The sequence below is a fragment of the Homalodisca vitripennis genome, chromosome 6, assembly GCF_021130785.1.
Source record: "Homalodisca vitripennis isolate AUS2020 chromosome 6, UT_GWSS_2.1, whole genome shotgun sequence".
NCBI classification, from domain to species: domain Eukaryota; kingdom Metazoa; phylum Arthropoda; class Insecta; order Hemiptera; family Cicadellidae; genus Homalodisca; species Homalodisca vitripennis.
The window spans coordinates 121,973,039-122,510,338 of record NC_060212.1 but is presented as its reverse complement, the minus strand read 5'-3'; the positions used below and the strand labels follow the sequence as shown (position 1 = coordinate 122,510,338).

At 33.6% G+C, this 537,300-nt stretch overlaps 15 protein-coding genes and 1 long non-coding RNA gene across 24 annotated transcripts; 8 read left to right on the top strand and 8 right to left on the bottom strand.

The window, feature by feature from the left end:
- Positions 1 to 1,369: 1,369 nt before the first annotated feature.
- Positions 1,370 to 50,437, bottom strand: LOC124364880 (FAD-dependent oxidoreductase domain-containing protein 1). 4 transcript variants are annotated; one of them, XM_046820677.1, is made up of 10 exons: positions 50,200 to 50,437; positions 49,461 to 49,503; positions 41,359 to 41,588; positions 28,399 to 28,512; positions 25,652 to 25,814; positions 19,893 to 20,038; positions 15,361 to 15,447; positions 9,290 to 9,443; positions 2,907 to 3,021; positions 1,370 to 2,559 (listed from the first exon to the last, which is right to left on the bottom strand). In XM_046820677.1, exons 1-10 carry the CDS (start codon positions 50,214 to 50,216, stop codon positions 2,420 to 2,422), a joined length of 1,209 nt encoding a protein of 402 aa, XP_046676633.1. In that variant the 5' UTR covers positions 50,217 to 50,437; the 3' UTR covers positions 1,370 to 2,419. The 4 variants fall into 4 exon arrangements, with proteins under 4 accessions (XP_046676633.1, XP_046676631.1, XP_046676632.1 ...); XM_046820675.1 differs by lacking the exon at positions 49,461 to 49,503 and having other exon boundaries at positions 49,531 to 50,437; XM_046820676.1 differs by lacking the exon at positions 49,461 to 49,503 and having other exon boundaries at positions 49,561 to 50,437.
- A 10,462-nt stretch (positions 50,438 to 60,899) lies between these two features.
- On the bottom strand, positions 60,900 to 81,654 carry LOC124364877 (centromere-associated protein E-like). The gene is made up of 4 exons (XM_046820672.1): positions 74,523 to 81,654; positions 71,779 to 71,948; positions 69,977 to 70,251; positions 60,900 to 61,341 (listed from the first exon to the last, which is right to left on the bottom strand). The coding sequence occupies exons 1-4, from the start codon at positions 81,652 to 81,654 to the stop codon at positions 61,287 to 61,289; spliced, it is 7,632 nt and encodes a 2,543-aa protein (XP_046676628.1). The 3' UTR covers positions 60,900 to 61,286.
- Positions 81,655 to 81,736: 82 nt separating this feature from the next.
- Positions 81,737 to 82,804, bottom strand: LOC124364879. Its single transcript, XM_046820674.1, has one exon. The coding sequence runs from the start codon at positions 82,802 to 82,804 to the stop codon at positions 81,743 to 81,745; it is 1,062 nt and encodes a 353-aa protein (XP_046676630.1). The 3' UTR covers positions 81,737 to 81,742.
- On the bottom strand, positions 82,597 to 99,933 carry LOC124364878. Its single transcript, XM_046820673.1, has 4 exons — positions 99,677 to 99,933; positions 96,454 to 96,560; positions 89,667 to 89,722; positions 82,597 to 85,206 (listed from the first exon to the last, which is right to left on the bottom strand). The coding sequence occupies exons 1-4, from the start codon at positions 99,696 to 99,698 to the stop codon at positions 82,806 to 82,808; spliced, it is 2,586 nt and encodes an 861-aa protein (XP_046676629.1). The 5' UTR covers positions 99,699 to 99,933; the 3' UTR covers positions 82,597 to 82,805.
- A 4,037-nt stretch (positions 99,934 to 103,970) lies between these two features.
- LOC124364876 (COP9 signalosome complex subunit 9) lies at positions 103,971 to 118,041 on the top strand. Its single transcript, XM_046820671.1, has 3 exons — positions 103,971 to 104,271; positions 108,776 to 108,848; positions 117,902 to 118,041. The coding sequence occupies exons 1-3, from the start codon at positions 104,197 to 104,199 to the stop codon at positions 117,937 to 117,939; spliced, it is 186 nt and encodes a 61-aa protein (XP_046676627.1). The 5' UTR covers positions 103,971 to 104,196; the 3' UTR covers positions 117,940 to 118,041.
- A 5,627-nt stretch (positions 118,042 to 123,668) lies between these two features.
- On the top strand, positions 123,669 to 172,821 carry LOC124364875. Its single transcript, XM_046820669.1, has 21 exons — positions 123,669 to 123,976; positions 127,391 to 127,447; positions 128,697 to 128,975; positions 132,368 to 132,427; positions 134,050 to 134,373; positions 141,831 to 141,982; positions 142,678 to 142,787; positions 143,404 to 143,693; positions 145,507 to 145,700; positions 151,512 to 151,812; positions 153,221 to 153,280; positions 156,016 to 156,063; positions 157,278 to 157,577; positions 158,000 to 158,056; positions 160,887 to 161,198; positions 162,090 to 162,190; positions 163,591 to 163,697; positions 166,059 to 166,390; positions 168,780 to 168,866; positions 171,744 to 171,928; positions 172,442 to 172,821. Exons 1-21 carry the CDS (start codon positions 123,772 to 123,774, stop codon positions 172,706 to 172,708), a joined length of 3,828 nt encoding a protein of 1,275 aa, XP_046676625.1. The 5' UTR covers positions 123,669 to 123,771; the 3' UTR covers positions 172,709 to 172,821.
- Positions 172,822 to 182,124: 9,303 nt separating this feature from the next.
- Positions 182,125 to 268,601, top strand: LOC124364873. Of its 3 annotated transcripts, none has more exons than XM_046820667.1 (20): positions 182,125 to 182,381; positions 188,434 to 188,490; positions 189,761 to 190,045; positions 191,693 to 191,752; positions 199,787 to 200,119; positions 201,608 to 201,759; positions 208,720 to 208,829; positions 211,600 to 211,868; positions 213,570 to 213,781; positions 217,785 to 218,085; positions 228,057 to 228,116; positions 229,481 to 229,528; positions 232,361 to 232,657; positions 234,481 to 234,537; positions 235,673 to 235,981; positions 237,074 to 237,174; positions 241,073 to 241,179; positions 259,801 to 260,156; positions 265,302 to 265,495; positions 268,268 to 268,601. In XM_046820667.1, the coding sequence occupies exons 1-20, from the start codon at positions 182,186 to 182,188 to the stop codon at positions 268,532 to 268,534; spliced, it is 3,771 nt and encodes a 1,256-aa protein (XP_046676623.1). In that variant the 5' UTR covers positions 182,125 to 182,185; the 3' UTR covers positions 268,535 to 268,601. The 3 variants fall into 3 exon arrangements, with proteins under 3 accessions (XP_046676623.1, XP_046676622.1, XP_046676624.1); XM_046820666.1 differs by having other exon boundaries at positions 211,600 to 211,883; XM_046820668.1 differs by lacking the exons at positions 208,720 to 208,829; positions 211,600 to 211,868; positions 213,570 to 213,781 and having other exon boundaries at positions 182,127 to 182,381.
- Positions 268,602 to 279,352: 10,751 nt separating this feature from the next.
- On the top strand, positions 279,353 to 301,955 carry LOC124364872. Of its 2 annotated transcripts, XM_046820665.1 has the most exons (10): positions 279,353 to 279,555; positions 280,320 to 280,405; positions 283,243 to 283,396; positions 286,904 to 286,968; positions 289,665 to 289,769; positions 291,082 to 291,234; positions 292,599 to 293,165; positions 295,922 to 296,064; positions 298,191 to 298,281; positions 301,756 to 301,955. In XM_046820665.1, exons 3-10 carry the CDS (start codon positions 283,248 to 283,250, stop codon positions 301,830 to 301,832), a joined length of 1,350 nt encoding a protein of 449 aa, XP_046676621.1. In that variant the 5' UTR covers positions 279,353 to 279,555; positions 280,320 to 280,405; positions 283,243 to 283,247; the 3' UTR covers positions 301,833 to 301,955. The 2 variants fall into 2 exon arrangements, with proteins under 2 accessions (XP_046676621.1, XP_046676620.1); XM_046820664.1 differs by lacking the exon at positions 280,320 to 280,405.
- A 17,724-nt stretch (positions 301,956 to 319,679) lies between these two features.
- On the top strand, positions 319,680 to 334,883 carry LOC124364871 (sodium/potassium-transporting ATPase subunit beta-2). Its single transcript, XM_046820663.1, has 8 exons — positions 319,680 to 319,831; positions 324,629 to 324,756; positions 325,568 to 325,708; positions 326,821 to 326,940; positions 327,026 to 327,207; positions 330,826 to 330,936; positions 332,106 to 332,274; positions 334,735 to 334,883. The coding sequence occupies exons 2-8, from the start codon at positions 324,639 to 324,641 to the stop codon at positions 334,836 to 334,838; spliced, it is 945 nt and encodes a 314-aa protein (XP_046676619.1). The 5' UTR covers positions 319,680 to 319,831; positions 324,629 to 324,638; the 3' UTR covers positions 334,839 to 334,883.
- A 2,885-nt stretch (positions 334,884 to 337,768) lies between these two features.
- On the bottom strand, positions 337,769 to 345,268 carry LOC124365261. 2 transcript variants are annotated; one of them, XM_046821227.1, is made up of 6 exons: positions 345,058 to 345,268; positions 341,820 to 341,981; positions 340,522 to 340,607; positions 339,411 to 339,524; positions 338,778 to 339,224; positions 337,769 to 338,101 (listed from the first exon to the last, which is right to left on the bottom strand). In XM_046821227.1, exons 1-6 carry the CDS (start codon positions 345,167 to 345,169, stop codon positions 337,898 to 337,900), a joined length of 1,125 nt encoding a protein of 374 aa, XP_046677183.1. In that variant the 5' UTR covers positions 345,170 to 345,268; the 3' UTR covers positions 337,769 to 337,897. The 2 variants fall into 2 exon arrangements, with proteins under 2 accessions (XP_046677183.1, XP_046677184.1); XM_046821228.1 differs by having other exon boundaries at positions 341,825 to 341,981.
- A 20,819-nt stretch (positions 345,269 to 366,087) lies between these two features.
- LOC124364870 (KAT8 regulatory NSL complex subunit 3) lies at positions 366,088 to 393,610 on the bottom strand. Its single transcript, XM_046820662.1, has 14 exons — positions 393,594 to 393,610; positions 392,257 to 392,415; positions 390,638 to 390,899; positions 387,255 to 387,407; positions 384,197 to 384,335; positions 383,122 to 383,142; positions 381,078 to 381,226; positions 377,105 to 377,253; positions 376,166 to 376,313; positions 374,907 to 375,084; positions 374,603 to 374,736; positions 373,778 to 373,928; positions 369,053 to 369,148; positions 366,088 to 367,819 (listed from the first exon to the last, which is right to left on the bottom strand). Exons 2-14 carry the CDS (start codon positions 392,370 to 392,372, stop codon positions 367,494 to 367,496), a joined length of 2,022 nt encoding a protein of 673 aa, XP_046676618.1. The 5' UTR covers positions 392,373 to 392,415; positions 393,594 to 393,610; the 3' UTR covers positions 366,088 to 367,493.
- A 21,647-nt stretch (positions 393,611 to 415,257) lies between these two features.
- LOC124364869 lies at positions 415,258 to 419,504 on the top strand. The gene is made up of 2 exons (XR_006922673.1): positions 415,258 to 415,406; positions 419,195 to 419,504. It is a non-coding gene; the product is annotated as an uncharacterized LOC124364869 (long non-coding RNA).
- Positions 419,505 to 420,205: 701 nt separating this feature from the next.
- LOC124364868 (probable 28S ribosomal protein S25, mitochondrial) lies at positions 420,206 to 433,301 on the bottom strand. The gene is made up of 4 exons (XM_046820661.1): positions 432,947 to 433,301; positions 428,904 to 429,010; positions 425,596 to 425,683; positions 420,206 to 420,437 (listed from the first exon to the last, which is right to left on the bottom strand). The coding sequence occupies exons 1-4, from the start codon at positions 433,081 to 433,083 to the stop codon at positions 420,254 to 420,256; spliced, it is 516 nt and encodes a 171-aa protein (XP_046676617.1). The 5' UTR covers positions 433,084 to 433,301; the 3' UTR covers positions 420,206 to 420,253.
- Positions 433,302 to 440,395: 7,094 nt separating this feature from the next.
- Positions 440,396 to 491,040, top strand: LOC124364867 (endoplasmic reticulum transmembrane helix translocase). The gene is given in 22 exon segments (XM_046820660.1): positions 440,396 to 440,966; positions 447,392 to 447,481; positions 449,760 to 449,953; positions 454,948 to 455,176; positions 463,458 to 463,611; positions 464,422 to 464,574; positions 466,111 to 466,293; positions 468,545 to 468,696; positions 469,933 to 470,054; positions 473,596 to 473,753; positions 475,298 to 475,473; positions 476,533 to 476,660; positions 476,773 to 476,881; positions 477,801 to 478,016; positions 478,485 to 478,674; positions 479,828 to 480,018; positions 481,114 to 481,252; positions 482,326 to 482,522; positions 483,758 to 483,900; positions 484,810 to 484,927; positions 488,053 to 488,196; positions 490,369 to 491,040. Coding segments are annotated over 22 exon segments (3,558 nt in total). The 5' UTR covers positions 440,396 to 440,705; the 3' UTR covers positions 490,480 to 491,040.
- A 5,032-nt stretch (positions 491,041 to 496,072) lies between these two features.
- LOC124364865 lies at positions 496,073 to 522,657 on the bottom strand. The gene is made up of 10 exons (XM_046820659.1): positions 522,473 to 522,657; positions 513,448 to 513,531; positions 511,552 to 511,679; positions 509,773 to 509,899; positions 507,850 to 507,967; positions 506,312 to 506,432; positions 505,807 to 505,930; positions 502,163 to 502,274; positions 501,775 to 501,889; positions 496,073 to 496,279 (listed from the first exon to the last, which is right to left on the bottom strand). Exons 1-10 carry the CDS (start codon positions 522,529 to 522,531, stop codon positions 496,188 to 496,190), a joined length of 1,080 nt encoding a protein of 359 aa, XP_046676615.1. The 5' UTR covers positions 522,532 to 522,657; the 3' UTR covers positions 496,073 to 496,187.
- Positions 522,658 to 525,047: 2,390 nt separating this feature from the next.
- Positions 525,048 to 535,007, top strand: LOC124364864 (alpha-aspartyl dipeptidase). 2 transcript variants are annotated; one of them, XM_046820658.1, is made up of 6 exons: positions 525,048 to 525,101; positions 527,672 to 527,763; positions 528,853 to 529,007; positions 531,537 to 531,710; positions 532,672 to 532,817; positions 534,810 to 535,007. In XM_046820658.1, exons 1-6 carry the CDS (start codon positions 525,064 to 525,066, stop codon positions 534,889 to 534,891), a joined length of 687 nt encoding a protein of 228 aa, XP_046676614.1. In that variant the 5' UTR covers positions 525,048 to 525,063; the 3' UTR covers positions 534,892 to 535,007. The 2 variants fall into 2 exon arrangements, with proteins under 2 accessions (XP_046676614.1, XP_046676613.1); XM_046820657.1 differs by lacking the exon at positions 525,048 to 525,101 and adding an exon at positions 525,111 to 525,514.
- Positions 535,008 to 537,300: the final 2,293 nt, after the last annotated feature.

The following is a 537,300-nucleotide window of genomic DNA, read 5'->3' as shown; positions in this document are numbered from 1 at the left end:
CGGAACTAAATCCCCAAATCTTTGTTGATTCGTGAACCGATCATTGGGATTTGACAATCGAAACTGTCTGATAAATTATCGGCTGATCTACAACACACCAATCACTACCAATATTGCTAAAACGTGCGTTTGCCGTAATTTATATTTTAAAAACCGTAAATTTATAAGGTAATTAAATAATTATCATGCTTTAGTAAATAATATTTTGCTTGTAGTTGTATTTTCTATATTTATTTTTGTGCATTGTCTTATTTCTGAGTCTGCTGCATCTATTAGTGGACGACTGCTGATGGATAGTATGTAAATTACTGATCGCTCAAACTTTTGTTATATTTTGTTTATGAAAAACCATAGATAAATAAATAACCCATTAAACAAATCATCATTCTTTTGTAAATAATATTTGGCTTGCAATTAGTGGATGCCAGCAGCTAATTTTTTCACTTTGCAATTGCTGTAGTTGTATAAATATTTTCTCTAAGACATATATTATGTTTATATTCATTATTTTTTTGTCATGACTAGGATTAGTTTGAACTTTTCAAATATTTTCAGTTTAAAATATATGATACAAATTTATGCTTTTACTTTTGCAGATTAAAAGCATATATTCTAGAAGCCCATATTATGTTGTATGAAATTACCATATTATAATTTATCAAGTAAAGTTTATAGGGTGATATAAAATATAGATATTTCTCTAAACCTCTCCAAATCCTTTTAGTAGAGTGGGATTCTTGAATTACTTTTTATATCAGACAGTCTCCATGTACGTTAGAGAATGACAAAAATTGGATTGGTGGTGATTTTGTTTATATCATTCGTAGGTTAAAGAAAAGCTATTAATATTCCAAATTCAAGAATAGATTTTTTAAGATTCAAAATCAGATTCGAGAATTTTGGATTTGCCCAAATGTGACATAATGACAATGTCCGAATTTGAATTATATTGTCATTTATGTTTTTTATCTATATTTCTTTACTTGTTAATATATTCTAATTTAATGTGTGTTAATTAGTAAAGTTATCTACTCGTAAAAAACGTTTAGATTTACAGTTGTTATTGAATTTACTGATTATGAATTTTTGTCATATAAAAAGTAGCCTGAAACTCAGATACCTTATTTTATAAATTAGGTTATAATAAATTAAAAAATTCCAAAAACATATAATGTAAACTGAAATTACTGTACAAACAAATATTGTACTTTAAGCAAAAATGTGCAAGTTTTGCCACTCACAGAGACAAACTTTAAAGGGGAAGCTGGATTCTTGGATTTGAGAACAATTCCTGGGACTGAGTGATAAGGGACATTACTATTGTATGGTCTTTAGTTCAATTAAGTTAGGAAAGCAATTGAAACACTTGTTATGAACAAATTAATAAATATGTTTAATCTTTTATAAACAACATGTACAAGTAAATAAGTAGACTAGTCCAAAAATTACTTTAATAACTACTTTTTCACAGGATCTTTCTATTATTAAAACATAATAAAAGTACAGTTTCTTTCTTGGATTGCTGAATTGTGACATTTCAAGTTTAATTAAAACATCATTGCCCACAGGATCTTCAATTTTTCATGATTAGTTCAACATTTCATAATGAATGGGAATAATGTGGGATAAAACTGATTGCTTTATTCAGTTACATTAGTATATGTTATGTTTTTAAATTTACTTATATTTTATTAATTTCTGAGTATTTAAATTTTGGTTCAGTCCGTGCAACCTACAGGTTCTTTTAGTTTTGTAAATAATTAAATATACTCATTGCATTTTTGGCATGAAATGTGTTTGTGATAAAAATATTCTTTCTTATAAAGTATTAAGGGGAAAATTCCTGTGGTTTTGAAAATTTTGGTTTACCAACTCTCAATTACATATAAATTTAATTGAAGTACTTTGTGTTTAAAAATCTGTAAAGCGTTTTTTTAAGATTGCATTCCACTTTGCTTTGGGACTCAGACTCATAAAACAAAGCCCACAATAAGATGGTTGTAGTTTTATAGACATGGAAATAAAAAGAGCCCTCTTGTTTCAATTTTGATTTATTTTTATTCTAAATTATATTAAATACTAAATGTTGATATGTAATCTTATGTATTAAAATATCTGTAAAAAAAGCCAATAAGTTCAATATATGTATTCTAGGAAAATCATATTTCTTGTATTCCACTCCAGATACCAACTGTTTTTAATTTTTAGTCCAACTGTCCATCTTGATATAACAGTAAACAAATTTTTAATGATAGTTGTATTTTAACCCATTTTTTAAAATAAAACTAATAACCACAATTATTTTGTGTATACTGGACGTTTGTTCTCAACAAGAGGGCACTTCTCATTTTCCACTTCAAGTACATATTGACTGCTGGGGCAAGTTCTCCTTACCCATTCCCTGTCTAGTTAATCAATATTAAACAATGTTGTCTTCAAGAAGATATTCTTCATGGAAAATTCGCTCAAACTGCATCCTTGTCAAATCAATAGTCTTGTAATGGCCATCAATCATCAGCTCCATGATGGCGCGGCCGATGGCAGGAGCCTGCTGTAGACCTGCAGAACATGCCAAAAATCAATCAATAATTGAAAAATTATGTATATTTTTATATTGGGTTGATGGGAAATTAATGATTGAGGCACAACTCGCCATGGACAATAACTGGCTGAGTAACTCCAATCTTGTGATTAAGTCCTAACTTCATCTCTATAATTAAGGCATTTTTAATTCCATTTCATTTCTAAATGAAATTACTTGGGTGTAGGCAACTACCAGATGATCAAGGCCAAATATGAGCTTAATGTTAAATTATATGGTTTTGCCAACACCTTAGACGGATTGTTAGTTTTGCAAAAATGCTTTTATGTTAAATTTGCTTCTGGCCTGAAGTTGTACAACTAACCATGGCCACTGCATCCAGTTGCGATGAGAACGTTCATGTAACTTGGATGTGGTCCAATCAGGGCATTCTTGTCAAACGTGTTATAATCGTAATACCCGGCCCAGGCTGACTTCACCTGCAATAAGCAATAAAGAGTTATAATAAAACATGTTAAAACAAGTATAAGAATAAATTATTCATATTTTGTAATTAATGACAATCTAATTACTAAAATCACCTACATTTTACTTTGCTTTAAGTTTATTATTGATAATGGATAATTTAATAGGCTAACAGGTATTGGGACTTTTACCATCTTTGATATTACAAAAATATAACACTAAGTTTCAAGCATTGCAATCCATTCTCTTCTTTAGTTGTCAAAAAAAAAAAAAAAAAAACTTAGAGGCATACGATTAAGCATACACAAAATTATTAACTAATTAATATATGGCAAGTGAAATGTTCTTTTTGAATTTTTTTTATTATAAACAGCTGATAAGGACTGTTGACCAGAAATGTGATTGATTGTTATGTTTATGTCATAGTCATAGAATCTTTATTGTGATTTCTTTGGAGAAATATAATGGAGTCATTTATACACTAAAATACAATTAAATAACAACATATAGTATTTAAAAATAAGTTTTCCAGTTGAGGAATTCTTCTATGGTGTAAAATGATCGATGTAGGAGCCATTGTCTAGTTTCTTTCTTGAACCGTCTCTCTTCTGTTATTTCTTTAAGGTGGTCTGGCAGTAGGTTGTACAGCTTTGGTCCCATATAGCTGGGCTTCTCTTCAGATGGCGAGGCGGTGAGTGGGCAGTGCAAAGCTGTAAGCGTGTCTCGTATTGTAGGAGTGGGTCCCTTCTAATCTTGTAAGATTGCAGGACTGGGCAAAGCAGATAACTTCGAGTATGTATAAGGACACTATTGTAAGTATCTTCAGTTCAGTGAAAGCAGCTCTGCAGGAGTCAGATGGGTTTAGGCCAGCTAGTATTCGAATAGCTTTTTTTTGTGCTACCAGGACACGATGGAGGTTTGAGTGGGAGGAGTTGCCCCAGATCACCAATCCATATCTCAGGTAGGATTCAAATAGTGAGTAGTAAGCAGTTTTAGCTGTTTCAATGTTGCTGATATTTTTTATGCGTCTGATAATGTAAGTGCTACTGCTGAGCTTTCTGATTAGTTGATCGATGTGTGGGTTCCAGGTTAATTTGCTGTCAATGATGACTCCTACGTATTTAACTTCATAGTTAATTTTTATATCTGGTAGGCAAGAAAGATCTGTGTTTCTTCGTCTAAAGATAAATTGTTGGGTTTTTCGTTCGTTTAACACCAGATCATTTTTTTCACAGTACTGTTTTGCTAGGCTTAATGACACATATGAGGCTATTTCAAGTTCTTCGGTATCTTATTTTGCTACTAGCATGGCCGTGTCGTCAGCGTACATTATTACCTGGCTGTACTCTTCGAGATATCTAGGAAGGTCATTGCTGAGCAGTATGAAGAGCACAGGGCCAAGAACAGAGCCTTGTGGGACGCCCCTATTCACAGGTAGTGGTTTAGATGTTGCTTTACAGACGCTGTTGTTTTGTGTGTATGAAATTTCTACCATTTGCGATCGTCCCTCAAGTTAGCTCGTTAGCCAGTTTTCTGCCATTCCCTTAACACCCATTTCTCTCACTTTTTTTATAAGAAGATGGTGGCCCAGACAATCAAAGGCCTTGCTGAAATCTAAAAACAGGCTGGTGACATTTTTTTCTTTCTTCTCTCTGGTCGATAATAAATCCTGCAAGTTGAATGAGTGCGGTTGTTGTGGATCTCCCTTTAAGAAAGCCATGTTGCTGACTGGTAAGGATATTGTGATCAGTTAGATGTTTTATCAGCTGGATTAACATTACTTTCTCAATCAATTTTGATATTGTAATTTTGTATTGTATTGAGCAGGGATATTGGTCTATAATTACTAATTTGCTCTGGTGGTCCTTTTTTAAGTTTCGGGTATACTTTAGCCAATTTAAGATTTTGAGGGAATGTGCCTTGAAGAAAAGATTTATTTACTATGTACGTGAGGGGAGGTGTTAGTTCTTCCTTGCAGTGCTTAAGGATGTTAGAGGAGATCTCATCAGTTCCGGCAGATGTTTTTCACTTCAGTCCAGATATTGTATCTATGATTTGTTGGTAGCTTACGGGCTGAAGGATGAGTTCAGGTGGTTCATCCCCCAGCTGGTTAAAAAGGGCATTTTGTGAGGGGGCTTGGTTAGCATTTCCTAGAGTTTTGTCTGCTATTGTTGTGAAGTAGTGGTTGAAAAGGTGAGCTACTTGCTGAGGGTCGTTAACTTGATTTCCTTCTACTATTAGTTCTATTTGATCGGTAGTGTTGTTTTTTTGTTGTCTTTCCCAATTAACTACTTTCCAAATTGCTTTTTGCTTATTTCCAGCCTCTTGAATGTACTTAGAGGTATCTTGTTGTTTTAGCTGTTTGAGCTTCAAGTCATATTCCCTTTTCTTGGTTGCTGTTAATGCTTTGTCTTCTTCTCTTCCATGCAGAATTTGATTATTAAATGCCTGCAGGTACTCTTCCCTAAGGCGACGTGCTTCATCACTATTAGTTAGGGTAGATTTGAGTTTTTGTTTTCCTCTTGGTCTGGAATTTTTTAAGGGGCAAGCTGTATTAAGTAGTGTAGTCGTTTTACCAATAAACAGGCTGTAGGCTTGGTTTACGTCTGGGGAGTTGTAAACATCTTCCCAGAATTCGGAGGCCAGTAGATGTTTCAGATGATTTAAGTTTTCAGGATTGAGTCTTCTGTGAGGAGCCAGGACACTTTGATTTCTTGGTTTGTAAGTTGATGGTGCAGAGTTGGGCTCGGTGGTCTGAGAGACCTGTAATGATTACCTCAACATTTACATCCAAGTTGGGGAAAGTTCAAGGGTATCAGATAGGATGTCCAAGGAAGTTTCTGTTTCCTTTAGGTGGCCTATACACGCCGACCAGATTAATATTTTTACCTTTCATTTTAAGGTTTATCATAAAAAGTTCACACATAAGTTTAATTGATTTATTTGAGGTATCAATTGTGTGTATAGTATTTCCAAGATTTTCGTTTGAGTAAAAGGCAACTCCTCCTTTTCTGTGGTTTTTTCTGCAGAAACCGCCAATCAGTTTATATCCATTGAGTCGTGTGTTGTCGAGTTGGTCATTGTTGAGTCCATGTTCAGTGATGATTGCGATGTCGGGGTTGAGTTCGTGGAGTAGATGTTCGAGTCTATCCCTTTTTGATGCCAGGGAGTCAATATTTTGGTGAAGTATTTTTAGGGCCTTTTCTGATGTTTGTGTTTGTAGATCTTGGTTTTGAATTTGGTTTTTATTTTTTGGCTGGTTCCTAAAAAATTATGGGGAGAGCATTGATTATTAACTTTGCTACTTATTGTTTTGCAATGATAGGAAGATTCAGAGTGATTTTCCTGTGCTTCAGTTATACAGAGAGTGTTATTTAGCGGTTGATAATTTTGTAAGGCTCTGGTTTCATTTAATTCTGTTCCAGCGGGGCTCATTTTTCTTGATACAGTTTCTTTTTTATATTGCTCAATATTTTTCTCAAAGAAAGCTTCAAAAGAGTCTAAGGGGTCCAGTTTAACAGCTGTTATTAGAGGGGAGATGGTGATTTTGAATGTATTTTGTTGTTCTTTTTCCTTTATTAATTGTGGTTGGTTTGGGGTTTCCTCACATTCCTCCCTGTACTTTTGTGCCTGAAGAGAGACACTGAGGTAGCTTTTCGTAACTCCCAGGCCCCTGTGGTTTTTTGGTGGGTTTTGTACCGGTCTGTTGAGAGTAGGTTTATCAGTTGAAATTGGTTCATTTTGATTCACAGCGTTTGTGAATATTATGAATTGTTCTTGAATGGTTCTCACAGAGTCTTCCATGCACGCTTGTCTTGTCTTAATTCCAATCAGTTCTGTTAAGAAAAGGCTATGGTGGGTCTAAGTCATGATTGTGTGTCTGTGTTGTAATGTTTTTGAAAATCTTGTTGCCTTTGTCTTGGCTTATATTGTTATTTGATTTAATTGTTTCAAGGCATTCAATCTTTTTTTGGAGTACTTTAATAATGTTCTCGTATTTGGAAATGGTTTCTTCTTTTTCTATATCTGTTTCTTCAAAAATATTGTTAAGGTCATTCCGTACCTGTTTTTCTTTTTTCAGTTGATTTTCTAGGCAGTTTAATTTTTTAACTAGCATATTATATTTATTTAAAATGATTGGTTTTTCTTTTTTTTAATTCTTCAAGTTTATATTGGTAGTTTGAGTGGCTTTCTTCAGAGATCGTTAACTCTTCAATTTTTGAAGTTAGTTTTGAGTTCTTTATAGTTAGGGTCATTATATTCTGTCTTAGTTCTTGGTTCTCAGCTATAGTCGAATAGATATAACTTCCGTATTGGAAGGGTGTGGAGGGGCAGCGAGCAGTGGGGAGACTCATGCCGCGGTGTTGCCGCGTTGGTGCAGGCACTGCCGTGAGCGGTCACTTTCTCACCGAACACTGAGAAGAGAACATCAGACGGTGCACGCCAGCATACTTACCAACAAACAACACGTCAGTGTGTGTTGTCTTTTGATTGTTTACACTAGTAATCAGAAACGAAATTTCTCTAATTTAACACAAATATGTGTGATATTAACATGTTACCATTATACTATATAATAATCTACAACTACTAAATAATTCGGATATCGTGAAGGACAAATAATTTGGGTACTCTGAAAACCTAGTATTACATTCACAGCACAAATATATTTATTGCGGGGGCTGTCAAAATACTTCAAACACCGCCTCCCAGCTCCGTGCTTTTTTTTACCTTGCGTTGGGGCCTTATCTAAAATCTTGGAGTGGTATGGGGCTTTGTCCATAACAACCGATGGAGCAGAAAGGTTAGGTAGAAGTGATTCTCTGAACTATTTTGAAAAAGTGTCATGGTTCATTTCTTCATGGTAGTCTGTGGTTTGCTTTGAAGCAAATAAGAAGCAACAATTAGGACCAAACCCTCCAGATGTACCAGCGTGCAGTAAAATCAGCCTACCACCTTTGCCAATATGCCTTTGCCGATGTGGCAACAGTGCCTGTTGCTATGGCAACCGCGTCAGACGCTCCTCGCTCCTATTGGTCAGGTAGCCAACCAGGCAGTTCTCCCTCTCACTCTAACTTCAGAACGCCCCAGCACGCCAATACGGAAGTTGTATCTATTCGACTATAGTAGTGCGTTCCCAACTTCCGCTGCCAAGGAAAGCGAGTTTTCTAGGTCGTTTTCTTCTGATTCGTTCATGTTTTGAATGTTTGCTTTTACTTCATCTAAGTTAGGTCCGGTGTTTTCTTCTGGTGGGGTAGTGCATTTGTCACATTTCCAGCATTCCACTTCGGTTGTTGTTAAATTTTTGAATTTTTTATCCGTCCAACTAAGACATTTTGAGTGAAACCACTTGTTGCACTGGCCTGTACATAGGATTCCTTTGCATTTCACTCCTATGGTGCATACTCCGCAGGGGTATCTGGACATTTTGTTACCTTTTAAATATGTTATTATGGTTGGGTTAGTAAATAAACGAGTCATGTTTAAAGTTTCTTAATTTTTTATATAATAATTGTTAGAGGATGAAGTATCCCACAGGCAATCATGTCTGAAGGACAGTTGCAGAGATACATTTCACAGTTGGAGATGTCACAAACTTAACACTGTAAGACCTAGACGACAATTTATCGAATGTACTAATGTAATCTGGAAATGGTTTGGATGTCTGCAAGACATAATTGAACAAGGTACATCTCTAACTGGATCTAATGGCCCATCTTGCCAAATAATAGGGGTTGTAACCTGAGGTACTACTATCGGGAGAGGTGAAAAAATGGAATTTCGGACATGTGCTAAAAAGAGAAGGTTCTACCTTGTAATTTTATTGCTGCTGCACTGACCTTTTTGAAGACTATGACTAAGTGGAAAACAAGTCATCAATTGTATTGTAGCCAGCGACGAGACTTGGGTAAGCTGTGGCATCGGAAATATAATCCATTTGAACCATAAATTATCCTAAGTGCAAAACTTTATATAACAGTTTGTCCCCCAACCTCTCATCGTCTAACCATGAACACTGAAATTTTACATACCTAATTGTATGCCTATTTATGTTTGAAAAATATTATATGGGACCATTATTTTACAGCATAAGTGCTTTGGCTACGGACTTTGATTTTAAAAATTGTATGCAAAGTCGCAGGTGACAGCTAGTCTCTTTATAAGTTTGCAGAATAATCTTGTTATTATTAGTATTTCTCTATATGAAAAATGATAGAATTAAGGGAGCAGTTGAGTATGCATTTAACAATATGATTGCACCTACGTCTAGTCTAAGTATACCTTGAGAGATTCAAATACAGGCACTCTGTTTGCGAGGGTTGGCCATATTTTCTCGTTGAAGTAGTCGTAGTCCACTTCCAAATTTTCACATGAAGGCTCGTCTTCAGCGTCTGGAGAGCGGCCGCACAAGTAGTTGTCACTCGTACCTTCCCTCCTGAGACACAGACAGCTGTGATAAGCTTCCTTTTCTTTGTTAATCCTCAATCTAGATCCTTGTTTGTATGGATATTAATGATGAAATAAAACAAAATGCTATTTAAAACAGTTGAAACACAAAACTTTATATCTTATTGAAAAAAAGTTACTAAGCAATACACAAAACATTTTTTTAAATTTAGCTTTTAATAAAGTATTGACTTTTACTTTTCACTGTAAGTGTTGAGTACGTAATTCTAGATTAGGCCTATGTTACTATGCCTGTATGTAGCCTGAATGTACGATTATTAGATACTCATATTTAAGGCTTTGTCATTGCATCATATGGGATGACAATATAAGAATTCTGATTCTAATACACATAATTTTAATGTCTAGCTTTTAAAATTATTATCTCCCAATCAAAGAACAACCACCCTAACGATTTTAGCCAATTCTTATATTATTCTTTTAATTTCATCTATAGCCTCCTGAGACCCAGGGATTTTTGTTGTTTTTTCTAATTAACTCCTAAGTGACTAATACTAGGCCATTAACTACAACTCAGTTGAGTCCTGAGCGTAAACTGATGTATACTTAAACAAATTCCTGAAGTGCCTAGTATTAGTCACTTAACTTCAAAATTCTCTCCATGGCTTGCTGGTAATCAGACTGTAGCCCCATAGGGAGGTAGCACTGTTACAGGTTAGAATGTTCCTTGTTGATGTAGTTCCTCAACTCACCGCTAGGGTGCGTCAGTGTGACACAGCATTGAAAACAAACAAGATGGCAACACCACCCAGAAAAATCATCCTCTACAAAATCAACGATGTAAGTAGATAAAAACCATTGTTTTTACTTTATAAGTTATATTTATATGTCATAAACACATCACAAGGTTATTATGTAGTGTATTAAATGCAACAATAATCAGTTTCTTTATAGGGACAAATTGTTGTGCAATCTAAGTGACTAATATTAGGCACACAGGGCTAAAGACCAAAAGGCAGTATTTTTACTAATACCTAATACTAGTAACTTCGGTCTTTATTATGTTGAATTTCAGTATAACTTTTTACAGTGACACCAAGAAAAATCAATGCTTGTCTGTTTGGGACTGATGATTCTGAGATCGAGGATTTCAATGATGAAGAAAATGAAGATAATGTCCTCAGTGCCAGCACAAGAGAGCAATCTTTATTTCAAGCGAATTGGGAGTGACAATACTGACAGCGACCCTGACTATCATCCCTCAACTTAGTGACAGCGATAACGAACCCACAACATCAACAGCAGTAAAGGTAACTTGATCATCAAATTTCTTTATCCTAACCTAACCTAATGTAATCTAACTTATACAAACAAAATACATGTAATTACTATGGTTACACATTCTACTTAAAATTCTGTTGAAAATTATTAAAATACTTTAAACTGAGTACATGATTTATTTTATTTTATTGATTGTTTTCAGAAAAATCAACTAGCCAAAAGGAAGAAAAATACTAAACTGCAACCACCAATCAAGAGAACAAAGAACATACCTACTGCTCGAACCATGGAGAAAAGGCAATTTTTTTCTCCTGATCCTGTGACTCTTCACGAACCTTCGTATATACCACTGGACTGTACGAATTGGAGTAATGAGAAGTTTGTTGAACTATATTATGATGATGATATTCTTTTACAATTTGCAACCAGACTTATGTACTTAGACAGGTAAAAGTTTGAACTTATCTTTGAGAGAATTCAAAGTTTGGTTGGGAGTAAATTTTGTTGTAATGTCATCCCTACAGTTGCCCAAATACGTATGTATTGGGACAAGGAATGGAGAGTTGCTGTAGTTGCTGATCATATGTCTAGGGACAGGTTTTTTTCAAATAAGAAATTCACTAAAAATTGTCTTTGATGATGACATTAATGAAGAGCAAAGGAAAGCCGATAGGCTATGGAAAATAAGACCACTGATTGACCGTGTGCCGTGTTGTTTTGTTAGGATGCTTAAAACAAACCAGAAATTCAACACATCTGTATAGATGAGATGATGATACCCTTCAGTGGCACAAGTGACTTAAAACAGTACATTCCCAACAAGCCCAACCCCTTAGGAATTAAGGTATTTGTTTTGGCTAATCCTACTGGGATTATATGTGACTTTGTGGTTTACCAGAATCAGACCACCTTTACTCAAGATATTGCTGGAAGCTTTTGGCAATGTGAGTCTGCCGTTCTTTATCTAACTCGGTCTTTAGTTCCTGGTCATGTCATTTACATCGACAGATATTTTAATACTGTAAGATTAGCTGAAGAACTTCTTAATCGTGGAATTAGATGCTCAGGGACTTTAAGGAAGGATAGGCTTCCCCAGGATAATGATCTTCCTGTCGACAAGATTTTTAAGAAAAGCCAAAGTAGGGGTTCAGCCACTGTCAGTGTTCGCGCCTGATGGTGCGATAGCATTAACAAAGTGGCTGGATAACAAATCCGTAACTATGATCTCAACTAATGAGTCCGTTTGAGCCCATGTGTGAGGTTAAAAGGTGGTCAAAGGCTGAGGAGAGGTATATTCAAGTGTCCAACCAAGTGTGGTGCAGTCATACAACAAAAAATATGGGAGGGGTGGATTTGATAGACAGAATACTATCTTATTGCCCTTCTAGATCTAGAACTAAAAAATGGACAGTTAGATGTTTATTGCACTTTTTTATGTAGCCCTAGGAAATGCATGGCTTCAGATGAGGGAGAATTAAGAAATCGTCAGGAGTATCTCCCAAGGACATTGTTCAATTCAGGCATTTCAAGTTGGAATTAGGTAAATCCATGATTGAGAAGAATAGTGTTCGTCTGGATGTTGATGAAAATGGGGATGAAGATCAAGGACACCAAGAAGAAGGATTTTTGGATCGTAGGAAGAGTGCGGGCCCATGTTTAGAGAAAAGACTGCAAGGCGCCACCCACTTACCGGAGTGACAAAGAAAATCCAAAAGAGGTGTGCTCTTCCCAAAGTGTTTAAAAAAATCTACTGTTTTTTGTACACAGTGCAAAGTTTATCTTTGCCTATGTAGATGGAAGGAACTGTTTTGCTAAATACCACACAAAGTAATTTGAGGGTCATGATTTAAAAAATCCTAATTAACTTAGTATTTTTAATTAACTCAAAAATCAACAGAAACCATGGAAGTCTGATTACGATAGCTCAGTGCAGTATTTTTAATTCTTTTGTACTCATGTTAATTGACACTCAATAAAATATATGGTTTAACTGGATGTTACTATGTTTTTATACCATTTCTACCCATTTCAGTCCGAAGTGCCTATTATTAGGACAATCAAAAAGGGTAGAATAAGGCACAACAGAATTTTTTAAATATTTTTTTTGGCTCTTTTCATTTGTTTATAGACAAGTTATTATCATGTCATATGATATTTTAAAGAAAAAAAATTCTCGGGACTCAAGGCCAATTTTTTAGAGTGCCTAATAAAAGGCACTTCGGTCATAGTTGCTAAATCTTATTGAAATCCTCAGGTCTCAAGTACTATCAAGACAAGTGCCTAGTATTAGCCACTCTGGACTCAGGAGGTTATAGATACTATATACACCTTTTTATTGTTATCAGATTTCTAAACAAAATCTGTAACAATAATTAATATAAGTAATTTTATAATGATTCATACTGAACCTGCACTATTTAAATATAAGGGTATGTCTGTACAAGAATTGGTGTTTCATTTTTGCAAAAATTGCAACATACTGCATTATATTATATATTTTTTTAATCAATACCAATTCCTATTTCATTAGCATAATTTGTAATACTTGAAAACTTTCCACACATAATGACGTATACTAATAAAACATTATTTTTATATAGGATTTCTTGAAAATAGAAAAACCAGTTAACGTTACAAGACACATAAAACCAGCTAATAATTGTGATACATTATCTTCTGTGTTTGTTTTAGATAGCAGGGCTTCCACTCAATCTTGTAACATTCATGGCTCTATCATAAATTAATAGGAATAAACATATTAATTTCACAATCAATTTTATATATAAATAACAGTACGAATAAAAATAGAAAAAAAAGATCGTGTTGGAGGAACAAAATTAAGACGACTCAGATGCATGGAATGATGAAATTATTTTTCCACATTTCACAAACAATGTTGATGTTTCGTGCAGAAATACATGTATGGACAACAAACAAACAAATAAACTTCACCACAGCAGTATCTATTGCTGTTCGAACAGGCCGGTGGCTTAATCATTATGACCAGGAGATGTGCACATGAAAATGGACAAACAGTAGGTCTGCCACACATTAAACGCAGGCGAGACGTTGCCAAGACCAGGGGATGATTTTGTTACGTCGCACATTAAAGAGGAATCTGTACAAGCAACCGAGCAAACAACCAATACAACCAAGTGTCCTTCAGAACAAAAAAAAATCACCAATAAAAAAAATGGTGTCTTCTAGATTTAACTAACCAACAGAAACTTCACTAGGACAAAGCTGCTACACCAGTATCAGCTCTTCTAGAAGAGAATACATCTTTAAAAGGATGGATAGCCAAACTGAAAGCCAAGTTAGCTAGCAGAGAGGCAAAGACCAAAAATATTGAACACTTATAAGTGAACTGTCAGGCCTCCAAGCAGCTGACAATGTTAAACATTTAGGCATAACCCGTGATGAGAGCCTGAACTGGAAAAGTCACCTAGACAAACAACATATGCCTTAAGCTTAGCTCAGCTTTATTTGCACAGAAGAGAAGTAAACAGACCAGTGGTCCTGAAGCCATAAAAATTGCTACCATGCACTTTTTGACAGCCACTTAGGTTTCGAAAAAATTGTCTGGAGTGGTTCTTCGGATGGAAATCTTCTTTCTGTCCTAATTATTCAGAAGACAGCTCTACGAATGATGTAAGGATTAGAACCTAGAGAGAGAGCTGAAGAAAAGTATTTAAAGATTGGAAATTATTGAGTGACTTCCATCTACATCTTGGAAATCTTTATATACTGCAAACCAAGGATCCTCCTCAACAAAGACATCTCCACAATCACTTCACCAGACAAGCAGAAGACTGTACACTCCTTATTCACTGAAATGTCTTATTTGAAGAAAAAAACCGTCCTATACTGGAATGAAGCTGTCTAATAGCTGCCTGGCTATCTGAAAGATGACAACCCAAGAACCAACCAAAGTCCTTCACTATTGGCTACAGAACCAGGCCTTCTACACACTTGGGAATTCTATTAATGGAATGATAATCTTTTACTTGACTAGACACCCATCTGACATACTTTTGACTCTGTAACATATCTCAATGATATTGTTTAACACTTTCAATAAATGTTGTAGATGGACTAATATGAATGCGGCTTTTGGAGACAGCTTAAGATTCTACTTTAAGCTTTCCTATAACACCCAGAAATTATATTATTTGTATGTCAACTTCGAGAGTTTCTTCATCAGTCCGTGAGGTCCGAATTTATTCGGCTCTGAAGTAATTTATAATTTTCAACTCTAAGAACACCTCAGTCCACCAGAACAGAATGTTGAGACAATCCACCAATACCGATACCTCCTGAATTCCGCCTTGAATTTTTACTCTCTTCACACTCCTGTCCTTGAGCATTGAATCATTCGGCACTGTGGTAATTTGTCATTTTTTATCTTGGCGGATGATTTCATTATTCAGCTCTAGCAGATTCAGTGCAAACGGATTCCACCATCTAGTATATTACACTGAATAGCATTGCATTCTTTCTCAATATACAAACTATACTCATATATCTCTACGATGGGGAGTTAAAAATAAAAGGTTTCTAAAAGTCATAATTTATTTCTTTGAACAAATTCCTAGTTCTTATCATGTATATGAAAATACTTTTATTATTAGAAAAAAGTAAGCAAGCCTATGCTATCAACTTACCTAACATACGTTCCACTAGGATCTACAACGAGTGGTGTTTTCAGACCAGGGCCTCCTGGACAGTGGAAACAGTACACATAACGTTTCCTGGAACATGAACATCATACAGTTATGACCAAACTTTTACCTATTACCTTTAGAAATGACAAGAGCCTATTATACTAAATAAATAAATATATATATATTACAATATATTAAGTTACGATGTGACACCACTCCTAGTTCTAAACTATCAAGTATTACTCTATTTGCAACTATCAGTGAATTACACCATTCCTAGTAACTTAATACTTATGACCATGTGAGCAACTACTAACACAAATTATGATCAGCTAAGTCTTCAGCTAAATGGAAAAATAACAAAGGACCCACACGAAATAGCAAACTCCCTTAATGTATATTTTGCAACAATAGCAGAAAACACACTCCAAACAAACAGTAGCAACATTAATCCTGCAAACCCTGACCCAGCTCCAGTCACAAATGAGAAATTACAGTTCTACTTAACAACAAGCGAAGAAGTAAAAAAAGCTATAGACTCCTTAAAGCCTAAAACATCGTCTGGTATTGATGAAATATCCGCAAAACTAGTTAAAAGATGTAAAGAAGAACTGATAATACCACTAACTAATATAATAAATAAATCCCTACAGCAAGGTATCTTCCCAACTGTTCTGAAGACCTCCAAAATATAAAAAAGGACCACGGAGTGAACCTGGCAGCTACAGGCCAATATCACTCATCCCGACATTCTCCAAAATAATTGAGAAAATTGTCCTTACCAGACTCCTAAACCATCTCGAACAGCATAATCTACTTACAAACAAACAGCATGGATTCCTTAGGGGTAGGTCAACAACAACAGCCCTGGTACAGCTGACAGAACACATCATAGACCAACTAGAGGAAGGATGTTCAGTAACTAGTCTGTTCCTTGACTTTAGTAAAGCTTTCGACTGCCTCAATCACGATCAGCTACTACAAAAACTAAGAGCCCTAGGCGTAGGAGGTAAAGAAGCAGATTGGTTTAAATGCTACCTCAAGGGAAGAAAACAACTGGTAGAAATAAATTACACCCAAAATTATACAAACTATAAAATTCAATCAGCAACAACTGAAGTGAGAAGAGGGGTGCCTCAAGGATCCGTGCTCGGGCCGGTGCTCTTCCTCCTCCTCACGAATGATATGCCAAACTGCCTGGATGATGCCTGTTCTACTATAATGTATGCAGATGACACTGTGCTTACCATCTCTAATAAAGTCAATGAAATGCTCGCAATAAACACGACTGCATGCTTCAACCAAACTAAACAATACTGCACAAATAATGACCTAGTATTAAATGAAAATAAAACTGTACAAATAGTTTTCAACACAAAAAACAAAATTACAAACCTAGCACCTCTCCTGGACCTGGAAGTAAGCAATGTGACCAAATATCTAGGCATCACAATTGACTCGAAATTGTCATGGAAGCCCCACATAGACCAACTAAGTAAGAAATTCTCCTCAAGTATCTATGTAATTCGCAGAATTAAACAAGTATGTAGCATGGAGGTAGCCAAAGTTGCCTACTTTGCTCTTTTCGAAACGCACCTAAGATACGGAATAGTATCATGGGGAGGAACAACAGCGTCCAACATGGGAAAGATTCTTACTCTACAAAAAAGAGCAATTAGATGCCTAGCAGGACTACATCACCAGGAAAGTTGCCGGGAATCTTTTAAACAACTAAAAATTCTCACAACAATCTCACTCTACATCCGGGAAACCATTCTGCATGCAGTCACTTCACAGCATTTAAGACACCAGGAACTACATCCATATAACACAAGAAATGCCACAAACTTCACCCTGCCCTTACACCGCTTAAGCCTCTCTGAGAAGAAACCCTCATACCAAGGAGCGCTGTTTTTCAACCACCTGCCCGATCATCTAAGAAACCAGCCACCTCAGTGTTTCGCGAACCAACTAACAAAATGGCTGCAAGAAAGGCCCTACTATTCAGAGTCAGAATTCTTGAGCACCTGACGACTCAGTGCAGCGGAAGACAAGAGCTCCCTCTGGACATCAAACTTTGTATCAACTTTGCATTATATAACTATGACACAAAAACTATTTCCATTGTATAAATTTTACTAACCACAACTTTTGTTTTATGACGCATGTACTATTCTCTATGAATATGTAAATAAAGAAATTGTCTATTGTCATAGCACTCTTCCTTCTGCCCCTCGATGACCTGTTGAAACTGAAAACAAGTCCACAAGACTTATTTGTTGATCTCCTCGTCGTAAAAATTCATGAATTTGTCTATATAATAGAATTTACTCTAATAATAGAATGTAACATTCCTCATAAGTTCAGTTTAAAAGTCTATGGCTACCATACTAACTAGTTTTCCCTATCACTCAGCGTAACAGTTAGGATAGAATGACCGCTCCTGGCAAGCCACGCTCTGTCCTCCCTTTACCCTTCTCGCCTCCAAGGTAGGAGTCACAGCACCAGCCGTCACCAGCGACCGCACACGTCTTGACATGTGTACTTTATTGCCTGTGCCAGTACTTCTGCCGGCTTGTCAATAACATCCTCCGATACTTCAGCTCTAAATAAACTATCTTCTTGAGGAATAACATTATATGACATGTGTCTTTCACCCACTAACAATTAAACAAATAGAGTTCATATTAATAACATTCACAGTATATTTTTAACTCTTACAAATGTACTATACACATTGCTTTACACTTTTTGTGTTTTCTTTGCAGTATCTTTCTTGGGAAATACAATGATCTTGTTACAACGAAATCTGTCCCACTTATTAGCACAGCCTGTCATGCAGAAAATGTTGGGGTAGTGAACTGTAGAGGTAATCAACAGATCAAGCCTGTGTTAAAATATTGTTTCAATGAATATATGGAGGCATAAAATGATAACAGTATCGTGTAATTTTTTCTCATTAAACACAAAAATATTATAGAAGATAGTCTACGATAATGCAAAACTGCGAAAATATTCTCTATAAGCCTACCACCCAAGGCGCTGTTATGACTAAGTTTTATTATATGTTTAGCATTGTCAAAGGGTTGGTTGCTACTCCTCCAATCATTTCTCTCTAACAGAAGTAGGTGCGGGTGATTTCAAGCCCCTGATGGACAAAACAAATAATCTGTGCTATTTAAAAGGAGCGAGGTATTGTAAATAGAATAGGTATGTGATGTCTAGAATTGGTATTTGATGTCTAACTCAAAACCCATGTGACAACTACACAAATATGCAAAAATATAGTTATGTTGTTTTCTCTGGAATTGCGTAAATATATTACGCTGATTATTTTGTTTTCGCATGATATTACTCTTTATTAGAACTTAGACAACTGTAATGGATTCTTCAGCTTTTGTGTTATTTATTACAATAACTCAATTTATAATTTTATTTATTTTTTAATTTTCCAATTCCAACTGATTTGTCAGAAGTGATCTTCCCATCAGATTAAATCCCATACTTGAGGATTGTAATTGCAACAAGAATATTATTTTATCATATTCTACTATCGCAGAATTTTTATAGGTAAAATACTATCATGGTAAACCATTTTCAACAACAGTTGATGAAAATACAAAGTTGTACCACAGATACCAGGCGTCACCTTGGAAAGCCAAGTGAAATTTCTAGGCATAACTCTAGACAACATGTTATGCTGGACCCCACACATAGAAAATCTTTGTAAAAAATTAAACACTAGTGTCTATGCAATTAAACAAATTAAGGCCATTAGTGACCTAGCAACAGCAAGAACTGCATACTTCGAAACACACTTAAGGTATGGCCTTGCCGTCTGGGGTGCAGCTTCTGCAGAAAACATCGAGAAAATCCTGGTCATTCAAAAAAAGGCAGTCAGAACTTTAGCCGGACTGCAACGACTTGACAGCTGCAGGGAAGCATTTAAATCATTAAATATCTTAACGATTGTTGGACTCTACATCAAAGAAGTTGTGATGTACGTGGATGGAGAAGATCTCTTGAGAGGATCGGATCTACACACCTACTGCACACGTAATGCCAACCTCTACAACCTCCCAGCACATCGCCTCACTCAATATGAGAAAAAAAAACCACATATAAAGGTGCTAAATTCTTCAACCGTCTACCAAGGGACATAAGAACAGGAAGTGGAAGCAAGCTGAAATCAAGACTTCACAGCTGGTTGGCCGAACGTCCATTTTACTCCATCAACGAGTTCCTTCAACATGACTAAAACGATTCCAAAGAACGCTTTATCTATTAAAACATTTCACTGACTCATTTAAAAATGTATAATTTGTTTCTCTATGTGATTTGAATTATGACTATGTATAATTGACACCATTTCTGTTCTCAATGAACATGTTATTAAAGGATGTTTTGATTTGATTTGATTTGATTCTGTAAAACAAATCATTCATCATCCATTTGCTGCCGTCACATTAACTCAGAAATCCACTTTCTACTACAGTACTCTCTTATACTTGGTATTGTAGGACAAGACTAACCTGGGTTCCACAGGGATAGGCAGTCCAAGGAATCCTGGTCCGTTGCCCATTCTGGCAAGTTGGCCGACCTCTCCGGAGCGGCAGCCAGCAGCTATCACCAGTTGTGAGAAGGTTATCGACTCTGTCTGACCGTCGGGCAATGTCACCTGACAACGAGACAGTTACAGTCACTTGTTGTAGTCTCGGTGAGACTCTCAACCCCAAATTTGTCATAAATACATCTAAATAATATATAAACCCATTGAAGACAGAGTGATATATTTGTAGTACTGTATTAGCATTAGCAATGGAAAACAATGACATATCTATCTCCTTTATATGCGTGAACGTAGATAAAATATATTCCTTTCAACTGTTTGTCAAATTTACTAACCAACTAAATGATAAATATTTAAGTTCAAGATTCTTCATAATAAATTTAAAAATACAGAATGTTATACATAATTTTTTATATAAATATAAGATTATATAATGATATAACCTTTCTTCTATTTATTAATTTTTATACCATATAGACTTCTTAAAATATATTTTATTTTTGTATTTGTTACATTTATTCCAAAATGGACAGGTTATAGGAATCTAATAATTTTTAGTGGGAGACATGATTATGACTGATTAAATTAAACAACGAACAATTCAAATCCAGTGCTGCTTAAAAACCTGTATGTTAATGTATATGAAGTAACAAATATTTAAAATAAGTGATAATAGTAGAAGTTGAAAAAAAAAACATTCTTTCAAACCATCTGCTGAAATTTGAGTGAAATAATTATGTAAATCGCTATAGCACAACATTTTATTTTACAGTATCAGTAAATGTTACATTTCAACAATCAGTGTCCTTATTTTTTAAATTCAAAATAATTAATACAACATTTTAATCACTATGCACTAATGTTTACTGGAACAATACAAAACCTTTTTATGACAGATTTGGATTTAGTTTTGAAATTTTTCATTTATTGGGATTTATGAAAGTGGGGTTTACTTTTTCTAAAAGTTTAAGTTGTCCTCTCTCACCACTTTAGGAAAAGGGATTAACACTTTGAGTGCTGGCCCTAAATGACATGTAACTCTGTAGAATGCTGGGCGTTTTTGGTGGTTTTCAAAAATGTATTTAAAAAAAAGTATTTAAGGTATGAGAAAAATACTTACATGCCTTAATTCAGCTTACTTTTGTCTTTCTTTTAACGTGAGATTGTTAGTGGTTTTTTAAAAAAGTACACATAAAAAATGTTTTTTAAAACATATATTTTTGGAAAAAAAAATTATTTTTTGAGACAGTTTTTTTTATCTAACCTACTAAACTAAGCATATATACAATTATTTACAATGACCCATTTACAAATATAAACTGTCCTTTGAATAATACAAATCATGTTTTTATGTTTTGTAGTTTTTGACAAAAAACTATGCCGTCATATTGATGAGTCGGCATCACTTTCGCTGTCAGCACTGTTTTCAGCATCTGTAACATAATAATATATACTATGTAAAATATGAATATATTTTCATTTTATTCATAAGAATAGAATATTAGTTGAATAAAGTTAATTTATTATAATACAAATTATAGTTTGATTCACGAAAACAATAACATAACCAAACTTTTAGACTGATGTTTATATGATAAATAGACTTACTTATTCTTACCTGAAGTATGTGTCTAATCTTCTTCCATTAAATCAGGATCAATGTCAGAATCGTCAAAAGTACTATCTACACCAATAAAACTATCTTCATCTAATACATCACTGATCGCAACGTCGTTCAAGCTGCGAGAAGCCATGATTGCGACATCGACTGCCGGGCGCAACGAACGTCACGTCAGCGGCACGTAAACAACGCGACCGAAGTTGCTTTGTCATTAAGCTCATACAATACATCTGACGCTTTCTAGCGGTGAATTGTGTTACTAAAAACCCAAATAACATTGTAGAGTAGGCAAAACCCGTTTAAATACGGACAATATAATATAATACCAATTGAAATGACAACCACGTAAAACTACGGGATTAGCATTCTTCCGAAGTTTCGCCGTTCCGTAAAATTACGGGATTAGCACTCTAAGTGTTAAATATTAAATCTTCAAGTTGTCTAATGGCTAACACTATTGATTAGAACCTGCAAGTAACAATAAGCACCATAATTTGTCATTACTAATGGCTTTATTCAGAGTAGCGTACAAATAGAAAGTTGACAGCAAAAGGTTGGTACTGCTGCTTAATTATTGCAGTTACTTAAATAGTTGATGCCAACTGTTGCACATTAAACATTAAAACGGGAGAATGGCGTGTATGAAAAAGTTAACTGGAAAAATATTATTTGTTTTATTTAAAAAAAAATTCATTTCCAACCAAAATGTTTTATTGAAAAACATGTAATTCTCTTAAATTATAATTCTTTAAAAATTTAATTTGTGTCACTAAAAACATAACTACCAGAAACTATACCTCATGTATGAGGTCTGTCGAAAAAGTATCCGACCGCCGACCAGTAGGCGGCCCCAGCGTAACCGACCGGCTCGAACCAGAGGGGAAGGGGGGCGAGCCTACTCCTTCCCTTATTAGGCATTGAATACGATCCAGTCACTCAGTGAGTCACAGCGCTCTGTTCCGTACAGTACTGCCGTGTGTGTACGTTGCATTTCAATATGACTGAACGTGTTGAGCAGCGCATTTGCATTAAATTTTGTCAAAACTTGGCCATTCAGCATCAGAGACGATTACTATGATACGGAAAGTTTATGGTAACGTGTCTATGGGCGATACACAAATAAAAGAGTGGTTTAGGCGGTTTAAAAATGGCCGCATATCAGTGGAGAGTGATGACCGATCTGGCAGGCCGGAAACGCTGAAAATGTTGAACGTGTTCGTGTAGCAATTATGAAAACCATAGATTGACTGTCTAAGAGCTGGAAGAAGATTTAGGAATACCAAAATCGTCAGTTTGTCAAATTTTACACGAAGATTTAAAAATGAACCATGTTTTGGCAAAATTTGTTCCTCGGCTGCTGACAGAAGACCAAAAGAACTGTCGACTTGAAATCACACAGGACAATCTGGATTTGTTAAAAAGTGACCCAGGGCTATTTAACCCTCCATCGGGCGCTTAAAATTAGAAACACCATCAGGCGCTCACGGAGGTTTCCTCCAGGTTGGCGAATAATGGATATCATAATCGTTTAAACTGTTTTTATTTGTTTAAATATTCATACTGATTTAATTACAATGTAATATATTCATTTTTAGAAATTTAATAAAAATTACACTCTTATGTAATGAATTTTCCAAATAAGAAATTCAAAATCTTAAAAAATGTTATTGTATAATAACAACATGATTAATTTTAAGGAATAATGCAATTAATTGTAAAAATATTTAACCTTCTGTAAATATGTATGGAAATTAACTTAGTTTTTAACTTCTTACAAAAACAACTTACTTCAATTCTTGAGATATTATACAATTGTAATGTCAATTATTGCTCTGAAATAAAAATTTATTCTTTACTAAAAATTTTTTTACACACTGCACAAAATTTCAAAACATTTTCCTTCTGGTTGTTATAGCGACAATATTCACTCCATAATCATTACTGAAATGTTCCCTAGCACACTGGTACTGTACTAACAAGTCTCTCGTCTTCATTCTCCATTTCACAAAATTCAAATAAAATATATAGTAAAATTTAAAAAGAAACCATCACAGGTCACACATTTAGGCGCACACGGATTATTACAACATAAAAACTAAACACAATAAGGCGCTCACGGTGATTTCGTCCAAGCACTACAAACACACCATCGGGCGCTCACGGAGGAATCGTCCAGTCATGCACGGAAGTAGACCTCATACTGACACATTTTGATAAATAAAAGCGGGAGGCTATTGTTTCGTTTCCCCGAAAGATGCTCGTGAAGTACACTGCGGGAAACGACTGCCGACATCAGAAAAGTAGTACTATTTTTACTAATAAAACATACACGGAGGAAAACTCCGTTTAGCGCCCGATGGAGGGTTAAAAAAGTTATTACTGGTGATGAGTCATGGGTTTATGGCTACAACCCTGAAACAAAGGATCAATCTTCACAGTGGAAAACTCGCGAAGAGCAACGGCCGAAAAAAGCAAGACAAAGTCAAAGTAATGTCAAGACAATGCTGACAGTTTTTTTTTTACCAGGACGGCATTGTTCATCATGAATATGCTCCAAGAGGCCAGACAGTGAATAAGGAGTATTATCTTGAGGTTCTAAGGTGGCTACGAGATGCAGTGCGAAAGAAACAACCTGAACTGTGGACAAGCCGTGACTGGATCCTGCACCATGACAACGCGCCAGCTCATTCCTCAAATCTTATTCAGCATTTTTTGGTCAAACACGACATCAACCAACTACGACAGCCTCCCTACAGTCCTGACATAGCTCCTTGTGACTTCTGGCTATTTCCGAAATTAAAAATTCCTTTGAAAGGAAAAAGATTTGTCGATATTGAACAAATAAAACAAAATGCGACGAAGGACCTGTTAGCCATTCCGCAAAATGAATTTAAGGAGTGTTTCCGGAAGAGGGAGGAGCGTTGGAATAAGGTAGTGGCTTGTGGAGGGGAGTACTTTGAAGGGGACCAGATTGCCATTGCCGCTGAGTAACGTCAGTTCATGCAAGACGTCAAGGTCGGATACTTTTTGGACACACCTCGTACACACTGTAAAAAATCACACATTTATCTTCAGCAATTTCTGTTTAGGCTTCGTTACCACGATGTGTTTCAAAGCCGACACGATGCAACGACCGTCCATAAACTTCGGTCAATGAAGTATATATGTTTTAAGTAATTCCTGGAGTGTTGGTTTTACCCTGTTGATAATCTATTAAGATGTGTAATTTCTTAAAACATGTGTAAGCTAACGATTCTTGCTCTTGTGTCCTTGTGTTTTCCTCCACCGCCCTAATAAACTTCTATTTACAGGTAATTAGGAAATACACTGGTACACAAAAATCAATAAATTGAACTCTTTTAAACCTTTCTTTAATTTGCTGGTATAATGTATCTATATGTTAGAGGTTGTGTCACATTTCCTCAAAAGACCTTAGTTTTATGGTAATGATACAAAAAGTGTAATTTCTCTCATATTTTTTGTGTGAAATCCATATATAATTATTTTTTTGAGATGAATAGTAAAAATGTTTGAAATATAATGACTGTAATCTAATTTTTTAAATGAGATTTGTCAATATTGCATTTGTATGACATGTGAACCTAAGAGAAATTTAAATCTATGTCAAGTCCACGGGCAGATGGCAATGTGCTGCACTAAGTTTGCACACTTATCAGCTCAATAAATGATGAGCCAAAACATTTTTTTATTCTTTAAATAAGTAAGTATATACAGACAGTTTTTGCCACAAAAAACATATAAAATGACATTTTTTGCTTTGTTTTATTTTTAGATCCCACCAAAGAGACCCGAGTTTTCAGATCTGAACACTCCCTCCACCTCAGATCATGAAAGCATAAATGCATTTTGTAGTTTTTATGTGAGTGGAGACAATCTTTACGAAATCAAGACTTAACTCTGGGAATGGGCTTTCAGATTGTTTAGAAAGCCCTCTCACTTGGCTTTATTAACTCATCCTATACTGGCATACACCAGGTCTCAAAAATTTATACAAGAAAAGGTTTACAACAAAGCTGATATTTGGTAAAATTACAATAAATAATATTAGTATAGAAACATTCATGGTCTTCAGCACTTACAATTGCTTCATTTAATCCTTCGTATTCTCCCAAGGGAATGTTGTCCATAACGATGTCAGACATTCGTCTAAACTTAAAGTGGTCTAAGTCGCCTGTAATGTACTCAGCTCCCAGCGCAATCGCCTTTTTTTTAAAAGCCATCAGGAGACTCCAAGGATCTATCCTGTAAAATATTTAAAGAAAAATAAATTAAGTAGAAAAACAATGTGAAACATTGATAAATAAAATATTCAACTCCTTAAATTGTAACATTATATCAAATGCAATAAAATAGGAAATTATATATGTTTTAAATAAAAGATAGAATATATATACTCGTATCTAATTTAAGAGGGCTAATCATTTGTATATCACAAAGTTACACTGGCAGAAGCTCCAATTTGATAATAAGGTATAATGTTACTTTATTTTTAAAACTGTGAGATTATTCTAAAAAATCTTAGTCTTATGCAAACGGTATCAACACTACCAACTAAGTTTTCTGGTTCACACCACGTCAAAATCTTGTTGATACATTCAAATTCTTGAAATTTTTTGGCCTCACTGATGGCGGAGAGCGATCTCTAGTCAACAGATGATGAACCAATCACAATAAAGCTCTGCCCATTTCAACTCACTCACATATAGATGAATGCTTTTTATTGGCAGTTTCGGTTTAACATATGTTGACTGAAGATGGCTATCTACAACAAGGTCAAAATATTTAGAAAAATCAGTTATATATAATGTAACAATGTTTCAAAGTAAAGTACTGGAAACATAGATATTAGTTTCTGTTTTGAATGGTATGATGATAGGGATATGGACCCAATTTATCATGTACAGGGTGATCATAGTCTTCCTCCTGATAAAGTTTGAATGGTTATAGATGAAACAGTAAAACTTGAGGGATGTTTGTCTATAAATAATTATTGCAATGTATACTTAACTTTGTTATATGGTTTTTAAATATTATAATTCATAGTTAAAAGTGGAATTTAACAAAATTAATGTTCTATTTAAACAATATAGAAAAATAAAATATTGGTGCTAAATACCCAGTTTTACAATAATTTTAAATGTACAGAATTAACTCTTAAAATTCCAAGAGAAAGTTTTTCTGTTTAGTTTCAAAAAAATGTTACAAATCAAACTACAGCTGCAGCTGAAAATATATGCTTTGGGCCTTTGTAATTTACGTTTTAAAAATACATAAAGTGCAGATGTCTGGTTTACTGGTTGTTTTTAAGAAAATGTAATACATTACTAATACACGTATTTTATACATTAAAAATAAGCATACTTTCTATTATGCATGTTATATAAAGCACGGACACAGCTGATCAATCAGTAACATTGACGGAAGTTTACGATTAAGTTGGCAGGTTGTCAATGACGTCGTAGCTGAGGCGCTTTGTTTTCATAGTTGCCAGTCTGATGATTCAGCAAGTGCTTTGTTAGAACGTTGTGGTTATGTTTATAATTAAAATATAACCAAACAATGTGTGTGTAAGTACAATGTCTTACATTGTCTTAACAATGTCTTATAGAGAAGTATTATGAATCACTCAAAGTTCCCACTGAATCAAAATACTTTTAGATGAGTGGAGGAGAAAAAGTACCTGAATGACACTTTGTAACTGATATTTCTTTTATCCTATAAATATTTGTAAATAGCCAAAAGCATGTTAGGCCTATTCGTTTTTGTTCTATCCTACAGTGTTATTTAGTTATTATTATGGCTATTATTCATAAGAAAAGCAGTAGAGTAGGTAAAGGAAATGAACATTTGTTAATCAATATATGCATTTTAGTCCCTCATAAAAAAGTGGGCAGTATTATAAGAAAATGCTATAATACTTTTATTTTGGGTGATAATTTTACAAAAAATAGTGGATATGTTTAAAATAGTGTTCTTTAATGTGATTGACTTTATTGAATGTGAGAATTGATTTGGGTACTTGTTTGAGTGTCAAACCTTAAAAATTAAAAAAAGAAAAAATAATTGTTTAGATTTTATTGTTGTTATATTTTGTTTTTCTTGTAGTGTAAGAAGTTTTCGAGAATATTTATTGTTAATAAAAAAAGTAAAAAGTAAAGTAAAGAATGTCTTATTTACCAGGCGAAGACATGTATATGTGTACAATATACACATTTTTGTACAAAGTAAAAAAATATAAAAATTTGCCAATAGATAAAAAAAGTTATAACATTTTATAATAATCATAAAAATTGCTAAAATTGTACAGCATTTTTGTATAAAACGCAAAAATACCATTGGCATTATTGACTAACATTCCAAAAAATGTCTGGCTCTGTAAGATTTCATCTTCCAAACTGGTTCAACAATTCTTTGAATTGGTTTTTTATGATAACAAGTCATGCACCCTAAGCGGTTTCTTTATTGTATGAATGTTCTTTGTTTTCACATGGAGTGGGGGGAAGATCTATATTATTATAGCTTGACATTCTTTCTTCTATTTATGATCCTATGAAAATGATTTTCTTCATTAGGTGTGTTATCATCTTTAAACTATGTACATCTGATATCCTTAAATATTTTGTAATGGGTATATTTGGATACATGCTTGGAGGAAACAATTTTTGAACAACAAAATCTTACACCTCTCAACAACAGCCCTTTTTCTAACAAATTTCTAAATGATAACCTATATTTTGGTATTTAAAATCATACAAAAAGCTATAAATTAAAATAAAAACATAGTCAGGCCACTTGATTGCTTACTAAATCTATTCTATATACTGACCATCCTTCGTTCTCCAATCCGTGACAACCCAATTCTATTCCATCTACATTCAACCATGGAAACTTTTTTTTAATCTTATTTTGAGTTAGTAACTCATTTTTTGCTCCAAGAGATCTGAAACAAAAAGCACATCTGAAATACAAAACAGTATTGATAACTTATCTAATAAGTAATGACTTCGCTATAACTAAATGTCCATAATAAAATGTGTGCGAGGATCTTATCAAACAGAATAAGGGGGAGAGTCGATACAGTACAAAGCCGATGGTACTGATAAAAAGTGCAACGGGTCACAGACAGGATTTGAACCCGTGCTGTCTCTAACTCAGGCCCAAAGTCCAACATCTTAGACCAATTGGCTATCGGCACTCCTGTGATAAGTGATGGTCACTGGACTTTATGTTTTAAGATAAGTATTTTGAGGCCCTTAAGTCGGAGAGTGAAACATCTTTTATAAGTAATAATGGAATAAATCAAATTTCTCTACAACATCCCATGATATTTAATACGAGGGCCTCTCGGAAAGTAGTATCCGTTTGTGAAATAAAGACACAGAAGTAAATATTAACAAATATAAACATTTTTATTGAAAAGAGCATACCTTAAACTACTTCTCCACATAATCTCCAAGCAAATTTAAGCATTTGTCATAACGTGTGACGAGTTTTTTGTATTCCAGCGTCATATTCCTCCACCGCCAGCCGATTGAAATAGTCACGCCTTCTTTAAGTTCTTCATCGCTGTCAAATCTTTTTCCCCCCAAAAACTCTTTAAGTTTTGTAAAGAGATGAAAATCTGAAGGGGCCAAGTCCGGGCTATACGGTGGATGGTCGAAAATTTCCCAATTGAATTGCTGCAGAAGTTGGTGTTATCCCCGCTGCATGAGGCCTGGCATTGTCATGGAGGAGAATGACGCCATCAGACAATAGACCTCTCCGTCGATTTTGTATTGCCCGCCGTAATTTCTTTAATGTTTCACAATACGCATTAGCGTTAATAGTGTCTCCACGGGCCATAAAATCAATAAGCAGTACACCACTCGATCCCAGAAAATGGTTGCCATAAGTTTCCTGGTGGACAGAACAGTCTTGAATTTTTTTGGTTTCTTTGGTGAATGAGTGTGATGCCACTCCATTGACTGTCGTTTATTCTCAGGTGAAGCATAACAAACCCACGTTTCATCACCAGTAACTATGCGATTCAAGAACGTGTCTGCTTCATCAGAATAACGTTCCAAAAATGTGAATGCAGCAGCCATACGCTTGGTTTTGTGCTCATCTGTAAGCATGCGAGGGACCCACCTTGCACAAATTTTTGAATAATGCAGATGGTCTTTGACAATTTCATGAACAATTATTCGAGAAACATTAGGGAAATGTTCACAGATGTCATCAATTGTGCCGCGCCGATCGTTCATCACGAATTCGTCTACTGACCTCAGCATTTGATCTGTAATGACAGATGGTCTCCCTGAATGCTCATCGTCGTGTGTGTTCCCCCTCCCCAAGTTGAAATTACGACACCAGCGCCGAAAAGATGACTCTTCCATCACATTGTCTCCATACACTTCCTTTAATTGGCGATGAATATCATTGTCGAACGTTTCTTGCATTGAGAAATTTTATTACAGCCCTCACTTCACAACTGGCGGCGTTTTCAATTTTTGTAAACATGAACTGCCACAGAAACAACACAGGCAATGCTAGCTAGCGTCACGGAACTTGTAACAGAGAAGGCAGACAAGCCACTGAAGCGATCTGACCTTGACCAGGCGGCTACTCGCGTCGTCAGCGCCTCACGCGGCGAAATGGGTACTACTTTCCGGATGGCCCTCGTAGAATAGCTCCAATAATCTCATTAACCAATGAAATATTTTAGGGCAATTTGAGGAATAATAAAGTAAAAAACCATAGTCTTTTTAGTTAAAGCACTTATAATATAGAATAGCATAATACTTATAATATGACTTATCAAGGGTCTATTTTGGGGCCTCTACTTTTTCTTCTGTATGTTAATGATTTACCTAAAAATGTTTCACCAAAAATTATATTATATGCAGATGACACAACTGCAGTTGTTAAAGCAAACTCTCACTTTCAATTGAAAAATAAATTAAATCAAGCTTTTTATGAATTGGCATACTGGTTTAAGGTTAACGGATTGAAATTAAATCAAGAGAAAACTCAACTATTAAATTTTCGAACAGCACAATTAAAGGAGGGCTATAATAAGGATGTGATTTTCCACGGCCAACAAATAAAATTATGTGATAGTGCAAAATTTTTAGGTATAGATCTGGATATAAACTTTTCTTGGAAAAAATGTATTGAAAATATTATTAGAAGATTAAACTCGGCATGTTATCAAATGCTAGTGTTACGAAATTCAATTAATTTGGAAACTAGAATAATAATTTACTACTCTTTCTTTTTTTCAATAATTCAATATGGTATTGAATTTTGGGGATCATCTTCTGACTTTGATAAAGTTTTTAAGATCCAAAAAAAAATTATGAGATTAATGACCTTTTCATCATTTAGAACTTCTTGCAAACCTCTGTTTAAAGAATTAAAAATCTTATCACTTCCAAATTTATACATTCTGAAAAACCCTACTAACAGTACAATCAAATTTTGAAAGCTTATCAAAGTGATAACTTTGATCATAATTACAATACAAGATTTAAAGCTAATTTTCAATATCCCATACATCGACTGCGTCTGGTAGAAAAAACTCCAATATACACGGCAAAAAAACTATACAATAAGTTACCTCAAAAATATAAACATTTAATCAATTCAAAAACATTTAAAAGCAAACTAACAGATTTTTTGTTGGAAAAAAACTATTATAGTGTTGATGAGTATTTGATGGATCCTGAATTTTAAAATTGTGTTTTAACATAGATTACATTAAATTTGTTACGCTGTCTTGACCTCTTATATGTATTTTTATTAAGTTTATATGTATATGTGAATTGTGATGTGCATATGTATGAATGTATATGTGTATGTATCATTATTACATTAATTTATGACAATGTTACCTGTTTCTATAGCAATGCTATGTATAAACGTTGACGTAACAATAAAGACTGATTCTGATTCTGATTATGACGGGGCCCTATGATGATTCTAAAATGGAAATATGCATGTATGAAGTAGATATTATTTAAGTGTTTATGGTTAAGAGAATCAGAGATTAAGTAAAACTGTCTGCTCTTATTTGATGTTTTGGATGTATATGAGCACTTCTGGTTCGAATTAACTACATTTCGACCAATAAAGCTGAGTTTGCCTTCTTGTCCCAATTAAGAAAATATAATTCCATTTCTCTTGTTGTTCTGAGCATATCTACAATAATCTAATTGTTCTTATCTGATTGTCAAGCGCCTATCAGTAGTTTTTCATCATATTGGGTTCATCAATGTACTTGTCTGTTCAGAAACATCAACATCATGAACAACGAGTTGATGAAAGAACATTTTTGCTGTATAAATTGCTATGATTATAAATCGGTTGGTCTCAAGAAAAGTGCGTTGAACACCTAAAAATTGCCAAAAGACAATGATCGGTGAAGAAATTAATGTACTCTGTTTTCTTTAAAAGTACGGGAATGGTGAAGGGAATATATGGAGGAAGAGGACAGTCATAGCAAGTTATTGCACTGAACAATGTTTGCCCGAAGTTATTCAGGATTTGAAGAGTTTATTTTTGCACCACAGCTATATCTCTTCTCACACTACTGTAAAATGATGGATAAAACCACAAAAATTACTTGCTCCACTGGGATTCAAACCTGGATCTCTCAACTTTCCAAATGAGTGTTCTACCACTATACCACAGAGCTCTTACCTTTTACAATTCAATTATTTTATATTTGCCCGTTTCTACAATGTATGTATTTAAATAACAAAACTAACATATGACCTAATGCTTAATAAATCTTTCACCAAACCCATCAAACAAATTTTATATTCAACAAATTGCATTAACAGTAATAGCCTGATTTAATTTCAATAAAGATTGAATTGAGTAACAATATAATATATCTTTATAGGCATATAATTAAATCAGTCTATTGCCGTTAATGCAAATTCAATGAATATATACACAGTGAAAACACCAACTTCCAGATGTGCCTTACTCTTTGATAGACCAACATTGCTGCTAAATCTCTGTACTGTACGTCAAAAGTTTCTCAAGATAATTTTGCACACACCAACATACTAAGACCTTTACCAACCATCTCAATGTGCTTATAATATTTATGATTATTTTAATTGCCTTAAATGATATGCATGTCTACATTGTGGGGCATCTACCTATGTGTCTACCTTGGGTATTAATTGTTCAAACGTATGAATATCTGTAAACATGATGTGGTATAATTTGTATGCCCTTGCTTTCCAATCTCTGTTCATTATATTATCCTATTTTCTTGGTTTAGTCTAGGAATTATATACATTTTTATATAACTAATCAGTATGATATATCCATTCAGTGCAAAACCGACCTACTGCCCCCTCGATAGTTTTCTGCTATAAAATATTGCACTTTGTGTCTGGGACATTGCTATGTGATTCCATTTGTAATGGCTCCAGGCTTTCTGGCAGTAAGTTATTGCACTAGTCTGTTTCGTCAAATCGTAATCACAGAACAAATGGTTCGTTTAGTGATATTAGTACTCTGTCCCCAAGGTTGGTAGAGGGGTCAGGTTGACACCGTCCCCTATATCGCCCAGCAGTATACCCCGCAGCCGCCGGCGTGACGTCAACCCAGTGACCTGCGATTTGACGCCGTGGCCCACTCCCGCCTCCTAACAGTGCATTCGCTTCTGTCTAGCATTGAGGTGTTTGTGTTCTCCATTATTTGTTGTATGTTGGTGATATGTGTTTAATAGTATTTTTTTGGAGGTAACATTTTTAAACTTGATGTGACTATTGCAGTTCGACTAGTATCATCATGGTACGTTACAAGTAGTAATTTAAAGAAATATTGAAACTGAAAGTCAGTTTGTAGGTTTAAAAAATGCCCGGGAAAAGGTGCACTGTTGCTGTCTGCAACAAGAGCCACGCTTAAAATCAAAGGAAACAGGCGTGGTATATTTTAATTTTCCCAAAGACCCTGGAAATAAGGAGTAGATGGGTGTATTTGTGTAAGCGGGCAGGAAAATGGAACCCAGACTCTTGTTCCGTATGTTCAGACGATTTTTGCTAGAAGACTATGAAAGGGATCTTAAATCAGAGCTGTTTGAAAATACCGAGAAAAAAAAAAGAAGCTCAAACAATCAGCTGTTCCTTCTCAAAAATTGGGACAAATTACTCCAGTTTGTGAAAATGTTTTTAAAACTGAGAATGAGATAACGTTACACAGAAAAAAGAGGTACGCAAATAGAAATAACGAACAACTAGTAAATTCATTGGTATATCCTGAAAAATCTGAAACATTTTCTCCAGACGAACTAGGAGTGGAAAGTAGCGAGTTAACTACTAGTACTCTTTTGCCAAATTTGAAAACAGAATCCAGTAGAAATGAAAAATATATTGCATTATTGGAAGAAAATAAAATTTATAAAGGAAAATCTTTAAAAGAAACAGTATATTTTAATGTGAAAATCTTTTAAAATTCGTAGGGTGGGCCTTACTAATTCACTAATAATATATTGAAGAAGAAAAAAATCCACACGACAGTCGATAGAATAAAAAATAAGAGATAAGCTGAATACTATATTTACAAAATTATATCATTAGATTTATTATTAGGCAATAAAACAGAGTTAAATGGACTAACGAAAGATTATCAATAGCTCTTTACTTTGCGCTACTTTGGAAAACGAAAGCTATATATATATCTTCGAAGAAAATGTAGTTTTCCCTTGCCCAGTTTGTCAACTTTGGAACAGATGGATCACTAATATAAATATACGCAAAGCGTTTTTTGACGAAATTTTTCAGTTTAATGGAAGTTGCTGGTGAAAATAAGGAAACACACGGAAAAGGGTGCAGTTTTGATGTATGATGAGATGAAAGTGAAGGACACATACGAATATGACCAGAAAAATGACCAATTATAGGACCTCACAATAAAAATAGGTTATTGATTAAGAAGACTGTTCTCTAATTGGAAACAGGCCAATTTTCATCAATTTTGATACATGGTTTCAACTTGTTTTAAGGCTAATTGGAAACAGCCATACATCAAAGATACAACCTCTGATTAATGATCGTACATAAAGCATGTGTATCAGATATGGGGGAAAACTATAGTTTATGGAACAAACTGAATGTTCATTGGAAAAGCCATCGTTCATTGAAAAGCCATCGTTTGAAAATCCTGCAGACAAAAACAAAAAAATTTTTTTTCTTTGCCGATTACCCCTCATGTACTGAAACTATTTCGGAACTTAAACCTTACCTTTGTAAAACAAAAAAGATCTTCTGTGCCACAAAATTGATTAGAAAAAAAACAAGGAGACGTTGATAAAAAAAAAGCGAATAAAAAAAAAAAAAAAATATGTACATAAATCATTATTGTTCTTCAAATACACATTTATTTTGAAAAATTGAGAACTGGCTTTGTTTATATTTACACATATTTATGTCTTTTATTAAGTATATTATTACAAACTAATACAAAGTATAACAATTAAAATAATATTCAAAAAGTACACTAAAGACAGTTAAATAGGGTCACAAGAGAGTTGTACAAGACTGATTGTATGGTAGTAATGGTACACACGCGGAGTGGCAGAACATCGCGGCTGGTCACTGGGGTGGACGTCACATGTGAGCGACCGGCAAACATGCACCACGTAAACGGCCGGACGCGTTCAACCTGTCCCTCTACCAACCTTGCTCTGTCCCTCCGTTTTTGTTCCTTCAGCTACTGCAAATATGCCATGCCACAATGTCAAAGGAAATTGATTTCAAGTATCCAAAATAAACTAAATGGTTTCAATTCATCACTGCTGCCATCTACAATAAAAGTTAGATAAGTATTACTGTCTTAACTATTTGTAGCACAGTACTACAGATGGAATTTTTTACTGCAAATAGAAAATTCTTAAATAAATATTTTACAATAAGTAGTATTTTGGAATAAAAATGTCAATTTGTCATTTGTATATTGATTAATATACACGCTAAATTGATCGAAATCTGTCCATTAGATTTTGTGTTATTTATTGCTGTTTTCATTATTTGAAATTGACTGCTCTGTAAATGAACCAACATTAAAAAATGCATAGACTTTTCTTACACAAACTTGATCAATGTTTTATACATATATGTACGAGGGTCCTCCGGCAAGTAAGGTCCGTTTCACAGTACCTATTCCAGCGGTAACCCGCAATCTGGCTGGCCATCAGTGATCACGGAATATTTGGTCAATGTCGTTTATGAAAAGATTTGTGAAGATCGGTGATTTACTATTTCATCATTAGCACTGGAAATTCCGACCGTAAATAAAACGACATTGCACAAAATTGTCTCTAAACGTTTGAAATCTCACAAATTGTGCTCACGTTGGGAACACAAAATAAGAAGAACGGGTTGTGCTCTTGAGTTTTTGGTCCGATATCATGAGGAAGGCAATACACTTTTGAAGAAGATTGATTATCATAGGTGACAAGACATGGGTTCTCACATAAACCCAGAAACAAAATGCCAGTCAATGGAATGACGTCACCGGTTCAATCCCAAACAATCTCAACACGCAAGGTTTCTTAGCGGTGAAAAATTTGGACCTTACTTTCCAGAAGACCCTGGTATGTGTCCGTGTAAAATGACGAATTCTCATAACTATGTCACTTAAAACAATCTATAGTGAAAAGTTTCAGATCGGTGTAATACTTTTTACCCGTTTCAGAAAAAACAAATAAAACTTTTTATATCAATACTGCTCATACAAAATCTACATATTTAAGCAAAATATAAGTTTTTTCCAGGAAAGGGTCTTGAAAACTTATAGTCCTTACATTCAGATTATTTAGTGAAGATTTTTGGTGGCAGTCATGTAGAATTTCCAAACTGTAATGACTCATTTCATACACCCATCTCACATTCATTTCAATACTTAGGCCTAATTTAATTTAGAAATTTATTAGTAATAATAATTAAGGAATAATTATTTATAAATTGTCTCAAATTTAACTACAAACAATAATAAATACGAAATCAAAATTAATCAAAATCCACCTTATTACATATAAAACTCAAAAGTTATAAAGTGAACTAAAGTTAGTGATACAGTGTGCAGGGATGATTGTTGAAGAGTGAAGAGAGCAGAGATTTGAAAGGTGAAGAGGAGAGAGGGATCTGGAAGAAGTGAAGCAAGATTATTATTATTATAAAGAAACTGGTTAGATTTATTCAGCAGTATTTGAAAGGTTACTTTATTAAATTCTTATTATCACTGAAGTACAAAGAAGCAGAAGACAGACATTGGGTGAGAAAATTCTTTTTAAGTTTAATAGTGATTCATTGGAAGAACATAAAACCCAGGAACATTCGATTTGACTAATAATTCAAAATTAATATAATTAAAATTTTAACAAAATTATTTTTCAAAATTACAATATCTTTTATTAAAAAAAATACCCAATATTTCTATTTCATTAAGCCAGCACGACCACCCTGCCCTAAAACTTAAGAACTGTATTTAAAAATTTACCATTATTATTGTATATCCTCCATCTTGTTTTCAAAATTCAAACTTGTATGTCAATTAATTTATCATCATTAAAGTTCACATTTATATCATACTGAGTTATTTGTTATTTCTAGCTATAATCATCAGAATACAAATTAAGTTTAACCATTTATTTAAAGTGAATAATAGTAATAGTATATTACAAAACATAGCTATTGAATCAATCGTTATCTTGGCTCTCCATCATTGACCTTTCATACAGCTCTGAGAATACAACTTTCAAACAGAAAACTTCATTTTCTTTTTGAGCTTATTACGACAGACACTTTTTATGAAATACAATTGATTAAATTTATCAAAATACAAATCGTCAATATAATCAACTGACATTTAATCCACTCTCTATACTGTCAATACAGTTGATCTCACAGTATTCAAAGGGTTAAGGTCCAACCAAATATAGAGGTACCGTTTCCCTAGTTCACATTTTTTGTAGTGTAAATTGTATTTTTTAGCCTTTTAATTGCCAAATATAATACACTTTTATAGATAAAATTGGTTTGCAAAAAAGGACTGCAATGGTGATCCATTGTAGCATATCAGTACTAACGATGTTGTCAGGTGATGTTATGCCTCATACTGATCTAACATTGATGAAACTATAGAACAGACTAATATAGCAAGTATGTATGTTTAATGTAATGTTAATTAGTAAATAAATCCTACTTTGTAACAAAATGTATGTTACATAAAAAGTTCTATGAAGCCACTAAGGAGTTATTGGTGCTAACAGTGCTGATAAAAATTATTCATGCCACTTTTCAGTGAGTTCAAATTCAAATTCAAAATATTCTTTATTCATTTGTATACATATTATGTTGTACAGAATAGTGTCAAATTATTATGTAAATATTATAAATACTTACATTATTGTGCCAATGAAAATATTGATATAAAAGTATGCCAATCACCCTTGATAACTAACTTAGACCTAATCAAGATTAACTAACATACACTTTTTCAGTAGATATTTTATAAATTTGTTGACCCAAATACTAACTATTTCTATGATTATAAAACTCTTCTAAAGAGTAGCAAGATATATGGTGGTAAGAAATGTCTTTAGTTTTCTGATAAATATTGTCATATTCTGTTCAGTGGTAATGTTTTGAGGTAAGTACTGCATAAATTTTAGTCCTGCAAAATTTGTTTTTTTTTTTTATAGAGTACCAAATTATGTCTATCACTAATAAAATGATGCCTTGTATTATATGTGTGACTTTGTGATATAGTGGGAATATTAATTTGTTTACAATATTTAACTGTTTCTAAAATATATACCTATCAAATACCGTTAAAATTCCTAGTTCTCGGAAATGCATTTTTACTGACTCTTTACCAGCCAAGCCTAACATTATTCTAATTGCTTTTTTCTGTAATATTAGTAAGTAATCCAAATTCTTTTTTGAAGTTCCGCCATAGATTGCTATTCCATAAGACATATGGGAATCAAACAAAGAAAAATATATAGTTTTAAGTGAAGTGAGGTTACAGTATTGTTTCATTCTGCCTAATGCATAAATACTAGATGATAACTTTTTTGACACAAAGCTTACATGATCATCCCAACTTAAATTATTATCTATAACTAAGCCAAGAAACTTTGTACTAGTTAATTGTTCTACTGAATAATCTTCTATTGTTATCAATGGATTTATTGTTTGTCTATTTTGTTTGGTGTGAAAAGAAATAAAGTTGGTTTTACTGGTATTTAATAATAAATGAGCTGAATTTAAAAATTGTTTTATTTTTGCCATTTCCGTTTCTGCTTTGTGTTCAATTTCCTGTTTATTTCTTCCTGAAAAGATAATATTAGCATCATCTGTATAGAGAATCATACCAATGGCATTTTCCTCACATATAGAAGGGAGACCCGTCAAATAACACACAAACAGTAGAGGACCCAAAATGGAACCTTGTGGGGGGAACCTTAGCTTTACTGTACTGTGTTATCAGGTAAACAAATAAATGCACTGACTCAAGTTTGCTCAATACTGTGTGAAACATTGAGAAACTAACGGAAATCTGAGTCAGATGGTCAGAATGCAATCACATGATTTATATCAACGGATTCTCATGTCATAAATAAAATAAAAAATGCAATAATTTTAGAACTTTTTAAGGAAACTTAACTCAGTTTTGTATCCTTACAAATTTAAATGAACATGATCTGTAACAATGAGTAAAATGTTCTTTGTTTAAAGTTTGTTTTTGACGATTGAAAGTATGACACGATAACAGGATTTCAGACATTTCCCATTGTTAAGGTTACAAAAGGTATAACACAACATATCGAGGATTGGAATCTATGCTCTTCATCAGGTGGGGGAGGTATTAGTACATACAAAAACAAAGAATAGAAAGAAGAAAAGAAGGGAAGGAAAAGGGTTCAAACATACTTGGCGCTGTCACTGCAGAGAATGCAAATCCCGAGTACAAGTCATGAGTACGACAATCACACCGGCACCGATGAAAGAGTAAAATGTAATACATAAACAAAGCCATGTATTTACATATGTCTCTTGGTTTGGGAGGGTGTCGATGAGGCTCAACATTCTCAAATACAATGGTGAGTGATCATCTGTGTGCAGGGGCGCATGGGATACGTCCCCCCCCCCCCAAGAGCATTTAATTTAAAATTATTGATCAGCTAATAGTCTATTTTCGACTAAAAATAACATTTATGTTGGTACTTTTGTAACTTTATTTTAATTTAGGAAATACATGGCACTGCATATATAATTCAATTTTGTTAAAAACGCTGAATATCTGAATTTTATAGCCATGGAGCAATTACAAAAGTGAGGTTAGTTCTTATTATTTTTTGTAACAATCAGCAACTATCATTAACCAGTTACAAAATGTATTCGAACTGATTTAGTATCATACATTACAGAGTACTCCAAAAATGGTACAGGTACAGGTCCAATAAGTATGCTATTACTGCTAATCAATTCCAAGTACTTTGTATCCGGAACAACAGTAAAATTTAAAGTAAAATATCTGTATCATAAAGGTGCCTGTAACAGTTACCTGTACCAGGTACTTTTGGTTTGCGGACAGACGAGTACCCTGTACAAAGTATATGTTATCGTAGTCCTGACATGACCTGTTTTCACAGTAGTGAGTGAGTTACAGATCTCCGAGTAGTTCTTTACTGTGTTAGTTTTTTGTTATTCGTTGTCACTAAGAGACAACACCGCCCTGGACACACTGGCAATTTGAGCGTTAAAACAAACCGTTTTTGGTTAAGGTAGATTAACAAAATTTACTCAATTTAATCTGTGTTGAAATTAAACACTTTAAATAGTGATTTACAAAATTAAAGGCTCAAGATAACGACTAAGAGCTCCATAACTTGACCAATGTCGAATTTTGTGGACCATCAAGAAGGAAAGTTAAGATGGTCATTTAATAACAACATTATTTTAAAACTAAAATTCCATACTCAATTGCAGTAAAATTGTATCTTTCTTGTATAAACAACTGTGATTTTCAAAGCCATATTTTTTGTTGTTGTTATCAATAAAAACTGGAAGTTAATGTTAGTAAACAGTTTTAAGTGTATAAACGCAGAAATAAAGAAGCTAAATTATGATATAACTCCCATTATTGTAGCTCCATTAGTTAGTTTGTGGTCAACTTTCAAACTCTGATACTTTTTGATCCAAGAGTAGACATTAACATTTAGGTTTGTCTTGATTTGTGATTTAAACTCACAATATTGTTCAATATTTTGTTAATGCTATGATTAAATTCTGTTTTAATTAAATACACTTCATATAAACTGTATATGTTGCAAAATATAATTTTCTGGTGATTGGTGATAGAGAGGTCTAAATGTAAACTTTTTACACTCTGACCTGATCTTTGCCCTTCTTTTGTTAGTTCATAAGTACTATAAAATAACGATTTTAGGACCTAATATTTCAAAATTTTCGCTGGTGTGACACCCCAGCTAATCTGGAGGGTTTTCCATACCCCAAACTCCCGTCGTTTCGGACACACTCCACAGAAGATTTCTGGGAATGCCACTGTCTGTGTGAACAATTAGTACCTTTACAGCAATAATTATTGGACTTAACTTATTTATGATTTAAATTATATTTCTCCTATGATTACTAAGCATGACGAATTCCAATTCACTCGATCATAAACAAGCGATTCCTTCTTTATCCATATCGCTTTCTTTACATCCAATTTGATTGAAAAAGGCAAACTTAACAGATCGCATTATTACTCAACGTACTGTTGTAACTTTGAGTTTCTCTCCAGAATGTGGGCACTCTTCTCGGTGGCAAGGAACAAGTAACCATTGGGAGTGAACTGGACATTGGGAGGCTCATGACCTTCCACTGTTAAGTAGTCTCCGATGTTACGCATGAACTCGGCTCCGAACACTGACATCTCAATGTTCTCTGGTAGAGAAAACTGCTGCCGCAGTCCCCCCACTGACAGCGGCGTTGACGCTTGAGTGTACTGAAAAAAATAAAAATATCCATTTAATTAAAAGCATACTTTCTTAAATTTTTTTGCAATTAAAAATTGATTTTAAAGTTAAATATTAAATTAGATTAAACTCACTAAATTACAAAAATGTAGGGAGTGATTTTAATAATAATTTAAAGTCTGTACAATTGGTTGATAGCTAAATCAAGAAATCAAAGAAAATGAGACATCAGAACATAACAACAAGAAATGTAAGTGATTAAAAGGGCCTAACAATTAAGTATGAGATCTTAAAAAGAGCATAGCAATTAAGTTCTCACAATAGTTGAACTCTCTTTGAAAAAATCCTAGTAATTCAAATAACCCTATCTGTATCTTCCTTAGAAAACTCCGCAGATAAGCCCTTGCTAAGGAATATTACTTCAGCACAATCAGGAAAGTGACTCCTATTTGGATATCTTGAATATCGTATAAACATGTTAGCTGAGTATGAATTACTCAAAACATGAACTTCAATTATGTGTTATCTTCTTTCTCATATCATATAAGCTGACATACAAGGTAGAGCCAAAAAGGTCCCGGAAGTGATTAAATATACATTTAGCGCACTCGCCAATGAAAAATTTGTTTTGGAACAGTTCTACTACAGTGGTACACTTATGGGGAGGGAGTATCTGTAGTATTGGTATCGCTCAATTACCGTTGTTTGCTTGTGGAGAGTGTTTCTATATGCCTGCAAGTTAACCTCCTCAATTATAAAACATGGCGATTACTGAATAGCGATTAATCATTATATGCTGTTTTACTTCATCGCCTAGTGAGACTCTTTTAAGTTGTTAATTCATGTTTACGGAGACAAGACATCAAGTTTATAACAAGTAACTTGACCATGAGTCAAGTTTATGAATGGCACACAAATTTTCGTAAGGGTTGCGTGAGCATTGAAGATGACCCTCGTAGTGGACGAACTTCAACTGCAACCATTGATAAAAACATTGAGCGAGTACAGCATGTTGTAGAAGCACACAGGAGACTAAAGATTGATAAAATTTAGGATAAATTTGTCACTTGGTAGTGTCCACAGCATCCTTCATGATCATTTTAAAATGGATCGAATTTGATTCCAAAATTGCTGACGACTATTGATAATAAGTTGATTGATTTGGCAGATGCAGATGAGGTTTTTTTTGTATTGCTATGATCCTCAAACAAAACGTCAGTCCTCTGAATGGAAAATGGAAATATTTTCAAAAAATGAAAAATTTCACTTGGACATAAGCCAAAAAAAGTTTTGGGATTGTTTTTTAAGAATCAGGACCATCTCATCTCATCATGTTTTTTAAGAGACCATCAGGAGGATCGCCCTACAAAATGGGCAAGAAAAAATTGGTTTTTAGTTCATGACAACACCCCACACATCAGTCTTTGTTAGTACTTAATTATCTAGCCAAGAACAGTGTTACCACACTAGAGCATCACCTGACCTGGTGCCAGCTAATTTTTTCCTGTTTCTGTGATTGAAGACATTGTTGAAGGGAAAACCATTTGCTCAATAAATAATTTGCTCAAGTTTTGAAATCTGTTCAATAAATATTTATAAATCAATTCCGGGAACTTTTTTACTCTTACTATGTGTATGCTCTATACAATGAAGGCAGTATTTTGTATGACCACATGTAGCAAATTGTTTCGTCTTGTTTATGTAAATTGGACTAAAGACAACTACGATTTCTTTTGATAATATGAAAAAGTAGTACTGTATGTGCATTAGATGTGTAGACTTGATTCGCTTTCTCCCTCAATTTGAGATTTTTCCAGAGCTCTTTTGGACTGTAAATCCCACCATTTTGGCTTGTTAAGCGCGTAATACATAGGCTTCAACATTGATTTTTGTTGTTGCTATTTTACTAGTATATGGGTAGACTTTAATAAGTGGCCTAAACTTGTTATTTGGTTGTTTTACCAAATGTTAAATTGTTTTTATTATCCAACAAATAATTTAATATTACAATTTATTTAACTTAGCATGTGATTTTAACTTATTAATCTAACCAATAAAAAACAAAAAGTAACAATTTTTTTGGAGAGGTGATGAATAACAGGAAATTATGTGAGATCTCTTAAAAGTGACGATATTTATTTCAAGTGGCTTTGAAATGTGGGTTTGGCTCCTGGTAAACGGGAGATTCTTTTGTTCTATTTCACAAAAGCTACTAAAGGTTGTTCACAGCTATCTGGGCAAGATATAAATATATAAGATTTCCCTGATATGGGTCCAGACCAAAGTTAGTAAGGCTGCAGTATAATAAGCGGCCACCACCACAATTGAATCAGCTATTGATTAGAAATATCTAAAATATTGAATAAAAAAAACATTTAACCCATATGTAGATATTGATAATTAATCATTACTAGCCGTTTTAATTTTACAGAATAACAATGTTGTTTAAAATTAATTTAATTCAATCACACTAAAATCATTTGCCTAGTAAGTAATGAAGAACGATGGTGATGAACATGCGCTTTTGTGTCAGATTTTATTTTTAAACGTTGAACAATGTTTCAAATCTCTACTACCTATATAATGATCTTACTCCTTTAAAACCTAAGTGTCAAGTTTGTAGTGAGGAGAAGAAAAATAGAATTAAAGGTGAAAATCAAATCATGTTTAAAATAAGTCAGAACACAATGTTACCAAAAACACACTTAAGAACACTTTTTTGAACACTCTAAATTTGGCTTGATGAATATATTAACAATCATGTACCATTTTAGTTGGAACCAGACTAACTATAGCATTTTAATAAATGAATGTAGTTTTGACGGCATCAGTACAAATACCATTGCAGATTGACTATCGTTTTGTAGAGAGGTTCGATTTGTATACTTGAATACTGCATCTTTGACCACACTAGCTGGATGCATTGTGTATTGGACTTAAAATTAATAAATACTATTTAAAATAAATTTCTACACAAGACAGCGGTACTATATGAATATAGTAGTATCGAGTCACTTCCTCTGCCTAAACTCATTGAGAGAATAGAATGATTTGGAGAGTAACCATAATTACATTTTGGCTTCAAACGCATCTTTGGGTAGGGTACGATATGCGGACCCGGTTTTTTATATCGAAATTGGCAAACGATATTACTTAATCATAACCATCGATATAATCAATCGATACTGATTAATTACTTTGAACTATTAACTTAAGTAATCTATATTAACAGCTGTAAACACTCGAAAATAATACACATAGGATAATATTTCAATTTTACATAAGTAATTCTGATTATTAAAAATCCAACTCTAACTGTGAGAGGAGTAAATATGGTCGTCTTCAGTTTTCTTAATTTTGGTTATAATAATTTGTTTGATCACTGTAAATATTAAGTTCATATTTTAATTTAAAACATATGATTGTTATTGAGGACTATAGCTACTTTTATATCGATTGATAGTCTAAGATTTGAGATGCGAATATTAGGTATCGATGACTATATTCTTCGATATAAAAAACCGGGTCCGCTTATTGTACCCTACCCCGCTCTTTCTCCAAGCATGGAACGGCCTCAGGGAGTTTGTTAAACATCTTGAGTGCTAGTATTGGGAAACAGTTTCATGTCTTACGAAGTCCATATTATTTGAACCACGGAGATTGTAAGTGTGTGTGTCAGCTCTAAATTGAAAAGAATCTAAGTTGTCTCTTATATAAACCAGGCTCTGAAGAATGTACTGGCCGAAAACAGTCTGGATTTCAAGTCTCTGAAAAATTGGAGCATAGTGATCCTGATAACTACCAAATGAAATTATACGGAGTACTTTCTTCTGAAGGAGAAGCACAGCCCCACAGCCCGTCCCAGGCATGGTAGATCGTGACCACATTTGCCTCAGATAGCGTGTTTCTAAGTCTTCTGAAGAAGAAAGTTATTCTCATCAGATTGTTGCAAACATTGTTGATGTGACCACTCCATGTCAGCTTTGGATCAAGAGTAAAGCCTAGTATCTTAACTTTAACTTTGGTATTTACATTTTGTTTCAGGCTGCATACCATACGCTGAGGTTTTTTTTTTATTAACCTGTTGAGGAGTAGATGAAAGTGGTTCTAAAAGAGTACTGATAGCAGTTTGATCCCAAGAGAGTAATGAGGGTTAAACCGTCCAACACGGACTTGTTGAAATAATCAGTATTACGGCTGTTTGTGTTCTCTAGTGGCGTTCTTATGTACTATTTTGAATGTAAGCTGTTTAAATTATTGCTGTAAGGTCCTCTAAACACCAGAACATATAATCAAAGCTTTGCCGCTAAATGTCCTGTCATTTTATCCAAAAACCCAACCCAACGAAAATTGGAAACATGTGTTGCACTGAGAGAAGAGGCCACAACTGTTTTAGCGTCTGGAGCAGCTGCTACACTTGTTAGGTTGCCATTTCCGCACCCTCTTCCATCAAGGAACAATGGGTGATGAAAACGAAAATGCTGTTTCTGTGCTTAAATAGTTGTTTACTCCCTGGAGTCCATTAATGATAATTTTGCTTACTCTAGTATACCCTAGGTAGGTTGATTGTTATAGCCTTATTACGTTAAGGCAAAGCTTGTTTGTAGAGAACCAGTCAAATGCCTCAGCAAAGACAACATTCGCAAGGCTGATAGATTCTCCCGGTGTTTACCCCAGCGAAAAAATGTAGAGCCATCCACTAACAGCAGAACGTCCTTTCAGACCTAGGTCATTTATTAGCATGATAAAAAGTAATGGTCCTAATATTGAGCCTTGTGGTACACCATGTTTCACAGGTAGAGGTGAAGATGTTGCTCCTCCCACTGTGAGAACCTATAATATATATTCTGGAGGTAGGACTTTAGCATAATATATACCTTGTAACTGACACCTGCCCAGTTTGTTTAAGAGGAGTTCATGCAAGACACAGTCAAAAACCTTTTTTAGATCAGCCAGTATCAAGGCAACAGAGACGGCAGGGATCTGACAATCCTATCAACTTCATCCATTAAAGAGACGTTAAACAGATACGGACTTGCTATATACATCATAGTCGGTTTGTTCTTGCGCATATGGTTGACCAGATCCCAGGGGTTGGATGCCTCCATTATTTTACTTATGTTGTGCTCCCTCTTAACAGCATCAAAACTCTATTGATAAAATCTTTTGCCTTCAGCTAAAGGGAATATATGTTATCCCTATTACAAGAGATTTTACTTCTGCCATGGATAAAAACAACATTTTTCTTAATATTAGCCAGCTTCTCATTATGCAACTCCTTTGATCTTCCAAAACCTACAGGTGGCCTACAGTTCTTGGCAGTTTTTGGCTTAACAGTTTTTATTGCAAAAATTGCATTGAAAGTGTTAATGAAGTTGCTAAGAAATATTTTTTTTATCTGATTATCGGCACCATAATAGATAAATTCCCACCAATATCAATGTATGGTTATATGACAAGTCTGAAAACGAAGAATAGTTAGGAGTTGCAGTAGAAGTTAATGAAATAAAAATCGGAAAGAGGAAGTAAAACTGTAGAGGACTAAGTTGGTAGAGGATGTGTGGGTGGTAGGCATTATGGAAATAAATACAAATATAGACATTTGCAAAAGAGAAAGAAGAGATTGTAGGTAGTGTTTGGACATTTGCCCAGAAAATAAATGCAATGCTGATTCACTTACATGGTTAGTTAAGCATGTAAAACCAAGAACAACGATAGCCACAAATTTGTGGAAAGCCTATTTCGGTATAAATACAAAAGGATATGACATTTTACTGTAAACCACGAAGAACTTCGTCGACCTACTGACTTCTGCAAACACCCAGACAATAGAATCCAATTAGAGAGCTACAAAGAAATCATTAGAAACAGGACTCAGAACTACATTGCCTATCATCTTACAGAATACATATATCGATGAGAAGTAGTGATAATTGGTGATGATCCATTTGAGCATTTTCTAAATAATAATTTTAAGTTAAGAAATATTAAGTAAAGTAATAGTAAGAAATAAATACTACACTGCTAAACAAATATAGATAAAAAAATAACTAAAGTTTTATTCTTTTCTATAATCTTAAATACCTATATTTCTTTTACATACAAGAGTATAGCCTAGCTTCACTATAATACAATCTTAAAAGCCTATTAAGACTAAAATCATGTGTATGGTCTTTGTGGAATGGCTGCAAGTACAATGGCAATGTAAGTGTGTTGGGTCACAAGGTGTCAGATACGTTTATTCTTCAAAATAGTAAAAAGCAATTAAACATTACACTGTTTTGTTTGTTACATTTTAAAATATAAAAAGAGCCAAACTATACTGTAATGTAAAGTACCTACAACGTAATTTGGTTTGAAATTTTTGTTTCAGTATTATTAGATAGTCATGAATATTGAGAATGTAATACTCATGAATATCGATGATTTGATCATCATTAATACTGATGATTTGATTGTTGTGTTGGCCGCTTATATACTGCAGCCATTAGTTTTGTTATTTTTTGTTATTGTTAAATTTATTTTACAAACAATTGTTGCTGTATTACTATTGTTGTTAATGTATAATTCTTGTTGCATACGGTTATTATATAATATTGAAGTTGGGAGATGGCTGCAGTATAACAGCCACAACCACCATCGAATCATTGATATTCATGATTATCTACACTACTGAAACCAAAATGCTGCACTGAATTATGTTATAAGTATTTCAAATTGCAGTTTAGTTCAGCTGTTTGTATATCTAAAAATGTTTTTACTTTAATGATGAATAAAATACCACCTGGTCTATGAGTATTTATAAAATGTAACAAACAAAACAGTGTAACACTAAGTTACTTTTTACTAGTTTAATACTACTACAAAGGATATACATGTCTGGAAACTTGTGACAAAAATAACACGCAAGTACATCGCTACTGTAATTGTGGCGCTTATTCAAATATCATACAGTTGATTTTAATTTATTAGATTTTGGAACAACACTGTTGTTAAATTCATTAAAAAGAGCTGGCAATAATTAATTGTAAATAACCATAGTTAGAACTGTTTTGTATTCGATAGTACTACTGTATGTCTGTTTTGTTGCCTGAATAAAATACCACATCGTTTGATAATAACAATTGAATAATGAGTGTACGCTGCTTATTAGTCTCCCCTAGTATTAGCTACTGAATTTGTCTCAAATCAATGTTTGCCTGTATTAGGGTTTAAGTAATTTGTCGCATTAATATAATGGAAGAAAACATGTCTGTTTTTAATTTCATTTAATCCAAGACAGGCTAGGCTTCATCAATAACTCTTGGGGTAGGGTACGATAAGTGGACCCGGTTTTTTATATCAAAGAATGTAGTCATCGATACCTAATATTCGCATCTCAAATCCTAGACTATCAATCGATATAAAAGTATCTATAGTCCTCAATAACCTATAACAAAAGTTAGGAAAACTGAAGATGACCATATTTGCTCCTCTCACAGTTACAGTTGGTTCTTTTCCACAAATTTCACATAATGGAGTTTTCGGTACGAGTCTATGTTGAAGCCAAAAAAAAAACACATTTTATTTATGTCTTATCATCTTTCAAAGCAAAATCGTGTGTAGTTTTCTAAAATTAACTGCCATTTTGAATAATCAAAATTACTTATGTAAAATTTAAATATTACCCTACGTGTATTATTTTAAAGTGTTTACAGCTGTTAATATAGACTATTTTAGTTCAAAATAATTAATCAGTATCGATTGATTATATCGATGGTTATGATTAAGTAATATCGTTTGCCAATTTCGATATAAAAAACCGGGTCCGCTTATCGTACCCTACCCAACTCTTGTTATAAAATATTTTAGACAGTAAATAGACATTAACTAAATAGATAAGTCTATCACCTTATACTAACACTGATTTTCAACTTGTAAAATATGTTGCCACCGATCTGAAATCTATCACAGTTTAAACATTAGGCCTACCTGACAATCTATAAATTCAGAATTCATTACCGAGGCATCTTTTTCCAGAACGACAACATGCAGACCACTAAGAGCTCGCTGCTTTAGCCAGTAAGCAATCGAAGATCCAATGACACCTCCACCAACAATTAAAACATCGCAGTGGTTTGGAAAATGATAACTAGGTTTCAAGTTTTCTACTGTAGCTTGACCATCAATTAGTTTAATTAAATATTTCATATCAGACTTAAGAATTCTCATAGTTTTTCTAAGAGGATGTTCCTCTTGATCTTTACTATAGCATTTAATAGATATTTTATTAGAAAACCCATAGCATGAGATGGATTTTGCAGTAAAATTGGAAAGTTTACAAATATGATTGCTCTTGAAAAATAAAATAGGCCTAGGCCTAGTACAAAAATTGAAACAGTTTTTAAACATTTCAAATCTTACATAGGACATTTTTTAGAATTTAAATTGAAATATTTTTGTTAAATGGTCGCAGTCACTAGTCCTAGGATAACAGAATGAGGTTACGTAGAAAATCGCTGATAAAAGTATTCTATTTACAAAATAGATAGGCTAATCAATATTAAGCTAAGTTTATGGGTCAACTAAAGCTATGATAAGATAACAGCAGCTCTCAGTGGTTTGCTAATTGTGTTGTCTGGACACTTTGATAAAGAGAACCTAGGTTTAAAGTTCATGTTTTTCGAAGATAAGTAGCAGTGCGGTATCTCATTATAAAACAGCAAAAACTTCACGTCTTGTTCCACAAGAGCAGCTTTATGTTTAACTGACAGAAAACTTCATATTTCACTCATAGTATTTTATTAACGATCTAACAAACAATAAAGTAAACGCTAAGTTTTCTAGGTTCAATGAGTACAATTTTGGTTTTATTGTTTTATAGACCACGGCACCGACAACACAGAAAAAAAGGTGAGATCAGGGACAGTTTTGTTTGTCTATTGCTCAGCAGAACGGCGTCACTCGTCACTAATATTATATTCATAAAACGTGTGTAGGCTATTTGTCATTAGATCTTATAATTCAGATGATCAAAATCAGTTATGTTAGATAATTATATGTTAAAATAATTACATAGTGACGGCAATTTAGCTTATGTTGCAAGCTTAATATTTGTATCGTTTAATATTTAATATCAATTAATTGTGACCATGATGGAGGACAAGGCCCAAAGAACTAAAAGTAAAAAATACAGCTTTATTTTATTTCTTAAGGACAAAAACCCATTGTTTATCAATGTCCGTTTTTCTAGTGACGCCTGCTCATTACCATGGCGGCATCAAATTTGGTACTGCCGAATTTTGACTGACAATTTTTATATTTAGAACAATCTTAACGCTAATGCATATACGAATAAATATTTTTAACTACCAGCCTGGAAGCGCTCATAAATGGCCACAAGGATTCATCTAAACCTGCATCAAAATGTACCGAAAGTCCTAACACTTTTAATAGGTCTCTGTTAAGCTCCATTAATGCTGTTGTTAACAGTTGGGTTTCGCTGTGGAAGATCAACAACTACTGCTGTAAAGGACCTGATAGATAAGATCAAAACGGCCTTCGAACATCGGAACTTTGCGTCTTTGGCCCTATGCGACCTTAGCAAGGCTTTTGATAGCATACCACACAAAATTGGTGATGTGGTTCTTGACACCTTCAAATCCTATTTCAGTGAAAGGCAGCAGGTTCTCTCCGTCCATGGTACTACATCTAAGCCCTGCAATGTTCGGCATGGAGTTCCACAGGGTTCTGTGTTTGGACCAGTCCTGTTCCTTGTTGCTGTCAACGATCTGAGTTTGGATGGGAAAGCACTCCTCTTCGCTGACAACACTACAATCTTTTATACAGGGACGCCGCTAGCCGGAGTGATCAAGAAGACTGACAGCCTACTCAGCAGAGCTAAGCTTTGGTTTACAAGCAACAAGCTTAAGCTTCATGAGGAGAAAACCCAGCGCATGATCTGCTCATTGGGTCCACAAGTGGAAGAGAACAGCCAAAGTGTCAATCTGTTAGGGTTTGTCCTCGACCCCCGACTTTCGTGGAAAAAAGCATGCTACGTTCATCTCCATTAAGTTAACACGCTAACCAGTGGCGCACCCAGGGGGGGGCTTTGGGGGCTTAAGCCCCCCCCAAGGACCTGATATATCCGACTAATAAATACTGTATGTGACTAATCATTCGTTATGTATCATCATATATGTTTTATCGTACTTTTTTTATAAACTATAATGAATGGTAACGTTAAACCTATTTATTAAAGTAACACAGATTAAATCATAGAAATCAAGAGTTGTGAAACAAATATTTTAGACGTATGTATTCACAGTATAACTGCCTGCGCTGCTGTGTTAGCTCCCTCCATTCCATCCTGCTCTATGGCGATGACTACGTGCCGTTGCCATGGGCGACCAGCTCTAGTTTCCACAACTCTCACCAGACGCGCCCCGTGCCCGCCCCGGCAGTGAATTTGTCTTTTGTCCAGTTGACAGTCGTAGTTTTATCGAATTGCAGTATAGTGTGTGTTATGGGTTGTCTGGCTGTCAAGTGTTCAAGCTGTGTTTGTGGTCTAGGTCTGACAAATTGGTTGGACAGTAGTCTAGTAAGTTATGGGTGATAAAAGAAAAGCTAGTATACAAAACTATTTTAAACCGTTGAAAATGCCACAAAAAATATTTCGGCAAGTAAGGAGCTGCCTACATGTGCTGAAACACGCCTGAGTTTGTGTTGGAGGATGTCTCGGGAGCTAACGTAAGAACTCTGCAGTGCAGTCCGATGTAAGTCAAAATAACTTAGACATTGCTTTGTTTAAAACAAAAAAATTGACAGACAGTGAAAAGTTAAAAGTGTTGAAAATGACAGATGGGTCCCTCAAAGTAGTTTTAAACTTTCCTTACAGAACGTACGGGACTCAACAACGAAAATTTTTGTTTTCATGGCTAAATAAATATACTTGGCTGTCTTATTCTGGAATTGAAGACTCTGCATACTGTGTTCATTGTATGCTTTTTTCCAAAAAAGAAGTAGGCAAGAGTAACGCTCAAAACATACTGGCCAACTTGTTGAGGAAGGTTTTTCTAACTGGAAAAAAGCATTAGAAAAATTTGAAAAGCATGCAGCCTCACAGTACCACAAGGACTCTTGTGTAAGCGCAGCTAACTTTAAAAGAGTAATGGATAGTGAAATCAAATCAATCGACAAATCCTTGATAAAGGGAAAGACCTTCAAGCCCAAAAACAACGTGAAAAGAATCCTTCCGATAATAGACACTATTATTTTGTGTGGAAGGCAAAATATTGCTCTTAGGGGCCATAGAGATTATGGCGAGTTTGATATAAATCGTAGACCTGCCGAGAATGAGGGTAACTTTAGAGCACTGCTTAGAGCCAGAATTGAAGCGGGGGATCAAGATTTAAAAAAACACTTTGAATCATGTGGAAAAAATGCTACGTACATAAGTTGGAACTTCCAAAAACCAAATAATTGATGCTTGTAACCAGATCATAACTGAAAAAATAGCAACTAAAGTTAAAGAGGCTAAGTTTTTTAGTATTCTCGCAGATGAAACGTCCGATGTTTCAACAATTGAACAGTTTTCGTTGTGTCTACGATACGTAGATTCTGATGCATCAAATTAATTACCAAATATGTGAGCAATTTCTCAAGTTCATGCCACTAACCTCCACAACCGGTAGGGAGTTGGCAAAAACTGTAATAAAAGGACTTGAAGATAGTAACATTGACGTCAATAACCTACGTGGCCAGGGGTACGATGGAGCGGCTGCCATGAGTGGGAAGTTTAATGGGACCCAGCCTGTATCCAAGAAGCTCACCCCACAGCAATATTTGTGCATTGCGCTTCTCATAGCCTTAATCTGGCATTATCAAACGCTTCTGAAGTTGCACCTATCAGAAACTGTTTTCGGAATAGTAGAGAGGGTGTATAATTTTTTCAACACTCCTAAAAGACAAGCCGTTTTACAACAGTGTATTGCATCGGAGATAAATGTTGAAACCAACAGGAAAAAAAAAAAACTGCTACAACTTTGTCCAACAAGATGGGTGCAAAGGCATGATGCCGTCTTTGTCATGAAGGAGCTTCTTCAACCAGTTGAAGTAGCGTTGGAGGAAATAAAAAACTGGAGTGATAGAGACTCTTCTTCTGGAACTCTTATTTTACTCAGCTCTTTACGTCAAGGCGAATTCATCATTTCTCTCTTGGCATCAGGACAAGCTCCTTGGTTACACTGTAAACCTAAGCAAAAAAGCTGCAAGGAAGTGATTTGGAACTATCTTCTGCAATCAACACATGCTGAAACTGTACTTGAAAGCCTAAAATCCATAAGAACAAATGCGGATGAAGAGTTTCACTTCTTGTTTGAAGAGGCTACCCATATGGCCAACAACTTTGGATGTTAAAATCTCCATGCCCCGAACAGTTGGCAGACAACAAAATAGAAACAACACACCAGCAGATACGCCTGAAGTGTACTACCGGCGATCTATTTTCATCCCTTGGATTGAATCTTTGATATGTTCTTTGGAATCCCGATTCATGAAACATAAAGACATATTGAAGGGGTTTGAGTGTCTGATGCCTACAGCCGATGGATCACGTGGAAGGAAAGAAGAAACCTCAAAACTTAATTATCTGCAGCTGTGTTGTTTTTTATAAAAATGACATAATTTGAAAGTGGTGGGAACAACGAAAGGCCTGCTCAAAGCCGAGTTTGAGTTGTGGCACAACAGCTTTAAAGACCCACACCAACACACCAAGAAATGTAATTGATTTGTTGAACTTGTGTGATAAGGACATGTTTCCTAACATCCACATATTGTTGAAAAATATTGTGCACTATCCCTGTAACTACGAGTACAGCAGAAAGGTCGTTCTCAACATTACGTAGACTCAAGACCTATCTAAGGAATACCATGGGTGCTAACAGACTGAGTGGACTGGCGGCTTTGAATATTTCACCGTGAAATAGAAGTGACCAATACAGAGGTAGTTTCTGTTCTCAAAAAAATCGACCAGACGTCTAGATTTTGTCTTGTAAATATTTTAACTTTAACTTACATCTCATTTTGTAATCATTAATTTACATTTGTAATTTAAATGTATTATTTCTTTCCTTGAAAACTTAAAAACTAATTAATGACAGTCCAACTTATTCCAGGATGACATTTCATAATAAAAATCAATATAAAGCTTTAACTTGTAATTTTAATAAGGTTTTTAATTGAGCTAAAAAGCTGGTTTAATGTAATAGTAGCCTATTAACTTAAATTTTTCTCTAATAAGATTAACTTGTAGTTGATTATGAAACAGGCCACAGACAGTTGGTTTTAGCTTACTCAATTATCTAATGATCATGTAATACAGTGATGTACCAAATGTTACATTATTGTAGTTCGATATGTTATAGGCCAACTAATTATATATTACTGGTCATTGAAGGTCATGTAATGGAAAACTATAGGCGTACATTTTTATACTTGGGAAGCCGAAGCCCCCCCCAAACCAAAATTCTGGGTGCGCCCCTGACGCTAACACACTAAGTTTACCTGCTGCGCAGATTAGTAAATATAGTGGCTGAAAAATACCTGTTGGTGGCCTACTTCTTTTTTATTTCACAGCCATCTGATTTACAGCTTGTTACTATGGGGCCATTCATCTGGATGCTCTGAGGTCTTCGAGCTCCCGAAGAGTGCGCTGCGTGCTATCGCGAGAAGTGGAAGATTGGACCACTGCCGGCCATTGTTTCAGTGCCTTGGGAGTTTTACACTGTACAGCCAATACATCCTAAACAGTGTCATATATGTGAAATTAAACCTATCGTTTTTTGAAACCAGGGGACAACATCAACTCCACAGGACCAGGCAACGTGAAGAAATCAACATTCCTTTCACTCGACTGAGCCTGGTAAGGGACAATTTCTCCAACCTGGCCATCAAACTTTTTAATAGGCTACCGGCCATTGGCAAAGTTCTGGATGCGACAAAGTTCGAGTCGGTGATGAAAGACTGGTTAAAGGCACGACCCTTGTATTCCATCAATGAGTTCTTTGAGGAGGATTTATCAACCTTGACCGTGTCCACCGACATGTAGTAGTTTGTAAATAATTTGTATATAGTTTTGTGTTGTGAGTTTTAAATTTTACTGACGCAGTCATTCCAACTATGCTGGTATTAGATCAAGAGGAGGGTATTAAGGTACTAATGAAAACAATAATAACATCTTTTCTTCTTTTCTAGGTAAACAGTAGATCTGAGTGGGCTGTAAATGGACTCACTAAATTGAGATTAAAACTAATTAAACTAAACTAAGTTATCAGGTACTTAACAGACACTTCAAATCTTAGTCAGTGATAGGATACTTCTCAGGAATCTGAAAATTATCGCTAAACTATCATTGTCTTTTCCCAATAACTCTGACAACGTTGCGGGAAGTTGGTGTGCTTTTGTCGACTGCATGAGTTTCACTCATCATTGTTTGTTTTATATATAACCTACAATGGCAGCGTGGGCATGAAGATGGATCCTCGTGGCTCATTAAATAGCCATGAGAAAGGAGGATATGTCCTATCCGTAACTGGCATAACACCACCTTCTCTATGCTGCTGGGACGAGTCAAGGATTCCTAAAGTACAACAGTTTCTTTGATATTTTGCAACTTATGATTGGTAATTTTTGTCAATGATCTTTGAAATTATTCTCTCAATAGCTTCTTTACAGTGGATTTCGCATCTGAAGCTACTAGGAAATGGGTAGTAGTTCCACCAGCACGTTTCGTGCGGCTCTGCCGCCAAATCATTACCAGAGATTCCTGAATGCCAGATACCAATGTTAGAAACTCCTGAATATATCTTGTCTTAAGATCGCGTAGAGCGTTTTTTTCGTGACAATTACGTGTTTAGGGTACAATTCTGTAATTGCTTGTAATTTTTACAAGAGCCAGAACAAATTACTAGCCTACCGGTGGTGGAAAACTCGATATTTAGCTTTCTCGATAGCTGTTAGCTCTGCTGAAAACACTGACGACACAGGAGAAAGACCAAACTTGTATTCAGTGCTCGCATTCACAAAGGCACATCCAGTACCAAACTCGCTTTTTGACCCATATGTGTACATGACATCACAGGGTCTCCATTTGTCCAACTTTTTGCAGAACACACTACTTTTAGGACGCTTCTTGACGTATTTCGTTTGTTGTTGCTCTGTAATTATGTTACAGTGTTTATACTTTAGATAGATCATGAGGGCATCTGATCTAATACGAAAGGGGACGGGAACATTTGTATTTTTTATATATATATCAACAAAATGGCATTACTTGCTGTGCAGTTGATACCATTGGATTGGCCAATTTGTTTCCGCCCTGTTCATAATGCAGTCAGTCGACTTCCTCTCTCAGCCAAAACACATCGTATTCAATTTAATATATTAAATCGCCATAATTAATTGTCTTCCCCTCTCTCTTGGTGCTATTAGTACATTTTTATATTGTTCCCTCTCAACGAGATCTTCTTGGCAAGGCTTCCGTGACTGTTGGACTTACGAATAACGATTTCGGCGTCTTCGCTTCTAGATTCTCGTTCTTCCCGGCTTTCTACAAGTTATTGCAATGCCAGACTGGATTTACTGTGGACCTTTCCCTGTCTTTGTTGGGATAATTGTGATACAAGTTACTATATTTTACAGAAAACATTCGTCTTATCTCACTGTGAATTATTCATTTTATATCACTTTTAAGTTGGTTCTTAACCTCTGCACCGACATAAAAATCAAATCACGTTTATTTCCACACAAAAATATGGGTCAGGTTCCGTTATTTCACCTCATGTTTTGAAATCGCTACTATAGCCACGGAATTGATTGTTTTAACTATTTATGATCGTAGATGAGTACGGAGGTACTAAACTAGATACACACTGTTTGTTTTCCTTGACGACGTCTTATCTTATCAGCATCAGGCATGCCCAGACTGTTCTTGTTATCGAAATGAGACGAGTGCCTCCGGCCGAAGGTGCTGCCGAAGCCCGCGCTGATGTCAATATAAGAAGAACATCCCTCGAGATAGTACCTATCAGTAAAATATAAAATTCTAGAGGGGCTGATCAGAAATATAAATTGAAATGATTAGTTCACCTCAAACAATCAATTCCGTGGCTATAGTAGCGATTTAAAAACATGGGGTGAAATAACGAAACTTGACCAAAATATGAAATACAAAATAATCTTTACATTGAAAATGATAACAAATGTAGCATTTGTATATATAATTAGTATAAAACATACAAAAGTATTATTCTAGTAATACAATTCAAAATAATCAACACTAAAATAATATAAAACAGACTTATGTCACCATGAATACATCAATGTAATGAATAAAGAGATAAATTGAAATATACATACAGGTAGTATATATATGCATATACATACATATCCACATCCATACAGGCATACCTAGTAAAAACAGCATTAAAATTGCTAATTTAATTTCTGAATAATTTAAAATAAATGGGAAAAGAGCCTACATGGGCCTTAATGGCCTGTGCGTAGACTCGAGTTGAAAATGTTACGATTAGAATTTTATCTTGAACAGAGTGTACATTAATTTTATAAAATTTGTTAATTGAAAGAAGTCATCTAAAGCAGAATAACTGACGGATATGACTTGGAATTCCGATAATTAGCAATATTGTGGAGAAAGTAGACAAAAACAAATAAAAATATTGAGTGAACAAAAATAGGCTAATTACTTAAGTGAATGGATTTTTCTATCTATAGTTTGAAGAGGAGATAGAAAGGTGCTGGTCCTTCAAGCTTAAATTTATTTCTCTCAATTCAATTAATTTACCGTATTGAAGCTTTGTTCAAAACTAACCACAGGGCTTGAGCGGGAAAACACCGGTAACCAGTCTAATGGTAGAATGATGTGTCAAGCATTTTAAGAGAGCTGAAGAATATATGTGACATTCATAGTGAAGTCACGAACGAACGAACGCTATATAAAAGCGATGCATACACGTCCTATCCGCGCCCCAACTCGTCCCCATCATAGCTCTCAGCAAGTCAATTCACCTTGAACATTTTGCTCTTAGGTCTTACAAATATGACACCCAATTAAGTTTGCTATCAAGAGTAATCTCTAAGAATTTCTCAGTTTGTGTTATTGGTTTTTGAGAACCATTTAATGCAAGTAAAGGGTCAGACGTATTCCTGAATATAGAAAAGAGGGTGCACTGCGTCTTTTCGGGCGAGAGAGAAAGTTTGGAATTATTGTTTCTAAAGTTTTGTCACTCTTGCCGCCGCAGCATACCTTCTTGCGGCAACAAACATAGCAAAACCATCTACAAAAATGGAACAATGAACAGAATTAGTTACACAGCTAACTACGCTATTTATAGATACTGTAAAGTGAGTACAGCTGAGAATACTTCCTTCGGGCATTCCGTTTTACAGAGTGACTGTATCAGCAAGGATTGTTCCGGGTCTAGCTTAGAAGATCGATCTGGTCATTCATAAAATTATTAATAAAAGGAATCATGATTCCACAAACTCCCCATGACGTTAAGGTGTTTATGATAACCCTTAGCCATGTGGTGTCATAAACCTTCCGAAATTAAAAAAATGGGTAAGAAATATTTCTTCACCCAAGAAATGTGCCCAGGATTGTTTCTAGAGAAACCAACAATCCTCAATAAACCCGCATTGCTTAAGGCGGTCGCTTTCCAAATACCAGACTAGTCTATGATTCACCATCCATCCAATAACTACGGAGGAAATGGTTTAATGAAACTAGCCAGTAACTAGCGGGGTTTGTTTTATTCTTCCCTGGCTCTATTAAGGGGATAACGTGCGATATACACCATGCTGAAGGGAAAGTACGCTCCTCAAAACCCCGATTGCATAGGTTGAGTAGGACTTGCTTAAATATCGGTGGAAGATTCTTCGCAGTGCATAGTGTATCATCTGGACTTGGAGCGGAGTGTTAGGAACACGCTATCATAGAGTTCAGCTATTCTAAATTAATGTGCAATATGTATAATAATTCAAGATAACAGCACATGCGAAATTCATGTAAAGTAAACAAACATGGTTTTTCCTGTGTAGCAAATCATGTTTTACTATATCACTTATCAAAGAGAGTTATTCATAGAATTGTTAACCTGAGCTTGAAGACCTATCCTTGAAGTCTGCCATGATTAACTTTTGTATGCCTGTCTGTCTGAACATTATATGAAAAACAAACTGACTTATACACATGAAATGTGTATAAATTTTCATTTTCATACAAGGAACGTTGAGTTCAATGGTGGTGCATGCCTGATCATGGAATTTAACTGAGCATCATTGAAGCCTATCACTGAAACTATTTCTTGTTAGTTTGTTTACCAAGGGGGTGAAAAGTTTATTTTCTCTATTACTGTCTGCCTGTCCATATGGCATATCAAGAATGGAATAATTTATAGACTTAAAATTTTTACTGCAACCATGACGAAGTGTATTATACGACACATGGGGTAGCGTACTCCTACCTTGTTTGTATGTAGACAAGACAGTTCGATGAAGGTTTCAATACGTGATTCTCAAGATCAAAATCACCCAAGGATATGCAAACATGGCAACTTGGAGTTTAAAGAAACTATGTGTATAATGTTAACTTTACTTAAACCTTACACAAATCACCATCTGACCTTTCTCAATTTTGAAAACGGGTTATAACATGTGTCTTACAAAGTAAGTACAAATAAATTGTTAACAATTGTGAAAGGCCATCATGTTACAATGTGCAAGTGTAACATATCCGCATATTTATAACGTATTTGATCTCTTGTCCCCTGATAAAAAATGACACATAATAACTAGGTCTGTTACATTCCATGTATACATTTTCAGATCGTTAAAACAGTTTGTTCAATGAAGACAAAAATCAAATCTGACACCTCAAATATGATGGTTATCTTGTGATTAAAAAATTGCACAAGTTATGAAACATAATGAGGATGTTTTTATATGGTCAGAGATGTTGTGTCTGTGATAAAGTGTACACTAAATTTAGGCTATTAATTAATAACCAATTAATTCTCCCACCAATATCATAGAAGATAAATGTGTAAAACTTTTCATTAAATGGAATGTGTCAATTTTGAACAAATCACAAATTATATTTTTATAATAGAAATATTACCTAATAGTTTATACAATACACAAAGAGTTTTCATAAAATTATTGTCATTTACAACAGGAACAGTTTAATAATCTCGGGTTTTGAATGTGAAATAACTCAGACCACATTGCAATATATTTAAATTTGTATTTTTTATTTTGGAAAGTTTATAAAAATATAATACAAAAGTAAAGAATAATGTCATGTACAAATTTATAAAAACAGTGAATAGAAGACATGAAGAACTATAAATATAACTAATATATCATACAGTAAAATATTTAGTATTAAAATATTGTTATTATACATATGTTCTATTAAAGCTAAAATGTAATATTGGATAAAATAACTTAATTAGTGTTGACACTAGAGTGATAAAAAAGAAATGTTCAAGTTAAAGCTATCATCAATATACTTACAATCAAAGTTTCTTAACCATTAACAAAATGGAGTCAAATCATATTCTGATAGTGTATTAAATACTGAGATTTTTTTTCAGGAAATTAAGAGCTAATAAATAGATGGTGTATAAAAATAAAAGCCAAGACTCAGTGCAAAAGTGAAAGATAATGTTTTATAATGGTGTTGGCGGAGGGTTAGAATTCTCCTTTCCTTCTTTCAGTGCAGACCTGAAAGCAAACAACTCATTAGTAAAACATAATTTTATATCAATTAATACAGGGTGGAAAAAAAGTATGGAAACGCTTTCACTAATTTTGTATGGCTTCACTTATACAAATTAAATTTTTGTACATCACCACTTGTATTAAGAACCTAGTTTTTTGAGACCAGTGGGGACATTTTACCTTTTCAGGGGGACGGCCCTTGAGGAGTCGGACGAAAATCTTAAATGTAAGCATAGGCCGAGTTTGATATCAAATTAAAGGTCTAGTAAAGAGAAACTCATTACCGCAAAACCGCACTTAAAAAGGTTGACCCTATCCAGAGTACGGGCCGTATGAATTTCATGACAAAGAAATTTAGTAATTTTGTCTTGTGAAGTAACTAATTTACTTTCAGTAGTATGTTTTTATGTCGGTTATGTAAATTTGAAAAAACAATTTCCAACAAAAAATTAATTTTTTTTACCTCTACATTTGTTGGATAACAGTAAATAGGGGTTTTCCCCTGTCTTGTTTTCAAGAAACTGAGAGTATTCAATAATACCACCGTAACTCCTTATCAACATGAGGTCAAGGTCCAGTCCCCTCCAGCCCTTTTATCTCAGGCAAACATAAACTGGTTTAGGCAATACAAACAGTACTGTCACAGCAAAACTCCACAGTTTTGTATTTTTAATATCAGCTTGGTGTTTAGTCTACGTTATAATTTCGTCCACGTAAGATAAAGTTGAAAGGTCTTCACTAGAAGGTACTACTGCGATAGTTATAAATTTTTTTACTTAAGTGTTTACATTTTTATTCTACTAGTTTTTAAAAGCAATGTCACTTAGTGAGTTTGTTAGAATCACGCTGCTTATGATGCGTGGGTATGGATATCTAGTTCGTCCCTATGAAGAAACAGCGCATTTTGTTTAATGACACTTTTCTTGATAGACCCCCAATTAGTAAGTCAACAGTGTTTTAGGACAGTAAAAAGATTTGAAGAAACTAGAACAGTCAAAGATCGCGAAAGAAGTGGCAGGCCTAAATCGGCAACAAATGAACAAAAATCTTTGGATGTACTCCAAACATTTGTTGAAAATCCCAGCACCTCGGCCAGAGTGGCTGCAGAAGATCTTGATATATGAGCCATACCTCAGTGTTGAAGGTTTTACACAAAAACAAGTATCACCCTTTTAAAGTAACCCTAACCCAAGAACTTCCAGAGGATGATATTTGATCGAAGGACTGAATTTTGCGAAATAATGTTGAGAAAGTGTGACGAAATTCCAAATTTTTAAAGTTCGATATTGTTTTCAGATGAAGCTACATTGTTTGTTAATGGACTAGTTAATAGGCATAATTGCCGTTACTGGGGCCGACCATAATCCACACTGGATGATAGAAGGCCACACACAAAGGCCTCAGAAAGTGAATATGTGGGCTGGAATAATAAACAATAACATTGTAGGACCGTTTTGTAATAGATGGAAATCTAACAGGCAAAAATTTACTTCAATATGTTGACAAATAACATTTTGCCAGCAGTGCGTGCTCTTCTTGGGGCAAATTTTAAATGCAGTATGGTTTCAGCAAGATGGAGCACCGCCCCCATTACTATTTGCGGGTGCGCAATCTGTTAGATGAAGTGTTTCCTAACCGTTGAATTGGTCGCAGGGGTACCGTTTGAGTGGCCGGCTAGGTCACCGGATCTTAATCCACTAGATTTCTTTTTGTGGGGCTTCTAAAAAGATAATGTGTATACAACTAAACCAGCCAACATTGAGGAGCTGACAAATAGTTTATTAGAAGAAGCAAGAAGAATTACACCCGAGATGCTTCAAAATGTGACTGCAGTAGGTTTTTATAATAGACTAGCTCATTGCCAACAAGTGTTCGGAGAGCAGTTTTGAGCACCTCGTTTAAAAGGTATGGTTATTTTTTGTAATACATAGATAATTATTAATTTAATTCTTTTGGATAGTTGTGTTCCATAACGTGTCATTTTCAGTCAGAACAGTTTACTTGAGACTGTGAAATTGCGGAGAAATAATAATTAATCAAACGTTACTTATGAAATTCAAACGGCCCGTACTCTGGATAGGGTCAACCTTTTTTAAGTGCGGTTTGCGGTAATGAGTTTCTCTTTACTAGACCTTTAATTTGATACCAAACTAGGCCTATGCTTACATTTAAGATTTTTCGTCTGACTCCTCACGGGCCGTCCCCCCTGAAAAGATAAAATGTCCCCCACTGGTCTCAAAAAATAGGTTCTTAATACAAGTGGTGATGTACAAAATTTAATTTGTATAAGTGAAGCCATACAAAATTAGTGAAAGCGTTTCCATACTTTTTTTCCACCCTGTATAACTCTCTCACACATATCTAATTCTCTAACTTCCCAATATCTCAGAAAGTTGAAATTTGGGGCATGTATGCCTCATGATTTAAATAGAAAAACTAAAGAATTTTCATAAAGAACAAACATTTTAAAGATTAAAATTTTAAGGATTGAAATCTCTAGAATAAGTATATTTTTGTTTTTCCAACTTCCCAGTGTTCTATAAAAATGAAATTCAACACAAACATAACGCATGACACAAAAAACAAAAGAATTTTCATGAAGATCAACCACCCATGGGGTTAATTTATTTTAGTTAACTGTGATGAATATACTTCAATAAATAAGGATCCTACAGTAAAATTGAGAAAATTATAAAACAGTCACTAAAAAACCATGAAAATGAACTAGGAAAACCTCTTATTGTAAAATTAAGCCCTCAATATTCAAAGCCACCACATTTGTATGGACTACCGAAAATTCACAAAGATTTAATTCCTCTTAGACCAATAGTAAGTTCCATTGACTCTCCTGTATCAAAGTTATCAAAATTTTTGTTACTTATTATTATTCCATTATTTGGACAAGCTAATTCTTACATCAAGAATTCAGAAGATTTTATCAATAAAATAAAAAATATTAATATTGATTACAATGATATTATGGTCAGCTACGACGTAAATAGTCTGTTTACAAATGTACCTGTCTCTGAAGCTTTGTGTCTGATTAGACAACGACTTTCTAATGATAACAACTTCAGTATGAGAACAACATTATCTATTAACTGTGTAATGGAACTTCTTACTGTATGTGTTAGCCACAACTATTTTCAGTTAAAAGATAGATTTTACAATCAAGTATCCGGTTTACCTATCGGTGGTGTTCTCAGCCCAATAATTAGCAACATATTTATGGACCACTTTGAAGACATTGCTTTTGAAAATTGGAGTATTAAACCCAAAATTTGGTTACGGTATGTTGATGATGTCTTTTGTGTATGGGAAAATAAAATTAACATCCAAGACGAATTTTTAAAACACATCAATTCAATTAGACCATCGATAAAATTCACTATTGAAAATGAGGTTAACAGTGAAATTCCATTTCTTGATATTTTGATAACAAAAACAAAAGAAAACACAATTAAAACAACATTATTTTACAAGAAGACTTTCAGTGGACAGTACCTTAATTATAATTCAAATCATCCTCAACATGTAAAAATTGGATTAGTACAAAGTTTGTTCCAGAAGATTAATCATTTGATTACTGATAACAAAGATAAAATTTTAGGAGAAAATTATACTACAGAACTTTTGATTAAAAACAACTACCCTCCGTGAATTATTGAACAAGCTAAGACTAAAAACAAAATTTGCAAGCAAATTACCAAAAAAAGACAATCCTAAATATCTCACTACCATAACTATTCCTTATGTAAAAGGAACATCAGAAAAAATTCGTAAGATAAATTATAAATTTAACATCCGCACTGTTTTTAAGTCCGAAAATAATATAAGAAGCTATTTAACAAAATTAAAACCGAAAAACAAACATCAAGAAACCAAGAATGTGATATATAAAATTGACTGTGGTTGCAACAAGACGTATATTGGCCAAACATCAAGACCTGTGGAAATTAGGGTAAAAGAACATATTTATAATTATAAAAAAGAAAACGTTGAAAAATCTAAATTAGTTGAACATGCAGTAAAAGAAAACCATCATATAAATTTTGAATCGTCTAGTGTAGTGTTTAAAGAATCTTCCTGGACTAAAAGAAATAAAATTGAAAGTGCGTGTATGACAGTTTTAAAAGATAATTGTATTTCCCAACCTTCCGTAAATTTCAGTGATATTTTTATACCATTAGTAAAAAAAGAAATCCATTCCAAAATTATGAATTGCAAACCATATTTTTCTACATAATTCTTTTATAATTTATTAGTTTTTGGTCTTTACAGTTAGTTTTAAATTTTATTCTTTTTATCCATATGTTTATTCTATTTTACACATATGTTGTTTTCTGTAAACAATGTAAAAACTGATGATGCCTTAACCGGCAAAAGCGCTATTTTTAATAAATTTATTGTGGAAGTATCTAAGAAATGTCTTTTCCATTAACACCCATGGGGGTTGAAAAACGTTCTTCTTGGGATGTAATCCTTATTTTTAATTTCTCTATGTCCTAAAACAATAAAATATGACATACTCTTGTCTTATACTCTCAACATCTGGAGAAATAAAAGATTTTTCATCCAGACCAACCACCCATAACAGCTGAAATTAGGTTAAAATCCCTAAAATATCTTTAAATTTGTTTCCCAAATTCCTAATGTACTGGAAAGATTAAACTTGACACACACATACCTCATTACTTGCCAAGAAAAAGAAGAATTTTCTTGAACATCAACCACCCATAGGGGTTAGGAAAAGGATTGTAACTCATACAAAGACAATAATTTGTTTTTTTAACTTCCCAATGGCCTGGATCAATAAAATCTGAAATACAGTGGCTTGAGTTCTCTGAAGACAAAGTAAACATTTTCCATTAAAAATCAACCACCCATAGGGGTTGAAATAGGTTAGCAAATCCTATAAGAACAATATTTAGTTTTTCAACTTCCCGCTGTCCTAGAAAATCAAAATTTGATAAACACGTGTATTATGCAATCAACAGACTTCCAGTACCGGAACTATATTATACTAGAAGTAGATTACAATAGTCAAAAGTAGTCACTTTTTTACCTTAGTAAACTTTACAGACCAATGTATGTATATACTTTCTTGATCGGGACTACAAGGCAAAGGCTAACTATGGCATCAAAATGCCTAAGTCCCGAATGTGTATAATGGCCAGAAGTAGATATTTTTCAACAAAGAAGACTTTCCGGACATGTTTATTAATCATGTAATCAGGGCAACAATGATCGTTAATACGGCACCGGATTAACCTAAGACTGGGATTAAATTTTGATGCTTTTTGACTGAAGTAGACACTTCACAAACAACTTCAATGAAGAAGACTTTCCAGACTGTTTTCCTAATCAAGGCAACAATGAATATGGCACTGTGTGCCAATTACAATGATCGAAAGCAGACACTTTTTAACTAAAGTAAATTATTCAGTCCAACAATATGTACGTATTTTCTTGATCACAGCAACAATCCAAATGCTGCTGGAGCACTGAGGATAACTTTGACAGGTAGATTAAACAAAAACAAAAGTAGACAATTTTTGGATTCTAAAATTAAAGTATGCAAATATTATTTTGATCATGGCAACAAGACAAACACTCCTATGTTGTTCGAAATATAATTGATTTGAACCAGAAATGCTTCTTCACATGCTAAACCTAAATTATGAGCCAGTGGCAATTTTATTTAACTTTTGAACCTCTTAACAATGCATACTGAAATAATATGCACCTTAAACATGTGTACATCTAAATCAAAATTATCATTGGACTCCATTATATTACACCACACACAAGTGCTCTCACTAAGATTACTACGGATTTAGTATTCCTCCACTGTGGCTTAAAATAGTGGGAAAAATTCATTCAAATATTTATGGAATGTTGCAGATAAATTTGTGTATTTCATTGATACTCATAAAAACTTTCACTCTCAGACTTTACAGCCTTAAGACATTCTGTACTTTAAAATTAAATTCCAAGTATTCAGAAGTGGACCAGGAGATTGGAATATCTTCCAGTCATCAACACTTTTTTCAGGGAGTATTATTTATTATGCCATTTAAAAAGGATATGTCTATGACATACCTGTTATTCAATAAGAAACTGCATGCAAAGCCTCAAGAGGTTAACTGCTAGTTTAATATATAAATCTCACTTTAGAATCAATGTAGCTGTAATATAACATCAAACCTTTAAACCCAGTGTGATGAAAAATAAGCTCAAATAACATTGCAACTTTTCAGATGTTACTAAGAATTAAGTTAGTACTACAAATAAAGTAAGTTTTTTTACTACAATCAACATGTTTATCCTAATAATACTATGACGTTTAATTAAAGCCAAAATTAACCCTTCTTTTAGTGACAATCCTGGTTGCTTTGAAATTTATTCAAACTTGGACAGTTCAAGCTAAAATCTGAATAAATCCAGATTTTTAATCCTGACAGACATAGCATAAAGCATAGAACTAAGAATATATTTTAAATGTAAGCCCACAGAGAAAAGATTGTTTAAGAAAAATGGTGTTGAGCATGCCAAAAGTCAAAGCACTCAATGCAGCAGTTGATATGTAAAATTCATTGTAAAGTTCATCAAAACAAATACCAATCAAATCCCCTGTTCATGTACTATAGAGCAAGAAAACAACTACAGGGTGTGGATGTAACTTTGTTCATAAATTGTATATTGATTGAATTTATAAAAGAACACATAGTTTTGATAAACTTAAACTTCAGTTTAAACAATATACAGGGTGAGTTTTTTAAAGTGATCCAATAGCTAACTTTTTAATTACACGACTTAGCACCACACTTTAAATTTGGAACTTGCTCAATTTTAAGTTTCACTCAGGGATACACTTTCAAATTTTTTGAAGATGGCCGCCATTTTCCAATATGGCGGTCAACTTTAAAATCTCTTATGGAACACCCTGTATTTTATGTTGTTTTTAGATTCTACTCAACAAAATAATACATTTTTGCTTTTGAGAGTTTTTCAATATCTCTAATGGTTCAGGAGCTACGTGGACTGGAAGTTTTCATAATTTTTGCCAATATGGCGGCCAACTTTAAAATATTTTATGGAACACCCTGTATTTTATGTTGTTTTTAGATTCTACACTACAAAATAAGACATTTTTGCATTTTAGAGTTTTTCTATATCTCTAATGGTTCAGGAGCTACGTGGACTGCAAGTTTTTATAATCAGTCCGAAAAAATCCGAAAACTTGCAGTCCACGTAGCTCCTGAACCATTAGAGATATAGAAAAACTCTAAAATGCAAAAATGTCTTATTTTGTAGTTTAGAATCTAAAAACAACATAAAATACAGGGTGTTCCATAAAATATTTTAAAGTTGGCCGCCATATTGGCAAAAATTATGAAAAATTCCAGTCCACGTAGCTCCTGAACCATTAGAGATATTGAAAAACTCTAAAATGCAAAAATGTATTATTTTGTTGAGTAGAATCTAAAAACAACATAAAATACAGGGTGTTCCATAAGAGATTTTAAAGTTGACCGCCATATTGGAAAATGGCGGCCATCTTCAAAAAATTTGAAAGTGTATCCCTGAGTGAAACTTAAAATTGAGCAAGTTCCAAATTTAAAGTGTGGTGCTAAGTCGTGTAATTAAAAAGTTAGCTATTGGATCACTTTAAAAAACTCACCCTGTATATATATAATATACAGACAATAGACAATATACTTTATTTTACATATTCTTTGAGAACAGTAAGAGAGTCATAAAAAAGGTAATTATACAAATCAAAATTTTATAAAACAATTTACAAATCAAAGCTTTGTAAATGATAGTCCAGTCACTGGTTGATGTTCAAAGCTCTCCAGTTTAAAAACTCGTCAATTGAGTAGAAAGGATGTTGGAGGAGCCATCTTTTCAGCATTTTCTTGGGGTTTTGTTCTGTCTTAATGTCGGTAGGTAGGGAGTTGAACAGCTTTGCACCCATATATGAAGGCTTCTCTTCAAATAATGCTGAATGGTGTTCTGGTAGTGTAAAATCTGCTGCTCGACGAGTGTTGTAAGAATGTAAATCAATGCCTCTGGTCAAGCCATTTTCATGAGCATACATTACTGTTTCTAAGATGTACAATGAAACCACAGTGAGGATTGACAGCTCAACAAAAGATGTTCTACAACTGTCTCTAGGCTGCAGGCCTGCCAGTATCCTGATACATTTTTTCTGTAGAGTCAAGGGTCTTTGTAAGTTGGCTACACTTGATTTTCCCCAAACAGTGAGACCATATCGGAGGTGTGCTTCAAAGAGTGCATAGTATGCAGTAATTGCAACTGTGACATCACTTATCGATTTTATTCGACGAACAACATAAAGTCCAGAGCTTAGTTTGCTACAGAGGTTGTCCACATGAGGTGTCCATCAATTATATAAAACGTAATTCAGTGGGTGTCATCATTTTGGTAGTCTGAAGAATGTTGACACTCAGTGATTCATAGATGAAGAGTAGTCAAAGTACTGGACTTACCTGCCATAGTTTTAAAATTACACACACCTTTTGTATTTTAAATACGTCAGGATTTTTTGAAAAATCATGATTATGATCTTTTAAAAGTATGTATTTGAACAATAAAATAATGAGAAACTGACCTCAGAAGGCGTGACGGCTTGCTATTACTACTGCCTTGCTCTAGCTCCGCTATTCGCTGGTTGCGCGACTTGCATAGAGCCTTGAGGATTGCGATCTCCTTGTTCTTCTGGGCGAGGATGGTCGTGTCTGCAGTGACTGAGGGCGAGGTCTGCACGCTCGACTCCTCACGTAGAGCTGCATCGCGGCGACAACGCTCACACTCCGTGCGCAGTCCCACAGTCACCTCATGCATCTGTTCTTGGTATCGTCTCACTTCTGCCTTCAGCTCGCTTATCTACCAATCAATATTATTTATCAATAATTCTATTTGGACAAAATCAACAATTTTTGTTCTCTTTGCTACTTTGTTCTTATCAATTGTGTGTTGAGGAACACAAAGTGGAACATAAAAATTTTACTTAGGTACTTTCTTTGAGGCTGAACAAATGTTAAACACAGCAGCCACTAAGGGTGGTGATAAAGCATATACATAAATACGTTTACAACTATATTATTTATAAACATGAGATCATATTTTCTGATTCCTCCTAATATGATGATCCATCTAGGAATAAATATAAGTGTGTTTTGTACATTGAAATTAAAAGTTTATATATATATATATATAAAATGTAAACCCTCATTCAATAATCAATAATTCTCCAACTTTTCAATATCCCAAAAGGTTTAAATTTGCCTATGACATACCTCTTTTTCAACAGGAACTTGTGTGCAAAGCTGCGAGTAACTGCTAGTTTCTACATATAAAACGCAAAGCCCTCACTCGGGGATAGTAGTTGGAGAAAGAGCGAAGCTCTCGATCTTTAACTGAATGTCGAAAACATTTTCAGTGTTTCAGAGCTAAACACCTGTAAGGAGTTGAAATGGGGTTGCAACTCCTGAAAGAACTATATTTTGTTTTTCAATTTTTATGTCCTAGAGGGATGAAAATCAACATGCATGTGTCTCATGACTTATAAAGAAAATCAAAAGCATTCACCTGATGACCACTCAAACACAGGGGTTTTAATGGGGTTGCACACTCTAGAAAAGTACAATTTTGTTTTTCAGCTTCCTGAAGACATAGAAAGCTTTCACACATACATGCCACATCACTTGAATAGAACAGTTTAAATTAGAAACTCAACTGGAATTAGAAGACAAAATTAAAGAAATGGAAAATTACATTCCTTATTTAACTGAAAAATTATAAAACGGAACTGGAATTAAAAAATAAAATTCATTCTCTGCAGGAAAGAATTAAAATAGATAACAACTTTAAGGATAACACAATTCTTCACCTGGAAGAAGAGAAGACAAAGAATTTAGCTTATATAAACGGAATCAAGAAGAGTATAGGTTGTCTTTAAGGCAAAATTACAGTTATTGATGAAAAGATAATAGAACCAAACTTTCTTCAGATGGAAAATGTGCATGATAACTTGTCAAACACACAAAAAAAAAACAAACTAAAAAACATGAATAGATCTCATCTACTTAAAATGTCACATCCATCAATGATAAATCTATGTTTATCAATGTTCTGACATCAAATAGATTCAGTGGACTGATATAATTTGAAGATAAGGAAATAATAACAGATAATGGGAAGGAAAATAAATCATGGAGGTCTCAAGATGGTAAGGTTCCTAAATTCCACAAAATTTTGTATTGACAGATACCACAACATAATTCTTTGCTGCTACACAAGATATTAAAAATCAGTAGTTGCCAAATAAAATTTAATAATTGATTATTTCTTTTACTAAATTGAGTGAAATAAAAATTGTCATAAGACACTCTAACTCTAATATAAACTGACCTTGTGTTTAGCTTGATCCAATGACTTTTCCAAATCAGCCGCCTTCTTTTTGATGGGAAAATTGTCTGCCTCAAACTGTAACTCCAATGCTGTGATTTTTGCATTTCTATCAGCAACATCGAGCTTTAGCTCTGCCAGCCTTGACTTGAGCACTTCACATTGGCAATCAGCTAAAACACAGAAAAAATAAAGTTGAGGAAACTATTATAAATTATATGTATAGGTGTATAGTCGTATATACGACACCTTTGCTTGGAATCAAAAAGCTTTTTAAACAAAAGTTTCAGAAGAAATGTCAATCCTTGTTTATTGTAGTTACTGGGATTTTATAATTCGTTTACAATGATCATAAAACGTACGTCATGCAGGTTTTGTGTTTAATATTACATGAACAAGTTTTTTTTTAAATTTAATGAAATTAAAGTAAAATTTATTGAACATTATGTATTACGCCCAGAAAAAGTGCATGTAATAACTAATTTTATTTTACCTGCAATTTTTATTGTAATAGAAAACTATATTGTGTGTACAGATAAACTGAAAATGTATTTAGCTTACTTTTTTATTTATAAAAAGTGTAAGAACAATTTTCTCCAAAGCCAATGCTTATTATTCAGTAATTGCAATTGTTTGTAACTTTAATTGTTACATAGCACCAATGTTCTCTTCCAGTGATTAAAATTGAGCAGAACATTATAATGAATAAGAATGATAATGCCAAAGGGTTAAATTAGCGGTTTAAAGCTATTATTTTAGAGTGTATATTGCAATTGTGTAACATAGTTAATCTGTGATAGATAATCAATCACATTTATAGATAACTTTAAACATTTATGAAACATAATTTACTCAGACATATTTTATCTCTTTAATCAAAGGACTATTTAAAGTGGTTCGTGAATAGCTAACATAACATATTCTTATTTAATATCCATAAATACACTTAAGTTGAAAGTACGAGGGTCTTCCAGAAAGTAAAGAACGTTTTGTTATAAGTCAATAAAAACAAAAGATAAGAGCATGAAAATTTATTTATAAATACTTATAAACTTACTCTATTTTTCTACAAAATCGCCGGGACTGTCAAGGCACTTGTTGTAGCGTGGCACCAGTTTTTCTATACCGACGTTATACTGTTCTGCCGCCAAGGAATGAAGCCACGTTTTTACTCCTTCTTTGAGGTCTTCGTCACCCAAAAAGTTTTTTCCGCCTAAAAACACTTTCAACTTTGGAAACAAGTGATAGTCACTCGGAGCCAGATCTGGACTATACGGAGGGTGTCCGAAGATTTGCCATTTGAAAGAATTGAGTTCTGCTTTGGTTCGTGCACTGCAATGAGGCCGAGCATTGTCGTGGATCAGCACCACTTTCGACGACAGCATTCCGCGTCGTTTGTTCTGAATAGCGCGGCGAAGCCGATGCAAGGTCTCGATGTAGGCCTCTGAGTTGATTGTTTCGCCTCTCGGCATGAACTCCACATGGATTAGGCCTTTTCGGTCCCAAAAAACTGTTGCCATCAATTTCCTGGTGTTCAAATTTGGTTTTTCTTTCCTGTTTTTTGTTGGTGAATTCGAGTGATGCCATTCCATTGACTGGAGCTTTGTTTCCGGGGTTCGATAGGAAACCCAAGTTTCGTCACTCGTTACGATGCGGTCAAGAAACGCATCACCTTCTTCGTCATACTGAGTCAAAAACTCAAGAGCTGCTCCCATCCGTTTAGTCTTGTGGACATCAGTAAGAATCTTAGGCACCCAACGAGCACACATTTTCTGATAACCAAGACGTTCAGTCACTATTTCGTGCAAAAGCGACCTTGAAATTTGTGGAAAAAATTCCACTAGACCACTCAAAGTGAAACGACGGTTTTGTTGAATTTTTCCATCAACTTTCGCTGCCAACTCGTCAGTAACGAGTGACGGCCTTCCACTTCGTTCCTCGTCGTGCACATTAGTTCGACCTTCCTTAAATTGAATGCACCATTTTCTCACTGATGACTCGTTCATCGCATTGTCACCGTAAACTGCCTTAATTTGCCTATAAATTTCAATAGGTCGAACATTCTGTGCATTCAGAAACCGTATCACACTACGCAGTTCACACTTGGCGGGATTTTCAATTAACGCCGCCATTTTAAACTTTCACAGGAGACGCAAACGTGACCTCACGGTACCGCTACTCAGCTCACACTGAGGCAGAAGGTGTGGCTAACGAACAAGCTATCTACCGCGGTGGTGGAAGAACTGCGCCGCCCGTGATGCGCAATCGTTCTTTACTTTCTGGAAGACCCTCGTAAATTGCAGAGTTTGATTTGCCCCTCGTATTTCAGAACCAATTAATTAAAAATTTCCAGGATCAATTTCATTTATAAACAGAACTAACAGATATTCTTTATCATTGTACATTAAAGGAACAAGGACATAAAACGTTGTTAAGATAGTTATTTCAGTATACTTTGTATTTTACCCCCGTAAATAACATGTTAAGGTTAATAATAAAACTTTTATGCAGTTAAAAAAAAGTAAAACCCTTAGCAAGAGATAGATAATAAGCAGATTGCAGAAACAACTGGATCTGTTTATGAGCAATATTACTCTAATTAATTTTACCATTACTCATGCATTGTTAGTACGCTGGTGCTTATAAAACGTAAATTGATGTTTTTATAGTAAACAAAAATAAAATACTGACAATATTAAAGTAAACACTATTATTGTAGTACAATACTAAAACTTTGGAAGTCTTACCTGGTTTAGAAGGATTTGTTATCAATTTATGTTTGGCCTCTTGCAGCTCCTCAGACAACTGTTTTAACCTTTCAGCGAATTCATCTTCTTTGACTTTCATGTCTTCCACATACTTGGCTTCTCTGTTAAGGACATCTACAAGTACTTTCTCTTTTTCTTGGTAAGCTCTGTACATTTGTTCACACTCCTTGTCCATGTTTTCATACTCTTCCTGAGTTTCAGCTATTTTCTCCTTTAAGGACTGATTTTCTGATAGTGAGTTCTTCACTAACTCTAAGGCTTTACTTAGCGAGGGTGGCTTTTCTGGAAACAGCATTAGAAGCTCATCAAAGTTTTCTGTTGGAGTAGATGTAGCCACGTTGGTCACTTGGGTCTTTAGTTCCGAGTTCAATTTCTTCAATTCTTCCTCTCGTTTTAAAACCGATGCCAGCAACTCTTCTTGCTCTTTAATATGTTTGTGCATCATTTCACACTCATTGTCTAGATCTTTATTGTCTTGTTTGACTTCTTCTAAAAGTCTTTCTAGTTCTTCAATTTTAGCAGGGCTTCCCTGTTTTAGTGACTTATTTTCCTCAATGAGTCCTTTTACACTCACCACAACTTTATTTAACGAGCTATCTTCATCAGGGAACAAAGCAAACAGCTGGGATTTTAGTTCTTCCAGAATTTTGTGTTCTGCTAAGGAATTCTGAGTAGATGAAACCATCTGTTTTTTCAAATCCAATTCTCTTTTTAAAATTTTGGAGAGTTTTTCTGCTTGTCTTTTAATGTATTCTGTTGATTTTTCATATTCATGTTTTAAATTGTTGTGGTCTTGTAGAAGATTTTCAAACTGACTCTTCACCTGTTCAAGTTCTCCTAGTTTTTCATTGATGAAGGTAACTTGCTTGTCAATGGTACTCATATTATATGGAAAAGCTATTTTAATAGAACTTATAATATCATGATTTAGGAGTTTATTCTCTAAGACTTCAATTTTATCTTCTAAGCTGAAGTTTTCCTTTTTTAACTCTGCCAGTTGGTAGTTAGCTGTGTCACATTTTGCTTTAAGTTCACTAGTACTTTGTTTTTCGATTTTTATGGAACGGCTTAGATCTTCTATTTCTAGAGAAAGTTTTTTGTTTACTTCTTTAAAAACATTAAATTTTTTAGAAGCCTCAGTTAGGTTATGGTTGACTTCTTTCAATTTTTTAATTTCTTCATGTAGTTCTTTTACATCTTTGTTATCCCTTTCAATTTTATTAATTTTCACAACGAGATCATCACATTCTTTTTTAAGTTTAGAATTACTATCAGTCAAATCTGTTACAATAGCATTTTTGGCACTTATTTCTTCTTTAAATTGAAGAATGTCTTCATCATAAAGCATTTTGTGAGCTTTCAGTTCTTCATTTAGGCAATTTATTTGGATTTCTAAAGATCGACACATCTCAACCCGTTTTTCCAATTCTGATTTTAGGTTGGAATTTAAGGATTCAAACTTAGCTGTGATATTTTTCCAACAGAAAGTAATCGATTTCATTAACTCAGCTAGTGACTGACAATGGTGTGAACATCTAAGAAGAGCTTCATGCATATCAAAATCATCATTCATTGGATTAAAACATTGTAGAATAAATCCGATTTCACTTTCGACTTCATTAAGTTTTGTTTTGACAAGTGTTAGTTCTTTAACTTTATCAGCAAATCCTTCAATTTCTTTTTGCTTAGATTCAAGGCCTTCATTTAATTGATTTACTTCTTGAAACTTGCTCTGAAGTTGCATATCTATTTCTGCGAGTGACTCTTCTGTATATTTCAATTTTGAAGTTAGTTCTTGAATTTTTTCTTGTTGTTGATTCAACAAATGCTTATCAGACTCAGATTGTTTCATAAAGTCCTCTTGCACTGATTTCAATTTAAGGATTTCAGAATTTAGGCCACAGATCTCATCAGTTTTACAATTAATTTCATTGTTTAGGAATTGAATCTTATCCTCCAACTCTGCTACAACTTCAGCATCATGCTGACTATTTAACTCTATAAGTAGAGATGCTTTCTCATTTTTCACTATCATAAGTTCATCTTTAACTTCTGACACTTCATTTTCTTTTATCATCAATTCATTCTTAATAGTATGGAGTTCGTTTTTCAAATTGATGACTGTTGTATTATGTTGCCCAACTTCTTCCCTAAGTTCTTCAATGTCATTCATTAATTTGGAACTTAATACTTCTTTTTCCTTCAATATACCTTGTAGTTTATCCAATTCAATTTGTTTAGTTTTAGTTTTAGTTTCACACTCATTTTGTAAAGCAAATATGACTTCTTTTTCTTTAGTAAGAAATTCGGACATCAGTTTATGGTAGACATTTATTATTGGGCACCCATCATTCAAGCAACTTGTATCAGTTTCACCAGTTAATGACTGAATTTCCTGTAACATGGTGAGCCTTAGATCTGAATTGTCCTTGACATAAACTTCCATTTCTTTGTTATCACTGAGAAGCTTATCAACAGAATCTGATAAGTTCTTTATCTGAAGTTCAAGATCTATTTTTTCATTCTTTAGCAATTGTATAACTTCTTCATTCCCAACAAGAGTTTGAAGCTTCTCAGAAAGATTCTTATTTTCTTCCTCTAGGCTTAAAATGTTGGTTTCTTTGGCTAATGCTATCTCTAACTTACTTTCTAGTTCAAACTTGGCCTCATTTAAAATTATGTACTTTTGCTCCAAATCCTTGTTTGATTCCAAAAGATTATAGAGATTTTGTTTATCTTCATTAAGTTTGGTTACTGTTTCTTGCACACTTTGCAAGTTTCTTTTCAATTCACCATTTTCTGTTTCTAAAATGTTTGTTTGATTTGTCAGCGATTTTACACAACTTTCTAAAGAGGTTTGGTTATTATTCAAATCTTGAATGATTTGTTCTTTTTCTTCAATAAGTTTTAATTGTAGGTCTCTTGCCAAGTTATTTTGATCCTGTATGTCTACAAGATTTTGTTCCAGCACTGACAATGAATTTTCCAATTGAAATTTCTCTTCAGAGATTTTCAAGATTTGATTCTCTAAATCTTTCTGTGCCACTAAAAGACTTTGTTGTTTTGTATTTAGTTGATTTAACTCATCATTAAGGAATGCTATTTTACTCTCAAGCTCAGTATTGGTTTCTCGAATACTTTCTATTTCATACTTTAATTTATCATTTTCAATCACTAAACTATGTTTCTCTTCTTGCAAAGTTTGTTCTTTTGCCCTCAATTGTTCAGCAAGTTGTTCTTTTGAAAGGTTGCTTTGAGTCATAACATCAAGAAGATTCTGTTCCAATTCTGACAAAGAACATTCTAAATGTGATTTCTCTTGGGATATTAGCAAAATTTGATTCTGTAGATCATTATTTGTAGTTATGAGGGCATGTTGTTTGGATTCTTCTTGTTTTAAATCTTCATTCATTGTGACCAAATGATTCTGAAGGTCATTTACTGTTTCTTGAATACTTTTTATTTCACATTTTAACTGCTCATTTTCAGACATTAAATTTTTGTTTTCTTCAAGCAAAGTTTGTTCTTTTTGCCTCAAAGTTTCAGTAAGTTGCTCTTTTGCAAGGCTGCTCTGAGCCTGAAGATCAACAAGATTCTGTTCTAATTCTGACAAAGAACATTCTAAATGGAATTTCTCTTGAGATATTAGCAAAATTTGATTCTGGAGATCATTATTTGTGGTTATGAGGGCTTGTTGTTTGGATTCATCTTGCTTCAACTGTTCATTAAGGTTGGTTACTTGACTATGAAGCTTATTGACTGTTTCTTGAATATTCTTTATCTCAAATTTCAATTGATCATTTTCAGAAGTTAAATTTAGCTTTTCTTCATGCAAAGCTTGTTCTTTTTCTTTCAAATGTTCAGAGAGTTGATCTTTTGCCAAATTGTTTTGGGCCTGACTGTCCACAAGATTCTGACGTAATAATGATATAGAGTTTTGTAATTGCAATTTCTCCTCAAACATTTCATTAATTTGGCTCTCTAACAATTCATTTTTAGATAAAAGAGTATGATTGTTGATAACTTCATTTTGTAACTCTTCATTAAGGCAAGTGGTTTGCTTCTCAAGATCATTTATTGTCTGTTGAATTGTATCTAGTTGACTTTTCAAACTGTGGTTTTCAGAAAGCAGAGTCTGTTTTAAAATGGACACAGAGTTTTGCATGTTCGTTTTGTCTTTATTGATCTCAATAATCTGATCTTCAAGATCTTTGTTAAGCACCAAAATCAAATCATTTTTAGTAACTTCACTCATTAACTCTTCATTCAAACTAGACACATGTCTCTCTAATTCTCTCACGAGTTCATTCAGCTCAGTAACTTCAGAAAATTTCTCTGTTACATTCTCCAGTTGAACCATTAACAAAAACTTTTCCTCTTGAAGTTTTGAAACATTATATTCAACGTTTGATATATGTTGAATAAAATGTTGTTTTTCAGAATTAAGTTCAGTAATTCTTTCATTTTTATCTGCCAAATCTGCTACCTGCTCCATGAGTACTCTTTTTTCGTCCAACAAACTACTAATAGTTTCTCCAAGACTGCTTAAATCTTGCATAAAAATTGCACTCTCTCCTTCAAAACCCTCTATACTATCTTTCAATGACTTAATTTCTAACAGCAACTGTTTATTTTCTTCTCGAAGTACAGTCATAGTTTGAGCCTGAACATTTGATTCTTCAGTTTGAATATTTGATTCTTGTAAAAGAGTGTTCAAATACTCATTTTCACTCTCAAGATCATTCAATTTATCATTTGCTTTAATCAGTACATTTTTCAACTTTTTCCTGTCTGATTTTAGACAGCAAATTTCTGAATTCTTATCTTCCAGTTCTTTTAAGAGATGTTCATTGTCGAGTTTGAGCTTATCCAATTTTTCAATATCTTTTTTCAGTTCATTCCAAAGTAACTCATTTTCTTCTTTCAAAGATAAGTTCAGAGTCTTGGATTCATCATTTAACTCTTTAAGCTTGTTGTTTTCTTCTGTTAGTTCTACAATCAACTGTGAATCGTTAGAATTCACTTTAAGTTGTCCTACCAATTCAAAATCCTGTAAGGCTTTCTTCTGACTTTCAGAAAGTTTGGTGATTTCTTGAAGTTTATTATACAATTCCAAATTTTCTTGTTTAAGATTACTAATGCATACATCATTTTGTTTGAAAGTTTCTAATTGTTCAAGGAGTAACTGATTTTCACTCTTAAGGGCATTGAGTTGATCATGAAAATGGGCTGGCCATTTCATCAGCAGTACATTTTCAGCTTGTCTTTCGCACTGTTTACGTAATTCATTATCTTGGGTGGAATTCTGATCTAAATCACAATCAGGTATAGCAAGATTAAACGATCTATTGGTCACATAATCACTCATTGACTGTTGCAATATTTCATGACTAGAACCACAAGAAGAGAAATCTAAAGAAGGATGAGATGTAGACTCATGGTGTTTATTATTTTGAAAGTCAGTGTTATTTTCTTTTAATCCCATCAGCACTATTGAGTTTGTAAATTCGTTTTTAACAGAATCATTTTCTTCACTACTTTTTTCTTCGCAAAAGTTCCTTCTGGATTGCTTGACAATTTGGCTGTAAGAATATGGTGCAATACTCTGGTCAAACATAGCTGGATTTGTATTGGCCATTGTGATTTCCATAAAGCTTTGCAAACCATTTTCAAAAGTAGATGGGTTACTGTCTACATTTGAGTGAGATAATGGCACATAAAGAGCATCACACATTTTTTGGTCTAAATAAGTTGTAAAGTCATTTGTCTCTGCAATGTTAGAGTTCACAAAGTCAGTTACATTTTGCAATAAATTGTCATTTTGACCATAGTTGTTATCTTTGTGAAAATCATCAGAAACTGCTTGTAAATGACTTATATTGGCAGTAGACTGCACATCGTGAGCCAATGAAGTGTCAATAACTCCACCTATAAATGTCATTGACATATTCATTGACACATCCAAGGTATCTGTGGCCCTCATAGTAATTTCTCCTTGTAGAGGACTACCACAGGTTTTTAATTCATGTGAATCATTTGAGAAATCATTATTTTTCAAAGTTTTACTGACAACGCTTTTTGGTAGCTCATTCCCTAATGGATTCTCACGTAATGGTGCAGTGTCATTACAAGGACATTCAGTTTCATCATTTGAATTACAAGCACATGGACAGGAAACAGCTACAGCATTTTCATACGGCAAAGATTTCTGGAAGATTGGGTCACTCTCATATGGCAATAGTCCTTCCAGTACAATCTCTTCTTTTTCAGGCGAATTAACAACTTTATGTTCTTCATCAACAACAGAATTTTTGTCACAGTCCAATACAGGCATAGTCTTCGACAACTCTATAAGACTAGGTTCATTATCAATTACATAATCTATTTGCTCTGTTTTAAACCTGGTTGCATCCTCAAAAACATCTTCAGCTTTGTCCTTTGTTAAGTCATTATAATTTTTCTGAGTTTCCAAAACTTGTATGGTTCTGATTTCTTCAGGAAGTTTGAAACTGGTTTCTTCAAAGTTGATTGTACTTTTTTCCTCTTCAGTTGTTTGCAATTGAAATTCAAAATTATTTGGGTCTGAATGCAAATCAGTTTCTACCACTTCTGACAATGATTTACTGTTGAAAGAGGCGTGACTTGTACATAAATGTCCCAGGTTCACTTCCATGCTTAAGTTTTCTATCCCATGTACATTGATCACTTGTAAGTCAGAAGATTGGAGGACATCTTGTGTTGTTTGCGCCTCTAACATTTCTTTACATGACGGATCCCCTTTTATAATTAAATCTTCTTTCAGATCAACAACACTGTTTTCAACATCATCCAGTGTAGGTGTGCTTTGAGATAATACATCAAGGTTAACGGACTCATCATTTTTATTCTGTATAAGGTTTGTTTCTTTTATGTCAGAGCTTGTAGCATCCTCAAAAACTTCTTCCATTTCAGTTTCTTCAGGGGTTGTTACATGAAGAATTTCTATGCAGTTGGATGTGTTTTTGTTTTCAGAACAATTGATTTTCTTAGCAGGTGATTCAATATCAGTATGTCTTTCATCTGAAACTGGCTCTGTACTATTGCAGGAAGATTGACTCAGGTGTACTTCCATGCTTAAGTTTCCTAACCCATTGTCTTTGGCCACATGTAAATTAGAAGATGGGAGAGCATCTTGTGTTGTTTGCGCCTCTAACATTTCTTTACATGACGGATTCCCCTTTGATAATTAAATCTTCTTTCAGATCAACAACACTGTTTTCAACATCATCCAGTGTAGGTGTGCTCTGGGATAATACATCGAGATTAACTGACTCATCATTTTGATCTTGTAATAGATTTGTTTCTTTTGTGTCAGAGCTTGTAGCATCCTCAAAAACTTCTTCCATTTCAGGTTCTTCAGGGGTTGTTACATCAAGAATTTCTATGCAGTTGGATGTGTTTTTGTCTTCAGAACAATGTATTTTCTTAGCAGGAGATTCACTATCAGTATGTCTTTCATCTGAAACTGGCTGTATACTATTGCAGGAAGATTGACTCAGGTGTACTTCCATGCTTAAGTTTCCTAACCCATTGTCTTTGGCCACATGTAAATTAGAAGATGGGAGAGCATCTTGTGTCGTTTGCGCCTCTAACATTTCTTTACATGACGGATCCCCTTTGATAATTAAATCTTCTTTCAGATCAACAACACTGTTTTCAACATCATCCAGTGAAGGTGTGCTGTGGGATAATACATTGAGATTAACTGACTCATCATTTTGATCTTGTAATAGATTTGTTTCTTTTGTGTCAGAGCTTGTAGCATCCTCAAAAACTTCTTCCATTTCAGGTTCTTCAGGAGTTGTTACATCAAGAATTTCTATGCAGTTGGATGTGTTTTTGTCTTCAGAACAATGTATTTTCTTAGCAGGAGATTCACTATCAGTATGTCTTTCATCTGAAACTGGCTGTATACTATTGCAGGAAGATTGACTCAGGTGTACTTCCATGCTTAAGTTTCCTAACCCATTGTCTTTGGCCACATGTAAATTAGAAGATGGGAGAGCATCTTGTGTCGTTTGCGCCTCTAACATTTCTTTACATGACGGATCCCCTTTGATAATTAAATCTTCTTTCAGATCAACAACACTGTTTTCAACATCATCCAGTGAAGGTGTGCTGTGGGATAATACATCTAGGTTAACTGACTCATCATTTTGATCTTGTAAAAGGTATGTTTCTTTTGTGTCAGAGCTTGTAGCATCCTCAAAAACTTCTTCCATTTCAGGTTTCTTCAGGGGTTGTTACATCAAGAATTTCTATGCAGTTGGATGTGTTTTTGTCTTCAGAACAATGTATTTTCTTAGCAGGAGATTCATTATCAGTATGTCTTTCATCTGAAACTGGCTCTGTACTATTGCAGGAAGATTGACTCAGGTGTACTTCCATGCTTAAGTTTCCTAACCCATTGTCTTTGGCCACATGTAAATGAGAAGATGGGAGAGCGTCTTGTGTTGTTTGCGCCTCTAACATTTCATTACATGACGGATTCCCTTTGATAATTAAATCCTCTTTCAGATCAACAACACTGTTTTCAACATCATCCAGTGAAGGTGTGCTGTGGGATAATACATCGAGGTTAACTGACTCATCATTTTGATCTTGTAAAAGGTATGTGTCTTTTGTGTCAGAGCTTGTTGCATCCTCAAAAACTTCTTCCATTTCAGGTTCTTCTGGGGTTGTTACATGAAGAATTTCTACGCAGTTGGATGTGTTTTTGTCTTCAGAACAATGTATTTTCTTAGCAGGAGATTCACTATCTGTATGTCTTTCATCTGAAACTGGCTCTGTACTATTGCAGGAAGATTGACTCAGGTGTACTTCCATGCTTAAGTTTCCTACCCCATTGTCATTAGCCACATGTAAATTAGAAGATGGGAGAGTATCTTGTGTTGTTTGCGCCTCTAACATTTCATTACATGACGGATTCCCTTTGATAATTAAATCCTCTTTCAGATCAACAACACTGTTTTCAACATCATCCAGTGTAGGTGTGCTCTGGGATAATACATCGAGGTTAACTGACTCATCATTTTGATCTTGTAAAAGGTATGTGTCTTTTGTGTCAGAGCTTGTTGCATCCTCAAAAACTTCTTCCATTTCAGGTTCTTCTGGGGTTGTTACATCAAGAATTTCTATGCAGTTGGATGTGTTTTTGTCATCAGAACAATGTATTTTCTTAGCAGGTGATTCACTATCAGTATGTCTTTCATCTGAAACTGGCTCTGTACTATTGCAGGAAGATTGACTCAGGTGTATTTCCATGCTCAAGTTTTCTATCCCATGTACATTGATCACTTGTAAGTCAGAAGATTGGAGGACATCTTGTGTTGTTTGCACCTCTAACATTTCTTTACATGACGGATCCCCTTTGATAATTAAATCTTCTTTCAGATCAACAACACTGTTTTCAACATCATCCAGTGAAGGTGTGCTGTGGGATAATACATTGAGATTAACTGACTCATCATTTTGATCTTGTAATAGATTTGTTTCTTTTGTGTCAGAGCTTGTAGCATCCTCAAAAACTTCTTCCATTTCAGGTTCTTCAGGGGTTGTTACATCAAGAATTTCTATGCAGTTGGATGTGTTTTTGTCTTCAGAACAATGTATTTTCTTAGCAGGAGATTCACTATCAGTATGTCTTTCATCTGAAACTGGCTGTATACTATTGCAGGAAGATTGACTCAGGTGTACTTCCATGCTTAAGTTTCCTAACCCATTGTCTTTGGCCACATGTAAATTAGAAGATGGGAGAGCATCTTGTGTCGTTTGCGCCTCTAACATTTCTTTACATGACGGATCCCCTTTGATAATTAAATCTTCTTTCAGATCAACAACACTGTTTTCAACATCATCCAGTAAATGAGTAATCTGGGATAACTCATTAGGGTTAACTGACTCATCATTTTTATCTTGTATCAGGTTTGTTTCTTTTGCGTTAGAGCATATAGCATCCTCAAAAACTTCTTTCATCTCTTTTTTGTCAGTGTTTGTTAAATTAAGAATTTCTATGCTACTGGACTTGTTTTTGTCATCAGAACTATGTATTTTCTTATCATCCAGTAAATGTGTACTCTGGGATAAATCATTGGTGTTAACCAACTCATCATTTTTATCTTGTATAAGGTTTGTTTCTTTTGTGCCAGAGCTTGTAGCATCCTCAGTAACTTCTTTGATTTCAGTTTCTTCAGGATTTATTAAATAAAGAACTTCTAGGCTATTTGATTTGTTTTTATCTTCAGAAATCTGTATTTTCTTAGCAGGAGATTCAATATCAGTATGTTTTTCATCTACATACGACTCTTTACTATTGTAGGAGGAATGGTTTAGGTGTACTTTCATGCTTAAGTTTCCTATCACATGTTCATTGACCACTTGTAAATCAGAGGATTGGAGGGTATCTTGTGTTGATTGTGGACTTAAGATTCCTTCGCTTGATTGATTTTCTTCACCAAATTCCAGCTGTTCTTCCTCTTCTGCCTGTTTATCACAGTTAAAGCCAAGCAAGGCTAATTCGGTTTGTAAGTTTTGTGATTCCGAACCACTATTTTGGAGATTTGAAGGTAATAGTCGCTGAATTGAAAATGGTGATTCTAACGATGGCTGATACATGGGTGCCAAACTAAAAGAAACAATCACACAAAGAACAATAAATAGACTTTCATAGATATTTACAATATTATATCAAATTATAAACTATAACAATATATAACAATTTAAAATGAAATATTCCAGAGCTAACATAATATAAGGAGAAGAGGTCAGAGAGAATCACCCTCCATTCTCAAGAGGTGTAGGATTGTGGATAGTCAGGAATGTGCATATGATTGTACATATACATAGACCACTATCTCTAGCTCTCAAAGTGGTAAAATAGCAATTACAAAACAAATTGGCATAGTCCTTATCTTTTTTTAATAAAAACAAAATTGAAGTCTTAAAATTTTCAAATTAGCTTCTAGGTAATCATTTATTGATAGCTAACAAAAACACAAATACAGATTTCTGTAAGAAATCATAAGAGCTTATGTGCTTCCATTTTTGAATATAGTATTAACATGATTGATATATAGCTTAATAACCTGTGATGTTGACTTTTTATAGAAGAAGGAAGCTAGAGTACAGCTTGGTTACTGGTTAATTTATATAATTTTGTTCTTAACTTTACAATAAATATTTGGTAAGTAGCAAATGAAATGAACCCAGAAAAACTCTTTATTTATAAAAAACTTTATTTTTTTTACTTAAACTTTTATATTAACAGTTTTTTTTAGTGCAGGACTGCAAACAATTCATTTCTAATTAAGACAATGTTAAAAATTTGAGTGTTTAATTGGTGTGTGAAATCACTACAGCAAACTTGAATCTAATTAATAAAGATCACTTAATGGCTTTGAGTTTATTGCCCTTCTGATAAACATTTCGAGATTGGCCTTCAAGGGCTAGACATACTGCTCAACACACTACTAACAATAAAAAAATGAAAAAATAAAAAACACCATTATGATTAGAGATGTGAATATTGACAATCTGGTTATATAAAAGTGAAAGAGAGGAATACTGGACTTTTAGATCACACTGGGCAATTAATTATGTACAGTTAACACCTCTATGTCAATCGAAAAGTCAATTATCTCTCAATCTGTCGAACTTTAAATGAAAATCTGTTTCTGTTCAAGGCACATCTTTCATCTCAAAAATAGGATTCAGTATTAGTGTCTGACAATGCTGAAAATGCTTACAACAATTTTATTAGGATTTTAAATGTCACACTTGACATTACCACTAAAAATGACTAGGAAGAACTCTCAAGCAAAAAAGAAAGTATTTTACAATAAAGAAGTTAGAGAACTTAGGAAAGATTTTCTAAAGGCTCATAATAAGTATCCTTTCAGTGGAACAGAGGAAGATAAAAATCAAATGATTGCCTTAAAGAAAACGATTTTAAATTGAAGGCTCTCTCTAAGACGTGAAACAAATTCTGACCACATAAAATATTCAGGAAATAAAAAGCAAAGCGACTTGGAAAATTATAAACAGTGAGAGAGAATCAAAGAGTGACCACGCCTCAAACATAACACTGTCAAGAGATTGTAAAGTAATTACAAATGCAATTTAAATTGCCATTGTACTGTAGCTGAAGAAACACTAAAAAAGAGCAGCCAATCCAGACAAACATATACAAGAATTTTCAAGAAACAAGTCTCTAAAGGAGCATAGCTAACAAATCGAGATAAAACATTCTGACCATCGAAGATCTAGCATTTTCAAATCCCACGTCTTACCTGTGACTCGAGGAGTGCCTCAGGGATCTGTTCTTGGCCTCTTCCTCTTCATATTGTTTACAAATGATCTTCTCATGTTTACTGATCCACTAAGTCATTACATAATGTATGCTGATGATACTGTTATCTTAACAGTACATAAATTAATAGAAACTTTAGAAATAGACACTTAGTGTCAACTTAGACCTGCAATACTGTTGAAACCATGATCTTGTTTTTAATGAAGACAAGACTAAGCAGCTCACCTTTGACAATAAAAGAAAAGACACATCTGCAATACCTCAGCTATAGTCGATAAAACATCTAGGAGTAAAATCGGAAGATACTATGACATGGACGGCTCACGTTGAAAAATTGTGTAAGTAATTAAGTAGACCACTTTTTGCAATAAGAAGAACAAAAGATATTAGCACTAAAGAAACCATCAAGATTACCAATCATGCATTTTTGAAAGCCGCCGTATATATGGAATCCTTATGTGGGGTGCCATATCCGCAAAAAATCCTGAATATGTATTACTGCAAAAGTAAACTCTAAGAGTTACATGGCTGGTTTAAAACGCCAGGAAAACTGCAGACAAATATTTTAAGAATGGAAAATACTGACAGGCATAAGTTTATATGTTCAAGAACTTATCCTAAATACGCTAGGAAGACACGACGCAATGGAGAAATGCACCACTACAACTTCGCTCAACCAAATCACTCCAGTACCTTTAGAGCATGAAGACTAGAGCTTTGAAGAATAAAGTGCATTACCCCCCCCTTCACAACCTGGGAAGATTATTTTATATTATCTTGGTTTATGGTATGGGAAACTCCTATCCATTTCCAGCTTCACCTTGCGGAAGTGAAGCTGTTTATAATGACAAGAGATATACTGAGAGACCTCATCTCAGCCTCATCTCAGTACAATAACCTCTTGCACAGATACTGCGGCTCACTAGGTCTCATGGCCTTTTAAACCATGCAGTTCACCATTATGACGCACAATAGTTGCCATCAGACAAGACACATCAGATGACACACTTCCCAAACTTCGTAATCTAAACTCCTTCGAGATATATTTTAACCCACTTGATTGATCTTTCAGCAAAGCCAAAATATTTCATTTTCACTAACTATTTGTGATTCATGAAGTCAAGTGCTTGTAAATAATCCAGTATTACTGGACATTGTAATGACATGTTCTGTCATAGTACCATCAAGAGCCTCATCTTAACTTAAATTTATCGGAAAACTCTGGGAAATAATGAATGACTTAAGGTTTAAATATAAAGGTTTAACAAAATAGAGGTTCTAGATGAAAAACATCTATTGCCCTATTAAGGAGTAGGTTTCTTAAAAAGCTGAACAATGTCAACATACAATTGGTGATCTTTTTAGATGAAACACGACTTAAACCCTAACTGTAAGTGTACATCAATATTTCCCAAATAAATAATGTGGTACATTACTGTGTTGTTGAATAAATACTAATATTATACCATATGTGCAAATGGAGAGTTTCGTTTGAACACTAACAGGATAGTTAATGCCCATTATAGTCAGATTAACTCATATATGTGTGTTCTTAAATAATTATAAAGTAAACTTACATACATACATATATTTATTATTACAAAAATGTATTGATGTTTAGTAAATTTTAGTTTCTCAAACTAAAACCTCATCTTTATGGAAACATGTATAGGTGTGTGTCATACGCCATTAAATACTGTATAAACAGTCCAATTGGCTGGTTATTAGTGGTTGCTGAAGTGTCCACATTAACTGGACATTACTACAGTATACAGCACATTATTCAGTACTGTTTAAAATCAATGGCTATAGTAAACGAACAATATTAATCTATTCAATGTCAACATGTGTTTTTTTTTCTGGAAAAAAAAAAGAAAATGTGGTCCACTACAACCAGACATGGCAGTGGACAGATTAATTTAATTTAATTGTTACGAGCAACGATAAGGAACTCGTGAAGGACTATGTGAGGCCAATAATGGCAAAAGAGATATGGGTTTTCAAACCAACACCTGAAGAATCCTAAACCATATGCTAGCCAAGGGTTATGGAGGTAAAGTAGCGAGTAATGCCAAAATTGATCAAATATACACTACCCTCTGTATTCTTCAAAGAAAAAAAATATTAAATCCAACATGAAAAAACAGACATTTTTTCAAGCAATTTAGTCTAAATTATAAAAAAACGTTGAAAGAAAAACAGTGATCAACTACTCAAAGTTGCTGGTACAATTTAAGCCCACTAAAGTAATCAACACAATTAAATCTACAAATGTTGGATACTAGTTTAATATTCCCCTTTTAAATCTCAAGTAAAGATATCTTATTTTACCAGGCGAAGTTAGGGCCAAGAAGCCCTCTCTCTAAGGCATGACGCCCAGACCCAGCCCAGCCCGGACCGGTTGCAGTGGGCGGGTGTCCATTTGATCGTATGCATTTTGACAGAGAGTATAAAAGGCCGGTCCGGGCTGGGCTGGACCGGGTCGGTTGCAGTGGGCGTCGTGTTTAACACTTAACCTAGAGACCAACAGCTTACAGGTGACTTCCGAACCACCACCAATGGCTGGGCAGGCAGGCTGCTTGCAAGGACAGGTTCGCTCAGCAGTCACCCATCCAAGCAGCAGCCACGCTCGACGTTGCTTGATCTGGTTATCTAACGGTAACCATTGTACCCGCTACACTGCGCCATTGGCAGTAAATCTGTATGTACTTTATACGTGATTGATTGCCTGCATGGATTAACAAACTTTAGACAAAAAAAATCGCAAAGGTACTCACCTGAAATCCATTAAGTTCACAGACACATCTTGATTGTTTGTAAATTCAGTAGTTTCCTGAAAACAATTGGTACTGTTTTCAAACTAACCTTGACTTTATTGTAAAATATAAATTATCAATTGAAAAAGTATAACATCAAAATAACCATAACCATGTGAAATAACTGAACACAAAGTAAAAATATGTATCTAGAAGTCTATTAATCCTCAGTTTTTATTAATAAGTCTATAACATTTGTACTGCTAGAGATGCTAAAGCTGTAAGCATCAGTGTTGTTGGAGTGCATTGTTGCACAAGTCCTAAACAATATACATATAAAATACACACAAAAATATGTTTTATTGTGTTTGTTGGGAGTGTCGATGGCCGAGTGGTCTAAGACGTTGGACTTTGTGTCTGAGAGAGATAGCGCAGGTTCGAGTCCTGCCTGTGACCGTTGCACTTTTTATCAGTACCATCGACCTTGTACTGTATCGACTCTCCCCCTTATTCTGTTTGATAAGTTCCTCGCTCAGGCTAGTGGCCCATGAGGAAGGGGAGAATAAGGCATAAAAGGAGATCAGCTTCTCCTGTTTTTAAAAAACAAAAAATAATTGTCTATTGTAACTTTGTCATCTTAAATAGGGTAAGAACGTAGCATGCATATAGGATAAAATAATGAGTTTACTACTAGTGACACTAACAAACCATGCAAGCGTCAAGAATCGCATAATAAACAAATTGACACGTTAAACAAACAAGTTCTAAGAAAATCGCTTGCAAGCCGTATCCCCAACACTTTCCTATTATTATTATTATTATAATAAACTGACGCCTCCCTTGAAAATCTTCTATGCCTCTTCAGGAGGCCACGCTCTCCGGGTTGAGAACCGCCACACTATAACATGTATAAAACTAAAATTGTAAATAACAGTTTTACCAACTGTGGTGGGCCAATACTCGTCAGACCCAAGACCAAGTGACTCAGGTGTGACCGACATCCCTATAAACTAGTACAAATGGTTCTGATGTTTAAAAATAGACAAGCGTTTTAAAACACTATTGAATAACAAGAGGATGATGCCTCAAATGTGCATAAGCAATCTCTGTCAATGAGACCATGCAGGGCAAATGTGTGGTGTCAGACTATAGGTAGAGTCTGGTAGTGCACATGTGCGGCAGCTAGTCTATAAGTTAATTTCGGATCTTTTTAAACATTGCGGTAGCTAACGTGTTTATCACTCCCTACCACCAATTCCTTCTTCTTCTATTCTCTCTGTTACGATTGACCAGACCTCCCAAAAAGTAAGCACAGAGCATTTGTTAAAAATTTGCCTTGTTTGAGAACTTGTTTCTCGATCACACAACAGGTCAGAAGCCATGCAACACTCAACCCCCCTACTTGTCATCTAGAACAGCGGTTCTCAAACTTTTTACTTCAAGTTCCCCTGCATAATCCAGCTGGTAGTGGGACCCCCCCCTAAATGTAAGCGTACTATATAAGTGAGTCGTTTTTGAAATTTTACATTTTGCACATTTTATGCATACTACGTTATAGCCTAATGTGGCAATAGGTTTAATCGTAATCAAACCTACACAAACAATTACAATTTATTATTGATTTATTTCAGCTACTACAGTACATAATTGTTATTTATAACTCAAAATAATAATAATAAAATTCAATACGAAGGATCTGCTTGTTTTCTCTTTGTGCATAGTTCATCAAAACGCGGTGTCAGTTTTGATAACGCTACTCTGAGTTCCTTGATAAAATCTAGTCTTGAGCGATATTTACTCCTCATGGCAGCTAGAGCATAAAACCAAGTTTCACAAGAATAACTGGTGGCGAATAGAGTATTTTCTATGCCTTTTCACTCAAAATTGGGTGTTCCTCAGTGTCACCCGGGAGGTCAATGAGATTTTCTTTTTCTATCATGTTGAGGGAGCACTCATTGACGGATAGTTTAACGGGTTTTGAATCCATGCCGAACCATCCAAGCCCTCATCAAAATATTTTTAAACGAAATTTGAGGATTTCTAAGTGTTTAAGGAAGCATATATATCTTTGGATTTGATGGAATAGTTTTGAGATCAATCTCTTCAATCATAATTTTAAGATTAGGAAACAGCTCAATATTGTCACTTATCAGACCACCCTCGTACAAACTTAGCTTCTTTACAAAGCTATTCACCTTTTCAGTTAATTGCAGACGGTTTGTATCTTTTTTCTGTAAAGACTTGTATAGTACATTTATTTTCTTGAATATATATGCCATGTACGCTAATCACAGCAAAAAAATCTAAGTCAGTGAAAAAAGTTGAGTTTTGGTGGTTTTCGTCATGCCAAATGCAAGGACTTAAAATCTAAGCGCAGATATTCTGATCAAAGCCTTTCTTCTAGATAACCCGCGAGCTTCAGTATGAAAAAATAAAGCTGTGTGTTCTGAGCCTATATCTTCACAGAGAATCTTAAAAACTCGAGACTTTAAAGGCTGCCCTTTAATGACATGGACTGTTTAAACGACAACATCTAAAATTTCATCAAGTTCTGGGGTCATGCCTTTTGCTGCTAAAGTCTCTTCATGAATTATGTAGCGTGTCCATCTAGCCTCTGAAACTTCCTTTTTGATCAACTCTTAAAGTCCAGTGTACTTTCCTGACATAGCCCGAGGTCCATCTGTGCAAATTCCTGTACATTGATCCAAGATTTGTAATTTGTAATCCCAAAAAAATGTATCAACCATTCAGAAAATGGTTTTAACAGTGGTATCGGCTGAAAACGTCTCACAAAAAAGCAACTCTTCCTACATCACATCACCATCAACAAATCTTACATAGCATATTAACTAAGCAACTCTATTAAGATCCGTAGCTTCTTTAACTTGTATGACAAGATGAATTTTTTTTTACTTTTTCCATCAATTGCATGTGGAGATCTTCCGAAATGTCAGCCATACGTCTTGATACCGAATCATTTGACATTGGTATGACCTTCAACTGTTACCCATGGATTCTTCAAACCATATCAATTGCTGCTGGTAATATCAGGTCTTCTCCAATAGTGTGCAGTTTTTTTCTTCTGAGCGATTCTGTGAGAAATCTAATAAAATGCCAACAAAGCTTTTAAAGGTACACTTGTAATGTTGGAGAAACCATTTTTTTGTAGATTTAACACTGTTAAGTTTTCGTTCAAAAAACTCTCTAGGTTTGTTTACGATATTTCCATGTTTAGTGTGAAGATATCATTTTAGTTTGTTAGGTTCTATGCTGTCAGAGGCCAGGACGGCTAAACATATTACACACTTGGAGCCGTTCTTGGCCATTTATGATTGTTTTTGTAAAACCTAGTGATAAATAACTGTCGTCATATTTGCGCACTTTGGTTACGCTTGGTCCACTTGGACTTGGAGAACAAGTGGTTTCACTTGCTGTGACCCCTGGGTCTTCATTTGACCTTGACTATCAATGACGTCACTATTCGTACCTGCCTTCACTGAAGTGTCTCCACTTCCACCACTAGTTACAGTTACAAGAAATCTTTTCATTTTGATGTAAATATATACCACTTGTACTAAAAAAGCTTACGCAAAATCAAAGTATCTATGAAAATAACCACAAAACATGAAAATGTGCTACGTTTAAAAAAATGGAACTGCACTAGACGTTGCGCATTGGAGGTAGGGGTAGGAGTGGTGGGGGTTTTGGGAAAGTCCAGGGCCGATCAGTCCCTGTCGTACATCACGAGTCATTCGGAAACCACAACAACCAAGCGCTACCGCGAGTCATCTCCAGCGCTGTACTGAAAACATGTCGGTGTACACTTACAGTATTTTACTGCCGATAAATTAAGAAAAATAAAATATTCAACATTTACGACAATGACTAAAAATTATACGTACACTTGTTGTAATATTAAAAATAAAAAGTTTGCTTTATTTTGTAAGTAAATTAAATAATTTAATTAATAAATAATAAAATTAATTATTAACTTTTCAAGCAAGCATTGGCCTCTCCTGAACCTTCACTGCACCCCCCTTGGGGGTTGCGCCCCACGCTTTGAGAACATCTGGACTAGAACCTAGTTGAAGTATATGTTTGATTTTACCACATATAATAAACCTCCAACCAGTAATTTCTATACTGGCAGGCCATTTTGGCTGAATGCAAGCATTTTTCTTAACTGCTATAAAATGTACACATTTTATGTAAATGAACACTTATTATGTATTTATATTTTTGCTGAAATATGTAGAATTTTATGTCTTAGCTAAAAATTAAAAATACAAAAAAGTTTATTTCCAGAAGTATACAAAATTTAGTGCAAATTTAGTTGGTATTTTTAGTATATTTTTTATAAATTCAATAATTTGTTCATGTGATGCAGAATATAAGCTCTTTATTGATATATATTTCATGTTGTAAATGTTTATTCTTGCTGGAATAAAGAATAATTAAGAATAAAATAATATTAATTTCTACAATAAAACAAAACTCAATACCTATGATTTTCTAATAATAATTGTCATGTTTTAGTATAAAATATAATTACAATAAATAAATTTAAAAAAATACTTAGTCTAAATAGTCTTTGTGTAACTAACTAAGTATATTTTCAATCAGTATTACCTGCCCGGACATCAGCTTATGATGACCATATCAAAACATAAATTGAGCCGAAGACAATGGTAGCAAATAAAACTCACAGACTCTTACATTCTACCAGCTTCTTCTTATTAGAATCAAATACTTCATTTATAAATAAACACTTAAAAAATTATGAAATTTTAATTTTTTGTGGCCTTCCGTGTTCAATGAACACATCATCAGACCCACATAACTAAAATAAAAGTGATTAAAGTAATAATACAAACAATTTAGACTTAAATAAAAAATGTCATTAAAAATACAAAGAGATAAAATTTTAAAGACCAGGAAGTATGTCTACGGTATATGTAAAAATTAATATTTAATCAGATTAAAGGCAGTAACGGTGAATTTTGGAAAGGTTCAAGCTCATTATTTACTAAATCATTTTGGTTCCTCTGTATAAAAATCGTTTGGTAAACAATGAGAAATTTTTTATTTTGGATTTCTTTCAATAATTTTACTTGTTAAAAGCAGTGTCCAATATGAAATGCATCTTTTGCCATAGCCGATCTTTCCTCTTGCTGATGTTTCAGACATTATGATGTTAACAATTTATTATAATAAATATGAATGTTAACACACGGATTGTACAGCTCGTCATGCAGAGCTTGAGTTCCAACTACAGCCATGGACGGAATTTTCGGTCTGCAAGAGTGAAAGCTACAATACAGAAGAGATCAGTTTCTTTGAAATCTTCAAGTTTTTATATGTTAGAAGTTATTTTTCCATACAGAAAATTATCCTACCAACCAACTATATCAAATGCTTCTATACTGGCCATCAACTGGATTGTCAATGTTTAATGAAATTTTGGAGTTACTTGATTGAAGTATTTATTATAGCTTTGAAGAAGAAGCAATGAATTCATTGAGTAGGCTGCTGTATGTTCTGATGTTTCCGTTTTTTATTTCACTTTTTCAGCCATCTTTCAAATTTTAATGAAGATTTTCAATAAGTCTTGTATATCTATCGGAAGTTGAGATTTTCAGCTATTACACAAAATTTAAATTATTACAAATGTCTTTCCTAGAGAATAATTGCAGTTTATAAATTTTCATCTTTTATTACGTTAGGCAGTAAAAATTATTACTCGTAAATTATAACATACATTTGTAGCATTTATATGATAATAAATAATGATGTAATATCTAGCATTTATTTTTTACCAGGCAATGAAATAAGGCTTTTGAATTTTCTGCCAATTTGAATCTTTTTTTTATAAATTTTAATATACCATAGTTTTATTTCATATTGCCATAGAATGTTTTTAAACTGTCAGACATATTGACTATCTTAATTTCTGCAATAACAATTTCTGGTAGGAACTGTAGGAGTTTTATTACAAAACTTTGTAATAAATATTCCATGTTTTAAGCAGGAACAACTATAAAACAGGTATACAGGTATTTTAAGTGAAAGTAATATGCCTGAGAGCAGTTTATAAAAACTTTTCAAAATCATACAAAATAGGCTTGCCAGCACAGAAAAATATAATGGCTACATCTAGGGCTGAGTTCATTCCCCATAATGTTACATACTTTTAAATGCCCTATCATAATTAAGATCTCACTTAAACTTTGAATTTCCTCTAGCGATGCTAACCTGGTTCTCCACATATGAATGACATCCAGTCATTTGGTAAAAACATGAGCCTTATGAACAAAGTGCCAAACTAATTATGTAAGCTAATAACAAACTGAATTCATCAATAAAACCGAGTGTCATTTAACCTTCGGGAATAATTAGACAGGACTCTTGTATTATATTATTATTACACAACATAAAACTATGTCTTTCTGGTTATTAATATCTATTCAATCCCTTTCCGCATTTCTTTGATAATTTTATAGAAATTATTACTCTTTTATATAAACCATTTTAACGCCAACATCCAGATAACCGGATGTTTTAAACATTACATGAATAAATCATTTATAACATGATATTTTGAAAAACATACTAAACATATACAATTTTACATTTTCCAGTGTATTTTACATAAATTGACATTAAAAATAATTATTCCAGGCGCTGCACTTAGAGAAAGGTGAACTGTAGCTGAACTTAACATTCATAAAGTTGAAGGTTAGAGTAATCCTATTCCATACACTATTTTATTTGCGCTCATAAAATGCTAAGGAGCTCTCTGTCTACATACATGAATATCAGTTATCTGAAGAGTGTCTTCGGCAGGATCGTAATCTTCCTCCCCCGCCTCTGGGATCTCCCCGTCACTGTCATCTTTTTGGATGATCCCAACAGGATCTGAAATTAGCGGATACAGTCATGAGTCAGATAAGTTATGAGTACACATGAAGTAATTGGCTTTTCTTTATAAATTATTTTACTTTTATAGCCTATATGTACAAAATTGCAATAATACAATAGAACTATTTTTAGTCATTACATTACACAACACCGATAGCACAATGTCTATCAAGGTAGACACATCAATACACCCACATTCTCAAATATTTAGAAACCCCCATAAAAAAAATTCACTATGACCATATAATTTATTTTTAAAACACAGACTCAGATTTAGTTATGATAAATTCTAAGTTATGTTTGTAAACATAATAACTAGCCTAATCACAGTTTAATGTTATTGTATAACATCTTAATCCAATGAACGGCCATCGGCTTCAACCCTTATTGGAAAATGAATGAGAGTAAAAGTTACATGAAATTGGTTGTAACTGTTGTAAAAAATTTCAATTTTGATTTAATCTATATTGTGAAATATCCAAGATAAACATTTACAGAAATACAAAATTGCCGCTACCTTAGAACGTTTTATTGGTTTAAGATTGGGTTAAGAGTTTTCCAAGCTATTTGCAAATCCTATCTTTGTATCAAATTTAGCCAGGATATATACAAAATTATAAATTGTGTTCTTTCCATTATGTTGAACAGGACTCAAAACTTTGTATGGTCACTATCTGGAAATCTTGTGAGATATAAAAAATAGATAAGATAAAAACTCGTCACTTTTTAGAAGATATTTCACAGAATTTTCACTTATTCATGCCAATTTGAAGTTGTCCAAAAATTAGTTACTTTGTATAATTTATTTTTTAACATTTAAAATTATGTAATTAATAAATTTAAATCTTATGTTAAGTTAAATTAATTGTAATGTTGAATTATTCATTACATAAAATCAATCGAAACATTCAATAAAAATAACTGAATAACGAGTGTAGGCCACAGTCTACCCATGTGGTCAACAAATTGAATTATACAGCAATAAGTAGACAACATGGGGAGACTTTATTAAGCGGTTGACACGTTCAATTGCTATTACCAAATAGTTTGATATATTATCCAACTTCGATATGTAAAAATCTTACACAGTAAGTTATAATAAATTATCATAACAAGAAGAATCTCATACATTACAATTATAAAAACAAATTTAACAATAACATTACGAAACAACAAAACTAACTGTGGCCTAGACTTAGATATCAAAGAAACCTTCCCAACTTGATATCAATGAGAGGTAGGGTACGATAAGAGGACCCAGTTTTTTATATTGAAGAATGTAATCATCGATACCTAATATTCGCATCTCAAATCCTAGACTATCAATCAATATAAAAGTATCTATAATCCTCAATAACAATCATATGTTTTAAATTAAAATATTAAGTTAATATTTACAGTGATCAAACAAATAACAAATTATTATAAGCAAAATTAGGAAACCCGAAGACCATATTTGCTCCTTTCACAGTTACAGATGTTTCTTTCTCACAATTTCACATAATGGGTTTTTTGGTACGAGTCCAACATGTTGAAGCCACGAAAAACATGTCTTATCATCTTTCAAAGCAATGTCATGTAGTTCTCTAAAATTAACTGCCATTTCTAATAATCAAATGTTATGTAAAATTGAAATACTACCTTACATGTATTATTTGAAATTGTTTACAGCTGTTGGTAATAGATTATTTAAGTTAATTGTTCAAAATATTTAATCCGTATCAATTGATTATATCGATGGTTATGATTAAGTAATACCTATCATACCTCAATGAGTAAACAATTTTGTGAAATTATTATTGCCAAAACTGCAATATGGAGGAAAGAATTCTCCCCACCGGTTACCAGGAGCCAAACCCACTGTTGAAGCCACTTAAACAAATCTCGTCACATGTGAGAAATATTGGGGACATATTTTCCTCATATTCATTGCAATTTTCAAAGACTCAAAATAATAGTTACTTCTTGCTTTTTATTGTTTACATTAAAATTACTATAACTAATACGTTAAAATCATATGCTAAGTTAAATAAATTGTAATATCGAATTATTCCTTTGGATAAAAACAACAGATTAACAAGTGTAGGCATCTAATTAAAGTCTATCCGACAACACCCATGGGTCACAACAGGATTTCATCTAGGTATCCCAAAGGGTAAGGTACGATAAGTGGACCCAGTATTTTATATCGAAGAATGTAATCATCGATACCTAATATTCGTATCACAAATCCTAGACCATCAATCAATATAAAAGTAGCCTATAGTCCTCAATAACAATCATATGTTTTATATTAAAATATTAATTTAATATTTACAGTGATTAAACAAATTATTATAACAAAAATTAGGAAAACTGAAGACAACCATATTTGCTCCTCTCACAGTTACAGTTGTTTCTTTCCCACAAATTTCACATAACTTAATGGGTTTTTCGGTACGAGTCCAACATGTTGAAACCACGTAAAATACCTATGTCATCATTTTTCAGAGCAATGTCATGTATTTATCTAAAATTGACTGCCATTTTTAATGATCAAATGTTACTTATGTAAAATTGAAATATTACCTTACGTGTATTATTTGAAAGTGTTTACAGCTGTTTATATAGATTATTTGAGTTAACTGTTCAAATTAATTAATCAGTATCGATTGATTATATCGATTGTTATGGTTAAGTAATATCATTTGCCAATTTCAATATAAAAAACCGGGTCCGCTTATCGTACCCTACCCATCCCAAAAACTGAGTCCCTACAAAAATATATTTTTACTTATTTCCAACAATCAACTACTCTCAAGTTTTGAACAATTTCAATACAATATACCCTAGACTACATTAACATAGCCAATAAAAACAAAAAATTTCATGACACTAACCCAAACAAAATAATAGCCTAGATAAGTTATAAACAAACAAGAAATTGCATCAAGTACTACATACAAGAAAAACATGACTTTCACATAAAAAGTAATAAAAAAGTTGTCTGATTTAAGGAATCCCAAGTTATGCTGTTATATATGTCATCACTTATATATAACAGCATAATTGGAAATGCTTTTAACCAATAGTAGGCATAATGACGAAGAATCATTTTAGTAAATTGTACTCACCTTCCAAGTGATGTTCTGACATGTTGGTGGGGAAATACCCACTGAACTTACACTGATGATTAAATTCAAATGAATTTGTAAATGAGTAGAAGTAAATTTACAGGGTATTAAAAGACAAATCAATAAAAAGGTTACCGAAACAAAACGAATTTCAATGTAATATCAAAACTCTTCTTTGTCAAAATCCCGAACTACAATTCCTTATCCTCATCCCAAACATAGCCGTCAAGAGTTACAAGCCAGCCACAGCCAGTAGCCAGTTTTCTAACTGTCAACATTTTAAAATTCAAGCGTTCAAATCAAATCTAATCTCCTATTGGTTGAGGTAGTTCACCAAAAACTCACGCATTAATATCCAACGACAACTAAAATAGAATAACCTGCAAGTGTGCATGCACATGTGAATGTATGTGTGTCATATGTTTTTCCGCGACGTAAAGAAAACTTACATTTCTTTTGGTCTATCACTCTGGTTTTTAATGCATTCTAAGGACAATTTTAAGAAATATATATAGTTTGGTTACAGCCAAAATGCATTTGCACTGTTTTAAAAAAATTAGAGGAATCGTTAAAAACGCGCTAGGAATGACTGTGTAAATAATAAAAGAAAGACCTATTTGATGTCTACCTTTTGAACGGTAATTCTCGATGCCTTGTCGTTCGAAATAACAAATATGTCTCATGCTATTGGTGATGAACGAAAAGCATCCCCGATATAGTATCTGTTAATTATTCAGAAGTGGGCAGAAACTGGCTATGGTGTTAATCCCATGATATTGCTTACGGCTGTAAATAAAGCACACCCTAATCTTTCAAACATAATTAAATAGGGGAGGCACTATTATTTAGGAAACTTGGGACTTCAAAGGTGCAGAATTAGTAGATATATTGACTAAGAAAGAATTTAAGATCTAAAAGGGTAATTACATAAGACGCATTAACCCTCTAAGTGGCAAGCGCCGTCACAGCCATAGCTTCACATTTAAGGCCGTTGCTCCGCAACCGAAAATTATTTTTAGGCCTAGTTTGAACTATCGTATTCTACATGAAATTTCCTATACATATCATATAGTATAGTGTGTATTCATGTTACTAATGTTTGTTGGCTTAAATGATTCCAACGGTTTTCGTTTGACCTGGCGGCAGACGAGAGAACAGCTGTCTACTCGTCTCGTCACTGTTTTGTTTGGCGACTTTGCGTACTGTTATTGTCAGTATATTATTGTTTATCGCGTTTGTGTTACCGGTAAATGTTTAGGTTATTCGTTCGTCATGGAAAATGTTGGGGTACTTTGGGATTATACCGACTACACCAGTATGAGGAACACAAACAAATAAATTTATAGAAAACAAAAACATTATAGAACGAAAAAGCAACTCTTCAATTACAAACTTACAATGATTATTAATTGTTAATGGGTTTTCTGTGACGCCCAGAAAGCAGCAATATCATGGATGAGTGAGTCTAGTCGATTTCCGCCTTCAGCAGCAACTGCCGACCGCAACGCATATTTTAGATGTAGGCAACTAGTCATGATCTTGTAAAAAAGTGAATGGCCCCCTCTTCGCTCCTGGGTAAATCCCAAATTCTCATTGTGTCAAACATCACTAATCAATTACACACACAGTAAAACACGGAAGTACAACAAAGCGACGCAGTCGACAGACACTTCGGCACGAAAAGTACAAGAATGCGGCGCACCAGCTGAACGGGCGGCGAGAATCTGTAGTCACGTTATCTACTAGATCGCTCGACTTTGACCTCTGTCTGAGGATGGAGGGGTTTGCGATAAGACAATTCCTGTTTTATATTTACGAAATATACTGTTCTATGACAAACTAAGCCACTATTATAGGCCCTACACTACTGGGAGGAAAAGACAAGCCCCTTCTAGTGACTCGGGAGTAAAAAATCAGTTTATACATAGATTTAGTTTTTCCCATCTAACTTTTTTGTTCTTTGTAAATAGAAAAAAATGTATAAGAAGTAATTTGTTTAGAATAAAATTGTGTATATTCTGTGAATTTGACATTATTTTGTAGCTCCAGTAGTTTCAAAGTGACGGACAGTAGAACTTAAAAATTATTTTTTCTAAAATTTTTTTTACACATCTACAATGATATTAATCTGAAAATAATGGTAAGGCACCAAAAATTATATTTATTCTTATTCTATAGTTCATAAGGAAAACAAAAATATATAATGTTGCTAGGTTATCACTTAGATAATATTTTCTAAAAATAAGTTTAACGATCACGGCAATTTGCCCAAAAACGGCCTGCCACTGAGACCACAAATGACCGCCACTTATAGGGTTAATGAATACCATAACCAGCAATAATTGCCATCATAACAGTCTATTGCTGCTCATATTAATGAATGTAATGTGCTTACATCACACACAGATACTTATATGTTTCAGGGTAATACTTGAGAGACAACACATAACACCAAATAAGATAAATAACCGAATTGGAAATCCAAAAGATAAAATTTTAGATGAAAATAAAAGTGGCATTTACAGAATTAACTGTGAAGATTGTGATAAAATTTATATTGGTCAGACAAAAAGAACCATTAAAAAAAGATTTAAGGAACACGAAAGATATTATAAATATGGACAAACTGAAAAAATCAGCTATTGCCAAACAATGCATTTGAAAGAAACCACACCTTTAAAAACTTTACATTATTAAAACAAGTCCATAAACAAGAAGAGCTCGACGAATATGAAACATTATACATAACAAAACTATATATTAGAATATAACATTTCAACTGATTCTAAAAATTTATATGTTTACTTTTAATTCTTAGATTATATACATTTTCTGTATCCTTTTTGAAAACGACAATATAGTTGAAATATTAAAGGATTTATGTGAAGTATTTTTCTTCTATTGTTTAAAGAAGCCTCTGCGCATTTATTTCCTGCATACAATATATATATATATATATATATATATATATATATATATATATATATATATATATATATATATATTGTACGCAGGAAATAAATGCGCAGAGGCTTCTTTAAACAATAGAAGAAAAATACTTCACATAAATCCTATATATATATATATATATATATATATATATATATATATATATATATATATATATATATATATATATATATATACATTGTCTCAGTTTTTTAATGTATGTGAAAATGATCGTTCAAATATGGGGAGAACGACATTGTTATGTTTGTCTCGGAAATTAACATAATCGGTGCCTGGTACATTCACGATAAAATCTATAGAAGTTTGAGGTACTGCCAGATAATATATCGAGTGAGCTCTTTGTTCGTCACCATCACAGGGGAACGACATAGTCTGCACCAACAAATTATATTACATAGTATAATTCGTTGGTTTGCGCTAATCGTCAAACGAATTCTTGTCCAAATCTGCAGTTTTTGTCAGTTAACTGATTTTGATTGGTAAGCTACTATAGCGATTCATATTTGCAGTTCGAAACGAGAACCAAGGGTCAAATTTGAAATCGATACTTATAACCAATTTATTTAAGACTTCGATACATTGTAGTTTAATTATAAAAACAGTTTTGTTCTGTCGATATTTGATCACCATTCTTTTTATATTTAACCTACTATATATTTTTCATATTTGCAGGGCCAAAAACAGTAATAAATTACAACTCTGCCGAAAACAAAAATGTTATAATTGGTCACAGAATCCATAAAATGTCTTTTATGAATTTGGTAATACAGTCGGTAAATCCAATGTTCACCCATATTTTATTTATTAGAGAAATTACATGATCAATTATATATCACGTGTGTTGTGTAAAAAGCGTGTTCTAGCACATTTCTAAAGAGTCGTTTGAGTGAAGTGCGCGCCTGAAAATAATCTGTACGACAACCTTAGCCTCGCATCAAACGAATTGGGAATCCGTTCGTGTTGTAATAGGCGGTCAGGAGACCTTATTTTATCTATTCATGCCATAACTTAGAAACTCAGTTGTTTTTATTTATCGATATTATCTTTCACACAATTAAAATAAAGGTACAATCACGAATGTCTTTATTGAACACATATTGCAAAATCATTTCTAGATATGTTTGATACATCTACATGTTTTAAAAACAACAACATTCAGTATTGTATATGCCAAAAATGGCTGACAATGTTAAATACTGATTTAAGGTAATCTTTTTTTTATTAATCCATTTATAATGAAAAGGTTTTATGGTAATTACAACACATCACAAAATAGAGAATAGTGATGCATTATGGTAAAACTCCAACGCCTGCGTGAAGAAAATAGAAAAAAAAGCCGCACGATTATTAAAAAAATCCCATTGGACTCAGAATTCTGAATCTGAAACTTGACAAACAATCAAATAACCTAGTACAATTGTGTTTGTTTATTCAACACCAGGACAACTTATTTATTTATCTAGTTTTATTAACATATACATTAAATCGCAGTGACCATTCTGTTATTCAAAGTGGAATCTTCTCCTTGGTTAACCATCATAGAACCTAACATGAAACCAATTACAGCAATTGTTGCCGATGAAATGTTTCCAGAAGGTGCTGGTTTTGGAATGGACTTAGAAGATGTAAGTTACACAATTGTAGTAATGTGGAATGAAAATGTGTAATTGTGACTTGAAGTGGAACATTGCATCAACTCACTTCACATTAGGCTATTTGTTTGTTTGTTTTTTTTTTTTTTTAACAATAACCTGTTTACTTGAGATATGTTAGGCCTACCTAAAATGGGTACAGTAGAACTCAAATTAACTAGATTAATTGGGATTGGATCCAATTTGGATAGTGGATTTTTCTCGAGAAAAGACTATAAAACAAAGCTAACAAAACGCAATAAAGAACATTATACAGGGCTACAGTATAATAAGTGGCCACCAGTGCAATTGATTATTATTATCGATTTTAAATATCGATACTATCAAATGACAGCTTTCTTTATTTAGACTAGTGGTGTCATTACCAGCTATTGCTAGTGACGGTATTGTCACTTTTAACCCTCCGGCTGGCGCGCATTTGAGCCTTGACTGGCATCCTGTTTTGAAGCTTTGTGCAGAGTTTTTAATTTTTTATGCTGTACAATTAATTATTGGAGAAAACACAAAAGTGTTATACATCAAATTACTCTGCAGAGTATGTTGTACAATATAAACATAATTATAATTGGTACTTTGGGATTATACCGACCACACCCAGACATGAATCGTTATTTCACATTTCGTTTCTACTGATTACTAGATTAGCGTAGAACAATATTTCGTCAATATAAAACAGGAATTGTCTTATCGCAAACCCCTCCCCATCCTCAGACAGAGGTCAAAGTCGAGCGTCTAGTAGATAACGTGATTGCAGTCTCGCCGCCCGTTCAGCTGGTGCATCGCTTTGTTGTACTTCCGTGTTTTACCTCTACATTTCTCCAAACACAAAAATTCAACAAAAACAATCATTTACCAAACTAAACTCTTTATTAAAAAAACACTAAAAACTTGTTTTTATTCTTGATCACATTCCGCCACCCAAAATGCGAGTGCCTCCGGCCATCAGCGCGGGCTTTGGCAGCACCTTTGGTGCTGCCCCGCGCTGATGTCGACAAAAGAAAAACATCCCTCGAGATAGTACCTATCAGTAAAATATCAAATTCTAGAGGGGCTAATCAGAAATATAAATTGAATTGTAATGGAAAGGCAATTATGTACCGTGCAAATCACGTGATGCCGCGCGGCCTGCCGTAATCAGGATTCTCGAGAAAGATAAGATAACAGCGACAACAATACCGATCACAATACCTGGAAATGCTTGTAAGTTTGTAATTTTGTAATTGAAGAGTTGTTTTTTCGTTCTATCATGTTTGTTTCTATAAATTTCTATTTTTGTGTTCTTCATACTAGTGTGGTCGGTATAATCCCAAAGTACCTTATAATTTGACTTACCTGAATAATGGTGGATATTTGATGGTCAGAACTCAAAACTTTTTTTTCAAAAAACACTTTTTTATATTATGCCATTAAAAAGAAACTCAAAATTAATTTTATTTAAAAATTTAAAATATATGCAAAATGTTTACTTACTTGTGCACAAAAAGAAAATACATAGTTATAAACACTTTTATTTACACATAAAATTACAATTGAAAAAAAACAAGACTATATACAAGCACTAACAGTTACCAAGTCGTGTCACACGGAAGTAGTCGGGAGCTTTTAGCGGCCAGTAAAAGAACAAATATTCATATATATATTAAATTGAATACATTATTAGAAGGCTTGGGATCTTGTGATTAAAGTGATATAACTTTTATGCGATTCGAGCGGTAATTATCGGAAATATGACGTAATTAGTAGACGATGTTTAATGAATCGTATATTACGACTCTGCCAGTTCATAGTGGGAAAAAATGAGTCGTAATTTACGACGTTGCCAGCTGGAGGGTTAACGTCCGGAGCGGCAAAATACGAGTTTCGCATTATTAACTTATTGGAATCGTCCTACAGAACAAAACAATATAAGGTTTGACGGGGTGGAAATGAGAAATAACGAAGTTCTAGAACATAAAAAATGGAACAACTGTTCAAGCGCGGAGCAATATTTCCATGTTCTACATCCACATCGGACATCACGTGACCTTTTGTGACCATGATTCAATCTCGTGATGACGTCATCGGATGCGGCACCATCTTTGCAAACGTAAATGAAAAATAATACTGATATGAGCAGAATTTTGATCCAAATGAACAATGTTTTTCTTGAATTTTGAGCTACAAATTAATTAGTTGTTATCAAGTTGAGACGAGTGCCTCCGGCCATCAGCGAGCGGCAGCACCAATGAAAGAAAAACATCCCTCGAGATAGTACCTATTAGTAAAATATCAAATTCTAGAGGGGCTGATCAGAAATATAAATTGAATTGTAATGGAAAGGCAATTATATACCGTGTAAAAAACTGAATAAATCATGAATACCCCTAATATGAATACATAGGCCTATACAAGTGGACATTAATAGAGAACACTTACCATTAGTATGTTCCACAGAATGTACAGAAACTAAATAATCTCGTTTCGGTCGAAACGTAACCTCTTAACATGCCCGACAAAACACTCTGACACACCAATTCACTACGATTGGTAGAATTAGTGGATGGTTGATTCATGATCAACCACTCACGCACTCACTCGATCCAAACTACATTACACGATATCTAGTGAAGCACTGACTTCTGCCCCGGAGCGTTCAGATAACAGATACACTATCAGTCCCAGCCGCAGATAATATTTACGACACACCAGTTCACTATGATTGGTCGAACTAGTGGATTGTTGATCCATGATTGTCACGCACTCACTCGATCCAACCTACAGTACAAGTTATCTCTGACTTCAGCAGTTTGATACCATGCAAAACATGTACTAAGTTTGAAAAGTTTTTTGCCATAGGTGTCTAAGAAATTCTTTTACTCATCAAGAATATCATACAATTTCAGTTTACTGAGAAGGGTGTAGTTGGAAATACTGTCAAAGGTATTTTTAAGGTCTGCAAGAGCCACATTAAAGTAATCCATGTTTTTGGAACCAACCAAGGTAAAATCCAAACTGACCGTTACTTGAAGCATTGCATAAATTCAAAATATATCAAACTAGGTTTTCAACATGTTCTCATTATTTTGGAAAGACTATGCATTCTGTCCTATAATTATCTAAGTGCAATTTATTTTTCAAAGTAGTATTCTTTTAAGCCAATTTATCAAAGTATAACATTTTTATTTCTGGAAGACTTAAGGAATTCATAATATGAAGAACCTCAAACTCATTTTAAACATACTTCAAGTGAAAATTTCTGAAGGCCATTCAATTTTACCTGAGAATCTAATATTACTAAAATTGCTATATCATAGCACTCAAATACCTTTTGTTGAACGGTTATAAACTTTTTCAGTTAAAATGGGTGTTATCAAGTTGTCCCATTTATAGTAATTATCAGACTCTGATTTAAAGAACAAAAACATAAAGAAAGGAACATGATTATTTTCAACAATTGAAGCACCCCCATAGCATTGAAGCACTGTCTGCAAAAATATGTACTAAGATTAAAACCTATAGAAACAGGCAAAGGATGTACCATTTGGTGCAACCAGTGCTCATTAATAATATCAATGTTGCAGTTTGCTTAACATAAAACTACAGCTAATTCGCTCACTTTACTCTAGTTAATTTAATAGTATTATGTGTATAATAGTCAATATGATATTAGCTGCCATGGGAACTATGCTTAAATAAATGGAAGCTGTTTCATTGAAGTATAATTTAATAAACTGGTGCAATGGAGTTTGAAAAGACCTGATTATGTAGTGAAAAAATTATCACATGGATGGTCAGATTGCACTTTTACCGTTTGACCTAAAAATCAACAGCTCTTTCTTGGATCAAGAGGAACACATGTACTAAGTGTCTAGAACCTTACTATCAATAGTTTTCGTACAAACGGACAGACTATTCTTTGACATATTGACCCCAAAATCAATAAGGTTCTTCCTTGAACTAAAAGGGACCTAGTTTAAAGTGGGAAACTTTGCTTTCATAAATAAAATCTTTTTCGATAGATTATTTAATAACATACTCCATTTTGTGTTTAGGAGGGGGTGGAAGGGTTGGAGTATTAGTGTTGAAATCAAATATTTTTGAATCTTGGCATGTGGAATATTATTGGAATGATCTTAATGGGAATTAAAATCAGTATTGATAATTTTTGGCAGTAAAACAAACTATGAAAGGTAAGTAAAGATGAAAATCTGAGGCAGTTGCAAGATGCAGTTATAGTGTTCAAAAATGTTTATATCACCTGTATGGGCTACTACAAGAACTTCACTTAGTTAAATTTAATCTTTTTCCATTAAGTATTCCATAACCCCCACCATTCAGGTTTGTGGGATGGAGAAGGTGAAGTCAAAAGCTTTAGAAAGGGGATATAGCTTATGTAGGGGGTCGTTCTTAATGGGCATTTTAAATTTTCACTGATCAGTATTTTAGAGAGAAAATCTTCACCTTCTTTACTAAAATTAATTTTTTTTTCGTTTTGCAGGCAGGAGGAGCTACTGGGCTTTTGGTGGATTTGGCTGCAAATGAAAAAACTGTACACGCTGATTTTTTTAATGGTGAGTTAAGTTGATATCTCTCCCTCATTTAACAGCCGAGATTCATCATGGGTGGTTTACGGCCCAAACACAAGTAGAATAAAGATAGTCTGTTAATAGGTGAGATTTTTATAATGGAAGAACAAACATTCACAAAAAGAAATGAGTGGTAGGCCTTCTCTTGTTAGTTATGACCTATTGAATAAAGCGAATAAAAGTGTTCATGGTGATCCTTGCTTTGCAATTTCAGAACTTTCTGTAAATTTTCCCGAAATTTCTCTTTTACACAAGTTAAATACTAGAAACTACACTAACAGAACAACTACAGGTTACCACAAATTTTTTGCTCTTTGGATCCCAAACCTGCATGCTGATGACCACAAAACAAAAAGGATGAGTTCTGCAATAGACTTTCTTTGAAGAAGAAGAATTTTTGGACAGGATAGTTACTGGCAATGAGACTTTGGTTGCTTATGTGAGTTATAAGAGAGTAGTCAATGCAATAGGGTTATACGACTTCTTCAAAATAGGCAAAGAAAACCTGTCAAACTTTGAAAGAGGAAAAGGTCAGAGAGGAAAGTCATGGCTACAGTTTTTTGGGGTGCTAAGGGCATCTTACTCATTACTTTAATGAATCATGGTATGACCATAACTTATGAAGCTTACTAAAACTATTTGAAAACACTAAGAAAAACTATCCGAAACAAGCATCTTAGTTTCTGATACGTGATAAGTTTGTGCATGACAATGATCATCCATATAGACCAGACTTGGCTCCTAGTGATTTTTACCTGTTCCTGAACATGAAGTGGTGTCTTGCATCTCAGCGGTTTGCCGTTAATGAAGAGCTTCAAAATGCTTTGACAGGTTGGCACCATTCATAAGACTCATATTTTTATGCAGAGGATATTTCAAAGACTGTTCAAAGATTTGCATGACAAGTGGTGGCTATGGAGAAAAATAGAGAAAAATTATAGTTTTCAGATGTAATCTCATTATTATATCTTTACTGGTTAATTTTGTTTACTTCAAAACAGAGGTTACTTTGGATAATTCTCGAAATATCTGTTCGGTGACCTACTGACATTATTTATTACTGAGAAAAATAGCAATTATACTTACCATCATTACTTAATAATACAAAGTATTATTAAGTTTTAAAGTGCCCAATTTTTTAGTTAAAAGCTTTTATTCTAATTTAAACTTCACTAATGTCCTAACACATTGGCTGCAGGAGTAACAATATGGGTTACATGATACTGACAAAATACCAAGGTAAAGACTTACCTTATGTCCATAGAAGTGATATTCAATGCTCTAATGTGAGCTTTCCGCTGTATAACGCCCCAAATATTTAATGTTCTAAAGGGTGGATCGTCCCATGATCCATCTGTACGATCATTTGCAAGATGTGTATAAAAATCTTATTATAGCAACTAGTGGTCTTACATTTGCAGGGATAGTCAGACAACATCTGGTCTTATTTATCAACAACACTCATATGGGCATTATATTTTATGCTAGAGAGAGGTTTCTTTTTCATCCTACCTCTTCTGTCCTCAAAGTCCACCATCTCATATTCATGTTCAGAGCATAAAAAACAGTATGTTTGTCTCTCCATTTCCCAATCATTTCACTGTTTCCATATCTTAATATGGTTTCACCCTTTTTCTAGATAACATTTCTTTTTCCTCATAAAAAGGACATGTTTATTATTAATCCTCAATGTTCCTTTACAGTAGGTGTGTCTGGTGAGAAGTTTTGATTCTAAAGCATAACTGTTATAAAAACTGTCTATATATTATATAACATATATTGTCCTGAGTTCCAGCATACTGTATTGTGTGTTAGATTACTTTTATTCTTTCATCTACCAATATGTAACATGCTTCAATATACCATATTATGCTCTACACAACTGTTTATTTATCTTGAAGCAAACTGTGGATGTCCAAAATATACCTTGAACTTAACTTAACCCTTTGAGTGCCACGGTGACGAAATTTCGTCACCAATGATAAATGCGAGAAATGCCACGGTGACGACTTTTCGCCACCAGTTGTATATGCGAGAAATGCCATGGTGACGAATCTTCGCCACCAATTATTTTAAGATCCTTTGTTTATATATTTTTCGGTATTTTTATGTTTCTACGTAATAAAATTGTATTTCCAATAATATGCCTTTAATTTTCTGTGGTGTTTGGAAAAAAAAATCCCATCCAGAAGAGAATCTAAAAAAAAAAAACAATGGCCATCACAGCGCTGCCGACAGCTGACTAGCGTGGCAGACGACGAATGCAGAACCGCGTGCTAGTGTGTTGTTTCTTTTGAAACATTGTTGCTTGGAATTCTAATAGCGTAATTATTACGTTTTGTGCTACAATCGTTTGAATTGTGCGTGTAGTGTTTATTATTAGTGTGTAAAACACTTAAGTAGTTTTCAAATGGCTGGAATAATGGATCCTGAGAACCTTAGATCAAGTGAGGTGGACAGAGAACTTGATGGTGATGTATCTGATGGTAATTTACTAACCTCAGAAGACGATCTTAGTGATTTATTTAGTGATGATAGTGATGCTGATCCATTGTATGAGCCACAAAAAAATGTACATAGAGGTCAATCCTCAGAGAGTGACTTTGATGTTTCTAGACCTAGGCCTAGTACGTCAGGAACACAGGTTAGGCCTAGACCTAACGTAAGTAGAATCATTGATAGGAGTGTGTTATCCAGTTCCTCTGAATCGGGTGATGATGCCGACGGGCCTACAGACAATGATATTTGGCTTAGTATAAACGAAGAGAGCCGCAGTAACTTCACTCATGATTTTTCTTATGTTGAATCTCCAGGACCTAGACATTGCCCACCTGTTGACTCTAAGCCCATTGACTATTTTACACTATTTTTTACAGAAACACTTTTGACTATGTTTGTGGTTGAAACCAACAGGTATGCTAACCAGACAATTTCGTCTTTTGCAGACAATGACTCACCTGGTAGTCGTAGGCACAGCTGGATCCCCGTGAACATTTTGGAAATGAAGGCTTTCATTGCTGCTGTTTTAAATATGGGCCTGATTAGGAAACCAACTATCCCCTCTTATTGGTCAACTAGTGACTCACAAGCAACTCCATGGTTTAGTAAGATGTTCACACGAAATAGATTTCAAATTTTGCTTAGTTTCTTTCACATTGTTGACAATGAAAAACTACCTAAAGCCAACCAACCAGGTTACGACCCCACTCAAAAAGTTCAAACCCTTAATTGAGCACTGTAATAGGCTATTTAAATTCTTTTATACAGCCCATGAACAGTTGTCAGTCGACGAATCTCTAATTGGGACGAAAAGTCAAACCGGAATCACACAATACCTCCCCAATAAGCACCACCATAGGTGGGGGAATAAAGTTATGGGTGTTGTGTGACTCTGTATCTAATTACTGAATGAGCTTATTTTGCTATCAGGGTAAGAAGAACACATCTCCATCTGATGAGGTAAAAAAATATGGTCTCGGCTATTCGGTTGTCACTTCTCTTCTTCGTGCTTGTAATTATTTACAGAAAGGGTTTCATGTTTTTACAGACAATTTTTTTCTAGTATTCCGCTGGTCAAAAAATTGTATGAGGAAAAAAACCTTTTTTACTGGCACAGTAAGGAAGAATAAAAAAGGCTTGCCTGATGGAATCAAAGAAAAGTTTCAAGTTGGCCAGATGAAGTACTACCATCAAGGAAACATAGTGACACTGGCCTATAGACAACAAGCATCACAAAAAAAAACAGTTGTTTTGCTGTCCTCAAAAGCTGAGATAAAAGATATTGTACATACCAAAAGGAGGCATGGCAGGGTAACAGTTGAAAACAAACCATCCATCATACTAGATTACAATAAGCACATGGGTGGGATAGACACATTCGACATGATGCTCTATTCTTACCTTGACGAAAGACGAACAGTTAAGTATTGGAAAAAGGTGTTGTTTTTAATCTTTTTGCAAGAATGGTAATAAATTTCCTACATTATATATAGGGAAAATTGTGTCCAAAACAACAGGAAACCTCTTTCTAGATACCAGTATACTGTGCAAATCATTGAAAGTATTTCTGATGAATGGGTATCACAGCAAGGTAAAACTGTAAACGTAGAGGGTGACAAAAGAAAAATTGGATTAGAAAAAATTGCCCGGAAAAAAAGAAAAGACTTGTTTTTGTACGTACAATGAGGGGGCCTGATTTCAAAACAGGAAGGAAGAGGTCTAGAACAGTTTGCACAAACTGTGGGGAAGGCTGTCATGGCACCTGCTTCCCAAAGCACAAATGCAAGTGAAGTGAAGACAAACTGTTGTGAATAGTGTATATAAATAATTGTAATATAAACATTTAGTGAAGATTTTGAACTGAAATTTCATTCTTTCATTCTTGAGCATAAGAAATACTGTATGTGGTGAGTAAATTTTATAAGTTTTCTTTTTAGACCACACACAAATGTATATGATGAGGCTATGTGTGTATTTTTTCCAAACTGTTTTGGTCTAAAAAAAAAAATTTTTTTGTCCCGGTTTTGAACATAAACACTATGAAATTTTGCACATTTTTTATTAGTAATATTCCCTTAGAAAAGAAAGTGTTTTCCATAGTAAAAATGTTTTTTTTTATTTGTAAAAACTGCAATAAAACTTTAAAAAAAATGTTAAAAAAAGAAAACTTTTTGTTTTGTGTTAAAAATATATATATAAAGAAATAAACTGTAAGAAAAATTTACTAATAAAAGTATAGCCCAATTAAAACCAAGCATTTTGATCTACAGCATGATAAGTTTCTATGGAAATAATCCTGTTAAAAAAAAATGTTTTACTAAGTTTGCTACACAACTGGGATTTCCGGGTCTGGCATTTTTAGACATACCCCTGAATATAACATAATGTTGCAAAAAGTTCCATAACTCAATATATGGTCTTGGCACTCAAAGGGTTAAATACTGGCTAATTCTTCATATGAAGTACCAAATAAATTCATTAAACAATATTCTTATTTTGTTTATCCGTATATTTTTATCCCTCCTTGTGTTCAATCCTAAGACAGATTTAATAACTTTTGTATAGTAGTATTAAAAAATGGGTTAAGCTGAAAAATGAGGATTGGGAAGGAAGCTGTATCGTATATCCATGTGATATTTCATTACTATCTCCAGTAAATGTAACATCACGTCGATTTATGAAGCTCAATGTATATTAATTATTCTAGAACACATTCGTGATTACTAGTGTTGGAATGACATGTATCTAAATTATTTCTCCAATAAACCTAGTATGACGTAGATTTATGAAGCTTAATGTAGGTATATCTATTCTAGAACACATTTGTGATTACTAGTGTTGGAATGACATGTATCTAAATTATTTTTCCAATAAACCTAGTATGACGTAGATTTATGAAGCTCAATGTGTGTTCGCTCTAGAAAACATAAAATTTTGTGATTGCTAGTGTTTGAATGTTCAACGTTTGGTTGAAAAAAAGACAGGGCACTGTCTTCTAATAGGTCTAGGGTTGTCATATTATTAACTCCGACATTGGTTGTACTTTATCTCAAAAATGTTTTTATTAAAACTGCTCCAGATCTATGTAGAAATATTGAATTTAAGTGTATCGAGAACGTGGAATATGTAATATAAATTTTACTATAGTTGTTAAGTATAATATGCGTCTGTGCATAGTCTTGAAATAGTCAAAGAAGATTGTACCTTGGACTGCTCAATGTACTGGGTGGCGAAAAAAGGATGGTCGGATTTTAAATAACTATAACTCCATCAGTTTTACAAATTAATTTTATTCAATTATGTAACTAAATGCTCCCAGGCACCCGATTACAAGAAATAACCTCCAAAATTCATGTACGTAAAATAACTTCCGGAAGATGGTGTCCTTCCTCGGTGATGCATTCCACAAGTCTTTCCTTGAAATTTTCCATCACTTTCACTACAGTTTCTTCTTGAATTGCCATAATTTCCACACTGATTGCCTCCTTCAGATCAATTAAGTTTCGGGGCTTGTTTACGTAGACTTTTGACTTTAAGTATCCCCAAAGAAAAAAATCACAGGCTGAGAGGTCAGGTGATCTAGCGGGCCAGTGGACATTTCCAAAACGCGAGATGATGTGGTGGGGGAACATCCGCCTTAAGACACACATGGAGTCATTGACTGTGTGGGCCGTGGCCCCGTCCTGTTGAAACCAAATTCGATCTCGATTTACACATAACTCTCGCAGTTTCGGCCCCAAAAAGCTACGTAGCATGTTAACGTAACGTTCGGAGTTCACAATGACTGAAGCGTTGTTCTCCTCAAAAAAATAAGGACCAAAAATCCCCAATTTTGTCATTCCACACCAGACTGTTACTTTAGCACTATGAAGAGGCTTTTGGTGCAATTCTCTGGGATTAGTTGCTGCCCAATACCTACAGTTTTGTTTGTTGACATAGCCGTCTAAATGGAAATGGGCTTCATCTGACATTAAAAGCACAACATCATTATTAGAGTACAAAATGTCCAACATTGTTTCACAAAATCGTCTTCGGTGCTCAAAATCACGATCATAGAGCTTTTGCGTGATCATAATTTTGTATGGGTGAAACTGTAACTCACGGCTTAAAATGCGTTGCAACGAACGACGGCTGAGGCCTAAAGTTTGAGCACGACGCCTGGTGGAACGACACGGACTGTGAAGCACTGACGCTCTAACATTCTCAATGTTCTGTGGAGTAACGGCCGTACGTGGATGCCCAGTAGATTTACCACTCATGACAGACTCTGTTGTCCGGAATGCAGTCACCCAACGTGATATGGATCTGCGATCTGGAATGGGTTCATCACGCGCTACACCAAAACGTTGTCGAAACAATCGTTGCACAGTAATAAAAGATTAATTATTTCTGAAAAACTGTTCCACAGCAAAAACACGATGCTCGACCGTCCACTGCGCCATCTCGTGGCAAACTGGGTGTAATGGCCGACTTGCAGACGGCCGGCAGTGGTCCCCCCTCCTCACCTTCCACTGGTACTACACAGTTCAAATCCGACCATCATTTTTGCGCCACCCAGTATATCTATTCTAGAACACATTTGTGATTACTAGTGTTGGAATGACATGTATCTAAATTATTTCTCCAATAAACCTAGTATGACGTAGATTTATGAAGCTCAATGTGTGTTCGCTCTAGAAAACATAAAATTTTGTGATTGCTAGTGTTTGAATGTTCAACGTTTGGTTGAAAAAAAGACAGGGCACTGTCTTCTAATAGGTCTAGGGTTGTCATATTATTAACTCCGACATTGGTTGTACTTTATCTCAAAAATGTTTTTATTAAAACTGCTCCAGATCTATGTAGAAATATTGAATTTAAGTGTATCGAGAACGTGGAATATGTAATATAAATTTTACTATAGTTGTTAAGTATAATATGCGTCTGTGCATAGTCTTGAAATAGTCAAAGAAGATTGTACCTTGGACATTTTTTAACACTTTGTACCCTGGGCCCTTAATACATGTTTTGGCGTGGTTCCCTGGGATTTATGATGCTTTAAAAAAATTCTGTGTTATTACAGTAATTATGTTATAAACTCATACTATATATCATTTAAAGATAGAGATACATACTTTTTTTAAATGTATACAAATATAAAGTTTATTTTCAAAATAAAATTATTACATAATATTGAATGTTACGTAAAAAATACAAAAAAAGTTTTTGCTACATAGCTTGTTAGTTCAGGTAGTTCATAAAATCAATATTTGGTCCCAGGTGTGTATCAAAATCATCGTCACTTTCCGACTTGGAGTCAAACAAACAAAAGATCGTGAATTGCATCACTTTTGATTTCATCACCCATATTATTTAAACTCGAAAATAATAAGTAAAGTATATAAAAAAAAAATCAACGGAAAGTCGAGAAGAAAGAACAAAGCGAGTGTAAATACGAAACAAAACACACGGATAACCTCACATTGCTTTTATTTGCCTTCACTTCATTCAGTAAGAAACTAAAGTTCTGATTATTTACAAACAGTTAAATTCACATTTAGAATACATTATAATAATATTTGCTTCAGTATTTGTCGGCAATATTTGTAGAAAACTTAGTAAGACATCACTAAGACTCACGACAATACACAACGTGAAACACTACAAAGCAAACTGACAGTACCGACGATCAGCCGCGGCGCCTACGATCAGCTGTCTAGACTCGCTTGTAGTACGACGAAAAATATACGTATTTCATTACTAAAACGTGACCCAGGGATCTCAAAACCAACAAATACGAACTTAGACAACCAATAAACATAATCAAAATGTTTGAATCCAAAAATAATATGACTGAGCTAAATAATACAATTAAATAACACGACCCGAGCTATACTCGGGCGCCGGTAGAAGGCGCTGCCGACGTGGCCCGACCTATACTCGGGCTCAGGGTACAAAGTGTTAAGCAATCTCAATCATTTTCTTAGTTGGAAAAACATACTGTCTTTTTCGGTTCACAGCCCTCTTTAGCAATCAGTTTCCCTTCAAACCAATTTTAGAGAGTTCCTTCATTTCAGCCTTATGTTTCAAACCCAAATGAAAATATTCAGGATCCTTTGAAATGGTTTTAGAACACCCCATAAGTTTTTTGGAATAATTAATTATTTTATTGCACAATCTAAACAAGTGCTAAATATTGATCAATAGTCTAATATGGCTGAAAATTTGTTGTCAGCCTCTCCAAGAGATGCTATTAACTGAAGATTATGTTTGTGTACACCAACAGTACTGCATGAATTTTTGAAACTCCCTCATAAAATTAGCTGTGGTATTTTGTGTAATAGAAGTAAACTCAAATTGTGTATGTTTTATAGTTTGCCTACTTTATGTATTAATACCACTTTTTTAAATTCCTGGAGACATCTGGGCAATTGATTGTGATTTTCTGGATAGGTGTCACAATTTATGTGTAGTTTTACAATATTTTATGTTACAAGGAAATAATATTTTATTTATTAAAGAAATCATGAAGTTTGAATGTTCCTCTTGTGTTGTTACAGATTTTGATGACTTGTATGATGATGATGATCTGAACTGAAGATTGTGATGAAGATTTGAACTGGTTCGCTGTAATATGTTAACTTGGTATTTTGTTTGTTAATTTTTCAATAATGTAAATAAACTATATTGTATAGTTCAATGTGGCAAAACATTAATTTCCTATAAGAACTCTAATATTTTTGTTACTGTAGATTCTTATTTTAGTGTCTTTTTCATTTATTTGTTTTAAGGAGAGGCCAATCTCCCTCTAAGACTTAACGATTGCATCATAAAGATTTTCTAAAAAATGAAACTTGGGAAAAAATATACCTTGCTCCATGCAATGATAAATAATATAATATCTTTGATCAGGTTTTCACTTATTATTTTAACTGGTGTTTTCCAATAAAAACTTTTAAGATAAAAAATAATTCATTTAAGTGGATAAACAATGAACTTAAGATGGAGAAACAAGAAATCATACCCACTGGCAAATATGCAAGATCTACTAAAAATGAAGAGCTATCTAGTTTTGTCAAATTACAAACCAAGAATTATAGGGAAAATCTATTACTGGCCAAAAGGGAATTTTTCAGTGATAAAATCAGTAAGGCTTCCAATGTAGTAAAAACCACTTGGAATATAATTAATTATGAAGTAGGAAATAAAAGATGTAAACTAAATAAGAATTGTAATATAGTACTTCAAGAGAACAATGCATGCATAGAAAATCCAGAAATAGTTTGTAATATTTTTAATAATTATTTTATAAATACGATTAACAGAAATAACGAAAATGTCCAACCATTAACAAGTTTAAATATTAATGACTTAGATGTAAGAATCGTAGGAGATATTGAAAACTTGTTCAGTAAGTTCTTTTGTCTAACTCCAACAAATGTAAAGGAGGTCCAAGAAATTATTGTCTCTTTTGATAATAAAATGACTTGCGGTTACGATGAAGTGCCATTAAAAATTATAACAGAAGTTAAAGAAGAGCTAAGCAAAATTCTTGTACATTTGATAAACTCTTCATTTGTTAGTGGAATCTTTCCTAATCTACTCAAAATTGCTAAAATTATTCCGATATTTAAACCTCTTCTTTTCTTATCTTATTTGAGGAATATTGAAAGCAAACTATCTTATATTGCAGACAGTATGTTGTGTTTATTTGCAGATGATACAAATCTAAAGGTTTCTGAAATTCCTAAAGAAGAAGTTGAATTCATCTCAGCAATCGAATTGGCTGTTTTTAATTTACAACAGTTTTTTAAAAACAAAAAAAATTAATTTAAATTATGAGAAAACTAAATTCATTAATTTTAAAACTAAAAAAAATAATACTGATTATGACTTTGATATTCTTATAGACAATTCAGAGATTGAAACTGCATCAAAAATTAAATTTCTCAGATTGATTATTGATATCACTTGAGCTGAGATGAGCACATTAAATTTGTGCTTGGTAAAATTAGTTCTGGCTTATATGCAATTAGGCAAATGTCTTGTTTATGTACTACTGAAGTGCTAAAACAGATTTACTATGCTCATATACATTCACATATTGCTTATGGCATAGCCATATTTGGTGCCACAACTAAGAAAGACCTAACTGACATTTTAAAGGTGCAAAAACAAGCCATTAGAAGTATACTCAAGCTTAAATTCTCAGAATCTGTTAGAAATTGCTTTAAAGAATTAAAAATAATAACAGTTTTTGGACTTAACATAAATGAAACCATCCTATATATTAAATTTATCATGGCCAACAAATTCATTTAGAAAATAATGTACACAAATATAACACACACCATAAGAATGAAATAATCAGTGATCATCATAGACTTGAAATATACACACAAAAAACTATGTATATCGGGAAAAGATTTCTGAAAAATATTCCTCAAAGCATAAAGATGGAAAATAATATTACCAAATTTAAAAGAAAACTAAAAAACTATTTGATTGATTTAGTTTTGTATTCAATAGAGGAACTTGAGTATGTTTAGTATTTATATATATATATATATATATATATATATTTAGTATATATATAAGTAATGTATGACACTATTCGATGTACCTTATTGTACAACTAATGAATAAAGAATTATTGATTGATTGATCATCGTTGTACCTAACTAATCATTTATTGTATTTATTTATTATTAAAATTTCAATTTCTCAGTACATGTTATTGCTTGTAAATATTAAATTTATAGAAAGACCAAGCCTTTTTGGAGACTTTCAACATCAATGGAATGTTTAATAGATCGTACCAAACGGTTTTAAGGGAAATGTTCTAAAGCTATTTACAAATTTTTATTGACCTCTCTGGGGAAAATTTATATATATATATATATATATTTAATTAATATTATATATAATTATTATACAGGGTAATTGAAAAGTAAGCTGCACCCCCTCTTAACTTTTTTGTTATTTTAGATATATTATATAAAATATGTTTATGGCAATCTTACTAGCTACAAAGAGCTACACTAATAATGATAGCTTTCAAATTTTTGACCCTCACTGGAAAGAGGGGTTGGGAGGGAAACTAAAAATTTTCAAATAGCACTTATAGTACTGTAAAAAAATGGCAGCCCCAAACGCAACTGAGGATTATTGTGATTCATAACGTAGAGACTAATACCTAATTTTAAAAATAATGAAAAATTAATTAAGACAAAACGTATTTGGACAATTGCAGATAAGTATTGTCGTATTAGGGAGGGAGTAGTTGGGAAAACTAATATCCTCTTGCTTGTCTGACTATTAACTTATGCAATGCTTTTATCCAGTCAGTTTCCCAAATTTCTAACAGTTCACTTGTAAGGTCTTACTTGTTCAGTTACCAAATACTGAGTTCCTACGGAGTTTAGTTGTAGTTTTTAATTCAGAGTATGATGTAAGTTCCGTACATTATTATTAGGATAGTACCCCAAATTTGTTTTACACACCCCATAAATGTTTTAATGTGTAATTCAGTAACATGGTCTAGAACGAATCGAGATAGGTATATAAACAACTGAGCGTATGATGGCAGAATTGAGATAGACATATAAACAGTTGAGCATTGTTGGACAACTGAGCGTATGTTGGCAGAAATGAGATAGATATATAAACAGTTGAGCATTGTTGGACAACTGAGCGTATGTTGGCAGAATCGAGATAGATATATAAACAGCTGAGCGTATGATGGTAGAATTGAGATAGATATATAAACAGTTGAGCATTGTTGAACAACTGAGCGTATGTTGGCAGAAATTAGATAGATTATTTTTTTTATTTTTTTTATTTTTATTTTACATTTCAACGGACATCTCCATTTTTACAGTTTTGAACATAATATTAAACAATGAAAGTAAACAACCACAGTGACAAATAGAGCAATAACGATTAATAAACTATTTAAGTGACGAAACGGATATAAACTATGAATGACAATAACGTAATTAATTATTAGTGTACCGTGATTTGAACTATGGAAAACAACGAACAATAACAGCAATAAATTAGCACGAAACAATGAGAATAAACAAGATTAGACAAGAAATAACAAGACACAATATATAAATAACAGCAATGAGAGACGTACAGATAAAGTGTAAGAACGAATGTCTTCCCTCATTGTGCAACTCCTAGGCAGATAACTCATGCAGATCGGCGATCTTCCTCTTGAGCACTGGTATACTGTCCACAAAAAAGTCAACGATGTCGGCGATGTTATTACCAGAACTCTGAAGTCGGTACATCGTATCGTTTGCTGCGTAGTTGGTGCGATGTTGCTGCCTAGCGAACAGGTCTCTGGAGCGAGTGGCTGAAGGGGTCCTGAAGAGGATCTGGCTCAGCATATCGGGACAGTCGATCTTGCCGTTAAGGATCTTTGACAGCAGTACAACGTCAGCGGAGAATCTGCGATCCGCAAGAGTCAGGAGTCCCAGATCACGAGACACTTCCCCGATGGGAACCTGACGATAGAGAAGACCACTCCTGACACCCACTATTCGAATAAATCTTCTTTGAATAGTCTCTAGTTCATCTATGAGAAACTTCTGGTGGGGGTTCCACACTGGAGAGCCATATTCAAGGATTTGGCGTACCAAAGCACAATACAACGTTTTTAAAGCCGTGTCACTTAAGCCTTTTGAGAATCGGGAGACAAATCCAAGCATTTTGTTTGCTCTGCTGCAAATGTTTCGCACATGCAACTCAGGATTCAGTGAAGGTACTAATGTAATACCAAGATCTTTTACCTGCAGTACACGAGTTAAGGGCTCCCTGCGTATATTGTACTCATGGACAACGGGGGAGAGATTCCGATGGAAGGTCATCACTTGGCATTTCTTAGTGTTGAGTTTCATTTTGTTCTCTTCGCACCAGCGGTCGATCGCACAAAGATCTTCCTGGATTCGTAGGCAGTCCTCTTCAGTGGATACGATGGAAAAACAGTTTCACATCATCAGCAAACAGAAGTGAGTCGCATTGTAGAGCCTCAGGAAGTATTTAAAAATATTTAAACAGTTGAGCATTGTTGGACAACTGAGCGTATGTTGCCAGAAATAAAATATACATTATAAACAGTTGAGCATTGTTGGACAACTGAGCGTATGTTGCCAGAAACAAAATAGACATTATAAACAGTTGAGCATTGTTGGACAGCTGAGTGTATGTTGCCAGAAAAGAGATAGATATTATAAACATCTAAGCATTGTTGGGCAGCTGAGTGTATGTTGGCAGAAATGAGATAGATATATAAACAGTTGAGCATTGTTGAACAACTGAGTGTATGTTGGCAGAAATAAAATATACATTATAAACAGTTGAGCATTGTTGGACAACTGAACATATGTTGGCAGCATCGAGATAGATATATAAACAGTTGAGCATTGTTGAGCAGCTGAGTGTATGTTGGCAGGATCGAGATAGATATATAAACAGTTGAGCATTGTTGGACAGCTGAGCGTATGTAGTACTGCATGAAGGTCCACGGAGAGCAATTTGAACACTTAATTTGTGGTATGGAAGTGATCATCTCTTAATTAATTTAATATTTACTAAAAATATTCAGTATTATTAACAGTTTTATTTTTGTTTTAATATATTTTTAAATGTAAAAGGTATAACAAAATAAATTAGTTGAAAAAGTATCTTCTTCAAGAAGGTTCCCTCTGTGGTTAAACAATTGTTCTTGACTTGTAGCCTTTTCACTTCATGTTCTGAAATATTACATCAAGATATACAATTGATGCAACTTACTTTTCAACATTATACGTTTGGGGCTGCCATTCCTTGTAGAGTGGTCTGATTTCAATTCTTGAAGTGTATTTTTTATTGACTAACCAAGACCTTTAAAATGATATGTTACAAGATTATAAATGCTATTTGAACATTTTTGGTATAATCAATGCATTTATATTTTAATGTCTTAGTTTAAAAATCTGTATTAATAAATAATAAAATACAGTTTATGAGTCTTAAAAAAAATCTTGTAAAATACAATGCGAGTAAAAGAATATGCTATAATTTTTTATGAGTTATGAAATGTATTGTGTATTTTAAACTAGGCATTGTAACAATATTGCTTAGAAATTGACAAATTTATTCCATTATGGAATTACATTATCGAATGGTAGGGTAACCATTTATTAATTTGAAATTTAACAAGCTATAATAATAATACACAGTGTTTTATGGGTAATCGATTTAATGGGTACTCAACTGTCAGTAGTTTTTATTGTGTATTGAAATTGTATACAAATCTATCGATTCATTACGCCCCAATATATTATTCTTAACTGATCATTATTCTTAACATGCAGTTTTTACCAATATAATTACACATTTTGTTATAGAATAATTACTATCACTTACCCAATGAGTGCTGATGATTCTTTCTACAGACATGTATATTATTAAGTTTTTATATTATTTTTCTAGTTTTTGTATAACTTTAACATTGGCCCAGAATATACAATTGCCATATTATTATGAGTTTGATGAATTTGGAACAATATATGAGGACGTTTTATACCAACAAGAGGATAGATACGGCCAAGGAAAATTTGCAGTTTTACAAAATTTAAAAAAAGGTTAGACTTTAATAGTTTATAAGAGATATACTTAAAACTATTTTGTTACACTGTATATTCAGTTTTTAACCCCACTAGACATCATTCAGCGTTATAACATTAAAAATTAATAAAGATGGTTAAATAAAACAATATAACGTAATAAGTATTGATTATTTTGAACATTTAAAAATAACCATCTTGATATATAACTGCATAGTTAAAAAAATAACAATAAATGCACAATTCTCTCTTATTTATATCTGTAATATTTTATTACCTAAACTGATAAATCTTCTACATGGCACATAAACTTTAAAATCTTTCAATTTTGTAAATAGTCATAAATTCAAATTGATTTTGTGTTTAGGTAGTTTTTCTTATTTCCATTCAACTCATTATTTGAATCTTAACCCTACAACTTTTTGTAACTCTTTTATCTCTAAGAATTCTGTTTATTATGAAAAAATGTAAGTAAAAAAATATTAAAATAGAGAATATTATAATAAAATCTGAGAAGAGTGTTTACTAGTGGACACATCAAATTCTTAGATTTTCAAGTAAAGAATGAAAAAATGCTGCTTTTTTCACCATTGGTGCCGGACATATATTACTTATTCTCTCTAAATGTAGCCAAACCTTTAAATCTAAAATATTCCAATTAATTACTAGGATGCGAAATAATGAATGTTTATCCCTCCATTACGCAAAACTACTAAATGGATTGAGTTTAAATTTTATATGAACTAATTTGAACATTAAAACCTATTTACATTCCAAAATTATTATTACCTGGCTTGCACTTGCATTTATACATTCAATTTAAATGAACAGAGACAACAAAAATTGTGAGATCACTGCAACTCTTTATTGACACTTCATTATCAAACAATTCAGTACAAAAATAACCTAGATAAGAAAATTATAGATTTTATTTTAAAGATACTTTGAAATGCACATTTTAAACATGTATGAACTTAATTTGTATTGTATTTACAAATTATAATGTCAATAATATCTACTTAGCACTTAGCTTAGCTATTATCGAAACTTTACTACTGATGGTGTTAGTGACTAATTCACACAATAAGATTGCATTGAATGATGTTATTTCAACGTTACTATAACAGCCAAAGTAATAAAACTATGAATGCGTGCATGTAAAATAGGATAATCAAAGTCGACTTTTCTGACTTTGTGCTAGGGAAATGAGCTCATCTCCGTTGCAAAGGCATGAATGTTGAGTACAGTGAACAGGAATCTGAAAGCAAGGATATACTCCATATTGTACAAGGTTAACACATGTACAGTGTGTCATGTACTTCTAAGCACTAAAGCATATTGACTTAATGTGCACATTGGTTGTAAGAACCCAGTAGACTCTTTCTTCCAGCCATCTACCAGTGCTGTTGCTAAAAACCACGAATAGTACCCAATATTTCATACTGTATTCATATTTATTTCATCATGTACTGTACTTAAAAAATGTATTTTAATATTTCTCCTGTACTTATATATTGATTTATCTTGTTAAACAATAAATACATATAGTAACAGTTTTTTTTGTGCAATTGAATTTTTATAAATAACTTCCGTAGTCTGGAATTTTTTAAAATCCAGCAAGCATCAAGTCCCAAACGTGCCGATTAAAGAAGTTCTGCTGTATTTAAATTCGATAATTACTAAACTCTTGCTACAAGCATATGTTTTAAGAAAGATACAAATTAAATTCCTCCGCCTATCGTAAATTTGCAAATTCTGAAAAACGATTTAGTGTATTAACAACAGACCTCAATTGAACAGAAACAGCTCAGATTCAATTTATTTTAATTTCTCTGAGGGACGACTGCAGTGCAAACTGTTATCACTCATCGCCAGTCAGCTGGTGTGGGCTAGTAGACGAGGCACCCGATTGATAACTCCAATGTCGAATGTAAGAACAAATCCACATGATACAGAAATTGTGTTATCAAGTCACACTCATGAGGGTCCGCATCGTGATGGTAGAATTATTTAGTCGTTCTGAAAATGAAGCGCTTGAAGTTATGGATCGCACGGTACCAGCACTGCTGCTTTTGATAACATGATACTGTCACTGCGGCTGACGATGAGCCGCTTCGTTATGCTGCTATTACTCTAACCAAGCAAAATAAGGAAGAAGTAAAAACAACCATCTCTGGCCTGGTTAGTTAAAATCTGTATCTGCAAATAAACGATAGTGTTATTTGTAAACTAGGGGCCGGTCTATTGACCGTCACGTTGACCTTTGGCTTAAATGCACCTTCTGCAGATCTCATAATGGACGGATACAAATGATGTGACAAACGGAAGGGGACATGTAATATACTAGGAAATAGAAAACTCCATTATACAAATGAGCTCAGTGTAAGTTGATAGTGTCCACCATTCCACACCATTATGACTTTGCACCAAACAGCTTTCTAAAGAAGAACATCATGTTGATAAATAATTACAAAGTGGAATTGTGTTGTCGCCATGAAGGAGTGACGTTGATGGATTGGAGAGTATATCATAACCGGGCTTCACATCGCATGGTATACACCTAAATATGTTGGGCAAGAGAGCACTAGCATGGCTCATCATAGAGAAGATCATGGAATTCTCTGACACAGTCTCTAAAAAAGGAGATTCTCCAGCATCAGTTTTGACTGCCAGTCCATTGGGAATTGTGAAGCAGGCCCCGCTATCAGGAACAGTTCAGCAGAAATTCCATGCTGATGTCCCTGTCAACCATGCAGCTCCAGACCCACGCCGAGGCTGTCTCCAACACTGTTACAGTTCATCTCTATCCAACTTGCTTCCTCCAGTAACCTCGCTGATAGTACAACAGTTTTGTTAGTGATCCCTCTTCAGATAGCCGGTTAAACACAAAAATTTCCAAATCACAAAATGTTTTCATCCGTTTGCGCTACCAAAATGCACAGATAGTAAGAAATAAGGCGATTATCTTACAATAGTTTGTGAGGAGCTTTCTTCAAACTTAACTGTCATAACCAAAAATGGTTATGACGAAACAAGTGTTGAATTTCTAAACTTCCAAATAATAATTACACAAATATGTTTTGTCACAACTCTCATTCACTATTTGAAACTAAAAATATGTCAGACAAACATTTTGAAGCTGCAGGCATGTAATTAAAAACAATTTGTTCCACAACTGTCTGTTGTGGGAGTTTACCGGTCTGATAGCTGGCACCATTTTACCCACATAATCTCTCAGATTTCTGATTCCTGGATGCTAATGCCCTTGGAAGCATATTCAGATTGTAATACAATGATCAAGGAAAAACTAAGAGATTTGCTGGATAATACGCGGTATATATAATACATATGTACATAACACAAAATATTGAGATTTCTCACATTAATCAATTACACCACTAAAAATGTACAATAATGGTTTTCTTGTTTCAGGGGACTGGATAACGCACATAAAGTTATTTATAGAAAACAATACCTTTCTAACAACAGGTAGTGTATGGCAACACATTTCTACTTTTTTAACCCTAGATATGGACATATATTTTTCCTGTGTTGGCAGGTTTATTTTGGCTGATTTTCAAAGGTTACTGCACTTCAAACTCACAAGTTATTAAACATTTGAAAGTTTTTTAAACTTTATTTAATGAAACTTAGTAAAACAAGTTATTCCCTGGGAAACAATATTTTTTTAAAAGTTTTAGATGAGAATCTAAGCTTTTGATTGGTATGCAACACTTAATGAAATCTTTATTATAATCTGATCGATTTCAGCTGTTTCAAAAAACATTATTAATATGAAAAAATATATTCCAAAATGATGAAATGATCAAGATAAACTGATCTATTCAGTGATTTGCCTTTCCTTCTCGCAGACTGAAAATTCCCTCCGTGACGTTAGTTGATAGTCTAAACGCTTTAGAACCACACTTTTTTTTAACACTGCATATATATTGCTTTAAATAACCAAATTTCAAAGTTTCAATAATTTTTCATAATTCAATACTTTGAATATTCAAAGTGCTTTATTTTCTGATATAGTGATTCTTAAAACATCTATCCTATTCAGAATGGTAGTTGATTAAAGGTCCAATAGCAATCTTATTTCAACAGTCTCCACTTTGTAATGAATAAAAGCTATTGAATTGTGGTTTCTGGCATTGTGTTCTGATGATAAATATCTTTAAAATTATTTGAATACTGACCTAGATTTCCACGACACTCCCCATGGGCCGTCAAGCAATTACCCATGTGATGATTATTCCATGAACGAGTACTTAAATAGAGGAGTACAACATTTTGCTCAGTTCTTCAATGCTATTTGCTAAGAATAAAAAAATTAAGGTGTTTCCAGACATTTTACACAACCTGTACATTTCCCACGAGTATAGGTTCAAGAACAAGTTGTAAATTATTCTAGCATGACCTTTTTGGATTTTTTTTGTTGGATTAAATAACTGTATAAGTTATTAAGATGAGTGGTGCAATTTATAATTTTTTCCTAACTTAAACCTTCTATTTTAGGAGAGGAAAATAAAAAGGATTATGTAAAAAAAACTTTAATGAACACTCTATGAAGCTATTAGATTTCACGTTTATTTATGTAACTAAATGTGCATGAAACATGTATTCACCACTACTACTCGAGATATAATCAAATCTTGATTACTTACACACTTGGGTTTGTGTGGTAAGATTCCCTCTAGTTACCATGAACTGTGAATGGTTTCTCTGTCAGCAGGGTTGGTGTGTGACATAGAAAAGTTGCCTGAACAAGACTACGCTTATGATGAAGAAAGGTCATACTTGCCCTCTATCTGTGTGCCCCCCACGGATTGCTCCATACCCTTGGGTTCTGAGAAGTTGAAACAATCTCATTGTGGATATGGACAGCAGTGTTGCCGTATCGACAAAGTGATTAGCTTATCCCAATACTTCTTTCAGCCCTACCGAGAGCTCCCACACAATATGTTTCACGTTCAGGACTGGTCTATAATAGGGCAGTACCAGTACGATGATCGTGAGTACGTCTACAAACATTATATGACATAAATTTTTAAATTTTTGTGCCACTAAATGCTTTTCTAACTGTTTCATTTAATTAGTGAATGATTTTTAGCTTTTGATGTAGAATAAAAATGAAAAGAAATTCAAACTTTTAGTTTTTAAGTTCCTGAAGTACAATTAAAAGTAAGTATGTACCTAATATAATGTAATGGAAAATAAAACCCAGTTAGAAAAGGCTTTTAATCATCTCAAAACAAACCATAGAAAATTAATACAGTTGAAAAATGCAGAATAATAAAATAAATTTTGGCAAAACACATGTGATGTTAACATATGATAGTTCATATTAATTAATTATTCACCACATTCAACCCTCCTTGATAGGGAATAGTCTTCTAGGTATTTTGGAAGATGTCTATTTTTTGTTGTTCCTCTTAAAAGCGGGTAGTCAGCGTTATGAATTTGTTTAGTTGGTTGAGGGGAATCAATGTTTTGTGGTGGAGTGTATGAATTACACTTTGTTTAGATGAATGACTAAGTGGTGCAAGACGATCATGATCCAGTGGAGAGCTACTTGTCTCATCCATCATAGATATTTCCTGATTTGATATTTGTGATTCTTCAGAGATATTAGTGTCCGGTTGGTCCACTACCAGCTTTGATAGTACAGCGGCATTGTCTCCTTTCGGAGGTAGCTGTTTCAGGGAAACTGTCTTCTCATCTCCGTTATTGAGATGTATAGTTGCATAATTGGGATTTATATCTATTAGTTTGACCTCATCTGCCAGCGGATCGTACTTGCTCTGTCTTACATTTCTCTTCAAGAACACTTTTTCAGATTCAAGTAGCCAGGTTAGTAAAGATTTTCCGTTTGAAGATTTTCTGGAATAAATAAAAATTCGTTCATGCGTTGTTACAATTGTAGCAGTACATGGTAAAGACCTAATAGAATGTAAGGAATCATTTATGACATACTCCCATTAATTCTTAATTTGGGACTTTTTAGCAACAGTGAAGTAGCCTTCCAGATTATGCCGTTGTAACATTCGATCTGGCCATTTCCTTGAGGATTATATGGTGTAGTTCTACTTTTCGCTATGCCTTTGGAGTTAAGAAAGTTTTTAAGATCTTTTGACATGAAAGATGAGCCCCTGTCAGTATGAATATAAGAGGGTAATCCAAATAAACAAAACAGGTCACTTAATTTTTCCATTACTGTGTTCGACGTTACATCGGGGCATGAATAAGCAAAAGAAAAACGTAAGAATTCATCAACAATTGTCAGTAAATATTTATTTTTGGAGTTTGTTGGCAATGGGCCCTTAAAATCCATGTTCAACCTTTCAAATGGAGCAGTTGATTTTAATAACGCTGTTTCTTGGGGTTTTTTAAACTGGAGGCTTTATTTCTGCACAGATGGGACATGTAGCAGTCATCTTCTTTATTTCCTCCAAAGAATAAGGTAGATTCCGACATCTTAGCCAGTGGGTCATCCTAGTAATCCCAGGTGATAAAGTTTGTTGTTGACTGTTGATCCGCAAACTCTGGACAGTGTGTCAGCTATCTCATTTTGTTTACCAGGTCTGTAAACAATGTTGTCTAAGCGTCGTCTAAGTATCTTCATACCAGGGCGTTAGGACACGCATAATTCAGGATTCACAATATCCATGTTGTGTGTCAACTCCATTAACTCTACAACAAAACACAACACTAATTATTAAAACTGAACTACAGAATACAGGTCAGAATAGGTCTGTGTTCGCCGAGCAACTACCTAGAACTAACCAGAGGTCAATAGTTAATGGCAATTGTCATGCTAGACACAAAAAAGGAGAGACAGGGAGAGAGTCTTTTTTGATGTGTTGTTTTGTTTTGTTCATGACAGCTTGTATATGGTTACATAATCTAGATCTCCAAGTTTCGTGGTGTTAAGGCCTACACAGGTAATTTTAGGAACTCTTTTTTAACCACAGTACAATGTTAAAAGCTTTATTAGCGTTTGCTGTACGGCCTTGTTAGGGTTTTATCAATAAAACCTGTAGGTGGTATTGATCTTCTTCTACAGCCAGATCCATGACATTTTTATGAATGGATGCAAATGTATATGCGTTTTATAAACATACACCTTGCATATAATAGAGAATTATATACAACTTGATTTATTGTTATTCAGCAAGTCTTGGTCATTAATTGTTTTATTTAACAACAAGACAAGAAGACGATGATTTCCTGGAAATAGTTTTTCAGTCAGTATTTCTAAAAATGCATCAGTATGAGTAATAATATTTTGATACTAATAATACTTTTACTATTGATGAAAGGACATACAAATAAGGTTCATATAACCCTATCTCCAGGAAATGTTACCATTTTACTGCACTTATTTCTTTAGTCTGTAAAATTGATGTTTTTGCAAGCTCAGGTATTCTGATTTCTTAAAATATATGAGAAAATAAAAAAATACCTAAAGGTAATAAAATTAATTCTTTTAAAAAGCAAGTATTTTTAATCTTCTATTTAAGAGACAACTGTTTAAATATTTATACCTTATTTTGTGCCAAACATGTTAGTGTAACTTTTTTATAATTTCTGAAAAACAGGTAAAAATTGCTATTGTTAAACAACAGGCATTTGAAATTATATATATATATATATATATATATATATATATAATATTATATATATATACATTATATTATTGTATATTAATATATATAAAATGACAGTATGTCACATACCGTAAACGTTTATTAAACAATAAAGTTTTCATGAAAACTAAAATTGTTACATAACAGAAAGGGAAGAAAAGGAAATACATGGTTTACAAAACACTTCTTTCTGTACTATCCCCTTGGTGTGGCCTCAAAGTAATTTTAAGAATTGCCAAAAATTAATTTAATCTGGTATTATTAATTTTGTTTTATTAAACTTATTTACTTTAACATTTTTGTTACTTCACCTTTATTTATATTTAAAATTCTTCACTAATTCATTATGTATAATTTCCTTTAGGTGGTTGTAAATAATGAAGTAGCTAGCTGTACAAACATTTTTTAACTTGTATTGACACAAACAATGACTGTTGTTTTTGATGGCCAGTAAATACTTTATTTTGTTATAGTACAAATTTACGGCAACATTTTGTATTTCATGTTGAAACAATTATAACTTATATTTGAGGTAGTGGTAGTGTGACTTTTCTTACAATTGAATATAAACAGATTAATCACAACATGGTGGGTCTTGGATGGAAGAATTATTAATTATACGAAAATTCAAAATGTAACTTACAACACGAATAAGCTGTAATTTGGTATAGATGTCAGTTAGAAATATAGAAAATGGAAGGGAATGTAGGGGAGATATTGTTTGTTCATCTTAATATTACTAAATTTCTGGTTTCAGTGAACATTTTTGAAAAAGCCTGGGATGCAGCAAATTTCAACCAAAGTCTATTGGATAAATGTAAGTTTATGTAGTACTTACTTTAAATTAAACCATAGAAGTTGTAATTTTGTTGAAATAAAATGTTTTGGAACTCCATATTAAAATGTGGTATGTTGTCAGAATGTCTACAATGTCACATTGTTCCATTCACTCACCTTGAGGCTTCCTGTAACTTTGACTACTCTGCTTGGTGAATCATTGTGATCTTGGACAGAGTGGATTGTATCAGAGATTTGGTGCCGTATTGGCCTCAACATTAAATCCGTCGGAGCACATAGGAATAATCGTATCCAGAGCATACTCTCTCAACTTTCAGATGTACTAGAGAGAGTCTCTTCTAGAAATCTATAAATCACTGTCTAGAATTGTGGATCCATAATCTAATTTCCATATCAGTTTTACCATGTTGATCTGTGAAGTGCAGCTCAGATTCGTGAGAATGCTTGGAAGTCCGTTTGGGCTATAATTAGACTACCTTGACATATCTTGAAGATCTACAACATCATTTCAGCTTATATCTTGTACACCTCGGATGTCGAGTATGTTACCTATAAAAGTTGGTAAATTATATGTTGGACTGTCTACATCTGCTTCATCTAAAAGATTTCTGTATACTCATAGGAATAAGAACCATGTCTGTGTTTGGATATGTATACCAATCAACCAACAAAATAATAATTATACGTGTGACTGTGGCCTGGTGAGGTTGCAACATAATGGACCAGAGTGGTATTCAGCACAGGTTAGGTTGGGAGCAGAAGCCAGCTTTTCTAGAGATACCATGATTCCTTTTCAATGGGGAGGGATAGCAGGCACTATATCTCAGCCATGCCAGGTTGGAAAAAGAGAGGACTAGCTCCGCTCCAGCCTCTTTGGCGGGTGGTACTCTTTCAAGTTTACACCTCGAGAAGCTTTACTACTAAGGGAGTCCCACCTACTTGTACAATCAATCTCCTCTGTAAACTAGATAAATCGATCAATTCTTTCATCCCAATATCTTGACAATTAGGTTAGTGATACGTCGCTCATAGACATCAAAGTAGTTGCCTAGATGTAGTTATGACATTTTACTATAACCAGAATAGTTTCAACTGGAACCAGCTAGAAGCTGGAAAATACTAAACCTATACAAATATTTTGTGAACTACTATAATTTAAATTATAAAAAGGTCTCCGATAACAACATTACTACAGGAAGTACAAACACTCGCTCCTGGGATGGCTCTCGATCGATGTTGGATATTTGGTGTGAGGTTCTCTGCCATGACCGATCTCACATGGTGCTCATCATATGCACTATATAATATTACGCGCTAAGAAATAATAATTTACCAGGAACATGTGGATCTACAGACAGAGAGAACCTTGCCTGAAAAATGTCTTCTTAATTAACTGGCCTATACGTTGCCAGACGTTAGAAATTAATTTGTGATTCATCTCTTGCAATTTTTAACTGCCCTTGCTACTTGATACTTAAATAACAATAATTTATTAATATTGAGTGCCTCATATCATGTATTGATCACCTTCCCTTACTTAACATTTTGACTAAATATAGAAAAAAAATATCTGTAACAAAAACGAAATACCTTGGAATAAAATGCTTTTTTTATTTGCTAATGAAGTGTGCTGATTTACAGTTCCAGTATGTGGAATATCGCCAGTCAGCACCACAAGAATGAGTCTATTCTTCTGTACACGCGAAGATCTATGTCTACCCACAGAAGAGGCTGTCCCGAGTCCTTCAGTTAAAACCCAGAAAGCAATGAACAAATTTTGTGAATTTGTTCCACTGGAAGATTACTTACCATCAAAGTCAAATAATCTAGTTTGCTGTGAGAGTTCTCGCATAAAGCAGCTCACTATAAAGGATAAACAAACTAGCATAGAACTTCACCCGTTCACCAGTGTTCCACATGTTCCATTTTACCTCAAGTTTGCCCCGGGATTTCGAGCATCTTACAGTAAGTAAAAAGAAAATACTAATGCGTTTGTACTTTAAATCCTTTTTAACCATAGATAACTATAATATTGTAACGTGATAATTAATTAATATTTATACAGTTTATTCTGCTAAAGATCTCAATCAGGTGCAAATGAATTATAATTACTGCCACAATACATTGGAGCTTCAAAACTCACTATAAGTCAGGTATAAATAGACGTCATCATACTGAAATAAACAATCACTAAAAGCACGTTTCCACATAATTCAAAAAATTAAATGATTGTGGTTTACAACAAGAGATCATGAGATGGTCAAGAGAAGCAGTATTCGTATGCATTTTTCTGCAAGTCCATGCCTATCAACTTATAGTTTGATTATTTTAATTTGTAAAGGTCTATATAGTAAGAGGACTTTATACAACACTAGCTGTTCCCCGCGGCTTCACACACTTTTTGTAAGCTTTGTTCGTATATGAGCACTTCGGTTCAAGTGAATTATATTGTCAACGCCGATGTAGAGTTTACCTTGTTGACACTATCAAGAAAATCTGCCAAAAGTGTATGTTTATAGCCATTGTACACTAGGGTGGGCTGAAAATACTAAATTTTTGAGTATCGAGTTCTAATAGGGCTCAAAAGTTGCGTATTTTTGAGCTGATTAAGAGAAAAAAATAATGAAAAAAATATTATTTAAAATGTTTAGTTCGCGCAACCAGCTTTTTTTTAAAGTTTTGTAAAAGTGTACTTTTTGCTATTTTCAAAAAAATATTTTAAACCGTCTTATGATGATTTTCTTTATTGTACTACCGTATATATATATATATATATATATATATATATATATATATATTACGTTTATAAGTCCATAACGTCAATAAAAATATTTAGATACTTTAAACAAACATATAAGGTTTTCAAGAAATATCGTAATTATTAGAAAGTTGTACGAAAATAACAATTTTTCTTCAAAGAGTAAAACATCACAGATTTGCAGCTCTTCACCCATTTCACCAATGTTTTGGTGGAATGACCCAAAACTCACCACGGGGAGATGGCTGCAACTCGAGTTCCACCCACACCCTACCCAACCATCCAACCAAATAGGGTGTGTTTGAATGTATTTACATTATTTACATGTTCTGCGCTTCCCTAAGTTTACATACCTTAGTATGACGTCGAAGGTTTAAACTCTGATTTTTGTCCAAATTCTGGCATGACAGACCTTGATAACAATGTGGTTCTGATAAATCCATCTCTGTTATCTTGACCACACACTTTGTCCGACGCTTCTGTCACTAACTTAACATACCTTTCCACGGCTTGTGTGTGGCAAGGAAAGTTCATGAACTCAAACTCTGGTAAAGGTTTGTTCCTCAAATAGGTTGATATTGTTTCCGTTGTTAATTTCCTCATCGTAGGAGGAGGAGAAACTTTGCATTTAGACCAATCAATGAGCTCACTGTAGTCCTTAGCTTCAAACTTAAGAGTGGGTGTATGAAATATTCTACAGCCGATTTGCTGTTATTTTCCACACTTGCCTTCAAAACTCTTCTGAAACCTAACTCTCTTATATGTAGTCTTTCGTCAGTTATCATTGTTAACAACATGTTTTCTGGGTGACAGAAAAAGGAGTTTCTTTCAATCACAGGATCGATAACTTTTTTTATTTCAGCTGACAAATCTAACTAAAAAATCAGCGTTTTATGTCGAACCAGACTGGTGCATAGGTTTTCATTATGTATTGAACAAGAATCTTCAGTTCATTTGAAGGATTACTATCTGAAATGTACAAACGTAACACCCTATTAGCACAAGTCAACCAACGGGAATGACTTAGAAGCCCTGGATCTCTATTAGCCAGATCTGGAGTACAATTGCCCGTTTGGATGGTTCTGATGATATCGAGAAGGTACTGCTGATCTTTGCTTAGATCTTTTGTGTCAATATCTATGATTTCAGATTATACTTTTTCAAACTCCACAACAGCCATTTTGTTGCAATCGGGAAGACGTTTGCCAATAACTCCACTGAAAGTTGAAGGTCCTGTAGATTCTCCATCCAAGAACTGAAATAAGTGCTTATACGGTAGTTCATTAAAGTGAAGTAAACAGATAAACCACTGGAGTGGACGATTAATTTTCACTTTGATATTTTTCGAATTACTCCGTTTTTCCAACCAATATTGGTTGTTGTTCCATCACAACCAACAGCTTCTACCTCATCTAAATCAAAGGAATTATCTTCAAGGTACTTGAGAATGCTTTCTGCAATCCCTTGTCCAGTTGAGCTGTCTGGACTTACATTACCTATGTATTGGCCTCCTGGTTCTCGTACAATACTTATGTGTTCTTCTTTCTTGACCCTACGGTACATTTTATTTCCAAGTTTATCCTGGAAAAAAGTATTGTCTTTTCTCCCATCAAAGTAAATTCCCTTTGTTTCTGTATTTTCGAGGTCTTTTTCTTTAATAGCCTGTCTTGCCTTTTGTTTTTCTCTTCGAATTTTATTTTTGTCAATTACTAGTGAAGTATCTGACTCTGATACCATTCCAAGATCAAATAGCACACTCGATGCTATTGCTGCCGTTGCTCTGTCAGATATGCCAAATATGTCACTAACTAAAGCAGTTGATTGAAGACTGAGTCTCATTTGAGATGTATTGGAGGGGGTTGTCGGTGTATTACGTTCAGTCGGATTTTCTTGCGAAGATCTTCCTATTTCCTTGGCTTCCTTTTCAAAACCATCATTCAAGTTTTCCCGCAGGCTCTCTGCTTGTTTCCTTTCTTCTTTCTTCAAGAGTTGATTTGTCACTACCTTATCTACACCCCCAATGCATGTCTTCCTATTAGTTCGCTGATCATGCAAGAACTTTCTCTCTGTGATAGGTATCTTTTTCTGTTTATCACAATTGCACTCCATTATAATGGGGCAGTCACAGGAACTTGTCTTTTTCCCACTTTGACAAGTGTAAATCATTTGACATTTACAAGCGGCAATGTCAAAAAGTTTTGATTTGGATTCTGTAACAAATTTCTCTACTTTCTTCTGAAACAAGTCTTTTTTATGATCCCTATTATATGATTTTCTCAAGTTGTAATATGAATCGTGGTAAGACCGAATCATTTGGACAACTCGTGTGTGAGATACAATTGGAATTGAGGCTTTGACATAAATAGCTTCAATCTGAAAAGCAACATTCTCCGCAATAAGAGAAAAAGAAATGTTTTTCTTTGTTTCTGATTTTACTGACAACTGGTAACTTTCTTCGAAACAACACAACAAAACATCCTCATATGTAGGAAGACTTACCCCATTGAGGCCTTTGGATAAACCGAAACCGGTGCGACTGTCTTGTTAATAGTTTGTTTGAAACAGCCATTTCACCGCCACTACACAGAAAACACAACTTTCAGAACTAACCGATCGCACAGCAAAAAAACTAAATTCACTTGAAGCACAAACAAAGATAGGTCAGGTAGGGAGGTTTCATGTCGCGACTTGCTTACGGCGCCAGATACCTCAGAGGTTTCATGTAGTGACTTGTTTTCTACTCCTTGCCTAACTTCCTGCTGCTCACCGCGTGAGTCATCAAACTACTAGATTATTTGTTTTTAAGGAATTTGTTAGAGATTTTCGTTACATTTTGCAAACTTTATATGTTGGTTTAAAGTATCTAAATATTTTTATTGACGTTATGGACTTATGAACGTAGTATATATATGGTAGTACAATTTAAAAAAATCATCATAAGCGAGTTTAAAATATTTTTTCAAAGAAGCAAAAAAGTACATTTTTTATAAAGCTTTAAGCTCGATGCGCGAACTAAAGATTTTAATTAATTTTTTTTTATTATTTTTCTCTTAATCAGCTCAATAATACGCAACTTTTGAGCCCTATTAGAACTCGATGCTCGAAAATTTAGTTTTTTCAGCCCACCCTATTGTACACGTACAGTACTTAATAATAAAGTGGTCTAATATTCAAGCTATAAGGCGAAACAGAAATTCATTTGAAAGACAAATATCCATAAAAACTTAGCGCCTTCACATAGTGTGTGGTTATTATACACAACTATCTCGTAATTGTAGTTTACAATGTGCAGGCGCTTTGATAACTTATATATTTTGCAGCGCCTCCTGGTGGTGAGTTACATTAATGGGCATAGCATATAAACCTTCTACGTGGAAAAATACATATACATACAAATTTTCATAATGATCGGTCAAATAGTTTCTGAGTCTATAAAGGACAAACACACAAACATTCATTTTTATGTATATATAGATTATAATAGAAGGTCATGATGATTCCATTGTGTACACCTACAAAACGTCATGCGTTGTGGCTCAGTATAGATTAGGAAATAAAACGTTTAATATCCCTGAGATAGTGAATACATTATACACACTGGGTATGGGAAAATTAGTCATGGTGAAAAACAGTTACGAAACCAAACCTGCAATAGAATTCAAGAAAACAATAGTGCTTGGACATATTTCACTCTATAATCCAAGAATAAAAAGAGAAACCTTAGAAATATTCAAGAAAGAAAATATGCAACAAAGAAGGGAACAGCAAATCATCAAAACCTTTTGCATTGTTGGGGTTACAAAGAACAAAATAGAACAAAAATTTATTAAATATAGAGATTTTAGCAGCTTTGACCCAGAAAAAGTTGTAAGCGAGATAGCGGCTTGTGACTGGGATGATATATTGAATGAACAAGACGTTGATATTGTGGAGGCATGGATAACAAATAATATTAGGAAAGTATATGACAAAAATGCCCCTGTAGTATGTAAGAAAGTGTCCAAGAAAAAAGCCCCATGGCGAAACGATGACATCCGAAAGATGACGAAGGTTAATAATAAGTTGCGAAATAGATATTGGAAGTACAGGCATATAGATGACTGAGAGAGGTACAAAGAAATAAGAAACCAACTGAATAATATGATCAGAATGGAAAAAAAGAGATTTTTTTCTGATAAGCTTTCTTCTTCAAAAAATCCAAAAGAGTTCTGGACATGCCTTAAGAAAAATGATATTGTAGAAACAAGGGTTTGCTCGAACATTCCACCTAAACTTAAAGCGCATGAGATCAATGAATACTTTATAAACATGGGAGCTGGCCCGAAGATTGATAAAAGTGTATTGGAATTTTTGCAACCAATGGTCGAGAAGAAATCAGAGATAAATTTAAGTTTTATACTGTCTATAAAAGAGACGTTATTTCGGCAATGAATGAAATAAAATCTAAAGCTTTGGGCAGCGATGAAATTTCGATTGACATGATCAAGTCAGTGAGCCCCTACGCAGTCAAAGCCATTACACACCTGGTAAATGTTTCCCTGGTTGGCAGCGTGTTTCCAAAGTCATGGAAAACAAGTATTGTTCGGCCAATACCGAAAGGGCAAGCTGCCAATCAGGTAGACCAGCTAAGGCCAATTTCAATACTCCCAGCCATGTCTAAGATACTGGAAAAGATTGCCATTCGACAAATAGACAGTTTTATGAAAACATTGGATATTTTACCGAAGCTGCAATAGGGCTTCAGGCGCAATCATAGTACATGTACAGCCCTGACAAATCTTTTCAGTGATATGATTGACGCCAAAGACATGGGTAAATATAACTCCATTGTTATGTTGGATTATTCTAAGGCCTTTGATTCAATGGACCATGAGATGATTTTAGCGAAGATGAGCTATTATGGTATAGTTAGGGAGTAGGAGCCTCCTCCTATCAAGATACATGAGGAAGAATTAGGGCACTACATCTCAAAGTCATGTCTCCCTGGAAGAAGGGGAGGCCAGCTCTAAACCAGCATCTCCAGTCAAAGTAGGCAGGGGGTGGCACACCCTTGTTGAGGCTAGCAAGAACCTCTGATGTTAGGGAAAAAACCCCACCAACTCCAACAGACTAGACCTATTGAATTGCCCATGAACCCCAGAATCTCGACATTAGCGGTTAGTGATGTGCCGCTCCTGGACATCCATAAGGTTGCCCAGATTTAAGTAACACATCAGTTTTTGCTGTGCCCAGTGGGGTGTTCAACTGGAAGGTATAAACCAGACATAAGTGATCCCTGCTGGGTGTGTGTAGGAATTAGTATCAATAATAATTGAAAGAGTCTGAAGGCAGTCTTCATAAGGAAGCAATTGACGAACGGCAATGGTGATACAAGTTGGTCTGTAGGGGATGAATTGAATACAAGGTCAATTGGATATCCCGTATTTCGTATATAATATGTTTAGTGATCTCATTGATAATTTTAAAGATTAGCATATAAGTTTGTCATTCAAATTTTTACTGCTTATCACTAGCCAATAGATATTACCTGTGACGTCAAATGGTAGCTTTTCATTTATCTATGCAAAGCTTTCCTAGATGGCTTATGGAAACCAAAAAATGATTGACAATTTCACTGAAAAAAAAAAAAAAAACTGATCAGTGAGATAGAAAAAACACATACACAAACACTTTTAGATCTCTGTCCATTATTTCTAATGGACGGGTTTTTGAAACGTAATTATATGAAATAATATTCCCAAAGTCACATCAAAATATTGATTTCAGTTGTTGGATTGTTTTTTAAAATACATTTCAAATGATAATTTTTTGATTGAGGCTATGCTGTAATGTAAACTTCAATGTCGAATTTATCAAGAGTGCGGGAACGGGTGGCGGGAAAGGATGAGGGGCAAAATCTAAGGTGGATTTTCAAAACTATGACAACTTGAATAACACTGAGTCGGCACACTTCTCCCATATGGGTCGGTAATATACTTGTATTATTGGTCTCTGCTGAGGGTCGAAGAGGTAGGCAGTGCAGGAAGGCGCCTTGGCATTGTTATGACTGGTTTTTGGATGGGTGGGTAGTAAATAAGGCTGTTCTTGGGTGGGTACAATTCATGATGAAGAGCAGGCAGAGAAGGCAAGAGGTTTGATTCCAGCACTGGTGGCTGGATTAAATTACAGCTTGTTTACTTACACAGTAGACTCTCTTGAGTGAACTGCGGTTGTAATATTCTTTATTTACTTACACAGTAGACTCTCTTGAGTGAACTGCGGTTGTATTATTCTTTGTTTACTTACACAATAGACTCTCTTGAGTGAACTGCGGTTGTAATATTCTTTATTTACTTACACAATAGACTCTCTAGAGTGAACTGCGGTTGTATTATTCTTTGTTTATTTACACAATAGACTCTCTTGAGTGAACTACAGTTGTATTATTCTTTCTGGTCCCAAACTATAACATATGATTATTTATTCATGAATAGATTTATAGATTGCAATCTTTTAATAGTTTTACAATAAAACAATTAAATACAATTGAATTGTTTTAAGCAAATGCAATTGAATTGTTTTAAGTAAATACAATTGAATTGTTTTAAGTAAATAAAATTAATTAATAAAGGACTTAGAGCTCCTTTTTCTGTAAACTGTATTAATCTGCGCTTTCTGTCCACAGTGTGTGAAGCCTATGGAAGAATGTTGTGCGAAGAAAAGATTGATACATGCCAGTATGCATGTGAACAAGATCATATGTACACCAAACGGAACAATTTCTCATACAGCGACTGGGTAGACGGCAGCCTAGCATATGGCGAAATTCCCCATCAGGTATTTTTTCTTGTAATACGGTTATAAATGTACATATTTGACAGAGTTGCTTTCATCGTGTTTCATTGAGCACATAATCTCATTCCAGAACAAAATAATTTCATAATCCTCAGATCTATTTGATTGATTGGTCTCAGGCCTGCCTTGTAGTGATTATTATAGATAGTCCTTGTTGATGAACATTGTTCTATGCGCTCTTCACTTACAGAAAGTCATGGCACTTTTACGTCATTAGCTTAATCAAAGAAGATTCTAATATAATTTACTTGACATTTTCAGAAAATATTTACAAAAATGTACGCTAAGGGTTAGTATATTAAAAATTTAGAACAGTAACTTAGAAAACACTTAAATTTTGTATTACATCATTAGTTTGGAGAAAAAACTGATATATTGTTTTTTTAATATTCGGATTGATGTAAAATAAGAAAAACATTTAATATACCACAAAAAAGGAACCAGACATTTTGATATTGGTGTGAGCTTCAAATTTGTTTAGTGCTATAGTGAGGGTAGAAAAGAAGGGCTACATGTGGATGAATTTTAATTGCTGCTTTTAAATTATACTATGATTAGATACATTTGTAATAGACTTGTATTTGCCAGATTTGGCACATGGAGTGTGGTTTTAAGCACTTTGTGTAGGTAGGGAATTAAAATGCAACATTTTCAGTAATACTATTTTATTCTTCCAGGCTCTCGTCGGTGTTTATCATCAGAGGCTTGTTTTCTTCTTTCACTGTGGAGGTACTCTGATCAGTAGAAGATGGGTGCTCTCGACTAAACGATGTGTTAATTTCGTGGGGTTTGTACCTAATCTTTTGTCTTATCACGAATTTTACTTATACAAAAGTTCGATGTGACATTATACAACTAAATGTGTTCAGCATCAAAACTTTGAAATTGTGATTAATTAATTATACTTAATTTAAAAACAAACATTCCAATAATAATTTTATTTTATTTCTTTGAGGCCTTTCGTATCTAAGGAATACGTCATCAGACCCACATAACTGAATTAAAAGTGGTTAAAATAATAATAGAAACAATTTAGTACTCAAATAAAAACGTGTGTCATTAAAATTACAAAGAGATAAAAAATTTTAAAGAAGGATTTTACAGGAAGTATGTATCTGTATATGTAAAGATTCATATTTAATTAGATTAAAGGTAGTAATGGTGAATTTTTGAAAGACCCAGGTTCAATATTTACTAAATCGTATTGGTTCTTCTCTATAAAATTCGTTTCATAAGCATCAAGGAATTTTTTATTTATTTTGGATTTCTTTTAATAATTTTATTTGTAAAAAGCTATTTTAAGGTAATGTAGGAAGTTTAAGCTATTTTAAAATCTTAATGTAATACATTCTGTTACAATTATTTCATTGTTGTTTTTTTTAATTACATGATGTTTTTTACAGATTACAATCCAATGTAATAATGCTGGGGACGAAAGATACATTACAAGCCACAGAAGTTAATCCAAATGAAGTGGTTTTCGTTATAGTAGAAATTTTAGTTTATCCGTTCAGTGACGATGTAGGTGACGACGACGATGCAACACTACTATATGATTACAGCTTATTAAAAACACATGATGAAGTGAACTTCACCAAATTTGTCAAACCAGCCTGTTTATATCACACCGACCCACCTGTCAATTGGGAAGAGTTGTTTTTTACTGGATTTGGTGGAAATTATAATCGTGCTGGTAAGAATTAACTCACATCTGCCTGTAGAGTATTGAGATTGTCAAGTTACCACATGAATGAATAAATACAGTTACCACATGAATGAATAAATACAGTTACCACATGAATGAATAAATACAGTTACCACATGAATGAATAAATACAGTTACCACATGAATGAATAAATACAGTTACCACATGAATGAATAAATACAGTTACCACATGAATGAATAAATACAGTTACCACACCATACTCAGGTGTCCTATATAGGCACCAGTAGGATAGTGTAAATTGAACTGTTGTCATACACTATTATAATATTTATCTGTATAGTTTACAATATAGTAGAGTCTTGTTCATTCAAGTCTCGATAGTTTGAGCTTCTGTGTATAATTCGAGGTACTTTGTGGTAAAAGAAAAAAATATAGACCAATAAATAACATTTGTAAATAGAGCCTTCAAATTTTAAACGCTATGTCAGAGTTTGTAGTGGACAGGCCGTTCAGTAGGGAGCATAGTTCATTACGTGATTGACTCGTGACTTACATAATGAAGAAACAGTGCAAGACTTTACTGGTAGCGACTCACAGTGAGGGCATAGGGTACGGTCTCAATCAGTCAAACTTTAAAAATCTAAAATTATCAATAATATGTCGTATTTTAATTCAAAGTGATGTTTTTTTAATGGTTTAATTGTAATAATACACTATAAAATAATGCAGTCAGCCGTATTAGATTAAGTAATGCAGGAGGAGAAGATATATCATATAAATAGCATAAAAATAAAAATATAAATTATAAGCCCAGTTCTGTCCTCGGTAGGCATGGAAATTTCCATGTGCAGAATATTTGCACAGTTATTTTATAGAAACAGGCATGAATTTTCAGAGATCCGCTTAGATAGTGTCTGGGTCAATACCTCTTTGAAGAGAGTCAGTCCGCTTGGATTGTTTATAATTGGATAACAATCAGAATTGTTACATTCTGAGTGGATTAAACTATTGGAGAGAAAGGTAGCATCCCTTATTTGGTGCGGTCGAGCCAGAATTTCGAACGCCCTAAGCTCACATGAATATCTGTTTCTCTTACTCACTCTCTCTCTCCCCCTCCCCCTCCCTCATTCCTGTTCTACATTTTCTTAAAGTATTGAATTTTAATGTAATTATGCATTCTTAAAACTCCTAAATTAACCTAAGCTAGTCATCTTACCGAGTGAACCCTGGAAGTTCTGAAATAAATAAGTGTGGTCCGATTACTTATTTCATTAAACTGATTCCTAACATTGTCTGTACAGTTTAAAATTTCATAACTGCTGAGCATTAGCAAAGCCTATCACTCGTAGGTGTGGAAAAAATAGTTTCAGTCTGTCCGCCTTCAAAATTTGCTTGTATGTTCACAAGATATCTCTAAACCACATAACCTCGAGACTTAAAATGTTGTATGAAGATTCATTTATATATTAGCATACAGAGTTAGATGGATTATGCATGTCTCTCCTTGTGTTTGGCTGAGCGTCAGTTCTCTTCTGTTTGCCGGGGGATATAAAAATGTATTTTCTGTATGATTATCTGTTTGTCTATCTGTCTGTACATGAATGAATGAGCTATAGGTTTGAAATTTTGCAAACAACCTCGGCAAAGCCTTTCACACGACATGTGGTGTGGTAAACTCCTACCTTATAGTATTACAGTATTGATATTTTTAACTACTCTTATTAAATTTATCATCTTAAATTTTGGGTTGAGTTACTGTTCTAGCAATATAGGTAATTAATTACAACATGTTTAATAATAATACAGACTATTTCAATATCTGGTACATTGTGTTTCAGTAAAAAGAGTAAAATTTCCTCTCATATATTCTGACGAAAGCCCAAGTGATAAAAGGGATGGTAATTGTGTGTCCCATTCATTTGATCAAGAAGATCCTTACTATAGTAGATTTGGTGCTTCTTTACCACATATTATTTGTGGTAAAACTAAAGCTTTCTCAGGTGAAGATGCGAAGTATCCATCACCATGCGAGGTAAGTTCATTCAAAATGCTAACAATTTAAGGAGTTAGCATTTTATTTATTTCAACAGCAAGCCATTACAATCAATATTACAAAACAATACATTCATATGCATAACTGCAACATTTCTTAATACGAGGACCTTAGCTGATATTACAGTTATAAATAAGCTACAGAAGCTGTAATTAAGAGTTATCACAGTAGTTGGGTTAAGAACTAGAACTAACAGGATCAAACCAGAAACTTGTGAGCAAATGTTCAACAAAACATACGTTTCAAGATATGACAAATTTAATCACAATTACCTAACTTAAATGCGTTGACAAATACAATAAACAACATAATATATAACATCGCTGATAAATAGAGTGTTGGTAACAAAGAATGACAATATAACTACAGAACAATAAATAATAAGACAAATAAATAGTGACATAACATTAATTGAATAGTAACATAACAGCCATAACAATCAGAAACATAGTAGGTAGGTAGTATCTTAATCTGGTGTGAAACAGCTTAGGGATTGTTTTCTGATTGCTGCTGCAGAAAAAGTCCACCTCTTTGCAGATAGTGTTATTCAGGTGCAGGATTTTTGCCAATGGTCTTTGGGAAGCGTATGCACTAGTGTGGTGAGGTATCCAAAATAATTCTTGAGAGCAAATTCTTGAAGAAGGGATCCGTATGTCAATCTCCATCAGCAGTTCATGACAATTGATTTTCCCATTTAAAATCTGGTAGAGGAAGATGACATTGGCTACATATTACTGAACCAAGAGATCAGGTAGCACCAATTCAGCTTTCAGTGCTTCAACATCAATGTTCCGATACTACATGCCTTGACGATCCCCAACAATCATTAAAAAATATATTCTGTATCACCTCAACTTTTGAAGTTTGGTCTCTAAGATCGGTGATCACAGTGTTGATTCATACTCTATCCTGATGAGTCCCACAAGTAAATAGGACGTAATTGGTCGAATACAGAAAGCCCCACTTGACCAGATTGGAATGGATATCCTAATGCACTAGAGAGACCCTAGGATCTTGAGAAGAGGAGTGAAAACCTGATCTTACATGATATTCAACAACAAATTCAAACCACTCTTCACACTAATTTGATCCTAGCTACATTGCCCCTACGACATGACAAGCCAGAACTTGATGAAAAATTAAGTTATCTTAACAGTGAAATTGAGCACTTAGCCGAATCTGAAGACCATGTCTTTATATTACCACTTTATCTGTTGCCTAGACATCTATACACATCTCATGGACTGCACTTCAATAACAAGGGGAAGGAAAAGATAAGCCTAATGATCAAAGAAATATTTCAAAATATTAAACATAAAATTTCAAATCAACATCGTGATGTAATCAGGTCACAGGTTGCCTATTCCAACATCGTCTCCAGTTCTCCAAAGAGTCAATCAACTGGGAAAAATGTTCAAGAAGATTCAACTGATCTGAACTTAAAAAAGCTGGAAGACGGAATCAGTATAGCGGAGGCGGACATGAGTGATGTCATAACCGGTCTTCAACCTACAATATACAGATCATTGAGCAGAACCAATCTCAAATTGTATCAAAGGGACCTTTTTTAGTGCAGTAAGTAAGCCTGTAAACCATTTAAAAATACTGCGACTTAATATTCAAAGTATTAGAAATAAGTTATTAGAATTAGAGCAATTTTGTAGTGAAGAAAAAATTGATATTATTTGTGTGTCTGAACACTGGTTGACTACAGACGAAGTAAACCTGTATGTTCCTCATGGTTATTTGCCTGCTAGTTTTTATTGTAGAAAAATTAGAAAAAATGGTGGAGCAGGAATTTTTGTTAAACAGGATATAAATTATAAAGTAATAAATTTAGAACGTTTTAGCATAGAAATGGATATTGAAATATGTTGCTTAAAATTAATTGAACAAAATATGTATATTGTTAGTTTGTATAGATCTCCATAAGGGAATATTGATTCATTTTTTCATAACTTTGAACAGGCTATGAAAGAATTATTGATTAAAAATGCCATGGTTGCCATTTGTGGTGATTTTAATATAGAAATGACTGCATTACAGAGTCAAAACTCAATATATTTTTCAAACTTACTTAAGTCACTAAATTTGAATTGCACAGTTAAAACTCCCACCCATATTAATTCTTTTTCACCTAGATAACATTTTGGTTAATTTTACTGATAATTTATATTATATTAGCTCTTTAGAGGGACATTTTGCTGACCATATTTCTCATGTAATGCAGGTATACCGAGATCATAGGGGTGAACCTAGTAAAAATTATAATAGTGGTTGCAATAAAATTTTAATCAGAAAGCAAACAGAAAATCAAATAAACTTATTCATAAATTTGTTAAAGTATTAAAAGTGGGAAATGATCAACAGATTTAATTCTGGTATGATAACAGTTGATGTTTTATTTGACAATTTCTTTAAGCATTTTGTCAATCTTTGGCATTACTGTTCCCCTCTAGTTAGCAAATCTAATAAATGTAGAGTTAAAAAAAAGAAAGTACAATGGTATAATCAGGACTTAGCTAAGGAAAAAGATTACATGTTGAGCTTGTACAATGTATATAAGAATTTAAGAGATAGTAGGTCAGAACATGCTCTATTGGCTTATAATACCTATTTAGGTTGTAAACACAATTATAGGTCTGAGTTAAAGAGAGCAAAAAGGCAGGCCTGTGAGAGTTACATTGAGGCAGCCCCAAATAAATGTAAGGCCGCCTGGGAAATCATTAAACAGGAAAATTCTAGCGGCAACTCTCAAGCAGTAACACTTGATCCAAAACGAATCACTGATTTCTTTTTAAATTCAGTCCATCAACTTTCAAATGGTATTCCACCCACTAACACCTCATATTATGATCTGGCGATAGATCAGTTCCTTCTGAAACATTTTTTTGGCAAACAGTTGAGCCAAATGAAGTAGAAAAGATTACAGCAAAACTCTCAAACTCTAAAAGTATGGATTTTTATTGGATGTCAAATTACTTGGTCAAAAAAAACTATTCCTTTCATTAAAGAACCACTAACATTCGTTTTTAATAAGTGTTTGGAGTTTGGATATTTTTCGGATTTACTAAAAATATCGAAAGTTATCCCCATTTATAAAAAGGGCGACAAACAATTACCTCAGAATTATCGTCCTGTATCTATTGTTCCTATATTTTCTAAAATATTGGAGTCTTTAATGCACAAGCAACTTTCATTTTATTTCAAAACATTTAATCTTTTTACTGAGTCACAATTTGGCTTTCGAAAGGGAAGGTCAACGACAACTGGTGTTATGAACATTGTAAATTATTCCCTTAATGCAATAGATAACAAAGAGTCTGTGGCTCTTTCATTGTTGGATTTAAGTAAAGCATTTGATTGTGTCCCTTTTAGTATTATTCTGAATAAACTTCATTTTTATAGGTTGTCAAAACATTCATGTATGCTTATAAATTCTTACATGACTAATAGAAAGCAATATGTTTCAATTCAAGGTAAAAATTCACCTGTGGAGACAGTTACTATTGGAGTGCCACAAGGCTCAATACTTGGCCCATTTTTCTTCAATATTTTGATTAATGATTTGCCAAAAAATGTATCTGTGGGTGCTGTTATTTATGCAGATGACACTTCTCTCTTCTCCTGTAATAAGAATCTCATCAATCTTCAAATGACCACGAAATCAGGGGAAGATGAAGCCTTGAATTGGTTCTCCTCAAATAGATTGCTTTGTAATCAAGATAAAACCCAAAATATTATATTAAGCTTATCAGCTCAAACTCAGGAGGTTCAATCAATAAAGTTACTTGGCATGTACATTGATTCAAAATTAAATTGGTCTCATCACATTAAAAACCTGTGCTTGTAGGATCTCTAGGGTTAGTTACCTGATTTGGAAATTGAGAGACATTGTTACTATAGAATATTTAAGAACAGCATATTTTGGTTTGTTTCAGTCCCATATTTCTTATGGTCTGATTCTTTGGGGTCATGCAACATCAGTGAGAGATCTTTTGTTGATTCAAAAGAGAGTTATAAGAACTATTTGTAGAGCAGGTCCTTTTGATCATTGCCGACCACTTTTTGTTCATTTGGGGATATTAACGGTTATCAATCTTTATATTTTTCAGGTATTAGTATACACAAAATCTAACCTACACTTATTCCTCACCAGGCAAGACATACATGTACATAATACAAGAAATAAGTTTAAGCTCAATATTCCTCAGCATAGATTAACTAAAATTGGTTCATCTCATAAGATAAACTGTGTAAACTTTTTTAACAAATTAGATGAGTCTGCGCAAGCAGTATCTCTTACTGTGTTTAAAAGTAAGCTAATGAATTGGCTGTTGAGTAATCCATTTTATACATTAGCTGAATTTCTCAACTGTGAAGTAGATTTAATGTTCTGTTGATTCTACATTGACTTGTCTTATGCAGAGCTCTTATATGATTATTGCATAATTGTACTTTCATATTTCATATTTTATAATTTTAAATTATGACGATGTATTTTATTACTGTGCTTTTATATTTTAATATTTTAATTTATGACAATGCCTATTTCATGTATGCAAATGTGATCAATGGCAATAAATAATTTGATTTGAGACATCGTGCCCGTTAGGTATGGGTTGTCTAAAACCATAGGATTGTCCTAGTAACTTGTGCGAGAGCACATATCCAACATCTGTTTTGCGTGAAGTGAATCCAGGCAGACTAATTCGGCTGTTCGTTTGGATCACCAGGCAATGCCACCCCTGAAGTATTTTCCTTGCCCATGGGGATCACCAGAAATCAGTCATCCTGTGAACCCTTTTAATTAAGTTTTTTTTTTTTCGTTTTTATATACAGGGAAAGAGACAAAAGTCTCTGGACGTAGTCCTGAAAGGACCTTTGTGCCTTCCTTACTTAAGATTTAGGCCCTCAGAATCTGAGGCTTTTATAGAAGCCTACAAAGTTTGAGAGCTCCAGACCTCTGATGCTTTTAGGGCTGAGAAGATAAACCCCTAGGAATATTTTTCTCATTTTGCATATGGCAGGACAATTTAGCCATATATGTTTCGCTAATTCTTTTGCTTCTTCGCAGAGTCTGCATTCATCAGTCTGGCTTAGACCTACCTTCATAAGATGTTCGCTAAGAGGACCATGCCCTGTCAAAATCCCTAATACCAGTCGTAAATCCTTTCTTTGTTCAAGAAGTGCTTTTGTATAAGGAGAGATAAATATTTTAGATTACCAAAGTCCAGAGGTCTTTCTCCAGGTTAAGAATCTGACTCTCTTTTCCCAATCTTTTATTATAGGTTTAATATAGGAGAAAGCCACTCCACAGCCTGGCTCTGGATCTGCCAGAAGGGTTTCTGTGCTTATATTCCAAAGGGTGCCTGTTTTTCATTACCCTCAATGCATTTGTGGCCCAACACCAAGTCGAGGGTAACTTTGTTCCTCTTAGCCAGTTCCACTAGTACATTCCATTCCATTCATACATTCCCATACTGGAATTTGGTGTCAAAGGAGTGTTAAGTGCCTTTAATGCTGCCTGAATTTCTGTTCAATTAGGGAATCGGATCCAAAATTGACTGGGATTTAATTGAATTTTGTTTACACTTTTATTAAAAATGCAAGTGTTTACCATTTATAAATTGTCATTCTGCTTTAAATTTAATCATTTCAAAAAATATTATATCAGCTCTCAGAAAAACATGAAAATAAACTATACTTTCACAAAACCATAAGGGTAAAAAGTATTGATGAAATGTACAATAATAGGAGCTGTATACTTATATTTATCACTGTTTTCAGCATGACGAAGGTGGGCCACTACAGTTTAGGGTACCCATACCCTACTGTATGTACCAGGTATATGCCGTTCTATCTTTGAAAAGATCCAAGTGTGATTCACCGTCCTCTATGAGTGCCTTCCAAAGTGTAAAATTTGCGATGTCCAAGATTGAAGATATTGTTTGGAAATATCCATTTTTAGAAGATTTCCCGATACCATTTGCAAATCCAACAAATTTTAAAACCCCACCACTTTGGTATGTTGAGTGTGAGTCTAAGAGGTGCCCAACTATTGAAATAGTAAAAAAACACTTGCGAGAAGGTAATAGTAATTTTAGAAAAACATAACTTACATCTCTGTAATTATATTGTTAGATAGTTCATTTAAAGGTGATTTCCTGTTTGTTATAACTATACTTCGTATTAGGTTACTGATTTAATGTATCTAAGATGTTAATGTGAGGATTATTTTCCCTGCGTATTTTTCAAGCACAATTTATTACATTCTTTGTTTCATTTTGATTTCATAATAAGTGACATTATTTTTTGTTATTTCTTTTGAACAAAAACCTTTTCCCATCCAATTTATGCATTATTAGGTTTAATAAAAAGAAGGCATGGCTATAAGAAAACGTACATTTTAAATATTACAAATTTTAGTTTTATTGAGTTTTAAAGTCAAATATTGTATTATGTCATGGACAATACAATGTCATTAACTTTTTTTGAAGCAAAGTTGGTATATAGTAGAGGACCTCTTTAGGGCTTCTTATTCCCTACCAAACTGGGAAACATAATAGTCTTCTGATTATTATACTAATAATACAATTATAATTCTTATTACACTTTAATATCATATTATATGAAGTTTAAATTTAATATATTCTAAGACATTCATAAGTTTCAAAAGTTTTGATACAGAAGAGGATGGATTTACTAAGTTACTCCCAACCAATCCTAAAACCTAGACGAAACCCTTTTAAATAGTTGCAATTATTTCAGAAGCGATGATGTGCATCAACTTATGATACTTGATGCAATGCTATATATTTTTATCGTCTGAGAGGTTGTAACTTAGATTTGTTAATTTAATCGTGTAGTTAAAAGCTACTTTTGTTTTATTATAAACTTGTTTATAAACTATATATTGATGTGTGCAGCCATATACTTAATTGTGCATTAAAATTCGTGCTGCCCATTGTAATCTAGGTTAAAGTTTCTCGCATGCGTTTAATTTAAAGAAACTGATTATCACAACTTAAAACGGAAGTAATCTCAGAGGGAACCTCCAATCTGATAATATTAGGAAAAGTAAACACGCTAGTTAGATCCTTCTTTGGAATCATAAAATTGACACAGTAGGAAATAAATAGCATCTTTCCATCTATTGTATTATCGATAGGGAAATAATATGAATATTTTAGATATGAACACACATGTTAATATTTTGTGTGATCAAATCTAAAAATTCAAATCAGAGTGTAATATTTTTTAATGAAATGTTAGAAACCTGTTTAAGACAAAGATCATGAAAAACTACTATAATTACTACAACACGTTCTCATTACTCAATTTTCATATTGTGTATATAGTTCATGTATAGAGTAGAATTTGAGTTGCGCCTTGTTTCTCTTTGAGATTTATTTCAAGGTCAGTGCTCTTAGTAGCTAACTAATGATAGAATTAGTAATATACTATTTCCAACTGATAAAGATGTTTCAATATTACAGAGCCAAACGTACTACATAAAACGAATTACAATATCACAACAGCTAGAGATCTCAACAAAGGTAAATAAAATATTGATTATACAACTTTCAATGTTTGATAGAGTAATTACTCATAAATATTAGCGAATTTCATTGTCTTGATAACAGACAAAGCAATTCTTTTCAGATTTAAGATGAAGTTAATTTCAGCAAAGAATTTAACCATAACCTTATAAATTGCAAAAAGTCCAAAAGTTGTTCACTTTCTGGTATTGATAGTGAGTACTTATGAAATTTATAAGTAACTAGCAGTTGCCCGCGGCTTCGCATGCAATTTCCCATTGAAAACAGTATACTATATTCACGTATTCTTTTTCTATCACATTCTAAACACTGCTGAGATAATTGATAGTCGTTCCATCGTGAGCCTCTTGGGCGCATTATGAAGGTATGTACCATATTTCCTGCCTCATCTTTCGTGGTTTTTGCTAGGTGTTGATAAGTTATTCAGAACAATTAATTTATATGGATGAATCTCGATAAACTAATTAGGTTATAAAGAATCAAATTTGGTCTGTTAAAATTAATTTTCTGTCTTTATATATTTCCAGTATTATTGAGGAGTGTGCCTTCAAGAAAATGTATCAACGAAAACCAATTTCAATCATAAAGTGTCTTCTTTCGGCTCTTTTCATTTACCTTCGATCTAACCAAATTCGATTACCTTATGTGCAAATATTCACGGATTTGTACAATGAAGTTGTTTTCATAATAGCGTTTAATAGTATTTTCATTGCATTAGATAGTTTATTGATCATTGGTGCAATCTAAATTTTAAATTAGGCAATGACGTCTTCTATGCAACATGCATTACACTACTGATCAAGCACTTTACAATAACAATTTTCTAAATTTTAAATGTAAACAAATGTTTCTGCCTCTTTGATGAACTTTAGCTGAAAGTATTAACAGCTGTTAAGTATCAGATCGCTTTGTATTACGTGTTGTAGCGCAGTCTGTCGGATCCAATATAGAACACTCCAACATCAACAACAATTTTTTATTAAAAAATATCCGAATGTTAAGGAGTTAAATTGAATGTTATGAATTTATTATGTAAATTTATTTATGAAGTGGTGTAAGTTTATTTCAGTCACTTTTTGTTAGCATTTAATTTCATTCGGTTTTACTTCAGCATCCATCAGTGTAACAAGGATCCATTTTTACCATGTTTGATTAAATTCATTCAGTTCCACCATTGATGATTGCCCGTTGATGATTATGTTATCAATAAAACATTGTTAGAGATCTCTTTAAGTATGTCACCGAATAGTTTTGGAAAAGCCTCCATAGCAGGTTACAAACCAATTGGCAATATGAAAAAGTAAATTTTCCCCAGGAAGTGGGCAAAGCTAGATGATATTTTGTTCATACACTAACTGGAATCTGTCAAAATCCTTTTTGTGGAAATAAATTTGGAAGAACACCCTTTAATTGTACAAGTATCATCAACTGTTGTTGACATCAGTTGTATCTATAAATGCTCTGATTGTTAAAAAAAAAACCATTTGGTGGAAACTACTGATGTTAGTTTGTTAATTAGTTTTATGATATCCAAAGATTGCATCTTATCTAATTCTCTTTTCACATCCTCATGAGTAACGTAAGGACATCAAGCCATATGGATTTTGAGAGTTCTGTGGTCAACTACATTATTATTGTATTCAAAATTCTTAAATAAACAATTTCTTTGCATTCATAAGATTTTCACTCTCTTGACATATTTACTTAATGCTGGTGAAATGGTTTCACTTTCAGCAGCTAAGAACTAAATACTTACACAGTGTAACTTCTTTCCAATAAGTATTCTTATAATGCTTGGTTCAAGATACCAGACATCTTTTAATATTTGGAAAGGATCCTTCTGTCTTTAAAATCCCTCTATATATCAATATGGGTTGGAAGCACATACATGTGTTTTTAATGTGGTTTCAGACTTTAAAGTTGCTTTTAAATTCAGGTTGAGATGTTTTATTTTCAAATGTTGTTTTACTTGCGAGTACTTCCCTCTGTTCCTGGGTTTGTTCTGATATTTACCTTGAAACAAGTTTGCATAGTCTGATAGAAAAATGGTAACTGGAACCAGTTTTAGAAATCCTCACACAAATTCTGTAAATTCTCCTTATTTTCACTTACATTAGACTTGAAATATTTTTTCAAAACGATTAAACTTGTAACATTTTCTTTATTCGTTTTTATAAACAGTGTACCACGAGGTATCTCCTGCTTATAAACATATCTTTAATTCTTTATACCACTGTTTGAGACTTAAAAGTTGCTTTTAAGCCCAGGTCCAGATGTTTTATTTACACCTGTTGTTTTACTTTCATATTTGAAACAACTTTTGTCTGTTTCTTAGTTTGTTTTGGTAAACTTGTTACTTCAACAGCTTTTTGATGAGTCAAATAAAAAGACTTCTCACAAATTGTGCCTTATAAACCAAAATTGAGTCTATCCTTTACTAGATCTTTACTTCTTTAATACCTTTCATTCGTTAAACAAAAGTTCCAGTTCATACAGTATTAAAGGTTTTGGAAGAGTAACTGACTTATTATTGTAAGTGAACTAAAATAACAAGTTCTTGACACCATGTAATATGATTGACTGCACACTGGTAATGAACATAACATAACAAATTTATTGTATTTTTAAATTGTCACTGATTTAGTATTTGTAATAACCAATTATATTTTATAAACAATCAGATTCATCGAGATAAAACTTTTTACTAATGTCTCACATTTACTTGCTTTTAGGTATATTGCCAGAAGTATTTGATGAAAGTTCATTAGTGCTTGGAAATCGTAAGTATTAAATTTTGAAGTACCTCAGAGAAATAGCTATGCCACTTAAAATATTTTACCTCCCTTTCTATTCTATTTTTCCTTCTTCCAACATAAATAACTTGCTATGGCTCTTGAATAAGGATTAAAATATCTGTGTTGTATTCCTAGGGAGTGAGTTTAAAATATATTAAACTTGAAACACGTTAAATTGGGTTGGCACTGAAACACTCACCATGAGAATGTTCTGCCGTCTAAGTCACTACCAGTTCTGTATATATTCTTGGTATATTCGTACGAATAAAACACCTGTAAGATCTGATATACTAACTGATAGCCACTTTGATATAAAAACTTTAAACCTCTTCATTTTGGTTATAGAACTGTGCAAGATACATAATTTAAAAATTCTTTGTTTGAAGTTTATTTTTAATGATGGAAGGATTGTGAAGGAAACAGGATTTTCCGGACATTTGCCGGATTATTACTAAATCTGCTGCCCAAAAATCATCAATTCCTAGAGTTATAACTTTTCTTTTTTTTACTGGTGCATGCATTTCTTTAGCTTCAATCTCAATTAATTTTTTATTCTTCCTTGTTAATAATTACTGGTTTTTAATTAAGATTCTTTACATATTTAGCTGTCTTTGTTATACGTTTAAAAAATGTTGCTCCAATCCTCTATATACTTCATTTTATGTTTGAAAAATTTTAAAATCTATATTAGGTTTATTTTTACATTTGTGACAGTATATTAATCTTCCATCTTCCACTTAATATGTTTAATTTTCAGACCTACCTATTTTATTTAAATCTTCTAAAATACCAAAAAACTTCAATGTTATATCCACATGAAAATGTTTAAAAGTTGCATTATTATCATCTAATGCAGTCCTGTTATCATCTTTTGAACACAATATTAATTTGTTTATTTTGATTAAATACAACTAATGATTATAGCTTCTAATGCACACCATTTAATGAAATTACTTTTTAACTTTGAATAAACAATACCGTACCTAAAATTATCTAAATTTATTGTTTTAACTACATTGATTTTCTTGTTTCTGCACAAGTGTCCTAGAAGTGGCAGATTGTTATCTACTACTATGTATACTGTATAACATACCTTCTCAAAATAATATGATAATGGTTTAAGAAGCTTTTCATCCCTGATAAGTGAGTGTAATAAAATGCCTAAACTGTTCTCAAAATAACAGTTTCAATCGTTTCAGAGACTTTATGTGATGTGGAGAGATACGACAAGGGCGAGTCATTAGCTTTTAAACAAGCTGTATACAAGTATATTCCAGCTTTCTGTGTAGACGAGTATACCACTTGCACTAGTACATTTGGCGGGAAACATTCAAAAGAAGCTTGTAAGAGAGATGACAAAGTGTGTTGTTCTGTTGCCAACCAGCCAGCAATCACTGGGACTTTGGACCACCATATCAATCTTATAGCCCATGATGACCTTTTCGGCTACAAATTCAACGATGACGTAGTTGTCACTGGTGAAGCCCAAAGAGAAATGAGTAAGTAAGAATTTATACATACACACTTTGAATAGTACAGTACAATATAAGATTTTAAAACTTTGCATTTAGTTTGAATTAAATTTTGTGTACCACTGGCCATAATATTAAATTAAGTAATGCTATTTTGAATAAAATAAATTATATTATCATATGTATTGTATTGATGTTATACAATCATTGTATAAGTACTATTCAAATTGTTAAACAAGTTTGAAGAATTCTTTTTAAAAGTCAAAGAGTGCTATTTGGATTAACAATCTGATATAAAATGTCTTGTATATTAATATTTAATACTTTGCACAATAGTGTGTTTTACACTTCTTTTTACATCTTAGAAATCAAACTATAGAAACTGATAACTTTAATCAGAATAACTTTAAACATATGCAACTGTATTTAATTCACATTATCTGTCATAGCTGATGATCAATACCTGGTTTTGCAGCACGAGCAGATCCGAGAGGTGTTAGAAAAAGGTAATTTTAGTTTAAATATATATATTGTAGCTTGTAAGTAATTTAAGTCTTAGGTGGCCCAGTTATAACTTTTCCAAAATATTACACTAAGTTCATTAATCGTTAAATCTATTTGAAAATGCATGTTTTAAACAACACACATTACACAATATCCACATGAATAAACAGAAAGAAATGGAAATTTTTCTTCCAGTAAAAAAATAAAAAGTTATGTCTTTAAAATCAAATATAAAGTGAAATTTACCTACCATTTCTAGATAGAATTGAATTGATATGAAAATATGAAAGTGCAACTAACTGGTTACACAGACTGACAGCTTACGGCCATTGTCAGTCACGTAATTCGAGTATAATTCGTATCACCCAAAGTCGGGCGAATATGACACCAAGACTCTTCTCCACACCCGCTTAAATGCTGTGTCCACCCCGAACGGAAAAAACATTGTTGCGTATTAAATGATTGATGTTTTGCATTGTTCAGGAAAATGTTATTTTTTCCAAAAGGTGTGCCGGATTACCATGCGTGCCAAACTGTAGTATGCCGGATTAATAGAATTTTACTGTAATACCTTCTGAAAAACAACACTTAGGTGTATGACTAACAAGTAAAGCATTATGGTAAACTATATTACATGAAACAATATTTTACACAACATTGTAAGAGTGAATTTTTTTATTTTACATTAAAACTTGACATAGGACAGAGCATCTTATACTATCTTATATATAATACATGTTAAGTGGCAGAGCATTAAATAGCTTTTTGCCCTAATAACAAAAGTTCATTGAGTGCTACTGTATACATGTCCGTCTGTACTGATATCAGGTGTGTTCCTGGTTTCATAACGGAACATTTATTGGCCTAGGCCCTAGAGTACAAGAGGAGACTATATTTTATGTAAAGTAGTGATTATAAGAGTTTTTGGTGAATTCTATTATAGATCTTTCACCCATGTAATTTAAAATAATTGTTGTGTGTGTGTAAAATATGTGATTATGTTTTTTTTGAGAACTAAAGAGATTTGTATTTTCATATACAAGAGGTTTTTTAGTTAATAACAATTGTATGTAACAAGTTTTCTTGAGCAAACATATTTATGATGTGCCTACAAGAGAAAAATTTAATTTTAAAACCTAAAGGCTATAGCTTAAATAGTTTGAAAGAAATAAGTCTAGTCTAATTGTTAAATAGACATAGATAGAAATTTGAAGTTAAACTTTTATGGAGTGCAAAAGAATTATAGCCACCGAAAAGTAGGTATTGTTTGAGAAGAATACAATACATGAAATTTTAATAAATTTAGTTTATCCCACAATGTATCCCATCTTATTATTAAGATTAAACATTGGATTATATATTTATGAACAATTGCATTCATGTAGAGCTTCTGAGTTATGATCCAGTCCTGAACATTCTACCTATATAATTTACTGACTTTCTGTCTTTTTTGTTATGTTCAGCTATAGTCAATAGTCAATAGTCAAACATCTTTATTCATGAATCATGTACGTTGGTGGTAGAGTGAATAGTGTCAAAATAAAATACAAACCTAAAACAAAAAATAATACATACTACATACAGATTATTTAAAAAAATGTTCTCTGGCTGAATCATCACGTTTCAGCTTAAGCATAATTCTAATGGCCCTTTTTTGTTGGCTTCAAAATGTTATCCATATTTATTTTTTTGTTTGATCCATATAATCGAATAAAAGGTGGGAGTGAACATGGGCAAAATATATATTTTTTAAGGTTTCCAAATTACAATAAAAGGACATTTTTGATAATGCAAAGATTCCGGAATTAATTTTAATTAAAATTTTTTGTACATGTTCATCCCAATTTAAATTCTCATCAACTGTTAAACCTAAAAAGTTAATTTGATTTTCCTTTTCAATGTTAAATGAGTTATAAGTTATTATTGGCTCTGTTGCGATTGTGTCCTGTGCTGTTTTAAAATTTATAAATTTGGTTTTCTGTGAATTTAAACAATAAGTTGTGATTGTAAAAATAGTTTATAATATTATTCAATTCCACAAATGTAAAGATTTCTGTTTCATCAATCAAATTAGAATCATCAGCATAAAGACATAGTTTTAAATTTTGCCTATAGGTTAAGGTATCTTCTATACCCCTAAGATAAAAAAAAAAAAAAAAAAAAAAAAAAAAAAAAAAAAAAAAAAAAAAAAAAAACGGTTTTAAGAGAATAAATGCAATATTATTTAATATCTATTATTATTGTAATTATTTATTCTTAGAATAATTTTATTTTTCAATACCAATTACGTATTCATTTATTAGTTTTTGTTTATATTATTGTAACTAAAGTTCATATTCTATAGCTCTTAACTTTTCAGATCTATTTTGTTGATGTTATTGTTGTTAATGCAACATTTAAAAAATAACATGATTTCTAACTTTTGTAAATGGCTCTGTATAGTAACAATAAATTAGAGCAAACCGCACGAAAATAGTCTGTTGATGTCTGGTGCATCTGAATCGCCCTTCACACCCCGTGCCCTACACTGTTGCCAGTTTTACGTGTAGTGAAAATTACTGATCCGTTTCAATATCTGTTGCAATAACAAAATATCATCAGCTATTGCCATAGATACATATACATACATTTTATTTCATTCACACGTTTTGCAAACAACATGTAAATCAAGCAGACAGTACGTAGTCATAGCCACATCATTTTTAGTGGAAAAAGCTGGTAGATAGTAGCGATACGGCAACATTGTCTCAAATGTCATTTAATTATTTTGTTGAGGGCTACTCTAGGTACAATGTCTTGATTCAATGATAGTAACTGTTATGTACTTTGCAGAAACTGTTTGCGGTATCAAAACATATATCTATCCGAACAATCAAACGTTTCTCACGCCTTTCTTCTGTACCACGCCAAACAATTGTGTGCACGAGTTGGAACCTAAAGAGCGGAAGAAACGGCTTGATCGTTCAGCATGGTTTGATATATGTCGTAGAGGAAGCGAATTCGACTCGAGTTTAAGTGGTAAAACCTCGTGTTGCCATCCCTCAGACATGAAGCTCGTAGATTATGTTAAGAACAGTGTTAAATGGGAGTTCCGAGAACTACCGACATATTTGAAATATGCTCCTGGACTCAGGTCTGCTTACAGTAAGTTCAATATACTCATATTTTAAGTTTATTTTTAGCTTTAATATACTATATTTAGGTTTTTCACTTTTACACTGTGTACAATTTTGTTTCCACGTATCTGTTACTTAAGCACTTTTAATGATTAGTAAATCTGTAAATACAACTCAAGAAGAAAATATTTATAATTATGTCAGATATAAGAAGTAGTTTTATTCCCCGACATGGAGAGCCGGTAGTGTCACGGTCTAAGATGCCAGTTTTTGGGTCTGAGTTAGAGATAACGCAGGTTCAAGTCCTATCTGTGACCGCTGCACTTGTTATCAGTACCAACGGTACAGTGAGTTGGAAGTCTCAGTATTATTTCGTGAACTTTCTAGAAAATCATATTTATTCAAACTTTCTTATAACATATCAAATGTACCTAGCTTTCCCACACTGGAAACTTTTCCACTACACCAGTGGTAACATGTACAGAAATCCTTATTCTTTAGTTGTTTGTCAGGGATTTTTTGTGGTTTGTGTGCAGGGTTTTGTGTTATTTAAACAGATTTTTTTACAGGAAAGGAATTCTGATTTAAAAAAAATGAAAGCAGTATGTATTCTATTTTCGCCTTCGTTTCCTTGAAAATGATTTTTGTTGTATTTTGCACTATGTTGTAGTAATATTTATCCATACCTTTGAATCGTATGCAAAATATTTTCTTTAACAGGCTTTAAGAGTAAATAATTTGTATTATTATGCAATACACGTAGTAATTGAATTTACTCAAATATTATAAGCTTTATAACTCAAAGTCATAAAAGTCAGTATTAATGAGTATATATAAAAATATAGACTACATAGATAAAACTAACAGTATTACTATTCGTGGAAAATAGCTACAATTGAAAATATTAAATCTTTTTCAGAATGCGAAGAGTACTACAGATATGTCTGTGAAAATGTCAACAACTGGTGTGTCCACTACCAGGAAGATGATTTTGCTATTCCGGGAGAGATTCCTCACATGGTAAAGTAAACTTAACAATTCTAGAAATTTGTACATCCTGCACCTGTTTCTTGTGAAATTATCTTATGTATAATGCAAAGGAACCATAAACATTGGCCGTTCCTCACATAAGACTTGTTGTCACTAAATAACAACATAACAGGCTAGATAAAATGCCTGTTAAAGGCTGAATGGGATTTTTCTTTCAGTTAAGTATATTTTATTGCTCAATAGAAACTTATAAAACAGAGTAATTACCATCAAAACTAAATCAGAATAATAAAGTTCCAATTACAGCATAGCGGGTGATATTTGGAACAACATGTATGTGGCACGCTCTGGTATAACAAATAATACTAAGTAATGAAGTTATCAATAGAAAATATCTATAAGAATACTATCTATTGAATAGTGGAACAGTATATATTTATTATTGTTATCTATTGATTATGTATTGTATTATATGTTATCTGATTAATATTTTCCGTCATATAGTTATTAGTTATATCCTTCTGATTATTTTTCTTATTTGTTATATTTTATTCTTGTTACTCTATAATGTTTGTTACACTTTTTTTTAATATGTAGTTTTATATTTTTGTATTTATATTTATATTATGTACATGTATTTTTGTTTTACTTTTTTAGTTTGGTTGTCCATATACTGCTATTGTTTAAAATTGTGTGTGAGTGTGTTTTGTTGTTATTGTTGTGGTTGTGATACTTAACTTTAAAATAATATGTTGATGTCACAGCATGTTGAAATTTGTTGCCTAATATATACTGTTATTTATCATGTTTGAAGTTGTTTGTAAAAAGAGTTTTCCGTCGAATAAATAAATGAGTAAAGCATATTTCTTAAACTATTTTTTAATATTATTATGATTGTGATGTTTTATGGCACTAAAGGATATAGTAGTTTGATAACTTTACCAACTTTACAACACCTCGATAAAAATCACAAGAATAAATTGTTGAACTAACTCCAAAAAAATCAGCACAGTGAACTTGCGTGAAGGAGGACTAAGTAGTTCATAGTCTGCCGCATGATAATAGCGCTATTCAGACCTAGGTCTTGCTGGAACCTGAGTGGTGCTTGGACTATAAGTAAACCAATTACCTTAAAGTCTTAACTCCCGACCCTCCCTCAACTTTCTTCATACAAGCTAACCGTTTAAACTGTGTCCTTTATTACCCTTATAGCTTTATTAAAGAATTACATAATATAATATTTTAAACCTACAATAATACACAATTCTACTTGCAAAGTAATATATATTTTAAATTACTTCAGATCATATAATTTATTGAAATGTTTTTATTGTTCAAATGTAGCTAGTAAAGTTTTTCAATGGTATGATAAATAGACATTAAGGCAGTCCACTTTTAACAATTGTTACAATTGATTCTTATCATTCCAGGCACAGATAGGCTTTATTGTACCGAAAATGATGTTATTTTACTGTGGAGGGGCAATTATAAGTCCTCGCTACGTCATATCCAGCACGACATGTGGCATGGAGCGAGAGTAAGTTTACCTAGTGCTGACGCTTTGAAAACCCCACACCATAAATGGTTTTACATCAGAGTTAAGAAAATTTAGAGAGTTTGTGGTTGCCTTTATGATAGATTCAAAAGTAGCAAGGGTACACTTAATGAAAATTACCATAAGAAGGAATATTTAGTAGCTTTAAAAGAGTACAGGTCCAAAATTAAGCAAGAAAAAATAAAGTCAAATGAAAACTATATACAAAATGCCACAAATAAATGTAAAGCAGCCTGGAATGTAATAAAAGCAGAAACTAACTCTGGCAATAACAATAAGTATGATCAGGCAGCAGGCATTCAATGTGATACATTTAATGACTATTTTGTTAATTTAGTAAGTAACCTAGACATAGGTAGTGGTTTAAACACTGGTGTATTGGAAAACAATGCAATAGAACTTACAAATAATTACGTCTTGAATTCTAATAGGGCAATAGAGATCTTTAGTTGGAAAAAATTGTAGATAGTGACATTTTAAAATTGGTATCAAACTTGAGCTCATCAAGGAGCGAGGACTATTACGGGATATCTAACAAAGTGGTAAAGGACATCATAGACATAATTTTAAGACCTCTCACCTTTTATTTTTAAATATGATTCTGGAACAAGGTAAATTATCCAAAAGCTTTTAAGATAAGTAAAGTTACACCCCATTTATAAAAAATGAGAATAAACTTAATCCATCAAGTTATCGCCCAATTTCCTTGATACCAATATTTAGTAAAATTTTAGAAGGGTGTATAAAAATGCAACTAAATCTTTTCTTTGTACAAAATAATTTGTTCTGCGTTCAACAATTTGGATTCATCTCTGGACGTAGTACTGTAAAAGCTGTAGAAAGAGTAGTGGAAAAAATTCTTTTAAATTTTGAAAGTAAGTTTCTGACGTCTGCAACACTGATAGATTTATCAAAGGCCTTTGACTGTATTTCTCTCATGAATTAAATAGTGAAAAAATTGTTTTGTTATGGTATTAAGAATAATGAACTAAATCTTTTCAAATCATTCCTACAGTTATAGAGAGCAGATGGTTGTACAAGGGCAAGACAAATCTAATTTTAGAGAAATAAAAGTGGGTGGTCCCGCAAGGTTTCAGTGTTAGGACCTTTACTCTTCGTTATTGCCATCAATGACTTAGCTTTTAACACACCCCGGTGTACAACAATATTGTACGCTGACGATACCACTCTCTTAAATTTTTGATCAAAGTCTTGATGAACTTGTTAAGTTAGAAAACCAGGCAGTTAAAAGGGCATTAGATTGGTTTTGAGGCTAATAAAACTTATGGTAAACAACAGCAAAACTGAAAAAAATCATTTTTCTCTTTGAATCACACAATATATAAAGACATTAAGCCTGTAAAGCTTTTGGGAATGTATCTAGATAGTAGGTTAAGCTGGGATTATCACATTGAAGAACTGTGTAAAAAACTGGCAAGGGTAACCTATCTTTTGAGAAGGTTAAAAAACTGTATATCAAGAAATATGCAAATTATGGGCCTACTATGCATTTTTTTCAATCTCATTTGCGTTATGGCATAACCCTATGGGGTAACTCTTGTAAATTCCGATAAAGTTTTTTGTATGGCAAAAAAAGCCCTTAGGATAATAAAAAATGTTCAACCTAGGGCGTCGTGTGTAGAAATTTTTAAAGAACTAGAAGTAATGACCCTTTATAATTTATATATATATTGCTGTTTAATTAGTGTTAAAGAGAGTCTTGAGTTGTTTAAAGTAACGGCAGGAAGTACATAGATATCCAACTAGATCAAATTATTTTTTAGAATTGCCTCAAATAAAATTAGAGAAAACCAATAGAAGTCACATTAAAATGAAACTTAAATTTTTTAACAAATTACCTGAAAAGGCATGGACTGTACCCCTGCAAAGTTTTTAAAAAAAAATAACAGAAAGGTGGTTTAAACAAAATGGTTTTTTATTCAGTGAATGATATTTTTTGAACTGTGATATTAGTAGCCTAAGATTTTAAATTATTTATTCATTTATTTATGATATTTTTAACTGTGTGTAGATTCAACTTTTAAACCTTACATTAACTTTAGTAAATAATTTATGTTACTTAAGTTTGGATTATTTATTGACTGTCATATTTATTCAATTGACTTACATGAAAAATATGTGCCTAATATGTATTTTTTTAAGATTTATATGCTCTGATCATTGTAGATAATTAGCTATGACTTTGTCAATTGCATTTCTATGGATTGCCTAACGACAATAAAAACCTTGAATCTTGAATCTTGAAAAATATTCACATTATTTGTTGAATATCTTTCTTTCTCTGGGTAAAAAGTGTTTTACAATTTCCATAATTTGTTCCAGGATAGTCGCCAATGTGGTTTTGGTCGGTGACTTCAACCGCACGATACTGATCGACAATCCTGGTTGGGAAAAACTGTATCAGCTGAGAGAAATCCTGCCTTACCCTTTCAAAAGGAAACTGCGTGTGTCTCCCCGCGGGGTTTTAGACAACAATTTGAGGGACTTTATTCTTGATAATGGACGTAATAACGATCGCTTTGTGGACTTAGCTCTATACAGGACTATCGATGATATTGTTTTTTCCCCAAGGATTAGACCCATTTGTCTCTACTACTATCCAGTGAACAAAATAGACTTGGCTTGGTTCACTGGTTTCGGCTACTTACCAGCTGGTAATGTTGAGTTATTTAATTTAATTTCTGAGCGAAATATCTACAATGATTATTTCAGTTAGTTTTCAGGGCTTACGCTAGGGTTGCGGCACATACCTTTGATTTTACCTTTCAAATATTTGCTACTTGACCTCTCACTCCATAGATGGCTGTCCTCACGCTTGGTTTTGCTGTGCATCAATTTATAACAATGGATGAGTTATCTCTTGTGTAACTAATACAATCAAAGATAATATTTTTATATAAAAGTTTTTTTCAAAACTAATTAATTAAGTTTAGAATATTTGCGTGTCCCCAGGAGGGTTCACTTCTGTTTGCTTTATACGTGGCAGTAGAACCTATATTGGGTACAGCAAAAACCGATTTCTCACTTAACACTGTGCAACCCAATGGATGCACATCACTAATTGCAAATGTTGAGATATTGGGGTAAAAGACTGTTCAATAGATACAGTTTTACTGTGCAGGATGATTGCTGAAGTGGGTGGTGCTCTGTTAATGTTACATTTTTTTCAAGCTTAAACAGGAGTATTTTCTCAATCGGTCTCCCCTGCCCACTTTGACTGGAAGAGGATGGAACAGAGTGACATGATAGAGCTGATCCCTACTCCTAACCTTACTTATCCTGAATATCCTGTTATTCTGGAAGCAGCAAAAAGGTAGACGTGTATCTTCTTGTACAACTGAACAAAAACACCTTGTGTGGGATAAATTTATGACACTGGTCAGTCACTTGTGAAATTTTGAATTGAACTTTATAAAATAGTTAGTATCTATTTTGTACAGATTTTTATCAAACTACAAGTATTAAAAGTTTACCCTTCAGGAAAGAAGCTGTAATGTAAAACTTTAATTATACTTATCAATTTTACCAAAAATATAACTTAATACTGAGGGTCATTGTTCATATCGCATTTGATCCTGCAGGGACATTGACATGGTGACCTGGTACTTCTTTAATTTTAGTTAATAGTTATTTAATCGATTAGTACTTCTAATTATTGTCAGTACCAACAAAGAAAATTGTGTACACATCAGAACTCAAACACAAACTGGTTTCATTAAATAGCAAGTTGTTACTTGAAAATTATATGAATCTTTTATTGTATAACTGATTAGCTGACACTAATGTAATTGTTTAGAGTTTTTATATTAGCCTCTGCACAATATTTAACAGAATTATTTGTTAGAATAATGCAACAAAGATTGAAAAAAAAAAAACTAGTAATACATTAATTTTGTGTAAATAATAGCAATTAGAAAGAAACAATATGTATGTAGGGCAGAAAATTTTTAAAAATTTATGTGAACAGCAACAAGGAGTCCAAGTGACTCTCTCCTCCTTAAAAACATTTCTCAAAGTAACAATAGAAACAGAAATAATATTATCTTCACTTTTGTCAGTGAAAGATTACTGTTTTTTAAGGTATGATATGTACAATACCCATAGATTTGAGGCTATACACCTGAGAGAACTTTCTATGGTACTTTAATAGTGGCTTCTCTGTCAACCTACCAAGCAAAAGTTAGTTGTGCCTGGCTGTCTCCTCCAACAAACCTTTTGTAACAAAGTGCTGGTCTGTTAATATGAAAAACATGTGCAAAATTGTCTTGTAAACTTAAATGCGGATTTTGGATTAGAATACTCATGGGAAACATCCTCTATTCAATTTAAGCCTTTTTTCTGGTGGCTTTTAAGGCTCTTGTATTTTACTTATACTGGGTATTTTGGAATGCCAGTGGGACTTGTAAGTTAACTTTGTACCTAGGATTTTGGCAGTTCTTTGAATGAAAGTGACTACAACATGTTATCAGATACTTTTAGTAAGCTGTAGAAGTTCCATAAGTTTACGTCTACTATTACAAATGTGCTTGGTGGCAGGGTGTCTGAGGAAGATTAAACTGTGGGTCTGATCCAAAGAAAATTGCTAGAAATATTGATAGAAGAAGTCTATGAGCTTGAACTCCTTAAAAATACTTATTATCCATTTACTGGTTTGTCTCAGAGAAGCAGGTATGGTGCGTTATAGTTGTAAATTAAACTGACCCAACACGTAATTCTTTTGTTATTAGGCGATAAACACAAGAATTAATACTTCTATAAACACAAATTGATAATTCTACGTTGATCTGTAGTTGCATTGGCACCAGGTCATTACTAATGGGAATGAAGTTCCAATAAATTCGCCTCTTATTCCAAAATACAAGATTATTCTACTCCCCTGCTCTTGTATCGGCTAATTTGGATAGGACTTTTCATTAAGTAGTTAGTTACCATCTCAAGCAGGTGTTTTGTTCAATATATTAACCACAATAAAATTTTATACATATTTTATTGATGTTTTATATTATTTCCTTGTAAATTCTTAACTGTTTACATTTTTTACAGATAAAGAAGATTTAAGGACTTATTATAAGGGGAACCATTTTAAAAGAACTAATCTTATGAAGGTTGCGGAAGTTTACATAAACAGAGGTAATGTATTATAAGATGATATTCATACAAACCAGTCAAATGCAGTAAAATAATTTAAGTGGTGGTAGATTTGAAATCCATAAGCCATTGAACAAAAAATTACATAACTGCAAGGAAATTGCAATGTTTGTCATATTTTCTGAATATTACGTATTAGCTTTTCTGCTTACAATCCGATTCGGCTTGAGTGCATGATTTTGACTTCAAATAGGAAAACTCACGATCAAATTAGTTATCAAGTGTTGCACTTTAAGATGTGGTCAATGGGTTAAAAAATATAACAAATAAGAATATCATTGTGCACTCAAACACAATGTGCTGTAGCGAAGCCTATCATGTGGAGGGCTGTAAAAATTTCACTTCTATCTTGTCTGCAGTATCTCGAGTACAAAATTTATTATAGACATTATTTGGCATGAAGCTTAGTTTTTATATAAGCAAAATCTGGTTCAATAAAGCTGCATATCTGTTTATGGGATTTAGCTTAGCGTTAGTGATGCTTATCAGTCTGGGGTATCTTAAGAACGAATTGAGCTGCAGTGTTGAAAGCTTTCATATATACTCACTTCTACATATGCAATATTGAAGTAAATAATGGTGTATATCTGCTTATGGGGTAGGCTGAGCTTTAGAGAAGCCTATTGCTTGTAAGAATATTTCATTATTTATTAGGCTATAAATTCATAAAGTTATAGGCTAGAAATTTGGATCATACTTAATATCTAAATATTTACTTTTAAACAAGCAAAACCGATAAGGGTGTGTGCACTTCCATGGAATTTTGTAAGCATTAGCAAAGCCTATTACTCAGGGAGATATCTGGAAATCAGAACGGATAGAGCTGTATTCATGTAATATAATCTTGGTACAAGGATAAAGTCGCCATGTATAAATATCAAACTGTAGACACCTGATTGGGTTTGTCATGACAAGGTTTTTAAAGCGTTTATAGCAGTCAATTATTGTCACAAAATATAATCTCAATGCTAGAATAATGCCAGCATCTACAAATATCAAACTGTAAACACCTAACTGAGTATTTCATGTCATGGCTAATAAAACCTGTATAGCTATTAATAATGTTTGTCTTATAATAGAACATGTTCTTGAGACGAGAACACTTTCATGAATTAATTATATATACCACATAGGCTAATTGCCCATATCAATTAACGTTGTATATAAATCAGTTTAAATGATTGCTTGTGGTCGTTCATTGCCGAATACTGCACGAGAAATTTAATATTTTGGATTGTGGATATATGCAATTTGCATTCGTAATGATAGTAAACATGTATTCTCAATTTAAACAGATGGTTGCATGTTGTCACTAATTTCTAATTAGACAACTAAAAATGTCTACGGCAATAAAAATATATTTTGTTTGTATAGATGGTTCCATGTGATCTGGCATCCAGTTGTGTATGGCAAATAAAGATGTTTTGCACCTTGCATAGATGGTTTCATTGGTAATTACTCTCCATGTAGCCATATAGGAGAGTAATGTTAACTGTTAACTATGATTACAATTTATTGAATTGTCCTCATCTAATTTCTTAGCTATTTGCAATCGGTTATGGCAATGAATATTGCAATGTAATCTCAAAAGGAATACTGTGTGTGCTTGTTGTTCTCCATGTTTTCTGACAGTAATACTCGTATGGTATTTCTAATATTACATTCGGTCTATTGAAAAATTGAAAAATAAATATGTAAGGAAAAACTCAATAGCTATTTTATAAAAACTTAGAATTTTAGATTTGATATATATGCCCCTCTTACAGCAATGTCCTCAACTAATTGTGGTATAAGCAATGTTTGTGGAAATAAAAATTTTAGTCTCAGATTTAACACTTGGGTATACGTAGTATTCATTTTCCTTGTAGCATGCTGGAAGGCTCTATAATAGTGTACAAGTCATTTATAATCTTACTTAGTAATAAAAATTGTTGTGTTGCCTTGTATAAATTTTTGTGAGCAGTCGTTTTGATAGAAGCCCCCTAGGAGGTTAATGTTGTAAACTAGTTGTGGGAAAAGATAACTGAAATCGTCTGTGGTGATAATAATCTGACTATAATCCCAGAATTCAGGAAATTGGAGTACAGAACGAATCATTTACTAGGAAGTGTGGCATAAACAGCCTACCCATCTTGTGTACCTCCGAGTACAGCCCACTCTGCTCCATAATGAACGTGCCACTCACAGTAAAAGTCACCATTATTTATGGCAGCACTATTTTTGGGTTGGACTGTACTACGTGATTTTGTGTGGACTGGAGAAGGAAGGGTGGCTTGTGCGCATGCTCTAGTCACATATCGAGCTACGTGATTCAATCTCTACACCAAGTCAATTTGGCAGCCCAAATTAACCAAAATATGCAGAAAACCTGTTTTTGTTTGTTTTAAATACATCCATTAACCATACTAGGGATAATTTATTTGCAACTTTGAGAAAAAATGTCTGATTCACTTTTGGTAACTGTCCTCACAAGCTCTCTTACTATATCAAACTAAGTGACAATTACTTTTTTAACACATAGGTATATGTTATACTGAATATAATGTAAATAATCTTAATCTTATTTAAATTATACTTGGTTATAAAATTAGTAGTTTGAAAATAATTGCAATCTTACTTTATTCTCAACAATTGAAGTGTGCCTTTGGACAGCATTTTGGCAATAATCCTGAAATATTGGATAGACAACTGCCCTTTCATCTTCGAATCAATTTAGCATCATATTATTTCGATCACAAATAGTGTTTACAAGTTCTTGTCTTGTCCGTAATTTAATTTTCATTAAACATTTTTTCATTTTTTGTTTCAATAAATTCTCTAAAATTTTTAACAGGATAAAGTTTTAAAACTGATTTTCAGGTTTGGACCTAACTCTATTACCCCATGAAGAAAGATTTAAAGAAGCTAGAAAGAGATGGGATGAATGCAAGAATCCCTTACTGTTCAAGAAGGACATACACCACCCGTACTACACGAAGTATGGCGTCGCTGATCACTACTTGTTCTGCGGCGAAAATACGAACCCCCTTCATGGCCCTTGCAGGGTGAGAACTATGGAACATTTCCTGTTATGACCTCAGCATTGATTGTATGTTATGATATAACTTTCTAGTACCACTAAATTTTTCTCTCAGATTTCAAGAGCTTGATCGAAATGCTGGTAAGATCGGACAGTTTGGATAGGATACCTAAACATGGCTACTATTAGTAAAGCGTTGTGACTTTCACATTGCTAATGAAACATCTGTTTAAACTTTGAAGTAATAACTGGACACAAGTTCGATTGCACACAAATATTCTTGACATAACCATGAAATAGTTTACAATTATTTCTGAATTTATAACAGAACAGAAGTCTCTGAATGTAAAACTGTTCAATAAATCTGTACAATACACACTGCACAATACATCAACCCTCCGTGTTCTTTTTGGTCATTCCTGATCTGGATATGCGATGCAATTGTTCTATTCAGCGTGTTCTCAGAGGGTTATTTCAAGTGTAATGATACCCACCCTTCAGTTTATGCGTAGTTCATAAGTAATATTTGTGTTTGCAGTATGACAATGGGGGACCGCTACAACTTGAACTGACCGTTCCATACTGCTCCTCACAACTACTTGGCGTGCTCTCTGTTGGACATTTCAGGTGTAATGATACCAACCCTTTGGTTTATGTGAATGTCACTAAGTTTCTGAAAGAAATTGAAGATGTTGTATATCCCTATCCGTTCTTGGATTTTATAAATGAAGGAACTCCGAAATGCCTATCACAACATTCAGGAGGGGTAAATTCATATACCTCTTTGCTTCATATAGATCCTTAATTTGGTTCAAAATGTTTATTTTATTAAGCTATAATTAATATAAAACAAGAGTGTAAGTTAAAATGTTTGTAACTGAAAATTAAAGTGACCATATATATATATATATTTCACAATTTGAGTTCTTTTGTTTTCCAATGGAATGTCACTTTGGCAATGATTTTCCTGGTTTGTCTTACTGTTTTTGACAAGGAGTTTTTAAACAAAAAATAATATAATTATTATGATGTCAGCTACTTCTTAATCGGGCGATTGTATAAGATGAATCAAAAGCATGAATATTCCATATCAACTTTTTAACGTATTAAGATTGGACCCAGAAATTAAAACTCACTATAGTTTATAAAGTAAGTATAAAACTGTACTTATTAGTTCCTATTATGTTTCCCTTGTCCAAGAAACCACATATTTTGTTGGCAAGTTAACAAATTTTAATGTACATCCCCGTCGAGTACCTCAACCGACCTTACCTTTTTTGAAAGGTCTTTGTAAAATAAAATTAATAGTGAAACTTTTAGGTCAATACCTCAATCTGGTATAAAATGGTGGTTGATTCAAATCATGTTAGGGAAAGTAATGGGTACCTCATATTCAGTTTAAAGAAGGTGCATCCAGATAATCCTATTCATTTTTGGAAAACCCACAACATCTTTATCTAAGTTTTGGCCTGTCACAAAATACAAGGGTCTCCTATCCTATTAGTTTGACTAAAGATATAGTGTATTAGTTTCTTCCTGGCATTCATCAAGTTAATCCTATTGTTATCTTTGTTGTAAAGTATGGAGCCCAGTGAACATGAACGTATTACAATATTAACGGTGCAAGGTTAAGGAGACCAGATTAGATTTAATGATGATATGAAAACCTTAAGAAATGACATTTTTCCAAATCGCAACCCCATTGTAGAGCGGTTGAAATCCTTCAGTAATGCATAAACCTGTAAAACGTTTTAAAGAGGCCTGCTGGTTCAAGGACGTTCCCAGAACTGGAATACCATAGTTAACTACAACTAATAAAATGTCGCTGAACATTTTGAAATGTTTCTTAGAGAATCCCAATGTCTCAACTCGTTCAGTTTGAGAACATGAAATATTTCACAAATATCAGTATATCGAGTTTGGCACAGTAAAAGTATAAATTTTACAAACTTGACCTAGTTAAATGGATTTTTTGAGGATGTCATCGATCGCCAAGTCCATCTTTGTGAGTTACTGATGAGAAATATGGTTATAATATATTGCATTAAACTTTTTTTCAGACGAAACGTTATTTATGTTAAACATCGATATACCTGTATGTTAGGGCTGCAAGTATAGACATTTAAAGGATAATAGGATTTCTGACATTTGACATCATTATATGTTAAAAAAGTATAACATTACGTATTGAGTGCAGTCAATTACTACACTTTTCAGTTTTTAAAATTTTGTATTAGGGTTTTTGACATCTGAAAAAGAGGGTGAATTCATTCCTCTAAACATGGTGTTATTACTTTTAGTAACATATTACGATTTTAATTATGTTCAACCACTACTTTGTACTTGAATGGGTTTCTAACCTCTAAGTTTCCCAGTTTATTTTCTCTCATATAGACCTCTAAAAAAGAGCTCAAAGTGAGTTTATGTTTTAAATTTTAAAGTTGCCCTCTAAATGGCAGTTTCAGGTATGGGAAAAGGGGCAATATTGTAGAAGATATCATAAAAGTACACTTTCTACACTATAAATGTATATTGAGTTTGAATATTCTGAGTGCAGCCTTTAACAAGTTATATTGTATAAAGTATCAATAATTTTGATTCAATCCGTATAGCCGTTTCCATGGAAACCTCTGAAAATGTACTCAAAGTTCTTCCTTTTTAGAGATTTGTGGTTTAATTTTAGTGAGAAGTCTTAACCAAGCATTGTGACTTAATAATTATACTTATTTATTACAGTTAATTGAAAGTTAAATATTTCCATAGTAAAAACCCAATGTTTTTTGTTACATAGCGAGAGTAAGATAATAGTTATTGTATCAGATTGCAATAAACAGTACCAGTACAACAATAATTTTACAATTCATAAATTACAATATGATATTGTGAGAACTAAGGAGTTCTTTTTTTACTCATTCTTACTCCATTCACACACAGAATAGGATTCAGATCTGGCATTTTAGTTATGCATTGAACAAATGTTCATTTTCAAGTCTTGTAGTTTCACCAGCAACTACTGAGAAAATAGTTTCTCCAAGATTCAGTTTGCTCACGATCCAGTCCCCCGTTGGCTGTGCGATTTTGCTACGATCGTTGTCCCCACTTTTGTTGTACCAATTTGCTCACGATCAGTTTTCTAAGTGTGCAGCCCCTCGTTGGTTATGCGACTTGCTTACGATCAGTTTTTTAAACCGCTTTTTAACATGTGTTGTAGTTCCCTGTTGGCCAACTCATATTGTTCCAAGTCGGTATTTAAATAACGATCAAACTTCAATGTCTGTGGTGTTGTTAGAAGTGTAGTTTGTATTAGTGAAAGTAGGCTACACGTTATATATCACTAGCACTGGGTTTATATTTATCTCAGGTTTTTTAAGTAGGTTGAATGATGGTTCAAATTTAATATTACTCTATTGAAAGTTCTGATCAATATGATTGTTTATATCATAATAAAGTTCACAAAATATTCGCTGATCTTATCAATCACTTTGATTCTAAAAAGTTTTGAAAGTAATATTCTTTAAGCTAAAGCTTATTTTCTTACTTACCACATTTCTTTGTAGATGGGATAGTCAATGAAAGACAAAGCAAATGACTTTGACGTCAATTTATTTTATGTTATACTGTCTAATTCTACTCACTTTGCTTTGATAATTTGTTCACTAACACAACATCCCATCCCTGATTACAACTTCAATGCACTATTGTACAGTTTCATATTTCATCACTACTGTACGAGGAGGATCTACATGAGTACACGACCTCCTTGCTTCAAGTCGAGAGAGAGAAGAAAGATTCTCCGTCTAAAACCACGCATACCGGCTCAAACAATACTCATTCCCTCTCCCGTTCAAATCAGCATCTTCACGATTGAATATAATTTGATTCTTTTCTCTTAATTGTCAAAATTTATTACATTCACTATAATTGATCAATTTAAGTCTTTCTATTTTCTTTTATTATTTTTCTATAGCTTTTTTATTTAAATTTTTTGCAACATGTGCTTTCTGACGTCATCAATACGCAAGTCATTTTATCCCACAATTGGCTTTTCTGCGTAATTTTATTTAGTACTTTTGTAAAACACGAATTTTGGTTATGTTTAACTCATTTTAATTAATTAAATTTGTTCCCGTATAAAGTTTAATATATTTCTCCGTTATTAATTAAATAAATCTCAATTCCGATAACATGTGATTTACTGACGTCACAGTCTGCCAATTCCCCGCGAATATTTAAATGTCGTAATTTGACCTGTCACAAGTTTAGTGCTTTTCCAAATTGTCCCTGACTCTTGTGTCATACCCATGGTCATATCTGTGATGTAAGGAGATAAGAGTGTGCTTATATGTTGGATGATTACTGGCCGGTGGTGATCATGATGTCACTCAATAAGCAACGACACACCGACTCCCTTATTAATCCAATACTCCCTACTGTTGTCTTTTAGTTGTAAAATTTCGTATTTTTTTCATATTTCATTTAGTTTTTGAAATTACAGTCTTGGAGTTGATCGTATAATGTGAAGTAAGTAAGCAAAAATTAGATCAAGCAATAGTGTACTTCATAAGTGAATCTCTGAATCTTAGAATTTAACTACTCCTATTGTTTACTATAAATAACTAGCTGTTACCCACAGTCTCACACATAATTTTCAAATAGAAAGGTGTACCTTCTTAGTTAAAGGATCTATGATGTAATATGATAGAGTTCTATGATAGTTTTCAAACAGAAATTGGCATAGTATACCTGGTACTTAATATTGCCCATGGATATGAGATTCATAAGTTACATACAACTTTTACTGCTTCATATTTGTTTTGGAAACAGTTTCAGCCTTTTCAAGTACAAAATTTTAATCTTATTTTCAAATTTAGAACCTTAGCTTTAAGTGTAACTATTTTATTCAATGTAATTTTTTCATTACACTATAAGTGTATTCTGATTGAACCTTTTGATCTATCAGAATCAGTATTACCTGTGTACAGGATTGACATCGGCAAAACTACAATGCAACTACTATTCTGGAAACTTAAAGTCTACAAATTTACACAACAAAACTATTCTAAAATAGAGTACTTCTGTTGTGTTTTTTATTATTTAGCCTGATATCATCCATACTAAGCCAAAATAAATATTTATACAGTATTTGGCAGATGTGGTGATGAGTTTTTAAATTACTACAGTATTTACGAAATTATTCCAATAAATTACTGGAATTAACTAAAATGGTTGAAAATATTAATCTAAACTGAATGCAACAAATTCTGCCTATTTTAATATTTATCTCATCTGTTCTCCAACTAGTCTGTATTCACTACCGTGCAAAATATTAATTTTTATACATTATCACAATTAAATAGGGATTATTACAATAAAATATTTGTAATGCAGGCATTACAGGATGAATTACACTTAATATACAACTAAAACTAATATAATATTTATCAATAAAAGAACAAAAAAGTGGAACGAGCAACCCAGTGTAGCTTACTATTAAAATCTGGTGATCTGCTAATTGGGTGACATCTCGACGCCCACATGCGCACAGCTCACTTGAATGAATGAAACACTTTGAATTAAATCACATTTAATCTGCAGTACATTGAGACAGAGAATGAATAGTCAGGGTAAAGTCAGTTGCTTTGTGCAAAGTCCCCTACTGTCTTATTAAACACATAAAATGAGAATGAATTAGTACAAAATGTGGTTACTCTTTATTAAGTTAAATTTAAAGTAAGTAGTCAACTATTGTTTTTACTAGCCGTTACCTGCGGCTTTACACACAATTTCCTATTGAATAACAGGTACGTCAGAGGTATTTCCTTTATAATGGTTATAATACACACTCCTGAAAACGATTGTCACTGGAAGAAATTCCAGTACCTGATAAATTTAAGAATAACTTAAAATGTAAATTTAAAGAGCAATGTTTTGAGGCCCTGAAGTGAGAGAGTGAAATGGTTTTTATGAGTACTGATGAAATACACAAAAATCACTCCAACATTCCATAATATTTGAATGTATAGTTTAGTTTCAGTAACACAAAATATTTAAAGCCAGATTGGAGGAATACTAAGTCTGTACTCAGTGTATTGGAAGCATGAAATATGATATAGTATAAAACAGCCCTTTAATAATTTTGAATTGGAAGTAGACATGTTTATTGTAGGTACGTATTATTTCAGTGTTTGTTGCTAAGAGATTTAAAAGGTAAGCAAAATTGCCACATGCTCTTACAGGTCTAACAAATGAAGAAGCATTTCTGGTTCAGATCAATTATATTGCACACAGGCAAAGTAAAGTTGTCCTTGTTCCCACATTTCAATAAATATATATGTACCCCCAGATTAAGCCTATTTTAGTCAAAAAGTATTTACTCCCGGCCCTTAAAATCTTCTCCAGGTCTAAGCTACTTCCAGTGACCTAGTATCAATGTATTTTTTTCCCAATCAAGAAAATATATGCACACATAAGTCTGTAAAGTCTTAAAGCATCAAAACAAAATTATAGTTTATTTATGGGTTTCAACTACAATTAAACCCCTGTGGATGGTTGATCTTCATGAAAATGATTTTGTTATTCTATGTAGGTGATAATGAATGTGTGTGTAAAATTTAATATTTCTAGGACACTGGGAAATTTGAAGAAACAAAACATATAGTTCTTCTAAGGGTCGCCACTCCATGTCAACCGCTATGGGTAGTTGATACTCATGACAATCCCTATGGGTAGTTGATACTCATGACAACCCCTATGGGTAGTTGATACTCATGACAACCCCTATGGGTAGTTGATACTCATGACAATCCCGATGGGTAGTTGATACTCATGACAACCCCTACGGGTAGTTGATACTCATGACAATCCCTATGGGTAGTTGATACTCATGACAACCCCTATGGGTAGTTGATACTCATAACAACCCCTATGGGTAGTTGATACTCATGACAACCCCTATGGGTAGTTGATACTCATGACAATCCCGATGGGTAGTTGATACTCATGACAACCCCTATGGGTAGTTGATACTCATGACAACCCCTATGTGTAGTTGATACTCATGACAACCCCTATGGGTAGTTGATACTCATGACAACCCCTATGGGTAGTTGATACTCATGACAACCCCTATGGGTAGTTGATACTCATGACAACCCCTATGGGTAGTTGATACTCATGACAACCCCTATGGGTAGTTGATACTCATGACAACCCCTATGGGTAGTTGATACTCATGACAACCCCTATGGGTAGTTGATACTCATGACAATCCCGATGGGTAGTTGATACTCATGACAACCCCTATGGGTAGTTGATACTCATGACAATCCCGATGGGTAGTTGATACTCATGACAATCCCGATGGGTAGTTGATACTCATGACAATCCCTATGGGTAGTTGATACTCATGACAATCCCGATGGGTAGTTGATACTCATGACAACTCCTATGGGTAGTTGATACTCATGACAATCCCGATGGGTAGTTGATACTCATGACAACCCCTATGGGTAGTTGATACTCATGACAACCCCTATGGGTAGTTGATACTCATGACAATCCCTATGGGTAGTTGATACTCATGACAACCCCTATGGGTAGTTGATACTCATGACAACCCCTATGGGTAGTTGATACTCATGACAATCCCTACGGGTAGTTGATACTCATGACAACCCCTATGGGTAGTTGATACTCATGACAACCCCTATGGGTAGTTGATACTCATGACAACCCCTATGGGTAGTTGATACTCATGACAACCCCTATGGGTAGTTGATACTCATGACAACCCCTATGGGTAGTTGATACTCATGACAATCCCTATGGGTAGTTGATACTCATGACAATCCCGATGGATAGTTGATACTCATGACAACCCCTATGGGTAGTTGATACTCATGACAATCCCTATGGGTAGTTGATACTCATGACAATCCCGATGGGTAGTTGATACTCATGACAATCCCTATGGGTAGTTGATACTCATGACAATCCCGATGGGTAGTTGATACTCATGACAATCCCTATGGGTAGTTGATACTCATGACAATCCCGATGGGTAGTTGATACTCATGACAACCCCTATGGGTAGTTGATACTCATGACAACCCCTATGGGTAGTTGATACTCATGACAATCCCTATGGGTAGTTGATACTCATGACAATCCCGATGGGTAGTTGATACTCATGACAACCCCTATGGGTAGTTGATACTCATGACAACCCCTATGGGTAGTTGATACTCATGACAATCCCTACGGGTAGTTGATACTCATGACAATCCCTACGGGTAGTTGATACTCATGACAATCCCTATGGGTAGTTGATACTCATGACAATCCCTACGGGTAGTTGATACTCATGACAATCCCTATGGGTAGTTGATACTCATGACAATCCCGATGGGTAGTTGATACTCATGACAACCCCTATGGGTAGTTGATACTCATGACATCCCCTATGGGTAGTTGATACTCATGACAACCCCTATGGGTAGTTGTTACTCATGACAATCCCTATGGGTAGTTGATACTCATGACTAACCTTTTATTTGTCAGTTGAGAGCATAAGACATGTGTCAAATTTCTTTGTTGTAGGACATCAGGGAGTTAAAAAACAAATTATAGATCTTCTAGCAACTGTAACCATATTTCAATCCCTGTGAATATTTGATTTTTATGAAAATAATTGGAATTTTTATTTAGGTCGTGAGGAACATGTGTGTCAAATTTCATCTTTCTAGGACATTGAGAAGTTGAGAAACTAAATACAGATCTTTTGAGGGTTGCAACCCCTATAGATGTTTGATCTTTATAAAAATACTTTATTTTTCTATTTTATTCATGAGGCATACATGTGCCAAATTTTAACTTTCTGGAACATTGGGAAGTTAGAGAATTAGTAATGAGCGAGTGAGGGCTTTGCCTTTTATATTACTAGAGAGATTACCTCTCGTTACTTTAGTGTGTAATACACTACTGTTATTGTGAACAATCAATGTAATTTTCAATATACTGTTTTATGTTTGCGTATTAAGATGTACAATACATTCATGTAATGTTCATTGTTCTTTTTTGTTATTATAATTAAGTGGTGACAATGTGAATATATAGATTAGGAAATCCCTAAGCTTGCATAAGATATATTGATTTCAGAAACCTACTAACAAAGTTGTTCAATCTTTATTTCTTTATTATTGTAAACTTTAAATTTATTAATGCTCTATTATTTTGATTGAGATGGTAGGATGGGTTTAAATACAATGAGTTAATAAAAATGGCCAACTCATATTATCCTTAATAGGTGTAAATGAAATCATACAGATCAGTGAAATTAAATGGGCATTTAAAGTACAGTTCTTTGATGGATAATGGCTCCCACCAAGTGAATAGTAAGTGTTTGATAAAACATTCAACTATTCAAGGACCACTAAATATGAGTTCAGGATATAAAATTCACAAATTTTTTTTTTCCTCTTAAATTCAAACAAATATTTATGTATACTCTTAATTCAGGAGCAGTGTTTATGAAAATATAATTTTATTAAGAAAGAAGTCAATCGACAACATTGAAGCAGATAAAAAGTAAAGCTGTGATGAGTCTTCTGCAAATTTTATGGCTTATGTCTTAACTCAGAATTGATAATGGACAGTATGGTGACTAGAGAGCAAAGCTCAAGTATGATGACAAAGTTTTAACAATACTTTTTTGGGAGCTTGATTTGTGAACGGTCCTTTATAAAATGATTTTTATTGACTCATTTGAAGAAAAAGACATGATATGATGTAAATTCTATTCTCAGCAAATTATGTGATTCATATAAAGCATTAGTTATAACTTTTGTAATCTTGAATCAAAATATGTATAACAATAAAATTGTGTATTTATTAATAGAAAATGTTTTATCATGCAATGTAAGAAAAACTAAATATATTAAATGTAGTTTCTTAAGTCTATTGTGCATTAATGCTGGATGTTACATTCATAGACATTAAATTTTGAACTAACCCATTATTCAAGTGATTAACCTTTTCTAAGTGGTAAATACTGTATAAAATTGATGAGCTGTAAACAAAAGTGAACTACATTTTATGGACAATTGATTTAACAAAGACCAGTAACTTTGGTCTATATTGAAATCGTATGGAAAAGTACTGATTCATTACACTTAAATGTAATCATGGTCAAATGGCTCAGGCCTTCCAACCCTGAACAATTTTACAGTATTGTTCAGTACAATAGTCATTTATTGTAAGAGCACAGTCTCTTGTATCATTTGACATGCACTTCTTTGAGTTTTTCTGTTACATTTTGAGTTTTTATATTAATGTAAGGTCATCTAACTCAATTGAAGAATATCCAGTATATGACGCTGTTGACGAATTTGCAACCATCTTCTCTCGTATTGAGTACATCGAGCAAGATAAATTTGACCGAGGGAAATTTGCTCTGCTTCAATATTTAAACCATACCGCAGGTTAGATCCTGTATGGTTTCAATATACACTCTGTTTTAAGATTCTGTGCCATAGGCAAGGAATTGTCGATGTGTACTTGGTGTTTCAGTCTAGTGAGAAATCACATACCTCTCACGGGTTCACTGGTTAACTGGAGTTGTAAAAATAGAATGCTCCTATCACTATTATTATCATCACCATATATTACTGATGGTCGACCAACCACCTACCTCAGTCATAGGTGATTGGTCGACGAATGCAGACGTATTGTGACCTGTATGTGTAGTTCAGTTTTAATAATTAGTGTTGTGTATATTTTTTTATTAAGTACATGTTTTAGAGTTAGTGAAGTTGACACACAACATGGTGGTTGTGATTCCTTACCTGTGTGTGTTAAGTTAGCTATTTACCTGAAGAAGAGATCAGATTGCAGATCTCAAAACGTAATGTTGCTGATTTTTTGTATAGACAATAGACAATAGACAATAGACAAGTTTCTTTATTGACATATTCTTAAAGAATAGTAATAGAGTCACATATTACAAAAAGTTAGCTTATGATGAAACAAAGTCAAGGTTTTTGTAGTCTCCATTCTCCATTGCAGGCGTTCAGCGAACTCATCCAGTGTATAAAAAGGTTGATTTACTAGGAGGTTATGCAGTCTTCCTTGTAGGGCATTCCTCTTCCAATCCTTTCATTGTATCTGGTAGAGCATTCCACAATTTCCGGCCGATGTAGGATGGCTTTTCCTCAAAGATTGCTGTGCGATGTGGGGGCAGAACATAGTTAGTTGCATGACGAGTATTGTACGAGTGGAAGTCTTTCCCTGTTTGAAGACTCAGACTATGAGCATGTAGAATAACTTCTTGAATGTACAGAGCAGTGATAGTCTTTATGCCAATGGGCTTGGAAGGCTTGCCTGCAGCTTTGTTGAGGTTCAAGGTCAGCAAGGATTCTGATGGCTTTTTTCTGTAGGATGAGCACCCTGTTGAGGTTCCCAGCAGAGGACCCACCCCATACAGCAAGCCCATTACCTCATGTGCGTTTCTACTAGTGAATAGTAAGCTGTTTTAGCTGTTTCTAAATTTCCAGTCCATTTTATGCGCCGCACAGCATATATACCTGTGCTGATTTTTTTACACATGCCATGCCATCTACATGCTCTGTCCAGTTTAGACTTCCATCCAGGATGACTCCTAGAAATTTAACGTGGTTTTCAATTTCTACGTCAGGTATTTTTGGAATGTAGTCTTTTCTTTTACTAAATTAATCTGTATGTTTTTGATGGATTTACAGCCAAGTCATTTTTTCTGCAGTATGTCAGTGCTTTGCGCAGGGAGTTGCAGGCAGTTGTATGCACTCCTTCTGCTGTAGCATCACTGATTAGGAGTGTTGTGTCGTCAGCATACATAACACAGGTGGTGTTGTGGTCTTGGATGTATGCTGGGAAGTCATTGACAAATAAAACAAAGATGACTGGGCCTAGAACTGATCCTTGTGGCACTCCGCGTTTGACTGGTTGTGGGTTTGATTGAAAGGTGTTTTTAAGGCCATGTGTAGTGCTCTGTACTTCAACTACCTGTGTTCGCCCTGAGAGATAACTCATAAACCAACTGTTAGCTATACCAGTAATGCCTAGAGATTTAAGTTTTTTTGATATGAGATCATGTCCTAGACAGTCAAATGCTTTGCTGTAGTCAAGAAGCAGAGCAGTGATGTATTGTTCTTTATCTATTTGGTCAATGATGTATTCAATTAGGTTGATGATAGCTGATGTGGTTGATTTACCTTTCAGAAAATCCATGTTGACAACTAGTGACTATGTTAAACTGCTCCAGGTGGGTCATAAGTCTATTGAGAACTACTTTTTCAATTATTTTAGAAAAGGTTGAAACAAGTGAAATAGGACGGTAATTTTTTATTTCAGTCGTTTGATCCTTTTTTATGTTTTGGATACACTTTTGATTGCTTTAATGCAGCAGGAAAATTGACCAAGGCTGAAAGATGGCGTTTATTATGCTGACCAAGGGTGGTATTAGCTCTTCAGCACAATGCTTTACAATTTTGGATGAGTATTCATCCATTCCACTTGACAGCTTAGATTTAAGGGAATTGATGACCGCTCTTACTTCTCTGTCACTTGTTGGGCTTAAGTTGAAAACAGTTTGGCAGTTGTCTGTTATGGAATGGTTGTTTGCATTGTTGTCATGATTTTCCTACTGTGTGGTTGCTAAGTTTCAGTGTTGCTTCAGCAACTTGAGTGAAGAAAGTGTTGAAATGTTCTGCGACTTCAATTGGATTATCCACCACTTTGTCATTGATTACAATACGGCTTTGAGGTAGGAGTTCTCGTTTTCCTTTTCTTTCATTGTTAATAACAGTCCATAGGGCTTTGGTTTTGTTGGCGGCTGACTCAATGAAATTTGAGTTTGCATTTTGTCTTAGGGCTCTAAGTTTATTGTCATATTTTTTCTTTCCTTTCCACCATAACTACTTTATCTTGGATATTTCCTGACATTTCGTATTTTATACAGTGATTTTAAAAAAGTATCTTTGAGGTGTTTTGACTCATTGTCATAGCACAATCTTTTATTTTTTGATTTCCTTCTACTTTTCTTCATGGGGCAAGCGATATCAAGTGATAATTTCAAGATTCCTAGAAATATATTGTAGGCTGCATCAGCGTCAGGAGCATTATGGATGTTGTCCCAGTTTTTGTTCAGTAGAAGGGATTTTAGATTGTCTAAATTGGTTTGACTAAAATGCCTTTTTAAAGGAAGTCTGTGGCAGAGTGTTATTTTCATATCTATTTATCTGGCATATCTGAGCAGTATGATCAGAAAGTCCTGTTTGTATAATGGCTGTGTCAACGTTGTACTCAGGTATGTTGGTGCATATGCAATCAATCGAAGAGGCTGTGTCGTGAGTAATGCGGGTGGCAAGTAGGGGCAATCTTTTGATGTTATGGTGGACAGTTCAGTTTTCAAAGATAGTGTTATCTACGGTTTTTTTTCATCCTGTCTATATAATGTCTCCAATTAGCACTAGGTGTTTATTGTGTGCTTTTGTGTTGTCAAGAATATTTGACAGGACATTTAAACTAGCCCTTGTATTTTCTCTAGGTGATCGGTATACTCCCAGGGATGTGTATAGTTTCACCAGTTGACTCTACCGATACCATAGCCGCTTCGCAGCAGAACTCTTGACAGAGGTGGGATATATCGATTTCTTTGGTCCGGTCTGCCAGTGCATCTTTTGCATAGATAGCTACGCCTCCAGCTTATGGTCTTCTCTGCTGAAGTTTTGCTATTAAAGAGTATCCTTGAAGATTTGTACTCTCTAATTCCCCACTTTTGAGGCCATGTTTCGGTAAGGACCAGGATACTGGGATCTGTATTGTTAAGCAGATGATTTATGCCTATCAATCTTCTTATCTAGTCCCGCGAATGTTTTGATGCAGTATGGTTAGATTTTTCCTGGAGCTTTTATTAAGTTTGAGTTGATGAAGTACCTGGTTTTGAATTTGGTCTTCTTCTGGTAGGTGTGAACTAAAAAATGTTTATGAGGTTCTGGCTTGGAATTCCGGTATGATTGTGGGAACTGAAGTTTGGGAGGTTTCATTGTGTAAAAAACCTATTAATGTTTGGGCTTTTAGGTAATTGAAATTCCTGGATGTTAGCTTTTTCAGTGGCTTTTGCCATTTGGAGGGAGACCGCTAAACTTGTTTGTCTTTTTAATCCATTTTTTTGCTCATTCCTGTTGTTGATGAAGGGTTTTGTTTTTTTCAGTAGTGTAGTCCGCATATGTTTCAGTTTTTTTCTGCAGGTTTGACTGACTCCTGGCGTTATGGGTAGGCTTGCATCTGTCGTGGGTAAGGGAATAGAGGACTCTGCCTCTGTTGTTCTTGTAGATAAAATCAGTTTTTTGGTTGCAGGTTTGACTGGCTCCTGAGGTTAGGGATGAATTTTGTGTTCTATTGAGGGTGTGGTCAATATGTTTTTCCAGTTTTTTTCTGCAGGTTTGACTGACTCCTGGTGTTACAGTCAGGCTTACATCTGTCATGGTTGGAGAATTCTTCAGTTTTTTTCTACAGGTTTGGCTGACTCCTGGCGTAGTTACACTTAAATCTGTCATGGGTAAGGCAATAGAGGGACTCCGCCTTTGTTGTCCTTGCAGATAGAATCAGTTTTTGGTTGCAGGTTTGACTGGTTCCTGAGGTCGGGGGTGAACTTTGTTCTGTCGAGGGTGTGGTCAATATGTTTTCTAGTTTTTTACTACAAGTTTGATTGACTCCTAGTGTAGTTTGATGCGTGGTGGGCATATTCAAAGTGTTATTTATTTTTTGGCAACAGGCACTTGAAGCTAAAGTTTTAATAGTTAGGTCTATTTGAGCAAGCTTTGAATTCATCTCTGATATTCCCAGAAGTACAGTGGTTTGATTTGCCTCAAACACTTGGACAATCTTTTGTGGGAGATGACGTCTGAGTAGCCTGAACGATGGCAAATGTCCGGAAAAATCTTGTTTCCTTCACAATCCTTCCATTGCCAAAAATAAACTTCAAACGAATGACGAAGAATGTGAGGGGAAGATTAAATAGGAGACTTAAACTACTGTTTATTCAAAATGTTGCTATCATTCAAATATTGCTGAAACATTTTAAAACTGTTTAAGGAACACATTTTACAAGCGTCTTCTTAAGCAAATGAAATTTTTATTTTGTGAGGCCTTTCGTGTTCAATGAACACATAATCACACCCACATAACTGAAATAAAAGTAAAGTAATAATACAAACAATTTAGACTTAAATAAAAACACGTCATTAAAAATACAAAGAGATAATAAAATTTTAAAGGCCAGGAAGTATATTGTCTACTGTATATGTAAAAATATTCAGATTATAGGCAGTAACTGTGAATTTTAGAGAGGTCCAGGCTCATTATTTACTAAATCATTTTGGTTCTCCTGCATAAAAATAGTTTTGTAAGCATCGAAGAATTTTTTGTTTTTGATTTCTTTTAATAATTTTACTTTTGAAAAGTTTATAAAACAAACACTCCAATAATTGATAAATGTTTATTTTGTGAGGCCTTTCGTGTTCAACAAACACATCATCAGACCCACATAACTAAAATAAAAGTAAAGTAAAAAAAAAACAAAATAAAAATTTCTTAATTATTGCAGTGTTTGTTGCTTAAGGAACATTTTACATTTTTTGCATTTTTCAGAATAAAATAAAATTGTAAAACGTAATTATCCTTTACAACTTTTAATGTAGAGGTAAAACTAATAAAATTAAGTGAACTGTTAGTATAGTGCTCAAGATTAGTAATAAAACCTTAGTGTAATTAATAAATTGCGGACCCAAATATAAGGAAGGAGCATTGAGAATGTTTGGTTTTTTTACTTAGGACAAGAAGGTGAGGGGTACTTGCATTGTAAAAGTGAAGTAAAGTAGTCTTATTTTACCAGGTGAAGTTAGGGTTAATGATTTGTCACTCCCTGGTTTTTGCTCTACGTAGTGTAGATTCAACTGAAATGTATAAGACAGCCAGATGTAAACTCTCCTTCTGGCTAAAGGAGGTGCATAAATTAAGTGTTTAGGTCTACATAATCCTAGGGAGTGAGATTAACTATTCCAAATTTAGCGTAGCCGAACGACCTCGATGCCCATATCACTCAACTAGGCCAGTAATGGTGCATGGTCTTTGTCACTCTTATCACGATTATGTATTATAATCTCTTTGTAATATACTGTGAACTGACTCTTAAATCTGACTCTTCATATTTTTGATGAATACTAAAAAGTAAGTGAAGACCCCTATTTTTACTTTTTTGTACATTTAGTACATTTATGAGCTACAAATTAAGATTTAAGAGCACAGTTAAGACGGATAATCGGACTTATAGTTATTTAACGTTAACTCATCCTTACAAATGTCTTTTGCCTGGTGTCAGCGAGCTTCAAAAGAACTACAGAACAAAATATACTATTATAGATATAATTATTAATATTTACTTAGCTGATGAACTATTCACAGTTAAGTATAATGAATTGATATAATTTGTTGCAGGAAAAAAGATAACGGATCTTCACTCACTTGTAGCTGAACTTACAATAAGTTCCCAAGGTAATGTAGTGGATACGATTTTGTTCTCAATAACTGATTTTGTTGTATACAATAAGAACATTTAAATCGTTTTGATGATGATGAGCATTATGTCAGTTTAAACTTGTATCCTACCCTATGTGCACAGATGTTCTCTAAAAATAGCATTACCTGAACCTAGTAAATAGGATTGTGATAGACACAGACACAAGGTTTATCAGGATCCTGAAACAATTCATCACAAAATTTACCATTACATTATTTCATTCATTTACAAAGTCTGAAATATTGAATTATTAAAAAAAAATATTTGTTGTTAAAGAGCACATCCGTCTCAGGTTATTGTTTATATTGTTGCCCAAGAAAGGCTGACTCTGGAAGAGATACCCACTGTTGATGAAACAAAATGAATAACTCTTTTTTTGACTAACCAAAGTTAGGACTTAATTTACTCTTAATCTGAATTTATTTCACATTATTAATACCAGCAATTTTGGAAGGAGAAGGTAATCCTACAAAATCACTTATTATATAATAATAATAATAATATAATAGGTAATAATATAATAATATATTATTATTATTATATTGTATTTTATCATACAATAATATTTTTAAATAAAATACGAGTACTGCCTTTATCTTTGCCCAAATCCTTTCTCTGTGATAGATCACAAGTTGCACATACAGCTTTGGGGAAGAGCAGCTGAATTATGATGGTTTAAAAAAAATCCATATTTCTTTTGTGAATTAGAGAGCAGGACTAGGGATCTACATTTTTACAGAAAGAACTGACCTGTAAGAAAGTCTTTGAAATCTTGCAAAGAACATTCTAAGCAAAAGCCATGTAGATCCAGAAAAACATGCTTTTGCCACCTTTACATATAAAATATGAAACAGTTTGTAAAGACTGCACAAAAGGTGGACCATGTTTCAAGTGTCTACGTCTAAAGTTTCCACAACCTTTCAGGAGCTAAACTTAAAGAAGATGTCTTTGTGGGATTCAGCATTAGAAAAATGATGTAAAACTGTGAATGAGAAGGGAGCAACAATTCTATTGTAGCTAACATGGTAAAAAAGTTAAAAATAGGCCGTTTGATGATCTGAAAAGTTTATTTTTTGAACAATCATCTAGAAATGCTCAGAATTAGTGCCCAGAAATGGGGGATAAGATAATGAGATGAGTGATTTCACCAGGATATTAAATTGATGGGAAAACACTACCAAGGATGCTGGAACATCTACATAATGGATTTTACTTTAGCTATTTCTGTTTTACTTCTGTTTACAGATAAGGTATGTGACATAGAGAAATTGCCTGGAGTGGCCCAGTTGGACGAGGGAGAAGTAACGTACCTGCCGTCTGTATGTATTGACATCGGATCGTGTAGTACGTCCTATCAATTGGCCACGCTAAAGAATGCGTCCTGTTCCAAAAGCGAGATGTGTTGCCGCATTGATAAGGTCAAGACTTTCAAGGATCTGGGTATGAATTTCAAACCCTACCGAGAGCTACCCTCTGACTGGAATTATGATCCAGATTTAGCTATCATCGGACAGTATCAACAGATCAGCCGTGAGTACAATAATTTAAAAAATAAACGTTTAATCAACATTTCTGAGACAAACGCTGCAATTGGTATTATAATCCGGATATGTAGGTTGTTCCAAAAATCTCTACCAAACATTGACAAATATTATTGCTAGATGAAAAAAAAAACAACATCATATTCACATTTTGTTAAATTTCAATAATTACACAAATAGCCTCCATTGTGTTTTTGTAACCTAACTATTTTAAATTTTGTTATATCATGTTAGTAAGGTGAAATAGGATATATAACTTTATAACCCAAAGACCAAAGATAGTTACATAAAAATTATAAATTTTTCAAAAGATTTATTTTCGAAATGGTAACTTCTTAAACATAAATATTTTAAAAACTTCATATGATAAAACAGTCAAGGTTATAATACTTTATTTAGACAATTTAATTACAAATCCAATGATACCAAATTTAAGACAACACTGTCTTAAACACAAAAATGTAACAATATCAGCTGTTTTAGTTTTAGCTCCTCTAATCAGCTGATTATAACGTTACATTGTTGGATTGTGATCATATTATGCTGACCAATTGGAGTATTTAGCTTTATTTTTTTTAAACACTATAAAATAGAAATTTATTATGATAAAAAATGAGAACTTTATTTCTATAAGGATCAGTCAGAGGCTTACATACAAATTATGTTTGGGAAGTCTAGCGGGGGGCCTGTCTGGTATGGAATAGCGTCTAGAATAAAGGAGGGGTGGAGGCATATCTCTGCAAGTGTTTTTGAATAGTGCACAAAAGGTTCTACTGAAACAGCTATTACTAAGTTTTATCTGATAATTGATATTTGACTTTTTAAATGATTTGTTCCTCGGTGGTAAGTTTTACTCAGTATTAACAATGAATGCACTAAAAATTATCAAATTTTGCATTGTACAAACCTTTCTCTATTTTCTATGATTAAAATATTGATGTATTATACTAGGAAGCTGCCCTATTTCATAACGAAGCCAACAGTGAAAACTGTATCAAAATTCGTTGTTTATTTAGTAAAATATCGATGCACAAACAGACCAACACAAAAAGTGACTTTAATTTATACTATGTATTGATAATATTGATGAGTTCTTAAGGCTAAAATTATGATCTACTATTATATTTTCATTCAAAAACTTTCTAGCTTTTTAGCTACTTTATTAGTTAGAGTGTGATGTAATCAACAAGTATCTTGACAACTTGTGTTCTAAGGTAGTCTTCGTAAAATTGGGGTGCTTTGGTTTATTACACACAATTGAGCGTTTGCGGCAGGACTACCATACGTGTGTTCCATAAATTGTTTATATGTCGTATTTATTGAATTGTGTATTTCATTAAGTCGTCTTTACATTTTTTTAACTTCAGTTGATGATTACCACATTTTTATATACCTGACGATGGAACTTTGGTTCCAAAACATGTAATGTGACAACTCTACAAAAGCTAATTTTGCAACTTTTGACAAGGTAAAGTATCATGTATTTGTCTGTAACTACAGTTTTGTGGCTACTACAAACATGAATACATAGATCAATTTAAACTAAGATTTATGCTCATTAATAATTATAATACAAGCTAAAATAATTTAAATAGAAAGCAACTTATTCTAATATGACTTTTATATCTGGTTTCAGCGGTCATTGCTATGAAAGCAGGGAATGTAGATAAAATCAACAAGACTCTGATGGATAAGTGTGAGTTAGTTCACTATATTTACTTTAAGTGAGATTTGGTTAAGGTTTCTGTTTAAATAACAATTATTATTACTCTTCTAACAAAACTTTATCATAATACTTTCTTGCCAAACTTGAAAGCAATTTCGTTTTGATGCTATCATCTGATTACAGGACTATGGAAAAGTATTTATTTATATGTAATACATTTAGACTTCTTGTAGTATGTGGATTCTGTATATACCACCACTCTATATTATTGTATTAATGTTGTAATAGAAGATGGTAAAGAGATTTACGTTGAGAATAGCTGTTAAAAGGAATATTTGGCAACTACTAAGAATTTTAATTATTATTTTTACAAAATGAATATGGAGTGTAGATATTTTGATGTTACTATTACTGCATAATATAATAAATTAGGGTGGACTGGGAGAATTGCGATATCTCAACAATGTATAATAAAAATACACATAAAACAATTTTTTATTTTGATGTACAGGTTGGTGCATATGTCAGTTTCCCTAGAAGAGAAATCTAAAGGCGTTATGGGTTAATTGAATAAAACACTTTTTGGCAAAAAAAACAAATTCATTATATGAAGTTACTTACATATAAACATACAATGTTATAGCAGCTGTTCGAAATGTCCATCTAGATTTTGTATACACTTCATACAACGACTGAGAACAGAATCACAAATTTTTAGCAATAAAGGTTTATTGTTATTAACAAGTTCAAATGCATTTCTAATTAGGTGTCTGAGTTTGTCAGGATTTTGCGGTTTTGAAGCATACACAGACCCTTATAATAGCCCACAGTGAAAAATCACATGGGGTCAGGTCTAGCAAGCGTGCAGGGCAATCGATTGTACTCCGGGGACCAATCCATTCATTAAATGTGTTACTTAAAAAATCTCGAACTTGGATACCGAAATGTGCGGGGGCACCATCTTGTTGCCAGATGAGCAAATGAATATTGAAAACAGGATTGTTTCTGAGCTCGGGAACTACTACTTCTTGCAGCATCCGTAAGTAACTTTCAGAGTTAACATTTCCTTGAAGAAAATAAGGACCAATCAGTGCAGTACTAGAAATACCTCCCCATATCATAACACCAGACACGTTGAGTTCTGCTTGGATTACGTTATGAGGATTTACATCCAACCAGTATTCACAGTTATGGCGATTAACACATCCATTTAGTTTGAAACATGCCTGACATTTTTTGTTTCACATCTCAAAATTGGTTTGCATAAATTTGTATCAGTCTCTGAGAGGATAATTATTGTCTCACAGAATTCCAATCGCAAAAGCTTGAGCAACTATTTGCAGGTTTTCTTCGTTGCAAATTGATTGTGGACAACCACACTTTGGGGCATTTAAAACGCTTCCTGTGTTTTCAAATTTCTTATTTAACTTTCGCATATGCTGTTGAGTGGGTATCGTGACACCTAAATATTTACCACAAAATTCTTCAATTATTATAGCAGTATTTTTATTATGCTTCCACCACAACTGAAAGATGTAAACTCGTTGTTGGGTTGAAACATTTTAAAAACACAAACAAACAAATAACAGATAGATGCAAAGAGCGTCACTTTACACTGGCCACTGGAGCAGACAACAATGAACTTACTCCATGTTGCTACCAACTTAACATTGTTACCAACCTATCAAAACCAAATATCTCAATTTTGTGGGGAAACTGACATATGTGCCACCCTGTATATCAAGATTTTTATTCATAAATGCAAAATACATATTTACATTACACGTCAAATACTAAGAACTAAATTTAACCTAACAAATCTTTTACACAGTAATAGTATTTATCAAGAATGTGTGTCTTTAGTTTTTGTTTAAATAAACGTAAATTGTGCTCATTTTTAATATCAAATGGTAATTTGTTTGATGAATTTGCACCTAAGTGGTATGGACCCCCATTAAATGCGCTTGTGCTATGCGCAGCCACAGTATATAATGTTTGTAAAATGCCAATAAGATACGTTGATACTTTACTCTCCTAATAAACAACATAATCACATAAAATTATAACTAAAGAAATGTAATACTTTTTACTAACAGGTTTACCACCTGTCTGTATTTCTCCAGGTATCCGAGTAATTCAACACAGGTTGACAGTTTGAAAGTAACGTAGTTGCTTGCCTAAACACATTTATTTATACAATACAATAGATGCAAGTTATATATTGAACTAGAAATGTGTTTAGTCTCAAAATAGTATTATTAACTGAGGGTATAGTCGTAAACACATTTTACAAACAGACACCCACACACATTTATGTTAATTGCTTGTCGATTCTGTAACGCAAGTCACATTTATACTCTTCAGCAGTATCACTTCCATTGCAATAAGTGTGAGCCCATTTTCCACAAATAACACATCTTTACTAGAGCTCAGATGAACTGAATTCTCCATATACCAGGTACTAAAAACATATCTCTTGTCTTGCGCAAATAATTTGAAGGCATAATTTGTCTCACAATCTCATAATTTTGACTTACCAATATCTTCTTCTGTAGACGAGTCTGCATAAGATGTTTGCTTCCTACGATATATTTTCTCTGATTTTGCTACTGACCTCCTTCTTTCAGTATTATTAGCTTTTATCACCTTTTCACCTTCTCCTTTATTAATTTTTTCAACAATTTGGATTTTTTTTCCCTGTCATTCAGATTTTTTTTATTGATATTTAGCTTGGCTTCTCTTCCTCTCTTATTTTTCTTGGATTCCTATAGAATATTTACATTCATCAGCATCATTGTCTAGATAATTGAGCACTGTTTTCATTCAGCATTTAATTAAAATTTAGATTTAAATGCATTGCCTGAGAAAATCTTGGGGAAAACCTTGCTTCCATTTAATCTTTTTTAAATTTGCTTTATTAGAGAGGGAGAGGGAGAGAGAGAGCATCTTTATTATACAATCATCAAGATTGAACATGGCGTCAAAGCAAAAGAGCAAGTTAAAAGAAAAACGTTAACAAAATATCAAATCACAATTGGAAATTTGGCCAGTCCATAAATTCTTCAATGCTGTAGAAAGGGTAGAGCAGGAGCCACTCACACAGTTTCCTCTTAAATAACTCAGGGCTGGTCCTCTTGACTTCTTCTGGCAGTAAGTTGAAGAGTTTGGCTCTGGCATAGGTGGGCTTCCGCTGTAATCTGGTGGTATGGTGAATGGGAAGATTGAAGTCCTGAGCGTTCCTCGTATCGTAGGAGTGGGTGTCCACATTCCGCTGCAGCTTCACGGGACAGCCAGAGAAATAACCTCCAGCAAGTAGATGTTGACTACCGTCAAGATTTTCAGATCCCTGAAGGGTTCTCTGTAACTATCTCTCCATCCAATACCGGCCATCATTCTAACTGCCTTCTTCTGAATTGTGATGACACGCATCAGGTTGGTATGTGCGGCAGCTCCCCAAAGCACAATTTCATACCGCAGGTGCTTCTCAAAAATGGAACTGTAAGTGGTTCTGACAGCATCAGAGGTACTAATGTACATCACTCTCCCGATAGCATATATGACACTGCTTAGTTTCGTGCACAGGGCATCCAGATGTTCCACCCAGGACAATGTGGTGTCAATAACCACCCCCAAATGTTTAGTGGCCTCAATGCACTCAATATTGGGAAATTCTGACACCTCCTCTCTCCTTGTTCCAAAATTGAGTTGTTTGGTCTTAGATTCGTTGAAGACCAGGTCATTCATGCAACAGTACTCCATAGCTAAGTTTAGAGCAATGTAGGATTGGACCTCCAGCTCTTCTGTGTCCCTACTGGCTGTTATAAGGACCGTGTCGTCCGCATACATTATCGTGGTTCAGGAAGGCCCCGTGTACGCAGGGAAATCAGCTGTGAAAAGAACAAACAGCACCGGGCGCAATACCGATCCCTGGGACACCTCTATTCATTGGCAGTTTGTCAGATCTAGTGGTAACAGATTTCCCATTGACGATCTGCGTGATGTTGACCATTTGATCTCGTTCACTCAGGTAACTGTCAAACCAAGAGAGAGCAATACCTTTAAAACCAAGAGCACTGAGTTTTGTTAGTATTAGGCCGTGACTGAGGCAATTGAAGGCCTTGTTCAGATCCAGGAATATGCCCATGACTGTTTTCCCTTCTTCAAGTCTGTCTAGCAGATACTCAAAGACAGAGACGATCGCTGTGCAGGTAGATTTTTTCCCAGTAAAACCAAGTTGTTCCTCGATGGTAATGCCATTTCTATCCAGGTGATCGTTTATTCTGTACAAGACCACCTTCTCCATTAACTTTGAAAATGTAGAAACCAATGAAATGGGTCTATAGTTTCCCAGTTCATATGTGCTTCCTGACTTATGAAGGGGAATAACTTTGGCTGTCTTCATTTTTTGTGGGACTAGGCCTTGACTGAAGCTTAAATTGATAATGTGAAGCAAAGGTCTTGTCAGCTTGTTATGGCAGTGTTTAATCGTCAAAGAAGATATCCAATCCAGGCCAGAAGACGTCTTGGTTTTCATGCTGACGATGGCTTTGCGGAGTTCCGTTTCCGAGGTTGGAGCAGAAGCAGACAATGGAAGGTGGACCTGCCAGTCGCAAGACTGGACGTGGTTGGTTTTTTCAGCCTATATTTTCTCCAGTGTGAGTTCTGCTACTGAGTAAAGTAGGAATTAAACTCATTAGATATTTTTACTGGGTCACTGGTTTTTTTGCTGCCAATGTTCAAATACATAATCTTCGAGGGTTCTCTCTTTTGTTGTCTTTTGCTATTGATTACATTCCAAACAGCTCTGCACTTGTTGATAGACTCTGAAATGTAAGTGGCACTTGCACTTTTCCTCAGCGTTCTCAGTTTTAAGTCATAAGACTTCTTCAGGTCATTAGCCTTTTGCTTATCTTCTAAACTTCCACTGATGATATAGCTATCATTGGCTTTGAGAAATTGTGCTCGCAGGTAAGTGACTTCTTCATTGTAGATTTGCTTTATAGGGTTATGAGATTTTGATCGGGATTTCTTGAGAGGGCAAGCGGAGTTTAAGGCAAGTGTCATGATCATGATGAATTTATTGTAGGCTTCCTCAGCATTTTCACATTCCAAGATCTCCCAGGTCTGTTCAGCGAGGATTGTCCTAAAATTTACAGGCTGTTTTTATTAACGTGTTTTCGGGCTGTTGTTATGGACACATTTTTTCTTAATTGTGGCGATAAGTTAAATAACTGACCTGTATGATCCGAAATGCCTGTGTGGGAAACTTGAAACTCCACCTCATCCTTGCACTCAGAAGTAACGCAGAACATATCAATAGATGAAGTGTCGCTTGTGATACAAGTGGGTGGAAGGTCTAACCTTTGAATATTGTAGGTCGCTAAAAATTCACTGAGTTGTAAACTCTCATTGGATGGTACAAGAGAATCTACGTTAAAATCTCCGACAATGACAATAGTATGCTGATTATTTGATGAAGTCCACGGATCCAGTATAGCTAACAGTGTTTGTAAAGCCATTGCAAAAGATTCTTTATCTCGTTTTGGGGGGCGGTAGACTCCTAAAATGTACAAGTTTGACTTTTTGTTTATGTTGACAGAAACGGCAGACACTTCACAAATTAAAGAATACTTCGATTCTCAATGTTTAGTGATACTACTTCATTGCTTAGGCTGTCCTGCTTGTAGATTGCAACCCCTCCTTTAGTTGTATTATTTCTACTAAATGCAGAAACCAAGCTGAAGTTAGTGAGCCTTGTATTAACTATTGTGCTCTCATTCTGACCATGTTCAGTGACTATCAAAAAGTTTGGTCTGACTAGATGTAGTTGGTGGTTCAGTCTGTCGATTTTATTGTTAATGCGGTCAGTATTTTGATGAAAGATCGTTAGACTCTCCAATGTATTCTGTTTGAATTCATGAAACGTCTTTTGTACCTCGATAACTTCATTTTGTTTTTCTTGTGTCCCTCTTCTAAAAAATTGTGGGAAGTTTCATCAATGTTCATTAGATATTCAGGCTGTCCGTTGCTGCTCGAAGTTTCAGTTATTTCAAAAGATTGTAACGATACAGGACCTTCTGTTTTCCGTTTTGAGCATTGTGTTAATTGTTGATTCTGTCTTTCTCGGTTTAGTGTTTTGTTGTTCCTAATTTCCTGATCCTGCGTTTCTTCTACACGAATCTCAGTATTTTGTAAGGAAGAGTGTGTGGATATATTATTTTTATTTAGGAACTCTTCAATGTTATTAACATAGAATTCTTCAAATGTCTCACCCTCTCGAAGAAGTTTAGCACTTGCTTTTAGGGGGTTTAGTAAGGTTGTTTATTTCTTTCATCAATTCTTCCGGGACACCACCCTCAACATCTTTTGATTCAGCAGATCAACCTGTGGTTACTATCATTGGCTTATCTTCTACATAAGCAACTTTGGAGTCTTCTAGGATACATACTTTCTGCTGGAGGCAACATAGTAACTTCTTGCCCCCTTATTTCTTTAATTTGTTCACAGTCATGATCTTCATAACATTTGCGCAATGTTGCCTTTTCTTCTTTTATTTTTTCGATTTGTATATCTTTCTCATTTAACATTTGCAGAAGCTGTTTTTCCCTTTTATGTAATGTATCATTGTCAGATTGAAGAATCTCTACTTCTTCCACTAGTGTCAAATATCTGAACCTTATCTGCTTTCAGGCATTTGATTTCCTCGAGCAAGGCGTTACCTATTTCACCTGCCATTCTCAGTGCGTCTTCATCAGTGGTAATGTTATTTTCAACTCCGTCAGCATGACTCAGTTGAAGTTTCAGTTCGTCCAGGGTTTTCATTGTTGAACTTAAAGGTGTACTGCCATCTCTCTCGAGATCAGAAGTGTCACAAATAGGGCAAAACCATAGGTCGTACCCTTTGGCGTTAGAAACAATCTTTTCAAAGTGGTCCTTCATCATGCCCATATGTCTGTAATACCATGTACTACTTTTTTCTTTCTTTTTTTATTTACTTTTTTTCATTAATTTGCTCATACTTAAAATTAACCACCTCATGACTGCTAGTGTACTATGCAATAGTACGACAGAAATGTTGGAAAGCTGTTGTTTTTATCACACAGGCAATGAATCCCTTTTCACTACCTTACATCGCAGGAGCATCAGTTACAGGGGAAAATAACTTAAATAAGTTTAAGTCTGTTTTAACTTATAAAATTACATCATAACTTATTGATTCAACTCTTCTCATAACTGTTTTAGCACTCTTATGCACATATTGAGTCCCAGGCACATTTCACCTTTTTCTTAAATTATTAAGTAATGTATCTGCAACATTTTGAAATATGCATCATCATTGTAAAGTTTTTTAATTTGTTGCAATCATTTTTGAAACAGGAATACTCATCGTTCAAAATCTTTAAAAAGTAGATTTTTGAGCATTGAGATTTTTAACTGTCAACTGTAAATGAGTTCTGTGAGCCAATACTATCAAACTGTATCCTCAACAGCAGTATCCTGTGAATGTTAACAGTATAACATTCTTTTTATCAAGGAAAACTTCTGGTAGAAACCCTTTTTAATACTGGAGTGAACGGTTTTGTAATGACGCTCATGATATTCAATGTTTTTTCTTCCCAACTGATACACCTAAATTACAAAGAAAGCACACACATTTGTTTTACCTGGGTAGAAAAGAAATAAGTTTTTTATTCTACACGAAATAATTTTTTTCTATTTTGCTAGAACTCATTGTTTCAAATTTCCCTGCAAGTTACCAGTAGCTTGTGATTGACAATTTGGAGAAATCTAAACTAATACTGCATATTCTGTTTGAAATTTTGAGATAAAAGCCACATGTGAAATCTACCTTTCTTCCAACTGGGCCATATAAGATATTTTTCGTTTTACTGTGTTGAGTAAAACTATCACATGTTCAAATCTCACATGATTATACTCATTTTGTTTAGGAGTTTATTTATTCTGCTTGCCATTATGGTTTACCTATTTAAAATTGAATTAATAAAAAATTTATAAGGTATTTTTATCAATTGTTTAACTACAATTAAATGCTCTGTTCTCCAGTTCCTGTGTGCGGAATAAAGCATGTGGATCCGGAACAGCAAAGTCAACGCAGAATTAGAATATTCTTCTGCGTACGTGGAGATCTCTGCTTAAAGAAAAAACTCTCATATGTATCAGACACAAGCCAAAAAGCAATGAACAAATTTTGTCGAAATGTTCCGGTGAAAAACTACTATCCATCAAAATCCAAGAAACGATTTTGCTGTGACAGTGAATATATAAATCAGATCAATATAAAAGATAAATCCACTGGCAAAACTATTCACCCTTTCAAGGATGTTCCACATGTTCCATTTTACCTTAAGTATGCACCAGGTTTTCGAGCATCTTACAGTAAGTAGACAACAAACTGGTGTTGTAACTTTTGCAATTATTTACTCATTACTTAAATATTGGTTTGTGTATTACAAATAAACTATTATTACTTTTAATTAATATACGTACTTTGTGGTGTACTACAGGGGTCTGTGAATAACCCTTTGCTGTTCCTGATAATGATCAATGACATAGATTATAATGTTCCTTGTAATGTGATTTGTTTTGCTGGTGACACAACCTTGGTTAACTCCAGTGTAGATATAAATAATTTAAATAAAGACTGTAAATATTCACCACAAGAAGTTGCTGGTTGGTTTAGAGCCAACGGGCTTTTATTGTAGGTATAACTCAGTTTATTGTATTTAGCCAGAAAAAGGTCTGTGCAATTGACTAATGTATGACAAAGGCCTTAAATGAAGCCAAATTGTTTGGTATTATATTAGATAAGAAACCTACCTGAAACAGCCACACAAACTATATTTGTAATAAGTTGTCGAGGATAGTCTACCTGATGAGAGCCCTACATCCAAATGTATCAAAATTATATCTTAAAGTGACCTATTACAGCTTCTTTCAGAGCATACTGTTGTATGGTGTTACTCTGTGGGGCAGTTCAATTGGAGTCATTGTAGACCTTTGTTTGTGTAGGAAAATATTTTAACTGTATATAGTCTGCATATTTTAAATGTGATATTATATATTAAGAAGGAAGCTAGTTCTTTAACTTTAAGATCAGATGTATAATGCAAGAAATCGTAACAGTCGAGATGTACCGTTTTGTGTTTTATGAGCTGTTACATAAATGCTTGCAATATACATTTTAGTCCGTAGTATTGATGGTAAATGCATTTTTCAAAAAACCTTTTCCTACAAAAGGTACATATATTTCAATAACTATAATATGTACCTTGATGATTTCTTTACATTCTTCCATAAACTTTACCAAATAATTTAAATGTAATATAAATCCTTTTCATTCATCAAAAATACTGGTGACTTATAAAAATTCACAAAAATGCTTCTTGACTTAGTTTTGAACATTCCAAATTACAAATATACTCTAGAATATATATTTTAAAACAAAAAAACGTATGACCCTGTATTTATTATTGATTGCATGAGATATATGTATGTTAATTTAGTCTAACTGACGTGGTAAGATAGGACAGGCCAATCCCCCTCCCCTAGGTCTAGTAGTGTTCTAGGACAATAGTTAGAAGAAGGAGGAAGGTTCAAACACTATTAGTTAACTAGCTTAAGAAATAACCAAGGCTAAAGCCTTGAAAGAAAAAAATAATTAATCAGCTAAAGCTTTTGACTAATGGATACGTATCCATGAACAATTTAGATTAATTGCTTCATTTTACGGATATAACTTGTGCTTTTACTGGTTTCATGAATGTAAAGTATATATAGATTATTTTTGCTACAAGGGACTCTATAAGGGAAAATGGCCATACTGTACTTCCACTGCCAGATTACAGCCTGTTAATGTGTTCACAGTGTGTGAAGCTTATGCAAGAATGTTGTGTGAAGACGATATTAATGAGTGCCAATACTCATGTCCACTTGACCATAGATATACAAAAAACAACAAATTCATGTACGACAAATGGGTTGATGGAAACCAAAAGTATGGCGAAATTCCTCATCAGGTATTTGATATTGACATATTTCATACATGTGAAATAGGGTAACAAATTGCTTGTATTATATCACATTATAATTCAGAAAGCGAATACTATCATTCTTCCAATAAATGTCCAAAATCCATGTTAATCAACACATGAAAGATAAATATATCTTATTTTTCATAGCAGTTACAATTTTGCCTATGGTTTTTATAAACAGCATTGTTCTGATTTAAATGAATCCAATCATTAAAATTAATCAGCTCTGTGTATTTAAATCTAAATAATATATTAGGATATTCCTTCTGGCACAGCTGGCAGACAGGTAGAATATTCCGTTTGTATAAGATTTATCATCTTGTGAGTTATTTTACTGAAAATAAAGCAAAAGGTTTTAATTGCTGTTTGAAAAAAAAATATTTTTCTTATATTGGATTTAGGTCTACGAAAAAGCTCACCAAACTCGTGCCTGTGGCAGTAAACCTTCTTTTTTTTACTGTCCTAGGTAGACTCTAAGGATTTTCTTATGGTTATTCTAAACGTAATATATTTTATTATAAATTATTCAAATTCAGTAAAAATGTAATCTATGTGAATTTGTCTTTTTATTATTTTTTTACTTTTAGGTATATGACAAAACTTTGTGACCAACTAGATAAGTATTTGGGCAAAACTTTTAAGAGGCCAAAAATTCAAATCCGCCCCTGACTAGATTTAAAAACTAGTTCGCAGTTATGAATAGACAATATCTTAAGTTTTTATGAAATGTGTAGGAGTTCAATAAATAGTTAAATAATATCTCGCTAAATTAAAAAGTAGATATGTACTTAGTAATAATAATAATAATTTTTATTGCAGTTTGACAATATGTACATTGTATTGCAAGCGTCATTTGTTCAAACTCCTATAGCTAAAGCATTCACACATACATTCAAACATACATAAGTTCATTAAATTCATTCTCTCATTCAGTACTATTAGGACCATCAGATCCGCACAGAAATAAGAGATTAATTATCCCAGCGGCATGTTAGGAACCCATTGACATATTAAAACGCATTTGACACCAAAAGGTGTTTCAACTGAGCTTTGTAATGATTAAAATTTTGAGTGTATTTTAGCTCTTCAGGGAGCCCATTAATTAATTTGACGCCAACTTGTTTGGGAAGGTTCACAAAACAAACAGTTCTGTGTTGCTGAAGACGTAAGATATCCCTGCCTCTAGTCCCATAATTGTGGACCTCCCTGCCCTGCACTAAAGTGCACCATGAAATGCCACTTCAAGAATATAGAGGCAGGGTAATTTCAGCAACCCAAGCTCCATGAAAACATCTCTACACGACTCTCTGTAGTTTTTAACCCAGAAAGAATTCTGACCGCTTTCGTCTGAAGTCTGAATACTCTCAAAAATTGTTGTTGGGAACAGCTTCCCCAAAGTCAAATTCCTTATGAGAGGTGAGAATAAACAAGGCCAAAATAGGCCATTCGTAAGACTTCTGGAGAACATGTTTTTGGCAAGATGCGCAATGCATGAATACTTATAAAGAAAAAGTATGAGCGTATGGAATACTCCTTATGAGTCCCCTTTGTAAATCTTTTATGTGTACTTCCAAATGATTTTTTTCTTGTCCTTGAATAAGTTACAACCTCAAACCGGAACAACAACTCTGTCTCATAAAAATATTATTGTTTCTTTACACTGTTGGTATAAAAAATCTTATTTGGCTGTTATTATATTTTTTCTTAAAATATTACTTTACTTAGCAGATTTTCAGACTTCCTGTTAATGATGAACGGGTTATCTGATGACTCATCTTATGGTATCTGATGGGAGGGTACTCTATTGTGGTGCTAGTGAATGGTACTGTGAAAATGTATATTTTACTCTGTTTTGCCATTTGGATAATGGAAGGAATTGATGTCTCAATTATTCAGGAAGAATAACTCTTTTAACTTTATACTCATTAAATTTAAATTCTGGGGTTTTACATAAAATAAATTTTGAATAACATAAACTGTACAAAACTATAACTAAAATGTTTTGTATTTTCCTCCGTACAGTACCTATTATGTAACGGATCAACATTTAGAGGAATTGATAATAAATGTCACCAGTCATCAGTGCTGGCTGCAGCAGCACCTGATAGCTATATTAAGCCTAACAACACAGTTGATCGCTGGCTGTCACCATGAGCAGACATATTATCAGTGAGCTCCTTATCTCGTTATCATGAGTGATTGTGGACTGTGCTCGGACTCATTGCCTGATGCCGATGAGTGTGCTGTCTGTTCATCCTGCACTACAAATTACCGTTTTCAATGTGCCTATATTCTTGAAACAACATGGAAAAGGATGGGACAGAAAAGGCATGAATCCTGGAAATGCAAAAATTGCACAAGTAAGTCCACTATACCAAAAGATATGATATTGAAGCTTCACGACGATTTCTTTAAAAAAATGGAAGATACAGTAAAGGCTCAGTTTAGGGAATGTGATGGTAAATTTACAAGTCAATTATCTGATCTTAAGACATCTGTGGAATTTAGCTTTGGTAAGATAGATGAATACGAGAGTAAATTGATAGAATTTGCTTCTAAATGCAATGCCCTAGAAAAGTCACACAATGAGTTAAAACAGGAAAATGCTGTTCTCAGGCAGGAATTGAGTAACTATCAGGTTCAATTGGAATGCTTGGAGCAATATAATCGCAACAAGAATATCCAAATTGAAGGTATACCGGAAAAAACAAATTAAAATATGTTGGGAATAATTAAAAATTTGTCTGATTTTATACATGAGCCAATTGAATATCAAACAGATATACAGGTGGCTCATAGAATTCCAGTTAAAAGGAACAGAGGCCCACGTCCCATTATAGTACAGTTTTCTGATAGGAAGAAACGAGACTCAGTATTGAAAAAAGTAAGAAAAACTCTAAAAACTTTTGCAGTGATGTACCAGAAACTAATGTATATTTCAATGACCATCTGACCCCATACACTAAGAATCTGCTTTTCCATGCTAAAAAGCTTAAACAACTTGGATTCAAGTATGTATGGACCTGGGAGGGAAAGATATTTGTCAGAATGGAGGACAATGGGGATAGAATCCGGATATCTTCTAGTCAGGACCTAAAGAAGCTGGGCATTGACTTCTCAGGTTAGAGGGCGCTGGTGGACTGTGAGTTGTTTTACGGTAAATATAATTGACTGTGCTTGTGAATGACTCAGTTTACTAAACTGGAAGCATTACGTATATTTTGTTTGAATATGAGAAGCTTGAGAAAACACTATGATGAACTGATTGTTTACCTGTCCAGCCTTTCAGTAAAGTTTAATGTTATCATCTTAACTGAAGTATGGATCAAGAGAGGGGAGGAGAACAGGTACCAGATGGGCTACGACATGCTTCTGCAGGACAGGCCAGATAATCAGGCCAGTGGAGTCACTATCTAGTTGATGCATCTCTTATCTACACTTACCGCTTATCTTACTGCTGACTGCTGAGTCAACGTTATCTTAAGCATAAATATAAATAATGTAAAAACTAGTTTATATAAATAATGTATATGGTGTTTATAGACAATGTAAGTTTATTTATTTTGAAAATTACTTTGAAAATATTTTGAAAAATTATAATGATTTAATAGTTATTTTAGGGGATGTAAATGTCTGTGTGTTAAAAGATAAAAATAAGGGTTCTGCCACTGATTATTTAAATTTGATATCAGCCTAAGGTTATGAGAATTTTATTGATACTCCCACTAGAGTAATGAATAATTGTTTTTCTTGCATTGATCACGTTTTAGTAAGAAATTAAAAGAATAAATCACGGTATTGTGGAGCTGGGAATCACACACCATTATGGTTTAAATGTAATTGTCTTGGACACTATCGTTAATAAAATGAATACTATATTTGTAAAAATGTTGGTTATACCAAGCTGAGTAGACAGCTGGCTGTGGCAAACTGGAGCTCCGTTCAAAATAGCCAAGATGTAAATAATAGTGCTTTGTATGAATTTTATAAAACCTACAATATTTGTTATGAATCATCTTGTACATTGAAAAAAATAAATAGCAGGAACAAAAAGCGTAAGGAATGGATGTCTAATAACTTAATAAATCTTATAAACTTGAAAAACGTCTTGTATAAAAATTATTGTAAAAATAAACTTGATGTGAAATTAAAGGAAGAGTACAGTAGTTTGGCTAGATTTGTAAATAGACGTATAAATCACTAAAAGTTAAATTTTTATTCTAAGTTAATAGATAATTGTGATGGAGATAGTAGGAAGTACTGGGGTATAGTTAGAGAAACATTAAATAGAAAAAATAAATGTATAAGCAGCATAAAAGCAAACGATTGCCCAGTTAAGTAACAATTCCCAGGTAGTCCAGTAATGGGAAATAAGTCTCTCATTGCTAATGTATTCAACGGTATTATGTTAGTGCTGTACCGAACCTTAAAATGAATACATTTGGGTTTGACATGTTTATACAGGAACAAAACCTGTAACTGATGTCTTGTTGAATAAGTTTGATATGGAATTAATGGATATTTATAAAATAGTACGTGGAATGAAAAGTAAAAGTAGTTATGGGATAGATAGCACTAGCAAAATAGTTGTTAAAAATAATATAGATATATTTGTACCATTGTTGTACTGCATTTATGAAAAATCTCTTGCACAAGGCATAGTTCTGGACGACCTTAAGGTGGCTGTAGTCGTATCTGTATACAAGGCAGGCGACAACAAGGCGGTGTCATCATATCGTTCGATATCTCTCAGTCTCGATATATCTGTATGTGTTCAAATATAGAAATAGTCGACAATGTAAAATATTTATGAATGTACATTGACTCTCAGTTGAAGTGGGGATTCCACATAACATCCCTGACAAAGAAATTGAGGAAAATCAATTATGTGTTGTACCATATGAAACAGTTTTTGAGTAGCGCATTATTAATACAGTTATACATGTCATGGTTCGAGAGCACAATGATATATGGATCGTACACTATAGTGGTACCTTTAGCACAGTGTTGCAGCCTGTGGTAATGAGTCAGAGGCATGCTTTGCGAATGGTATTTGGCCATCGGTGTACAGGCAGAGCTAGTTAATTGTTCACTGATAACAATATCTTAACTTTCAAACAAGTGTATGAGTTTAAAATGTTGATGTATGTTTATAGACACTTGCAGGATTATCCCATTAATATGTATACAGGGAAACAAGAGCTGCTCAATTCACATTTCTCGGTGTACCAAATTATTTTAAAGAAATTGCCAGACACCAGTTTTCCTATGTTGGCCCAAAGATGTTTAATAAATTTGTTGAGAGATATGGAAATGGTATATATTTTGAATGAAAGCCTAAATGTAAGATGAAATGTTTAACATTTATAATGGAGAATGTATAAAATTCGCATCGGGAGTAAATCTAGTTACAGAATGTTATCTGTTTTCTGTCTTTGTTATTGATATATTTATTTTTTTTATTCATTGCCATGTGTAAAAAATGTACAATATAAAAAATAAAATTATGATTATATAAAGTTATATTAGATTATAATATAAAAAATAAAATTTTATATATATATATATATATATATATAATTTTATTTTTTATTTTATAATCTAATATATATTAGATTGTTATTATTATTAAAGCTGTTTGATTCTCTATAAAATTATATGTACTGTTATTGTTATTATATTAATTTATTGTTGTTATTTGTTGATTTGTTTCTATGTTTATACCTTGTTACTTGCTTATATTATTTATCTCTTGTTATTTATATATACATATATGTGTATGTAGGTGTGTATATGTATGTAGATTTACATGCATATATACGAGTACAAACCATGTTATTAATGGATATAAGTATGTATTTATGCATGTTAGTTGTTAGTAGCAAATTGGAAAACATGGTGGGCTCAATTAATTTATATTATTGATTAGTTTACTATAGTAACATTCAAAACATACTCGTATTTATGCATTTAACTGGAAGAATGCATTTATCTCAAATATCTATTTGTAATGTTTAAACAGAATAATTGTGAATAACTTGTGCATGGAGAAGATCTAAAAGAACTGTTACAAGTAAAGGAATGACTGTCAAAATAAGTAATGTAAATACTCTACTATAGTAAGCCAACTTTACTTCCTGCATGCACCATTATAGGGTAATTAGGAATGTACAGTAAAAAATGCATATATTAATAGAAATATACATTGCATGTAATGTTAATGTTTTGCATGTATTCAATTTTGTTATTCTCAGAATAAAAATCTTTTGAACTTGAACTTAATGTGTGATAATATGAGCTATTGATATACATTTAATCTATCTGTCGGTCTATATCATAAGTTCATAGATTTTGAGAGAGATATTTGTAAATTGTTTATAACATGACCGGACTTAGCCACTAAGAAGTCATAGTACTTGTGATTTTGACTATTTTTCCCATTTTGCTCTCTTTGTTTATCCAAAATTCAGATCTTTCAAACATAAGTTCATGGACTGTGTAGTGTATAAAATGTATGATACCATATCAAATTGATCTTTTTTTCTGGATATACACCAGAACCTCTATTAACTAAAACTTAACTATCCAAATTTTTGTGTTAACCAAATTCATTCTAAAGAAAAGAGAAGGATTTTTAGTACTTAACTCACATAAATGATCTTACAACAAAATTTAGTATAAAAAAATGGCCCATAGTGTCATAATGGATATTCATGAGTACTTCTTTTTTTATATACAAAGGATGATATTGTGCTATGTATTATTAGATATTAATCAAATTTTCAATACAGTCAAAAGTACCTCATTCCCATTAAATTTGTTGGAATAAAACACTAATTTACTTTTACAGTTGACAATGTGTCCATTCACATATCATGTGAAGAATGAGCGTATACCTACGAAATTAAAATTCAACTACCTTTCAATACAATTCATATATTACAGGCTCTGTTGGGTGTGTATCAAGAAGGTTTGCTCCTTTCATTTTACTGTGGAGGTACTCTGATAAGCCGACGTTGGGTGCTCTCTTCCTTCAGATGTACTAGTCGCTATGGGTTTGTATCTGACATTACATAGCTTATGCCTCAGCATAAATCAGACATTTTGCAATATTAAGTTACAGACTTTTGACTCTGATAAGCCATCATTCTATGCTATCTTCCAACAGATGTTCTGGTTGCTATGGGTTTTTATCTGGCATTACAAAGGTTTACGTCTCAGGATAAATTAGACAGGATACAAGCTTAAGGTATACAGATTTTGTGATACTGATGGTCACTGGTATGGTACAATAACTAAACTTTATCATACCATAACGCATGTACTGTATAATGTATTGCAAATGTCTATGCCTGTTTATAAAGGTATTCTACTTAGTACAATAGTATTCACTCAACCTCCACATATGTGCATGTAAGCACTACATTCATATATTAGAACATTAATAAAGTCTCTGAATGTTCTCTCACATTAGTCTGTAGACATCCAAAATGTGTTGGCAATGAAACACATTGTGAGTTAATAAACAAACTCAGCATTGTTTTGATATCAGATACCTTGACTATAAAAATAAGTGTAATCTAGATGAAAGAGGTGTGCAGACGTGGAATCCAGGTTCCAGCAGTAAAAATCTGTGACAGCGTCAGGTGAATCAGAGCTTAGCTCATCACTAGCATTTAATCAACCCTAGCCACCATACCTACTTTATGTGTAGAATATTCGGTTGCTCCACTGTACTTTGGGATCATGTCTAAAAAATAATAATGCATTCAATTGTGCATCTGATGAGACTAGGATAATACCATATTCATCTAGGTTTCACTTAACTTTGTAGTCTACATGTCTCTGATGTTGAAACGAAGCAAAGAGTTTGTTAGAGCTTCTTCATTGCCGACTTTTTGAATCTCCAGACTGACTTTTGAATCTCCAGTCAAGTCTGTGACAGCGTCAGATTTCAGACGCTGCACAAAACAGACAATTGGAGCTTAATTCATCATTTGCACTGAATCAACCCTTCCTATCATAGCTATTTTATAAATCAGGTTGTGTGTTTATCCAATGCAAATTGGTTTCATTTCCTGGACTGTAACAGAAAGCAATTTTAGCTTTACTATTACTACATAACTAAAATTAACAAGCTACAAAAGAATTGTATAGTTTTTGAAAATGTAGTACGGTATGTTTTTTTGTCAGAGGGCTTGTAAAAATAATGCACGAACACTTGCCCTTACCGTAATCAAGCAAGCGAGTGTGGGGCTCTCTGACAGGTGTTTTCCTGAAGGCATACTGATAAAAAACACCCCCTCTTCTTCTTGGACCAGCCTGAAAATGGTGTTCCTGGTGTCTTGTTTGTTTTTATTCCCATATTAGTTATTCACAATCTGGAGTCCCTTTTTTTGCCCTTAGGATTTTCTCCATGTATTTGGCTACCACATTCCAGCATTCCTGATCTCGGAGCTTAATTCCAATGATAGTCTGCGGTTGAAGATCTTTCTGCAGCTGCATCATCAGCTCTCTTCTTTCTCCCGTCCATCGTCTGCTGCACAAAAAGACGGTATGTTCCGTGTCATCCCAAGGTGAATCTCCAAAACACATTTTCTGTTTCCCCATCCTGTGCAGGTATGATCCAAATTAACTGTGGCCCAGTCGGGAGAGTCGGAGGGAGGTCGCCATGGGAATTTCTCAGGAGACATTATCGCCTCCGTTCCACCTCATCTGTCATTTTTTTTCTTCACACCTTCGCTGTTCTTACCTGGGCTAGTTGCTCTTGCTTCACAGCAAGTGTTGGTGTTCCCACTATTGAGTCCATTTGCACAGGTGTCCAAGTGTACGAGAGGTGTATTTTCGGTGCGACCGGGGCTGTTAATTTAGCTGTTCTCTTTCTTTCACTGGTGCTCTCCGTGATCCCCTCTTCGGTCATAGATCGCAAGCAACGGCATCACACAGCATCAGAACACTGTTCTTAACTTAAGAAGACATATTTATTTATTTCATGGTGACCTGGTGAATCCGTTCTAGGATCTGGTTATAACACTACATACATCCTAGATAAGTGCCATATCTATTCTTCTTTTCTGGCATTGTTTGTACAGTTGCTGCCGGGCTTTCAGCTGTCTTTAACACTTCTACAGCCCTTTTACTTCCTCAGAATTCTTTTTAGGAGGAGGATCTGGCACCACAGGATTTACTAAACCAAATGGTGGTTACCAGCTAAACGCTTTCTCTGCAGAACAGAAAACTACGCAGCACCACTATGGTCATTTTTCCATCCATTAGAAATAGAGGTATTTGCCCTCTGATTCAGGTGCGGAGTTTCGTTCTCGAACCCCAGATGAAGCAACAGCTAGCGAACAGCAACCAGTGACCACCCAGCACCAGCATCCGCCTCCCGCTTCCACGCACTCCATAGGAAGACCTGTGAATCCAGTCCCCCCCCCTTCGTCTCCACAGCCAACCACATGAAGATCCTGAGAGTTCAGTAGGCTTTCTACCACAGACCCACCTAAACAGTCTCCTGCCTGATCAAAGACAGCCAGGTGTTTCCTCTAGTTTGGGATGCACTATTTCTCAAACCGCAGTTCACCTGGGTAAACTTGCAGAAAAGAGGCGTGTTAAATCTGGTGGCCCGCAGACCGTGTTCTACAGAGTCACCAGCTACGACTCACGGTCCAGCTCCCTGTCCCACCCATGCGGGAGCAACATGAGCATCCTCATATATGAAATAAGATAGTGGGGACAAAAGGTAGTTTGTAAATTTAATCTTGTTTTATATAATTATTTTATGTAATCTTTTAATGTTTTTCTGATGAATTATGATTTTTTCAGAATATATGCCAATTTAATATTGTTGGGAACAAATGACATGTTAGAGCCTTTTGAAGTCAACAAAGAAGAAAAAATTTATCTAATAACAAATACTTTATATTATCCTTTCAACTCTTCAAGACCTGACAAAAGCCGCAGTACCCTCTACGACTATAGTTTGTTTAAAACACATGAAGAAGTAACGTTCTCAAAATACATCAAACCAGCCTGCTTATACCACACAGATCCGCCTGTCAACTGGAGAGAATTGTTTTTTACAGGATATGGCGGTGCTTATAATTTTAGTAAGATCGTTAATTTATTTGTAAATAATCATAGGATGTGCACTTTCTATGCAAAATTGGGATTTACTCTATAAACTTTATTGTCATGACCTTTTGCTCAAAGTTTGCAAAATGTAGGTTCAATTCCTTCCTTAATACATTGTTTCAAATGTCCCAACCTCCTCACATAGTTTGACTGACACCACTTCCTCATAGATCCATTGATTGAACTCATGAGTCTTAATTCTCTTCAAGCCATAGTATTTTTAAGGTTCCAGATGCTACCAGTTTTCATAAAACTATGTGTCATTGAGATCTTAGTTACACTCATGTTTTCGATTCGGTAGATATTTACTAGACACAATGTTCCTAGTAGTTTGAAACTGCAGCAGATATTTTCCACTTTTATGGGGTATCATAGTTTACCGAGCTAAGCCCCCACTATGCCCCTGTATTCTGTTTATTATCATGCCCCATCACTTAACATATGGCCTTGTAGTATGGGGAGCAACCACAGTATCCAACCTGAAATGTATCCTGCTCCTTCATAAAAGAGCAATCCACCTTATCAAAGGCAACTGGAGAGAAAGTTGCAGGGGAGCTTTCTTACAACTATATATCCTGACAATCCTCGCACTATACATTCAGGCGATAATTCTGTATGTGTACGAGAAACTCTTTAACTAAAAGCCTGCATAAGTTACCACTCTACCACAGCACACTGAATGAACAGAAGCCATAATGTATCTGTACAAAACTCAGTGATCTGCTAGACGAGGACGTAAGATGCCAAACAAGAGAATACTATAGACAGCCTTCAGTACTGGTTGGTGAAGTAGTTCTTCTACTCCTTCCACAAGGTTTTACAATGGAGAGAAACCCTTCCACTGTACTGACAATAAGTGTAAATAACCAGGTTATTAGAATATGAACAAACTACTGGAAAACTGAAAGATTATGTAAATAGCTGTAAAAATAATTACTATAGTTATTTCATCTTTTTTGAAAAGGTAATTTAATACTAAAAGATCTAAAGAATTTCTATGCTCTTTTAAAATAATTAATTAACATCACAGTGGCAATAGCTTCAGATTTATGTTTAAAATAAGCCTTTAGTTACTAGAGTAAATAAACATATTTAGAATATTGTAGTATAATATTCTTGATTTTCTTGTTCTTGATAAAGTTTAAAACTCATCAAGTCAAATATTTATACCATTAACATTAACAAGGTCCTAGATTTTTAAGTGCTGGTCTAATATCAAGGGGTTTACTAAAAAAGTATTTAAAACTCCTGTTACTTCTTAAAATTAGTAAAATTCTGAGTATAATTAATTAGCCTGTAAAAAATTATTTCACTAGTTTATTATAACGAAATGCCCGATCTATTTTTGTAACTTATTGTATTACTTGTGTTTAAAATAAATGAAACTTCACTTTATAAGTTTGAAAATCTAAAATCTGTGTAAAAAACTACATTCTGTGAAGTTTAATAATTTTAAAATTAAAATATCCAAAGATTCAATAATTTTGCTAAATACCAATATACGATCATCACCTGCAAGTCCTCTTATTGTCTGTCCCACCATCCCCTCACGGTTTTTACTTCTGTATAGCACAGCACTTACTATTAATTATCTTATATTCTTTACTTGCAATAGCTTCCTGTCATCATTACAGTCAAATTTTATGTTCATTTTGTTTCAGTAAAGAGAATTAAATTTCCTGATTTATTTTCTAAAGAAATAAATGTACAAGGTTACAATTTATGGTGTCGCCCGCACACTTTGTACGATAAAGAAGACCATTACTATAGTAGATATGGAGGTGGCTTGCCAAACATTTTGTGTGGCAGAACTGTAGGATGGCCAAGTATCATTAATAAAACCATAGAAGTAAAGTTTGCATCACCATGTAAGGTAATTGAATTGTTAATTACATTTAAGGTATTATTGTTACAGTGATAAACTAATCTACAGTTCATTAGGAAGAAAATTCATCTTTGCGATCATGACACAAATTTAAAAAAAATTTTTCATATCTTTACATTTTGTAACCTCTTGAGTATAAAACCATGCACAACTGGAAAATATACAGAATTCTTCATGTTTGATATAACATGAAGAAATTATTATATGTTTAATAATTATTGAATATTAATGTATATTTTTGTTAGAAATTGAAATTATCTTGTGACTAAAGTTTATAAGCCAATCACTTAAAATCCTTCTGTAATAAACTTGGACTTTAAGTAATAATTTAATTAAATAATACTCTTTATCTGTATTAAAGTATGAAGATATAGTGTTCTAGTTTATAGTTGTCTTTCTGTTACAAGAAAGCTCCAAAATATAAAAATGCTGAAATGCTAAATTTACTAGTTCCAAAGATTCCAAGAACTCCTGTATGAGGTGTGTTCAAAAAGTAACGGGAACTTTTAAGTTTTATGGGTTTGGAGAGTCCGATTGTCAAGATTTCTTTTTATTATATCGGTATTCATGCTCCTGAAGTATAATAAATTTTCCAGCTGTATTCATTGTTTACTTTTTCAATGGTAGTTAAGATTAGATGTGTTTTAACGAACACAGCGATTTTTATTTGATAAAAAAATGGATAAAAGAATTTGTATACATTTTTTGTGAAAAATAAAAAATAAATTATAACAAAGTGTGAGAAATTATTTAGTTTACAAAACTAATTACAAAACTAAAGCCTATGAGTCTGCTATGAGTAAAACAAGGTTTTATGAGTGGTATAAATGTCTCAAATATGGCCGTGAAGACATTGATGATGACGAACACTCCGGAACCCTCAGCACTACAATAACCAATAAATACATGAAAAAGTGGAAGAAATTATTATGAACGATCACTGTATTATGATCAGAGGAGTTGTTGATGATGTTGGCATATCATCATTAGCTCATGAATTTGGGTATAACATGTATGGTAGCAAAATTTGTTCCAAAATAGCAATGAATGGAAGCTGCTCATGAGTCACTAAATGAATTCAATGATGATGCAGAATTATTACTGAAACGTGTTATGACAAAACATGAGTTTAAGAATATGAAGTCGATACTAAGGCTCAATCATCTCAATGGAGGGAGGCATTCTAGATCACCAAGACCAAAAAAGGCTCAACAAGTGCAGTTTAACGTGAAAGTCATTATGAAAGTCATTGAAGTCACTGTGTTCTTCAATTTTAATGGCATAGTGCATCATGAATTCTTGCCACAAGGTCAAACGGTCAATAAGAAGTACTAACTGTAAGTTCAACACTGTTTAAATGAAGCAATTGAAATAAACACCTGGATCTGTGGCAAAACAATTCATGGCTTTTGTACCATGACAACGCACCTGCTCACACTCCAATGCTTGTTCGTGAATTTTTGTCCAAAAACAGTACTGTACCTATGCCCTAGCCTCCATATTCTCCAGAAATGGCTCTGTATGTCTTTATTTTATATCCAAAAATAAAGAACCTTAAAGTAGACAACATTTTAATGTAGATGATTAAGTAAAGATTTAAAAAATTCCCATTATTTTTTAATATACTTTGTATTTTATGTGCTGACCAAAATTCACAAATATTCTCACCCTCCTCCTAGAAGATCCATTATATCTGCCTACTGAACGTATTTCCAGCTACGTAGATAAACTGTTACAATCTTTAATTAAACATTTTGACTCTTTGTCATAGGTCAGAATATGATGATTATGTTAAGTTAACAGCTCAATGTTGGTGGTGCCATATGTCGTAGTTCCGATTGTCAGTCGTGTGATGAATCACATTTTGTTGTGTCATATGTGAAGTCTCAATGTGGATCATGTGAATAACACCTCATAGTGTTATGAAGTAAATTCAAATTTGAGTGTTCGTTAGTGAATGTAGGCCTAGTTGAATTCTATATAATTTAGTATACCACTATTGATGTACTCCAGGTTATTAATAACTTTCCTGAGTTTTGTTTATCATCATCATATCATCATCATCATCATCATCATCATCATCATCATCATATGACGTTTCCGTTATCACGGGTCGTCGTACACAGCCTCCTCCACTTTTGTCTGCCATTCCAGGTCTCCTCTTCCTCCACCTGCATTTTCTGTAGTCCCCTTCTCTCTATGTCTTTCCACACTTGGTCCTCCCATCTTCAGTGAGTTTTTATTGACCAAATTAGGACTGATCCACATCCTGCATCTTTAGTCTCTCCTTCTCCCATTCAGTTCTGTCTTGTTTCTTTTTCAACCCTGTACACAAACTTTCTTCAATAAACGATGGTGGTTTTCTCTGCAGGGATTTTCTGTGATTTGAACCGTTCTTTTGACACAGGGGACCATCGGATTTTAAACATATTACTTAGTCACACGGTGTCAGAGGTGACCTTCATTCATGGCTCCACTTCTGCTTCTTGTGTATGTGAAAGATCTAAATCAGCGCACCAAACAACACTGTGCAGTATACCTATGACACAGGTGTCTTAATTCAAACAAATTACATGAATTCCCCATGATTTATTAGTATGTTCATCCCTGAATGAATTCACCACCGGGTTTTCCAAACATGAATAATTTTTTAACAAAGAGACAACCAAAATTATAAGAAAAATCCTAAAATAGAACTGACACAGGTTGTTGCTGTGCTCGAGGACTTTACAGCCATTGAATTGAGTTAAAAAAACTTTCTCTAGCCTATATTTAGACAAGTTTTATAAATGAGTTCTCATTATAAATGCATTTCTATCAAATTAAGTAGAACCGTTTTTAACTTAGCCATATGTCTTCCTTTTTGAATAAAAACATTTGAAGATTGGTTTATTTAAGCTACATACCTCCTGAGTTATAGTTTTGGCAAAGGATTATCTGTGGTCTCAAAGGCCACAAAAGTTGTGAGGATACATCCCATCCTGATCTTCCCATCTCTACTTATTTATGAAGTATTGGTGTTTCGTTCACTTTTAAAATTGTCACAATATTAGAGACCCATAGTCCCACCAAACCTTCACTGTCTTAGTCAGTAATAATTTCTTTTTATAAGTATTATGTACAGGCTAATGATAAATCATCCAAAAGCCTTGTGTATTTTTAAATAATCATTCACTATCTTTTGATAAAGGAGCTTTATTCTATTGAACAAGTCATCTGTGATCACCTATAGTCATTATAATATATTATAAGCTTTAGTTTGACTGTATATCTAGATTTTACGATGTTCTATAAAACATTGTTGTCTATAAAATTACATGTCTTGGAAAATCACACATATGTCATTTATTTTTAGTTAAATGTCTGTAACTTAGAGCGCACTATTTCAAATATATATTTCATTTCAATCTTAAATTATGTAATAAAGTATATGTAAAGTATATATAAATATTAAGTAAAACATTATGTATAAAAAAAGGTATTATTATAAAATAGTAAAGACATAAGAAGGAATAAAAATAGCATGTTTGCTTTAACATCTCAAGCCATTTTTTTCTACGGTCAAAATTTGTAATAGTGGCAGATTTATTTTGGCAATATTAAGATACAATTAGAAAGGAAATAATGTAATGATGAAATATGGCTTCTTGGTGTCTAAAGTAATAAAATGAAAATACCATCCAATTTAAAACTACTTGCCTTTGAAATATGAGTAGCCTTGGTTAAAAAGCAGTTTTGCTAGAAAGTAACTTCATGAAGCTTCATTATGTGTTTTCTAATTTTTATGTCAATCTACTATTGTTATTGTTGATCAATTTTCATTTCCCAAAGTGAAATGAACAAGTCAACCATTAAGTTCTAGGAGCAAATTAAAATACAAGATTTATAATGTTTTACCTGTACATACAGTAGTTATACAATACCTTATATTATTGTATATCCACTACAATTTAGCAGTTACAGTATTTACATGATGTGTTTGTGTTTCCAGTACGATGAAGGAGGGCCCCTACAGTTTAGGTTACCTCTGCCCTATTGTATGTACCAGGTATATGCCGTTCTATCTTCGCAAAGAGAATTTTGCCATAATGCTTCATCAATGAGTGCCTTCCAGACAGTAAAATTTGTATTGTCCAACATTGAAGATGTGGTTTGGAGCCATCCATTCCTTGAAGATTTTCCAACGCCATTGTTAAACCCAAACAATTTTAAATATGATCCGATTTGGTATGACGGATGTGGACCTCCTAAATGTCCGCTTATCCAAATACCAACAAGATTTGTTTATGGAGGTAATATTTGTTAACATGTTTTTAGTAAATATATATATTTATTGAAATTGATTAATATTATAAAACTGATTAGTTATAAATGACAATAGACAATAAACAATATACTTTATTGACATGTTCTTTGAGAACAGTACATAGCGTCAGTTATATAAGGTAACAATTTTTAGCTGTTTGTAAATTCTTCTTCTGCGTAAAAAGGTCTCTCTTGGAGCCATAGAGTCAGTTGTTTCTTGAAGCGGTGAGGTGGTTGGTTCTTTAGGTGCTCTGGAAGGTGGTTGAAGTAGGCGGCTCCTTTATAGGATGGTTTCTTCTTGTATAGGCTCAGATGGTGTGGGGGCAATGCGAAGTCCGAGGCATGTCTAGTGTTTTGCTGGTGCAGATCTGAGTGTCTTGGCTGTGATGTTTTTACAGTGTGGAAGATTACTTCTCTTATGTAGAGTGATACGACTGTCAATATTTTAAAATTTTTGAAGTGTTCTCGGCAGCCGTCACGGTAGTTAAGGCCTGCGAGGCATCTAATTGCCCTCTTCTGGTTGATCAGAACTCTCTCAAGGTTGGTTTTGGATGTTCCTCCCCAAGTGGCAATGCCATATCTCAGGTGTGATTCGAAGAGAGCAAAGTAAGCTACCTTGGCCGTGTCTGTGCCACTTATTTGTTTTATTCTACGTATAACATAGTTTCCTGCAGATAGTTTTTTGCACAGTTGATCTATTTGTGGCTTCCATGACAGTTTATCATCAATTATGATACCAAGGTGGTGTTTTTTATTTCTAGGTCTGGGAGCGTCAAGTTAAGGTCTCTGCGTAGATTGCTGAAGGTTTTCTGAACTGTTTTTTTATTATTTAAGACAAGTTCATTTCTGGTACAGAATAGTTTTGTTTTATTGAAAGTGGCAGTTGTGTTTCTCTGGAGTGTTGCTATTGATTTATTTGCTATTGTTAGTGCTGTGTCGTCTGCATACATGACGGTGTGACAGATGTCTCCTAGCCAGTTGGGCATGTCATTTGTGAGTAGGAGGAACAAGACTGGCCCCAGAACCGATCCTTGTGGTACGCCCCTTTGTGTGTCAGTGGTTTTTGATTGACATTTCTGTAGTATGTTGTTTTCAGTGTAATTTACTTACACAAGCATCTTTCTATCAGTCAGGTAGCTGCGGAACCAGCTTTGAGCTTTTCCTCTTATACCAAGGTTTCCTAATTTTTGGAGTAGTTGTTCGTGATTTAGGCAATCAAAAGCCTTACTGAAGTCTAGGAAGAGGCAGGTTGCTGTGCAGCCTTCTTCCAGTTGATCTATAATGTATTCTATGAATTGTATTAAGGCTGTGGATGTTGATCTGCCCTTTAGGAATCCGTGTTGTTGGTAAGTAAGAAGTTTGTTTTCCTCAAGGTAGTTTAGTAGTCTGTGTAGGACCACTTTTTCTAAAATTTTTGAAAAAGTAGAAATGAGTGAAATAGGTCGATAGTTGTTTGTGTCATCATGTGGTCCGGTTTTGTACTTTGGGTAGACTTTAGCTATTTTTAATTGGTTGGGGAAAATTCCTTGTGAAAGAGATTTGTTAGTTATAAGGGTGAGTGGTCTTAACAGTTCGTTTTTACATGCTTTTACAAGTTTAGCTGATGTGATCTGCTCCAGATGAGGTTTTTGGTTTTAGAGAGTCTATGATTTTTAAGATTTCATTAGTTGTTGTTGGTTTAAAGTGTAAGTTCTGCTTTATACGTGGAGGTAGTTCATAGTCATCTGTGTCTGGGTTCGGATTAAGATCAGAGTTTTAGAGTGTTCTGTGTGCCACAGTTGAGAAAAATGTGTTGAAACAGTTTGCCACTTCTGCTGGTTGTGTTATAATGGTGTTGTCCATGAGGAGGAGCAATTCTGTGTTGTTGTCAGTTTTAGCCTTACGCTGGTTATTTACCACTTGCCATAACGCTCTGGACCTGTTGTCAGCTTTGCTTATATATTCTGCCATATGTTCTTTACGTAGCGATTTTAGTTTAGTGTCGTAACTCTTTTTCCTTGCAGCCGTCTCCATTTTTTCTTCGGCTCTTCCTGTGCATTGTTCCTTTTCCAGAGCTTTTATGTATTCACTTTTTAATTTGGCACATTCCGTGTCCCAGCACTGTCTTAAGCCTTTGTTATGTTTGGTTGTGCAGGTTTTTAATGGGCAGGTTTCATTTAGAATAGATTGTGTGATAGTGTGGAAGGTGTCATACAAGTCGTTAATGTCCTCTTGAGCATGGAGAATGACCCAGTTTTGGGTTTGCAGTCTGGATTTGAAAAGTTCTATTGTTTTCTTGCTGAAAATTCTTTTTCTTTCTTTGAAGTTTTCTTTTATTTTTGATGTGATTATTGTGGCTGATTGGGCTGTATGGTCAGAAAGTCCAGATGAGATAACCGATGTGTTTATCAATTGTTGGTCAATGTTAGTGCATATCCAGTCTATTGATTTAGAGGTATCTCTGGTAATACGTGTGGGCGGTAGGTTCATTCTTGTTATCTGATAAGATGTTAGGAGCTCTTTGAGTTTGGATTTGTCATTGCTTTCAGTCAGGCTGTCCACATTGATGTCTCCTACAAGCACGATCTTTTTGTGTGAGTCTAGAGATCTGTCGAGTTGTTCTGTAAGTATATCAATACCTTGGTCTAAGTTTACGTTGGGAGATCTGTAGACTCCGAGTATTCGTAGGCTTGTTTTCTTTGTTTCTATTTCGAAGAGAGCTGTCTCGCAAATAAGCTCGGTCTCATCTCCACTTGTGCATATGAGATTAGTGTGCTGTTTGAGGTAATCTTTTATGTATCCTGCCACCCCTCCTTTGATATGGTTTTTCCTGGCAAAGCCACCTACAAGTGTATACCATCAATGCGGGTGTTTTCCAGGTTTTCTTTGGTCAAGCCGTGTTCTGTTACTATTATAAAGTCCGGGTTTTCCTCGCTTATGAAATGAGTAAGTCTGTCAATTTTGTTGGATAGCCAATTTACATTTTGTTGCATGATTTTAATTTTGTGTTTTGTATAAGGTGCTAGATTTTCCTCGATGTTGAGTTCTGTGTCTTTGTGGGTTATTAGTTCTGTACATTGCTATTTTCTTTTCCTTTCGGAATTTATGAACGTCCTTGTTACAAAAATGGTTTTTTCTTTGTCCCTTGTCCTTCAAGTGCAATCTAAAAAAGAGGTTTTGTTTGGGTTAATTTGCAGGGTTGCGTGTCTCTGTTTAGTGTCCCTATCATTTGTAATATTTCCAGTCTCTGAGGATTTATCCGAGTGGTCTTTAAGTTCCAATAAATGATCTGGTTCTGGGGAGGCTTGATTGTGATATTCAGGTATTTCTATTTCATTGGGATCTTCTTCTTGGGTTTTCATCTCCCTTACAGAAAACTTCCTTTTCAAGAAGACTGGAAGCTCTGGTTCGCTTCCATCATCGTATTTGTGTATTTCAGGTAATACTATTATGTTGTTTGAGCTGTTTGTTTGGAATGGCGATGTCGGATGTGGTGGAAGGGTGGTGTTGCAGACTTTTCAGTGGGACTCTTCTGGTTCCTTCAGGTTCATGGTTGGTGAGGTGTTTTCCTTCCTCGATGTCAAAGGGGGTGAGGGGAGTCTGAGAGGGTTCAACAAGGTTTGGGGGTGAGTTTTTTTCAATTCTGCTTGTTGCGGTGTTGAGGTGTTTTCCGTGTGTGGAGGTTGAAAGTGGTCAGCCAGGTCCCGGCTTGTGTGCGAGTTCATCAGTCTTATCCACTTGCTCAGTGTGTCGTCTCCAGTGGGGGTGAAATAGGTGAAAGATTGAGTGTGTCTGGAGATGGCAACAATACAGTGTGGTAGGGAGTCATATATGTCTTCTTTTTTCCTTGATGTTCGTATGACTGCTACATGCTCTGCTTGTTTGCCTTGAAATTCATGCACTGTTGACACATTAAAGCCCAGGTTATTAAGTGCTCGTTTTTCAGCCTGTTTGAATACAAGGACTTTATAAAGGTCTTTGTCAAATCGCAGCTCTTTTATGTCTTCCAGGTACTTTAGGTTTGTCTCGTTTTTCACAGGGTTGCAAGTTACCATTCCTTGTTCATAATAAGATGCTAAGAGGGTGGTGACACTGTTAGTACATCTATATGAGAAACTTAGGACTTGTGTCACCTCAGCCACTCTTGTGATGTCATAGTATGTCATGTTGTAGTTTGTCCTGTTTATGAAAGGTATTTGTTGTTTATCTCCCACCAGTAGTGCCTCTTTTACTCCGGCAATCGCACAAGCAAAGAGGATTTCTCCAGCATGGAGCATTAAGGCTTCATCTATAATTAGCCTGTTGTATCTTCCTCCTTTTTTTATGTGGTCTGTTAGATTTATTATGAAGGAGTGCACTGTTCTGCATGAGTCTTTGATATGCTTATTATTGTGTGCTTGGGTATTTTGTTTTAATTTTAGCCCATTTCTAAAGTCATTTGCTCCCTCCCTGGTTGGGAAAAGGACCAGGTCATTTTTTGAGTGGTTGTTTATAATAAACGTTGTTTTGCCACATCCGGGCACGCCTTGGACAAGTTGGAGTTTTATGTCAGTGTTCTTGTCTATGTCAACATTTTTTATGCCACCATAGAGCACCAACTGGTTCATCACCTCGGTTTCTCCTGAGACCAGAATTATTTTGTTTGCTGGCTTTGTGTTGGCATCGACTGTGTATTTTGAGTTGTTGTAAGTTAGTTTAATAAATCGAGTGCCGTCAAAGCCGTAGCAGTAATGTTTTGTTGGGTTTAGGCGCAGCAGAGGTTGACCGGTACTGAGGTAAATTACTTCATAAGCTATTTTTGACGCTGCGGTTTTTGTTTCTAGCGCTTGTATTGAGAGAGAGAGGGCCATTTTTTCAAGGAGTTGGCCTTATAGAATTCAGCAAAGGATTTTAGTAAGACCCCTTCTGCTTGTCTCCAGGCATTTTTTTGTTCCTCCATTGCTGCTTTAATGAAGGCTTGTGATTCAGTAATTTCTAGATTTTGATCTTTAGCTGTAGTATTTGTAGTCGCAGGCAATTTGTCATTGTTGAAGTTTGCGCCTCTTCTTCTCCATGTGCTGTATATGGTTGGGTCATTTTCGCTGGCTATTCTTGAAAGGCTGAGTTGGTGTTTAAAGCAGGTATCTAGTATGGAGTCAATGGTTTTCTTTATTTTTTTGTCACTTGTATAGAATCTATATCTGTGCAGGTAGGCATTACTATTGAATTGAAGTACAACTTGTAGTATTTCTTCTGTGCTGGCTTTATTTGGCATTATTGGGTGCCAATGTTCGTTTATGCTGATGGTGAAAAGTATTGGAAATTTTATGCAGTCATTTACCGTTTCCATGAATTTGAAGAACCTTGATTTCCAGTTGTTGTGTTGTGAGGAGTAACAGATTATGCTGTATGGTTTCTTGTCATGTATTATAGTGGCAAAATTGTTGTATGATAATTCCTTGCTTGTGACTCTGCCTTTCAGCTCTGCTAAAGTTTCTGAAGGCAGTGTGAGGGAGCAGATGGATGTATCTTTGTCGTAAAAGCCAATACCGCAGGCCCTCTCCCAGTCAAGGTCAGAGTGTAGTTGTGATATAACAAGGGGCGTATGTTCAGGCACAAAAGCTACAGTTTTCAGGTTACTAATCCTGTTTGTATCCTGTATGTTTAAAAATGAAATGCGGCCGGTATTTGTATTTACTGCAGTATTGCGTATTATTTTTCGTGCAACTAATCTGGTTTGACATGTGTCTGTGTCTTCTGAGTCACTGAGCTCTTGTTGCTCAAGGGTACATGAGAATGTGTTATCTAAGTTAATCACATTATTGTCCATTTCTGGGTTATCACGGTATAGATTCAAGTCTGCCATTTTATCTACATTTGAAGTTCTTGACACAACAAATAGGTTTTTATTGTTTCCTCTTGTGGAAAAGTCAGTTTTTTTGTGGCCAAGTTTTTTATGTGATGGCTTTATATTGTTGTTTTTCAAGGTCTTTGTGTCTTTTTTACTTTCCAGTGACTGAAGCCTAGAGTCCAAGTTGTTCAGGCTGTTCTGCAGTTCAGTAAGCTTGGTCACAATTGAGGGGGTTGTTGTGAGGAGCAGGTCACTGTGTTTGAGGGGAGACAGTGTTTGGGTGGCCGTGCATTTTACCTGTTTGTTAGCATTCTCAGTTTTGCTACTGTCCCTTTTTATTTTGGTTATATATTGCTTCAGTTCTTCTATTTCTTGTAAGTGTGCATCCATAATTTGAGTTTGTTCCCTGTCATGTTCCTCAAAGACACTTTGAAGCTTCCTTTGGTGGTCTTTTCCTTTTTCAAGGGAGTTGTCCAATTCAATTAGTTTTAATTCCAACTGTTCAATTCTCACTAAATGTGATTCTTCTTTGGTTAGTAGATCTTCCACAATGGCCTCCATATTATCAAGCTTTATAGTCAATGCACTATTTTCCCTTTTTAGCTGATTATTTTCTTCTAGGAGTGCAGTCCCTATTTTTGCTGCTATAATCAGCTGTTCCTGTTCTGTGGCGCTGTTTATTGGATCATCTCCAAGAATACTTAATTCCAATCCTCTGATTGAGTTGTTCAATATGTGGCTGTCGTTAGGAGGTGTATCTGTGGTAACAAGTTCTGAATACTTATTTACAGCTGAGGAGCAATTCGTGACTTCTGGGGAGGTTATAGATAAGGGGCAGCCACCCCGTGTGGTGTTCAGTGAGGATGCACTTTCCTGCTGTAGGAGGGAGAGTGAGGTGTGTAAATAGGTGGTCGTCCAAATTGATTCTGCTTCTCTTAATGCCTCGTTAAGTTTTTTGTTCTTGTGGTTGTCTACTTGTTGGATCCCATATAAATGCGCATTTCCCGAATAGGAAAATAGTTCTGTGGCTTTTACTTTTGCTGTTTTGTGGTCTCCACAGAACATGATGTTAAATTTAGGATGATTTTTGCCATCGCATTTTATTATCTCAGTGATAACTGCAGGCCAATGTCTATAGCCCTTTAGCTTGGCGAAAACCAAGTCTCCTACTGAGAAACTCGTCATTTTGTGGGACTATTTAGCAGAGAAGTCCTACTTTATTAAAAGATTGAGGCAGTTTGTCAGATTTTATTATAAAATAAAATTGGAAATAAAAGATGTAAAAGATTGAGACAGTTAGCAAGTAATAGTAGTATGCTAATATGATAAAGGCAGTTTTTTTCTAGCAGTGTTTGACTGATTCACTGAGTTATCCTTGTAATTTATTGTCGAAGATACAATAGAAATGAGAACGTTTTTTACTGGGTAGATTTTGTAGTAAATATACTGTTTTTTATTCAAGCTTTGGCAGGCTGCTTATATTATTAAGGTGTGGTCTGGATAATAATAATAAAAATTCTTGATCAGTTAGTAATATTGAAGTGAAATACTGTTTTTTATTCAAGCTTTGGCAGGCTGCTTATGTCATTAAGTGTGGTCTGGATAATAATAAACATTCTTAATCAATTAATAATATTGTAGTGAAATACTGTTTTTTATTCAAGCTTTGGCAGGCTGCTTAAGTCATCAAAGTGTAGTCTGGATACTAATAAAAGATGTCAATCAATTAAAATAAAAGTCTATTTAAGTCAGAGGTTGTATAGTTGTGCTTGATTTCAATCCTTGTCAAATGAATGATGTAGAACAGTACTATTGTACTGCAGTTTGGTCGACAGTTGTTGTGGCAGTTGATCTGTTTGCTGACTGCTGACGGCTTTGTCAGGTGTGGAATGTGATATGTCAGCACTGACTGCACTACTTCCAGTTGTCACCATATGGTACCAGGCAGTTCTCAATATATTGTTATTAATTTAATCAGAGTGTCCCCTTAGTCAGTAGTGAGTTGTTAAATGTGTTAAATTTACATATATATTGTATTGCCTTGCTTGACAATGGTTACATGAGTGTTCATAAGAGTTCTTAGTGTTCACATTTGCTTGGGTTTCTTGAAGTAAGTAATTTTTGGTTTTTATGATAGTAGAATTTCTTTCTTGAGGTAAGTGAATATTACTACAACTTACAGTTTTATGTGGTGTGCAGTTTGATTGGGAATATGTTGTTTTACCCGTTCAAAACTTCACTTAAATGAGGAGCACTTACACTAGATGTGTTATATGTCCACCATCTTGGAATGTGTTATATAATGGAAATGAACTGTGAGCCCTATGGTCGAAATGAGAGGGAATAATTACTATGACTATCATAATAGGTGGTAAAACACCTATTACTTATTTAAAAGTGTTTCCCAATAATAAAACATATATCAATTTGTAAGAATTTTTAACTATGAGTTTTACCTAAAGCACAATTTTCCGGTAAGAATAATAGTTTTTTAGGTTTAAAATTGTAAATAATAAAAATATATTTTACTCGAAATATTTAAAAACTAAACTCACATCACGAAAGTTATCTGTTTTACAAAAGATTTAAAGAAATTTAAGGAAAATGAAACTACTTAAAACAATCAATATCCTCTTGCTATTTTCACGTTTAGAAAATTATGTTTTCAAAACTTTATTCAGAAAATAAGAATTGTACACAGTTTTTGAAATTGTCAGATTTTGAATGAATCTCTTATGTGAAAGATACTGCCTTAACCTAAATTTCCTGTTGACGCATCATAACTAAAACTCCATAATGAAACCAAGTATACTGTAAGTTAAAATTTCCTTTGCTCCTCTTATTTACGATAGTTAAATCTTCTAAACCGGCCACTGAAGATATCTTCCGGATATTATGATCTGTGATTGCAGGGACCCTATTACAGATTTTGTTGATACTCCTCATTAGAGTATTAGCTTTTGTAAATCAAAGACCCTCCATGATGTATAAATCTTTATATTGTACAACCATTCATTGAACGAGGAATATAGTTTAATCACTACTTTGCGAAAGTACTTAATGTTGTTTTAATGTGCATTTTTAAAAGCCAGCAATGTATTCATTGAAAATAGTTAGAAGCTGAACCTTTTTTAAAGAAATATTATTCCATCAAGGGCTAGAATACATTACCATTAGCAACTTCAGGCCGTTTTAATTATGCTGTTAAAGTATTTCAGCAATTACCTAACTAAATAACTATCAGTCACCAAAAGTCAACTTGATTATAGTTCTTAAAACTGAAGTTCAGGATATGCCAATCTTGATGGAGTTCTGAAAGATTAACGTTATCAATAAAGTTAAACAAATCTATTCTATCCCAAGAATAAAAGTTATTATGTTTGAAATAATAACACTGTTCCAAATCAATAAATTTCTTATTCGATCATCCTCTCTCCTAGGCACTTTTAGAAAAGACTTCAAGAAATGACGGAGAACAGTTTAAAGAAAGTATGTATAGCTCTCACCCCTTGTCCAGTCAGGACTGTATTTCCTATGAGCTCTGTAAATAATGTAATCTAAGATGAGATGACTGAGACATAATATGGTAACCTAACTGTCCATCACTGTAATACAATTATAGCAACTTCTGATGGTCCCAAATAAACGTACTTTTGGTTATAATGAAATGGACCTCTGAATGTACACCTTAATCAGTCAAATCTCTAGATTATTTACTTTAAAAAATACATTCAAGTAGAAGCAAATGAAAATAATAATAATTTAATTATTCTAACATTAGTTTTCATGCTGGTTACCTTAGCTTGTGAACTTCTTATTTGACAATGCCAGTAACAATCTCTTTAGTGACACTATAGATACATCTGATCATAAGTAGAACCTTTTCAGTTGTAATTATATTGCCTAGAATATCAATCAAATTTTATCAAATTTATCTGCAATCACATGGATATCATTAAGCATGAATGGTTACAACTTTCCTTGTATTAATTTTAATTCAGAGCATCAAATAAACATAAATTATTAGTGTTATCAATTTTAAATGTTTAATCTAGAATGTCTATCATGCATCATAAATATATGTACTCAATACAATAAAATTAAAATGATTAGATGTTTCAGTAACGAAACTATTTCCATTTTTTACAGAGCCAGAAATAGCATTTTTAAGGAATTACGATATCCAAACAGTAGACAAACTGGACAAAGGTAAGTACAATCTCAGTAGTTGTATACGAGTTGACTACTTACATCTTAAAATTATGAGGGATGTGTATTGTTAATATGTAAATGGTAAATATAGTAAATTATTATTATTTGCATATAATAAAACCTGTACCATTTTTTAAAGCTTGTAAAGAACGCTGTTTTGGTGTTTCCATTTTCAATTAAGAGTATAATAACAAGAAAACAAAATAAATGCTCATGTAGTATTCTAATTATTTGTACTACAGTTAATTTGTTCTCTAATCTTTTATCATTCATGTTGAGGTCTCAGACAAAATCCCAACATGAACAGAGTTAACTTATTTTTGTGACAGCTACACTGGGTTCTATACTACGAAATCATGTTGCTACCGTATTGTAAGGTGTTAGTCCACAGTCAACGCTTTCTTCTTCTTCTTCCATGGGGCAGCCTACTGCCATGCACTTAAGCCTCAAGGGCCTTTTGGCACCCCGGAAGCACCATGAGGCCTACCAGTCTACGATTTCAGCAGTTCCACAAACCGCCGAAAAAAAATGTAACATCTTTTATGAAAGATTTATAAAATTGGCTGAGCATTATAAAAGGAAACATTTCATTAGTTGTGTCTGTCTATTTGTCCAGACGATATCTAAAAAAAGGACGGACCTGTAGACTTGAAATTTTGAATGAATCATAGAAGAACATCGAGTTTCATTATGGTGCCTGTCATACCATGCAAATTGCCTGAACGGCAGCAAATATACATTACATTGGTCTTATATGTAACCATGATATCTGCAAGGATATCTTAGAATAAACAAATCTGTAAACATACTGAGTTCATTCATATTTTTACAGTTATATATTTGGTGAACTGATTGGTAAGATTTCCGGTCCATTCTCAGATCCTTCACTACTTCAGTTAGATTATATCAGTTCATTTGTATACACACAAGTTTAAAGATCGTGAATGTCTTTTCCATAGGATCGTGAATTCCATAGGATTTGGCTGAGCGTTAACAAAAATCAGGGCGTTATCTCGATAATGAGTTCAGTTATAAACTTTAAATTTTATATATTTTGCTCTTAGCTATATTTTACCAAATCTTTTTGAATTTTAAAAGATATAATACTTGTAAAACCAAAAACAAAAACGTGGTAACCAATTAGGTGATTTTGGCATTATTGCCCTAAGCCTTTGTTTTAAATTTTAGTATTTTCATATCAAAATCCACTATTACTAATTTTCAGTACAATTTGAATTTATGTATCTCTATGAATGTAGGAAAAATTATTGTACTCTATTTAATCTGTTATGAAACTAGTTTAAATCAATTTAATTTTAACAGTAGTATAAGCTACTAACCGCTAATTAATATTTTTCTAGGTATACTACCAAACGTTTTTAATGAGTTGGAAATATTACAATCAAATGGTAAGTTGTTATTACAGAATTGTAATTATTGTTATTTATTACTGTGTATATTTTTGCTATTGTTAAGTAGTTAACAATTCTTTACATTTCTTTACAATTCTTTCATATATTATTAGCACATTTTTGTCTAATTCCTACACATCGATATGCTTTGGATAACAAATGAAGATAAAATAAAATCAAACATTCTTTATTTTTTATGTACAAACATATACATAAATAGCATTGCTTAATTACATAAAAATGTAAACTTTTTACTAACTATCTGTTACATGGAACAAAAAATTAAAATTAAAAATATATTTCTACCTATGAAATTATACCATTTTAATTTACAAGTTGCTATCTACATTAACTGAATATATCTGATAATAATATTCCTTATGTAACATACAACTGGAATTCACACATTACTTCAACTCAAAGTAATTCAATTCCTTAAATGAATACAGAGATAAATTTACAAGATATGTTTTACGCTTACTTGGTCCAATATTAGTCCAAGGAATTTCATTACTTCAACTTGATTTAATTTTAATTCATCAATGTATATGTTTGGCTGCAGTTTTGATTATTGAAAAATTATATGATACTAGTAAAAGTTTTTTTTTTATCAAAGAATTCTTTGACTGATAAAAGGCTGATGAAGGAAATTAGCTCAATATCCTCCTGATTTGTATCTGAAATTATGATATTTGCGTCATTGGCATGTAAGCTTATAGAGCCTCCTCTTTGTATTTCTGTAGACAGACCTGTAATATAAAAGAGTATGGGTAATTAAAAGTATCTGACTATAAGTTTGATGAGATAAAATAAAATAATTTAGCTTACACCAACTTGATAATCTCTCATTACATCTACGTTATAAAAAAAACTTCCCAACCATTAAAATTTAAATAAAGTGGAAGAATGCATACATTTTTTTTCTCCCAGTATAGATTTGTTAAGTTAAGATGTTCTATTTTGATATATCGGATTTTTGAATTAAATTTAAAATCTAAATTGGATAAAATAATTAATCCCCCACTATAACGACCGACATTAGCTACTCTTGTTGCATAATCAAAGTGAATTCTATAATTTTTTTAATGGATTGTGACAAAATTTTTGTTATGTTCTGTTATGAAAGTTTCCAAAAAAATATTATATCATAATTAGTAATCATTTCATTAAATCCAAGATCACTCACCTTATTTTTATACCACATACATTATAAACTAAAATTTTGCATATTTCTGTTAATCTACCAAATCTATCTGCACTAACGTTGGCCTACTGCTTCGTCCGAGGTATGGAATTGGCTTCACCTCTTCACTGACCACTGCCTGCATTAGTCGCACGCACGCCATCTGAGTCGGCTAATGATGTCGCCCCTGGCTCTCTTCCTCCCTTTGCTTCTGGTGTGGGTGTTCTAGCTCCATGCTGCTTCTCTTGCAGCCTTCTCAGGAAGTTGGAGAAGTCATAACACAACAGTTCGTTGGGTCTCTAGTCACCGTCATCATTCCTGCCATCAATCTTCCATCTTCTGGATGGTGAGGTAGTCAAAGGCGAGAAGCATTTGACACCACCCACTGACTCTCTCAACCTCCGTCTGCACAGTAACTAACTTGGCTTGTTTTTCTCAAATTTCACAAGAAATATCTCTGTGCCCTTCAGTGTTCTCACCTGTGACATTATGTACTCGATATCCCTGTCGTCTGGTATATGAACAATAATAGTGTTGCGGTCTCGGCCTAGCTGATGAGCTCTGTTCTCCTACAACCAATCACCACTCCTCAATGTGTCCACACAAAACTCTGTAACAACCTGTTTACAATCAGAATTCTGATAAAATTTTAGTCCTTTAAAAATTAAACTATCTCGCCTGGACTAAGTCTACCAGTTTGTCCAATATAACCTTACTCTCTGACATTAAAATTATCTCTTCTCTGCGAAGGGCTTTGTTCTCCTCTTCCAGAGCACTGACCTTATTTGATAAAATTGAAAGGTCATCCTTAGTAGCTAATTTTGATATCTTAGAGTCCACAAAGTTTAGGAGTTCACAACTTTAACAGAATGTCAAAAACTAATTCTAATACAATCCTAAGGCTGATTGGGCCCAAAGTCACAAAATGTTTCCATGATGTGATTTCTCTTGAAATGAAATTAACTATCACGCTTAGGTTCCTTGCTACAGGATATTCATTTATGTCCCTCATGTATTTATTTCACATTTTAAAACAGTCAATGAGCCATGCTATTTGATCAAAATAAACTGCTGTGAAAGTTAGATGAACAGAAAAATCCCCGACAAGTTTGGATTCTTGTTTAAGATGGGTTACAACATGAAAATTCAAGCTTGCAACTTGTAAGATAAAAACAATAGCGGATGTGTTATCTCTCATATGCTTTCAACATAACGCATGGAAAAACGCACAAGTGTAGGTGAAGCTTTGAAATTATTATGAGTAAGGCTTTGTTTTCAATATGTTCCAGTTTAAACTAAAAACTGGTTTAAAGCTTTCAAGTGTACCATCAAAACTTTCTCAAATTTATGTAAATTTTATTTATGATCAATGTAAATTTAGTAATGAATTCTAACTGTAAGCCCACCAATGTAAATAATAAAAATAAGCAATGTAAATAATAATCCTAAAAGCTCTGAAGCTACTTAAAAAAAAATTCTAAATACGAGTAATTTGTAAACCTTATTGAGATTATTATATTGGAAGGGCTTATCCCTCCTGTATATATTTACAACATACTTTGAATGATCGTGTCGGGGTATCAATTATAGTTTATGTGTACATGTACTTTGTTAATTAAAAAACTCTTGTTCTTATAACTTTTCAGAAACTTTGTGTGATGTTGACCGGCCCTTGATGCTAGATTCATTAGTCTCAAAAGAAGCTATGTACAAGTATATTCCAGCCACATGTGTAGATCATGACAAATGTTCGAGTGAATTTGGCGGGAAGTTCTCCGTTGAAGCTTGTAAGGATATAAGCAGTGTCTGTTGCTCTGTTGGGAGCCGGACTAATATTACCAGATCATTAAGGTACAACTACAGCCTCATAGCACACGACGAACTTTTTGGGTATAAAATCAACAAGGAGATAGTTTTTACTGGTCGTTATCAAGATGATATACGTAAGTAAACCTCAATTCAAAAAGTTTTGCTAATCTTAATGTGACTATAAATCATTTTGTCAGCATAAGTCTAATACACTGATTTATTTAATTAAATGATTAAAATACTTAGTGTTGCCATGTACAAAAAGACCGTGGTTTAAAGATATAATATCAAACTTATTTAAAGAGGCTTCTTCTATAGGATGCCCTATCGCCAAACACCTAAACCCAAATGCCCTTCTGGAGTTTGAAATTAACCTTAATTATTTACAAATGGTTCTACAAAATAATCTGTCCTTATACAAAGCTTCTAATATGGCAAAGCGGTCCTTAGCTAAAACAGGACATTAAAAATGAGTTCAGCGGCTTTTCTAGATCATTGCAAAGTTTTCAGAATGGATTATTGTTTAGAGACTTAGTAAATATTTGTTCTAAAAATAATATCCTAGTCCTATCTACAGGTTCCACTATTCAAGAAAAAATCTGCTCATGGAGAGTAGATCCAATGTCATCCTATGGGAAAATGAATAAAGAACAAGCTTACTCGTCCTTAATTCCGATGACATTCTTTACCTTCTAGTGTATTCAATGTGCATAAAGTGCACTCTAGATAAGTCTAAATGCTACAAATCTTGAAATTCTATAGAACAGTGATTTCATGTTTAATGCTTAGCTCTTCTTTTCTAAAACATGAGATCTTTCATTTACCGTGATCTTTTGAACAGACAGTAACTTTCGTGCTCCTGCTAAAAACAATCTTAATATAATCCCAGACAGATTTGAGCTGAACTCCATCCAAATTAGCAGTGACCTTGGGTTTGAAAATTGTACAGCAAATGTACAGCAGGAACCACCAACTTCCTCATTGGGCTCAATATCCTATTAATTATTAATCAATAAACTGTTACAGCTCTGCTGATAGATGGATTTACTTCCTGAGAGGAATTACTAATGAAGGAAAGATATTTTAACACACAATTAGAAACCACCTGCAATACATCATTCTCTTGAATCACTTTGCTGATTGTACAATATCCGTCCAATCCTGCAGCCAGAGGTTGACTAGTGTCCTTACTACTGGGTACTTTTTTCTTTTTTTTTTTTTTCAGTGGAGGAAAGTCTGTGAGCAGGCAGATGCACGCACTTCTCATGGTGATAGCTCGGATTCAGTCAAACACCACATATATTTGATTCTAGAAAATATTCACTTACATTAAGTACTTTCTTCAGTTCTTCATACAATGGTCCCATCACTCAATACTCAATAAGATGTACTTTTCATTCGGCGTGGATTGCTTTTAAAGTTGCAATTCATACAAAAAAATAAAACATTCTCAGAAGCCGCACATTGTATCTTTTAAACCATCGCATTTGTACTTTACAAACCTTTATTGAGAATTTGTGTCATTGTATTTTTTAAGGCAGAATTTTAATTTGTTGTATAAAACTTAATCTGCACTATCCCTTGGGATTCCTTTCTATCTTCCCAAGGGTTGTATCCATTAGATAATGAAAACTTGCTTCAAAAGTTAAATTTTTAGATATGGTGTAGAGGTTTTATTGTTCTTCCTCTGCATTTGATAAAGCATCGTTCTCGTAATCATGTCAGATTATTTTAGGAGATTATTTTATTATTGAAATGTAACAAAAGACTGTCCTCAAGTTCTCAGTCAAAATTAAAATATTTACATGATCATGGTGATGATTGGAATGGTCAGAAAACTTTTGCTTGGTCTTATTCTTCAGAATGTTGTTATTTTGTAGTATCTTAACAATAATTTAATTTTAAGTGAATGTTTTTTAATAAATACAATTTTAATATATGGGTATTTGTTCTATAGCTGATGCAGAATACACACTTTTGAAAGATGAGACAAACCGAAAAGCGATAGAGAAAGGTAATTTTCTACATTAAATATTTGCATAGTTATAAAAAAAGCCTCAAGTGGCCTCAATTTGTTTTCAATTTATTATGCATCTGACATAATTTCCTTATAATAATTTCGTTGTTCGTCCGTCTATGGAATAACTCTTGATAGAAAGGTTCTATTACAATTCACTCTTATTGCTACCAATACAGTACTTGTTTTCTGTTGGATTGATCATATGAATATAGTGTACAAGAGAGATTCGAAAGTTGGTACATAGATATCTCTCGATCCAGGGGCACAATGAGAAGGGGGGAGGGATAAACAGGACCTGTCCTCCCAAGAGCATTTTATTTCAAAATAATCAATCGGTTAAGAGTCTATTTTCTATTTTAAAAATGGTTAGTTTTAATACAGTGGTATGTCTTTCTAAGCAACTGGCCCTCACAGCATAATTTGGTTTAAGACTATCCCTTCTGTCACCAATTTGGTGTGTGGATGTGATAGTGAAATATCAAGTAAAGCTCTCAAGATGCCTTAGTATTTTTTTTAATTTATTCAGTAAAGTTGTTGCTACACCAACTCTTTAACGACCAACAAGTAAATACATTATTTTCCAATCTTGAATGCTATTGAAATATTGAAACAAATGGAAGTAAATAAGTTATTACTGAAAACAAAAATTTTATTATTTATTTTATGCATATTCTTTACACGCTCATAGCTTAATATAAAATGAATGCATGAAAAACCCACGATATTACAATCTTTAAAAGAATACTTTGTAGATCGATCAAAGTAATGACGTCAGGAAAGAGCAACTTAAAAATCGTTCTATACTTGTAATAAGTGTACAAATAATATGTTTCAAAAATGTTTTGGTAAAGGTTTTTTAAGAGTTTATTTTTCATCACTATGAAGTTTTAAAATGTTTTAATGAGATGAATTGATTGTCTGTTTTAACTAATAAAATTGGGATGTTTAATACATTTTTAATATTATACCACTATTTTAGAGTGTTAAAGTATAATTTAATGCTAATTAATTTAAAACTTAGTATAAATATTCACAGTAAGCTAATTTTGTACATTTTTAATGTCAACTTACATGCTGAGTAATAGGTTGTAATGGTTTGTTCAATAGAAAATATTTGTATTGTTCACAGAATTTGTTTGCGGTATAAAAAAGTACATCTATCCCAAGGATAAAATTCTTTACTCACCTTTCTTCTGTACCAAACTAAGCAACTGTAGGAAATCATCAGTCCCAAAAGAACAAGACAAACGAGTTCCTAGGAAATCGTGGACTGATATTTGCATCACAGGAAGTGAGGCAGTTAAAGCTCTAGAAGATAAGACCGTGTGTTGTCATCCCTTGGATTTTGTTTCAAGCAATTTCTCAAAAAATATTCCCTGGGAGTTTAAAGAACTGCCATTATACTTGAAGTATGTTCCAGGGCTCAGGTCTGCTTACAGTAAGTTAATATTTGCACTGGTTTATGTGTCAAGTTTTCTCAGTAATGTTTAGTGTTGTTTTCATGTGTGTTTAATGTGGTGTAATCGTTTTTCAGTTAGAATATTTTCTAGAGTTTTTATAGAAAACATTACTCAAAGGTCTTTCAAATATCAATTCTGGAATGAAAAATAAAACATATTTTGAATATTTTACGAGGAGTGATAGGCATTTCAATCAGAGTTTAGGGACATCTTTTACTCAGGCCTAAAGAAAAAACCGGTTGAAGATAAGGAATTTAACTTTTTACAGAGGATGTACAGTACATGAGACATGACTGGAGAGATTGACATGTTTTCTTCTATAAAAAATTTTATTTCACTTTAGATGTCAAAAGAACATTCACACCGAGAAAAACGTGTCAGAGCCAGTTATCTGCTTCTACTTTGGTTTTCTTCATTCATGTCTCTGCTTCATGTGTATGTGTATTAGTAATGAATTCTAAATAAATTTCGCTTACTCTTCTGGGATAACCATTTACTTCCCACCAACAACTCAATTAAAAAAATTCCCTAGCCGTTTTGCACATGGATAAATTTTTGTTTCTCGCTCCTTTCCTTTTCTTAAAACTCTACCGGTACTTAAGATTTGATAGACCTGTCATTTCCAAAAAGTAGTCTTCTTAATGCGATATCTTTCTCCTTCTCTGCAATCATACTTTTATTTTTTCAAAATTAAATTTCTTTAAAATTAAAACCAAACTTTTTCATGAAACTATTTGCTCCTGTAGATATTGACTGTTTGTTCTCTATCCAATTAAACATTCACATTTAAGAATTCACCCCTCAAAGTATTATGAACAAATAAATGGCATATTCACCCATAAACTATAGCTTTACAGTGCATGAGTGCTCTGTTGTAGATGTATCATATCCTAATGCTCGATTTAGGGTGTAATTTTCAACAGTAAATATCATAATTATTGTCAGTTTAGTGTTTATAATGTAATGAATTAATAGAAATTATATGAAAATGTGTTTGACATTGGATAAAACTGATGACATTTACCTTTTGTTGGTACTGGTTACAATTTTTGAATGGTATCTCTTTCCAGAATGTGAAGAATACTACAGATATGTTTGTGAGAATGAAAAGAACCAGTGTGTCCATTACAATGATAAGGATTTTGCTTCACCAGGTGAAATCCCACAAATGGTAAAGTTGCATTTTATGTTAAAATTACGATATGCATTCAAGAATAATGTAGTATTACTATTTTTATGTAAGTCTATAATAGTACACAGGTTGTATAAATAAATAATTAATTGATCACTTATTGATCATGAAGTATATTTCTTTTTAATAAACAATCCTTTAACATTAGGCATTTCCGTCAGCATAGTCATAAAAAATATGCTGTTTAGTTTAAGACCGTTGGATGTTGATGATGAGGATTTGTTAAGTAAAGTTGTGTTTTTGAGGGTTTTCGTTGATAATTAATTGGGTTGGGATACACATATAGATTATATAGCTTCATAACTGTGAGGAACAACTTATTTATTAGACGTCTTACGTTTTTTGTTCCTAAAAACTATGTGACAACTGCTTATTTCTCCTACTTCCAGTCCATTCTAAGGTATGGTCCTGTACTATGGGGAATTGCAGTAGGATAAATGAAATTTTTACTACTCCAAAAAAAGCTGTAAGAATTATCTCAGGGTGAATCTCCTTAGACCACTGAAGGCCCCTTTTCGTAGCTCAGGAAATACATACGGCAATAAATTTTTATATTTTTGAGTTGGTAGTGTACATTATGATAAATCGAAGTAATTAGACTTCAGATCCAGTATTCACAACTATAATACCAGGAATAAAAACAATCTAGTAAATGAATTTAACTGTCAGTAAAACCATGAACAATCACAAAGTAATTTCATTAAAAGCTTTCAATAAATTAATGTCATTAGTTGATAAATATCCTGACAATTTTCAGAAAGAATAAGAATATTTATTTTCTCCTATACACAAAAATACATTTTTTCAAACAAGCATAAGGAAACATGATATATAAAACTTATTGATTAAAAATAATCTAATGATTATTTTAAAGAAATTAAAATGAAATAATACCAAGAAGCTTTATAGGTGGTTACAGGTTAATTCTTTTTACAGCCTTCAAGAGTTTTTTGTAGTTGGTCAAATTGCTTTTTGAGAATTGTCCCTTTAATATCATTATTAGTCTTAACTCTTTACTAATTGCATTTTCCTGGTTATTTTTAATTAGTCTACAACCTCTAGTTGTTATTTGTTTATTATTATTGTTAGTTAATTTGTAAATATTTTATTAATTGTTGAATTTTAGTTTTGTTGATTAATGACATTGTTTTAAATATTTTAATTGTCATTTAATTGACATAATTTATTTTAAATAATTGAAAGTATTGTTTCAGCAACTCTTTTTACATCTTGACATACATCAAATTATAAAAAAGTATAAATTTTAAATATAATAATTTATAGTTATAAGTATATCTAGACTTGGTGTTGTGCTGCAATACTGATGTTGTTAATACTTGTAAAAAGTCTTATAACAACAAATATCAATTTGTTGTTATAACACTTTGTTGTTTTGTTTTTGTAATCAATCATGATTACAAAAATTTAAATAACGTAAAGAAATAAATTACAAATTAAACTGTAAAAAATGTCTTTTTTCCATTTCATCTTCGATTTGTTCATTCAAGTTGCCAAAATATAGGGTGGTTATAAATTATTGTACACATTTTAAGATTGAATAAATAAATAACCAATCAACTTAAAAACATGGAAATTGTTTTATTAAATAGCAAATTTAAAACAGTTTTATTACCAATGAAGGACAAAAAGATTACTGTTACTCATACTTTTACAAGGAAACTAAACTAATTCCACGTGCTCTCCGAGGTTTGCACGCAAAGTTTGTAGTCTAAATTCAATGTGTTTCTGAGCATTGCTGGAGTTATGCTTCCAATAACCTCTCGAACTCTATTCTTGAGTTCCTCAATATCTTGAACTTTTTTGGCGAAGACTCTGTCCTTGACATAGCCCCACAAAAAAAAGTCTAAGGGTGTAATGTCTGGGGAACGTGGAGGCCAAGGAATTGGACCATCCCGTCCAATCCAACGACCAGGAAACGTGTCATTTAGGTAGTCACGTACTATCTTACCCCAGTGTGGAGGGGCACCATCTTGCTGCCAGTAAACATTTGGTTGTCTATGCTCAATTTGCGGTATTGCAAAAGGTTCAAGCATGTCGAGGTATACCTCTTTAGTGACTGTCGGTTCTGCGAAGAAAAAGGGTCCTATCACTTCATATATAGCCAATGCACACCAAACGTTTATTTTAGGGCTGTCTCTTTCTTGTTCTCGAACATTATGAGGATTTTCAGTACCCCAAATCCTACAATTGTGTCTATTCACCTTACCAGAAACATGAAAGGTTGCTTCATCAGAAAAAATTACTTTTTTCAAGAAATTGCTTTCTCTAATGTTTATTGTTTGTTCTTCGAGGTCAAGTAATCTAACAGCAAAATCGTAGCGTCGAGGTTTATCGTTAGGTTTTAGTTCATGTAATAACTGAATTTTGTATGGATGGAGCTTAAGGTGTTTGTGCAAAATTTTTAAGACTGTTGATCGAGGTAATCCTAATTCCAAACTTGCACGCCGAGTAGACTTACCAGGGCTCCTCGTAAACAATTCTCTTACTTGATCAACAATAGCTTCAGAAACTGGAGGTCTACCAGCACCTTTTCTATGTTGGACAATTCCCGTCTGTTCAAACTGCCTATACCAGCGTTTTATAGAATTGTTACTCAGAGGATTGCGGCCATACTCTAAACGAAACCTTCTTTGAACAGTTATTACAGATCTGCTTTCATGAAACCAAAGAACACACCTTGCTTTTTCTTGCACACTAGCCATTTTGATACTGAGGTTAGTTTAGTGTTTGTTTAGTCAACTGTAATTAACAGCTGGTGTGGAAAGATCCATTGTTGACCAGCTGACTATGTCACAACACAAGTCATTAAGAAGAATCATACCTTACACCCACAGTTTAAGTGACATTTTTACTTTCTTTTTATAATTATTGTAATGTGTACAATTATTAATTTTCAGTCAGTATATAAAACTGTTTTAAATTTACAATTTAATAAAACAATTCCCATGTTTTTAAGTTGATTGGTTATTTATTTATTCAATCTTAAAATGTGTACAATAATTTATAACCACCCTGTATATGCATCAATGGATCGAAGCACCTCTGAAAGTCAAATTTAGTACCTCATTACTAGTGTAGTGTGTAAGAATGTACTAGTGCATAAGATTCAACACTATTGTCAGCAAAAGCATTTTTGTGCCTGATGTTATATTGCATTGTGTTTGGACATAAATTAAACAAAGTCAGAATACATATACCAAACCATGTGTTGTGTAACAGGCTTCCTGAAATTGAATTTGAAGTATATAGTTAAATTTACTCTTGGAATATCCCTTCGACAGACAGACAGACAAATTATACAAAAAAGACATTTTGCCAGCATCTTGAGATTTCAATGATGTTAAGCTAGATATCAAGGAGGGAGTCTAAGCTGAAATTATGTTTCATGCCAAATTTAAAGGCTACATACTATATTGTTCTTGAGATAGTTAGACTGTGATAGCGTTCAGCCAAATCTCTTAGAGGGTTTGTATTGTAATCTCATGATTTTAATTTTATTTAGCTTGTAGAATAATACATTGTTACATGTACTTTTGACTTGGCCATCTGGTGGCAAGTAGACATTGTCAATACTTGTAGAAGTCTTACAGCAATAACCATGATTTTATTTGATTTGATTTTGGTTATGCATAATGGTGCACCACCATCAAACACGATGTTGCCTAAGTAGAAATAAAATTACAAGTAAAGTCCATAGATAAATTCGTTCTCGAGATATTGTGCAGACAGACAGAAGAGAGAAATTTTGTCAGCTCACTGAGCGATAGGCTCGACTAACGCTTACCCCATAATATAATATAATTAAAAAAGTACCTTGTTATTTCAACGTTAATTTAAGTAGGTGTTATAATTTCAGGCACAAATAGGCTTTATTGTACCAAAAATGATGTTTTACTACTGCGGAGGGGCCATTATAAGCTCCCGCTACATCATATCCAGTGCAACATGTGGCTTCAGACAAGGGTGAGTCTGTTTTCACTCGTACACCTTTATCAGTAGCTTTAGCTCGTGTTTGATTTATAATAATGTTTTATTATACTATCCACTTTACTGTCAAAACAAATTCATTAATAAAGGATATTTGAAATTGAGTGTTGAAAATGAGAAATTAATGAAGTAAGTACGTGTGTGTGAGGCACACGGATGCATGCTAAAGGCTCAACTTGTACGGATATTTGTGTGGTGGCTAAATTAACTCTTGGCACAACACAAATTCCAGTGATTTTTATTTATAATGTACCAAAACGATATATTATTGGTACGAATCACAATATGTGATATTTTTACGAAAATATGTATTAGATAATGAAATGTCTAGATTTTCTAATTTTATTGTTATAAGAAAATGTTCTTTTCTATAATATTAGTTTTCAGAATTTTCTTCAGTGCTTATACAGATTCATGCTTGCCATTTTTCATAAAACCAAGTAGGACTACGCTAGGCCATGTGTTCGCGTAACAGGCTTTGCTGTTTCGAGGCTTTGGATGCTGTCTCAATGATATCTACTGGAATATGGTTCATCCTATTGTCAACAAATTTTCTGGTCTCTCTCCACTGTTTTAAGAGACATGCACCATCATCGAACTTGATATTATCTATTTATAAAATAAATTTCATCCAAACAGCTTAGGCTTGACCTATAATTTATTTTGTTCTTGAAATGCATCCTTAAGTAATAAACTTCGCTGATGCTCAGGCAAATGCCATAAAGATACATACACCATTATCAAACTCGATCTTTCCTATGAAGAAGTGAGTGTTCTTTCAAAATTTCAAGTCTCTAGCTCAATTTATTTTCGAGATATTCTGCGGAGATATAGGATCCGCTAACTCCCAGCCTATCATGAAAGGATATGAACTATATTTAACCCAATCTTGCCTATGTAAAAATAAAGCTTATATTTTTTTTTCAAATTTTGTTCTTAATATATTCTGCAGAAGACAAACGGACAGAAGAATTTGGCCAGCCCACTGAGTGGAATCAAAAAATGCAGAGTTTCAATTCTACAGCTGTTCTTGAGATATCTTGTAGAAAGTTTGTAAATCTCATGGAGGGCATGCATAATGACAATAGACAATTTTATTTATTTCACATATTCATAGAGAACAGTACAATGCGTCAATACATGAGATAGTTAAAGAATGTTAATAGTTGAGAGTTACAGGATTTAAAAATTCTTGAATAGAGTAGAAAGGTCGCTCCTGGAGCCAGACTGTGAGATGTTTCTTGAGGTGGTGTTCTGGTTTTTCTCTGAGGTGGACTGGTAGTTGATTGTAGAGCAAGGCTCCCTTATAGGAAGGCTTGCTTGTAAAGAGTGTTAGATGGTGAGGCGGCAGAGCAAAATCTGAAGCATGGCGTGTATTTTGGTTGTGTATGTCTCTTTGTCGGGTTTGATTGGTGAGAACAGCATGCATGATTGCCTCTTGCATGTAGAGCGCTGGGACCGTCAGGATCTTGAGTTCCTTGAAGGCATCACGACAGCTTTCGAGGTAGTTTAGGCCTGCTAGACATCTTATTGCCCTTTTTTGAAGTTTTAGGATTCTTTGCAGGTTGGTAACAGATGTTCCGCCCCAGGTCACAATTCCGTACCTGAGATGAGATTCAAATAGTGCGTAATAGGCTATCTTTGCAGTTTCCAGATTGCTTGTGTGTTTTACCCTTCTTATTACATAAGTGCTTGAAGAGAGTTTTTTACAAAGTAAATCTATGTGTGCTTTCCATGTGAGTTTTGAATCCATTGTAATGCCCAGGTATTTGACTGTATCCTGAGCTGCAGTTCCAGGGATTGGTAGAGGTAATTCTTTGTTTTTTGTGGTGAAAATTAGCTGTATTGTTTTTTTCTCATTAAGGGCAAGGTCATTTCTTAGGCAATATTGTTTTGTGTAACTTAAAGCAGTGTCAGTAGTTCTTTGCAGGGTTTGAATGGATTTATTTGCTATGGTGAGGACTGTGTCATCTGCATACATTGTTGATTCACAGTATTCCTTTAGGTAGTCTGGAAGATCGTTTGTTAGGAGGAGAAACAGTACCGGCCCTAGTACTGACCCTTGTGGTACTCCTCTAGCAATGCTTGTCATGTCCGAATAGAATTTTTTTCGCTTGTTTTGTTCTTCATGCTCAATTTCAACTATTTGCTTTTTGTCACTTAGGTAACTATGGAACCATTCTCCCGTCTTCCCATTTATCCCTAGGGACTTCATTTTGTTAAGGAGTTGGTCATGGTTAAGGCAGTCGAATGCCTTACTGAAGTCAAATCAAATCAAATCAAATCAGCTTTATTGCAGCGACAATATTACAATGTATAGCAAACGTCACAAATTTTAATCTAAAATTTCTTACATTCATGCCACAAAATTCTCATTCACACATACAATTTTACACTTATGCACCTTTCATCCTTCGCCAATATATCCCACTTTAAACAGCAGAATCAGTCGTGTAATTGGGCGGTCTCCTAGTTAAATGCTAAAAACTTCCCTGCATTGTAAAATGCTTGTGACACCAAGAGGTGTTTAAGGCGCCTTTTGAACGCCTTGGGCGTTAGGGAATTTTTTATTGAATTTGGCAGTCTGTTAATAAAATTAACACCTGCCTGTGAGGGCAGGTGTTCAAAAACCACTGTTCTGTGGCTTGCAGTTCGTAGTAATTCTCTACCTCGTGTCTCATGCGTATGTATGTCCCGGCCTCTGGTTAAGGCACACTTATACATACAAAACAAAGTGGTTTCTAAAATGTACAGACACGGGAGAGTTAACAGCTGTAATTCCTTAAAAGCTTGCCTGCACGACTCTCTGAATTTTATTTTTGCAATTATTCGAATAGCTTTTTTTTGGAGTTTGAATGCTCTCTGAAACTGAGAGCTTGTGCACGCTCCCCACAGGACCACTCCGTAAGACAAATGGGGGTAAATTAAGCCATAATACGCCGTTATCAGTACCTGACTTGGGCAGTATTTTGCTAAGGATCTCAAGACATAAATGCCTGAGGAAATTTTTGCGCAAACATGATTGATGTGTTCATTCCAAGTCAACCCTCGATCAAGGTGTATTCCTAGGAATGTTGAAGAGAGGACTTCTTCCAGTGTGGAATCAGCTAACAAGACGGCAGATCCACAATGGTTGCCTACATCGCGCAAAGCAAAATTTAAAACGTTGGATTTTGAGGAGTTTGTTGTGAGATTGAGGCTTTGGAAGTATTGTACACAGTTATTGATGTCAACAAAGGCCTGTTGTTCCAACACTTCACTTGATCTTGCACTAAAACAGAGAGTCGTATCATCAGCATACTGCACTAGTCCTCCATGCAGAAGTGATGATCCTATGTCGTTGACATAAAGCAGGAAAAGCACAGGACTGAGAATGGATCCCTGGGGAACACCGTACCTCAGTTCTATTGGTTTTGACGATTGATTTGATATTTGGACAACTTGGGATCTATGACTTAGAAATGAGCTAAGCCATTTAAGGGGCACGCCTCTGATGCCATGCGACCCAAGTCTGTCGAGCAGTATGCTATGGTCAACGCAGTCGAATGCTTTGGACAAGTCTAAGAACACACTCATTGTGTGGTTCCGACATTCTATTCCCTCTACAATCATATCGACAAGACTCACTACTGCGTCTGTCGTCGATTTGCCCTTTCTGAATCCAAATTGTTCATTTGAGAGCTGACTGTATTTGTCCAAAAATTGAAGCATTCTTATGAGAAAAAGCTTTTCAAAAATTTTGCTCAACACTGGCAAAATTGAGACAGGCCGATAGTTATTGATTGAAAATTGATCGTCTTTTTTGAAAATTGGAACAACTTTTGCAATTTTCAGGAGGGAGGGGAAAACTCCTGTTTGGAATGAAGAATTTACCAATTTATTTAAAGGTCTCACCAAATGCTTGCAGCATTGTTTGATGAGTCATGTGGACATTAGATTAAGATCATTTGACTTTTTGGCTGGGAGCTGCTGAATAATTCGGTGAAGCTCATCCTCAGTGACAGGCGTCAGCAACATTGAGGCTGCTGGACTATGTCTTCGCGAGGGACGTACCTGCGGTTCGGACGGCCGAGGACTTTGCCCAACAGCAACGGATGCGAAAAATTTGTTAAACTGATTGGCAACCTCAGTTCCATCCTCCACAAGTATATTCCCATTTTTAATTTTGATTTGTTTTTTAAGTCAAGAAACAGGCTAGTGACTGCATGTCAGTTGTCGAGTTGGTCAATGATGTACTCCGTTAACTGTATTAGAGCAGTAGTTGTAGACCGTCCCTTTAGGAATCCATGTTGCTGGTTGGTCATTAGATTGTTTTGTTCTAGGTAGGATAATAGCCTATCTAAGACAGTTTTCTCGTAGATTTTTGAAAAGGTTGATATCAGGGAAATCGGTCTGTAGTTCATTAAGTCATTCGTTGATCCACTTTTATGTTTCGGGTAGACCTTGGCTATTTTTAGCATAGTGGGGAATATTCCTTGTTGAAGCGATTTATTTATTAGAGCAGTCAAGGGTTTAGTGATTTCATGTTTGCAGGTTTTGATGAGTTTAGCAGAGATCTCGTCTATACCCGAGGATGTTTTGGGTTTTAGGGAGTTTATGGCTTTTAATAATAATAATAAATGCGTTTATTTTTTCTCTTTTTTTAAATACATGTAAATACAGTATACAACAATATACAGATTACAGAGAAAAAATATACCAACCCAAAAAGAAAATAATCTTGCACTTGGGTGGGTCCATTATCAGCTTCTTAATTTAATTTAAGTTCTATAATAACAATATGAAAATACAACAAATAATAATAAACAAACTAAAATTACTCTTAACCATCAAATTAACACACATTAATTAGAGAAATCCAACTCACCTTCAATATAAAAACATACATTTACAATTTATAAAATAAGAACAAAATATTTTTACTGAACAACTAAATATAAATTTTCAATTCACTTCTACTCAATAACCAAACCTTCAGCCTCTTTTTAAAAATAAATATAGATCTATTAATTTTAATTTCACTTGGAATTAAATTAAAAAAACTTATAACTTAAAAATACAAAACATTTTTGAAACAAAGAACAGTTTGGTTTAGGCAATCGCAAATACTGTTGATTACTGAGTCTAGTAGAATAACCAGAGTTGTCAATAACAGGTCCACTGTTACCACTTAGTATGAAAAAAATTACTAAAACTTTAATAACATATAAATATCTTAATGGTAAAATAAAACTTCTAACAAAAAGCGGAAACGAATGTTCTCTAATATTAGAATTACATATCAATTTTATAAATTTTTTCTGAAGGACTATTAGACTAGATAAATTTGAAACATACGAACTACCCCACAATGACAATCCATACTCCAGCCTAGAATTAATCAATGAAAAATAAGCCAGTCTCATAACTGAGGGAGGACAAACTGATTTCAAATGAAAAAATGCCCTAAGTGATGACCGTAGAGACTTTTTCAGAGAACCTATATGAGGTTTCCACGATAAGTTTTCATCTAGAGTCAAACCCAGATACTTAATCTGACTACATTTATTAATTACGCCACAATCACACAGATCCTTGCTGCAATTTATTGAATGTATTCTTAAGGCTGTGCCAAAGTTGCCGGATTGGGACAAAGAAAAAATCTTATATAATGTTTTTGATACATTCAAGGATAATTTATTACAAGCAAACCATATAGATATTTTATTTAGGTCATCCTGCATCCTTGAATATAATTCATCAACTGTTGACGCACTACAGGAAAATGCTGTGTCATCAGCAAATGCTGTCACCTTACCATTGAAATTTCCAGAGTAAAAGTCATTAAGAAAGATTAAAAACAAAATAGGCCCAAGAACTGATCCCTGGGGGACTCCAAAATGTAGACTTTCCAAGCAGCTGGTGCTACTGTTTATTTTGACGAATTGCTGTCGACCAGTTAGGTATGTCTTAAACCAATTCAAAGGGACACCTCGAATACCAGCAGATTCCAATTTATTTAGCAGCAACCCATGATTAACGGTATCAAAGGCTTTACTTACATCTAAAAATAAACCAGCCACTTTGTTACAAGAAATATCATTCAAACCATTATATATATCTTTCAAAAAATGCTGCAAAGCCAGCTCTACTGAGTCCCTCTCTAAAACCAAATTGAACTTTAGAAAAAAATTTATTTATTTCTAAAAACTTTATGAGTCTAACTTTAACTAATTTTTCTAATAATTTTGAAAAAACTGGAAGTAAAGAAATTGGACGATAATTTTCTACGAAAAGCCTGTTTTATAACGTCAGTCTCTGTTGCTGGTCGTAGATTTAGGTTGCTACTTGTCATGTTGGGTGGATTGTAGATATTAAGTAGCCCATTGTTTAGGTTGTTTGGTTTTAGCGTCCTTTCTGTGACTGTGGCAAAGAAGGAGTTGAAGGTGTTAGCTACATTTTTGGGATCTTGCAGTGCTTCCCCGTCTGTGACAATTTGCCATTTACTGAGATTTGGCCTGTTGTTTTTTCTTTTGTTGTTTATTATTTGCCACAGTGCTTTTGATTTATTGTCGGCCTGAGAGATGTGGTCTGATGTTTGTTGTTTTTTTAGCGTCTTGAGCTTCATGTCATATTCCTTTTTTCTCCGTGCTGATTCAGCTTTGTCTTCAGGTTTTCCAGTACAAAGTTCCTTGTTTAAGGCTTCTATATACGAATTTTTTAAGGTGGTGCATTCATCGTCCCAGCAAGTTGTTTTCTTTCGGCGAGTGATTGCTACACTTTTGACTGGGCAGCTGCTGTTTAGGACGGTTTGTATGATGAGGTGGAAATTTGTATATGCTTGATTTGCATCTTCAGTATTGTATATGCTATTCCACTCGTGTGTTTTAAGCGTATCCTTTATGAGAGTCATGGTTTTCTTGTTAAAAATGCGTTTTCTCTCAGTTAAAGTTCTGCTATATTTTCCTGCTGTCAGATGTAGTGTGGCCAGTTGGGATGTATGGTCCGAAAGGCCAGAGAGAACGACTGAAGCTTGAATGGCTTGGGGGTCGATATTCGTGCATATCCAGTCAATAGAGGTCTCTGTGTCTTTAGTGAGTCTGGTGGGGGGCAGGCTAATTCTTTTGAGGTCAAATGATGTTAAAAATTCATTAAGCTTCATGTTGTTACTGTCGTTTGCTTGGTTCCCCAGATTGTCAACATTTATATCCCCGACAATGACCATTGGTTTGGTTGTTTGCATGGCGCTTTCCAGCTGGTCTGTTAGAATGTCAATTGATTGCTCAATGTTTGGTGTCGGGGGCCTATAAGTGCCAAGTACTTGGATTACTTCTTTGTTGATTTTTATCTCGAATAAAGCTGTTTCACACACTAGCTTTGAATCTTCATTACTAGTTCTTATTAGTTTGATGGTCTTTTCTAATTCGTTCTTTACATATCCTGCGACCCCTCCTTTCTTATGTAACTTCCTGCAGAAGCCTCCTATCAGAGTATAGCCATCAATCCGTGTATTTTCTAAGTTGTCTTGTGTGAGCCTGTGTTCTGTTAGTATTAAAAGGTCAGGTCTGTGATTGGCGAGGAAATGTGACAGTCTGTTTGTTTTACCAGCGAGCCAATTTATGTTTTGGTGGGCAATTTTTATTATATTTTGCTGAGATGGCTTGCTTTTTTATTAGGTTTGAGTTCAGAAAAATTCTGAACCTTTTCCTCTTCCACTGAGTCATCTTTAAAAAATGTTGAGTTTCTGGAGAAATTTGTCTAGGGAGTGGTGATTTCATGGGTTGGTCAGATTGTGAGACCACTTCCAGATTGTCATTGAGTTGTCCAGTCAAGGTTGGGGGGACTTCCCCAGCAGTGTTTTGGTTCAGTTTTTTAGACAGGGTTTGGCTGGCTCCCTCAGTACAGTTAAAGTTAGTCATGCTCAAGCTATGTCCAGTGGTTAAAATATTACCACTTTTACTATACTTGTCAAGATGTTTGGTGAGGAACTCCTCGTATGTTCCCCCTCACTAAGTACTTGTGCAGTACATGGAGGAGACATTTTTCCCATGCCCTGAGTTTTCATTACAAGTGAGTGAGTGAGACTGTCGTTCACAGGAGTTGGGGATGGTTCTGGGAGGTGGCTATTCTGTTTAGAAGGTTGGATGAGTGACTGCTGTTTTCCAGTATGGGGTGGCACAGTTTGCTTGCTTTTTACAACTTGTAAGGACACGCTGAAATGATTTTTTCCCTTGTGTTGTCTTCTTATCTTTCTTCTGTCCAGGTTGAAGCCATTTGATTAAGTAGGGGACTTTAATAATTGTGTTGACTTTGATTGGGGACTTTGATTATTAGCACATATTGTAGAGCTTCCTTGGAAGTCCTTTGAGCATTGTTCTAGCTTTTTTTTCAAAATGTCAAGTTCGGATTCAATGTGATCTTGTCTCATTTTTAACTCGATAAGCTCATGTGGGGGGGTAAGTACTGTTTCACTGGCACTAGAGTTTTTTCAGCAAGTTGTTTTGTCTGAGTAATTGCATCACAAGTAGAAACTTTACAGACTGACTCCTTTTGTGTTTCTAATGTAGATTCAAGTACTAAAATATTATTTTCCAATTTTGCAATTTTTTCATGTTGATTATTAATGAGGTGAGTTTGTTCACTGTCACTATCCTCATACAGTTTTTTGAACTCTAATGTCATATTTTTTCTCTGTTCAGTTGAGCTTGCAGGTCTTCTACTTGTTGTTGGAGTTCTTCCATTCTGTTCCTAAACCTCTCTGCCTTTGCCTCCAGTTCTTCTACAGGGTGCGGCAAAATAACCTCCCTATTTTTAAATGCTAATAAAAACCACAGTTTTTTCCAAAAAACAAATTTATTCATTTTAACTTATTCTATGACATGGGAAGTTTTTTCTACTTTCTTTTAAAAAGAATATCAGATAAGTGGTGGCCGTGGTTATCAATACATTGTTGCAAGCGAATTCTGAAACTGTCGTGGACTCTCTCGAGCCTGGCTTGAGGTATGCGCAGAACTTCCTCCCGTATAGCTTGCTTCAGATCTTGCAGGTTTCTGGGGCGATGTTTGAACACCTCGGCCTTTAAGTAACCTCACAGAAAAAAGTCACACGGGGTTAAATCGGGTGATCGCGCTGGCCACACAATGTCCCCTCCCCGAGAAATCAACTGGCCAGGAAACATTTGCCTCAAAATGTTCATTGCTATTCGGGCAGTATGTGCTGTGGCACCGTCCTGCTGGAACCACACATTCTCGAAAGCCCTCTGTTGTAGGGCAGGTTCAAAAACTTCTGCTAGCATGTTGGCATACCTGTTTGAGTTCACAGTAACAACATATCCATCCTCTTCAAAAAAATGAGGGCCAATGATTCCACATCGTGATAACGCGCACAAAACAGTCACACGTTCACTATGAAGAGGCCTCTCATGGATTTCCTTCGGGTTGTTTTCACTCCAATAGCGAAAATTCTGTTTATTCACACTTCCAGACAGATGGAAATGCGCTTCGTCACTGAAAAAAACAACAGCGTCTGGTGGGAGACTTTCCAAGATTATTTGACACGCTTCCATACGACTCTGTCAATCACGTTGAGACAGCTCTTGGACAACAACCATCTTGTAAGGATGGAAATGAAGATCCATGTGTAGAATTCGACGAACACTACGGTCGGACATTCGAAAGGCGGCTGCATGTTTGCGAGCTGATCGTTGAGGAGACAGCAAAACTGATTGCCTAACCGCATTAATGTTTTCTGGTGTACGAGCACTACGAGGTCTTCCACCTCGTTTTTTCACAACAGAACCAGTTTCTCTGAAGTTTTTCACCCACAGCACAATAGACTTGCGGTCCGGTACTGAATCACGAGGAGGAATTTGAAACCGCGTTCGGAATCCGCGTTGAGCCATGATAACTGATTCATTGTTACGAATGAACGCTTCGACCGCAAACGCTCTCTGTGCACTCGTCCACACCATGATAGCGACTGACGACTGGTGCCTACGGGCTGTAATATACTATTACTATTATTATACACTTTAAATAAATGGTTAAACTTAATTTGTATTCTGATGATTATAGCTAGAAATAACAAATAACTCAGTATGATATAAATGTAAACTTTAATGGATGATAAATTAATTGACACACAAGTTTGAATTTTGAAACAAGATGGAGGATTCAATAATAATGGTAAATTTTTAAATACAATTCTTAAATTTAGGGCAGGGTGGTCGTGCTGGCTTAATGAAATAGAAATATTGGGTATTTTTTTAAATAAAAAAGATATTGTAATTTTGAAAATAATTTTGTTAAATTTTAATTATATTAATTTTGAATTATTAGTCAAATCGAATGTTCCTGGGTTTTATGTTCTTCCAATGAATCACTATTAAACTTAAAAGAATTTTCTCACCCAATGTCTGTCTTCTGCTTCTTTGTACTTCAGTGATAATAAGAATTTAATAAAGTAACCTTTCAAATACTGCTGAATAAATGTAACCAGTTTCTTTATTTAAAATAATAATCTTGCTTCACTTCTTCCAGATCCCTCTCTCCTCTTCACCTTTCAAATCTTCTGGTCTCTTCACTCTTCAACAATCATCCCTGCACACTGTATCACTGACTTTAGTTCACTTTATAACTTTTGAGTTTTATATGTAATAACTTGGTGGATTTTGATTAATTTTGATTTCGTATTTATTATTGTTTGTAGTTAAATTTGAGACAATTTATAAATAATTATTCCTTAATTATTATTACTAATAAATTTCTAATTAAATTAGGCCTAAGTATTGAAATGAATGTGAGATGGGTGTATGAAATGAGTCATTACAATATCCCCTCAGAAATCATGTGAAATAAATGAACATGGTTTCGATACAATGACGAATGAATAGCAAATGATACATATAGATGTGTGATACTTAAAGAGAAGGATGAACCACATTAAATGAGTGAATTAATTGATGATCATACATACTATTTAATAAATTTAATTAACAAAACAAACAATAGGGAAAAAGGAGAACAAAATTAAAATTAGGGTTAGGTAGTATTTAAGCTAAGCCAACGAACAAAGTTACAAGTTTCTTAGTATACAATAAACAAACAATAGAGAAACATTGGATCAATGGCAAATATTTAATCAATGTCAAAGGACATAGTTTTTTATTTTTGGAAATACACATTAAATGAATTGTGTACCGAATAGGGGTATACTTTCCACTCACAAATTATTATCCCCCTCCTGATAGGAAAAATATGTTTATATAGTATTGATTAAAAGTGTCTATGTCACTGGGTGTATAGTTGCACTGTTTATTTGGGGAAATAGTATTTAATTTCACGCACGTCCCAACACGTCAACTTCAGTACCGTAGCGTTGTTGACCGAGTTTTTATATGGCTTCAAAGAGGATATATGATAAGGTCCATATACATGCTCTTTGGATAAATCAGAAATTTGGTAGGTCGATTTCCCGAGGATTTCTTGAATTATGAATGGTTCCTTCGTACACTTCAAATAATTTTGATGTTTCACCAGCTATAGCTTTAGAAAGGTGATGGGACTTTACCAATACTTGGTCATTAATTTGGAGAGAAACTGGTTTTCTCTTTTCATTTATCTTATCAGATCTCTTCTTTCTACTTTCTTCAAGTTTACGCCTTGCAATCAGTAGTTTGTGTTCGATTGGGTATTTCTTCAGCTAGAGGGTTTTTGATACATATTTTTCCCAAAATCTGATATTTCTTGTTCCAAACTGTAGTTCGTTTGGTGTGAATCCATTGATTCATGGTAAATTTCATTAAGACATTCATTTATAACTAACAGGTACATATTTCACCCATCTCTTATGATTCTGTGAACAATACGTTCTGAGACAACGCTTTATTTCTCTAATTGGCCGTTATGCCAAATTAAAACTGGGGTGATACACTGGACTGTATATTAATTGTATGTTGTGGGATTCAAATTTCCTGATCCATTCGTTACTTTTAATTGGGTTCCGTTATCTGATTGAATTCGTTTAGGAAAACCGTAATTAGGAAAGTGATGGTGAAATAATTTATGTAATATACTTCTGGTTGTTGCTCTTTGCAGTGGATAAAGTTTAACGAATTTGGTAAATATGTCAATAACAATTAACATGTATTTTGTATTTCCTACACTAGTCGGTAAGGGACCTATGATGTCAAACTGCTAACTGGTCATTCTTCTCTCTGCATTTAACTCCTTTGGCTTGACTGTTGAGTGGATGGTTTGTTGATTTTGCAGCGCTGACATTTATCACATGATGATAACAGTTGCCTGATTGTTCGATGCATATTCTTGAAAATAAAATTTTCACGCAGTAACAGGAAACATTTTTTTTGCACCGCAGTGTAGATAGTAGAGATGGCATTCTAGTATTAGTGGTTTAATTACTGATTCTGGGATGACTATAAGCCATTTGCCCTTAAAAATTTTGTAGTAAAGTGTTGTCATATAAACGATAATTAGTATATATAATTGTTGAAATCCATTTGTTTTCCATAGGTGACTGTAAGATTTCTATAAGTGGTTGTAGTTTAGGGTCTTGATGTTGGAGCTGAGGTAAGTTTCGGAGTTGATCTTGTAGATGTTGGTCGGGAATTCTCTCGATGTAATGAATAGATAACTCAGTGAGGTTGTTTGCATCGCTTGAACATGTGTTGTGGGGATATACGACTGAGAGTGTCAGCAGTAATGTTTGTCCGTCCCTTTGCAATGGATTATTTTAAAGTCGTACTCTTGTATGATTGTTTTGGATTTGTGGTTGAATTTCATTTATAATGGTTTTGATTTGTATTTTATTTGTTTCCGCGTTTTCATGTCGTACTTGGTCTATAGCATTTTTTATTTCAAAAGCAATTTTATTTTCTAGAGTTTGATTTTTGTTTTGTACCGATTCTAATATCTTGGATTGTTGGTTATTCATCTGTTGGTTTACAAATGTCTTATGTTCTTCAAAACTATGATTTAATTTCTCCTCTAATGCTGTCAGTGGATTCTTTAATTTTTCAGGTCTATTTTTTCACGGAATTGATCTTGATTGTCCCTTATAGCGTTCAATTCATTTCGGAATTCAGTTTGATTATCCCGCAGTTCATTAATTTGTCCCTCGAGTGTCTCCTTACAAGTTTTGATTTCATGGCTAAGTTCGATTTTAGTTTTAGAAATACAATCCCTTTTATTGCGTTTAGGTTTTCATTTAACTCAGATTTAGAGTTAATAAAATTTTCATTAAGTTGTTTTAAACCGTTCATGATAGTATGAAGAGCTGTCGATTGGGATTCGTCAGCGGTTTGTTTATTTGACCTGTCACTGCCAATGGCATCAACTGATTGAGTACAATGAGAATGTTCAACTACGTTTAGTGTGGGAGGCGCAGTAGCTCCATCTTCACGTCTCTGCAGGGAATCAGGGAAATTTGCCGCGTAGGTGTTGGTAGCACTGTTTTCATTCATCCGTAATTGGTTGTCGACCGCTGTGAGAATGTTGACTTGGTTAGCGCGAGGAATTATGGGAGTTTGTTTCGTTTGTTCTGCTTCTTCTCTCTGTCCGCTTTCGTCTTCGATAACCGGGATTAATTGGCGTCTTTGTTTACGTTTAGCACTTGGTTATTTTCCATATTTATCTGTTGAGAATGGGTACCGTTTAGGGTATCTTAAATTAAAATCACGGGACATTAATTGCGATAAAAAATATGAATAATATTACAGGACTAATGTCTTGTTAATTAAATGTTTAATATAGTGAGTTATTAAATAATCTATAGCCTATTGACAGACAGTATGAATAAATGACAACTAACTACGTACAGTACTTATGTCTAGGCTATTGTTACTATCTAGAAAAATTGTCTCAAATCAAAGATTATAATATTTCATTAAGCCACTACGTTGGACGCCAATTTTGTAAATATACTATTACTATTATTATACACTTTAAATAAATGGTTAAACTTAATTTGTATTCTGATGATTATAGCTAGAAATAACAAATAACTCAGTATGATATAAATGTGAACTTTAATGATGATAAAATTAATTGACACACAAGTTTGAATTTTGAAACAAGATGGAGGATACAATAATAATGGTAAATTTTTAAATACAATTCTTAAATTTTAGGGCAGGGTGGTCGTGCTGGCTTAATGAAATAGAAATAATTGGGTATTTTTTTTTAAATAAAAAGATATTGTAATTTTGAAAATAATTTTGTTAAATTTTAATTATATTAATTTTGAATTATTAGTCAAATCGAATGTTCCTGGGTTTTATGTTCTTCCAATGAATCACTATTAAACTTAAAAGAATTTTCTCACCCAATGTCTGTCTTCTGCTTCTTTGTACTTCAGTGATAATAAGAATTTAATAAAGTAACCTTTCAAATACTGCTGAATAAATGTAACCAGTTTCTTTATTTAAAATAATAATCTTGCTTCACTTCTTCCAGATCCTCTCTCCTCTTCACCTTTCAAATCTCTGGTCTCTTCACTCTTCAACAATCATCCCTGCACCTGCACACTGTATCACTGACTTTAGTTCACTTTATAACTTTTGAGTTTTATATGTAATAAGGTGGATTTTGATTAATTTTGATTTCGTATTTATTATTGTTTGTAGTTAAATTTAAGACAATTTATAAATAATTATTCCTTAATTATTATTACTAATAAATTTCTAAATTAAATTAGGCCTAAGTATTGAAATGAATGTGAGATGGGTGTATGAAATGAGTCATTACAGGGCGGAGTGTCACTTAAACTTCCCCCTCTCCTGCGTCGATTGCGGCTATCTCCAACATTCTGAGTGCCTCCCTCTACTCACAATAAAGCAATGAAAATAGGGAGGTTATTTTGCCGCACCCTGTATAACCTCCTCTCCACTTGATAACAACCCTTCAATTCTTAGGACCTTTTCTTGTAAAAAACTGAGTTCTTCTTTTAGTTTGGCATTTTCCTGTACCAATACATTACCAGCTTCAGCTGCAAGGTTTAACCCTTTGCACTCCCCGTCCGCATGACAGTACTTGTGATTTGCACTCCTCTGGCCACCTCTTATGGCCCAAGGTCATATCCTCTACAACTCTGAATATTTTGTTGTGAGCCGTGTCGTTGCACTCCTCTGTCCATATGTAGTGGCCGATGCTAAAATGCTCCTAAACTCCTCTGGCCACCTCTTATGGACAGTGACATTTAACTATATTACATTTTTTGTAAATAATTCTGTTATATATATAATGTTCTGCCATATCTTGGCTGATTCTAAACTATATAATCAACAAGATTGTACAATTTTTTGGGGGAAATGTTATTTATCTGTTTCTTAAAATAAAAATAAAATAACCCTTTCTATTGATGACTAGACTATAGATGAATAAAATATTTTTTAAATAGTTTTATTAATTTTTATGCCACTTATTTAATGTAAAACAGCAGTAATAAATATGAAATAATATTTTTGAAGTCTGTTTTGTAAGATGATTGCCCGCTGAAACTCAGCTGGCAATTATCAGCTGGGTGACTCATGACTATTTAAACAAACCCAAACAATTACCTTCCAGTGAGCTATCGTTGTTGTGACAACCAATGAGATTCTTGTTTTTGCTTGTATGTTATTTTCGTTCAGATATTTTGTCACAGTTTGATGACGTAGTTCTAAATAATTTAAGGTTTCCATGTTTTCTTCTGTGGGTCGTCCCCCCATGGTTGGCATGTCATGGTAATAGCAAGGAAAAATAGTTTACATAGCCATATGACACTGTGCAAAGTTTATAGATGTTATCTGCTATGGTTTGTAAAATATTAAGCCGTACCCAGACTTTTCAAACACCTATATATATATATATATATATATATATATATATATATATATATATATATATATATATATATATATATATATATATATATATATATATATATATATATATATATTAAAATTTGCCTTAGAATTAACTACTTATATCTGTGGATTTGCTTGTAGTAATTTTGCTTTTTACCTTTAAAGAAATATATCTAAGACTTTGATTTTTAAATCCATGCAAAATATATTAAATAATCAATAAGAGAAAAATGAAAGCAACGCTTTAGCATAAAACGATCATTTAAAATTGTCCTTTTAAAATGCCTCTTTAAAATCACCTGTTGTTGTGATTGTGAATAACATGTCAGAGTGGAACAGACATCTGGCACCATCTATATTCAGTGTAGTAGAGAACATGACCTTGGGCCATAAGAAGTGGACTGAGGAGTATACGGACACAGCTGCGCCGAGAATTCACAGAGTGCAACAGGTAAAGCACCATGTCCACCTCTTAGGGACTGAGGAGTGCAAAGGGTTAAGGATGTTTCTAGGTCCATATCGTCAATGTTCTCAATGTTCTGAATTTTGTCCTCAATTGTGTCCTTGTTATTGTACAGCGGTGAATTAAGTTGAGATTGTAATTGAGATGGGCTGTCAGTTTTCAGAGCATACTTTTAAATGCATTAATACAGTTACTGCAGGACCAGTTGTCAACTTCTGCTTTAGTCAATTTTTATAGGGTTTTATCAGAGATATTGGCACATGCAGGATGATGCCACATTCTACAAGGTCCTGTGCAGCATATGGCAGAATATTTGACTCCAATGCTGCATACTCCACAGGGGTTTTTGGACAAGTGTTTGTTTTTAGACATTTTGTTTTTACACAATAAGCAGTTTTATTAAAATACTGGTAGGCTATATACGGTTGTCAAATTATAAAGATGTATAAAAGTATTCAGTTGATTATCAACTGAGTGTACAGTATAGCCAGCTGTGCTGTGCTAGATGGTGTAGTAACTGATCAGCACTTGACTAGGTCAGTGATGAGGTGCACAGTCTGCAGGTTTGAGGTCATCAATCCTCACATGAGACACATGCCAGGTCTGCTTCACAGCTGCGGGATGGATATGAGTTGGCGGCCGGTGTAGTGACGTGTAATCTATCTTTCTTGTGTGTTGGCGATATGAGTGACGTCACTTGATAATTGAGTTCTGTCCAATTTAGAAGTAATAAATAACTCATTGAGTGTTAATTTTGCTTGGACGTGTTTCAAAAGATTATTATTAAGGAATTTATTCCTTCAAAGTTAGCATGATTATCTTAAAAGTTTATATCAGTTCTAATGTGCAATTCTAATGACGGAACTTGATTTTGGTTTTATAGAAATAAAACTTTGTGCAAAACTACAAATCAATATCTCAATTAGATACTATGCAGACAGACAAACAGACAGGCACAATTGACATTTTTCATCCCTTCATTAATGCTCAGCCAATAAATTTGTGTTTTATAATTGTAAACACTTTTTCAGAATAGTTGCTAATTGGCATTGGTCAGTGGCTATAACTACGAGTAAGATGGAGTTTCTCGAATGTCCTTCTGTGTCCCATACTTCATAAAATGAATATTTATTTTACAGTAATATACAGTTTTTCAGAATAATTTAAAAACTAGTATTGATGAGTGACAAAAACCAGATTGATCTTCTCGACTTTCTGGCTTGCTTCTTTCCCATACTTCTTAAATTATTATTTGTTTTATAGTACTATACAATTTTTCAGGATATTTGCCAATGTGGTGGTTGACTACAACCAAATGTATCTTGTTGAATTGATGGGCAACCAAGATATCTTGGTTTGCCTGCTTCCCATACTATGTAAAATGAATATTTGTTTTACAGTAATATACAATTTTTCAGGATATTTACCAATGTGGTGGTTGACTACAACCAAATGTATCTTGTTGAATTGATGGGCAACCAAGATATTGTTAAGATTCTATTGTTGTTATTGATGTGTTACTATTAGTTTAATTGCTATTATTCTGTGTTGAGTTATTAATATAATGAATACCGACATATATATTGTACATGATCTACAGTAAAATGAGTTAGTGTACTCAGTAACAAGAAGGAAGGAAAATTTAGAATTGGATTAGCTTACCCGGATAGAGGTTAGTTACACACAACACAATACTTGTATTAATTACCACACAATCACAACTATTAGTTTTCACAACACAGCCGCTTGTGGCAGTTTCAACAAAATATAGGAAAATAATGTGGATAGCATAGTAAATTGTAAATGGATAGTTTAGTATTTATTTCTGATGAATTGTGTCACTAAGTATCCAGAATGATGTCGGCTAATGCATGACTTGAGTCCGGCACAGTTTGGACAAACCTCTGAACAGGTTGGGCAACCAATGAAAATAAAATCACTGTTGGCCGGCGCTGTTCAACAATATGTGGATATTCATACAAACCTATCAACTCTGGTTCATGTCAGTAGTGTTAAAAAATAAATAAAATAAAAAGAAAACACCACAATTGGAGGCTCAATTTTAAATAATTATTTAAGTTGCTGGACTCTAGATTAAGTGTCTTAATATTATTATTAAATTATATCACTGGCCACACTACTGGTAATAGTGGTCAGTAAATTCCGAAAAAAGTTATTGTGTATTATACTTTGTAAATTATTGATGGAATAAATTATTATTATATCTTGGTTTGCCTGCTTCCCATACTATGTAAAATGAATATTTGTTTTACAGTAATATACAATTTTTCAGGATAGTTGCCAATGTGGTATTGGTGGGTAACTACAACCAGACGGAGCTTCACGATTATACTGGGTGGGAGAAAGTGTATCCACTGAGAGAAGTGCTCCATTACCCTTTCAAGAGAAAACCGAATTTCGATGCTTATGGAGCTCTAAAGCCTGTTCCTCCCCGTGGAGTTATTGATAATGATATCATTGAATTTGTATCCAAAAGTAATATCTTGAAGGAATTTGTTGATATCGCTCTCTTCAGAACTATCGAGGATATCGACTTCTCTCCACGAATCAGACCTATTTGTCTCTACTACAATCCAGTAAACTACATTCGCCGTGCTGTGTTCACAGGATTCGGCTACCTACCCGAAGGTCATGTAACTTACCACTGATTAAGCATGTTAAACTATGAAAAGAGAACAATCCTACCTGCTTCAATAACCAACCAAGTATCGCTTCCCTTGCAGATTTTTCTAGGGCCTCTGATCGACTATCCCACATTCTTAATATTTAAAAATATTAAATTGATAGAAAATGTATTGGTTTATGAGTTCTATAACATACTAGTGTCAACTTAAAGGGTATATGTACATCCATTAAGTACAACATTTAAGTGACTAAATTATTTTAAGAGAATTTAATTTTTCATATATTGGCTAACTATTTTGATCTTAGGTGCCTTGGTGCTTACAAATTATATTTTCAAAATCCGAGGACATATTCAAATTTATTAATAACATGGCAGGAGAACACCAAACCATATGTCTAGTAACAGACTTCACTGAGATTGCATGCAGAATTTAAAGTCTAAATCTTTCAATTATTTCATTGTTAAGAAGTTCTGCACATACTTGTGAACATTTTGTTTGCCCTTTAACTTAAAATCTTTCAAAATATAAAAGTGTATTTTAAGATATTTTAAATAGCTGAGATATAATTATTCATTTTTCAAACTTTGAAGCATCTGCACCGTGACACATTGAAAGATATTTGAAAACTGAAAGTGAAAGTGTAAAAATTATGTTTAAAATTATTTGTTTATATTTTTTAAAATTTTATTTGTTTGTAATTAAATAGTTAAATATTTAATTATTTCACTACAATTAATAACATTAGGTCAAGTGTAAAATTTTGTACAGTCGTCTCGAAACATCAAGATTAGAAAAAACATGAAAGGGAAAAATATTTATGTATATATGTGACCTAAGAATTGTCAAAAGAACTTTTGTTTTGCTGTTCTCTTTGAAACATAATACCAGATATGTTTTCCTTTCCAAAATTTTGTGGTAGCTATCTTGGAACCTTAATAGCTATATTGAAAATTAGTAGGAATAAAGTTGCTTGAAATAGCTTTATATTTATAAAAACAGTGTTTTTTACATTTTTGTTATGAGAAACTCGATATAGGCCTAAAAATTATGTAAATTCGAACGGACACCATTTTATTGGTTTGAGACTAACGAATTTATCTAAGCCATGTAAAACTATTATTCTATGTAAAGATCCATATGAATCAGCTAGAAATTATGACAATTAACGTATTTATCATTATGTCTGCAGTGTTACTTTTAACTAATCAAAACTTTTTATTACCGCTATCTTCAAACTTTGCAATATTTCAGAAAACGAATAAACACATACATTATTGCTTGACAAATCAAAAACACTATCATTTTGTTGTACAATGCACAATAGTCGAGATATAACAATTCCAAATGTAGGACGAGCACCATCTTAATCTCTGAGATATCTAAAAATAAACAAAAGTATGAGCTATTTACAGTGATCTGTTATGTTTATAGAATGTGTCATAAGTTAGGAAATAGTCAAGGTACATTTTGTGTGCAAATGCAAATGGCCTCCACCTTGAAACTTTTTATTGGTTGAGATTAGCTAACGAACTTGTTCAAGCTATGTGCAAGTACTATCTGTGTACTTCATTTAATTTTAACCAGCTAGAGTTACGGCAATTATGTCTTCATTATTATTTCCGCAATGTTACTTAATATTATTTTTAATTTTGCTACTATGTTAAAAAGTATTACAATTATAAAAAACACATACAAACTACATTATTATAACATTATTTTTAATTACTTGCAAATTCTAAAACAATATTTTCATTCCAGTGATTTCAGTAAGTAACTTCCATAACAACTACAAACTTTTTGATAACTTTCACTTATATGTATATACGAGAATAAACACTCTGCGTTTTTCAAAGATAAATAAAGTTCCTACAATTTTTATTAGTCTATTTTTATTTTTGAATGAGCTATATTTAATATTAATAATGATATATGTGGGTGCTAGAGTGCACACCCTGTAAATAGCAATTTCTTACCCCTTCTACGAAAACATAAAAACACATATTCTTACCGTCTATAACTTGCAACATGCTCATAATAAATAATTCATATACTATGTAAACGTCCATGAAATGCTCTACAAGAGACACCCATAACATTAAGTGTTCTGATAATTGTGGAGATAAGATAGGAAGGCTAAATTTACAATAAATTGTTTAAAACTGAATTAATTGTAAGAATATGATGTATGAAAACATAAAGTATATTTATACACCATGTTAGGTGCACTAAATTGAATGTAAATCTATCTGTCATAATGTAGACTTGTAATGACATTAGTAAAAGAAGAACCTAGGAATGACGTTGATTAGGACTCTATCTGAAAAAAGGAATTTAATGTTAGAATACGATTAAAAAATAAAAAGACAATGTATTGTGGAATATGGATTTATGAATACTTGTCATGATTTTGTTTCCGTTTTGTTGTTGGTAGTGGAGCAATGTTATTGGCACTAGAAAGTGAGATAAAAAATCTTGGGGAATGGAAGATCTAGGTAAAGTGTCTTGAGATATCCAGGCAGAAAATTGATTGTTGTTCTCTAATTAAAGGAATGCAATATTAATTAAACTGTAAAGTGTAAACACTCCTGAAAATAAGTTATGGCTACTGAAAAATATTTCAATCTCCTGATCTAGTAAAGAAAAATTTAACTTTAAATTTAAAAGAGCAATGTTTTGGAGCCCTAATGTTTGATACTAAAACAGTCAGCCTCTGCGGGTGGTTTATCTTCATAACAATCTTTACTTTTGAGAGCATAATCCGGTATCACTGGCTTAACGTAAGTGGTGTATTTCAAACTTTATCGTTCTAGCCTATCAGGCAGTTTTAGAACAATAATATTTTCTTTTAGTGGTTGCAACCCCATAAAAACCGCTATGGGTGGTTTGATCTTTATGAAAATGCTTCTATTTTTTCTGTTTAAGTGATGAGGCACATGCATGTGAAATTCAATCTTTCTAGAACAATGAGAAGTTAATAAATAAATATATACTTCTTCACGGTATTGCAACCCTATTTCAGTCCCTTCAGGTTTTTCGGTCTTAAAGAAAATGGTTTTGTTTTTATATATAAATTATGAGGCACAAAATAATAATCTTAACTTCATCTTTCCTTGAAAATTGTCATTGAGAAGTTGAAAAACTAAAAAATAACATAGTTATATTAGGGGTTTCATCCCCTATGGGTTGTTGGTCTTCATGAAAATCTTTTATTTATCTGTTGAGATCATAAAACAAGAGTGTGTTGAATAATATATATATATATATATATATATATATATATATATATATATATATATATATATATATATATATATATTATATATATATATATATATATATATATATTTATTTATTGTCTAGAATGAAATTTCATTTGCTTGATGTTAGATCTTTATAGAAATACTGAATTTTTCTATTTAAGTTGTGAGGCATACGTGTAACAAATTTAAAATTTCTGAGATATCAGGAAGTTGGAGAATTAGTAATGAGTGTTTGTGTGGGTGAATGAGGGCTTTTTTTACAATACAGACTACATGATGTAATTTCTGTCACTTCAAACAGTGACAGGTCCTAGGGGCTTGTCAAAGTCATCTTCCTCTTCTGCACCTAAATTTCCGTAGTCAGATATCTTGTATCTTCCTTCTCACATTGCTGGCACAGCTTTGCAAGTTACAATCCTGTTCACTATACCTACATCAAACCAAGCAATCAATCTCACATTTTTCAAAATAAAAGCTAAAGAAACCTATTGGGGGCCATAAGTTTCAGTTTCGTAATAAGAACCAACCCAAGTTTACCATCTTCTACCACCTCTAATCTTTATCCAAGTAGTACCCGATCCACTGTTGTCATCTGGAGGCAATGTCTTCAACTAAATTATCAGTAAGACGCATGGAAATCTTATAGGCTAATTTCACATATCATTTATATAGGTATCCTCAGTTTTTTTGGTTGTTTCCAGATAACCTCTGAATTATAATAATGATTTTACTCTTCCATTCTTTTACAATTTCACATTTTGAGGATTACTTAGGCCTAAACTAACAACATGTCTAGTAATGTGAGTAACTGATTACGTATTAAATTTAATACAGATACAATTATATATTTTTTACAGTGTCTTGACAAATTTTACCTTGCCTCGGTTGAATAATATGCACTTAACGGTTTTGTTCTGAGGACACAACTACTGTGAGTGGAGAAAGAGTATCCGATTTACTGGTAATTACACTTCTCGCTGGGTGGTACAGGAGTTGAGTCTTCAACTTCAAAACTGTGTCACTCTTCTGAGACCAATTCAGGAATTCTGCAGTCCACATTTAGTGTCTGCATTGTTAGCTGTCTGCTGGAAGAATTTTTCATGAGTATAATCATTACTGTAGTAAACCTCTGTTAAAGAAAGTGCTACTAAATTATTTAACAACAGTTCGCTTACTAGTTGACCTTCTCAAGCTTTCCATGCACTTCTGCCCACCCGAGTATTTGCCCAAATACAATAAACTGTCTAACTCTGATTGCACTTAATTGTACATAGAGACTTAATCAATAGTATTCATAATCCAAGACAAATGTGTACTTATTTAGCTACTTAAATACTGCAATAGTACTAATTTTACTACAATTACAATATTATATTACAGCAGTAGCAGTGCTGTCATGTATCAGTTGGATTAATCAATGCACTATTGTCATAAATAAGTATTACTCACCATCCTAATTATTAACACCCATTTCCTCATCATGAAAATGTTGGTCAAACAAATTATATAGATATATGTATTCCTTACATTCTTACTGTGTACTTATCTTGGAATAACATAGTTTTCTAAATGTAAGTCAAAACTGAAAAGGTAGTCAAAATTTGTTTTGTTGTTTGATATTTTGTGAAGCCGAACTTCTGCAAGGCCGCAAAATTGAAAATGGTTTCAATGTTCTAAAACACTGAGAATCACTGAAAAAAACTTGGATTTTATATTTAACTGTTGAAAAGCTTGAACGAGTTGTGTTGCTACTTGTATTCAAAAATACTTCCCTGCTCAACCAGGACTAATAACAATTTATTTATCATCCCTCATGTTTCTGATTATGAAAAAGTGATTACTGCTCACGTTTTAATAATTAATTTTCAATTAGAACTGTTTTACAGTTGATACCAGAAGTGAACTAATGAAGACGCATCCTATGGATTTTAGACAGGACGACAAAGCAAGAAGATGGGAAGATTGTGGTAATCCTGGATTGTACAACAATAAGACATATCCATACTATGCCCAAGCTGGAGTAAAATCACTGTACCTGTTCTGTGCCATAAGTGCGGGTTTTCGTCATGGACCATGCAAAGTGAGTATTAGTGGAAGGATCAATATTATACAAAATCTGGGGTTACCTTCCCCTTTTTATTCTGTGCCATAAATGTGGAGTTTCGTCATGGACTGTGCAAAGGAAGTATAAAAGGATCATCATTATGTGTCAGTACTATACACAGTCTGGGGTTACTGTCAGATTCAGAAGAAAGTCATAATAAACCCTTCTAAGAGAAATAATTTTAACATAAATGAATAATAGTACAATATTTCAAACATTTGGTTGATACACTATAAATATTGTATACAATTTGGGATTTGAAAACTATTCAGAACTCATCAATATGATAGAGCAAAGATTGGGAATTAACATGAGCTGTCTTTAAGAAATTAGGAAAACAAGACAGAGTTTGCCAGAGAAGCTGAGGGAGTGGGAGTGCGCACTTGTCTGGCAAAGTACTGTCAGAAACGTGGCGGAACTGCAGGACTGGGGAAGACCGGTGATAACAGTGACACTCAACACATGAGCAAACACACTTTCACACAAACAAACATACAAAAAATCAACTCAAAATTAAAACTACTGAAAACCAAACCCATAGGTATACTGCAAGCTTGAGCTCATTTTAAAAATTAAGCTGTGGAGAGAGATGAGAACAGAGTGGGCCACAGACCACAGGTAAGAGTCATGCTTTATGGCAGAACATTTTTTCTCTTATTGGTTGCAGGTGATGCAGTTATTCTGAGAGGAGAAAAATTGTGTAATCATTTGGTATAAGTAATAGCATACTTGGGCAGGGCCCAACAATGCTTGTTTAGCCTCAATACTAATACTAAGCATTAGTGCTAATACTTGTTTAGCCTTAAGGTTAGCCGACGAAAGCACCTCTAATGTTCAGCGCAGCTACTCTCTAGAGGATACAATTGATGACCATCAAACCAAACTACTAAGACTCGATATTTGTACGGTTACTTATGGCGAATGTAATTCAGTTTGTGTAAGTGCCCAAAATACAAGGACCAACCCAGTTCTCGCTATTGAGTCTCAATCTGTACTATCAGATTTGGAAGAGTCATATCTAAATCTCTCTTAGAGAAGGAGCTTCCTTTATTCAATGACATTCTCGTAAAAACCCATCCGTCATGCCATTAAAAAGATTAAAGGACATTCAGGAGCCATATAAGTCAGAAACGAAATCAAACAGCGTATTATAAGAACAGACAAAACTTTTTCCGGATTCGGACCTATAAACTGTCCAAAATATCTCACTATTACTAATTAATATTGGGCGAATATTAATTTTGTTTGGTTTTTTTTTCTTTGAAGGAAGTTGCATGTTTAGTTAGCACCCATTGGGGAAGATACATATTTGATCTCTAAGTATTAAATACATTTATTGGTGGTTTTTTCTATCCTGAAGTTGGAAAGGAGTGTAATGAATGAAAACTGGTGAGGGGATAAGTAGGTCTTCCAAAAGTAATGCCATGTACCTTAAATATTTGTATTGTTGTCTGTTTTAGGGATAGATACGGTGTACAAACACAAGGCTATAGGACAATTAATGTTAATTGGAGTGAAAATGTTTGAGTCAAAGCAAGAAGTGGTTATTAAATATTATTAGATACTGGCTGGTTATTTTTTATAAAGCCAAATTAAAATTACGTTTTATTTCAAGATTTTAAGATTTGAATAATGAGTCTCTAAAGAGCCTACACATATTATCAAAATATAAATATTCTATTTATAAACATAATTATATTATATTAAGACTTAGCTTGGGTAATTTTGAGGCAGTGTGTTGTTCAAGTTTATGTAAGAAAAGAGAAAAGGCATTACCATTATTACCGACCTTTCTATGAACTCGACTTATTGGCTTCTACCACAATTTATCCCCTCTCCCTGAAATATCCCCCCTTTCGGCGTTTTTGATTTAAATCCCTGTAGAGTTACACCTTTTTTAAGGTTCTTTATAAAAGAAAATGAACAGTGAAAATTGGTCGCTATCTCATATGATTTCAAAATTGTGGCTGATTGATAAGACAGGAGACCACCTTTTGTTGAGGCAGGTCAAAGCTTAGGTAAGAATGCTATCGTGGGTTTTTGCAATAATGGATTGGATTTTCTGCATACAATCTTTAAAAAGTGGATCTTAAAAGTCCATTACTTTTCAGAATAAAGATATTTTAAAGTTGAATTTGAAGACTCTTTATGACTTTGATAATTAGAACCACAATATATATGTGTATATTTTTATCTAGGTATTATTCTGAACTAGCTGGTTCAAGTGAATTATATTTCCAACGTCGATTTAGAGTTTGCCTTGTTGCCATGATCAAGAAAATCTGTAAAAAGTGTATCTTTATATTCATTGTACAAGTATATGTATTTTATTCTAAAGTGGTCTAACACTCAAGCTTTAAGTTCATCCAGAAATTTATTTTAAAGACAAGTATACATAATAACTTAGCGCCTTCAAACAGTGTTAGGCAATAGCGTATAATAATACGTTACTGTCTCGTAATTGCAGTTTATAATGTGCAGGAGCTTTAAAAACTTTTATCTTTTGCAGCGCTGCCTGGTGGCTAGTTACATCAATGGGCATAGCATAAACCTTCTTCGTGAAAAAATACATGTACATAGAAATTTTTATAATGATCGGTCAAATAGTTTACGGTTCCATAAAGGACAAACACACAAACATTCATTTATATTTTATATATATATAGAAAATTACTAAAATCACCTGTATGCAATAGTTGGGGCAATGTTATAAAATAAAGTGTATTTGAATTTTTTAATTTGTTGCAGTATGACAATGGAGGACCTTTACAGATAGAATTAAAAATTCCATTCTGTTCGTCGCAACTTATCGGTGTGCTCTCAGCTGGTCGAATCACGTGTAATGAAGTCTCTCCTTTGGTGTTTGTAAATGTTACAAAGTTTCTGGCAGAAATTGAGGAAGTTGTGTGGCCTTTGCCGTTCTTGGATATAATTTATGATTCACCTCCGTTATGTCTAACAAGAAAAAAAGAACTGGATAATATTTATTATTCTGTACTTAATGTTAATTCTTAATATGTTTGATTTATCGCTTGTGTTATATCTATTTATTAATATTGTAGAATAAACATTACTAAAATCATTATGTTGCTATACATTTTTTTGTTTGTTGTTGTCTAATCGTGTTAGCAGAGAACATTTCACTAAAGGTAAGTAGTATTATAAACACATATAAAAAGAACTACAAAGAAAAAGGGAAAACAAATCAAGTTGGATATAACGCAGCAGAAGGAATATTTCAAATATATTCGATAAACCTAAAAATTACTAAAAAGATGTTGATGGAGATTGTTCATATTTGCGGAGAGCTAAGGAAAGAACATCCACAATGTCTAGCATTTGATCTTTTAGATGCCTTTGTTGAGTTAGTAAACTATAGCCATGGTGGTTCTTTGTTCTCAATATCGCCAATTTAGTAGAGTTCAACATTGATTTTACAGAGATCTACCAATTATAAGTAGTACTATGTCAAGGTATATCTTCTTGTCAACTACAGCTTATCGGCCAACTACAGAGGTTCGTATATTCCAATAGTGGCATAACTAGGACTTGGCTTTATTGGGACAAATCTGATTTAAGAGCATACTGTATTTTAGGTTTAGGAATAAATCTAAATAAAAATAAATTATATAAGCCTAGTTCAAAGTGAAACATTTGCCTCCTGTATTTCAAACATGTTGGATTTCTGTTATATGTATAACACCTAAATTTGATAGGGTAGAAGCAACAAATTTGCACATTTGACAAATAAGTGAAAAACTGAAAAAAAATAATTGTGTGATTTGCTTTAATATTAAAAAAATAGTGCCTGTTGAATATTTTTATAACAACTAATAAAAAATTTGTATAGGTTTATAAAATGTACGAGATACCAACTATTTTACAGTTTTTATTATAATTCCAGCGGTACTATTTACAATTAAATCCATCAACGTATTTTTTTTTTTTTTTTTTTTTTTTTTTTTTTTTTTTTTGCGTTGGGGTATTGGGGTGGATTCACAGATCCTCACACGTCAACCTGAGCTTATTGTGTGCCCCTTTGATGTTAGAGGGGTAAGCCTATCTTTGTGCCCTTAATTAGGCTAAGAAGCTTTTCCCCGATACTAGGGGAAACTAGCCATCTGGTTCGTCGCCTGGTTGTTTATCACCGAAAAGAGCCCTTCTCCTTGCTCCCAGTCTCTCACAGTCCAGTATTATGTGTTTTGCAGTCTCTTCAGACTTATTGCAGAGTCTGCACTCCGAGTCCTCATTTCATAAACCTAGAGTGTTTAGGTGTTTCCTGAAGTGGCCGTGTCCAGTGATCAAGGCAATCACTTGCTTAACCCGATCCCTGCCCAGCCCCATCAGCCATCTGGTGAAGCCGGAGCTAGAATCAGCAAGCAGTCTTTTGCCGAGTGCTTGTCCTTGGTGACCTCTGCCACCGCAAGCAGTGTGTCTTCCTGGACCATTTGTTTATACTTTGGTAACCGGCTGACTTGCTTATACCACAACTCGGTTCTGGACCGGTGTATGGCATGCTTGCTCCGCTTTTGGCAAGCCTGTCGGCGCATTCGTTGCCACCTATGCCTGTGTGGCCCGATACCCAACCAAGACGCACAAAGTTGCGTGATCCAAGCTTGCAGAGAGTGTTAAAGCACTCCCACACAAGCCTGGATTAAATGCTTTTGGAGTCAAGAGCTTTAAGAGCTGCCTGACTGTCTGACATTATACAGATGTTCTTTCCCTGGTACCCTCTGGTGAGGCCTAGGTTGGCACAGGCTAGGATACCATAGATTTCGGCTTGAAATATGGAGCAGTTCCGTCCCAAACTGCCGCAAAGGGCAGTTCTAGAGGATTGACTAAACACTCCATATCCAGTTCTGCCCTTAATAAGCGAGCCATCCGTGTACCAGACAAAGCTCTTTCTTATTGTTGGGATGTTATCTTGCGATTTCCACTCATCTCTGGAGTAGAAGTCAACGGAGAATGGCTTATTGAATACGAACTCCGTTCTCATTATGTCGGAGACCATTTCGAGAATAGCGCTTGGGTTTACAGCTTCAGTGATGGTGCCATGGCTCGCGTTAGACGCGCCATTCCTCCACAAGCCAGCAACCATCAGCCGATAAGCTGACTTACGCGCTTCAGCTTTTATATGGACATCAAGAGGTAGAAGTCCTAAAGCCACCTCGAGGGTCGCTGAGGGACTGCTCCTGAATGCTCCGGTTGCAAAGATTGTGCCAAGCCTTTGTAAGCTTTCAAGCTTGGCTTTGGCAGTTACCTGATTCACCTTTGTCCACCAGACTAATGAACCATAAGTGATTTGAGGCCTTACAATTGCTTTGTAAAGCCATAGTGCTATATGGGGTTTTACGCCCCATGAGATTCCTGTAAGTCTCCTGGACGTCATGAGCGCCAACTTTGCTTTGTGCAGGATATTGTTAAGATGATCATTCCACGTAAGCTTATGGTCTAGAGTCAGTCCTAAATATTTGACTGTCTTTGACCACTCAAGCTGTGTGGATGCGAGTTTCAGCCTAGAAAGAGACTCTAGGTTCTTTTTCCTAGTGAATGGTACAACTACTGTCTTAGAGGGATTTACTTTCAGTCCCTCTCCATGACACCAGTTGTGTACATGTTGAAGGTTGGTATTCATGATATCAACAACAACATTTGTATATTTTCCCTGTACCATAAGGACTATGTCGTCTGCATATCCTTGGACATAAATTCCATTGTTAGTAAGGTCCTCAAGTAGACCATCTACTACTAGATTCCACAGTAGAGGTGACAGGATGCCTCCTTGAAGACATCCCCTTGTGGGTGAGATTACAAGCGATTCTTCATTGAGATCGGCCCTGATCCGTCTGGAGCACAGCATGGCCCTAAGCCACCGGCACAGAGCTGGCTCGAGACCACGTCGCTGTGCTCCACTTACCATCGCAGTGAATTTAGCATTGTCAAAAGCTCCTTCAATGTCTATGAAGGTGCACAATGCCAATTCCTTGGCGAACAGGCTATCCTCAATCCTACTGACTAGTTGGTGCAGTGCTGATTCACAGGATTTGCCTTGCTGGTATGCATGTTGGTTGCGATGAAGGAGAGTGTCTGAGAGAACTCCCTTGCTCAGGTGCCTCTCCACCAGTCTTTCTAATGTTTTCAGTAGAAACGAAGATAAACTGATGGGACGAAAAGATTTAGGGACAGAATAGTCCGCTCTCCCTTTTTTAGGGATGAAGACCACCCTGTTCAGACGCCAGACTTGTGGTATGTACCCATAAGCTAGGCTCGCCCTGAATAGTTCACATAGAAGGGTAAGGAGATTCTCCGGCCCTTGTTGAAGCAGGGCCGGAAAGATTCCATCCCCTCCTGCAGATTTGAAAGGGGCAAATTTAGAAATTGCCCATTTGGCTTTAGAGAGAGTGACAATCCTTCTGGCAATGGCCCAGCTACCACGATAAGCTCTTGGCCATGAGCCTGCCTCATGGTTACCAGACGTTCCAGTGTCGTCATTCTTAAAGATACAATCAGGTAAGTGAGTCTCAAGGAGAAGTTTGAGGCTATCACTAGACCCGGAAGTGTGTTGACCTCCCTGGGACCTTAAAGATCCCAAGTGACCGTTTGGACCTGAGGCTAGTAAACGTTGCAGTCTAGCTGCCGCGCTTAACTCATTTACCTTCTGTGTAAACTGCCTCCAGAAACTTTGTTTTGCCTATTTAATTGCTAGGCTGTATTCTGTTAGAGCTCTATGATAGGACTCCCAGATACGCCTCCTTTTGCATTGATTGTACAGCTTCCTAACATTAGCCCCTTTGCGAGCGAGGTCCGCAGTCCACCACTTAGTATTGGTTCGACTCTTCCCCCCTCGCAATGGACAATTGTCGTGGAAGCTATTGATTATAGCATTCTGCAGGTCAGAAGCTATCTGATCTATGTCTGTGAAGCATCGCACCCTTCCGCCTACCGATCCCAACTGTGACTGAAGGTCAGACTTATATCTCAACCAGTCAGTCCTCCTGGGATTGCGATAGAGGACCTCTGCAGCCTCATCTTGCAAGTTGAAGCGGATATACCTGTGATCCGATAATGAGGCCTCTTCGCTTACGTGCCACTTATCAACCATTCCAAGTATACCTTGTGTGCAGATTGTTATATCAATAACTTCTTGTCTAATTCGTGTTGCGAACGTAGGGCGGTTACCATTATTACATATAAATAGGTCCCTACTTAGAAGAAATTGTAAAAGTGCCTCACCTCTGGGGTTAGTGTTGGTGCTGCCCCATCCAGCAGAGTGATGGGCGTTGGCGTCACAACCTAGAAGAAGTTGTTGACGTCTGGCTTGTGCTTCTTCCACCAGGAGCTCTAGGTCTCTTGATGGAGGAGTTCCCTGGCATCATATGGCAAGTATACGGAGCCTACAATTGTGCTCTGTACTATGCCTCCATTCTTCCAGGTCAGTGTGCCCACAGTGAGATCTCTGGAGCAGAATTCGTTGAGGGTTAGAAAATCCAAGCCTCTCTTCAACAGGATACAGGTCCTGACATTCCTTAGAGAGGTACAGTAAATTAACTTACCTTTGGTTTCATTTAGGCCCGCCACTCTCCCTTGGTGAAGCCATGGTTCTTGAATCAATGCCAGATCAAATCCCTCCTGGAGGAAGAACTGGCAGAAGGCTGCCGAAGCAGCCCTACTGTGCTGGAGGTTGATTTGTAGACCTCGTGGCATTGTCCTTGACTGTCGAGGAGACAATTGAGACCTGCCAGAGTCCTAGGTTGGCTCTACAGTTGGAAGCCTTCACAGCCTTGTAGCAGACCTCGTCCAGGAAACAGACGAATCCGTAACCTTTCGGATCTGGCTTGGATGGAAGGATTTTCCACTCGTTTACATTTAGGTTGGGATTCTGCTTTTTGAACATTTCAAGTACCTTTTCAGGTGTCTTCTTCAGAAGCTTCGGGTGAGCTCCGAAAAACACCCTAGTGGACCTCAAGATGTCCTTACGCAGACCCACTCTCAGAGAGATGTCGTCTCCCAGAGGTTTTATTCTTTGAATAACTTCTTCCAGCCAACGTTTGGTGTGCTCGTTGATGCAGGAAGCAATTAAAACACCTTTCTCTAGGTAGGTGCCCGCAAACGATGGAAAGGAACCATCCTCCAGGGGTTGGATTTCTTCCATAATTGCGTCCTCGATGGCTTCTCCTTGCTCTGCACTAAGCTTCGCCTCCGGGTAGCCTTCGAGGGCTATGGCCATTTTGATCGCCGCGACCTCTCTGTAGGTAGCCTTGGGTGTGCTACCAGAGGCCTCGGGATCGTGGGCTTCGGGCTTTTGGGTTTCCCTCCTAGCCTTCTTTGCGGGCCCCTCAGCGGAGGGTGGGGTGACCAAGGTGCCTCTGGGGCGTTTGGCCGACCCCTCCCCCGCCTTGGTACCCGCAGTTGGGCCCGGAGTTGAGACCTCCTGCCGTTCTGGGTTCTTTTTCTTCTTTTTTCCCCTCCTCCACTTGGAAGGGTCAAAAGCTTCACCCTTTTCAAGAAGTTTAGCCTTTAGTGCTTCTCTCCTTTGAGCAGTGGTGAGATTAGGCCTCTTCATTCTGAGGTTGCCGAGTTGCTCTGTGGCATCATCTAGCGTACCTGTAGACATGGGAGTGCTTGGGCTGTTGAGGAGCTGATCTTCTATATCTTGAAGGGCTTTAGCTTCCTCAGCGCTTGTACTACCTTCCTCAGATAAAGCCTTGCCATGTATGGGAGCTTCAGTGTGCAATGGAACCTCCTGTGTTCCTAAGGCACTTTGTTGAGGAGAAGGTAGGGATGTTGGCATAACAACCTCTTGAGTTGTGTTACCAGGTGATGGTGTATGCGAGGTAGCTTCAGGAGGTAAGGTAGGTTAGAAACAGCTTCAGGAACTGTTTCAAGGGTTGGTTGGTTTTGGTTTTTGTTTCTGTTTTTTTTTTCATGATGTTCCCACGAGCCATCAACGTATAAGCGAACACGACCACTTTAAAGCACAAGCCGGAGCACCAAAAACATCAAAACAGCTGATGCCTTAACTGACAATAATGTTTGATGCTTCTAAGTTGGGTAGTCATACGAGTACTTTGAAAGTGGACAAACTCGCTTATGCATTGACGGATTACTTAAAAAAAGTACCATTAGTATCTTGTAAATTTGGAATAACTATTCTAGTGTTATAGTTATTTGACTTTTAAAATCTTCAACAGGCGCTATTTTGTTGATTCTAAAATAAATCACAAAACATTATGTTTTTGAGTTTCCTCTTATTTTGTCGATATATATGTACAAAGTTTGGTATCTGTAGCTTTTCTAATACAATAATTAATAAAAATATAAAATTAATAATTAACACAAGCGCGAGCGAAAGAAAGGTGTTAAACTTCTATATAAAGCAAAAAACAAGTTACAACCTAACTTTTAGTCTAAATTGCGCTAGGGACGAATTTAAAGCGTCTAATTCATTGGAAATACTATTTTATACACTGTATTTTAAAACCCACCTTATTGAATAACAGTCAAGGTGGGCGGTGGTCTTTTTGGCCGTTAATACAAAAAGTAATTTTTATTTTATATCTATTTACTAGCTGACCCGGTGAACTTCGTTTCACTTACCTCTTGGCCATGTCGCTACCTTTGTTAACATATTTTACATATGTACTTTATCAATTTGAATGTGAGTTACAACATTCCACATTGATGTGAGTTTCAAAAGTTACGGCACAATCCAACGATTATCTACATCAAAATTTTGTCCTTTGATCTTCACAATTACAGATCGCCCACCGTCCTCACTGATTGCCGACGATACAACGAGTAACCATCATTTCCACGAGATGGTTTCAGCAATCAATGCTCTTGGGTATCGCTTAGAACACTTGCCGTCGACCATACAGGGGGGAGATGTTGTGAAAACTACGCAAGGTCCATGTATCATATGTTTACTTACTACTGCATGCAATTTTGGGTCAAATGTTTCATCGGGAATCTCGGCTGAAATTATGGAATCAATGTCTTCTGGCCTTAATTTATCAACTAACCAAACGAATATGTGCGCATTTTGGCAGACCACGCTTTTGCCACTCAACAGAGTACATCCAACAACGTACTTGGCCATACACACGATGCTTTATAATGAAATTCATTAAAGATTTTAATTTTTGCTTAAAACACTCTGGCAGTGACGTCATGTCTATAAATTGGTGTTTGGCCGTGATGTAGCAATTCTTTCTTAATTTCCATCCATTGTGGGTTTACAGGTGAATGTAATACATAGGTCTGGACGGCCATATTTTCTAACATACGACATCGCATCTTGCGCGTATTCATGCATGTGGCGCGGGCTTCCAATGTAAGTGGCCGTCAAAATTGTAATTTTTTCCACATTTTCTGCATTTGCAACGGCATTAATAGCATCACGAATCTGTATGAATAAAAATTCATAGAGCTGACGTTTTTGTTGGTTTCAGCACCTGGAATCAGAAATGATAAAACAATGACATTTTTGCATACATTAAATATAACACATTTATTGTCAAATTATCATCATTATCATATCGGACAAAAGGCAATCAATACAGGTAATCAATTTAAAGCTTTCTGTAGTTTTTTTTGCGGTTGCGTAAACATATAAAGATATACTTTACCATGTGTAACAAAAATCTTCGACATAAAAATATTGGGTGCTGTCAGGCCCAAACACGACAATACTTTATTTGCCATCAATAAACACATATATTCTATCATGATCAATGTCTAATAAAATTGTAAATTTCCGCATTAATTAGTAGTGTAGGATTCGAAGTTTGACATCGCACACGATGTAGCACATCCTCAGACATGTCATCCCTATATTTCATCCACAAAATATTCCGGATTCGAAGGGAAACATGTGGATATTATAATCGCAAACAATGTTTGAATTTGATGTGAAGATATATGGAATCCTTGAGCGTATTATCCCAATGTAAATCATCCTCGAGTAACTGTAATAGTTGACACGCCTCACGGTAAGTAGCACACAGATGTCATCAACCGTTCTCAATTGTTGAAACGATGTCGGACCACGAACATTCACCAATAACAATCTAAGATAATAACATTCAGCGTTATTTGGATGTACTGTATTTGTCGGCACTATAATCGGACTTCTGGGATCGTAGGAGAATGCTGCTCGTTCCAGGGTCACAGGAGCATTTGCGTTTGCGGAATCGGTCAATTTCCTTTTCCCGGGCTCGCTGCTGTTGTGATCGATGTGCCCGAACTCGTTGCATTCTTTGTCTATCCACTTAATTCTGATTTACTGTAGAACGCAAATGTGCCATACCCAATACGACTGTTATCATATCAGTCTCTTGCTGGTCATCAGTGCGATTAGCGCGTGTGAGGTAGCTCGCCGCACATGTCGATCTACTTCGACGACCCATGTTAGGTCGTTTTCTTCTCGGCATTGTAAGCAGTATCTGATATTAATGTTTTATTGCACTAATAATGTTAACCTATAATGGCGACAGCTGTTTTACCCCAAAATTGCATGCAGTGTAGTAAGTAAACATATGATACTGAGACACTTCGTCATTTGTATTTGTTACAGCTGTTAAAACTACTTATCGATACATAACATCAATCAAACGTTTGACAGGTAAGAACAGTTTGTATGGGAAAATCAAATTGTCGTTTTTAGTATTTTCCTTGCAATTTTGTTATATTTTCTCATCGTTTAAACCTTCCCTGGACTTTCCACGAACATTTTCAAGACCAAAATTAGCCAAATCGGTTCAGCCGTTCTCGAGTTTTAGCGAGACTAACGAACGGAAATTCATTTTTATTTATATAGATTATTTTTTACTATTATTTATTATTATGTTCAACGTGTACTCTGCCGACATCCCAACAACGTTATCCAGAAAGTTTATTTATGCGGATGATATTGCCTTAGCCTACCAACATAATGACATAAAGAAAACAGAACAGGCACTCACTGATGATCTTTCAGTCCTCGCAGATTATTTTAGAGCCTGGAAGCTAAATCCAAATCCTACTAAAACTGAAGTATCATGTTTCCACCTAAATAACAGACTGGCGAACTACAAGTTAAATGTAACTCTTGATGGTGTCAAATTGAAACATAATGAACATCCGCAGTATCTGGGAGTTACCTTAGACCGATCTCTCACTTTTAAAAGTCACCTTCAAAAGACAGCAGCAAAGTTGAAAACAAGGGCTAATATAGTACAGCATCTTGCTGGATCAACTTGGGGAGCCAACTCAAAAGTACTGCGTACCACTTCTTTGTCCCTTGGGTACTCCGCTGCTGAATATTGTGCTCCTGTGTGGCTTAATAGTGCACATGTGCGAGAGGTCGATGTCGTTCTTAATAGGGCCATGAGGACAATTACTGGAACTCTCATGGCAACACCAACACCTTGGCTCCCAGTGCTGAGCAATATAGCACCACCTGAGATTAGACGCAAAGAGGCTCTTCTGAGAGAGTTCAATAAGATCGTGTCCAATCCCGAATTGCCCGTTATGCGCGACCTTCCTCAGCAAGATAGCCGGCTCAAATCACGCAAGCCATCACTACTAACAGCATACCAGTTGATAGAGGAGAACTTTACGCCTAATGCTAACTGGGCGTCATCCTGGGAATGATTCGATGGACGGAACAAGTTCTTGATATCCGATCCTACGAAAGCAGCGGGTGGCTTGGAAATTCCTCGAAAGGAATGGGTTTTATTGAATCGTTTTCGAACTGGGGTTGGGAGAAGCAATCACTGGAAATTCAAGTGGGGTATTACTGACGACCAGACGTGTGATTGTGGCGCAAACTCTCAGACAATGGAGCACATTGTAAACGACTGCCCTTTGCGATTGTTTTTTGGTGGTCTGGCTGGTCTGAGTGGTTTGGAGGATGGGTCTCTAAACTGGCTCAGTAATTTGGATTTAGCTTTGTGACGGGAGATCTTAATATTATTTTTAATTTATGACTCAAGAACTTTGTTCTTACGTACTTTTTAATAATTGTAATTTTTAATTTATTTATTTATGGATAGCTGCCTTTGTCCCCCATACGATATATATATATATATATATATATATATATATATATATATATATATATATATATATATATATATATATATAAATTAGTTAAATTAACTTGGTTCTTTCGTAAAGGTATTTTTATTGCACAATAAACTAATTTATTGAGTTAATACGGTATCAGTGAGCCAATGCGCCAACTACAGTTCCGGCAGAAACGTTCACTCATCACTTCATACGCTACTACAGGCTAAACTAAACTTCCAATAAAAAAATGATAAGTTACAAAAAAAATATTCATCTATTTTCACACAACTTTCTCGCTGACAAATTTTGTCTGATCAAAAAATAAAAAAAATCCTCGCTTACTACTTTTTTCTTGTCATTGTAAACGCTATGTAAAATGTAAACAATAATCAAAGTTATTTCGAAATTTTTTTAATATTTAAAAATGTAACCAATAGATTGCCAATATTAAGAGCTTTAATTTGACGCATCTTACAGAATTGTACGACATTGGCTTCACTTTTAAATCGCGAGAGGAAGCCGTGAAGGTCACTAATTTTCGCAGTCTGTTTTCATACTCCGCCGGGACAGTTTTAACACAGCGAGACTGACTTTTTCATGCAGGTTAGTAGTCCGCGGCCAAGTCTACGGTTAAAAAAACACAGGGAGACTGACTTTTTCATGCAGGTTAGTATCATTAGCATGTCGGTTACGCGAACCGAGGATTTTACCCTCTACCAAAACGCTCAACGCGCCTAAAGAAGTTTTCACTTCAAAAAAAAAAACAACAGCTGGGCTGGGCACTCAAAGGCAACAGGGAGTCAAGACATGGCGCGAGTTCGTTATTTTCAATTTTTTTGGTCTGTCTGTCCCTGTCTTGTAATCAATGTAGTGTTAACTGTTTTTGAGGGTTACTCATAACCAGCAAATTCAAACATTGAGTTTACAATATTATATGAGCTTATGTTACTGTCAGTGATTGATTCATTAACTTAATTTAAATGCAGGTAATTAGATTTTAAATAGATTTAAAATTATCTTCCTTACTTGAGCAATTAATAGCCTATCTCAGACTACAAAGCATTTGAGTCAGACTTCTTATCATATTTAGCTGTTTAATTCCAACTATAACCCTGTATGATTATAGGTTATAAGAAATTAGGCCTACCTGTTTAAACAATATTACTATGTTGTTTGCACCTATTCAATTATACCAAAAATAAATATTTATAGATATCATTTAAGTTAAATCAAATAATCTTTAATTTTTAGAGGTTTAACTTATTTATTAAGTTTGAAGAAGGCGATTTGGAAATCAGTTTATAATAGTTTTAATTTCCTAGGCTCCATCTTAAATAATGGATCATTTTAAGTTACCAACTATCTAGTCATAATTATTTTAGTGGCTGCAGTATAATAAGCGTCCAACACTCAAGTGATCGAAACATCAATATTCTTAAGTAAAGAATCCTCCTTACATCTATTTACACCAGATTACGTTATATTTTAAATACAATGTATTTCAAATTACAGTATAAAAAGTAATATTATGGTGAATAAAAATAATCTAGGATATGTATTTTAAAAAATATAACAAACAAAACAGTATAATATTTATATTTACTTTCCACTATTTTAAAGGATAAACATGTTTTACATAAATACAATATGTGCAAAACCACTGCACTTGTTGCCATTACAGATCTGCAGTATTAGTGTCAGTAACAAGTAATTCAGTGTTAAACTATTACCAGAATACTGTTTGTTTCAGTAACAGCTGGGCTGAATGATTTGTTCTCGCAATGGATTTTTGCTTTTGGGTTATTCTGTAACTAGTAACAGCTCAGTTCATTTCGTGTAAGCAATGAGGCATATATTAGCAATGGAAATAATACTACGCAGATAGACTTTAATAAACAGCCTACACTCGTTATTCAATTGCTACTATCGAATGGTTCGATTGTTTTTATCCGTAGAAATAATTCGATATTACAATTGATTTAACTTAGCATATGATTTGACTATTAGTTATGGTAATTCAATGTAAACAATAAACAGCAAGAAGTAACTAATATTTGTAAACTTTGAATATGAGGAAAATATGTGAAATATTTCTCACAAGTGACTGTTTAAGTGACTTCAACATCTGGATTTGATTCCTGGTAACCCGTGGGGAGAATTCTTTCCTCCATTTCACAAAAGCAGTTACTCGTTGATATCAAGCTGGGCAAGTTGTAATATTATAAGGTTTCTTTGATATCTAAATCTAGGCCATAATTGGTTTTGTTATTGTCAAATTTATGTTTTTAAAATTGTAATGTACGAGATTCTTCTTGTTTACGGTTATTTATAACTCTTATTGTATGTGATTTTTACATATTGAAGTAAGGAGGATAGTATATCGAATTGTTCGATAACAGCAATCGAATAATGAGTATAGGCCGCTTATTAAAAGTCTCCCCTACCTACGCTATGCAATGTTATTATGTGTTTATAAGTAGGTTTAGATTAGGTTATTGTAAATATGTTACTAGTAGTAAAGTTAAACATAACCTTTACAAGTGCTTTCATGATCTGAGCTTGAATTTGGGTACCATCTTGAGGAATGTTTTCTTTCTCTTCATCAGAGGTGCAGGGTGGCGTCTATGGGACCACCGAAGCATGCACTGATGGCCAGGGGCATTTTTGATCAGTATTTTCTCGATCTCAGATCACTTTTCAGATGGTCCAACATAATCTGAGATCCAGAAAGTACCAATTGAAAATGCCCCTGGCCTCAGTGCGTGCTTCGGTGACGCCATGGGTGCCGTCTCACACTTCTGTTGAAGAAAGAAAAAAACAGACTTCGAGAGAGTACCTAAATTCAAGCTCAGCTTAAGTGAGCGTTCGTAATTGTTGACTAACTTTTTCTATTTATTATACATACTTATTGACTGATATCTCTGTTTGGAGACAAAGTAGAAATCTGAAATTTGATCACACAAAAGTTCTTTATGGTATGAAACCTCAGTGTGAATTTCAACTTACTTTAAGATTCAATTGTAACTGTAATTTCGTGTGTTTGCCTTTTTTCTCAACACTAATTTGAAGATTCATATTTTTAAGACAAAAACCACCTTTTGCAAAGAAATGTATAAAGTACAAGATAGAGAACATTTGCCAGTTTGAGATATATGCTAAAGTGACAACTAACCTAAAATATGAAGTAATGATGGTTTCCGTGTTTCAAAAAACATTCTGGTTGATTGTTTTTCACTAGTAGCCCTTTTTGACCAAATAACAGTCCATATTTACATTTTAAAATAGGTATTCTGGGTTTGATGTTTTTGAAACAAATTCATAGTTAAAAATGTTTTATTTAGTTTTAATGGGTCAAACCAATACAACAAATTAATTAATAAGATAAAATTAGTAAATAAATTAATAACAAATAGTACCGTAGCAACAAAAGTAAAATAAACCAATAAATATGAACAGTGGCAGTAATACAACAGTAATGCCATTGTTGAGTACCTCTCCAGTCCAAGGCAAGGACTTCAGTTTAAAATGTTATATTGCTGTAATTATCATTAAATGTAAGTAAGGATGGTAATGCATTGAATGCATAGGTTTTATAATTACCATTGGAGTTTGAATAACATTACTTTCTCCAAGAGCCTATTTTCTCCCAGTCAGAGAGATTTACTTTGGTGAAAATTCCACAACTGACACAGGACATCCCCATGATCTGTAAATAGGAAAAATGGGGAGTACTGTGTTATTATCTGGAGGCATCTAACTGATCCACATAGATGAAGAAAATTAACTTTAAATTCATAAATATCTTATTTTATACAAACATTGCTAATGGCGAAGTATAGCACCTACAGTGGTTATCGCAAGATAACTGTGTCAAGCAATGTGGAGCATGGTTGCTGCTTGGATGGGTGACCGCTGAGCGATCCTGCTATTGCTAAAGTCCGCTCTTGGTTTAGAATCACCTTTAAGCTGTTGGTCCCCAAGTTAAGAGTCAGACAGGAAATCTTAGCCCTAACATCGCCTAGTGAAATAAGACACCCTTTACCTTTTACATTCTTTATTATGTATTACAAACTGGAAACTGCCCATACAACATTTTTTTATTGCCAAAAACACAATATAATTGTTGTTTATGCCTTTCAAAATGATATAATTTTTTATCTATATCAGATCAATTACAAAATTTAAAAAAATGTACAATATTTTCAGACAATTCTGCTGTTGACAAATAGAAAGAAACTTTTTAAACATTAGCCTTTATGAGGAAAAGAGGCACTTTTCAGCCACAGCATATTGAAAAAGGCTTTTTGATGGAATAGGGGGTTCAGTTGAGAGACTGGCAACTTGTTCAATTTTACAAAGACCATACAGTTAGTTTCAAACTATAAAACAATTACTTTCTCTTTACAATTTGTTTAAGATGAAGAAAAATTTCCTTAACATTCATTTGGTTCATACTTACACAGGACTCCTGTAAGTATGGGCTCAAGTCTGTTACGTATCACTAAAGGTAAATCGGTTATATGAGTGGTTAAAATAACTGATATTGTTTTTATTTTTATACCCATATCTGGATTGTTAATCTGTTGTTTACAGATGTTAATAAATATATGTTACTGATGTTATCTCATATTAAACATATTTGATAATCATTATATTTAATGGGTTTTTTTCAGTTATAATGAATAAAGTACTAGTTTCAAGTACACCACATCCGAAGAGAAATCACCATCGTTTTACTGATCTTTTTGATGATGATCCAGTATCTCCCATCACTCAGCTTGACAACAACCCGGTTCATAAACAACCTGTTAAAATTTGTATATCAAAGTGAGTAGTCTAATAGTTTGTACATTTGTATTTGTTTCATTTGTTACCAAAGTAAACATTTATTAATAATTTGTTAGTTCTAAGGTTGAATTATAATCTCAAAATATAACATATTTCTTCTTTATAAAACTCTACCAGTGTATTTCTATGTTTATAAACATTATAAAGAAATGTTTTAGTTTTTGGCAAATTTCGAGTGATATATTTTGTTACCAAAGGTGTTGGCTTAAAGTTGAAACAGTAAGGCAAGTAGGCAAATACTTATATTCCACAGTTTTTAAAACTGTATTAATACATCACTAATATAAAATTGCAAACTTCAAATATTTTTGTATTACTCTGGAAATCTCTCTTTGGTCACAACTGAGTGACTTATTTCATATTAACTTAATATGACATTTTAATGCAGGAGATCCAATAATTATTTTTGGTAATCAATGGTCATGTTTGTTGAAATTATTATTTTTTAGATTATTTACAAAGTACTTATTATTACCATTGTATATTAGTATGGAATTTAACTAGGGTAAGTACTTTTGTTTTCTTTTACATTTTGTTGCATGTTTGGATTTTATATTCTACTAAGGCTAATTAATCTATATCCTGACGTCTTTGATTTGTAATAGTGTACTTATTCTCCTCTAAGTCTTCAGTTACTTGCCTTACTCTACATTCAAGTTATTCTTATCCGTCCATAGTATTAGTAACTAATATTAATCAAGTATTCAATACTTTGATCTTCTATGTTGTGTGGGTATAAATAAGTACTTAGATATCTATTGGTGTGTTTTGCTTTCTGAATACCAAATGTGCTTGATACTCTTGTCAACTTCTTTGTTTTGCTGAGCCTCCATCTGACCATCCTAGAGCCAGCAATGCTGCCCTTCAAAAACTTTTTGGAGGCAGTAAAAAGCCTCCAAAAAGCAACAATGGTAAGCACCATTGCGACAAGATGATCCAACCTCATTCAATTTTTAAATATAATTCAGCAAAGCAACGTCTTTGTCTAAATTACATAAAGAAACCAGACCTGGAAGATTACCAGTTAAAAAACAATAAAAAAAATAAATAAAATTCAAAATTTGAGTCAGACATTTTTTGTTGTGCACCAAAATGCACAGTCTGTTACTAATAAAGTTGCTAATGCTCATGGCAGAAGAGAGCATGTTTGTTGTTTCTGAGCACGGTTTCACAGCAGACAATATCGCTATGTTTAGAATTTGTAATTATAAATTGACTAACACTTTTCATTGGTCATACTTTACAATTCAGCTTGGATTAGAACTCTGATTTAGATTTTGAAGGGTAGAATAAAAGTATGTAACTTCCGAAGGAAAAGTTATAATAATTGGCTTATACAGATCCCAAAATGAGTGCAGCACAATGGTTTTTGTTAATTTTGAAACCTGATGAAGTCATTGAAGTTCGTAATTTTTTTTACTTTAATATCAATGTACTAGACCACACCAATCTCCCAACTCAGCGGATTTGTATCATTCTCATTTCTTTTTGCTTAATTTTGTCCATGAATTCAACAACTCAAGTGACCGTGACATCGAGTAAAGCCATCAATGACATTACTGACGTTATGGATGTCTTGGTTTCTGTGCTAAACGTGACCATCCCGGACCACTTTGTGTAGGAAGATGTAATCACACACCACATTCCAAAATTCGAACCTCCTCACCTAAACCTCAAAACGAAACGAGATCTAAAACCTGGAAACATTGAATACATGTCTCCAGAATGAATCGTGCGCTATCTTGGATTCCTTCCAGTGAGTAGAGGATATCTACAACATATTTTTAGATTGTTAATTTTCATTGACATTTCACTTGCCCGTTTAGAAATTCCATAGAGCATTCTCAAAGAAAGAGTAACACCTGGATTATATAGGATCTTCTCAACTCAAGAGAAAGGCTCAAATTTGATCATTCAATTTATGTAAAATTAAAAAATAAAGAGTTTTAAATGTTTTATCAAAATAAAAAAATTATTATAAACAAAAAATGCCGGGCATGAGACATTTACAATTGATTGAAACAATCAGATAATTTTTCTAAAAGTATGTGGAACTTTATAAAACTAACACAAAGTAACAAAATGTTTCTCAATTCCTAAAATTCAAATTCAAAATGAATGAATTTTTTTTTTAAGTGGCAAATGAATTTAATAATTATTTTGATCTGTTGCTGAGCTAACCAAATTATATATAACATATATAGTTCTTGTAAGCAACTATTGATGAGACCAGTATTATCAATGGTCCTTCTTGTGATTGAAATCGATGTGGCCCGTATCATGCAAGATCTTAAACAAAAAAATATCTTGTGGCACAAATGGCATGTCTGTGTGGTTAATCAAAAAGTGCTTCAGGCATATTTGGACACCACTCTCAAAATGGATTCATTTTTCGTTTGCTCAAGGCGTCTTCCTATGTGCATTGAAGACAGCCAAAATAACACCTGTCCTGTTTTTAAAATAGATAACCCTTTCATCTGAAATAACTATCATCCAAATTCTATTCTTCCCATTCTCAGTAAAACTTTTTAAAGCTGTTCTAGTACCATTTTTTAATCAAATAATTTTGATAAAATTTATGATCAATTCTGAACATTTGTATGACATTACAGTTTGGGTTTGAAACACAAATTGACTATTGAGGCTATATCAGACTCACTCATAATGTTGTTGATGGCCTGGAAAGAGAGATATTTCTCAACCTTTCCAAAGCTTTTGACTGTGTGCATCATGTAACACTGTTGCAATAGCTGTGAACAAGTAGAATTCAGGGCTTGCCACATGGTTGGCCCTCATCTTACTTTACAGACAGGGAACAATGCATGCAGATTGTGAATGCACTGTCATGCACAGTGAAAATGCTCCATGGTGTCCCTCAGGAATCAATATTGGGATCAGATATTTTCCTTATTTATGTCAACAGGTTGAATTCTTCAATCTGGAATGAAAAGGTCATGCAATATGCTGATTATACGACTATGTATTAAATCCATCACAAAACATTTATTTATCATGCGGAACCATAGCATGCTGATTGTATGGTTCTATTGGTCGTTATAGTTCAAACAATAACGTTACGAAGTTAGAACATGCTTATTTGTTCCAGCTAGGATAATAAGCCACACAGATGATTGTAGAATATAAACCATTGATATTAATCAATTTACCCAGTCAAATCTAATGCTTATTGACATAGGAATTAGCTATTGACATAATAACATGAACTTTTCTACGTACCTTGCTCAACAACTAGATGAGTAATAAGTATTTTATCTTATTCTTTAAAATGGCAAGTTAATACTTATAAATCATCCATAACTAGCAACTGCTACGGTTTGCATTTAATTTTACTCATTTAGCAAGTTCTTTTATGAATATTTTATAAAAAGTTTAAAGCTATGCGTTAATAGAACTCTGATTTTGTTAGAGAAAATGTAACCAGTTAAGTTGCATTTTTCATCTAAGCTTTTATGTAATCTGTTACAGGGTAAAATCTGTAAAGCAAGTCACAAGGAAAAATCCGGTTTTACCACAGAATAAGAAGAATGAAGGTATGACGTATCCCATATTACTAAAGTATTCAGTATTTAGAGAGAGGACATGTAGTAGTTTCCAGTGAAATTACTGGGGAACTGTTACAGGTTATCAGCAAAGCCTATTGGCCCCAGCACTAGCACAATCTTCGTCATGTGAGTCACACTCTGCTTTATAGCATGTTTCCTCTTTATATGAAGTATATAAATATTCTGTAGGGAACAATATTACAATGACTTTGGTTGCTGTGTAACATACCACAAACTACAGACTTTGGCACAATAAAATTGTATTACAAATAATCCATCAGTATTTATTAATTATTATTATTATATAAGTGGTATTTTTGTTTCTCTCATTTAAGCCTCAGTGTCAGCTATGACGACTTCGAAGTGCACTGGTTTTTATTTATTATTATTATTACATTTTTGGACCTCCCCGGGAATTGAACCCGTGATCTCTCATTTAGAGAGCCGAGACTATAACCATTAGTCTATGGAGGAGGACTAAGCAGTATTTTGTACCAATGATGGAACTTATTTTTATAACTTTTTTTAATAGAAAGATGAGGACAAACCAAAACAATTATATATATTACTAGCAATTACCCGTGGCTTTGCAGGCAATTTCCTGTAAAACAGGACAGCATATTTACGTATTCTTTTTCTATGACATTCTTGACACTTCTGAGGTAATCGATAGTCAATCAAAGCTATTCCAATCTCCTGATCAATTTTAGATTTAAGTTTAAAGAACTGTGTTTTAGAATCCTGAATTAGTAGAGTGAAAGAGTTTTTATAACATTCAAATTTCCCTCCAACATTCCATGATAACTTATTGAATTGCTCCGATGATTTCAATAACAATTGAACTATTTAGGCCAGCCAGGAGGAATCCTTAAGACAAAAACAATAGCAATTTATGATATAATGCATGGTGGGGTTCTGTACAATTTAGGAATGAAAGTAAGCTTATCTTAGATATATATTATGTTAGTGTCCATGATTAACAGCTTCAAGTGATTGCTAATTGCTAATGACTCTTATTTTAGGCTCTGCGTCTAGGTGAGTACTACTGATTTGGAAGAATTATATTTTCTACACCATGGTTGAGCCGATCAAAAAATATGTCAAAAAGTGTAGAATTATAGCCATTGTAGTTTAATCCAGTCTAAGGTACTTCTAGTTGAGTTTGTCTTGTTTCCCCAATTAAAAATACACACACACACACACACACACACACACACACACATACACACACATATATATATATATATATACATATATATACCTCGTGTATACATACACAGGTCTGAGACTTCTTCAGTAATAAATAGTCTACTTTCGGCCATTGTAATATAGATCTAGACTAAGATATTTCTGACGCCACAGTTGAGTTTGCCTTGTGCTGCGATCAAGAAAATATATACCAACAAAAACAAACTTCGATCATAAAGCGTCTTCTTTCGGCTCTTTTAATTAACTTTCGATCTAACCATATTCGATTACATTTTTTGATGTGTACATTAAGGTGCTTTTTAGAACAGCGTTTATAGTATTTACATCGCATTAGATGGTTTATTGATCATTGGTGCAATCTAAATATAATAATAACTTCGTCTTTGGAATCTGCATTACACTATTGATCAAGCACTTTACAATAACTTAATATTTTCCTACATTTTAAATGTACACAAATAATGTTTCTGTCTGTTTTAAGAATTACAGCTGAGAGTGTTACAGTTGTAGAGTGTATAGTTCACTTTATATTACGTGTCATAGTGCAGTTTGCTGGATCCAATGTAAAACATTCCAAAATCAATAACAATAATTGATAAATAACAATTAATCAAATAAACAATTTAAATTGGACCAAATGGTAAATCTAAAACCATTCTCAAATCCCCCTGAAGATACGCAAAAAGAATTTGGTTAAAAATCGGTCCAGTCGTTTAGGAGGAGTTCAGTGATATACACTGTAGTCTGTAGTTCAGTTTTAATGATTAGTGTTGTTTATAGTTTTTTATTAAGTGCATATTTTAGAGTTAGTGAAGTTGACATACAACATGGTGGTTGTGATTCCTGACTTAGGCGTGTCACAACACTTTGGTATGATTTGTTTATTTTAACCTAGTTTGTAATTATGTATTAGGTTAGTTATTTACCTGAAGAAAAGATCGAATTGCAGATCTCGAAATGTACTGTTACTGATTTTTTTGTTTCACTGAACGATAGCAAATGTCCGGAAAAATCCTGTTTCCTCTCTATATCCCTTGCTTTCTCGGGTTAAGTGCAATTAGTACGTTTCTAAGTAAACTTTGTGATTTTTATTACAATTTTTAATTTTGCTGTTGTGTAATCTTTCCAGAATAACTTTTTAAGTTATTCATATTTCCTTGTTTGATCAGTGTAAAATTATTATTTATTGACTTTATAACATTTATTAAAACCGTTGAAATTATAGATTCGATTTATGATTAAGTAATTCAATCATAAATTCTATTTCTTATGGTATAACGTCTTCGCTGCTTGTCTATATTGAATAAGACCAAACCGATATCTCAGCCTCTGCACTGTAAGGAGTATACCACAGTCAATGTGTTAAACAATTTAAAACTAATAAATTGTACGAACTATATATAACCATACATGTAATACAACTGCTAAATTTTGTATGGTTGTATCTATATCTGATTTCTTGTCTGTTGATACAGAATGTGCCAGCAGTGCTGTACTCAGGGAACTGGGAGCTGTTGGAAAGACACACAGGATGCTGCTCTCTCATTCCCGCAATTTGTATAACATGTATCCTGAGTTAAGTAAGTACTAAATTCAGTCATTACTTTGAACCATTGTTAATACTCAAATCAGATAAAAATTAAGAGTTCAAGAGTGTCTATTTTTATACACAGGTACCACATATACAAGGCACTTGTCTTATTAAGCAATATGTTTTTTCATTGCCCTTGTTATAGGATTCTGTTACTTTTGTGTGTTACTATGCTATTTTTTAAAGTGGTGTGGTATATTTTTTCTGTTATAATATAACTTTCATGACAGTAAAACCAACAGGCTTGGTTTAAGCTTCTTTTTTGATAGCAGATTACTTTGATATCATTATTCTAAACCTTTAGTGATGTATGAAAAAATATTTGAATAAAAATGGAAATGATGTACAATGGTCATTTGAAAAGGAAGTTGCTTTTATAAATAAAAAAGTACATGTAACTTTTATAGCTTTCTATCATATCCAATTGAAATAGCAACCTTTAAACTATATATCTATCTAGTTAGGATTTAAATTTCAACATATATTTATAAAAAGCTTTTCAATACCTTTTGAATAAAATTCTACTGCCTCTGCCTGTAACCAAATGCAGCAGTATTTACAGCAGTGAGGTTTGAACCCGTTCCCTTGATTGTCTTTATTTGTTCTACATTGAGATGTTTCATCACCAGTGGCAATGTTTTGGAAATTCATTACTTTTTCATGGTACCAGGCAAGAAACTGTAGAGCAGACCTCATGCTCTTTTTGTTTTGAGTTTATTAATCAATATTTTTGGTACCTATTTGTCACAAAATGTATTATATCCATGTTTATCAATCACAATTTCATACACTACAGTTCTTGATATTTGCAGAAAGTCTGTGATTGAGAACATTCAGTTTTCCTAATCTTACGATTGATTTGTTCACCAAGGTTTTCAGTAACCAAGACGGTCGTCCACTTCGCTTTTTGTCAAAAACATTGGTTTGTCCTTCACAAAACAATTTGCACCATAGTTTACCTGTAATATAACTCTTAATGTCTGCCTCATATACACAATTCACAATAAATTTCAACCAGTTGCATTTTCTTTGGCAAAATAATCTAATAACGCTATTTAATTCACAGTCAGCAGGATAGTTTATTGTGGTGGTTATTTGCTAGTTTTATAGTAGAGTGGCATAGTGACCTTCTCTGTGACACTGCCTAACATGCACTGAACGTAGCTGTTTAAATACTGTTTCGATCCAAAGCTAAAAAAAATTAAATACCATTGACCAGTATTAGATTCTTTTAGTTTCAAAATTATTCATTACTATAAATATATTTTTCATGCTAAAGACAAGTTTGTTCTTTTTTCTAGTTATTGTTGATTCAGATGAAGATGATACAGAAGCATCATCTCCCATTGACAAACCGCAGGTGAAAAAAATGAAAAGGGTTACTAAATCAAATGCTAAAACAGGTACTAGTGCAGAAGACTCATCCATCAAACAACGTGCAAATTCCAATCCAGGTTTGTTCAGTTTAATTGTATACTTTAATTTTACATTTACTGTATTCATTTATAAATTAGGATTTATTTTGTATCGTTGTTACAGAACAAACATTATTTGAAAGTTAAATAATCAGTCCATAGATTTTAGCCCTGCTTCAAATCTGTTCTTTTTACTAGATTCTGTTTATTAAGAATTTACTAATATCTCCTAAAGTGAACACTAAAGACTAGAAGTGAGTTTAAACGGCTGGAATAGCCACATTTAACCACAGTAACTTTTCAGTCTTATGTAAGTATATATATTTTCTTCGTCATAATAAAAAGGCAAACACAAGTGTATATATATATATATATATATACAATGTAAGTATATAATTATATCGTTATTAGATATGAGTATGTTTTTGAAAAAAGTGGGGCTTGTAAACCAGCATATGCAACATATGTATATATTTTCTTTATAAGGATTAGGCAAACTCTCCTGTAGCACGGTATTAGACTGTATGAACGGTGAAAACAGACAATTTGGGACCGTTCGTTGATAAAAAAGCCGTAGACCATCTTTTCACTCCTCTTTGTAGGTGTATATATTTTCTTAATGGGACAATAAGGCAAATTCAACTTAAACCCTGGAGATATCTTTCATCGAAAGTAAATTAAAAGGGCCGGAAGTATACGTTCTTAACCAAAGCAGGTTTCTGAGACCTTTATTTGTATATATTTCCTTGATTGGGATATTAGAACAGGGACTCAACTGTGGCATCAGAAATGTAATTTAATTATGTAAATATTTTATTGAACTTTTAAATCTCTTAACCACGGGTACTAAAAAAATGATTATCAGATACATGCCTACATTTGAGTGAAAAAAAGTCAAGATTCCATTATATTACATCATAAATGATTTCACTAAGAAGGAGGTCTTATAGCTTGAAAATCAAGTGCAAAGCCGCGGGCAACTGCTAGTAACAAATATAATAGTAATTTTTAAGTGCTTTTGGATTATTAACAAGCTGATTTAGAAGCAACAAAAAGAAAGTTTTTAAACTGCAGATGTTGAGTGGTGAAAAGGGGCGGCAAATTTAGGGCTTAGCCCCCCTGGAAAAATTTGTAGCTGCGGCTCTGGTGCCGTGCATATGTTGAAAGATTAAATGAATAAATATTTTGGGTGTATAAACGCTGAAAAAATATTGTGTTGCTCCATCTATATAATTTGTAAAATAATTGGAATGTTTTAAACGTAAGTAATTTTAAGTTGAATGAATGTATTCAAATGTTAAGTTTGTTCTACAAGTGAGTTCGGTTTTATGTAAATTCTCAAATAAACAGTTTAAGATAATTGTTTTATGGCAATTATTTTTAACTGTTTGTAAATGTTATAGAACTGAATGGAAAAGACAGACCACAAAGGAGAGGAGCTTCAAAGGTTTCAGATAAAACAATACCACTCGGTACTGTAAACCAAGGACCTCCTCTAGATTGTTCTGAAAACATCCCGGCTACAAAAACAAAGAAAATTGTAAAAAAGAGTAGAAAAGCCCCAATTTCAAAAGATTCTTCCACAATTGTCATAAACAGTGGAGATGAAAGCAAATTATCTCGGGACTCTGTACTAGATAATGTGATGTGCAGTCAAAAGAAACAGTGTATAAAGTTGCCAATAATCGAAGATTTGTCTGAAGAAGAAATAATTACATTTACTCCCAGGAGGATAAAAAGTAATAAGAACAAAATTGATACAGCAGTCACTGTAGAAGAAAGCAATAGCAATGTAGATAAGGTAGAAAACAATCTTGAAAATATGAGTGAAATTGTTAATACAGTTCAACAATGTGATAAAAAGCTACCTCCCAGAAGATGCAAGAAAATTACGGAAATTGCACAAGTTGACAAAAAAATAGAACATCCTAAAAATGATAATAATTGCATGGAAAATTCTTTTCCCAAAGGTAAGACAATATTTGTTATTATAAATGTGTTATGCTAAAACAGAATAATTTTGTAATGAAGTGAAGTTTTACTAGAATGAAAACAAAACTAAACAAAAAATTACAGTAGATCAAACATGTATTTGAGGAACAAGATAAAAATTATTCTTAAGTTGAAATGTATCAACGGAAATGACAAATAAACAATCTTTCCGTTTTAGTTCTTCCAATGAATTCAGCCTGTTAGTGACCATTTTAAAATTGTCCATAGAAATGAAAGATTGTAATACAGACAGATTGTGTTATTTTAAAAACTTATTATTCTAGTAAACAGGCATATTTGGAGTAGCATTTAAGAGGTTTTTTGTTTTTGATTACATGATAGTATGTAAATGATTGAATTAACCCTTTGCACTCCGCGGTCCGACATATCGGACATCGTAGTTTAGGCTAAAAACTCCGCGGTCCGAAATATCGGACATCGCAGTTTAGGCCATAAACTCCGACGTCCGATATGTCGGACCGTTGATAAGTCGCGTTTACTGGCTACATAAATGATCCAAATGCACCTAATTTGCGATATACGCAATCTGGGATAGTTATAGATTATAACGATGTACGGTAGTAAACTTTGATACTCTATGTTTTTTTTTTTGTAATGAATAATGCAACATCACTTTCTATGACGTATCAGCTGAAGTCAGGATATCAGCTGGCTTGTGTATTGCTTTGTTCGCTGTGAGTTCGTGCTTTGTTTGCTGTGAGTTCGTGTTTCAGATAACCTCTTTTTCAGTGGATAAATCGTTTTCAATATAATTAGTGTTTTATATTGTTTATAAACAGTATAAAATAAGTGTTCAGTATGAGTGTTCATTATACAAGTGTTCATTATACTTGCTCATAATGAACCTTTTCTGTAAATAGTGACTTTATTTTTTGTAACTTTTAAGTTTGTTCTGTTTTATAACATTTTACTTTGCAATTTTTGCTGTGCAATACAAACAGTAATAAACGGTTTGTGTTGAGAAAACATTTTTAGATTTTATAACTTAGCTATTTTTACACATAAGTAAAATTCCATGAAAAAAGTAAAAATGCTATTTTTTCATAATCAGTGTTATCTAAAATTTGTATTCTTTACTTTGCATTCATACAGAGCAAAAGTTGTATGATTTTTATCTTTCGTGCCAAAACATAGACAATATGCCAGTATATCACAGACATTTCACGATTTGTAGAATTTGACACCAATTGATAAAGTGCCCATAACTTTTTGGATTTTCGAGGTAAGTTCATAAAATTTTGAGTGTAGATACATAGTTAGATAAGAATTCCAAAAATAATAACAGTTTATATAGGGGGTCAATGTAATTTTAGTCAGTTATAAGAGCTGAAAGTGAAATTTTATAAATATTTTTACATAAATATATATAAAAAAATTAAAAAAAAAAAAAACAAGATTTTTGGATCAGCATTTTTTATGTTCTTTTATATGCAGAAACTTATAACAAACAAAACAAAACAAAATTGTTGGCTTTATGTACTAAAATAAAAAAGTTATGATTTTTTTATGAAACCCTTACACTTTTGATCAAATGGCATTGGAGTTTTTCGCTAGTACACTTGCAATAGCCACTGGAGTTTTTGGCAGTGACACAAAATTTCACTCCGGAGTGCAAAGGGTTAATAATTCAAGTTTGAGAGCTGATAAAACACTCATAACTGGATTTTTTACTCCACTCCACTTCTTTTTTATTTTAATTTGTATTATGTGCAAAGTTGTCTTATATATATATAAATTGAGCTTGTACAGCAAAGTGAGTTTTGCAAAGTAGCATTTTTATGAAGTTGGCTAATTACTGTAACTCCTTGTTTTTGTATTTTACAATATATTCAAATTATGTTTTTGTACTACTCCATATACTTTACATAAAATTGAATTAATACAAAACCAAATTGTTCTATATTATTATATGCATGAATATTAAGTCTGAAAATTACTGATAAAGCTTCTGGTAAAGTTTAACTTAGGGAAATTTTAAAATATCACTATGTCAAATTCAAAATGGTGTGTCATTAGGAATAGAAGATTTCCTGTGGCCTAATGTATTATATAAAAAAATGAAACATGATGTAAAGAAGGCTCTGGAGACAGCACTTGAGATTAGAACCTCAGTTTAGCCATGAACCATTTATGGCCAGCAAATATAAGCTAAGAATACAAAAGTGAGAGTTTTCTCAAAAACATATCCTTTTATAATATCTAATACACAATAATCTGTTACGTGCAACATGTATATGCAATTCTGAAAATCACAGATGGCACAAAGGTGTTAATGTGAATATGCTTTGTGGATCTGTTTAATTAGCTGTTGGTCAGAAACTGCTGGTCAAATCAGTTAGAAAGATAGTTTTACAGTGGAAACATTGCATGATAGAGTCATTAGCTGGTGCAGATTTTGAAATAGTATTATATGACTGACATACCACCTTCAATCTTCAAGTGGTAACTACCTATTGGTCTATTTGTCTTGTACATAAGCAATAACATCTTGAGTTTTAAAACTCAAATTACGTTTAGTAAACTTATTTGGTTGATTTTTATTCCTTCTGTCTAATTTGAAAATTTGATTGGTCCAAAAATTACAGTGCAGTAGTTACTTATGTATTATACACACCCAGTCTAAATGAAGTCTGTATTATAAGTAACAATGAATATTTATTTGTATCTTTACAAATATATTATTTGTGAACTTTATTTGTATCTTATCTTTCAGGATGTGTTTCTCATTTCAAGGACGTAGTTTTCAAACATAGCATGCACACTGGAGGCATTACTGCAAATTGCCTTAAAACTGAGAAGCTGAACTTTGGATATATCGAAGTCACGGGAGTTTTTGAAGGAAAACGTTCAAATATTGTGAGTTATATGATTTACCACATATGTTATTAGATTTAAGAAGATCTTTTTGGCTATTGCCACAATATAGAGCCAACTTTGGTTTTCTCACTTAGATAAGATGTTTGATATCAAATAAAGGTAATTTTTTAAATACAAATTCTCGTACTGTATTATTTAACATTTTAAGGAATTGACAGTTAGCTTGCAGTCTCTCAACAGAGATGGGATGTCTGTTCATCTATCTTGCTATGCAATTTCTTATCTTTACAATCGATTAAAACTAATTTTAATCTCTAAAATTCTACAAGCAATTAAAATGCACTGTTTAAATCTGTTCTATGAATTAAAATATTTTAAATCAAATAAAATGTTATAACAAAGTAAGAATGCTTTATTTTACTATCATAAATGAAACAAAATATAGTAAAAATCATAGAAATAAATACAAACACTTACTTCCTTTGTTTAAATAATGTTATTGGTTATAGAAGGTTTGAAAGGATAACAGGAATTCGGACATTGCCATCATTATATTTAAAAAAAGATATAACACATAGCTTTATATGTTGTATGTTTGTAACATACAATGGCAAATGTCCAAAATCCTACACAACTTATCATTTCACAACTAACTTTGTAACTACTCAATCACAATATCAACTGTTTTGGAATTGTATTTGCTTGTAAATACATTTTCAAGAAGGAATAAAAACAGTAAATCTTTTGTAGTTGTGTTAAAAGTACATTTGTATTATTTAATGTAAATATTCATTTAAGAAATACAATCAGTTTGAATGTGAAAATAATTTATTTTCAGTGAGAGGATGTTATGAATCTCAAGGACCCGAAATGAATTATTTGAAATATTTTGTTAACAAATTATTAATAATGTAAATGTTCAGATATTATTTCATCTTAGGTCAGGGTAGAGAAAGACAAATATTATGAGTAGTTGATCGTGCTGGGGAATAATAAGAGTAATAACGCATTATAAATAGCATGCAGATATTAATAAAGTAATAGTCAAACTGTCATAATTTCTCAAATAATTATGAAAGTGTCTAAATACTATTTTAAATTAAAATTGTGTTAAAAAAATACAAGAGCCAATGTTTCTTGAGTGTCAAACATATCTGCATTTATGATTGTTAAAAATTAAAAGACAATTTAAATAGAATTTTAATATTCAATAACTGTTTATGTTATTTTAAGTAAATATTTTGAACTGATCCTTCAAAAGTTTATCTAATAACTTATGATAGATCAGAATTAATTAAAATAAAAAAATAAATAAAATAACAATCTTTTTTGAGTCATATTTAAAAGTAGAGAAAGAGTCTGCTTATTTGCATCACCTCAGAATCAGACTGTGACTCGAAAGAAAAGATTTTCATGTTTTATACTGTATAAAGTGGATTCAATTTTGAGGATATGTAAAATATATAGAAAGAAAAAGAATTGTTAAAATTATTTCATCTTTACCAAGGTCACTATCAAATACATAGTATGTTAATTTATACCTATCTATTATTATAGGAGTATTTATTATTAAACTGGTTTATCATTAACTTTCAGTGATATTGCAATTTATAATATAATAATTTCATCAAGTACTATTATAGTCTCCCAATATAAATTCTCAATATGTAGCTTCTTCTGGCCTCCTGTCACTCAGTTCTTGAGCCATTTAAGTTTATCTGACTTTTAGATTCTTTGACGGAGTGGCTCTCCTAGAACTCCCTTAGTTTTCTGTTTTATAAGTGCACTTGAATTTTCCCTCTGTATTCTGCCTCCATGCCCTTTAAGTACTCTCAGCATCAGTGTGTCCTTAATCTTTTTTTATAGTAGAGGTCTCATTCTGCCTATCCTCATAAACCACCAGCCTCTGCAGGGATCTTATCAACAGAATAAGGGGGAGAGTTGATTCAGTACAAGGCTGATGGTACTGACAATAAGTGGTATGCTTAGAGAGAGGATTTGAAACTGCGCTATCTGTGACTCAGATCCAAAGTCCGACGTCTTAGATTCCTCGGCCATTGGCACTTTAAAATAGAATCAGATAGAATATCCTCAAGTGTTTTACCAATCCTATTATATATATAATCCATGTTCTTGACGTGATAATAATCAGTTTTGTTGTGCAGACGTTTACCGTGCTGGAAGGTGAAGTAGTCGCGACCTGGATGGGAGCCTCACAAAAACTATCACCTGGAGATATTCTTCATGTCAACACAGGTCAGTGCTGATTTGTTCAGTTGTAATTTTTAATACTGATTGATGTCAGGTTACATCATGATACAATATAGTGGGTCATTTGAGCAATAAAATATCCCTGTCATATTGAACCATGATATCCTAGATAACCTTCAAGATGTCACTAGGACCCAATTCGGAAATATTCCTTAAGTTGACTGTCGCTGATATAAGATTAGGAGAAGTAAATATATTTGTTAGTTCACTTTATACGTTACTATATAGTTTAATTCACTTTACTTAGTAGGTGATGAGTTCATATAATGTTTAAAGAAGCTGCTTGCTTAATTTATGATCAAACACTCCAATAATTATGAAATATTATTATTATTTAAAGAAGTTGTCTTGTTTTCTATACAATATATGGATAGCAAAATCTGTTTACCGATTTCTAAAAGTTTTGGTCCAAACTATCATCCTAAAAAAGGAAGTGGCAGATTTGGAGGAACTCTGAAATAAGATCTTGCACAGGTTAAGTTTCTGTGCTGGACCACCCTTGAATTAATCTCAATTAATTGTGTTGTTGATGAGACAATGGAAACACCTCTTCATCTGGATTACAGTGGATGGCTGCTGGGAAACCAGACAGACCTCTTATAGTCTAGGTGTCTGACGTCAAAACGATACAAAGAGTTTGTTTTGAACTTCATCGCCGTCTTTTGTATTTCTTCAAACGTGAGCTCCAGATTCTAGGAGTCAGATTTCAGACACTAAGTGGAACTGTACTCAATAATTAATACAAACGTAATTTGCAAGGATAACTGGAGTGTGCATGAAAATCCTAATGAAATTGAAGGTGTAGAAATCATTCATGAGTCAAGTCTTGGACAGCTTCCCCTCATAATAAACGTTTGCAAACTGTTAATTTGATAATTGGTGTGTATTTATTTTATTTTTGCAAACCACATTATTATACAACCCCCCCCCCCCCTTCACTTGCTGCTTATTTAGGAAAGTGTCTTGCTTTGGAGTGAAAAATATCTGGTCATGTTATGTATATTACAAGAATTTCCATATAGCTAGTTTAACATTTTGTAACTACTTTAACCCTTATAACGTCAGTATATCTTTTCACGACTTCCAGCAAACGGCACAATATATATAAAAAAAAAATTTTAATGTGTAAAGTTCATTTTTATTTTTACTTTCTATAATTATGGTAAGTATAAAAAAGTAAAAATTATAAAGTCACTGTACTCAGGATTGTCAATGTTACGAGACATGTTATTTATCACTAATAATAAACACGGTACTTTGGAATTATACCGACCACACCCAGACATGAATCGTTATTTGACATTTTGCTTCTACTGATTACTAGATTAGCGTAGAACAATATTTCGTCAATATAAAACAGGAATTGTCTTATCGCAAACCCCTCCCCATCCTCAGACAGAGGTCAAAGTCGAGCGGTCTAGTAGATAACGTGATTGAAGAGTCTCGCCGCCCGTTCAGATGATGCGTCGCTTGTTGTACTTCCGTGTTTTACCTCTACATTTCTCCAAACACAAAAATTCAATAAAAACAAACATGATCAAACTAAAACTAAACTCTTTATTGAAAAAACACTCAAAACTTGTTTTTATTCTTGATCATACTCCGCCACCCAAAATGCGAGTGCCATGCCTTCTCGCTGATGTCAACGAAAGAAAAACATCCCTCGAGATAGTACCTATCAGTAAAATATCAAATTCTAGAGAATCTGATCAGAAATATAAATTGAATTGTAATGGAAAGGCAATTATGTACCGCGCAAATCATGTGATGCCGCGTGGCCTGTCGTAATCGGGATTCTCGAGAAAGATAAGATAACAGCGACAACAATACCGATCACAATGCCTGGAAATGCTTGTAAGTTTGTAATTAAAGAGTTGTTTTTTCGTTCTATCATGTTTGTTTAGCTATAAATTTATATTTTTGTGTTCTTCATACTGGTGTGGTCGGTAGAATCCCAAAGTACCTGAACACTAAATAGGTGACACTAAACACTAAAATGACACTAAAAACACTAAATGAATACTAAAACTAAGATATCAATACTTTTAACAAATAAATAAAAACCATATAAACAGAAAACACGACGAAGGAAACCGACTCAGCGATGGTTAGACACGCACTACCTGAAGCCAAACTGCAAACAAAAGCACGCACGCTGTACGGCGTCTGTGCCGTGTAGCGGGGAGAGTGTCTAGACACCACGTCTATTGTTTCAAACAATGTAACGCGACAGCTATATTTTGACGTTTGGCATAGGTCAATAACCCACACACACATGGTTGACGCATACCGTTAGTGACATTGATCGGATTTAAAAGGAACTTAAATTTGCTATAGACGCAGTTTTGTGTCGATGCGCCGCACACCGCGTCTTTGCCGTTTGGAGATAGTTTGTCTATGCGCCATACGGCGTCTGTGACGTTATAAGGGTTAATATTGTGTTACTATTATTTTTAAGTTTTGTTAAAACTATCTCTGTTATTTATAAAGTTTTTATATATAATTTAAAGTTACTGACTGTTCAGTTTAAGAAGAGAGGTAATTAAAAATACCATTTTTGAAGCAGAAAATGATAGGCATATATATACTTTTAATAAGTTGAGTGGTGTTATGATAGTGGTTTAAAATTATCAATGGTAACAAGACAAGTGAAAGAGTTTGAACATTCGTTGCATATGTTAAATGTTTAAAATATTTAGGGGTTCAGGTGTGTCATACATTGAAATGTTATGTACTTGTAAGTCATGTTTCCAATAAGGTAAGCATATGTATATATATAAAATACATCATCTATGAAAAACCTATTACTGATGTTTACTTTTGATTTAGTTTACCAGTTAAGTATTTGGAATGTCCAACACCAACCCTGACTTTCAGAATTCCACACTGATCCAGTCTTTGCGTGAATGTCGTTTGTGGAATATGTGAGTTGAGGTTAATTTATTCACTTTACAAAAATAATTTCACACACTATGGCGACATAGCAAGTTTACGTCACACAAAGTGCGTTATTAATTTAAAAAAATACATGGAAGAGAAAAAACACTATATCCAAAATTGGGCAAAAAGTCAGGAAATGCCAAAACAGCAGATATAAAGTACGAATTTCATTAGGTTGCCATGTACAAGCTGTGACTAGATGAAAAGAATTTGGACTAAATTCAATTTAAGTCTAAAGAGAATGGAGTTTGACCCAGAACACACATCCCAGGGTTACCTCCTTGAGAAATTATGTTAGCTAGGAGCACTGTTTCTTTCTCTCACTTTCCTGTAAAACTTACATATGTTACTGATGAAATATGTAATAAATTATTTACAGGATTGTAAGATTAAATTAAACATTTTAATTCCTTTAACTGATTGAAATGCTGAGGCTGGATATATATTGAGCAGAGTGAGCAGGAGTGTCTCCTAGTTATTACAAATAGTAAATATGTAATGTGTTGTGGTTTGTTACAGATTCAGGATACAAATTCCAAAATGTGGGGGACAACAGTTACGCCCGTCTACTGTACATCAAAGAAAATCATCCATAACCTTATAAAATATACAGTATATATTAGTCTTCTGGTCAACCACTGTAGTTCTTTTAATGTCAATTGTAACATTATTTAATAATTTTGTACATTTTATTCATAAACTATTAAGATTTTATGTAATACTGATATATTTTCATTTACCTATGACCTATTCTGCAGTAAAACACTTCATCAGGCATAAGTCTACTGATAATTTGAAGCTAAAATTAAATTAAAGTGATAATCAATTAAAGGGTAATGGATGCAAGTATACATATTTCTTGTTGCAAGTTAGCTCTGGAAATGGCTACAAACTCATAGTAAGTCTTTTGAACATTGTATAATATAGCGGTTCTAATATCACAAGAAAGATATACATTTTAAAGCAGGTTAGTTTTGTTTCAAAAATTGTATTACATAAACTGTAAACACTTGCCTGAAATAACTTTGGCAAATAATGTCCCCCCTCCCCCCAGTATTCTCATGATGATGGGTTTGAACTCTGCTAAATTCAGATTCATATGCCACTGATATTACTTACTACTACTCATTAGAGTTCTCAAAGATAATATTCTAAGATTTCAAGATAAATAATAACTCTAGAACCAGCAGTAATTAACTTCACACTAAAAAGTGACAAGATTGATTTGGCTCTTTGCAGTCTACATTTGAAAAATTATGAAAAATGGAGTTGTAATACATGATTTTATTTATGTCTGTACATTAATTATTATTTTTACAACCTTTGATTTCAGTTTCTAAAATATTGTAGATTTTCACAATATTTACAACAATCGTTCCATCATCAGAATGCTCCACATGAGGGTTGTCATCGTTTAAAAATTTTAATTCACACAAAATAATTAAGGACACACAACATATGGACAGTAGTCCTTTTTTAGTATTTGATTATGATAGTATTTTTTTTAGTATTTAACATATGTAGTTAAAAATTGTGCCCGACAGCTACACATTAGTGTAAGGTATTTATTTAAACATGGGATCACATTTAACAAACCACCAAGACAGGCAAACAATAAAAACACAATAATGAAATGCATAGCAATAAGTACCCCATCGGGCGCATGACATGCTTTACGAAAGCCCAATGTATACCCGATCGGGTACACAACAGAAGCTGTGAATCGCATATACCTAAAAGGGCAACGCCATATGCTTACAAGACCTGTATTTAATAAATTGATAACAACAATATAAAAAGCACAATCAAAGAAAAAAATTAAAAGAAGTATAATCAAAGAATAGTGTAAAAGTATAATAAAAACTTTCTCCCTTTACTTTCCAAACTTTGTACAGTATATCTCCATTACAACAGTCACTGGCATGTATGTACTGAAAATTATTTTAGAGGAGGCTGTCTCACTGAGTAGTTAGGAGATATATGATATCCTCAAAAAACTTAGGCTTGGGAACCTTTCCCTGGGAAATTATTGAGCTTTAAGACCTCATGAATATGTTGTAGCTTTTTTTGAACATACATGTATATTGGCATAACATAAAAACTTAACAAATTATACCAGAGCTTTGTGACATGCGTAAGTCAGGAATCACACCCACCATGTTGTGTGTTATGATTTTTTTTATTTTAACCTAGTTTGTAATTATGTGTTTAGTTAGTTATGACCTGAAGAAGAGATCAGATCGCAGATCTCGAAACGTAGCGTTACTGACTTGTTGTATCACTGAATGATGGCAAATGTCCGTGAAAATCCTGTTTCTTCACAATCCTACCATTGTCAAAAACAAACTTCAAATAAAGAATTGTAACAGTGAAATGATTTATAGCAAAGCTTACACCAACACCAGCTTGAATTGCTCTACTACGGATCTTGGGTTAACACAGTGTAATATGGAATGATACTAGAAGGCATAGTTAAACGTAAGTTTGAGCTGTGCCTTGTAAGTTAAAACATATCTTGTATGTTTTAACATGAGTTTTAGACATAACCTTTTAGGTAGACTGCCAAAGGTGAGCCATGATGGAAGTAAGAGAAGAAGTTTTTTCTTACGCAAGTCTAGGTATGCTTAAGATTAAATACCAAACTACTGAGTGCAACTTTAATTTTATCTTTCAAAATTTAAGAGAACTTAGATGGACTAATTTATAATAAATGTATTTACAAGGTGTGTATGGCTGGAAACATCGTAATATTTTTAAACCATAGCAGATAAAGTGTACAAACTTTGCAGAATGTTGTAAGGCTATCTCAAATACTTTTTAATGCAATAACCATTACACGCTTACATTGGGGGGGAGGGAGATGTATTATGAACATTTTAAGTGGAAGCCTAGATCAGTATATGTATCATTGTAAAGGTATGTAATGCAGCAAACCACACTTCAAAAGCTATGTTCCTTACAAAATGGCGGCAGTTGAAATAAGATAAATTTCCACCTTTAATTGGCCGCCATTTCGTATAGGATTAATGTTTTAGGAATCACTCTATTAGAAATTGGAACACTTTGAGTATTAAACTTCGTAAAGGTACTGAAACATTGAAAATTGAATTTTGGTTGTAAAAAGTATTATATGGATGTTAATATTTGAAACCACTTTTGAAAACAGTTTAATCTGATAAGAAACTTATGTTTTAGTAAAATTGTACTTTTAACTGTACATTTTAACAAATATTAAGCTGCAGTGTCTGATCTGTACTGTCATGTAAATGTCAAAAAAACTTACTATCTAACTTTTACTACAGATTTAAAGACTGTCATAAAATCCACATTCATTGTTTTTGACAGAATTATCTCCTCAGACCTGTCTTTTGTAGTATACACATTTTCTTAATCAAGATATGAGGGCAAACCTAGGCATCAGAAATTATTTATTGGTACCATGCACACAGAAATCCTAAAATAAGAGCCATTAGCAATTTCGTTTAACGTCTGAAGCTTTTAAGCGAGAAAACTAACATAATATGTACCTTTAATATGCATACTTTCGTTTCTAAACTACATAGTACCCCATCGTTTATTACTGAAAAGCTAAGGTCTATGACTAGGATTTCTGGACACTGGCCTGAAATAGTTTAATTGTTACTGAAATCGATTAAGCTATTCAATTAAAAATCAAGAAATTTTGAAGAGAAATTCTAGTTATTTCACGGGCACGTATAAGAACTGATTTACTCACCGACATCAGAGTCCCAAAACACTATTCTTTAAACTTAAGTCTAAAATCAATCAGGAGATTGGGATATTTTTCAGTGACTATTGTGTGTGATGCCACAGGCAACTGTTATTATAATATAAGCCACATAAAATAAAACTCTGTGTTTATTTTTTTTACTTATTTACAAGTTAACATAAGTATTGGAAGTATTTTCAATTAAAACTTTATTGCAGATGTAATTTATGCTGTTTTAAACTTATTACAAATTTAATCAAGTGTATCTTACCTATTTAAATTTTTCCAATTTTTTACCAATTTTAAATTAAAGTGCAAGATGTTTAGGTAAAAAACTAACAAAACTTTTAGTACAAAAATAAAAAATATCCAGTTGTTTATTAAACTGCAGTAGAACGTCAATAATTCAGACGTCAAAATTCCGGACCGTCAATAATCCGGATTTGTATCTATCAAAATTTAAACATTGTACCGTCTGCCCTGAAGAAATAGGGCCAACTCATTCTGAAGCGTTTGTAGCAGCGGAGACCCTGATGTCATAGCTAGAGAAACAAAACGAGAGCTCACCCACTCAGCTGATTCTTTTAAAACGGCTTAAAGACTTAGCTGCGAAAAAATGAACCATTACTGCAGTTCAAAAACCTATCACACATTTTCTTAAAAGGTCAAATAGTGATTGATGTTTTTACTGTACACTTGTGGCTACTAACACATTAAAATACAGTGTTTAAACATAAAAGATGTTTTTGATTAATTTCACCTCAAAACCCTTTACTGTATAAGAGAAAATATAACATGTTAAAATGCTTGTGTACTTAAATTGTGTTTACAAGCCTTTTTTAAGGTAATTTCGATAATCCGGATTGGGTCCGGTCCCATTTAATCCGGATTATTGACGTTCTACTGTACTTTCACATTCCAAATTAGGTCTATATTGGCCTATTTATTTCATCATACTTATTCATAATTTCCTATGATTTTATTTTTATTAAGTCCCCAAACTTTTGCAATCAGTATACTCTCTTATATACTTTGGAGCAGAAGAATGAAACTAAAATTTTTTAAAGATTTTGTTAATATTGTAAAAAAATAATATATATTACATTCTAGATGCTTTTGATTTAGCAATTACCAAGCAAATACAAAATATTGCATATGTTATTTTATTAGTAGCTAATTTTGTAAAATTATAGGAAAAAGAGTCGTTATGGAGAAAAATATTGATATTCTGTGCAGGCAAGAGATGAACAATTGGCAGGAGAGTGGATAAACGAGCTAAGATGAGAGCTTCCTGTCGTGGAACATGTAGTCAAGGTAGTGCCACCTACACACACACACACTCACACACACTTCAACAAAACTGGGTTATACAGTCAGTTATTTGTAATCATTTAATTAACATTTTTGAGTGAGAATCAATAATGTAATTCACATGAGTCGAGTTGTCTTCTTTGACATCTAAAAGCATATGGACTTAATACTCTGAATAGATATTTAAATCACTAACATCTGCTTGAAACTCTTTCTTAAAACAAAACTATAATTAATATACAATCTAAAATAAAACATAATTTTGAGAAATGGTGTCACATAACAGGTGTCACTGCTGGGTTTCATGTAAAATTTGATGTCAAGCTCATTTGAATCTTGAGATATGCTGCAGACAGGCAGACATTCATACAGAAAAGAAAGTTTTACGTGCTCCCGGCAGACAAGAGAGAAATTGTACCAGCCTACTGAGTGATAGTCTTCAAATTACACTCAGCTAAATCCCATGGATGGAAATGCACCAACATTCAACTCGCTCTTGTATGCGTATAAATTGAGCTTCTTGCAAAATTTCAAGTCTATAGATCAGTTTGTTCTCAAGATATCTTGTGGACAGATATACAGAAAATATTTTTACAGCTCAGCCAATCTTAATAATATTGTGAACGTGCTTTTGTTTGTTTGTTTTGCTTTCACGCATAAACTATTTAACCAGTTGTAATGAAATTTTACTTGGACATTCTTAGGTCTCCTGGGATGAAAATAGGCCTATTATTATTTCAAAAATCCCAACGGGCTACGCCTCACTGGTCTCTAAAATTATGTTATAATCAACTGTTCTGTGTAAACATTGTATGATGACAGTAAGATCATATATTTAATTAATTTAACCAATATTTTCAATTTTTTTTACTTTTTGTTAGAGTGAAAGCTTAACAAAAATAAAAACACCTCCCATTTGAACATAGTGACAACAAGCTAAACTAATTAATTTATTCTGGGTTTTTTAATGAACCAATTTGGGAATGTAAGGTATTGAGTTTTGTTTCCATAGACATTGTGGGAAGGCATATTTAAAGGTAAGCTGAAGGTCATTAGCTTGATTGAACAAACCATTCGCTCGCAATTTAAGGAAACCAGTGAGTGTAGGTAGTCTGTATTTATAAGAAAGTGGAATCACAAAGTGATATATGAGACACTAAATGCAATTTTTGTGACAGAAAATTGTGGAGAAGACATCACATCCATTTCTCACTTATAAGGTATATAAATACTGATATAATTCCTACACTGGATCAGGAAATAGTATAACATTGCAGACAATTATATGACCAATGGTATGATATTGGGAAGCAAGAGCATGTACTGTACTGTATCATCTTTACATAAGGATGACAACTGTATTAACGTAAGTATTGAAATGTGTAAGTATCATTCATGTTGATTTTAGTTCTAAATTTCCAGTAACTTTATATACATCTACACAGTTTAGAAAACTGTACTGTTTTGAATCCAACCTCATTACAAAATTATATATAGTCTATTTATATTGTTTCTCGGAGTAAAAGAGCAAACTCCAATTTTGCGTTGGAATTTGAACTAGATGTGCAAAACCTGAAATAAGAATTATTTATGATTTTTCTTAACTTTGGTCCTCTTAATCATGAACACTGAAAAGTGGATACGTTAAACATGATGTATGACTAATTCGATTTTTAAAATATCATAGGATCATATTGTATTACATCACAAGATGTGCTTTCACTAAAAAAGCTATGAACTTGAACTTTGGAGTTCCTCTAAATTGATATAAAATAGTTTGTGTTACTGAAATCGTGGGAGCTGTTCAAACAAATACACAGAATTTTGCATAGAAATTGTGGACGAATCCACAACTATGCAAGCTATGCGATTTAATTTTCTGTTTGGCTAGTAAATAATAATTCTGAAAAGATTCAGACTGTTTCCCATTACATACCATACTGAAAATGAAATGTATCTCTTTATTGTTCTACAAAGTAGTTCTAAAATAGTCTTGATTGGATTTTTAATAGTTTAAATTTAATTTTATACAAAGGAAAATTAGTATTTTTTAACTTTTTTTAACCAAATATTAAAAATCCAATATAAACAACTTTTTAAACAATGCTTTGCCAGTCAATATCTTGATTTGTGATGAATAGGATGTTTACCGATTGTAAAAATGCCAAAACAACAATGTTTCTTTAATATTAATTATTTGAAAATGCAGAATTGAATCAAAGTGAGGAAATATATAGAATTCCTATGGTGTTATAATTATACTTGTACCAAAACTTTAATCATTTATAACTTTAAAATTGAAAGAAATGCATTATGTGTAATTTTGTAAAGCATATTAAGCTATTAATTAATATTAAAATCAGATTTTCAGAAATTTTGGATTCTTACTAAAATCTTGTATTTTAAGATCAAAATGTATTTACATTTTTTAAAATATTAATCTGGATGTTCATAAAAAACAACAGCAGGCTAATTATTTTCATAATGAATGCTAACATCTTACTGTATACAGTCAAACTTTCACAAAAAACAATTTTTTAGACTTGATATTTCTTTTATTGATATTGAAAGATACTGCTGTGTTAGTTTTGGCTATGTTGATCCTCACAATGAACCTGTTTTGGTTTTTTACACTGTTGTCTTTGCCACGTGTCCCTCTGAAGTCGATACAGTAGAAGGTTCTTTGAATTTTCTGTTGAGTTGCTTGGGCATACATCAGTTTTAGGAGCAACACTTTGACATCTTTTGGGGAATGCCCTTGTTTCAGCACTTACCTCTGTGAATCTTTTCTAGGCTGCCACATTCAAACTTAGTCTTGTTGACTAAGTCCTGAAACTTTTTCTCGATGTCCTTTTGTTGATCTTCCTCCATGAATGTGTCTGTCTTCTTCTGAGATATTAATTTGAGCCATTCAGATGAACTCAGAATCCTATTAGAGAACCATTGTGTTTCACACCATTCAAATCTTTTGGCTGCTAGGGTCATGTTCACCATTAGCTAGTTTTTCTACATTTCATAAACTTTTGAAGCCTACTAGAGCCCTTTTGTTTGTTTTTCAATTTTAGGTTTTGAATTAGTGTCTCATTGTTTCATATTGTAGTAGTGAAGACATAAAAGTAATTTATTTAAGTATCTAGGAGTTTGCATATTTCCAATCAAACTCTCCCTTCACCCTGCAGCACTTGGCATATGCTGTTTTTTTCTAAGATAGATAAGCTTTCTGGCTGACATAGGGATGTAGACATGGAAAATGGATGAAGAAATTAGCTGTAAAATATATAATATGAGAAGATGAAGCATTAGACCAGATAATTGCCATGGATACACACTGAAGATTACTCGGAAGCTGTGTGCTTCTTGGAGATACTGGCTCAGTACAAGTGAGGAGGAATGAAGCCCTCCACAGTTCCCAACCAGATAAAAATATTGTATTAATAAATATCCTTCTCCACTTTATAACATATGATTTAATTTATAGTGATGTAACCGAAAAAGGTTATTTCACAAAATACTCTCATTCCATGTTAAGATTCAATATCAGGACATTTAATTTGAATATAGAGTAGCAGCATTGATGCCGTGTGCTTAAAGTGCCTTTGGCTGTCTCGTAACAGTGACCTAAACTGATGTAACAATCTTAACACCCTCAGCCATTCTTGGAGACGCAGGATCGGAATATACACAGTTACTGCAATGTAACATAGATTCATTGAGCTGCAAATGGTTGTATGAAAAGATACCATACTTAAAATTTTTTAATTGGATGGACGGCTTGCAACTTTTTTCAGGATATTTGTAGGACATTGTTACTTGTAGAGCTTACTTACGAAGAGGGGGGCAGCTGCCCCTTTTAGACCAACAATTAAATAAATGGTTATTGTAGCGTTTTTAAAGCTACATTGGCTAATTTTTTAATTAAAACTTAAATTGAATGAAAATTTTGGGAAAGAAATATTGGGATTTAATTTTAAATTAGATTGTGAGAAGTTAGGATAAAAACGAATATGTAATCCTTTGGCAAGTCACTGCTGGTAATTTTAAATTATTAGGAAGGCGGTTCACTGCCTTGAATTGATCAGAACTTGTCTTGTTCTGCAGTTACATTAGATCTGAGAAGGCTATTGTTCTCAGGTTGGATACGGCTGGGCCAATGAGAGAACACCGCGGATGTCCATCAGAATTGGTGGGAAGGGAAAGTGTATAACCACCAGCTCATAATTTTCGCCCTTCTTTTGGTAAGTTACGTGAATTAAGTGTGCCACGTTTCTAAATTTTTTTCTGCGAGGGATTTTGAGGTAAGCACCAAATTTATTGTACGTTACATTGAATAGTCTTCCAGATCTGATACTAAATTAATTTTGTTGTCTTTTTTATAAGAAAAATTAAATTTATATAAACTACAGAGCAATCTGAATAACTGATTCTCGATGAACAATAGAGCACAATTTAGAATCATAGAAGTTAAATTTGGTTCAAACTCGCAAGAAAAGTGAATTAAAATTGAACTTTGTTAATAACTTTAATAATTGAGATTTGGAAATTTAGTAATTTATTAATATTTTATTGGAACACTGTTTTATTGTGAATTATTAATTGGAAATTAATTGAACATTAATATTATTGTTTGAGAGAGTTGTATCTGAATTGCAAAGACTTGAAAGTTAAGGTACAACTAGTGGAAAGAGAAGTTTGATTTTTTATTTTGAATTTTGAGTGAACTTAGAAGTGAACATTTTTATTGTAGTTATTTCCAAGTGGTATTTGATTTTTATTTGAAAACTTTATTACTTTATTTCAGAAGAGAGCTCTGATTTTTAGTTTGATATATTTGATTAATTTTTTTTTTTTATTTCTTGCCAAAGGACCTTTTAAAATTACTAAACGGTTTGTCAATTCTTTGTGGAAAATAGAGTGATGAAAATTCTGAAACATTGAACTTATTAATTTGCCAGTGTAAAATAAATCCATTATTTTAATTTAGAACTGTGATTTTTATTTAAGACAAACCAGATAATATTTAATAGTTAAAAATCTAGTAATAAATTTTACTGAATATTCACTCAGAGCTTACTAATCAAAAAATATTTTATATCGTCTTGGATGTCTCAATATTAATATCTACAATCCAAGTCGTTATAGTTATAAAGTGATGATATGAAAGAACATTACGTAGGAACAATGGAAATATGGTAATATGGTAGTTGCTTACCGCAATAAATGATATTTTAGTTATAAAGAATTTTCTTAACATTTTTTTCATTCCACTTTATCATACTAAAATGATAAAACCTGAACAACCATTACTGCCTGTAGGAAGCCCTGAATTTGGCCTCTGCAAGTTCCTAGATGTTTGAGCTCATATTCAGGCGTTTTCAACCAATATGATGTATCGATGGAAGCTACCAACCTCTGGAAGATTTCGACCTTTGTAAGCTTGGCCTCTTTGAACACCCAGCGTCTGGAATCTCTTGGCCTCTGGAAGTTGCCAGCCTTTTGAGACTTCTGATCTCTGGAACGCCTATGGTACTTGAAGTTCCCAGGCACTGTGTGCTTCCTACCTATAGAAACCTCTAGCCTCCGAGAATTTTCTACATTTTGGAGCTTTCAGATTTAATCCACTAATTTCTTTTGACGTTTATTCAACAGACATAAATTAATTTTCCATCTTTAAACTTATAAGTTTACTTTTTAGATTCAGCCATTTGTCTCGAAATCTCTTCAATTTAAAATTCCTTATCTTTTGATGTCTATCACCCTTTTGTTTTTTATCCTTTTGGGTATGTTCATTTTAGTCTGCCTGCTATTCTGCTTCGTATTTCCTTCACTACCTGGATCCTCCGTCTTCCATACTGCTCTAATCACATCTGTAATTTACTCTAAGCTCTTACCCATCATAATTATGGTCCCTATTATAATGGTATCCTCATAAATTGCTTATATTTTCTCTACCACTAATCAACTTTCTGATATTTAGTTCTTCTCAATATTGTTCTCTTCTAATTATTAATTACACAACTTATACTGTTCAGCTTTCTACGTGTCTGGCAATAACATAGTCAGGAAACTTTTTTGTGAGGGAGTGTTTAGACAACTGATATTTTTCCCGTGGTGGACAGAGAGTAAGACCTTATTTCGTTTCTTATAAAGTTATTGACCCGTTCCTTTGTTAAGAACGATCTTTCAGCAGTACATGTCAGTAATACTGAATTATTTAAATACTAATAATCGCGTGTTACTTTGGCAGCTCAGCAGGATTTTACTTTCCAATCAAATGGTTTTGGAAAGGATCGCGGTGACGGAACCGATCAGTGGACACAGTTAATTTAGTCGCAAATTCACGACAATGGCACCGCTGCGCACAATCCGGATATTTCTGTGCCAGCTGCGTAAAGAGTGTTAAGTCCAAAAATTGGTCAAAATGAGTTATTGCTGCTACACCCGCATGCAGAACAATGATATCTACGTTTGTGTATAGGGTGATAAGTCCAATTCCACATAATAAACAGGTTATTCACTTGTGCGCCAATGGTATAAGTAAAAAGTGAACAATATTGATTGTGTAAAGTTGTGTTTAGTCCATGGTCACATTTTACTCAAACTATACTGCTTAAGGTCTATTTGTGTTTTAGTGTGTTAAGTCCAAGCAATTTGTGACTTAACGCACTATTCACTAATTTATTTTATTAAGTTAACACACTTTACACTGTTTAAAGCCTGATTTGACTACTTTAGTTTTCAGTAGTTGTATTGACCATACTCTGGAAAACAAGCACATAATAATCATCATAACCTGATAGTTTGTTGGTTAATATGAAAGTGTAGTGTACAAGTTAGTTTACCATCATGTCATCAAGATCTAAGCGGATTTTGGAAATGTGTGGTGCAGGGTAAAAAGCACAGATTTTTCTTCGAAAGATGAAAAGGGGCGTATTTAAAAAGAAAAAAAAATTGTCATCTTGAAGATGCAGAGTTTGCATATGAATCTAAAAAGTTAGATAAAGAAAAATCAAAAGTTGACCATACCACTAAAACAGTGACATTTGATTTGCAGTAATGCCTGCCAACTCCTCTAGTTCACAATTCTGTGGCTTTTCTATAAAACGCCAACCTTGGACTTTCACCTAACAGTCTACGACTGCACTGAAGGCTTAACTTACTGCTACCTTTGGCATGAAGGTATAGCTGGTTAGAGGTGCCAATGAAGTGGGTTCATTTATCTATTCGTTCATTTCGGAAGCTACAAAACCTGATGTGACATGTTTGACAATGTACACAGATACATGTGGGAGCCAGAACAAAAACACACACATAGCTGCTATGTGTATGGTGACCCTACAGAATTCACTAGGACTAAATGAAATCAACCATAAATGTTTGATACCTGGGCATACGCACAAGGAGTGTGATACATCTCACGCTCTAATTGAAAAAAACGTAAAAAGACCTTTCACAGAAACATTAACCACCCCCACGATTGGAGCCAGCTTATACGAAGTACGGATCAAAGCATCCTTTTATTGTAATGAAGAACTTGAAGAAGACTTTTTTGACTTTGCTAAGCTTTTCAAAAGTGATCTCCAGCAGCGAACTCCTAAAAAGTGAACCTGGAATCATTTTCTACAAAAACTTCCTTGGACCACAATCAATCATTTCAATGTATAGTTTTAAAAAGGAGATGTAATGAAACCACTTTTGCAATGACCCCTAGTCTACGTTACAAGGGCCAAAACCCTATCCCTGAAAACAAAAAGAAAGACCTCCTTGACCTATTACCTTTTATTTCACCTGTGTTTCACCAATTTTATAAAGACCTGAAGACTCCACAGGAAGCAAAGGATACCTATCCAGATAACATTCCAAATGAAGAAACTGATGAGGCAGTACCATTAGTTTTAAAAAGGAGGAACGCACAAAATCCAAAAAAAGAAGAAAACATGTAATAAAATGAAAAGAAAATAAATTATAAAACCAATCCGCCAAAGGAAAGGGTTAATAGACAATTTCAAAAAATAATTAATTGTTTGAATATTAATAATTCATGCTCTGTAAGATTAGAGAATTGTTAACTTTTTACAGCTATTCCTAAACACAAAAAATTAAATTTTGTCAATTTAACAATATGTTTTGCCAGAATAAAACTGTTTTGTTTGTATAAATATTTAATCTAGCCTTTTGACTTAATTAAAGAATATATTACTTAAAGTTTTCTTTTTTAACCTACAAACAATTTAAATATTTAAAGACAGTGTAATAAAAGTTTTACTGTTTCAAATCGCAGCTTTCTTCGAGTATAAAATAAGTTAGGTCCATGCAATTAGTGTAAACCGTGTTAAGTCCAAGTCAAAAAAAGTTTTACATTTTTTTCTAATAAAAGAAAATATTGTTACGTTATTTTGAAGTATAGTACCTTTTAAGGTAATACACAAACTAATATTTTAATGAAAATAGGAGGTCTGTAGGAGTAAAATGTCCAAATACTATTAAAAAGTGTTAGGTTTCAGATTTACTGAAAACTTCAAACGTGAATATCTCAAAACTATGTTTTTGGACTTAACACTTCTTTACGCAGCTGGCACAGATTTAATCAAGAGGTGCGGCGCGAAGTGGCTAGCTCATACCAGTTAACTTACCGGCCGTTACCGGTCACTGGCACTAGTCAAAGTATCTAATACAAGCATTGCTTGTTACCGGTCACTGGCACTAGTCAGAGTATCTAGTACTAGCATTGCTTGTTACCAGTCACTGGCACTAGTCAGAGTATCTAATACAAGCATTGCTTGTTACCAGTCACTGGCACTAGTCAGAGTATCTAATACAAGCATTGCTTGTTACCGGTTACTGGCAGTAGTCAGAGTATCTAGTACTAGCATTGCTTGTTATCAGTCACCGGCACTAGTCAGAGTATCTAGTACTAGCATTGCTTGTTACCAGTCACTGGCACTAGTCAGAGTATCTAGTACTAGCATTGCGTGTTGCAGAGAGTAAAACTTAATTTAAGGTACTGAATACAAATGAAAATTGTGAGAAAAACTAGAAAGAAGAAGGTTGAAAGTTTATGCGCTATTTTATCTTTGTTTAGTATTGAAGATTTTGATTTTTTTTAGAAAATTGGTAAATGCAAAAAAGAGGTCAGTAATTAGGATTTGTAACGAGTTTTATGTTTAATATGTCTGTAAAGATGGTATTTATTGTAAAATACGGTAAAATATCGAAATAATTCAACACAATTTCTTTGTAATGGATGGCTCCCGTTTTGAATGACGATTTTTCTGGAAATGAAATAACTGTGCAGTTTGACGGCGAAATATTAGAATCGTCGAAAACAGGGTCGGCTGTCGGTTGAATTCTTCCACTCTGCTTCTTTACTAAAACGTGTAGAACTAACCGACATGCGATAGTTAGCTCAATGTAACCTTTTACAATTTAGCGGGGTTTTACAACAGCTGTGCTAATTTTGGTTTATGAGTGAGTCTGAGGACCCGCAAAGCAAACAAATGTGTCCTTTAACGGAATTTAAACTAATTGTAAATGTTATAACGAACAAGCTGATAATAAGTTGATTAGCAAATTAAGAACAGTTGTTTTGCCTGTTCAACACACTGTGTTTTAGTAATCAGCTGTTTCAAATAAAAAAAAAACTTTCATAAGGTTACAATTATTGGAATTTTAGAAGCCTGTAGTACTGAGCCCTATAGTTGGCCGTATTTAACATCTAAAAAGGCACATCTACAAGAAGCGTGTAAGAACTTTCGATTGTTATGAGATCTGTATATAAGTTTGATAAGATTGCCGTATTAAAATCAAATGTTTAGAAAGTGTAATAAATATAACGTATTATTAAAGACTCGACATAGCCTTCTCATAACCCCTGATAAGACCTGAAACTTCTTGTTCACAGGTCCCTCTTGCTGCAAAGAATGAACTATATTGACTTTTTAGTTCACAAAGTTAAACATTTAAATAAAATATATTATTCTAAAAGTTACATATTGGTCTTATGGGTAACAATGAGAAAACTGAAAAATAAACAAATTTGAGTCCAATCGGTATTGTGTCATGTGATATATACAGTAGTATACATGTGATCAAGTTACTTTAAAAAGTAGGCTAACCAACAGGGCTGGTTGGTAAGACTCGTTACGTTCCGTTGAATCGTAACAGATGATTTATTATACATGGTAATCCACGAAAATATGCAGTAGCTGGGGAAGCTCATTCTACACGTGAAAATAATGAAAACAGTTTATATAAATATGGGTCCGGAAATGTTTCTTTAACTAGTTATGGCTATCGAAAAATTTTGCCCGGATTTCGGCTCACCACGTAAAACAAGGTCTTCCTGAAATTTTGGCAAGGGAGATTGAGGGGCGAACTCAATAGTTTCTTATGGTTTTTGACCTGATAAATTGAATAAAACAGGTCACAGAACTGTAAGTTAAGTGGTATTTGAGAAAACCAGTGTTAAATGTCTAAAATGGAGTGAACACGTTTTATCAACTTTGAGCAACATTAACTTTGTTATTTAACCAAGAAACTGATCGAAATTTTTAATAAAACGTGTAGAAAATCTTTTCTGAACAAACGGTGTAAATAAAGTAGGTACACAGAAAGTGAATAGATATTTCATTAAATGAACTTTTATTCAAAGCCGTATTAAGTAGAATTAACCGAAAAACATTAATCTAAACCTATTTTACCAAATTACAGTAAAATTTCAAAAGTGTCTCCGCCGACTTCAGTGTATTTTTCTGCTCGTTTAAGAATGGCTCTTGTTGCTTTCCGTAGTTTAACAGGGCTTTTTTTAAACGCGCAAAAGCTTCATTAATACGTCTAAGTAGCACCTCACGGGAATCAACTTCAACCTTGTAAAACTTTTACTTTATCCATCCCCATATGCTAAAATCCAACTGAGTATAATCTGGTGACGGGTGGCCAGTGTATAGGACCTCTAAGACCGATCCATTGATTTAGAAACTGTTGATTCAAGTATGTGGAAACAATATTTTTAAAATGTTGCGATGCACCATTTGGAAGTACATCTGGCGTCGCGTTGCAAGAGGAACATCTTATGCACTGTCGGTAATTCTTCTTGAAGAAACTCTAAGCATGTCTGACCTGAAGGAAACAGGATTTTTCCGGACATTTGCCATCGTTCAGTGAAACAAGAAAACAGTAACACTACGTTTCGAGATCTGCAATCTGATCTCTTCTTTAGGTAAAGAACTTTACCTGAAGAAGAGATCAGATTGCAGATCTCGAAACGTAGTGTTACTGTTTTATTGTTTCACTGAACGATGGCAAATGTCCGGAAAAATCCTGTTTCCTTCACAATCCTTCCATCGTCAAAAATAACCTTCAAACAAAGAATGTCTGACCTGTTGGGCGCTCTTGACAAATAAGCTGATCATAAGACATCATATACATGGTAATCCACTCATGGTAATCATATATACGGTGTGTCACTGTTCTAGCATTTGGAATACCACACCGCAAGCAGGAGCGGCGTTAGGTAGGGCGCGGTTGGACGACCGCCCAGGGGCGCCGGACGAAAAGGGGCGCCGCCGCGCAGGTAGCCTTTTTTCGTATGTAATTGAATTGCAGTTAGGGGGCGCCGAAAAGATCTCGCCCAGGGCGCTAGTAGTGCTAAAACCGGCACTGACCATAAGTTAGTGCTAACGCTGTTGACAGTTACGTTCAATTATTTCGATTGTTGTGTGAAGGCTCACTTATGTTGGTTTCGTAAATTGTTGAAACCATTACGAGTGAACTGTGACTTATTGGTAAATAAAATATACTTAAAAAGTCGACGATGACTTTTTAACTAAATGCAGTACTCCCAGTGATGGGCATTGTATCCTGGATGTAAATGCTGCATATTTTGTTTATGGTAGGAATAGAGCTTTAACAAGCTTATTGAGTGTTCATACTCTGCGTAACCCTTAAAAGTTTAGAAATACGTCTTATACTAAGACCTTGATTATTTTCAACAGCAGCAACATTTTTTTTTCTTACAATAACATCGTATTGACAAGAGCGGTTATACTGGAACTTTGCACTAGGAAGTGACCCTGTTTCCCGTAACGTAAGAATAATGTTACATTCACTGTTCTAGCATTTGGAATCCTGCGGTAAGGGCACGTTGTCTGTATTCTTCAACAGCGGCCGTAGCACTGCCTTTAAATAACCATAAATAAACACCATATCGGTGTATGCTTTCTCTTGCAAATAAGTGGGGCATTACTACTCCAATAATTTCATAATTGCTACGAATTGCCAACCTATGAAACACAAATGTCCCGTAAAACATAATTTTTGTTTTTAAATCAAGCCGTACAGTATGTCAACAGTACCTAGTTGCACAGCTAAAATCAATCTACCCTATGAAATAATTTTTCACTTAAGAATTTAAATGTACAATTTTTTAGTAGAAATTTAATTTGTTTAATGTGTAACTAACGAAGTTATTGTCAGTTAAATGTAAAGGCGCGTTTTACTGTTATGAATAAAATGTATATAACGCAATATATAATCGTTTCCTTTGTACTTTATTTACACAGTTTAGATCAAAATAAAATTGTATATAAGTTTTATTAAAAAGTTGGATCGGTTTCTTAGTGAAGTACTAACAGAGTTATTATGGGCCAAAGATGAAAAATGTAAATTTCACTCCACTTTTGCATTTAAAACTGGTTTTCTCAAACACTACTTAACTTCCAGTTCTGGGAACTGAGAACGGTTGCATTCGCCGCTTAATCTACCTTACCAGTATTTAATGAAAACCTCGTTTTAAATGAAAGAGCTGAAATCCGCGCAAACAAAGCATTTCCCGACCCATGTTTATATAAGCTTTTTACATTATTTTTACATGTAGAATGAGCTCCCACAGTTTTTGAATATCTTCGTGAATCATCCTGTAGTGTCGAGGTGGGTGGGAAAGGTGATAATTCCTTTGTGTAAAAGATGTTGAAAATGTCTCACCTAAATGTGTATTTGAAAATTCTTAAATATCCATAAAATTGTTGGATCAGGCAAAAATGTAATAATTTCCTCTATTCTAAAAATGTATCCTTGTGAAGTCATTCAAGTTCGCAAGTTTTCTAAGAATCCGCTGTGTCATGTTTGGGAAACTTACTCTTCTTGGCTATACATAACACTTTCTTACTCCTTCCATTAATGAGCAAAAGAGTAAGCCTCCGATCGCTTCCCTTCCGTCTGCACCAGATCCTGTGACAGTGGTCGATGGCTGACCTCGCCGTGGCGGCGGCGGTATCCGAGGCCTCCTCTACACAGGAAGCTCCACCCTCCCCCATTGATCCGGCCATTCACTGGAATTGCAGATCGTCCCACTCAACTGTATGGTGTGCTGAAAACAGGTCAAGCAGTGACCCCCACCACGGCGTGATCCGCCGGCTTTAATGGGGTAATCTGTAATATCCTGGCCGGCCTACAGCCGCGGTCGGCTCTACTCTTCAGGAGACCGTCCTCTGGACCTCTGCTTGACCGCAACACTCAAGAAGAACCCTTATTGTGGATATTTATTCTAGTTAATTTAAGGTGAGTCTGAGTTGTCCAGTAAGTAGTCTTAGGTCAAGGGAAATTAAAATGCAAGCCCGAAGGAAGTTTTTAAACCAAAACACATAACATTGTTAACAGCTTCCAGTTTCTACATAATGAACTATTTAATAATTTAATAAAAGAGAATTGGAACATAATAGCATTAGTCTATATTTATTTGATATGGTGGAAACAGTCTTGATCTCAGTTTGACCTATCATTTCAATTTTCTTATGGTTTACGTACCAAAAACAAACAATTCTTTGTTTGAAGGTTATTTTTGACGATGGAAGGATTGTGAAGGAAACAGGATTTTCCGGACATTTGCCATCGTTCAGTGAAACAAGAAATCAGTAACACTACTTTTCGAGATCTGCAATCTGATCTCTTCTTCAGGTAAAGAACTAACCTAATACATAATTACAAACTAGGTAAAATAAACAAATCTTACCAAAGCGTTGTGGCACGCCTAAGTCAGGAATCACAACCTACATGTTGTTTGACTTAGGCGTGCCACAACGCTTTGGTAAGATTTGTTTATTTTACCTAGTTTGTAATTATGTATTAGGTTAGTTCTTTACCTGAAGAAGAGATCAGATTGCAGATCTCGAAAAGTAGTGTTACTGATTTATTGTTTCACTGAACGATGGCAAATGTCCGGAAAAATCCTGTTTCCTTCAAAAACTAACAAATAATTGAAACCGAGGTAAATTTATAAGTGAGAGAGATAGGTAAGGCCAAGGTTACCGCTGATCTCCTTTACAATCTAGAGAGATTTGGCGCGTTTATAATAGCCGAGGGGTCCAAAACCTTTGTTGGAGAGAGATTCCGACAACTTTAACCGTTTTATAATTTAAAATCACACTGGTCTTAAAATAACCGTACTAAATAAAAATATGTAGTTTTCAGTAGAATAAATATAATTCAAATTGGTAAGGTAATGTTTTAAAACAGAAAACATACTTAGATTGTATCGTTAGGAATTATAAAATTATACGTAATTTACTGTTTAAAGACTCGGCAAGAGCTTTCTAAAATGTAGTCGGTTTCCGTCCGTGTATGTAATAACCCTTAAGGTCCAAGAGACTTTAAACTAGTTTAAAGGGGTTTCTTTTAGTTCAAGAAGAACTCAGTTGATTTCAAGGTTCAAACGTCAAATTGCAGTCCGTTTTTTCGAGCTCTCTGTTCGTTTGTGCGATAACCTTTTATAGAAAAGTCATAGAGGGTTGAAATTTGGTCCAAGAGAGAGCCTTAAAAGTAAAAGCGCAGTCCTTACGTCATCTGTCCATCTGTACGCTACCTCGTTATGTATCGGTTTGCTCTTTTTAGATGTATCGGTACTTTATACATTAGTGCAATATAACGATTAATTATCAATGAGCTGTGGACTCCCAATGTACAGGACGTGGTTTAGAAAGGGAGGTGTCCTAGTAACACTCGGGGATAAGCTGAAGCAGCCTAGAGGTATGAGTTATGACAGTCATGTACGTGTTTAAAGGACTAAAAAATCGGTAGTCAGTGTGATACAGGATGATCCAATCGAAGAATTAGGAACCTTGCCAACTCGCGATCAAAGGGAGACGATTATTACGTCAGCGTCAAGGCTGCTGTGGTTTAATTTTATATGTTCTTTCTGTACCAGTTACATTGTACATTGTAGATCCAAATCTGTCTATTCCATTCTCAGTAGTACTAAATCATTGTAATTTCATTACCTTATAAAATTGCATAGTAAGTTTTCGTATTTTTCATAAGCATTGAACTCTATCGCTTATACAAATTTGTATATTTTATATACTATTTATACTTTGAAGAATTTATTACGCATCGTGACCAAAGACAAAAAAACAGACTTGAAGATGAGACATGAGAATTAAAATTAACATTGTGATAAAATATACCATTCCGAAAGTCAAAACCAGAAAAGTATTTTGCAATGATCTGGATTTAATTTAAACCAGTGTGAAAATGATATTTAGTAAAAAGGTTGAGGCTTTGTAAATAAACAAAATACTGGTTTGTTTACACTTCTGTGTCTGTCTGTCGACATATGTATTTTCTGCTTCAAAATTGATACAGATAAATTGATTGATAAACAGATTAATTTACAAAATTATAATCTTTCATGACGTTTTACTAAATATAAATGTTTATATTGATAGAAAAAAATAAAAAAATGTTTCACAGGTTAAAAATGATGGGCATTCAAATTTAACTCGAATATCAAAATGTATATAACCAAATAATAGACCATAATGCCGCAGAATAGAGATACATAGAGCTTAAACCTACTTTGGCACAGTAATTATACAATATATGTTACTTTTTATCAATTTTGATTGATTTCTTATTTGGGTGGCTTTAGCCTACAATAAAATCATATGTAAACGTGTATGGGGTAATATATCACATTCTAAGGGGATAAAACATTCTTGTTATTTAATGAAAATATAAATTATATTCACAAAGGCAAAACCTAAAATGAACAATTTAAGGGTACAAAATAAACTTGTAAAATCCTAACAATTATAAATGATCATGATTGTGTTTAGTACTACATTAGGTATAATATAAGTCAATTCCTAAGGAGTAGTGAATTGATGAAACATCTTTAATGAAGTATAAACAATCCCCCGTTAACCAGTGACAGGGGTCTAATGACTCGCATAACATTAACCAATCATAAAGGATGCATTGTCTTTCCTCAACGACCACTTTGCTGGTTTGCGTACAGTCCAATTGCTCCAAACTTATATGCACTAACCCGGGACATTGTTTTTCTTACCATTCTAGGAGCATAACGTAACCCTACTTCACAGCGCTCCTTAAAATTGTACTGCTTGCAGTGTAATGTCTCATTAGGTAATTTCCAGTTCATTTTAAACCTCTTTCAATAGATTTGGGAAGACTTCTTTGAGTAAGGCACTTCCTGTTTCCTACTGTCGGGTTTTTTATTTCAATGACTCCGTACAGCTCGGCACTTTATTTGCAGTGGTTTTGAATTCCACATCTATGAGTTTGTCAACTTTAAGCGCACAATCCTGTAAATATTAATTCTCAAAATGGAGGTCTAATTATCACCTATTACAATTTTAGTCCCCTTCCTTTTTTCATGTTAAGAGATGAAGGTCAAATGTTGGCAGATCCAGCCATCCATGTTTAGTCCTGCTGTATCTGTCCTCCTGCCATCCTACATTCACTTGCAGACCACGACGAAGTCCCCAAATACTCAGAGATAGATCATTCCGATGTTTATGTAGAAACTAAGGCGTATTTGTTTAAAGTAATTTGTTATTGACGATGGATGATTTGAAATAATAACAGCTTTTCGGATATCTGCCATAGTTACATGTTAGTAAATTATGTAGAACAGTAGGTTTCTAGGATTGGAATCTATCTCTTCTTCAGGTGCCAAAACCATTTGTTTATTTACTTAGTACAAGGCAATAAGAAAACCTTTCATTTCACCTTAGCGCTGGTTCCGGAGTGAAAGGATATTCAGAATTGGTAAGGTTGGGGGCAGGAGCCGCATCCTCTTAAGATCCCAAGATGAAAGATAACGGTTACTGTCTCAGTCGTATCATCTTGAAAGAAGGGGAGGCTAGCTCCGCTCCAGTCTCTGAGACCGGGGTAGACAATATTCTCACGAGGGAGCTCCACCCACTCCAACAGACGTCTTCGCAGTGCGATCAGCCCTTACATCCCAAAATTTCAATTTATTTTGCGCTTAGTAACGTGCCGCTCTTGGATATTTGGTTGTATAGCTTCACTGGCACTTTAAGGCATAAGGTTAAGCTTACACAAAAATTTAAAACTAACCAATAGATAACGATTAACTCACCCGAGGCATAGTGGACATCAGGACAATTCGTACGTCAAAAAACTCAAGCACATTTGACATCAGAAGTCCTAGTATGTCGCTACACAAAAATGGGGCACTGAATAACACATGAGCACACAGCAGATAATAATTTACATGCACAATGGACAATACACAACAGTCATTTTTTCTATTTTATTATTATTTTATCAATCATCTAATAATAATACTTCACCTCAATAATTACGGTTAAGGTCAAACTTGTGCCAAGTCGCCATTTTAGGAAGGTTTTTGTAAACAATAAAAAAAATTACAAGTTACAAAAATTAAAATTCATTAAAAATTACAAGTTACATACTTTGCGATGACAAGTGAAAACTCCATTCATTAGTTGTGTTAGTTGTGATTCCAACATACAATTTAAAACTATATTGAGAGTGCTTTCAGCAAGAAATGGCCCTTGACTTCATTCACAACCAGTAACCAACAAACATGAAATTACTTATAGTTAAAAACGTAGTTTTTTGTTAATGATAGGCTAAAAAGTGTCTTCTCGACGCAACACTGGCGCTCTTGCTATACCTTAGTGAGCATCTTCCTCTAAAAATCTTATATCTTACGTTACGAAATGCTTATTAGAGCAACTTAGGAAACTGTGTCAAAGAAAAATGATAGGATATCCCTAAGTAATTTTTATGCAACACTGACTCCATAATAATAAATAGCATACAATTTAGCCTTCTAGTTCTCTAATAAAGGTCTAAGATAAAGGCGTAAGATTTGGAACGATTCAAAGGGCCTTCTTTTGAATTAAAAATGGTGTATGGAATTTAGTAGTGAAACAAGTGACAGAAAACGGTAATATAACTCCGTAATGACTGTAGATATGTACTTCTTCTATCAAATGATTATCTAGCACATCTTCCCTTACACAAGTTCCATATATATGAAAAGTGCAGCAAGAGGTCTGTCCACAGGTCAGCCAAGATGGTGGAATATACATTTTACAAGCCACCGGAGAAGACCTCTACATGGGTGTCGTTCAAGAAGTTCGTCTACAATCGAGAGACGGGCCAGGTGTTGGGTAGGACAGCGGCCAGCTGGGGTATGCCTGATTCATGTATTTTCTTACGGATATTCATTTTTATTTCGTATAAGAACAAAAATTTAAGTAGCAATACCGTTATTTCATGCTGTTGTTAATTATTTTTAAGTATACCGTTTTTAATAAAACTCCTCAAATTCCCCAACAGCCTTAGACAGATAAACCCTTTTTTCAATTATTTTATTGCCATATAATATAATATTTCGGTATTCAACCATCAGCATTAATCTCTAAGTAAATAATAAACAACTAAATATACACATGTGGACCATTTAAACACATGTTAAATTTGTATGACACAGTAGTAGTTTTGATTAGTATTCTGCATTTAATATCTTAATTTTTTCAAAAATTGGATTTGTCTTATTTTTCATATTGCTATTTAAAGTGCTATGAGGATCTTTATTATCATTATACATTTATAATGAAATATATAATGTATATAATATATAATAATATAAATATCTAATGAAATAATATAATTCTTCGTTTGTGTTTAATTTTCCTCCTTTCCTTTCAATATCTAAAGATTGAACAATCAGTAATAATAATCCAGTTGTGCTTCGAAATCACCCATCTTAGAGAATCATCTTTGAATACAAACTGTGTACTTAAACTATTACTATTTTATTGATCTCAGTCAATCATTACAAAGTTTCCATTTGAGGCAACAAAAGAGGAAGATTCCATTATGTATGTTCTGTTTGTATTTTATATGGCATTAAAATAATAGAAACACATAATTATAACATAAATAATTTATTGAGTGCTAATTATTACTGTATAAATAATTTATTTTCTTTACTTTCAGGCAAAATCGGCACGTTTTACCTTATATTCTACAGTGTGCTGGCGTCAATGTTCGGCATAATGCTGTGGATCTTCTACCACACTCTGGACCCTCGCATGCCTAGGTGGATACTGGCAGAATCTCTCATCGGGAAATCTCCTGGTCAGACATTGTTCTTAATCTTTCATTCATAGGGGTTTCTCTCGCATGTGTTTAGTGTTATACTTTTTGTTATTTTACCTGGTCGCAGTTTAGACTGCTAGTTAGCATTAAAAATTTGGATCGGCTCTCAGTTTTAGTTTTAAAATAATTAAAAAAGGAACACTATTTATCACATAGTCCTTACTTTTTCATTGTGAGTAATTGCGTGTATATATATATAGCCTATATATATACATCACAGTTCATAGTTCAGCTCACAAACTCTTTATTCTTTATAATATAAGGTCACAATTCATTGTCCCAATGCACCCTGCAAGGTGCGTGCGGGAACCAAAACTAGATAACTGTATGTCCATTTACTGCTGACTTGCTGTATTTTCTTGCTATGATATTTTTATTAATATAAATATGGCCTGTCTATATTGTAAACAATACATTTTCCCTGTTTTACAGTTCCTCAATGATTACATTTGGCTAATGAAACAAAAGCAAACAAAAAGACTATATTCAACCTGAATTAACACAACACAACCGCATACATACACATGAATCACACGCATTCGCATACACATAGATATGACACTACAATAAATAACTACTTTATAAACTATGAGAATGCACAACGATATAAACCATGAGAATGTATAACAATATAAACTATGAAAATGTATAACAATATAATATAATTAACAGTGAAACAATAACCAACAAGACACGTATACAACCAATAAATTAATAAGCAACCAATACTAAACTAAGCATTCATCTTAATATGTAGTACACAAATACAACAAATAAAGCAAATAAATATGTGTGTGTAAAACATGTTTACATGTTAATCTTTTGTAAAAACAACCCAACGTTGGTTGTATATTTTATATCCCTCCGTTTTCGACTTTGATTTGTTATTAGTTTATTCATTACAAAGTAGAGGTAAATATAAACAAAGTCCATTGATTACAAAACTAGTCAAAGTTCAGTTATAAAGTGTGGAAGCAATACTAAAATGGCTACGTTTGCTTACACCAATAATATAACATAGTATTTAAACATAAGCGTTGTTATTTTCACTTCCTTTAATAACAAAAACTATTTTACTTTCTTTTCGACAGGTCTTGGTTTCCGGCCGATGCCTAATGACTCGGACACCAAGAGCACTCTGATCTGGTACAGGGGGAAGGATAGCTCTACTTTCGATCTGTGGACGCAGTCTCTGGACGAGTTTCTGGACGGTCAGTACTAGTTGTTATCCTTTAACTTAGAAGTTATCTTGAGGAAGTACATTTCCAAAATATTAACCCCTACAATACTTTACAGTGTACAGGAGGCCAGGACTGACGCCGGGGAGGGGCCAGAACATATACAACTGCGACTACGATCGCCCCCCGGGCAGAGGACAAGTCTGTGACGTAGATGTCAAGAATTGGTATCCTTGCACATCTGAGCACAAGTTCAACTATCACCAATCGGGCCCCTGCGTCTTTATCAAACTCAATAAGGTAGGCAACAGGGAATCCAAACTGCACTGTTTAGGTATAATAGCCAGTTGACGCTTCAATTAAATCAAAATTTTATACAACTACAGTTTTTTTATTTGTTGGAGTGGTAGAGGAAAGAAACTGAATATACATATGATTTGTTTCACAGATGATTCCCTCTGTTCCCTAATTTCCCTCATTTAATCTGTCAAACGCTGTATCTGACAGATGTTTGACAGTTTGACTAGCCATGTACAAAATATAAAGCTGATAGCATCGCTTATGAAACCAACATTGCACCTTTACTGTAAATAATGTTTCTATAATTTGACGATTCGTTGGTTGGTGTTGTTATTGATGTCCGCAAGTTACTTCTAAAATGTCAAGAGGTAGTCTTGAACTCCAAGAAGTTTTAAAACTACTTAAACATTCTTTCACTCCTTTAGTTAGAACAGCGTTGCAATATTTCATCTATTTAGCATAAAAAGAAGTAACACACATGGCTATACTGCCAGTGCTCAAATAACTACCCAAAATAATCTGCTGTTAGAAATGATTAGAATCGAATTATAAATGTGTAGAAAACAAATATTTATTATTGTAATGAACACAACGCATAATATGCAATTTCGCTGTTAATATAAGCACAAGAACAATAATAATTAATTTGATCAATTATTTGTTACCAAATCGGCAATAAAATATAAAACATTTGTACTTGTTAGTTCAATTTTGACCTCTCGATATTATATGGTAACCAACCATGTTGCAAGAAATGGACATAGTCTGTTTTAATGTTAGCACCATGTTACGTCTTATGGTCCTGAATTGTGGATTTTAAAGTAAAATTCACAGACAGACACTATACTCGTACTCAGCAGATTACTAATAAATCTGTATTATTTTAGTAATTTATATAAGTGTATTGACTAGTTCAATATTTGCTTCAGTGAAGCTAATGAAACGTCACTATACAAATTAGAATATATTCCAATAGTTTAAATAAGAATATTGTATTGGATTGTGAATTTTTAAGTAACTACCAAAAATAGACAGACAGTATTGTTAAGTATGGTTGACACTTTCATTCTGCATTTATATGTAAGTATATTTATAAAATTGGTTAGTTCAGTATTTACTTCAGTAAATGTAGTAAGATAAAATTCTACTTTTGATCATACGTGATTCTATTTAAACGTGCATGATGTAAAATGCATGTATAAATAAAATTTAAACTTCAAATATAATTTCACTAAATGAACTTACTGTTGCAAGGTTAATTAACGACATAATATAAATATAACTTTTCAATCGTCATGTGTTCGTTTGCAAGAGAGAGCATCCGCAGACCAAGCCATCTAGCATGAACAACTAACAATACATGCCATAAGTCTCTAGTCCACATGAATGGGAATGAAAACGATAATGAGAATCACTTTTATTCATAATCTTTGAGAATACAAATAATGTCAGATTTAGAATTAATAAGTGACTTTACAATTTTAATTACTTAAAGGAGAAAGGAATGTGGTGAAGGAAACAGGATTTTCCGGACATTTGCCATCGTTCAGTGAAACAAGAAAACAGTAACACTACGTTTCGAGATCTGCAATCTGATCTCTTCTTCAGGTAAAGAACTAACCTAATACATAATTACAAACTATTACATTCTTTCATACATTTGAAGGTGGTGATTTGGTAGATTGTAAAGTCCAGCACGTGTTTTGTGGGGTTGATGGATATATCCATTTTCGGGAAGTTCTACGCTGTACACATATAGCACCGCTTCTTGGATGCAAAGAACAACAACTATGAACATTCCGAAGCTCTTGAATGCTTCTTTGCAGCTTTTCATACGTCCAAGTCCAGCCAGGGCCCTTACAGCCTTCTTTTGCAAGGTTAGCATCTTTTGAAAGTTTATGTCGACGTTCCAACCCACACGACAAGTCCGTACCTCAGGTGAGCTTCAAACAGAGAGAAGTATGTGGTTTTAGCTGTTTCAATGATACTCATTGATTTTATTTGCTTGATAACACACAAGCCTGTGTTGAGGTTATTTGAAAGATTGACCTGTAGGTATGAGATCAAGATCATTACTCATCTATTATTATACCTAGGAATGCAGCTTGCGTTTCCATTCCATGTCAGGGATCACTGGTACATCACCTGTCCTTCTTACAAATGCCAGCGGGCTACTTTTTGATATGTTTACTACAAGGCCAATTTCAATGAAATATCCATAAGCTGTGTTGAAAGTAACATATGATGTTACTGCCAACGTATCCGCTGACCTTTCTGCAGCATCAGAGTAATGTCATCTGTGTATATGAGAGTTGTGCACAGGACTCTTACGTACTGGAGCATGTCGTTTATAAACAGGATAAAAATAACTGCGCCTAGAATCGATCCTTTTGGTACGCCTGGCTGTACTGAGAGAAGGTGGGACTGAACTTATCTCGTAATTCCTTTAATGGTGGGTTGAGTTCCACCAGTTGAGCTTACAGGCTGTATCCCGGAATCATTTGTACATTCTCAATTTGGTCAAGTTTTGTTCCATGTTCAGATATGATTATTACATTAGGATTAGGCTCTAGTATTTGCAGTAAGTTTAAAAGTCTTGTTTTATTGATAATCATCTAAATATTCCGGTGTAATATTATTATATTGATTGTATCAGTTTCCTGATTTTGTTGATGAAGATTCTGGTGTGGTAAGTTGTCTTCTTTAGTTTTTTGTTTTTGTGGACTATTTAAAAAAACGAAGGGATTACGATACCTTCAGTTTGGGGTTGACTAGGGGTTTTTCCTCTTTAACTACCAGGTTTTTGTTTATTCCCACTGTTGTTACTTTTTTATGAGTCTTTGGGCAGCCCTTGAGGAGACTGTGTGTCATGTATAAGTTCTAGTGGGATTGCTACCTTTTTTGACTGTCTTTCCTTTCGAGTTGTTCTTGTAGTGGTTTGACACAGATCTGCATTTCTTCTTAGCGGGTCTTCAGCTGAACTAGTTCTACTAGGAAAGACAGAAAGTGATTGTAAGGAGGTGACTCTCTACTGTGAGTTTGTGTTTCTGAGTTTTTCTTTAATTTAAATTCTTGTTTTGTAAGTGTATTTGTACATTAGTATTGCTTCACTTTACCTATTTGTAGTTGTAGTTGTTTTATTTTTCTTTCAGAGATGAGCCAAGCCTTTTAATTTCCCCTATCTAATTCTTCAGACATAGCATATCTATTTTTTATTTGCTAGTTGACTCTCCATCCTTATAGCATTTCAGCCAGAGTAATGTTACGGTTTCGCAGGATTTCGTATTTACTCTCCAGTTTTTCAACTTCTCTTTCAACAACTTCTAGCTCTGAAAAGTGTTTTTCAGAGCAACACACCAAGTTAATGTTTTGCTTTGGTATGGAGCTTTTTAGAGTCAAAATCATATATTTCTTGTTTCGGTTTACCATTTTTGTTATCAGCCCTTTAGTTCGGTCGAGCTAAGAGAGGTAGGATAATTGCGGGAGGCGGGAGGAATTGTATCATTCCCCGCTCACTCCGCTTCAAGCTGGCTAACATGGTTTGTATGTTCCTACGATGCTGTGACAAGCTAGTTTCCAACTCTGCCACTGTACACTTATGTGTTATGTTACTTGCAGATATACGGATGGCACCCAGACTACTATAACGACACGTCGTCACTTCCTAACCACATGCCTGAAGATCTCAAAAGTCATATACTCACGCAGAAGAGTGTCAACCCGTTGTTTGTGAGTATAACAATATTTGATGTGTAAAAGAGCAGTCCCCAATTTTATTTATTTTATATAAAATAACCTATTACTGAACTATTATATATCGTACGAATTTGTGTCAATCTTAATTCAACTCAATTTTGGGTTTGTTCGTTACGTTGCACAGTGAGGCAAAACACCCTCAAAGACGGCATACATTTCATAGCGTGTTTGTTCCATGATTAGAGAAAAGACCTAAACCCTTAAACCAATAAATAATCACATTGGCCATCATTTAACAATATTTATAACATACGGAATTGACATACATGTTGGCCATCGGATTCAGATAGCAAACTCTAATCAGTTGTTTTTTTCCAGTTTTTGAGTCAGCCATGAGTATGCCATTAGGAACATACTCATCATTCAAAAATCTCCTTTAGATAATGTCGATACATTTTCTTTGAAGTGGTCTAATATAGGTAATAGCTTCCATAAAATAAGAAGTGAAAAATAAAAATAAGAGTGATTATTAAAGAAACTTTAGGTGTAAAGTATCATATTTGAAATATCTTGATTCCAAGTCTTCCTGGAGTAAGCTTTGTAGTAATTTTTATTTCTAGCTTCTACTGAAAGCTGCTAAATTCGAAGCAAAGCAGCAGAAATCATCTCAGGCCCAAAAATTTATCGCTTTGAATGATTGGATGCATGTTGAAAAATTGATAATAATGGACATTGCTTCTTCATCGTGGGCTGCCATGTTTTCGACAACCTGATGCTATTTTCTTTGAAGTTACTTTTTATCTTAATTATTTCTAAGATTATCTTATTGTATAATATCTTATATTGTCTTTGTATGTATAATAACATGGAATTTGTGCAAGGATTTTTGTTTATTTTCATTAAATTGTATGTTGAATTCCCCAACTGCGCTATGCTATGGCTGTTTTTCTGTACCGTGATGTTTTGTGTAGACCTACATAATGTGCTCACGAACTCGCGTGTAGGTATTAATAATCTAACTTAACCGCAAGAAAACTGTACAGATTGAAGAACCTGTCATGTTTTGTCTGAACAAGTAATTAAAATAGTAAATTCCAACACACTGAAGGTAAATAGCAACATGTCATTTTTAGTCTGATGTAGCGTTATTTTATATACCTACTTACTACACACATATTTAATGATTACTGGATTCCCTACAGTTAAACACGGTCTGGGTCACGTGTGAAGGGGAAGGCAGCCTAGACAAGGAGAACATCGGAGAAATAAAATACATCCCCCGGCAAGGTTTCCCCGGATATTTCTACCCCTACGTCAACACAGAAGGGTACCTCAGTCCACTGGTGGCAATACACTTTAAGAGGCCGAAAAGTAAGTAAATTGTTACTGTATATTTTTTAGTATATCATCAGAGGTCAGCTTAGCTGTTTTAAATCTTTCTACAAGATATATAAGTAATAATTTTACTTAGAACATTTGTATTTGCATGCAGTAAATGCAGTAAAAAGCTTGTGAATCATCAGAAGGAAATTACGTGATTTATGTATTATTAAATGTTACCCACGGCTTCGCACGCAATTTTAAAATAAAAGCCCGTAGCGTACTTAGTCAAAGTATATATGATGTAATATGATGGTATGATATTTTTCAGAGTAAGTAGGCATACTATAAGAAATTTATTATTTAGTGTTCATGGTTAGACGATCAAAGGGTGAGGGACTAACCCTTATATCAGTTTTTGCGCGTATATGAGTATTTCTGGTTCAAAGAGTTGTATTTCCGGTGCCACAGCTGAGTTTACCTTTCCAGTTAAGAAAATTTGTACATAGGTCTCAAAATTTGTTTAAAATAAAAACCTCTTAGTTCCAGCTACTGTGGTCTACTTCCGGTTTTATTAATTTATAATTAATAACTAATTATATTTATTATCAGTGCCATAGTTGAATTTGGCTCGTTCTCTTGATAAATAGAGTATATGTAATCACGTAGGACTGAGAAAACTACTTCTCACGAAAAGGGTCTACTTACGTCTCTAGCAATCTTCTTTCAGTCTAAGATATTTCCAATGCCTTAGTTGAGCATGGCTAGTTGTCACGATAAAGAAAAAATGGATACATAATTAGGCATGAGAAATGCAATACGGTCAAAATCATCTAGTTCCGGTATAAGGAAGAAATCCTTAGGAAGTTTATGCAATATTTTTGTAATCATTTATTGACTTGTTTTCCGGACTGTAGTAATGTCGAAAAAGCCAACCAATCTTGAGTATCCAGACATTCTTGTACACAAACATTCACTGTTTCATGAAACATAAATAAATCATCAAAATAGTAGTTAAATGAATTAAACATATGGTTGTGCTTTCAAAAACAATGTTGGCACAAATAGTTGATTACATTTAAAGGGATCTTTCAATTATTATTTCTTAACTTTAGAGTCTAAGGTGGGATGTTTGCTATTTGAAAGACTAGTGGGGCGTAGCCCGGAGGGATTTTTGAAATAAGAATAGCCTATATTCATCCCAGGGACCGTAAGAATGTCCATGACAAATTTCAGTACAATCGGATGAATAATTTACGCGTGGAAGCAAAACAAACAAACAATTTCATTTTCGCATTTATAATGTTATTAGGATTTTAATACGGTATATTAGATTATTAAGTTCAGTGTAATTCCTCGTCTCCTATACGTTTATTAAGAAATGAAATACTTTACCATAATATTAGCTAACTAATTGTTTAGTAGAAAGCAAGAATATTGGATTGCACTTTATTAATTTTCTTTGAATTTTAAACACGTTTTTAGACCGTTTTGATCGCCTGTTTTAAAGTAAAAACGTTTGTTTATTGAAATGTTTAAACAATTTCAAGGTACTACTACAAATCCTCAGAATTATACTAATCTTTACGAGTTTTTATACTAATTGGATAAAATGATCAATTTATTACTTTCGCGTATTTGGGGTTCGTTAAAATATAATATAATATTTCAAAATTAAGACCAGAATTCTAGACAATAACTATTTGAATTTTATTTACAAATCATTGTCCAAGGCTAAGACATTCTCTGGTCATATTGTGTTAAAAATGGCTTACTTGGAATAAAAAAACATATTTTTATTCCAAATAATACTACTTCTAATCGTATGGTTACGATTTCAACTAGCACTAAAAATATCATTAATATTAAGGTGTTGATATTAGCTTAAATAGTATGTTATGAGACTGAAACAAGTGTGTTATAGAGTATAATTTGATTTTAATAATACCGATTAAAGTCATTGTTACGTTGCTTTATTGTTGTAGGATTCACATCACCTCAGTGCGGTAATGAGTCTATTACATAAAATCAGCTGATCAATAATTGAGGTGTTGCATGGTTAAAAGCAACACATTCAATAAATACTTGTTAATATAACCTCACCAATGATCTAATAGAGAAGTAACAAGGGTGCTTTCAATTATTTTGACAATTAATTGTAACTCAAGAATAGGGCTTCAGGCCGAGAGATTCCATGTGGTCCTCGGCTCTATGATGGGCAGTAGGCACCTACTGGTCAAGTTAGGTGGAGGGGAAGTCGCGAGCTCAATCTGTAAGCCAGCAACGGTTCCCTTCTCGCGTACCTAGAAGACCACGTGGGATCTCTCGGGCTGTACCTAGCTGTTGTTATCTCTACTGTTGTTATCATTATGTAGATCTCCTACTTACCACTCAAATTATCAATGCTATTCGGCTTCTCATTTTTTAGTGTGTTCGAAAGAGACGACTTGTCACGTATATATGTACACTTCATACTGCACAATGATCCAATAACCTGACTGTGTTTTTCAGCTGGTGTGATCATAAATGTGGAGTGCAAGGCGTGGGCCAAGAACTTGCATCACGACAGGAAAGAGAAGATCGGTGTTGTGCATTTTGAACTGTTAATAGATTAGTTTAATTTAATTTATGGTAGTCTTTCAATAAAACAAAATCTTTAATTCTGTGATTTATTTTTAAATTAACGTTCCTGAATGTCTCTTCAACAAAAGAAGGAAAACCAGCATATACAAAAATATATATTATCTTTATTTTCTTATTCATCTTATGAAGTGAAACAACATTTTTGAACACAAGGATATTGAAACCCCGAATCTGAGGCTAAAGAAAGACGTTGGTGATGACACGGTTTCTTACAACATTGTAGCACTATGCAGATATCTACAGCTTTACATGGAAAATCAATTTTAAAATAAGCCTTTCTAAAACCACTTTTCTATCTGTTAATAACTTTTCATTACATGAAAATATACGATTGGTTTGTTACTTTCGAGGATGGCAATTCTGATTTTGTTGCGCAGGCATTGTACTACTGTATAGCTTGAGTCACTAAACAGCAATGTTTTTAGAGAGGTTAATGTGGAAAGTACTGAATTAACAACTGGAAATTACAAAACATGCCTTTGCTGCTCATCCGGATTTTTTACGATATTTCCATCTTTTTCTACGCACTTCGCAGTCATTATTTACTGAAATTATTAGCTGCAGCTACAAAATGGTTTAAAACTATGATTGCAACAGTAGTCAATCTACTTACTCAGGATGGCTCTGGAGCGAAGTTGTTAATAGACTTAGTGACGCTATAGTATGTAAAATTATTCGAATGCAGTTTTTTTTATTCCTAATTGTGAAACCTTACACATTATAAAAAAGCGCGTTGCGAGCAAAGTATGTGGTCGGACTTATCCTGAGCCGCCGTTAAATTGGCGCTATTTAAATAGCGGTAATTTGTAATGTAGGCTATAACTTAGCAACAATATTTACATTCAATTTTTATTTATTAAAGAGCTAATAGAAAATTTGTGGCTCAACCTTTGGTAGGCAAACAAATAAAAAAAATGATTTCTTGATTTTTATCAATTGTTTGTAATATAATATAAAAACTACTTATCCGAATTGACTGTTTTTGTAGTCAAATTAAAAGTACTAAGATCTTGTGGAAACATGTATTTTCAAATTCACAGCACCATTGACAGGATGTAAACCATCTATGCTTTTATCTCGGTAACAATATCATTTTCCAAAATATTCTTTTTACAAAAGGGTAATATTCAAAATGGGTTGAAAATATAAGAACAGTGCCTTGCTAACTCTCAAAATGTTTCATCTTATATTCCTTCTGGATTTCTATGTATATATATATATCCTATGTATATTTTCAGGTATCCTATTTTCTACCTGAAAACCTGGAAAAACTCGTTTAGCTGTTAATCGGTTACGATGCTCATACAAACTCACGGAACCAAAGCGAGCAGAAGTTTATAAAATCTCCAATAATATGCCGAAATATGTTTGAAAACAACTCTTTCTAACATTATTCTTATTTAGAACGATATATAGAACAATAATATCAAACAAAATTGATGGCCATCTTGAGTGCCGAATCCATGTAACCGTTTTTTACAACTTCATTGAAAACTGATTTTTGAAGATATCTTGCTCATCGTGTCACAGCCAGTAAAATTAAGTTTCAAATGCTGTCATTACTTTAGTAATTTCGGCCCATAGTGAGTCAGATATCAAATGTCAATCTATTGGTCGCGTCTTTTTGATCCCACTTTCATCCATTACTCTGAACATTCGGACTTGTTCAGTTTCAACCAGAAATGAATGGCCAGTACGAAAACGCCCGTAACTAAGTTGTGAACCATTAAATGTGGTCCAGACTTTACAGTATGAATACCCGAAAACACATACGTGTGTGTGTACTTTATTTGAAAGCACACATGTATGTGTGCTTTCAAATAAACCTTGTGTGTTTTCAAACTATTCTTGTATGGTTTGAGTTGAGCTGAACCACTCCTGAAGTTAAGGATATCTAAATTCGAAAACATTTAGTTTAATCATCGAACCCATCAGATAGCATAACAAGTTCTTGATTTTTAAGTTTAACGTAATCATTTACAATTTTGCAAACAAATCTTGCAAATCTATGTTTCTCTAGCATTTTTTCTATATCTGTCAACGCACGAGAATGATATCTTAGTTCATACTACCAACAGAATTCAAATCATATTCTATATGAGTGGACAACATTTATATATACGGTATTTTGGAGGTCAAGATATTCTTTTGTTTTTTAAGTTCTTTGTTTAGACCTTTTTGATAGTTCGTATTTTCTTTTTTTTGGAACAGCACTAAAGTTTTGGAGTCATATTCTGTTCACGTGATCAAACACATTTTTCCTTTTTTTTCACGAAACGTGTGCCCAAGAATTCCTTCAGAAGATTTTCTCCGTGTTCTTCAAGCTTGAAAAGACGAGACCGTACACTTTCCTCTATTACTTTATATATGTTTTGTAATCTTTATATTTCACTGTCTGTAAAAATTGATTTCTCTGATATTTTTATGATGAACCAGCCTCAGCTTTCTGAATTATAGACGGACGCCATTCATTATGTACGAACCGTTTGTCTACATCACTGGAAAAATCATTGTCATATAATATAATGGCGACTCGGTTTTTGCATACTTGTGTGCCACTACAGCCTAACAGCTTATAAAGGTTTTAAGTTGTCATCCCATGAGATTACTTTAACTTAGTAGTAAGTCATTTTGTTTTTAAAGAGTCGTCGTAGAGAAACATCTTAAAATTGAAGATACTTCAAATTAAAAACCAGATAATCTGTATTGAAAATTTGTTTGCTCATAGACTGTAAGCGGATGTCTTTTTTGTTCTGCAACTGGACTATTGCATCAAGCCCGCGCGTCATTTTGGCCATAAAAGAATTAATCAGTGATATTAACCCTTATAGAATCATGTTTATTTTTCAATTACACTCAAACAAACCTCTGGGAAAATTCTTGAATTGTCTGATGCTGAAAATCATTTGTTCACCAATAATTTATTACAGGAAAGGGTAATTTTAACAACACGGTTAGATTAATTTATGTTTACAAAGTGTTAGAATTTTAAACAGTAGATAAACACACAATTAAAGAAGAGTGGCCACTTTCATTTCACTTGTGAATGCCTTTGCTTTCTTCTCCGTCCGGTGGGAGCGACTTCTACTCCTTCGGTACCGTACTTCCTCGTGGTGTTGGTTCGCGGCAATTTCGTCACCTCTCCGGGAATCTGCACGGGCTCCAGCACCTTGGTTGCGGATGTCGGTCTTTCTGTGTACAGCCTCGTCTTCTGCTCGGCGTTCTTCCGCAGACCCTGCAACATTGCAGTTTTATCACCAGCAGTCATCAAGATCGTATCTAACCAGCAAAGGCACAAAAGTGGCAATTTGAAAATATTAATAATTATTGGATAAAGCATCATCGATATTTCTGAGTAAATCCATCATTTACATACCTTACTTACAAAATGGTTACGTGTTGTTGAGAAAAAAACGTTGAAAATCAAGCCTCAAGAGAGTGAAGAAACTGCACATGTGCACAAAGATGTGTGAGGGTTTAAGTCAAAGTCAAACTTTTTTATTGTTGGTATAATTTTACATTAAATAGCAAAAATAATTCGTGACGGTAACAAAATTGGCTCTCATACCACAATGACACATTCAAGCATGCAATTTTGCATTCGTACAACCCGTGTATTCAACAACTGTTTCCACTTCCAATAGCAGTGTTAGTTTTCATTAGTGGCTGTCTTACCAATTATCAGCAAAAAATTAGTCGACATTATAAAATGCAAAAAAAAGTTTCATACGAATCTTTAACACTTTTGGGAATTCTAGTATTTTTTTATGAAATCTGGCAGTCCGTTGATAAAGTAGACAACAGCCTGCGAGGGATTAAAAATATTAGTTTTAATAAAACTAAATATCAAGTACCGTATTTTGATCTAAGATTGTGTGTGTGTGTTTTTAATATTTACTATCGCTATCTACCTGAAACTGGGGTATCCGCCGCTCCTGAGTCGTGGACCTGCTATCGCACTCTCCTGCGCCCACCACCGCGCAAGTCGCGGCATCCACTGCGTCTAAGACCTTCACCAGGGTGCTCTCTGACACCGTTCTCTCGGGTTCTACCCTGTTTTCGCAGGAGTCCTCCATAGTATCACAAGGTCCCAGATCTATCTCCACAGGGAAGACCTCCACCTCGTACAGAGTTCTCTCTACCTCTTCGACCTCCGCAGTCTCAACATCCTTGTCGGGTGTAACATCACGCTCCACGAACTCCACAGGCTCAGGGTTGTTGTGGACAACCAGTGTGCTGTCCGAGGCCATGGCCCAAACCGGACTCTCGCATCTCAAATCCTCCACCTCCTCCTCGACCTCTGCAACACTCGGTGGGTAACTGCCGGGCTGACTCGTTTGGCAAGAACTGTCCGTGTTCTGCAAGAACCGTGGAACTGTAAGTTTATACTTAAAACACTATGAAGATGGATTCATACATCCTATCGGTTGTGTACCGGATATGTACTCTTCTTTATGTAGGATATTTGTAATTACAATATGTATTTGTACATTTTATTAACTACCTGCATAGAACAAACAAAAACAGTTTCACTCTACCATTACCTGTATTACAATTTGCTGGAATGCATCCTTTGTACAAGAGAAATCCCTCTCTCTATGATCTCTTGAGTAAATCAACTCAGTTTCAGTTGAGGGTTTCGTTTCTAATCTGCTCACCTGGAAAGTACAGTATGTGTTTTATCAATGCAAAATAATACAGCAAAAGATGACATGTTGAGCAAAACAACACGTTATGTGTCTGTATAAAAGGTGACGTGATATCATTTACTGAAGTCATATGGTCATTCTTTAACGTTTTGGAGCATATTAAGATTTAATGTTATGTAATGAAGTTCTCTTTTATCTATAGACGTTAGAAGAACATGAGGGTGTTTGAATCCCCTTGGAAATGTACCATAATATTAACATTTCAATATGAAATACGCCAGTTTCTCAACCATTTCGATAAGAAAGAATGGAACAATTTTATAGACTCCTGCTGGAGAAGAGAACTGATTAGTAGCATCAAGCGTGGGTAACATCTTGAAAATAATTTTTGCGTATGTATTATCAAACAAACAATCAATTAAACCATCGTTTTGGAATCTCAAATCTTTTATTCTCGCTTTCCGACAGTATTCAGACGCTCTGTCACAGAAATGCAATATTGTAAATCGTCGTTCACAATAACTTATCGTGAGATCTGGACTCTTCATAGTGCGGAGACTTCGTGAGTTTGGTCTTCTTCCGTATTGGCTGATCGGGAAATTATGATTATATCCTGCCCGAAAACCCGTGGCCCCTGAACGATTGAAGGCCCCTTTACCACTACACACAGTAACGCCGCTGCTTGTCTAAGTCATAAACTGGCACCATGACATACAAAAAGCAATTTCGATTGAAATCATATTTTACACTGTTATACGGTATAAAGCGTTAGACTTTGGGTTTGAGTTAGAGATATTTTTGTATTGTATTATGAAAAAAATAAAGAATAATATTTCTGGAGATGTTGTGTTTATATAGAAATATTTTTTGTTTTACCATCTCTCAATTTTGATAATATGTTGGTAGTAAAATCATCCTCGTTAAAACAAATATCACTTGTAATACACCAATTAGGCCTATAATACAAACTGCAATAGAAGTATACTAAGTAGTATTTATAACTCACTTTTAGTTCCAGAGTCGTCAGCCTTGCTTCTATGTCTCTTAGTTTTTCGATGAATTTTTCAAGTAAATCTGGTTCCATGTTTGACCCTGAAATAAATAAACAAATACAATATTAACATTAATTAATTATCAGTGTCAAGGTCATTTTAGTATTAAATATAAAACAAACAAGTGCAAACTAGACTGTTATTACTTCATTACAGAATTTTGTAATATTTGCGTTGCCTTGTTTATGATAAAACTTATACGTTATAGGCCGTAGAGCATTGGTAAACTCTTCAATGACATAACAAGGAACTTGTCCTTGTGGACGAAAACAAACATAAAACTCCACTATCAGTAATAATGTTAAGGTCATAAAATATATTATACAAACAGTTAATTGTCAGTATTAGTTTAAATTAATTTATTTCTACTAATTTATGAAATGCATTTTAGCCAAATTTACACAAAATATATTTAGTAATAAATACAAGTTAATTTTTCCAGAGATTTTAAATTAATTATTTGAGTATTTTAAGAATTACCTATAAAATCTAACAACAATATATATTTTTTAAATACACTGTTTCTAAAAAATAAACAAACAAAATTTGTTGTACTTTATTATTATTAGGATCGAACAAAAATGACACTATGAATAGTAATTACAAATGAGTTCTCTGGAGAAATCGTGCTGCATTTTCTCACTTGTTTTTCATGCGATTCCATCCAATTAGGGACCGAATATGTTTTTAAGAAATTGCCATATTTTTTATTTTCTCCTGATTAACTTGACATTTGATATTAGACATGTAGATGTAAGACAAAAACATTTAAGTTATTCGTTTTTAATGGTTGCGTTAACTTAATATAAACATAAAAAAACCATTGGTTTCGTACAATATACGACAAGAATAATTGAAAAACACCGTGAACAAATAATGAACTCTAAGGTGTATTAGTAAATATATTGACACTGAGATTAACATCAAATAGTTCTCATAGTCACTTTTTGTATATTAAAATAATTAGCTTACCTGTTTTCACATTTAATTTTCTGGTAAGGTAATATTTTTCAGCTTAATCTGGACATGTGAGTTTTTGAATATAAAAGGTTGGTTATAGGATTAAAAAATATACCTTGTTGTAAAAATTGTGTTTTTGTGTTCTAAACTGAACATAAATGTTATAAATCATCTAACAACAAAATACAATAGTGTAATAAAAGTAGATTTACATGTTAATTACTGGAGTGTTCAAAACCCAAAAGCGTAGATAATTTATTATACATCGGTAAGCATATATAAAGTAAGGTACCATACACGCTGCAATAGCTGTGAGCCCGCCATCCTACGGTGACGCCGATCACGATGGCAGCGGTTCCCAACAACAACAATTCAATAGAAGCCCAAGGTATGTCGTAATTCAGCATGTCTTCAAACGACCGCTTCTCATCCACTATCTCGATCTTTTTCCATCCTTTAAAAATCAAAAATACATTATTCAACCTAGTAAAATGCATTTCTTAAAAATGACACTGTAGATTAGATATACGGGAGCAAAATGATTTAAAAAAGGTGGTAAAAAGTTTTTTAAACGTCAAAACAATTCACTGTTATTTGTGACTTTTGTCAAAATACCGCCTACTATTCGCTACATATTACATCTCGTTATATCCATCCACACAAAGAGAAAGGTCTGTGACTACTAGTCGTTTAATGCTCTCTAATCAAAATTAATTTCCCAAAAATTATAAAGTTTGTACTTATACTACACAAACTGTATCAATTTAACTGGGTATGCATGGGGAAGTCTTAATCAACTTAAGCTGCATAGGGGAAACACTGATTTGTTTGAAGCTGTACGTGGAGTATTGTATTTTAAACAGCTTACATTGAAAATTGAAATGAAAATAGTTGTGTATTATACAATGGAACGTTAGTTGTTTTTAATCCAAAATGTTGGATAGTTCGAACTTCTTCCGGTGTTTACACATCGCTGTATTTGTAATGTCTGCATAATTCTAAATCTTCGAATCACTTCCACCGTACGAATATAGGCCTACTGGATAGCTAGAGTGGATCTGTATCCCTTGACCACAGTTTCAATAATATCTACTCGGAATCGAACCTAACATTCTTGATACTTGGAAACCTTTACGTGTAAAACCAAACGCAACGCAGAATTTTACAGACAGTTACATTTTTTTTGGGGGGGGGGGAGGAAGAGAGATTGGTAATCTAAAGATAGTTAATTTCATCTTGAAAAGTGTTTAACAAAATAGTAAATCTTTTTTTAAAGTTACGGATTTGAAAAAGTGTCGCTCAGCAGTAACTAAAGTAGGCACAATGTGCAAGACGTGTGCATGTTTGTTTATTCCAGGTAGGCTTATTTTAAAATATAAATTTAATGTGCGATAATTGATAATACGACACTTATATTAACCTTAACGCTAATATAATGCCGACACAAAACCTTTCAATTATAATACTAATAAATACCCATTTTATGGTGCTAAATGTTTAAAAAGGCGTTAATTACAAATGACATGTGAATAGTTATTTCTACTGCACGCGCAATAGAAATGTATATTTTTATAACTACATGAGCACTACAGCTATATTTCAGTAGGGCAATACTGGTTTTACCTATGGGGTTCCTATTTTGTCTTGTCTTAAATACAGTTTTTTTTAAAGTTATATTATCTTTTTATTGAGACTGTTTTTGCATCTTAAAATGAACATATTGTAGTTACTTAATGTAAGAACATTTATTTTGATTTATGCTATGTAAATGTATGTATGTATTTTATTATGCATGAATATGTATGTGCAAAATGTATATTCTGTGTTTTTGACAAAATAAAGAATTATTATTATTATTATTTATTATTATATTTAATAATTATTCTTCTAAATGTATAAAACAACTGTTATGGGTTTTTATGGGTGGAATACGTCTACATAAGTAATACTTACTATATTATACGTATTTTAATGTTAAAAAGACGATCAAGGTGGGCTTTGAGTCAACGGACAACTCATATCTAGCCCAATTTGCGAATTTCCACCTTACTGACAGCCCTGACATAGGTAACTAATTTACGACCTTGCTTAATTTGGAGCTTTATGTAGATCAGAGCTTCTGTAGAGCTTAGAGGAGATATATTGAGACATGCAAGATTGGGGTTAATAATTCTTCATGGAAATTTGTCTTTTGTGACGGTTTGGCGTCGGAAATATAATTCTCTGGTACTTTGGGATTATACCGACCACACCAGTATGAAGAACACGAAAATATAAATTTATAGAAACAAACATGATAGAATGAAAAAAAAAAACAACTCTTTAATTACAAAATTACAAACTTACAAGCATTTCCAGGTATTGTGATCGGTATTGTTGTCGCTGTTATCTAATCTTTCTCGAGAATTCCGATTACGGCAGGCCGCGCGGCATCACATGATTTACACGGTACATAATTGCCTTTCCATTACAATTCAATTTATATTTCTGATCAGCCCCTCTAGAATTTGATATTTTACTGATAGGTACTATCTCGAGGGATGTTTTTCTATCGTCGACATCAGCGCGGGCTTCGGAGGCACGGTGGCGGAGTGTGATCAAGAATAAAAACAAGTTTTGAGTGTTTTTTCAATAAAGAGTTTAGTTTTAGTTTGGTAATGTTTGTTTTTATTGAAGTTTTGTGTTTGGAGAAATGTAGAGCTAAAAACGCGGAAGTACAACAAAGCGACGCACAAGCTGAACGGGCGGCGAGACTCTGCAATCACGTTATCTACTAGACCGCTCGACTTTGACCTCTGTCTGAGGATGGGGAGGGGTTTGCGATAAGACAATTCCTGTTTTATATTGACGAAATATTGTTCTACGCTAATCTAGTAATCAGTAGAAGCAAAATGTCAAATAACGATTCATGTCTGGGTGTGGTCGGTATAATCCCAAAGTACCAATTCTCTCGAATGAGAAGTGCTCTTACACAGCTAAACCTATAAGTTGCGTGTGAAACCGCGGGTAACTGATAGTAAATATATAAAGACTTCTGGTTTGTTTTTGTTTCTCAATTTGAAATTTTGAATTAGAGGACTAGAGAAAGCTGCCCTTGGTTATAGGAATTTGAGTTGCACTTCGTAAGACATCCTTAAAATGTCGAGAGGCCTAAACCAAGATTATAGTTCAATTAATCTTGAAATATTTTATATATATATATATATATATATAATATATAATAATATATATTAATATTAATATATTAATATATATTATAATATATATTATATATATTATAATAATAATATATAGGTAATATAATATATATATATATATATATATATATATATAATATATATTAAATAATAACGTAACCTAACCTCTCCTACATCATAGTTCTAAATATAAAAGTCATAGACCTTGGTCTCCGATAAAAACCTAGTAGTGAAAATAAAGCAACATTCATAGGCAAGGTAATAATAGCGAAACATAATGAATTAAGATTGCAATGTAATCTTTTTCTCGTATACGCTGAAACATTACGTTACCCATGGGTGTCAATAGGTCTTTGTATAGCTTTCCGAAGTCTGCAGAATTGTCGTACAAAGCCAAAAACGCCATGAACACAACAAAAGCGAACAATATACAATATCGTATCATGTTTTACGATTCACCAGCATGTCACATTTGAAAATTATGCTTAGAAATATGAAAATTAGGGCGATTAATTTCAAACAAGGATTTTGTTTACAAAATTATTGCTCATATTGTTAAAGAGAACATCTGATAGAAAGGAGAGTCTTAGAGCAACGAAAGTGCCTTCAATATTTCACAGGTCATATAATTGCTGCTTTAAAATTGGTGCAAAACTAAAATATGATTATGTAGTTTTGTAATATTTTACGGAAGGTTATATATTATGCTCTTATTAATATAATTTATTATTTCAAACATGTGGCGCCAATTTCAAATTTATACTACCGTATTCATACTAACAAAAACTAGTACATTACTCTGCCAACTGGGGTGGTGAGAGAGATGGAGATAGAAAGAGAGAGGGAAGAGGAGGGGTAGAGGGGGAAGAGGGAAGAGATTGGAGAGGGGAAGGGAGGGAGAGGGGGAGGAAGAGAGAGAGAGAGAGAGAGAGAGAGAGAGAGAGAGAGAGAGAGAGAGAGAGAGAGAGAGAGAGAGAGAGAGAGAGAGAGAGATCGACATCCACAACAACGTCCAGGTGTTTGATGTTATCTGTGAGTAGAAGGTCTGGGATACAACTGAACTCACATTCTTCCCTCATGATAAAATGACTGTATCGTCGGTATGCATATAGCAATTGCGATAGGGGCTGACAAAAGATGGTAGGTCATTGATTAACAATATAAATATAACAGGTCCCAAAAGCGATCCCTGAGACACACCGCTGCGTATAGAAGGGGGATAGGATTTGACCTGCATAATTTCTCCTCAGTGACGTGAGAAATCTCCACAATTTTGACCTGCCTTCAAGATAGTCAGAGAGCCAGCAAAGAGCCTTTCCATCTATTCCCAGGGAGCGCAACATGGATAGAATTAATTCGTGGCCTAGGTAATCATAAACTTTGCTCATGTCCACGAAGATCCCGGAGACGAAGCAGCCATTCTCTATGCTATCGATGATATCTTCAAGAAGTTCCACCCATCCTGTCAGCGTCGATCTAACCTTCATGAAGGCATGCTGACATTTGGTCAGGGCAGTATCCTACGTGTACGCCTGGAGACCATGAAATGCAGTATAAGTTATGGCTCACTCTGCAATAGGGAAACAAAATGTTCAATACAAAAACAAGTTAGTGAACATCTGAGACACACAAAACGCCAGGATACGGAAAATCGGTCATACCCGAATTCAGTTATAAAACCAAATGGAATGTGAATAATAAAAATACTTGTAAAAATGCTCTACTGTTGTACAAGAGTAATAAGATAAACTTAAAAAAATTATCAAGAAATACAATTAATTCAACAGGAAATATAACGTGACAAACGTAACATAAATCATTTTGGTCGCTGCTTTGTCATAATGGTAGTTGATTGTTCAAGCTGTATCTAACGTTATAGCTCCGTTCCCTTCAACTACCCTACCTGTATAAGCGGGCATATTAATTGGTAGTTAAGCATCTCTTGACTGGAGTTAGGTCCTCACAGCGAGACCGAAATTTCTTAAGAATGTTATTCTTTTATTGATATTTCAAAGCGGTATGAACCGGAAAACGTAGATGTTTATTATGCCACTGGTCGTGTAAGCTTAAGAACAAGATAACTCGATTTCTGAAGTTAAAAAGAACTGTTTAAATTGGTAAAACTGGATCGACACTCAATCCAGTTCGTTTATTACATTTTTGTTTTTCAATTGCTAAACGAAGTAAAGTGTAGCACTCAACATGAAGTTTCTGAATGTTCCTAGGACATGAAGTACCTATTCACAGAGTTGGTCGTGAATCTGTAAACAGTACACTGGCTGTATTGTTGACCCGATTTTCATTACATTGTCAAGACATCTTCCTCCTATGAATACAAAAGTTAAGTACCTACCATCTTCAGACATTACCATGCTTGAGTCCTATTGAAGGGATTAAAAGGGATACTTGGCGTGGTGATTTGATGGATTAATTCGAATTAATCCCTTTCAAGACGATATGATCATAGTGGGGAAACTCCTAGAATGCAGGCAGTGAATAAAAAAAACTGTCTAAAAGATCCACTTTAATGGTCAGATCTTATTCAAGTTTGACAAAATGTTTTGTTTGCCTCTTAATAATTATTTTTACTGAAGATTAAGAATGCAGAGCTCGAGAGTGAAAATAATTAACAATAAAATGGTTCTGATGCTCTGTTGGTAAAAGCTTTAAGAACTTGACACAAACCTAAATATTCACGACTGAATTGAGAAAACTTTTGTTAAATTTCAAAAAATTTGATACGTTTATCTTGTAATCTAAAGTTTTCTTAACCCAATTGAACCCAAATGGGCGTATCGTTACGATACAAACCATTTTCACCTACAGTACAGTGTTTTAGGTATCACATTGGTAGGCTAACCACTATTGGGGTATTTTTAGAATGTCTTAATGAAATTGCTTTGTACATTAAGAGACGCATTGTTGGTAATTATTCGCTCATCACTTATCCATGTATATAAACGATTTTGTTTATAATTTAGAATCAGCATTTGTGTAGAATCTATTTAAATTCACTATTATAGGCTACCAAATTTGAATTAGGCTACAATCCTGAATTGAGTTATGAATATGTTTAAGTTAAATATAAAAGAAACTATTTTACACTTTTCAGTCCGTTTTTTATCCAAATTAATTAATTTTGATGAAATAATTATGTTGATGAATTTTTAACATTTAAGAATATACCGTAGGAAGCTAAATCCTTACAGAAAAGGAAAGGAGACAAATTATTTTGAGAGATAAATAATTTTGTAAGTGAAACACGACTATTACATAAAGCTCAATAAATTAGTCTATTTAGTATAAATGTTATCTGACAGTTTTCACATCAAACATGCTGCCAAAGACTGAGAGGAGTAGGCCTACCTAAGAATTATCCAAATCATAGTTTACGTGTAAACCATAAGTAAAAATTAGTGTGCTTGTGATTGCTTAATTTTTGGAAAATGTTCAAACCATGCAATGGCGATCGCTGTTACTTCCTATGCAAAGCATTCGCCTCTCCATGTTGCAACATTTCTTCAGTTATAGCCAATCAGTCTTCAATGTGCGATAGTGAGGAAGGAATAAAGGTATAAATCTAGTGCTAATTCGAAAATACTTTTCTGTGGCTAATTCACAACCTTTACGACATCAGGTTAGTATCATTCCAAATCATGTACGACTGAAGTGTCCAAGCGTTGCCTGCTTTATTTTTTTTATTATTTTATAGGTCTTACAACATTTCCTTGAATTTATAAATAGTTCGTATTTCATATATTATTATTTAATACTCCTTTTAATAGAAAATTTAGTCCACAAAACAAGCTTTCATATATAAATATTAGTATAGTGATAGTATACTAGTGATACTATACTATCACTAGTATAGTACTAGGACCTATTAGGATTAATCAATGTTCTTAACTATTAACCTGAGCATAATTGCAACAAGATATGTTCTTATTACTTTTATTTTTAATATATTTATTTTTTGGAATTAAAAAAATTAAATTACTAGAGTAATACCAAAATATCCTCTATTTAAGCCTAATTCAATAGGCTATTAAAAAAACAACAGTGTCTATAGTTTTACAATAAAAATATTCTTGCACAAAGCTATTCATTCTGTACAATAATATGACGTGATGACTTAGCATCATTTATGACAACTCATAAAAATCTGACCAGCCATTCTAGTTACAACACGGTTTAAACGGAATAGCATGGCTTGCTAATAGCATAGAAATACAAAACCTATACATCGATTGACTGTGCTAATAGCTTTGATTATATTAGTTACACAACAATCAAAGCCACCAATAAAATTACTAGTAGATATCTTTGCACAGTATGGTATTTTGCTAGATTGGAAGATGTTTTAATTTGTAGACAAGAAGTTAAATACCGTTGTTAAACACAACACCATCACTTTATAATAAATTAATTGTAGACGTTTAAAATTGTATTAATGTATTACGTCAAAATTAAAATATATTCTCAACGCTTTATGGTTGTTAGTATTAATAATTTCACGTATTCTTCAGAGCTGTAAAATAAAAATAATAACTATTTGTATTTGAACTTCGAATATCTCAATAGTTTGAAGGATCATTTAAAGTGAGGAAGCAGCAGAGAACGACTAACACCATCTAGCGTTGAGTGTCCATACCAACACCAATCACAACCGGTAGCGCTAGCAGCGCCTTTAGTAACAATTCATTGAACTACTCAACACTGAGTTCTTACGAAGAATGAGCTTGTTCTTTCAATACGTGGCCGGGACTCGTGGCGTAGTCCTGTAATCCAGCTACTTGGAGGCCGGATGTTTGGATCCCTGCGTGCCCCGTGGTGGACTTCCGGTCCCACACACTTCCCCAACTCTACCGCCCACTGGGCCCGCCTAGCCTGGTGGTAGGGAAACTGAAGACACGTAAGGGTGTCCTTGGGGAGGGCCGGCTTTGGCCATAACCGACCTTCCCGGTGCAGCCACGATCCTCCCTCAGGTCGTGGTCGACAGTCTTCGGACTGATGAGGTGACCCGTCGCAGTCGGGTTGGGGAAGTCGGGTCGGAAACAGCCTAGGCGCCGTTGGGGGGACTCTCATCCCTTTTTAAATTATTCCAAATTTAATTTAATATTGAGAATCGTTGATGGAAGGAAATAGTGATTATATTTAAAATCTAGAACAGCAATACAAGTGGTGTTATATCCAGCAAACAATTCATTGAATGGATTTACAGTTTTAATTTTATATTCAGAATGAACCACGAATCTAAAAATGGTATTTGTGTTTGTATTATAAAATAATGAAGGGAATAACATGCAAAAGTTGGTACTTACTGCAGTCACAGAATGCGACCTTCCTCTCATGGTACCATGAAAATTACATAACTTCCTTTGTTTCTTTGACTACTAAACATAAAGTTTTAAACAGTCCGGCAAACTTTTATTTTAAAATGGGAGAGGTGTTCATGAAATCCCTTTTAAGAATCCTCAAACCTAGAAAAAAAAGTTAGGTATGAATATAAATTTTAGTATACTATTGTTTACCATTTTCATGTTATATATTTATTGGTATATAAATAAACTTTAGAATTTTGTGAACACAATAATACCAAATAATTGATGTGTTGAAAGTAAAAAATAGACTTTAGTCAGAATCAGAATACTTGTTATTGCCAAATTACAGTTAATACAACAAAGGCAATGTCACGTCAATTAGGCCTAATCTATTAAGTATGTGGCCTAAGTATTAGTAACACTGTGATTTACAATAAACAAATGTCAAACTGAATTAAAAGCCTTAAAACTTGAGTGAAAGAACTAAAACTAAACATTAAAAACACATAATTAAAAAACAAGACCAACAAGCCGTTCAATAATTAAAACCCCAAGAGAGCAGGCAAAGAAATTTAGTCTTATCACAATTTAGAGGACAATTAAAGGTTAAAATTAAGATTAACATAAAGGCAGAGTTAGCAAGGGCAAAATAGGCCTCAATAATTATTTAAAATATTTCATCTACTGTTGTTTGAATTATGGATGTGTCAATGTTGTTCTCAGGTACGTTCGTGCATAAGCAGTCAATTGAAGTGGCTGTGTTGTGAGTAATGCGGGTTGCCAGACAACGAGCTCCTCACGTGTGAGATTTAATGGGGTGATCAACCGAGGCGGAGAGAAAGAGGGTGCGGCTTCATAGCACCTAATCTTTTAGCACCTAATCTCATACCACCTACAGAAAAAAAGTCGTCATTTAGGTGCTGTGATATTAGGTGCTATAAGGTTAGGTAGTGTGCAAAACGATTCACGGTTCGTTTAGGTGCCGTGAGACTGTTTCAAGTTTCAGTGTCACAGCACCTCTCGCTTTGTTCCAAAGGGGGCCTTGGTGGGGACAGAGGGGATGGAGGAGAATCCAACCTTGCCCCTCACCCCGCTCCCGACGACCCGCCATTACTGTCCTCTACAGCAGGGCGAGCAGTCGACAGCACAAGGCGAGGCGACCCGAGATGGACAATTGTCTCCTCGCACAAGAGAAGGGTCCGTGCGCATGGCGTGCGGCGGTTGTTGATTACAACTAATAATGGCACCAAAAATTATTTACCTTGAATTTGAATGAATGTTTAGGCCAAACCGCAAATCTTGCACATAATCCAATAATGTAAATTATTTGTTCATCTAATTTCATTGTGTTTTACATTTTTATATAAGTTTTTATCGTCATTGGAAATTAAATGTGTTCAAATCGTATATTCCGTGCACTGAAACCGGTAATAACTTGCATTCAAATCTATATAAAAATAGGCAAAGCCTTAAATCATTCATCACTTATTCTGCAATTTCCCTACGTCAAAGTAAATATTTTATACACGTAAGTATCCATGACCTTACATAAAAAGCAAATTTATTTGGATTAAAATGTAACATCCATAGGGAATTTCAACCATTAGAAGAACTATAGTTTAGCTTTTTAACCTCCCAATGTTCTATAACAGTGAAATTTGACTCACGAGTTTTATACTTTCAGCCGAAAAATCTAGCTATTTCATGCCAAACTGCTAGATAAGTGTTATAATGAATACAAGTACTATACATATATGATGTTTTTGTGAACCAAATACGAGATTACTTAAAATAACCCGAACGATGTTAGAAGCATTGAAAGACTCGACAGTGTGTAACATAAGTGGTAGCGCACAGACGATTCTTCTTTATCTTAAAATCAATAGAGTTTCTTATTTAGACCAATAAGAGAATATGTACCAAGTTTGAAGTCACTAGGGCCTTTATAATAAGAGTTATCGCACAGACGGACGCACAACAAACCATTTCAATAAAGCCTTTCGATTCTTCATAAAGCGTTAATAAATAGGCGGTTCTTTACATTGCATTAAAAAAATATATTTATTTTATAATATTACTATATAAACTTATAAGTCAAACTGCAATTTCTATAATTCATTCCATAAAATAACGGAACTAAACCTGAGCTTTTTATAGTAAAAAAATCAAACTGTACAAAAATGGATTATATTAGTTTTTAATATTTAACTCAATGGTGTTCTCCGTGTTATCAAGATGAGTGATTTGTGCCGTTTGCGACGATCTTCTGCCTCATGTGAGTGCCTGTTTGTTCTCAATGTAAAACAAATCTACACTTCGTTTGTGCTGACATTTTAGAAAGCACATGGAATTGCATGGGACAAGTACGTCGTGAATCATGGATGTGTAAGAACTGCTGCTCGGGTAAGAGTAAATACCAAAAATAAAACAATTACTAAGGACGTTTTGGCCAAATTGCAAGAAGAAGTTTTGTCAAAATGGAGGATACCGTTAAGGCTCAATTTAAAAAATTTGATATTACTTTTAAGGAACAAATGGGTGAATTTAAGGAGCCCATACAATTTTGTTTTCTATTTATTATTGCTTATAAATTTGTAATGCTTATAATTACATTTTTTTGTACATATTGTTAATGCTGCTTTATTCTAAAGTAATATAATAATCTCGTGGTATACCATTTATTAGATTTACACTGCTTTTGGCTAGTTTATGAATTTAGTTTAAGTGAAGACAATGTTATGGAAATATGAATTGGACAATGAACACTAAGATAATTGTAATTATGATTCAAAACTGAACTCCCGCACGCGCGACTTGAGGTGCACTGGGAGGTAAATTTTATTTATATTATGTATTTTTAGATAATAAAGAAGATTGAACTTTAACTTGAAGTTGAAAAATTGATTTAAGAATATTATTTTAATATTCTATTAAAAATTGCATATTGTTGTCTATAAATGGCATGAGTATACATTTAAAAAAAGTGAAGATGTCTAAATTTCTTTCAATCTGGCTTATGGGCTTATATGAAATAATATCCCATAGTACGATTACAAATAAGACCTACATATTACACATAAAAATAAATCACAACATATTCTTATTTCGACAAATTTTTAGTAATCCGTTGAAATTGTTAAGAAATTTTATAAGAAGAGGTGGATCAAAATAGTTGCCTGGAATATGTTTACAAATTCTAATATTTGTTTCATAATCGAATTTTAACTGAGTATTTAAAAGTTGTTGACACTCAGTTCATGTTCGTAAAACAGGCAGAAACATTTTAATACAAATTAAATTTCAGAACGGTGCTTGATCAGTAGATACGTAGACAGCAAAATTTATATATATATATATATATATATATACTAGCAGTTTACCCGCGGCTTCGCACGCAATTTTCTGTTGAAAAACTGGACAATATATCTATGTATTCTTTTTCTATAACATAATAAACAGTCTAGAGATAATCGATAGTCACTCAAAGCTATTCCAATCTCCTGATCCAATTTAGATTTAAGTTTAAAGAACAGAGATTTGGGATCCTGAAGTCGTAAAGTGAAACAGTTTTTTATAAGATTATATTTCCCTGCCACATTCCATGTTAATTTTATTGAAGTTCTTCGATGGCTTTCAGTAACAATAAGAGTTAGCCTTTTTATCCCAATGACGTAAGTGTATCGTACAACTCAAAAATTGCTGCGGCCAATATGGGTCTGTTCTGGTCGTTTAAATTCACCCCGGTCTAATCTATTTTACAGTTCCACAATTGATTTTATGCTGTTGCACTAACCAAAACAATGGTCTCATACGTTGGTTTCGGAATCTAACTTAGGTTAAATTTTGATGATTAAGTGATTTTGATATTTTTACCGATCGCTAAATATGTATTAGGGTATATGCTTCAAGTATTAGGGCAATATTATCTCCATTTGATTTTCAATAACTACAGTAAAAAGGCCATACACAATGTTAAAGGAACTAACCAGATTAGATTACGTTTATGTGCAAACATTCACAGCTTTATACAATAAGGTAGTTGTTTATAACAGCGTATAAATAGCATTTCTATTGTATTAGATGGATTATTGATCATTGGCGCAATCTAAATTTAAAATTAAATAACTTCGTATTTGCAATCTACATTACACTACTGATTAAGCACTTTACAATAATTTCAATATTTACTCAAATCTAAATGTAAACACATGTTTTCTGCGCCTCTTTGATAAACTTCAGCTGAAAGTGTTAACAGCTACTCTAAGTGTTAATTCAGACCAAAAGCTATACCGGTTCCAAATTTCAGCACAATCCGTATAGCAGTTTCAGCGTGATTCGAGGACAAACATCTTAACATCTAAACATACAAACATCCAAATATCCAAACATTCAAACTTTCGCATTTATAATATTAGTGGGATATATATCTTATTACAGATTGCTCCAGTAACGCACTTATAAGAGCGTGTCTTGTTTTTGGTTGTTCAAAGAAAATAACAACTTGTTATGAGTCTTTATAAAAATTATTAATCAGCCCTGCTATCTCTGAATTTTGGTGTATTGGCGCGAATATCTCTCTTAGTAATGATTGCATAACAAATTTAAATTAATTTTTTAAATTACATTGTCAAAGCTGAACATTCAATAGATTAAAAATGAATGTATGAGACCATGTTAAACAAGTCGTGAATCTTAAAAAGAGGATGAGGACTATTAGAACATTACTTGAAAAAACTGAGAAACAAGTATACAGTAAGGCTTCAGAAGACCCATATAATATGACATACAGTGCAAGACGACAACATCAAAACGTATATTAACACTTTTGTGTTGCTGGTATATACTGAGTGAGATCGACTACTCTCTCAGTCCTCCCACTGCGTCGTAAGAAATTTGCCGCAGTCTACTTGTAGACTGATTTGTTGTTGTTAAAATTAATCTTCCTGATTTTTGAGGATCAAAGTTATTAATTGTCTAGGACGCAATCTCAATACCTCTTAAAAATGTTCCATATGATACTATTAATAACATATCCATTTCATTGTAATCTATTTATACAGGATGTATTACATAGGAAAGAAATAAAATTTTATAATATAGAACAAAAATTAGGCTTTCAATCTCGGTTTTTTATTGTATATAAAAAAATTATAATTTATCAGAAATAAACTCTAATTATTGCCTGGCTCACTTGCCTACATAACGGGCATTGGAGATTAACCTGGCAACCATGCAGTGTGTCTCAGCACTCAGTGCACTGGCACAAGGCACAAGGAAATACCACATGTGGAGACCTTTGAATCAGGCACACTGCACAGTTACGAGGCACGCAGCAGGAGTGCCTCGTGAAAAATACAACAAATATTGCAATTTGTCTTCTGAGTAATTATAACATGCCTATTTTGTTTTTTGTTTAATCTGCAATGCTCAATAACAATATTATATTTATTTCTGCTATTATAATTATGCAAGTTGCTAGTCAAAATTTAATGATGACATGTTTTTTGTCATATACAATACTGAGTCAAAAAATATATAAATTTATAAAAGTTTCCACCAAAGCTTAATAAAAATTGGTTCACAGTGTTCTAGTGGTTGTGATTGTGTTATTAATTCTGATAGCTTTGTTTTTCAGGATAACGATTTCATTAATTTTAGCGCTATTACCCAATAATATTAGGCCATAACTTGCTATTAATTAAAAATAGGCATAGTATGCAGATTTAAAATATTTTTCAGTAATACAATTTATAATACGTCTAAGTAAGAAAATTACTCTACCAAAATATTCCTAGAAATTTAGCACAAGAAAAAGAAATAATTTGGGTGTGTCAATTGTAGGGGTTTGTCGTAAAGTAAACAAATGTTTTGAGTTTTGACTTCATTTAGTAAAGATCCATTTGATCTAAACCACACTGAGGATTTCTCAACTGATTCAATGACAAGAACTTGTAGTTTGTCAAAGTTTGTATGGATATTCTAAAGAGTTGTGTCGTTAGCATATAAAAAGAGATTTTAACCTAACAACGGTAGGAAATTAATTTATATATAATAAAAACATAATAGGGCCCAGGACTGACCCTTAGGTACAACAATCCCGATCACCAAATTGTTGGACCCGATTTCCATTAATAGAAACAAACTTTTCGCCTGCGGTTAGATAAATAGTCTTTAAAGAACTCTTTAAAGCCGGATTCCCATTAATACCGTAATATTTAAGTTTTAAGGCCCTGCTCAAGTCAAAATATGTTACCTGAGCAAAGGCTTTAATCTCAAAAGTGTTTAGGACCTCCTTAATTAGTGAATAAACTGCATCAAATGGTGTATTTACCTCTTCTATTGTAATAAAATTTAGATTGATATTATTTTCCAGATACGCAAAAGGTTCATCATGTAAAACAGTTTTCTATTATATTACAGGACAGGTAAAATTTATACTGGGCAATAGCTCTCAGGGAAACTCCTAGAAACCTTTCCTTAAGAATCGGGCAGATATACATATAGTTAATGGGTTCAAAAACGTATGGTAAATTCGTTAAAATATATTGTTAGATTTGTTATAAATGTCTTTGCTTTCTGAGTTTTTAACTCTTTTGACAGCTTTAATGACCTCATCAATTGAGACTTCTACAAAGATAAATGTTTTTCTTTCAAAATATGGTAATTTCTTATTAATTTCATTCTATTAACACGAGGCTTTTTGATACTAACCCTTTATTTTGATGTTAACCGAATTGATAAAACAAATGGTTTAAGTTACCTGGAGTGATATTTATTGATAATGTCAATTGAGATGCTCAATGGTTGTATGTATTTTCGTTTATCTGCACCGAAAACGCCTTATATTGGCGTTAAAAACCTGTGTCCTAGGCCTTATATTGGTTACTGCTATTTTATATTTTTGCGACATTGTGAGTTCGCATCTTCTACGGACTTTTTATAACATTTCTAGAGATTTAAATAGTTAACACGAAGCCTGTCACTAGTAGAAAGTTTTGTCGATTTCTCCAAAAACAAAAATTTCTTTCATTTGGTCCAGTTTCCCCACTATACCAATAATTTTGATTCCGACCTTTAATCTCACTAACTGTGGAACGTTGTTTTTTCACTGTAGAGTAAAATGTTTATTTATGAACTGAAATGGAGAAATATGCATGAACGAGTTTTTGGGTAGAGAATACTCTTCCATTACTAAGTACGACATTCCAATCATGTGAAAACACATGGTTTGTCAGATCATCAATAGAGGATTCTGGAAAAATTAAAATAAAATGTGTCACTTGTACTTTTGGATTTAGCAAGGTGTTAGATGTTTCAGACATAGTATTCTTTTGAATATTTAAAATAAGCCCATTACGATCCGAGAAAGAAAAATAAAGATGTTGCATGAAATAACCTGATCTAGGCAGACTAAAAAACATTATCAAGACAATGGGCTCCCCGAGTTTACAAAGGAAGTTTACAAGGAAGTAAGGAAGGGAAGTTTACAAAGCAAAACGTAGTTTTTTTATAGCGGGTACTACTTCCATGAAAACGAGTAATCTAGGTTTATCTTCTTTAACATACGTTGTATAATCAATTTATATGACGAGAACTCTCTCTCTCTCTCTCTCTCTCTCTCTCTCTCTCTCTCTCTCTCTCTCTCTCTCTCTCTCTCTCTCTCTCTCTGTGTGTGTGTGTGTGTGTGAGTGTGTGTGTGTGTGTTGTGTGTGAAATTTAAAACTTTTTTTCGGATAGCGGGATGATGGGTAAAAATATAATAATATACTTTTTCTAGGTTTGCAATTTAAATATATTTCAGTCGCTATGGTAGTTATTAATCTTCATAAAGACGCTATTGATTTTTCTGTGAAAGTTATGAGGCTGTGTGTGCCACATTTTATTGTACATAGGACATAGGGAAGGGGCTTCTAAGAATTCCGTGGGGAGGAGTCCATTTCTACCCCTAGCGTGGGTGGATTATATTAATGAAAGAAGGCTAGTCGCAGTTTATTGCTATGTATAATACACTGTATAATTCAAAATAAATATTTAAAGCACCTGTGAGCAAAAGAATATAAGGCAGAAATTACAGGATGTTTACTAGAAAGGAGTTTGTTCAGACATGAAAAAGTTGTAATATTTTATTGACAGTCAAGCTCCACGCGACTATTGAACTTAAAGGGCTTAGGTTTTCTAATTTACATATCGCGAAAATAATAAGTCGTTGAAATTAATTCTATCAACAAAATTTTAAAAAGAAGCATTGTTTGGAAAAGACTACGCCTGATTGTTGGATGAAAGTTGTAAGAGGGAATACAAAAATACGTTATTGATAACGCAGAACCAATGAATGATTGCTGGGGGAGGCTGTAGAAAGACTACTAATATTTTGACTGAAGGGATAGAAACTTCCCTCGGAAGACTGTGTCAGTGAACATGAAGTAAACAGTGAAAATATAACACCGATAACAAAAGACGATGGTGATAGGATTTATGGAAGGTATGCTGACCGCTTCGCTTTGAGGAATATTAATTTCCCTCAAATTATATAGTGAATTTACAAATATAAGTTTAATTAAATGTTTGTTTTGGGTAAATGGATAATTTAATTGCCTTTCCTTAAATTAATATATTTACCAGAATCATACAAGCCTATGGATTTAAACATTTTCCAGTTGTGGTTTTTGTGAAAATAAAGCCCGACTGTCGAAATATTTTATCTTGTGATTTTGGCACACGGGGGCAAGTTGGTATGTGTGTTTTCATTAAGCCATAATGTAGTAAGGTTCCGGCACAGTTTACTGTGTCTCTCGCTTGTTCTGCAAAACGTTCACTCACTAAGTAAAGACTATTAGTAATAAGCATTGCGTGATTTATAAATTAAATACAAGTCTAATGAGTTTCCCAAAAAACTTGTTTAGGCATTTAACTATTAACTTAGAACTCTGAATTATCAGTATGTCGTTCTTAAGAGACATACAACAAATGATATATTTATATTTTTAAACTGTAATTATTTTTGAATTAGGAGGAGTTAAATTGGAGAAAGCTTAAATTTAAAAGAAAACTGTGTTTTTCTTCATATTTTTGATTGTCACAATCAATAAACATATTTAAAATGTCTCACTTTTCGCTATAATATATAGATTCATACTACCTAAGCCGTCAAAACTTTTTCAGATGTAATAAAGGGGTCTATTTTAATGTGGTAAAACGTGAGATGTTTAGTTGTCTGTGTGAGAGAGGTCGATCGGAGTATCCGGTAAAAATAACTAATAGGTCATAATCGATAAATTCCTAAACGAAAAAGTCCACCGCCTTCAATTCTTCCTGCAAGCGCGTTAAATGCAACCCGCTTACAGCACGTGTCAATAACCAACTCAGAGCTCTCCCCTAACGCTCGCGACTCAACGGACGGTCGCCCACTGGCCACGAACAGTGGTGGCGGCCTACCCCTCCGGCGATCCCCACCACTCCCCTTTTAGGTGGTGTGATATTAGGTGCTATAAACTCCAGAAAAATACGATCTTTAGTGCCGTGCGACTCTCGGGCATTTCCTTAGGTGCTGTGAGATTTTGTACTATAATATTATAGGTGCTATGAGAATCGGTGCTATTAGACGGTTAAAATTTTAGGTGCTGTGAGATTAGGTGCTATTAGATTAGGTGCTGTGAACCCCCACGGAGAAAGAGTGGGGACAGAGCCGAGCTAGAGCTCGAAGCAGTACCGATAAATCCCGAAAATTCCTGACAAACTCTGTACATGCGGCTAATAGCGACCTCAGTTCGGAACGGTTCTGATTTCTAATTATCTTACAATTAAGGTTGGGACACACAGAACCGCACCGTGCCCGACACGTGAGTCGGCCGATTGTCGTGTGCGGGCTCAGCTCGGTTACCGTGAGGCCACACATGTCAAACGTATGCAGTCCGAGCGCAACAATCTCACTTTTGTACTAGAGCATGTTTCTTTGAATTCTAAGTTGACAGATACTTTAAAAAATATTCGGATAAAGATTACGTATTTTCTTGAGATAATTGTTAATTTCATGTTGTTTCTCATTGTTTATGTAATCGGACTGTGGTGAATGAAACATTTGCAATGCTACAGTAAAGCTTTGTACAATCAGCTAGTATGTAAAATTTGTAAATATCAATTATCCCTATATATGTTTTATCCCTATAATACACTTGTTCATTGTGTAAATATTTAACAGCGAATTTCGATCAAATACACTATAAGGCAGAAGAATATATAGGATGTTTTTTGTATTAAACCCAAGAGCTATAGTGTGATGCCAGAGAGTTTGCCATGATGCAAGCCCTTTTATTGAACTAATATGTAAAACATAGTAAATATTTGTAAAAAATAATAAACTGGAGAACTTACAAAAAACAGATTTTACAAAATGTTTTTCTTTTATAGCTCCGAGGACAAATAATGTATTTCCAGATTTAGTCCAAAAATAGTAGAAACATAAATTATTTTTCTAAAAAAATTATAGTATTGCTGGGGTTATCGTCAAAATGATATTGAGTATATGTTTAAGATGAGGGATACATTAGTGTACGGTTAGTCTTGTCTGCTAAGTTATAATAATATTTAAAAGACACGTTATAGCATTATAAAATAATTATTTATAATATAATATTTAATGTTACATGTGTAAAGCCTAATATTTGAATTGTAAATCATGCATAAATCCTTTTATGTTTAATACAGCACACTAGTTATACTATATTTAAACTTTGAAACGTAATAGTACTGTTATTTACTACATAAGCTACAATTTAACTCATTTTATCATTTCATTCTTGCTCGATTCCGCTATTTTATTTTTTACCCTTTGTGTATATAGTATCCCCAACACAGGCACAGACTCTTAGGGGTACCTAAATTTCCCTTATTTTTGTAAATCTATTGGCCTAATTATGTGTGTTAAAAAAAAAACGAAAGAAAAATCTAGAAGGATGTAACCTACTTTTTATATTTTAATTACTCTAAGTACATAACATTAGTAATGAAGTAAGTAGAAAACATATTTTTGTTGTATTTGTTATTTACTGCTATTGTAAATACGTTTATGTCATAGTATTATTTATTATTAAGCACTGGCAATAATATATATTTGTAATATTCAGTTTGTTATTGTGGGGAAATAATTGATTTATTATATTATTAACTTAATTTATTTTTGAAACATGGAGTTATTTTCTTGCTTGAAAATCTATTGTAAATAAAATATTTTTATTTTTACTTTATTGAAGTGAAAAGAATAAAAAAAATAAAAATGTCATAGAAAAAATTCTAATATGACCCTTAACAAAATACCGGAAATAAATTTATCAGATGTAACTTCAATACATCAAAAGAAAAATATATTTTAATTGCGCAGATAATTACATGCTTGTTATTTGTGAGAGAGGGTCGCCGGGATCGGTAATTAATGAAAAATGGTCATATAGATTTTTCATAATTCGAATTTAGTTGTTTTAAAATCACTTAATGTACAACACATGGTTTTCAATTTGTGTGAAGATAATATTACTCAGTTTCTCCTCTAAGGTAAGAAAATGTAAATACTTTTTATCAATAAAACAGTGGTGTACGCGAACACAGGATGTAGAGTTAGTAGGCAATAATAAATAATTCAATAAAATCTGAACGGTGTATGCGACTACTTAAATAGTTTTAAAAAGAAGAACGCAACAGTAAACAACATTATGCCGCTCGTAGACCGCACCGTGCCCGTCAAAATTCAAACTAAACATATCGGTGACGCGCCGGCACGGTGCTGTGAACCACGACGGTCTGGTGTCGGTGCGGACATGTGTGGACTTGCAGGTACCGATAAACTGCGCTGCAAAATTCTTTCAACTCGTACATGACGGCTCACACAGCGGCCGACTGACGTGTCGGCACGGTGCGGTTATGTGTGTCCCAACCTTTTAATGAGTCGTTTTATAATCCGAATTAATGAGTCTTCAATAAATTTTGTGTAATTGTAATTGTAATCATAAATCTTTATATTCGTATAGCATTAGAGATCAGTAGGACTAAATTATTTTCATCATCCGTATTACATAAAATTTCTGTAATATAAGTGTAATATTTTCTTACATAAATATAAATGTTTAAAATTGTAAACCAAAAATATACTCATATATATGATCTTAAACTGAATTTGTCAGTTACAGTAATATAATATAAATTAGCAAAATTTTGTATTTATTAATGATGTCACGTGCTATGTTAGGTATTTAAGTCAGGTAGTTGTCATTGGTTTTGTCATATTTCTATTATTATGTTTTGGTTGAATATTTACTCGCAAGTTTCTTTTTTAATCTTTTTTAATACCCTTAGTTTATTACAGCTATTACATAACTCTTATTACAGATTTTGTAGTGTAATTATTAATTTATTTACTACCAATTAAGGACTCCACATTATAATATGTTGCTTTTGCCCTATTAATTTGAATATATTCCAATAGCACAAAAAGATTATGACATTTTATTCGTTGTGCACCATCTCACATTTTGTAAAGTGTCTTTGGAGTTATAAAGAAAGTTCTATATTAATATAATTAATTCGATATAATTTCTATGTTTTGCAGATATGTTCGTGTAAAGTGTCTTTGGAGTTATAAAGAAAGTTCTATATTAATATAATTAATTCCAATTTAGAAGTAAGTAAAAAGAATACGAGTAAAGAAAACTCTAAAAACAATTGTGGTTAGAAAGAAATGTCACTATCACATTTAGGTTATGTTTATGTTTATACTGATGGATCCAAAACTGACACGAGCTCCTCACACGGGCTATCTGTAGTTGGCAGGAGGGGCCCCTCCATCCCCACTCTTTCTCTCCGCCTCGGTTGATCACCCCATTAAATCTCACACGTGAGGAGCTCGTGTTGCAGACAAGGGCAGTCTTCTGATATATTGTGGGTAGAGGGTTCATCTTCAAAATAAATGTTTGTTTATTAACCTTTACAAACAAGTGACTCAATAAAAAGATTACTCTAGACAGCCTACTGCAAACATTGCTCACATGAGGGCCCTATGCCAGCTTGCAATCCAAAGTAATACCCAATAACTTAACATTTTACTGCAAGTCAAGACATTGGCAAGGAATGGATTGAGAACTAAGGCCAAATACAATATTTGAGATTTACTTTCATTCTGCAAAAGACCATTTTTACTAAACCAGGAACCACCTTGTTCTAGACTGTGAAACATTTCTAAAATAAAAACAGTAGCAGTCGTGGGATAGAAGTGAAAACGGAACTATTAAGTTGAGAGTAATTAACAATACGTTATAGTAGCAGTACATCTGTAATTGTAAATGTGACGCGTTTTTAATTTTCCAATTTTAAAATCCACGAAAAAATATTATCAAATAACTAGAAATCTATTTTACCACGCTAGTAAGATAAATCTTATACCGTAATAATACTCATTTCATGATGAAGAGGTTAAATATTAAAAACATAATTAAAATGAATAATGCTAAATTTTAAATACAAATATTCGTACAAATATTAAAAATGTTTAAAAATATATTCGTTGTTTTCATTATTCATTTATAAGTGAGTAAACACCGAGTGAACAACAGTGAGTTGAACACCGTTGTAAATAATACAGTTATTGCTACGGATAAAGTATATAATTGCAATAACAATTAAACCCACAATATTTTTAAAACTAATAAATTAGTTAAATTAACTTGGTTCTTTCGTAAAGGTATTTTTATTGCACAATAAACTAATTTATTGAGTTAATACGGTATCAGTGAGCCAATGCGCCAACTACAGTTCCGGCAGAAACGTTCATCACTTCATACGCTACTACAGGCTAAACTAAACTTCCAATAAAAAAAATGATAAATTACAAAAAAAATATTCATCTATTTTCACACAACTTTCTCGCTGACAAATTTTGTCTAACCAAAAAATAAAAAAAATCCTCGCTTACTACTTTTTTCTTGTCATTGTAAACGCTATGTAAAATGTAAACAATAATCAAAATTATTTCGAAATTTTTTTAATATTTAAAAATGTAACCAATAGATTGCCAATATTAAGAGCTTTAATTTGACGCATCTTACAGAATTGTACGACATTGGCTTCACTTTTAAATCGCGAGAGGAAGCCGTAAAGGTCACTGATTTTCGCAGTCTGTTTTCATACTCCGCCGGGACAGTTTTAACACAGCGAGACTGACTTTTTCATGCAGGTTAGTAGTCCGCGGCCAAGTCTACGGTTAAAAAACACAGCGAGACTGACTTTTTCATGCAGGTTAGTATCATTAGCATGTCGGTGACGCGAACCGAGGATTTTACCCTCTACCAAAACGCTCAACGCGCCTAAAGAAGTTTTCACTTCAAAAAAAGAGTGCTTATACATCTATTTGAGCTAAAATAGTTGAATCATCAGCAAAACTGATTAAATTGCACTATATGTTACTAGGCAAATCATTAATCATAACCAAAAACAGAAATGGTCCCAGGACTGATCCCTGTGGAACCCCACTCTCTATTGACACCATCTCAGAAAGAATGTTATTGAAACAAACCCCCTTCATTGCCAAATCCCAGTCCTGGGCAATTCAGGAGTTTCACTACATGTCACAGGGCTCCAGGTGAACCGCAGACTAGGAACATCCTGGTTATGCAGTAGCTGACTAGAACAAGGAATCGAAGATGGAATATTTTCAAGGGCTGCCGTCTCAGAAGACGAGAAGGCATTGTTGAAGTCATCAGGTGATAGGTTGTGTTTTACTGTTTCAGAACTCCTTCCAATTGATGAATTAATAATCTTCCATACTGCTTTACAGCTATTAGGTGCTGGAGCAAAATACTCAGCATTAGCACTATGCTTCATTACAGCTTTTTTGGGTAATAAAGAGATTGTATCTTATGTAAAATAAAAAAATGTTAGTTTTTAAGAAATTGTTTTCAATAATTTTTGAATTATTGTAATAAAACCCCCACAGATTGATGAATTAAAACATAATATTCAGATTTAAAAATCTCCATTTTATAGGAATACCACTATAATATTTTGTAAAGGCAAGTACAACTGAATGTGTGTATCCCTGCCCACCCTATACCAATGTTTCAAAATTAAGACTTAATAGCATGTTACCAACATAATTAATCACTGTGTTAGTTATCTAACAAACACCAAAAACACAAAGCATCAGTAAGGAAAGGAATCTATATTCCAGAGCTGCCACTTGTTAAATCCTAGTCTGGGGAACATTTGGAAGTTTGATTTTATGGATAGTTCGAGACTAGGTCTTATTGGAATAAGTTTTTGATGTCACTTATATATGCTATTAGAACTCTGATGACAGTAGTTTTGTAACATTTCCTGTTCAATTTTGGGTATGAAGTGATGGTATTTTGCATCAAGACTTAAAAGCAAGAACAGAATTTGTATTAATCAGATTCCATTAGAAAGATAGGATTACCTTGGTTGTTATTTGTATTTGCACTACTATTTAATTTATTATGATGGCTTAGAAAGAGTTGGTCTTAGACAGGAAGAATACTGCATATTCATTCTTAATATCCTCATATTCATTTGTCTTAATAAAAGTACTTCTACATCATGAGCACTATGACTTTAAAAGTAATTCCTGACAGAATTTCATCCAAAATTTCTTTACCTTTTTAGAATTGTGGTACATAAACAGTAAGAGGATGCAAGAATGAAACTAGGTGAAATGAATGGGAATAAAAAAAAACGCGCCAACAACAGGCACGTTGGAGATTAGTGATCCAAGAAACTGACGTATACCTGCTCTATGAATGAAAATACTCTGCAGAAATTGATACAAGTACCACTTCCTCAATGCACCCCACATTGTCACCTGACGGAAGGATAAACAACACAATAAAATAAACAATATAATTCTTTCATTTTATTGAAGTTTTTATGTACAAAATTACAATCAAAAGAGCTTAAAAATTAAAATTACTTTATTAAAACAAAGAAACAAAGTACATATTTTTTACATTTTAAACCTTAAGCTGGTACACAATTTTAAGTTTTGATACAACTTGTGTCAACTAATTCAAAATTTTTAATTTTATGATGTATTATAACTTTTTACTAGTAAATTAAATATGTACGTAAGGTGAATATAAATTGAAAATAAGCAAACAACCCCTAAATTGGTACTGATAACATGTGTAGTTGTAATACAATATCTTACATTTAGAAAATTTTTAATGAGTGTTATAAAATATTATTTCACTGAAATTTATAACCTTGTATTATATAACACAACACATTCTAACAGTTAATAATTAATAAGAAGTATTATACTCTACTATTTATTTAAAAAATACATGGGAAAATACCAATAGTTTTACAATAATTATTCTAATTTTTGCATGTTTGCTTAAATGTGAAGAACGTGAGAGATGTTGAAGGTAGATCTTATATTGGCTTTTCTTAATTCAATCACTATATTGAAAAATCACAAAAGTATAATGTGACTGTAGAAGAAGTTTTGCTATCAAAAGGTCTCACAAAATAAAAAGTTATCAATAATAATTGTGATTTTTCAATGTACTGGTTAAATGTGAAAGATGTCAAGTTAGCTGGTTGTATTTGTTTCACCAGATATTTTGTTATAAATAACTATACAAAACAGTTAATAACTAATACAAGCCAACTTCAACCATTAACCATTTGGCTACTGACAATAACAACAGTTTTTCCCCAAACAGGTTCAGTTTTTAACATGTGCGACACTGAAATTGTTCAGCTCAAATTGACTTTATGGCAGCATTTTTTAAATATTTTCTTGAAATTGGTCTTGTTTTTCAGCTAATACAATACTGTCTTTCAGGAAAAAAAATGTTTAAACATATAAAAAGGTACATATTTTTTTATAAGTTCATTAATATTTATAATTTTTTACTTTACAGTTATAAAACATATATTTTTAATGTAGCTAGTTGAGTATCTTAAAAGTAAATATAATTATACATAGATCAAGAAAACTTCAAATCATTTGGAGAAACAATACAGCCACTCCACTGCCATAAAAACTCTAATAATGGCCACAGCTATCCTAATCATCGCGATGTTTAACCAATACTGTATGGAAATGTAAAGGAAAGTACAAAACATTTCTATTGTGAAGACAATTTAATTATTTAACCATTGGTAAATAGATATTCTAGTTTAATGAAAAAATAACGTTACAAAAAAATAATTACGTAACAACGAAATATCATTGCAAAACAGTTTTTGGAAAAAAGGCACACAATGATATGTCATTGCAAACAGCCAAAAGGTTAAAGCACAACACTCAAAATATGAAGTATTTTATTTCCCGTCATGTCCTGGATTTGGAGTGAGTACCTGCTCAAGGGTTGAAAATGTACTTATTTGGATTCAGAAATAACATATTTTTCACACTTTGAAGACTATACAAATAAAGCACAACTAATAGAACTCTGCCGAATGCTTAGTGGCAGGGATGTGACGTATCCTGGGCTTTGCCCTACCGGAGCCTGTCCCCAGATATACTGTTTTGCCAGTAGCAGTCTCAGCCTTGCTGATGAATATCTTGGTGGCAGTGGGTTGGCCAACTAGCTTGACTGTTGGCCGTGGCTTGGCACTGGTCAGGATGAACTTGACAGGGGATGTCTGCAGGGACTGTGAGAGGATGGGGTCCTCCGGGTTCTGATCGCCCAGGATCACCGGCATGTCCAGGATGTTGAGCTCTTCCCCGAGATCTGGAGTGGTGTTGGTCTTCATTTCGTCTTCAACTAAAAAAATATTTCAATTAAGAACCAATAAAAAATTACATACTGCAGATTTAACATTTCTTTAAAGTTTTTTTAATTAATTTACAAAGGGCAGATTTAAATTACATTTTAAACATGTGAATAATTTGGAAAAATAAATAAAATTAAGAATTACATTTTTTAGAATAAAATATTAGCAAAGATCTATAGACCCCCGCAGGAATATAGAGGGTGCTAGATTAGAAACAACAGATATAAGAGATAATGATGTAATAGAATATGTCACGACGAGAAGAATGAGGTAAACTTGTGAGATGATGTAGGGATTTAAAGAAAATACACTAGGTAACTGAACTGGAGAAAGGTAACTGACTAGGAAATTGAAAGAGGAAGAGCACTTTAAAGATGCTAAGAATGTGAGTCAACATCAAAGCAGACAAAAATTCATGAACAAACCCGAGAAAAAGGAGAGAGGTAGAAGACAAAAGAATATTGAGATTGAGTTATGAAACTTTAAACTCTGTTAGATCCTTAATTTTGGTCATAGAATTATGGGATGTGTCTCATTTTAAAGAAACAATTAATGCGCAGCCAAATGTGTTTTTTTTTTTTTTTTTTTTTTTTTTTAAGTGTGGAATTTTTGAGTAATTAATCAATGAAATAGGACTACACAAAAAAGTGTTGTGATTGCATATTATTTATTTATTATTTATTATTAGTTTTATTTTTTAGAATGAGACACCTCCCATAATTTGTCTGAAAATAAGGTTGCAAAAGTGTGAAAAGGTTAAAATTGTTGTTGTGGGGCCTAAAATGAAGGTGGCCACCATTACAGCCAGCTCCTAAATCCCACAGGTACATAAGCTGCTGTTGGATTGTTAGAGTTTGGGACTCACCATCTCGTGTTTTCTACATTACTGAACCATTAATTAACTTATATATACTGCTCCAGACAATTATTTCTGTAATACAAAAATGTACATCATATTAAGTCCTCAGACAGTACATCAAACTACACAGGACAATAACATTCATTCAAGACAATTTATTTTGTGACTCAATACATGTTCATCGAAAAATATTCATAAACACAAGCATCAATTACAAAACTACGAGGTAAACATTATGTAACAATACGAGGTAACAATAGTGCCATGTATTTATTGCTACAAATAATGAAATTCAATTAAAATATTAATGTACACTTAAATATTCAATTTATTGTGAAATTTAACGACTATTCAAAATACCAACCAGATCTTGTCCCCGGAGAAAGCCTAACTCCTTTGGTACCAGGCTGAACTAACGACGTCAGAGATGTCAGCTGACCTTTAGTGAGGCGGCTTTTAACTGCACAAAATATAAAAGACTATACAGAATCCTTTATTAAAGAAATAAATGAGAAAAACTAGTACAAATAGTGTCCTAATTTGAAATTTGTTGAAATTTAATTTTAATAATGATGTTATAAAACTTGTTTAGTATTTAAAACTCAACTTTAAGAGGCTGTGTGCCTTAAAAATATTATTGGAGTTAATTATAACTGTTTTCAATCCACCCTTACATTCAACTTAGGCAGAATTTAGTGGTGACATTACAGGGTGTTTCTTTTTATTAATTAGTCTTCTGAAATAAAGAAATAACCAAATACTTGTTTTTTATCAACATTGGTGGATTCCCTTCCTATAACTGATAACAAACTTTTGAATCATGAATTTGAGTTTCTGTAGATGCTAAATATTTTTGAAGTTCAAGATTATTCTTGGTTGGATCAATATTACTTGCTCCAGATAGAAAAATGTCTTCCCTAGCAGTAGATGACCTCTTCCTACCACTTATTCTAACACCATGAAGGGGGATGTCAAGTTGAAGAGCCTGAAGTCTTCATCAACTTGAAAATCTAGCTCACACCACACTTACAAGCAATCTCCCTTTGAGTCAGGGAAGTGTTTTCACTCAATATCACACAGTAGCCTGCCTCTTTCTTGGCTACCAAAATGATACAGATCTGAATAAATTATAGCAAAATGAGAAAAAATAACAAAAACTAGTAAATACAGAAATAAAATAGTGTTTTCTGGAAGAAAATTGGGAGAAAACAACAGTTCTTGACTAGTAATGTTGCAGCTTCATTCTATTAACTTTATACAACTAGCACAAGTGTGTAGTAGTTACAAGTTATTCTAAAAATATATTTACTTAGCGTAGACCAGTGGGTCCCAATCTATTTTAACTCTTCAGTGGGCTATTTCCTAACAAGAACCACCTTCTTGCCAATCTCCCCACCCCACCAAAATTGCACTCTTTACTGTTTAATAGCAAACGATCAATCTCACAACTAAACAATAAGAAACAACACACTTAACCTCGCATTTTGCAATTGATAAACGAAAACAAAGACAAAGTGTTCCAACAAACAAGTGATCAATTCAGTGCTACCAGTAACAAATGAAATGAAATGTATTATCTTCTTAATAAATGAACTAGTGAACATGATGGCAATGTTATCTGTTGGATTCATTCCGACTTAGGACGGCCCTTAACAATAAAGAGGGGTTAAACATAGACCATATAACCAGTGAATGGCTTGGCATTCAGTCCAGGCCGCTCTGAACGTAATCAGCACGGATGTCTAACCCAATCGGTTAATCTACATATCAATTTAGTGTAACAAGGTACAAAAAAACCTTAACATGCAACATGAAATAAATAATGATTTTTACTATACTACACAAAACACAATGAAAATTTCCATATAAAATAATGTACAAAAGTGATGAAAACATGTACCTTGTGAAATAAATTTAAAATTATTGGACAATTGTATATTTTCTTTTACATAACTTGTTTTCCAATGAGGAGAGCTCCTCCTTCAATGGTGAAAACATTTTATTCATCTTGATAATATTGATTTGCAAAGATTCATAAACAAATTACTTTATGGGATCCTTAAGCTTGTTTCCTAGAACTTTTTGTCTTAAAACTAGCTTTTTAAAATCTGGCTCGAATGATGACAAGTACGGCCTCAAATCTGAAGATTCTTCAAGCTTGTTGAGGTTTATTTTTTTATAAATGCATACAAAGAAAATGTTTTCTGATCAAGTACTGTACTTGTAAATGGTAGAAAATACTTCAGTGCTGTTACTTCCATATTCTGTTCCCTCTGTAAACTGGAATTTAGTAACATTTGTAATTTTTAACTTGGCATAAAAGAATAATAGTGTGTTTTTCTATCAGTGCTTATTTATCTGATACTGACAAGTTCATAACATTGATCAAAGGGATTACAAATCCAGTTCTCTTCACAAGTTAGCTCTGAAAGTACTCTCTGAATGACATTCGAAGGCCTTTTAAATGGTATACAATGCCAGACTTTACTTCTTTTGATAGTTTCACATTGCTTTCTGGCAAAAAAAAAAACTGTTAAGTGTATTTAAAACTTCATACTGGTTCTTAATGAGACTGGATTCTCCTAAGTACAGTTTATTAATCATTGACTTGTTATAGTGAGACACCTTCAAAGTGGTAATGAAACTATTCAGTAGTTTTAAATCAATTTTATTTATTTCTGAAAAAATATCACCCAAGTACACCAGATGTTGAAGCAAATTATAATCAAGAAATTCGCAACTTAACTAAAAATGATGATCTGTATTTAAGTGGCACATTAACAGATACAGCATCATACTGCCATTAGACAAAAATTGTCCACACACAATAGACAATGGGTTTTGACAGTCATCGTCAACTGTGAATAAAAAACCATAACTCCAGTATTCACTCAAATATTTTTATTCCTTTAGGTGGGGAGCATTGCTGGTTAGTCTTATCTATTACCAGCATAGTACTATTTGTTGGCGCACTCTCAACAAATTGTGATTGTAGCCTACATAAATCTGCATTGAACTACTGCTTTATATCCATTTTAAGATATAAATACTGTTATAATAAATATTAAGCCCTTAATACACACCAACAATAACTAAACACATACCAAACACATCTTAACCACGAACATAACATTAAATAGTAATAAAGCAAGACACTAAAGTGGTGGGCAGGTGTATATAAATTTTTAGACACCCCTCAAGCACCCACTAACACAGTTCAAAAATAGTGTTTAGTTTTGTTCAGATGTCAAATCCAGACTTGCTCAGTATTAGTCATGTATGTTCTTATAGCTGACCAAGCTCACTCACAAGCTGATAGATCGGCAGTTTATTACATCACAGTATATAAATTTTAAAATATCGATTCCCACCATTACCGATATTTTTGCCTACGGTACGGTACAACAAGATGGGAACCTCTGGTATAGACCATGAGGGACTGAAACACTCACAGGGTATCTAGCAAAGTGAGTTGAAGAAATTCCCTGACTTTTTTCATACCACAAAAATAATTTTCCAGTTCCTAGTAATGATAAAATGAAAAGTTTCTAAGCAGTTAGTTTTATTTGTAAGTAATGCGAGTGTAAAAATACGATTACAAATTCTGATTAAAATTCAACAGTAAGTTTAAAAAGTTAGTAATAAGCTAAATTTTACTTCAAAAAAGTTACACAAGATTATTTAAAGATAAAATAATAATAGGCCTGTATGTACAGCATATTGGGGTGTTTGGAATTTAGAGGAGTGACTTCTGGTGACTTTCTGTAACCTTTGAAGCAAAGAATCAGTGATGTTTTTGACAACCATTAAAAAAATGTTCAAAAAGCAATATATTTATACAAAGCAATTATTTTAGTACATATTTTGCTAATTAAACTGGGAAATATATGAGTATATTGATGTAACCCTTTTTACAACAACTGTACGTATGTAGTATTCAGCAGCCCAAGCAATTTTAATATGTAGCATTTTAATATTTGTAATAAATCAAGACAAATACGAACTGAAAGCAAAATATCATTGACAAAAGAATTATTATATTTTAATTTGGTAATCTATCTATGCTTTTTTTATACACAAAATACGACAATATGTTTTAGCGATCGGATTACCGCCAATTAGCTGCAGACCGCGAATATACGCAGTACTCGGGGTGATACAAGTCATATATATCGAACTACAAGCAGAGTATTTACAAGATCTTAAACAGATATCTATCTACAAATTTGTATACACAAAGTACAACAATAAAAATGTTCTAGCAATTCTAACTCGTGTACTGCTGATCAGCTGTCGTTCATGAATAAATGCCGTAGACCAAGTGATCTATGTATAAAACTAAAGATCTGCAAGCAAAATATGGTTTACTGAACAAGGACGATTTGTTAATTAAGTTACTTATTTACTGCTACTCATACACAAAGTACAACAAAATCATGTTTTCGCGATTGGTTATTTGTGTAATGCTGATCAGTTGTCGTCCGGAATATACGTCACAGACTTGCAGCGATCTAGGAACGTAAATATAAAAAATATTAACTGCAAGCAAGTGTGGGGACAAACTGTCCTTTTCTCTCAGGAAGAAAAAAAAAACTGCAATCAAAATATTATTTTTAAAACTCAGACAATTCGTTAATAAGATTATCTAGTTACACTTTTTCAAACAAAAATAATATGATGAAAATGTTTTTGTGATCAGTATTTGTATACTGCCTATCAGCCGATAATTAATGATAAGGTGATTCCTTGCAGATTCGATTGCTGATCAATTTTAAATCCTGAAACCTTACTGAAGATTCTGTAGATTTGAGGTTTACCTTCGTCACATTGTATCATAAATCTATAAAACAGATATTTTAACAGAAAATTTCAATGACAAAGTCTCTACCGTTTTTACCGATTTCCGTGAACTCTCATTAAAATCCATGACTTCCCTGGAGCTTCCTTGATTGATTTGACACCCTGCAAGAATAACTGGACAATTTTACCAAATTCTCTTGACGTTTCCATGACATTTTCCATGTTGTCAAAATTCCTTGACCATTTCCAGTCGCTAGACTTAAAGTAGATGTGGTGACAGTTACAATACCTGCAGTGGCAGCAGTAAGGGTGGGGGAGCTGGCTGCCACGACAGTGATGGTACTCTCTGAACTGGAGGCAGCAGCGGAGCCCACTGGACGCTGGAGACTGGTGAACTGCAATCCCTTGCTTTCCACCACTCGCCCTGTCACCATCACACTCTGCCACACACAAAATTTCTGATTGTGACGATTGGTCAAATATCCAGGACAAAGTAGCCTTAACTTTAAAAATTTGAGGATTTAACTAGAGAAATTTGTGTTTATGGGGTTCAAGCTATCAAGATTAAACTGATATACAAAATCTAATTTCTAAAATCACAAATTATTTATCAAAGAAAGGAAATCATTTGAGCCACATCTATTTATGTCTTTTATTAAGCCAAGATCCATCTTTTGTTCTGCCTGTTGGGATCGTTTAGTTCACACTATGTTCATTTAAAGTTTTGTGCTCTAGTCATTTGTTCTGTCATACTGTCCCACTACCTGATTAATTTGCTTTCAGTGATAGGAATTAGATTTGAATCAGTTCAAGCACTATTAGCAGAAGTAATGAAGGTTATGAATCTCATTGCCAAAACATTTACATCCAGTACAAAAAATTACATGGGGTAAAACTAACATGAAATGGTAGAGAGCGAGAGGGAGCTTTGTTGAGGGAGATAGTTAACACTGCACATGGCAGTTTATTCAAATTTTTCAGCATCAGTTCAGTTTTTATACACAAAATTATTAACATACATAGTGGATCTATTTATCATCTTTACAATGTTTTGAACTAGAATCCTCCTGCCTCTAGATCGCTAGCAGAAGCGGTATACTACATCATAACCTACCTGAGACGTGGGGGTTGTTGCAACTGTTGAGGTAATTGAGACAGGAGACCGAGGCAGCTCACCTGCCTGAGACATCTGGTTAGCCCATTTGTTCTGTACCATCTTCTGCATCATAGAGATCTTGGGTTTGCGTCCTGCAATTAAATCATTTATTTTATTTTAGACTCCCACACAGATTTCAGTAACACTTTTTTCAGTAAATTAATTCACAACAAGTTTCTGTTTTAAATAAATATTTTGGTTGTAAAACATATATTATATATATTAAAGAGTCAGCAATTTAATCAGAGCACTATTCACTGACCTTTTTTAGCTGGCACAGGTGGCAAGGCCTCTGGACCAGTGGGAATAATCATATCACATTTCCGTTTCCGCTCCACAGTCCTTCGGGGTGGAGGTTCAATCGAGTGTGCCACGGTCGGGCGTACTGGAGGCATATAGCCAGGGGACAGCAAGGTACCCAAGAAATCAGCCACTTCATCCTGCAAACCAGACACAACTAGGTCAACTATCAGTTTATCAGGGAGTTATTCAAGAATAACTCAAAATAACAGTTGAAGAAAAGCACCATAAATATTGTACATTGGAAGTACACGCTTTAAGTTGGTTTCTAAGACATACATACTGATATAAAATGCAAAGTCAACTGTAGAACTGTAGACCAATTAAAACAGAAGTGAATTTAAATAGCCAGAATAAACACTTTATGACTGAAATAGGTTTCTTAGACTGTTATAGTATAATACAGTGTGAGTTAAAAGTATGGATACATTCAGTTTAGTTTTTGATGGATAAAGATGGAGGGATGGAACTGGGAACACCTTTCTAGGAAATAGAACTGAATTTTTCAGTCACTATCAAAAATTTACCCATTTCCCCAAAATGAATTTTTTTGGGGGGGAGCAGTTCAAAATGTTTAAAATTAAAGATCCATTAAGTGACGCCTCATTTTAAAGGTCTTGATAAAAGAAGAAGAACAGTGGAAACTAGAGGTTTCTATTTCCTAGAAAGCTGTTCCGAGTTCCATCCCTCCATCTTTATCCATCAAAAACTAAACAGAATGTATCCATACTTTTAACTCACACTGTATATTCTAAAAGTTATAAGTCGGTCAAAGTAAGAGTTTCTCACACTCTCTGACAGAACACAGAGCTTGCGTTAAAACATGATCTAAAAGCTTAATTCAAAGAAATTAAAGAACTTACACAGATAGGATACGTCAGTCTCTCATAAATATATTTCAATATATAATAGAAGATATCTTGAAACAGAAAAGAAGAATCTAGACAGAAATTAAAGTCACTGATTGCAGAAAACATTTTTTACTAAATTACTATCTTTAAAGTTGGAAAAACTACACGAAAATGTGATAAAAACTAGAACCTGAAACTAGATAGGGGATCATTCATTTTCAACTATTATTCATTTTTTTGTATTCATTATTGTATAGAAATTCAAAATGCACCTAAAGAAGGGAGTTTTTATAGTGTAACGTAGACACACATGCTATCCTTATTGTATATCTCCACCTTCCCAATGCAAACTAAGGTGGGTGACACTTACCATGATACACTTATCCACCATAGACTGAGTGACCTTGTCCAACTTCTTTTTGGCCTTGGTGAGCCTCAGCTGATCGTCCGCTCCTCCCACCATCACCATTGACGTCTCCACATTCAACTTCTCTCGCAAGTCTTCTAGAGCATCCATTCTGTAACAGTCATTAGTATAAGCAATCGTAATATCTGCCACCTGTAGAGCAGTGATTAAACTCAATATGAAAAAAGTTCTAATGTAATATTAGCAACTGCCTATGTTAACTGTTATAACAAGCCTAAGAGATGGATAGACACTATGCATAAAGTAATGTTAATAGCGGAGGATGAGCATGGACGCAAAATTTCAAAACATTCATTTTTTGTTTAATATATATCATTAATATTTAGTGAACCATAAATTAAGATGTAATAAACAAGACCTTAAACCTGTTATGACTTTCACATATTTTATTGTGGGGGTAGAAAAATAACAGCCAGTCTTTTGTTTATTGTTTGCTACAGATCCAGAGAAAATCTTTTCCTTTATAAGTATTTGTTTGTTTGGTTTATTTTTTTTAGTAAAATGGAACTTATTTTATGGATTTTTCTCAACTACTCAAGTAATTATGATTTAAATATTATTATTCAATTAAACACACAATATTAAACTTAATATTACATTTTACTACTTACACATTCCTAAAAGTTAAAGAGTGATTGTTTCTAATTGTTATTAGTGTTACTGTTATTTCTTCTTAATGTTTGTTATCAGTTATTGTAGATACTTTAAATGAACTTGCATTTAACAATTTAAATTAATTTTTAAGCCTACTTCAGTATAATTTTCAAGATGGGATTGTTCACTTCCACACTGTTGATGTGGATGCTTAATATGGAAACTGTCACTCATCATAATTGCAATTACTGTATAATATACTTCTATAGAAAATATAATTAGACTTACGAGCAAGTGGAAGCATTCTGGCCGATGACAAACAACAGAGGCACCTGAACGTTGAGCAGAGAATCATCAGGTGTGCCTCTGTTGTCTTCGACAGTGTAGAGATGGAACCCCAGACAGACCACAGCTGTCACGTTCTCCACCAGGGCCACCTACACGCAACAATATATACATTCAGATAACCTTCCGAAACAAAATCAAAATCCAGTTTGAGGCAAAATAACTACTATAAGAAGAATTTATTTTGGAATTTTAATACTTTCATGATAAAGAGCATACAACAACGTAAAACCATGAGTAATAACCTAATATTGTACCATCAAAAATTATTAAAAAATAGTCAGTTTCTAAAAAAACCATATGTTAACTTCTTTTTACTTTATAACTTTACAGTAAAAGTATATGACAAGAAGTATTATTTTGGCAAATACCTTGGATTACGGCATATGTTTCCTTATACAAAAAAAGCGTTTTTTCCAATAAAAGGTTTAGAATTTAAGTCGACTACAAAACAGTTAACCGTTAAACTAATTTTGCTCAAATTTGACATCTTACGTAACCTGGTAATACCTGAACAGCATTGAAGGCTCTAACTGTTTCAATTAAAGTTTTACTACAAGGCCCATTAGATGCTTAACAAGTTAAAACAATCCACAACTTTCAAGTACTTTATAATAATTTTATAATACTTAATAGTGATGACTGACAAACATATAGTACCAACCACTCCGCCTTGAATATTGTTTCAATATTACTAAACTAGTAAAAGAACAACAAACAATAGAATTAGACTAAATAATTCATCTGTGTACCATAAAAGTATTTAATGTAGTAAACTGTTTTTTAAATGTTGTGAATATTTAACATATTAGTGAAAAGTGTTGTCTTGATTTTAAGTAAAAATATAATAACAAAATATCAATTAACAAATATTATGTTCAGTTTTACATTTAAGGTCTATCATGATAAAAAGTCATAATGATACACCCATCAGGAAAGAAATAAAAAAAAAAATACTACATACACAACAAAATTGGATTTCAACTATTTTTTAGAATTATATTTTTAACAACAAAAAAGCTAATAACAATTTGTGACAATATATTTAACATAAACTGTAATCCAGATTTAAGTGTCACAACATCACATTTACTATTAATTATTGAAATAATATGTTAAATATTTCCAAAATGGCAGATCTAAGTTGACAACCAAAATATTAACTATATTAATAAATTAACATTAAAACTATGTTACTATAAAAGTATGTCTCTGTACCATCTGTTCCTTTTTTTATAAATTTAATAAGTAAATTATTATGGGGGAAAATATATACAAAAATATTTTAGAATATATGTAGAGTTGTTAAAGCATAGGTAAATTAAAAATGCAATTTCCCAAGAAAGGATACGCGAAGGTTGGTACAGATAGTTGATTCTCTGGACGTCAAATACGATAACTGACTACAATAGGGTAGGGCAGTTGACAATTAATTAATTTCTTCAGTCTCATGGTTGGATCACAAGAGGCCAATCAGGAGCATCATTTATGAGGTAATGTAGGCCAGGGAAGGGGGCGGTACACAAGGCTTCGGCTCGTGATTTAGCCGCATTTTCAGTCTTTGACATATTATTTGGTTGTGTGTTTAATTCTCATGTGTCAAAAAACCGTTCTGTTTGGGGTTTTTCGTAAGTAAAAATTTCATATTCGAATTAAGATTTTCATAGAGGAAATTATTGTCAACTCATTAGGTTTTCTTTCCACAGGGGAACTTGTATTATTTTAATACAATTTGGATAACAGAAATCTTGGAACTTAACGAAATTATTAATGGAAGATTGCAAGATATTACAATTTAAAGCAAGATTTTGTTTAATTAAAGATTACAATTTTAATGTTATTTAAAGGTTGTTTTAATATAAATTTTATATTCAAGGGTCAGAATAACACAAGACATACATCAAGATTTCAAGGTTCGTAATAAATAATTTTGAAAGGATTACAGTATAATTTTTTTTAGTTTTTACTTTGAATCTGTGGCAACTGAAACAGAATGTTGAACATGTAGCATGAAGAAATTTTAGTTTTATTTATTTTTGTTTATAAGGGAGAATAAGTTTATTTTTTATGAATTGAATTTAGAAAAGTTTAATTTTAATTTGATTATTAATTTTGAGTCAAGAAGTATCGAATTTTAATTTACTTTATATAAAGATCTTTCTTCAAAAAGCTTATGGAAGATAAGTGGTCCTGTAACCAATAGTAGGATTAAATCTAAATATTTTGAATACTGGATAAAGGTTATTTTATTGAATACAAATTTTGGAATTGAACTTTAAATGAACTGTGGTTTAATAAACAATATTTAAAATAATTTTAGAAAGTATTATCCTGTCTATCTTCACCAATTAATAGTCAATATTAAATCATTTTTACACTAGAAACAGAAGTGGAGATAAACTAATCAAACAATTTTGTATTGCTAGTTGGTTGGATTACTGCTTTAATGACAGTTATACTTTATAAGTAATAACAAGATCTAGAGCTATTTATTTGGTAATTAAAATTATTTGAGTATAAGTTTGGTGAAATAACAAAACAATTTAGTCTACCTTATTTACAAATCTCTTGCTAACAATGGTTTCATATCAATATACTGTTATTATATATTTATTACTGTTATCGCCAAGTTATCTTTAAGTACTATTGTTATTTTTGTTATTACACTCTCTCATTGTTAACTTGTTGACTTGTTATTAGAATTAATACTGTTGTTACTGTTATATTTCACTCTTCTCTATGTAATTTGGTTCTGTCGTTGGAAATAAATAAAAAAAAAAAAAAAAAAAAAAAAATGGGTGATGTAGATACTATGCTTCCATATACTTATACGAAACTTACTTTTATTGGCAATTAGAATTATCAGAGCAAAACACAGAAGATTGTGAAAAAATATACATGGATTAAAAAATATTGTCTATAATCATAAAAATTCACAAAATTTAAAAAGATAATCTACCATGTTCTACACTGGTGCAAAAAGTAAATTCTCTTAAATAAAATGAAATCATCAGTTAAAAAATTACATTTTACAAAATATTTCTGTCTAAACATAAGAAAATGGGAAATAATATAGAATCAATAAAAACTTGGAACTATGACACCTGCATGAGATTATGGAAGTAAACACAACCGCTACAATATATACTGGAATTGCATTTTACTGGCTAGGAGTTACACCACCAAATACATTGGAAAAGTAGGAGAGACCTTAATGGTGAGTTCCCTATCAAAAGTCACCAGATATTAGAGAAAGAGTAAATTATGTCCCTTAGGAGCAAATAGACCTGCTGGGACAGAGTGTAATGATCAGCCAATATATGCAATGCACCATCATCAGAGATATGGAGATTTTTCTGCCTTTGTCCACTCCATCAAATACACATAGTACTGCTGGTATTTTCCCTATATTACTATATATATATATATATATATAATTTCAATAAACATTGAATCACAAAAAGTACTTGCTCCGCCGGGAGTCGAACCCGGATCTCTCACTTGCCGGGTGAAAGCGCTCACTTTTTCCGATTCAATTATTTTGTACTTGGCCGTATCTGTCACATATGCGTTTAAATAAGCAAACTAACATTATGATCGGAAGACCAAATACCTGTCAAACGACTTTTTATTTATATTTAATTGTATAAATGGCAACAGCCTTATTTAATTTCAATAAACATTGAATATATATGTTCAGCAAAAATATATATATTTTCATTTGCTGAACATCTCAATCAGTGAATTCAACCAAAATGACATATTGTGATGGATATATTCAATTTTCCGCACACCCCTTCGCCGAACAATCATCCATGAACTCTGTATCTTAGTCAAACAAACAAAAAATTCTATAAGTACAACAGTAGGACCAAATCGACTCGACTAAAGTCCAAGAGAGAGCTTAGTACAGTACCTGGCAGGCCAAAGCAGCACCTGAGCCAATGCCCACCAACACTATCGGCTTGTCTCCGTAGTCTGAATGCAGTTCTGTCACCTTCGCCCGCGTGGAGGACAGCATGTGGTCCATACAGTTGGCAACACTGACCTTGCCCATCATCCGCCCTATACAACACACATAGTCCTAACATATTGAATGAAAACAACAAAATTATGCTTGAAAATTGTACAACACATAAGCGCAACAATATTTGCATATAATTTGCTTACGCTAACTTGCATGGTTAATTATCTCTCAACATCACTGCGGTAAGCTTCATGTTGTTTTTCATAGCAATTGTTTTTATCAATTTTATATTTACAAAACATAAAAGAAATTAGTAGCTCATTCGAAAAAGCATATTTAAATAAACACAAGTCTTTCACTAGTTTCATTTAGCAGGTTAATGAAATCACTGTTTATTGCTAAGGCTTATGAAAAACTTCTCAAACCATGTTCTATAAAGCAATAATGAACATGACAGCAACAGATAATTTTTCGAGACAGAACTATTATTTAGGTGGAATAGGAAGATAATATTTTCCTATGGCTATCGGGCTGATTATGTTCATAAATAATATTCAAAATAATTTGTGTATGCTGTGACTGTAAAGAAACACGTTTTGTATCCAAGCACAAGATAAAACATGTATGATATTTGCGTGATAACAGGAATTCTTTATGCATTTTAATGAAAAAATATAAACTTTGATTTAAATTTGGATTGGCCTAACTATATGGCCTAATGTGACAGGGTGGACACAGAAAATAATCAGAGCCTTCAAAACCTCAATAGTTCTTCTTTTTCTTCTATGGGGGCGGCCTATTGCTATGCACTTAAGCCTCAAGGGCCTTTTGCGCACCCCAGAAGCACACAATGATGCCTACCAGTCTATAATTTACCCTATACAACCCTATAGATAACCCTATAGGGAACCCTATACATTAACAAATATTCAGTACGTTGAAATTATTCAAAATAAATTTTTAAGATATTTGTATCTAAAAAAACACAACACATATTGTGATAGAAATTTCCCCACTGATTCTTTAAGAAAATTATTTAATTTTCAAAAACTTTCAGCAAGAAGACTAATTTTTAATCTATCTTTTTTATTTAAATTACTAAATAACCTGATTGATAGTTCACATTTACTTAAAAATATAAACTTTTATGTCCCTAAGTTTCATTCAAGGTCCAAAATATTGTTTTTTATTCCTAGATGTAACACAATCAGCCATTATTATTTTTCTTTGTTTAGGAGTTTTAGATTTATTAATAACAACAATTCTTATATTGATTTACATTTAGGAAGTGCAAAAGATTTTATTGGAAAATTAAAACCTTTAGTTTGAGACTTTTACTCGAAAAGCTGTAATAATCTGTTTAATTCTTAGTATTCTTACCAATAAGTTAAGTTTTTGGATTATTTGTAGGATTTTTTGTATGTTATTTATGTAACCAATCTAGATATTATTTGTTTAGAAGTGTTTCATTTTGCTCTGTCAATTTAATTCTTATATAATTTTAAGATGTTGTGCATGTTATTTATTTCAAGGTGAAAGTTTTTTTTCCTTTATTGTTAAGAATAACATCGTTCATTTTGTTTTTTGAGCTAGTATAATTATTAATTTATTTGTAATTTGCACTGCACTTAGGTTAGAGGATAGTATAATTTTTGTTTAATTTTCGTTTTATTTAATATAGCTAATTTAGGTAACTGATGACCTGTAGCTATTTATAAGTCAAAATAAATAAATAAATAAATAATTTTAGCAGTTTCACAAACCGCTGAAAACAACCCCTCCACAATTATTAACCATTTACGTTGGGTGAAACACCCATTACTGGTCACAACGTTGATTTTAAACGTTCTTACTTTCTTTATTACTCAACAGAACATGGTTGAAGAGTTATTATTATGTTTAAAGCTATTGCAGTTGTTTAAAAATCTTCAATACACCCTGATAAATCAAAATCATCAAAGTTGTACAGAAATATGATATTACAGTGACTTACACATTGGCTTTCCAAGGTCAGCTGCAAAAAGCGTAATTCAAATTAAGCATTGAAAATACACACTAAACAATTCATCAACTTTATATATTTTTGTAAAAGATGCTGTGGTACAGGAATTAAAAAATAAGTTCTGCAATAGTAAGAACTACTTTGTTTAACTTAATTTCGTTTTGATTGTTAAATAATTTTTATGGATCTCGTAGTAGCTATAACATTAAAATTATGTTGTTCTATGTTTACAATTTTATTACAACCTCTCAGTGCCGGCAACTAACTTTATGACCAGTTTGCAAAGAAACACCAAGGTTAAACTTCTTCTTTTACTGTTTTACTTGTTAAGTATAAAGAATTGCTTTCTTTCTATATTACAATTAACTCTTTGAGGTCTCATAAAAAATCACAACTTCTCCACAGGATGTATTTATATTCTGCTGTGTTGCAGCTTTTTTACATTATACAAACCAAATGTTTTAAATACTTTTTTCTGTAATATTTATTATTTTTTATTTTTACAAAGGAAAGCTAATCATTCAAATAGAGCCTGTACATTCTTTCAAAATATTTTGTTAAGTTTATAGGTAATAATTTGTAAAATAAAGAAAACATCAAATTGGTAAAAAGCCGTTATTGTTTCACACATAAACAATATACCAAAATTGCATAGATAACGGTAAAATAGCACTAAAATACCATTAGTGACATGTTTTTACTCACTTTACAGGTTATTTTGGGTGTGATCGATTTCTTCACATGGGATCCAACCTACATTGTAATTAGATTTATTTGGCCTGGGTCCAGGTTAAAAAGATTAGCACTATCAATACACAACTTTATTTATTCATATGATAATCTGATTCAGCTCACACAGTGCTTCGTAGTTGCGATTCATTTGGAATTTGAGCTTCACTCACAAAATTATAAATTTAAATAATCTTTTAACTATAACTTTACTGTTGGATAGGCTTAACTGTATGCAACTAAGGTTATCTAAGATACAATTCCAAATTAAATCTACACAAACACTAACTTTATGTTCTTCACTGTTAAAAAATGTAAGAAACACTGCAGAGGTTACCTGGTGTGGAATACACGCACACAACAGTACCCAGAGCTGAGAGATTGGACATCCAGTGGTGGGTGCGGGAATGTGACGTGTTACCAGACCCAGGCCCTGATGGCACCATGACCAGGATTGGATCCTTTGGCAGTTTCCGCTGTAGCATATTCATTTTATCACTACTCATTGAAACAGAATCACTAAAGTAAAACAATAAAGTTCAAATTTATTATGAATCTATTCCAATACTTAATATTCTGATCATTCTCTAAATATCCAGCACACTTAACCTCAATAAAATAAGCTGCAACTATTGAGTGACTCCCAGACTCATTATTCAATAACAAAATTAATATCAAATAAAAAACTTAAATTTTTTCTGTATGCCTATAAAAATAAATAACTATAGGTTTGTTTTAGAGCAAGAGGAGGACAGAAATTTTCCAACCACAGGTATTACTTTTTTATTCATTCATGTCCAAAATAATATTTATAATACCATAATGAAACCTATTATTTCACAAGATTAGATTTCTATACAGTGTTTAATTTCGTCCCATTTTAACTGTTTTACCAGGAAATAGAATTCCTAATGTTAGAAACAATAATAACTCTTAACCCTTTCAGGGCCAGGACCAAATATGAAATGCAACATTTTTTCACATATCATATCCGCTTGTGACTAGTCAAAAGTGCCAGGCTAAAATTGGCAATTTTGCAGTCTCTTAGATAAAAATTTATAACTTTTCATACAAATTAGAGAATGACCTAAAAGTTGCATCAAATTACTTGTATAGATATATACTATCAACAAAAAAATATATAGATGTAGTTTTAAGTAATTTAAAATAAAAAAAAATAATGTTTTAATAGATTACATACAAATTTTTTTATGTAAATAACTAAAAAAGAAAACATAATTTTACTGTTAGAAGCTATTTTATTATATTGTACATTTAGAAAGAAACAACCATACAACATTTTGTGTTATTTTTCTCATAAATACATTTTTTATGACACATTTTGTATAAATAGGCATAATGGTACTTTGCTACAAGTGATAAAGCAACTGACTCTTACACTGCAAGAAACTTAAAATAAATATTCACATTATGGATGTACCGGTAAACAGATGATTGTAGGATCCATAAACAGTTTCAATACAGTTAAAAACACTATTTACCAAGAAATATTTACACAATTTTATTTGAAATTTATTTACACTTTTTCTATTTATAAATACCGCTACTTACAATTTCACTCCCGTGAGATCGCAAATTGTCAGTCATTGTAGCTACTACACACAATAGCTAAGCACATAACTACTAACACTATTAATATTTACAACCACAAAATAAAATAATGAAGAAGAATCCAGCATACAATAGTACGATTACACTAAAGCATAAAGAATTAACAACAATAGATCGAGTCAGCTGATAATGTCACGTGACAATTACGAAATAAAAATGCATAGACCTCCAAAATAAAAATTATATTCATATTAGTTATCTACAAATATACCAGGGAATAAAAAAACCTAAAACTTTAATCATTTGACGTCGTATTTATTTAAGAAAACGACCAATATCAAGGCGACTATATATTGCCACCTAGTGCTTTTCGCATATGTCACCGACGGCAATATATTGCCATCTGGCACTTTTCAGACGCGATCTGTGGCGGCAATATATTGCCGCCTGGCCCGGAAAGGGTTAATATACATATCAAACATAATGTAATGCTACGGATTTTAGAGATGGTTCAGTAGATAAATCATCATTATGGCACTAATTAGGATGGTCAGTGTAAGTGAATGGGAGTGGTTCGCTTATACAGTACAACAGTCACTTTCAACCTCTCCCTTCTTTTAAGAATTAAACTTCTAACACTCTTACAACCTTGCTTGTAATTGTAGAATTATGAGAAATGTTTCATGTCTGAAATATAATTAATGAGCATCCAAACACTTTTCAGTTTTATCAACATTTTCAACGGTTATTAAAAAAAATATATACTCTAGAAGAAAATCTGCATGGATGCATTCCTCATATATTTAAAATGAGACATGTCCCATAATTCTAAGATAAAAAATAAGTGCTTAAAATGTTTAACGTTAACTTCGTTCTTACGAGGTAAAATCCAAGATTGTTTAACTACAGCTGACTTTTAAACACCCCTTCACCAGTCATTCAGTCTGGGTTGAGAGTGATAGCCAGTGTTGTGTTGCAGTGTGAGAAAACTTGGAACTCCCACAGGTTTTGTTCCTAGTGCCTGCTCGAACATTATCAAACAGATCGCAGCATGTCCCTTTAATTCCGTTGACTCCAACTTTTAAGAAATAATGATTTATCAAATAACATAAATCATCAAAGATATTATTGTTATTGTTAAATTTCACCCATGCTAAAACTTACAACCAAAGTTCTTTCACTAACCTTTTCAAGAGAGGAAGGAATGGGGAAATTTTCAAATAACATAAATCATCAAAGATATTATTGTGATTGTTAAATTTCACCCATGCTAAAACTTACAACCAAAGTTCTTTCACTAACCTTTTCAAGACAGGAAGGAATGGGGAAATTTTCTGTGACCAAAATTTGGTAAAATTTCCTAATGGTTTAGTCTTCTACTTTACTTTTCTATGCATGCTCAAAATATTCCAATCCACTCGGTAATTTGGAACGCTACAAAAACGTACTATGTTTCATTGTACTCTGTTCAGTAAAGAGGATCAAGGTTAAGTTTTAACGAAAAAGTTTTGATAAAATAGTATTCTTGGTTTACTTTTACTAAATTGAAAGGTTAGTCATCTCTTGACAGAGACAAAGTCAAACAAGTGGAATATTTCATGCCCCCTTTGTCAACTACTGAAAAAGACGTAATTGATCTCATTAATTTTTAATCAGTACAAGTGTAAACATCCTAATTTGGCAGCACTAGATGCCTTATAATTTACGTGTTACAGTGAGTCAGACAATAGTGTACAATAATTACAGATTGGAACAATAATTACATATTTCACTGACAAAGACTATAGTAACTAAACTTGGCAATATGTCATAATATTCTTTACCGGCCTGTATCGAAGTATGCCACCAGAGAGAGGGTCCCAGGGCCTCTTGTGTACAATACTGATGAGTTCATGGTTCGGTGCGGCTAGAGAAGACCTTGTACTCGACCCTGCCATCATGCGCTCCACCAGCACCGGCACCTTAGACTTGAGTGTCTGCAACAATGTCATTTCATACTAGAATAGTGAGAAATGTTTATACAATAACTAGGTGTGACTGATAAGGAAATATGCAATTTTCAAATGTTTTAATAATTATATGAGAATACATACATATACATATTTGTAAGGAAAGTGTAAGAATTTTTCAAATTGATACTCCTTGGGAATCATAATCTTGTTGTTTTTTTTTTTTTTTTAAAGATTTTTTAGCAAAATAAATGCCACTTATGATCACAAAATAACACAAAATTTTGATTTGTACATCTGAAATCAATCACAAAAAAGTCTATGATTCATTTTGAGCCGTTCTTTTGGAATATCAAATGTTTAACCTAATAAACAAGAAATTTCAATTTACGGGAAATAACCTGTAAAGGTTTGTACAACATTACAAGGTAAGATTAATTAGTGCGTAATTAGTGTGTTTAACCCTTTGAGTGTGTGTAAACTCTACATAATGAGTAAGGACGTCGTATGACGTATATTCTTATGGTGGCCCAAAGGAGTATGGACATCATATGATGTTTAGCCTCTGTATTTTTGTATTATCGTAAATACGATGATATTACTGATTGCCTTTAGGTAGATTTGTCTGTAAAGTGGTTCCATCTATCGGCAACATACTTAACTTACATGTTTGTGCTTACATTCACTTGTAATCTGATTTTACCACCGGATCGCAGTAGACACTTGGTAGAAGCCCCTGACTCAAGGTCGCGTCGCTCAAGCATCACTTTGCTGTCAGAATAAGCCGCCACATTATACTAGCCATTCCTTAAATTATACTGTGGCCATATTTAGAGTGACATATTTGTTGAGCAACCATCTAGTTTGTTACTGTTGTCCAAATGGCAGACAATATTGATTGAGTCTGCCATAGTGAGGAAATAAGACATTTGATTTTGAAAAAGTATTGAAATATTGACTTGTAGAAGATGTAGTCCTTGTTTATTAAGCTTTCAAATGTAAATAAACATTTTTAAGAAATTTTAATGATTTTAATTTTTCACTCCTTTTGATAATTCTTTTTATTAAGCTTTCAAATGTAAATAAACCTTTTGTAAGAGATTTTAAAGATTTTAATTTTTCACTCCTTTTGGTAATTTTTCGGATTTCACTCATTACTCATTTTAGCCTATTAAAAGAAGGCGACATATGACGTCGTCGTATATGGACGTCATATGACGTCCATACTCCTTAAAGGGTTAAATGCTCAGTGATTAATTACATTCTGCATTATGTTTATAATATTACACCTAAGTGGTCATTATAACAACACGTTAACATGGCTACTATGATTGATCCTTTTGCGAAGTGCAAATGTGCCAAATGTGCAAATGTGCAAAGTGCCTTATGCAAAGTTTAGTTAGATATTTGCAAGATGAAGGACTAAACGCTGGCGAAATTCACTGAAAAATGTTGAGATTATATAGTGAAAACTCTTTGTCACAAAAGACCCCATTGAATGAATTAATAAAACAGTTTATGTCAACTGGAGGTTTACCATTAGTGAATTGTGTGATAAATTCCCTGAAATTTCCAGATCAGCCCTCAACACTATCATAGTAAAACACCTAGGCTTCAAGAAACGTTGAGCTCAATGGGTTCCTAAGATATTGATATCAAATGACATTAAAGCTCAATGAATAGCATTATCGTTTATTAACAATTATGAAGCTGATGGAGATTTTTTTTTGAAATTCTGATAGGAGATGAATCATCTGTATGTCACCCCAGACACAAAAAAAAGAGTCACATCAATAGATGCATTAAAATTTACCAAACAGAAATTTGTGCAGGAGACCTAGTGCCAAGAGACTTTTACTTATTGCCTAAACTGAAGAAGTGGCTAGGAGCGTAGAATTTATGATCAAACTACACTCCGAACTGCTGTGGAATCTCATCTTAACCCTCTCCCGCTCGCAAGGCATAAATAAATCGGCACGGCCACCACATAGCCACTGCAGCTTAAACGGCACAGATCAGCACGCACTGCTTTATCTACTAGAGCCGATAAGTGCTGCTCTCGATTAGCAATATGTTGTACTACTACGGGTTGTTTGCTATCAGGAGACCATTCACTTTACTTTTACAGTAGATTTATTCCATTATTTTGCTATTTGTATTAGTTGTGCGGAAACAATGGCGGGTTGTAGTCGTACACTTCGTGACAGTGAAATCGATCTTGTTATTAGTAGTGATTGCGACAATTCAAGTGAGTTTAGTGATGTACCAGAGCCTTGTGAAATGGTTGGTGGCATTGAGAATGTAGTTCGGAGTGATCACAGTGGCAGTGACGGCGAGCCAGACAATGACCTTCACCAAGTAACTGCGCAACAAACAATCCCGCGCCACCGGCGCCCAGCTGTCCGTGTGCCCCCTCCCTGGTCTTGTACAGTCAACTTCATTGAACCAATATATAGTAAAATAATAAATATATGTAATTATAGTTAATTACAATCACAGAACGTGTGTAAGTTGAGGCACCGCGTATTTTTACCTAGCGCGACCAGCAGAGCGAATTAATTGAGGTTAGAAGCACCATGAGCGCCTGGAAACAATGCGAGCGGGAGAGGGTTAAGTCACTGCCTTTGTATTTGGTGTCTGTCAAAACATCAAACAAATTCAAAACTACAAAGAATCTTAAAATTGATGCTGGTGACACATTGGCATGTTATTTCTCCCACGTACAGTTCGGGTGACAATAGATTGTGATTGAGGCATTTTCACAGAGAACTAGTGAAGAAAAAATGTTACAGTAGCATTAAAAGCGTGATAACACAAGAACGTCTACTCATATATGAAACATTATGACAACCACTGAGTCTCTAATCACATACAAGGATGGTTTTTATATAAGAGCCATGTTTTCAATAGTGTTTACAAAAACTATTTAGTTTTTAAAAGATTGCTCAAACCCAAGTTGTCACTGCTCCTTAATTTTAAATGTTGCATGAACCCTATAAATTGTATAGAATTTCGGCTAATATAATTTTTAATCAATATTACTATATATTGATATAATTATATTATGTAATAGCACTAAGATAATAATAAAATAGGCTTTCGATATCAGTCATTAGTACATATGGTGCTGACTTGCCCACATGCTAAAATATCTCCAGTATTGGAGTATGTCACCTATATTACCTGTTGACTTGTATAGAATGTATTATGCTATTACATCTTGTAAGCGTATTCAACACAATGCGAACAAGACTAACCTGCACTGCATCAAGGTAGCTGACCAGGTACGAGGTGTGTAAGTTGTCTACAAGGATATTGTGTAACCACTGGGTGTACTTGGTGTTCCATGCCACAGAGGCCATGATCTGGCGGAGCCGACGTGCCGTTTTGTCCACAGTCAGGCGGCACAATACCGGCTCGTTCGGGTCCCCTGCATGCGCCAGCCGTGCCAATCGGTCCGTGTGTAACACTCTCACCACCTTGTTGAAGAGTCGAGTCTGCATGTTGCTCCAGTTTATTCTGCTCACAAATCAAATTCAATTTTGACTGGAGTACAGAAAAGCTTTAAAAATGTTTCCTACAATTCTAAAATCCTTCCGAACAACAAATTTGTCTTGTTTTATTAGATTTCTTACAGTTAAACAATATTTAGTGGCAGCCAGAATTATCTCCAGAAAATCTTTGCCATGTACATAGGTCAAGGGTTATTTCTGATGAAGTTGTGCACAAATGTACAAATTCTTTTGCGTAGTAGTAGTCAAACAAACACCAATGAAGAAGGAGGAGACAGTCCATCCTTGAGCAATGATGGGCTCAATGAGAGGGTTAATGAAAAAATCAGTGAAAATCTACATATAATGTAACTATGGTGGGAAGGGTATTCAATGTGAATGTTGAGTTTGCTCTTGTTCACCTTATTCTTTGTCCAATGTCTGAAATATGACAACTTCAGGAATCTGGAGTTTTGTTCATCTGAAGGGATACAAAAAAAGTCAGCAACGAAGAAGCTTAAAATTAACTTTTTACATTGTTTCAACTTAGTTGCATCACCGTGCTTTGGGATCATGTCTTAAACATTGTATTGCACTCAACTGTGCACATGACGACACAATGAGAATGTATCTTCAAGTAGATTACACTGTATCTTGTAGTCTAGGTATCTCTAATGTTGAAATAATGCAAATAGTTTGTTTTGAGCTTATTGTTGTTAACTTTCAATGGAGCAAACATCTACAAAGTGGAAAAATCTACATCTTAAAATCTCAAAGCCTTTTAATGAATTCAAACAAATGTCTATGACTTTTTTGTATAAGGCAGTGACAGAAAATTGAGGCTACCACGAGTTCTGTGCTCGATGAGTTCAAAAAGTTCTTTGAAAAAATCCCAACATGCAGCAAACGGCTTCTGCTATGGACTTGCTATTGAGTTACGCTAATGAACAGGACACATTAATTAACAGAATTGTAACGAATGATGAAACTAGGATTGACAGTACAAGAAAAAAATGAATTGTAAGACTCAAGAACATTTAAATGTAAAGACGCCACTCAACATCACCAAATAGAATAGCATAAGTCAGGTGATTTTTTTGTAGAAATAATAACAAGTGTAAAATAATAATTTATAAAGTGTTTAAAGATACAAAAGGGGGAGTTATGCTGGTGTATTTTAAGGAAAGTAGGCCAATCATTAATTTAGTAGAGTTTTTTTTTAATATTTCACAAAAACTGCACCATAAACTACTGACTTCTGGTGTCATGGTTTTGTCATGTACAATAACCTATACAATCCATCTATACATAAATTAATACTTATCTCAATCATGACATGCTAATCTGATCTGAAACTTAGTAATGTCATATAACATATGAGTTACTTAGGAATGTGATCCTCCCAGTCCGGGTTGCCTTCATCGGGATGCTGGAAGTTGACGTGTCTCTCACATTCTCCCATGAGAGCCATAGCTTTGGCAGTATCGTACACGGGCGGCATAATGCGACGTTCACTCTCCACATCGATAATCTCCTCCTCATCCCTTCACACAAACACACATCTGAGATTGGTCTAAATTCAGATTTTTGTGATTATATAATTTGTAACCTCTGTGTAATGTTTTTCAGAAGTGTACAAATTTTATAACGACAAAGGTTTGAATCAGACACTATTCACTCTTTTTATCAAAATTCATGAATTACTTAACAATACATTTTTAAACATGAAGCATATAACTTTCGTCAAAGAAATCAAGCAATAAGTAACCCTCTTAATAATTACGAATAGTTTTTTTGTCCTAAAAATGTCACTTAAATTATTGAATGAGTTTGAAAAGTAAGTTTAAAAACTTAACTATTTAACCTTTTCAGCACCAATTTTGTATATCACCAAACTTTTTAAGTCAACTGAAAAGATTTAAGATCAGATTTTACTACATGTTGGGTGATAAAACTAACTACAGAAATTCCATAAATGTCTATTGGTTTTTTTCAGTTCGACTAAAAAGAAACATTTTCCTGATATTATGTTTGAAATGAAATATATTACTTTTAGTGAATAATATTCATATCAAAACTGCAATTAAGACAGCCCGCAACAAGATAGTCCAATGGTGACTGTTGCATTTTAATCCCCCCTCTACAAACCACACCCCACACTGTTTCCAGTTTTACGTGTATGAAAAAGTATTGATCCATTTCAACATCAGGGAACAGCTGAAGGCCAGCATCAATATTACAACACTACATCAAATGACATTGGACTATTTTCGTGCAGGCTGCTCTAGTATTAAAGACTGTGGTGATACAAGAACTGATATTACAAATAACCTGGTACATACAGTAGAAACAATTATATATACAAGAGAGAAACACTGTACGTCATTTGGATCAAACAGAATTATACAGAGTGCTAGAAGATAACTCTTTTATGTGCAGCAATTGCAAAAAAAGAGCTATATTCAACACGTATTACTATGCTACAATGCATAACCAAGTTTTCAGGTATACTCCATTTGCATATTATACATTACTCAAAATACGATTTAAATGTTACAGAATTTTTCAATTATTAGAAGCACCTGACATCTTCTGAGGTGTATCTAGGTTAAAATAAAAATATGATTTATTTAGTATGTGATCTAATAACAACTAAAATCATTACAACTATATATCTAAATGGGCAATGTAACATTAGTTTAGAGGTTATATTTAAACTTACCTGTTATTGGTGTCATCTGGGGGGGGGTGGGGGGGGGGGGGGGTGGGGGGGGGGGGGGGTGGGGGGGGGGGGGGGTGGGGGGGGGGGGGGGTGGGGGGGGGGGGGGGTGGGGGGGGGGGAGTATCGTGGTGTTTTATAATGAAACTATGATAGTGGCTTTATATGTTTAAATTGGCAATTTACAGGTGTATGGGACGAAGGCCTGAAGGTCCCTCAATAGTTTTACGTTAAACCACATTTTCATGTCAATCCCTCCACGCAACTAGGACTGCTCTAGACTTTTATTCCAAGCCATCTGTCTTTTACGGGAATACGCTTCATCAGTGATTTTAGGTGATCTGTCACTCAATGTGCATACGGACATCTAAAGGTTAATAGCGGTCGAGAGAAAGCAGGTTTACGAAGGAAACGAGACACTAACCCGTCTGGAAGCCCGAGTTCCACCATGAAGGACTGGGAAAAAACAATGGTGACAAGAAACACGAGGTTGTTGACAGTCAGGTTCATTGGAGACCTACAAGAGTGGGTGAGGCGTGAACAACGTCACTCGGTCATGGCAATTCCAGAGCTGACTTGTTCAACGTGTTCGGTAACTCGGAGTGTCCTTTCGGGGATATACAGAGGATATACACGCCTGCCTTGTTCTGCTGCAGAAGGTGGGAAGAAGAGAGAATAGAGATCGATATAGCCAGTGGACAACTCTCGTCCATCTTCGTCGTCGGAAGATGGACCACTGACCAACAGACTGATCAGGGTCTCTGCATATGTCGAGAGGGTGCTGAAAACCAAGAAAGCAGAAGAAGGTAATGTTGCATCAGTGTTTCTTTGTGGACTTGGTTAGGCTTCTAGTTAACGGGTTTCTTTCTAATGGAATTTTTAAATAAGTACACCAAACATTTATTAAGAAAACACGTTCAAACCCTTTTACGAATTGTTATTGACTTCTCCAGGAATGGTGCTCATGCCTCTAGTTCCACAGCCTCGCTGCTGCACTACGATGAAGGTCGACGCGAACTTCCTTGAAGAAATGTGAAAAACAAATCCTGTGGGGCTCATTGTGTGGTTTAACGGTGAGTTACTCCTATTACTAACAATAAATGTTAGTGACATCTTATCAATTGATAGGAGACAGATCTTCAAATGATAAGTATTGTGCCTACCTAAAGTTTACCCCTATTCAGGAAAAAGTGATGTTGAGTGCCTTTTGAGACATTCATTTCATACATAGGGGCTCTTTCCGTTGAGTAACACTGATTTCTGCAAGACAGGTCTTACTATTTTGCTGTTATCATTATTGTGATTCTTCTTGGGTTTTCATCACACAAAAATCTACATCAAATTATATGCGTCTTAATAAACTATATGTATTTTTATATCTTCATACAGCCCCTCTCTTCTAATCTCAAATCTTGCACCTATACACTATACAATATAGATGTCTGTGCATGAAAAACTGTGAATTAACTATGTATAACTAGCTATTTTAATAAACGTTCAAATTAATTTAATTAATTGTAATATCACAAGGAAGAGAGTATGTGAGAATTTAGTATGCATAAATTTTCATTCATTAGTTAAATTTACTATAGCATCTAATATGGGCAATAAGCCTAATTAAATTTTAATAAACATTGACAATCACAAAAAGTATTTAGAGATAGAGAGTCCATTTAAAGTTTTCCCTCATACCACATTTGCCCTTACTTGTATACCCTGACTAGAGTAATTGGCACTGATTATGAGACTTACTGGTATAGGTATTTGAAAATGATACATAAGTTTAGTATCATTACTTATTCGGAGAGTTTATGTTTAGTTTAGTTTTGTTACAGCAAATCTTGTGGACAATTTGAGCGTATATGATAGAATTCAATCGACAATTATCGCTCTACTCCAATAGATGTTTCTGACTAAATTTATGTGTAATAGTTAAAAACATTTCTAGTAGTGGTTGGAGAGTCATCCCTGGGATGAAGGCCCGGGATAGCCGGCGGGGTAGCCGGCCTGCAGGATTGCGGCGGGAGGGTGTGATGTTTCGGTTGTTTGTGAACGAACTGCGAGGCGTGGGGCCAGACGGGGACCAGCCACGCCACGACCAGGCGCCGATGGTGGAGAGACACATCGCAACTTGAGTCCTCGGACCCGGCACCGGGACCAGCAGGGACAGCGCGGGTGGTCCCGACCTTGTCCAGCCCTCCCTCGTACATTACACTCCTCGCTTCTTCGGGCGAAGAATGACTCAGGGCGATTATATTTGTAGACAGGGTGAAGTTAAGAGGTTCTCGCTCAATTCCCCTTGTCTATCCAGAGAGAATTGTTCTTTATATTGCTATGATGGAAAACCCTTATCGGCAAACATTTCAAAAGATAACGGATATACGTGTAAAAACAAAACTGATACAAAACGATAACCACCGCCACAAAAAAAAAAAAACAAACGCCTACGAAAAAATACCCCGCCCCGACAAAACAACGAAACCATCACGCGAAAGGCTGGCAAACACTGATTCACACCGGGCGCGAAGAGGACCAATCTCAATATAGCGTATGAATGTGGTTTTTAAGTACACGACTACGCACCTCACGTGTTGCAGATCGTGACAATCTTGTAATCCATCTACTTGGAGATCGGATTGTGGAATGAAGCGTAAATGCCTGGCTATAACGAGTATTAGAACTGCAATTATTTGCACGTTTTGTGATGTCTTCCAAATCTGCTTCTATTTACTCTTTTGAGGCATTGCCCCGCGTCAGGGGATAAACTCTGGATGATGTAAGGGGATGGCAGTGAAAAAGGCCTACCAAATCAATATAGCCAGAATATTTCGCGATTTGACTAGAATTAATCGTTCAAAGGCTAAAGAAGCGTGATCCATATACTTCTAAGCACAGATTTGCAATCCTGATTAGTAAACCTTGTATCTAGGCGGCACATAAAACACGTCCAAAAAAAAAAAGGCATTACGCCCTAATTTTGTCAAAGATATTTATTTAGGAATACGAATATGCTGTTGAATTTTGAAAGGTTTTATTTCAGTACTTTTACTTATTTCATCGAAGGCTTCATCAGTAATCCTAATTCCTTAATCAACATATTATTACATTTCAAAAAGGTGCATTATCTATTAACATTTGTTTTTGGTTCTTTTTGCTTTCACCGCGGTAAAACCATTGCCACCGGTTTTACACTGAAATTTTACATGGATATTCTTCTTACACCTGTACGTTGGGATGAATATAGGCACCTATTCCGCAATTTCGAAAAGCACTCCTCCGGGTTACGCTCAGACGACCACTGGGATTCTTTAACGTAGTGGAACAATTCCCATTATTGGCTCCTACAAAATTGTGAAATATTTAATTAACAAAAGAACATGATATGATGCAAAAAAAAATAAAACCAACTGTTTCTGTTGTAAACTGTTGATGTATTAATATTTTTCTATTTGTTTTACATTTATCTAGTGAGTACATTTTCTATGGTAATAACAATTACTTTACGCCATTTTTGATTTGTACAGGCGATTAGATAAGTAGCCTACTCATTCTACCTTACAAAATGTCCCCTGAAAACATTCAAGATGGTCCAGAATGTGGAACAGACCCTAAGACTCCCTTTAAAGCAGCCAGCATGGCAATGGAACACTAATGTTAAGGCGGCCGCACAGAATAGTGCGTCTCATTCGGCAAGCACACGATTGTTTGAGCGTTCGGCGAACTATGTTGTGTCTTGCTATTTGTCCGTAATTAACAGAGCAGAGACGTTCCTAACACCACAAGCATTGGTGTAGGGTTTTCCGAGCACGTGTTCGTTCTGGTGTAAATAGCAAATAATCGTCGCAACGATGGATGGCTCGATGTTGATCGATGCTGCTTTCTTGCTTTTATCACGCTTTTATAATTTAAACTATGGAGGAATTAATTTACTGCACTTAGAACAGAAATGAATGAATAGGAAATACCATAGAAGAAGTGAAGATGGTGGGTCCGGTATGCCGTAAATTCGTATAATAGAAGTCCCAGTAAGTTACCTTGTAAAAAAATTAAATAGTTTCCTGAATCGGAAAAATTTTCCCATGGCGTACAAATCGACGTACAGTTTAAATAACATGGGTGTTAGCCCTTGTAACCATTGATTTTAATAATATAAATTTAATAAATATTGTTTATCCTCTGAATACTAAGGTGTTCTGTCTCTTGGCCAGGTTCTTGTTATTCTTTGAGGAAATCTTTCCATGATATTCATAAGCAAACCAATTTGGTTTGTATATATCATCAGATCCGGCTCCACTTTTACAGCTTTCCTTAACCTTTTTCAAACACGTTCTAAATGAAGCCATCAGAGAGTCTTTTTTCTTTTTCAATTCGGTGACAGAAAACTTGTTACCCATCTTGCTTTCGATTCTTTTCCATGCATCGTATATTTCATTTCTATTTTTGTGATTGGGATGAGAAGGGTTCCAAATAACTGGTTCATTCTCATAGTATTGTAAGAAATCCAACACAAACTCATTAGGCCACTCCATACCTTAAAATAAGAATAAAATTATTGTTTATGTTATTTTTCTTAAGTTCATAAAATGTTAATGAGTTAATGGGGAACCCCGGTCAATAACTGTATAGGACATGAAAACCCTTAAAATTGTAACTTTAATCATGACAAAATATTATAATAAATTAATATTTGTAGGAATTTTTAAAACTATTTAAAGAATTCAGTTTATAATTCAGTAGCCTGGTCATTCACTAGTTTTCAGCCAAATAAGAAACTACTTAACCTCAAATTTAAGAAAATAAAATTCGTCTTACCCAATAGTCAATGAGGCTCTGATGACAAAATTGGAAACCGTGAACAGTTCTTATCTCCCAACCACAAAGCCGAATGTGTGGAGGATGAAGCAAAAGTTTGCCTTTTTCCCAAATATTCGTCCACTTTGATTGTGTGCAAAAGACCGACACTGAACGGGAAACAACGAGCACTAATGTTTGCTGCTTGCCGAATAGACAAACAGACATCTCCACACTGCTCGCGATTCGGCGAGTCGCTGCTCGGTGCTTGACGAATGACGCATGTCTGGCGCCGCCTTTAGATGAAAAGTTCGCTGGACTGTGCTTTAGAACTGATGTAACAATTCCAGCTCTAAATGTTCTAAAACTGTCTCGAGAATTTCGTCCCAGATAACAGTTAATAATGTGGTTTAGAAATTCCCAGGTGTTTTTAGAAACTCGGCGGCTGTGCATTGTGTTTATAGTGTCTGAGTAACGGCTTTATTTAGCTCTTCAAGAGCAACTATTAAATTCATGTCGACTTATTGTTAAAGCTCGAATAGCGTTCTACCCTAGCAGACCATCTTGTGTCACTCAGAGGTCTTACCATTAGCTTTCTTTGATTTTCCTTCGTAACTCTTTTCAATGTGACTTTTTAAGATGTTCCACCTGTAAGTGGATGCCGAGAAAAAAAGCATGCAGCCCTTGTACGAAAGTAAAGGATATTGTGTGTTATCTGAACATGCCTTATGGGCAGCAAAACACCCAGCAAGGTTTAGTGAACGAGCTGCACATGGTAAATAGTCAGCAAGATCATTTGTGCTGCTATTCCTTGCCTGAAGACCTGAATATATGCCCGACGTTTGATGCACTGTCGTAAGTTTGTCCACGACAGTTATTGACATCCAGCTCAAGTTTCTCTAGTAAACTGAGGGTTTGCTTCTTCCAAACTTGCAGATTTGTGGCATACACTTGGTAAGAGTTATATCAGGCGTTCGTTGGCGCAAGCATAGGGCAATGAAACATACCGCAGTACTACAGCCAACGGTAACTATATTAATATTTATATAGGATTATTGATTGAAAGAAATGTTGAATTAATTCGCAAAACCTGTAAAAAAATGGTACTAATACATTCAAGGATAGCCATTTTTATATAATTTGTTTTAAAACCTTCCAACCAAAACTTGAACTTAACTTTATATACTCTATCGGCAAACAACTGTAGGAATAAGAGTATGATATACTCACTAAATAGTTTAGAATATCTTTATTCGACAATAAGAGGTAGTCAAAGGCATGATACTGGGGAAGTGTGTATCTCTAAAAAAGAACGGAACAAATTTAAATTTATGTATTTCCTTATATCAAGAACCACTTGTTTAACTGATGGTCACAGAATAAGTCACAGAACAATAATTATTTCAACGATGACCTCGTTCCCCTGTATGCAGTGAGCGTTTACGTGTAGTTTTCATTGTCCCCACAATAAAAATGATATCCAGCGATTATTGTACAGTATATAGTATATTCATGCGATCTTAACGAAATTTGTTGCTTATACGTGTAAATTAACTGTGAACTTACTATTTTAAAATCACATATTTTTTCATAAATGATATGACGTTTTTACATAAATTACGTTAATTAACTCCACGCATCGTTGTGCAACGGAAAATAAAAACGTTTGCTCGTTCTTCAGTCTGTTTGTACATAGTACAAAACTACTTTTCTGCCTGATTTCGTCCAATTTTGCAACTACAATTTGTTTTGTACCTGCAGTACTTAGGTTTATTATACAAATCAATTGAATACAGGGGGATAAATCTGTACGATACAAATACAATATAATTTTATAGGTAGTATCTCTGATGTTGAAATGATGATGTAGAGGTTCGTTTTAAGCATCTTCGTCGGCGACTTTCTTTGGATTTCCTCAAACGAACACCACCCAGACTCAAGGAGTCAAGTCTGACAGAGCGTCAGATTCCAGATGCTGCAGTAAAAGGAAGGTGAACTGGAGCTCAACTCAGCATTCAAAATATTAACTTTACTAGTTATTGTTATTTAATTATATACTGAAGCAATTTTGTACGATACTTATACAAGTGGTTAATGTCTTGAGTGATCTCAAAATTAAGAGCTAATTTCATTCAAATATGACAAAAGGGCGTAAAAACCACTGATAAAATGTGTGAACACAGACACTGGTTTAGGTATTTTATCGGCCGATTTATTAAATTGGAATCAATATTCTAAGCTTATGAGCAAGGTCGTATGGGGAGAGAATTTTCTCTGTTTTAGTTTTTAAAGGAATATCAATAAAATCAGGGATATTATTTTATTAGTTTAGCTGAATATAAAGGACATTTTTCATTCATATGACTAAATACTGTGAGACTCTACCAGTGATCGAAGCGATGATTTTATCCACATTGACAAGAAGCTGAGGAATCCATAGGCCTCCTATACTTAGGCCAGTAAGGTCTTCTGCACGGAATCTCCAGACAGGACACTCAAGATTATTATGTACAGGGGATTGCGGTTGCCTCAAGCCAGGATCACGTCACAGTCATCATGAATTGACAGTGGGCACTACTTCAGCACGCCGCTTTGGAAGAAAGTCAGGTTTTAGTCCGGCTTCTAGCACTCAGCTTCATGTGTATAGGCTACTAGGTTCTCCCTTACAGTCCAGTCAATGACGGTAAAAAGTGTAAACTGTGTATTTATCCCATACAGCACCGATTTTCATAAACTTTTGGATTTTGGTTCTAATTGCTCTCTATTTCAAAGTCTACCCTGTGCAGGTTAACAATTTTCATTGAAAATAAGTGCGGAAATCGATAAATTGACTAATTCTAAGCAACTTTTGTTCTATAAAGTTTTTTCTGAAAGTCAATACTTTTCGACTTATTCGCGAGTAATATTGTCTTTCAGGCAAAAAAAACACTCTAAAAGGACTTTAAAAAGGTTCTATGAGTTTTCTCCGAAAAATGCATTAGGTTTGGTTATTGTACATAGAAACTTTTTCATTTTGGCGTCCGAAAATACCAATCAACTTTCAACAAGCGATAATTCCGTTTGTATTGGGTCTGCATATATCATAAATACACGATTGTTTTTGTTTTTTATAATCCATAATCTTGCTCTCTACAGGTTTTTCGATTAAATGCATATATTTCCAGCTATGCGCGGACAACCGTCTGAAAACGTGGTTTTCCTGAAAACCAACATATTTCACTCGCGAAAAAGTCGAAAAGGGGTGCTAACCCCCGAGAAGGGGTGGCATCCACCCTCAGGAAAAAGCAACCCCGGCACAGGTTAGACTTTAAAACAGAGGGCAATTAGAACCTAAATCCAAATTTGTATAAAAGTCGGTGCTGTATGGGATAAATACACGGAAATATAATAGGTCATTGACTGACTGGACTATTACATTTAGGATTACTAAATTATTTAACTCTAAGGCAATCCCAGTCACTTCAGTAATAGCTTAATTTTCCGCAGTAAACTAGACCTATATCCAAGTTGTGACCTATTGTGACTAAGTTTCCTTTACTCCAAAATATCGTCATTTTTGGTTAGTAATGTGCTAATTTTGAACAATAATTAGGTCCCGAAAGATGTAGGTGATAACGTATGTCTTTGTTGTACCCCGAGTAGTTTCTACTGGCATTATAGTATAAATTACAAAACATTCTCTATTTATGTCTCAACTCAAAGTCGATACTATTAACACACTGGCCTGTCACATATTAATACCTTGCTGGTATTCATGTATTTGTGAATAGATTGTTACATTTTATAGGTTACTCTAATGCAGTCATTTAATTTTTAAACAACCGATTTGTTCTTTGCTCTGCCTATTACACAATTAACAGAGTGTGGACCTAGTCACACGATATTTAAAAAGATTATTATAAACTATTGTAGACTGAAAAATTCATTGAACTCCTCTCATCAACTTCGAGGCTGGAACACACAGTCCTTTTGTAGACCTGAAGCATCAGCGAGTGAGCTGGTGGATCGAAGGAGGAAAAAACATATAAGTCATAATCGAATGTAAATTTATGTTCGTGTAAAGTAAATCGGCCGAAGACTAAAGGAAGCGTGCTCATCACTTGTAGAGATTTGCAATCCTGATGAGCCGCGAGGCACTTTAAAACCCTCCAACCGTGAAGATGAAATTCACGGCCAATAGAATGAAAATTAATGACGTAACAGCACGTGATTCATTGTAATAATCTCAGATGATTTGTAAGTTTCGAGTCACGATTAAAACATTCGCATCCGGCAATTATAGCAGATGAAATGCCAAGAGCGCAGAAGATATCATCGATGTACTGTAGCAGGTTGCTGTTTCCCGGAACGCACCATGGTGATCGCAGAGTAAACAGTTTTTTTTATCGGCGTGATTACTCTCTGATAATAATTGTTGTGTTGTTTAATTTAAAATACAACACAATTTGTAAATGCAATGCTGGCATTAAGTGATAAAATAAAATATGATTTTGCCCTAAGGGAGAGCTTTTAAGATAAACAAAATATTTCGTGTACATTAATATATCTTCACTTTTCATTGTTGAGTTTAAATGTAAAAAATATACTTCAGGAATTGCAGGCGCTGGTTGTTCTCCGTAGTAGCAACATTTATGTCAAGATTCCAAGTTATGATAAAGGGAGTAAGTAGGAAATAGTGCTATTAATTCGGGTATTAGATTAATTTTAAACTTAGAATGAATTTAATTATTCTGTCAACCATAAATAAATCTGAGAAACGCTCGTAATAAAAGGCATTTGTATTTATTTATTCAGGTTTTTTTATGTTGGTATGAGTTTTGTATTTAAAAACTTCATAAACATCGCCTACAAATCTACATAAAAAAGTAATTCGTCTCAAAAACCGAATTACGAGTAAATTAACGTTAAAATTATATAAAGTACGGTATAAAAGGCAAAAAATATAGACAATAAAATTGTAATAAAACGCTTACAGGCTCAGGGACAAAGGGATACGAGGTGAAAATCAGTTACTTTACTAGACATGTATTTTAAATTTCCAATCAAGACACTGAAGGTTCCAAATTAGGCAAACATTTATAAATTTCAAAGGCTTGTTACGGGGCTGTGGAAAACCCCTTTCGGCTTTCCAACCAAGTACGAAGAATGGCATCACTCTGATTTTAAAACTGTTGAGAGTTTTGATCGATTTCAACTGCATTGGCAAAGAATTAAAAGGTTAAGGGGTTTAACTTATTTAATTTGATGTAATTGACGGTCTAAATATATACGAAACAGTACCCTTCCTTTGCATAGTTCTGTATAGTACAAAAAGTAAATGACAGTATGTAAAATCAAAAAATTTTGTGATAAATTAGTACGCATATAATTGTGATGCCACAAGTTCGAAAGGACTTTACAGCTGGCTCGCTGCCTAATGACCCAAAAAACTTTTAAAGCATTTTTCTGAAAGAGAAAAATGCTTTGAAAATTATGATGGTGGTGAACCTCTCACGATGATGGTGAACTTCTTAACCTTGATTTCACCAGCTTAAAGTGTCTCCCAGTTCGCTAACTCGAGACACACATTATCCTATTTTAAGTTCGAGTCAAAGTGAACGCCAAAAAGTTTACGATAGTTGGTTTATCGCTTAGCATTAATAGAAACTCTGAGTAAAGTTGTAACTTTAAGGTTTGAAATTTCAACAGACGGATAAAAATATTTGGTAGGTGACTACAAAATTACAGATTTACTTAGAGACACTATGGGGACATATTAATAATATGGTTAAGAGGTTTCCAAATAATGACGGTATCAACTTCGAAAAGAGAACTTGCTAAATAGCTACTATTTTCAGAAGCTGGAGTCACCTTTAAAAAAAAATCGTTTATCTAAATTAGAAATCAAAGGAGGACCAAGAAATCAGGCCTGTGGAACGCCTGCTTTTATGATAGATAAATCTTATTGATGTCTACAACCATTATTTTGTATTTACACATATTGAATGTGATGTTTCAAATAAGACCTAAACCATTGAAGGATTGTGCCTAGAAAATCACAATTTTACGGTTTACTGAGAAGGATTTCATGGTCCATGATCAAATGTTCTGCAAAGATCACATTACTAGCCCAGAGTATGCTGACCTGAATCAAGGACAGACAGAACATGTTAAGACATGCCAGTTATAGTTAAAGTCGTATTGAGGTTAGACTTGTACCCAATAATACTGTTAATACTACATAGCGACAAAGTATCATGTTTGTCCATTTAATTTTGCTCATTGTTTAAAAACAATTAAAAAAATAAAGCTATGTAATAAACAAAACAAAAAGTATTTGATGATGTTTGTCATGAAGACTGTATTTATAGACCAACGAAGTTCAAAAAACGTCAAATGTTGGAAATAATTCACAGTTGCATTCTTTTACTAAAGTCCCCAGCTTTCCACCTTAAGCTTCCCCCCTCCCCTTTTTGTTACCATTTGCGCAAATACATACAAATACAAATATTCAAATCATATTTCTGTTTTTTAAAAACAAAAATATGTTTGGAATATTTGACAAAATGTAACAAACTTTTTTAATTTATTAGTAAGTACTTTTCCTTAAAATAACAAATGGCCATAAACTCGCAGAGAACCCCTTGTAAAAATCGATCTTATAAACTCCCTATTGCATAGAGGGGCAGAAAAGCATTAAAGAATTTGTCGTATTGGAATAGTTTTTTTTTCTGAGCAACAGGTAAAATTACCTGAATTTTTAAAAAGGAGTCAAGCAATAATTAGGAAAATTTACGTCTTGGCTAAGACAACTTAACCCATTTCCTAAACAATAAGAAGAGCTTGGTTTCTTTATCTTCAGGTTTTATAACAGATACTAGTGTCAATTGTGATAACGTTTACGAATAGGCCTCGTTACAGTAAAAAACATTACAGGAGTATCTTCTGGGGGTACCAAATTAAAAAGAAATTGCAAAAACACAAGCAAAACTAAAAATATTTACCATATAGGGACAGTAGCCGTTGTCGTTAACTATAACTAACATTATCACTGTGTATAATAATGTGTGTCAGTCCTAAACACTCATGATTATACGTAAGCTATGAGCAAGTGTCAAGACCCACATCTGTGTTTGATGAAGTTTCTCTACAATAAAAGGAGCACGTCGTCCATGGTGAAAATTTTAGTGATAGTATTGTGAAGAAGTTAACTGTTGTTAATTGCTGTTGTTGTTGTTATTGATGGTGGTCATCTACTTCACTCCATTGTTTGGCCAGTTAAAGCTACTTGTACTTACAAAGATGTAGTTAAATCTTACTGAAGCTTTATCCTTGGCAAAATTCGGTAATCAGTCTACAGGAATTTTTTATAGAGATGCCCTTGAAGTACTCATTACCAATGTCATCGCTCGTCTTCGAAATACGGAAAGAATGAGTAAATACCTCGTTGAATGACGAATTTAGTGAGTCATCCACGTTTTGGGAACGTAGATTCACTTGGTCGCTGCCTTGAATCCATTACAAGCCAAATAATATTCGCTGATTCACTAGATTGATTAATGAGTCTCAAGATATACAATAGGCTACGTATAAAATTGAAAATTTTCATAGTGGATCTTCACCATTATATGAACTGGTTTAAAAAAAATGACCTGGCTTTTTTGTATAGGTCAAAATAAGAGTGTCAAAAAGATTAAAAATCTAAAATTATGGTATTTATCACATATCATATTTTTCCTAGCTCGACACACTTAAAACTGATGATGAGAAACGTTTATAAATGTTAAATCCGTATTATCTAAACGTAAACAAACTTTTGAAAGTGGCTACTTTCTTTCTTTGTCTCGTTATTTTACTGTGATATAACTACTATTTGTGTGTCTAACGGTCAGCGTAAGGTATATCAGGCAAGACAAATTATAACCTGAACAAAAAATATTGTTTCATAATTTTAACCATTTCGATCTTCATAAAAAATACGAGTAGCGCGGTTTGACGATAAATTTATTTTTTAGGAAAAATTTAACTTTAGACTTAAAGGAAACCAGACTGTATGCTTATACAGTGCAAAGTGGCCCTCGGATCCTAGACTATTATATACTACTCAGATTATATTTTGCCCCTTCTTGAAGTGTAGCTTTTCAAGACTACAAACAATGTGTATCCAATTAAACAAAAACTAAACTCTATAATTAAATATAACCCCTATTGGACAGATATACATAAAGTATCGTACGCAATGGAAAAACATCGTGGAAAACTAACTCTATGAATGGACTTCTCTGTATTGTCATTATATTTCGAGATTGATTCTGCTATAATGTTGAAATTTAACGAGGTGTGATGGGTTAACAATTGTCTGGTAGCTAAATAAAGATTATTAATAAAGATTGTGGTAGCCCCCAAAAATTTGGATTTCTGTTCAGTTTGGAAACTTTTTCCGCATTCCAATGCACCTTATTTGAAATCACATGGTCTTAGATGCTGAAATGTGTGGTACAAATAAATTTTATTTTATATGAATAAAAACAGCGATTACTAACGCGTACTGATTTAACTTTTTGCGTATTGTTATTTACTATCCTTGAAAGGTTTCAAGCTTACTCAATTCCGTATCTGCCATCTTCAAAGAAACGATTAGTTTTTCATAAACATTTTGTTAATCTGATTAGCTATGTATTTTATACACTTATCCACAGTATCTTTTTTGGAAAACTATGACATCTATATCTATAACCCTGAATTTTAACATCGTTATGAACATTGGAATTTTTAAAATTCTCTCGCAAATTTTGCAAAATTTCCGTTAATATTGAGTACTGGGGCTTAAAATTACGATTGTACGAATAACTGATCCAGATTTGCATACTAGTTTTGAAACTTAAAAAACAACGTTCCTACAACCCCTTGAGCATTTCGGAAGACTTCACAAATTTTCATAACAACTGATGTCTTATTTTTGCTATATACGTGGTCTAAATACGAGTTAAGAGGACTTCTTTACAGACTCAGATAATTATTTATGGATATTCTGTGTCTATCTCTATACATTACATAATCTACGAAGCCAATTACACCTCTACCTCAGACAGTACAGGTATTAACTTATAAAATTGCAGTAAATGACCTCACAGTTGCTCTCCACTGGCTTTGAAAGCACCAAAAAGTGCCAATTATCTCAAACTTTTGCGTAGGCATTTATACTTTGCCGCTCAAGCAGCCGAGGTGACTTGCATAAGGCGTTTCACCATTTAAATGCAGTAGTGACTTTAATAGTCCACATCACTAGTGAATGTAATATTTAAAACGTCCCTCATTATTCCTATTTGAACCTTATAAGATCTTATCTGATTAAGAGATATTTTAAGATAAAAGACAATTGTACTAATTACATACATTTCATACTAACTACCCGCATAAACTTCACACTAATGGTTCCGAACTGTCAATTTTGAATAAGGCAAGTTTTAATACGAAGGAGATTTATTTCATCGTGCGAATATGAAATTGGAAGAATTTAAACTAACGATTTCGTGTATAATTGACACAAATGGAAGAGAGAGAGAGAGAGAGAGAGAGAGAGAGAGAGAGAGAGAGAGAGAGAGAGAGAGTGGTGAGAGAGAGAGAGAGAGAGAGAGAGAGAGAGAGAGATGCACGGCAAATATTTTATTCTTCTCTTATAGCCCCAAAATTGTTTGTTTAAGCTAATCGTATATCAATGGCTTTGATTGGTAATAAGTGCCGATATTGGTAGTAATCCATAACTAATTGTACTGTTTTAAATTTGTATTTGTTCTTATGTTATTGTTATTACAATTCACTTCCTATAATACTGTTCAACTTAGGCTATTGTTTGTATGCAAATTACGAACGCGCGCGCGCCGGTCGTGTTAAAAACATCTAAAAATTCATTAAATGTTTCACAAAGTGTGTTTTCCTAGGGGAGATCCTATTAAAGTAGTCCGATGGTAGCTGGTATGTTTGAATCCGCACGCTAAATCCCGCGCCCACATTGTAATTTTACGTAAGATGTAATCAGTCTCCACCAAAATGAACAAAGCGCTTCTAACAAAATTGATGAGCTCTCGATCAAAACTATGAAACTTGAGGAATCTAAATCTAAATAAAACGCCTTTTCTTACATTTAATCATAAATTATATTATTATTAATTAATGTTAATTATTAATAAATTAATCTTAAAACAAGTACTAATCGAATTCTAGTATTATAATCAGACGTAGAATGAACATAAAGTCTTTATTTTCAATAGTGAAAAACTTATTTGAAGATCTTACTCGAACTCGTTTTGAGATTATACCATTTTTACTAATCACCTTTACTAGAGTTTCCCATAAGGTTAATGAAAATTTGCATTCAAGTTGAAGTATGCGTCGAAAGGTTGTCTAAACTTTAAAGGTACTAAGTGAAACCTGATGACAATTAAGGTGGATTAAGCAATATGTAACAATAAGCACGATAGGTACTCCACTAAACAGACATTGAGTCAATGAGACTAGTGTAACAAATTACTACCATATAAACAAACAGGGCTACATCTCGTGGAGAGGATGGGTAGCTAATGGAGAAGTTGGGGGGTAAGGAAAAGACGGTTACTATAGCAATTTAGTATTAAGACAACGTTCTTTCGCAATGAGTCACAAACACCTACCAACCTGAATTTTAATATACAAACGTCAAAAAGGTGGTGTCGACAGGATTCAGGATATTGACCATCTGTGTACAAATATTCATTGCGGGCATTTGTTTGGTTTAGTTTTAAGAGCGATTTTAAATCGAGAACGCTTGTTTAACGATACATTTTCTACGACCTAGTTTTTTATATTTGGGATTTTTATTTAGTATACATCAATCAGGAAACCTTTGTGGAAATTTTTTAATACGAAAAACTGTGTAGATTTTGTGAAAAATCGCTTTTTAATAATAGTTTTTTTTACAATTCATTTCAGTATTTGAATTTTTAGCAGCGCCTTCAGCTTGAGTACTGCAACATTGTTGCACAGACTACAAAGGGACGATAACTTCACGGTCTGGACGATAAAGTGACGTTAATTTTCACGGTGGTTCATCCTTTGTAATTATTTTGTAGATTTTAAGGTTATGTTGATAATTTGATAGTGTTTGCCATAAAGTGATTTGAAGAAATCATTTAAAAATCAACCAATATGCCAACAGTAAAACAAGTTTAATATTTTGTTCATTTGACTACCATTTAATATATATTTGTGAAGTTCAATGTTCTTCTATTTGTGAACAACTTCTCAAAAGCAGCCAGTTATAGAAAACGTACTTTGTTTTGGTATGTGTGAGGTTACAGGAAGAGACAGTCTAATGAAGCTACTATTATCTTCCAATTCAAATTCATCAGGCAGGGTAAGAAAGTCCATATAATTTATAAGTATTGTTCCAGTAAAACAGATTGAAATAGGCTATTATATAGGCTCTGGTAGCTTAGCTTGAGAATTGAACAAAGTGACAACTCAAGTTTTGGGAAGATCTTAAGTCATAATTCAGATTTGACAGGTGCTACCTCAATATCTTTAACATATTTATTGTGTATATTGTATGTGAAGACCCAAACTCTAACCGTAGGCTAATATAGATGAACATAAAACTTGAATAGACTACTAGTTTGGTAAAATTGGTATTGGTAGGTATAATGGCGCAGTATAATAAGCGGCCACCACCATAACCAAAACATTTATATTCATGATTATCCAAACTATTAAAACCACAACTTCAAATCAAATTTTGTGATAGGTTTTTCAAATCACAATCTATTTCAGCTGTTTTTATATCTAAAATAGTAATTTAACGATGAATAACAAACTATCTCTAGGCTATGTGTATTTATAAAATGTTACAAACAGAACAGTGTTAGTTACTTTTTACTATTTTGAAGAATAAACATGCTATGACAGCTTATGACACAAATAACAAATGTACATCGCCTTTGAACATGCGACCATTACACAAATGCCATACAAATGAATGACGTACTTTGTTTTGAATTAATTTGGAAAAATATTGTTATTGAAAACATTAAAAAGAGCTGACAATAATCAATTACTAATAGGCTAACTATAATTAGAATGTTTTGTATTGTGAACTAAATGGCCAGAGTGGCAAAATACAAGTTTCCTATTGTTAACCTATTGCTATCATCCTTCTGAACAAAACAATATAAGGTTTCAATGGGTGGAAACAACAAATAACAAAGTTTTAGAACATTAAAATTGCAACTAATTTTCTCATGTGGAATAATATTTCATTATTCTACGGGCATCAAGTGGTCTTGTTATGGTTGTAAGTCAACCTCCTATTGGTTGTGCTGACGTTAGCGGTTAAACCATTGTTGGATACGTAAAACAATGAGGTAAATTTGACCCAAATAAGACTTTTTGTTAATTTAGACCTTTTAAGTATAAAAGTTCATATCAGCCTGACACAAGTGCCTCAGACCTCAGTGGCGCAGCGCTCTTGTGAGTAAATCAATATGATACTACAAGGTAGGAGTACGCCACAACACATGTCGTGTTACAGGTTTAATGAAAAATTTCGAGTCTGTAGCTCATTTCTTTTTATTGACAGATAGATCATACAATAGTTGTATGATAAAAAAAAATATTTATATCATCTAGCAAAACAAAAGGTCGTGTTAGCCTACTGTAATAGGCCTAATCGACATTCAGCCAAATTTTAAGGTTTGATAAGCAACATTATACAGCTCATTCTTGTCTATGTAGAAATGAAGTCTCATGGAAAATCGAAGTCCAAAGATGAAATCCTTCCCAAGATACCTTGTCACATGATACATGTTAAATTTTCATTAATTAAATTGGGTTTAATAATATTAGTATTTAATAATAACGTACACAAAGTCACCATAAAATGATGATCGATGTGTTGCAATAAGTAGGCATGTATTAAAATGCCACATGTTAGAATCTGTTATAAGTATATTGAGTTTGTTTACAAATTTATTTATTCTGCTCTATTTTGGTTATCCATAAAACCTGATGTAAAAATATTCTCTAACCCTTTTTTGTATGCACAATGATCTAACTCGGTATTCTTCATATAGTAATAAAGCTCCATGCACCGTTTCAAATGTATAGGTCAATTCATTTTTGAGATATTTGAGAGAACTGAATATTTTCCAGCCTCACTTACGCTCAGGCAATAATGTATTATTTATTATCACATTTTATTTGTACTGGTGTCAGCTTTTTATTAAAATTTACTGACAAACTTTTATTTTACTTCAAATCAGATTATTCGTGTTTAACTGTTTTTATACTAATGTATAATAGTTTTAAGATTAACCTGTGTTTTTTTCTAGGATCGCATCCAAAAGATGTCTTCTAATGTAGACATGGACAAAGAAGATCCATTCAGACTAAGTGCTTATTTGCATCGATCTTCTGGTTTTACTGTAAGTATCTTATATTGAAATATTTCCAAATTACTAATAATTTAGCTAATGTTAAAACAGTGTGAATGATTATTTTTGTCTGTTTTACCAGTTTATCTTCTTAAATACTGAGAAAATTGTTTAAAGGAACATGAACAAGACAATATATTAAAAGTAAATCATTCTGAAACACGATTTCTTGTAAAACAAGATATTAAAAAATCGGGCCTGAAAAAATGAATAATGTTCTTTATTCTGCAGTAATATCTTTTTTAGGTAAATAAAAACATATTCTTAACAACGTAGCTTCTATAATTCATTATAGGTATGTATTAATAATACAGCATATACAAATTTTGATGTCACAACTCAACAATAAAACGGTCTATTAAACAACACAGCACAACAAAGAATACAAAATCACGTTGAACTAACCTCTACAGTTTTTATCTCGAACGCTAAAAATCGCTGTCAGTTTGTTTTAAAACAGAACTCATAGCTGATCATTTTTCTAATAATACATTAAAAGGTTCCTACAATTTTGATATAAATACTTACAATTATGAAATATTTTTTGAACCAGTTTGTCCAAAATCAAATTTGTCTTAAACAGTCAAAGGCCTTGCTATGATATTAAAAAAATACTGCTGTAACATCATTGTTTTCTAATTCATCCATAATAAGTTCATCTTGTGATGCCACTACTTGAATGTGCCTTTAAGAAATTCATGCTGGTTCTCACTTAAAAGATTGTTTATTTCAAGGTGTTACAGTAAGTAACAATTATAGTATTAAGTGCAAATTTTCCAGTATTTTGGAAAATGTGGATAGGAGTGATATAGGGCGATGGGTTTTTTTTTATCTGTAATTGAACATTTTTTGTTTTTTGGGATAGATTTTAGATATTTTAAGTGCAGTAGGAAAATGGCCTAGACGGAATGATTTATTAATTATATGTGTGAGGGACTGATAACTGTTTTTGTACATTGTCAAGGAGGAAGAAGTAAAAAATTGTCTTTATTTGTAAAAGATGTACAGCCTCTGTGTTTACTTAATAACACTGTCATTAGTATAGACATTAGAGATTTTCAAATGAAATTTGGTTTAGGCATAGCTTATGTAACCTTTTTATTTCAAATAAAGTTACATATTTGATATGTGTTTTTTGTTTTCTTAGTTTTTAGAATTGATTAACTTTTATACATTTTTTAGTGAGTTGTATAAAATCATCATTTATACTGTATTTGTAATTTTAAAACACTTTCTAAACAAAAATAAATGAATATGCTGAAATACAAATTTTATTTTTTTAAATAATTGTTTACAATTTTATTATTGTACGTACGTGTAATAGGAAGGTATACATTTAAGTAAAATATGTTGCCATGAACAAAGGTTTTTTTATGTAATGAAATTTAGTTTAATTTACCTCAAAATTAAAAACAAATTCTATAACTTTTTCAGATTTGTTCCAAATTTAGATGGTTAATAAATAATTTATTATATGTTTTTTATTACGTATTGTTAAAGACATTTAATTCACTGAAAAACAAAAGAAAAATGTTAACAAATGTATATACTGTGACATTCTAAATAAAAACATGTGATACAGGCCTACTTCACTGTAGTGCTACTCAGTAGGCTGTGGCATTAAGCGGCTGGCGTTGATAGGTTAAGTAACCTAAACCATTCTTTTATTTTTAACATCACTCACAGACTCGTAAATTAACAACACTTAATAAAAGCTCTTCGATCTACGTATTTTATCTTAGGGGAATGCAATGCTAGAATGTGCAGACTGGGGAATAAGTTCATTGAGTAGCAGAGTGCTTATGGTGGGTACAACAAAAAAATATATCTCTTCACTATAAATACTATTAGAACATTAATAATTTTTTCTTAAGAGGGTGCTTTCTGCTGGGGTCAGTAGCATTTTTATTTATTACAACAAAAAAACCGGTCAACCCATTTGAAAATTTTGTATGACCTCCCAGGGATTGAACCTCTAACTCTCGGTTAGAGAGCAGCAGTCTTGCCCCAACATTATGGACAAGGTTCAAGGATAGGATACAGTTGGAGATCAAAAAACGTTTCACTTAAAATTTGTGTATAAATTTCAAACAGATAATAGTTTAACAATTTTGCAGTCTAAATATGAAAAACATGTTTTTAGAGTTCTGATATGAGGTCGTAATATGACAGTTATTGAAAAAATAAAATAAAAAACCATAACATTTTTTAGACATTCCGAACTGAAAGTAAAGTTATAATACTTTTTTTTAAGCGTATCATACTAAACAGTGTTGGGTTCCAGGCAAATACAAAATCTAGAGGAGATTTCAAATGACCATACTTACGTGCGTGTACAAAACTGGAGACCGGGACTTTGTATTTGCGAAACCTATGAGGACACTTTTTGTGCATCCCTCTGATGACACCAATAACAGGTAAGTTTAAATATAACCTCTAAAACTAATGTTACATTGCCCATTTAGATATATAGTTGTAATGATTTTAGTTGTTATTAGATCACATACTAAATAAATTCATATTTTTATTTTAACCTAGTCACTGGGGGGGGGGGGGGGTGGGGGGGGGGGGGGGTGGGGGGGGGGGGGGGTGGGGGGGGGGGGGGGTGGGGGGGGGGGGGGGTGGGGGGGGGGGGGGGTGGGGATCCTTTTATTTATGTTAATTAGTTTCTTTGTCATACAAAGATAGACAGTAGTAAAAAATACTATCTTATTTTTCTACAAAAATTACATTGTGTCTTTGGCATTTTTTGCTATAATGTTTCAAATAAGCAAGTATTCAATGATACTTTTGATTGTAAACCAAAATATGTTTTTTGCATAAATACTATTTATTCTGTAAACAATTGAATTTCATTGAGCCAAATCTGATATAGAGGGTTGTCGTAAGACTTTGGCTCATTTGTATAGAATATTTGCTAGTAGTGCATGCAAATAGCCATCAACAATTTCATGTGAAATTACATACACTAACTAAAAAATTATTTATATTAATAAAATTATGGGCATGTAATTGATTATAGTCGATTTTTAGTATTAGAAGTTCAAAATAAATTCTTTAATAACAATAAAATACAAAATTAGTTTAGTGATTACCTTCCATTTAAACATAAATCATTTTTGTTCTGTAGAATTTCGTTAGTTGAAATTGATTGTGTTGTTGTAGTATATTCAAATATTACCTTGATCCTATGTACAGCATATCACATCTGTGATAACTGACATTTATGTTAGTTACGAGGACTGACATAAAATACTACCTCAAGATATTAAAACACTGCAATACATTATTTATTCAAAGAGATAATGTATATTTCTATCTCTACACTATTATGTGTACTTATTTTGCTATACAGATTTAAAAAATTTGTCATAATTCTGAATTAGTTTATAAACAAAATTGTACATTGTATCTTATTCTGATAATAAGGATATTTCCTATTACAATTTACCTATTTAAACTTCAATCAAGTAGTGTTAAACTCAACTAATTATTAAGAGTTTTTGCAGGAGGACAGAGAAAAACCCAAAGTTGAATTGGAAATTCCGGCACTGTCAGGTGCTAAAAGCAAGATAAAAATCAGGTATTTAAAATTTAATTTTGTATTGTTTTGAATTGTCAATTTTCCTACTAACAATGGCCTAAGATCCCTTGTTTTCATATCTTAAGAAATCTTTGAGTAGGAGTGGGGTCAATGTGACGTTCACCACATAATATTGTCTCATATATATATATATTGTTTTTCTATCAATCACAAAGACGACAAAAAACCAGTAGCCTTACACGCTATTCACCATAACAAAAGCTTTGAGGATTGTTACAAACTCAAAGCTATAAGCAAAATTACTCCTTGTGAAAACAGCTCTCGAAATGATTTAAATTTAAGGAATAATAAATTGGCACACCAACTTATATTAAAATCGAAACAACCATATGGACTTAACATTCGCTAAATTATTGTTTTCCAATTGAATAATTGTGCTACAAATTTACCTAAATTCAAAATTATATTATATTATGTTATAATTGTTAAATTAACAACTAATCAAAACTTGTTTACATGTAAAAATTGTATTTACATTCAGAATTTTTATTATCAGATGTTTATTATCAGGTGTTTCTTCTTTTGTTTGTTTATTTTATTCTGTGTATATTTTAAAAGTGTACTTGAAAAAGTTGTTAATTACAACGAAATATTGTACGAAAAAATTTTAGTTTTCTTTTGAAACTGCTCTAAGAGACTATATATATACAATCTTATTACACAGCTTGTAAGTAAATATTCCCCAGATTCCTTACTATCATATAAATTTCAAAAAGGATAAACTAACTTATTCATTTTTCAATACTGGGAAATCCAGTATGAAGGTTAAAGTCATTTACTACGAATTAACATGTTATACATTCTCCCACATCTGTCGCTGTATACCATATGTAACAACTTAACCTCAATCACTTGCCCTATTAATACGAAGTAATTACTAATGAAGTCTTTGGTACATAATGACACCAAGACACAATATAAATTCGATGGCACACAATGTCTAAAAGGACCTTTCCCAATGCTTTGTGACTTGAGGTTGAAAATTCTTCTGTGACCAAGAGGCCAAAAAGGGATTGGTGGAGAAGTAAAGGAGCTTCTCATTATAGTAAATCGTTAAAAATAACAATGCTGTAGGTTTGTTGTGTAACGATGTTTGCCATCTGTTTTCCAAAATCTTAGTTTAAAAACTGTACTAATTGTTTTGAAAGTATGAAAACACATTCCTCAAACGGTATACAAATGTACTTTCATATTTTATCAAGAAATCTTTACCACAATCTACCAATTACGTGTTGCTTATAAACCCATTACTTCTTAAATTGTGTGTATTAGTAATGAAGGAGGAGAAGCTCTTCTTATTTGAATATCAATTTTCCATTATTTTACAAAAGAAAACTCACAATTCTCCAATAATTTGTGTATTTTCCCACAAGACCTTTCGACATCGAAGATGCCATCATCAGGTGTGCATCAACAATTTAAAACAAATATCAGCTGAGTAAAACTTAATACAAAATCTATATGGTTAAAAGTAAAATAAAATAAAATAAAATAAATAATAGTATATGTATAAAAGTTTTGGTCAAAAAAGAATTTAGTTATATTTTAAAGGAATGGTGAATTTTGAATCGGTCCAAAATCATTGTTTAATATATTATCTTTATGTTTTGTTATGTATAATGTTTCATATGCGTTAAGTTCTTCTTGTTTATGGACTTGTTTTAATAATGTAAAGTTTTTAAAGGTGCGGTTTGTTTCAAATGCATGTTTGGCAATAGCTGATTTTTCAGTTTGTCCATATTTACAATATCTTTCGTGCTCTTTAAATCTTTTTTTAATGGTTCTTTTTGTCTGGCCAATATAAATTTTATCACAATCTTCACAGTTAATTTTGTGTGTATTAGATTAACACGGGAAATGGGGCAACATGCGAACTTAAATTGCTGAAAAAACATTTGTTTTACTCCCTCAAAAATGACATCTGTATGTCTAAAATGTTCATTGAAGATGTCCAGAAACCCTTTTTGATTGGAATTGATGACGGCATTTTCAGGGCTGCAATCTTAACCTGCCACCACCCAGTTGTTTATCCAATAATCCGCAGATTTTTCACCCCGCAAATCTGTTACTTTTAATTTATTTTACATCTACCCAACACAATATTTACTCTCACACAAGTCGCCATCATCAGAACTGTCTGAATTGGATTGTTTCTCCAATGTTCTCTCCCGTTGGGGCTACAGTTACATATAAACAACACCCAACAGAGTAAAAAACCGAGGTGGTGATCTGACACCTGTTTGTGCAAAAAGTAACAGTGGACCCGGTACTACACGCTGTAAGCAGTACAACCTACCCTGTCCCTTACTGAGCTCACACGCTGTGACAGTGTCAGAATTGAGCAGGAGCTAGACTTTTAGTCAGCTGTAGTGCAGGCTAGTGTTGCATATATGGAAATCTGCGAGTGTGTTAGTTAAACAATCAGTATTGACTAGGATATAGTTTTATAATATTTGTTTCATTGTGATCACTTTATTTCAAACTTCTTTTAGTCATATTGATCCCCTGTGATATACTGTGTTACTATTTTCTTGTTTGATACAAGCAATAAAGCTTTTTCTCCAAAAAGGCAAATATTCAGTTTTTATTAGTCATTGAGATTAAATTGATTCGTTTTCTTATTTGCCACCATCTTATTTCTGCCGTGATGATTGCCATTTGCTATTGACCTCTGGTCAGTCATAGGTGGTTGGTCGACGAATGCAGGCCTATTGTGACCTGTATTCTCTAGTACAGTTTTAATAGTTAGTGTTGTGTTTATTTTTTTTATTAAGTGCATGTTTTAGAGTTAGTGAAGTTTACACACAACATAATGGTTGTGATTTCTGACTTAAGCGTGGCACAATGCTCTGGTATGATTTGTTTATTTTAACCTAGTTTGTAATTATTATGTGTTAAGTTAGTAGTTATTTACCTGAAGAAGAAATTAGATTGCAGATCTCGAACGTAGTGTTACTGACTTTTTGTAACGATGGCAAATGTCCGAAAAAATCTGTTTCATTCAAAATCCTTCCATCAACAAAAACAAACTTCTCAGAAGGAGTAAAGTTACACATTGATCTGCTGGTGAAAAATATCACTTACATTAAGTTGGTTGAGTAACCTGAAGATTAGACCTTTAATTTTTTTTTAAATTCAGTTGTTGATGCTTTAGCTTTCACAAGACTTAATTTTCATTCACTTTCCATTTGGACACTTACTAAGTAGATGTTTTTCATTCAAACATTTTCAAAGACACCAATAACAAAAGTATGTTATTTTAACTTTTTAATTAAAAAAAAAATCAATTTTAATTATGTCACATACTATACTCAACCAAAATCATTTCTATAGTCAACAGTGAAATATACCTGAGAAGGTTGTTCTTATTACTCAAACCACGTTTATTAAGGATAACTTAAATAGGGATCAGCCCCTCCTTTAAAACAAATTTATATATTTGTAACTGAATTCCAAGAACATGTATCCATTGATCAGTTGATGCACTGTATTGTAGTTTAAGTTGGAATACATACAGTGTGTCACGTGCATAGCTATTTTGTATTGTGAATAGTTTTTGTAAAATTATTTTGAAACGTAACTTTATATTTTGCCTTTTGTTTATTCCTGCTTACATTCATCTGTCTTTTACCTACAATCATCTTACCATTCTTCTCAGCATCCATTAATTCACAATAAATTGTTTATTAACAAATAGTCTAAAACAACAACAACAAAAACTCCTTAGTTTATTTACCCATAAATTTAATCGTAACTCTCTGTTTCAGTCGATTAACTAAGATTCAGCAAATTGAAGCTAAACTTAGAATGATGGAAGAGAGTTCAAATGAGTTCCAGCCAAAAGATGGACCGAGTGGAGTTGGTAACAGTCATCCTGTACGAGCCTTTAGAGAAAAAAGTACAAAACCCTACAAAAGGCCTTCCCAACGCAGATAACACACAGTTTTGCTTTTGCATTTTAAATTTAAGGATATAACATATGTATTTTTAACAAGGAATAAGTGTGTACTTTTCTTGATGTATTGTATTATTGTGTAATTACAAAATAAAGATGAGTGAGTTTGTGTTGTACCAAAATGTATGATATATCATTGAACAATGACAATTACCTTAAATATTATAACTCATTGATAAAACTAAATTATAAAGGGTAAATCAGGGCCAACATTGTATTTATTGTGTCAAAGATTTTTCAAATTTCCAATGAATTTATTTATGAATAATTTTTTGTTTGTTAAAAGCATGCAGTACATAAAATAGATAAATACCTTGCAAAAATAATAATTACATACTGAATTTTTTTAATCAATTTAAATGTTATCACAATTAATTATGATATCATAATTTATTATCAATCCATCCTATCAATTCATACAATGTTAAATTCACAATTTTACAATCATTCACCCCAAAAAAACACATTTTTTAATTAACAATTTTTAGTAATTTTTCTAGAAGAGGACAACTATTTTAAAGCAAAACTGAAAAATAACTTTATAAATAGAATGCTTATAGTATTTTCAGTATAAACTTGCATATAGCAAGAAAAAAACCTCAGCTTTTTTAGGATATCCAACTAAAATTTGTTTGGTAGTAAAAGAGTTAATCTTACAAGTGTAGGTTCATTTTTCTATTATTAATTCCAATTTTAAAGATGGACAACCATATAGTTTGATCCAACACAATATGGTTGACAGATTGCTGAAGTTAATATTATTTCTTGTTACTACTGGCAAATAAATGTTTTAAAACAAAAGGTTGAATGGAAACATCACATATAATTTTACTTATTTACAATTTTTATTATACTAAAACAAACAATTAAGTTAACCATTCAACTCGTCCATCTTATTTCGGTATTTCCCTCTCATGTGGAAGGGGAGAGGCACGGCACCAGGACATGGTATTTGGCCGGGTACTTCACAAATGCAGGCCTTTTCACACATATATCCAAAGTTTGCTGGATTATCTTTTATTTCCATGGCTTGAGCTTCTGCTTTCAAAATGTCTCTGCAATCAAACAAAACTCATACATATCATAAGCTGAAATAAATATGTGTGATATATATATATATATATATATATATATATATATATATATATATATAGAATTACCATAAACCTTTATCTGCCATGTTTTATGTACTATTTAATTTTTATGATACAGTAGACCTCTGCTAGTTTTTACTTGAATAGCCCCCCCCCCCTTCCACGCTTAGTCCTATTGCTTATCTGAGTTTGTCTATCACTCAAAGTCGTATAATGTCAATGATGCATCATTAATTGACAGTATGTGTGTGTATCAGAAGACCGGTAGTTGTTTATACAGTTATTGTGATAGTGCATTTAGTCTTTCCTTAAAGTTAATTTAATACATGATTCATGCAGAGTTCGGTTTACATATGATTTTGAGAAAACTAGTAAACTATGTCTGTTCAAAAGTGGAAGCACGTTACTCTCTCTGTACCCGAAAAACAAAATTGGAAAACTTTGAAGAGGCCTAGGTATGTGATTTTAGACAGTGCTACTTTATGGGTATGGTTTGAGCGGGAGAGAAGTAGAGGAACTCTATTGTCTGGACCGATCATAAAAAGAGAACAACAACTCACAGCAAGCAAAGGCTGGTTGCACCACTGGAAAAAAAAGCATGTAATCTGGAAAAACATAATTTTCAGTGAGAAGTTCTCATCTGATGTAACAGCTTATAACAAACATATCAAAATTCGAAAAAATGTTGAACTGCATAGATTTGAACCAGATCAAGTTTATAACATTGAAGAATCTGGTTTAAACTGCAAGATGCTTTCTACAAGAACTCGAGCTGCACAAAATGAGTCTGTACAAAGTACAAAGCTAGCTAAAGAAAGAATCACAATAGCTCTATGCAGTAATGCTAATCACAATCATAACATGCCATTGTTTGTTAATGGCTAGATAAAAACTAAGGGGGTTGAAAGATATTAATATGCCGTCTTTATGAGATTTTTTTCCAAAACCAAAATTAGCGTGGATGCAATCCACCCTTTTCAAGAAATAGTTTTATGATAAATGTTCAATGTTACAAAACACATAGGAAACACTCTCTGTATGTGAAATATTGTTATTCAACAATGCAACATCTCATCCTTCCGATGAATTGAAAAAGGGTAAAATAAAAGCATTATTTTTCCAGCATTGTGATCTCTCTTCAAGCTCATATGTATCAGAGGGAAATCAAGTCACTAAAGTAGCAATACCTTATATTGCGGAGTAAGAGGCAAAAATATAAAGTATATTGGGTCTGTTTGAGAAATTACAAATCAAGGCAGCAGCATATGGTTTGGGTACTATGAAAACAATCAATACAACAAACAGATGTCATCTATAGACACTAAATCTTGAAAAGAAATGTCAGTATCCACACTTGAAAAATTGGCGCAAGTTGTGAAAAATAAATGATAAAAATGTATTTGATTTAGCAAGTAGTATATTCCAATGAACATTTAGTGAATCTGCAAATTGAGGAATATTGCAGCAAACTTAAGGTTGTTGTCTGCTACGTAGAAGAACATTACAGACTTTTCAGCTGGAACAAGATTATTAAGGGGATTCTGCATCTAGAAATGGCAAAAAATGACAAAAATTTTGAAAAAAAAATATTTATACATATTCTTGTTCTCTGTTTAATTCTGAACCAGAAAAACATAACTTTATGACTAAAAAAAATAATATTTTATCTCATAATATATTATTTTATTCGGCCATGTCCTGAGTGTGAACTCGACATTTTCTGGTTTCAAAGAAACTTTACATGTAATAAGCATTATTGTTTACTCTTTGTTTCTATAGTTATTTATCTTTGTTTGTTTGTCTTTCTCTGGCTAGCTTGTATGTTAGTTAGCTAACAACTGTTTGCTCAAACAGCTGATCAAATGTATTTGAGTCATATGGTAGCATATCACAAACAAACATTCACAAAATATTCTGTTTGTTTACAATTGTAATTGTGCAGTTTCTTGTGTTTTAGTGTCTACAATAAGTGAATAGTTTAGTCAAATATGGGTCGAAAAAAAGAACTCCAAAAAGAGACTAAGTGATAGAAATAGACAAGCGATTTCGCTAAGATGGAAAGATACAAGTGACAATGGAAATAGAGCTCCAGTTGAGCCTAGGCCTAACCTACAAACTTGTGATCCACAAACCTAGTGTTAGTATGCAACATGTTACAAATGCACCATTTGTCCAACAACAAGTAAGTGAAGAGACTGTGGAAAATGTAAGTAGGCCTACTGGATTTGCATTATATTCTAGTTATAATGAGATAATTCCAGAAAAAAAACGAATCATCAGAATACATTTTAGTCGAAAACCAAGAAGCTTGAAAGTTTTTATAGGCTCTTTTCCTTGTAAAAATGTGTTTTTCTGAGAGGTCAAAAGTAATAACCAAATGCATAAAAGGTTTTGCTGTTACCCTGAATGTAAAATGTGATGACTGTGATTATATGAGACTAGCTTTTGTACGTCCCAGTCGACGAAATACAAACGACACTCCGAGAGGTTCTTATGACGTAAACCGCAGAGTAGTCAAAGCAATTGCTTCTATTGGCAAAGGGCATAGGGCTTTTAGATATGTTTTGTATGTCCTTGAACATGAGTCCAATGAATTATAGAACGTTTCAAAAACATATAAGTAGCCCTACACGCTTCTTCAAAAAACAGAAATGGAACATGTTTTTGGAATTAGCCCGATTCGAAGTAAAAAAGTGTTATGGCACTTTAGATGCTGACAATGAGGTGTTTGACATAACTGTGAGTTATGACGGATCATGGCAGAAACGTGGTTTCACATCCAAATATGGGATTGGTTGTTGTATTGAAATTTTGACAGGTCTTGTTATAGATTTTGAAGTGATATCCAAATTTTGTAACATATGTGAGGTAGCAAAACGAAAAATTAGCAACCCTGAGCATTTTCAGACTTGGTACAACAATCACAAAGGTGTATGTAACCAAAAACTATGTAGGTTCATCACCAGGAATGGAGGTGGAGGCAGCAGAAAGATTGTGGCGGCGTTCGGAAAGCATTGGATTTAGATATACAACCATGTTGTCGGATGGCGATTGCAAAAACAATTGCACATCTAAATGATTGCAATATTTATGGTGACAAACAGATTGAAAAGTGGAGTGCCTCAATCATGTTGCAAAGAGGTTAGGCACTGGATTGAGAAAACTAGTAAAGGATCGTTCAAAATCAAAAAAAACCCAGTTGGAGGTCGATCTCGAGGTCACCTAAGTGAACCAGTTATACAAAAACTAACAAGGTATTACCACAATGGTATACATAAAAACCTTGGTAATGTAACCAAAATGAAAGAGGCAATATATGCCCACTCTCTTTCACTGTAAATCCACTGATGAGTCACCACATCATAAGTTATGTCCGCTAGGGAAGGAATCTTGGTGTTTTTACCAAAGAGCCATTGCTGATGGAAAGATCTCCTGAACCACATGCATTGAAAATCAAAACACCTCTCTCTCCTAATGTAGTGATAAGAAATGCTTCCTTTATATGAGAGGCTCTCCACCGAAACTTTGTTGACTAGGTGTTTAGCCGGTCGGACTCAAAATGCCAATGAGGCGCTCCACAATGTTATTTGGTCAAAGTGCCCCAAAACTGTTTACACATCTAAAACAAAACTTGAACTGGGTATTTTTGAAGCCATCAGCATTTACAACACAGGCTATATGAAAACTTGTTCAAGCTATCAAGAGGCTGCAGGTATTAGTCTGGGAGGCACAGTTATAGGATAGCTAAGCGCTTTGATAAAAGCAGGCTACGACTATCAAAAAGGCGCAAAGAGTTACAGATTGGAGAATATAGGAGGAGACTGAAAGTGGCACAGATAGCAGAAGAAGAAAGACTAAGAGCAACAGAAGGGCTGGTGTATGTGTGCAGGAGAATTCTAGGTCTAAAAACCTAGTAGGCTACATTGGCTGTAAAAGATCTGAATGCTGGAACCACTACTTGATACGGTAGGTCTAATTTTTTTTTTTTTTTTTTTTAAGACTTCAAAACTTAGATTTTGGACCAACAAAAAATATTTATGGATTACTATTCTAATAGGCCTATGTAAAATAAACAAATTAATGTAATATTATGTTATATAAAATTGTTGTATTAATATAAAACTTGTAGATTACATTGAAGAAATGAAACTATTTTAGTTTATCGCGATTTTCCGAAAGTTAGGTTTCTTTTGAATAAAAATTGATATTGCTTGAGAACCATAATACATAGAGAGCTGAAATTTTTTCCAGGTATTATTCATATCATGTCTAAAATTCCTATGTATTTTTCATAACTCTACAGCTTACCTAACCTATTTTTTTTAATTATACAAATAAAATATAAATGAGAAAATATATTTTTTTTAATTTTTAAAAGCCCATGGAATTTTAATCTATTGGGGTATGACAATGAAAATACATAGGAATGTAGTAGCTGTCAATAGCATCAAAATAAAATAAACAGGATAACAATTGATTGTCATTCAGCTATGGAATATCAATTTTAAAAAAATTAACGTTTTTTACAAAATAAAAAACGAGTATTTATTTTATTGTATCCAAGTAAAATTAAAATATGACACCAAAGGTATTTACATATTAGTTTTTACATGTAGGGAATTGAAAAAATACATCAAAATAATAAAATGTTAGTAAATATAAAAAAACACCCATCTAGATGCAGAATCCCCTTAAATAAAGTGATAAAGCGCATAATAATTTATATTGTATTGAGTAGAGCAATCATGTATGGCAGGACAAATCGTATTTATAACCCCTAATGTGTATACTACTGTAACAGTTATTTCTGTAGTTTATAACCTGTAAACCACACTTAATGTAATGTTTTCTGATAAACTACACTTTTTTATGTCAATAAATGTGCTTTTAAGATAAATCAATCGTTCTACTGTTCCAACTATACAGCTCTCAATTTCATTTTTTTATTTTATTTTTTTTTTTTTACACTAGCTAGTGATTTTTGGACCTGCATATTTAACAAACACATCATTTTAATATTTATGGCAGAAAAAAACAATAAATATTTTTAGAATAGTAAGGATTGGCTCTAGCTGTATGTTGCACTGATAAACTAGGTACTGCAAAATGTTGGACTTACTTGGGTTTACCTAATACTTTAATAACATGTTCTAATATGTCGTCTTTTCCTTTGCTGTCCAAGTCAATGAGCATTTTTTCATTATTGTCTGCAAACAAAAACAGAAACCTTTATTAGTTTTACTGCAAGGGTTCTTAAAATACAAGATAAGAAAAAGAATTATAACTATCTATATCAGGTTAAGGTGGATAAACTCATTATCGATCACTGACGAGATATTTTGTAACACAGTAGTTGGACTTATGAGCTAAACATACTGTTACAATATTAATCTTCTAATGGTTATACTACCTGATTGAAAACGGTTGTGTGTTTTCAGGCAACATAGTATTTTTACAATGATTGACATTTAGTTTTACCTTCTTAAATTTTCACAAATTTTCCATTAATAATGATACTTGTTTGTTAATTTTCCTTATATGTACATGAAAATATCAGTTTCATTTTATATCGTTTTACAATAAAAAGGTGCAAGTAATATACTTAAAACTAAAATTTTCTACATTTTAAATGTATGTTACCTTGGAGAATGCAATATGCTCTTCTTAACCATTTTCCAAGTCCCGATTCCACTTATGACCAGCTGTATCTCAATAAATATAATACTTTTTCAAAAATTCTCCAAGAAACATTTTTAACTTGAAACAGTGTGAGACACTACTTAAAAAAGCCATTCAATAAAGATAAGCAACTTTAGTAAACCAATAAGCGCCTCTCTCAGAAATGTTATGAGCCCATATCCAGGGCCGAATTTAGTAATGGGTCCGGACCCCAGTTGGCAAATTTTTGAAGGTGGCAACATCTGAGGGGAAAATAAATTTAACCTGCACATAAGTATTTATGACAAAAAACCAACAAATAATTATTGACTCTACATGTTACAAAAAGAGTGAGAATTTGTCGTGCCATACTGACTGATGCATCAGCTTTGTGATTCATTGACAGGAAGTGACAACTGAACACCTAAAAGAAGGTATCGGACATGACCAATAAGATATCAGTTCATATTGTTTATCTCTTTCTCACTGCAATCTACATCCAGTCTATAGTCAGTTATCTATAGTTTTGTTTCACTATTGTTATCACAACACAATAATACTATTGTTATGCAATACTGTAATATCTGTTACAGTAGAGTGTTGATTATCCGACAATATGGTGAAACAATTGGTGAAGGGGGATTTTTGGATAATCGAACATCACTATAAAAACATTTAGTTTTTTGTTGAGGTTAGGGGAATGGTGAATATTAAAAACTGCCATAGGCAAACAATTAATAGTGCATTAAACATGTCATGGATATAACAGCTACCGGATTAAAAGTTAAGCTTAATGAAGTCAATCAATTAAATTTCACGTCCATTCACTGAATTGGTATGATCAAGTACTGCAGAACGTTTTGCGCAACATTCAGTAACTTTTCTGAATTTTTAAAATCACTCTACAATTTCTTTTCTGGCTCTACCCATCAATGGAATATTCTAGAATCGTTTTTCAACTCTGATGCTAAGAACCTGACTGTCGAATCATTAAGCATAAAAAGATGGGCAGCAAGGGAAAAAGCTTGCATAAGTTAGAACAGAGAGCCAATTAGGAAGACTCTCAAGAGTATTATTGAATACGAATAGGAGAAACATAACTAAGGCTAAAGAACTGTTAACACAGCTTCTTTATCAAGAAAAAAAACATGTATGGCAGTTGTTTGGGAAGAAGTTTATAACGCTAGTTCAATTCTTTAAATGAAAAAGTTCAGTGACTGAATTTGTGGATGAATTAAGATATACCTTCAATTGTTTAAGGTAGCTGAAGAACAAGCTACAGATTATCCAAAATACTTGGTGATTGTGAGACTGTCATAGAATTTATTAAAGACAAACAAAACCCTAAACAATCAAGGACAAGAAAGAAGTCTTTGACAAATCAGATTCATCAAAATCAGAGGAAGATGGAAAAAAACATACGAACAATGAAGAAAGTTCAGACCACAGGCTTCAAAGTTATTATGTGATAATTATTGACAACAATTCATTCTCAGTTAAATAAGAGATTAAAAGTCTCTAATGAATTTCTCAACAGGTTATCATTCTTATCAAAACCTATGCAACTTTAATGCCGATGAAATCACTACAGCAGCAAATTTCTTGCACGAAACGTATTCAACTGACATTGAAATGTCTTCCATTTGTTGTTGAGTTGCTTCAGGGAAACTTTTACATGGAGACTAAAGGGACTTTAATATCGAGAAAAGTCAGAGAGTGGTGAAGAAATGTCCTTGTCAAATGAATGTTGCTGTTGAATGAATTTTACAGATTTTTTTTGTCAAAGGACCTTTAGAACTTATACCTAAATATGAGTATTTGGCTAAAGTTGTTTCTATGTACACCAACAACCAGTTGTGCAGGTGAAAGATCATTTTCTGTGCTGTCCAGACTAAAAAAGTTATTTTAGGCTGTTGATAAAAACGTGAATTTGATTTTAATGACATTATTGATGACTTTGCCACTGCAAGCAAGGAGTGGGCAGTTTAAATTAACATAGGTAGTTCTGTTGTAGCTAGCAATTATGTATATTTTGTATTCTATTTTTTATTACAATACATGTTTTATATCAGATCAATGAATAACTATTCATAACTAATACATAACTTAAAGGTATTAAAAATTCATAACTAATACATAATAAAACTAGTTTTATTTTTAATACCTTTAAGTTATACCATTATTTCGAAGAAAAATACATTACTCTATTTATAGCCTAATATAATACTTTCTTTACTTACTTCTGCCCGTTTCTCAGTAAAACTAACGATTAAATACTAAACAGATTTTTTTTTATTGCTGTCTATGACGTTATTCTTGTGGTTAGAGTGGGGGGTGGGGCGACAGCAAATGTCTAGGGCCTATGGACGTAAAATGTGTAAATCCGGCCTAGCCCGTATCCAGGTAAATAAATTCATACATGTTGGGTAATTAACTCGCATTTTTGTTGTGGTGCTGGGGTTATTAAAAGTGTATGAGATGTTTAAATTACAATAACTAAAATTTTACATGGAATATGTTTTAAATATAGGTACAGTAATTGTTAAACATATTCCATGTAAAATTTAAGTTATCAGTTACTGTAATTTAAACATCTCATACACAAGGGAGATACCAAAATTAGTATAGTCTAGCCTAGATGTAAATGTTAACAATATAAATGCAACTAAAATTTATACTACCGTCTGAATTTGACAATGCGGTAAACTTACCTTATATTGTGGAATGCCAAGCACCAAATTAAGGTATGATAACTTCTAATTAACTTACCAAAGTAGCAGGTAATGAAAGGCGATGGTGTCATGTTTCTCAATGTCACTATCTGAACGTTTGGGTTCTTGTACTGCATCTGTGGTAAGTACCAAAATACAAATTGCCTGAAAAAAATCAAACATTTCAAATTAAGAGATCAGAATCACTGACTATTATTGGGGTTAAATAAAAGTAATGCAACAAAGTCGTATATTGTAGTATTTGGTCATCAGTATGGTTTTCTCATGGTCTTCATAATATTATGTCACATGCAATAAACCATCAAGTTCATTTCATTAGATTACGATACATCTAAACTTACCAAATAGTAAAATATAAAAACCTATCCAATAGAATTCTGAAGTAGTTTTATATATTGCAGTAAAAGAAACACACTATTATTGCACAATAATTTTAAATTTAAACCACGAGGCCTTTCAACACCAAAGATGCTTTTGTCGGGTGTGAATTATAACAATTAGAAACATTATAAATACACTTACAATTTAAAAAGAACTATCAGCTGAATAAAACTTAATAAACATCTTTTTATTAATAATACACATAAGATTTTGTGTAAAAAATGAAGTTATTTATATTGTTTAACACTGGATCTGATGGCTCGCTATCATTTAGATTCCTATCTCATTGAATATATGTGGCGCGCAGTGGCTGGTAACAACGCTTTCATTACACTTATCACCAATCTTGTCGAATTTTGGAATACTCAAATATAAACGTGTGTTTTTATAATTTTGTAAAATACTTAATAAAGGTATAGTTTTTTAGCGTACCAGTAAGATTAAACGCCGGGGCGGCAAATAACGAATTTGACGTTACCTACGTATTCTGCTCACCCTCCTGAACAAAAAATATATATATAGTACTATGGGGTGCAAATGACAAATAACATGATTTTAGGGGGTATATTGATAAGTGGTTAAGTTCCTAATGTTTTAATGTTCAGTTTGTGTGCTGTGTCTGGATAATCTGTTTTACTTGAATATTATCTGCGGCCGGGACTGATAGCAGCCTGATAACGTACCTGTTATCTGAGTTCTCCGGGGCAGGGGTCAGTTCTACACAAGATATCGTGTTCAGTAGGTCGGATTGAGTGAGTGCGTTTACAATGATGAATCAACCATCCACTAGTTCAACCAACCCTAGTGAATTGTGTGTGTCGGAGTGTTTCGTAGGGCACGTAAAGAGTTTACGTTTTAACCAAAACGAAATTATCTCTTTTTTAATTGAACATGGAATTTTTAAAAATGAGTGTATGTGTTCGTCGTGCGGTCGAGTGGTGTTTTTAAACCGGGAGACTTTGTCGTTTCGTTGTGATAGACGACTTTTTTTGTTGCTGCTGCTCAGCTGTATCCCCCAACACACTAATGGTATGTGTTCTCTGATCCATCTATATATTTGAGTTTTTCATGATTTATTTAGTTTTTTAACTTTACATAATTGCCTTTGCATTACATTTCAATTTATATTTTTAATCAGCCCCTCTAGTATTTTATATTTTACTGATAGGTACTATCTCGAGGGATGTTTTTCTTTTATTGACATCAGCGCGGGCTTTGGCAGCACCTTCGGGGGCACTCGTAATTAATTTTTTTCTCGAAATTAAGAAAAACATTTATTTTTTATCAAAATTCTGCTCATTTCTGTATTATTTTTCATTTACGTTTGCAAAGATGGCGGCGCAACCGATGACGTCATCACGAGGTTCAATCATTGGCCACAAAAGGTCACGTGATGCTAGACGTGGATGTAGAACATGGAGATATTACTGAAAAGTTATTTCATTTTTCATTTTCTAGAACTTCGTTATTTCTCAGTTCCACCCCATCAAACCTTATACTTTTTTGTTCTATATGACGATTCCAATAAGTTTTTAACGCAAAACTCGTATTTTTCCGCCCCGGCCGTTAATATGATAATTACCGTTTTTTAGTTCATAATTGAATTTTACTTTTATAGGCTACCTACTTTTTTAATCGTTAAACGGATAGCCTCTGTTTAATCAGAAAATACCATTGTTTTATTTAGCGAACAGATTTTATTTTTAAGTTTATAGGCTTAAGTATAACGTCTAAGTTTCAAAGACTGCCATTTTCTTATTTCACTTCGGTAATTGGTGGGCTTTGGCTATGCAGTATGGTAGGGGTACAGTAGTGAGGGAAAACTCCTTGGTGAAATCCATTGGTAGTTTCATACCATTATTACCAATAAAAGTAATAATAAGTAAGTAAGTGGTTTTATAGTGTCTATGTGTACTATAAAATTTTACAAATACTTTTTATTCATCATTACATTATTACTTTTTTGGATATAAAACCTGCTAAACTATACTGTAATTTGAAATACATAAAACAAAATTCTGTTTGATATCTTGGTTTCGGTAGTTTAGATAATCATGAATATAAACGATTTGATTATTTTTGGCCGCTTGTTATAGTGCAACCAGCCTTATTTATTTGCACCAAGAAATGGTGTCATTGTAATATATGTTACAATAACATAAACCAAAATATAGAATGGGCAGACTTTACTAAGCGGCGGCCTAAACTTATTATTCAGTCGTTTTTAGTTCAATATTTTTATCAGAAGGAATAATTTGATATTACAATTTACAACTTAGCATATGATTTCAACTTATTAGTTATAGTAATTTTAATGTAAACCATAAACAGCAAGAAGTAACTAATATTTTGAAACTTTGAAATGGCAAGAATATGAGGAAAATATGTAGATATTTCTCACAAGTGACGAGATTTATTTAAGTGGCTTCAACATGTGGGTTTGGTTCTTGGTAACCCATAGGGAGAATTCTTTCCTCTATTTCACAAAAATGGTTACTCATTGATATCAAGCTGGGGTATAGTATAATAAGCGGACTCGGTTTTTGTTTTATATAGTATAATCGAATACTAAGATACTTAATATTCATTTATGGAATACACGTTTATAAATCATATCAACATATCTATAGCCATAATTACAATCATATTTTAAATTAAAATAACTAATACAATGCATATAGTGATGATCTTAAAAATAATCAATGAGTTCTAACGATCAAACAAACGATTAGAACTGGAAATAGGAAAAACTCATAAATAAAAATGAAATGCCTAACATAAAAAACATTAATAACAGGAGACATTTAAAACATTTTTGAGAAGTTGTTGAAGTATCTTCTCTAGAAAACCGTACTTCTCTTCTGCACAAATACTCACAGAGGTGATATGCAAGCAGGTTGGCTGATATGCCACTTTTTAAACTTCGTTTCATGATCTCCCACAAGCTTTTGATTGTCTGTTATTATGTATGAAAGAAAATAGGTTTAGTATATGAAAAAGTGTTTATAGCCTAGTTGATACAAGTTCTAGTTATCATTCAAAAATCAGTATTGGTTTTATATTAAAAGTTATAATTGAGTAATATTGTTTGTCAATATCAAAATAAAAAAACCAGGTCTGCTTATCGTACCCTACCCTCAAGCTGGGCAAGTTATAAATATTGTAAGGTTTCTTTGATATCTTAGACTAGGCCGTAGTCAGTTTTGTTGTTTTGTAATGTTATTATTACATTTTTTCTTTTTATTGTAATGTATGAGATTCTTCTTGTTACAGTAATTTATTATAACTCTTATTGTATACGAGTTTTACATATCAAAGTTGGAAAAACAACAGAATAACAAGTGTAGGCCACTTATTGAAGTCTCTCCTATAGAACAAACGTGAAAGTGTAATAAATGAAGTATTACTTGTGGCAGTGTGTGTGTGATTTAATTGACCACTACAATCAACCCAAGAGTAGACAACTGACAGTCAGTCGGCTGCCAGTGTAAAATGCCAAATTTTTGCAGTTGTATTTGAAAATGAAAAAGTACTTGTGGGTTCTAGGTTATATTATAAAATACATTCCCAACCTGAAGTCCTCAACTTAAAAGATTTTGCTCTAATCGACTTCATGTTTAAAATAAGGACATGACATATTAACTCAAGAAATACACAGGTAAATCTACTGTAATCCTTATTATTCCTAATCAAACTAACCTTGCACCTTCATGATGGTCTCCTTTCACGTTGTAATTTATGGAAAGTATTTGTAAGGCATCTTTGAAAATAATCTTTCCTGCTTTAAGATATTTTAATGTGTACCTAATAGGCTCAACTCCTTTCATAAAAGGCATAGTTAGAACTGTAATTCAACACCTACAGCATACAAGAAAAGTTTATTTACTTCTAATTCTTTTGAAATATTTTATTCTTTTGTATAGCCATTAGCCAACACACTACACGGAGAGCTTAGATTTCCCTAAATATTACAAAATTCCCTATATAAAGATTTTTGTTTTAAAATCTTGTCAACACAATCAAACTGTATGAAGAAGGATGTGCAGACTAAAATACGAATCAGACACTGATGTAGACCCAGTACATTGATCAGCTGATCAGAGTTTTGGCCAGCATAATAATAATTCATTTTTGTAGTTTACTTTTGACTTTTTGAAAATAATTCTGTTTGAAACTTTTGAATAAAACTGTTGAGTTATTTTCCTTTATTTTTCGAGACGTGCTCTACCAGAAACCAAAGATTATGTATTGCGTTTCTTGAATATGGTTACCTATCTTTTGAATTTGTCTACTTTGAGTAAACGGTTGAGGAAGCTGACTCATCAAAATGAACTTTTTGTTTGGAGAAACGAGCATTCCGTATGTTTTCAAATTATCAAACAACAGATAGAAACAGCAGCCCTCTTCAAATTCTATGACGTGACCAAACCATTAACAATCCAAACAGATGCTTCGTCTTTTCAATGGATGTCTTTGGCTGTACACTTCTTCAAGATAAGGAACCAGTCGAATATGCATCAAAAACATTAACAAGCACACAAATAGATTATGACCATGTCGAGAAAGAGATGCTTGCAGTGATGTTTGTATGCTATCGGTTTGATCGATATCTTTGTGGAAGAACCGGCATAATTGTGGAAACCGATCACAGTCCATTGGTCGGTATTTTCAATAAACCCCTGATGAAATGTCCAAAAAGACCGCAGAACATGATCCTGACTCTCCAGCGATGCAGCGTTAGGGTGAAGTATAAGCAAGGAAAGAACCTGTATCTGGTCGAATATTATCTCGAGTACCAGAGAGAGTATAATATCAAGAAAAACAGTTCGAAGATTACAAAATTAACCACCACTTGAATCAGTTTGATCAGGCCAGTACAATTCAAGAAATTGCAACACGAGTTTATTATGACCATGTTAAAACAGTAAAGTTGAGCGACGCATCCGTCAAGAAGATCATAGAGGAAACAGCTAAAGATGACCAGATCCAGAATGAATCAAACAGATCTCAGATGGCTAGCCCCAGGATAAGAAAAGGATTACATCAAGTTTAGCGTGTTTGTAGAATTACAGAATGGACTTAATACTTGAAGAGGGAGTGGTTCTGAAAGGTAACCAAATCTTGGTTTACAAATTTTTAAGAAAAGAGGTGTTGAGGAAAACTCATAGTGGTCATTTAGCCATAGAGTCAACAAAAAGGCTTGCCAAGGAAGCAGTGTTTTGGCTAAACATGTTATCTAAAATTGAAGGTGTTGTAAGAAGGTATGACGTCTGTGCAAAGTTTGCTACAAATCAACTATCAATAAAAATGAGATCTCATGCGCTGTCTACTCACACCTTTGTAAGAATCAGCATGGATGTGTTTGAGATCAAGATTTATGACAGACTTCGTCACTTTCTGATAACATTTGACCACTACTCGTATTTCTTTGAAATTGACTAATTGAATGATCTCATACAAAAAAAAAAAAAAAAAAAAAACACAACCATTCTGGCATGCAAAAGAAACTTCAGCCGCTATGGGGTCCCTGTTCCAGTGCTCAAAGACAAAGCACACAACTTTTCAGCGCGAGAGTCCAAAAATTTGCTCAAGACTGGGAGTTGGATCATATCACAAGCAGTCCACACTATTCGCAGAGCAAGGCTGAGGTGTCTGTAAGATTAGTAAAGGACATGATAATAAAGGCAATAAAAGAAAATACTTACTTCTCCAAAATGTTACTGCTGCACACTAAACAATACTAATTTCAGCCCAGCACAAAGAATGATGTGTCTTTGTTTAAGATAATTGCCAAACATCAGGGCAAAACAAGACATTGTGGATCCAACGGATGTTTAAGAAAGTTTGGCTAAAAAAAACACCCGATCAGTATACACGTACAACAAGAATGTGGTTCAAAGGAGATATCTAGCTGTTGGTGAAGAGGTTTGGTAGAAGAAGAAGCTTGAAGATTACTCATGGAAAAGGGGTAAAGCAGTCAGTAGTCGAAGAAATCGTTCATATGAAGGGGAGGATGGTGAATATAGAGCTGTGTATGTTAGGAATGAGAGCGTCATGAAACCCCGTATTCCAGAACCAGCTATGTCAAGTAAAGCTAGATTAGATGACAGTGAGTTAGTACCACAGACTGCTGAATCAAGGCGACAATCGTCTTATGGCCAAGTATCTTTCTTTGCCAATACATGAAAATGAAGACATCAGATCAGAAAGACCCAGCTGAGAGCAGTTATTCGTACAATACAATTTAAAGATTATGTAATGTACAGGTTGAACAAAGAGTCACTACAAACAATGAAAACGGGATAATATACACCAAGTACGTTGATCAGAGTTTCGCCAGCATAATAATAATAGTTCATAGTGTCTTGTTGCTACTTTTGACTCTTTAAAAATCATTCTGTTTGTTAACTTTTGAATAAAAATGTTGAGTTATTTTCCTTTATTTCTTACTTTATATGGTTGTGTTAAAAGAATTTAATTAGATACTTCAAGGAACATTAACTCTCATACATGCTACGTTTTGTGTCCACACTAGTCAAGTCAGCGTTTGTTGGAACGCGAAAGAGGCAGAAAACAATCGATATCTTAGAGATCGGATGCTGGAAAAGTGCCATAAAAACATAAGACAATACTGTTGTGATAAATATATAACATGGTCAAAGGTCAAGTCTTTCCAGTCTTGATTCTCATTCCTTGGTCAGTCATATTGACAGGATAAATGTAAAAATATATAGTCACAAAATTGTCATAAATCTCCTTAAAGAATAAAACAAACAAAGCTGTAACCACTGTTTTGGTACATTTTTCATCTTGTCCTTTACAAGTTCTTTAGGGAATGAGGCAGTCTGTTTAAACTATAGTTCAAACCACTATATCCTTGTAAGCCTACTCTATATTAGAGAAGGAATAAATCACCATTTTATAGCATCCGTGTAGAGAATAACATTGATCGTATATTCTGTCCATTTAACAAAATTAAGGACTGCTTTCCCATCTTAGTCCCAAAAACGTTAAATTGTCTTGCAATAAAACAAAGAACTTAGAGATTAGGGCTTTCGAAATTTGAATGAAGACATAGTCGAAGTTAAATTATTTTTATTCAACAAGGGAGTTCTTTGAAGCTGATAAGTACAGCAGTGTTTGATTCTATATACTTTATTACCAATATTAGTATATAATAGTTAGTGATTTTTGTTTTATATATCAGTTTCAATTATATGTTGTGGTTTGAATATGTAGTATAAACGTGACATAATATATCCAGTTTATAAAGGGAAAGATATCAACTAATACATTTAAGGCCCCAGATAATCATGTCATATCAGATCGCTCAAGTAGAGAGCATAGTAGGCGACCAGAGCTTGACGGCACCTCTGCGCAAGGTGAACACGGAGCTGCTGAGTTTACCCCGCAGGAAGTCAAGGTATCCCCCCAGGAGAGTTTTTTTATCTTTAATTACACAAATATGAATGGTAGAATAATTAATACTCAGCAATCCAGGCAAAGGTTATTCAACATCATTGTTCTAGCATTGGGTAATTTTTTTTATTCATTGTTATTTCCACAGTATTCGTCTACCAAAATAAGTCACGAATGCTGGTACTTCAGGACTTTGACAAACTGCTTGGTGTTAAAAGGGTCGAGTCATTAGCATACAAGATTGTGTGGCAGTGAGAGTAAAAAAACCGGGTAAGTAATTTATAAATAATATGAAGAGAATAGGTCCTAGGACTGACTTTTTGGGTACTCCTCTCTTCAATTGATGTAGACCAGATGTTACATTTAACTTAAGGCCGTTTAATAACTATTGCACTTCTATTAATGGGTATCACCCTAGCAAGTAGTTTCGTAGCCATTTCAATGTCATTTCATGAAATCCAAGATTACCAAATTATCCAAGGATTACGAGTAACGCCTGGCCATGTTCAAGAAGATGCTTGGACATTATATTACCTTCTTCAATGCAATTCATGATTAATTCAGTAATCTTCGGTAATGCTGATGACATTGGGTACTTAGACAAAAGATTGTGCTGGCGTTCAGATTGAATATTGTTTATATAAAGATGTTCGAAAATGCTATTTAATTTCTTTAAAAAGATTGTTAGATAAAACGTCCTGAAATTTCCGACATCATAATTTCGCACTTTATTGTTCAATGGAAAGATTTTGGAAACCATTAACTCGCTTGGAAAATAACAACCTGCGAGAGGTAAGGTTACGATGTGAAGTAAAGAAGATTGTAGTTCACCTCAGAGCTTAAATATCTTGGATGGAACCACGTCCAGGTCAGCGGAGGAAGTCATTTACAAATATTCAGCAATATCTTCTAGTTCATTTACAGGATGCAAAGTCGATAATGTAGGTAACTCAATGATTTTCAAAATAAAGGCCTGACTTATTTGTGTCTAGCCTGGTAAAACGAGTTTTGTCTGCGATGATGATAAAGAATTCGTTGAAATGGATCGCTAGAAAAATGGGACCATGAAGGTTTGCCATCAATCATAAGTTTATTATTATTTGAATCCTGAATTTCAAAAGTCCTCTCAGCATTACTTATCTTTCAAATAACATTGTTTGTATTGGGATATTTCCAAAATACGTGCTTTAACGTTAAATCATGTCATATTTAGATTTGAAGAAACTACTTTGCCTTTAAGTTTCGCACTGTATGTAATTTTCTTCTGCTGCCAAAAATTCCAATCTTAAAATTTCATCTTCCATGTCGTTAAAACGAAGTTATATTTCCTTGAACATATAAGAACACATTTCAGTGAGGCTCGGTCATAGGAAGCATAGGAGTTCAGAGCATGAAGGTTAAGGATGGTTTTAATTCCTCTTTTTTAGATTTATTCACGAACAGTTTCTTTGAAAATACATGATTTGATTCGTGTATTAATGTACCGTATACTTTTTAGCACATTCCATAAATTTTAAAAGGTTCTTATCATGGCCAAATTGTGTTTCTCCACAAACTGTATGCCGTCGAGGCAACGAAATTCTCTTTGCAGCTATTCTTCATCGATAATAGAATCGATGATAAGTTGAAAATCAGCAACACTGTACAAGTTTCAAACAGGACAAGTTCTCGGAAATACAATGTGTAGTAGAGGACGTCGAACTCCTAGCGAAAACCTAGAAGCCTAGACTGAGAATCTGAGATTTTTAACTATAATATGTTTTTAATAGACAATTATTACGTTTAAACATATTTTATTCGCAATTATTTTCTATATTTAAAGATTAAAGTAATTAAAAGGCAAACTTTTATGGTTCACAGTTAGCTTTCATTAACAAGTCATAATCACAAAACTGCAATGCATATAGATATCAACAAGAGCAGTAAATGGAAATACGTAATTATTGGCGTAATTAAGCCCACTGAGTTGACAAGTAATGTTATTTAATATATTTATTTTCAAAATCGTTACCATCTTCAGTAATTTTGTAGTATGGTTCTTTAAATGGAAAGAACTGATACTTTCAGAAAAAAAAAACTGCACAGTAGACTATTAATTTTATTTAATAAAGGTATCTAAGTAGAGTAATTTAAATCAATTATCACCCATTTCCTCTTTGTAAAAATTAAAAGATGTGATAGACCTGTTCATGCAAAAGCATAAACTAAGTTAAAAAGATTAATAGTGATTTAAAGTATGCTAATTAAAAGCGTAGAGTTGGTGAACGAGCACTTTTAATCATTTCCCATATATTTTCTATTTCTAATAGGCTGATTAAAACTGTAAATTATTGTTTAGTCCTTATATTTCTGGAGCCGTGAGCCATTTTGCGTAGCATAATCACTTATCATGATTTTCTTTATATGGATTAAGAAATTTCCTCTCTGAAAGTAATCGGTCACCAAATGACACTAGTTTTTGTAGAGGTCGAAACGGGAGAATATCAAAAGATATAAATAAATAGTTTTTCAGATCATATTGTCTTAGCGTGTCACACGAATAGCATGAACTAACCGTCAGACACCTAACAAATGTTAAATAATCATCAACTAACCATATACAGACTATTAAAGTGGCAACTTTAAGTCTGTATCTAGTTGCCTGACGTTGACATAACAATTATTTATGTATCTGATCGTCGGCTTTAGTATATCAAAGAGAAAACATTTACCTTTTTATAATTGTTTAATATTTTGATTAACTCACACTTTGACCTCCACCCATAATAATACTAAACTATTATTAAAAGGAAGATTACATGGATCCCTTAGGATGACGAACAATATCATCTAAGTAACTCTCTCTGTTTTAAAAATAAATTAGAACATTGCATTGTTTGACACTATAGGAGTTTGAAAAACTATTCAGTTTGTACACAGAAGTTTTAGTTTCTTTATTATTGTCTACATGGATTCGCCTTTCTACGAATATTCACAAATTCCTTATCTCAGTACAAACATTATACATTGACAGATAGAACTAGATTGTTATATAATAGTATAGATTTTGACACTTAAAAAGTTGAAACAAATCTGAAAGTGGTGGAGATTTTTAATAAATCTGGTAAACTTATCTAAATAAAATATCGTTGGTCAATCTTGACTATTTAAACAAATTTTCCACCATATTAGATGTATTATATGCCTTATATTTAACAAATGGCCCGAGTCCCGCCATAATTTATAATAAATGTTTACACTACCCATCTATCTTATCAAAATGCGTTTAGCAAACTATTCACTATTTCTTTGTGATGGCTTTCTGTTATTAGAGTTTTTGTGGCATGTATTTGTTGAATGCTACATTAAAAATAAATTTAAAGTATATCTTCACGTCTAGTGTTGTTTATACTGAATTGCCTTTCCAATTTACCGGTTCCTTAAGACTTAAGTTTTCGAAAATGGTGAATTGTATTTTAGGTATGAATAGGACTTTTGAATTTCTTTACTATTTTACTTGTCCAGTATCAATTGACTGGTGGGAGGTTTGGTGAAATCTGAATTGAACGAAAAGTGAATCATTACTATTTTTATTTAACTAAAGTCACTGTAATTTTTGTACGTATACGCTTAAGTTTGGCCACAGTATCTTTTTTTTTACTTCGTGGTACAGATTATACTATGCTGGCGTGTACAATATTTACAAGGCAAATAAAAAAGATCAGTCAGATGAGTTGGTGTGTTTTTCTTGCTGTCAGATTTACTTTCTAATTTCTAGTCTATTTTTTGATCCTCGTGAAGGAAGCGTCGGCAAATTTCTGTTGTAGGTCTGTTAGTAACAAATTGCATATTTGTCGTGTCTAATTTAAAAAAATAAATTTTACTGAAAAATAACTAACTATAGCAAGCAATATTAAATTTTCGGGTTTGTGGATGTTGTCCGGCAATAGGTTTGGTGATATGAAAGTATGAATATCTGACCGACTCCAAAAAGAGACTTACATCGACTGCTGGCTGGCAATGTGAAGTTTTGTAATCTATAAATTATTAATTTATAAAAATGGTTGTAGATTTTCGAGTTGACGATTTAGTTCAAAGTGTATCCTTATATTCTCCTCGCCCAGTTATAATTCATGGGACAGTATTACCTTTCATCCTCTTCTACGGAACTTGGCTTTATACTTGGATTTTTATCTATGAAAATGATTATTTTAGTGAAGGCGTTTTTTTAGGCTTAGCCGTCATAGGACTACTTCAAATTTTGAGTTGTTTATGCTGCTATTGGTCAGTACATGTGCAGTGTTTCCTCACTTGCAATAAGGTAAAGTAACCTAGGCTAATGATTATTTTAAATAAACCTCCGAGTGGCAACATGATAAGAGATATCAAGTCACTCCTCAGTGGCAAGATAGCCTATTGTATTTCCAACATAATGTAAATTTATTTTCTTAATATCAGTTATATAAATGAATATGTGTAACAATATCTCAATGGCATAATCAGCAAAATTAAGTTTTTATACATTGTACTGTTTTACATGCGCTAGTCTGTAAATATTAATTAATTCATATTAACATTTTGTGCGAAAATGCAATCATGTCGGACCTAATCATGCAATTTTTTAATGAAAGTCGAGTTAAACCTGTTGTATAACCAAGTAGACTAGTTAATCAAATAGTATAATGCATAAGCTGATGTAGATGGTATTATTGGAAAAAGCGTTAAAAATATTTCATAGTCTGCCAATTAAAAGAAATTAAACTTGCAAACGTCTTGTATATTATTTCAGAAACCAATGACAGAAGTCAGATATAGGCAATTGGACTTTCATAAAACAGATTATTTTATAGATTGCACATATCTGTTTTCATATTTACATTAAATAGTAGCAGAAGAACTCTAGTTTACGGGACAGTCTAGATTTGATTTCAAGAATTTAACAGATATCTTAGATTTCTGTTACCATCTGCTGTTTGAAGATTTTATATCTTGGCCATTCTTTTCTCTGCTAATACTTATATTGTGTCAGTTACGAACACAATATGCAGCCAGTGTTTATGTTGTTATAATAATAATTTGATATTGTTATATATTGTATATGCTCTTTACTTATTGGATATATTTTGTTATCAATTTATATTTTAAAAATCCAATAATACCGTTGATTTTATTTTTTGAGGCCTTTTCTCTTTTAAGAAAAGCATCATCAGATTTTTCTGTACATAACTGAATACAGAATGGTTATTCTATATAATACTTTAGAACAGCAGGAGCTTTTAAGGGGATTTTGAAAACATTCTTGTTGGAAGAGATTCTTGTAGTTTAGATTCATTCTATCAAGGGTGTGTAAACAAAAGTCTTGCTATCGAGGTCTTCTATATATAGCAAGTGCATTTTGAATCATATCTCACTAAGTTTTATTTTAAAACTTTCATTTATAATAGAATAGTCTACAGTACGTTATCATAATAAGCATAGTAATCAAAACTAATCTTTGAACAGCAAGCATAGTTTAATTATTATTCAGTAATACAGTGTTTTATTTCACAACTTGCAGGTGTAGCCTAAACAACATGTTAGAGAAAACTTTTTTATTTTTTTTTCGTCTCACATGAATGTGATTCAAGGCACTATGAATATCATTAATAAATTTAACCACACGTACACTCGTACAACATATTTTCTCATAGAGCACTTCAAACTGTACAGATTTGGTCCATATTCACACAACAACGACTAATTGGTGCTACAGGACTATGTTAATTCTTATAACATGTGTACAGTTGAGTTGGAGAAGAGGATGTTCTATATCTAAACCTGTGCCTAAGGCGTTTCTCTCAAATTATATTTCACTTGGAAATATGCACTGGAAAGGGTAAACTGTTATAAAGGTTCTATAATACAAGAAAAAAATTCACTACTGAGGTTAAAATCATACCATTAAGGTTTGGTTTAATTTTTAGATTCATTTTAGAAATGAAGATATGTTAAGTTAGAATGTTTTTAAACTTTTAGTAATTCTTTAATTGCATAGTTTTATGAAAATATTGTTTTTATTTTCAATATCTATTCTACAGGCTTTTTAAGGCTTAAAATAAAAAAGAGTAGTCCTAGAATTTCTTAAATAATTTTCATTTTCTTCTTTATTATATTGTCAATCATTTCAGTTTTGTCACCAATAAAAAATGGAATTTATCGAGTTTAAATGACTTTGTTTTTGTAATTTTTGTGTGATAGGGGAGTAAACTATGTAAAAGTTGAAATGAACAGTAAGAAATTGATCGTTTTTGTGAGGGGAGAGTGAAATGAATCAATCTGATGTTTTGTGTTGATTTTCTATGCATACATTAAATTCAAAATGGCTAGTTGTATTTTTTATATTAAGTTAAGTCTAGAATCTGTAGTTTATTAAGTATTATGTTCTGTTTCACAAACGTGATTTATAAAACATTATGTGATGTCCGTTGAAATGTAAAATAAAATAAAATAAAATAAATAAAATAAAATGTGAGTTGAGAGAATTGATAAAATCTTGAAGATTGTTTCTTTTTGTATAAGGTAATCCACTCAGTGTTTGATAGAAGGTTAAGAATTAGAAGGGATTACGAATTTCATATCTCAATTAAACTGAATGATAGAATACTAAATATGTATTCAACTGAAACTAACGTTAAAACTTGATAGAATAATAAAACACAGCAACTAAAAAGCACACTATACCCATTGTTGAATAAAATAATAAAAAACGACAATTAAAAAGCACAATATACCCATTGTTGATAAGAAAATGAAGTGTTTGATAGTCACATTACCAGTCTTGATAGTTTTGTTGAGTCTTATTGAAATATAATTTTTATTTGTTAGTCAGATCAATCAATAGATTACTTTTGAAGTTAATTTTGCGTTGTAATACACATTTCTTTAGTTACTTAAAGGAAAAACTTTCATCAGTATGAAATGTTTATTGATAGTCTAAGCTATAATATTTGTCTAAGTATTCCAGAATTAGTTCAATTTGCATTTTGTATATAATAAAAAGGGAATTTACATGTGTCTCACTCAATCCACTGTGTCTTTAAGCTTTTGTTTTAAATTGTTTCTGCTGAATTCCTTTGCTCATACTTCACAAACCCAATCTTCTTCCTAATCTAGAATCAATGTTCTTTTGGTTTGTTTCTTTTTCTAGTGTTCATTCTTTTTTGTTTCCCCTAGTTTTTTTTCTTTCTTTTTTATAATTTGTCCTGTTTCTTTCCTTTTCTTATCCTCGTTTTTTTCTTTCTTTTTTATATTTGTCCTGTTTTTTTTCTTTTTCCTTTTCTTATCTTCGAAGTCTTGCCTCTCCTTACTTGTTACAACTTCTTTTTCTTCTTTTTAGATACCCTTTTTTCTTTTCTGGGGTTACAGGACAAAAGAAATCTTTCTTAAAGAGAGAAGGAACATCTGTTTTGTAAATGACAGGACTTTAGCTAATGTTTCTTTACATATAGGCCCTATGTGTCATATATTTAGGCGTTTGTGTTATTTAGACAATAATATTACTTGGTCCAGGTTGTGCCATTAAGTTATTCAGTTCTGTGATATTTAGCAGTAACTTCAGAATATTATTATGTGCAGCCTTAAATGGGCTTAACACTACAAGATCTTGAAAAATAATTACTGGATGTAGTGTCTTTTTTTTCAGGAGTATCTAGAACTGTTTACTGATACTTGCATATAGACGTACAAAATCTTTGGACTTCTTCCAAGCAACATGCAAATTGTATGCAGATTCATCTCCTTTCCATAGCAGGAGTGAATGCTGCATTGTAAGCAAAAGTAATGTACATTGCCAAAATGACATATGGCTAAGCTTAGTATTTATTTTTACAAAGATAAACTATGAGAAACTACTAAATAGTCAGACGCTCTATATTTGTTTAATTATTCAGTCGTTTGTTAAATAAATACGAGGTATGGCTATTAAATAACGGGACTGATATTGTAAAAAAATTTATTTTTATTTTAAACATAATTACTTATTATTACCTTCAATATACACCCCTTCTCTATCCCTGCAACGCTCCATGCGAATTTTCCATTGTTGGAAACAATGCTGAAAGTCATCTTCTGTCAACTCTTTCAGGAGTCTTGCCGCTTTTTCTTGAACAGCTTCTACGGATTCAAATCTCGTACCTTTCAATGCAGATTTCACCTTAGGGAAAAGATAAAAGTCGCATGGTGCTAGGTCTGGCGAGTAAGGTGGATGTTCTAACACTGGGATGCTGTACTTGGTCAGGAACCGCTTGACAGATAACGCGGAATGAGCTGGCGCATTGTCTTGGTGCAAAATCTATGATTTGTCCTTCCACATTTCGGGTCGTTTTTTTCTTACTCTTTCACGTAGTTTATTAAGTACCTCAAGATAGTAATGTTGATTAATTGTTTGACCTTCAGGAACCCAGTGAAGGTACACAATCCCAGGAATGTCGAAAAAAACAATCATCATTGCTTTAAATTTTGACTTGCTCATTCTTGCTTTTTTGGCTCTCGGTGAAGTTGAGGTCTTCCAATGCATAGATTGGCGCTTCGTTTCCGGATCATAAGTAAAAAACCACGATTCATCACATGTTATTATTCTTTCCAATAAATTTGGGTCATTTTCAATGGCATTCAAAGTGTCAGTACAAACATTTTTACGAGCTGCTTGTTGATCAATCGTAAGAATTTTTGGTACCATTTTTGCACACACTTTTCGCATGTTCAAATTGTCATGTAAAATTTGCCGTACACATTCTTTATCAATGCCTACAGATTCAGCAACTGCACGAATGCTTTTGATGTTTTTGATGCTAAACCGTTTTTGATGTTGAAGGACAACCTGGCCGCGAATCATCTTCCACGTCTTGTCGACCATCTTGAAAACGCTTAAACCATTCAAAAACACGAGTCCACGATAAACATTCACTGACATACACTTCTTTTAGTAAATTATAGGTTTCGGTAGCGGTTTTTCCAAGTTTAACGTGAAATTTAATAACAATTCGTTGCTCTATTATTACGCTAACCATTTTTCCGGAAAAACAAAATAACAACATTTACATAAATGAAGGTTATGACACAACGATGTTGTTTACAGAAACGAGACTAACTGCATTCTGAAGAGGAAGTCTCAAACTACACAGCTGTTGGTCATTGTTGGTTGGCGCATGCGCACTCGTTCCACTGCAGCGTCAGTCCCATTATTTAATAGCCATACCTCGTACATTAAAGCAGGAAGCCACAATTTTAATATTACCCTTAGTTTGACTCTAGAATGCCTAAGCTGATTGGGAGGAATTAGGTACTTAGTCTACTCACATAATAACTTGAGGTTTTGAAAATGTTCTAAAAAATCAACTTTTTTGAAAATTCAGATCTACTGAGAGTGCGAACTACGCGAATGTTTTCAGGGAGTAAATACATTTTTTAAACTCACATAACTAATTACTTCCTTCTGTTTTGCAAAGTAAGTCCTACGATATAACTTCTTGTTAATTATTAATGTACATAAACCTTATTTACAAAACCATCTGGTACTTAGCTAAACATTAATGGACTGTTAAACAGAACTCGCACACTATTAGTAACTTATGTTAGTGGGTTTAAGCATTTGCTACCAAAATACATGATATGGAGGTAGGGGTATTTATCTTTGAAAAGAAATTCCACCAGGTACCAATGGAATGATCTCCTCGAACTTTATAACACGTAATATTTAATGGTGTGCATAAGCTCTGCTGCCAGGGTCAACCAAATGAAGTAAATGATCACTAATCAGTCCATCTGTCTTTGTCCCATCTGTAAGCCTGTCCGTTAACTCTCAATAGAGATTTGAGAGACTTAAAACGTGGCTGGTTCCACTTGGTTCAATGAGGATTTTTATTGATTTTAGTCTTTAAAAAGTAAAGGGTAGTCTGCCCGTCTGTCTGCTCTTGTATATGTTACTTTTTTCGTAATGTTTTGTCTGCTTCTTTGATACTCTGATGTATTAGTTAATTTTTATAGTCTTACGATTAAATTTCCTGTTATGTATTACAAAGATGGCAGTTACAAGATTTATACGAAAATCAAAATTCTGATTTCATTTACTTAATCTTCATAACATTAATAATAACTTTTATAATAGTACCAAACTACAAAGAATGAAATTTTTAACAATGGATAACATGCAATAGGTTTGTTTGAATAGGATTGTTAAAATTGGAAAAGTGTGGATTAGAAGTGCACTGTGGTAATTCACTGGCGAGAGGGTTAAACTGTACCATATCTATCAAATGGTTTTAATATCCCTGTATGTGCATAACACTTGGAACACAGTGTATATCTTATCTTATATGACGTTATATGTAATTAACACTAGAGAGAAAATTTACTTTAAATTTATATTAAAAACTATAGTTAACAAAACTTCTGTGAAAGAAAACAAACAAGTGGCAAGATGGGAAACTAACAAGTATATGTAAGTTGTCTCAAGTTTATTTTTACTTTACTTTTAATAATGTAATTATAAAGTAACAAAAATTACCTTTTGTAGAAAATAAAATAAAAGGCCATGAGATTTGTGTTTAGCATATAATAAGCTACATGCAATAGTTGCTGATCGAAATTTTTTAGCTGACACACAAACAATTAAATCATATTCAGTGTTATTTACACATACTTTTCTTTTAGACTATATGAATTTATTGCAGACGTACATTTCAGTTTGATAATAATACGAATTTATAGGAAAAGAACCCGAAAGCTGCAAAATGTGCCAAAGTGGTGCCAACTGCAAATAATGGATCTTCTGAATTGGTCAATCTACATCATCATAGTGTAAGTAGAAAAATTCTGGTTTGATTAATAAATTATTATTGTCGTTAGGTATACAGATTTTTTTGTGTTATCATATTTCTCCTATGTTAGTTTATTGTAAACCAACTGGTGAACAATGGATATTGTTGTCAATTACTTTTATTAACAGCGCGTTTTAAAGATAGTTTACAAGGAGTCTGACATACAGCAGATTAGAAAAGGTCAGTGTGATGAAATTGAATATAGTAAAACCAAAAAACCATGTAGTATATAGCACAGAATCGTGATTATAGTCAAGATGAAATTTTAAAAACTACATTTGAACATAAAAGATAGACTCCAGCAAAATATTTCCACAAGATTTCATATGATTCTTATCAATGGAATGCAGTAAAAATTTTGAATTAATTTTGACCAATACATTTAGAAAACATGGATTATTGTTGGCATAATAGAAAAAAAATTTAACAGACAAAAATAAAAAGCTAGATGTTTCCTTCAGGCCAGTTTACTCTGGCTGTGATCATTTTAACAGAAGGGGGTTCGGTAGGCATAATTCTTCAAAAATATCGTAATTTTTTTTATTGCATTTTTGTATTCCTCTGCATCTTAGTTTTTATTTAAGACCACTCCCACTATTGTACTATAAATAATTCAACTTTATGTGGGACAATATCATGTCGTTTTTTTCCCTTTGGGACGGAGATTCAAGTGTGTTCAGTACAGTTCTTCTTCAGAGTAGGCCATATGGAGACCAATGTGTGATTGAAAAACTGGAGTGTTGTGGACATGTTCAAAAGCGTATGGGCTCAAGACTTGGGAAACTAAAAATGAAATGTGGGAAAAATGTTCTTTCTGATGGGAAAACTATTGGAGGAAGAGATGGACTTACCGATGAGCGCATCTTAGCTATACAAAAATATTATGGCTTGTCTATCAGGAGGAATTCTGGGAATTTGGACGGAATGAAGAAAGCTATATGGGCTGAATATTTTCACCTGTTATCCACAAATGAAACCCCCCAGCACGGACTTTGTGAAAAAGGTGAAGACGGTTGGTGCAAATACCAGCGAGCCATAGCCAAAAAAGAAAAATATGACCACCGTCAGCACATGCACATACCTGTAGCTATTATGACTGCCATAAAACCTATTTTCCAGGATCTGTCAGACCCTAATCTACAAAAGAAATGCCTTCATGGCAAGTCACAAAACCCTAACGAATCGGTCAATGCAGTGATTTGGTCGCAAATACCTAAAACAGTATTTGTATGCCTGAAAACCCTAAAATTTGGAGTCTATGATGCCATTTTAAATTTTAATAAGGGCAATGAAACTAGATGTCTAGTGCTAAAAGAACTTGGAATGACTGTTACTGATAATACAGCCTCAGTGATGTGTGAACTGGGCAAATTACGTGTACTACGAGCCGAGCGAATGCTTTCTAGTTTATTGAAAAAAGCCAGACAACAAAGAGAAAGTGCAAAAAGAAAGCTGGAAGAAGCATTTTTAGATGAGGAGGACACAGACCAGCCATTCTATGGTACAGGAATGCACTAAACCCCTATTTATACAGGTAATAAAAGTTTATTTATACTTTATTTGCGATTTGCCGAAAACTTTAAATTTTTATGCAAATGACCCGTTTTCTTAGAAACTATAAATGATATGGACTTGATATTTTTACCACATGCTAATTGAGGTATAATTTAAACTTTAACACAGGGGTTTTAAAATAATTGGTTTAGTTTTTATTTTACATGCCAAAACGTATTAAAAAATTAGAAATTTTTGTAAATAAGTTTAAAAAAATTGTAATTAAAAATCAGGGATGGGGTAAAAGAAATTTCCCGTGTTAAAGTGTTAACCATAACTCATATATAATGTGTAAAAAATTTCATTCAGATATCTCTAGTAGTTTTAAGAAAACGGGTCATCAATATAGTAAATTTAACATTGGCAAGATAGGGCCTACCGAACCCCCTCAGAAATCAAATAGGCAGAACATTTAAAACCCACTATAAAGAGCACATTTCAGTCCTAATAAAACTGATAGTAATTGTTTACTTTATTTTGCCACAGTATTTTGTTGTTTTTCCAAAAGAAAAATACTTAAAAATTACGCAGATAGCGATTAAATTTCACGTAAACATATTAAACCCATCTAAAACAATGAAACAACAGTGTATCCTCAGTTAGAGGACAATGGCTACCACATTTGTTGCACAAAGAAAAGGAATGTAAAATTCAAATTATGTAAATTCATACATTTTAAACCATGATAACTTAATCTGTTGTAGGATCCAAAAGCAACAAACGAGGATGTTATTTGGTTTATATTCCAAAAGACCAAATATGTTTGGGATGAAAACAAAAAGCAGTTCCGTGGATTGCAATTTCCAATCGATCTGTCATTCAGGGAATACACAGACTGGAAAGGGTATCAGGAAGATGTGGATATCACAAATGCTGAAATGAAGTATGGGAAAAATATGTAAGTATTTGAACGTATTTTACGTTTTGTAGTAACTGTAATTAAAATGTCTAGATTCAGTTGTAAAGTACAAGCCTGAATATTTGTTTATTGATGTAATTTCTAAACTAAATCTAATATCCTCTTGAATTTTTATGATCCAGACTAACAAAGGACTTTAAATTAATAAAAACGATTGAGCCCATCTTCATTCTGGACAAGGCTGACATATAATAATGAGTTAACATTGAGATACTTCATAAATAAATTACTATTGCCCGCATTGCACTAACCACATCAGATGAACATTTTGTATAATAAAATAAGGTTATAATTTTAAAATGATATTTACTAACCTAAATTAATCTAATTATTGATTGTGTCTCAGAATTGCGCATTTGAATGCGAGATCGTTAAACACAGGTTTAGACGAGCTGTGTGCGTTGGTGCATGATTTTGATTATGACGTGTTTGCTGTCCTCTGAGACTTGGCTACATCCGGCCACGCCTTCAGATAACTATAACATACTGGGCTACACTATGCTGAGGAGGGATCGCACTATTGGTGTTCAGGGTGAGCACTCCAGCCAGGTCACTGGTGGGGGTGTTGCTCCTGTACATCAAAGAGGGCATACCTTCTTTTGATGAGTGTTCTCTCAGTGATGATGTCAACCCCAGCATTAGAGTCTCTAAGTGTTTGTGCTAAAGGTAAAAGGGTTGAGGCTCGGCCTATGTACAGTATACAGGCCTCCAACTGTGAGGTACTCCTACTTCACTGACTTGTTTCATTCCCTCTTTGTGAACTTGGCTGTTGAGGTCAACTCCATCATCTGTTTAGGCGATTTCAACATCGATCTCTCATCGAAGACTTGCAGCGAAGCAGTATATTTGCGCCGACTCTCGAAGGAAAACAATGCAGTTCAACTCATCAACAAGCCAACGAGAGTGACGAACACGTCAAGTACATTAATAGACCACATATATTCGTGGATAGATCTGTTGAAGTTGAGAGAGTGGCGTTATTGATGCGCCTAGCATTATGGACAAAAGAGGATGAAGATCACGGACCACAAGCTAATATACTGTGAAATATTTTGCAGAAAAGAAAAGAGAGCTGCCAAAATAATAAAATATAGAAGCTTCTCTAAGTTTGACATTGCTGAAGCTCTTAGAGAGGTATCCAGTGCAAATTGGGGATAGCGTAATACAGATGCAAAAACGTAAACGAGATCGAAGAGTTTTATTACTGGCAAAATAACAGAAGTGTTTTGATAAGCAAGCTCCCATAGTATGCAAGAGAGGTAACTAGAAAGAAATCTCCTTGGATGATTGCCGACTTGAAACAACTTATAAAAATTAAGAACCGAGCGAGAAACAAGTACGTAAAATCTAGAAACACTGAAGATTGGACCAACTATAAAACCCTAAGGAATGTAGTGAACAACTTAGTATGGAGAGCAAAGAAAGAATTTTCTCTGAAAAACTTGCTTCAAACAAAGACCCAAAGGAGTTTTTGGAGATGCTTGAAAAGGTGTGATGTTGTAACCGAGACTACAAACAGAACTATACCACACAGCTTGGATATCAACGATATGAACAAATATTTTGTTGAAATGGGTAATAGTATTAAAAGCAAGTGAAGAACTAATAGAAAGATTGAAAGAGAACAGTAACAACAGTTCAGAGACTATATTTCAGTTTTCAACTGCAGACGATAATGATGTAAGAGATGCAATGAATAGCATCAAGTCAAAAGCAGTAGGAATTGATGAAATATCTATAGATATGATCAAAGTTGTGAGTCCGTATGCGCTGAAAGCTATAACGCATCTCATTAATGTATCTCTTTCATCGGGCGACTTTCCTGAACGATGGAAAAAAAGTATCGTTGTGCCACTTCCCAAGATACCTGCCCCTACAAGTGTCCAGAGTTTAAGACCAATTTCGATTTTACCTGCAATGTCAAAGATTTTGGAGAAGGTTGTTACTAGCCAAATTGTAGAATACATTGAAGGAAACAAGGTATTGCCAAAAACTCAATCCCGCTTCAGGAAAAACCATAGTACTTGTTCGGCTTTAGCAAACCTGTTTAGTGATTTAATTGACTCTAAAGATGCAGGAAAGTGCAGCTCTTTGGTATTACTCGATTTCTCTCAAGCATTTGACGCAATTAACCACGAGTTGCTGATAGCCAAGATGAAGTCCTACAGTTTTGGTGAAAATGTAATTGAATGGGTACAATCTTACATGAGTGGAAGAAGTCAGGTGACAAGGTTGGGAAATGGGACATCTTCTCCACTCTTCAGGCGTCAAGGAGTGCCTCAGGGCAGTTGTCTTGGTCCTGTGTTTGTTCAATCTGTACACTTCTGATTTCCCCAGCTGTGTGCAGAACTACAATGTGCACCTGTACGCCGATGACTGCCAGCTGCATCTTGTCTTATGATGCTTCCTTTGCTGAGGACGCTCTGTTTTCGGATCAATGCTGACCTCAAGGCGATTTTCGCCTGGTCGTCTGCAAATGGTTTGAGGCTGAACATAGACAAGTGTAGTGTGTTGCACATAGCACCACGTGATCTTGTGGAGACCCTGAGAGCTAGGTGTGTGGGTGTTGTGCTCGGGAGCGTGAGTTTGCAAGTCTGCGACAAGTGAAAACACTGGGCGTCGTACTTGACAGTGAGCTCTCGTTCTCCGATCATGTCACGCATGCTACTCAACGCGCCATAGGCAACTGCGGGGTCTCTACAGGTTTAGATCTTTACTCCCTGAGTCTGCAAAATTGCAGATAGTTTTTCAGTCTTTGGTTTTGTCAGTATTCTACTACTGCTATCCGGCTTATGGGAACAGTATTTCAAAAGGGGACATCGCCAGAATACAGCGAGTTCAAAACTCAGCTGTGCATTTTGTGTGTTCTCTCTCCGCAAATTTGATCATGTATCCTCCCATCGTGATGCTGCGAACTTAATGCCGATGGAAGCGGTCTGTGGAGTACTGACTACTTGTATGGTCCACAAGATCCTAACCCTTGAGGAACCCCAGTACCTTAAGGAGAGACTACTGTATCGGGATCAAGTGTCACAAAGGGTCTCTCGTCACGGAGGAAGTCTTCATCTTCCTAGAGTACATTTAGAGCTCGGAAGGAAGAGTTTCTCCTATTTCGGGCCAAAATTGTACAACGGCCCATTCCCGATTGCCTCAAAAGTCTAGTCAACCTTAGCTTCATTTAAGAAAAGTATTAAAACTAAATTATTGAGTAGATTTTGTTCCTGTAAGTAGTCATTTAATATAGTTTCAATGATTTATTTGTATGTAGTATGTAATGTTAGCTTAATTTAAATTATAGTATTTTGCGTATGTTTGTAGAATTGACTTGAGTTGTTCTGTAAAGAAGTTTGTATACTTAGAAACGCTCTAATAAAAAGACATTTTTATTTATTTATTTATTATTTAATGCAATGTACCTTCAGCTAATTTTATAGTTTCTACCTTCTCCCACCCCCTCATGTAAGCTACTCCCAGCTGTATAATCTATGGATTCATTATTAGCTGTCTAGAAGTCCTTGAACCATAGTGGTTAGGTGGAGATCTCAAATACATTTCTAAGTAAATTGCTGCCAAAGAATTGACATTTTCTAATTGTACATGTTACTCTGATAATACAATACAGAGTGTTTCAAATATGACTTTTTAACTTTGAAAATTTATTTAAATTCATTCAAAAAAGGTACACTTCTGATTTTAGCGTTGTTTTAACCCATTGCGGATCACTGACGAGCTGGGCTCGTCACACAGCGGCCGGGCCTATTGGCACGGTGACGAGCTCAGGTCGCAAAAGCGGTCTGCTTTTAAATTTCCCTCCAAATAGTTCTGTTAATGTCTGATAGATCTGAATTTTCTAGTATACAATAACGAGCGATACGATGTGGCGCACCATTGCTGTTCGTGCGGCCGCTGACCATGAATTAATTTCGCGCCCGCTGGTGCCCGCGCGCGCCAAAACAATACGATCCGCAATGGGTTAAAGAGAAACACATCAAATTTTGATTCGTGTAGTTTCCAAGTGCATAATTGTGCCGCAACAAGTGCTAGCGGCGGTTACATTAGAGATGGCTACCTGTACTGTGTGTCCTAGCTGTGTGTTTTGGTGTGAAGAATCAAAGTCGGTGACAAGAGTTTAGCGTAATTTTCGTACCAGGTACGCTATAGATCCCCCTACCTAGTAGGACTACAATGTTATGAGTGGCATAAACGTTTTGTAGAAATGGGGTGCTCAGTTAAACATTAGACAACATATGAATATATCTGCCCAAGACATGGATGTGCCACGAGTGTTATATTGTGCTGTGTATCTTAGAATGCTGCCAAACCTTTTAGACCACTCAATACTTCTAAAGGTACATGGGTACCTTAATTGAACTGCAAGTCGATTATAAAAAAAGGTAATTTAATTTCAAAAGAGTGCCAATTTTTCATCTGCTATAGCAAACCCAATATAACAACAAAATCTCACCTTTTGGAGCTCGAATGCTGTGAAAAAACTCACCAATCTAAGGGTTAAACATTGAATTCAAGTGATTGATTAAATTGTCAGACTCTGAATCCATTGGTGACACAGCTGCCCAAGACATTAATTGGTGTTTTAAGTATATCTTCATGATTGGTACAGAATTCTGTTTGTGGATAATTTTAAGTATATATCAGTCAGAATTAGAAAGTTTGAAATGGTTTGTTGACAAAATGCTATAACTTTGTAACATTCGTGTGCTAGATTAATTTTTGGAAAACATTTTTAGTATCAGTTGTATTTATGGGGTAATCTTGGTTGTTTTGCAATGCATTCACATTTAATTTATTTATTGATTATTCTAATAAAAAAATAGGTTACTTTTTTATGTTTAGTATTTTTTTAAGTAAAGGATTCCATAAGTTACTGATCCAGTGCTTAGTTTGCAGTTCTCAATGCTGTAATTAAAGGCGTTAACTCTAACAACTGTCTGACATGTTCTTCCGTTTCCCAGATTGGACATGGTGGTACCAGAGTTTATGGAGCTATTTAAGGAGCGAGCGACAGCTCCGTTTTTTGTATTTCAAGTGTTCTGTGTCGGACTCTGGTGCCTGGACAAGTACTGGTACTACTCGCTGTTTACACTACTTATGCTGGTACTCTTTGAGTACACTCTGGTACAGCAACAGTTGCGCAACATGGCAGAGATTCGCAAGATGGGCAACAAACCGCACACTCTACAGGTACAGTGGATTATTTCGAACATGTGACATGTTTTAAAAATTTGAATAACTTATTTATTTGAACCCATAAGAAAAGCTTAACATGGCCAGACATTACATTAACACTGTATCCCCTACAGTGTTTAGAAAAATCAATATCATTTCAGCAAGTATTTAAATACACATATAACGTATCGTTTTCAAGGCAGATATATTTTTAAATCTATGCACTTTAATTGTATTTGATTTTTTAAGAGAGGCTATCCCCTTTTAAACCTTATTCTGCCTGTCCTCATGGGCCACTGGCCTATGCGAGGACCCTATCAAACAAAATAAAGGGGAGAGTCAATGCAGTACGAGGTCAATACTGCTTCTGTTACATACAGGATTTGAACCTGCAGTGTCTCAAACTCAAATCCAAAGTCCAACTTTTTAGACTGCTTGAATTTTGGCACTCCCACAAGTGTAAAAATACAAAAAAGATAGCTCCATAGCTTGTCAGTCGAAACAGTGGCTTTACTGTGATACTATTTGAAGCAAATAGGTATACAAAGTGGGGGTGTACAATCTGGAGAAGGTCTTTTTTAACTTCGCCAATGTATTGGTTAAACCATTATATTATACAGTGCAGTAATGGTTTCATGACAGAGAGCAATACACAGTAGTTTAATATAATACTAGAAAACATCACTTCCCCGCTATAGTCGATAAATTAGAGTATGCCATTGGTAAGTAATACTGTTATCTATAGTGCATTAAGCTGCATATGCAGATCCATGCCTTATGACTGGAAAAATATTATATTCCGTATAAATTTTCATTCTTAAATCAAACGGAAAATTTTTTAAAGTGTTGTGATTGTTGAATATTTTATAATGTTTTCATTGATTCAAATATAATAGAATTTTGTCTCCCAAAACTTTTGTTGTTTTGTGACTTAAACAAGTTGGTACAATCAATTATAAAAAATTATTTACTTCCAGGCTTTCTCGATAATGTGAAAAATTTCTCGATTGATTTGGTTAAAGAAAATTATTTAGAATATTCCATAAAAATAAGAATGATTTCGGACATTCATCATAATTGTATGTTACAAGAATGGCATAACTATGGCAAATGAAAAAAATATTGGGTTGAACAAAGAATTCCATAGAGTTTGTGCAATGTACATTTTAAATCAATAAATTGCTTAACTTCAATTATTTTGTGAGCCTTGAAATATGAGTGTATCTGGCCTTACACTAAAGGCAGTGGTAACAGAATTCCTCTGTTAATAGTTTTTGTCTTCTTCACTTTGTCTTTAAACATACTTGCGCAACTGCTGTCGCATAATGTGAACAATGATACCGCTGGTTGTTGCGGAAGTCAACACAAAATCTGTTCACACACCACAGTGATATCATTTTAATGTTTATTAAGTGAAATTTTAATGTCCGACACTGCTATCCAGCTCTTGCAAACAACTATCTGACATTAGCCGTTACAACACTTTCGATTTGGATCTGTTTACACCTGAGAGTTTTGCTGTCCAATACTGTTCTCCAATTCTTGTGTATGACTGTCCAACTCCGTTTGCAACACCGCTCATGAAATTTCTTGTACCTATTTAGACTAACAATTTTTACTGTCTGATATTAAACCTGCACAAATTTCTTGCCAGCAATTTCCAACTATGGAAAAGAAGTAGAAATTCAAATTCAAATTAACTTTATTCATATTATTTGTACAATTTAAATTTTGAATTTATACAAATATGGAATGGGAATCATCTTACATTTTTTTATTTTATTATATCCTATGTGTCCATATATTCTCCAAAAGCCTTATCTGTCAAAAATCTTTTAAAATGTTTTTTAAACAATAAATCATTTTCTATGTTAAATAAATTCCTAGGGACTTGGTTTATAAATTTAATACCTGCCGAGCTAGGTTTTTTTATAATGAAATTCCAATGCATGTTTAATGTACTGCCAATTAATTTCTATTTTCTAGTAAAGTAGTTGTGATTTGACCCCAATCGGGGGTAATTTGTCAAAATTTGGTCTAACCATCATAAACAGTTTCCAGTATATACATTCCGTAAATAGTTAAAATTCCTAATTTTGAAAAATACTCTTTCACAGATTCTCCATCCTTTAAGTTCATGATTATCCTAATTGCTTTTTTTTGAAGTTGAAGAATGCTTAACAGATTTGAGTTTACTAGTGGCCCCCGTACAACACAACACCAAAGTTTATATGAGAATGTATGTGGGGCATAATAAATGGTTTTCAAAATTTCAGTTGAGCAATATTTTGACATGGTTTTTAAGAGCAAACAATCCGGAAGAAATCTTTTTTTGCAAAGCCAAAATTATGTTCGTTCCAAGTTAAGTTCTCGTCTAGAAGTAATCCTAAAAATTTAGTGTTAGTTTAATTGAGAAATTTGTATATTGTCTATTGTTATGTTTGGCATAAGTTTTTTTCTATTTTGTTTTGTGCAGAAAGAGATCATATTTGTTTTATTAAAGTTTAGTAATAAATTTTTTACTGCAAAACATAATTATTAATACACATGAGTTCCGTTTTACCTGCAATTTCTATTTCATTTCAAACTTTTACCAGCAACTATTAAATTAGAGTCATCTGCATTATAGACACAGCTTGCTCTGATCTTTTGTCAGAACATTTGGCAAACCCAACATATAAAGTAAGAAAAGAATTGGCCCCAGAATGGAAACCCTGTGGCACTCCATGCCTTGATATTTTTAAAGAAGATTTTGCATGAGTGATTTGATTTAATTTGGTTACAAACTGCAAGTCAACATACTGTGGTCTATTTGAAATAATAAGAAGCAAACCAGTTTAATGTAACATCTTTAATGCCAATATTTTTTAAAATTTCTATTAATATTTCATGTGATACACTATCAAAGGCCTTGGTAAGATCCATAAAAATGCCAACCACATAATTCCCCTTATCAATATTGTCCACTATGGTTTCAATAAAATCCGTCCCAGCAGTTATGACAGAACTTACCAGCTCTGAAGCCATGCTGTTCTCTGTCAAATATATTATTGGTTTCAAGAAAATCAAACTAGTCGTAAATACATTACACGTTCAAAAATTTTTTGAAAAAGTAGACAAAAATGGACAAAGGTCGATAATTATTAGGGTCAGTTTCACTTCCTTTTTTGAAAACGGTTATAATTTTAGAGATTTTCAGTTTTTCAGAAAGATTCCAGACACAAAAGAGGAATTTATAACATGAGTCAAGGGCTTGATCAGGTACATTTTAGCTTGCTTGACAATTGGCATTGGAATTTCATCGTGGCCTGCTGAATATTTGTTAGGAAATGACATTATAATCTGATTTAATTCTTTCCTCACTTACTGGTTGGGTGTGGAACTTTTTAGCATTAGAAGTTTTAAAGGTTACCAGTGTTAACAGTGATGTGTGATGACAAGTTCGGTAATATTTCATTATCTACAATGTCAATAAAATGATTGTTAAAAATTTCCCCTCTGGTTCAGAATATTCATGGTTTTCATAAATCAATTTAATATGTTTATTAAAAATTGTGATAATTTTTTGTTTCATTATTAATTATTTTCCAAGTAGATTTACATACGTTTTCAGAATTTCTAATTTTTTATTTTCAATATATTCTTTTTTTTGAAGAGTTTAATTTTTTGCTGTAATTTTTTTTTCAACTGTTTTAATAGCTTATTTAGTGTTCTATCTTTGGTTAATCTTGTAGTTTGACTTAAACTTATAATTTCCGCTTTTCCTTTTTCCAAATCATAATTGATCCATTTGTCTTTATTAAAATTTACCCTAGACTTGGACCAGAGGAAAACTAAACATCAAAATAGTACATCAAAATTTTATGAAAAACATTGTATTTAGTGTCTGCTGTTGCATTGTAGACTTCCAACCAAGTTTCATTGCTCAACATATTTTTAAAGATCTCAAATGTTTTCTCTTGTATATTTTCTACAAAACTGTGTTAAGGTCTTAAAAGATGTCTTTTTAATTACTACATACATTAATTTTCAAAAGTTGGGCATCATGTTCAGAGAGCTCAGTAATAACACCTTCAACCATAAGTGACTTTTTCGGTAAAATTTTGTTATAATATTATCAATTGCACTTTCACAATCCAGGGTAACTCTAGTCGGGAAAATTTACCAAGTACTGCATGGTTATGTTGCCTTAAAATATTACTTAATCTATCATGACTTTTAGAACAATGCAATACATTTATGTTTATATCCCCAGCTAAAAATTACATGCTCATAAGTTTCAGTTAAAATAGTTAAAACAATATCAAGTTTATCCAAAAAGAGGCCATCACAAATTAAACCTGGAGTTCTATACAACCCCACCAATAACAAAAGAAAAATCAAAAGCTCGGCAGGAAACAATACAGCATTCAAAATCTTTATCTATACATAAGTTATTAATTCTAGGAATTACAACTCTCTTAACTTGGGTAAGAGTTGCTGCCCAAAATCATAACTCCTCCACCACCACATGTTTGGCGACAATAGTTGGTTATAACAGAATAGTTATTAACTTTAGCAAAAATTTTATCTCATCAATTTTAGTTTATGTTCACTCAACACTATTTAGGTCTGGTTTCAACTCTTCTAGAACTATTTCCAAAGATAATTTCCGCGATAAAAAGTGTTGGGATATTTTGATGTAGAATTTTTATTGTAAGATTTGCATTTCTTGAATCCAAATTTTTTTTATATATTGTGGAGGAGCTATTTACAGTATGTTTTGATCTATTTGAGAAATATCTACTTTAATGGTGGAAACTGATTTAGGCTTGCTAAAAAAAGGGAGTCATTGTGCTGTTGGTGTAGCGTATATAGTGTTGGTGTGGGAGTATGTTGGGTTGTGCTAGTGTTGTTTGTGGAGACATATGAAACAGTTGTTACAGATGGACTCAGGAAAGAACTTTGAAATTCCAGGAGACACCTTCCCACTCTCCCTCACACTCCCTTCACTTATCACAAAATCGCCCATTTCACTTTCACTACTCTCCACAGACACTTGCTTCAGTTGTTCCTGGAAGTGAAGTTATTTCTTGGGTTTGGAGTATGTGAGGAGAAAACAAGTTCGCTCTTGTAGGCCTGCGGCTGCGGAGTCGACCAACCTCTCCATACTGGGAAAGTGGAACTTGGGAGCTTATTTCCAGTTCATTACTCGCAGTTTCGGTTGAGGGCTGTGATGGAGTTACCACGAAGACAATCCATAGAACCCTGAATCTGCTCGAGAAATTCCATCATGTGACAGTCCTCTCCTGAGTTTTCTCTGAGATTTTTGATCATAAGAAACTATGGTCACTGTAGCTCCAGTAGCCAATTGAAATTTTGAGAGATTGGAAATTAAGTGTTCAATAGTGATCTCATCTCGAAACAGCACCTATTGGAGAACAAATCAGGTGCTTGAATCCCCTCCTCTCAAAATCCATAGCCAATTGATGAAAGGCCAAATTATAATCAGTTCTCTTTGGCTTGTTGTAGTACTTGGGTTTAGTAATGAGGCTGTAAATTCCTGCACCATGTCTGTGATTCTGGTACGCAAGATGTGAACTGACACAGTTTAAATCAAGAAGGCTTTCCACATTGCTGCTTAAATATCACGGGCAACTCCTGCTGTCATGTGGCGATCATGATCGAAGTCTGCTGAAATTGAATGAGCAAAAGCCACAGATGCATTCTCTTGATGGCTTGACGATAATATCTTTCATATTTGCAACAATTATTTGAAAAGGTTTTTTTCTCTTTTGAGATTTCACAATCATTGGTGGGTTCCACAGTGCACACTTTATTCTGTAACGAATAGTCACAATTATTTTTGAAACCAGTTTGTTTCGGAATGTCATAGGCATTTATTTCCTTGCATATCCTGTTAACTATCAATTGCTTTCCTAAGAAGTTTAAGTGGATGCCATCTCGATTAAAACATTTTTCAGATAAAGCTGTCATGTCCACAAAAGAAACATTCTTCATTATTCTGGGTTTTCTCATAGTAATGTAGATTTAAATTCATAATTTCCTCATTTATTCTATGGAATAGGGGGTAGATCTTGTCTAAAGGGTATGCCACACAATATAACTCTACAATGCCTATAAGACTGTTAGACAGATTTTAAATTAGTGTAAATGGTTTGAGTGTGCTTCCATTGTAAACATCATTTGCACCTCCCATGATAACTAAAAAATTTTTCTGGTGCAAAAGTTTATATTTCTTGTTTGGTCAATAATATCCATGAATTTAGCTCAGGTGATACCAACTCTGGAGGTTACCTTGGAGGTTTTCTCGAGTTTATTCATGAATTTTCCTGGCTAGATACCTGCCATGGCTGTCACCAACTATAGTAAACATAAGGAGATGGTATTGGTAAAATGTCCTGTTTAGGGTAACCTGTAGTAGGGGTGGCCTGTCTGTTCAGTTTGTATAGCTTTTTCACAGAGTATTTCAGGTTTTGTTTGGTTCTGAGGGTTTTTTATAGACAAATCATTTTCCCCGATGTGAGTTTTTATGCTATCATAGTCATTATTAGAACTGGGCTGGTTAATAAATGACAACACAATGTCTTTAGGAGTTAAAATTCCATTTTTTATAACATAAGCAATGTAGGATCGTTTTTTTTAGCACAATCGTTTTCAGAAAAAATCTGGGATCTTTATGTTCTGAAAGAAGTTCTTGCTGTTGAAATTAAGTAAAATGTAGTCAACTGCAATGTAGAAGATACACCCCACAATCAAATGAAATTATTTTGATTCGGGCCATCAAGTGATATTTAAATCAGTTGTTGGTGAGTTCTGAAAATAATGAATAAGTTTCAGAGACACCAGCTTAGCAATTTCAGAGTTACCACTACTTCTCATAGAGTCATAGTGATAATATTTATTTGCCACCTTTTCATACACAAGTAGACTACAATGTGAGCCATTTACTGACATATAACTATCAACTTCCCCACTGTCATATTTGGCATTGTTTATAGGGATGAGTAGTATGTCCTTTTCATGTAAGGCAAGGGGATCCAGAAGAAATGATATGTCCTTCAGTTCTTTAATTGCTTCAACTATTGTTGGGTTCATTAAAAAGGGTTCTCTTTATTCCCAATCACTTTAACGGTAAGTACCTGGAAATAAGAATTTATAGTGTCATCTGTTAACCAGGTCTGGCCTAAAATATCCAGTTTTAGATCTGCTGATTTTACCTGTTGTTTTAAAACTCTCATTTTCTTTTTGTAGGGCATCATATTTTAACTGTAAGTCCGAAAAATTGGTTTCAGACTTATTGTTGCTATTTTCTAAGGTCTCCTCTTGATTTCTGTAATTTTTTGATAACAAGGGAGATGGATCCTGATAGGCAAAATTTTTTGTGGGTACTTTTTCTGTTGATGTTTTATTTGCATATTTCAAGTTTCCACCTTTATCCTGCAATTGAAGAACTTCTCATGGGTCCTATTTGTGTTTTATTTTTTAAGTTGTGCTCTTGTTTTAATGAATGGACTAGTTCCTGTGTTGTCCTTGATTGAAGATTGTTTGTGACATTTTAAAATTATATATAGGCTATGTATAATATTAATAAAACAATAAAAAAATGTCTATGTAACTGTTTTATTATCCAGGGATTTATGTTAATATATTTTATTTAATAATTAATATTTGAATTCACTCTAAAAATTACTTCCAAGAGTAGCAAAATTATTCAGATTCCAAATGAATTTGAACCAGGTATCTTGAGTGTGGAAGGCAGTCGCATTGCCAACTGAGCTACACAACCCTATCTAGGTAGGGACTGATAAGCTTCACTTCACTCATTCAGTTTTACTAACAGATAATACTGGAACCTGTTATCTCTGGAAAACCCCAGGCCATTCACTTGTTAATCACTTTCATAAAAAATGTCATATCAGCTTTTTAGTGTTATCTTTGATGTTTACTTCTTTGAGCTAATATATTGTCTCATATAGTGTCATTGAAATTGAATGAATATTAAAGGGTAAATATTAAAATGTATACTTAGTTTATAGGTTAGTCCATCAGTTTAAAACTTTTTGTCCTGTTAAATAAAATAAAACTTAGCTCAAAAAGTAAGTCCTGATTGCTGAGAACTTAAATCCTATCATAGTCTTGAGTATATACATTAAAAAAATTTCACTACTTTTTATGGTTTTTACATTTTAAAACTAATAATACCAGTCACTATCAAAACAAAGCATGCACCACAGTCCTTACCACTGTTAATTTATAAAATTAGTTACATGTAATACGTGCTCTGTTCAAATAGGTATATCGGAACCGTAGATGGAGGCAAATCCAGAGTGACCAGTTGGTTCCTGGGGACATTGTGTCAATCGCTCGCTCACAGAATGACAATCTTGTACCCTGCGATCTCTTGCTCATCAGAGGACCATGTATTGTTGATGAGAGCATGCTTACAGGTAATGTTACATTTTTTTTTAGATTCTTTTGAGGTGACCCGTCATGTGCTTGTGTATCTCTTGATTGCTATCCTATTGTAAAATCTTATGCAATATTTGTTATTGAAATAGGACATACAAAATTATACATTAAACCTTCCTACAGACCTAAAATAATCCTTTGCAATTTTTTGTTCCATTATTAAAAACTCCTGTGGATGGATTGATATTCGTAAATGTAAAAATTAAGTAACTAGTTAAATTCCAAAAGATGATTTCATGACATTTTCCAGCAGTAAGACTGAAGAGGTGTTGGCTTGTAAATGGATCCAGCTCACAATATGTGCAGAGTGGCTCATGTTCAGACTACAGCACAGAATTTTTTTGGTCAAATCTTGTTAATTTCTAATTGAAAGATTATCCCAGTTCTATGTAGAACTGTATTTCATCCAGTATCACATTTTTAAACAATGAATAACTGCCAAACAAGGAAATGAATAAAAGAAAACTTTAAACGCCAGTAAAATAGTTTAAACATTTCCTATAGTTTATTATCCTAATAACGCTTAATGTGTACTGTTAGGGTCATGATTTACTGCTTTCTTCTAGTTTTATTAAAACAATCTGCATTTTGTCTTTCTTGAGCATTAAACAAAACTATGTGTAAAACAGTAATAAAAAATGTGTAATTGTAGGATAGTTATCCCATAAATTGATAATTTAATTACAGAAGAACGATAGGATCATTTCGGGAAAATCTATACCACAAATTGATGATGTAATGATTACCGGGTATATTGACATTACACATTGATGATTTGATGGTTGCAGGAGAATCGGTGCCACAAATGAAGGAACCAATAGATGGAGTGGATCCCAACAAGATTTTGGATGTAGAAGCTGATGGGAAGCTTCACATTCTGTTCGGTGGTACCAAAGTTGTTCAGCACACTCCTCCGAGCAAGTCCTCAGCTGGTTTAAGAGGTAACTAAACTTGTGATCTGTGTCAGGTTACTTCAAATGAACCTGAAACTAAACACCTTAGTGGCTGTAAGTATTTCAACTGAGTGAATGCTTTGATGTCTTACTTACATTCACTGTTTTACATTGTGAACAAGTTTACATCATTTCGCAAAGTGCTACAAATTAAATTAATTTGCTTTGTACATAACATTATACATGAACACATCCAAAAGTTTATTTAGGAAATCTAACTGATAAATTTAAACAAGTTTACTGTATTATTATGCATTTTTCCTCAACTGGATTTTTATGTGATAAAGCCAATCATCTTCTATCTACTTTAAATAATTTTATCAGTTAAAATACAAAAATATTACAAATTAATTATCTTAAGATTTTACGATTTAAATGACTAAAATTAATTACATACTTCCTTTTATTCCCATTTGTAAAAAAATATACAAATTAAACTATGTTATTACACACAACAATAGTATTTTTCAGAGAAAATTTGATTAACACAAATATTTTGAAAATTAAGCAATACATCAAGTATTTTAACTATCAAGATCCTAAAATTCAATAATATTAATTATTAATTCTTTTAGAATATCCATTACCAAGGGTTTTATGTTGTGTTTCAGCCCAAGACAACGGGTGTGTTGCTTATGTTCTTCGCACAGGGTTCAACACCTCACAAGGAAAGTTGCTGCGCACAATTCTGTTCGGTGTCAAGCGAGTCACAGCAAACAATCTGGAAACATTTGGTTTCATTCTGTTTTATGTTGTGTTTCAGCCCAAGACAACGGGTGTGTTGCTTATGTTCTTCGCACAGGGTTCAACACCTCACAAGGAAAGTTTGCTGCGCACAATTCTGTTCGGTGTCAAGCGAGTCACAGCAAACAATCTGGAAACATTTGGTTTCATTCTGTTTTATGTTGTGTTTCAGCCCAAGACAACGGGTGTGTTGCTTATGTTCTTCGCACAGGGTTCAACACCTCACAAGGAAAGTTGCTGCGCACAATTCTGTTCGGTGTCAAGCGAGTCACAGCAAACAATCTGGAAACATTTGGTTTCATTCTGTTTTATGTTGTGTTTCAGCCCAAGACAACGGGTGTGTTGCTTATGTTCTTCGCACAGGGTTCAACACCTCACAAGGAAAGTTGCTGCGCACAATTCTGTTCGGTGTCAAGCGAGTCACAGCAAACAATCTGGAAACATTTGGTTTCATTCTGTTTTATGTTGTGTTTCAGCCCAAGACAACGGGTGTGTTGCTTATGTTCTTCGCACAGGGTTCAACACCTCACAAGGAAAGTTGCTGCGCACAATTCTGTTCGGTGTCAAGCGAGTCACAGCAAACAATCTGGAAACATTTGGTTTCATTCTGTTTTATGTTGTGTTTCAGCCCAAGACAACGGGTGTGTTGCTTATGTTCTTCGCACAGGGTTCAACACCTCACAAGGAAAGTTGCTGCGCACAATTCTGTTCGGTGTCAAGCGAGTCACAGCAAACAATCTGGAAACATTTGGTTTCATTCTGTTTTATGTTGTGTTTCAGCCCAAGACAACGGGTGTGTTGCTTATGTTCTTCGCACAGGGTTCAACACCTCACAAGGAAAGTTGCTGCGCACAATTCTGTTCGGTGTCAAGCGAGTCACAGCAAACAATCTGGAAACATTTGGTTTCATTCTGTTTCTGTTGATATTTGCCATTGCTGCTGCAGCTTATGTTTGGATAAAAGGTACATTTGTTCACTTCCCAACAGGTTTTGTTTTTATTTCTATATCAGTGAAATTTCCGTATGTGTTGTTGCTGTAACTGAACTACACATTATTGATGCAGTTGAAAGTTGTATGTATTTTAGAACTTGTTTACTTTTTGATTATCCTGTCGTATAATACAGCGATTGCAATAGTCATTACAGTCTGTTAGTATTCATAAAATTGTAAAATTGTTTAGTTTTAGCTGAGTGAGCCATAACCATTAATTTTTTTATTGGGTTATGGCTTATTCTTTTCAGGCCGATTACAATGTAAATATTCACCTCAAGCTCCTTTTTTTCATGTAATCCTTACTTAAAACTGTTACCAGTTATAATAGTTTTTCTGCACTGACAGCATAGGCTTGTAGTTGTTCCTGTGAGATAATAATATCCTTTCATAGATGTGGTTTTAATAAAGTTAACTGGAGGGAGTCTTTACTCCAACATAAGCAACTCCCCTCTCCATAAATAACTTTAACTTAATCACAGGACATCTAGCCGAGAAGGCCAGCATACCTAAAGAAGGACACATCCCTGGATGGAGTCAGGAATGTGAGGGCTTATACAGTGGTTTAACCACTTGTGAATATTTAATTACAGTCGGTTTTCTGCTTAACGCAATAGATGATATCAGGGAAGGAGGGAAGTGGAATAAAACAGTTCAAAATTTAATTCTTAGCAGTCTTTATTGAGGAAATTTTCTACAAAAATTATCTTACACATCAAGGATTATGTCCCTGATATGACTAAATTAATTGTTGTCTTATCGAAATGAAGACATCAGTCTTCTGATTAGCTGATACCATAAAGACTAATGAGTTGCTCTCCCTGGCAGTTTTCTTGCTGTATTTTATGGAAGAGCTTGGCGTAACTCTATCTTCAATGCCAAATGCAAGTCTGGATGGAAATTTGTCAGGCAAAGAGGTCCAAAAAGTTTATTGTTATTTCTTGTTTTCAACGGAATCATCTCCATTGCCTTTTATCCAATTTTTAATCTGGAATAATTGCTTTTTTGAAGTCCAGCAAACCAGCAGATCGTGTAAAACTAAAAATGATAGGCTTGAATGCCTACCACCTAAAATTGGTATTACAATTTTAATTCAATTCAAATTCAAACTTTTTTTATTAAAGAATAACTATTTGTTTACAATGCAATTATTTTTTATCCCCTCTAGCCGAAGCTATTTGAGAGGAAATTCTTAACCCTAGCCATGCCGTAGACGGATATATCAGAGTGGCAGACTTTGACCAAAATGCCAAATAAAGTTATATCCAATATTATAGATTATGTCTCTTGGAAAGTTTTTAGTTCACAAAAGGCTTTCAAAATGCCCGGTGCACTTTCACTCAGCGGCAGGGAAACGGGAGTGCCTTTTGTCTAACTCCGACCACCTGCTCGTCAGTTCTGCGTCTCATACAGAGCTATAACCAAACATATCCGTTGCGTGTATAACTACTTTCTTGGTTGTCAAGAATGCACGTGTCTACTACGTATCTCATTATTCTTCATCGTGTGGTAGTGTTGTGATTAGTTTAAAATATTTATCTTGTTTTATATAAAATGTAATTAAACTGATAAGGATTTTTACAATGAAATTGAAATTTATTTGAAATAAACAGTTTTGTAAATGGACCTTTTTATTTTTATCAATAAATATGCTAATATTAAGTAAAATGCCCTGTTTGATATATTTTTGCTTTTACCTTTTATAATTTAGTTATAATCAAAATTAGTTTAGAACTTAAAGAACATTTTTTTACTTGTCTTGGCGTTGTTGGAAAGTTAATAGATTTATTAGTGGCCTGCAAAGGTGTGTAATCATGTCAAGAGATTACAAATTTTAATTATTTTTAAAATTATTCATGGGTAAAAAGCAATATTTGGGTGAATATTGTTGTCCTTAGTTGGTTTCGGAAACTAGGTTATTATCTAATAGCAAGAGTTATAGCACATTATTAGTAGTTTTACTCATTGAGTAGGGTAAGTTTAAGGTTTTGTGGAAAACATAGAATTCATTGCACTCTGGTGAGATATAAACAGTACCCTTTGTTATCAAATAATTATGACTGATTGTCTATAATTGTTATCACTTTAACAGTATTCAAAATTTTTCTTCACAGTTTTAACACTTTGATTTACATCTATGAATTATGAATCCTAATATGGAAAAGGCTTGAAAATGTTGAACCACATTATATGTTTATTAGCTAAGTTTTTAACAATTTTCAGGTTCCGAGGATGAGAATAGGAACAAGTACAAGTTGTTCCTTGAGTGTACATTGATCCTTACATCAGTTGTGCCGCCAGAATTGCCGATAGAACTGTCTCTAGCTGTCAACACGTCTCTCATCTCACTCTCTAAACTAGGCAAGTCTTGAATTGTATTTAACTCTTTCAGTGGAAAAGATCCGTATAACCAGACATATTAAAACATGTATAAATGTGGTTTACTATATATAAAAAAATTTCTAAAAGTATAATATTTTATATCAATTGACACTGATAATCAACGTTCTTTCTGTAAAATTTGTTGATGATTTTCAAGAAATGGTTTGATTAGATTCACATTTACTCCAGTACAGTCATAATAAACCAACTTATGGAGTAATGTTGTGTGATCAACAACATCAAACCATCAACATCAACATCATTATCCAGGTCACAAGATTTCGCCTGTGCAAAGCCCTTAGATTCATAAGCCTAATAAATTACCTTACTAACAAAGGATTTCAGGGCATCTACTGTGGATTGATTTCCTAAAACCAAATTGCGGGCTACAAATTCTACTTAAATTATATCAATAGCTAGACATCTAATTGTAATTGACAGTCTCTAAGACTTGAGAAAATTGGAATTAAAGAAATTGGCCTATTACTAGCCGGAGAATTTTTCTCCCTTTTCTTAAAAATAGGTATATCCCTAGAAAGTTTTGGGATATTTGGAAATTCACCTTCTTTTAAACACTTGCTTATGCAATAATTTACTAGTTTATTTATACTGTGAATGTTTTTCAAAAATTACAAGAGTACAATAAGTAACAGTTGCTGCAGTCTACAATCAAGATGGTTGGATGTTAATACAAAAAAGTACACTCTTAATTTCTTTTTGCAGGTAACTTTATAAAAATTGTAGATATTTTTTAGTTAAATTGTTCTTTGAGTATGGCTTTATTTTATTGGGTGTGTGAATTTTACCGTTAGTACTTCTTTGAGTGTTGATTCTGAAAATTGAGAATAAAAAAATTAAAGTTAAGGATTTGGTTTTGTTTGATATTTTTCTTATATTTTAAGGCAGTTGTGAGTATATAAAATTGATTTAATATTTTTTTAACAAAACCACTAAAAAACTAAATTAAAAAACAAATAAATTACAAATTTATGACGTTTTTTTATCACTGTAGACGAATTGCTAATATTGGCTCTGTGTTTTTGGCAAACCTAAAAATCTCTAAAAATACCCATTGGCACTTTTGACTAGAAATCCAAGATAAGCCTGGCAATGAAAGAGTTAACAGCCCATTCCTTTGGATATATGCTGCGATACGCTATCTCAATGAGAATTCAATTTTAAATGAATCTATGTTTCACTTTTGTGACTGAAACTTTTATTGTGCCCAGGTGTTTTTTTGCACGGAGCCGTTCCGCATCCCGTTTGCTGGGAAAGTGGAGATTTGCTGTTTTGACAAGACTGGGACTCTGACGAGTGACAATCTAGTCGTTGAAGGAATAGCTGGTATTGGGTAATTGTTGCATTTTATTTAACATTGCCTAACATCTAATATCTTGTGCTCATTGTCCTCCTTAATGAAGCTATACATGTGCCTGCTGAATGTGGAACATGCCTTTGTACTTTTGTCTCCATTTTCACCATCTTTCATAACTTGGGTCTAAATTCAAAATAATTATGTTCTTTAAAAATCTAGCATTCATGTTTTATGAAATTCTGTGTACATTTAACATTAAAACATAATGAATTTAAAGCATGAGAAACAGGTCTGAACCTTCCCAAACAGCACAGTGTCTATTATTGGACAGTATGACAGAGTCACCTTGTTTTTAAGCTCTGCGAACAGATTTATTTGAAAAGAAGTAATATGATACATTTTTTTCTTTTTATTAAAGTAATAAATTGACTCTAGTTCAGTGACCCTTAATTGTTGTAACATTTACATGTTGTACACCTCACTTGAATGCTAGACTTTCATATTGTAAGTTGACCTGAAATCATTATATTCATTTTTTTCATCCCTTGGTTGAGATAATAATTCTGAGAGCTTTGTTTTTGTCTGTATATTAAGAAATCTGATTAAATTAATGATGTTTCTGTTCTTTTAAAGATTTGATCAAACAAAAGTGTTAACATTTTAATCAATTAATAGGTAACATTTTTGTAACAGAACTGTGTTTGTGGTTTTTTTATTTGTTGTGTATGTTACTTAAATCTGAATCTATCTCACATCAGAAATTTTATAATTAATTTATAGTACATAGAAGTCTAGAAACATCAGAAAATAAGTTTCAATTTGTACTACTTGCTTGAATAAAACAAACTGTAATTTTTTTAATTTAACTTTTCTAAATCTGTGGATGTACATTTTTATCTTTATCATTGAATTGCAATGCTTTTAAGCATAGCTGTGCCAATGAGCATGAAAATTTCATCCTGCTAGTTTATTAATTTAGTATTCTCTACACACAGTAGTATATGATATGATATGAAAACATTGTCAGTCAAATTATAAAACTGAAATGGTAGTTTCCTAGAGTAAATTAACACCTGTCCAATAAGGCTAAAGATTTACAGGTAAATAGCTGCAGAAGAGGGGAGATAAGGAAAACAACCATCAGTTACACCATAGAGATCTCTTCATGGAGGTCACAATAATATTTGCTTTTCAGTTAAATAAAAATATAGGACTCATATAATAGTCAAGAGGTATTTTGAGTATCACAGAATGTAGATGTATATATTTGTGATGAAGAGAGATCTACAAATTTCTCAAAAGCCCTTTACATAATTTTTTGATTAGTTAAGCTGCACTTAATTACTGTATCTAATTTAAAAACTAATTAATTATATGTATTAGAGTAGATGAACAAGGAGAATACTTTCTCAAAACACTTTAAAAAATTGTTTCTTTAATTTGCAGTTCAGTAATTTAAAATTAAATTGGACTTAAAAGAACAATCCTTGTACTGTTATATATTTAAATTCAATTCACAAAAGCTTACACTACCACTGTTGTTCTAAACGTTTTCCAAAGAAAATGTTTTCTTCTTTCAAATAAAATAAATTAAATTAAAGTTAACTTCTTGTTTCAAAAATTAAATCAACCTAAACACATAACTTTCTGATAAATCTCAAATAAAATAAAATTTCTAATTTATTTCAAAATAAAATGTACTTTTCTCTATTATAAAGAGGCTGAATAAAACTGAACTAAAAACTTCCTGAAAAATTCATAGTATCCCTTTGGTCACAACCTGTTGATGTTCGTACAGACTCAAAGTTCAAACTGTAATTTATCTATGTTTCACCCAAAAATATTTACTAAAAACTTGATATCTTGATGTATAAAAATTATTCTTACTGTAGTATACTAAATGATTATCATAATGAACTTTTAAATAATATTAAAATGTAAGACTATACTTTGAACAATACTTGCAACCACATGTACTCTCTTGAAAAATAGCATTATTTATTTGTCTATATTTTGACATCACTAATTAAATTCTAAAATATTCTTGCATATATTTTCTCCCATCAATATTTAGTAAATAATTTTAAAACTGCATATGTAGCAAATGCTACAGTCAAGAGTTACTGTGAGAATTGTAGAATGGTCAGAAGATAATGTGTGATGGACTAAATATTTACTCTGGCATTGTTCTCCGTTTTTCTATGCAATTAATACATGTCCATATCTCAATATACAAAAATAAGTGTAGCAACATTAATAACTACTGTATGTTATAATTAACTTCAATTATTATTCAATTGTTGGAATTGGGAGGTCCATATCACCTAGCTGAGAATTTAAAAGTTACCTGAGTTATTTGTGCACAATAAAATTGAACACAATGTGAATGCAGTATACATTTTAACATAATGAATTCACTTACTCATATTAAACTAGAAATGTTTAACCCATTGGTAGCTATTTAAGAATATTCTTTTCACTTTAAAACCTGGATTATTTTAGAAACCTTCAAATTTATATACAGTGTATATTGACAACATTAGCCTTTAAATTCACATTGGCAGTTGGTAAAATCAAGTTTCTGTACCTGTAGTTTTGTACACATTGGATAAAGAAATCCGACTTTTCAAGGAACAAGTCTAGAGAATTTGGATGCATATATAAAAAAGATTTGGATCTTATTTCAATTTAAAAATACTATAAATTGGAATTGGAATAAAACTATACGGATATCTTCTGAGTAATCTCAATTTCTCATCCAGCTGATAATTTTCTACAGAGGTTTCCACAGAGGACATTTTACTCCCTTGAAGAATTTATAAACTGGAGGAACCATTAATCATAGTGCTTAAAATGGTTTATCCACTGTTTTCTACATTGCTGACTAATATTCTAAATTATTACCTTTACCTACTTGACGCCAATTCTGTAACTCTATGTACATGAATAAAGAAACTATCTATTGTCTATAAGTAACCCTCTTGAGAAGAATTGCTAATGTCATGTTCTAGGAGTGTGTAAGCTAAGACTGCTGGTTGAAGTAGTGAAGTAGGGTTGAATAGTGTCAAAAGGTTGGCCACTTGTCTAATTTGAATTTGGTTTGTTGAACAATCTTATGAAGAATGTAATAATGATTTAGTGGTATTGTATGAAGATCTCTAACAAGGCTGGTTGATACAGGGCTTGATACTATCAGGAGTTGATTACTTTTCGTTCATGCTTCCAGCTGAAGAACCTGGTCTGCTGCCCCCTGGAAAAGGAAATACTGACACCATGTTGTAGTAGAGACACTGGAAGCAGTGACTCCATCCGCAGATGCAGGACTGGACAGTGTCCAAGTGCTGGCCATGTTTCATATTCTTGTCCAACTGGAGGATAGCCTGGTGGGCAACCCTCTGTAGAAGACGGCACTGATTTTGTATTTTTGTACGAAGACACCAGAAGCAGTGACTCCACCCGCAGATGCAGGACTGGACAGTGTCCAAGTGCTGGCCATGTTTCATACTCTTGTCCAACTGGAGGATAGCCTGGTGGGCGACCCTCTATAGAAGACGGCACTGATTTTGTGTTTTTGTAGGAAGACACCGGAAGCAGTGACTCCACTCGCAGATGCAAGACTGGAGAGTGTCCAAGTGCTGGCCACGTGTCATTCTCTTGTCCAACTGGAGGATGGGCTGGTGGGCGACCCTCTGGAGAAAGCAACACTGACTGCTGTTGACTGGAATTTAACCAAAGGTCTCTTAATTAAATCATTATTATATTTTGAGTAGCTCTAGTACTTTTATTAGGTATTTTGATAAAATGCTGTGAATATTCTTTCATTTCTTATTTGTACAGTAATACCAGTAATTAAATTTCTTTTATCTATGTGATTGTATGGATGAGCTTTCATCTAACGCTATTTAAATCACACCACAATATCGTCATTGATTAAGCCTCATGTTGATAAAAGATTTCTTCCTGTACCTTGGTCAACCATCTTTTTCATACAGTCAGTCAAGTTTAGTGAGATATTACAACATTAAAAATAACATGCATTAATCTAGCAAATATTTTTAATTTTTAATTCCTACTTTCGTCAATTATAAAACTGGTATTAGGAGAGTTGAAGAAAAATATTGATGATACAAAATATTGAAATACTGTGTTTCTTTCCAGCATAGTAACAAGTTACAGAATTATAATTTTGTTCCTCAATAAATTATTTTTAAGTTTTGTGTTTATAATTTCAAAATCCATTGAAAATTTGTGTGATAATCACATAGATTATTATAAAAATGAAAAGTCTTTACTCGTCGATTCAACATTACATAATTATTTTGTTCTATGACATTAAATAAAAAGTCTCTTAATAATGGCTAACACCAATTAACAGCTTGTCTGCTATTCCTTTTCAGTTTCATATTTATTTTCCATAGACATTATGTAGATTCTACAACTAGAAACTATTTTAAACATAAAAATTAATGATTATTTCTTTGGCCAAATAAATAAAACCAAAATCTTTGTACGTATTTGTATATTTAAGATAAGGGAAACTAATACAGGGTTTGTCCATAAAGTAATGAGAATGACTTGGCACTCCAGTCACCAGTACCACGTTCCCTGGTACAGTAGTGGGATTTGTGATAGGGCCATCTAAGATAACCAATACACCATGTGGCAGGTTTGTCTGAGCTCTGACACAGTTAGGATCATGAGTGCCGCTAAAGCTGATTTGGTCAAAAATAGAGCGGTATCATGTGATATTATTATGCATCCCTTTGGGCAAAGCCACTTTCAAGATTTTGCCTTTGTGAAAGAAATATATAAAAATTAAAAGAGCCTATGTTTTCCAGTGAATTCAAGAATAGTTAGGATTCCGCTGAAATCATTGATTGATCTGGGCACCATTCAATAAGTAGTTTTGGGTAAAAATGTGGTCAAAGTAAAGTATGTTCTGGGTTACGACTGAAGTTTGAGTGTAAGATCGATTGTTGAGGACTTCAACATATCAAATCAGAAAATTATTTATAACGGTTTTGAACATGATAAAGGTTTGTATAAAATTGGTACCAAATGTGTTGAATGATGAAGAGAGACAAAACAGTTTTCCTTGAGATGTTAGAACAGTTTGTAAAGGAATCAGATCTTTTAGTTGATCAATTGTTGAACTCGATCTTTGGGGAATTAAAAACCAACCATTCTTATTTTTAAAGGAGGATTTAAAAAACTTTTTGTTAGTTGAAATGTATTTTACTGTCGTAAATCCTCCTCTAAAAGGATTGATGTTGTATCAGGTGATGCAGTGATACCAAAAAAAGGAAAGGCACCTGGGATGAAAATATTCCACCGTCACCACTTCTCCTCTACACTAAAACGCATGTCTGTGGTGGCTGGCTACACGCAGGCCGGCACTACAGACACAACATATGTAGCCACCATCAAGGGTGCCCCCGAGACTCTCAAGTCCATGGTGAGTGCCAGATTCATCTCTGGGTGGTATAATTGTTCTCTTTTTAATGCAGATTTTCTTTTTAGAAGAATTCATTATCGGCTTCCTCAGTACTCTCAGTATTTTAAACCTCATGCTAGGACTCCCTTTCCAACAGATGTTTGAAGTGTGAAGCGACCGGTTATTAACTTGTCCACATTCAGTTGTTAAACAACCAGAATTATTACATGAAGTGTACAGGATGCACAACTGTCCTGTGTGGTCTGAGATGTGGTTCTCTGCTATTGTTACTGGTATATAATATCAAATGTAACATACATAGATGTCCTTTCAGTTTATTATTTTAAAGCATTTTTCACTTTTTTGGTTCAGTAGAAAGAATTCAGAAGGCAGTGGCGTATCAAACATAAAGTTTGGTTCTCTTTGGAAGCAGCTGTGTGTTTGTTATTACTATACATTTTTAAGTTTTCATGTATGCAACTTCTTCACAGCAACTTCTAAAATACTATTTCTTGCTTCATTTATAGAACCATTGCTAATTATCTCTCCAAGGTTTGAAGAATCCTCATCTGAGCCTTTATTAATAAGCGTCTAATTTTCTTTAAGCCTTCTTGCTGTTACTGGGGACAATTACTTACTTAAAAAAATACTAAACTGTCTTTCTTTATTGTATTGTCTTCTTCTGAGTGATGTTCTTATTAAGCTGGTCGGTTGTCAGGCCCGGAGTTTGGTTGGCTCCCACACTCTGCTCGTGAAGCCAATTAGTTGTCAGACCATTGTTCTGTGTTGTCAGAAAATTTTGCAGTGAGTGAGGTTAAACTATTGAATAATAGTAACCAGTTTTCATGATTAAAACTTAAATGGTTTGATAATGTTTTTATTATTTTATTTCACGATGGAAAAATTGTAAAAATGAGTTAGTAAAGCCTAACTAATTTACAGATCTACTGTAACAAATTATAAGAGTCTTTATTTTGCATTTACAGAAATTGAAAACTTTCTTATTGATTAAAACATGTAGAGCAAGAAATTAAAACTTCAATATTCATCCTGTATATTAATGTTGATATGAATGTTTAGTTTGGAGAGGTGCCGGACAGCTATGATTCTGTGTACTTGACTCTATCAAGGCGTGGGGCTCGAGTGTTGGCCTTGGGCTGGCGTGAACTGGGCCATCTGAGTCACCAACAGGTGCGGGATCTCACCAGGTCAGTATAGAAAATGTTTATTTATCTGACATTATTTGCCAAGTTTGGTAATGTTAGTGGTGTTACGGTGTAAGAAGTTGTGGCAGAATCTCATACTGTATGATCACACCAGGGATGATGTGGAGAAGGATTTCAACTTTGCTGGTTTCGTCATCATCTCTTGTCCTCTCAAAACTGACTCTCGGGCTGTCATCAAGGAGATCATCAATGCTTCCCATGTGGTAAGATGGCAGTTTTATCACCGGAACTTACTCTTAAATGCTTTTAAAGAAATATAATACAATCAAATGTAAGTGTCAGACAGTCAAAACAATTAATTTAAGTTATTTTGCATTTCTGTAATTGTAAATTGGTTGTACCTTTAGTAATTTCCCACTGAAAATTATGTTATTATATTCACGTTTATGTACATTTTATTTTATGTATTAAATAAAAATGGCTAGTTTACACAAATTAATTTTGACTTACATTTAAAATAAGTGGTTGACAAAGTGTACAGTGGGCATGAAATATCCTATTTGTTTTTTTAACGCTTCTTTGTAAAGAAGAATACTCTTCCAATCTGGTAAAAATGTAAAAATAAGCCTGCTTCTTCTTCCTATCCTATCAAAACTCTCTTAGTATTTAAAAATATTGTGTTTATGCTTGAAAATGTCTAGATAAAAAAAGGTCTAATCATCTAGTTTTAAAATTTGATGTAAAATTTAAATTCAAATTATAATTTTCTAGGTCTGTCCATCTTGTTTCAAGTAAAACTTTGACTATGTATTTAATACTTAGTAGGTAAACATTATTTATTATTTGTTTCTAGTTAAATTGGTTGTTACCATACTATAGCTTACTAGGCTTATGTTATAAACAGTTTTATACTATTCAGTTAATTGTAAATTTTGTATTGACTTTAGAATACATTATTCTAATTGTTAAAAACTGCTCATTTGATTACTCCTGATTCGGAATTTTAATGTTTAGATTATCATTGTGGACAGTATACCAAATTGATTCAAACTATTGTATTGTACACATATCCTGGAAACACAGATTTGTGAAATTTGTCAATCTCATCATCAGGACAAGACTGTTAGTTAGAGTTCATCTAACGGACATCAAAGTTAGTTGTAAAGTTTATCAATGTCCTAGGTGGTGATGATCACTGGAGACAACCCGCTAACAGCTTGCCATGTGGCAAAGGAGCTGAGATTCACACAGAAGGCTGGTGGAATTCTTGTGTTGACATCATCATCAGGACAGAATTGGTACTGGGAGTCTATTGATCAGACGCAGAGATTACCTCTGAAACCAGACAAGTCATACAAGGAGCTGATACAAAAGTATGATCTCAGTCTGACAGGCGAGGTGAGTTAAAGACTGACTATTCAGAAGAGATTTAGTATATTAGTTACATTCCTAGAACTTTTAGTAGTCAAAGGCTTCAAGAAATTTGTTCTTTTGTCATGTAGATTACAGTAATTATGTCTGTGCCTCATTGTTGTCTTTAGATTTTTGCACTGATATGTCATGTTTACTACCTCCCTCCTCTACCGTTCATGAGAAGCCTTGTAATTATATTTATACTGAATAAAAACATACTCACTATCCTTCATTATTCTTTCCACGAATAAATAAGTAATTTATTGCTTATAGAATATTATTTCTAATATAGCTAATTCGTTTTAGCTTTTTAGGGATTTAATAAAAGCGACCTTAAAATCAGTGCAGATCAATTTAAATTTGTTTACAGTTTAAAGGTTGAATGTGTCTGATTTAGTTTGTGTATGTGTTTTCTGGATATTCTGATTTTAGTTTAGTGTGTATGTATTACAGGGTTTACAATTCCTTGCGGACAGTCACAAAGCATTTCTCATGAACATTTTACCTCATGTGACAGTGTTTGCAAGGGTTGCCCCCAAACAAAAGGAATACATCATTGTGTGTCTGAAGAGTCTAGGGTACACGACACTCATGTGTGGGGATGGTACCAACGATGTGGGTGCATTGAAACACGCTCAAGTCGGTGAGTGAAACATTGTGCATATAATCATTTTCTTTTGACACATTCATTGCTATATGGGTATCTCTTCGATACTGAGGTTAGATCAGGACAAGTGATTGTGATGTATGAAAAAGCAATTTTATTAAACTTATTACACTATGATATTTACATATATCCACTTTTGTGTATGAATATAGATAACAGAGCAGACATGATATTCTACTTAAATGCCAAAACATTCTCAGGAATCATGCACAGTGTAAGAATACCTAAATGTAGAAGTGTCCGAAACAACAGTAAAGTGGAAAATACCATTTATATAGTAATAAAAAGTAAAATAATTAAATTTATAAACTGCTGTTTTGTTCCTTGGTTGAGACATCCGTTTTGTGAAAATAGATTTTTTTTCAATATGAACAGGATGTAAAAATACAGAAAGCTGGAATAGTGACTTAACTACGGTACTCTATAGGCATAACCAGCAGAGATATCTTAACCTCCTCCCTCTTTGTGTCAAATAAAAATAATCATATTAGTTTGGTTACAATAAGAAAATATAGTGTTTCACAGGATGAAGTATTTGTCAATAGATAAAATAGATCACGTTTCTTTATAAACCAGAAATGTCAGTACAAATTGATTTTAATCGTTGCTAGTATTTATTCTCTCTTGCTTTTTTTTTGCATTTTCATTCTCGATTAAAGTAGTTAAAAGCAAAGTTTACAAATTCTTAAATTCGCAAAAATTTCTATGACTTATTTCTGTTTTCTCCTAAACCACCATAGTGGTTACAGCCTAGTTAAAAATATTTTCCTACTTGTTTATTATGTTCTGTAGCTTGTAAGTAAGTGTTATTAGTACTGTTTGTATATATTTATATTATCTTGAGGTTGAGTGGTAGAGACCCAATTCCACCTCAAATAAAAAAAGAGATTTTTCATTTTATTAGTCGATAAGTGCCTAAAGGAGCATAATTATAAAAGAGGATTCTACCTAGCAGTGAATCTAAGGAAGTGTACAGTTACTTCTTGTTCTGCAGTTTATTCTATTTTATTCCAGGAAAGCTGATTGTATTAATTGTTTCAATCTTTTTAAAAATTTTGATTGCTACTGTTTTGATAGCATAATGTTTAGAAAGATAATCATATATTTTTGTAACACTTATTTATTGTAGGTGTTGCAATTCTGTCGAACGCCCCAGAAAAACTTCCAGAAAAGAAGAAAATTGAGAGGCCAGCTGAAAAGGAAAAATTAAAACCTGATAAACTTAGTGATAAAGAAAGTCACAGGAAGAATGACAAGGAGAAGGAAAAACTGCGCTTCCCAAACTCTAGTTTATTACACAGAAATGCTGCTGACCGACAGGTATTTTACGTTCTTATAAGATTTTTGTAAACAGTAAACATTATATGTTTTAAAATTTATGTTTTTGGTGTCCTAAATGTTACTCAATCGATTACCCTATATATGTTGTATATCCCGGAATATTTCAATTTGTTGTTTGATTACACTGTGCATGTTATTAAAAATACGATTCTGGTTACTAAATAGTTCAGCTAAATCCTTTAAGCGCCATATAGGTGCTGACTAACTTTGGCTTAGCATTGATTAATTATCAAAAAGTTAAAGTTATTTTCTCAACGCTTATTTTATTTTATTTTTCTACGTAGAAAGGGAAAAGAACTTTATTTGCACACAGTACACATTAATTACTATTTAGCGTTATTTATACATTTTACCTCCTACTTAAGAAATGTTACTGTTAGGTTAATTATGTAAATCATGAGCGAATATGTCTGTATTAGAAAAACAAAAAATAAGTGTACTATATCATTTTAATAAAATATGAAAACAAGTACAATTACATAGCATATATGAAAAGATATTGCTTTTTTTCAAGTCCTTAGTTCACTCTAGGATGTTATTTTTTATGTTTATGAAGTAGTATTGGGAATATCCTCTTCAATGTGAGTAAAACATTAGCATTCACCTCTCGGTTTGCAAATAGAAATGTTTTTCTAATACAACATACTACTCTTTTAAGTACATATTTGAGCTACCGGTATTTGAAAATATGAATATAGATATAGGTGAGGGGAAATTTAGGTTATGTTCAAGGTAACTGCTAAATACTAACATAGATAATTAACAGAGTTGGAGGAGCAAGATCAAACTCAAATCATGAATCTAAGTGATGCAAACATCGCTGCACTTTCACAAGCATACTCTTATTTATTCAATGTAGAGTGAGTTATGATGTGTGCAATATTTTGCTTGTTTTCAGAACTCCTCATAGATGGCACACTCACATCTACAGAAGCTCCTGAAAGAGTTGGAGGAGCAAGATCAAGCTCAAATCGTAGAACTGGGTGACGCCAGCATCGCTGCACTTTCACAAGCAAACTCTTATCTATTCAATGTAGTGAGTTATGATGTGTGCAATATTTTGCTTGTTTTCAGAACTCCTCACAGATGGCACACTCACATCTACAGAAGCTCCTGAAAGAGTTGGAGGAGCAAGATCAAGCTCAAATCGTAAAACTGGGTGACGCCAGCATCGCTGCACCTTTTACAAGCAAACTCTCATCTATTCAGTGCAGTGAGTGTGCAACTTGTTTTAGTAGGCTACATTTGTTAATATGTCATGTTAAAATGGGAAGTGACTTTATATACTTAACCCTTTTAGTGCCAAGAGCCTTTATTTAGCCTCATGCTAGGTTAGTGGTGAAACCCCAAGACCCTATATACAGGGTGTTCATTTGAAAATTTCAAACTCATATTGAAAAACTTTATAGCCCAAGTATCAAAATTCTGTAAATGGGAGTGTATAGTACTAATTGGGGGAACAAAAAAATTTTCAAAATGGGGGTGCTCACCCCCATGCCTTCCCTTACCCAAAGTCAAAATTTTGAAATTGCATCTAATACCTTGTGATACTTCAAATATTGAAGCTCATAAAAATGCTGTATTTTGGTTAAAAAGAAAAATTGAAATCAGCCAAGCCGTTTGTATCAGCAGCTTATAATGTAATTTATTACACAACAATTATTAGTCTACAAACTACTGTACTACTGCTAATAACAACAAAATTACTCACTGAATACTGTAAATCTTTTGTAAACTTCAAATCAAAATTTTCAATTATTGGTAGCCATTGTTGTTCAAGGAAAAAGGAACCTATAAATAGCCTGATAAAAAAACCCCATACCAGTAACTCAGGTGTTGTGTGACGTGACCTGTCCCAATATGCTTGGTGCTACAAGGGTTAGATTAGTTTATTTTACAATTTTCTTGTTGTCATCATATTTACTCATAAGACGAATATAAAAATGTTTGCTTATGATCAGCCAAATCCCATGGGTGACATGCACCCTTATTGAACTTCATGTTGTTTACACAGAATTGAAGCTTCATGCAATTCTTTAGGTTAACTCATTCTCGAGATATCATATGAACAGACAGAAATTAAATGCGTTTAGCTCCTAGGCTTTGCTAACACTAGTTCAGTAAATTCCATGTGATATGTTTGCCATTATAAAAGTTCCTATTTTTATAACAATTATATTGAGCACTAAAAGTATTAAATTCTTTATGCTGTGCCAACTGTTTGTTTGGCAGGCTGGTGTTGTGTTATTGGAGCTTAGATATATGAATGTTGTGTGAATGTTGCAGTCTGTCACGTGGTGAAGCAGGGCAGGTGTACACTAGTGACCACGCTGCAGATGTTCAAGATACTGGCACTGAACGCACTCATACTTGCGTACAGTCAGTCAGTACTGTACCTGGATGGTATCAAGTTCAGCGACATGCAAGCAACTCTGCAAGGCCTGCTGCTGGCTGCCTGCTTCCTCTTCATCTCAAGGTCCAAGGTGCTCCCAACACTATTTTTTTCCGCCCTCCTGTTTATATTTTATGCCTTGTAGAATGTTTACACTTTTTAATCTTATATATATAAAAATCTTGAGTCACGATGTATGTTGCCAATAAACTCCAAAACGACTGAACCAATTTCAATCAAATTTCACATGTATCCGTAATTTAGTCTAACTTAGAAGATAGGATAGTTATTATCTGAATTATTCGCTTATGTCGTGAATATAAACGAATAAAATGAAGAAAAGTTTTCAAAGCGCCTGCACATTATAACCTGCAATTACGAGATAGATACGTATATTAAACAGTGAAACACTATTTGAAGGCGCTAAGTTATGATGTATAATTGTCTAAACTAAATTTTTGGTTGAACTTAAAGGTTGAGTGGTAGACCACTTTGTAATAAAATACATTATGCATGTACAATACATTTTTGACATATTTTCTTGATCGTGACATCAAGGTAAAATCTACATCGGGGTTGGAAATATAATTTACTTCAACCAGAAATGCTCATACGCGGGCAAAACTTACGAAAAGCGTGCGAAGCCGCGGGAAACAGCTAGTTTCATATAAGTTTATGATGACGCAAGTTTCACAAGTCATTTGTACTGTAAATATTTCCCTTTGTGTACTGAGCCCAGTCAAGCTTTTATCTGCAAAATATAGAAGTTTATGAGTTCATCTGTTTTTTTTATATTTTTTTTTATTTAAGTAAATTCAGTAACCAATTCGATTAGTAAATAATGAAAAAAAATTAACATGGACATTTATAAAATCTTATAACAGTAATTCCTGTTGAAGACTTTTGGAGCAATTGGAAAAAACTTATAAATACTACTAAATATAAATAATACAATATTTTTCCAAATTATTTATTTTTTGGACAAGGTCTTTCGAAACCAAAGGTTTCATCATCAGGTGTTGCCTGATTTCATTTTTGTGGAGTAATCTGATGATGAAATCTTTGGTTTCGAAAGGTTTTGTCCAAAAAATAATTTGGAAAAATATGGTATTATTTACATTTAGTAGTATTTATAAGTAATTACTGTTAATTAATAAAATGACCACACAGTTAAAGGGTCAAACAATGAAGTTGATGTCACTGCTAGCACATTAATAAGTTGTAAGAGAGGCTGAGCCGGTTAGCTGCTTGAAGTAAACACTGTAGTGTAATAGAAGTACCACCACATCTATCCCTTCCCGTGTAACTAGCTTATAAATGTTTCAGCCGCTGAAAACACTGTCTCGACAGAGGCCTCTACCCAATATATTCAACGTCTACACAGTCCTCACAGTCCTGTTACAGTTCTTTGTTCACTTTGCCAGTCTGGTGTTCCTTGTCCAGCAGGCTACCCTTCTTTCACCACCAAAGTAAGCAAGCAGCTTTATTCCAGTTGATATACAACTACTCTTGATCATCAGAGGGCTGACATTACATGTAAAAATGTACAGTACGTTCTAAATAATAATATAACTTACTACAATTTTAAAATTCACTTCTACTTATTTGAAACATACAATCCAACAAAATAATGTTAAACTTTATACTGCTCTGCAACAAAATTTTTATTTGTTACATACTCTATAGAACTGTAGCTTTTAGTATGTTTACACGTTTTACTTGATCTAGAACATTATTTTAATTATTACAGATTATGGGGAATGGTAATATAGATGTTTTTAAATTGTTCCCATAAAGGTTCTATTTTAATGTCAATAAAAAAAGAGTATTAAATTCTTTATTGTAAGCTGAATGGTACAGTGTGACGTATTATTGATTGCATAGAACTAATATTGTATTTTGTTTCTTTGAAATCATATTTTTGGAATTTTTTTATTACAACTGATTTGTTTGCTTTTTAATTTTTCTTGTAGCTCTGTAATAAAAGTGTGAAATATATATTTTTTAAGTAAATTACCACAGTCTGCTGCTAGAAACATACTTACAAATAGTATGTTTAAAGCTTTAGAGAAACAGTGTGGAAATCTTATTTAATTCTTTTAATGAATTCATAGGCTTGTAGATTATGGTTACGGTAATATAATTTGATTGTATTTTTTATATTGTTATATTAAAAATAATAAATAAAGTCTATTTAGTTATCAATGGTCAGTGAGGGGTAATACAAATTTAGACTCTTGCCACCCTTATGCGAAGTAGGATTCTGATTTATGTACTAGTTCTAGTAAAACCTGCACTATTTTGTGTTATAATTCCTGTTATTTGAGATTTTTCGCTGTGGAAAATACAATTATTATTAATTAGTGGAAATGTTTCAGAGATCCAAAACCATTTGACCCAGAGGAAGAATCAGAATTTGAGCCTGGGATATTAAATAGTACAGTTTATATCATTTCTATGGCCCTCCAAGTGTCAACATTTGCTATAAATTATAGGGTAAGTATTAAACCCTTTTTTTTACTTTGAACTCTTTGTGCCAATTGAACTATTAAAACATGTTCTAAATTGTTATTAATTGAAATAAGCTGAGGTGTCAAGTTCCTCTAATTCGTGTTGAAAGCCCAGTAAAAATCAGATTACTATTCAATATTAAATTTTCATAAAACGATGTATTTTTGATAGAAAAAGAAAATGTTGAGAAAAATAATATAAAAATTGAATAGCAGAGCAGTAGACCTCTAAACGATCCAGAGATACACAATCTTGAGGAAAAAATATCTTACTACATTTACTCCATGGGGGCAGGTGGCGGACTTGTCATCTTTGTTGGAAATGCTGTTGTTTTGAGGAGTTATTTCATACTGGTAGATTAGCCCCCAATAGATTGAATCTGCGTCCCAGTGGTCCTCATGACAACTGGACTATGTCTGGGAGTCTTCATCACATATAGAGCTTCTCAAACTAAAATACACCTGTCTCATGTCCTTACGTACCGAAATACTGTTGAAGTGGATATAGTGATCCACCCAAGTATGATTATTGATGTATTATCATATTCAGGAAATGATACTAAATACCTTTGAGCTGCATTGAAGCATTGTAGTATTGTTTATATCATTTCAGTGAACCTCCAACTGTCGAAATACCATATGATTTGATGTATTATCATAAATAAATACCTTTGAGCTGCATAAGGCAATGAAGCATTGTAGTATTGTTTATATCATTTCAGTGAACCCTCCAACTGTCGAAAATACTGTTGAAGTGGATATAGTGATCCACCCAAGTATGATTATTGATGTATTATCATATTCAGGAAATGATACTAAATACCTTTGAGCTGCATAAGGCAATGAAGCATTGTAGTATTGTTTATATCATTTCAGTGAACCCTCCAACTGTCGAAATACTGTTGAAGTGGATATAGTGATCCACCCAAGTATGATTATTGATGTATTATCATATTCAGGAAATGATACTAAATACCTTTGAGCTGCATAAGGCAATGAAGCATTGTAGTATTGTTTATATCATTTCAGTGAACCCTCCAACTGTCGAAATACTGTTGAAGTGGATATAGTGATCCACCCAAGTATGATTATTGATGTATTATCATATTCAGGAAATGATACTAAATACCTTTGAGCTGCATAAGGCAATGAAGCATTGTAGTATTGTTTATATCATTTCAGTGAACCCTCCAACTGTCGAAATACTGTTGAAGTGGATATAGTGATCCACCCAAGTATGATTATTGATGTATTATCATATTCAGGAAATGATACTAAATACCTTTGAGCTGCATAAGGCAATGAAGCATTGTAGTATTGTTTATATCATTTCAGTGAACCCTCCAACTGTCGAAATACTGTTGAAGTGGATATAGTGATCCACCCAAGTATGATTATTGATGTATTATCATATTCAGGAAATGATACTAAATACCTTTGAGCTGCATAAGGCAATGAAACATTGTAGTATTGTTTATATCATTTCAGTGAACCCTCCAACTGTCGGAAATTAATAGAGAAAACTGTACATTTAAGAGAGTCTCTGAGATTGAAGTAAAGTGGGCAAAACGAAATGAAATCTATGGAATCAGCTGATTTTACAGAACAGTAGTAAATATACTGTATTACCATAAAGCAATTTGATATTATAACATATTCCTTTTATGCCAACTGCTGCCATTTAATACCTCACAATCAGCAATTTCAGAAAACCCATTGAGAGTTCCCTCTTTAATTTGTTCTTAAACAGTGTTTCTCTGTGTTCTCACACATCACGACAAAGTCTAGTACAACCTTGTTTATCCAGACCTCATTTTTATGGATCTCCAGGTTATCTGGATCGGTTTTACAACTTAACCAAAGGAAGTTACATGTTTTGAAGAATACAACTTTTTTGTTAAATTTTCATTATAACTTTTCTCCATTAACACATGTTTTACATGCAGAATAATGTGTACAATGTAATAACAAATTAACAATGCAGTAGGCTTATGAAAAGTTGATCATTTTAAAGTTGGAAGATGTAAATGATTGGCTTCAGATTGAGCATAGCATCAATGTGATGACTGCCTTAGAAATTATATTGGCAGCGTTTTCTTCAGTGGTAAAAACGGTAGTCAAATCAATTCTGATAATGAAGAAATCAGAAGATGAGATGTCATGAATTATTCTGATGCCATGATATAGCTAGTGGTTTATTTTGAACCAACAGTGAACTTCTGTGTGATCTTACTTCTTGGAAGCTCTAGAAAGAGATGTAATTTAGGGAAGTTGCTTATGACCTCACTCATGGCAGATATAACTTCCTGAGTACTGTACCACTCATACATGCAGGCAATTTGCAATCGAATCTAGTAGCCTAATGTAGAGATTGTTGCATTTTGTAAACCAATTCTGATCTTAATTGCACAAGGTTAAGAATGCTCAGTCATGGTATCAAACTGAATACAAGCTTCTCAGCTATATGTACCTCTCACACTGTGAAATATTAAGCAGAGCTTTGAGCAAGTGATGCACTCTTACCTGTTTCATTTACAGAATCAGATGCCAAAAAACCAGAACATCATTTAGAAACAGTGGCATATTACTAAATATTAAAAAACTCAGTAGCCAATCAGATGCCAAAGAATCAGAACATCATTTAAAAAACATTGACATAATACATATTAAGAAACTAACTAATCAACTAAAATTGATAGTTTTATAATAAATTGTTTATTCTTAATTCTACAACAATAGTAATCTACAATAATAATTAAAGTAGTTAATAAAATAAAAACACTGCCATAAAATGTACAGTAACCAATTGTGGACATAGATGTGTCACCCTGTTTGTTAATAGCTGTATGAGAGAAATTGACTTTCCCACAAAATCATTCTGATATGTTTCGCAACATTAACTTACTAGATACAACAATAGTAATTCTATTTGTGTATCACTTTTAAAAAGACAACATTAAAACAGTCACAACTCAGCTTATAACATTAACACTTATAGACTGGATGTTTATTCTAGTAAGAGTCTTAAGGAATGTGATCATTATAGTGTTTGTAGTTCCAGCTTAAATTTCTCTACTTGTATAATTGAAACTGTTGTTTGGTTGTGCACAGGGGCACCCATTCATGGAGAGTCTAGTGGAGAACAAAGCTCTGTTATATAGTATACTGGGCTCAGCTGTGTCTATCCTGGCTCTAGCGCTGGGCATCGTTCCAGACATTGCCAACCAGTTCGAGATTGTCGACTTTCCTTCAGATGTAAGTCTTATACTGGTAGTAATGTTTTTATTGTAATGTAACGTGGTGATCTTTGTGTTGATAAATATTACATAGATGTGTATCAAATGCACCATGCTATTGTAGAAGAATTTCACCTGCAATGTGTCAAAACTTTTGTTGTCATGACTCTTGAAATGTGTAAAAAACAAAATACAAAGATAAACCTTATTTTCCTAGCACCCAGCCAGCCACAATACCACCTCATATTGTAACAAAAATAATTCAATCCTACCAATGGAAGTCCTACCCAATAAATCCTAATCTAGAGAGCCACAATATCAAAATAATTACATTTTTATTTTAATCCCTCCCTGTCTTGGTAGGAGGCTTTCTTAAGAACTGGAAATGTCAGTTTTATAGACTGTGTTAAGACATTTATTTAATCTAATTATATAAAAAATAAAATTGGAGGCTTTGTTAAATGTTCAGCCATTGTTACAGATGGAGCACCAGCAATGGCAGGTAAAAGTAGGTAGTATTGGTAGGGTTGCTTAGGGATAATGGAGTAACTTGTCCGACAATCCATTGCATTATTCACAAGGAAGCTTTATTTGGAAATTCTATAAAGCAGGATCAAGTTTTTAAACTTGTGTTTAAAATTGTAAATCTGATCAGAGGTGGAAACTGAGCCATTTTACACAGACAACATAAGCAGATTTTACAAGAAACAGAGGTTGAGTAAGGAGACTTGCTGTTATACAACCAAGTAAGGGTTGAGTGCAAGAAAGTGCATGGAACGATTCTTTGCTATAAGAAAAGACATCCCTGCATCCTTAATATGTGCCATCTGACACCACTGAGCTTGAAAGAAGTTTGAAGATCCAAAATTTTTGGTTGAATTAGCTTTTGTGACAGACTTGACCAATCGTCTTAATATTTTGAACTCAAGTCTTCAAGGAAAAAATAAAACAATATCAATTTGCTAAGCATTATCAATGGGTTTCTGAGGAAGCTAAAAGTGTTCAAACAAACTTTAGAAAACAAGAACTTGATACACTTTCCTAGTAGCTGTCTTCACTTATGTGAAGAATTTAAAAATAACAATTTTAAAGCTATAGTTCCCAAATCCAAAAAGTAATTGATCAGCTCAATACAAGATTCTACGAAATTGAAAATCTCAAAAGTAGTTTACTGCTTTATAATATTCATCTTGGAGCTACAATTGAAGACCAACCACCTGAATTACAACTTGAATTATGTGATACGCAAGCTGACATGTTTCTAATAACGCTTGGGCTCATGAGTTTTTTAAATTAATTCCCTAAAGAAAGATTTTGATATTTGAGAGATTTTGGACTAAAAATTTCATTATTATGTTTGGAAGTACCTAGTTATTTGGCAGTGTATAGATTTTTTTTATCCATAAGTTAAAAAAAGCCAAAATAGAAGCAAGCTTTCTGAACCATCTCTACTTCATCTCATGAGGTTGGATACAAACAACTAGAGGTGGATGTTGTCGATTGATTGTTCTAAAAAGTAAAATTAGAATAACTTGTTCAATATTATCTAAAAAAACAGCTAAAATTAGGATTTAGTTAAATGAAATTTTGTTTCAAACCTCACCTCGATAGGTTAATTATTTGAGAGAGAGATTAAGAATTGGCCAGACTAAATAAATTGTTCCCAACAGTCAAGATAACTGCAAGTGTTGTTGACAAAATAACATAAAATAAAATTCACTTTCTTAGGAGGGATTTTTTCAACATGTTGGCTACAATGTCGTGTAATGCCTTATTCCTCCCCTCCGCAATCACTGGTTCAAGGTCAATGTGTTGAGAACTGTCAATGTGACAATACGTCTGTAGAAATATGTCAATCCAATTTCACGCAAAGTGCGAAATACGCTGTGTCATTTTGCATCTTGAAAAAGAAAGTAGCTTACATGTCTGGATATGCCTTGTATTTAGGGTTTCTCAGAATCTTACCAATTTACAATTTCAATTTATTGTTAATTTCCAATTCTTAACTTAATCCATAACAGAAATTGGGAAGTTTGATGATTGAAAAAGTTTTTCTGTATGTATTTTGTTATCATATCAAAGGAGTGACATGTTTAAAGGACGAGAAACTACTCAGCTGCCAATCGTGCATCTGAGGCTTTTATAAAGTCAATTAAAGTTATAATTTAAATTATATTTCCTTCTGTTTCAGTTTCGATGGATACTAGTCGCTGTCCTCTTTGCCGATTTCTTCTTCTCATTCCTAGTGGACAGAATATGTTTGTTCCTGCTGGGAGAGGGCAAGCTGCACGTAGCTCACTGACGCTCGTTTTTCCACATCTAGTGGGAAATGGTCAATATCTGATGTGCAACTGTTTATTATTGATTTTTTACAAAAATTAAATTTTTTATCTTAAGAAAGTATACAGAACATTTTGTCGTACTATAATTTCAAATGCATTTTTAGTTTTAATTGTTATAAAAAAATATTTAAATACAAACTAAACTTATAAATAATAATAAATAATTTTATAAAAAATTATAAAACACCAAATTAATGTCAAGTAATCAGTTTTAACATTGTATTAATTGCATTCATAAAATTGTATAATACAATGTAATTCATTTATTTACTCTATTGTAATAATTAAAGTATGTGATAAATGCTGCTAAAACTAATCAAAATACTTTAGTGTTTGTTGTTTGACTATGGCAATGTATCGAGGGAAAAGTATGCAATCTTGAAGAAATCTCACAGAACTGGTTGAAGAGTTATTTATTTCTATGAAGTAAGCTAATTTTTACTGTGGTTTGAGTAATATATAAATATATTGTGTAGTAAAACTGTTACAAAAAATAAATTTTTATGGTTTCTTTTCCATGATTTGTGTTCTGAGGTATCCATATCTCTGCACAGTAAGCTGTTCCTCCCTCACCATTACCATATTTCGTCATTTATACTGAAAAAGTACCTACTTTTTAAGCAACTATAAATTTTCATCACATATGGGAGACAGTCCACAAGGAGTAAGAAAATATTAAATGATAGTGCAAGTTTTGTTATAGTGATTTACAAACTTGAGTTGCTCCATCTAGAATAGTTTAAACTATTTCACTCTTGCAGGACCTGTCTACCACACTGTATTTAATTTTTTTTTAATGTTCATATATTTTGATGTGTCGAGTTGTAAGAAAAGCAGATAAATTTAAAAATTCTAACAATATAAAGAAACTTTATAACTATGGTTATTATTAGAATTCACTTACAATTTAAACAAAACATTAATTATCTCAAAATCAACCCAGTGCTAATCAATGCATGAGAATAGTTCCAGTTAGAATAAAATTCTCTAAAGAACAAATAAAAATACAAAGTAAACTATTGTTTTTGATGTGGTAGGGGTTTTTTTTTTAAATTTGATAGGGTCAACACTGAGTGAACTAGCGATACTATTTTTAGTCCCAATTAAAAACTTCCTTCTTAGGTCTACTGATTAACCCTAGAAGTGGCAATGCTAAACTTCCTCAGTGGCAAGCTCTTTTTGGCCACTTTGCAGAGTATTTTTTAGAAATTCACCAAAAATATATTTTTTACTCTAACCTAGTCATGTTGCATACTGAATTCTTCAGAAAGAGTTGAATTTTCATATTATGACAAAATAAAATGATTTCTTGAAACCTGAATTGGACTTATCCATGTGAAAAACCAAAAAATGTTGATTGACCGAACTAAAATTGTAACTTTGACACTTTGTAAAAATAATAATAAAACATAGTTACAGAAAATCCATTTTTTGCAAAATAGCAAAAAAAGTTGTTTTGTTGAAACTGGTAAAAAAACAACCTAAATGCTGTAGAATCTTTGCATACTATATTTTATTTTGAAGAGAAAGAGTTTTTCTACAGATCTACCAGATAGATCAGTTTATTACAGTAAATTATTATTTTTAGTTTTTTGTTTGTGATCAAACTTGAAAATGAAATTTGGTACCATGAAACAGTGAATAAACAAACTAACACAAGATCGTAAAAACAATACCAAATTTATTACAAACCAAAAATATAGAGTATGTTATAATAATAAAGAAAATATATAGCTATATATACAAGCCAAGAGAAACAAAACAGTCACGTAGGCCTACTCAGCTAGTTTTGCCACAGACCGCGGGAGAAAACTTAGGATTATTTCCGTTAGTACCATTGATTATTTCATCGTGATGTTGATGATACTATATGAAATGTATTTGAAATTTAGTGGTGAACGCAACTGTGCAAACTAGGCGTAAAAATAATTATCGGTTGCCTAGCAATAAGCGGCAATGTGAAGCGACTTCTAAGACGTCGCTTGCCACGTCACGGCGGCGTAAATAGAACGTCTCAGACGTCGCTTGCCACTTAGAGGGTTAAAAGACACACACATATAAACAAAAAAACATCACATTGTTAACTATTTTCGGTTCCACTGTAATGTTTCTCAACTGGTTGGGAGGGTGTCAATTATCAGTTCAGTTTGGGTTCCAGTGCCAATGTGGGAAGTAGGGTTGTCAATACACTTTTTACAGACATTGTGTAAGCTGTTCATTCTTATTTTGTAGACTATTACTTATTAGGCCTACATAAGTAAGGGAAATTTGGCATTAAAGTTGATGGATGAGATTTTCTGTAAAACAGGTGTTGTGTCCTTTTATCATAAATACTTTCTTTGTGAGCTTCTTGAAGATGTCAAAGATTAGTTTTCCAGTAGGTTGGTTGCCTGCAACCCGAACTGGACAAACAACTGGTTGAGAAAGATTGCAGTGCATCTGAAAATGTTTAACTATGTGTTCTTTCATGTATTTGTGTTTCTTTTAATCAGTGGACCGTAGAAAGAAGTTTTCAAGGTAATTCTGCTGGTTTTCCTATCAATTAGTAATAATTTGGCTTTTAGCCCTAATAAATCAAACCTAAGCAAGAAAAAGGTTGCCTGTATTGTGGAAAACAAGCTATGACATGGATTGCGTAGACAATTCCAGCAGCTCATTTACTGTATTGTCTGTCAAAGATCTTTAGTCAAGCAATCCCTCTGTAGGACAGAATCTGTGAACAGCATTTTGCTCCTTGTAACCCTTTTCCATTTTCCGCAATGAAATATGGATGAAAGGAACAAAATTGAAGATGGAAAGGAAAAGTGACAGAAGACAAGAACTTGCTCTGGAAACAACTTCCACATTACAATGGTTAATAGAGAATTCTTTTGGAGTACAGAGATTATGGAGAAAGTTAAATGAAATGTATCGTATTAAAATTGTGAAGAGATCAAAAGGTTTTTATAGTATTAACCACTGTGGATTGATGACAGGATATCTCGTCACGCAACGGCTAGGCTTTACCCAACCCAAGCTCAGTTCGTCACAGTGTACTGTTTTTAATATTGTCTCCAAATATTATAAACAATAATGTGTATTTGAATGTTGCGTTTAGCTCCAGTTCATCTTCCTTTTTTCACGGTGCACTTTCTTTTATTTGTGGTGCACTCAATAGTGCACCTGATGAGACAATGAGACTGCCACTTCACCTATTTGTAGATGTCTCTGATGTCGAAACAATGTAAAGGTTCCTTTTGAGCTTCTTCTTCACTGACTTTCTTCGGATCTCTTCAAACGAACATGACTCCAGAGTCCAGGAATCAAGTTAAAGACAGCGTCAGATACCAGACGCTGCAGTAAAAGCAACGTGAACTGGAGCTAAACTCAACATTCAAATTGAATTACCCTTTCTTACCATAGCTACGTAATAATGTGTATATAAAAAAAAATTCCCAGTAGTATATTATGATTTTTTTATAACAATCTACGTCTTGAACTTCCAAATCTACTCAATAGATTGTACTAGTGTGTTCGAAGTTGAAAACAACTGAACTTAATTCCTCATTAGATATTATATGATATTCATGTACATCTTCTTTAGATGTACCTGAACATATCAACATTTTATATTGTTTTACAATATAAAGGAATTATTTAGAACCAGAATTTACTTCATTAAAAAAAAAATAAATTTGAGGAAATACTAGAATGGTATAACATAATTGCAGTTTGCCCACCATGCTGATGTAAATAATTTGTACCCAATGGAGCAGGCATGCTTAAATAACTCAATCTACAATACTTTAATTTTCTATAATTCTATTATTCCCACATACTTATTATCTAAATGGTTAGTTAGTTCAACGATTTGAAAAATTTTCACAGCCTCCAAGTCTTACTGTTAAAGACAGAAATCAGTTTATCGACATGACAAAATCTATTAAAATTACCAGTGAAGAATATTTAGTTTCATTTGACGTTACTTCTTTGTATCCCAATGTCCCTATGAAATGCACGTTAAATATTATCAAGGAATGGTTAATATCAATCGATTTAACACAAGACGAAATTAAGGAATACATAATGTTAACTGATTTATGCATGTCTCAAACCACTTTTCAATTCGAAAATCAGTTCTATCAACAGATTGAAGGAACAGCAATGGGGAACCCTTTATCATGTTTTATTGCAAACATTTTCCTAGCAAAATTTGAATTAAACGCGAAACAAAATATGACTTATTTCCCCAGAGTGTGGTTACGTTATGTTGATGACATTTTCGCCATATTTAACAAAAACCAAGACCTTCAAAATTTTATTAATCAACTAAATACATTTTATCCGACTATTAAATTTACTTGTGAAATTGAAACTAATTCATCATTGCCATTTTTAGATGTATTAGTGAAAAGGAATAATGGCGACATAGAATATGACATTTACAGAAAACCCACTTGCAACAACAGATACATACCACACGATTCGAACCATCCACCACCCCAAAAAAGAGCTGCTTTCCACACAATGATTAATAGATTACTTACAACACCTTTAAAACACGATGAATACATGAAGGAAATAAGAAACATAAAAAGTATAGCAGCTTTCAATGGATACTCAACTAAATTAATTGACAGTTTATTAAAAAAACAAAAGAAGAATTTATCAAAAACATCGAGGACAACTTTAAAAAGTGAACAAAAAGAAAAACGAAACTGGCAATCCATGAGTTATGGTCCATTTTATAAAGAAATTAAAAAAGTATTTAGAAAACATCTTGACATGAACATAACATTTTACACACCATATAAGATAAATAACCTAATTGGAAATCCTAAAGATAAAATTTTAGATGAAAATAAAAGAGGCATTTACAAAATTAACTGTGAAGATTGTGATAAAATTTATATTGGCCAAACAAAAAGAACCATTAAAAAAAGATTTAAAGAACACAAAAGATATTATAAATATGGACAAACTGAAAAATCTGCTATTGCCAAACATGCTTTTGAAACAAACCACACCTTTAAAAACTTTACATTATTAAAACAAGTCCATAAACAAGAAGAACTCGACGCATATGAAACATTATACATAACAAAACACAAAGATAAAATATTAAACAATGATTTTGGACCGATTCAAAATTCACCATTCCTTTAAAATATAACTAAATTCTTTTTGGACCCAAACTTTTATACATATACTAATATTTATTTTATTTTATTTTAATTTTAACCATATAAATCTTGTTAGTTTTACTCAGCTGATATTTGTTTTTAAATTGTTGATTCACACCTGATGATGGCATCTTCGATGTCGAAAGGCCTTGTGAAAAATACACAAATTATTGGAGAATTGTGAGTTTTCTTTTGTAAAATAATGGAAAATTTATATTCCAATAAGAAGAGCTCCTCCTCCTTCATTACAATGCTTTAATCTCAGTTTTTAGCAATACTGCATGTACATGCATTAATGTGGCAGTTCTTCCAAAAATAAATCCAAAATATTATATTGTGATTGAAAATATTTATTTTGCAGTAAGGCTAAGTGTAGACAACAAGAAATAACTATAGTTACTAAAAAATATATTTTCACACAAAATGTACATAAAATGTTGAAAATTTAACCATGTCTTGAAAGCATTAAGAGTTTCACTCATCTTGGACTTCCAGTTGAAGGGAAGTTATTTAAAAAATAAACCAATCAAATCTTTGACCCCTTGGAGAGTAAATGAGGGAACAACCTGGGGAACTTCCAACTTGCTAATGTTTGACTCTGAAACAAATACGCAAGTTATTACATTTTTGAACTTTTTTCACAACATGTTTTTTTTTTAAAGCAATATAAGGATACACATTTTGAAAAGAATTCTATATCTACACTGTCTGTCTATATGGAAAATAATCTTTCTCACTAAAGTCCCATATTACTTTTGTTTGGGTGTTAAAACTAAAATGTATGATGTAATCATCTGAGAGGATATTTTTAAAGTATCAACATTTTGATGGTTTGCAGTCATTGTATGTATAATTATATATAATACATAAATACAATACAATACATGTGGACTAAATCAGAACAAATAAAAATTTGAATCAAAAATTCTTTCTGTTAATTAAATAATGATTATTGCATAATTTGTGAGTTTCTTATTATTGCCTTAGTCACTCTAATAAAGCCTGATGTAAGTATTGTAATAAATTTATTTCATATAAGTTAATCATTTTATGAATATGATGAATCCATTATCTGTAGATTAAGAAATTCGACTTCAAATATTGCAACTCATTATGTTTTATCCAGAAACAATATTAAAAAAAAACTATTTCTGTCTTTACTATTACTGTTTTTAACCCTGTTGCCGCTATCAAGAGAAATTTTAGTAAATAAAAGCACCACTCACTTTAATACACCAAACATTCCTAATTACAACCAGCTCTATTTCCATGATCAAGTTTCAAGATTTTATTAATCATTAATACAGTGATGCAATAGATTTTGTCAATACTAGCACACACACACACACACACACACATATATATATATATATATATATATATATATATATATATATATATATATATATATATATATATATAGAAATGAATGTTTGTGTGTTTGTCCTTTATGGAATCGTAAACTATTTGACCGATCATTACGAAAATTTGTATGTGTATGTATTTTTCCACGAAGAAGGTTTCTATGCTATGTCTATTGATGTAACTCGCCTCCAGGTGGCGTTGCCAAAGATAATAGTTTTCAAAGCGCCTGCACATTATAAACTGCAATTACGAGACAGTTACGAATATTTAATAGCCAAACACTATTTGAAGGCGCTAAGTTATTATGTATATTTGTCTTTAAGATACATTTCTGATTGAACTTAAAGTTTTAGTGTTAGACCACTTTATAATAAAGTACATGTACGTGTACAATGGCTATAAACATATTTTCTTGATCGTGGCAACAAGGCAAACTCTACATCGGCGTTGTAAATATAATTCAATTAAACCAGAAGTTCACATACAGGGGCAAAGCTTACGAAAAGCGTGCAAAGCCACGGGAAACAGCTAGTACTATATAAATATAGATATGAATAATTGTTGTAAAATTTATAATAGCAAAAAACGTAAATTATTAGCATATATAAAAACATACATTTACAAATAAATAATTGATATACAAAAGTTAACAACATAAAAACTGTTTTTATGGGTGATACATGATATTATTTCACTCCTTTGCTCAGAAGGTAGGAGGTCTTGAAAATAATACAATTATAAAAGTACAAAATTTAAAACATGCATAAAAAATAAAAGTAATTTTATACTGTTTAGAAAATAAAATCTATCACCTGCAAAATATTAATGAATAAATGTTACTCAAAAATGTAATATTTGCTTTAATTCTCTCCCATCCGAAGGTATCTTCGCCTTGATGTGGCGGGTGGGTCTTGCGTGCTCCAACGACCTCAAGAGCTATACCGCGGTAGCGTAGCTACTGGTAGGGCCTCCCTTGCCGGACAGGTCTTCGTGAGGTAGGAGCCAGACTAAGAGAGATACCCCTGGTCCTCCAGGTTGGGGTTGAGCGTTGGGCTGACGACCCGCCTCATAAAAAAATTATTGTTACGAAATCACCAACAAAGAGTAGAAACTGGACGGAATAAAACGGATAAAGACCCGCTTTGCTTTAAACAATTACGATTTGGTACGTGGAATGTAAGAACACACTGGCAGCACCAGGGGCGAGTGACATACTAGCAGAAGAATTGCACAAGTATAACATGGATGTTTGTGGCACTTCAGGAGACCCGATGGCCCCTGGCAGGGAGAATTAACACCAAAGATTATTTAATTTATTATAGTGGCTGTGAAGATGACAGATACCATGGTGGTGTGGGTGGTTGCTGTAAACAAGAGAATTTCGAGGCTGTGATACATTATGAAGCAATTAATAATAGATAGTGCAATATTAGGTTAAGGGGAAAATTTAGTAACATATCTCTAGTTCAGCTTTTTACGCGCCAACTGAAGAAGCAGAAGAGGAAGAAAAAGATAACTTCTATGGTCATTTTGGACGAACTGGTGGGTAGGTTACCAAGTTTTGATATGAAGATTATTTTAGGCGGACGCAAATGCCAAAGTAGGAAGAGAAGAAGTCTGAGACCTGCTATTGGAAAAGAGAGCCTGCACCAAGAATCAAACGATAATGGAACCAGACTGGCAAGTTTTGCAATTGCAAAATGAATATAAAATAGGTAGCACGATGTTCCCAAGAAAAGATATACACAAATATACATGGACATCACCTGGTGGAAACAACAAAAAACCAAATTGACCACGTGATCACAGACCAAAGGCACAAAAGTAGTATAACTGATGTTCGAAGCATCAGGGGAGCGGAATGTGGAACTGACCACTCATTAGTTTTTAGTCAAAGTGTGTCAGCGAATAGCAATCCAGAGAAGAAAGGAAGTAAGGCAAGAAAGAAGAATAGAAGTGGGTAGACTTGAGCTTAAGAATATTGCTGATGAATTCAAATTGAAACTGGAGAATAGATTTAAGCCCTGGAAGGAAGACATGGAGAACAATGAAACGGTAGAATGCCAAATGGTCTAATTTTAAGGAAGTAGTTCTGAACACAGCAGAAGAGGTATGTGGTAGTAGGAAGAAGAGAAACAAAAAACCATGGTTTGATCAGGAATGCGAGCAAGCTCTGAAAAGACCGAGTTAAAAGGAAAATAACGTGGATGAATAGTAACAGGGTAGAGGATAGAGAAAGCTATAATGAAGCAAATAGGGAGGCAAACAAGTTGCTGCTGAGGCGGAAAAAAAGACTGTATCTGCATAGAATTGCTTGACAAGGCTGAGGAAGATAATACAGCAAATAACGCAAAGGACTTCTACAGGAAAATAAGATTCTTCAAAAGAGGTTTTACCCCATACCCATATGGGGTAAAAAAACAGAAATGGAGAGTTGGTGACAGAAAGTTACAAAAGTTATAGAAGATGGAGAGAGTACTTTTGCGATCTACTAATGTAGAGGACCAAACTAGGGGACGAAGAGCAAAGTTGGTGAATACTATCATGTTCAACCAAATATAGAACCACCAACCATAGAAGTAAAGGATGCAGTCAAGCGCTAAAGACCAACAAAGCTCCTGGGAAGGATGAAATAACAGCAGAATTCTTGAAGAAAGGAGGAGAAATAATAGTGGAAAATCTATGGAAACTAATACTTTGTATTTGGGAGAAAGAAGAATGCCAGCTGAATGGCAAGAAGCAATAATAATACCTATACACAAGAAGGGGTGAAAAAGAAGAGTGTGGTAACTACAGAGGCATCTCACTACTCAGCCATCCCATATAAAGTTTTATCCAAAATTGTTTTAAACCGACTTGAACATTATACAAATGAAATAATCAGGGAAGAAACAGGCAGGGGTTCCATAAAGGGCAGATATCAACCACAAATCAGATTTTCATTTTTTCAAAGAAATATTAGCTAAATACTGGGAATATAATAAAGAATTTTTTTGCCATATTTATTGACTTTCAAAAAGCATACGATAGCATAATCAGAAAGGAGTTTGTGGACACAACTAGATAAATTGTGGCATCCCAAGAAAATTAATAAACTTAGTTAAGATGAGTGTCACAGAGTCAAGAGGCTCAGTAAGAATTAATGGTCGGGACTGGTGTACCTTTTTGGGATAAACTCAGGAGTCAGGCAAGGAGATGGTCTTTCTACAATCTTATTTAATATTGCCATGGAAGAAGCAAGCACTTCAGAGTGTAGCAGAGAGGGATTTAGGGGTGGAAGTTGGAGCTAAACTAAACATCCTGGCTTTTGCAGATGATGTTGTCATATTTGCAGAAAATGTAGATGATTTGAGGTCACTAACTGGGACTATTTATGAGTGAGGCAGAGAAAGTGGGTTGAAGACGAATGATGCAAAAACTAAATATATGCACTTTAGAAGGAATCAAAATCAAAGAGGAGGACCCCCTACAAATTGATGGGCATTGTTTTCGAAACAAGTGGAGAACTTTAAGTACCTTGGGGTCACAATATCAAATAAAACACAGATGAACCAGAGATACAAAAATAGGATCAACTCAGCAAATAGATGTGCATATGCATGCAATAGGATACTTTCAAAAACCAAATCTCTCTCTCACAAAACTAAAACTAGAATATACAAAACAATTATATGTCCAGTGCTTTTATACGGATCCGAAACGTGGAGGCTAAATAAGAAGGATGAGAAAAAGCTTCTAGTTTTCCAGAATAGAATTTTACGTAAAATTTATGGGCCATCATATGAACAAGGGGTATGGGAGAAGAAAACATAATAGAAGAAATCAGGGAGCTCTACAATTAGTACGGATGTAATAGGAGAAATAAAGTGCAGAAGACTCCGTTGGGCAGCCATGTTTTGAGAAGAGAAGAGAAATGCAAACTGAGGAGGGTAATGGTACGGTAACCCCAGAAGGAAGACGACCCCGTGGGAGACCGAAAAGTGAGATGGTGGGAACCAGGTGAAGGCTGATATGGAGAGAAGGTGGGCGCTCCATAGGAAGATGCGGAGGACCGTTCAAGATGGAGGAGCTTTGTTGGTGCGGCTAAATATCACCTCCGATATAAATGGCCCTGGGAGTAAGAGTAAGAGTAAGTAAGTAATTCTCTAGTTTGAGTTAGCTCATATACTGGGTTAGTGAAAAAAAAAAAAAAACACATTGCTATAGCTATTATGTGTGGCTTGTCAAAGTCTGTGGAAGTTCATTACAAGGTAATGCATTTTTACAGCAACTATGTTAGGTAAAAGGTAGGAGTACACCACACTACGTATCATTTAACAGGCTTCGCTGAGGTTCAATGCAAATTTTGAAGTTTATAAGAACAATAGATAACTATACTGCAAAGAAATTTTTATATTCCCCTTGGCAGATAAAAGAGAAACTGTCTAAACATACTGAATGATAGGCTTCAATGGCAGCCTATAAAATTTCATGGTTGGACATACACCACCATAGGAGTCGTTTTAGTCTATGTAGAAATGAAGTTTCAGGCAAAAGTCAACAGATGTAATCTCTCTTTTAAGATATCTTTCTACATAATATTCACTAATGCTCACCCAATGAAATGAATTCACAGATATAACAAATTGCCACTATGGTATTTTTTACATTGAAAAGTGGTGAGACAAAGTTGTCATTATAAAGTTATCAAGGACTATTTCTCCAATTACAAATGATCAAATTTAATACCTGCACCACTGCCTCCTAGTTCAGGGTTCGGAATTGTACCATCAGGCAGAGTTTGTGTAACAGTCCTTTGTTCTGTTCCATCAGGATTGCGTATTATTTCTTCTGTCTGAACCACCTAGACAGGGAAAAATATTGTAATGGTAATAGGTTTTTTTTTATAATTTTAATACCCTAAGATACCAGTTATGGATTATACCAGTTTAGTCAATATCATCATGACTAAACTGGTATAATTGTTATATACACAACTAATCTTCAGATTACATATTGGACACAGGAGACAATAATAGTAGATAAATTTGGTCTAATAATTAAATTTGTTTAAGTTCATTTCTAAGTACATATATGTATATATATATATATATATCTACAAATAAGGAGCACCAACCCCATTAGGCATGGTGATCTTGCGTCTTGTAATACTCTTGAAAGAAAAGTTCTGCTTGGGGTCTGTCTCTTTTGGGAAGGAAGGCAAACTCTCAACGCCAGACTGCAAAATCCTACAAACACACAATCAATTATTTTATAAAATAGTTTAATTACAGTAGTTTGGTAAGGTTCAAGTGCATATATTTGAAATTAATACAATAAAAATTATATATAAATAATATAATTTTGTTTATAGTTAAATTATTTTCTGATTAAAACCTCTTTAGCTTGTAAGTATAAATTACACTTTATTTAATTACAAATGCCGATCAGAAAATAGTTTCTGCTATGAAATAAAAATTCAAGTAGTACAAATGTTTTATTTTATTACTTTTAAAAATTTTCTACGTAGTCTCCATACACATTTAAGCACTTGTCATATCGTTTTAACCATTTTCAGAATATCCTTTACATAATAGTCTTCCACCTGGGAATATAGCCAACAATACCCAGTGGCGTTTTAAAGCAGCTCTTCATCATCGGTGAAGCACTGGGATGCAACCCACTTCTTCATGTAAAAAAATTAAAATCTCTAAAAGCCAAGGCTGGGCTATAATAGACAATAGACAATTTCTTTATTTACATATTCATAGAGAATAGTACATGCGTCATAAAACAAAAGTTGTGGTTAGTAAAATTTATACAATGGAAATAGTTTTTGTGTCATAGTTATATAATACAAAGTTGATACAAAGTTTGATGTCCAGAGGGAGCTCTTGTCTTGCGCTGCACTGTGTCAGGTGCTCAAGAATTCTGACTCTGAATAGTAGGGCCTTTCTTGCAGCCATTTTGTTAGTTGGTTCGCAAAACACTGAGGTGGCTGGTTTCTTAGATGATCGGGCAGGTGGTTGAAAAACAGCGCTCCTTGGTATGAGGGTTTCTTCTCAGAGAGGCTTAAGCGGTGTAAGGGCAGGGCGAAGTTTGTGGCATTTCTTGTGTTATATAGATGTAGTTCCTGATGTCTTAACTGCTGTGAAGTGACTGCATGCAGAATGGTTTCCCGGATGTAGAGTGAGATTGTTGTGAGAATTTTTAGTTGTTTAAAAGATTCCCGGCAACTTTCCTGATGGTGTAGTCCTGCTGGGCATCTAATTGCTCTTTTTTGTAGAGTAAGAATCTTTCCCATGTTGGACACTGTTGTTCCTCCCCATGATACTATTCCGTATCTTAGGTGCGTTTCGAAAAGAGCAAAGTAGGCAACTTTGGCTACCTCCATGCTACATACTTGTTTAATTCTGCGAATTACATAGATACTTGAGGAGAGTTTCTTACTTAGTTGGTCTATGTGGGGCTTCCATGACAATTTCGAGTCAATTGTGATGCCTAGATATTTGGTCACATTGCTTACTTCCAGGTCCGGGAGAGGTGCTAGGTTTGTAATTTTGTTTTTTGTGTTGAAAACTATTTGTACGGTTTTATTTTCATTTCATTATTTCATTTTCATTATAAGGCAGATTGTCAAAAACATCCAACTCGAACTAGGCTAAACTTTTTTTATTCAAGCTGTATGTGGTTGAGTATTGACATACAATAACACACCATTGAAATAACTACGACCCTTGTTTTGGATTGCTGTTCTTAGCCTTTTCAAAGATTCACAGTAGATCTCAGAAGTGATGGTCTTACAGAGCTCGGGTGAAATTAACAAGCAAAAAGGCTCACATTTGATGGGATCTGTAGTGGCATTTATGATTTTGAAATTATAACCAAAAGGTTGTCTAGGACATGAACTAGACTGATATGAAAATTACCCCCTCCCACTACCTTCATGTGCTACACAAACCAAAGGTTACTTTCTGGTTAGCATTCATAAATACCCGAGTACTTATTCGGAATGTATGTTCTGATAAGTATTTTACAAGTGGATCGAAATTAGTTAATTTTAAGTTTATTGAATGTTTATAAAACTAAGTAAGAAAGCATAATTAATGTTTTTTTAATTTGAACTATCCATAAGATAAAAAATTTCTCTAAACTTAATTGTAACAATTACATAATATCTAATGGACAGAAAATGTACTGAGTACTCTAATAACAAGTTCATCAACATTAAAAAAAATTAATCTGAACACAGATGTAAACCAATTACTTGAAGTATTTGTCCAATTTAAACCCCTGTCCAATCACATTAAAGCTCTTTTAATTCACACAGTATGTAACACAATTTAAAGACTGGAAAACAAAGTCTTCATGATATTCCTGTGGATTTGATGAAACAAGCTGTGAATTTCATTGCTTCACCCCTTTGTATTATAATAAATAGATCATTTGAGACTGAATATGTTCCTTACCGACTTAAATATGCAAAACTAAAACCGCTTTTTTTAGTAGTATGCACAATCCAGGAAACTATAGGCCAGTGTATATTTTTCTTTTTTCCAGATTATTAAAAGAAATTAGTAAAAGATCAAATATGTTTGTAAATGAGCAATATGGTTTTAGAGCTGGACGAAACAAATTTTGTGGCTATTGCGAATTTTGTGTATAGAGTGGAGAGGGGTCTTGTGGCACAGCTGTTGTCCAAGGCCTTTGACGGAGTGATACATTAAATCCTCTTGGATAAAATTCTCTATTACAATTTTTCTTTCTCTAGTTGGCATCGGATCGTCTCTTATCTTTCGCCTGGCTATTGCATATTTTGTGTATAGAGTGGAGGGCTTTTTATGAATTCACATAAACTCAAATCTAAAATAGACAGAATATTTTCAAATTTTGGAAAGAAAGCTTAACTCTGCTTGTTTTCAGATTTATATCTAAATCTTGAGAAATGTTGACTTACAAAAAAATTATGATTTATTATGCTATGTTTGCTTCCATCATGCAATATGGCATTGAAGTTTGGGGAAGTTCTAGTTGGTAGGAGGACATTTTTAAAATCCAAAAGAAATATTTAAGGATCAAGACGTTTTACAAAAAAAGAACTTCTTGCAAATCTGTTAACCTGTTCATTGGTTTATGTGCTGAGATGTTTACTGTTTGTGAGGCAGAATTTCGAGCTTTTCTTTGCAAATCACTTACCATAATTATTATAATATAAAAAATAGATATATGTTGCTTGTTTGTTACAGCATTCACAACAGTATCTTGGAAGAAAATTATTGAATAAGATTCGCCTGCTAGATTTAAATCAATCCAAAAAGATCATAAATTTAAAATCAAAGTTTCAGTTATGTAAAAAGAAAAAAATATTACTCTATTGAAGAATATCTGTGTGATACAATAATTTGATACATTTTATTTTTATAGTGGTGTTTTATAATTTAGTAACTTTATATAAATTACATTCATAAATTTTTACACTTTACTTTGACGATGTTTCAAACTGAAACTAATATTAAGTTCTATGAGTATTTTATACCTTGACAGTGTTACCTGTTATTCCAGCTGAGCTTGATTAACAACAATGTTTACCATGTAAATTGTGGCAATAAAGAATGTCTGAATAAAGTAAAGTGACTTCCATGAGTGTAAAGGACTTTGTCCACTGTTCTAATGCAGATAGGAGAATCTTGCTATGACATCAGTTGGCTTTATCAAACGAATAGATAATGTTTGTTTATGTACTATCCATTGTCAATAACAAATGTAAAAAAATGTACTTACTGTTTATCAAGATCCTTGTCAATCTTTGCATCATGTGGATTCAACTTCTCATAACCAAATTTCAAAAACTCATCTTTTGAGGACTTCTCATGTTTTTCAGGGGTATTCAGATTATCAAAGAATCCTAAAAACAGTAGATTTGGCAAATTCAGATGTACATTTTTCTCTATTATCATCTTTAATACTATAGAAATTTAATTTCAAAACATTGTAAAATACCAAACTACTAAACCGATAATACATCAGAATATCAAAGGATCCGACAGAATGTAACAAAAGGGTTATTGCACAAATAGTCAAACTGCCCTTTTGCCTTTTGTCCCAAAAATCAAAGACCTCTTCCTTAAACCAGAGGAAAACTAAAACTGTGCCTTAATGACCAAATAAAAATTTGTACTATGTGTCATTCATTTACAATGTGTAATTATTTCAAAAAGATCAAGTTCAGTGTTTAGTTTGCCTACTTATTTTCTGTTCTACAACTGTTACTGCAATCCAATGTTACCTCTAGGCTTCACAACAGGAACATCAAAAAACGTCACATCAAGACCATCAGATTTAGTTTGCGACTCTGTTCTCTCTTCAGTACCATCTGAGTTTCTGATAACTTCTTCTGTTTTTACTGTCTGAAATGAAATAAGTAAGCTACTAATATCAAATAATGTATGACAAATATTTCTAATATAAACACTTTAAAAGTTAAAGAAATTTCAGTTTCATTGCCTTCTTTTATTCACCCTTCCTTAACCTTTTGATTGCTGTAGTCAAGTATAATTGCAAGCAGAGCACTTGCCATCATAGCTACTGTTGAGTATTCTCCCACCGCGCTATCGGCGCTCTGGCAAAGACACGTGAGCTATTTTTCCGTGCCCATCAGCGGTCTGATGTGTGTTCTAATTGGCAGAGAATTGGAGTAAGATTTTATGTTTTGTGAGGGGTGGGTGTGGAAGGAGGGGAATGGGGGTTGGCAGGAAAAAATGAGACATGAATTCTGGTACATGTGTGGGAGTTGCAACTTTGCTTTATGTGTTGTTCTATGGTTTTCAGAATATCATTTACTAAAAAAATTCCAGTATTTTATTCTAAAATTATCCTATAGTAAAACAACTGAGGAATAAACTGTCTTATTTATATCCAGATCAAAATAACCCTATACACTTTCAAAGATTGTTACAGGTGTGAAATCTAAATACGCTAGAAAATAATTAATAAAAGCAACAAAATAGCTATATACAACATATATATTTAACAAAGGTCGGCTAAGAAAAACCCAGCGCAACTATTAACTCGGACAGGTGCATAACCTACAGCGGTCAAATGGTTAATGTGCTGTCTGACGGCACCAGATTGTGAACAAAAGTGACTGTGCACTACAAGGAGACAATGTGTTATTAGACATGTACAGGTATTCGTGAGACAGAGGCATCGACAATGACTGGTGATTAATATATGTTTGACCTGACCAATTTTGTAACCAGAAAATTACTTAAAACACTACTTTGCTTAACTTACAAAGGTTATTAATATTAGAGTTGGAGTGTAGAGCCTAGAATAAGGCACTATGCATATACTTTTGTGATTTCAAAACTTACATTAATTGATTTGCATACACAAAAGTGTGTTCCAACACATTGGTTGTGAGTGAATGTGCCCTCTCCTCACCCCAAACTGTAACCATGTTGAGCTAGGCTGGGTTTAAGTTAACAAAAATGTTTGTATGTTATTATTAAATTTATTTTTAAAAGTAAAATTCAAATGATTCAATATTTAATTCTTTTGTTGCAAACTACAATTATTTCTTAAAATACTGATATTTTTTAATGTCTGTATCTTCAAAATAGATGAGAAGTGATTAAAATAAAAAAAAAACCCCTTAAAAAACTGCAAAAAAGTGCCTGCCATTTTGGAAAAAATTATGATTATTTCCAGGGTGAAAAAACTACGATTTATTGAAACCTGCACTTGAATGTCCACTTTTTATAGATATCTGATATGCTTATTGCTTGTAGTAAAAATAATTTGTATATTGATGAGACAACTCACCCCATCTGGAAGAGTGACAGTTTTCCGAACTACACTCCTGAACGAGGAAAATATACGAGGTTGTGCGAAATTGTCACGTAATGGGTTACTTGGCACCACAGGTTCAAGTCCTTCTGACCTAGTCACAAAATATCAATTCTTACAGACAAAATATTGCTAATGTCAAAAAAATGTAAACTTATATTGCACTATAACTTGTTAATTTTATAAGACGTTTGTTCTTAATTGTAAATAAATAAATATAAAGTAAAGGTTGATGTTTACCAACTAGTGAACAAATTTGTTGCAATTTATAGAATCTGTTCCTCCTGTTGTACATCTTGGTCAGAGTTCAATGTGAATGGCTTAAATGTTGCAAATACAAATAAGATTACATCTTAGATTTTCAAGATTGCATTTCATCTTTGGCCTCTCTTATACACAGCAGTAGCAGAAGTTGACTGTGACTGCTAATGCTGATTTGAAATAGACACATTTTGCAACCACTGCCGCTGCTGATTTGTTGAGGTGGTGAGTACAGTGTTGCCAACTTGCAGGCAGTATGTGTAGTGGCAGCAAAATGGACCCATTTACTCTGTATTGCGCCTGTAGGGCTGTTGGGGTCCCTTCAAGGCAAACTGCAAGAGAGGAGGAATCGAGAAGTCCATTAACAGTACGAAATATACAGAGGGTTTATACACAAGTCTGTACAGTCAGAATAGAAAAGAGCAAGGAAAGTTTTCAATTACTTCTGCATGTCAGTGTGTTTGTTTAGTGAGTTGATTGTTAGAGTTTCACATGCAACATAGATACAAATCCTGAGATTATCCTATATGTTAGTTCCTGAACAAATCCAGCTGAGTTATGAAAATAAAAGTTATTTTTTAGCTGTACTTTTTAAAAATAAAAGTTGATTTTTAGCTGTACAAAAATTTTAGATGTAAAATTTCTTTAACTTTTTTTGTAAAACAATGAAGTGGAGCAGGGAGGAGGTGCTATTGCCAGGGCTATTACATGTGAAAATTACTTTTCTAAAATTTTATTACACACTAAGACCAAGAAATTCACATGAAAATTACCTGAATTTTAGCAGTATAGTGCTCTTACTGAGTGGTGCTGGTAATCGTGAACTGGATGAACACTATGTGAATAAATGCTTTCATTTAAGTTAATGCTATACCACAATTATTATTGTCTCCAATTACAAGTGATAATGTTTTTAAGTGGTTGCAACCAAACATCTATTGACAATCACTCTTGTCAAATAAATAATCCTGTTTCGCTCTGAGCATATAGAGTTACAGCAGCTGAGCAACCCCTACTGCTATCACTGTACTTAAAAGAAGCCTTCTTTCCTGTTCTGTTATATACTAACAATTTATCTTATTCATTGTAATAGAATAATAGTATGCGTGTACTATATTCAGCATGATGAGTTCAATGATTTTACTGATTGTACCTTTAATAACTTGTGGTAATTGGTTCCAACAATCTAATTCAATGTTTAGTAAGTCACATTATACAATGGACATTAAAATAAGGTACAATATTTGTTTGTTCATTGTGTATAGTTACGTGCCAGTTTCAATTGTTTCTCTCTTTTGAATTTTGAGAATGTCAATAAGATTTTCTTTCTTTCTTGTCTTGTAAATGCATATTCTATGGTAAACACTTGAATATATAAAAGAAATTAAATTAATCTCTGTGCAGATTTAATAAACAATAACGATATATTTCTGAGAGCAAACAATTTTGAAGCCATTCAATGTCTTATAAGCTCATTCCACCATAAGTTTTCATCCATTTTGTATAAAAAAAATTCTTTTAAAATATATTAAAAAATATTACTTGGCCATGTACAATATTTTAAAGAAAAAATGTAAATAGAAGGTACCTAAAAAGTGAAATAATATTATTAATTTCCTAACAAGAATTCAGCTGTACCTTTTACTGGAGTCCTCAACGGTTCCATCATTGGGCTGAGGCTTATTTATCCCTGGTTTTAGGTAATGATCTCTTGGGCTCTTGTTCTCTTCAATAGCAGGTACAGTATTTGAAAAACTAAAGGAATCTGTAAAAACAGTTTACAATAGCAACCATTAGACCAATAAACAAAGAAAAGATGTTGAACACAATTAATAGTCCACGAAGCGAGAAGAAATTTGCATTGTATAAGAACAAAAACTGTGTTTTCTAGAAATTGATAGAGACATTACCCTAAGAAATAAATTGATTGTCATCCCCGTTTGTTTTGGTGGAGGTCAAAATGGAAGGGTATCAAAAGGGTTAAAAATATAAAAAGGATAATTATTTTGTCAGATGATATATCTTGGCATGACACATTTAAACCAACAATTATACACATATACAATAATCACTTATTTCCATTAAGTACCAATAAATGTACAATAGGCATTGCCAAAATTACTTAACCTACACTAAATATAATATGCATTGTAATAAAAATAAAAATATTCAAATTCTACTAATTAAGATCAGTTATAAATTATTAAAATGTTAACTAACAAATAAAAAAAAAATACTAACCATTAACAATGTCACATATACATAAAATAAATAAACAACAGGATATAGTAATACATACACAGTAGTTCACAATACATACTAGAGAGTCAAGAATACAAGTTATTGTGTAGTCAGACTTGTAATATGGTACTCAGTAATGTACTCATGTAGATAAACAACAAGATACAGCGTTATTTAACGTAAATAAAAGTTAATTCAGCATCAGCTATCCATACAGACCCTTTCAGTCAATTCATCTAGTTGTGTGACGATGGTAAAGCTACGTGTCTGACGGTCAGTTTTAAGGTTGTCTAGCTAGAAAAAATAGTCTTAAAAAAAATTATTGTTCCAAATTTTTAACTCTTCAATTCCCTCATATTTTGAGCTCCACCAAAATTATCATGGCTGACGATTAATTTCTTTCGCAGGAAGGATAACTCTATCCATAAAAAAAAAACTAGGCTGTGTGTTTATTTAGTGTAAAGTGGCTCTTGGCTTGTTGATAGTAAACCTTAGCCATGAAATGAGCAACACTGTACTCTTAAGATGATGTTTCATAGTAGTTCTCAGCACTATAAATGACAGTGTCATTCTACTATCATTATGGTTAGTTTTGTGTTGCGGTGATTTGCATTGTTTCAGAGACATATTTCATATGAGAAAAATCAGGTGATGATGAAAGTGATTTATCTATGATAAAATACCACACAATGTTTTTTGGCATATATTACTCGTAATTATAATAATGAATCGTACGTTGCAGTGAGACAAGTAATAGTTATTCAAGTTTACGTCACTATGGCACCTCCACTTCAAACAGATAATCATGTCTTCAATCAACTGAGCCAAAAATAAACATAGAAAACAAGTTCACAATTACGAATTTAGGTGAAAAGTATAGATATAATTATAAAAAGTAATATACCATAAGTGTCTATTACACAAGTATTTGTTTGTTTAAAAAATGGGCTTCATTTTATTCGTTATGTCTAATTGCTAAAAATGTAATAAATAAATTACTACACCAAATGTTTCCAACCAAAAGTTTTCCATGAATTAATACCTTAATTAATGTGGAGGCTTATAAGGCAATAATAAGCACCCTTCTGAATATTTTGGTTGAATACAATCAACACAAATTTATAACCTGTCTAATGCAGGTTTAAAAAAAATCTATATTACTTGAAAAGATTTTACCTGGTCCAAAAAGTCCTGGGAATCCAAATGAAAACGCTTTGAAAACATCGTTGACTTGTTTCTCAAAAAAGCGATGCATCTCCTCTGGATCACTAGTTATTCTGATATCAAAAAAAGGATTGGCATCTCTGTAAATAATGACATTGCTATTACTCCCAGAATTGCTACGGCATAACCCTGTTGAAACAAGAATTATAATTTCCTTAACAAATAGAAGGAAAATTGTTTATAACATGTTTAAAAAATACACTGATTTGTAAGCAACTGACTATACCAATGTATATTTTATAAATTTTATCAAATTATAAAACATTAAAGAAAGGTATATTCTACTTGCAGAAGTTATGGGTTAATATTATGGCAAATATTTTACAAGCAAATATGTATATCTATATCATGAAGGCCTAACTGTAGCCTAGGGGAAAGTCTGCAATTCTCTAACTGAGATGTTCAATTCTCTGGTAGATTAACACATAAAAAATGTGCACAAGGGTATGATTTGTTCTTTTTAACCTTTATTAGTTTAAATTAAAAACAAAAATTGGTATTGAAAAACCCCCAAAAAAAGCTAAAGAATCGCTAAATGAAGTGTACTCATTTTAATTGAGCTATATAAAACAACAGAAAATAAAAAGCTTAACATATTACAGACATTTGTGGTGAGCTAAGTAAAAGTCATGCTGTGGCTAGCCTTTTTCGACCTTTAACAGATACTTTTAAACATATTTTGTATTGTCTCAAAATATTGTCTTGTCTGAGAATATTTATTTTGATGTGCAACAGTAATTTGTTAGGTAAATTATTTGAAGAACTGACAAGATTACACAGTTAAGCAGTATGGTATAATGATGCTAATAACATCTCTTTCCAAAAAATATGAAACTGTATATGTAGAAGAAAATAGTAAATCATTCATTATTCTCATGAACACTGTCAATGAGGTCAGTCTACCTGAACTTGTTTCTAGTGATCCTCATTACAATGAAGAAAATGAGTTATTTACGAAACTTTTGAAATCCATGACCAACTGTTACAACTTTTAAAGAGCCCAATTATTCTCCAATAGTGTGGAAATTTGATCAGCACCAAGTTCAATATTGCAGTGATATTGATTAAGCTAATATAAAGTATATGGAAAACAGTCTAAATGGCATATTTTCTTCATGAAGACGTTTCTGTTATACAACGATTTTAAAGTATCTGCATTATATAAATTCTGTGTTTAAGACATTTTTAGACAGTCAAATCTCGAATGCAACTGCACTGATAAGAATAAACCACTCACTTGCACAGATGAACCAAAAAGTCAGAAAACCAGATTCAAAAGTTTATGAAAAAGAATATTCCTCCATACATTGATAGATTTCTTTAGGCAACTAAATGTCAAGTTCTATTGCACTGATTTTTAATGATTAATTTTTCACAAAAAAATTCTCGTTCTACAGATTTACAGACTTTAAAATATTTTGGTAAAAACATTTCAAATTTGCAGCCGTAATGTAGATCAGTGGCAGAAATGTACTGTCCGGTTAATGTGAACATTGTTTAATGATTTGAAATATTTGTAGTAGGGAGTTTGGCGGTGAACATGAACATTGCTCTGAAATTTTAAATGACAGGTTAGAATCTTTAATTACCCCTAAGGATAATTTGCAAACCGATTGATTTTAGGACTGGAGTTGTTGAATGAGACCTCTGTTGCACATAACTGTGGTTGGAATGTAGAAGATTCAAATTGAGAATAAGTGGTGGGTGGCCAAAATAGTGGCCACATTATGGAGGTTTCATTACATTTTTATTAATATTTAATCATTATTTCGTAGACCTTACAAAATTTACGTTATTATATTTCTTGACTTTACTAAAGTAGCTTATTCAATGCTAAAATCTTTTTACCTCATACTGTCTTCATCACTAGATTCCCATGGAGAAGACCTTGGTTGGCCAGTCCAATTCCTGGTATCGTCATGGTCAGGAGGCCTACAAATAAGTGATTATTATTAGATTTATAATTACGTCATTTAAAATGGCCAGACTAATACAATTTGACATGGATAAAAAAAGAAATTAAGCTTCCAGTGTGACAGTATATTGAGGATGGGTGAGGGAAGGAGCCATCTTCAGCCGAAATGTAATGGTGCAGCCACCATGATGAGGGATAATGGGAACTATCTCAGTCATAACACCTTGGAAGAAGTGAAGGCTTCTTCTGTTTAAGCTTCTAGCAATCAAAGCGTGCAGGTAATGGCACTCACTACATTTAGGCTAAAAAAACATCTTACACTGAGGGAGACCCACACACTCCAAAAGTCTTTCTCTGTGTGCTGGCAATAAAAGTGAATATAGGATTTAGACCCTAAAGAAAATGACTATTTCACTTGATCTATTGATTTATAGATGTAAAATGGTCTCAAAGATGCCTACCTATGTAACAAATTTAACAATTAAGCTTACAGAATAGAGCTTTAAGAATTTTGCTTACTCTGCCTGTGTCAGTTGGATCATACAGGAAGCTTTAATAAATTGGAGATAGTAAAAACTACATCTGAAAGTTGAAGAGACAATAACGATTAATCTACTTAGGCATTATATTAATAGAACACAAATTAGCTTCTACACTATCTATAACAATATTGTTAAAACATTTGGTGCAATAAAGCCTGAATATATGAAGTTATGAATATTTAGTTATTTTCTATGAATACAAACAAAGAATGACTATAAGAGTTGTATTGAGTTGACACAATATAGAGAGGCTAAACCTCCCAGCAACACGAATATCGCCAACCTCAATAACCTCAATTGACTGTTTGTTGTACCAACATCCACCACGAAGATATTAATGCAGAAGTAATGAATACAAGAATATCAGACCACACTGGGCAGGTTTGCACTATAAATTAGTAAGATGCATCCTCTTCCCACGTTTGAGCAAAAAAAGTTTGTAATACAAATTTGCTCAAACTAAAACTACCCAAAATCAGAATGCTATATTGAACATCTTCAAGACAAGAATTGATGTCATTATACATATTTGTACATGTATGTAATAAACATTGCAAATTATTGATATAAAAGCCAAGATTGTTTTACAATTTACTAATCGTAATTAGGTAGTAATAGAGAAAAATTCTTCTATTGTGTAGTTGGACTTCTACAAGCATGTTGGCCAGTCATTTCTTGAATTTCTCTCGATTTCTGTTCTTGATGTTAGGAGGGAGTAGATTGAGAAATCTTGAACCACCGTAGGAGGGCTGTAATGACTCATTTCATACACCCATCTCACATTCATATGAATACTTAATTTAATTTAGAAATTTATTAGTAATAATAATTAAATAATTAAGGAATAATTATTTATAAATTGTCTAAAATTTTAATACAAACAATAATAAATACAAAATTAAATACCGTATATCAAAATTAATCAAAATTCACCTTATTACATATAAAACTCAAAAGTTATAAAGTGAACTAAAGTCAGTGATACAGTGTGCAGGGATGATTGTTGAAGAGTGAAGAGAGCAGAGGTTTAAAAGTTGAGAGGAGAGAGGGATATAGAAGAAGTGAAGCAAGATTATTATTTTAAATAAAGAAACTGGTTACATTTTATTCAGCAGTATTTCATTCAAAAGAAAGGTTAATTTATTAAATTCATATTATCACTGAAGTACAAAGAAGCAGAAGACAGACATTGGGTGAGAAAATTCCTTTTGAATTTAACAGTGATCCATTGGAAGAATATAAAACCCAGGAACATTCGATTTGGCTAACAATTCAAAATTAATATAATTAAAATTTAACAAAACTATTTTTTAAAATTACAATATCTTTTATAAAAAACAATACCTAATATTTCTATTTCATTAAGCCAGCACGACCACCCTGCCCTAAAATTTAAGAACTGTATTTAAAAAAATTTACCATTATTGTATCCTCCATCTTGTTTCAAAATTCAAACCTGTATGTCAATTTATCATCATTAAAGTTCACATTTGTATCATACTGAGTTATTTGTTATTTCTAGCTATAATCATCAGAATACAAATTAAGTTTAACCATTTATTTAAAGTGTATAATAGTAATAAATATTACAGGGCTTCTTGTTGTGGTATTGTGCGCTGGCAAGCAAAGTTATTGGCACGCTTTATGTAATGTTCATGGTTATCCCCTCTCTTTGGCATATTGCAATTAAGAGCGAAGTATGTTGCCTCTAAAATGTATAGGGATGCTACCGTTTAGGATTGTTAAAGTCTTGAACATTTCTCTGCAGCTGTCATGGTGTTGAAGATTGGCCAAGATTCTCATTGCACACTTTTGTAAGATTAAGACACGATGTAGGTACTCGTAAATTACGTTGTATGTAAACTTCCACATTACTTATTCCATAACGAATATGTGAATAAAAAATAGGGAGTATATGCAATTATCGTAGCAGTTGTTATGCAACGGTCTACCTTTCTGAGATGAAGTCATGTTGTCTCTCAGGAAGTAAATCATTATGCCTTAAATGGTCAAGAAGTCTTAAAAGAACCATTTTCTCCATCACTTTGGAGACAACTGGTACCAGGGAAATAGGTCTGTAATTGTTGACTTTAGTTTTGCTTCCTTGCTTTAGTAATTTAGTATTTTAGATACGTTGATATTCTTTGTTTGAAGGTTATTTTTGATGATGGAAGGGTTGTGAAGGAAACAGGATTTTTCCGGACATTTGCCATCGTTCAGTGAAACAAGAAATCAGTAACACTACGTTTCGAGATCTGCAATCTGATCTCTTCTTCAGGTAAAGAACTAACCTAATACATAATTACAAACTAGGTTAAAATAAACAAATCTTACCAAAGCGTTGTGGCATGCCTAAGTCAGGAATCACAACCTACCATGTTGTTTGTCAACTTCACTAACTGTATAATGTATAAACATGCACTTAATAAAAAACTATACACAACACTAATCATTAAAACTGAACTACAGAATACAGGTCACAATACGTCTTCATTCGTCTACTAACCACCTATGACTGACCAGAGGGCACTAGCGAATGGTAATCGTCACGGCAGACAAAAACAAGATGGCAGAAATAAAAAGGAAGGGGGACAGGAAAGGGTCCTTTCGTTATTATTGGTTCATGCGAGATGAAATCTTCTTAAAACCATATTGTGACTCTGCATTGGTTTATTACAAATATCTGATCCGTTTGATACTTTTAGTTTTCTCTTTAGTTCATTTTTTAGAATTGGCAACCAAAGCGGCCTAAACTCGACTGATGGTTGACTGATTGGTTGGTCTGCCAATTTAATGTATGTTGCCTCAATTAATTTCCTTTTGAAGAAATGTGGTTCCCGATGTATTATGTTGGCTTCATCCCAATTCATATGATGGTCTTCGGACCAACAATGGTGTGCAATTTTTTACTTTTCTGTGAGAACCTTTCTCGCGTTTTCTTTGCGCTCTTTTATCCTTACGTTTAATGGTCTTTTTGTCTCGCCTATGTATTTCCTATTGCAACTACATTTTATACTGTAAACACAGTTTTTGGAATCCTGGGTGCCATTTTTTGGTTTTGTTTTTACGAGACTTTGTCTAAGAGTGTTGTGTGTTTTAAACGCGGTTCTAATGTTGTACTTTCTACCTACTTTTCTAATTTTCTCCGATAATCCCGGAGAATTTATATCATAAACGTTTTATGATATAAATGCAACTGTACATTCTGCTACTTATCAAAGTTAATAAACAAGTAATATTTGAAATGCGTAGTAATAAACCACCATGTCAATGATTAATGATTAGTGTTGTGTATAGTTTTTATTAAGTGCATGTTTATACAGTTAGTGAAGTTGACAAACAACATGGTGGTTGTGATTCCTGACTTAGGCATGCCACAACGCTTTGGTAAGATTTGTTTATTTTAACCTAGTTTGTAATTATGTATTAGGTTAGTTCTTTACCTGAAGAAGAGATCAGATTGCAGATCTCGAAACGTAGTGTTACTGATTTCTTGTTTCACTGAACGATGGCAAATGTCCGGAAAAATCCTGTTTCCTTCACGTTGATATTGATTGATAGTTCTGTTATTCGATGTATAAAGTATCGATGATTGTAATAAGCAATATAAAAACTGGGTCTGCTTATCATACTCTGCCCCAGATTAATTAATTTAAACAATAACTTCATTCATCTGTGTTAATTAAACACATTTTCAGATTGTAAACATAATATTTTATTTAAAAATTTTTTTATCCGAATAAAAATGGAAGTTAAATTTAGAAAACTAAAAGAAATCATAGCATTGAAAGCTGATAGATTGTGTTTTCTATCAAGATGTTGGTTTTGATTTGAGGCTTCTTTATCTAATATATATACAACCGCATGTGTAACTGACTGACTCACTCACGTATACTAATTCTAACCTACTTCCAGATGAGTTAGAGACTTGAAATTTGGTACACAGATAGCTTTCCACGTGTAACCACCAGGAAAATCCCGAAAAGTGAGAATTTTTCATTTTCAACCCCTCAAAAAAATTCCCAAAAAATCGCGCATTCTTCACCCCTGCAGGCATTTTTTTGTAAGCCCGATAGCGGGCGAACCGTTGGAGCTAGCTCGGATCTGACGAAAAATTCATAATCAGGAATGAGGTGAACTACAAAAAAGGTCCAGTGACTTTTTGCTCTATCTTCCATGGTTAAGCGACAAAACGCTCGAACATTTGAAATTCCAGAGATTTTTTTCGATAAAAATAATGTTTCAAGCCCGATAGCGGCCGAACCGTTGGTCGTAGCTCAAATCTGATTGACCCATCAAATTAGCAAATTGCGCGATCTACAGAAAAGGTCCAGTAACTTTTTGCCCTATCTCGATTGGTTTGGCCGAAAAACGTGATTATGTACAATTTTGTTGTAACTTTTACGCGAAACTTTTGTTTTTGGGGTCGATAGCGGCGAAACCATTGGTCGGAGGTCAAAAATAAGACTAACGTTTTATTTAGAAAATAAGATGACCTACAAAAAAGGTCCAGTGACTTTTTACTATATTTCCCTTAGTTTGACCGCAAAACGCGATTAAGTGAAAATATTGGACATTTTCGCCTAAAAATTTTACATTCCGGGCTTGATAGCGGCTAAACGGTTGGTCGTAACTCAAAACAAATTTTAAACGGGATTTAGGAAATCACGTGATCTACAGAAAAGGTTCAGTGACTGACTTCGGGAGTTGGCTGAGCGTTAGCTAAGCGTCAATAGTAGATAGGGACAGAGGAATATTTATTATGTTCACAGACACAATACCCTCTAAAAAAGGCCCAAGTGTGTCATTAACCCCCGGTAATATTAACCCCCCCCCCGGGGATTTCCTGGTATGACCTGATAACCTCCTGTACATTCAACCCCCTGATGTGTTAACCCCCCTGGTAACATTAAACCCCCCCAGGGAATTTCCTGCCATGACCTCATGTCCGAATTTTACCAGTCACCAAATCTCTTAACCCCCCCCCCCCTGGGAAGATCCTGGTATGACCAGATAACCCCCTGGAGACTTATCCCCCGGTAACGTTAACCCCCCCTGGGAATTTGTTCATATGACCAGACAATATCCTGACGAAATTAAACCCCCTCTTGTCTTAACCTCCTTAACATTAATCATCCACCCAGGGAATTTCTCGCCTTGACTAGATAGTCTCCTGGTGATATTAAACCCCCTGTTCGACTTAAAATACTGCCTTGAGGTCGGTTTTTATTATGTTTATACTAAACAATTCAAGATAGCTGACCCGTGCAGACTTTTCTCTCCCGAGCTCATTTCTGGCTAAACCATAGGTCGTAGATCAGATCTGAGGGCACAATCGAAAGACAAAATTAAATTTCCAACAAGAAAGGTCCAGTCACTTTTTGTCGTATCTCTAACGGTTTAACCGCAAAATGCCCTCAAAGTCAAAAGTTTTTACGAATCCGGAAAAAAATCTATGAAAAAGGTCAATTTTTAAATCCCTTGTCATTTACTTAATGTCCGGACTTAAACCAGTCACCGAATTCCGCTTATCCCGAATTTGCAAGCGTTTACTTTGGGGGCCTGGGGGCGTAGCCCCCAGCGAGCCGAAGGCGAGTTATTTAAATAAGATTGTTTGTCTATTACATGTCAATGGTTTGTTTAATGGTTATGGTTCCTGTATTATTTATCATAAGATCACTTTATATATTAAATTTATTCTTTAAATTTCAAACTAGCAAACACTTGACTTTCATTTAGTTTTTTTCAAAATATGTTGATAATGATTTATAGTTCTATTATTCGATATATGAAGTATTGATGATTAAGTAAAAGCAATATAAAAACCAGCTCCACTTATGTACTCTGCCCCTCATTTGTTCTCTCATCACAAATAACTTTGTTTTTTAATAATCTAAATGTCAATTTGTGTTTATATTTGTGTACTGTGCTTTGTGTTATCTATGATTTTCAGCATTATCTGTTCCCAATAGCTTATCTAAATATTCAGTGGTCAAAACAGCTTAGTAGCTTTGGGACGCTCCTGTGCAGTAGACTTTTAATTGTGTTTAATTGTGGATTACGTGAGCATTTAAAACATTTGGAAATTAATTTATTCCTTTTTAATTGCTCATCACGGTTTTTCAGAGTTTTAGTACGAGTTCGTTGTATACTTATGTGTTATTTTTAGATTGAGAAAAGCTATTTTTATTTATGTGATTGGAAGCTACCATGTGATATGTAAGTAGATAGTGCGTAGCCTACAAACGAAGTTTTGGTATGTTACTTGTTTTTATACAGAATTTATTCGTTTATTGAAAGTGGGGTTCAATTTGTTTGTATTATTTTCAAATTTATTCTTATCCACACCAGAAAGGAGATACACATTATAAACCTATTGCTATAATCATACTTAAAAAACAATATAAGGTTATAGGATATGAAACTGACAAATAATACATTTTAGAACATTTCTAGAACTACTTTTCTTGCAAGATAGTAAGAAGATATGTTTAGATGAATTTAAAATATTGGTTTGTTTTTTTCAAATTGCGTTTCCTATAAATCAGTAACGGCCCTCTGGGGTGTTCGTGATCAGACCATTTAGAATTTCGTATTTTAGTGATAGGCACTACCTAGAGGGCTGTTTTTTGTATGTCACAATCAACAAGGCGCAGCACCCATGGTGCTGCAGTATCTTTTGCAGTGATGGCCATAGACACTTGTATCAGGCTGATTTTGAACTTTTATTCTTAGAAGGTCTAAATGAACAAAATCATCTTTTATTTGGGTCTATTTCCCCTGATTTTAGCATTATTGTTATGTTACATATCTACAGAAGGGGTAACAACTGGGTAATTATCATATTAACGGCCGGGGCGGAAAAATACGAGTTTTGCGATAAAAACTTATTGGAATCGTCATATAGAACAAAAAAGTATAAGGTTTGATGGGGTGGAAATGAGAAATAACGAAGTTCTAGAAAATGAAAAATTAAATAACTTTTCAGTAATATCTCCATGTTCTACATCCACGTCTAGCGTCACGTGACCTTTTGTGGCCAATGATTGAACCTCGTGATGACGTCATCGGTTGCGCCGCCATCTTTGCAAACGTAAATGAAAAATAATACAGAAATGAGCAGAATTTTGATCAAAATAAATAATGTTTTTCTTAATTTCGAGAAAAAAATTAATTACGAGTGCCTCCGGCCATCACCTTTGGTGCTGCCCCGCGCTGATGTCAATGAAAGAAAAACATCCCTCGAGATAGTACCTATCAGTAAAATATAAAATACTAGAGGGGCTGATCAAAAATATAAATTGAAATGTAATGCAAAGGCAATTATGTAAAGTTAAAAAACTAAATAAATCATGAAAAACTCAAATATATAGATGGATCAGAGAACACATACCATTAGTGTGTTGGCGGATACAGCTGAGCAGCAGCAACAAAAAAGTCGTCTATCACAACGAAACGACAAAGTCTCCCGGTTTAAAAACACCACTCGACCGCACGACGAACACATAGACTCATTTTAAAAAATTCCATGTTCAATTAAAAAAGAGATAATTTGGTTTCGGTTAAAACGTGAACTCTTTACGTGCCCTACGAAACACTCCGACACACACAATTCACTAGGGTTGGTTGAACTAGTGGATGGTTGATTCATCATTGTAAACGCACTCACTCAATCCGACCTACTGAACACGATATCTTGTGTAGAACTGACTCATGCCCCGGAGAACTCAGATAACAGGTACGTTATCAGGCTGCTATCAGTCCCGGCCGCAGATAATATTCAAGTAAACAGATTATCCAGACACAGCACACAAACTGAACATTAAAACATTAGGAACTTAACCACTTATCAATATACCCCCTAAAATCATGTTATTTGTCATTTGCACCCCATAGTACTATATATATTTTTTGTTCAGGAGGGTGAGCAGAATACGTTGGTAACGTCAAATTCGTGATTTGCCGCCCCGGCGTTTAATCTTACTGGTACGCAATGAAATATAACTCTGCATGAGAAATATAGTTCCACTTTTAATGTTCTATTACTTCATTATTTGTCATTTGCACCCCTTGAAGCCTTATATTGCTTTGTTCAGGAGGGTGATAGCAATAGGTTAATAACACGAAACTCATACTTTGCCACTCAGGCCGTTAAGTTTACAATAACTAAAATTACACCATAAGATAGAAAAGTAGGTAAAGATGGTATGAAATGAAGCCAATAAAGGATTTATGTTAGAAGTAAACGTTAATTTAGACTGAAAACGATATTCAAACCACATTATTGTTGAAGAAGGCACAAGGAAAATTCAAGGTTATTGTTACAAAATGAACCTAAACATGAACTAACACACAAACATTTATCAAATAAATTAGAAGACACTATTTTCCTGCAAGAAAAACTACGAGAATTTACCTTGTATTTTCTCCTCCTATATCATCAAACATTTTGTGAAAAAAGTCATAAAATGACATACCAATTTAATTACGCGTACAACACTATACAATGAAAGAGGTAAATTATATTACATCAGCTTTACACTTTAATGTAAACAAACAAACAAGCAGACAAATTGACCATTCCAAATGTAATACAGACGACACGACATCTATCAGTGTAGCCACAGATACGTGTTTGTTTTACCCGCCATTGAAAGCAAAATTCTCCGATTTTACCAATAACACTTAGTGATATCCCCACATAGGTATTGGTTTTGACTGTGCATATAACTACACTCAACTGTATTGGTTAGCAGAATATCTTATTTGAATCTGTCAAAAAATTTAATAAATCCTATTGCTTTATATTCAATAATGTATAATTCAAGTTATATCACAGGATACGATGAGTGATCTCAGTGATAGAAAACAACATGTTCAAATCTCAGACGTGCAGTCGTTGGAGGAGGGTGGGACATGACGTTACTCACGGGACCATCCTCAGCCTAGCCTACTACTATTTTTATTGTACTTCAACAACGATGGTTCATCGCTGCAGCACGGAAAATTCGTCAAGTATGCAGATAACACAACTCTCTGTTTCAACGCAAAACCAAACACAGAACTTGAAATGGTGACATTTACTGTACTCAATAAAACAATTCAGCATTTCAATGAGCTAAACTTAAACAAATCCAACAATCTCATTTTTATTACATTTTGTTTACTACAGATAGATTCAGATTTTATTCCAACAGTTACCTTGGACAAAACTGAGATTGGAGAATTCTACTCAACAAAATTCCTTGTAATACACCTTGATCGAGGGTTGACATGGGATTGTCAAGTAAACAGCGTATGTACAAAAATTGTCCTCATGCATTTATGTACTGAGATAAGTATCCAAATACTGCCCAATTAGGTGCTGATGACAGCGTATTATGGACTAGTCTACTCACACCCATCCTATGGGTAACTTTGTGGGGAGGTTGTGCAAACATACATTTTTCTAGAATTTTTATTATTAAAGAAAACCATCAGAATAATTGCAAAAAAGGAAATTAGAGATATTTGCAGACCAGAATTCAAATATCTAAAACTGTTGACACTACCCTGCCTCTATATTTTAGAGACGTCCCTTTTTTCAAGACAAGGTGCAATCCTATAAGAGGTAGTGACATACACTCTTATAAAACTACAGGTAGGGATAAATACCAAACTGGAGATACAGAACGTTAGCTTAGGAGCGCTTGTCTTCTCAGACATGAGTTCAATTTATGAACCAATTGCTCAATTCAATAAAAATGCTGGGATGGTTAAGGCATATAAAAACCGTGTAAAACCATGTTGATTTTAAAAGCATTCTATAGGATAGACAAATTTATGACTCACGTTTGGAGACCACACGATTGACTAACTGACATTGGAGGCAATGTTATTCACTACCTACATTAATTTGTTCAATGTAGTGATTGAATGGAAAATTTTAGTATATAGGCTATTTCCCTTTAGTGCGATAGCATGTCTGTGTTTATACTCAATAAAACATATTGTTAATATGTATATAAGTGTGTGTGTGTGTGTGTGTGTGTGTGTGTGTGTGTGTGTGTTTGCATTTTAAAGCTTAATTCAGTTTTTACAAGATTACCGCCCCGATTTTAACATTTCTTCTTGTAATGTTTTCTATGATCACTTTCAGTACGTGTTATTTTTTGTTTTTCTGAGGACTTAGATCTAGTCCTCAGACCGAAGGACGCTGGCAAATCGGAGTTTGCAGGGCCATCAACAAGAGTTACCTTCCTTCCTACCAGATTCATGTACTACTTTATTAGGGGTAATATTGGTATTCCGCCCCTGTACTTCTGGCTTGACCATCAGAGGATTGGCCTCCTAACCCCCAGTGGACTGAGCAATCAAGCCGCTCTTCCTGAAGGGATTCACACTGCCTTAGAACTTTTGTTTGCAGTTGCCACACAATCTTTTTAGAACTTCGTACGACGAGAAGCAGGTCGGGGTAACTTGTGTAACTTCGTCTCGGACACGTCCCACACCAGTTCTTTGATGCATGATCTCAGTTTTTCTGGTCTCGGAACAAACGGACGGACAGGGGCTTGCCCGAGACAATGCAGAATCCGACATTTATGCATTTATTTTGCATTTATGTTACTACCCGATAAAGGACCGAAGTGGGTGGCGTCTGAACTCCGCCGAAGCTACACATTGTCAGAACGAATTCTCACAGCTAACCAACAGGGGAAGAAATGGGTAATGAGGAGAACTGAAGAGTTAAAGAGAGGTTGATGCACAGAAAAGAGGTGTGGAATAAAGGAAGTGAGAAGACCACTGGAGTTTCCAGAGTCTGAAATAGCCAAAGATGGTCAATAAAGTACAAAGTTGTGGGATCTCGTTTGGAAAGGAAACAAAATAAGATCTCTTGGAAGGAGCAACGTCACAATTAAGTATAAGTAGTGATATACTCAGCTATGGTAATCCCATGGTTCATGTTACGTACTCATGTAAAATATGAGAACAGCTGGGGCCAGCAGCGATATGGCAACATCGCCTAAAATGCCAATGTGTCATTTTGGCGCGGGCTACTCTAGTCGGTAAGTCACCGTAAGTCTTTGAGTAGTGTAGTTCAGTTCAGTTCTGAATTTAGGTTCAGCTCACGAGATACAAATAGAGCCTAGACAAGTTCAGATATGGGATAGTAAATAAAGTTGTGTTGATATTTGAGTGGATGATAAGCCTAATGAAATGTGACTGAAAAGAATCGATCTTTTTGAAGTTCTTCTAGTGAATTTCCCCTCTCTAATACGTGTAACTGTTCTGGAACTACAATTGTTGACATAAATCGTGTCTTGAGGTTATAGAAATAATTTATTAAGTTTTAGTTTTAAATAGTGGATAAAGCAAACACAATGTCTGCTAGACAATTACTACTTCTATCAGCTGGCACTATATTTGGTTCAGAATTTCTCCAGTATGCAGCAGATGATATTAAATCTTTTTTAACAAGGTATGATCAAGTAATTTAGAGGTTAAAAAAAAAATATCAGAATTTGCCAAAAAACATAGGCTTAATACCTTTAGGAGAAAAATATGTTATTTTATGGTACTCTGGAACTGTCTTTTGGAAAAATTACTGTAGCACTAGGATATTTTATATTAATAATTTAGACCCAGCCTATTCATTTTTTCACTATGCCTTTAAAATGTACTGACCTGTGGGCTAGCCCATTTCCGTTATATTTTTTGGTATTTTATAGGTGTATTCGGGTACGGTCCAATAAGCGGACCCGGTTTTTTATATCGAAATTGGCAAACGATATTACTTAATCATAACCATCGATATAATCAATCGATACTGATGAATTGTTTTTAACAACTTAAATAATCTATATGAACAGCTGTAAACACTTTCAAATAATACAAGGTAATATTTTAAATTTCACGTAACATTGTGTATTAAAATGGCCGTCAATCTTAGGAAGCTTCACGAAATTGCTTTAAAAGACGATAAAATATGTTTTTTATGGCTTCAGGATGTTGGGTTAGTACCTAAGAATCCATTATGTGATATTTGTGGAAAGGTAACAAATGTAACTGTCAGAGGAGCTAACATGGTCGTCTTCAGATGCAAAAAAAGAAGGTAATGGTGGACACAACTTTAGTAAAAACGTTTTCGTTCTGTTTCATTTAGTTAAAGTTATGAGTTTCCCTGATTTTGGTTATGTTCATTTATTATTTGTTATCATTAAATTCACATTTTAATTTAAACATATGATTGTTATTACTTTTATATCGATTGATAGTCTATGATTCGATATGCGAATATTAGGTATCGATGATTATATTCTTCGATATAAAAAACCGGGTCCGCTTATTGGACCGTACCCGTGTATTCCTATGGCCAATAATAAGGATTACTAAGGTTTAGGCTACTTTAACTACATTACTTGAAACTATATAAAACCACATTATTTTTTTATATCAGGAAGGGCTTTTTTAGGCGGTTTGCAAAGAATGTTCCGAATTGTTTTAAATTCTTTATATTTTAGGTTATATTTAAATTAGCCTAGGCTAGTCTATTGAGGTAGACTTTAATGGCCAACACTCGTTAGTTGATTCTTATTATCGAATGGATTGATTGTTTTGATCCAAATGAATAATTCAATATTAGGCTGGAGTATAATAAGAGGCCCTCACTACAATAGAATCATTTTTATGATTATCTAAACTATAGAAACATAAATGTTGAAACAAATTACATAGATATTTTAAATTATAATATAATTTAGTTGTTTTAAATCTAAAATATTAATAATTTATTGATGAACAAAAAACGTGTAGAGTACGATATGCAGACCCACTTTTTTATATCGAAATTAGTAAACAATAGCCTATTACTTAAGCATAACTATTGATATAACCAATCGTTACTGATTAATTATTTTGAACAATTAATCTAAAATCTATATCAACAGCTGTAAACACTTTCAAATAATACACATAATTGTATTATTATTATATATACGATTACGTGTTTATTGTTTTTTATATATAGTCTATATATATATATATATATATATATATATATATATAATTTCAATAAACATTGAATCACAAAAAGTACTTGCTCCGCCGGGAGTCGAACCCGGATCTCTCACTTGCCGGGTATGTTTATATATATATATAAACGCATAAAAACGTTTCTTTCAGTGAAAGAAATGGCCAAATACAAAATAATTGAATCGTAAAAAGTGAGGGCTCTGTGATGTAACGGTAGCATATTCACCCGGCAAGTGAGAGATCCGGGTTCGAGTCCCGGCGAAGCAAGTACTTTTTGTGATTCAATGTTTATTGAAATTATATATATATATATATATATATATTTTTTAACTTTGACTACTTAAATGAATGCATTTTTGTAAACTGTATACTTCTATTGTACTGGAGAGGGGGATTTTCAGATCAAAATCTTTATTAATACCTGAAATATGCTAACTTTTGTATATATTACTCATTTCCGATTCTGTACAACCAAATATATTGATTCTGTATAAATTGAAGTTTACAGACTTAATCATTGGTGCTTATGACATACAGTAAGTTATAAAGTGGTGAGCAGAAAGTAGAGGTGAATGTATTTTATAATTTAGTGTTTTTTTTTCAGGAACAATGTGTGCAGAATACTGTTCATTCCGTATGCTTTACATGACCACGATGCATATGAAGATAAAGCTAGAAAAGCTTTTGGGAAAATGGGTATGTTTCTGTAACATATTTGTATACAGCAATGTCATATATGTAATAAGAAACTATATCAAATAATGTATCATCCAAGTATGTTAGCTACTTAATATGAAATATAATTTAGATAAAATAATGTGCTGTTATCAGATTATTCATTGAAAGAAACATTAATATATTTTTACACTAGAGATATACTGTCCTACTGAATGAAATATGAATGTGTAAATACATAATTAAATTCTAGTAAGTATTTTTGTTTAACGTTGCAGTAGACCATTACAAATTAAAACTCTAATAAAATGTAATTGCAACAGTGTTTGCTAATGAACCAAAGAAACCAAATTAAATGTTCTATTGAGGTGACACTCTTTTGTTAAAATAATTATAACCACAATAAAGATGTTTTGAGATGAATTTTCATGTCTCGAGAACTGTTATTCTTGATATTGTAACCAGCCAGTGAGGTTATCACATGTTGTGTTTCGGCTGGGTCCAAAAAGTGCTCTCAAACATGCGCAACCCCAAACAATTGGTTTTGACATTTCTTACCTGATATAGTAATGAAACAAGAGTAGTTTTTTAAAATCCAATTGTCATTGGTGATGAAAATTGGATTTAATACGTTACTCAACAATCCAAGCAATACTCAATGGAATCTACTGGTACAGACACATGGAATCCAAAAACAAGAATTAAAAACGACAGTGTTGATGCAAAAAGTTATGTGCACCGTATTCTGGAGTAGAACAAACTTTTTGTTCGTTAAATGTCTTGCCTTAGCTGAGACCATTAATGTTTCATTACTGTGAGATGTGTAGGCTACTAAAACAATCAGAAGTGAACCTCGTTCTATCCCTTGATATGACGATTGGGCATGGTACCTGAGATTTATATGAATTGAATAATGTATATTAATTGTTTTTGTTAATTTAATCTGATTTCCAAAATTGAAAACCTCATATGTGTATGATATAGTTTAAGTATAATTAATTCTGAAACATTGTTTAAGCATGTAATATTGTATAGATTTGTTTAGTAAGTTGTTTGATCTATTTTTGCATTATAAAATTTGTAATAAAATTGTATAATCTGGCTTGTCAGGTTTTGAGGTGGAGAGTATTCACAGATCTAGAGATCCGCCTCGTTCTGTAGCCTCTGCTCAGGCAATATTTGTGGGCGGAGGAAACACGTTCAGGCTTCTCAAGGCTCTACATGACAATAAGCTCGTCCTGCCAATCAGAGAGAAGGTTTTACAGGTAAAGTATCACTTACTTTTACGTTACAAGAATTTAGTTGATATGACAATTGTTTACATAAAATAGTAATGTTTGTCTGGGCAACAAGCTTGTGATGTTTGGTGGGATATATAGAGAAATATACTTTACCCTCACAGAAATATGTAATAATAGGAATAATTTAGATCACTTCAAAGGGAGAATGATCAAACATGGGATTAAACATGCGACTATTCTGTAAAAAGAGACATTTTTTACATCTCCCTGCAGACAAAAGAGAAAATTGTCTCAGGCTGCTGAGTGATAGGCCTCTATGATGTACTGTTTTACTGGCACATGAGGGGTCAGCTTTGAAATTTAAAATAAACTTTTGTGAAGGTTTAAAAATAAAAGTAAATCTTCTGAAATAAATAAAGTTCGAAAACTAAAATAAAACTTCTTCTTAAAAATAATAACTGGAATTAAAATTAAAATAAAAACTTCTTGATGACTTTTAAATTCAAACTTGTAATATATTCTTCACTTCCAAAATGTACAAAGTTCTTACAGCTTGTCTTTTATTCAATTTTCAAAATTCAAACATTCACACTCTAATCTGTCTGGCAATTCTTCACTTTAATTTATCTTCAAAATTCAATTATATTTGTTACTAATTTTCTTTATTTTACTTTAAAAGTATTCTTCAGTGTTAGAGATTTAAAAATAAAAAAATTCTTCAGTGTTAGAGATTTAATAAATCAAAAAATTGCTGAAAGCATCTGTAATAACCACAAAACTCTTTTAGTATTTTTACATAAAATTTTATATACATGTACTCACTGCACCAACAAGTTTTATATTGCACAGATCAAAAGGACAAGTTCCTAAATTCCCATTAAATTTAATTTTTACAATATTTCTTTTCCCAAAATTATTACAAAATAACTAAGAATGTATATTGACTAGACTCCTGTTAAAAAGTTCATTTACCCGCAGGTTCGATGACAATTAGCAAAAAGATTTACTCTAAGCACTATTTAATCTACTCGTTACAATCACTTCCGATGAACTGAGATGGAGGTACGGTACGTCTACCTCACCCCACCTCTCAATTTCGTTATCAAACACTGCCATCTGCGATGCGCGCCTCGCCGATAGCAGCCTCTTTTGTACAGTCCAGCCCTTATCATTCATCTGGACCTACTCCTTCCACCGGTAATCCAGTTACCCCAGAATTATTATTTAATACAATCGGTACAACCAAAACCATTACCATTAAACCAAATCCCTTAGATGGACATGTATCATAATAATTCTTGTGTACTTAGAAATGAAAATGAAAAATCTACAGATGAAATCTGTATCTGTAGATGCAATCATTGATGTGCTCAGTAACTTTGATCCTTATGACCTATTAATGTATGAAAATGCATTGTATAAATGGCCTGAGTTCTACTAATGTTAATACAATGTCTGTTTTCAGTAGCAATGGTCCAATACACTTTAGTAATACTGGTTAAATTTATGTTGAAACTCATTATAGTATTATTTGTATCAATTTAACAGGTCTCAATAATAAGTTTCTCATTTAAAAAAGTGTTTAATAGGCCAAGGTAACCCTGTCTTGATTTGCTTGTCCAAACACTGATTCACTGCCACAGAGGCAGACTTTTCTTACCCAAGTGGCTACTACTCACATTGTAGATCAGGTTTGTATAAGGGAAAGGGCTTTAATATTTGTCTCCAACAAGTATAATGCTAGAATATGTAATGCTTCTGTTTTCTCCAAAGTTTTAAGTTTTCTCTATTTCAATAAAGACAATTTGAAATTGATAAAAAAGAACAGGATCTTTGCTTTGACCACCTTCTGTGACTTGATCAAGTCATTTGAATGTGTTGACTATTGTAATATACTGAGTAAATAAAAATATTATGGAGTTGATGGATCTAGACTTCTGTTTTTTTGATCGTACCTAAACGATAGTAAACACATGTATACATTGATGGGAATTGGTCCCCCAGTTGAAAATCCCTGATGTTCTTCAGTGATCAATCCTGGGCCCATTGCTCCTCTTAGTATCAATACATAATTTTCCATCATCTGTCGACGCACATAGTACCATACTTTATGTTGATAATAGTACTTTCTTAAACATTACACCTAATATCAATGACCTCGCCCTTGGCTCAGAACACAGTAACTGAAGCTAATAATTGATTTAGCTAATGGTTTCCTACCAAATGAAGTCAAGACCCAAAAAATGGTATTTAGCCTTTAAAACACTGATTATTTCAATCTTAATAGTGATTTTGTGACATCTGTGAAGTGTTTAGGAATTTTTATTGACGAAAATCTGACATATTATTAAGCATTTTAAGGATTTCATTTCACTGAATGTAATCCACAAGGAAGGAATACTAATAATTTATATTTTACTTTACTATTGAATAAACTACAAAATTGGTAGCCTATTTGTCGTACATTCCTATGTATGCAGCAATACAGTTTTTAGTTATAGGCTTAGGTAAATAAAAGTGTTAAACACTACATTGATTCTCTATACGTTTCAGGAAGGCACTCCTTACATAGGAGCTAGTGCAGGAACCAACGTAGCCACGGTCAACATCTGTACTACCAACGACATGCCGATTGTGTATCCTCCGACATTTGCTGCGCTCAACCTAGTTCCTTTCAACATCAACCCTCACTATATCGAGCCTGACCCTGGCTCTCAACATATGGGTGTAAGGTGTTTACTAACCCAGCTAGACAACACTTACCATCCTCAGTAGTGTCATGCTAATTAATAAGTTATTAGTATTCATTTTATTGCCATGGCTTATATAAAACATTGACATTGTCCACTTGGTGTTATTTGTGTAATGCTACAACTAAATTTCAAAATAGTATAATTTATTTTTCTGTTTATTTCCTCTCAATTTAAGATCTAGAACTATATAAATTTCAATTACCTATGTACACTAAAATATTAAAAACTTGTGTTCTAAAAATTGATTTGTAAAAAATAAAACCAACAATAACTTAAAACGAAAATAATTATGAAGATTTGCAATAATATACAGAAACACGTACATTATAAAATAATAGTTATAAATATATACAGGGAATAAATAAACATTAGTTTTGTAAACACTGTAAGTATATAAATAGTGAAGATACAAATTAAAATAGATTGAATATTAAAGGTACATCAGTATTGCTCTATTTAAAAAAAAACTTACTTAGACAAAAGTTGTAGCCCAGTCATCTTCGTTGATTACTTTAATTTCTAGAGAGCGTTATACAGGTTAGTTCCTAAACGTAATATAATTTTATGTGCACACAGTATTCTTCTGTGTTTTGGATTTCTTTTTTAATATTATAAAACAAAATAAAGAAATAAATCATAAAATATGGAAAAAATATTTCAGAGTATGAAAAAACTTAATATTTCAAATAAGGGAAGGATCCTAATTAATTATTTTCTCGCACAACAAGTATAAAGATACAGTGTGGGTTTGAACTTTGAACCCTCAGATTCAAAGTCTGTCATTCAATCTTATGAGCCATCCAGTAGTAATGAAAACTCTTGTTAAAATGGACAATCATAGTTTATTGTAGGTTAAAGTAGATTGTCCTAAAGTAGCATTTAATATCTGTGCCATAGGCACCTGGTGCATAACTCCCTACTATGTGATGTTGTAGGAGACGAGAGAGCAGCGGATACAGCAGTACTTTGAATGTGAAGAGTGGTACCCGGTGCTGGGACTGAGGGAGGGGAGTATGTTGCTCATCCTTGGAGAGAAAGCGACGCTTAAGGGGTTGTCTCAAGTCGCCAAACTTTTCACCAAGTAAGTTGAATCCAATTGTTCTAATAGGTAGCGGATGTGAAATCGTAGAATTGGAATTACAATTTATGGAGTAGTTTGATGTATTGCAAAGTTAGCATATTTTATAATTTTAAAAAGAATATTACCACCTCAACTCATAAAAATTCCCTAAGAAAACAAATTTTTTGTAATCTTTTTAAAACTTCTAATACCACAATCATGAAAAGTAAAATGTATTGCACTTTTAAAACAATGTATAAAGCAATTTCTTATACTATCACAAATATAGTCCTTCTATGACATAAATGTTATTCGTTTAAACTGATTAATTTAAAATGTAAGTTTAACATCTCTTGCCTTAAGAGACTCTGTACAGCAAATCCACAATATCCCAAGGTGTAATTGTGTTAAAATGTACCAACATTAGGCACTGCGCCACTGGCTGATAAAAATGTTAACATTGTGGACTATAGCTATAGAAGTGACCACATAAAACATGTTCGCTACCATAGATTATATGATTATTGTGTGTGTCATCACTGCAGACATTCGGTAGTCAAAGTGTTAAAAAAATAACAGATGCTTCTCGTCTTCTTTGACCATTATAGATAAAGGAAAAGCTTTCAATTTGGTGAACAGCAATATTTTATTAAAGGAGCTAGAAATTATAGGGATTTGTGGTATTGTGTTCACGTAGTTCAACAACTATGCGAGTGAGAGGTGGCTGGTTGTTTCTATCTGCAAGGGGTGCAGCGATCTATTGTCGTTTGATTGTGGTATAATCTAAGGCAATATATTATATCCTGCATTTTTTTAAAATTTACTGTACACAATAACATAGCTAAACTTTAATTAAATGGGAAACTTTCTGTTTGCAGATTATTGATGTTTATTAATTACTTTTTGTAGAAAGTGACAAAAGTTTCCTCATTGGATCTGGTAATTATTTCCAAATTGATTTGTCACAAAAATGGAAAAAAAGTGGAAGGAAGGAAGTTGAAGCCTGCACTCCTGGTTCCAAGAGAGACCCTTTTACTCAGTAAAAGAATTCTTGAATTGGAGAGCCGACTCGCAGAGAATGTGAAGACCTAGGCAGTTAATGACAACAAACCTGGGAAAAATTTTAAGATAATATGTATTTGACGCAATTTCCTTCTTGATGAATGTGAAAATAAAGAATTGTCTTGTCTTGTCATTAGTTTTTTTTTTTTTTTTGCTTTTTATCGACATATGTACAATTTTTGACATCTTGACAGAACAGCAAACTACATTTTTGGACTTAACAATAGATGCTGACCTTCCCTGGACCGTTCACACTAATGTACTAAGTAAGAAACTTAGCTATAGAATCTATGTGGTGGATACATAGAATGAAATGGATAGAAGGACTGGTGGCTGCAAAGACAGTGTATCATGCCCTGGTGGAATCCCACATCAGATACGGCCTAATTGTGTGGGGAGGAACCTCCGAGCACAACCTCAAAAGAATACTTGTCCTTCAGAAAAAAGCCATAAGAGCAATTGCCAGCCTCACCCCAATGGAAAGCTGTAGAGAGGCTTACAAAACACTTTAAATCTTGAGTCATGGCTCTGTATATTCATGCAGTGGTTATGCGTATTGATCAACTGGAATTGCCAAGAGGTAAGGACACCTCGAGTCTACAACACTCGAAGAGCTGCTGACTACCAACTTCCTCCTCATTATACTGTACTACTAAATACACGAAAAAAACCATCTTATGCAGGATGGAAATTCTACAATGAATGAACAACGCTTCAAAGATAACTGTACAACTGGCTTGTGAAACGTCCAGTCTACACGAATCAAGAGTTCTTCATTTTGACATTGTAAATCAAGAGTTTAATCTATTTTATTATAACCTTAACTCCATTACATTTCTTGAAGAATTTTTAAATAAAGATTTTCTGTTTTCTGATCCTTGTTATTCATTTAAGATACACCTAATTATGTTTTAAAATTTGTATCATTAATATTTAATGGTTTTGTTTCAGAGATGAAAAATCCAAAGAGTTTCCAGTGGGTTCAGACCTGAGTTTTTTGCTGAAGAATGGTAAAAAGACAGCTGAATGCTGATTTTGCACAAGCTGTGTTATTGATCTCATCAATAGAATTGAATAAAAGTTATATAAACATTTTTGCTCTGTAAAATAGCTGAAAGAGAGAGTAAATTACATGTATATGGTCTATTTCATGGCGTACAGTACTTTAATTATATTTCATATTAAAATATGTGACAGTAAGAGATATTTTCATAGTTGAGGCGCTCAGAATACAAATAGCCCAACCCAAAATTATAGTTTTGAGATATTCAGTATTTGTTTTGGCCAAAAATTAAATATTTTTAAAACTTTTATTTTTTTACTGGATATTGAAAATTTGTGATTGCATTATGGAAAAATAGTACTTTTATGTTGTTTAATATATTTGTATATATTTTTAATATTTTTTATAAAAATGTGGGTTAGGCCATTTGTTGATTATCAATTTTATTAATTATTTATAAGTCAATGTGGTTTAGGCCATGTGCATTTTTTAAATAAATGAATTTTTTGCACAAAAACACAATTTATTGAAAAATTATTTTCCATAGTAAATATATACAAAGTTTCGTCATAATGATTACAAAAAATACATTTTTGTAGCTTTGCATTTTTTGTAGGCATTTACCAAGTAATTTCTTTTACAAAAACTTAATAAAATGTCTCTGTCTATCTACATTGTTTCAGCATTGACTTTCTTAAGAGTTTTCTTCTTCGTCATTTTCTTCTTCCTCCTCACTGTCTTCTTTTGGGACCTGTTGAGAGAACACTTGCAGAAGTTATAATGTTACAGTAAAATCCATGTTTTTTTGGAGTAATATATTCAAGCAGCTTCAGTAAATCTTGTTTTTCATCAACTTTTCTACCTCTGGGATATAGAAGATATGTTCTAACATCACTGGTTTTTCTTTTCTTGAGGTTAACTTTTGCAAAATGTACATTGTTGGAATACTTGCCGTAGATTGTAAGAAGTTCAGAGGCCTTGAACTGCAACCATTCCATCTTTAACCATTGTACCTTTTTCTTTCCTTTTACTGCTTTATTATTAACTGTTGTTATTATTACCTCTTGCACTTTTCTGTGTTGGTGTGAAAAAAGTCATCTTTTTCCATCTTTTTGACAAAGAAAGGTGGTTTCCTAGCTGCAAGTATTACTCACAACCAATCAACAGGCACATCCACTTCTGGTTGGTACTTTTTTGCTTCTCGATGAGGCCAAAATCTTGGTCACAAGCTAGATACGTATGTCCCGAGACCAGAAACTTGTGATTAATCTCGGTACAGTGATACTCAGGATTTGTAACCATAAAATCACATAGTGCAGCAATTTTGATGTTACGGTTCTGCCCTCCGCACTATACATGGTCAAATTGGAGGTCTTTCCATAAACTTCAACAAAATTTGGAATAAACGACCCTACTTCCTCTGGCCCTCTTGATGCGATAGACTCGTCCCATACATACATGTAAGCCTTGTTTGTTGATAGGTTATGAATACCTAAGCAGTACATTTAGAGTTGGCGTTTATAATATACAACAACACTAGTACAGTTCGAGGACTTTACCTGCGCGCGAGGCCTTGAGTGTGTGATGATAGGTGGGAGGGGTGGTGGGGTAGCATTATGCTCTGCGTCCCAAAAACATTTCCTATGACTCATCAACGATAGCCCCCTTTCTCTGAATCGTACTGCCGCAATAAACTCATCTCACTCGCTAAAAATCAGTCTGTTTTGTGACAGTGCTGAGTGTGGTGGTTGTTGGAGCTTTGTTTTTACTGATAATGTCTGATAAGTTAAAGTCGAAATTCAAAGGTAGAATCATTTCCGAAATCGTGAGTAATGTTTATAAATTTATGAAGGAAGAGACAGACCATCAAACCATTAATATTCCTTGTTGAAGGCTTCTCAAAGAACTGCTCCAGCAACTAGTGTATCAGAGCAAGTTGTGGCTCAAATAAACGGTAAGTTTAAAATTGAAGGTTAGTAATCAGTGCAAGGCAAGTTTTACTACACAAAAAAGCTGATGATGTAAAACATTTACTTATTTAGATGACTCTATAAGTGTGTAGTAAGAAGACTAGTGTACAATTTCACATTGTAAAACATCGGATATCACTGCAAAACTATTGAGGGAGGTGCTAAGGGAAAAAATAAACTTCCAGGGCTGTGAGAAAAGTTTGAGGGGATATTAAAGAACCTGAGGTTTATCTAGTGATAGACAGCAAACAAGAGGAAATTATTAATTGAAAATCCAGAAATTCGAGAGAAAAGGATAACATATTTCAGTGCGTTAAGACACTACAGAGAGCAAGGACGGCCAATAATTTATTTAGATGAGTCTTATGTACCATCATCCCACGTAACTAACCAAACTTGGTCTGATGGCTCAAATAGAGGGTTATTCATTCAGATTTTCAAGGATGAGAGACTGATAATTATTTATGCG

Bases quoted from the DNA above. Each gene is read 5' to 3' on its own strand.
- LOC124364880 (XM_046820675.1), bottom strand. From the start codon at position 49,971: ATGTCCTATGTAAGATTTGAAATGTTTAAAAACTGTTTCAATTTTTGT. The intron at 3,022-9,289 runs GTATACTTAGAC...TGCTTATTGCAG, and splicing joins CTGTATTTGAATCTCTCAAG to GTGAAGTCAGCCTGGGCCGG. The intron at 2,560-2,906 runs GTTAGTTGTACA...CATGTTCTGCAG, and splicing joins AACTGGATGCAGTGGCCATG to GTCTACAGCAGGCTCCTGCC.
- LOC124364877 (XM_046820672.1), bottom strand. From the start codon at position 81,654: ATGGAAGTACACCTGAGTCAATCTTCCTGCAATAGTACAGAGCCAGTT. The intron at 71,949-74,522 runs GTAAGACTTCCA...TCTGTGTTTTAG, and splicing joins AACAAATCCTTCTAAACCAG to CTGATTGCCAATGTGAAGTG. The intron at 61,342-69,976 runs GTCAGTTTCTCA...GTTTGCTTTCAG, and splicing joins AAGCCGTCACGCCTTCTGAG to GTCTGCACTGAAAGAAGGAA.
- LOC124364879 (XM_046820674.1), bottom strand. From the start codon at position 82,804: ATGGAAGAAGTTTTTGAGGATGCTACAAGCTCTGACACAAAAGAAACA.
- LOC124364878 (XM_046820673.1), bottom strand. From the start codon at position 99,698: ATGTCAGAACATCACTTGGAAG. The intron at 96,561-99,676 runs GTGAGTACAATT...CGCTAATTTCAG, and splicing joins GTCAGAACATCACTTGGAAG to ATCCTGTTGGGATCATCCAA. The intron at 85,207-89,666 runs GTGAGTACCTTT...TGTTTCTTTTAG, and splicing joins GTGAACTTAATGGATTTCAG to TTTGGCACCCATGTATCAGC.
- LOC124364876 (XM_046820671.1), top strand. From the start codon at position 104,197: ATGAAACCAATTACAGCAATTGTTGCCGATGAAATGTTTCCAGAAGGT. The intron at 104,272-108,775 runs GTAAGTTACACA...TTCGTTTTGCAG, and splicing joins TTGGAATGGACTTAGAAGAT to GCAGGAGGAGCTACTGGGCT. The intron at 108,849-117,901 runs GTGAGTTAAGTT...GTGTTGTTACAG, and splicing joins ACACGCTGATTTTTTTAATG to ATTTTGATGACTTGTATGAT.
- LOC124364875 (XM_046820669.1), top strand. From the start codon at position 123,772: ATGATTCTTTCTACAGACATGTATATTATTAAGTTTTTATATTATTTT. The intron at 123,977-127,390 runs GTTAGACTTTAA...TTCTTGTTTCAG, and splicing joins TTTACAAAATTTAAAAAAAG to GGGACTGGATAACGCACATA. The intron at 153,281-156,015 runs GTAAATAAAATA...ACTTGCTTTTAG, and splicing joins AGCTAGAGATCTCAACAAAG to GTATATTGCCAGAAGTATTT.
- LOC124364873 (XM_046820666.1), top strand. From the start codon at position 182,186: ATGCACTTCTTTGAGTTTTTCTGTTACATTTTGAGTTTTTATATTAAT. The intron at 182,382-188,433 runs GTTAGATCCTGT...AATTTGTTGCAG, and splicing joins ATATTTAAACCATACCGCAG to GAAAAAAGATAACGGATCTT. The intron at 241,180-259,800 runs GTGAGTCTGTTT...ACAATTTTTCAG, and splicing joins ACATGTGGCTTCAGACAAGG to GATAGTTGCCAATGTGGTAT.
- LOC124364872 (XM_046820664.1), top strand. From the start codon at position 283,248: ATGAATAAAGTACTAGTTTCAAGTACACCACATCCGAAGAGAAATCAC. The intron at 291,235-292,598 runs GTTTGTTCAGTT...TAAATGTTATAG, and splicing joins ACGTGCAAATTCCAATCCAG to AACTGAATGGAAAAGACAGA. The intron at 298,282-301,755 runs GTCAGTGCTGAT...GGTTTGTTACAG, and splicing joins TATTCTTCATGTCAACACAG to ATTCAGGATACAAATTCCAA.
- LOC124364871 (XM_046820663.1), top strand. From the start codon at position 324,639: ATGGTGGAATATACATTTTACAAGCCACCGGAGAAGACCTCTACATGG. The intron at 325,709-326,820 runs GTCAGACATTGT...TCTTTTCGACAG, and splicing joins TCTCATCGGGAAATCTCCTG to GTCTTGGTTTCCGGCCGATG. The intron at 330,937-332,105 runs GTGAGTATAACA...GATTCCCTACAG, and splicing joins AGAGTGTCAACCCGTTGTTT to TTAAACACGGTCTGGGTCAC.
- LOC124365261 (XM_046821227.1), bottom strand. From the start codon at position 345,169: ATGATACGATATTGTATATTGTTCGCTTTTGTTGTGTTCATGGCGTTT. The intron at 341,982-345,057 runs GTAACGTAATGT...TGATTTTTAAAG, and splicing joins AGACCTATTGACACCCATGG to GATGGAAAAAGATCGAGATA. The intron at 339,225-339,410 runs GTAATGGTAGAG...CGGTTCTTGCAG, and splicing joins TCCAGCAAATTGTAATACAG to AACACGGACAGTTCTTGCCA.
- LOC124364870 (XM_046820662.1), bottom strand. From the start codon at position 392,372: ATGCCGCCCGTGTACGATACTGCCAAAGCTATGGCTCTCATGGGAGAA. The intron at 376,314-377,104 runs GTAAGTCTAATT...TGACTGTTACAG, and splicing joins CAGAATGCTTCCACTTGCTC to AATGGATGCTCTAGAAGACT. The intron at 367,820-369,052 runs GTTGGTATTTTG...ATATTTTTTTAG, and splicing joins TTCTCCGGGGACAAGATCTG to TTGAAGACGAAATGAAGACC.
- LOC124364868 (XM_046820661.1), bottom strand. From the start codon at position 433,083: ATGCCTTTTATGAAAGGAGTTGAGCCTATTAGGTACACATTAAAATAT. The intron at 429,011-432,946 runs GTTAGTTTGATT...GATTTTTTTCAG, and splicing joins GACCATCATGAAGGTGCAAG to GCAATTTGTATTTTGGTACT. The intron at 420,438-425,595 runs GTAAGTCCAACA...GTTTGATTGCAG, and splicing joins AAAGTATTAGGTAAACCCAA to AGACATTTTGAAAGCAGAAG.
- LOC124364865 (XM_046820659.1), bottom strand. From the start codon at position 522,531: ATGTCATTTTATGACTTTTTTCACAAAATGTTTGATGATATAGGAGGA. The intron at 513,532-522,472 runs GTAAATTCTCGT...ACTTATTTGTAG, and splicing joins ATAGGAGGAGAAAATACAAG to GCCTCCTGACCATGACGATA. The intron at 511,680-513,447 runs GTAAAAAGATTT...CATTATTTACAG, and splicing joins AGTGATGAAGACAGTATGAG to AGATGCCAATCCTTTTTTTG.
- LOC124364864 (XM_046820657.1), top strand. From the start codon at position 525,417: ATGTCTGCTAGACAATTACTACTTCTATCAGCTGGCACTATATTTGGT. The intron at 529,008-531,536 runs GTAAAGTATCAC...TATACGTTTCAG, and splicing joins TCAGAGAGAAGGTTTTACAG to GAAGGCACTCCTTACATAGG. The intron at 532,818-534,809 runs GTAAGTTGAATC...GTTTTGTTTCAG, and splicing joins GTCGCCAAACTTTTCACCAA to AGATGAAAAATCCAAAGAGT.